The sequence below is a fragment of the Pituophis catenifer genome, unplaced genomic scaffold (genome assembly GCF_029215685.1).
Source record: "Pituophis catenifer annectens isolate HBS135680 unplaced genomic scaffold, rPitCat1.0.hap2 SCAF_1, whole genome shotgun sequence".
NCBI lineage: Eukaryota > Metazoa > Chordata > Lepidosauria > Squamata > Colubridae > Pituophis > Pituophis catenifer.
This window is the reverse complement of record NW_027256881.1, coordinates 318,579,007-319,118,616: the sequence shown is the minus strand read 5'-3', so window position 1 is coordinate 319,118,616 and position 539,610 is coordinate 318,579,007. Positions and strand designations below refer to the sequence as shown.

General features: G+C 38.6%; 5 protein-coding genes across 6 annotated transcripts; 2 read left to right on the top strand and 3 right to left on the bottom strand.

Annotated features, from left to right (window-relative positions):
• Positions 1–16,782: 16,782 nt before the first annotated feature.
• WDR89 (WD repeat domain 89) lies at positions 16,783–34,385 on the bottom strand. 2 transcript variants are annotated; one of them, XM_070931606.1, is made up of 2 exons: positions 34,349–34,385; positions 16,783–18,051 (listed from the first exon to the last, which is right to left on the bottom strand). In XM_070931606.1, exon 2 carries the CDS (start codon positions 18,010–18,012, stop codon positions 16,861–16,863), a length of 1,152 nt encoding a protein of 383 aa, XP_070787707.1. In that variant the 5' UTR covers positions 18,013–18,051; positions 34,349–34,385; the 3' UTR covers positions 16,783–16,860. The 2 variants fall into 2 exon arrangements, with proteins under 2 accessions (XP_070787707.1, XP_070787708.1); XM_070931607.1 differs by lacking the exon at positions 34,349–34,385 and adding an exon at positions 24,668–24,714.
• Positions 34,386–50,690: 16,305 nt separating this feature from the next.
• On the bottom strand, positions 50,691–74,323 carry SGPP1 (sphingosine-1-phosphate phosphatase 1). The gene is made up of 3 exons (XM_070931605.1): positions 73,575–74,323; positions 56,668–56,757; positions 50,691–51,417 (listed from the first exon to the last, which is right to left on the bottom strand). Exons 1-3 carry the CDS (start codon positions 74,283–74,285, stop codon positions 50,863–50,865), a joined length of 1,356 nt encoding a protein of 451 aa, XP_070787706.1. The 5' UTR covers positions 74,286–74,323; the 3' UTR covers positions 50,691–50,862.
• Positions 74,324–139,136: 64,813 nt separating this feature from the next.
• On the top strand, positions 139,137–345,582 carry SYNE2 (spectrin repeat containing nuclear envelope protein 2). The gene is made up of 114 exons (XM_070942446.1): positions 139,137–139,215; positions 155,822–155,883; positions 156,857–156,952; positions 158,554–158,631; positions 159,257–159,349; positions 160,024–160,205; positions 162,478–162,674; positions 164,383–164,483; positions 165,382–165,483; positions 167,419–167,556; positions 168,772–168,936; positions 172,955–173,067; positions 174,109–174,265; positions 175,571–175,667; positions 176,801–176,988; positions 177,079–177,243; positions 178,405–178,533; positions 181,570–181,743; positions 183,704–183,838; positions 186,163–186,318; positions 187,356–187,573; positions 188,252–188,315; positions 189,920–190,038; positions 190,699–190,822; positions 191,544–191,680; positions 196,802–196,949; positions 198,156–198,715; positions 199,082–199,258; positions 200,595–200,745; positions 204,132–204,290; positions 204,957–205,118; positions 206,546–206,647; positions 208,574–208,774; positions 210,067–210,238; positions 210,784–210,896; positions 211,882–212,084; positions 212,720–212,839; positions 213,283–213,571; positions 215,244–215,413; positions 216,427–216,733; positions 217,165–217,284; positions 218,910–219,143; positions 220,217–220,351; positions 223,526–223,792; positions 225,211–225,336; positions 226,143–226,408; positions 226,924–229,042; positions 230,594–230,916; positions 232,334–232,478; positions 232,922–233,140; positions 234,266–234,531; positions 235,271–235,439; positions 236,630–236,773; positions 237,508–237,648; positions 237,874–238,056; positions 238,795–238,932; positions 240,204–240,389; positions 241,091–241,216; positions 242,017–242,199; positions 243,573–243,704; positions 250,266–250,442; positions 252,481–252,555; positions 254,005–254,067; positions 255,659–255,898; positions 259,272–259,454; positions 262,048–262,137; positions 263,269–263,381; positions 264,190–264,325; positions 265,131–265,259; positions 265,981–266,133; positions 267,869–268,078; positions 268,698–268,799; positions 270,169–270,288; positions 271,828–272,022; positions 273,956–274,117; positions 274,596–274,727; positions 275,682–275,878; positions 277,150–277,282; positions 279,006–279,188; positions 280,291–280,434; positions 281,741–281,917; positions 282,658–282,813; positions 286,811–286,960; positions 288,962–289,132; positions 289,970–290,103; positions 292,153–292,345; positions 296,765–296,947; positions 297,501–297,623; positions 298,887–299,041; positions 300,451–300,598; positions 300,747–300,841; positions 302,449–302,683; positions 305,796–305,990; positions 307,054–307,179; positions 309,035–309,190; positions 312,987–313,145; positions 314,586–314,755; positions 322,766–322,928; positions 325,261–325,448; positions 326,584–326,734; positions 326,928–327,110; positions 329,105–329,245; positions 330,270–330,464; positions 331,791–332,073; positions 333,842–333,910; positions 334,917–335,053; positions 335,309–335,429; positions 336,946–337,163; positions 338,907–339,107; positions 340,086–340,214; positions 342,189–342,380; positions 342,473–342,559; positions 343,239–343,285; positions 344,549–345,582. Exons 1-114 carry the CDS (start codon positions 139,137–139,139, stop codon positions 344,772–344,774), a joined length of 20,319 nt encoding a protein of 6,772 aa, XP_070798547.1. The 3' UTR covers positions 344,775–345,582.
• A 14,142-nt stretch (positions 345,583–359,724) lies between these two features.
• On the bottom strand, positions 359,725–405,133 carry ESR2 (estrogen receptor 2). The gene is made up of 8 exons (XM_070931604.1): positions 404,700–405,133; positions 400,273–400,448; positions 396,505–396,621; positions 381,484–381,783; positions 375,228–375,366; positions 374,356–374,489; positions 365,709–365,889; positions 359,725–359,999 (listed from the first exon to the last, which is right to left on the bottom strand). Exons 1-8 carry the CDS (start codon positions 405,131–405,133, stop codon positions 359,822–359,824), a joined length of 1,659 nt encoding a protein of 552 aa, XP_070787705.1. The 3' UTR covers positions 359,725–359,821.
• Positions 405,134–476,378: 71,245 nt separating this feature from the next.
• Positions 476,379–539,196, top strand: MTHFD1 (methylenetetrahydrofolate dehydrogenase, cyclohydrolase and formyltetrahydrofolate synthetase 1). The gene is made up of 28 exons (XM_070942433.1): positions 476,379–476,459; positions 487,626–487,710; positions 489,947–490,006; positions 490,989–491,042; positions 492,312–492,448; positions 493,654–493,754; positions 494,290–494,426; positions 495,664–495,775; positions 500,935–501,062; positions 503,007–503,104; positions 503,833–504,006; positions 504,874–505,010; positions 505,969–506,015; positions 509,370–509,477; positions 509,590–509,664; positions 511,242–511,344; positions 512,487–512,563; positions 513,098–513,238; positions 513,697–513,765; positions 515,901–516,012; positions 517,037–517,176; positions 521,100–521,141; positions 523,801–523,901; positions 526,335–526,512; positions 530,860–530,967; positions 531,972–532,124; positions 536,235–536,343; positions 538,927–539,196. Exons 1-27 carry the CDS (start codon positions 476,419–476,421, stop codon positions 536,322–536,324), a joined length of 2,808 nt encoding a protein of 935 aa, XP_070798534.1. The 5' UTR covers positions 476,379–476,418; the 3' UTR covers positions 536,325–536,343; positions 538,927–539,196.
• Positions 539,197–539,610: the final 414 nt, after the last annotated feature.

Genomic DNA, 539,610 nt, shown 5'->3' with positions numbered 1-539,610 from the left:
TCTAATAAGCAACATATGAAAAGTATTGCAGTTCATATAAACAACTAAATTGCAGCTGGAAGTACATATTATTTATATTCTCAGTTCCTAAGAAACAATGTGTAACCCTACTTACTTGCACATATCTTCTGCTGCAGCAAGATATTATGTTTATATTATACCTTGTAATTTAACCAGCAAATTTTCTCCTGGTTTCTTTTCTCTTGCTGATTTTGTTTCTTTGTAAAATATTTTCCATAATTCTTACTTCTTTGTTTTAAAAGAGGAAGCTGTGTATTCAGCTGGGTTATGTCATTAACATGAAGTATCCATTTCTGAAGGAGAAAAATTGGCTATAGAAAAAAAAAATTGGAATAGAAAACATATATTTATCATGAAAAAAATAAAATGAGCAACCTAAAAAAACCAGAATTTTTAAATCCCATAAAAACAGAACTTTAAATCCTGTGGCTGTCCTATACCTTCCACAGTCTTCTAAAACCTGAAGTGTAGGCTTTCCATGAGTCCATTAAACAGGGATAATCCCACTGAAACTAATTGAAGAACAATTCTGTTTGGAACATTCTGGGTGAAAAGTCCTGTGAAGTCATACAGAATTTTAAAATGGAGATGCACACAAATACCTTATTTTAGTTAGCAAGAAATATTTCTAAAGATACTAAAGACAGCTAAATCCCTCTAAATTCTTTTTTTTAATTAATTGTGCTTACTATTTTCAAATTTATACCAGAATGCACATAGACAATCAGATCAAGAGAACTCTGTGACCTTACTAAGAAAGGTCAAATCACTAAAGAAAAACAATGACTGATGAAAAGAATGGACCATTCTCCCATGCTTCTATGGATGCCCAAAAACACGCGAGCCAGATATATCTCTGTGTCTAATTGTATCACTACCAGGGACTAAAGAATTGACAAAGAAGCTTGGACACTTCAGAAAGGGAAGCAAATACTCCATCAACTCCCTGCTACAATGCCTCCAAAGAATCAAAGATCTGACAATAGATGAAGATGAAATCATGGTCTCATTTGATATCACAGCACTCTTTATATCCAAAAACCCAAAGTGAGCAAAAGAATCCATGACACCACTACTGTACAGCACACCTGACCTAAACAAATACACCAAGATTGAAATAACCAGAATCATAGACCTCCTCAACCTTTGTCTGACCACATAACTTTAGTTTGATGGACAAATATATCAATAAATCAAAGAAACACTTATGGGATTGCCACTTTCTGGACTCATAGCAGAGATTGTAATTCAACACATAGAATCTACAGCACTCCCACGCATACAACCCAAGTTATGGATCTGGTACGTAGATGTCATAATAGAAAAGGAACAACTAGGGAACTATTAACTATTAATCTCTTTTTGCTTTGTTGAATTTGCTGTTTATTACATTATCTTAGTTTGAACTATCTGATTTAATACTTTTAACTGCTTTTTATGCTTTTTTTCTAGTCCACTGGAGTTGGACAATCAATAAAATTAAATAAATAAGTAAATAATATTGCAGTTTTAAAGCAATGTCAAAAATTAATGGTTTGAAAGGCTCAACTTTTCCCCTGCTGTTCGCTTTTATGATCAGCTCTCCATTTCCTAATTATATTTTTCCTCAAAATGATTTGAAAATCCATGGATCAGTTCTAAAGCTCTTTGTTCTTGGACAAAACCTGTTTTTTTTTAATAAAATAACTGCAGGCTGGGACCAAAGCCAGATTTTCAAAGCTTTTCAGAATGTAGGAATAAAAGCTTTTAATATTAAGAGGCAATCCCACCTCCCCACCACCCTGCACTTCCTGCTCCCTTCCTCCCCATCTTTTAACTATAATTTTTATCTTTTATTTTTTGACTGTAGCTCCATTTTTATCATTTTAGAAACAAAAGTTTTAAGGCTTTTAATATTGTAAGCTACTCAGAATCGCTTTGAAATGAGATGGTGGGGGGTCAAATAAATAGAATGAATAAATAAATTAATTAATAAAATAAAAATATTAATCTGGTAAAAATAATTTTGGAGACAGAAATGTGAATGGTTATTGCTTAATTACAAAGTGAATTTTCTGTTCATAAATATAACCTTATACAGGCAGTCCTCAATTTACAATCACAGTTGGGAACTGAACTTCCATTGCCAAGCAAAGCGGTCATTAAGTGTGTTGTGGTTGAATTTTTCATCTTTTTTTGCCACAGTCATTAAGCAAATTACATGGCCGTTGAGTGAATTAAGTGATTATTAAGAAATCCTGTTTCACCCTTTGACTTTGCTTGTCAGAAGCCAGTTGGGAAAGTCACAAATAGCAATCAGATGACTCTAAGTCTTTGCAACCATCATAAGTAAATGCCTGTTGCTAAGTACCCAAATTTTCATCACATGACCATGGTGACCTTGCAACATACAAAGACCAGTCCTACATCACCTTTTTTAGTAACATCATAACTTTGAACAGTAATTAAATGAATGGACATAAGCCTATGATTACCTGTATATTTTTCATTCTCCCCCACCCCTCTATTTTTTAAAACAAAATGCAAAGCACTATAATGGCTCTGTTACATATAGTGGAGTAACACAATTTCAGTTCACATAACAATTCTAAACATTTCCCTCCTAGTCCTGTATTTTCTTCAAATTTCTTCAAATCCAAATATTCCTTTAATCTTCTACCATTGTTTTAGGGGTGCAAAGAGGAGGAAATTACTTTTTCCCCCAAAAGATGTCATTTTGCTTGCAAACGAACTCTATTGGATGCAATATATTAGCAACCCAAATTTAGCCACTTTGATATATTTTTAGTTTTGTATTAATAAACAAGCTCAGACACTTTTCCTGTGTGCTTGTGTGTGTGTGTATATATATATACACGACATACATACAGACACATACACATATGTACATATTCTAGATATAGTAAGATATGATATTAACAGTTTCAGGATTAAACAATCCTGCTATGTAATCTTCCAGTAGTTTACTGGGAAGAAAAATTCTTCTTGCTTGGATTTAATAAAGAATAATCATACTATCTTACAGAATGTTATCTGATGTGTTCAATGATATGTCCACTCTAAACATTATACTGTAGAGGTAATTCTTGACTTATGATCAGATTGGGCCCAAAATTTATGTTGCTAAGTGAGACAATTAAGTGAATTTTGCCCCATTTGATGGCCTTTTTTATTACTATTGTTAAATGAATCACTGCAGCTGTTAAGTTAGTAACATTACCATTAAGTGAATCTGGCTTTCCCATTGACTTTGCTTGTCAGAAGGTTGCAAAGGTGACCACATGACCCCGGGATACTGCAACCATCCTAAATATGAATCATAAATATGAGTTGCCAAGTGTCTGAATTTTGATCATGTGACCATGGGGATGCTACAATGGTCATAAGTGTGAAAACAGTTGTAAGTCAATGCTGTTGTAATTTTGGACTATTTCTGAGCTAAATATATTTAACTGGTCTATTTCTACCAGTTCAGTTTTTGAATGATGGTATTTTACCAGCAAAACCACTTTTTTATATATTTATTCCCTTTTTTCATATACAACTCAAAGCAGAGAACATACCAACATTTCTTCTATTTCCTTTTTTCCCTTTATACAACATTATGAAGTGCGTCTGATGCACTTGCTATATCTACATACTATTAAAACTCTGGTTCCGGTAACCTTTAACTGGGTGAAAGAATGCATCATAGAGCATCAATTTTTGACCAAGTGAACTCAAATGGGAAGACTTACAGAATGTGTCGAAAATCCAGAACCCATGACTCCCCTGGAATTGAAATTTGGCAAATTTTATAAAACATTTTATGACATAAAAATTATCAAAAAACCGTTTATGGCACAATACAAAATGTCATAAAAAAATTCCTGTGGTCAAATCCTAAAGCTTGACTGTGCTACACAGTTCATCATGGGCTATTTTCAAGCCAGATACAATTGATAGTGATAGCAGCAAACATGACACTTACATTAATGAAATAGTTCAGAGAAGGCACTATTCATATAGTGAATATAGCGAATCAAACTGGAAGCCAGTTTGGATTAGTGGTTAAGGAACCAGGCTAAAAAGCAGATGACCATGAGTTCAAGTCCCACCTTAGCCATGAAAGCCAGCTGGGTAACCTTGGGCCAGTCATTGTCGGCCCAATCCACCTCACAGTGTTGTTGGGAACATAGGTGTGTTGGATTTGCTCACTGCTTTGAGTTCTTTGTAAAAATAATAAAGGCAGGATGCAAATAAATATGCCTTTTGTTTTAATAATACAGTTTATATAATGTGAATCAATTCACCATATTTTAGTAATCAGGAATACTGTTCCAGGGTTATTTCAGGTGATGCATAAAACATGTTTTCCACATGATTAATTCAGTTGACATGAGAATGACGTTGACTAGGTGAAACTGTAGGGGTGGGGGAATTGGAATTCTTTTGCTCTAGCTTTTCATTTTTTATATTGAATGAAAGCGACAGAAAAACAGCCCTGCTTAATGTTACCTGTATCCAAGCAGTTAACTTCAAACCAATAAAAATGTGGAATGACCTTTCGTAAAAAAGAAACTAAGAAAATTCTCTTCTTGTTCAGTAGTTATTTCATATTAAGGGTGACAAAAGCTTTTCCAAAATCAGTCTGTCTTTATTTTCTATCTCTGGGACCATGTTGTTGTTTTTTCCTCAAGAAATGTGGCTGCTGCTCATTCACAGATGCTGTTATTATGTGAACTTTTAAACAAAAATGATAACCTCTTAGTGTGATGACCCGGGGCACGGCACAGATGCAACACAGTCAGCTGACAGTTCAAACCGCCCCTTTTATTGCTTTAAATGTTCCCCAAACGCTCCCAAATTTCTGGCAAGTCCAAGAGCAAAGTGATGACACACACACACCTCCAGCAGCCTCTGGCTGCAAGTAGTCCAGCACAACGCTGTGAGCACAACGGCTGCAAAACAAGAAATCCAGCAGGGCAAGGGAATAAGTCAATTAGTCCAGGAAGCAAAGGAACAAGGCAATTAATCCAGGAAGCAAGAAATAAAGCAAGAAGTCCAGGAAACGTCCAACAACACTCCATGAATTCAGCATTTGTTCCCAACAAATGCCCCTCTCCACAGCATCTCCTTAAGTCTCAGTCCCCAGGTGTTCCTTGTGGAGAGGGGCAGGGCACTCTCCTCCCAAGTAGTCAGGTCAGCCTGCACTGTTCCTGCCTTCTCTCCATTCTCCGTGCTCGAGGATCAGGAGAGGGTGGTCCTTGCTCATTGCCTGAGCTCGCTCTCTCATGTTCACTGCTTAGTCTCTCTTGGTCATCCTGTCCCCATTCCTCCCTGCCTACAAGCCATCCCAATCCTGAAAGAGCCTGGCCTGACTCAGCCTGCTCCGCCCCCCGCCCCCCCCCCCCCAATATTCCAACGAAGCTGCCCCCTCTATCTCCATTGGCTCCAGTTCCAGCTCTACTTCCTCTGCAGATTCAGGCTCTGATGGGGGCATGACACTTAGCCTCAGCTAGCTGTATCTTCATAATCTAGAACAGGAAAATTTGGGTGTATATATTACTGTCAACCTCATTAAGTATACATCTTTGGGCTTTTGAAGTAGGAATACAATACAGTATGTAGACCAGAAATGGCCTTGTTGTCTTTTTTACTTATCAAAGAAAAGACACTAGAATTAATATATTTTTCTGGTGTTTCCTGTTCTTAAATTTCTGAACAGCCAGTTGCAAGAATTACAACATATGTAGGCTGGAATGAGTAACTGAGTTACAATAGTAAATCATGGGCATGCTTGATCAATCAGTGATAATAATCCAGTATTCTTCCCAGCAAGATATAGATTCTATATTATATTTACAAATCTGGCTCCTATGGAGGCTTTTATATGCAAATTGGATAGCCTCTGCCCCTACAAATGGGCATACTCAGTGTGATACTTTAGCAACTGTGGAGCAGCCACTAGATCTGTATCTATTTCAGGGATAGATGCTATTGGGGACAATTCAGGAATTACAATTGAGTCCCCAACCCTGTCATGCAATACTTCTGGCTTTGCTGGCTATCAGAATGTCTGGTTTCAGTATGAGTACTCAACTAGTTTCAGCTGCTTGTCTTGATCTTTTTTCAAATTAGAGAAGCTCTTACCATGATTCTAAGGTACCACTTTAGAATATCACTGATATTTTGCATTTTGTGCCCTACATTGAACTATGCAAATAGAAAACTTGCATAGATTCAGTATGGTATTTTTTGCAGTACTTGCTCATAAAACACTTGAAACTCTGGACAGATGTCTCTGCCAATCAGGTTTTGTGTAGTGGATATAGAGTTGATATCTTTATGTCTGAGTCAGGGGTGTCAAACTCAAGGCCCGTGGGCAGAATAACCCACGGGGTGCTTAGATTTGGCCCACGGGGCTGCCCTAGAAACAGCAAAGGAGCAGCCCGCAGTGCCTCTGCCAATGAAAAGGGAGTTCCCAAACTCTGTTCTCACTGGCAGAGGGTTGCAGGAGGCCGTTGCAGCCGAAAACAGAGCTCAAGAACCTGTTTTTGCTGGCAGAGTGCTCGGACTACCAGAGATGCCCCCGATACAAGTGATGAGCTGGCCACGCCCACCCTGCCCACCCCTGAAGTCAAACACAACCTTGATGTGGTCCTCAATGAAATTGAGTTTGTCACCCCTAGTCTGAATCCAGTGGTGGGGACAGTGATGTCAGAAATGGTTTATTTGTGGCCCATTATTGTTTCCTAAATATTCAGGAAACACCTATTTTATGTTATAGTACAGTGATAGCTAACCTTTTTGCCATCACGTGCCAGGAGAGGGAGGGGGGAGGTTCGCGCATGCGCGTGCCCACACCCATAATTCTATGTGTCCTGCCCTGCGCATGTGCTCCTGGCATGTGATGGCCCAGTAGGCCCGTTTTTTTTTTTTGTTACCTGGCTCCAGATCCTCTCTATGCATCTGGGAAGGGCGAAAACAGCCTTTCCCACTCCCTCGGAGGCCCTCAGGAGGCCTGAAATGGCCCATTTCCCAACTCCCAGTGGGACAGGAAGTGACGGTTTTTGCTGTCCCCAGCCTCTAGAGCCTCTCTAGGAGTCCCTGGAGGCTCCAGGAGTTGGGAAATGGGCCCTTTCAGGCCTTTGGAAGGCCTCCAAGAGAGGATCTGGAGCCAGGTAAAAAAGAAAAACGGGCTTCCTCCCCCCCCCCCCCCAGCCAGGCACTCTAGAGGCAGGAAACAGCCTGTTTCCCTACATCTGATGGGCCCAGAAAGCCCGAAAATCAACTGACTAGCGCTCACATGCGCTCCACAGCTGAGCTGGCATGCCCACTGATATGGCTGCATGTGCCACCTGTGGCACGCGTTCCATAGGTTTGCCATCACGGTCATAGTAAGTAGGCCATGCCATGAGTAAAGTATTGCTTAGGCATCTTTTGGATGTTTCAATTTATACGATGACCCAACTCACGAATTGCAATTCTGAGCAGCTAACAAATTTAAACAAAATAAAAATTAAAACATAATTGAGGCTACCCCACCTTAAATAATTACCCACCCACTTTCCAAGAGCTGGTCTATGTACTCTCCTGGCCTAAAGGCTGGGGAAAGACCAAGCCTTTAAGACCTTACTGAAAGCCAGCAAGAAGCTATTCCAGAGGGCAGGCATCCCAGCAAAACAGATGTGCCTCCTGACTGCCACCAGATGATACCTTTATATAAAGGGAACCTAGAGCATCTTGTCAGATATCATGGGATGGGCGCACTCAAAGGGTTAGAGAGTCCTTAAAAGTACTTAGTCCTGTGTCATGAAGAGCTACATAGATGACAAACCAGCATCTTGAATTGTACCTGAATCCTACTAGGAACGAACACAATTCACAGAACATTATTTTATATGGGCACATCAAGTCCAGTAGTGAAATGTAAAATTTGTTACTACCAGTTCTGTGGGAATGGCTTGGTGGTTTTTTTTTTTTTTTTAATGTAACTGGGTGGGCGTGGCCATTTTTTTTGTTACTTTTAAAAGCATTTTTTCTACAACCTCTTCAGTCGAAGAGGTTGTAGAAAAAAATGCTTATAAAAGCCTCTGACAATCAGGTAACTCAGCTGGGATTGTCAGAGGCTTTTTAAAACATTTTTTTTCCTACAACCTCTTCAGCCGAGGTTTTAAAAATGCTTTTAAAAGCCTCTGATGATCCCAGCCGAGCCGCGTGATCATCAGAGGCTTTTTTTTTTTTTACTTTTAAAAGCCTTTTTTTGGGCCAATGAGATTGTAGAAAAAATTCTTTTAAAAGTAAAAAAAAGCCTCTGATGATGGTGCGGCTCAGCTGGGCAGATGGAGCGGCCACAGAGATTTTTGCTACCGGTTCTCCGAACCACCCGCCGCCATCACTACCGGATTGGGAGATCTGGTCCGAACCGGAAGCATTTCACCCCGATCAAGTCGTGCCTATAACTACTAATCGCAGCATTATGAATGTCAGCCTCTTTAGGTAGATCAGACCAGACAAGTACACACAGAGGAACGAAGTTACCAAACAAATCTTACAGAAGATAAAAGGTTACCAGAAGGAATGATGGAATGTGATACAAAAGACCAAGCCTGTTAAAAAAAGTTTTTATTCTCTTGAGGTTCAGAATTTTCTAGACTCCTTTGTCGATCATGTTTCTGGTCTCTTGGATGAAGAACAATTGCCACAGCTCTCAAAAACCAAGGAAGTGGAATCTCCAGGCTCTGTAAAAGGAAAGATTCCTATCTGCATCCTGAAGAGAACAAAAGCAACAGATGGTAATGAATGGAGATCCTCTACAGGGAGGAATCAAACCATCAATCTATTGGCTTGACAGTCTACCAGTAGATGCATCTCACTTAGAGAATGTAACAAATACTACCGAATTGTTAAGCCCAGAGAAAAAATCTCTTTCAATCAAGAGGAGCCTTTGATGATAGGAGCCCTGGTGTCACAGTGGTTAGAATGCAGTATTGCAGGCGAACTGCCCACAGCCTGGAGTTCCATCCTGACAGGGCTTGAGGTTGACTCAGCCTTCCACCCTTCTTAGGTTGGTAAAATGGGGACCCAGATTGTTGGGGAAAATATGCTGACATTGCAGAGAGTGCTGTAAAGCACTATGGAGTTGTATATAAGTCTAAGTGCTGTTGCTATCAGTGCATATGGGAACAAATATATAAACAAATTTGCTTTATACACTGCAAGACACTATGAAGCACTGGGCAAGAAAGTGAAGCAACTTTAGGAACTTTCAAAACTGGTGTGGAGGGTTTTCAAGCCCTATGGAGAAAGGAGAAGAGAGTCAGGAAACAATGCAATAACAAGGACTAAATAGAAAAATTGGTGATTGCAAAGATCTTCTATTTTCTGTACCCGTCTCTCTGAATTCTTACCTCATCTGATAGCTCTCTGAGCCAAAGGTGTGTTGGAAGAAATGTCCATCTGGGTTCAGTTCCAAGTGGGAAGAAAGACACTGAAAATATGAAGACTGCTTGGAAGGATGGTTTAATGGTGAACAGGACCACATGGGTTTGAAGTCCTGGGTAGCTGAACATATGGAGTGGAGAGTGAGATATATTTATACCCTCTCTTGGGCCTTGCAAAAAATGTATCCTATTGGTTGTCGGACTCCCAGGGGGCTATGCAGGGTTCCAGCTAACCTTGTAGGCTGTCTGTGTCCCAGGCTTGGTTGAATCTTGCTGGGTGATGAAATGAAGGGCAATTTCCTATTGTGGCTGAATGGCTTTGCCTTGAAGGATAATCCCATCATCCTGGAGCTGAGGTCTTTTGTAGATAAGGTGGGGTTACCTTGTAGATAATCAAAATATCTGCTGGGGGCAGAGAACTGGGGTCTTTTGTTTGTTTCCTTTAATATTTTTATTTCTCTTTTAGGGGAAATATTCTGCTTTTTTAAAAATTTCCTACAATATTTCATTCTTCTAGGAGAGGGGTGGGTGCTAACTTTCTACAGGTGTAATACACTTGCAAAAAAAAAGAAAGAAAAGCAAACCCCAATACATTCTTGCATAGTATCAGAAATAAAGGAAGTTATTAACTCTTGCTATACTTCACTGGTCAGATCACACCTTGAGCATTGTATACAGTTCTAGGTACTGCATTTAGGAAGGCCATTGACAAACTAGAGCAGGGGTCCCCAAACTTGGCAGTTTTAAGACTTGTGGACTTCCAACTCCCAAAATTGCTGGCTGGAGAATTCTGGAAGTTGAAGTCCACAAGTCTTAAAGCTGCCAAGTTTAAGACCTCTGAACTAGAGTATAGTCACAAGAGAGTAACCATCAAGTTAATAAGGAAAAAGCTTGAAAGAAAATCTTATGAGGAGCAGTTAGAGCCACTGAGTTTATCATACAGAAGACAGGGAAAATTGCTCAGGTTTGTTCTAGAAGACAGGACAAGAATCAATGGTTTTAAACTACAAAGTAGTAGATTGCTCATTAGGAAAAAATTTTTAAGAACCATTCAACATTCTTATGTTTTAATTAACATGTAGACACAGCCTTTGCCTTGAGAGGTAATGGATTCTTCTTTGGATGCTAACTTCTTGAACCTGAATGTTGTAATAGAATCCTACAATGGATAGAAAGTTGAACAAGATAATCTCCAGTGGTGGGTTGCCCCCGGTTCGGACCGGTTCGCAAGAACCGGTAGTAAAACCAGAGGGAGGCTCCACCTGCTGCCTGGATGTTGTCATAGGCGATATGCACATGTGTGGAAGCTTGGCGCATGCAGAAGCTTCGTTCAGGCGCGTGCGATCCCATCGTGAACCAGTAGTAAAGGTAAGTAGAACCCACCCCTGATAATCTCCAAAGTCCTTTTAAGTACTTAGAGTCTATTATTTCTTGTTGTAGTCTACTGAATTTACAAAGCCTGATCTGTTTACAAGAGGAAGGATGACATTTTCAATCTGTTCTCCAACTTCCTTTCTTTCTTCTTTTCCCTTCTTCTTTATTTCAGCAAAGCATACAATGCCTCCAAGGCACTCCTAATAGAGAAATGCCAAAACTTGAAATGGATACAGAGCTGGGTGAAAACCCAATGAACATATATCAATGGTTTCACATTAAGCTGGAAGGAATTGAAATTCCTCAGATATAGAGCCTCTTGAAAACCCAGCCTTCTAATGCTTGAACTGCTTAATTCTCACATTAAATGCAGACTCCTAGCCTTGAGAAAATACAGAATTTATTTTTATCTTCATTCAGAACCCAGAAAGCTGAGGAATAGTAGAGACAGCTACCCACTAGAAGGTCTTTCAGAACCTAGATAATCTGCATTAGGATTTATTTTCTCATATGTATTTTCTGTTGGGAAATAGTTTTAATACAAATAATAGCACCCACATTTTTTTTTTATTAATGGTGACATTTCTGAAATAGTAATGGAATCTGGTCGGTTAACTTTATTCGATTTGTAGGGCCACCAATCTCAATATTTGATTTTGGGCAGCAAACAATCAAAGTAAATTAAAAATAAATGAATACATAATTTAAAATACCTAGCTGAGGAAAGTGTTACAATCCATGGCTGTTAGCACAACCAGGAGATGGGACTTTTCAAAGGCTTGGGCCCCCAGGCCTTTAAGGCCTTATAAAACCCTAGCAGGTCAGGATCATCCTAATCTCCAAGGGGGCAAATATTCTAAGGAGTGGGTGCCTTGGCAGAAAAGGCACTTCTTTTTACATTATTTATTTCATTAATTGTTATTAAATTCAAAGCCGAATATTACTTTGAAATGCTTTCTTGATATTGTAAACGATATAAGTTCTAAAAGTACAGATAGTCCTTACTTACCAACCACAGTTGGGACTATCTGTACTTTTACAATATCAATTTTGGCTGCAGTCATTAAGCAAGTCACCCATGATAGTTAAGTGTAATACATGTGACTGTGCCTGCAACTTCCTGCCAGGTTCCCCATTGACTTTACTGTGCTTGTCGGAAGCTGGCTGTGAAGTTGCAAATATGATCACGACCCCAGGATACTGTGTCATAAATGTACACTGGTTGCCAAATTCCAAATCCCAATTATGATCACATGATGGTGGATATGGTAGAATAGACTACAGATTCATTGACCAGTTATAAATCTTTCTTAGTGCTGTTGTGACTTCAAATAGTCATGGAACAAGTGATCAGTAAATGAAGACTACCTCTGATGAAAATTGTGACATATTAATATTACAAATCAAATTACTATGTCTGGCTTAGTCAGTTTTTCTAGTGTATTGATTTTTAATTTGAATTGAATAATCATTACGACAGGTACAGTAAACTAAATGGGTCAAGTTCCTTTTCTTGAAATGGCAATTTTTACCTTTCACTCCAATATAAGTAATTGAACAAGAATAGCAATAGCACTTAGACTTATTTTCACCCACTTTTGGGGGGGAGTGCATCTTATACACCGAAAAGTATGGTATATACCGCCTCACAGTGCTTTACAGCCCTCTCTAAGCAGTTTACAGAGTCAGCCTATTGCCCCCAACAATCTGGGTCCTCATTTTACCCATCTCGGAAGGATGGAAGGCTGAGTTAACCTTGAGCCTGGTGAGATTTGAATTGCCAAATTGCAGGCAGCCGGCAGTCAGCAGAAGTAGCCTGCAGTACTGCACTCTAACCACTGTGTCACCACAGCTCTTGATGGCAAACGAATCTCTTCATACTGAGACAATCTTTAAGCTTCATGACTAGCAAATCCATTCTTCTGCAAATGGATGAAAAATTAAATGAACAACTTGAATAATTCCAAAATATTTTTCATTTTCTATTTGATTGGGCACTGTTTGTAAAGGTTTAATTGGATTTATTGTGAATGACTTATTGCTAAACAAGCACAGGCAAAAGAGACATTTACAGATACAGCCCCGTAATCAGAGGTGAAATCCAGCAGGTTCTGGAGAACCAGTAGCAGAAATTTTGAGTAGTTCGGAGAACCGGCAGTGGAAATTTTGAGTAGTCTGGAGAACCAGCAAATACCATCTCTGGCTGTCCCCAGAGTAGGGTGGGAATGGAGATTTTGCAATATCTTCCCCCAGGAGTGGGGTGGGAATGGAGATTTTGCAGTATCCTTCTCCTGCCATCCCACCTAGCCACACCACGCCTACCAAGCCACGCCCACAGAACCAGTAGTAAAAACAATTGGATTTCACCACTGCCCGTAATATTATAGGTAGCGTCCTTCCAGCTAGTTTCTATTAGTGGTTTTGCAACAATAAGATAGCTTCCCAACTACAGAAAAGTCTTCAGAATCGTCTCCTATAGCTGACTTTTTTATATTAGAAACTTCTATATAATACGGCTTTTTGTGTCTACAGCTATCCCCCTTCATGCCCAATAGACAACTGCCATTTAAAGTAAGAGCACTGAAAATTATGGGTGGACTCACAACGATAGTAGCAATAACCATTAAAGGTAGAAAGAAAGAGTTGTCTGAAATAAAGTGCAGTGAAGCAGGACAGGACTTCCTCTGTAAAAAGGAAACATTTCTTAACTGTCAGCAACATTTAGGAAATTTGCTTCAATGCAATTCTCCTATCACCTTTGATCTAACTTCATGACTCTTGTATTACCCAGCATTCTTATGTTTTATTCAACATATAGACACAGCATTGTCTCAAAATAAATCTATTTCACCATAGAAATGATATATCTACACGATTATAAAATTAATTTGTGATTATAAAATGTGCATGCTTTCCAGTACTTTTTTACCCCTTTTCAAGTTGAGAGGATGTTTTCCACATTGAATTGCAAAAGAAAGTGAAAAAGCAGCTACAAATTTAGTTATTTAGACAGATTTTTCTTGTTGAAAAAGCAGACACTGATATCTCCGTCTTTTTAACAAGCATTTACAAAGTATATCAGGCAGTAGTAAATGTAACCTTCCATATGCCCAGTTCCATAAAGATATCCTGAAGGAAATAAATCCTTAACAACTGATTCCCTTCACAATTATGCTGAAGCATATTCCTTGAAACAGGTAACAAGTAGTTTCAAATCCTTTAAAACTCTTTTACAATCAGGACAACTAGCCATAACCTTAAATTATTTTATTCTTTGTGTCCTCAAGTTAGGTAATTTCGAAGGAGGCCAAAGTTAATTTTAAACTTAAACTAGAAGCATGCGAATACATGGTCACCAGAGGTCAGTAGTCAATGCTGGACCTTATCTAGTTCAAGATGTTTGACTACTAAACTACTTGATTTTGGCTGCTCAAGAGCAAGTTATTCAGACTAGGACTGAAGAATTGTCAAATGATTCAAAGTGCAGATTGTGCAAAAAAGTAAATCATATACTCACCTTATGCAAGTAAATTGCACAAACTGATTATAAATAATGACATAACACAGTTGCCAAAATGATTCACTGGGACATCTGTAAAAATTATTACATACCAATAATGAAAAATTGGTAGGAACATATATGTACTTAAAAAGTAGTGAAAAAATGTGCAGGTTAAAATCCCACAATTTCCACACACAGACAGATAAATTCTTGGCTCTTAACACACAAGATATAACTGTGGTTGAAAAAAAAAAAGAAGGTATGAATAAATGTGGCAATACCGGGGATATGAAAATAGAAGACAAAGAATTGGAGAAGTTTACAAGTATCAAGATTGGAAAAGCAAAATGGAAAGATCATGGCATAAATTGGCCATAGTGACCCCCTGTAGTTATCCACACACCGGCTGCCATTCCAAAAAATCTTGGATGGCACTTAGAAAAACTGCACTGACAAATTTTTCACCTGTCAGTTACAAATATGGATCCGCACATATACTATAGCAATACATTTTGACATGCAAGGATCTTGGGAAGAACTCGATGTGTATGAAGGCCAACGCCAGCTGAAGAACTGGCAGTTGTGATAATAATGATGTGTGAATCTTGTATGCCCCCCCAAGTTTCAATGATTCTGAGTTTATAATAAACAAACAAAATAATTAAAATAAAATGTAAAGTCAACATTCTGGCAGATGAGGGCTTTTTCTCTTCCCTCTACCAAAAACTGTTCTCTTCTCCTTCCTCTCAAAATAAACATTTTCTAGATCGTTCCTGACATCTCAAAGTGTGGAGTTCCAAATAAGTGAATCCTAATGTGATGATAGTGCCCTATGCAAATTAAGTCATGGACAAATCTTCAAAAGATGGCATGCAAAATTGAATAGCTTCCCCAAAAATATTAGTTGTTCAGTTTAAATTAAGGCTCAATCACCTTATCAGATAGCAAGCATGTTCTCACAATATTAAAAACTCAACTTTGGAAATAGAAAAAAAAATGAACAAAATTTCGTAAGAGTTGATATAACAACACTGAATAGTGTTGCAAAACCTGGCTATCTCTTGAGATTTAAAAAAACATATAGAATAGTGGGTGCCATCTAGTGGTGACACAGGCCCTGGTGCTGTGGGCACCAATTTGCCAACTTCCACCATCTAGATGACTGCGCAACAAAGGAAAACACTCTGCTACTAAATACACAAGAGCATTAATTTTACCTCCAAATTGTTATTTTTCCAGAAAGGGAGTTACAATTCTTTACCATCTTGAATCAAAATGTATTTCAAATCAGAATAAAGGTAACATTTTATAGAACCTGGGAATGGACATTGCAATATAAGCTAATTACAATTCATGTCTCATTTTAGGTCTCCTCAAGTACCATGATTGTTCTCTAACTAATTTGATCTCTTGATGGGTGACGTGGGTAGTCTGCTTTATCAGGTTATTTAAGCAGATCTTCCTCCGTCTTCTCATTAACTCCAGTTTTTTAAGAATATTAAAATTTAAGTCCATTTTTCCCCAAATATGGCCTGCAGACCAACTACTCTGCTGCAATTTCTTCACAATCACAGATCAAGGCTGCTTCAAGTCCCACCTCCCTGCGTGTATCAATATTGTAATGATTTGCAAAAATACAGTTCACTGAAACAAGTAAGACTACAAGTAGCAACATTTATTTATATACATATCAAACTTCCTAAGCATCCAACTCCCTCATAGGGGGGCTCTGGGTGGTGTACAATTTAATTGGTATAATAAAACATTAAAAACCATATAATTTAAGGTTTAAAAAATTTAAAAATGTAAAAGATTATAAAATTACAAAAGATGGAATTCCAAGATGGAGAGACTAAGAGTTGTTAATATAGGCAGGGGTTCTCATAAGGCCGACCAGCCCGACCAGACTACACAGCAAGGTTTTGACCCTTCGTGAAAGACCAAGAGATTGAGGGCTTTCCTCACCCCAGAGGGCAAGATGTCCCACAAAGCAGGGGCAGCAGCAAAACAGGTCCTCTTCCTTAATCCCGTCAAAGAATTTTTGAAGAAAAATTCTTTGATTGACAGGGTCTGTAGCATGCCTTCCCTAACTGAATGAGTGGGACAGGCTGATGTGATGAGACAAAGCGGGTTTTGTAGGTAGCCAGGCCCTATACCATATATGAATAATAAATTGTAAAACGTTCTTGTGTACATTTCTTATTCTGGAAGATCAATCCTACCCAATTGGACTCCATTGATTTCAACTGAGTGGGGAAACATATTAATGGTGAAAGCATAAGCAGTGTCCAAGTTTAGAAAACTCAGCCATTTAAAACTACTACAGCTTTTTGAAAAGTCAACTCATACAAGCAAGAATAGTGTTGTTGCACTATAGAAACCAATTATAGCATACATTTTTGTGTACAATGAAATAGGTTCTAGTCCACACAACAGTTATCACATTCAACTGCCTTTAAATTTCAACCACTCTTTTTTGTGTTCTTCTATAACACACACACACAGTCATCTCTTTAGAAGTGTTAAAAATGGAACTTTTCATTTCTTTACTTTTTGTTTTGTTTTCAAGGTATGTTGATGAACTTTTGTTTGCTGATTGACAGAGGAAATCACTTTCATAGAAGTCTTTTTACTCAAAGCTTTTTCTACAGCTCCTGGTTTCCATAGCAACAACTCTGCATCCTCTCCTCCTGTAAATAGAGAATCATCAACCATATCCCAGTAGAAGGAACGAACGATAGCAGAGTGTCCTCCTTGAAGTATTCCCACAGAATTCAGTTCATGAGCACAACACTCTATGAGACAAATGCTTCCTGTTGACATCCCTCCAAATACAAACAATTTGCCCACTTTTTCATGATAAACACCACCAATTAAGTAATCCAGTTTGATATTTTCTACTTCTCTGACATCTGGAATATGCAATAATATAGTTGACATTTCAGAATCCAGCTGAGTAAGATCCCAATAACAAAATCCTTCATCATGTGTCATGCAGTAAATCTGCCAATAATCTTTTCCAGCCCATCCAATAGACCTTACAGAAGAATCAGAGTTACAAGTGGTAACCAGAGCATTTTCTTCATTGTCTTTGTTAATATCAAACACATTTACCAATCCATCAGTTGAGCCTGAAGCAAGCAAATGTGGTTTGTTGGGATGAAAACATACTTTAGTTATATCATCGTTATGAGATTCTGAATAGACACCTAGTGACCGTTTGCTGGAAGGGACACTATTTGTGCAGCCTCTCGCATCCCAGAATGTTACAAATGCATCTTCTTCCACTTTTTCTGTGCCAGCACATACTACGAGGTCATTGCAGCTTATATCACAACTAATGAAAATATCTGAAGGATTGCCACAAAACAAATGTACAGGCTTCACAGCAGATGAACGAATATCCCAACACTTCAACGATCCATCACTGCCAGCTGAAAATAATATATTTTCATTTGTATGTGCAAATCTGACACCACTTAGCAATGCAGGATGGCTATTATATTCTTGTAGCAAGCACAATGTCTCCCTGTTGTAAACCCTGATTGATTTATTGGAGCAGGAAACAGCCACTAAATGGCTCCCTTCTGCTCTTGAAATATCTATGTCCAATAAGTAAGATGGGTCTTCGGTTAGTGAACACCGTTTTGCTATTTGAAGCCTAGAAAACTGTTCCTTGATCTTCTCCATGGCAACTGGTATTACAGCTGCATCCAGGAAAGTAAAGGTCTGCAATAAATAAAGACACCAAAATAAATCAACTTTACATTGTTAATCACTTCTATAATATTCTTCGGCATAGAGAAAAGATTGGCACCTCTAACCTCATTTATCCTTCATTTAATACTTTATACATGATAGACAATTTCTTTAAATCTGAGAGCCATTCATTACTGAGTGCATAAGGATTCAGAGAACTATCAGCGTTCCATAAAAATTTGGCATTATAAAGCAAAGCATGGCATGGTCTTCCACATCCCAGCACCAGTCAGATATGCTACCCATCTCATTTGGATAGCACTGGGTTATAAACGACTATCATAACAAACAGATAGAGAGATTGTCAACTGAAGCTGGGCTGACTAGGGTCAGATATTGATATATATGCATATACACATGTGTGGTAGTGATTACGATGCTCAACAAGGGGAGAGTGGGGAAATTCAGATTGTAGTCCTCCCTGAGACAGAAAAGCTGCCTTTATGACTTTGGCCAAATATTCTCTCAACCCTAGACTGAGAAGTTGAATAATAAACTCTATCTTCCAGACCAGACCAGTGTGGTATATTCTATACATCCTACAACGTGGCTAATATTAATTACCCCACAAAAACGGCAATAAAAATGGGAATAGTCAAATTTGTAACACTTCCCATCTATCCAATGAATGAAATCTTTATCACAGCCTCAATTAAATTGGGTGGAACTTTTAGAAACCAAGTAAAATATCTTCAAAATCAGATATGGCCCATGGACCTTAAATTGCCAAGCCACCGGTTATTTAAGATATTTGTAGCTCAACTTTTGCAAAGCAACTCAATTGAAATAAAGAACAAGTATATTTAAAATTGTAAAACTGAACTGAATACAATCAGTATTAGCCGTCATATGTCGTATCATTGTCCACTGACAGGGAAATGAAAAAATACAGTTTTGACCAGGCCCTGAGAACTCAAGAAAAAAATATGAGAAACCTTCCATCAACACTGCACAATCACAGGAAAAACTGACGACCTTACTAATTATCAATGTATATGTTACTTTTCCTCCTTGACACATATAGTATTCCATTCACGCTGTAGAAAACCTGCAGGAATGCCAAATAATTTCTTCCTCCATTACTTAACACTTCTGCTCTTTACATTTTCAGCTATAAGACAGACATGTACTTTAATCAGGCATGAGGTTTGCGTGACATTGCGTACATTGAGCCTGATTTTTCTGTCAGAGAGGGGGGACTTTTAATCTTGAGACCACTGCATCATCCCAAATCCATCAAGGCAAATCACCCTGGCACAGAAAGATGCCATCCACCACCTTCTCAATACCACCAGCAGGCAGGAAAACCATCTGCTATTCTATTGCCCTATGATGGGCAATGATTTTGACAGATGACTAAGTCTTTACAGTTAGCTATCCATCAGGATTCACTCCCCATTCATTTTCTATCTCTCCCAGCCAGAAATCAGCTGCCTAGGGCTAGGTAGGCTAAGAGAATTGGTGGGCAAAAGGCACAAGAGGGTTTTTTACCCCCTAGGTCTCGGAGCCTATTTCCAGCTTAGTGATCTGAGTCAGCTTGAATCGGTGGCAGCCCAAACAATGACTGACAAGATAGGAGGACAAGCACGGATCGATCTCTTCAGCTTCACAAGATGATTGCATCTTACCTACAAATTGTTGCTAAGGTTGCTTCGGAACACAGGTTAGTGCTCTTCTACAAGAGTTGTAAAGCAGCCAAAATAGCAACTGAGGGTGTGCTCTGTGACCAGCTTCACCATACAACCTCGGCACCACCGTAAGTACAGCTGGTCACTGCTGTGATATTATAGGAGTAGGGGGAATTTGGCTTGAAAGAACTGAACTGCTGCTAAAAGCAGATTGGCCTTAGGGAACAGTGCTCAGGGACTAGAGGAAAGGGGAATGCCCATAGAGGCCTAATCTTGCCAATAGATGACAGATAGGTTCTTGCTACCTACTGACAGTTGGTCAATGAAAGTTAGTATACCCAGCAAAACTATCAGAACTCATTACCTGCTTCCAGGAGAAAACACTACTTGAACATTGTTACTGCTAATCATTGTAAGCCAGTGTTTATTAAACTGTGGTCTAAGGAACCCTGCGTGTGTGTGTGTCCAAAGCCCTTTTCAGGGGTCCATGAAATCAAAATTCTTTGCCAGATATTGAAGACATTTGCAAACATTTGAAACAACAGTATTCTTCTCATTGCTATTTTGTATTTGTTAAAAAATATACAGGTTTTTCATGAAAAACATTTTTGTTAATATCTAATAGGTTTAATGTTTTTACAGGAGTCAATAAATAAATATACCACAAGTGCATCAATTTTAATTCTTTTTTTTTTAATTTGATTTATATGCCGCCCTTCTCCGGAGACCTAGGGCAGCTTACAATGCGTTAAGCAATAGCCTTCATACTTTTGTATATTTATACAAAGTCAGCGTATTGCCCCCACAAACTGGGTCCTCATTTAACCTACCTTAGAAAGGATGGAAGGCTGAGTCAACCTTGATTCTTAATACAGTAAATTATTAATTTATTAATTCTTATTAATTCTTAATACAGTAAATATGGGTTAAATATAATCACACAAACAAAAGCTCTTTTGGGATCATCCATAATTTTTAAAAGATCTACTGGGCAATTTGGCAAAACCACATGACTGTCTGCCACCTGGTCAAGAATAAGCTTGGCCTGGATGGAAATAGCTAAATAGACGGCACACCAGGATAGGAAGATCAAAGGGCAATCTCAAGAAAATGGAGCTTCCCTACAGAGGACACTTTATGTGAATGTGGAGAACAACAATCCATCTCACATATACTATGGTGCATAGGATGACTTTCGACTTGCACAGAGGAAGACCTCATGAGCAATTCAAGAGGTAGCCTCTACAGCAATTATGTATTTGAATTAGATTGTCCTGCTCACTCATTTGCTTGAATTTTCTTTTTGAAGCATATATGCTCAGCCTAACTAGAACACAATTTCCAGAAATAAACACAAAAACAGAAAGAAAAGCTATCTCCAAATTACAAATTACCCCGATCAATGGTTTTAACTTTAAGTAAAGTTTGGTCTATTAGTTAAGGCACCAAGCTAGAAACCAGGAGACTGAGTTCTAATCCCACATTAGGCATGAAAGCCAGATGGGTGACTTTAAACGAATCATTCTCTCAACCCAACGCACCACAAAGAGTTGTGGTTGTGGGAAATAGGAGGAGGAAGGAATATTAGGAACCTTCGCTACCTGAATTACTTATAAATAATAAAAATGGAATTTTAAAAAATCTAATAAAGTCCCATCATAAGGATGTCCACAAAGTTAGTTTTCTATATCTGAGGAATTCTGTACAGCACAATTACAAGGGATTGGGACTTTTTTTTTTTTAGAAGCAATTCTACTGAACATTCTCCTGAAAATCCCTCTAGCCACATTGACCATGAAGGCTAAACTGACCTCAGCCTAACCATCTTAAATCTGCATCAGGCAAAAGCATCACAAAACATTGCCCAGCTCCTAAATCCTGTTCAATAATCCTGAGTGCTGCAAAAGTGCTGCTACTTCTGTTATCCTTCAAAAGGAACAGATGCACACACCCCAAAACCATGCACTCCCTTGCAAATTTAACATTTGCTGTACAAGGCATTTTTGGTAAACTTTAATAGACAGTTAAGAACCCACATTAGGTAATTTAATTTCCTTCATGGGCTACATTTTGCTTTGAACTATAAAGCGGTTTATAGGAAAATAACCCAAACCAAGCATTTTGAAACCCTTTCATTTCGAAACCAGAGTGATTTGCTCTTTAGTTGGCTCAAACCAGTATCACCAAAGCATAATTCTCAATGTATTTTCCCCTTCGTAAGTTGTATGGAGAACAAGTCATCATTTCTTCCCTAGAATTCCAGCATGCGGGACCTGGTTCCTTACCTCCCACCCCTTTAGCTTGCCAGAGAGACAATTCCAAAACCAGGGTTGATCAGAAGGAAAAACACTGAAGAAGTTTTAGACAGAAAAAATGAACAAGTTGGAAAGAGGGAAATTGTCCCAGTAAAGCCTTCTCTGTAACTGTCCCACTCCAAACAATTGGAGCAATTGCAGGTTTGTTCTTAGTTGCCAAATGATTTCTACCCATTCTAGGATGGGATTTAGTACATTTTCCTCCTTAGGAATCTGAGGGGGTTGCCCCCAAGGAACACCAATATGCCATCCAAGTAAATGGGGCACACATTTCTGTTGTTGTTTTGTTTGTTTTTCAACAGAACTTCCTGGGTCAAAGTGTGAAATGGATACAGGTAGTCCTCGACTTACAACAGTTCATTTAGTGACCGTTCAAAGTTACAACGGCACTGAAAAAAGTGGCTTCTGACCGTTTCTCGCAGTTACAATCTTGGCAGCATCCCCATGACCATGTGATCAAAACTGAGATGCGTGGCAACTGGTTCATACTTATGACCGCTGCGGTGTCCCTATCAGGCCTGGAAGCCATCTTTTGCATTGGATTGAGGAACTTCAGGCCTCGGAGTCTTCTTTCGTTGGGGGTGTTACTTGGAACCCTGACAGTCCCAAGGTCATGTGATCACCTTTTGCAACCTGCAAACCTTTGCTTGCAATTGATAAACAAAGTCAATGGGAAAGCTAGATTCACATAATAATCAGGTCAGTAGCTTATCAACTGCAGTGATTCGCGTAACAACTATGGCAAGAAAGGTTGTAAAATAAGACAAAATTCAACAAATGTCTCACTTAACAACAGAAATTTTGGGCTCAATTGTGGTCATAATTCGAGGACTACCTGTACTATCTAGGCTACTCGGGAGAAACCAAATATTGGGCAGGGTGACACACTCAAATCACTTACCATAGCTTTCCTGTAGTATTCAATACTGTAGTATTCAAGTATTCTGTACTGTAATTCCAGGCCTGCCTACATATTGGCTGCTGTGGCTGGGATTGATGGAACTGTACTCTAAAACACCCGAAAAGCTCAAAATGAAAAAGCAGAGGATGCAAGCTACATGACAGCCGAGTAATGAAAGTCTGGGGTTTGACTCTCAATAGTTTTAAGCAAGGAGCTCTCTTCGCCTCAGCCCCCGTAACTGCAATATGATTAATCGTACGTTTTAAGGTGTTCTATGAAGCACATTGTAATTTTTGGTAAAAAAAAAAAAAAAAAAAAGATCAATTAGTGCATAACGTATCATTCACTTGAATGTAATGGGGGGGGGTTTAACAGAGAAATGTACTTTTTAAATATCAGCACTAACTGAGAGACACGTTTTATTATAAGATATATTTACTAGATCAACAAAGTGCTTGTTTGAAATTAAAGGAATGATATTGTTCAAATTAAACTTGCTGCCTGCCTCAAAATGAATTAGACTCCAGTGCTCACAATTTAAACCAAAATACCGAACAATACTGTATGTTCATTCCTATTGACAGTCTTCTACAATGAAGCAGTGGGTGGCTGAAATTCATTGCTCCATTTTGAAATCGCCCAACTGCCCAGAGGAAAAGAATAGAGGACATATCCTGGAAAGCCAGCACCATCAGCAGTGAGCTTCCCCAAAATAGTGAATGCTTTTAGGTTCCCAAACAAATTGTTCAAGCTCTGGGCAAGACAATCTCACATTAAATTCATTTGTTGGAAATGTTATTGTGACTTGTAAGACTTCAAAATACAATTTGAACAGGGAAATCTACCTTCAGTTTTAATTCAAGGAGGAAAAGTGAGCTTTCAACAGCCAGAAGCCTGAAGAACTTTGTCCTTCCAAGAAGCTTTGGGTTACCTGAAAACAAATTTGGAACTTTCCCAGACTGCCCTTGTATTAGGTAAAAAAGAATCATTTCTATGCTTTCTAGAGCAATATTTACACTTTGAGGGTACCGCCTTTTATAAGAAAAACCAACATCCCAAACAATGGAGGAATAGCCAGTAATGCTACATTTTTTATCAGCCGTAACATTTCACTGAATCTTGTTTTGGACATGTGGAAAAATGTCAACTGGGGAAATCAAAATTGTCTGTCTCTTTAGGAATGAAATCTTAAGGTTAAACAAGCAATCTAGTTAAAAATAAATCTCTGGGGTAGCCAGCAACTCTTGTTCTTCTTAAAAGGAAGTTGCTGCTACACTATGATGGGAGAATCTGAAAAGGGACCTAACATTGGTGGGAAACATAGCAAATCGTGGTTCTCCATGCATAGGAGGACATTATGAGTTAGGACACTTCCTACTAGCAGAAATTAGCAATGCAGATATGAAGCCTCTATAAACTTGAGATATTTTCTTATTTCATAAAATGATGATCTTAGAATGTCAGTCTCAAGGAAAAAAATGCAAACTTTTTGATTTAGCACAAAAAGTCAATGTAACATAGAGTACTTGTATCAATATGCCTTTTCCTCCAGTGATGTAAAAAATACATAATAAAGCAAACTACAGCATAATAAGATTCATGTACCGATAGGGTTTTTTTTTTTCTTTGCTGGATTATGTTCTTTGGAAACATTCCTGTGTTCCAGATTAATTCAGCTCTTCATCTAACCTCATGCTACATAATTAGTGCAGAGAGCCAGTGGCAAAGAGAGGCATATTTACCTTCCATTCCAAGTTACAGCTCCAAGGACTTTGCAAGCTCTCTGTCTTCTTCCATTCTTAGTTCATTCATTCATAGTGGCCAACTGGATGCCTCTGGGCTGTTCAAGGCAGGAGGAGTGGCTGGTCCCCTGCAACTAGAATTTGGAGCTATACCACCTCCCACAGGTAACACTGGATCTTGAAAATTGATAGTCCTGACAGGTCTGTCTTCCATGAAATTCTCCTAATCCCTTTTAAAGTCAATCTCATGGCTATCTCCATATGTTGTGGCTCTAGATAACCAAACACAACTTTCACAACAGAAACTTTCATAAACTCATATGGTTTAGAAACCACTACCGTGTTTCCCCCAAAATAAGACCCTGTTTTATATTTTTTTGAACCTTGAAATAAGCGCTTGGCCTTATTTTCGGGGAGGTCTTATTATTTTGGGGCTCGTGGAGCAAGATGGGGCTCCTCTTGCTGTCTTACCTGATTTCCAGATCTGCATTTAAATATTTTGGGGGAGGGCTTATTTTCGGGGGGAGGCTTATTTTAGCACATGTGCTCAAAAGCCTGATTGGGCTTATTATCAGGGGATGTCTTATTTTCAGGGAAACAGGGTACAAAGATATCTAAAGAAACATGGACTGGGAGGATTCACATGCAATATAAAACCATGGTTGAAAAATGAAAGAATGAGAAATTTGCTGTAGAAAGAGATTTCCAATGCACGGAAGATGGCATCTGGCATTTAGCCGGTTCTCAAAAGTTACACAAAATGACAAGAATGATCCATAATGAATTCCAATATTCAATTGTCATTTGAAAAACAGGTGAAAAGGACTGTGTTGTTTAGGAGCATATTAAAAGTACTAAAGGACTGAAAAACCATCTCCAAGAGGTCTGAAAAACTTGCCCAAGTGATTTTTAATGATAGTGGAATATCAAACATTGTAATGTTGGATGTTTGACACACTGGATATAAGCACCATTTCTTAAGCTAAAAAGAGACCTATGAGTCATTTAATCCTACAAGGTTTTCAAAAATAGACTAGTGATTCATAAATTACATTCTTCCTCCTCCACTTAAAGAGAATACTTTGGCAATGATGTGATTTTACAATGGTTTCCACATCCCTGAGAGCAATGCCAGTGGTCCATATAACCACCAAAGAGCAACACCCACAAAAAAGCAGATAGTTTTGTATTTATACCAAGGTTTATTAATGTCTGCCAAGAACGGGCACAAGTTCACACAATGCATTTGACTGATTCTCTGTTACCGATTCTCTCAGTTACTAACATCTTTCCTTTTCACTTCATTCTGAATGTTTGCAATAGTTTCTTTCATGCTGCCCTTATTACAACTTTCTCTTCCTTTCTGAGTCCTTGTCCTGGCTTTCCAGCATCTTTGAGCTTCAGTGTCAATTTGCTGTCTTTAAATATAACCTACTAGCCTACTATATCCAAAGATGGCACTGAAACTCAAGAAACTGCCTGCCTTATATCTCAGTCAGGGTGGATTTGATTTAAATCGAGTTGATTTAAATCACATTTTAAATCATGATTTAAATCACTAGTAAAAAGGCTTGATTTAAATCAACTCGATTTAAATAATAATTTTTAAAGAGCAACTGTCATCTCTGCTACTACTTTGACCCACTGTTGACTCACCGATAGTCCCAGTGTTGCAGAATATACAGCCTCATGCTACATAACTAAGCTCCATTTCATGCTGAATAAACTAAATTTTAAATTGGGTTGTTTTAATTTACGGCCAAAATATCTAATTATTTTAAATTGTTTTTAAATTTTGTATGTCCTGTTTTTTACTTTGGCTGTTCACCGCCCTGAGTCCTATTTGGAGAAGGGCGGTATAGAAATTGAAACAAATAAATAAATAAAAATAAATAAATTATTTATGTATCTTAAATAGAAAACTATCTTACGATAGATTTTTACCCCAAGTTTTTTCTTAAAATAAATTCGATAAAAATAAAAAAAATCCGATTTAAGTCAAAAAAATCCAATTTAAATAAAAAAAATCTGATTTTTTTTATTTTTTTTAAAAAATCATTGATTTTTATCCACCCTGATCTCAGTCCCCTATTCAGCTCAGGTAATCATACAATATGACTATATGATAATTCTGTTCTTCCATCATTCTTCCTAGACCTCACCTCTCTTTCTGTTCTGAAAGAAGAAGAAAATCAGCAGCTGATTAAGAAAATGTAAGAACAGCTCTACCACAGCAGACCAAGGCCTACCATTTCATTTTTTACACTGCATCATCAACTGTCTCTACCATAGTCCTCACTAGCAAGAGCCACAGATACAACTCTCTCCCACGGTTATCCCCTTGCAACTGGCATGAAAGTAGGTAACTGAAGTCTCAAGTTGATCGTTTATGGTTGGATCTGACTTCATGAGTTACCTCCAAACACTTTTAAAGCTATACAATTTGAGGTGATAATGACATCTTCTAATAAAGGAATTCCACAGATTATTTGCTGTATAATGCTTTCTTTTTCTCTTCTAAATCTTCTGCCAATTAGCTTCATTGGATGACTGCTAAATTTTAATTGAGGTCAATTAAAACTCATTTCAGATCAATGGACATATCTGGATTTTGAGAGGACTTTGTATGTGATTAATATTTACTAAAACAACTTCTGTCCATATAGGAACATAGAATGCTTTGCGAGTCCTGTTCAGTGATGGGTTGCCCCCAGTTCGCACCGGTTCTATAGAACCGGTAATAAAACTGGCAGGAGGCTCCGCCCACTGACCCTGATATCATGAAAATTCTGCACTTGCGGGCGGCCCCATTACAAACCGGTAGTAAAGGTAAGTAGAACCCACCCCTGGTCCAGCTTAATGATACTTAATGGGCTTAGGCCCAGGGTACTTGCAGGACCATCTCCAGCCGCTCTCTCATCGTCCTGTGCGCTCTCACAGAGTGGGCCTCCTCAGGGTACCGTCGGCCAAACAATGTCGGCTGACGGCCCCCAGGAGGAGAGCATTCTCTGTGGGAGCCCCGACCCTCTGGAATGGATTGCCACCAAGCTCAGGACAGCCCCCGACCTTCTTTCCTTCCGTCGTGAGCTGAAGACGTGGCTCTTCCGCCAATTAAACTGATCCATTTGGGGGTACACTGTTATAATTTTAAATTGTTTTAATAGAGTTGCTGATTTTAATTTTTATTTCATTGTGATTTGTATTGGAAATTGTCATTTTGTAAGCCGCCTTGAGTCCCCAGGGAGAAAGGCGGCATATAAATTACAATAATAAATAAATAAATAAATTAGAATTGTAAAACACTTTCATAATAAACACAAAATTGTTCATTTCTGAATTAACTTTTGTAACATTGAACAACAATCAGTCAATAAGGTTAATTGTATTATAAAAGTGACCAGATTAATCAGTCAATGTAAATTTTTTTTTTAATCCCAGAACTAAACCAGCACTCTTGTTTTTATAGTAAAAAGCCAGAACATGCTATGCCTCATCTGAAAAGCATGCATGTTTTCCTGGACAAGTTTTATTCTTGTGCAGATGAATGCTTATTTAATTAAAATAAATAAGACTAGCCAACTAAAATTAATCATCAATGAGTCCTACAAAACAGTTCCTTGTTCTTCTGTCTAGCTTCTTTCTGCCTTGCCTGGATGATCAGATCAGAGCACTGCTTAATGTACTCCAGCTACCAAAACTACTTTTACTTGTAGAAGCTGCCCAGAGTGACACTTGATTTGGTGCATATTATTGGAAGAACTAATATCACAATGAGAGATGGAGGAGTGAGTAATCCAGATTAGTGATACATTGTCCTACCAGAACTGAGACTTTTGATGAAATTTTTTCGCTTCAGCATCATAACTGGCTGTTAGGATTAAAAATATGAACATATCTCCACAATAGAGTCTCAGACATTTGCAAGAGATCTCTCATGGTTTATGGTACTTATCTGTTTTATGCACCGCAGCTCAACTGACCCTCAGTAGTTCACAATCATAAAATCAACACAATAAAATGCACAACAGTAACATAATAGCATATAATGTAGAAAGGGGAGAGGAAGAAATAGCTCATGGTTCTAGACAACCAAGTAACTTACAAGGTTCCAATTATTTGCTGTGCAAAAGAGCTCTGTTCAGCAGTTCTCTATTGCCAGCAAAGGCACAATTTGAACCTCAAGGAGATTGATCCATAAGGTGGGGTTCATTGCATAAAAGATGAGTACCTTTTGAGTCCCTATACCTCACCTTACTAAGGGGACTATACTAAGCTTCTCCTTCTGGAGAATGGGCATAGAGGATGATGAGTTACAGCTAGAAATGGTCCTGAATGTATTCTGGCACCAAGCCATATGATATTAATATATGACCATCTTAAAAGCAGCACTTTATGAGTTGCGCTCTGAAGCCTACAGATAGTGATGCCTGCATAAACAATCAATGGATAATGGTTCTCAGTATCTTGTAATACTGTCAAATCTGTCAAATATACTATTTCTGCATTCTTTCATGAGAGTTTGTATAATTTTGGCAAACTCACACACAAGAATGCTAAATCTTATGATATTTGACATTGTCACACATATTGATATATTATAAGCCAAGATTCATGAACACATAGGTGATAAACTGGGGCTAAATTCAAACATTCCAATCAAAGGAGGTGGACAAAGTTTTAGGAAATTGTTCACAGAAGATAAATTCTTCCCACAGAGTTCCATTTATAATTTCAATTATCTCAGAGGCTACAACTTTCTATCTTTCATACAACTGGACTTCATCAGCTTTATGAAATATGCATGTCTGGTTAGTAACAATAATGATTTCCAAGTAGATCTTTCCTTCCCAAGAAGTCTTTCTTTTAAGAATATATCTCTCAGCTTTCTGAACGCGTCTCTCAGGTTGTTGGGTGGCTTAGAACCACTTGGTTTGTATCTGGGGCCACAGGACTTTCATATGTTATGTTATGTTATGTTATGTTATGTTATGTTATGTTATGTTATGTTATGTTATGTTATGTTATGTTATGTTATGTTAATTTTATTTATATACCACCCTTCTCCAGAAGGACTCAGGGCAGTGTACAGCCAATTTAAAAACATAAATATACAGACATCATTAAAAATAATTAAAATCAATTAAACAGTTTCAGCCAAAATTTAAAACCCCAAGTTAAAACTCCAATTTAAAAACCACTTAAATAGACAACCCCGCTTGTCGGCACAGTAGGGTCTTGAGGGCACAGCGAAAAACCCGGAGATCAGAGATTGTATGTATTTCTGGGGGCAGTTCGTTCCAAAGGGCAGGAGCTCCCACTGAGAAGGCTCTCCTCCTGGGCGTCGCCAGCCAGCATAATTTGGCCAACAGCACCCTGAGGAGTCCCTCTCTGTGGGAGCGAACTGATCGGTGGGAGGCTATTGGTGGCAGAAGTCGGTCCCGTAAATACCCTGGTCCTATGCCATTTAAAAGGCTTCTAGCTTTACTGTTAGATTCACACAGGTTCTGGATTCTTGCTCAGAAACAACCCTTCAAAGGTAACTCCTCAAATCAACTAAGCTTAAGTATTTTGCACAATCAAAATAAATACGATTTCTGATCTAAATTTCAGTAAGTTTCTTCAGAGAAGCCACTCTGTTCCATTTTTGTTTCATGTTTGCGTGTGTGTCACTGTTTTAATTTTTTTGCTTTTCCAATTCTAGAATTTTCTAATTCTAGAAATCGCTGAAATTTTCTGACCATACTGATTCCTTCCTTCTGTTTTTCAGTGATTTGCTTGAACATACCTGTATTTACTATAAATGGATTGATGCATATTTACCTGTAGTCTTCTTGAACTAAAATTTTATCGTACTGAGTACCCTGTTCTCCTGAAAATAAGACATCCCCTGATAATAAGCCCAATCGGGCTTTTGAGCACATGCACTAAAATAAGCCCCTCCCCAAAAATATTTAAACACAGAGCTGGAAATCAGGTAAGATGGGAACAGGAGACCCATCTTTCTCCACGTGTCCAAAATAATAAGACCTCCCCGAAAATAAGGCCAAGTGCTTATTTTGGGGTTCAAAAAAATATAAGACAGGGTCTTATTTGCGAGAAAACACAGTGTATTTTATTATACTCAGAACAAAGTATAGTTGCTTGAAATAAACAGCAATTTTTAAACCTGGATTTGTAATCTGATGTACTAACTAGAAATTGCTGGCGACACCCTTGCTGTTCCTTAAAGGCATACAAAGTCAATTGCAATTGCCAGTTGTGTTGTTTCTTCAGATCCTATTGTCTTGGAAACCTGTTTTATATAATAAGAGTGCATTAAAGCGGGTATCACAAGATAGCTGGAAGGTCCAACCCAAGAAACATTTCAATGTGAAAAGTGAGTCATGCTCAGAGTTTAAAATATCACATGTTATTTTTTGAAGGTCTGAGAAGTACCATCCAATCGTGGGCTACTTTGCTTTAAATGGCCTTTTCTTTGAAACAGTTCAGCAGTTCACATATTTTCTGCCTACATTGCCAAGAACACCTTCAAAACCTTTCTCTCTATCATTATGCAGGTACTATGTGCTAGCAATATGATCTATTTTTTTAAAAAAGATACTGTAAATCTGAAATCTAATTATACCAAGCATTGGCAATCTTTTCAGGCACCAATTTGTGAGTGTCCCTTCCAACATTTTTCAATTGACGGCTTTATTGATGCCTGGACTGTTTGATAGACACACATATCTCTCATTCACTTCTTGTCAAATTAAAAGAAAAAAAAATAACCCTGACAAATTACCTCTTTCCTCCCTATGGGACAGGGAGGTCTCCCAACACAACAACTCTGTGAAGTTGGTTAAGATGAGAGAGAATATTGACCCAAAGTGACTGGCCGGTGAGCTGCCAGGGCTGAAGATGACTTTGAATCGGAATCTGCCTGATTCCAGGCCAATATCTTAATCACTGTATCACTGGTTTTCTCATAACTCAATGAGATATATGAAGACTGAAATTAAATACCCAATTCTTAACTGCTGTAGAAATAAAGAAGATGAAGACTCAGCATACTACTAAAAATAGAAATCAAAAACATAGTAGGCAATTGTGTGTTTAACACACACACACACAAACTATTACAGGAACAAAAAACTTCTTGAAGCAAAGAGTGCTCTGCTTTAATGTTTTAAATTTCAGCTTGGAGAATTTTCAATACTAATCAGTGGTTGCTGGGGACAACGGAAAACAGTAGAGAGAATCATGCAGTAGTAGAGGGTAAGGATAAAAAAACTTGATTGAGCCCATATAGAAAAGGACCAATCTGTCACTTGTGGAGATAAGGACTGTAAATCTGAGTCTCCTGTCTGGCATGCAGATGATATTGACAATAAACTGGCCTCCCTTAGAGGATGTGCAAGTACTGTTCCAACATTATATGCAGGATGTGTGCATTTATAAGAATTCTAGAAAACTTTGCTCTAAGAATGATAGTCAATACTATCCCAGCTGCTTCCTGAGTTTAAGAAAAGGGGATGGGGGGAATGAAAGAGAAAGAATAGGAAGCAGCATTAAGTTCTGGTTGTTTTTATTCCACTGGCCTATTGTGGCTTGATTTTAAAAGAATAGCATTTTCTGCATTTTCTTACTAAGCGCCTCAAAGACTTCAGCCAGAATCAGGGTAATGATTTCATTAATCAAAATGTCTAAATGCTTTATTGCTGTGATTTACTGGTAGTATTATTGGGTGCTTCACAAAGCCCTCCTTGACTGAAACGGTGAAGTAGGATTAGACCATGTTAACACTTGAATGCCAGATCATCAAGAAAACTCAAAGCTATAGATTAAACTGTGAAGTCAAAAAAAACTTCACAGAAGGCAACAGCAAGCAACTGCCAGTTTTACAAAGAAAACTACCTCTGTAGCTGCTGTCCCCAAGATAGGCTCTTTCAATTATTGCCCTCAATGGGAATGATAATGTCATTCCTTAGTTAGCCCACTTGATGGCACTAAGCACTACAGCCAAAAGTTCAGCACCTGGAAAATCTATTACTTTGGCTCAAGTTACCCAATTTGGACCAAGTATGTTTCCTTTTGTTCAAAAATAGGGATAGGTAATGTTTGATGCTCCAGATGTTATGCACACTGCAGTGCTCAACATCTTCAGCACCACTGTCTAAGCTGGTTAAGCAAAAAATTGGGAGCTGAACAACATCTGGAAGGTTACACATAATCCATACCTGCCATAGAAGAAAGAAGAACTGAGTTCTCTTTGCTATTTTAAAGTAAAGGAAGTAAAATTATATCAGAAAAAATCTTCAGTCATTATCAGCTCAGGATTTTTTTTTGCTTCCATGTATCTCACTTTATTGATTAATAAAATATGCTATATTTTAAAAAATTAATTATTTAAATTGCTAGAACTTTCATCCTGTTTTACATAAAAAAGCAATACAAAATTAAGCAACATTTTCAACTTTACAATCCACCTACTAGTTTTTCTTTTTAATCCAATATAAAAATAGAAATAACAATAACTTTGAATAGTCCTTGCCATAGCAACCATCATTAAGGCTTTACCCAATTGTATCTTTATTTTTTACCTTCAAAATTATATTTATAATTGTCACATATAGATTACATATATTTGTACCATAGGTACTCCTAACCACAGCAGATTTCTGCAAAGAATGGAAGAATGATTGTGACAGTGAGAACAGCCTAAAGCTCTTTTTCTTTTGATCTGAAAGAAAAAATATGCCAGGAACATGCACATAACATCTAAAAGCAACTCCTTAAAGCAAACACATATTTCTTTTGGATTACCCTTTAGCTATAGAAAGGAACTGCATAATTGTGGAAAAAATGCAACTGCTTTCAAGACAGTGCCAAGAGATGCTCTACAAACTTGCTTCAAAATGATAAGGAAAAAATGGATATAAAAAGAACGATGGTTGCAAAAATGGCTCTGAAAGTTATACTGTATAATGTATATGGAGGGAAAGTGACAGTTGTGAACAATGTGGTCAAAGAGCAAGAAAGAAAGATGATTTTAAAAAGTACTAGCAATTGTAGTAATTTTGTTAACCATGTGCTTCTACCTAAAAGGAAAAAAAATCCAAGGTGATCATAATGGAAATAAGGGTGGGGTGGGAAGAATAAGAAGCAAGAATTCCATACAGACCTAACATCTTAACTACTTACGCAAACTGTGAATGGGAAAGAGAGGAAGAAAATTTTGTTGCTGGGTATCAGTTCATATTTATTTGTACCCTGGCAGACATCTGTCCCAAATCTCACCTGATATCAGACATAGCCTTGTGACTAAAAGGCTGCTTTTAAACGATGGAAAAGTTGTCTTTGCGGCAGAGTTCTGCACCCAAAACATCCAGCAATCCCGGCCTCAATTTTTAGCTGATGAATTGGGAGGAAGAAGGAAAAGCAGAAAAATGTGCAGCGACTACTTTTCAGTCCCGCCATTCAATTTATAGTATTCCCTAACCACCCCCACCCCCGAGCTGTTTTGCTTTTGCTCTAAACTTTCTAATCATTGTTTCACTAAACTTCCATTAAAAAAAAAAAAACTTATTCCCAAACTGGAAGAAAATATTTTGGCTCAAATAAATTAATAGACACACAAGCTATCACAAGAGACCAAGCACCGTTCACACGTGCAAAAAAAAACCCAGAAAGGCGGATTACCTCTCGGAGGGAATAAATGAAAGTTCTGTTCCGTCCGAACGTGCGTGCGTGCGTGCGTACGTGAGTGCGTATTCAACTTTTTTTTTTCCTGCTTCAACGTTCTCTCCCGAAGCAATTCCATTGGCTGGCTCTTCCAGCAGGAAAGGCGCAGACGTCAAAAAGCAGCGCAATGTTGCGTTGATAGGTCAAGAAAAGAAAGGGGCGGGGCGCTTCGAGCACGACCCAAAATCGTAATCCGGTGACTATGTAGAGATAAAGAAGGGAAAGAGAAGAATAACAGTAACTTCCGGTCTTCGTTCAGATGCCTCCTGTGGGGGAATGTTTATTAATTTATTTGAAGAGTCGTTCTTTTCCTCCAAACCCCTAATCTGTTTGAGAGTCAATTGTACAGCACCGCAGATTTGAAAAATGGAAAAATCAAAAGCATTTCTCCACTTGCAAAAAATCTTGTGGCGTCCGCTTGGTGAAAAGTGGCTTAAACGTGGGCTTTCCCCCCTTATTATGTCTATGGAGATTCTCAGTCATCCAGGTCATGGTTGTCCCAAAGGTGCTTTTTCAAAAGGCAACTGGACTTTCTGGTTTTTCTTTGAAGACGTTTCGCTTCTCATCCAAAAAACGAAATGTCTTCAAAGAAAACCCAGAAAGTCCAGTTGCCTCTTGAAAAAGTACCTTTGGGTCCCCCCGTATTAGTTTCAAATTCAATATTTTGGTTCAAATACATTCTATATTTTTCTACATTTAGGAAAAACAAAAAACAAAATGCACAGGTACAGTATATGTGGTACTTGGCTCAATAGTAGTAACTGTGAGAGGGATCTTGGAGTCCTAGTAGAAACCATTTAAATATGAGCCAGCAGTGTGCAGCAGCTGCCAAAAAAGCCAACAGTTCTAAGGCTGCATAAACGGATAGAATCAAGATCATGTGAAGTGTTAATACCACTTTATAATGCCTTGGTAAGACCACACTTGGAATACTGCATCCAGTTTTGGTCGTCACGATGTAAAAAAGATGTGGAGACTAGAAAGAGTGCAGAGAAGAGCAACAAAGATGATTATGGGACTGGAGTCTAAAACATATGAAGAACAGCTGCAGGAACTGGGTATGTCTAGTTTAATGAAAAGAAGGACTAGGGGAGACATGATAGCGTTCCAATATCTCAAGAGTTGCCACAAAGAAGAGGGAGTCGAGCTATTCTTCAAAGCACCTGAGGGTAGAACAAGAAGCAATGGGTGGAAACTAATCAAGGAGAGAAGCAATTTAGAACTAAGGAGAAATTTCCTGACAGTTAGAACAATTAATCAGTGGAACAGCTTGCCTCCAGAAGTTGAAACTTTAAAGAAGATACTGGATAACCATTTGTCTGAAGTGTTGTAGGGTTTCCTGCCTAAGCAGGGGGTTGGACTAAAAGACCTCCAATGTCACTTCCAACTCTGTTGTTCTGTTAAATAGAGGAGACTGGGGGCCATGCTATGCATGGTCTCATTTAGGGGGCAGAGGGAGGGGAGAGAGGGGAAGAATAAAGTGTTTTATGGAATTCTTCCAATCCTCTTCCATGATGAACAGGTAATTAGCCTCAAGAATAGAACAGTGACCTTATTCCTTGTATTTTTTTTTTTAAAAAAAGCTGCTCCCAGTTTTGATTTTCTTGTTTTTATTTTAACTGGATTTTTGTAATAGCTTTTCTGTTTAATTAGCTGGCTTGGGGAGTTGCTCAATCTATGAACACTTGTTCTGTCCTAGCAGAAATGCACTTCTGGTCAAACGATAATTTCCAAGAGATACCAGCAGGTTCTTACTTCTCTATTGCTGTTGGGCAATATTGATGCCTCTTTGTTGAGATTATATACTTGACATTCACTCTTGGTGTTCTTCACTAACCGCACTCCCACTATGATGAGGTAGCAAAGCAGATCATGTGAAGGTATGTATGCTTACTCCTAAATAAGTCCCACAGTTCAGTAAGGCTTAGTCTGCAATTACCAGGCATAAGATGGAATCTCCGAAACAGGTTTTATTATAGATGCAGATGACTAATTTGTTCATTTTAGGTTACTAAATAATTAGGTAGGGCTCATGCATGTAAATGTATTTTATAATGAGTATCACTGCAACTTAAATTCACGTACTGCAGACTGCAAGATCAGTAGATAACATATGCTTCTATTTGCTTTGCCACTTACGCCTTAGTTATCGGTAAGAATATTGTTGCTTGCTTTTAATTCTTTTCAGGACATTGGTCCCCATCTTTTGCTCAGCCTCCTGAGGCAATGACCTCTCCTGAAACATCCAGTAATTTGGTAAGAGAGACACAGCTATTCTCTGGGGATTGTCCATGCAAATTAAAATTTCATTTTGTAAAAAAGGAGGAATAAATCCAGTTCTCATCCACTTAAGAAAAAGAAACCAGTATTACAGGTATGCTTCACATTAGTTTTCTCAAATGGCAAGTTACTGCAGGCTAATTAGAATAGACTTTAGCTCAACATCCTCCTATCTGTTGAGATGATGCAAGTTGGCAATATGCCAAAAAGTGAAGCAAAGGCTCAGCATGTGGGTGGTGGAGAGACTTGTGAAATGAGAGCAATTCCCAACATGCCTTTAAAAAATCCCGTCTCTGGCTATGCTTGCCAGATGCAAGCTGAGTATAAAAGAAGTATGAAACTAATGTTGAGCATCTGATCCTGCCATGCCATGCAATCTAATATTTCATTTTTAATGTGGTTTCCAGGGTCCTTTTATGTCATGCTACAATAGCACTTTCTGTTTTTTTGAAGAGAACAATGGCAAGAGAACAGATTTTTGAAAAGAGCTTGCATAGAGTCAATGCGAGTAATCTTGAGGAATGTGTAAGGTAAAAGTTTCCCCTATCCGGCCATCTCCAACTCTAGGGGCCATTGGTCATCTCTGTTTCTTGATCGAGGGAGCCAGCGTTGTCTGAAGATAATTTTGTGGTCATGTGGCCAGAGTATGCCAAGGTGCACAGAATGCTGTTACCTTCTTACCAAAGTGGTAGCTATTTATATCTCCTAGCATTTGCATCCTTTGGAACTGTTAAGTGGGCAGGAGTTGGGCAAGTAATGGGAATTCACTTCATCGTGCAAGCGCTCCGGTCACAAACCCCAGCTGTCAACTTTCCAGTTAACAAATTCAGCTTCTTTAAGTGCTGAGCCATTGCGTCCCCTGATGAGTGGATGCCGCTGTCCTAAAGTATTTGACCCTTTACCAGAATCCTCCTGACACCATGAGTGATGTCCTTATATAGCTAATCACTCTGCAAGCTAGTACTCCTCTATCATCATTTACTACCCCATAATGGAGAACAAAGTATATATTGCTGGACAGACTAAATTTGTTCACTCAAAATAAGCAAAGGTCCTGTATCTAGTAAATGAAATAGATGACTAAATTGTGCGCTCTTGAATGTACCTGTCATCACTATTTTCATGGGCAGAAAATCCTAAAAGCAATTGTGGCATGAGAAGCAGATTTGTAAATTCATCAACAAAGGTATAAATACTAAAGGAGACATCATGGTAGCCTTTAAACATCTAGTAGATTGTTATGCATCTTTTCTGTGTCTTTAAGAGTTGTGTTACAGATTCTGCACTAAACAAGATGCTAGAATAAATCTTTTATGATAGTACTCTGTGGTTGGAAGATGAAGCAAATGGGACCTGGTTTAATCCAGGCAAATTGCAATGCTAATCTGGAACTGGGATTGTGATGGGAAACAAACCAGAGGTGGGTTTCAGCAGGTTCTGACCAGTTCTGGAGAACCGGTAGCAGAAATTTTGAGTAGTGTGGGGAACTGGTAAATGCCACCTCTGACTGGCCCTGCCCCCATCTGCCTCCCGAGTCCCAACTGATTGGGAGGAAATGGAGATTTTACAGTATCCTTCCCCTGCCACACCCACCAAGCCATGCCCGCCACGCCATGCTACACCCACAAGCCATGCCCACAGAACCAGTAGTAAAAAAATTTGAAACCCACCACTGGAGTAAGCTATTAACCCCCACTGTCCCCTTCCACTGGCTGGGGTTGTTTAAATAGAGACTAGATGGCTGTGTGCTGGGATTACTGTAGTAGTGGATCCCTGCATAGAGCAAGTAGGACTACTTGTTTTTCCAAGTGAAGGCCAATCTATCAGGCAGATGAAAGACCTCTCCTATGTCATTCCCAGCTACAGAAAGCTAGGAGTGAATTGTGTTCCATATTTTTGATCATTGTAAATTAATACAATTGAGTGTTAATTTCAATGAAAAAGATAATATATAAATCAAGGAAATTCTAATTGGCATATGCTATATCTACCTGAATTCATGTTCACCCAGGAAAGATATATCTACTTGTACTCATTCACCTCACCAATATTTAACCAATTATCAGTGACCTTGTTGATATTGATCAGATGAAAACCTTAACATTTTTAATGTTTTAAATGCTATCTACTTTTATGATAGCATTTTTTGTTACCATTGTCACCATTATTGTTATCTGTTAGTATTGTTCAGGATACTGTTAGGTATAGTAGCATTTATTAAATTATTTTCATATAGTAAAAAATTGGGAGTCAACCAACAATTTGGAACTTAAAATCTGACTCCTGGATGAAAGCAAAAATCAAAACCTATTCATACTGACTATCAAAAATGATTGGGCATACCTCATAAATTTTATTGGGCTTAACCTTAATTTTTTTTCACACTCATAAAATGTTTGAGGGATCTTTTAGACAACAGATTGAAGAGCTTTGTCACTTGCCTGAATCGAAAGCTTCCTTGAGCTTTTGGAACAGAAGTATTGTAGCACTCCTAAATCTGGACAGATTACTGTAATCCTTATCAGTGAGATTAATCAGAGAAAATAAACTGGTAATACACATGCTGCCATACTTCCCTTTTTATCTTTATAGACTTTCCCATAAATGGGTGCCAAGTAAAATTGAGATAATAGTTCCCCTTGATGACAAAGAAAGTTGCAAAATTCTTATTATTGTCTTATATCTGGTGACTGCAAATCACTGAGATTGCTCCAAATAGAGCAACAGTCAAATGTTCATAAGCATACATATCCATATGCTTATAGATAACACTACACAATATCCTGAAGTGTGTTCTTAGTTCTTTGTGTTCTTTTTTACATGTGTTTCTTTTTCTTGTACTTTTTCCCAATTTTGATAATGGTTTCAAAGAAATTGTGACTTACTGATAACTAACAGAAATATTTTATATAAAAGTTAATTTTAAAACCTAATCCCTCAGGTATAAAGTAAGTTATTTTTTTATTTTTGGAAAATAAAATATTTTTATTTTTATTTTGCCTAGAGTCAGGCAAATGAGTGAGCAGCCATACAAATTTTCTTAAAATAAATAAGAAGAAAATCCTCAGGGAAGAACAGGGAATTTTCTATCAGATGCAAATAGCAAATATGAGTGATTTTATGAATGGGAGCACTTTTAGGTTCAGCTAGTCCAGTATTAGGAAAGATCACTGTTTGCAGATTAGAAATTTGGAGACTATGCCCTGGTCAGTATGCTAGTCACAAAAGGATGATTTACAAAGAGACTTCTACCTATCATCACCTCCAAATTTTTCCTTGTTGGATTTTCTTCTTACGCCCAGCCTATTTTTGTGATTAGCATAATAGATGCAGAGGGAACTTTCTGGAACTTTCATATTGCCTGAATCAGTTTTTCATGACTGGACTTGTCTAAATTTCTGCAGAAGAAACTTCAACACACCATATACTGCCAGAAATAATTGTCTTGATAGTAGGAAGTTACCTTTCTCTTGCATTAAGCGTGATAAACAATGGGAAGATTTGGATTCAAATTCAATTGTAATTAGATTAACCTATTGCAGGAAATCAATTTGTATGAACATGATTTAAACTTTGAATATAAAATGAAATACAATAAATATAATTATTTGCAAATTAATTCAAAATTGGCTAGGCTCATACCGTATATGAAGCCCAAGCTGAGTTTCTGAGGGGGAGTTGGGCAGCCATATATATACATGTTCTTAAATAAGTCAATCCAACTGTGCTATATTTGGGGATAGCACACAATGTGAAATTTCTTCCAAATAACATCTCTTGGGGTTGTGAAGCATCTGGAATCGTGAGATAATATGGAAAATCTGATTGTTGTGTACCACTCAGAGTTGCTTTTGGTGAGATGGGTGGCTATATAAATTTGTTTAATAAATAAATAAAATAAAATAAAAATATCAGCAAACCAAAATCTCACAGCCCTCAGTTGTTTTAGACTGCAGCTGTCAGCATCTCCAGTTTGGATGGGCCAATGGTGATGACAGAAGCTTTAATCCAATGTATCTAGGAGTTACCATCTTGAGAAAGACCCTGTCCTCTGGAATGTTCTCCCTTCAGCTATCAGGATGACCTTGCCGCTTTAGGCTTTTCGTAAGGCTATGAAGATTTGGTTGTGTTAAGGGCCCTGTTTCTTGCTTGTATTAACTTCCATAATAATAGCTTTACTTGGTTACCAAATGTATTTATTTTGTACTATTTCAATTGTTCTTATGTCTTATGACGTATGCTGCCCAGAGTCACTTGTGGGTGGCTATAGAAATCAAATAAATATATGTCACTCTGAACTTGAATGAAGGGCACCTGACAGTAATAATAAAATCAATTAAGTGGAATAAATTATGTTAACTATATGGCGTAAGGTAAAGGTAAAGGTTCACCTCGCACATATGTGCTAGTCGTTCCCGACTCTGGGGGTGGTGCTCATCTCCGTTTCAAAGCCGAAGAGTCAGCGCTATCCAAAGTGGTCATGTGGCCGGCATGACTAAATGCCAAAGGCACATGGAACGCTGTTACCTTCCCACCAAAGATGGTCCCTATTTTTTTTACTTGCATTTTTTACGTGCTTTCAAACTGCTAGGTTGGCAGAAGTTGAGACAAGTAATGGGAGCTCACCCCGTTACGTGGCACTAGGGATTCAAACCACTAAACTGCCAACCTTTCGATTGACAAGCTCATCGTCTTAGCCACTGAGCCACCTAGATGTACACAAAATTGTAGATGATGTTTCCAATCTCAGCAATGAAGCTTACATAGCAGTTTGGGACAAGTTCCTCTTCTTGCAGCTTAATTTATCTTACGGATTTATTGAAGAAATAAGCGAAATAAATTATAATCCAGCTGCAGCCCTTAGGTTAGGGTGGAAAAATAACATTAGTGGTAATTCTGTATTTTTAAATTACTTGGCAGAGATCAAAAGTAAATCTGAGGAATTACACAATAAACTCCTTAAGGAACAGGGAGGGGAATTGTTCAGGCTTGTCCTTAAAATGAAAAAACATTGAAAAGATTTAATCTGCAAGAATTTCAGGATTTAACATTAGTTTACGCACAATATTCAGATCTACCTGTCACAACTAAGTTGGCAGAAATCTATAGTGATGATTAAATATGGTGTGGAGACCATCTAATCAGAGGTATATGTAAGGAAGCATCACTATTAGCTTACACATCTCAAAGGGAGTCAAGCTTGACCTACCCACAATGGTTCCAAAGCTGTTGTCCCACTTAACTCCTTGCCTGCTTTCTGGAAAGATAGTGATGCCTTCCAATTTGGCCAACTAAAATATTAGACAAATTATAGTCAACAAGGCTATTAGTCACAACAGCTATTTATTGTAACCATATCAGTACTGATGCACCTCTAATAGGTTCCTAAAGAAACTGAAACCTCATTGCTATTATTCTTGCCTCATGAAGGTATTGCTTGAGACTGTGGTAGCAACAAATGCTGACCTACATAATCCTTTGATTTAATTCAGCAGGACCGGTCTTTTTAAGTGGTTTTGTTCCTGTCCTTTTATCTTTGTTAGCATTTGCTTTTAAGATCTGGAATGAAAATGAAGAATTCAAACTAAAGTTAGCGTTATTTTAGAAAAACACAGATTTGCAGATATATTTTGCAGTGCAGTAATGGGAACTGGGCATTAAATGTTGAAAAAAAATATCTAAGCCTTCAGCTCCTGCCAATCACCCTACAAAATTGCTTCCAATACCGTTCTCATATCTAGGTGTCTCAAAGCTTAGAAACAAAAGTAATCAATCTGGGAGGATATAGCTTAGAGTCAATTCAGACTGCAATGAGGGCATTTAATAATTTATTCTTCCATCAAATTAATTAACACTTTTAAACCTTGACAAGTTTAAGATGTGTGGGCTTCATGCTGGTTGGTGGATTCTGGGAGTTGAAGTCCGCACACCTTAAACTTGACAAATTCGAAAAACACTGCATCAAATGAACCATTATCCTTAGAGACAGAAAACATATATACTAGTTATGCTTTTACTTAACCTTTTTTTTCTTTTTGAGGGGCACTTCATGATGTTACTGTATGGTCTTTTAGCTACACTCCTGAGGTCTGTATAAACACACCCATTTTCTTAGTAATAAGAAATGGATTTCACACTGCTGTCTTCTGGGATGTTTTCCATTTTACAGTAGTTTACAGCCCTATTATTATGTGATTTCTCTCAGTCAAGTATTAAATAGACATCTGTTTTTGGCTTCCAGGAACAAACAAGGGCACCTGGTATTGCTACCTATAATCTCCCATCCCCACATGAATAACAGAATAACAGAGTTGGAAGAGACTTTGCAGATCTTCTAGTCCAGTGATGGCTAACCTTTTCTCCGTCGCGTGCCAGGAGGGTGTGGGTGGGAGGGGGGTTGGCCGCACGTGTGCCCACACCAATTCTATGCACCCCATCCCCACGCATGTGACCCCCCCCCGCTCCTGGCACCCGATGGCCCAGCAGGCCCGTTTTTCTCTCTCACCTGGCTCCAGAGCCTTTCTAGGAGTCCCCTTTCTAGGAGTCCCCGGAGGCCCACCGGAAGTTGGCAAACGGGCCATTTCTGGCCTCCGGAGAGCCTCCAGGGTGGGGTGGGGAAGGCCATTTTCACCCTCCCCAGACTCCTAGAGAGGCTCTGGAAGCTGGAGACAGCAAAAAACGGGCCCTCCAGTCCCACTGGAAGTTGGCAAACAGGCTGTTTTTGACTTCCGGAGGGCCTCGGGTGGGGGGAGGCCGTTTTCATCCTCTCCAGATTCCTAGAGTGGCTCTGGAGGCTGGGGACAGCAAAAAACGTGCCTTCCCCACCGCCCCCGAGGCAGGAAACAGCCTGTTTCCCTACTTCTGGTGGGCCCAGAAGACCTGAAAATCAGCTGGCGGAGCTGAGCTTGCGTGCCCACTGATATGGCTACACATGCCACCGGTTCGCCATCACGGTTCTAGTCTATTCCCTGCTCAAACAGGAGATTCTATGTCATTTCAGACAAATCGTTCTCCAATCTGTTCTTAAAAAGCTTCAGTGTTGAAGCAACTTGTGGAGACAAGCCATTCCACCGGTTAATTGTTCATGAATTTCTTAGTTCTGGGTTGGTTCTCTTTTTGATTAGTTTCCACTCATTGCTTCTTGTCCTGCCTTCAGGTGCTTTAGAGAATGGTTGACCCCCTATTCTTTGTGGGAGTCCCTTAAATATTGGAAAACTGATCACCTCTAGTCTGTCTTTTCCCTAGACTAGATATACCCATTTCCTACAATTCTTCATATGTTTTAGCCTCCAGTTCCCTAATCATCTTCGTAGCTTTTCTCTGAACCTTGAGTCTCAATATCTTTTTTATATTGTGGCGACCAAAACTGGATAGTTTTTCCTGGAAGTGGAGTCCCAGAAAATATTACATCTAGACCAGTGGTGAAATGTAAAATTTGTTACTACCAGTTCTGTGGGCATGGCTTGGTGGTGGTGGGGTTAATGTGACTGGGTGGGCATGGCCAACTTTTTTTTTTTTACTTTTAAAAGCATTTCTTCGGCCAAAGAAATAATGCTTTTAAAAGTAAAAAAAAAAAAAGCTTCTGATGATCACACAGCTCAGCTGGGCATGGGGGGGGGCAGGGATTTTTGCTACCGGTTCTCCGAACCACCTGCCGCCATCGCTACTGGATTGGGTGATCCGGTCCAAACCAGGAGCATTTCACCCCTGATCTAGACCTTATAGTTGAATGAAATAACTGACTTCTGCTCAGGGAAACTTAGTTGTAGTTTTTTGGCATTTTGTACTTCCATATCATCTCCTACAGACAGAAGAGCTTCCAACAATTGCTTGGTTTTTTACTCAGTAATCAAAAAGATTTCAAATTGCCATAAAAAGAAAATCATCTTGTGAAATGCATTAGAGATTAATTTCTAGAGAGAACTATCTCAAGTTGATTCACTGCAAGGATATTTTTACATTCCCTTTGTGCAACATGACTTGCTCTGAAGGATAAGAATAGAATGGCTGGATTTCTAAGGAAGCAGTTTGGCAAAACAGAACAGTCCTAAAGCAACAACAATAGAGCAGACTTTCCTTCACAATGAAGGTATTATATTAGAGAAAATCTAAACTCCCCCAGTGACAAGAGGGATACACTAGATGACTTCTGAAATAATTGTGTGTAATAACCCGTCAGTGTTGTCTTTCTCAAATAGTGGTACACAATATTTATTTTTTTTCAATTAACTTGTCTGACACTTGATCTTTTTGGGAAAAGGTTGAAAACCATAGCTGACCTTGCAAAGAAAGTGGGACATTCCCATTTCTGAGCTATTCATAGAGAGATTAACCAAAATGGGAGTAAGACCAGAGACAGCATCAGGTAACACAACTCTCAGAAATTACTCCATATGAGGCTGGCACTGTATTGTAAAATGAATAATCTAGCAAGTTTTCAGGAATGAAGAGATTCTTTTCAATTCAGATCTTCTGCACTCAAGAGGTTATTTCATAGAATATTTCTAAACAGGTAAAACCAATAAAAGTAATAGCTTTGGTCTCACATTGACAGAGGATGGGAGATAAAAACAAGAATACAAGGCAAGTATAGAAAAGAGTGCTATATTGTGTTTTTCTGACCATGTTAACAATTGACCTAGCCTGTCTTAAACGTGCTTGTCTCTTTCCTACTCCGCAAGTCTGGAAATTCCCAAATTTTCCTACATTGACTGCCAATGCATCTCCCTGTTTTTAGGCAATTGTTTTTTTCCTAGTTCTACACGGAAATGTCAGAGTTGAATGTGGAACCTTTTACTTGAAAGTCATATACCATCATGCTGAGCCGTGGATCAGTCCTTGTACTTGTACACATCAATTGCCTAGTACGGTACTTTTGTCAACATCATTAATGAAATGGGTAACTACACTTTCCATTTCCCAGGCTTTTAAAAATCTGTAATAAGTTACATAAATATTTTTGCAGTTGTTCTTGGCTACATTTTATTTTATATTTTGTATTATACTTTTTATAGTTTCGTTAGCTACAGTGGAGACTCTTGTAGCTGATTTTTTAAAACCAATTCATGATATGCTTGAATATATTGTTGAAAAGGGTTCTTCTGATTTATTAGTCACATTTCTATGCCACCCAACTCCCTAGGGACTCTGGGCGGCTTACAGCAAAAAAAACAATGCGAACAATATCCCATAAAATTTTTTAAAAAGAACATTAAAAACCCATAGACTCCATTCCATGGCTGGGTCTCGCAAGATCACCATAGCGAGATCAATGGCCCCAGGCCTGCCAGAAAAGCCAGGTCTTCACCGCTTTCCGGAAGGCCAATAGGGTGGGGGCGGTCCGGACCTCAGGAGGTAATTGGTTCCAGAGAGCCAGGGCAGCCACAGAGAAGGCCCTCCTCCGCGGGCCCGCCAACCGACATTGTTTAGCCGATGGGACCTGGAGGAGACCAATTCTGTGAGATCTTACCAGTCGATGGGAGCTATGCGGTAGGTGGTCTCGAAGATAGCCTGGCCCTGAGCCATGTAGGGCTTTAAAGGTAATAACCAACACCTTGAATTGCGTCCGGAGACCGATAGGGAGCCAGTGCAGTTCACAGAGAATTGGTGTAATGTGGGTGTATCTAGGTGCACCCACAATACCTCGCGCGGCTGCATTCTGATTGCCCAATTACAGCCGTTTCATTTTGAATTGCATCCACAAAGTAGTTTACATAAATCTTAGTGCTGATGAAGCTCACTGTTACCAACACTTTATACATGTAATTGTTAATAAATATGCATTGCTTTTCATTTCTGTATAATTCAGGTCCATGGAGCGATTTAATATATGTCTTTGATTGATGACAGTTTTCAGGTTCCAAGTTAAGCAAAATAACACAAAATAAATGTAAAATGTCAATATGGGATTTAATTTCATCTAAAGATAGCGTAAAAAAATAATATACAGAATAATAGTAGAATATACTACAGTGCATATTTTAAAACTTTAGAGACAATTATTTGTTCATTAAACTATATACCCAATGAAATGAACTCTTTCAGCAATTTTTTAATACCAATTATAATAGTGCTAAACAACCTGAATAATATACCCCACCCAAAATCGCAAGTTACTTGCAACAGTCATTCAGATCTACAGTAACTATTTTCATTATTTTTTTTGTTTTTTGTTTTTAAAAAGCATGGCAATAAATGAGAATGTAACAACGAAGTATTTAATTTTTGTGCTTTCATTAAGATTCATTACATTTTTAGGAATGTAAAAAAAAACCTTGTTTACCTAATTTCTTTTTACACTTCTTTTTCTTCTGGTACACATTAAACAAAAAAAACTATACTAGCTTGGGGAGTTAGTATGTACCTAATCAAAGTAATTTGCAGTAATTGCAGAAGAAAATGTACCAGTACTGAGTCAGTACACTACTTTTTTAAACTTGATAACGAAAAAATAATTATTCAGAGATTATAATTCAGATGTCTTGTTTATGTTCACGTAAATAGCTTTTTTAAAAAAAGTTTTGGAAGTCTTAATTAGTAAATCCTGATCAATACCAAACTGCCCTAGCTCTCACGTCAGTTTTAAAAGTATCCACAGGCATCTCATCAAAACCTGTAAAATGGTGGACTCATATGACCATCTTAAGTGTTTTGACACCCACCTACCCTGCTTTCCTTTGCCTCCTTGCCCTAGAGGCCTTTGAGCCTTATCATGATGGTAGGAATAATTATGATCAAAGCGGGGGGGGGGGATCCATCTTCCCAAGGTCATGAAACTAGACCATGTTAAATTCTCCATTTCCAAGCTGAATTATTCTGGACTATATTTGTAATGACACATTATCAGAATGCAAATGCCGTATGACAAATTCCTAAATTCCATACAGGAAGAAAACTGCTATTTTTGTGACTAATAAACATAACTATTGTAGAAAGGCAAAGTATAAAAGAGGAGAATGAGATCAGAGAAAATGGAACATTCCCCCCAAAAAAATGAATTTAGAAACATTTCAAAAATAAGACAAAATGTCAATGCCTTATTTGAAACTATAGCAGGAAAAACAAAGCCAAGGAACTACAACTAGATGTGTATACTTCTAAACATTGGAGAACAATATTTATTCTTTTTAATCCGAGAACCAGAATGTGTGGTACCTAGCATCCAGCAAGAGTAATTTAATTATATACCTTCATAATGTCTCATGGTCCTGGGCTCTTCTTTTATTATAAATTATAGACTCTTGAATAGCAATACACATACTCCTTCCACAACCCAACATAGAGATATCAATTCCTAAACATTCAACCTGTTTAAGAATTCTGGAGATTTGCATTATTTGAATGTTCTAATGCAGGGGTCTCCAACCTTGGCAACTTTAAGACTTGTGGACTTCAACTCCTAGAATTCCTCAGCCAGCTTTGCAAAGTCCACAAGTCTTAAAGTTGCCAAGGTTGGAGACCCATTCTAATGTACTATTATTATCAAAATACAAGTTCCTCATTCATTTCCACCCTTTTAGATGAGGCCCAATAAGAGCCGACTAGTAGCACTTCTATGAAAAAGGAAACATGGTCTACAATAAACCACATACCATATACCAGTAGTCCTCGACTTACAACAGCTCACTTAGTGACCATTTAGTGACCATACAGCAGCGCTGAAAATGACTGTTTTTCACACTTATGACAACTTATGCAACATTCCCAGTTACATGATCAAAATTCAGACACTTGGCAACTGACTCATATTTATGGCAATTGCAGTTCTCTCAGGCATGTCCTCACTTTTTGCAAGCTTCTGTCAAGCAAAGTGAATGAGGAAGCCAGATTCATTTAACAAACCGTGTTACTAACTTAACAACTGCAGTGATTCACTTCCACTATTGTGACAAGAAAGCTTGTAAAATGAGGCAAAATTCATATAACAAATGTCTTGGACAGAATTGTGGTTGTACATCGAGGACTACCTGTAGAATTTTGCAAATTGTAAGGCTCAAATGAAATTAAAATGGTTACATTTTATAATGACATTTTATAATGTCATAATAAAATGACATTTATAAGTCATTTTAAATGACTTATAAATGAGTCATTTTATAAGACTCATTTTTCTGAGTCTTATAATTGCAAAACTTTGTTGCAAAGAGGCCCCGGGGAAACACAACACAGACTTCTGTGATAATATCACAGATAAATCAAAGGCTCAATTGCCTTAATTTACACAACAGGATGTACCGTGAACATGTAACCTGTAAGAACATATTCTTACAGGTAAGAATATGATAGCAGCAGCAATTTTTTGCCTTTACTGTACATGATCGTTTGCCTATCTATATTCTCCATATATACAATGTACACAGTAGGCACTTTTGGGACAGCTGGGAATAGAGATGAGGTCTGTGCAGCACCACAGATTCAAAAAGCATAATAGGATTTGCCTGTTCAGAACAGTTCCAGACACTGTCTCATTGGGCTCACACAAAGTGCCTTTCGCAGATGCCGTGTAAGCCCAGGAAAAGGTGCTTGTGATTTAATGGGTTTCCATCATGTGTTCCACATGTAATAAATCATCATTTGTCCTCTGAATCTGGTTTGCTGTGTAGCCCTAGTAGAAGCATCCATAAATGCAGTTTACAAGTGCATAAGAAGTTTGTAAACAACACATATACTGGAGCACATTAATTGCCTTAATGCAGTGTTTCTCAACCTTGGCCGCTGGATGATGTGTGGACTTCAACTCCCAGAATTCCCCAGCTCTGCTGGCTAAGGAATTCTGGGAGTTGAAGTCCATACATCGTCCAGTAGCCAAGGTTGAGAAACACTGCCCTAATGCATTCACTGTGCATTACACAACTGTGAAGATTGTTTTTATTTTGCTGTTTTAATACAAAGTCAGACATATGAGAGAATACACTCTTTTTCTGCTCTTCCTCCTTCTGTTTACCTTTCTTCTATGTACCCTGCTGTTCTCCAAAGATCTCTAGGACAACAAAGACCATGTCAGATGTCATTATGTCACAAGAAAAATAAAGGTTTTTCCCTCACTAGTTTTTGTTTAGACAGCAGCATGTCACTGCTCAGAAATAATAGGCTACATGACCTTAGATGTAAATAGTACCATAATACATTTGATTATTTTGTGGAGCAGTTTCCAAACAAAAAAGGACAACAGAACCTTTTTCACAATTTGATAACTGATCTAATAGGATGGGAAATATAATAGCATGGGAAATACAATGCAACAGTACAAGTTTATATGTTTCTTATTAAAGCCACCATTGTTATGAATATGACTTCATTTGAAATCAAGAAACTTTGTTAAAAATATAATTTAACACTGCATTAATTTCAGCTATAATTAATGCCTAATTAAAAATAGGAGAATCAGGAAAAATGTATTCTTTCCAATAACATACAGTATATTACACTTAAAAATATCCATTAAAACAGTATTAGAATGTGGATTAAAGTGGGTAAGCCCCACTAAAGTTTTTAGTTTACATAATAAAAATAATTTTTATTAATCACGTTGCAGCCTACATTTTAAAATATCTAGCTAATTTAGAATATGTTTATACTACTTTATAGTAGTTGTGTATGTGTATCTCACAGTATGTGGTGCATTCCAACAGAAAGGCACAATTATCAAGCAAAGAATACAGTACATGGAATAAGTGGTTTGTGTTCACAAATTAAAAATATGCTAAAGCTATCAGGTGCTGTAAGCCAAGTATCATTAAATTTTAGGTTTATTAGCATAGCGTCCTACCTGTATGTAAAAATAGGTGTGTATATGAGAAGGAAAAAAAAGCTTTTTCATTACAACATAGCCATTTGTGGCTGAGGGATATGACATGGCTTTAATTGACCATAGATAGAGCTTCTGGATCAGCTGTAAACATAACTACTTTAACATATTTAAATAGAGAGAAAATGGTGCATTTATAGTCTGATGCGTATTTATGCATACACATAAATCCATTTGCTATTTATAATGTTGTTACAATAGTAAAACTTAAACATGGCATTTCTCAAGGACCTGAATCTATAAGGTTTTTAACCAGTATCAAAGATTTGAGCTCACTGCCTGCCACATATAATTTTCGCAGAGGCAATATCATAGCACTTCTCAAAAGGCATTCCATCTCTCGCACAGATCAACTGTCCATCACTGTTTCCATATGAAGAAAACACTAACACGAGGACAGTCCAATTAGGCAAAATAAGAAAGGAACCAAGAAAGTCACTGAGAATCCCATTGTTCCATAAGTAATATAGCGATAAGGCAGTTCAACTTCCATATGCTGTCGGGCTTCTCGAACATCTGCACTAGAAATACCGAAGACTTTACAGGCCAGTGGGATGGTGATCTTCTTCATGATCATTCTGACCAGCAACAGAAAAACTAATCCAATCAATAATCGCAGTGCAGCCTTTCCAAAGAGGTTTAAGGTGAGTGTGGGAACTAACGGAAGCATTTCTGGTGAAGGATCTAGCATTCGATTCAGTCTATAGGTAGCATAGGAGCCACAGGCAATTCCAGCACCGCTGCCCAAGATTTGAGCTGTATCTCCTCGGGATGTGCTCCACGTGTCTAGAGTGAAAGAAAACACCCCCAAGGCAAGATGAATACTGATAATGACTAGTGGAGCATATTTGAAAGTTAAGTTGAAATTATCTACTAGATCCACAGTTGGAAGGAAGACGACCAAGATGAGAAGAGCATAAAGAAAACCAGCAATAACATCCTGTTGCAAGAGATAGAAAAAAAATAATAATTAATAAATTATATGAATTATGACAGTTTTACTGAATATAAATTAAATATTTTCAAAATACATTTCCCAGAAAATTATTTAGAGAAGATTCTGAAATCATACATTAAAAACAAAGGAAAGAGAAATAGATTACAGCGTGCACTCATGTTCGCTATAGGAAAACATGTCTTTTTTCCAACACAGAACAATTAACAGTTAAGTACTCTTTTGGAGGAAGATTTTAATGTACAGTATCCAACAGTTACTGGGCCAAAGCAGTAATGCTATTTATTCAGATAAATGAAACATTTGTGGAACAAGATCACATGTCCCTGAAGATAATTTCCTGCATAAAACTTACATAATATCTCTAGTTACCATATCTCTAGTTACCATGAGAAATCTCAAAATGTGTACATCTAGGCAGAAGTTTATTTCCCTAAGACAACATTACTCAAAATCCAGAGGTTTAGGGTGCAGCCCCTGTGTGTGCACAGCAATTAATGACAGAAAGGGGATGACATTTATTTGAGGAAGGAGCCTCAGGATATCAAATGAGAACAAAGAAGCAGTAAGAAGAAACTATTCCTCCAGAACTTCAGAGAGTTGCTGAAAAAAAACTAATAGATTAATTTAAAGACAAAAATGAGCTGAACAAACGGTATACATAAAATGAGTGACAGAATTTTATGTACAAAAATGACATCAAGATAAAAAAATCATTTTTAAAAAAATGACATAATTCCATTGACATTGTACATTTCTCTACTACAGGTAGTCCTTGATTTACAATGAAGTTACGATGGACCCCCCCCCCCCAAAAGCTACTTAACTATTTGGTTTCAGAGTTACAGCCGCTGCAGTGCCCCTGAGGTCACATGAACAAATTTGGGTGCTTGACAAGCCGCCTGCCCTTACAAGTGACCTCAGGGATATTGTATCACACCTCTGGTTATCTCCCTCCATCCTGCCCCGCTAGGTCCCCACAGGCTTTGAGCATGGTTCCCATCCTACTGGATCCTACACTCTTCTTCCCACCTCCTCTGTCACCAATCAGTCACTTATCTTTACCGCTGAACTCCTAATAGCAATAGCAATAGCACTTAGACTTATATACTGCTTTACAGCCCTCTCTAAGCGGTTTACAGAGTCAGCATATTGCCCCCAACAATCTGGGTCCTCATTTTACCCACTTCAGAAGGACAGAAGGCTGAGTCAACCTTCAGCCTGGTGAGATTTGAACTGCCACATTGCAGGCAGCCAGCAGTCAGCAGAAGTAGCCTGCAGTACTGCACTCTAACCACTGCGCCACCATGGCTCATCTCATACTAAAAGCAGCTGCTTCTCTGCATGGCTTTCCTATATAGTGGAGGTCAGATGGGTCTGTCCTAGAAGCAGGCACCATTTCAGAGCAGCCTCAGTGAATCCAGGGACGCCCAGGGGAAATTCCCCAATTCAAGCTCTGCAGCTCCAGAACCATTAAGATAATGAGCCATTAAGATGAGAAGCAGACTCCAGGCCTGTAGGGACCTCAAGAGGAGGACCTGTAGGGACCTCAAGTGGAGTATAGGGTAGCTCAGAGGATAGTGGAGGCTTTGTGAGGCCTAGGGTAGGGATATACTAAGCCTTCCAGTTTTTTCCCTGTCCCTGAGGCGCCTCTTGCTCACTCAATGACTACACCGGGGAGAGCAAGGATGAGGTTGTTAAGCGAGGAAATCATGTAGGTGCCTTTGTTTAAGGATCATCACTATTTGCAATAGCAGGCTCCATTAGGGATATAAGTCAAGGACAACTTGTACTCATATACAAATGGAATAAACATAGAAGAACCTATTTCCAGGAATTCTTTCCAACCTCTTTAGAACTAATGGCCAGAAGAGATCCCATATTGACTTCTGTGTAACAAAGAAATGACTTGCCTCTATGTCGAAGTGCATATTTCTGCTCTCCTCGAACTTTGCACTTGTGAATGTGTGTGCACTGGGAAGTAAAGGGCTACCAGCCTCTTCAAGATAATGCAGATGAAGAAATAGATTCTGCAGCAGTGTTTCTCAACCTTAGTAGCTTGAAGATGGGTGGATTTCAACTCCCAGAATCCCCCAGCACAATGGTTCATTTAGTGACCGTTCAATGTTACAACATCATTGAAAAAAGTGACTTATGCCCATTTTTCACACCTATGACCATTGCAGCATCCCCATGGTCACGTGATCAAGAGTCAGACACTTGGAAACTGACTCCTATTTATGATCTTTGCAGTGTCCCAGGATCGTGTGATCACCTTGTACGACCTTCTGACAAGCAAAGTCAATGGGGAAGCCAAATTCACTTAACAACCATGCTACTGATTTAACAACTGCAGCGATTCACTTAACTGTGGCAAGAAAGGTGATAAAATGGGGCAAAAATCACTTAACAAATGTCTCACTTAGCAACATAAATTTTGGGCTCAACTGTGGTCGTAAGTGGAGGACTACCTGTATTTGATTGAAGTAGTTATAACAGAAATGGGCAATTCTCCCTCTGTATTTTCCCTTTAATACCCCGGGGAGTGGCAAGGAGCAGGGGAGAGAAGCAGTTTGAATCTTTTTCCAATAATTTTCTGCTTCTCTACATTTAATACACGTCTTCTGCACCTGATATTTCCCTAATGGCCCTAGTGTCAGGGTTTCAAGTAACTCATCCTTCCAAGATCACCTCCCTGACTCCCTATAAGGGCCGGCTGCAGAGGTTCCCATGAGTCACATGACCAGGAAGGATGAGTGTTTGGAATGGCGCAACCAACAATGTTCTGAACTGATAATCCAATCCGTGCATTTCTATCCAAAATGACATAAAGGATTGGATTATCAGTTCAGAACATTGTTGGTTGCGCCATTCCAAACACTCATCCTTCCTGGTTAACACATAAATTAACCCTGTGAGAAAGAGATGGGATGACTATGACTACTAAGACAGTTTACATCTGCATCTCAAAAGGGTCTAGAAAAGGAAACAAACTCCAAATTAAAAATTATTATATAAATTATAAATTATCCAACATTTGAGTGCATGTGTATGTTATCCATGCGCACGTATTGGGAAAAATGATTAAGTCTGTATTATATGTGCTTGTACTCAAGATTTTGGCTGTTTTAAGCTTCTTTAATTCAGGGAACCAAGTTGGGTAGACTTCTAAAGTCAATGCAATCTCTTTCATTGATAAAGCAAAGATTCATTCCAGCTCATTCAAGCTCATACAGATAGTCCTCAACTTACAACCGTTTGTTTAGTTACTGTTCAAAATTCTGTTGTTGTTAGTTGCGAAGTCGTGTCCGACCCATCACGACCCCATGGACAACGTTCCTCCAGGCCTTCCTGTCCTCTACCATCCTCTGGAGTCCATTTAAGCTCACGCCTGCTTCAGTGATATCCAGCCACCACTTCGTTCTCTGCCGTCCCCTTCTTCTTTTGCCCTCAATCTTTCCCAGCATTAGGCTCTTCTCCAGTGAGTCCTTCCTTCTCATTAGGTGGCCAAAGTATTTGAGTTGTTCAAAATTACAGAGTGACTTATGACCGTTTTTCACACTTATGACCATTGCAGTAAGTATTCACTTATCTTCCCTACCAGTTTGCAAATGTGCGCGTGCATGCGCAGAGCCTCGAAAAAGTAGAAAAATGGAACGTCATGATGTCTGCACGGGTGGGCGGGGCATCCCGCAGTTGCCCCTATTGGTTTGCCCGAAGTGGATAGAACCGGCTGAATACCACTACTGATCATGGTCACATGATCAAAATTCAGATACTTGGCAACTGGCATGTACTTATGATGGTTGCAGTGCCTCAGGTCATGTAATCTTCTTTTGTGACATTCTGACTAGCAAAATCAATGGGGAAGCCAGATTCACTTAACAACCATGTTACTAATTTAAAAACTTCAGTGATTAACTTTTCAACTGTGGCAAGAAAGATCATAAAATGAGACAAAATTCACTTAACAAATGTGTCGTTTAGCAACAGAAATGTTTATTTATTTATTTATTTATTTATTTATTTATTTATTTATTTTATTTAAATTTGTATACCGCCCTTCTCCTGGTGGACTCAGGGTGGTGCACAGCCAAGTAAAAAAACATCCAATACAAAATTTAAAAATTTAAAAGAATTATACCCTTTGGCCAAAAATTAAGAACCTTACGACTAAAACCCATTAAACAATTAAAAATCTAATATCTCAAAAACGGGGGGGGGGGGGGGGCGGGGGGGTTCACGCCAGCCCTGCTTGATGGAAGAGAAAAGTTTTTAGGGCGCAGTGAAAAGCCCGGAGATCTGATATAATCCGTATCTCCGGGGGCAAATCGTTCCAGAGGGCAGGTGCTGCCACAGAGAAGGCCCTCCCCCTGGGGGTCGCCAGCCGACACTGCCTAGCTGGCGGCACCCTGAGGAGTCCCTCTCTGTGGGAGCGTTGGGTTCAGTTGTACCTATATACCGTTTGTAGAAACAACACAGACATGGTTGCTCAGTACCTTTTCTTCCTCACTTCTCATTCTTGTCCCAATGCTGGTATACTTACTAAATACTAACCAGATCCAACCCTGTCTAGATCAAGATCAGTCAAGATAGTTGCTGCTACCTGCTACAAAATGGGTCGTTCTGGGCTCCATCAGAGGAATAAAGGGGAAGCCCAGCCAGAGATTGAAAAGAAGGCCAAAACAGGAAGGAATATGTGCTTCCGTGCTCCATGCAACGTAACTTGTTTGACTGGAGGGAAAATACTTTGCAGTGGTCTCCAGCCTAATCCTGGTCAGCATGATTACTTTCTGCCTATCCATTCCTTCAACGGAGCCCTCAAACAGTTGGGAGTTTTGGATCTTCAGCCTTGAAATGTGGCTAGAGGGGAAAATGCTTCCTCTGCAGTAGAAGATAGAGCTAAAACTGAGAAGGAGTGCTTAGACTCTACAGCAGTGTTTGTCAAAGTTTGCAATTTGAATTGGCTAGGAAATTCTGGGAATTGAAGTCCCCACATCTTAAAGCTGTCAAGTTTGACAAAGACTACAGGATGGCAAGACATTTAGCTCCGCCTTCTAGATGGATTAAACTCATTTCCAATTACCAAATGACCAAGTGTAGCCTAAATGTTGCTGTAAGAGATATCATCGTCTTTTACAGTAGAGCTTAAGCTGACATTTTTCAGAAAATATGCATTATAATACGACTATTGTTTAATGTTAAGTTTTTAGTATTTGTGATTTTTTTTCTTACCAGAACTGTATGCATTCCCATATATACTCGACTGAAACAAACCAGAGAAGACCAGCAAATTGCGAGAATCAGCCCGTATATGAAAGGATACTAGAAAAAGAAAAACAAGACATATTGTTTTGAATCAGATAACTATATAATTTCCCAAGTTATTTGCAACTGAATTTTTACAATACATGGATGCCATCATTCAAAATAGTAACTTACAATACAGGCATAAAATACAATTATCATACACTTTTTTCACTTGTTCGTCCTTGATTTCAAATTTCAGTACATTCAATACACATTTTGGCAATTACATCTTCATCATTTGTACATAATTCAGCTTCAAATTCTGTCTTCTCTGCTCAATTCCAAACCTCCAGCTATCAATCTTGAATTTTTCTCTTAACTATGTGTACAAAAACTACTGAAAACTAAATCCCTCTGTAACCAATTGTTCCCTTGGTTTCATTTTATAATCTCAATCTCTGCTACCTGCTATCATCAGATAGACAACAATTTGGCTGTTGCAAGTGAAAAACAATATAGACTGCTTTTTTGAAATTGGTAAAGGTTTCTGCTCACAGAAAGAAACAAAACCAACTCTTGCATTTTGTTCTTCTTTCACCAGAGAAGTGTTTCTCAGTTAAAGATAAATTTCTAAGTGAAATCCGAATGTATTTGATCACTTGGTCTGAATTATTTTGACTTATGATCATTAATTATGTGCCATCAAGTCATTTTTTCTCCTAGTGGCCACGTAGGTAATTTTCTCCATGATGATTTATCCCAAACCTGTCCTTTCATATCTCCCAATGGTGTACTCATCGCTACTGCTACTGAGTCTGTCCATCTTGCTGCTGGTCATCCTTTTTCACCTTCTTTCATTGTCTTAAAAGTCCTCTTTCATTTTCATAGAAAATTCAAAAATTCAACCTTGCAATAAACTGTTGGTTTGGATGTAATAAGATTCCTGCTTTGAGCAGGAGGTTGGATTGCAAGACCTCCAAGCTCTCTTCCAGCCCTATGATTCAGAAAACAGAGGACAAGAACCATACAACTTGGCATAATTCTGATATAACGATTACAAACATACATGGTATCATTTACAAAGTCAATCCTGCTTGTCTGCAGCTAAAATTATTTTAGGACTTGTTGGAACACTCTTTAGGACTATGTTGCCTCACAATCTGTTCTAATATTAACAGACTATCCTCCTTTCAAAATCTTGGATTTGTACCATATCTCTCCATAAGGAATAAGTAACTATGGCTTATGAGAAACCCAAGTACTGGAGCTAGTTAATACAAAACAAGACATGACCTCTGAAGGACTTTTGCACGAAGAGAGCATAAGATATTTTATTTCACATACCATATAGTTAAAGAATGGAACTCGTTATCTTAAGATAATTAAAAAGATCCAATTCATGGAGGATAAGATTAACTGACTAGCGACTGCTCTCGATTCCTATTCCTGGAAAGCCAAGGATGATGTTATGCTCATATTCTCCTTGTGAGCATCTGATAGAGATCTGGTTTATCGTTGAATGTTGGACTAAAAAGACCTTTGGTCTGAGCCAATAATAATGTTCTTATTACCGTTTGTGACTTTCCAAGGGCAGACAGAAATGCTGGCTCAGTTAGAAAGCAATTACTTGTTGAGGATTTTTAGGCATACAGTATAGAAAATAGCAAGTGCTGGTAATAGTTCCTTTGGAGACTTCTACTGATCTGTCTCAGCTGCTGGTCCCTAATTTCCACCTATTAGATATTAAAATGCAATTTTGTAATAACATATATATTGGCAATTTGTAGCTTTTCTATATAAACTACCCAACCACTTAGCTAGTATTTTCATCTGTATCCCCTCAGAGTTTAATATGAATTGGCATGGATTGCTTTCCTTCTTCTTTGAACAAGTCGTATATATGTGTGTCAGGACACAGCCAATTTTAAAAGAAATAATTAAGCTAAGAGATAATGTGCACAAGATTATCAAGGAGAGACTGTACCCAGTTTCAAAAACAACCTTGATCATACACTCACAGAGAAGAATTGAGAAAAGACATCTAGACCAAATTATTTGTCAAGCAAAAATTATTGGTTTGTAAATTTAATAATTTAATTCTATCATGATTCTGAGCAGCATAAAGTATCAATTTAAAACAATAGAGTATAAGCAAAAATGTCCACAAAAATAACAGAATTTTGGCAAAACAATCAGCCCAAGATGTTCATTTAAATACAAATTCATTTTCAGAAGGCTCTGAAAGTTGTATTTTCATAAAGTAACCAGTGCCCATTTAGATAAAACTATATGCTACTTCAGCAAAAAAAAACTAAAAAAAAAAAACTAAGACTTTTATGGTTAACCATAATTCATTGAAGAACACATAATTAAACATAATTATGGTTAACCATAATTCATTGAAGAACACACAATTGGCTGAATTTACACAAGCCTCAAATCATGGTTTAGAAACAAGTAAACATTAAACCAAAACTAAACAAGCCACATTCTAGCTTATCAGTGTATTGTATAATACATATTGTTCACATCACATATAACATATACAACTGAATGAACAAACTGTTCGTGCTACATATAAATTCATATTATTTGACAAATATTCATCCTAGGCAATAGACCAGTGGTCCCCAACCCCCGGTCCGCGGACCGGTGCCGGGCCGTGGAGTACCTGGCACCGGGCCGCACAGTGGCCGGGGGACATGAACGCTGCAGCGCAAAGGCTCCTGGGCCGTGCGCAAAGGCTCCTGGGCCGTGCGCAAAAGCTCCTGGGCCGTGCGCAAAGTCTCCAGGGAAGAGAGCCCCGCGCAGGTACGCACGTGTGGCCCAAAGCCCCCACCCCTGCGCGCGCTCAGCGGGCCACGGTAAAATTATCAAAGGCTGATTGGTCCGCGGCGATAAAAAGGTTGGGGACCACTGCAATAGACCACATATCACACTCATTACGCTTATATCAGCTATTTTCTTAACTTTTCTCCCTTATAATTATTTTCTTTTTCATTTTTAGTACTTAATCTGACAATATGCACCAAGTTACGTACTGATTGTTTAAATGTAAAGATAAAGGTTCCCCTTCCACATATGTGCTAGTCGTTCCCGACTCTAGGGTCAACTCCATTTCAAAGCCGAAGAGCCAGCGCTGTCCGAAGATGTCTCTGTGGTCATGTGGCCGGCATGACTAAATGCCAAAGGTGCACGGAACGCTGTTACCTTCCCACCAAAGGTGGTCCCTGTTTTTCTACTTGCATTTTTTACGTGCTTTCGAACTGCTAGGTTGGCAGAAGCTGGGACAAGTAATGGGAACTGTTAGATGGCACTGGGAACTGCCGAACTTTCGATTGACAAGCTCAGCATCTTAGCCATTGAGCCACCGCGTCCCATACTGATTGTTTACTATGTTCATTATTTTCCCTATCAAGCATAACTACCTTATTTTTTAATGTATTTTTCTCATCCAGACTCATTTTGTCTGTGGTGATAAAAGATACACACACACACACACACACACACACACACACACACACACACCATACAACTGCTTAAAGTGCCCTTAAGGAAACTCACAGCCAATTGAAATGACCCTGTGTGGTGACAGGGAGAAAACAAACTTAGGAGCCTAAGGCCCAGTAAACCAGAATGTTTCTATTCACTGACCATATCTCAAAGATAGCACAGCTAGCATGCTGACCTAGCAGGAAGGGATAAATAAATTTATCTAAAATATTCCTGCGTCATGCTTAATTTTCAGTGTTTGCCTTGTCCTTTGTCCTGCCTTTGAAATGTAATGGACCAAAGATATATACTGTAAATTCTGATTCTGTTTTTGCTCATAGCCACTCAGCAAAGTATCAAAGCTGTCCTAGGAATCTAGTATATACTGTATTACTGTTTGTATGCACGCAAATAAAATTATGTCGTATCTTCAAAGTGATTTGGTTGCTTTAGGTGAGCCAAGTTTTGGGTGCAACACATCATACATTCTGTCAATTATTTGCCACAAATTATTCATGTTCTCAGCCAATTAACAGCTTCATCTGCATAGACATGAATAGACATTTATGCCCGAAATCAATATACTCTTCAGCAGCAAATGGTCAACATTTATTTATAAAAACATTAAATAATCAAGGAGATTGGATTGATTCTTTTCTGACTCCTTTCTCCATGCTAAATCAATTTATTCTCACACATGGTTTATTGCCTTCCAAAACCTTTGTTGTTGCCTTCAGCAAACACCTTCAACTCTTTCTTTATGTAAAACATTCCATAATACTAGTCTAATACTTTATCATACACTTTCTCTAAATCAACAAATGTAAAGTAAACTTCTTAAGTCAATACACTTCTCAGTGACCTGTTGAAGAACAAAAATTTGGACTGCACATTTCTGCCTTGCATAAAGCACACTGCATTTCCTGAATTTTATTTATCTCTTTATAAACACTGCAACATCAAACTTTCCAAATGTTGAATACCTTCCCAGCACCACTTAATAAGGTCATAACCACCCTACAATTCATGCATTCACTTTTGTTAGGTATCTCCACAGAGGAACAACAGTGGTGTTCCTTCAATCAGTAGTCTCACTCACATTAAGCAATTTATACAGCTATTCCACAAGCAAAACACACCAATATTTTAATATTTATCTAGCTATAACCATCTATTCCTGCAGCGTTACCAGGTTTTTCAACATTCTTAACAATGTATGATCCGGGGTGAAATTCACTTACCTTCCCTACCGATTCGCCAATGTGTGCGCGCCATCGTCTGCACATGCACAAAGCCTTCTGTGCATGCGCAGAGGCTTAAAATGTCGTAAAAAAGCGACATCATGACATCCATATGGGTGGGCGGAGCCTCCCGCAGCCTCCGCTACCAGTTCGCCTGAGCTGTAGAGAATTGGCTGGATTTCACCCCTGGTATGATCTTCTTTTGATCATTTTTTTCTTGGACACTAACATTTTTCATACTTATTTCAATTCCCCTCTTCAACATATCACTATCATTTCCATATTGATTTCCCAAATACTTCTTTCAGCATTCTCTTGCTTCATCCCAATCATTCCATCATTTTCATTATTATTTCCCAGCTGCTGGCTCCTTGTTTAGCACTCTTCCTTGATTTTCATTTTTTTAAAAAATTCCCATCAAAATTGGTTAGCATTTTTTCTGCCTCTTTTTATCTTAACAATCTCTACTGGGCTGAAGGTACAACTGGCTGCCAAGGTTGGCTTTGAAAATTATCCCCCAGCAACCTGAGAGGAGAAAAACATAAACCAGGCCCGAAGATCAAAAGCTTGTTCAATTATAGAAAAAAGGGTAAAGGCCATGCAACTGACAAAGAATGACAATTCTTCCAACATTTTATATATTGAAATATTTGCAAATTCTTTGCAAACCTCTATTTATTTTATAGTAATTTTATTACAATTAATTGTAACATTACAATTGTAATGTTTAATTGTAAAACATTACAATTAAAAAGGTAGTACAAGTTAAACAAATTAAAAATAGAAAGTGCGGAAAAGAAGAAAAATAAAAATAAAAAAGAAGGAAAGAATAAGAATATGGTAAAGAAAAAAGGAAGCATATAAAAAAATTACTTCCTCCTTCATCACAAGAATAAACAATTTTAGTAACTTATCACCCTCTCTTAAAATACAAGCATTTCCCCCATATCTTAGCTATCAACAAATCTGTACAGCCTAATTGCTTAGTCCTGTCCTGTATTTACTCTGTATTAATACCGTATTTTCCGGCGTATAAGACGACTTTTTAACACATGAAAATCTTCTCAAAAGTCGGGGGTCGTCTTATACGCTGGATGTCGTTCTCCTGTAACCGGGCAGACCAGCCCGAAAGACTCTGACGAGCCTTAAATGGCTCTGGCGATCCAAGCTCTGACGATCCCAGCTTTGCCTGCTAATCAGGCAACTCAGCTGGGATGCCAGAGCCATGAAAAAGGAAAAAAAAAAATTTCCTTTTACGTGGCTCTGCAAGCTCTGACGATCCCAGCTGAGTTGCCTGCCAATCAGGCAACGCAGCTGGGATCGCCAGAGCCCTGTAAAAGAAAAAAAGTTTTCTCCCTCCAGCTTGCTTACCTTAGCTGCTAATCGCAACGCTTGCCTTGCTTCGCTTGCCTGAATCTATTCCATCAGCAAGCCACTCCCTGCCTGCAATCAAGCAGGCAGGAGTTGTGGACTTCAACTCCCAGAATTCCTCAGCCAGCAGAACAAAGCTGGCTGAGGAATTCTGGGAGTTGAAGTCTACAAGTCTTAAAGTTGCCAAGGTTGGAGACCCCTGTTTTATTGGGTAAGTTTTTTCCCCCTTTGGGAGCTTTTAAAAAAATAGTTAATTGGGGGTTTTTTTAGTTGTTCTTTTTTAGACCTAGCCATTTTAAGTTTAGGAAGTTTTAAATTTAGTTTTCATATAAAAATAAAAATAAAATAATATTTGTGCAGCTTTCTGAGATTTAGTATGTTTCTGTAGTGTTTCACTCTAACTACACAAACACACAAAATCTCACAAAGCTGTATGTGGAATTTTGTGTGTGTAAAGTGTGAAAGTTGTTTTTTTTGGGCTTTTTGTGGCTGTGTGAGGTTCCTGCTTGTTACAGGGGCCATTTTGGATCTAGCACAGCTGCTTTTACATTGTGGGTGAGCCAGTTGATGTTTCTTAATTTTTATTTGGTGTGTGTTGGAAGAGGGGTAGTCTTATACAGTGAGTATAAACCCAAACCCTATATTTTAACAAGAAAAGTCGGGGGTCGTCTTATACGCCCAGTCATCTTATACGCCGGAAAATACGGTAAGTCTAAGTGTTCTTCTCCTGTAACTATGATCCTTAGTTTCTCCTGATTCCCTCTTAGTATCCAATTTTCAAAATCTATCCCATAATTCTTTTTGTATTCAAAACACCAGCATGTTCCCACAGAAAGAATTCTTATAATTACTTTCAAAATCTTATTGCAAATCCAATATGGGCGCATGGGGTATGTTCCTCCCCCCTTTTCTCCTCCTCTGGCCTCCCTTCCTCATCTTGTCTTGTCTGCATGGCAAGCAACGAGGAGACCAAGCAACATGTGGGGCGTGTCGCTTGGCCTCCTGCTGTGATTGTGGCTGCAAAACCAGGCATGCTTTCTGGGGGCGGCAGACTGAGCGACACCTGCGAAGCAGCTGCTTCATGGATGGTGGGATGGCCTGCTGCAACCATCACATCGTTAGATAAGGAGGGTGTGAGGGGACTTTTGCTTGGCCTCCTGCAAATGTGGCCTGAGCAGCACCTGAGCAGATCTTTTGTGGACGGTGGGATGGCCTGCTGCGACCATCACACCATTAGGCAAGGAGGGTGCAAGGGGTATGTTGTTTGGCCTCCTGCTGCGTTTGTGGCTGCAAAAGCGGCCATGCTTTCTGGAGGAGGCGGCCTGAGGGGCACCTGTTAAGCAGCTGTTTTGTAGATGGTGGGATAGCCTGCTGAGACTCTTCAGGAAGCTGGCGCAAGGGGCCACTCGCCCCCCCTGCCTCATACCGGTACATGGGGGGGGAAATAAGACCCTCCAAAAAGAAGCCTTAGCCGTTTTTTCCTGGGTCAAAAGAAAATAAGACTTGGTTTTATTTTCAAGTAAACACTGTAATAATTCAAGTTCACCATGTTTTTTCCCCAGACTTTGAGCATTTGTATATAGGCATTTGAGATCTTTATGTCTGACTCTACCTATGCTTCCTATATCTCCTATTTGGTGTTTGAATTTGTCTTTCTTCCCATCACTCATCATTTGATTTGTTTTCAATCTGTACCCTTAGTCTGCTTCTAACTTTTCAAAATCAACATTCTGGCCATCTTTTTGCAGTTTATTCCAAAACAAGGTATTTTAAGTCCTTAAATTTGTATTTAAAACTTATTTCACTAAAATTTGAAGGAAGTTACATCCGGTGTAGTAAAACATGATATTCTGAAAGTTTTTTTAATCTGAAAAGCAATTAACACGCAATTTCCAAAAGTGATTAAGAAAGGAAGTATGTTAACCTATGTCCATAAAAGCATTAACCATGTTTTGGGCAAAGATAACACTCTCTATTTCCTAGAGCTCTAACACAAGGAACAATTGTTTGGAATATATGTGGGCAATGTGGGCAAAGTCCTCTCTTTGTCCAAAGAGGAATCCCAAAGAGCCAATCCATTTGCCTACTCTTTATTCCTCCACAGTTGTGAGCTTTGCTCTTAGCAAACACATTTTCAGATAACCATTTCTTCACCCTGAAGAACCTCTTTGCAAACATACATTTAGAGAAAAAAGTGAATATAACAATTCTGAGTTTACTCAGAAATAAATTCACAGTTTAAAAAGTTGTTTACTTTAAATTCATTCACTAGCCACTTCAATGGATCCATCACAGCGGTTCTCAACCTGGGGGTCGCGACCCCTTTGGGGGTCGAACGGCCATTTCACAGGGGTCGCCAAAGCCCTCTCTCGCCCCCCCCACGCCTTCACTCACCCTCACCCTCTGCCTGTTGGAGGGCTGCGTAACCCAGCGTGCAACGCGGTGCCCCATGCTTTAGCAAAGAGAGTGGAGAGAGGTTGCGTGCGTGCATGTGGGTGTGCGCGCACGTGACTAGAAAACATTCTAGTTCAGGAAAAGTCCTGGGGAGTTCAGGGACTCTCTGCTGCTGCCGCCGCCGCCACCACCACCGATACCTGCAGCTGCAAGAACCCAACAGAAAAAATTTGGGTGAGTAAGTTCAGGGATTCCCTGCTGCCACCTCGCCGCCTATGCCTCAGTGGTGGGTTGCTCCCAGTTCGCACCAATTCCGGTAGTAAAAAAATTTAATAGTTCGGAGAACCAGTAATAAGATTGGCTGGCCATGCCCCCGAACCGGTTCCCGGCCCGGTGGCCGTTCGCTTACCCCCCCCCCACTCCCAATCTATTGCTGCCTCCTGAGTCCCAGCTGATGGCTAGAGGGAAAAAAACTATTTAAATTCTTGCCGCAGGGCTTCAAAGGGCCGCCTTACAGCTGGTTCAGTGTTAAAAGAAAACAAATGACTAGGCCGGTGCCTGCAAAAATAGAAAAAACAGCTCCTTTCAGCTTCAGTATAGGTTAATTACCATAAGTTGATTTGATCAGCCTCCCGACTCTCAGCTGGTTTGTTCTCAGCTGTTTTGCGCAGGTCTCTGTTTTGTTGCTAGCTGCAAAGAGGTAAATTGCTGGAGCAGATTTTTTTTCCCCTACCTATGCTGAAAAAGCGAAACTGAAAGTAAAACAGGATCTTTGCTGCAACGTGACAAAATGAGGCAGAGAGAGATTTCTTTTTCTTTTTCCTCACCAAAAAAGGTAGGTGCAAAACTGCAAACAATGGGAAATTTAGGGCAAAAGAGGAGGTTCAAGATTTTAAAACACAAAAGAAAAAAAGCTCTATTTAACTAGGGAATTGTAATAATTGAGATACTGTATATTGTGTTGAAAGCAGAAATGGTTAAGTTGTGGTTTGGAGGAATATATGGGGGAAATTATTTGGTTTATTATTATTGGTAAATATAATTAATTGATTTGTAAGAAATTGGATTGCATGGAAATAATTGGAATATTCATGTTCATATTGATAAATATACAAAAAAGATAGTTATATAACTAATTGATTTATATTAAAATGTTGAATTTGTATTAAACAACTGTATTACATAATTACATAATTAACCAATGTGAGGATGGATATAAAAATAGATGACAACGGGAAGGGGTATAATATAGAATAGAAGGGAAAAATTGAATTTGATTAAGATTACAGATGAGGATGAAGGATAATAGAAGGTAATAGACAGAAGGAAAAGAAAGGCAGGACTGGACTCATTATCAGTAGCTAGTTAGTTCATTGTTATCAGTGACTCCCACTGATTCTAAACTCATTTTAAGACTGGGATTGGTGACTACTGAAATTTAAGTATTCACCATTGGTCTCAGAAATCTTTGATTTGCGAGGACCTGTCAGAAATCACTTTTTTCAGCCCTCTGGGTAGTCCTTTTGTGCATGTGGACTACTCAGAGGGCTGAAAAAGTTATTTTTGATTGGTCCTCGCACTTTTGACCAGTCCTCGAACTTACGACTGTCCTCACATTTTACGTTTTGCGCCCTATCTTGTCACCATGGTGAAGAGAAGCAATTGTGAAATAAGTGGCATGGTTGTTAAGAATGCTACAATGGGCATAAATTATGACCACTCATAAGTACGAGAACCGGTCAAAAGTGCAAGGACCTGTCAGAAATCACTTTTTTCAGCCCTCTGGGTAGTCCTTTTGTGCATGTGGACTACTCAGAGGGCTGAAAAAGTTATTTTTGATTGGTCCTCGCACTTTTGACCAGTCCTCGAACTTACGACTGTCCTCACATTTTACATTTTTCTCCCTATCTTGTCACCATGGTGAAGAGAAGCAATTGTGAAATAAGTGGCATGGTTGTTAAGACTGCTACACGGGCATAAATGTGAGGATGGTCATAAGTGTGAGGACAGGCAAAATTGTGAGGACCTGTCAGAAATGACTTTTTTCAGCCCTCTGAGAAGTCACTATACACATAATCATGGCCACCCGGTCACATGAACAGCTAGCCACGCCCACCCAGTCACATGACATTTAAGCCACGCCCACATAACCGGTAGTAAAAAAATTTAGAACCCACCCCTGGTTGGGGGTCACCACAACATGAGGAACTGTATTAAAGGGTCGCAGCATTAGGAAGATTGAGAACCACTGATCTATCATGTTAAAGATGGCAAATATATTTAAAGATTAAGGACGATTTCTACTTCCACCACCATCAAACTGTTTTTCCCCTTAAGAAATGACTTATGTACAGTATATTCTTACTTTTTAAAGTGAGGTGGCAAATTGTAGAATACTGAATATTAAAACGTACCAGCATATATATGGCTGTCACAGCAACATTATGTAAAGTTCATGTAGAACCAATGTTTATGTCACTTTATATATAGAGTGAGTTTTCTATCGAAGCAACCTGGTTTACCCAAATATGGGAAGGAACATATTGCTTCCTTTCACCTTTCAGCCCCAATCCAGAAACCCTCAGGCAGTCGCTTTCACGACAAACTATTCTTTGTTAAATTTATATTTAATGACCTTTATTTCTTTGTCAGTAAATGTAAATATAAATATAAATTTAAGATGGCTGACGAAAGCTTAGTAGAATAAAATTTTAATTATTTTCGTTCCAGAGCTTGCAGAATGTCTGCTTCTTTGTTTATAAATTATTTATATATGTGTATACATACACAGAGACACACACATATATATACAAACACACATACACAATATATTAGAGGACAGGTAGAACAAAAAAGAGGTTTATTTCACTATCTGTATCTTTCACAACTAAACTCCATTATATTCAATGAGGTTTATTCCTGGGAATTTCTGCACACAGCCAGTCTTAATTATGTGAAATGCTATTGGTATTTTTTAATGTAAGTATGACTGAAATAAGCAGCAAAGCTTGCTGAGTCAAAAACACTTAAACAGAAGTTGTTGCTTGGCAGCATTCAGAAATAAGTACATAAAAAAAGATTCCAATTAGGATTTCGTCATTGGTCAGAGACCTGGCAACCATTATGTTTCTACAAATATTGGCTATTAGACCTTTTAAAACTTTCACTATTTCAAAAAATCCATTTCTATTTTTTTCTGAACTAATTTTATCCTGAGAATATCCTGGAGAAAAGCTCGGCCAAAAATTCTTCTAAATTAAGCATCTGCCAATAGCTTTTAGAAAAAGAACAATAGTTTCAGGAAACAATCTCAAATGTTTATGAGGGCAGGCTTTGAAAAGAAACTCATTTCAGGTCTGAAGTGTTTAATACTTTAAATTTATTGCACAAATGTTTATGAAGTAGGCATCAACAAAAAGCCCCACATATAATTAGAAAAACCTGAATGGACCTAGCTGGACAGGAATTCTATGGCAAGAGGTACTATTTCATGACACCATCAATGTCTTCCCTAGTGTAGTCAATGATTTGTTGCATTTACAGTCTTCCAGTGAGCATCCATAACTAATGATAAGACTTTAGCTTTAATCACCATACCACATAACTCAATTAGAAAACAATCCAGTGATTACTTTGCAAATATATAAATTGATTGATCAATAAATGCATGAAATATTTTATTTAAAGCTAGTTACTTATGGCCTAAAGCACGCGTGCATGTTTGTGTGTGTGTAATGAAGGAATGAATGTTTTATGTTAGAAGGGTAAAAAGTAATATATAAAACAGTTGTCAACAAAGGAACTTGCATGAAATGCTGTTATTGGATTAGCCCAATAGCCATCTAGTTCAATGTTTTGCATCTCACAGCAATCAAACAGAAGCAGTTTCCAGAAAATAAATTCTTCTTGGTACATGTTATTCCCAGACAGAAAGAGAAATATTTGTACTTACTAACTAAAAAGCTCCAAATTAACTACAAGTTCTTTATGCTATTCAACCATTTTATTTGAGTTGGCCAGCCCTATAAATCTATGAGATAAATAAATACTATATTTTTTTTCTTGATAATAAACATATTGTAGACCTATAATTATTTAGACTGCCATTTCTGGACCTTTTCATCTTTCAGCTATCCATTTTAAGGAGAGGAGACCTGAATTACGCATAGTATTGCAAATATTCATATTTATAAAAAATCATTATTTGGCCTGTTTCCTTTTTGATTCCCTTTCTAATAATTCCAAAAGAATAATTCTCATAGCCTTTATATTATTTAATTTAAAAGTTCACCAATATTTTAAACTATGCATCAGAGATGAGATTTCCATCTTAATCTGATTTAAAACAATTTTGACTTGATTAAATTGTACATGAAGCACTGAAGACTTGCCTCTGGCGTTTATGCATTAGAAGTTTCTATAGATACTGCAACCTCAGCAACATTTCACTGTATTATCAAAATGCCTGATGTTTGCTCCTCAGCTAGTAGAATTTCAAATCTTTATAAGATACTCATATGTTCTATAACTCAGCTATTAGGGACCCAGAATAATAATATTTAAAATGAGCATATTCACATTCTTTGAAGGAGTCTCTTTAAATATTTTTGGAGAGGGAAAAATGACAAGTATGTGGATAGTTTAAATTAAGGAAGGCCAATGCTCCCAAGGATTCATATTTAAAATATATCAAATAACTACATAGTACTATTTATTCTTTCCCAATTGCAGTAATCTAGACATTTTCATTCTGGAATACAGTATGATAAATTTCAGGAACATATTTAGTACAGTCCTAATTATCTGAACAGAAAAAACCCAGTTAACTCCAAAGGTGTACTAGTGAATGGCTGATCCAATGAAGAAGGTAGGGATTTCTTATACTAAAGTTAACTTTGTGTTTTGCAAAAGAAATAGCTTCCATAGTCTGTGCTGCATAATAAACTGTTATTCACTCACTTATTACTAATTTCCCTGATGTCTTAGATAACAAGGCATGGCCAGTGGTAAAATTACTGAGAGAATCTTAGTCTTTCTCACATACCGGTATCTCCATGATGGAAGGCAAAATAGACTTGGTACTAGTTCCTTCCTTTCCCTATAACTCCCTTGACCATTTGGAGCAGATTGATAGGAAGGAAATCTCTTCATTTTACTAGACTGGAAGCTGCCTGCAAACTGAAAAACTCTATCAAAGTATAGAAGGAAGGATTTCAATCTTAACCAATACAATAATTTAAAATTAATGAAAGGAAATATAAAAGTTAAACAGAACTTCACCAACAGAATCATAGATACAACTTTTATTAATTTAGTAATATGTTGTCATAATTATGTCAAAACTATATATATAAAGTATTATGTCATAATTCCTATCCACCCAAATTCACTTCTAACTTAAGCAACTTCTATCATAAGGTGGTTTCCAGAAACATGCAATAGCTTTATGGACGGAAAACATGAAAGACAACAGTAGAATGAATACTAAATATTCTAGAGCAGGCGTGTCCAACCCACAGTCCACAAGCTGCAGGAGGCTCTGGACAGCTAATAATGTGGCCCCACAAGATTGTAAACTTATAACATTATTATGTGATTTTAGCAATATTTTTCATGATTTGACTGCATGGTACTTGAGTGCAGAATGTGTAGGTCAGGAGTGTCAAATTCAAGGCCACAGGCTGAACCTGACCCATGAGGTGCTTAGATCTGGCCTGCAGGGCCGCCCTGGAAACAGCGAAGGACCAGCCCATGGTACCTCTGCCAGCAAAAATGAAATTTGGGAGGGTCTTCCAGACTCTATTTTCAGTTGCAACGGCCTCCTGCAGCCCTCTGCCAGCAAAAAGAGCTGGGGGGGGCGCGAGCAATATTTTCGCTGGTAGAGGACTGCAGGAGGCCATCAAGGCTGAAAACGTGGCCCGGCAGGGCTGCATGCACTCACCCTGAGCTCTGTTTTCACTGGCAGAGGCTGCAGGAGGCTGTCCCAGACGAAAACGGGGCCCACTGGCAGAGGGCTGACATGAGTGATGTCGAGTTGATTATGCCCACCCTAGCCACACACCCCTGCCCCCCAAGGTCAAACACAATCCTGATGCGGCCCTCAATGAAATCGAGTTTAACACCCCTGGTGTAGGTGACAATGGAACACTGTGTACGGGAGGGTGAAAAACTGCATATTTCAGATGTTACATGCGCTTGTATGACTAGGCAAGTAAAATGCAATGTTTACTAATAATACCTATGTGATAAATATGATGTACGTGTGCCTGTGAAGACACAGGGTTATTGTTATTAACCCAGCAAAAAAATGCTAAGCTTACCTGCTTACAGACATATAAGTTTTCTTGTTTAACTTTGCACATGGGCTTGATGTATTACTTCGTAAAATAATTTAATAAGTTAAATAAAAACTTTTTAGCAGCTATTTTGGAGTAACTACAAAAATAAATGAAACAGTTTTTTGCTTATCATATTGATACATTTACATATACAGCACTCCTAATACTTGAAAAAATGGTTACTTGTTTATTATTTTTTTACCTAAACATGGCTTCAACATCATGTCAAAAAGAACAGAACACCCCAAAAATTGTGAATGAAGCAAAAGTGTTCAAACAAACATGGACAGACAAATACTTTTCTGTTGAGACAAATAATAAGGCAGTATGCTTAATTTGTTGGGAAACTGTATCAGTTTTCAAAGATTATAACTTGAAAGGACATTATACGCAAAAACATGTTGGGCTAAATTCAATGCATATCAAGAATTGTTTCATAAAGACAAAATAGCAGAACTGAAAAAATTGTCATCTCAACAATTTTTTAAAAAAATTCAATTCAAACAGACTCTATTTGCAAGTTAATTATGTGGTAGCATGTCTGATTGCAAAAAAATCAAAACTATTTCTTGATGATAAGTTTGTTAAACAATGTATGGAAAGCATGACACATTGTCCTGATTTTTAAAAAAACATTTTTTCTAAAATCACTTGGTTTTGTCACACTATAGCCAGGCAAATTGATGAAACAGGTAAATCTATTAAAAGAGCTTTGAAGAGTAAAGCTGCTAATTTAAATTTTTATCCTTTGGGAATAGATGAAAGTACTGATGCTACAAATACAAATGGCTCAACTTCCCATTTTTATTAGGGGCATGGATAATTGAGTACAATTTCACTGAAGAAATGGCTTCTTTGGTGCCATTAAAAGACATAACTAAATGTCTTGATTTGTATGATGCAGTAAAAATTACATTAAAGCTATTTTTTTTACAAACATATTTGGTATAGCTACTGATAGCACCACAGGTATGGTTTGTAAAAAAAGAGAAACTTTTAAAACTATTAGAAGATGGTGCAATTGCCACCAGCAACTGACGCTTGATGAAATATCACTGCATCATATATATAAAAAAAATTATGTGCAAAAGTTTTGAACATGGATGTCATGCAAATTGTCATCAAAGCTGTGAATTTCATAAGATCCAAGGGACTGAATCACTGCCAATTCCAGGAGTACCTTAAAGGTATGGTTGCTGGTTATAGGGATATCATTTACTTTTCTGAAGTAAGATAATTAAGGGTAAAATATTGAAGTTTTTATGATTTGCAAAATAAAATCAAGTCATTTATGGAATCAAAAAGAAAATTTGTGCCACAATTTGAAGCTGAAAAATGGCTCACAGATTTAGCATTTATGGTGGATTTGACCACTCGTTTAAATGAGTTAAGCATGTGTTTTTAAAGTAAAAATCAACTTTGCTGTTGCAAACAATAAGAGCATTCAAAATGAAAGTTAAATTAAGACTTGTTCAAGTTACGGCAAATAATTTTATACATTTTGATACATTGACAAAACACAATCCTGTGAAAAATATGCAGCCTTGCTTTCCGTTTTGATACCGGAATTTGATTCTAGGTTTCAAGATTTTCAAAAAAAGCCATCAATGTTTTTAGGGAAATGGGCCCTATATATATTAGAACTTAAATGTTAGTTTACTAGAATTCTTCTAAACTGAAGAAAATTATTTAAGATAGGAAAAATTCTGGAATGCTTTACTAATCTCCTCTGTAAATTGTGACAAATCTCTAAATCAATTCAGTAATGTAGAAAATACTTCAAAATTCTAACTAAGGGAACAGAAAGTAAATTTACTGTATTTTTTTTTTAATTTTCAAATTCAGGCATGGCCTATATCATCTGGCTTCAGGACTAATTTTCATGCTGTTAAAATGCTCCAAAATTCTTAGCTATCTAAGCATTTACCTGGGAACAGATACTTTCCATTTTAAAATGGATTAGAAAAGTAAAATCTATTTCATATATTCAGGAAATTGTTTCACCAGCCACAACCAAACATGAAATATCTTAATATAAACTAAATTGAGTTCTTACCTGCCACTGTCCATAACTGAGTAGAAATAATGAGGCAGGAATGGCAGTGCCCGCCATGGCGTGAGTTGAGGGCATGCTATATTCAGAATTGTAGAAAACCTCCAGCTTCACTACCGGGGGAGAAGCAGGCCTTGGCCAACGGATAATATCCTTGGTGCACTGACCCAAATACATGATCCAAACCCAAATGATGATGAGTCTCCTGCCCAGCCAAGGATCCACATTCCAGAAGCAGAAGGAGAAAAACACCATGTAGAAAAATTCATTGCCCAGTTCTGTGCCAAAGCTGAAGAGGTAATAAAGGAAAATATTATGGATTCTGAACTTCTGCGATATGGATTCTCCAGTTAGAGAGTTGCGGCGAGGGTGGCTTTTTGAGACCCATTTTTTCCGCTTCTCTAGGGATGCTGGCTGAGATTCCACTCCACAGGTGTCTTCAGAAACCATCCCATTCTTCATACCATTTGAGTGGCTCTCCTCATGTTTCTCCTCCGCGTTCCAAGAACCTGGGGACCCGCGTCGCCTGCCACTTTCACCCTGGGACTTGGCAGCGGTGCAGTTCCCGTTGGCCAAGGGGGGCTCTGCGTCCACCGTCTGAGCAGAGGAGACAGACCTCCAGTCTGGTAGTGCTTCCACGCCGCATAGTTTTTGGAAACGGGCAACTTTCTCGGCATCCTGCAGGTAACAAATCAGGCGATGGAGCAGAGACATGCTCGTTCTTCTGTCAGACGGCAACTCAAGAAGGTAAATCCGAAATCCAGGATGGGGAAGGGAAGGGGAAAAAAAACAACAGCAACCAAAGCAGGGAAAAGATCTGGAAGTACTTCAAGGGCAATTGTCTTGTTTCCAGCAGAGCGGAGTTTTGTTCTTTTTAAAGTGAGAAAGGGCTTGCACAACAAGGGGAGCCGCTTCAGCAGATTGTCATCGGACCAGTGGGCGCAGGGAGGGAGCTATGGCAGGTGTGACTTCATAAAGCACGCTGGGAAGGACACCAATCTTGCTGGCTGAGAGAAGGGAAAGGTGGGGGGGGGGGGCGAGAAACAACGGCAGTAATATATGGGGCAGGAGAGGAGGAGCTTCGGGATAGGGAGGAGAAAGCGAAGCGAAGCAAGGGAAAAAAAAAACCCTAATAAGAACTCAAGTTAACTGCAGCCCAAAAAGACCCAGGAGAGGAGGAGGAGGAGGAGGAGGGCAGGTTAACCCGTTGGGGCGCGAAGCTGCTGAGAATGGGTTCACCTCCAGAAAAGAAGGAAGCGAGCTTGACGGAGCGGCCGAAGAAGAACAGCTCCGGATGGGAAATCACGACGCTCCGAACAAAAAAAAAAAAAAGGCGGCGTCAATCGGGCGCTCAGTCAGTCGACCCGGCGGCCGTCCCGCCTGACATCCCCACGCAGCCTCTCCCCGCTCTTCGCTGCTCCGCGCAGCACCAATTCCGTGTCAAGTCCCGCCTGCGCCTGTGCCTGTGGCTGCTCTTGCTGAGCTGGGGCGCGCGCACGCGCGATTCATCCTTGTCCGAGGAATCCGCTGCGCGGGGGCGCGCACGCTAGACATGAACCGCAGGGCGTGCGCGAGCTGGCGGAATGGGGATGGGTGGGGGGTGAAGGAGAGGGGGAGGGTGGCGCCCAGGTGTTCCCTCCCGTAAGTTGCTTCTTAGCCGAATCTGTATCCCGCCTGATGTCGCTTCTCTAAGGCATCTAATAAAAGCCCACCAAAATTGATAATCACAATATTAAAGCTAATACACATCCCATAAATCACACTGTGCAATTTACAATACCAGCCTATTTCTGGAGTAAAGAAAATGAAATAAATCATAACAAGTCTAAATTTAGCAATAACCCTTATATATTGCCCTATCTGAACACTCTGGGTGGTTTACAATATCAGCTTATTTGTCCCCAACAATCTGGGTCCTCATTTTACCGACCTTGGAAGGATGGAAGGATGAATCAACTTTGAGCCCCATCAGGATCGAACTTCAGGCTGTGGGCAGAGTTTGCCTCAATATTGCACTTTAACCGCTATGCCACCAGGGCTCATTTTAATAACGTACTGCTTAAAGTACAACAAATGATCTCTTTTCTTCCATTTCTGTTTTTTATAAATAACATTTTTAAAGCGGAACTTTAAAGTTCAGTCCTGGTCATTAAGGGCTACCAGAGACAATAACGTACCTATTTTAATCTTGATCAAACAAGCCAACTTTATATTTCTTTCTTTTACTTTTCACAATCCTAGAACTTGATTTCTTGTCATTTTTTTCTTTGTCTGTTCTCACTTTAATAAGTATCTTTTAACTCCAATATTAGAAAGTTATCCAGCTCACTCTTTTTCTTTGTTAAAATATCAATCAGTTTCATTTGTAGATGCAGTGTAACTTCTTGTTCCAGATCATTCTCAGAGTCTGTAATTTTTAAATCCACTTTCAAATCAGTCTCAGGCCTATCTGGTAAAATTTTCTCCTCTTCAATATTTTCTAAACTCAAGTCTTTTTATAATGGCATATGGTTCCAAAATTATCTTGTGGATTCCTTATTCATGATTATCCTTCAATACATTATGTAGCCTCATTTTGTATTAATAAGATTAAGTGTTTTTCTCCTTAATTATAACCTTTAGTACCTTCTGGTTCCTTCTAGTATCAAAGCTTCAAAATCTTACATATCTTACATATTTCAAATATTCAAAACAGCAGCATGTTCCCACAGGAAGGATTCTTATAATTACTTTCAAAATGTTATTTCAAAAATAAATTTTAAATCCAATTTAGTCCATTTGTAACTTTCCAAAATCAATGTTTAAGTCACTTTTTTGCCAAAATATTTTTAAATCCTTAAATTTCTGTTTATTTTGATAAGGATTGAAGAAAGCTCGCCTAGTGTAGTATAACATGATGCTCTGAAAAGCAGTTAATAAGCAATTTCCAAAAGTAATTAAGAAAGGAAGTATGTGAACCCCTGTATCCATAAAAGTACCAATTATGGTTTGGGCAAAGATGTGGTGATCCATTATTTCCTAGACCTCTAGCCCATTGCCTGGTGGTCCCCTTGTGAGGAACAACTGTCTGGAGCACATGTGGGCAATTCCAAGTTCTCTCTTGGTCTGGAGAAGAATACCAAAGTACTGGTCTATCGTGCCGGCTTTTCATCCTGACATGGCTGTCAACTCTGGTCTGAACAAAGCTGTTTTCAGGTTGGGCAATTTCTTCCCTAGAAGTGATTGGCATCTCTGTGACCTAACTGCTGTTTTCTTTGATAAGCAGTTGATAATTTAGTGGACGTAAAAAAAAAAAAAAAGAACAGATGCATCATTGAACAAAGCAGTCCAAGACCTCACATTAGGCACAAATGACCAGATTAAAATGATCCTGCTTTGGATACATTATCTGAAGACCCAGATCTTTGGAGGAGGTTCTGATGCAGGGAAATTTGGAAGGAAAGAAAAGAGAAGAGGACCAGCATAACAAGGTAGATGGATTCAGTTCCACTGGTTGTCGTGTTGGAAGACATGAAAGATCAGATTATGGACAGCTATTCATGGAGAGAATCTATCCATATATCTTTAAGAGTCAACCGCAACTTGATGACATATAATCAATCAATTGCAATATATTTGGAATATTGGTGGAACTGGTTTGATTTAATTATGAAGCTTTGTGCAGCTTGTGGGAGTTGATCTTCCATCTACACAGGAAATTGTATCTCAACACAGCCTGATGAATTTGTAGTTCCAAGTCATAAGAACAGATCTCTTGAAGCAGCAATTCAATATGAGGTAGTGATTAAATTATGTTATTATTCCCTTTCAGTGGAAAGGGCAGATATTATGATAAAAATTGAGCTAATCCCCAAACCTCTTGGTAGGGAACTCTACAATGTGGAAACTGCTATCAAAAGACTCTCTCTTGTGGCTCACCACAAGATAGGAAAAAAAGATCTTTATCATTAATCCCCAAAATTTAGCAATTTTAAGTTAGCCAACAAATTAGGGATAACTAATCCATGGCAAATTATTTTGCTGTAAGATTCTGCGCCTCTGATTTGGTGATGCTTTCAATTGCTAAGATAGCAAATAGAGCTGAAAAAAAGGGCAGGGTATATTAATGTCAAAAAATGGGAAATTATACTGAAAGACCAAAGCCACATTTATGATTGTGTGGATTTGAGTAGGCCCCCTCTTGCTGTATTGTGCTGTGCCCCCTTTCTGATTAGTCCCACACTCTATCTGGCTCTAACTAAGCTCCATGCCTCACCCAGCAGCTCCTAAACTTTATTCCACTTCATCTCTGGATTTATGAACTTCAAATAAACAAATTGTACTGCTCCCAAACGAACTGCACAGACATAAATCAACAAGGTTCTGTTCTCTTTTGTCTCTTTCTGAAAATGTTTCCTTTCTAGTTTTTCAAGAAAGCTTTAAGGGTTGAGATTGGAAAGTTTTGCAAGTAACAATGAGTAAGAGGAACAAAGATATATAAAAAAAAATCCCTAGCAGTCCAGTTGCACAATCAGTGATTCTTTCATTGTTTTAATGAAAGGTTTGGGATGGATGCATAGAGACTTCTCGGGAGAAAAGCTAAGGCATAAAAGCACTGCGATCAGAAAACAGTGTAAAGCACTGGATATGGTTTCACATAGAAAATTAAACCTCATTATGCTGGGATGAATCATAGCTCTATTATTATATGTAATATGGAGACATACAATATACTGTATATATTTTAAATATATAAAACTAACCAGCAAAGTGTGTGTGAATTACTGCCTCTGGAGAGAAGCACCTATTATCTACTGTCTCTTACATGCTACCATATCCCTCATAATTGATGTTTTCAAACTTGGCAGCTTTAAGACTTATGGACTTCTACTCCCAGAATTCTCCAGCCAGCATAGCTCTGCTTTATAATATAGAAATTTCAGGATTTTTTAAACCAAAAGCTGCTTCAAGAACCTTGTTGAAGAACAAATTACAATTAACAGCATAAATGGAATGTTTTTAAATATTCACTAAAGTAAATAGTATCATATTAATTACAAAAAATACTGAAAAATTCTGTGACATACTTTGAGCCTTTGAGTTTATTTGAGAGGAAGAAAATAACCCTAAGAAGCAGCCCAAAATCTCTCCAGAATTAATCACTTTCAGACTGTGATTGACTGTGATTGAGAGGGAGAGAGATGAGAGATTTGAGAGTCGCCAGGAGCTTTATCAGAAGCTAGTTTCTAAATGGAGAATGCTTTCATTCCCAATTCCTAATGCATATGAGTCATCTACTTCAAAGTTAAAGGATAAATGCAGCAGCCAATCAAGAAACAGACCCTTTGTCATCAGTAGCTATGTTTCCTTAGCCATCAGAATTATGTTATAACAGATTCTGCCAAAGTAGTACTCAACAGATCACATGTATTTTCCAGGCCTGAAAATGCCAAGTTCATTTTTGATAAACAATAATAATCAAGGTTCTGTTTTAAAATGGCCTAGAGATACTACATTTAGATAGCATCTCTCTCGCTATCGCTATCGCTCTGCAAACATTACGAGCTCCAGAAGTGTAAAAAGATATTCGCCATATCATGTTTGCTACTGGTCTGGTCAGTATCTTGTAATTTGATTAAATGCAGGTCTCTAAAGCTTCAGTTACAGCACAATATATTTGCCGTACAATTTTTTTGTCTCTTTTCTACCTCAGTGCCCACATGTAGGTCAGGTTCGTGTATCATGGTAAGACAATATGTGATTATTTCAATTTTGGCTTATTGTCTAATATAAAAATAAGAACTCAATTCCTGGTGAATACCTAGATATAGCAGTATCCAAAGCAAACAATGATGGCATGAAAATAAAAATCCACATGTAGTGATGTCATCACTCAAATTTACTTTGATGTACTTTTGTCCTATTGTCATGGCATCTTGTGTGATGATGTCCCACCGGGTCAGAAAAGGTGGACACACACTCCTAGCCCTTTCCCTTAAATGTTGCCATTTGATGGGAGTGAAGAAGTGAGCCTTTTCTGTGGCAGCCCCTGCCCTATGGAACACTCTGCTCCCGAAGTTTGGCAGGCCTCTGCCCTTTTAGTCTTCCATATGGCTATGGAGAGTATTTGGCATTCCCCTCAAGCACTGGGATAAGATTGGATAATTGCACATTAAAAGTATGACTTGGCAGCAGGTCCTTGTTGTGTTTAATGTTTAAATACTTTAGTTTGTTAGTTTTATAGTTTTAATAAATTTTATATGTTGTTTTAACTTTAGATTGAGATCCGCCCAGTTTTAACTTGGATTGGAAGACGATAAGAGACTATATAAATGTTTTAAGCAAGCAAATAAATAAATGAAGTACTCTCACACATGTTGTCCTTTGTTTTTCCTTGTCTAGTCTGGCAAATCCCATGCACAGACACATCCACGCAGTTTTAGTGGTGATAGTAAACACATGGTTTGCCACTCCTTTCTTCAAATATTTTGTTGGCTGACAGCCTTGGTATTTCCTAGTAGTTTCTATTCAAATATTAACCCATTTAGCTTTTGAGTCCAGATAAGATTACCTAGGTCAGTGATGGCTAATCTTTTTGCCATTGCGTGCCAAAAGCGGGGAGTCATGCGGGGGAGTCGCATGCGTGCGTGCCCACACCCATAATCCAATGTGCCCCACCCCCACCGTGCATGCGTGCGCGAGCCCCCCGAATTCCCCCTCTTGTGGCACATGATGGCACAGTGGGCTCGGTAGGCCTGTTTTTCACTCTCCGCAGGCTCCAGAGACTTTCTTGGAGCCTGGGGAGGGCGAAAACAGCCTCCCCTCCCCACCCCACCCCCCGAGGCCAGAAAGTCAGGTGGCCGGTGTGCATATGCACACTGGAGCTGAACTAGGGCAATGCTTGCGTGCCCACAGATATGGCTCCTCGTGCCACCTGTGGCACGTGTACCATAGATTCGCCATCACGGACCTAGGTGTTGCTAATTATAAATCACTTATATAAGTGTATAAGTAGTCCTTGACTTACAACAGTTTGTTTAGTGACCATTTGAAGTTACAATGGCACTGAAAAAAGCGACTTATGACCATTTTTCACATTTATGGCCATTGCAGCATCCCCATGGTCACATGATTTACATTCGGATACTTGGCAAGTGGTTCAGATTTATGACAGTTGCAGTGTCCAGGATCATGTGATCCCCTTTTGCTAACTGACAAGCAAAGTTACACTTCACAACCATGTTATTAACAACATCTACAATGATTCACTTAACCAGTGTGGCAAGAAAGGTTCTAAAATGGTGCAAAATACACTTAACAAATTTCTCGCTTAACAACATAGATTTTGAGGTCAATTGCGGTCATAAGTTGTGGACTACCCATATTCAGCAAGCCACAGCTTAATGGAATGTGTGAAGCCGGCCATGATATCAAGGTTGATCAAATTATTATAACATTTAACACCAAGCATCCCACAAGTACCTTACTTCTTATTGGGTCTCAAGTGCGGTGAAACCCTCTCCAAATGCTACTGTTGCTGCCCTTGTAAAATTGATTCTAGAAGCTCAGTCACTTTCAAATGAACAGTATTAGGTTCCATTCTTGGTTTCTAAAAATGCTCAATTCCTTTGGGTACCCTTGGATGCTCAAGAGTTTTGTCCAGTTGTTGTAAACTAGATTATATTACTAGATTACTATGATATTACTAGATTATGCTGCATCCATCTCTTCTCACAGCTTTGTCTAATTATTGCTGAAGGTGACATACAAGAAACATAAGCATCATGGCTTCAGTTAAAAACTCAGTCTAACGCTTGCAGCTTTGTGCATTTGACTTCCTCCTTTGGTCAAGGCAAACATTCAGCATGACTTCCTGTCTGTGGCTTCTTTGCAAATACAAAACTACACTCCAGATAGGCAATTCATATTTTTATCTCTAAAATCTATGCATTTCCCTTTCTTTGGTTTTTAAAATGATTTCATTGCTTTACAAATTCTTATGTAGACTATTATGATTTTGATAGAAGAGAATACTTCTAGCTCGGGGTAGAATTGTAAGGTCCTTGGTGTTCTCTGAGCTTGGTCGTTTTCTTGCAGATGTTTCATTAGCAAACTAGGTAACATCAGTGCTATTAAGATTTCAAAGCTCATCTTGATTCAGTTCTTTTGTCATACAAAGCCATGATTTACTTTAGCCATGTTTTGTTAAATAAATGGCAACATTTTGAGAAGACAGACCCTTCATTAACCTGAAACCACATTGACTTCATTGCCTCCCTCCTCCAAAGCAGAACCTCTCAGAAGTGGATGCTAAGGAAAGAAAAACAGTGTACTTTAAATATTCCAGAACCCCTTCTTCAATAGAATTGGCAGTGTTAGAGCAGAACTAGTAGACAGATAGAGAAAGAAATAAAATTTCCCTCAATGGGGAAGAAAACAGTAGTGGGAAAACACTGCAACAGGGCAAGGGAGCGAGAGAGAAGACCCAGAAAGAGATGACAGAGGAAAGGAAGGAGGAAGAGGGAGGAAAGAGACAACCAGGTAGAGATACCTCCTCAGTTCTGGCAGCTGGTGGAATAAAACATTTCTAACCTTTGAAGTAGAAAATTGTGCGACAGAAATCTATTGTACAAAGATTGTTGGAAATCAATTATATAACAGTCCACTGAATTCCTTAAAAAAAATTCTACCAATACATTTGGTTCAAGTATGATATGCTGCCTGATTGTGGCAATCAATAGCTGAGTTTACACTTCAAATGAAGGTATTTCTTTCAGCTGAATTGCATTCCGTTGCAATTAGAGAATACCACCCTCAGTCCTTTGTGAACTTTGGACATTCTGCATTCAGCCAGCAATTAAGGGTGTGCAAACTGAACTTATCTTATTGGCACAAAAAAGCCACATGATAATAATTGGACAAGGAAGTTATCTTGTGTGTAAGGTAAATCTGTTTATCTTCTTATCCAAACAGGCTGTAATCCAACCTGGACTTTTAAGACAGATTGCCCTCTTGGGCAAGTTCTCCTGCATGACATTACAATGATATTTGGTTTGCTCCTAAGATTTCCAAATCTTCACCCTCCTCTGTATTCACTCTGAATTGTCACCATCCTTTTTGAACCATGCTGCCCAGAACTAGACCTTAGTATTTCATATGGGATCTAAGCAGGGCACAAGGGAGTTAAACAATTACTTCCCATGATGTGTACGGTATGCTCCTGAGATTTTGTTGTCTGTTTTAGCAGCTGCATCACATGCTAGCCTGTGAATAGTTTGTGATAATCAAAGAAACTTGGATCCCTTTCACATGTACTACCAAGACAAGTAGGGATGCTTCAGGGGTGGGTTCTACTTACCTTTACTACTGGTTCGCAACGGCATGCACAGATCACCTATGATGACATCCGGGGCAGTGGGCGGAGCCTCCCACCGGTTTTAGTACTGGTTCTTGCGAACTGGTCCAAACCAGGGGCAACCCACCACCGGGATGTTTGCATTGTGCCTTGAATACATCTTAATTGTGCACAAAACCCCATGATCTAATAATGTACAGTACTTCTCTCAACTGTACAACTCTACTTTGCATTGTGAACCCAGGAAGAACTCTGCTGACTTTCTTCCTATAAGCACACATAACAGCAACATGCTGTGATGCTACCTATTGGAACAATTAACCCAAGTGATGTTTCACAGACAAAAGGGTAGACTTTATCTGGCTTAAGGAATGCCCTTACCAGAAAGAGAGAAACCCATCCAAGCTAAGGGTAGTCAACTTACAATTTGAAACCTTACCCTAACAACCGAGAATTTCAGAAGCTATCCATTTTGGCCTGTGGCAAAGCTGACCTATCCTTTTGCGGCAAGCAATTGGGCAAAAAGATTGGGCAAATTGAGAGGAAGGAGGAAGAGAAAGAAAGTATGATTTCAGAGTGGGGCGGGGGGGGGGGGGTGTAAGTGGTGTACCTTGTTGATATCTGAACTATGGGTTACTAAATTAACCCAATTGTTGGGATCATATAACACACTAGGCACATAGTCTAGTTCATACAGCATATTGAGCCACAAGCTAGCCAACCATATTTTAATCAAGGACACTTTCATTCTATTTCAATTTGAAAGCAGATTTGAACCTCTGTATTCTACAACATCAGCAGTGTTGGAGGGCTGACTTGATTTATTCCTTGCTCAGCTGTAGCATAGTTGAAAGTGCTGTGATGGCAGGGAGAGTCTGTCTTTCTTTGTGCTGACATTTCCCCACCAGAAGAAACTCTTGCCTCATGCATCCTCCTGGCTCCTGACCTTTAGATCTTATCCATTAAGAGAAATATTCTTGCAGGCTTTGCAGTTCTCCTTCAGCATTAAGAATATTGATAGAAATTTGGTCTTTTCCTCAGGAACAACCTGAGGGTGTCAGGCTAATTCCTTCCTTCCTTCCTTCCTTCCTTCCTTCCTTCCTTCCTTCCTTCCTTCCTTCCTTCCTTCCTTCCTTCCTTCCTTCCATGTTGTGGAGATGAAGGGAGATGATTTTTGCCATTGCAGCATCTGTAGACAACTCAAGGTGTGGCCCTGTTTTTTTTTGCTTGTTCTCAACATTTCAAGTCAGCAGAAGTGATCAAGAAATACTTTTAAATTCCATGTGAAAGTTTAGGAAGAGAAAACAGTGAGAGTGGGAAAGTGCTTCTAATGCATTATGTGTAGGAGAGAAGAGACAGTAGCAGAGAAGAAGTAAGCAAGCTTGTCCGTTTGGGTTATAGCTGAAGCTTTTGTTTGCTTCAGACTTCCCCAGCTTTAACACAGATAATGTCTTAAGGAACACACTCCTCAATATTTTTTTTAAAAAAAAAACAGTGCCCATTCCTTATCTCTATGAATTTAAAAGAGAAGCTCAGCTGCCATCAAAAGTAGACAGAGCCTGGATTTGATAAAATAAACTTTATTGTCATTTTTTACTGTGAGCACACTGGCACGTTTTGAAAATGAAATGCTGTTGCCTGCTTTCAAAAGAAAGTATATATATTTGCAGAATACTTTAACAGCGAAATTGTTATTTTTAGAATCCCAATAAGGAAGGAAACCAAAACAGTTAAAGTGGTTTGGACAGTCAACCATTGCTTCTTTCTTTTTTATCTCTATTTTAACAAATATTTTATGGCTTGTAAGCCTGATTGCAATGTGCATGGTAAAGTGCCTTATCATTTCTAAAATCCTTTTAAAAAAATTACACGCAAAAGAAAATATTAAAAAATAATCAGAGTTATTTTGAAATGTAACAAATTCAATGAGTTCCTTTGTCTCACTTACACAATGATATCTGCTTTAATATCCTTCCTGGAGTTTTACTAAAATGGGTCACAGAAACACAAATCCTTTACAAATCTAGGCTTACACTGACCAAACAGTGCAAGCAATGCTTCTAATGCAATCAGCTAAAAGGTTAAGGTTTCATAATTGCTACCTTAAATTTTCTCTCCTTGTCAAGGGTAACTTTAAGTGAGGGGAAGCCTCAGAAATTTATGCTAGTATCCTTCGCAAAGTGCTGTGCCTTTGGACTATCTAAGGGACAACTCTTAGAAGTAAAATTATCATGTAGATGTTCTATGTTCACAATGCCAATAGAAATAAATTATTGTTTTTATTTAAGATTTGGGGACAAATGAAGATTGAATGATTCCAAGAACAGATGTTTCAGTCATGTGGAAAACATTGACACTTTAGTGGTGGGCTGGTTAAAATGCAATATTGCAGGCAAACTCTGCCCACAGCCTCAAGTTTGATCAAGATGACTCAGCCTTCCATCCTTCTGAAGTCAGTAAAATGAGGACCCAGACTATTGAGAGCAATAGGCTGACAATGCCAAACACCCAGAGAGTGTTGTAAAGCATTATGGTGAAGTATATAAGTGCTGTTGCTATTGCTATTGCTATAAGATTTAAAATTTAAGCTATTGGTGAATTTATATTGTTTTCTAGTGTTTTATTTATTTTGGATTTTAAAGTACATTATGTTGTAGTCCCATTTATATGTACTTCACAAAAGCAGTTTATTAATCTGCTGAGTTATTGTGAAGATTACTTAGACCTTCTTAAATGTTTCTCTGTAAGATGTAAGTATAGTCTCTATCTATTTCTACATATATGCACTTTACCAGCTTTCTACACATATGCACTTTACCAGCGAGGGGACTTTACCAGCGAGGGGACTTTACCATCGGTCTTTACCACCGGACAAAACGCCGTGAGAGGGCGATTTTTGGACCTGACCCCCGGACGCTGTCTATATGCATCGGTTCACTGCTGCCATCCCACCACAAGAGGGGGTTGTCCAGCTGACCTAACCACCGTGAGAGGGTGGTTAGATCTATTTCCCCCTTGGAACTGTGGTCGTCCTGGCTTTGGACTATGTCCTCTGTTGTGAGGGGACAGGGGACTTGGTCCTGCAAATATGTCTCTGAGACCCCCCATTCCTTTGTCTTCTCCTCGGTCCTTTATATATACCCTCAGGATATGGTCGTGTTACCCATTATGATTAATGTACTCAGCAGCGGAGCTTCTTGGTCTGCGAGACTCCCCCCTCTCGCAGGCTTGGCCCTCCATTCTATCGAGGGCCTACCTCGATGACGGGCTCTGGAGTCCCGAGAGGTGGCATGCCGCAAAGAGGGGGTTGCGGGGTTTTTTAAAATTGTCCTTGTTTAAACTTTTAAGGGGTTCTGGGAGGGGGGAGGGGGGTGGGATTGGAATTAGGATTGTGGGTTTGGGGGATAACCCACTAGGGGGAGAGTCGGGCTTGGCCAGGATGTTCGGCGGGGGTGGTGGGGGATCCGGAGGGGGTCGAGCTGGTCCAGACTGTGCTTTCACCATCGGTACTGTGTGTGGGAGGGGTAGATATGGCGGGAGCAGGGGGCCATATCATGTTAAGGGAGCACGTACCCGCTGTCTTCAAGCGGTAGAGTGCTCTGGCCCCCAAGGCTCCACCCGTTCTCCAGGTAGTACAGACCTTCAGGGCCCAGGCCTTCGTCTGATGTTGTGCAACGCCAGGTCTGTAGTAAATAAAGCCCCCCTCATTTGTGATCTTGTTTGCGAGGGGGGAGCGGACCTGGCGGGTATTACGGAGACCTGGTTGGGCCCAGAGGGAGGGGTCCCTCTGGTAGAAATGTGCCCACTAGGTTTCCACGCATTCCATCAGCCGAGGTCACAGGGGAGGGGCGGGGGAGTAGCGGTTATTATTAGAGAAGGCCTTAGGCCGAGGGAGACCACTGTACCTCAGACAGCTGGTTGTGAGTCCCTCCTTGTGAAGTGGGGCCACGGGGTTCAGATGGGTTTGCTGATCACGTACCTGGCTCCCTGCCACGTGGCGGCAGCCCTGCCCGAGCTACTCAACATTATTGCCGCGGTGGCGGTTGATACCCCCAGACTTATGGTCATGGGGGATTTCAACCTGCCATCCGTGGGTGAGGCGTCTGAGGTGGCTCGGGAGTTCATGGCTTCCATGACGGCCATGGACCTGACCCAACTAATTCATGGCCCTACGCACACTGGGGGAAACACACTGGACTTGGTTTTTGTCTCTGGACAGTGGTTGAGTGATCTCGAGATAGGGGATATAGTCATCGAGCCCTTGTCATGGTCAGATCACTCGCTCCTTCGCCTTGACCTTCGAACCGCAGCACCCCGCTGCAGGGAGGCGGAACCGGTAAGATGGTACCGCCCCAGGCGCCTGATGGAACCTGATAGGTTCCAGATGGAGCTTGGGCCAATCCCGGAGGTTCTGGCTCACGCCTCATCTGGGGACCTAGTGGCTGCCTGGGATAGGGCGTCTGCTGGAGCCCTGGATCGAGTCGTGCCTTTGCGGCCTCTGACCCGGCGCCGATCTCGCCTGGCTCCTTGGTTCACCGAGGAGCTGAGAGAGATGAAGCGCCGGAAAAGACGCCTAGAGAGCTGTTGGAGGGCTAGTCTTTCTGAATCTGACCGAACACTGGTAAGATCTCATATTAGGAGTTACCTAGTGGCGATAAAAGCAGCAAAATGTACTCATTTTACTGCTCTTATTGCGTCATCAGATAATCGCCCGGCCACCCTGTTTAGGGTGACCCGCTCCCTGCTCCACCAGGAAGTGCGGGAGGACCCCTTGGAGGGAAGAGCCGAGGATTTTGTTCAGTATCTGTATGACAAAATCACTCAGATTCGGGCAGGTCTGGACTCTGACGGGATAGATCCAGCGAGGGTGACGGAGACAGGTCTTGAGACTGTTATCTGGGATGAGTTTGATCCTGTGACCCCAGATGACATGGACAGGATTCTGGGCAGATTGAACGCGACCACATGTTTGTTGGACCCGTGTCCCTCCTGGTTAGTGCTGGCTTCCCGGGAGGTGACGCAAGGCTGGCTCCAGGGGATTATAAATGCTTCGTTGGGTGAGGGTGTCTTTCCCGCCGCCTTGAAAGAGGCGGTGGTAAGGCCTCTCCTCAAGAAGCCTTCCCTGGACCCGGCAGTATTGGCTAATTATCGTCCAGTCTCCAACCTTTGCTTCGTTGCGAAGGTTGTTGAGAGTGTGGTTGCGCGACAGCTACCCCAGTACCTGGATGAAGCGTCGTATCTAGATCCGTTCGAGTCGGGCTTCAGGCCTGGGTACAGCACGGAAACGGCATTGGTCGCGTTGGTTGATGATCTCTGGAGGGCTCGGGACAGGGGTTGTTCCTCTGTCCTGGTCCTGTTAGACCTCTCAGCGGCTTTTGATACCATCGACCATGGTATCATGCTGCACCGGCTGGAAGGGTTGGGGGTGGGAGGCACCGTTTTACGGTGGTTCTCCTCCTTTCTCTCTGACCGGTCGCAGTCTGTGTTGACAGGGGGGCAGAGATCGACCCCGAGGCCCCTTATATGTGGGGTGCCGCAGGGATCGGTTCTCTTGCCCCTTCTGTTCAACATTTATGTAAAGCCGCTGGGCGAGATCATCCGTGGTTTCGGGGTGAAGTACCATCTGTACGCTGATGACACCCAGCTGTACATCTCCACCCCGGACCACCCCAACGATGCCCTTGAAGTGATGTCCCAGTGCCTGGAGGCCGTACGGATCTGGATGGGGAGAAACGGGCTCAGGCTCAACCCATCCAAGACCGAGTGGCTGTGGTTTCCGACGTCCCGATATAGTCAGCTGGCGCCATCGCTGGCTATTGGGGGCGAATCATTGGCCCCCACGGAAAGGGCTCGTAACTTGGGCGTCCTCCTGGACTCACGGCTGTCTTTAGAAGAGCACTTGACGGCCGTGACCGGGAGGATTTTTCATCAGGTTCGCCTGATTCACCAGTTGCGTCCCTTTCTAGATCGGGACTCGTTACGCACAGTCACTCATGCCCTCGTCACCTCTCGTCTGGACTATTGTAATGCTCTCTACATAGGGCTCCCCTTGAGGTGCACCCGGAGGCTCCAACTGGCGCAGAGTGCGGCCGCGCGGGTGGTTATGGGAGCAACATGGAGCTCCCATGTAACACCTCTCCTGCGCGAGCTACACTGGCTCCCGGTGGTCTTCCGGGTGCGCTTCAAGGTTCTGGTTACCACCTTTAAAGCGCTCCATGGCTTGGGACCTGGTTACTTACGGGACCGCCTACTACCACCAACAGCCTCCCACCAACCAGTACGCTTCCACAGAGAGGGGCTCCTCCAGGTGCCGTCGGCCAAACAATGTCGGCTGTTGGCCCCTAGGGGGAGAGCCTTCTCTGTGGGGGCACCGACGATCTGGAATGAGCTCCCCCCAGAGATACGGAGGATTCCGGATCTGCGCACCTTCCGCCGCGAGTTAAAGACGCTTTTATTTCATCAAGCTGGCCTCGCCTAAATCTTCTCCCTTTTAAGTGTAAATTCTAAATTTTTAATGTATTTTAAAATATGGGTATCTTAAATTACAGGTATTAATTCAGCCAAATTTATTTAATTCATTTTATTCGATTTTAAATTTTGTATATCTATGTGTTTTATTTCATGGCTGTGCACCGCCCTGAGTCCTTCGGGAGTAGGGCGGTATAGAAATTCAATAAAATAAAAATAAAATAAATATCATACCTCAAAGTTAAACTGCAAAGCTAATTTTTTTTTTTATTGTCAAGGGTGTGCCTGAATTAACAAAAGGCAAAGAGAATTAAGTTTTGCTGTGTTGGCAGGAGTTTGGGGAAATCACATGATAACCCTCAAAGCTTACTTCATTTGATAGCATTTTTCTGGCTGTCAACTCATTCACATATTGCTGGTTGTTTTCTTGAGAGCCTTTAATTTTTTAAATTCCATTTCTCAGGTAAGTGGACCTTAGCTTACAATGATGTTTGAACCCCAACATTGCAGCTTGTGAACCATAGTTTATATTTTAACTACTTGGCATAAATCATGGTAAACCCAACTATGACATCCTGGAATGTGTTTTTTGCCCTAACCCTTAACCCTTCAATTAATGGGTATAAGGTGGATGATGGCTAATAAATTATTATTTAAACAAGGGATAACAAGCTCAGCAGAAAGTGCTGAACGGACCACTCGCTGCTCGCGTATTCTTTTCCCTGCGCCAATCTAACACTGGCGACGAAGGATTTCAAGAACCACAGCGAAGAACCTCGTGGCACGATCGCCACCCAGCCCGACTCAACAGAACAAGTCACTGAGCTGGAGTCACGAGAACCATGGCAGCGCCGCAAATCTCACTGGCACCATTCAACCCCGATCAGGAGAAGTGGAAAGCCTATATGATTAGGTTCCGCCAATTCCTGACCGGCAACGGCTATGAAGACCTGAGGACAACTGCAAACGAGCCTTGTTCCTGGCACATTGCGGATCGGCAGTCCTGGAGATGGCCATCGACCTCGTGGCACCTCAGGACATTGATACCATGGCGTGGAGCGACCTCCAAGATGTTCTCCAGGAACACTACGCCCCAACTGGCACACTGATGGCAAACAGATTCACCTTCAGCCAACGGAATCAACAGGAGGGCGAATCCATAAAGGACTTTGTGGCTGCACTGCGGAAGTTGGCTGCCAACTGTGAGTTCGATCATGTGGACAACGCCATCCGAGATTGCATCATCTTTGGGATGGGGGACATCTCCCTGCAGAGAAAGTGGCTGAGCATGAGAAAGGTCTCACTAAAAGACGTGATTGAAGAGGCCACAGCCACAGAAACATCAGAGGTGGCAGCGGCAGCGATGCGGAGAGTCAAGGCAATCCACAAAATCAAGAAAGCTCCCCAGACCTCATCCGGAGAATCCACCACGGGATCTGAGTCGGATGAGGAAATGGCAGTCCATAAGGTCTTCAGGCCACCAAGACGCGAAGCCACACAAAATGGTGACCGAGGGGAGAGCTGTGCCACCTGCAATGGCGACCACGTGAGAGCCAGATGTCGGTGGAGAGATGCGACCTGCTGACATTGCCAATGAAAAGGCCACATCGCTGAGGCCTGCAGAGCTCCAGAACCAGTCCGGGAGAAAGCCAAACCAGAAAACCGCGATCACCAGGACATCCAGACGGTCCTATCAACCAAGGCGCAAGGGAGACGGGTACCCGCGAAGCAGAGCGGTCCACCAAACCACCATTGCCCACACCGATGACCACAATGCTACAAAGTTCATCATGACCGTGCACGTGGAAGGGACTCCATGTGCCATGGAAGTAGATTCGGGCTCAATCTACTCCATCATGGACTGGCAGCATCTCAAAAAGCTGAAACCGCAAATTTCAAAGAGCCAACTGCAGCTGCTTTATGCAAGGCTCGTTGATTTCGGTGGAAACCCCATCGGGGTCCTGGGGAGAGCTTCACTGAGTGTCAGCTACCACGGCTTCAAGGGCGACCTACCCATCACCATCATCAAGGACAGCCACCTGACCCTGCTTGGAGTGGAGTGGTTTGAGCCTCTAGGGCTCTCAATCAGAGGAATCCATCAGATTCAGCAGGATGAACTCGACAAGCTCCTCGAAGAGTTCAAGGACGTCTTCGATGGCAGCTTAGGTAAATTCCTTGGGAAACCCATATCTTTCAATTTAGATCCCTCAATCACCCCAATTCGGCTCAAGCCTCGCAGGGTTCCATTTGCACTTCGGCCTAAGGTAGACGCTCAGTTGGATAAACTGATTGCCCAAGGCATATTGGAACCAATCGGTCATGCTGCATGGGAGACCCCCATTGTGACCCCAATGAAGCAGGATGGGTCTGTGCGCATCTGCGCTGATTATAAATGTTCCATTAACCGGGCATTACAGCAGAGCACATACCTAATCCCAGTGGTGCCACATTTGTTGCATTCACTCAGGAGTGGGACCATATTTGCAAAACTGGACCTGGCCCAGGCTTACCAGCAACTGCCAGTCGACAAAAAGACTGCAGAGGCTCAGACTATTGTCACCCACCGGGGCGCATTCAAATGCAACTGCCTCCAATTTGGAGTCAGTGCAGCCCCTGGCATTTTTCAATCAATGATGGAGCGCCTTCTCCAAGGCATTCCAGGGGTGGTGCCGTACTTTGATGATGTACTAATCTCCAGCACCTCCAGATCTCAACTCTTGGAACGGCTTAGGCTCACCCTGAAGCGGTTCCAAGAGAAGGGTCTGCGTGTGAGGAGGGACAAGTGCATCATTGGGGTCCAGGAGGTCGAGTTCCTGGGCTATTTAATAGATAGCACTGGCATACACCCCACCAAATCTAAGGTCAAGGCAATTTATGAAACTCCGGCCCCCCAAAACAAGCCAGAGCTTCAGGCTTTCTTAGGATTGCTAAATTTCTATAGCGTTTTCCTTAAACAGAAAGCCACGGTTGCTGAGCCACTCCATCGCCTTCTGGGAAAAGCGGCCCCTTGGAAGTGGGATAGAGCCGAAAAAACCACTTTCAAGAACGTCAAGGGGCTCCTATCCTCGGACAGCGTGCTGATACAGTATCACGAGACGCTTCCGCTGGTATTGACCTGCGATGCATCTCCATATGGAGTCGGGGCTGTCCTCAGCCACCGACTGCCCAACAACACGGAAGCACCCATCGCCTTCTTCTCTAAGACTCTGGCGGCAGCTGAGCACAACTACAGCCAGCTGGATAAGGAAGCCTTGGCCATCGTGGCTGGCATCAAGCGCTTCCACGAATACCTCTACAGGAGGACATTCGAAATCATCACTGACCATTAGCCCCTCCTCGGGCTATTCGCAGGCGACAAACAAACACCGACATATATGTCACCCAGGATGACGCGCTGGGCCATTTTCCTCGCCGGGTATTCGTACACTCTCACACACAGACCCGGTAAAGCCATCAGTAACGCGGATGCCCTCAGTAGGTGCCCAACACAGGAACCGGTGGAAGACTCCACACCCACCCTCGGCCTTTCCCACATTGACGGAGACCTGCAGTGCCCAGTATCTTCCACTGATGTAGCAGCCCACACGAAGAAGGATAAGACCCTCAGGCAAGTCATGTCCTGGGTCCTGAGGGGTTGGCCAACAGAAAAAGTGGGCAAAGAGTTCAGCCCTTTCTTAAGAAAGCAGCAAGAACTCTCAATCATGAAGGGCTGCCTACTCTGAGGCGACAGAGTAGTGATACCATGACCGCTGCAGGAGAGGACCCTGGAGAGCCTTCACATCGGGCACCCGGGCATCGTGAAAATGAAGGCGCTGGCCAGAAGCTACGTCTGGTGGCCTGCCCTGGACAAGGACATTGACCATTGGGTATCCAGATGCACCCCGTGCCAGGAGGTCAGACCAGCACCAGCACAAGCCCAACCCACAGAATGGGAGACGCCTAGTGCCCCCTGGTCCTGCATTCACATCAACTTTGTGGGGCCTATGGCAGGCAAATACCTCCTCATCGTAGTGGATGCATTCTCAAAGTGGCTGGAGGTCATCCAAATGCCCACCATCACCACCGAGGCAACCGTCCGGGCCCTGCACAGGCTCTTCACCACCCATGGTATTCCGGACGTCCTGGTGTCAGACAACAGGCCACAGCTCACTGCCAAGCCGATGGAATCGTTCCTGGCTGAGCTGGGCATCCGCCATGCCCTCATTGCCCCATACAGGCCGGCTGGAAATGGACAAGCTGAGAGGATGGTGAGGCTCACCAAGGAAGCCCTCACCAAGATGGGCACTGGGGATTGGCAGGAGAGGATCGATAAATTCCTCTTCACACAGCATATCACCCCGCACACCACCACACACAGAAGTCCAGCCAAATTACTCATGGGGAGGAAGCTGAGGACACCATTGGACCGGCTACACCCCCAGTACAACCCCCAAGAACCAACGAGCGCAACCTGGCCGCCGCACACCTTCACCGTGGGAGACCTGGTCTATGCTCTCAACTTCCGCGAGCCTTCGAAGTGGCTGAAGGGAGTGATCAGCAGAACAACGGGCCCGAGGTTGTACCAAGGGGAGCTGGGAGACGGGCAGATCGTCAAACGCCATGTTGACCAGCTCTGGAAAAGGTGGAGGGAAAGCGGCGGAAACAGCGAAAATCAGTCCGGTAGGCCTACACCACCTAGGTGAGGCAGGCCTGCGCCACCCCAATGAGGTAGGCTTACCACAACCAGACGAGGTAGGCCTGCACCACCCCGACGAGGTAAGCTTACCACACCCAGACGAGGTAGGCCTGCGCCACCATGACGAGGTAGGCTTACCATGACCAGACGAGGTGGGCCTGCACCACCCCGAAGAGGTGGGCCTACAACACCCAGTTCAGGCAGACCTACCTCACCCAGACAAGATAGTGCTACAACACCCAGACGGGGTGGACCTCCGACACCCCGGCAAGGTTGGGCCGCTCCACACCAGTGGAGCAGGCCAACTACCACCACCGGAATGCGAGGACGCCCAACGACAATTGTGATGGCTGCAGCGGCAACCGAGACCAAGGACCCGGACGACAGCAAACACCTCCAGCACCGAAACCCAGCCACAGAGCGAAGGGAAAAGAACCATCGATTTACCAGGTTCCTGGCATCCAGTCCTGATCAGCGGCGAGTTGCAACGGCCAAGGCATTGTTCCCCGGGACTGCCGGGGAGTCATGAGAACCCAGCCGGAGGTACTGGGCCGGAGCCCGCACACTCGACAGCCGAGTTCCAGACGGTTCCATGGAGGGAACCAGGAGAGACAAGAGCCTCGTCTGCATGGTTCAACAGCGAGGAAAGAAGTGATCTCCGCAGGTCAGATAGGATGGGGAGGCGCCCCGCCTACCTGCACGACTACGTCACGTACGTGACCAACGGAGAAACAGACTAAGAACTAGGAGGGGAGGAGTGTTATGTTCTTATATGGGCATCCCCGCCGGATGCCCACCGGTGGGAGTTTTGAAGATCTGTCATTGGCCGGCCTGCCAGCCAACTCCCTTTATAAGGCGAGCCCGGCAGCACAGTCAGAGTTCTGATTCTCTCTAATAAAGAGCTGAACGGACCACTTGCTGCTCGCATATTCTTTTCCCTGCGCCAATCTAACAGTAACCCCGGTGAAGGTGTTATGCACAAATGATCTGGAAAGTAGCTGCACTGAAACTTCAGGATCCATAATTGCCTCCCTGCTTCAAGAAACGGCACCTTCTTTGTGCTGTTGCCACAATCAATGCAACCTTCTGAACTACTTTCAAGCCTTAGAGCAGGGGTGAAATTCACTTACCTTCCCTACTGGTTTGCAAATGTGCGTGCACCGTTGTCTGTGCATGCACAAAGCCTTCTGAGCATGCGCAGAGGCTTAAAAACATCACAAAAAAGCAACATCATGATGTCTGCGTGAGTGGGTGGAGCCTCCCACAGCCACTGCTACTGGTTTCTCCTGAGCTGAATAGAACCGGCTGAATTTCATCCCTGTCCTAGAGGTTCCATTTGTGGGATTGGAACAGAGAAGACCAGATTCAAGGACACATTCCACTATCAAAACTCAATTTTCCATAGCAGACAAATTGGAAATGTGTACATATAGTATGTACATATATGTACAGCAGGGGTGGGTTCTATTTACTTTTACTACCGGTTTGCAACGGGGCCGCGTGTGCCCGCACACGCTTTTCTGCGCAAGCACAGAAGCATTTTGGTGACGTTGGGGTCGGTGGGCGGAGCCTCCCACCAGTTTTACTACCGGTTCTATAGAACCGGTGCGAACTGGGGGCAACCCACCACTGATGTACAATATGTATCCTTGAGTTCCTGAAAAAAGTGATGTATAAACTTAAATAAATGAAATGATACCCTGAATCCTATAATTTCCTTTAGCTTGGGTGTGGGAGGCAATAAATAAGCAATTCCGCACATTTCCCATGTCACATTTAGTAAGTCTTATTCGTAACTACAAGATGTACGGAAGTGTAGTGGAATATTGACAATGGCTGGTACAGAGGTCAAATCCCCACTTAGTCATGAAGTTCACAGTTGAGTCACTGTCACTATCTCAAAGTCCTATTTATTTATATGGAAGTTTGCCATATCTGGGATGATCATAACAAACAATGGCTATTTAGCAGGAATTTCCTTTTTGCTACCACCTAGTGGACATCCAACTTTGCAGCCACCCAGATACAATATTTATTTGTTAGATCATTTGCAGGTCATTCTTCTTTGAGCTATTTCTGTTACCTAAATCAAATAAACCTTTATAGTTGCTGAAGCACTTTCTAAATTTTTTAATAGGCTGAGGAAAGCCAGTAAAGTGAACTTGAATCCTGACATAAACTGAAGACCTGGGAATAGACGGGGTGGGTGTGGTAATTTATGAGTGTAGAAAAGTGTATGTGTTGTTTTTGGATGGGTGAGCAATTTCCCCAACAGAAGATAACACAAGGAGAAAAGAGATTACTTCCTTTGCTTTGGTGGCCCACATAATCTTAACCAATTTTGGTTGATTTATCAACTATGGCTTTTTCTGAGTCATGACACACTACCAATACTGATCCGTAGGTTGTCCTTGACTTATAACTGCTAGTTTTAACAACTGTTTGATATTTGAAATGTAGGAAGTTAGCACCCACCCCTTGCCTAGAGGAATGAAATATTTTGGGAAATATTAAAAAGGCAGAATATTATGTTTCCCTGGGTGAGAAATGGAGAAGCATGTTTTAAAGAGGAAGCAGCTCCCATCTTCCTGCCCCCATCCTTTGTCAATGGACCAGAGGCAGAAACTCAATCTTTGTCAATGGACCATCATCTGCAACACAATAGGACCCATCTAGCAACAGAAACTCCCCACATGGCACCTGGGAAGATTACATCAGCCAGCAAGGCTAGCTAAGACCCCCACCCCCTGGGAGTCTGACAACCAATCAGGATACTCTTTCTGGGCCCCAGGAAGTTCAAAGCCAGAGAGGGCATAAAACCCAGGGACTCGCAGCGTCTCGGCCCTTTTTCTGTTCAGGAACTCAAACCATGTGACCCTGTCCACCATTAAACCATCTTTCCAAGCAGGCTCCATGTTTCCAGTGTCTTTTTCCCCACTTGGAGCTGAACCCAGAAGGATATTTCTTCCTACAGAAAAAAGTGACTTCTGACCATGACAGAGTCCCCTCAGTTATATCATCAAAATTTGGGTGCTTAGCAACTGGCATGTATTTATGACGATTGCAGTATCCCAGGATCATGTGATTGTCATTTGTGACCTTTTCAGGGAACTTCCAACAAGCAAAGTCAATAGGGGAAGTTGGATTTGCTTAACTGTGTGATTCACTTAATGATCAGGATTGTTCATTTAACAACCGTGGTGTTTCTTGGAACCCTGACATCGTGGCAAAAAATGGACTGTAACTCACTGCATAACTGCATCACTTAGTGATAGAAGTACCAGTCCCAACTGTGTTACTATGAAACTGCATGTATTATTTACTTATTTAAATAATATGCCTCCCGTCTTGTGGTTCATGGTCACTTGTTTGGAAACATTAATTAGTCAATAATTTTTCAAATAAGACCAATGTGGTGAAGTCATACCAAAACATTTCTGAAAAAAAAATGTGTTGGTCAATCTGGAGGATTCTGAAGTACTAGTATTTAGTTTTAAGGAACTAGCTTGCCTGCAATTAAGAAAACCTGGAGAATGATGTATCTGAAGATCTGAAGTTCATCAGCAGAGCTGTACAGGATTGTAAGAGCAGAAAGATAAGAGTAGCAGGTCACAAAGTTCAAGGCAAATTAGTTAAGATAAATCCTGCAGTACAAGAGATGATCCTATTTGCAAGCAGCTTTATTACCTAAGAGAGGGAATTTGGACTGACAGTCTACAGTTCAAAGATCACCCTGAACACAGAAAACCAAACATGTTAAATTAGGCTTGCAATTTTGGGCCAGAATTTTTGAATGTTCCCATTCCATTCCCCCAATTAAAGCCAATGCTGCTATTCGTCCTGCAAATGAATAAACTTACAAATATTTACTAATACCTATAATATGTTTTCCTCTATATATCAGGTAGCAGCTGGAAAGGAGATCTTAATCTATTGTTGCATAACGTGTAAAGCTGTAAAGTTCTAATAAATTCTGTCGGCATGCTGCCCTTCCCTCCTCCCTCTCCTCCCAGTATAAGAAGATTTTAAAATAAGATTTGCAGTTTACTATGTTGTTGAGATCTGCCATAGATAACATTTGGGAGATCTGAAACCAACCGTATCTCCAATGTTGTAGGTTATGCAATCCAGTTTCTAGACCTCAAATGGGCAGGGTAAGACAGTGGCATGAGTATGCTTGTTAAGCAACCTTTAGAATTTTTTTTTTTATTCAAAGATGCAGGTGGGTGGGTAGGAGGAAATACACTACTTCCATATTTCTTGCTTTCAGGATTTCCCCCTCTGGCCTACTACGCTCTATCGCAGTGATGGTGAACTTATGACACATGTGTCACAGATGATATACCATGTCATTTTTATCATTTGCATGTCCTCTTGGCCTTTTGGGAAGTTGCGCCAGAAGGGAGGTGCTCTGGCATGGAGAGCTCCCAAGAACCTTTTGGAGTCTCCAAAAACCACAAAAAAATGGGATGTGAGTCAACACATTTCTGGGAGGCTGCAGGGGATCACGTGAGAGCACAGCCCTCTCATATGACTCCCAGTGGGTTCGAGGCCATGCACGTTCTCATGTGGTTTCTGCAGCCTGAGAAAAACGTGGGAAGTTCTCTTGTGATTTTGGGAGGCTCTAAAAGCCACATGAAAATGCGGAGTGCTCTCACATGGCCTCTGAATCAGTGGTGAAATCTAAATTTTTTTCCTACCGGTTCTGTGGGCGTGGCTTTGTAGGTCATGTGACTAGGTGGGCGTAGCTATGTAGTCATGTGACTAGGGGGGGTCAAAAGACAGAAACTCACTTTAACAATGTCTTGCTGGAGCAGGGGATTGAACTAGATGACATCCAGGTGCCTTCCAGTCATGGATTGCTGTGCTCTTTCAAGGTATCCTCTGAAGCTGTGTCTAGTATCAGGTTTGTGGTCCTTCCTTCCTCTCCTTTTTCCCTCCCTCTCTCCCTCCCTTCCTCCCTTTCTTTCTTTCTTTCTTTCTTTCTTTCTTTCTTTCTTTCTTTCTTTCTTTCTTTTTCTTTCTTTCTCCCATCCCTCCCTCCCTCCCATCTCTTCCTTCCTTCCTTCCTTAGCGCCCCCCACCCCCCGTTTTTGGCCTAGCAGGCCTCAGGGAAGCCTCCTGGGAACAAAAATGGACCTCCCCCCAATAGGTAGTAAAAAAAAATTCTGAGGATCGTGCGGCACAGCTGATTGGCACAGCTGATTGTCGGAACCTTTTTAAAAAAAATTTAAAGCATTTTTTTACTACCTATTGCCCGAACGGGTAATAAAAAAATACTAAAAAAAAGTTTTAAAAAAGTTCAGACAATCAGCTGTGCCGCGCCATCATCAGAACTTTCTTTTTACTTTTTAAAGCATTTTTTTTATTACTGGTTCAGGCGAACCAGTAATATTTTCACTACCGGTTTGGGAGAACTGCCTGAACCGGTAGCATTTCACCCCTGCTCTGGATCCTCTAGAAGTTGCACAAGAGGGCCATGCTCTTGCGTGGCCTTTGTAGCCTCCAGAAAGCATATAAGAAAAGGGATATGCTTTCCTGTTGTTTTTGGAGGCTGTAAAACCATGCAAGAGCATTCTCTGAGGTTTCCAAAGTGAAGGCCTGAAACTTGTGTGAAACTGCCTCGAATGGGCATTTTTTCCTGAAAGGGACTTGGGGCTCAGGCAGAATATTTATTTGACTTACCCTTCATATAATTCCTATCATTTTAAGTGTCCTTAGATTCTATTGCTGTTTTGCAACACATGGAGACGTCTAACAGAGTCAGATTTCTTGAAAATTATTTGAATGATGAAAGGAGAGGAAGGCAAGCATGGGAAACGCTACGTGTTTTCTCTCCCACCAACTTCCCTCTGTTCCTCCTCACTCAGAAGTAGATACTTTCGATGTCAGTGTTATGTGTTAGAACACAGCAACAAAGAAGTAATTAATTGATGCTAATCAAATCAAATGCAATCTGTTCCATTTTTTTTCAGTTCAATGGAAAATTACTACCGTATTAAAAGTAGGGTCATTTTTACTGCACTATTTTAAGCCCAATAATAATCAGTGTGCATATTGTTTTCTCTGTTGTAAATCATGCTTTTTCTTTCACTCTTTCTCACTTTATTATTTATTTATTTATTTATTTATTTATTCAAATTTCTATACCGCCCTTCTCCTTTCGGACTCAGGGCGGTGAACAGCCAAGATAAAAACATCTATACAAAACATCACAGTTTAAAAATAAAGTTAAAATAATTTATAATTTGGCCCATAATTTAAAACTTATCAATTAAAATCAATATTAAAATTTTAAAAACTAACCCTAAAATCAAGACAGACCGGCTAACTGGAAAAAATGAGTTTTTAGGGCCCGACGAAAAATCCGAAGGTCGGAGATCACTCGTATCTCTGGGGGTAGATTGTTCCATAGGGTAGGTGCCACCACAGAGAAGGCTCTCCTCCTGGGGGTCGTCAGCCGGCATTGTCTGGCCGACGGCACCCTGAGGAGGCCCTCTCTGTGGGAGCGAACCGGCCGGTGGGAGGCTATTGGTGGCAGAAGGCGGTCCCGTAAGTACCCTGGCCCTAAGCCATGGAGCGCTTTAAAGGTGATCACCAACACCTTGAAGCGCACCCGGAAGTCCACCGGAAGCCAATGCAGCTCGCGCAGGAGAGGAGTCACATGGGAGCGCCCCGTCGCTCCCATAATCCCCCGCGCAGCCGCATTCTGCACCAGTTGGAGCCTCCGGGTGTACCCCAAGGGGAGCCCCATGTAGAGAGCGTTACAATAGTCCAGACGAGAAGTGACGAGTGCTTGAGTGACCGTGCGTAGGGAGTCCCGGTCCAGAAAGGGGCGCAACTGGCGTATCAGGCGAACCTGACAAAAAGCCCCCCTGGCCACGGCTGTCATATGCCCTTCTAAAGACAGCCGCGCATCCAGGAGGACACCCAAGTTGCGGGCCCTCTCCGTGGGGGCCAATGATTCGCCCCCAATAACCAGCGATGGCGTCAGCTGGCTATACCGGGACGCCGGCAGCCACAGCCACTCGGTCTTGGAAGGGTTGAGTCGAAGCCTGTTTCTCCCCATCCAGACCCGCACGGCCTCCAGGCACTGGGACATCACTTCCAAGGCATCATTGGGATGGTCTGGGGTGGAAATGTACAGCTGAGTATCATCAGCGTACTGATGGAACTCCACCCCAAAACCACGGATGATCTCACCCAGCGGCTTCACATAAATGTTGAACAGGAGGGGCGAGAGGACCGACCCTTGCGGCACCCCACAAACAAGGCGCCTTGGGGTCGACCGCTGCCCCCCTGTCAACACGGATTGCGACCGGTCGGAGAGATAGGAGGAGAACCACCGCAAAACGGTGCCCCCCACTCCCAATCCCTCCAGCCGGCGCAACATGATACCATGGTCGATGGTATCAAAAGCCGCTGAGAGGTCTAATAGGACCAGGATAGAGGAAGAACCCCTATCCCGGGCCCTCCAGAGATCATCCACCAATGCGACCAATGCCGTTTCCGTGCTGTACCCAGGTCTGAAGCCGGACTGGAGCGGATCCAGATAGACAGCTTCATCCAGGTACTTTTGCATAATTGCAGTTTTCCTCCGGTTCAATTAATATATTGCATGAAACTGTTTTTAATAATGAAATTGGAATAATAATGAATATTGATTTTTCTTTATTATTGTACATGTGTCTGAGTTTGTTTTATTCATATTTCCTTTTTATAATTAATGGACTTTTTATGTAATGCATAACAGCACACACGATGGAATGTATTTTTTTTTTAAAAAATAAATGGCTAGTCAAATAATTCTCTTTTGTCTAGAGGAAGGGGTTAACATGCCAGCCAAGTCAAATTTGGCATTTTCTGAATTTTTAATATGCAGAATCGAAAAGGTTTGACATCACTGCCCTATCCTATTGAAGGCCTGCCTGGAACATACCTTTATTTATTAAAACCAAATGTTGTTACAGTATTTTCACAAGGATGCCTATTTTAAAATTTTAAGGAACAGACTGTCTGGCCTTCATATGTGTTTAATATGCAACATATTTTTCAAAATGTAGTTTGCTTTGTCCCATTCCGATTGGTTTTTGAGATTTTGCTTCAAAGACTTTGGAAGCATAAACATTTATTGTGTTGCAAGGCCCCCTGGTGGAATATGGAAAATTATGTATGCATTCATGTATGTATGTATGTATGCATGGCTTGATTTACACAATAGATTAAGCCAAGACTTCCCAATCTTTTTGGGTTTAGGCACATTTGAAGTTTTGAGAGCATCAAAATGTAGTTGCCACAGAGTTTGTGGCTAATCACAATACTTATTTATTTTATAAATAAAAAACTTATTTTATTTATTTATTTAATCTCTTTTCTATAGCTGCCTACCTCCTTTAGTGATTTTCGGTAGCATACATAAAAAATAATAAAAAACGCTGAAAAACCAGTAAAACAATCTATTTAAAATAAAAACAACACAAACACAACAACACAAAAACCAATTAAAAAGCAAAGTGGCAAAACAACAACAACAGTGCATTCTATTAACTATCATAGAACCATCTAACAAGATCCATTCTACTGTGGATTTATACCAAGCTAGTTGACAAAACGATGTTTTAAGAGCCTTTCAGAAGGCCAATAGGGTTGGGCCAATCTTACCTTGGGGGAGGGGAGGAATGATCTTCCATAGAATGGTGGCTACAGCAGAAAAGGCCCGATTTCAGTCCTTGGCTGACAGGAACCACACAATTACAATCTTCTGCTTCAAGAATGAATTCTCCATTGCCAGAATCCAACTCCAGAACCCATTTATGTGACAACAAACTAAGCCTTCGACTCTTTGGGACACAAAAGCATCACTGGAAATACAACCTTGTTTCAACATGATAGCTTTCCATTCATCTTTTAAATCAAAGACTATTTTTAAAAATAGTGGGGCAAAGTTCTGGATGAGCTCCAGGGACTGTGTCAGCAGGGACACTGTCATCTTCTGCTGCCATACTTCTAGATGGGTATTTTCTTTCATCCCATTTGGGTATACCAGAGTCTAAATCTAGTCATTCATCTTTCTATATTGGCAACCTTTGGAGGCAGCAACATGAGCCCTTGTACTTAGTCATGTTCCCAGTTAAGAGTGGAAAAGAACTTTCCTGATTTGGAAGGAATGCTTTCATTGCTATATTTATCTATATCTACAGGCTTTAGCAAGAGAACAGAAGGCAGCGTTCAGGCTTTTCTGCATTGAGCAAAGGCACTGAATTGATGAACAAGGAGTACAAAGGACAAATTCAGGGGCTTGCATACATTCATCACACAATGATGTCATTTGCACCATGATGTCATTTTGTAAATGCCACGATATTGTGGAAAAAATAAAAATTCAAGTATATCAACAAGTAAAGAAAAAAAATTCTTTAACAGCGATTGCTGGATCTCTGCCACAGGATCAGAAGCCCATGCTTCAGCAAACAAAGTCTATTGATTTAAGCACTGATTTATCTTTTCTTTCTTCTTGTTTTGTACATGACCCAGTTCTTTCTCTTTCACATTTATATGACTGTGTGATGATTCCTCCAGATGCTTCCCCAGATGTCAGTTCAGAGGAGGATGAACCAATCCCAGCACTTCAGGAGGGGGAGTTGGTCAATGGAGCCAAGCAGCTGGCTGAGAGTGAGTTGCCTGAAGCACAGCTGCAGCAGGACAGCCCTGAGGCTTCAGTAAGGAAAGCATGCAGCTGCAGCCAGTTAGCGATGAGGAGAAGGAACTGCCTTCTGCACCTGATCTGAGAACACGAAGGGCAGAGAAAAGGCAGGAGCAGTGAAGGTCAGCCTGATTAGTCAAGAGGAGGCAGCCTCTGCTCTCTTGATCGGCTGCTGACTATTTAGCACAGCAGACAGATGGAGGTGATGTTGGGAACAATGTGTTCAATCCCTAGCTGTGTGTTTCCTGGTCATTGCGATTCCAGCCTTGGATTGACCCCATGCCATGAGAACTCTGGACTTTTTTTGGCCTCATGCACCCTCTTATATTGTGGATTTAATTTTGCCTAGTGAATTTATCTGGTTTGGGAAATTTGGATAGTCTAGTGAAGGGGAGACATGATAGCAGTGCTCCAATATTTGAGGGGCTGCCACAGATAGGAAGGGGTCAAGCTATTTTCCAAAGCACCTGAAGGCCAGAGAAGGAATAATAAATGGAAACTGAACAAGGAGAGATTCAACCTGGAAATAAGGAGAAATTTTCTGACAGTGAGAACAAGCAACCAATGGAACTGTAAATGCTCCCACAGTGGAAGTTATTTAGAAGGGTCTGCTTGGGTGGGGGTTGGACTAGATGACCTACAAGGTCCCTTCCAACTCTGTTAATCTGTATATCTATAAATTGCATTGATACTTTGCAGCCTACAAGCTTGGAAACATTAACTTCCAATAATACTATCTTTATTGGATCATCTAGTAATACAATATGCTCAGAGAGAGCAAGCTCTTGAGCAGATAGCATTTTCAAGTCCAGATTTATGACTTCACTCAATTTTCAAGTGCCTTGTGGACTCAGTGGCCATTGCTCTGTGGACTAGCATTGGGCTGCTTTTGGCTGGGCTTAATTGGGACAGCTCTGGGTTTTTAACGAAGGGAATTGCTGGGGAATATTAATAAACTCACTAACCCACTGGGGTGTGTGTGTTTGTGTGTCTGTTGTGAATGAGTGAGTGAGACAGCACAGACTGGTTCATTTAATTGTAGGTTTTTTTAGGTTTTTTTAAAAGCAATACTGTCTTATATTTTTGTATAACATATCATGCATTTGTGCAATGTAGTTATGTTCAGGGTCATCTTGGGGATAAAAAAGTCAAGACGGTTAATGACAGAAACCTACCCTTTTGCACCTGTGTGAAATATCGACATGTATACATATAAAGAGTAGGGCTTTGATCGTGCAGATGTTATCATCATCTTGACCTTTTGGATGTGAGTTTCGGTGGGGGAATGAGGAGAGAAGTGTGCAGCAACTCAAACTCTGCCCTAGAGTTTGCCCTAGAGTGTATTTTTAGGTGCTATTGTGATGGAAGTTAAAGAAAAAAGGGACAGAGGTTGTACTATGATATCCATCAGAACAATGTTTCTCAACCTTGGCAACTTTAAGATGTGTCGGTCTCAACTCCCAGAGGCATTCCAGCTGGAGAATTCTGGAAGTTGAAGTCCACACAGGTTGAGGAATACTGCATCAGTGGTGAAGATCTGTGGTGAGACCAACCACACCTGTTACAGTGAATGTGAGTAAGAGCAGCAAAGGAGGCTCACATCAGCTGTAGATGTAGGGAGCTGTAAAATTCAAGGAAAAAGTCTGCTTCTCCAGACTTCTGAATTACCTTCTAGTGCATGGGTGTCAAACTCGTGGTGTCACGTTGCCGTCATATGGTTTCACAATGTTTTTTCCCTTCCCGGAGCTGGGATGGGCATAGCCTGCACTTGACGCATCTGGCCCATAGGCCACCAGTTTGAACTCCTGTTAGTATGCTTTCTAATCATCAGTAGGCTGATGGGACACAGTTATATCTTTCATCCCTGGGCTGGCCAAGTGAGGCTTTCAAGATTCTATCAGAGTACTGTACCTGACACTTGTATGGATTTAGAACCATCTCCAATTCAATCCTACCAAGATTGTGGGAGTTAGGACGATCCAGATATTGGAATAGTCAATCTTTGATCATGGGTGGGATGTTGCTTCCCCTTTCAAGGGTAATGAACAATCTTCCTGGACTCATAGTTCCTGCTTGATGAGCAGATGGCAGACATGGCTAGGAAGGCCTTTGTTAACTTTCATTGATTCTGTTTAGCAAGGTTAGCACTAGAGTTCCTAATATCTATGGGGATCGTGGAAACATGCTGTCTCTGTAGCAGCATCTACTCTGTGGAATAAAGTCCCTCCCCCCCAAACCCTGATCCAGAGGTCCCCAACCCTGCTGGTGTTTCAAAGGGCCTTGAAGTAAAGAAAGTTGATTCTTTTTTTCCATTCCATTCCATTTTCTATTGTTTTACTTTTGTGTGTGTCTGATTGTATCCTTTTTTCAAAAAGCGATTTTACTTGTGAGCTGCCCAGAGTTGATGGGAGTCAGATGGCATACAAATATTTTTTTTTAATCTGCATGAGAATAACAGTAAAAATGCTGTCTCACTGTGTTTCTTGCTGAAATAACCCCCCCCCCCATACTGATTAAATTCCAACACATTCTCCCAAGCCTTTTAAGTGTAACATAATTCCTTCAACACTTTATGTAATGTTTTAAAGATTACTCGCTAGGTGTCAGTATTGCTTCTACAAATCTACAATTTAGTTGGAATCTGAATATGAAATTTAACTTTATCCATCAAATAATCTTTGCAGGAATTATAAACGGAAGATGACTATATCCACATTTAATAACCCTTTTTATTTTAAAAAGCATGTCATGTGTCAGGGGTTGGATTGTCTCAGTACCCAGGTTTGTTCAGAAATAAACTAGGTATGGGCGAGAGGTCTCTTGACTCTCTCTCCAATGCCCTGAATGGATTTGTTGTGAAGAGCTTTAGAAATTATGCCATGGACTATGTATCCATTGTGAGTTAATTAGAGCAGGGGTCTCCAACCTTGGCAACTTTAAGACTTGTGGACTTCAACTCTTAGAGTTCCTCAGCCAGCTTTGCTGGCTGAGGAATTCTGGGAGTTGAAGTCCACAAATCTTAAAGTTGCCAAGGTTGGAGACCTCTGAATTAGATCAAAGCCTGGGCTCTACTGTGTTTGATTAGATCAAAGCCTGGGCTCTACAGTAGAGATGTGTGTCTCTTCCACACATCTTGTTACTGGAAAATGTTTGATCTTTGATTTCTGAACTTGTTTTTTCTCAAGTCAGGCCTGGATTACTGTAATGTACATGGTGTGGATTTGAACATGGGACTGCTTTGGAAGACATCACTTATGCCAGGTTGCTAAGGGGTGTTTTATCACATACACTGTTTGCCAGTTACAATGGAACTACATTTGTGAGAATGGGATTCCGGAAGTATGAAATTAATATATCTGAAGAATAAAGTGAACTAAGTAGCCTGAGGCCAAACTGTCAAGACAGAATGCAAAATTGAAGGCCTTAACAGTAAGATCCTATACTCAGTTTCATTTAAAAAAATATGTTATGTATTGACTGCATGTCAAAACCTCAACTTCCTGTGGAAAATGGCAGTTTGAACATGCTCCTTTTTTTTGGTGTGTGTTTAGGAGCCAGAGGTCATAGGTGGCTTATAGCTCAGGAATATACTTTGAACCCTGAAGAATGTTCCAGAGTTGAGGAGAGTTCATGAAGTTAACTTTTGTGAGGGGAGGGAGAGGTTCACTTTTAATTTTAATTAAATTTAATTTTAATGAGTTCTGCAACCCAACAAGACAGACACAGACTTCAGAGGATAATTAGAACTGCAGAAAAAACAATTGCTACCAACCTGCCTTCCATTGAGGACCTGTATACTGCACGAGTCAAAAAGAGGGCTGTAAAAATATTTATGGACCCCTCACATCCTGGACATAAACTATTTCAACTCCTACCCTCAAAACGACACTATAGAGCTCTGCATACCAGAACAACTAGACACAAGAACAATTTTTCCCGAACGCCATCACTCTGCTAAACAAATAATTCCCTCAACACTGTCAAATTATTCACTAAGGCTGCATTACTATTACTATTAGTTTTCTCACCATTCCTATCACCCATCTCCTCCCACTTATGACTGCATGACTGTAATTTTGTTGCTTGTATCCTTATGATTTATATTGATATTGATTGCTTCCTGATTATTTGTACCCTATGACGATCATTAAGTGTTGTACCTTATGATTCTTGACGAATGTATCTTGTCCTTTTATGTACACTGAGACCATATGCACCAAAGACAAATTCCTTGTGTGTCCAATCACATTTGGCCAATAAAGAATTCTATTCTATTCTATTCTAAACCGCTCTCTATTGCTTTGGTAGCACACTGGAAGTGAACTCTGTGAATACATGGGTATCCTCCTTTAGCTGTTGGGGTGGAGTGCCCTGAAGCAATGCAAAGCAGTTGCTTTGCTCCTCAGAACCAAAGAGCTATGTTGCATGGCAAAGCAGCTTCAAACACAGTTCTAGGCTGCATAAACCGAAGGACAGAATCAAGATCACGTGAAGTGTTAATACCACTTTATAATGCCTTGGTAAGGCCACACTTGGAATACTGCATCCAGTTTTGGTTGCCACGATGTAAAAAAGATATTGAGACTCTAGAAAGAGTGCAGAGAAGAGCAACAAAGATGATTAGGGGACTTGAAGCTAAAACATATGAAGAACAGTTGCAGGAACTGGGTATTGATGAAAAGTTTGATGAAAAGAAGGACTAGGGGTGACATGATAGCAGTGTTCCAATACCTCAGGGGCTGCCACAAAGAAGAGGGAGTCAAGCTATTCTCCAAAACAGCTAAGGTCAGGACAAGAAGCAATGGGTGGAAACTAATCAAGGAGAGAAGCAATTTAGAACTAAGGAGAAATTTCCTGACAGTTAGAACCAGTGGTGAAATCTAAAATTTGTTACTACTGGTTCTGTGGGCGTGGCTTGGTGGTGGCAGTGGGGGTAATGTGACTGGGTGGGCGTGGCCAACTTTTTTTTTTTTACTTTTATAACCATTTTTTACATGTAAAACCATGTAAAAAAATGAAACCCTCTGCCAATCAGGCAACTCAGCTGGGATCGCCAGAGCTTGGATCATCAGAGCTTGGCTCGACAGAGGCATTTAAAAGAAAAAAAGCCTCTGATGATCGCACGGCTCAGCTGGGCATCAGGGGCGGGGGCAGGGATTTTTGCTACCGAACTGCCCGCCGCCATCACTACCTACTCGCCCGATCCGGTCCGAACCGGGAGCATTTCACCCCTGGTTAGAACAATTAATCAGTGGAACACAACTTGCCTCAAGAAGTTGCTCCAACATTGGAAGTTTTTAAGAAGAGATTGGATAAACACTTGTCTGAAGAGGTGTAGGGTTTTCTGCCTAAGCAGGGGGTTGGACTAGAAAACCTCCAAGGTCCCTTCCAACTCTGTTATTCTATTCTATTCTATTCTATTCTATTCTATTCTATTCTATTCTATTCTATTCTATTCTATTCTATTCTATTCTATTCTATTCTATTCTATTTATAGTTTTCTCTGTAGGCACTGGAGTGTGCTATAGACTTGTTCTGGCTTTAAAGAGAGCTCAAGGAAGCCAATCTGGAGATATTGACATCAACTGAGTGATAGGATAGACAAAGATGGAAAACAGAATGAAGAACAAAGACCTGGAGCTGGAGAAAAGCTTGGATAATATGGTATTACTTAAGTTTAGAGAGAAAAGGTTTTGCTTAAGATTTTGAGCAGATCCTGAATATCTTGGTTAAGACATTAAAAAGGTAATGATTCAGGCATTGTCAAAACTATTGACAAGGTAAGCTACCAAAATCTATCTCTCTTTTTTAATTTGACTGACAGTTTGGCTTTGATAGACTCTTGGAGATAGAAAAATGGACATTCAAAAGAATACTTTTTTTCAGAAAGACATAAATCCTTTTCAAGAGTTGATATGATACGGATTTCAAGTTTTTTTGTTAACAAGATAGTCCAAGTAGACATTTTACCAAAAACTTTTTCTGATCGCAACCCATATTAGTTTTATGTATAAAGTTGTGGAAAATATGGATTTGCGGGCAATGTTAAATGGCATAGAAGTATTAATGCAAGAAATCTTATGGATTTTTATTGCTCTTCTTTTAAAAATCATAGTATTGTTAATCTTATGTTCTATTAATATTTTATGTAATGTATTATGTGGATGCGGGTGTATTCTGTGGGAGTGTATGAACTATGTTGCTGAGGGAGCATTTTTAAACTCAATAGTAGTGTAATTATTTGTAGGCTGGGCTTTTTACAAAATGCAATACTATATGATGCTAAAGCATCTTAATCCCATTGAAGTCCTCTGGTTTTCTGCCTGGCTTACTGTGAGCCAAGCGCGACTGTGATTCAATTATGCGCCTCCACGAAGTGTTACTAAATCACCATTGGACACTGTGCTATTTTAAGTAAGAAAGCAAAGAGATAATCTCTGTTCTTATTTCCTTGTCATATTTACAGTTTTTATTGGTTTATAATATAAAATACAAAAATACAAAAGCAAATAGTAGAAAAAAATAAGGGAGGGAAAGGGGAAAGGGGAAAGTGTAGAAAAGAAGGGAAAAAAAGAAAAAACAGCATTGACTTATTTCCTTGTGAGTAAATAAATTATTGTGATGAATGCAATGCTTTTAAAACTTGGCAATGTTAAGATGTATGGATTCTAACATTCGGGCTGCGGAATTCTGTAGTTGAAATCTGCATATCTTAAAATTGTCAAGTTTGAAAAAACACTGATCTAACAAGCCATTCCTCTGGGAAAGGAACATTGCAGAGAGACACCTTAAATTTAAGGGAGATTGGAAGCATGATAAAGAGACTCAGAATAACCTTAATTATGCTAGGTATAAATTTAGCAGGAGTAGTGCTTTGTCAGGGTTTCTGTTACATTACTGTACTAGCAATAAAATCACCTCCAGAAATATGTTTGTTGTTTCCTCAGTTCGGCAGCCTCACCAGCCTGAATACTGCCGTTATCCTCAGCTGTGTGCTTGGTGCTTTCAATATTTTTTAATTAACAAGGTGGAAGTCCCACTGAGATTGGCTCATTATACCATCAATCTCAGGCAAAAGCTTGCCCTTCCTGTCACCCATAAAAGATGAAGGGCTCCTCTCACCCCCACCTTTCAGGAGGGTGAAGCATTTTGCAGGATTCCCTGGATGGCTCCTAACATGGGTTTCTTGCATTCTGGGGTCCACTGTCTAAATAAGCTTGTACCTTGAGGCTCTTGATCTGCTCTGAGCCTGGTTGTTTTCCTGCAGACGTTTAATTAGTGCACTGATGATGTTATTTAGTTGGGTCAAAGAATTGAGGCCTTTGAACTCTGGTGCTGGAGAAGACTCCTGCGAGTCCCTTGGACTGCAAGGTGATCAAACCAATCAGTCCTAGAGGAGATCAACCCTGACTGCTCTTTAGAAGGCCAGATCCTGAAGATGAAACTGAAATACTTTGGCCACCTAATGAGAAGGAAGGACTCACTGGAGAATGCTGGGAACGACTGAGGGCAAAAAAAGGGGACGGCAGAGAGAATGAGGTGGCTGGATAGAGTCACTGATGCAGTCGGCGTGCGCTTAAATGGTCTCTGGGGGATGGTAGAGGACAGGAAGGCCTGGAGGAACATTGTCCATGGGGTCACGATGGGTTAGACATTACTTCGCAACTAACAACAATAACAATGAAATGTCTGCAAGAAAACAGTCAAGCTCAGAGAGCACCAAGGATTCCAAGGACCCTGATTGTTGGGGGCAATATGCTGACTCTGCAAACCACTTAGAGAGGCCTGTAAAGCGGTATATAAATTTAAATGCTATTGCTATTCTACAGTTCAACCCTGAGCCACAAATATTTTATCGGAAGCTTGTATCTCCAGGCTTCCAATAGTGAGAAGGATAACGGGGTCCATGCTTGCAATACTGAGAGGTTGGTATGCTAGCATTTGGGAAACCCAACCCAGGTTGATAGACAGGAGCCTTAAGGCAGAGTTAAGCTCCAATTGGGATTATACTGGGTTAGCAGACATCCAGCAAAAGCAGTATGTGACCTCCTTTTTGCCCTCATGAGCTCTATTCAGCAGGCAGTGCCTGAAATTCAAATACTGTCCAGCTTTTTGAGTATCTAAAAAGGTATCTTTTCTGGAGCAGCTTTTATACAGGACTTCCCCAATAAGTGCTAATCAGAAGTTGATAAGCTCTGCTCTGTGACCTTAATTAGTTGATTAGTACCCTCCAGCCAACTTTGACTCCTGCCTAAAATTGATAAAACCGTAACCAATTACATGCTGAAGGCTTTTGCCTCCTAACCAGCTCTAGAACATTCCTGTGATTGAAAAACCAATATTTTTGATGCTGGAGAAAGTAATGTCATATACATGTATATCTAAGTACATTTTCTTTCTTTCTTTCTTTCTTTCTTTCTTTCTTTCTTTCTTTCTTTCTTTCTTTCTTTTTCTTTCTTTCTTTTTCTTTCTTTCTTTCTCTTTCTTTCTTTCTCTTTCTTTCTTTCCTTTTTCTTCCTTCCTTCCTTCCTTCCTTTCTCTCTCTCTCTCTCTCTCTCTCTCTCTCTCTCTCTCTTTTTGCAGTTTTTCACTTTTCACTTTGTCATAGATGCAAAGAAAATTAAATAATTTCTCCACCTTTCCCTCCCTCAATTTGTCCTCCTTTTCAATTGTCCATGAGATCTTTTGTCTATTCTGATTTCTAGTAACCCTCGGACCAATGGATAAAAAAAAATCCTAGGACTAAGAAAATTGAGAAAAGGAGGATTATTATTACGTTGTATGTTATAGCTTTCTTAAGTATGTCTGAATAAAGAGATACAGCCATCCAAAATATTGCTTGCAGTAATTTGGAAGGAAAGGCTTTATCTTTATTTTTTATTGATTCTATTGTAATTTCTTTGTTTGCTGTGAACCTTCATAGTCATTAATAAATTCTGGTTGTTTGCCTAGTCAGCCAGATGTTTAGACTGGATTTGGCATTTTTATCTCTATGTCGAGTTCTTCCCAAAGAAGAATGTTGCTTTTTTTGATGGTGTATACCAGGGGTGTCAAACTTGATTTCATTGAGGGATGCATCAGGCTTGTGTTTGACCTTGGGGGGGGGCATGGCCAGCTCAATATTACTCATGTCAGGGGAGTCTGTGGCAGCCCAAGAGCTCTGCCAGCAAAAATGGGCTCCTGAGCTCTGTTTTCGGCTGCAATGGCCTCCTGCAACCCTGTGCCAATGAAAATAGAGGGCGGGAGAGCCGCCCATGGCCCTCTCAAATTCCATTTTCAGCTGCGACAGCATCCTGCAACCCTCTGCCGGCGAAAACGGAGCTCAGGAGGGCCACCCACAGCCCTCTCAAGCTCCATTTTCAGCTGCAATGGCCTCCTGCAACCTTCAGGCCGGTCCTTTGCTATTTCCAGGGAGGCCCTGTGAGCCAGATCTAAGCAACCCATGGGCCAGATCCAGTCCCTGGGCCTTGAGTTTGACACCCCTGGTGTATAAGGTATCACCACAAGATGTAAGCTCTTCTTAGGATCAGATGCCAATTTTCACAGAAGAGCAGTGGTGGGTTGTCCCCGGTTCTATACTACCGGTTCTATATGTTCTATAGAACCGGTAGTAAAACCGGAGGGAGGCTCCGCCCACCAACCCCGACGTCATCAGAACACTTCTGCGCATGCACAGAAGAGCGTGCACGTGTGCGGCCCCATTGCGAACCAGTAGTAAAGGTAAGTAGAACCCACCCCTGCAGAAGAGGATTTGGAATATGGAGAAATTAACAAATCTAAAGGCTGCAATGCAAACCAATACTTTGCCTCTAAGGCAGGGGTGAAATCCAGCAGGTTCTGACAGGTTCTGGTGAACCGGTAGTGGAAATTCTGAGTAGTTCGGAGAACTGGCAAATACCACTTCTGGCTGACCCCAGGAGTGGGGAGGGAATGGGGATTTTGCAGTATCCTTCTCCTACCACGCCCATCAAGCCACACCCACCAAGCCACACCACCCCACGCCCACCAAGCCACGCCCACAGAACCGGTAGTAAAAAAAAATGGATTTCACCACTGCTCTAAGGTGCGGAAATAGAAGCTGCTAGAATACTGGCAGGAATCCATTATTATCAGCCTCCTCAATTTTAATAAGAAATTAGTTGAGCAAAAGGAGAAATTGTATAAACATTACCTTAACTATGTGATTAAAATTGATTGCCACAAGATGCAAATATAAAAAAGGAAAAGAAGATGCTGAGATTTTATGGTTCTTCTAAAAAATATGGTTCTGTCATACTTAGTCTGTCCGATATAAATCAAACTGGTCCTCTCCACGTAAGCCTCTTTTGTAGAAAAGCTCCAACCCAAAATAGAGCATCATCTCCAAACAGTAATTCTTGATAGGGAAAAAAAGAATATTGTTGAAATAGTAACCCTTGCTACAGTACTAAGTCCCCAAAATACCTGTGAAAAAAAAAAAGGCGGGGGGAAATGGAAATCCAGCTGATGCACTCCAAGTTACTGAGCTCCAAGGTCTCTACTCTTTTAATTCTTGCTTAAGGAAATGGGGAGAAGAAAACTACTGGGAAAATGAAAGAGGCGGTGGTGAGGCCTCTCCTCAAGAAGCCTTCCCTGGACCCGGCAATGTTGGTAAATTATCGTCCGGTCTCCAACCTTCGTTTTGTGGCAAAGGTTGTTGAGAGTGTGGTTGCGCAACAGCTTCCCCAGCACCTGGATGAAACGACGTATCTGGATCCGTTCCAGTCGGGCTTCAGGCCCGGGTACAGCACCGAAACGGCATTGGTCGCGTTGGTTGATGATCTCTGGAGGGCTCGGGACAGGGGGTGCTCCTCTGTCCTGGTCCTGTTAGATCTCTCAGCGGCTTTTGATACCATCGACCATGGTATCATGCTGCACCAGTTGGAAGAGTTAGGGGTGGGAGGCACTGTGTTGCGGTGGTTCTCCTCCTTTCTCTCTGACCGGTCGCAGTCTGTGTTGACAGGGGGACAGAGGTCGACCCCGAGGCCCCTCATATGTGGGGTGCCGCAAGGGTCGGTCCTCTCACCTCTCCTGTTCAACATTTATGTGAAGCCGCTGGGCGAGATCATCCGTGGTTTCGGGGTGGAGTACCATCAGTACGCTGATGACACCCAGCTGTACATCTCCACCCCGGATCACCCCAACGATGCCCTTGAAGTGATGTCCCGGTGCCTGGAGGCCGTACGGATCTGGATGGGGAGGAACAGGCTCAGGCTCAACCCATCCAAGACCGAGTGGCTGTGGTTTCCGACGTCCCGATATAGCCAGTTGACGCCATCACTGACTATTGGGGGCGAATCATTGGCCCCCACGGAGAGGGCTCGCAACTTGGGCGTCCTCCTGGATTCACGGCTGTCTTTAGAAGAGCACTTGACGGCCGTGACCGGGAGGATTTTTTATCAGGTCCACCTGATTCGCCAGTTGCGTCCCTTTCTGGATCGGGACTCATTACGCACGGTCACTCATGCCCTCGTCACCTCCCGCCTGGACTATTGTAATGCTCTCTACATGGGGCTCCCCTTGAGGAGCACCTGGAGGCTCCAACTGGCGCAGAGTGCGGCCGCGCGGGTGGTAATGGGAGCGACATGGCGCTCCCATGTAACACCTCTCCTGCGCGAGCTGCACTGGCTCCCGGTGGTCTTCCGGGTGCGGTTCAAGGTTTTGGTTACCACCTTTAAAGCGCTCCATGGCTTAGGGCCTGGTTATTTACGGGACCGCCTACTACCACCAATAGCCTCCCACCGGCCAGTACGCTCTCATAGAGAGGGACTCCTCCGGGTGCCGTCAGCCAAACAGTGTCGACTGGCGGCCCCTAGGGGGAGAGCCTTCTCTGTGGGGGCACCTACCATCTGGAATGAGCTCCCCCCGGAGATACGGAGGATCCCGGATCTGCGCTCCTTCCGCCGTGCTGTGAAGACCTTTTTATTCCATCAAGCGGGCTTGGCCTGATCTCTTCCCTTTTTAAATATGTAAATTTTAATCTGTTTTTAAATTATTGGGGTATTTTAATTTGTCTGGGCCAAAAAGTTTAATTTGATTTTATCGGGCTTTTAAATTTTGTGTATTTATGTATTTTATTGTTGGCTGTTCACCGCCTGAGTCCTTCGGGAGTAGGGCGGTATACAAATCAAATAAATAATAAATAATAATAATAATAATAATAAAATAAATAACAAAATCAAAATTGGCATTTTCTTACATTCCTTCTAGGAGGCTGTCATTCCTATGGGAATATTGAGCACTGGAAATGAGATTGTCCCAAAGACATCAATTACTTTCAAGCATGAATGAGCAGCCCTAGAACAGAACAAATGTTAAGTAATTGCATCTTAGCATGTCTCTTTTCTTTTCCCTCTACCGATTCCTTTGTGCAGTGTAAAATACCTGAAAAACTGCCTTTTAAGCACAGCACTTTCTTTTTTCAGTGTCCAGTCATTGATTCGTAGGGTATGCCTTTCTTTTCCTCTTTAGCACATATTGTACGAATTCGTTTGGGCAGTGCAAAATACCTGGAAAAACTATGTGCTGCCTTTTAAGCATATTAGCTCCCCTTTTCACTATCCAGTCATTGATTCCCAAGATATCAATTTCTTTTCTTCTTTAGTACATAACTGTAGAAATTTCTAATTAATCTATTTCATGCCTGTCTCTTTCTCTTTCTATCACAGAAGTGAGCCTCACCCTTTTCTTCCATGTTCCTCTCCCCTCTTAGCCTTTTGGGAAAAGATGTGTTCTGCAAGCTGATAACTGCTATTTCTTTTATCTTGATAGTATCTATATTTTTTTATTTATTTTATATCCTGCCTTTACTTACTGTGGAGGCTGTATTTCTTATGATTAGGCCTGTTCAAGAAGACAATCAGTGCTTTGAATTCCACCCCACCCATCCATCATTCTTCTGCTCCCAGAAAGACACCCTGCAAAAATAATCAGAAGGAAATCTTCCTTTCATTGGCTGAATGCATCACTTGAACAATCAAGTTTTTATAGCAACTCTGGAGAAATGCATCCCACAAGCTCTGGGGAGATATATGCTGTTTTTCTATAACTACAAGAATTAAGAAATAGGTGAATTAAAGCTTGGGCTTTTTTTTCTATGTTAGAACATAGAAATACTACAATTTATAGACACAACCTCTTTCATATTTATTAAATAATAAATATTTATTAAATAATAATAATATTCAGGTTTATTTCAGAAGTGTTATTTCAGACCATGTTTATTTCAAAAGTGCAGTGGAATGTTTATTGACTATGTTCATTTATCTATTTAATAGTGCATATCCAGTCTGATTGCTGAGCATTAGGCAATATCATTTTCCCAGGATTGTTATTAACAGTTTATTGTCTATAAATTATGGAGCAAGAAGGCAGATGAGATCACATGCATGGGCGAAATTGTATGAAATAAGAATGAAAAGGCAATAAAAAGAACGTTGATTGCTATTTTCTGTTCTGTACTTTTTTAAATTCAGAAAATGAAACCATATTTACATTGTCAACTTTGCTGCTTCAATAAGATACTAAACATGTGCACAGTGACATTTGATGTGTTCACACGGCATTGTTTTTCTACAAACAGTTGTTATATCTTCCCTGGTATGATTCACCGAGCCTGTGTTTTCAGTAGCAATGAGCTGAAGATGATTAGTTCCTGGAATCAGACCCTCAATCACTTGTGACCCACATATTTGGGATGACAATCTGTGTGCCAGGGATCAGCCCAGAGACTGGTGCCTCCTGCTTATAGTATATCCACCAGTTCTGTACCCTTGCCTGCAGCTTATATCCATTTTTTTCCCTTGAGGACTTACATTTTCATGTCAGCTTCTTCACTTAAAACATTGTTTTAATGTTAGAGCTATTTATGCATTCTGTGTCACATTAAAGTGATGGAATATATATATATATATTAGTTTGAGAAATTATAAACCACTCATCTCTCCTTTTTAAAGTATGCCTAGTTTTTCCAATTTTTATCAAAAAGCACCAACATTCAAATGGACAATTACAATACTGAAAAAAGAAATGTAAATAATAATGTATTTTAAAATGAAATTTAAAAAGCATGAGAATCTCCTTTTGGTAGCATGACTACATAGCATAAATGTTTTGAACAGTTTTGCAGAGTCTTTCCTACGATGAGCCTCTTCCTAAAATTATCAGTGCTGTGTCTAGGTTGCATGGGGCAGCTGTGTCTGAATATATTTACTGGTCTCTTAAAAACAAAACAAATTTCTCTTGCTATGCCTCTTTACTTGGCTTCCTATCTTTTGTAAAAGGAAATGGTCTGGAAAGAAAATCCACACTGCCAGAACTATGAACAGCTTTGTGAAAATTAGGGAGGCAAATAAATTAGGAGGCAACCATATAAAAACCCCAGTGGAACAGTCTACATGGGGTTCATCTATGTGAAATGCTATGAATCAATGCAGTAGGCAAGACAGAAACCATTATGTGGAGAAGAAGAGGATTGGAGGAAAGAAATGGGGGAAAGAAAAGGACAAAGAAAAGCTGGAAGACCTGGGGACAAATTGAAGAAGAACTAAGATTTCAGATCAATTCATAGGGTTTGAAATATCCTTCATGTAAGCTTTAAGATAGTAAACTGATATTGTAGGGATTATAGTTGCCTGTTTTATTCTGTCGAGTGAGTTGAAATTTCATGGATAAGAATTTTAAAAAATCATCCCATGAAGCAATCAAAAACACCTTAATAGCATCTATCACTACTATGTCCCTCTTAAACCTGTCCAGAATGTTACTAGCCATTGACATTGTTGGGTTCCTACTAAGGACTAGCCCTACATCATGCTGCCTACAAATATCAGCAGCATTTCCTGGCTCTTGGGTTGTCATTGCCAGATATCTCTGCAAAGTGCAAACAGCCTTTTCATGGCACCAGAAAGTAAAAGGCAGGCATATCACCAAAATTAAATCAAGAATTTTCAGCAGTAGTTTTATTCCCATGTTAATGTAACAGCTGCAGAATCTGGAAATGCATCAAGAATGGAGATGCATAGGAAACTGGTCATATTTGAGAATAAGTGTCAGTGAGGAGTCCTTGAAGAAGAAGAAAAATCATTTGCCTAAGAACGAAATATTGCCATCTGCTTGTTCTTTTCCAGGAACAAGTCATGAATTGATATAATTTACTGAATAGCTAACACTGCAATTTTATAAAATTTTATTCTGAAGTCCGAACTATAGAATTCAGAGAGATTTTTCCCCAAATGACTGTGTATTACACAAATGGAATATTCCAATTCAAAACTAAAATTAATCCAATTTATGGCTAATACAATTTCTCTCTGACATACTTTTCGCAATACAGGCTTTTTTGACCTGAAATCTTTTCCACCACTGATGTTTGATACTGAACCAAAATGGAATTTCAGTTGAAGTCCTGCCAATCAAGGAACCATTCAAGGCATTTTACCAGAAGAAAAGACTGATAACCTTTCACAAAAAGATTTAAGTTTTTCAGTTAAGAGATAATGCAAATTAATTTTGGCTTAAGGTGTTGAATAAGCCTAGAAAATAGAAGTTTAATTAATAAATCATGGTTAAGCAAATCAAGGCTTAATGCACTGAGAACCTCTCACCGTCTGTAGTATTGGAGGTTTTCCCCAATGTTGTAATGTGTGTTTTATACAGCTAAATCACAAATAAGAGGATGAACAAAAATGATGAAGTCAGAAGTGAGCATAATTTTCCAGTAGATACATAGCTTTCCCACAAAGTGACAATATAAAGATGAGTGGGTGGTTGTCAAGGTGAAACTCAAGTTCTAACCAACCATACCCCAAATTGTAACATTTTTGGGGTAGTTAGACAGGTTTATGGAAGCAGAAACAATTATATAGAGAAGTGTAGAATGCATGAAGCGATGAGAGAAAAACAACGGGTTGTTTCATTCTGTTTATCACCCAGCATTTCATTGGATAAATGGGCAGACTAGACATATGCATTTGATGAATAAATAATAAATGTGTATGGCTGGATGTCTCATCCAGCAATGAGAGTGTCACATTTTGTACCAACTGCAGCTTTTGGATCTAGCATAGGTACAACCCCACATGGAATACATTACTGTACAGTAATTAAATATGAAACAGCCATGTGGACAACTGTAACTAGGTCATCCCTATCCACGCAAGGGCATAGTCAGTATATCAACTGAAGATATAGTATAGCTCCTAATAAAAGTAAAAACAAACTGACAGAGCCATGATGGTGAACCTATAGCGTGCGTGCCAGAGATGGCACACAGCGCCCTTTCTGTGGGCATGGAAGCCATCGGCCCAGTTCAGCTCTGCCACGCATGCGCCTCCCGCCAGCCAGCTGGTCTTCAGGTCTCTGCCATGCATGCACGGAAGGCAGGGTGCGGGCAGAGGCTGCACGCACATGTGGGGGCTGCATGCATGCATGCAGGGGGCATGGATGTGCACGCGTGGGGGGCTGGGCATACATGCACAGGGGGCATGTGCAGTGGTCACAAGCACATTGCATTTTGGGGGTTTGGGCGCGCACGCACATTTGCACACTCATGCGCACACGGTCTGGAAAAGATTAGCCATCACTGCGTATGTTAGTATGTTACACTTACACTTTATTAGGGATTGAGGTACATAATCTGAGAAATTCAAATCTTGCTCAAAATTACATTGATTCCATGTAAACTTTCCCTTTGGGAGAAAGTAATCATGGTGGTGGACTGCTTCCAAGCATTCTTTAGTCGAGTTTCCCCCCCCCAATCCTTCTAGAGTGGATATACTAGAAACAGAGAATTGGTAATGACTGAATAGGTCATCAAGCCCAATCTCCTTTGTACTGCTTAGTTCTCTGCCGTCTTCTTGAGTGCATCCACTGACTGGGTATAGACACATTATTAATAGTGATCATCTTCATCTTGAGATCAATTGGAGGAAATATTCCCTGTTGATCCTTTAGGACTTCTCCAAAATTCTGGCTTTGATAGAGGAAAATTTCCCATTATCATTCTGGGCAGTTAGAATTATTCATTGTGATTTTAGATTTGTCTCTCTGTTGGCTTCATTCATATGAAGTCCTTAAAAGTTCACTAGTTGATATGTCAATGTATCTTTATAGAACTAATCTATGGGGTGGGTTTCTCATACTTACATATTTGCTGTTTGATTTTCTGTTTCATTTGTCATTCATTTCATAATTTCAATATATTCTTTACATGCAAGGTTAATCTTTGATATGAACAAGATTATGGATCAGATTAATGCTAAAATGTGAACTATATTATTTGTTATGCTTTTTCTTTTTTGTTGTTAAAAATAAAAGCAAGCATCATGCTAATCCTTAACGGGCTCTATAATATATAAGTACAGATGAAGTGATTGAAGCTTTCACTACAACTCTCAGGTAAGACTCCCTCATTTGGCAACTGCCACCCCTGGGCCATAAATCACTCGTGTGCCACTATGGCCACCTGTGACCTATTCCCCCCCCCCCACCTGGCAGCATCCAACTCAGAGTCTGAAATCGTTCATTCTCATTTATGAACTTGCCTGCCAGCCTGCTTGCAAGCCACCTGGGACTTGCAGCTTCCTGCTGGTTTCCCTACTGAGTTTGGTTGTGGGAAGACAGCAGGAGATTGTGAGGAGGTCCTTGCTTAATGACCCACAATCCTGGTTTAAAGACAACAACTGGGACTGGTGGAATTGCCATTGCTTAAGTAATGTGGAAGCATGACATTGCATTTTAAAGACTGCATCGCTCAGCAATGAAAATTATGTTCCCAATTAATGTCATTAAGCAAAGACTAGTGTTCCTCCAAAATTCAACACTTTCCACATCTAGAATCCTAGGCAATAGCCTAATCACCCACTCTTAATATTGATCCTGTTTGCAGCATTGCTATCATTTAGAGAATTGTGTATATTATTCTTTATATAAGCTACTTTTAAAAATAAGATGTTGCTGACCGGTTGTTCTACAAACACTATACTTGACTACTGCACTATTTTTATATGGGCTCCTTCAGACTCAAAGTTATGCCATCAGTACTGGTTCACAATGTATATTTAGATTCAATTCAAGGTGGATGACAGAATTACTGGTAGCCTAGAATTCACTTGACTAATGGCCCACAGTAATAAAACCCACAAGATGACAAGTTAGAATTATGACATTTAAAAACAGGCCTCCTCTATGATGATCCCATGCTCTGAAATGACTTATCTTTATGTGTAAGAAACCACAGTCGTCTAACTTCATTAAGGAGGCGGTGTCCCCCAGGTGCCGTCTTATCTACTTGGTTGATTTAGCACTGAGGCAAGCAATATTTTGTGACTGATAGACACATTAAGAAGCACTCTTGGGGAAAAAAAACTATAATAAAGATGTGACAATCACATCCATTTACTAGTGAGCAAACTAGTGAGATTCCTCACTTCCTCTTCAGCTTCCAGCATTGGAAAAACTTGGACTTAAGCTCTTTCCAAGTCATTGATTCTGTGATCTCTGTTTTCTGGACAGGTTGACAGATTACTAATGAAGTGCTGGGCTGCCGCTGCCAATTATGTTTATTTCCTGAGAATGCATTGGCTATGTAGTCTATGTGCCATTCTTGGAAATGAAGACTAGATATGACAGCCAGTCTGGTTTGGTAATTAAGGTACCAGGTTACAAACTGGAAGACTGTGAGCCATAGGCACCAAATTAACTGGATGATTTTGGACCAGTCACTGTCTCTGGGCTCCAGGAAGAAAGCAATGGCAAACCACATTCAAAATGCTGCAAATAAACTGCAGAGACTAATTCAGGCAGTCTGCAGGAGTCAACAGACTTGAAGATACAAAAAGAAAAGAAGAGGAAAAAAAATATTTACAACCAGCTTTTCATTTTGGAGTTCAAAGCTTGGTTTGGCAGCTAACTTGCCAGTCACTGGTTTTATTTGAATCTTAAAACAAAAAGGAAAACATTACAACCAGGTGGACAAAGAGACTGATAATTATCATGGAAAATAATCATAGGTACATTCATGCCTGCAATGCAAGTATATTCTTATATAATCCTTAATTTAAATTATCCTTGCTTGTTGCTATTTTAAAATGATGGTCTCTTTATATATTGTTTACGTGTTGCATTTTATTATCATTATTATAAAAAGGGCAGATGAATATTTTAAAGCAATCAATGGACTGTTCAATTGGAAATCACAGAACTGCCATAATTTGAAATCTCTCACTATACAGACCTAAGAATGACTCTGATTGATCAAAATTCATTTTGTTATTTTTTCTTTTGCAGCTTCAAGGGAATACTGACTTTACATTTCTAAGCCAAGCCCTTGAATAGGAGAAATGTGCAGAAAACCCATTTACCCCAATTTTAGCATATACTCAACAGACCAGAACTGGATGGGATTGCCTGAAATGAAGCAGAGAACAGCAAAAATGGAAAAAGTCCAATTCAAGATCATCCTTAGCTCTGGGATTGACTAATTGCAGTCAATTTAGATTGCAGCTTCCCTAACATAACGCTGGCTTCTATTAAATGTAAAAAAAACAAATGCACATTCCAAACCCCATCATCACACCAACAGTACTTTGAAGTCAAAGTGCTCTTCCATGGGTGGAATGTTTCAGACGGTGCCCCAAGGCAATCCTTTTCTGAGCATGTCCATTACAGGCTTTCAAAATTCAAAACAAACTTTCTTAATCAAAAAAGGTGGGAATTTTGGATTAATTTCATGGAAGTGGTTGATCGTTCTAGGCTAGCCTGTTGGCAGTTGCATCTGGCAGCTATTTCATTTTTCTCTCTTTTATCTGAGTGAAGTTAATTTGCTCAGCTTTTAAAGCATTTAGCCAAGCTTCGGATTTGATTTCATGAAAAAGATACGGATTGGTGTCCACCCACGTGATTTTAAACTCAATTGATTCAGAAAACTGGACAGATCCTTATTCGACTGTCCCAAATGTGCTTTTTCAAGAGGCAGCTGGACTTTTCCTATGAGGACGTTTCGCTTCTCATCCAAGACGCCTCTGAAGAAGAGCAGAAGAAGCTTCTTGGATGAGAAGCGAAACGTCTTCAAAGAAAAAAAAAACAGAAAGTCCAGTGAACTTTCTTGAAAAGGCACCTTTGGGACAACCATGACCTGGATGACTGAGAATCTCCATAGACCTTATTCGACTGTATGCACTCTTAAGAGAATAAATTCTCCGAAGTGAATTGAGCATGTAGGTCGACACCGAGTTAATTTCGACACCTTGTCAGGATCCCACCTTTCTAGTTTGCAGAAATTTACTCCTACGGGGTTTGCCACTTGCTGAGAAGCAGAAAGTTTAAACTCCAGCCCGGCTAGTCCCTCACGCAGCGCCTGTTCTGAGGAAAAGTTCAGCGCTCGCGCCATCTTCCTTCCCGGTCCGAGGTTAACTTGACGAGCCCCACATAACACAACTCAGTTTCCCTTTGCCCGGGAACCGAGCAGTCCACGAGCCCCCGCTCTCTCCTCCGGCCACAGCAGGTGCCCTCCGCGTCTCCCCTTGGCCAGCCTTCCCCCTTCCCAGCCACGTGCTGTTTGTTTGTTTGCCTGGCCAAAGGGGGCGGTGGAAGCGAACTCACGCTAGGCTGAGAGCGAAAAAGATCCTCCTCCTCCTCCTTATTCCTCCTCTCCCGGGGGCGGCTTGGCGGGCCAAGGAGAAGGGAGGGCGAGGCGGGGAGCCACAATCTCCGTTTCCGACATCCGACACGGTCACGGTAACGGCCGGAGTTGGAGAGATCGGGCGCGGGCCCGGCGGCTTTGGGGCGGAGTTTGCGCTCCCGAGGGAACGGCGAGGGCGTCGAAGACCGAAGCCCGCATCCTGCGAGGAGGGAGACCGATCCAAGCGGGGCCGCCCCAGAGACCTTTCCCCTCTCGGGCTTGTCCTCGCTCCCTTCCCCTTCCAGCCCGTCGTCCACCTCCCGTCCTCCCCCCACAGCTCATTTGGATCTAGGACCGCAGCGCGCGCGCTGAAAAAGTGAGTCTTTCTCTTCGTGTTTTTCTCCAGGGAGAGGCAAAGAGAGCTGCCGCCGCCGCTCCCGCCCCACGCGGGGATGCCCATTTGTAGCTACGCCAGCCGACAGCGTCGGGGGCTTCTGAGGCGAGGCAAGCGCCGCCGTTGCAGCTGCGGAATGCCCTTCCCGCGTAGACGGCTTGCAGTTGGGGAAACGAGGAGGAGGAGGAGAGGAGGAGGAGATCTTGCGCGCCCGCCAAGTTTCTGAAGCCAGGAGAAAGAACCGCTTGAAGCTTTGAAATAAAGGGGGATTTATTTTGTTGTTGGTGTTGCTGGTTTTTGTTATTATTGTTGCTGGTCGAGTTACGCGTAGTTTGTTGAAGCATCCCTGAGGGAGGAGGTGGAGAGAAAGAATCCAGTCTTTTCTCACCTACGGGGTGTGTTTTTGTGTATATGTGTGTGTGTGTTGCGCGCGCGCGCGCGCCCCGGGCAGCAAAAGAGCCTCCGCTGTAAACTCTCCCGAGAGCGGAGCCAAACATGCCTGGGCGGGAAAGATTAGGTTGAAAAAGAAAGGGGCCATTTGCTCGAGTTGACAGGGAGGGGAGGAGGAGGAAGAAATCGAGCCCTCCCGCGGCGTGCCTCTTTCTCTTGGAAACTTCCGCTCCCTTCCTCCGCCTGGCAGGGACCTGGGATGCCGTGGATCGGGTCCAAGGAGCGACCCGCCTTTTTTAGCTTGAGCCCTCTTTCTCTCCCCCCCACCTTCCTGACCGCCCCCTCCATCACTTTGCTGGGCGATTTCCTCGCGCCTGCATTTTATTGGCTGGTTGCTTTACCTGGCGGCCTTTGTTGTCTGAAGCCGCCTTTGTTCTCTCGAAGGTGTCAACTCCACTTTCTCTCTCTCCCCCCCACCTCCCAACCTATTATTTAACCCGCTTCTCTGCTCCGATGACGGAACACGGGACAACTCTACTGAGCACGCTTGCTCTGTACTGTTCTTCTAAGTTAAGAAAGAAAGAAAGAAAAGAGAAAAGAAACGCAGTTTTGGACTGGTAACGGGAAAAACAACAAAGACATTTTGAGATTGGGAAACCCCCCCCCCCCCCCATAAAAATAGTTGTTAGGGACAGTCAGCTATGAAGTAGGAGACTGAATGGTGGCCCAATCTTCTACTGCTTTACAAGGTGGTGGAAGAGAAGAAAGTATTTTTTAAATTTGTTTTGTTTTGAAATGATCAAAGTAGAGAAATCTTAGGAAAGCACAGAATATGAATTTCATTCATGTTTATTAATAGATTTCTATTGTATATTTCAAGGCAGGATACTGTTTCTTGGCTGTTTACAAAATTCAGATAAAATCAGCGACGTGTAATAAGTATGCATATTCATAGCAAAAAAATAGTGTACAAAGTAGGCAGAGGATGAAAGTTTGACTTAAAGGCATGTACAGATTACGGTAGTTCACTACTTGGTTGCAAGGTGGAATTTAAGAAATCTGATGTTGCTTGGATTTATGCAGATTAGAAATGAGTAAAGATGGTTTAGCATGTAAAAATATTTGGTCTTAAAGTGGATTGCGGATGGATTTGAATAGAGGCAGTCGTTTCATCAAACACTTCAAGAAACAACTTCTGAGTGAATGGGATGGGCGATCTTTCTTTAATTATATAAAACTGTCACATTAGATGTAATTTTTGTGAGGAAGTAATGCAAACTGGATTAGGATGGAATTTGCTGTGAATGAAATATAGGCAATGGAGAAATATGGTAGTGCAAAGATACTTTATGGCAATTACTGTAACATGGATTGGAGGGAGTACTTGTCAAGCAAGAATACTATTTCACTGCAGCTGTGACTACAAATCAGATTACAAATCACAACAAATGCCCTTTCAAGATATCTTACAAAAATAAAATTATATGAAGATAATAACACAGAACAAATCAATCGTTAATTTTGTTGTTCATTGCTTCCAGCTCTTCATGACCCAATTGCCATCATTTTACCAGAATTGTCTGTCAAGTAACTAAATTATACCATTATAGATACCAGAACTGACTCAGTAGAAATCTTGAAAGTATTTTGTAAGACTTTTGTTAACAATTGTTAATGATGGCACATGAGAAACCACAGGTAGTATAATTCATATTTGTTTCTAGTTGAAACCTTACTTATACCCTGAGTGCCATAAATGCTTCTCTCTTTCAACCTTATTCCTCCCTCTCTCATAAATAGGAATCCTGTCCCACCATTTGGAGCTATGGTAAGAAATACTGAAGAAAGTAGATGGAATCTTGTATTTAGTCATACTTAGAATAAATCTTTTGAAATCAATGGGCCTTAATACTGTGAAGCATTCTCATCCTGCTCAAGATGTTGCTAAAATGTCAAGAGATGAAACAATTAATTATACTATAAGGCCATGTGAGATGGGTATGATATGGATGTGAATACTAAACCCAAAGCATCTGAAAGCTACTATTCAGAGAAGGTTGTTGTGAAGTATAGCAATTGTAGGGTTGAAAGTTCTTGTGAATAGGTGACTTCATCATTTCTTGTGTCACCTCCTTCTCATTACTTTGAGGAACTAGAATATTTTTCCTTTTTTCATGTTCTCCTGTATCTGTTGCTTACATCAAGTCTACATTGGGACTAACGACAATTAGAGTTGCCCTCAAACCAGAACTTATAATTGTAGGTTGTGAATTGTAAAGGGAATACTATTGATTTTTCCCAGAATTTGTCTTGACTATATATGTAACATGAAACCATAAAAGTAGGTGGGATTTACAGGTGAACGAGAAGCCTCAGAAAGAAAATGATACTCCCAAACCCTACAGCTCATTTCTGACTTGGGAACCATAATCTGGAAAGCTGTACAGTATTTATGGATTGGATTCTAAAAGGATTTTCAAATGCCAATATAGTGCAACTACATCCTCTGCTTCTGTGTCTTTTAAGAACAACCTGACATGCAGAAATTTAGCAGAGGAAGTGTTTGGACATAGCCTTCATATTGATATGCAATTAAAGGTAGAAGATGAAAAGACACTGTCAATTGTACATCGTTAAGCTTTTAATCAAAATATAACTCTACTCAATAATCAAACTTTGTAAACCTCATTGCATTTGTGCAACATGCTTTTCTGTGGTTGAAGCTAATTATGATCACGCTTAGTCCAGCAGTTAAATTTCCGTAGCCTGTTTTGATTTCTTCTTCACTTGATATACCGGCCATCCTTGGGGAGCTGAATAACTGGCACTGTTTATTAAAAGCCTAATAAGCAAAAGTATGTTTTTAAGTTCAAGTTTAATGCAATTTATATGCCGCCCTATCTCCAATGGCTCCAATGGCGGCTCACAACAACAAAAAACACATTAATATATTGACATTAATACAATATAAAATTAAAAGTCCGAATTAAAACAGTTTAAAATCAGTTTAAAAACTATTAAGAAAACCCCCCCTCATCAGTCCAGGCTATGAAATAACCAGGTCTTCCAATCACGGTGAAACGAGCGAAGGTCAGGGGCCATCCAGAGCTCCAAAGGAAGTTGGTTCCAAAGGGTGGGTGTGCCCACAGAGAAAGCTCTCCCCCTGGGGGTCGCCAGCCGACACTAGCCGACGGCACCCTGAGGAGGCCCTGTCTGGGAATGCACCAGGTGATTGGAGATTGTTGCTGGCTGCAGGGGGTCCGACAAATATCCTGGACCTAAGCCATGAAGGACTTTATAGGTGATAACCAGCACCTTGAACCTCACCCGAAGGGCAACCGGTAGCCAATGCAGGTCATGCAGGAGGGGTGTAACATGGGAGTGTCGGGACACTCCCATCACAACCCGTGTGGTGGCATTCTGCACCAGTTGAAGCCTTCATGTGGTTTTCATGGGCAGCCCTAGGTAGAGAGCGTTGCAGTAGTCGAGACGGGAGGTGACCAGCGCATGAGTAACGGTGCGTAGGGCATCTTGGCCCAAATAAGGGCACAGCAGACGCACAAGGTGAACCTTGTACCATACCTTGTATGGTAATATGATATAGGCTGATCTGCTTAGGATAGAGGACAGCTTATTTTTACCCATTCCATATTTATCTTGGGAAATTTTGTATGGAAATTTTGTATGTATTCTATAGGAATATTATGTATGTATTTTATAGGAAATCCAGGTGAGCTGCACTTCTATATCTTACCTCTCCACTCAGTTTGGATAGTATGTGAAGCTGTGACTGTCCCAAGCAACTGTACAATAAACCACGATTCTAAACTGTGGTTAAAGTGATCACAAACTTTGGAAGACATTAAATATAATTTTGCAGTGAATAACAGTTTATTTCCCTGTCATGAAAAGCTTAAGCCATTGAGTTCTGCAATTCAGCTTATTGAAAATATTGTAGTGGGTTATGGGATTATTTGTTCATGGCATTTATCATCAGGATTCATACTTAGCAATGATGGCAGTAATGCCGAAGAAAAAGAAAACAATGAAATTCTTCAGAGGGCAAGAAATCTATCTAGCAATTCAAAAAAGTTTTCATTAAAATGTGCCATTGTAGAAAATGAATTTATGAAAAACTAATTGTTTAAAAACAAAAGATTAATTCTGACTTGAACTCTTCACATGTGGGTCTGGTTGGCAATATCTGAGACAGTCCGGTTGGTTCAGCTATCCACTATTAAGGCCTGTGTGATAATTTAGAAAAGCTGCTTCAGAAGATCAAGAGTCCAAACACAACACCTTTCTAAAACTCTTTTAAAGCAGTCACATACTTTTCTTGTGATTGCATGGCTTCACATTGCAATTGCCACAATGCCGCATGATCCTTTGGAAAGGATGCAGCTGTTTTAAAGAGTCCCAGATAGGTGCAAAGATGATCCACTGATACTCTGAAGCAGTAATGGAATGGGTAGATGAGCTTGGAAGCCAAAGAAAAAGATGCTGTCTAGGGAACAGTCAGATAAGAGAGGGGTCTCAGTGTCTTAACAATCAGAGAAAGAAACTTAGGAAGGATCCATCCTTTCCATCCAGGAAATTTGCATCTTTAAATTTGCAAGATACTCTTAATGCAGGGGTGTCAAGCTCATGTCGTCATGGCAGCATCACGTGACGTATCAGGAATTTTTCCCCCTTTGCTAAACCGGGAGTGGGTGTGGCCACGCGAGACGTATCCGGCCTGCAGGCCAGGAGTTTGACAGCCTTGTCTTAATGTAATCTTAGTAGATTTAGCTTATCTAGATGTTTTTCCTGTCTCGTTTACTTAGGAGTTCTGACATCAATTTTGTAAGTCTGAAGATACAAACTTCCCACTGCTACTTTTACCCATCTGATCAATTAGGACAGACCCTTCCTAAGTTTCTTTCTCTATCATTAAGTCCTTGTGGCTCCTGTCTCTCTTGTATGATTGTTTTCAAAGCAGTATCTCTTTCCCTCATCCCCCAAAGTCACCCACTTATTCCTTGACAGAAGCATGTTTGTAGAATCAGATCTGATGTATTGTTTGTACACTCCAGCTCTTCCATCACTTTCAGTCAGCATGGCTGACAGTTGTATTGACTGGGATGATAGGAACTGCAGTCCAACAAAACTGGATGGCATCAGGTATACCTGTCCTTTGTGACTCCAGATTAGAGTCCATTCTAATCTCTCTGGAGGTGCCAAGGATTAGGAAATGGACCTTCCACATACAAACACTATATCACTAAACTACATTCCTTCTGAGAATGCAGATTCTCAGACTTTATTTTTATGACTGACCCAATATTTCCTGGTATCATTTCACAAATGTGCTTTTTTCTACAAACCAAAGAGCATACGTAACTCATAATTTAAAAAATAGAGTTTTGACCTTTCTAGCCTGATAAATCTTGTCAGGTTTATCATTCATTCTCCTTCAGTATTTGAACTTGGGGATGGCAAGTGATGACACGTGATGTTATTCTCTTTGGAAATCATCCTTGAGCTCCATCATCAGAAAAATTTAAATTGGTTGTAAAAGTCATGTTTTACTGCAAAATAGCTTATATCCATGATGGCTAACATTTCCCAGACCGAGTGCTGAAAGTGCACATGTATGTGTGCGAATGCATGTGAGCATGTCCATCCCCCAAAATGCAATGCGCATGTGGCACCCATGCATGCACCCCACCAGCATGCATGTACATCCCCGCACGTGCCCTGCCCCCCCCCCCCCCGCCGTGCATGTGCGACAAAGACCTCAAGACCAGCTGGCCGGTTGGAGGCATGTGCGCATGTGTGGCAGAGCTGAACTGGGATGATGGCTCGTGTGCCCACAGAGAGGGTGCTGCATGCCACCGCTTTGCCATCACAGGCTTATCTGAATGAGACATTTAAATTCTCACTGGTCCATTGATTACCCTGAGAGTCTCCACCTTCAGCAGAAAATTATCAGTCTGTGACAACGGATTTATTAAAGATTCCCATGTCTTCCTTTCTCTGCCACAAGATCCACGGGGACTTACTGGGTGTAAAAGAAGAAGTCCTTGTGAAGAGTTACAGTTTCAAATTCAATGGCCCATTTCAGCAGTCAGAAAGGAAACAAAAAAATAAATAGTTGCCAATGCATGTTACACTTCCATTACATTCCTTGTGATTTTCTCAAGATAGAATTCCACTAATGAAACAGCCAGGCCAAAGTGAACAATGTGTGTGAAACATTCTTAGTAAAATGATAACGTGTGCATTTCTTAAAAAAAAAATAAGGGCTGCTTTTCCTTGTTTATCATCTGCTTACCAAGTTAACAGTGCTTTAATTGCCAAACTCTCATTTTCTCCTGTCTTGCTATCTTTTTGAACAAAAGAAACCCAAAGAACTTTTGCTTCAGCATTTCTACTGCAGAAATGTTGGTACCCAGGGGAGGGAGGGAGGGAGGGATGCAAAGAAAAAAGTAGGTCATTCTATGCTATATGGTACATCCCCAACAGATTTTTCTTAATTGGATTTGTTTTACTGTTGTTTTAATAACAACAAGACCCCTCTGTTTCTCCTCTCTGTTCTCCTGAATGAATCCTATTTTTCATATTTTGCTTGAATGTGCTTTCTTTGCCCTGTTTTTAAAAATTAGTATTAAAAATTAATAGGATATTTATACTGTTTTCTGAATTCATTTGGAAGCTCAACTGAATTTTATAGCCTTATTGGTTTAAAAAAAACCCCTCCAGTTGCAAAGTGAGTTAGATGCACTCTATGTCTCCTGTGTGTTGGTACCACTTCCAGGAAAAACCTTTATTCCTTCCTTCCTTCCCTTGTTCCTCTTTATGCATTAGCATCACGGGATCTTCATCTCCAAAACTACCTAAGTCTCCCTTGTGTTGCTCAGCAAGGGTAGCCTTGATTTAGGAGCACAAATTGATATAAGTGTGATCCAACTGTGTTATGCCTATCCTGGGGCCAGGGACATATCTGTATTTTCTTTCTTCTCTGTTCACACAACTATGGTGGATCCTGTTTTTGGGGCGGCGGCGGTGTCTATCATTTAGCACAATCTTCCAAAACATTCCTCTGGACTTCTCATGTTTGGCATCCAGAGCTGATAAGTCAGTTTCTGGCTTGATTAAAATTGATTAGAAGTATCACAGGAACATCTCTACCAAGTCTAGCCCCAGGAACTTCTCCAGGAGGGTTGATCCCAAGATACTCTGCATTAAAAAAAAAATCATTAGGAATATCTCTACTCATTCTGGCCCAAGGTGTCACAGAAATATCTCTATTAGATTTGGCCACCAAGTAGCTTATACTCATTACTCATTTAATTGTACATCCCAGAGCATCAAGCATGGCCAATGCACAAGCATTTAAGTAAAGCTCTGCACAGAATTTTAACAGGAGATAGGGTAAATGGGAAACCCTGAAGGAAACCCTTCAGCCTTGACTGAATTAATCATATACATTAAGAACTGGGTGAGAAGAAGCTGTTTATAGCAGTTTATTGGTATCCAAATAAATAAATAAAGCAAGCAAGCTGCCACCAGCACATACAGTCATATGCAAACTGCTGTAAGTCCTACACCGTTCACCTGAGTTGGATGTACATACCCTCAACTTAAAGCTGACAGTCTGCAGTTAAAGCACATTGTGTTTGTTTCATTCCAACTCCATTGTGGTGGTGTATATAGCCAAAGATGTTAGAATTGTGTCGCTGTCCCAATATTTCTGGACCTGACTGTACCAATATGCCCTATTCTGCTTTGGTTTTGACCTTTACAAAAGGCAGAGAACAGCCCTGCTACAGAGTTTGACAAGTTAAAACCATGCAACTAAGTAAAATATTAAAAAGTCCTAAATTGTACTGCAACAAAGCATCCCACATTACAGTTTCTCTTACTGTATTTGTATGTTTTTAAGGATATGTACATTATAAGGCTTTTTTGTAGAGAACTAGACAATCTGGGACCCATTGGACCTTCATTTCAGAGATATTTCCTTACCAAATTCCTCAATGCCTTCAACAATAGCAGGGCTTCTAATGTATTGCCTTCATTGGAAAAGTTCTTAAAAATTCAGGAAGATATTCAGAGATCTATCTTCCTTGAAAACAGCCCATGTTGAGCTGCATTTATAGGACAGTCAAGCATCAGGAGTTGACCATAGGAAACGTTTTATGGCATTTTATCCGATGCCATAAAATATGCACTTGGAGAAGCAGTGGGAAACTGTTTTGGCAACATGGAGAATGCCCACAGAGAACCTCAGACTAAGAGACAATGCAGTCCTGAGATGGATGGGAGAGCGAGAGAGAGATTCAGTGTAGCCACAGCCTAGAATCTCTCAGGATACATTTAGTAGGTTATAGCTTTAGTTTGGCAAGATTCTGTCCAATAGGTGTAAGCAAATAAAGGACTGAACTAAATTGGATTTTGCTGTGTTGTCTCTGGGCTTGAGCCTCACGTAAAATTTTATAATTTTTTTTCCTAAAATTTACCAAATTTCATTCTACAGGAGTCATGATTTCAGATTTTGGACACATTCTGTAAGTTTGCCCATTTGAGTATCTTGGTTCAAAAATTTGTTACCCTGTGATGGACTGTTTAGCTCAGTTAAAGATAACACACAAACAATATTTTTTTCAGTACTATATAGATGTGCAATAAACCTCCATAGAATGTATCACACAATTGGAAAGCACACTTTTTTGATTCAGTCAGAGAAGCCTTGCCTTAAATGTTAGGTGATTTAAAAGTTTTGCCCAATATATTATCTTCCAATATATTGATATTATCTGTAATATCAATGCAGGTAGTCCTTGACTTACAAGTTTGTTTAGTGACTGTTCAAAGTTACAACGGCACTGAAAAAGTGACTTATAAGCATTTTTCACACTTACAACCATTACAACATCCCCATGATCATGTGATCAAAAGTCAGACGCCTGTCAACTGACTCATATTTATGACGGTTTCAGTGTCCCCAGGTCATGTGATCACTTGTTGCGACCTTCTGACGAGCAAAGTCAATGGGGAAGTTGGATTCACTTAACAACCGTGCTACTAATTTAACAACTGCAGTGATTCACGTAACAACTGTGGCAGGATAGATTGTAAAATGGGTCAAAACTCATGTAACAAATGTCTCACTTAGCAACAGAAATTTGGGGCTCAGTTGTGGTTGTTAAGTTGAGGACTACCTGAACTTAATTTTTCACTTAACTGGAAGAAAGGAGAAAATACATAAATGGATTCAAACTTCCCCTGATTCCTCTAAATTAATATTGTCTCAATGGATTGATAACCATTTAAAGCTTCCAGCTGAAATTTGAAAATGCTTGCTAGCATTTAGATACTCAAACAAGGTAGTCTGCCACTGAGCTACAGCCTTGAAATATTTTGAAATATTGTCTTTTTTTCTTATGTATCACTTAAAACAGTTTGGAATGGAAGGACAGAGAAATAAACAGGCAGACAAACAAACGAACCTGGTGGCTCAGCAGACTGATAGCATTGTGATTAACACCAGCTGTCTGCAATTACTGTAAGTTCGAATCTCACCAGGCTCAAGGTTGACTCAGCCTTCCATCCTTTCTAAGGTAGGTAAATTGAGGACCCAGTTTGTGGGAGCAATAAGCTGACTTTGTATAAATATACAAAAGTATGAAGCTATTGCTTAACGCCTTGTAAGCCGCCCTGAGTCTCCGGAGAAGGGCGGCATATAAATCAAATAAAAATTAAAAAATAAATAATAATAATAAAAAAAAACCAAACAAACCATAAACACAATATTGTTACTGCTATTTTCCAGTTTCTGCTATGGAAATCTTTCAATGTGTTTTTTTCAGAACAAGCTAAGTCAGTATTGACCCTGAAGATGGCATAAGGGTACCCATATTTTATTGTAGCCTTTGTATGTTTTTTTTAAAAATTAGCTTTTAGGTTTGTAAGTAAATGAATTTAATGATACTTCAGGCTCGCCACTTTCTAACTGTTGAAAGGGGGGTGTTGTAAAGATAAAGGGGGATTTATTTACTTTATTAACTTTATTTAGTTTATTTTTTGGGACATGTTATTTGGAGGCTTGACATTTGGGCCTTTTCTTTTTCCTCTATGAGATTTCAGCTGTGGGTCTATTTATATAATAGTGGCAGGTTTCCAAGCCAAACATAATGGAATATGTGGCTCTCTCATTTTTGGGAATCAACATCTTGTTCTTTTGATGTTTGATTTCTAAATTGATTTTTCCTTCCCTGGAATAATCTCAGTTAAGCTGCCCATCAAATTTACCACTCCAGAAATATATTTGCCTCCCTCCTAAGCCCATGCATTTTCTTAGCAATAAAGAGGTTCTTTGTTTTAGACTGGGCTAATACCAAATAGTTTCCCAGATTATAATATCTGTGGTGCAATTGCTTTTCTTTTCCCTGCAGGCACACTTTATGCAAATAGATAATCAGGTCATGGTTGCTGAGTATCTTCTAGACTAGTGGGGATCAAATTATTCTCCAAAGTACCAGAGGGAAGGACAAGAAACAATGGATGGAAAGTAATCAAGGAGAGAAGCAACTTGGAATTAAGGAGAAACTTTCTAAACAGTGAGAATAATTAACCAGTGAAGCAGCTTGCCTTCAGAAATCATGGGTGCTTCATCACTGGAGGTTTTTAAGAAGAGACTGGACAGCCACTTGTCTGAAATGGTATAGGGTCCCCTGCTTGAGCAGGAGGCTGGACTAGAAGACCTCCAAGGTCCCTTCCAGCTCTATTCTATTCTAATTCTATTCTAGTGCAGGCTAAACCCAGGTTCAAATCTTCATTCAATCATTAAGCTTACTAAGTTGATTGGGCTGGTCCTCCTCAGTCAGACTTATTGGTTTATGTTTTAAATACCTCTTGAAATTTCTATTAATACATGGTGACAATGGGAAGGAAACAATAACAGCAAATGGTATCAGGAAGTATTTGTACAACTGATGCAATTTGTATTGTTTGCACAATGATACATGATGCTTATGGTATTGTTTTGAATCAAATATGTGTATAGTGCTTATTATATTCTCTTTTTCTTAATACGAAATCAGCACTCATCAATTGGGTAAAGGAAGGCATCTCTCTTAGGGAGACAGAGAAAGCAAGATGGAGTGGCTTTGGGGTTTTGGCCTTCAACATCTGGTGGTTTATCATCTTTGACTCCAGATGTGTTTGGAGGTTCTCCTGAACTCGTGGCTCTTGTTTGATGAGCAGGTGTCTAAGGCTCCTTTGCACAGATCTGTCTTGTGCACCAATTACATGTTTTCCTGGGCTGGGAGGCCTCACAGTCACTCATGCCTCAGTCACCTCTTAGCTGTGTTATTGCAAAGTGATTTACCTGGAGCAGCCCTTGAAGACCACTCAGAAGTTACAACTGGTTCAGAACATAGTAGTTCACACAATATTGGTTATGCATAGGTGTGTCCATATTATAATTTTGTTGCATGAGCTGCATTGATTTTTTTTTTAATTTACAGGTTTCATGCTTGTTTAATCTGCTCAGAGTTGCTTAAGATGGGTGGCCATATAAATTGCTTAAACAAACAAACAAACAAACAAACACCTTAATTTTTATAAGGCATGTTTCAGATATTATCACATATGATTAAACCCTTGCATATACTGTTAGTAGTCCTACTATGAGTTTCTGTGTGGTTATCTGAAATGGTAGAGTTCAGAATGTGGGGGGCAGTTACCATGTGATTTTGTTTTAGTATCCATTAAACTCCAACATACAACTATCAGAATCACACGGTGCTGTTTTCCCTGAACTCTACTAATATGTAGCTAATGTGCAATGTGGGATTGAAATGTATTTTCATTAAAATAACTCTTGCATGTAGACAATTATTGTGCTAAGAGGAAGCACGGTTTTATAATAATCTCTTTCGTATGTGAGTGGTTCTGCGTTCAGACATTCAGTCCTCCCTTCTCCAGGGACATAATGATGTGGTACAGTCCAGAAAAAATCTGCTTCTCCTGCATGCAAAGATCAGTTTTAGGAGTGATAATGGAATTTTATGTTCCTGATTCCTCCAGTATGTTAAAAAATATATATATCAAAGTTTCTATTCAGTACTTAAAAAGGAAACTGAAAGCTAGTTACACAAAGCCTGTACTAATCTTATATATTTCCCAAGGAAGTTTTCTCTCATCTGACCTGTGTTATAAATTAACAGTGTATTGCTGGAAGTATTCATTTACTTATACAGCAAGCTCTGGCCATATAAGGGAATAAAGTGATTCAGAATTCTTGGCGAGATCATAAATAAATACTCCCTGGAGAATCAAATGGAACAGGCCTAACTGTGTGGACATTACTGTGTTTCAATAACATTAAAACAAACATAAGGTAAAACAGTGTAATGTAGAGGGTGGAGAACTGGCCTCTTGTTGAATCCAATCCAATCCAATTTAATCCAGCCCAACAAACAAACTTCCATGTTCTGCTTCTTCAAGGGGCACAATCCCAGGTTATCATGTTGAAAGTTGTTTCCTTATGGAGACTTCCCATTCTATCACAAAGAAATAATTATGAACATTTTTTTCACCAGATTTATCAGTTTTCCTGCAATGTTTAGTTTTAGAACAAAGTATAGACTAGATTTAGGTTAAATTTGCACACTGTATTAAATTTGGTCTTTTTCATAGCACAAAAATAAACCATAATTGACTGGCTTTGCATAACACTTTAAACCATAAACCAAACAAATCCCATTCTGGCTTACTATTATGAGTGAACTGAATCCCAGAGACTTCACTTCTGTTGCACAAAATTACTGTTGACAGATCTCCCTTCCATGTATTCATCTTGCCTTTCTGTTTTTCCATTAGATCATGAAGTAAGGATTCCATCAGTTAAAAGTTGATTGTCTGTGATAGAGAGATTTGTTTTTAAAAAGTTTTAAACAAATAGAAGTGAAGAGGTGTTTTTCTCAGGACTGAGGAATTTTGATCCAAAGCAGTATAGAATGACAAAATTGTATGGATTGGACATCTGCTACACCTCAGTAGGAAATAATGTAAATTTACTGCCATTTTTGTAGTGAGTGGAGGGCAGATTTATTTGGCTCCTATACGTGCTCCCAGTTTTTTTGTTTGTTTCTTTTTTAGATCTTTCACTAGCTGATAGCACAGATCTATTGCAATCAAGTCCATGAACTTTTCTTTCATTTAGATGAATTTGCATTGTCTATAGCAGCTCAATATGGTTTTTTTTTTTTAATTAAAAAGTGTTAGCATTCAAAAGTTAGGCAAGTTACCAAGTTCAGGGCTGAAACATGAACTCTGTTGCAGAAGGAATTTGTACGGGTACACTGTGGTAGCTAAGATACAGATAGGACAAGAAAGACTTCTTGTGTCAGGCAACTTACTTTCAAAGCTACCTTTTAATCTTTTGTTGGTTCAGCTACTTTTGTATCTAACCTGCTGTAATAATTGCTGAGAAAGAAAAGGTTCCCATCTTGCAGAAGATTTATTAAAAGAAACTTCTCTCTTGGACACAATAACTGAAAGTACCCCAGGAAGCTGTCAGTTTGACTTTCTAATTTATCTTCGCTCTTTCCGATCTATGCTTCACATTTTTTTGGATTTTTCAAGAAATATATCTTCTGTTTTTGGCAATGACCTTTGCAGACATGGAGGTGTGCCAACAGGAGTACAACCTAGAAAGCTAACTGATAGATTTATGATTCAGAAAGGAGTAGTTCCAGATCCAGATATTGTAAGCAAACACTGTTTTTAGCAAACAGAAGCAGGTAAATTGCTTTTTTTTTTTTTTTAAGGCTAGAGGCTTTTTCAGAAAGCATCAGTTTTACAAGAGAAATCTAGTCCAGTTGACTGCTATTAATGTTGGTTTCTCTTCTAGGTTTCCATCTTCCAATTTGGCCACTGAAATGAATTTACAGTGATTGCTTGCCCAATAAAAAGCATGGAACCTCTTAAAACTTCATTGGTATCTGAAGAACTATCTTCTACAGAGATTGATGATCGTCATTATTCATTGCAAGGTAGGCTTTGTTTAAATGCCACAAAATATTTATTGATCTTTTTTATGCAGCAGATGTTTATGGTCATAGCCTCTTTAGAAGATTATGTCAGATCACAGGATAGACTTGAAATAAAGTAAAATGAATAAGATTAATCTAACTTGGTGTCTTGCTTCTGATCATAATCAGCTGGATTCTTCCAGCAAAGAAATATGTTGTCATCTGAATACTGATGTTGTGCTAAGCTATATTGCTGTTTGTTTGGTTTGAGATCAGAGCATAGACATTGTTTTATTCAAAGCTAAGAGCCATTTGTCTCTGAAGGCATGCCAAGAGCTTCATTCCAAAAACAGTGGCTAAAGTGACTTTAAATATTAAATTTAATATATTTGGAATTGAAATGAAATGCTAACATATTAATATGTGTTGAATATTCTCCAGGCATGTATTTTTATTCTTTTGCTACATTAAAAACTACAGTTTAGATTGGTGAGGGATGTACTTAAATCTTTTAAAGGATGAAACAATTGCAGGCATTTAAAATTATAAACATTATATAGGAGCCAAACCATTACATACAACTGAGCATAGTTTAATAAATTCTGGAGGTGCTTTTTCCAAAGGCAACTGGTCTTTATTTTTTGCGTGAAAACCAAGAAGCTTGCTTGAAGATCCAAAAAGCTTTTTTTGAGTTCAACTGAAGAAGCTTCTTGGATGAAAAGTGAAATGTCTTCAAGCGAAGAAACAGTTGCCTTTTGAAAAAGCACCTTTGGGTCAGCTATGACCTGGATGACTGAGAATCTCCATAAACATTCTGGGTTATACATTTTTATGAATAAATTTCACAAAATTCTAAATGTGTGAATTTATGCTCCGAATCTTCATTTAATAGCATTAATATCAATTGTTTCCTCTTGTTAAGAATGTATTGGTTATTCTGTTTCATTCGTTGAAAAACCTAATTTACCTTTTGAAGAATGATGTTGAAATGTAGTACATTGGTGAATGTACTACACCAATGTAGTACACTGGGGGGGAGGGGGCAAATGGGAGCCTTCCACAGGACATGCCTAAATTTTGGAGGAGGAGTTTTGCACAAGCTCAATAAAATTGAGCTTTTCAAAGGTTTTGCACAACCTTAATAGAAATAATTTTGCTTTCATATCCTTGGTCTTGTGAAGATTTGTTAAGAAAAATTTCTGATGTTCAGAAATCCTCAGCCCAAGTACTTACCTGTTTTGTACTTCTTGAATGTGGAAGTGCTCACTTAATATGAAAAAGTAGATTGGAAAATGTTTGTTTATTTAATTTTATTTCTGAATGACATTACAAGTAAACATTGTAACCTACTGAGCAGTATACATATTGAAGGCAGCATGTTACCTGGGGCTGAGAAAGACTCCTGACGATAAACCTGGAGAACCTTTGCAAACATTGCAGAGAATACTCTGCTATATAGATGAACAATCTATTCTATTGTAAATCAGTTTCCTCTTAACTTTAAGAATATGAGATGCAAGTTGGGTATTCCTTTAATCAAAAAGCAATTTTCATTCCTGCTGCCAAAATTATGGATTTAATATATGGACAAGATTAAAACAGGTCATGGCTAACTTCATACAGGATGTCTAAATATGATTTCCATAAAGATGATTTAGTGAATTAACCACAATTAATTGGCTTCATAACTAAAATGTATGTGATCAGTGTAAGATAATGATTATATTTGTTATCTGTATTCTGTGATTAACTTTGGTTTACTGAATTCTGTCTGTTTCTGAATTACCAACAGAAACTGGACTTGCACAATACACTGGGCTAAAATGACTAGATAAGCAAGATATTGTGAACAGATTGACAGAAATATGATTTAAATTACTCAACATGGCAAATCATTTTTTCCAATTTACTGTATTATGTGAAGCCAGTGTAGTGGTATGAAAACCACTTGATGAAGTTTATATGACATGAGGCTTTTATGACATATTAAGACAACCAATTGTGCCTTGATTGATAAACTATGGATAACAATGTGTGAATCCAGTATATATAAATATGCCTACAAAAATGTATTCTTCTAACTTGTCTTTTATTAGTTCAAAAGCTAATTGCAAAGGAGGGATAGAGCAATCTGTAAAATCTTTGACAGCTTGCTTGCTCACCTGCATGGAATTCTAGCTGCTTTTGTCTATTAGGCAAGTTACATGCCTAATAGGCATGTATCTACATGCTAACAATGAAGAAAGAGTAACAGAGCAACTGTTTGTTGTCTTACTTAGTCACCTTCCTGGAATTGTGGTTGGCTAGGAAAGTAGATAAGCACAAGGCTACTCTAAGTGATTTAATAAATCAAAAGTTTTTTGGTATATATCTTGACATTATCTGTCAAGATAATTGATTATCTTGATACATTATTGATAGACACTTATAATTTGGAAGAGAAAGAAAGTGCAATTCAAAGAAAATTTTTAGCCCTAGTTATGAATACATCCCCACTTCATTGCAAAAAAAACGTGAAAGAGCTGTATAATTTATCAAGTTGGTATTCTGTTGCTAGTAATTTTCCTAGCTGGTTTTCATGAATTTATGCTTTCCTTTATGCAAACTCTTTCCTTGTAAGTCTTTTTATGACCAGCTATAAAAACTTCTGTAAGTCAAAGTCAAACATCAAACCCACAAGTTCATATAATATATATACATATTATAAATACTGCTAATGTGGTGCAGTGATTAGAATGCAGTATTGCAGGCTGACTGCCCACTGCCAGAAGTTTAATCCTGACTGGCTCAAGTTTTACTCAGCTTTCCATTCATCTGAGGTTGGTAAAATGAGGACAATATGCTGACATTTGTAAACTGCTCAGAGAGTGCTGATGGAGAGGTATATAAGTCTAAGTGCTATTGAAGTTACTTGCTGTGGTGCAATAGCACCACTGTTTAATATTTTTCTTTAGAAAGATATTTAGAAAGTTCAGGTGTGTCTGCCACCACACCCAAGGATGAAGAAACAGTGAATAAATTCCATGATGACTCATAGCATTTTCCATTGATTCAGGTGCTATGCAACCACACTGCATTTAGATAAATATTATCTGAGACACAGATTGTGTGATTTAACCTGTTGCTCCTGAAAAAGTTCGTATGTCCTTCCTGGAGACAGAGAACTAAAATGTGGATGTCAACAGCCTCACTGATATATGAAAATCTGAGAGACATCATGGGAAAGTAATCCAGGCTACACCTAACATTATGGGTTTAGATATCCATTTGGGCAGTGGGACTAAAAAAGTGCTTTCTTCCTTCTTGCATGACCCAGGTATCTTCTTAATTCACCTGGGATACATTTGTGTATGGTGGGATAATACAGAAAGGAAGAGGAATCCATTCTGCTAACTGACAACAATGGTTACAATTTGTAGTTGCATGCTCTTGTTTGAAGGAATAAATTAATATTTCTGATGTTGTGCCACCTGCACAGTTATTTTATGGATAAGAAACAATTTTATTTTATGCTGCTTCTTGGGTAATGATTTAGAGTGACCTTCAAATATCAAAAATTAGTAAGGCAGTACTTAACTTAGTATTGCAGTACTTAAAAAAATGAATAGAAAAGAAAGAACATTCATCCATAGCTTCCCACAAGAAAGGCCTGGGTGGAAAGGCAAATCTTCAATGTAGGCATTGTGGGTAATCCTCGATTTACAACAGTTTGTTTAGTGACCATTCAAAGTTACAATGGCACTTAAAAAGTGACTTATGACAGTATTTCACACTTACGACTATTGTAGCATTCCCATGGCCATGTGATCAAAATTCAGACACTTAGCAACTGGTTCATATTTATGACAGTTGCAATGTCCTGGAGTCATGTGATCACTTTTTGTGACCTTCTGACAAGCAAAGTCAATGTGGAAGCCAGATTCATTTAACAACTGTGTCCCTAACTTAACAACTGCAGTGATTCACTTAACTGTGGCAAGCAAGGTCATAAAATGGGACAAAAATTCACTTAACAAATGTTTCACTTAGCAACATAAATTTTGGGCTCAATTGTGGTCATAAGTCAAGGACTACCTGTACAGTAAGTTCTCATGGATTTCAGGGGAAAGAGCATTCCAGACAGCAGGTAACATCCTAGAGAGGTTCCCTATCAGTAACCATAAGAGAACATTGCCAATCACAGCACACACAATAAGACCTCTTCTCATAAACTTATTGATTATCCAGTTCTGCAATGGACAAAACAGTCTGGAAGTTAGACTACCACTACTTGTTTTACACTTTATAAACCCAAAGAAGAACTTTGAACCTGAGTTGGGAATTAATTGGCCACAAATGCAGTTGCTTAAACACAAGCAGTAACCTCTATCTAAATGATACCCTTCTCAGCAAAACAAATAATTGCACTCTGCATCAATTGCAGCTTCAAAATTAAATATATCATTCTACTGTAATCTCAGTGTATGGTTACTGGTGTACACCAGCCAAAGCTAGAAATAGACAGCAGGCAGACTAAAGATAGTCATTGTTTTTATGATGCAATATTGCTTACAAGTTCACTGTCCATTGTTGAATCTGGATGATGCTATTTATCAGCAGTGCTGCTTACATGACTTTGCCCCAAAGCAAATTAATTAATTTTAGACCTATGGACAGAAAGAAGAACTCTTCAGAGATTTGGTGACAAAGACTGTAAGTACTGATCTTCCCTCCATCACACCTGTTCTGGCCTCCAGTTCCCATGGATACCAAGCCTGAGAGAGCCAGGAAAGGGAATGAGGTGTGCATCTGGGAGAGAAGGAAGAGGTGGGTGTGAACTCCCATTGAACAAGCCTGTGCAGGATTTACATTCCAAGCCTGCTGATCCAATTTGCACATCATCTGCCAAAGCACAATTCCCTTTCTTAACCTATTTAATTCTCATGCATAGGACCCGATTCAACAGACATTTGGACAAATCAGTTGTTAAAGCAAGTCATCCTTAATTGAATGGGCCACTCTCATACTTTCTATCAGAGAAGAGATCATGAAAATATTGAAACATAAGCTAGAAGAAATATCAATAGCAATAATAATAGCACTTAGACTTATATACTGTTTCACAGTGCTTTCCAGCCCTCTCTAAGCGGTTTACAGAGTCAGCCTATTGCCCCCAAGAATCTGGGTCCTCATTTTACCGACCTCGGAAGGATGGAAGGCTGAGTCAACCTTGAGCCGATGAGGCTCAAACTGCCAAACTGCTGGCAGCTGGCAGTCAGCAGAAGTAGCCTGTAGTACTACTTTCTAACCACTGTGGCACGGTGGCTCTAAGAAAGTTGCTGCTTTGTTCTTTATTTATAGGGAAAGGGCTGCATCTTCTAAAAATTAGACTATTTGTCACAGTTTATCTTTGTTGCATTACCATGTTCTTGGAAATATCATAAAATATTTCCATTGAGTCAGTTTCTGAAAGATACTTTGTAAATCTTCATATAATAGATAATAGGGTAAAAGTTGGGTCACAGCAGCTTTCCCGGCTTTGTGTTAAACTAAAGATGCCATAATAACATCAGTAATTGTCTTCTTGTCAGGAAAAGTTCTAAGTTATGCAAAAGGCCCCATATTCAATTCCCAGCATAAAGGATCTCAGGAATAGATGATGGAGTAGTGTCTTCAAAGAACCATCTTAATTCAAATATCATTATATATAACCTCTTCAAATCTCATAATTAATTTTTAAAATTAGCCATGAGATTGGCAGAGGTTACATATAACACTGGGAAAGATAGACTAATGATACAGCTGAACCTAAATTCCTACATTCAAATTACAGTTACATTTTATTTTTTAATAAAATTTATATATATATTTCCCTTTTTATACATCTGCTTTAAAATCTCTGTCCATGGCTATTTATTTAGTGTTCTTGGAGTTTCAAATAATTCTTGAGTACTGAGTAAAATCCATCCCCTTTTTAAAAGCAGAAAGGGGATCCTTATCTGCATCCTACTGATCTCACGTTATTCGCATATTCAGTGTAGCTGCCTAATTATTATCATGTGCAATCATCTAGAGTATGTGATTCTAGAAGTTTTAATTGCACCAACCCTATGTTTTGAATTGGGGATTGGGGAAATGGGGGGGGATGAGCAGTGAGAAAGATCTGATAGCGTATGATATGAACAGACACATATACATGAGATTTATTTTAATTGAGAATTAACCCAAAGGTTTCTTGTTAATGAGGTTGTGCAGAGAAGTTGGCAATAAACTAAAAATGAAAGCATATAGCAGATGTGGTGGGCAGGTAAATTAAAATATGAGAAACTGCTTGCCTTGGGGTCCATCAACTGGTTCACCTTACACCTATGCATTTTGTAGTCCCAGGTGTATAAACTTTGACATTAATCCTGTTGATTTCTGTGGCATTTGGCAGAATAGAAATCAACTTGTGGTTAGCAGTCTTCTATAGTAGCCTTGTTCAGCTTGGTGCTGGGCAGATGTGTTGAGCCCTTAACAAGCTAAATCACAGCAGAAGAAAGTTATGAAGGTGACCCATCAAGATGTCCTTTTGAACTACAATTTTATATATTTAAATATAAAATTAAATTAAATTAATTAATTAAAGATGGAGGAAAGGAAGTATACATGAAAAATTGTGATAACATAATCATATTGGCCATTACCCTGTGGTAAGATGAGCAGAAAATAAAATAATATAAAATAAAATAAAATAATAAATAAATAGCGCAGATTAGAATAAAGCCCCCAAAGCAAAATCAAAGAATGGCAGACTTCTGATAATGGATTATTTCTAGCAGTGAAAACAAGGATATTGATATATGACTTACACCAGTATTTCAGTATTGTCTAGTCTTGGATTTTTCAGACCTGAGTACTCTTTGGATATATGAACCTCAGCCCCCCTCCCTCCCAATTCTCTGCTAGCTTGATCTCTGCTGAGAATTCTGTGGATTGACCTTTATGCATCTGGAGAGCTTCCAAATGGGGAAGGCAGTTGGGATGCAATGGGCTATAATCGCTCTAGACATTAACAAAAGTTACTTGAGATTTTGGGAGTTTTCATGCAAAATACTGCAGCTGTCACATTGCCTTTCTCTGATGTAGATGATCAATAGTTATTTAATTTTGGAAGAAAAGATCATCTTGCGTATGTAGTACTTTTAAAAAGGAAATGCATCATTTCTAATCCAATATTTTGAGTAAAATGTATTATAGGTCAGTCAGTTACTCTAAGCAAGCAACTGGAGCAAGATAAATCCAAGATAATTTACAGTCTTATTAAAATCCTCTGACACAAAGAGTCCATTCATCATTCCTTCAGATGTGAAAAGTCTGTTTTAATGAAACACATGGTAGAAGAATGGGAGCTTTTGCAAAATTATTACATCCTGGAGTTGTCTAGTATGGAAAAAGAATAGCCTCGTGTTGAAAATAAATGAGGGGGAACTGTGGAGGGTGGAAGCAGCAGCTGCAGTGGGGACTGAAATGTCATTGGTTACCCTAGATAGATAATTACTGTCTGCAGAGTAGTAGTGGCAGGCTATGCGGTCTTTTTTTTTTTTTTATTGAAAAAGTTTTACAAGTACAAATTTTCCTATTTCCCCCCCCCTTTCCCTCCCTAACCCTCCCTAACCCTCCCCTCCTCCCATGACTTCCCCAAGATGAAATCCAAATCCACATCATATTATATCATACTTTACCACCCTTCTAATCTCCCTCCTGTGTACTATACATTTCTACATAACATTGAACTATTCTACCCCCTATATACTATACATTTCTACACAACATTCAACTAAAAGCTATCTGATACTTCCTAGTTTGGTATTTATTCTGCACATAATCTATCCATTTCTTCCACTCCCCTGCATAAGTCTCTTGAGTCTGGTCTTTTAAGTATGCTGATATCTTCGCCATTTCTGCAAAACTGGCCACCTTCAAAGTCCATTCTTCAATAGTAGGCAAAACATCCCTTTTCCAATATTGACCAATCAGTAACCTAGCTGCTGTCACCATATACAATATCAATTTTGTTTCGCCCATTGAAAAACTATGCGGTCTTTTGACTGCCACAGACTTCATTGAATTGCGAACAGTTTGATTAACTGAGGCTGCAAGACTTTATGTATAACTTGTCTACGCTAATATTTCTCAACTTCACAAACTTTAAGATATGTGGACTTCAACTCTCAGAATTCCCCAGGCAACATGTTAAAAGTTACTGAGGCTGAGAAACACTGATCTAAGCCCAGGATTTGTTAATACCAATTGGATTAGTTTTGAACTATTATACAAAAGATATCAGTATTGCATTGCAGGGTGTTCAGAAAGAAATTCCACTGAACTGACTTGGGACTAAAATGCTTTTACAGTATGCTTTTATTTGCTTGTTTAAAAAAATTAATTTCATAGGTGCCTGATAGAAACCATAATGGCATGATATATATCATGATGTCATTGCACAAAATGCATACAATACCTAATTTAGTTTATTTGGATAATGGGATCATGATATGCCCCACTTCCCTAGATACCATTGCTAATTTCCTTGTCTTTCAAACAATAGGACTATAAGAGTAACCCACAATGAAATATATTTTAACAGTAATAAAATAAAAACAGATTTCTGATTTTGAGGGGGGTTTTTTGTTTTCTTTTCTGATATTGTAAACCACTCAATTTCTTCAGATTGGAGTCAGATACATGTACTGTAAAGTCAATCAGAAAATAATACAATATAATCATATATTATAATTATTATATTTAGCAACATAATTTTAAATTGGATGTTTTAAATTTTTTGGGGTTTTAAATTAAGTCAAATTTATTTAATATTTTTAAATTATTTTAAATTGATGTTGATTCTGTTTTTAAATAGGCTGTACACCGCCCTGAGTCCTTCGGGAGAAGGGCGGTATAGAAATAAAATAATAATAATAATAATAATAATAATAATAATAATAATAATAATAATAATAATAATAATAATAATTTTTAATAACAACCTAGAAGATAACATTGAAAATTGATACCATCATTATATCTAGGCTGGACTTTCAAGTTGTGCTAAGCTGTAGTGTGGTTTGTTTGGTTTTCACTTAGCATGTCATGAGAACTCAAACACGGTAGTTTGTAAATAATGGTGGGTTTTTGGTTTTTTTTGTTTATTATGATTAGCCAATCCACTCATTTGTGGCTTTTAAAAAAATATGCTCACCCAGAGTCAAGCGATTTATAACCTAGCAGGATGATTGATCCATGTCTATGTGTTAAGGTGCTTTCTAAATGCTGATACACATCTCCAATCTAGTCCCCTATCTAAGAAGTCTCATGAAAGAACAAAAGAACCTCGAACTGTGCAAAGCATTTAAAAGGAGTCCCAAAGGTGCTTTTTCAAGAGGCAACTGGACTTTCTGGTTTTTCTTTGAAGACATTTTGCTTTTCATCCAAGAAGCTTCTTCAGCTCTGACTGGATGGTAGGGAATAGAAGCATCCATTCAGAACTGAAGAACCTTTTTAGATGAGAAGCAAAATGTCTTCAAAGAAAAACCAGAAAGTTCAGCTCCCTCTTAAAAAAGCATCTTTGGAACAACCATGATCTGGATGACTGAGAATCTCCATAGATATTTAAAAGGAACTTTGGGCAAAGTACACTGGCGTTAACAAAGCAGTCCTCCTCAAAGTGTTAAAACAGCCACATCTCCTGGAAGCCTGTATGTGACTGCTGCAAACGCATTCCCCAGTTACAGGTGTACGCACAGATATTTTAGCTGGAATCACAAGTGAAGTAAAGCAGTTGGCAATGAAGTCACAGCCAAAGGAAAGTGGCTGTGTATGGACACACATGTGGAGATAACAACTTTCCTAGTTAGCGCACAAAACCATACCCCCTTCCAGTCCGTGGAATTTCTCCCCCCACAGAACCAGTCTCTGGTGCCCAAAAGGATGGGGGCCACTGCTTTAAAATCCAGAAAACCCAACAAAAAGGGAGCTGTCAACTAAAAAGATAGCCATAATAGTAGCCAAGCTGGCTGCTCCAGTTTAAATGGGGTAGCCTTCTATCTCTTGCTCTGATGTTGATTCCTCAGCCGGTCAGAAAATATCTGTGCCGCTGTGTAAGGAAAAGCAGTCTGATTATTATTTCCTTGGTTTTTAAAGATGCAAAAACTCTGGCACGCTGAGTAGTGCTTGTCATTTGAAGACTGCATCTGTGTCCTACAACATATACTGCATTAATCTTGTCTGCCTGTTTGTCTGTCTATCACATTTTTAAACCACCCATCTCCCACGCAGAGGGCCTCTCAGCAGTGAAATTGTTTTAGCATAGATAAGGAGGGTTCACCCCCGCCCCATCTCTAACTTGACCTGAGCCATTAAAGAAATCCAGCAAGATCTCCTAGGTTTGCCTCCTGCACTGTCATCCTTGAAATTTGTTTGCTTTATTCTTCGGTTAGACGAAAGTTTGCCTTTCTGTGAGAAAGTAGTTCAACCAATTAATCCTTCTACTGTAAGGGAATAAGCTCTTAGGCTCCACTGTCAACATCCTGATCGCTTCATTAACTTCCTCCATTTTGCTTTCCTTTGAGAAAAATACCTCTTTTTGTTGCAGCCATTGTCATTAAAGTATCCCCAGAATTCCCTTAAGAAGGAAACCTTGCACTTGCTTTTTAGTTAGTTAGCCTTGACAAGATAACCTTTATTTTTCCTTTTTTCCCCTTTTTTCCTGGATCATATCAGAAATTATTAAGAGTCCTCTGATATGCTCAACCGTAACCATTTACTGGAGTTAGATGTGCCATCCAGGGGGTGGGTTCTACTTACCTTTACTACTGGTTCGCAACGGGAGAAGCTTCTGCGCATGTGCAGATTGTCAACTATGACGTTGTGGTGGGTGGGCAGAGCCTCCCGCCATTTTTACTACCAGTACTAAAGAACTGGACAGAACCAGGAGCAACCCACCACTGGTGCCACCATGTTTAACTTTTACTGTTTCTGCTATTTAATACACTGAAAACAGTTTCCAAAGTGCTAATCAGGTGTTATGCAAATAATTGCCTCAGCAGAAGTTAGGTGCCTATTTCTCTGCAGCTCAACAAACGCAATCATGGAGGGTAATGCATATTCCCGGCAGCCTCAAGTGCCTGTAGTAGCATGGCAGATCTCAAAATATATGTGTCGTTAACTGCTTGTTTGAGGAAGCATCATAAATCATGTCAGTGATCAAATCTATATTGGGTGAAGAGAGAAAACAATGCAAACTGGAACAACTAAAGGCAACTTGAATCTGGCTCACCACTGTGTATGGGTAAGACAAAGCCAATATCAGGAGCCCATGGAATTGAAAAAGAATTTGTGGGACACTGTTAAGCCATTGGGGCAATTCTGCCATGGTTAGAGTGATGTAGGGTATCATTAAGCTCCGAATGTTATGCTCAAAGGGATTCAGGCTTGCTCTCCTTGGCTGCTATCATCTTCCCACCATAAAAACCACAAAATACTGTTTGCAACTTTAGTCACATGATGACGGGGTCATATATGAGCCGCAGTGGCGTAGTAGTTAGAGTGCAGTACTGCAAGCTACTTATGCTGACTGCCGGCTGCCTGCAATTTGGCAGTTCAGATCTCACCAGGCTCAAGGTTGACTCAGCTTTCCGTCCTTCCGAGGTGGGTAAAATGAGGACCCAGATTGTTGGGGGCAATATGCTGACTCTGTAAACCACTTAGACAGGGCTGTAAAGCACTGTGAAATGGTATATACCATATTTTTCAGCATATAAGACGCACTCCCCCCCAAAAAAAGTGGGTGAAAATTTTGGTGCATCTTAGACTGAATACGGGCCTGGTTTTGGCTTCCTGTGGACATGAGCCCTCCACATGTCACATTTTCACCCTCCCTGGCCCCCAGTAGTACTCTGCAGTGCTCTGCACGTCCCGGTTTTGCAAAAAATGAGCCTGTTTTGGTAAAAATGTAATGTGTGGAGCACTGCAGAGTGCTTCTGGGAGCCGGGGTGGGGGGCAAAAACATGACGTGCGGAGGCCAAAAATTATTTTTTTCCTTGTTTTCCTCCTGTAAATCTAGGTGTGTCTTATAGTCTGGTGCGTCTTATAGTCTGAAAAATATGGTAAGTCTAAGTGCTATTGCTATATCATGTTTAACTATTGTTTTGGTAGTAATTTGTTGAATGTGATATAGTGGCTGGGTTTATCTATTGCAAGTCATAAACCACGGATTTCCATCCTACTAAGAAATTGGATTCCCACAATGTGCTAAACGTGTACTCTATAGCCTAGCTATAATGGAATGTATGGGCCACCTTGGGGAACAAGGAGAAAAGATGCTGCTTAGGAAACAATCAGACAAGAGAGGGAGAAGCCCCAAGTAGCTTAAAAGTCAGAGAAAGAAATTTAGGAACAAGCCATCTTAATGAACCAAGCAGTTAAAAGTGATAAAGGGAAAATTGCAACTTCAGACTTGCAAGGCTAATGTAGCCTTACAATAAAATAGAATTAGTTCATTTAGTCTTGTTTCCTGTTTGGTTTACTTGGGAGGACGGATACAGTATTGGCATAAGGGGTACACAATGTTTGGAGCTTAATTGCCTAATTCTCTCTGCAATGGTTTTGAAAATATTAGCTTTCCTGTTGAAAATGCCTATGCTAATGATTTAATCCTTATTTTGAATGAGGAACAAGATAATCCCTTGTGACTCTTTGCATAACAAATACTGGTGAAATGTAAATCAAATGCAAACTTAATGCTGCCTTGAGTCATCCTAGAGATGTTGAAAAATATCTAGTTAGCAAATCATTTTAAAAGGATATTCAAAGTTTAAAGAAACACCTTTCTTACTCACGAAGTACAGTGTTAGAAGAAATATCCTTTTCGGGTTCAGCTCCAAGTGGGGAAAAAGACACTGGAAACATGGAGACTGCTTGGAAAGATGGTTTAATGGTGGACAGGATCACCTGGTTTGAGTTCCTGAACAGAAAAGGGGCCGAGATGCAGCGAGTCCCGGGTTTTATGCCCTCTCTGGCTTTGAACTTCCTGGGCCCCTGAAAGAGTATCCTGATTGGTTGTCAGACTCCCAGGGGATGGGGGTCTTACTGTAGCTAGCCTTGCTGGCTGATGTAATCTTCCCAGGTGCCATGTGGTGAGCTTCTGTTGCTAGATGGGTCCTATTGTGTTAGTTTCTGTTGCTAGATGGGTCCTATTGTGTTGCAGATGATGGTCCATTGACAAAGATGAGAGGGAATTGAGTTTCTGCCTCTGGCCCATTGAAAAAGGGGGAGGGGCAGGAAGGTGGGAGCTGCTTCGTCTTTAAAACATGCTTCTCCATTTCTCAGCCAGGGAAACATAATATTTTGCCTTTTTAATATTTCCTAAAATATTTCATTTTTCTAGGAAAGAGATGGGTGCTAACTTATTTATTTATTTTATTTTATTCAATTTGTGTACCGCCCTTCTTCTAGTAGACTCAGGGCAGTGCACAGCCAGAACTAAAACACATACCAATACAAAATTTAAAATTTTTAAAAGAATTACATGACTTTGGCCCAAAATTTAAAACATTCAAACTAAAACCCATTGACAATTTAAAAAGCTAAAAAAAAAAGGTGTGTGTGTGTGTGTCATGCCAGCCCTGCTTGATGGAAAAGAAAAGTTTTTAGGGCACGGCAAAAGGCCCAGAGATCCGATATCCTTCGTATCTCCAGGAGCAAATCATTCCAGAGGGCAGGAGCTGGGGGTCACCAGCTGACATTTTTTAAAAAAATGATTTATATGCCGCCCTTCTCCGGAGACTCAGGGCGGTTTACAATGCGTTAAGCAATAGTCTTCATACTTTTTGTATATTTATACAAAGTCAGCTTATTGCCCCCACAAACTGGGTCCTCAATTTACCCACCTTAGAAAGGATGGAAGGCTGAGTCGCCACTCAGGCTCTATTGCCTGGCATTGCCTGGCTGACGGCACCCTGAGGAGTCCCTCTCTGTGGGAGCGTACTGGTCGGTGGGAGGCTATCGGCAGCAGAAGGCGGTCCCGCAAATATCCAGGTCCTATGCCATGGAGTGCTTTAAAGGTGGTAACCAACACCTTGAAGTGCACCTGGAAGACCACTGGAAGCCAATGCAGCTCATGCAGGAGAGATGTCACATGGGAGCGCCCCCTCGCTCCCATAATCCCCTGCGCGGCCACATTCTGCACCAGTTGGAGCCTCCGGGTGCTCCTCAAGGGGAGCCCCAAATAGAGAGCATTACAGTAGTCCAGGCGGGAAGTGATGAGTGCCTGAGTGACTGTGCGTAATGAGTCCCGATCCAGAAAGGGATGCAACTGGCGAATCAGGCGAACCTGATAAAAAGCCCCCCTGGCCACGGCCGTCATATGCTCTTTTAAAGACAGCTGTGCATCCAAGAGGACGCCCAAGTTGCGAGCCCTGTCCGTGGGGGCCAATAACTCGCCCACAATAGCCAGCGATGACACCAGCTGGCTATATCGGGACGCCGGAAGCCACAGCCACTTGGTCTTGGAAGGGTTGAGTTGAAACCTGTTACTCCCCATCCAGATCCGCACGGCCTCCAGGCACCGGGACATCACTTCAAGGGCATCATTGGGATGGCCTGGGGTGGAGATGTACAGCTGAGTATCATCAGCGTACTGATGGAACTCCACCCCAAAGCCACGGATGATCTCACCCAGTGGCTTCACATAAATGTTGAACAGAAAGGGCGAGAGGACCGACCCCTGTGGCACCCCACAAACAAGGCGCCTCGGGGTCGATCTCTGCTCCCCTGCCAACACCGACTGTGACCGGTCAGAGAGATAGGAGGAGAACCACCGCAAAACGGTGGCCCCCATTCCCAACCCCTCCAACTGGCGCAGCAGGATACCATGGTCGATGATATCAAAAGCCACTGAGAGATCTAACAGGACCAGGATAGAGGAGCAACCCCTATCCTGAGCCCTCCAGAAATCATCCACCAACGCAACCAATGCCGTTTCCGTGCTGTGCCCAGGCCTGAAGCCGGACTGGAGCGGACTTCCTACAACAGTATGAGTATTTCTCATTGTAAACAGGGATTTTAATATAAATGAGTGATATAAGGGAGCATTGTTTCTAAGAAAAGTATATATTTGAAAGTAGAAAGTAGGAGTGTCTATGGATATTCTCAGTCATCCAAGTCATGGTTGTCTCAAAGGTGCCTTTTCAAAAGGCAACTGGACTTTGTTTTTTTTCCCTTGAGGAAGAAGACCTTTTGCTTCTCATCCAAGAAGCTTCATCAGCTGTGGCTGGATGGTGGTGGTGAGGATTGAAGGATCATATTTCTTTGTAGTCATCTGGTCACTTTGCAGTCATCTGATTTAGCACAGTCAGAACTGATGAAGCTTCTTGGATGAGTAGTGAAAGGTCTTCTTCCTCAAGGAAACAACATAGTCCAGCTGCCTTTTGAAAAAGTACCTTTGAGACAAAGGAGAAGTAAATTGCTCTCTAATTCACCACAGTAGCACTATCTGGGAGAGCATTTCTTAGATTGTTGGGAAAGGAAATTGCACTTTTGCACACTTTTCTTTTTAAATGGGGAAAATTGATAAAAAACCACATATGGGAAAATACGCACAAGTGTTTTGCACAGGGAGCAACAGACAAATGATGCAAATTTTGTGTCAAACATCAGGAATCAAGTACATAAGAGCATCTTTCATGTGGAGCATCAAAATGTTCAAGTCATTTTGCCCTCATCATGGTTTACTGTGGATGCCACTGGCAGAAGGAACAGCAACATTCTTCTTTTGGAACTGGTTTGCCATTGCCTTCTTCTTAGGCCTAAGAGAGAGCAACTGGCCCAAAAGTCACCCGGCTGGTTTTGTGCCTAAGGCAGGACTAGAACTCACAGTCTCTAGTCTGGTGCATTAACTACAACACCAAACTGGTTCTCTATTTAAATAAATAGTATACTGTGAGCAGATGATATGTATGCATGCTGTGCTTGCTTGTCAGAGGCTTGAATGGAGAGATGCTATTTCAAGGCCCTGCTTTTTCTTGAGGCTTTTGGTTTTTAAACTAAACTGCTTAGAGAGGGCCAGAAAGCACTGTGAAGCAATACATAAGTCTAAGTGCTATTGCTATTGCTAAATGTGGATATTTAAATGAGACCTTTAAATAGACTTTCCCAAACCTGGAGCTCAAATCCTTGGACAACATCAGATTGGAGAAAGCTAAAACAGCTTTTAAAAAACGATTGAAGTTGATGTCAAAATAATTAATGTATATATTTTGTTTTCTCTGACAACTTGATTTTGTAGATTGTTTCAAAATACATATACAACCATGGGACATAGATCTGCACCATTGCAAACAATGCATTCTCAAGATTTGTAATTATTGTCTAACTTTAAAGTCTGCATCTCTCATAGTATTTTTCATAGAGTTGCATAGACTCAACACCTGTGGGAGCACTGATTTTTTCCCCTAAATTCCACAAATGATAAACTGGCTATCTAAAAGTGTTTTATACATCTTGTTTTCATTCATAAACAAAATAAGCATTAAGAGTAGTAAATGTATTTATAACCTCAAGTTTAATTTATAAGTAATTTTATATTTTTTGTTTTTATTTTACAAAATAGCTGAGCAAGAGGATACTCAAAAAAGAACTTTCACAAGCTGGGTGAACTCACAGCTAGAAAAGGTAATGGCATGGTGGTGATGTAGAATATCTTTTCTAAAATATATGTACAGTATAATAATGTTTCAGTCCCTTTTATCTTATTAAATATTTGAATCCCATAGGAAAATTAAATAGAAACAGAAAGTGTTTACAGTGAGTATCAAAACTTGGTGAAATGTCTGAATTACTTGTAGGGCATACATCAAGGGCATAGAATTTTTTTCCATGTGTGTAAAAAAATAACTGGTTAGAGCTGATAATTAAACCAACATTGTGGATTTATTGGCTCAGTTGGTCATCTTTTACCACTTAAAAAGCACTAGATTGAAGTATGACTCAGCATGTTATAGGGTAGCTGCATTGGTGGCACCTCAGATCAACAGATCCGAGAATGGGCAACCTGTTTTGGCCCATTTGGAATAGTGAAAGTTTTGCTTGCACTTTCACTAAATTGCTGATATGATAGATAGGCACAAAATGCCTAATGATCAGGCTGGTGAATATTGCTCCCAAACATTCCTTGTGGTCTCTCAGAGGGATCAGTAATTCAGCAGTTTACAGTAGCTTTGTCTTTTGAAGGGTAGGGAAAGGACAAGCCCCCACCAGGTTTATTTACAAATTGATTTAGAAATCTATAAATACAAAGATGATGCTAGAGACTGATGCTTTGTTTTTCAAATTTGCAGATTCTTTACTATCATTATAAGTACTAATTAAAACATATGTTTAAAAAGTACTAAAATCTCATGGAATAGGAAGCCTAGCAAGAAAGTGTCGCTTAACCTATAATTGATAGTATGACAATAACTAGTGGGTTTTTATGATGACCCAGAGACTAACACACTGAGAACTGGTTGCTAAAATATTTGTACAAGAGCCCCTTCGGTCCAGGAGAAAAACCAAAATATGCATTCAATTATGCATACCATCTTGTTGTAATGTATACTAAGGCCACTATAGTATATATAACCAAATATACATAATTATTTTGCAGCATCCATCACCTTCTCTTATCTTGGACTTGTATTCAGACATTGGGAAGGGACATGTGCTTTTGGATCTACTGGAGGTCCTTTCCGGACAACAATTGGTAAGAGTATTATGAATAATTCAACCACAAGAATTCATAGAAAGGCTTTGTACATGTTTCTCAGAGTCAGATAAACAAATCTGAGAAACCAGGTTTCTCAGCTGAGGAAAACATAGATGCATTTCCTAAATCTTTTGTTTACTATTTATTTACTTTATTTATATCCAGCCTCTTTTATTTTTTATAAAAAACTGAAGGCAGTGAACATACCCAACACACATTCCTCCTATCTCCCCCACAACAACAATCCTGCTGAGGTAAGTTGGGTTGAGAGACAGTCACCATTGACTGTCCCTCAGTCACCTAAGGTACTCATTTGGCTTTCATAGGACTTGAACTCAAAGTCTCCTGCTTTCTAGCTTCATGCCTTAATCACTAGACCAAGCTCAGTGGTGGGTTGCTCCCGGTTCTATCCGGTTCTTTAGAACCGGTAGTAAAAACGGCAGGAGGCTCCGCCCACCCACCTGGACGTCATAATTGACAATCTGCGCATGCGCAGAAGCTTCTGTGCAGAAACACGCACGAATGAAGCGAGCACGCACGCATGCATGCTCCCATTGCGAACCGGTAGTAAAAGTAAGTAGAACCCATCCCTGACCAAACTGGCTCCTGCAGAGATATCCCTCTACTCAACTAGTTGAAATATCTGAATTATAAAAGCAAACTAGGTAAAATGGATAAAATACATCATTCTATTAAAGACAGTTTCTTGTTTGGAAGATTTTGTATTAGTATTATTTTTCAAAATGCAAAGTATTTTGTGCCAAAGGGGTTTAGGGTGGTAACTATCTCAGAACGTGTTTGTTTTTCTTCATGTATCAATTTTCCTCTTTTTGCTATAACTCCTTGAAAAGGGTAAACCTCTTGGGGCAGTGAATTTTACTTTCACTCTTTGTAAGGCATTACACATACATAGATATTCCTGCAATATTCACAAGAACAGCAGTAGCAGCATATAAGAGGACAGAACCAAAGTAGAAAATAACTTCAGTTTACAGTCATCTCCAAATATAACCAATTATTACTACATCCTTGAATTGTCCTCTTTTTTTAAAAAAAATAATCTTTATTAAATATTTACAATAAAATTAACACACAATAATGGTTGAAAAGCAATATAGGAAGCAAAACACCTAAACACAGGACTAAAACCAAACAACAAACAAGACTAACCGAGAGTTAAGCTCACTCTCCAATTAATATTAACTAATATCATCCTAGCAAAACATTTCGATGCAATCAAGTTCCTTTTACTAACTACAAAACAATTGGTCTGTTTTTATCAAAATTATAAAGAGTTTAACCTTCTTTTGAGCCAAACAAAACACCTGTCCCAACTTCTATTATATACTGAATCTTTCTTGTCTTTTAAGATATACATTAGCCTGTCCATCTCAGCACATCGAAGAATCTTGTTTATTATCAGATGGTCAGGGGGCGTGTCTGCATCTTTCCACAGTTGAGCAAATGCCATTGTCCTCTTTTTATTGTCACTTTGCCTTGTTAAGATTGCAATCAAGAATATATATTTACAAATAGTGAAATATTGTCACAGCTGAGATTGATCAAACTCTTCTTTTTTGTTTCTTTATATTTTATAGCCACGTGAAAAGGGATCGAACACTTTCCAGTGCAGAAGCAACATTGAAAATGCCTTAACCTTCCTGAAGAATAGATCAGTTAGTATTCCAGCTTTGAAAGGAGCCAGAGTTTATTTAGTTGCTAAAGCATTAAATGAATTATTAAATGAATTATTCAGTGTTTATTTCCAGCAATTTCACTACTAAATTAGTTACAGATCTCAGCTATTTAAGAACATTTTCCTCCATGTGAAGGACATCCAGATTGATTGTTAGGTCTCTGTGATATCTTGTACTTTTATTGTATCTGCTTTTTGCAATAAATACACATGGCAGTCCTTTTTTGGTGCCTCAATCACAATTGAGCAAGTTAGTTGTTACTTTTTCAAGGAAGAGAACCAGTTATTTGTGCCCATCAAGAGTTGGATTTGGGGCACTATGTTCTCATCTTAAAGCAAGCTTATTTTCTTTCTTTGGTATTGCAGTTTATTCCACCTCTTAACATTGGATCAAGATTGTCATTGTAAAAATCATACACTAAACATTGCAAATTTGTAACACAAGCCATTCTTTCCTATGGGTGTCCTCCAAATGTCCTGGGATTGTAACGCCAAGAATTTTTCCTCTTTCAGTTGACTGGGAACTTTAGGAAATAATCTCAGCACATCTGGAGGCTCCTAGTATCTTCCTGTTCATCAAAACAATAAATCCTCCTTTTTTCCAGCTCAAACTTATAAACATCCATGTTGCTGATATCATAGAAGGAAAACCATCCATCGTGCTCGGTCTCATATGGATCATTATATTGCATTTTCATGTAAGTATTAATCAACATAAAGAGAAAAGTTTTTCAAATTTTTCAAAGTTCCAATTAGCGGTTGTCCCACAATTTCAATACAGTACTGACTTTGTCAGTTCTGCTTCTTCTACCACGGCTAAACCAAGAAACTATTTCAAACATATAACTTGTAATGTAAAATTATTATAGCATTTGCCATTGTATTATCTCTCCTTAAATTATGGTCTTTTGGCTACAGTCAATAATTTTGGGAAGTTATTTATCCTATTTTAGCATGGCTTGTACAAATTGAAGTTCAAATATTATGTTATTTATAATTGCTGTTACTTGTTGAATGTTTTCCTCCATATAGTTAATAAGGAAAATATTGAACATTTAGTTACATATTTTTTCAACTCAAATACATAGTGTTGAGATAGAATAGTTCCTAACAGGATACTAACCTCAATGTAGTGGGTCACTATACTTATTTAATGTGATAGAAAAGCCAAATCCTGCATGAAAAATGTGTCTTGTCAAAATCATGGCTAACTAGATTTTTTTTGATAGTTTTTTTTTCTGCATGGTTTTTCTGGCTGTTATATGAGGAGCAGATCATATCAAAATCAGCCGTTTGAATTAACTCTTTCTTTTAGGTACAGTCAGACATTTTCAAATGCATTTTTCTTTTTCTTTCTGATGCCCATGGATAGATTGAAGAATTAGCCAAGGCTCTTTCTTGTGGATATAGCCATTCATCTCTGGACAGTCCAAGCACTGTGGATTTATCACCAGCAGCAAGCCCAACAGCTAGAACTAATGTCAAAGCAAAGGAACGATGGAAGATATCAGCGAAGAAGGCTGTCCTGCTGTGGGCTAAGGAACAGTGTGACAGGTATGTCAGGATAGGAAAATCAGTCTGATCCTTATAAATCTGTTCTATCCCATTTCTACATTTATTTGTTTATTTTAAACTTTGAGCCATAGGGTAATTGCAGACAAGCGCAGATCTGAGAAGCAGCTACATCTATATCAGCATATTAGTCTTAAGTATGAACCAGACCAGTTTGTGTCAGAATCCACAAAAATTATATTCTTCAAAGACCTCTAAATGCACAACATAGTATTTAAAAGATGTACCTCAATAAGCACATTGAGAATTATTTTCCAGCTGCTTTTTCTTCATGGAAAGTTCACAGTATGAAATATAACAGTTTCCGAAAGTATTTAACACTTCATAAAGCCATATTGTAGGACTCAAAATTCTAAATCTAAATTAAAAATGTAGAGGAAAAGAGAGAGAGATGGAAATAAGGAATAGCAACAGAGGAAGAAAAAGTGGTGTTTCTTTGTGTTGCGTATTATAAACAGAGGTTGGACTGATGTTAGAAAGCTGCAATATAGCAGGTTCTAGTTCAGAGTGTGCAAGGAATAAATGTAGTTTACTATAGTTGACTTTAAATAAAGTTTATGTGAGGCTTTCCTGATTCCTTCCAAATATTTTGGACAACAACTCCAATAATCTCTGCCCATTACAACTACTTGGAATTTATGGGAGTCAGAACCTGAAACATCTGCTATATATTACTTGAGGAAGACTGGACTGAATAAATTCATTATGAGTGCATAATATAAACAGATTGATAGTTTGCAGCTTGACTTTATAATGAATGCAGGATGAATTGGGGTAGGTAATTAGAGGTTGGTGTTGTAGCATTATAAACAATCTTTTTGGAGAGGTAGGTGGCTGTCCTTCCAAACTCTTGCATAGTAATCAGACTGGTAATAGCTGTTGGGACTCTGCCCAGGAGATCAAAAGAGTTGGGTAAGTTATGCTGAAACAAATGGCAAACTGATTTCCGACTTCCCTCTGTGCACATCTGAAGCTTCTCCAGTAAGTGTAGTACACAAAATTATCTGCCACAATGTTCTACCTGTCAATGACTACTTCAGCCTCAACCACAACAATACATGAGTACACAACATATACAAACTTATGGTAAACCGCTTCAGGCTTGATTGCAGAAAATACGACTTCAGCAACAGAGTGGTCAATGCCTGGAATGCACTACCTGACTCTGTGGTTACTTCCCCAAACCCCCACAACTTTAACCTTAGACTGTCTACTGTTGACCTCACCCCATTCCTAAGAGGTCTGTAAGGGGTGTGCATAAGTGCACCAGCGTGCCTACTGTCCCTGTCCTACTGTCCCATTTATTTGTATCCATTTCATGTATTCATAATCATGTTTATACTTATATCTGTAATCTTATGTATGCTTGACAAGTACAAATAAATGAAAAAAATAAATGAAAATGAAATGAAAGTTCAGCAAATGATGCCTGTGTTGATCAATGAGCCATTTCGTCTCTCTGCACCCAGGAAACACCTATTAGGTTGCACCTAAATGCAACCCATTCTCTACCTGTGTGGAGCTTTCTCATTTTCAAGTCTGTATTCTGCTTGTGATGGAAATTATGTACAGGATTGGGAAGAGCTCTTATAACTATGAATTTATGGGATTGTTGGGCTAAATGGGCATAGGAAGTGAAGGTAGTATTTGCTGAGTCTTTTTGTGGTTCTCTGTTGTGCAGACAGAACACAGAACTGATTTCCCATTTTGCAAGTCATTCAGTTACTCTTCTAACTGAATAACTTTTATTTCATTTTTCATATGTAATTAGACAAGAAATCTATCTGATACAAGTACATTCCTTCCTTGTTTGTTTTCAGTTTAAGTTGTTTGGTCAGCATTCATCTGGCTGAACTGCATAGAAAGAAAGTGTGCTGTAAGGAACAAATGGTGTGAAGTTTCTTTCAAAATATATTTGAATTATGTCAGTAATCAATTTATTATGCCATGGAAAAGAACCACCCTTCCTCTAACTTTTAAGTTATAATTTCCCAGAGAGTTTCTATTGAAAGTCAGGGCAAGCTATACAGCACCTCCCACATTTTCTATTTTCTTTTTTTTAGAAAAATCTATCCATACATTTGTTAACAGAGCTTCTTTACTTTGGTCTTTAAACTAAGGGTAGAAGGATTATAGCTAGTTTTAAAATCAGGATGAGCGAACAGGCTGGTATACAAATGTTTATTTTCTTCTCCAGCATAATATTTCTCCCCTCTCTTTAATTGTGTGTGTTTTTAAATGCTTTTGATCATAGGCATGGGTCTATCAGCGTTGCAGATTTCAAATCCAGTTGGAGAAATGGATTAGCTTTCTTAGCCATCATTCATGCCTTAAGGCCAGGCTTGGTTGATGTGGAGAAAGCAAAAGAGAGAACAAACAAGGAGAATTTGAGAGAGGCGTTTCAAATAGCAGAGAAGGAACTCAGTATACCCCGTCTGCTTGAACCTGAAGGTAACTCAGATTTTACATGCACTTTAGCTTCAATCTGCTTGGTGTTGAGTTTTGAACATCGTCAATCCCAGCAGTGCTTACTGTATTGTGCTGGTTTATTTTACCAATTTTGGTCTTGCCTTGCTTTCCCTTGCTTTTCCTTGCCTTAATATTATTAATATTAGATTATTACTATTAATATTATTAAATTGGAATAGATAAAATGATGTGACTATTAAGGAAAAACAACATGCATATTAAAAGTGGCAGTGACAGAGATACAATCAAACATATACTTTGCAATTTTATTTAATATCACTATCAAGCATACTTTTCTGTAATCCTTTTGATTGTTTTTAGAGATATGAAGTTATTTCAGGTCAAACCGCAGATTCATTTGTGTCAGGATGGTCTGATTCTGCAGTTCTAGTATAAGATACTTAAGAGGGCATGGGGTGAAGGAGAACTCTGCAACCTCTTCAGCCATGAGGGTTCTTCACTGGGTTCTTCTCGATTGGATTTAGAGCTAGGTCTAACACTGTGAAAGAGATGTGGTGGCTCAGTGGCTGGGACACTGAGCTTGTCGATTGAAAGGTGGCAGTTCAGCGGTTCGAATCCCTAGTGCCGTGTAACAGGGTGAGCTCCCATTACTCGTCCCAGCTTCTGCCAATTTAGCAGTTCGAAAGCATGTAAAAAATGCAAGTAGAAAAATAGGAACCACCTTTGGTGGGAAGATAACAGCGTTCCGTGCACCTTTGGCGTTTAGTCATGCCAGCTATGTGACCATGGAGACATCTTCAGACAGCGCTGGCTCTTCGGGAGATGAGCACATACTGTATGTGCAAGGGGAACCTTTACCTTTACCTAATACTGTGAACAGATTGTTTACAGGCTTTCTCGGTGAATAATTTATCCACCTCACCCCACCCTCGAGAACCTTATTTAGGCTGATAACTGCATTTCCAAAAGTAGCAAGCTGGGCCACACTAAAATGTTCAGAAGCTTCTTCTTGGAAATTCTGAGCTTCTTTGACATTGAGAAAGGGAGATGACATATATTGGGTGGCAGAGATTTCATTCAAAGATGGGAAAGGCTATTGTATTTCATTCTTGCTAGGGGTCCAGAAGTATTTGTCCCATGATTTCCTTCTCTATCTGCTATGTAAAGAAAGGACTGATAACATAATTTCCTACTAGGAAATATCAGGGTGAATCCCTGTAATCTCTCAAATACTTCATACTGTTTTACGTATGAATTACCAATATTGTTTCCCGAGGAAATAAGGCAGCAGGCAGGAGATAGAAGCATTGGGGAGTTAAATTGGAAGACTCTCCATCACACTGAGTCTGTCTCCTGCCTCTGCACAAATTTGAGGAGGTAAAATAAAATTTTGCCCCTCATTGGTCAATAACCAATTGAACCACTGTGAGAATAATCACAATTGCTGCATTGTCACATAACAGTACTTTTTGTTGAACAAGCTATATTGGTTTCATTTATACATAATGTTAAATTAGAATGAATGGTTCATAAACCGTACTAAATTGAAATCCAGAAAAAATAATTTATGTATGATCCAGACAATTTTGCAACCCGCCTCAAATACAATTATGGGCAATGCAGATCTAATCAGTAATATACATAGTGGCTGGGTTTTCTGGACAGCAGTGCATTGTATTATTAGAAGTTTCTACTTTGGAATATATTCAAAGCTCTTGGCATTCCACAGATGTTGATGTCACCAGTCCAGATGAAAAATCCATCATGACTTATGTGGCTCAGTTTCTCCAGTATTTTAAAAGTTTACCTGTGGCTGAAGATAGAATGCAGGTACAGTATGTGATAGCTAAATGTTTTTAATATATATATTTTGCACCCTGGTTTTTTTTTTTCCCAATTTTATCTATGACTGTTCTTTGTAGAAAATCCATGCTGTGATAAATTTTATTTTTCTGAATTTAATTAGACCTGCAGCTAGTTTAGGTGGAACATTCACTGATAATTAATGTCTCTTAAGATTATGATCTTGTTACATATATAATGCTAAATCATTTTTAAAAAATCATGGTTTATTAAAACAAGTAATATGTGCTAATGGTTTGGTTCATACATTACACTAAATTAATACAAAAAGTTCATATGATGATTTAGGAGCCTAGGTGGTTAGGAGCAGTGATTAGAATGCAGCATTGTAGGCAAACTCCACCCACAGTCTGGATTTCAATCCTTATGAGGCTTGAGGTCCATTCAGTCTTCCATCCTTCTGATGTCAGTAAAATGAGGGCCTGGATTGTTGGGGACAATATGCTGACTTTGTAAACCACCCAGAGAGTGCTGTGAAGCGCTATGGGGTGATATATAAGTCTAAGTGCTATTGCTATAGCTCTGGTGCAATATGTGAATATAGCGAGATTGATATATTCTAGACACTGTATCACATGCTAAACTATGGTTTATTTTAACCATATTTATTGGGTGAAGCATAGAGGCTTCAGTCACAGATTATGCTGAATTATGCTGTAAACACTCAATGTTTGGGGTCAAACGACTTACTGAGCCAAAACTAAACAAGTGATATGAATTAGAAGCAAATATATTTCACAGATGTTTGCAAAACAGTCTATAAAGGGCAAAGTCTCTTGGAACAAGAGTAACAAAACACTATTTTCTGTAACAATGCAAACAGGAATATCTATACAAGTAGATACATTTTTTTGTTGTTTTCCAGGGAAAAATCAAAGAGACCTTGAGCTGGCTCAATGCACAGGAATGCAAGTTAACAAAGTTGCTGACTGAGCTAGAGAATGCATCCTTCTACAGGAAGTTTGAAGTAAGTAACTTTGTAAATTTATCCTTTGGAGGATTACATTATATTACAAGAAATATGAAATAATAACAACGGAGCCCTTTTTTTGGTATCTTTTTATGAAATGAAGATTTTGGATTGTGCTTTCTGTGCTGTTTTTAGTCATGGTTACAATTTTATGATAGCATTTTATGTGATTCAGGCCACATAAAGAATTCATCAGCCTTAATAAAGGCCTACCTTTGCATGATGCCACTCCTTCTCTACTTTTTATGCAGTAGGATAATCAAAATAAATCAAAATAAAATTTGATTAATGATCAAATATTTATGCATATGAAGCACAAAATTATTATTTAAAATGTTAATGACCTTTAGAGTATTACCTACACCAGTGATGGCTAACCTTTTTGGCACTGAGTGCACACCCATAATGCAATGCATGCGTGACCCCCCCATGCGCCCCATCCCTGCCCATGTGCACGTGACCTCCCATGTGCGCCCCCCATGCGCGCAGACCCCCATGGATGTGCCCCGCCCCCCGTGCATGCACACATGTTCCCTGCATATGCATGCACAGCAGAGACCAGAAAACCAACTGGCTGGTGGTAGGCACACATGCATCCACGGCGGAGCTGACCTGTTGCGATGGCTGGCATGCCCGCAGATCTGTGGAATGCGTGCCATAGGTTTACCAATACAGACCTATTCTTACTCATTTTTTTTAAAATAGTAGCTTTTCACAATCATTAAAACAGAATAAAACATATGAAGATAGGAACATTTTACATTTTGTGGCAGTTTTATGTCTGAAGTGAAATGAAAAACAATTGGGCTCATAGCTGTTAATGAACAGATCATGTAGTGTTAATGTATTTTAGTCCCCTTTTAAAACCATGCAGGTTCATCCTTACCACAGTAAATCCATGAATATGTTAGCTTCTACATCTCTGGTGTTATTGAAGAAGCCAATCATAATTGCAAAAAATATTAAAACAAAATAAATCACGGTATAAAGAATTTACCTGTCGGTCAGGAAGTTGATGATAAAGATTCAGACTGCTGAGAAGAATCAGACTGAAATATTGTTGCTTAGTTTTCTGTTCCAATAATGGCCAAGCAGAATGGATAGATATGGGTTGTGTTTATGCAATGTGATTTATCAGATTACCTAAAAATCTAACACAGGTAGTCCTCGATTTACAACCATTCATTTGGTGACCACTCAAAGTTACAGTGGCTCTGAAAAAAGTGACTTATGTCCTTTTTTCACATTTACAACCATTGCAGCATTCCATGGTCCTGTGTTCAAAATTTGTATGCATGGCAACTGGCATGTATTTATGATGGTTGCAGTGTCCCAGGGTCATGTGATCACCTTTTGTGACCTGACAAGCAAAGTCAATGGGAAAATCAGATACATGTAAAAACGGTGTTCCTAACTTAACAATTGCAGTGATTCACTGAACAGCCATAGCAAGAAACGTTGTAAAATGGAGGCAAAACTCATTTCATAACTGTCTTGCTTAGCAATAAAAATTTTGGTCAAAGGATTGTGGTCGCGTTGTCAAGGGTTATCTGTAGTGGTATTAAAAGAACTTGTGAGCGATTTTAAGCTTGGTTAGTTTTTGTGGAATAGGCTGTTATTTGAAACTACTCCATTTTGCATATAATTCTAGTATGCAAATTATTATTTATTAAATGTATAAACTGACCAACTCCCAGTTGTAGAAAGTGTTTAAATGATATAACCAGGTTAAGTTCATTATGTGAATATTCTGTTGTTCACTTGAGCATCCATTATTCAGAGATAAACTACCCTTGTATCCAGTCCCATTTAAATATCATGTTCTATAACCATTGACAATCCTATCCTCTTAATGTCCCTAGTTCTTTTAAGTATCTGACACTGACTATATTGAGTGCACTTACTCTTTTCAATATTAATTTAAATCCTTAGGCAATGCTATCATTTACAGAAGCATTTAATGAAGAAAAAAAAGCCTTCATTCCCATTCTGGAATCTAAAAGAAAAGGACCAGAGCTGGATGGAGATTATTCGGAGATGAAGGAAGCATGGGATAACCTATCCTATCAGGTCATTAGGATGTTCGCAGGAATTTGCATTTATTTTGTTGTTGTAAAAGGTTTCTTGTTCATGCATTTGAACATGTGGCTTCTATGAAAACACATTTCTTGCCATACAAATATGAAACAAAGATGGGAGCAATAGAATATTTTGCCAGTCAAAGGGGTAACTTATATGCTCAAAAGAACAATGGAATGGAATGGAATGGAATGGAATGGAATGGAATGGAATGGAATGGAATAGAATAGAATAGAATAGAATAGAATAGAATAGAATAGAATAGAATAGAATAGAATAGAATTCTTTATTGGACAAGTATGATTGGACACACAAGGAATTTGTCTTTGATGCATACGCTCTCAGTGTACATAAAAAGAAAAGATACATTCATCAAGAATCATAAGGTATAACACTTAATGATAGTCATAGGGTACAAATAAGCAATCAAATCATAGTAGGAAATCGTAAGGATACAATCACAAAGTTAAAGTCATACAGTCATAAGTGGGAGGAGATAAGTGATAGGAACGATGAGAAGATTAATAGTAATGCAGACTTTGTGAATAGTTTGACAGTGTTGGAATTATTTGTTTAGCAGGGTGATGGCGTTCGGGAAAAAACTCTTCTTGTGTCTAATTGTTCTGTGGTGCAGTGCTCTATAGCATCATTTTGAGGGTAGGAGTTGAAACAATTTATGTCCAGGATGTAAAGAGTCTGTAAATATTTTCACAGCCTTCTTTTTGACTCGTGCAGTGTACAGGTCCTCAATGGAAGGCAGGTTGGTAGCCATTGTTTTTTCTGCAGGTCTATTTATCCTCTGAAGTCTGTGTCTGTCTTGTTGGGTTGCAGAACCAAACCAGACAGTTTCAAAGGTGGAGATGACAGACTCAATAATTCCTCTGTAGAATGGTTCCAATATGTTGGTACATTTGTATGACATAAAGTATGAATAGTTGAAGGAGAAACTTCTTAATTAAGCAGTGGAACACTTGCCTTCAGAAGTTGTGGGTGCTTCATCTTGGAGATTTTTAAGAAGAGACTAGACAGTCACTTGTCTGAAATGGTATAAGGTTTCCTTCTTGAACAGGGGCTTGGATTAGAAAACCTCCAAAGTCCCTTCCAGCTCTACTCTGATTAAGCAATATGCTGGTATATTTTTGTGATATAAAGTATGAATAGTTGAAGAACCAAAATTAATAGCATTTCTCTGATTTATTTGTCTAGATGACTGAATGGAAAGCAGAGCTGGACAATATGTTACCTCCATCTCTAAATGCCACTGAGGCTTGGCTGAAAGAAACAGAGCAGCATCTGGCACACAATCTACCCATTTCTCAAGATCATTTGAAAGCAACAGCTGCCCTTGAAGAAAAATTAAGAGCTGTACAGGTTGGTTAAGTAAAGTAAAATATTTATTTTTTAATGTATTTATTGATTAAATTTATTTGCTTCCCATCTCGTGGGCAGCTTACAGCATAATAAACATTAACAAACATTAAAAGCATTGAATATAAAATGGCAGAATAAAATCATTAACACAAGATGGAAAAGGAGGGTGCTGGATACGGGGGAGTAGGGAGGTGGGATTAGCTTTTAATTAATCAACCACCTCCAGTATGAAACTTTCCCATTGGATCCCCAACCATCTGACAAAACTAGGTTTTAAGGCTTTTACAAAATGTCAGGAGGGTGGGAGCCAATCTCACCTCAGGGGATAAGATGTTCTGGGGCAAGAGCCACAGAAGACAAGGCTCTTCTGGACCCCACCAGGCAAAATTCCTTTTACTAATATGTATTGGTAAAATATATCATCTTCTTATATACTTGCCTTGCTTAAAGCAACCATCATGGCATTCATTCATTCATTCATTCATTCATTCATTCATTCATTCATTTATTAGTTCGATTTATATGCCGCCCTTCTCCGGAGACTCAGGGCAGCTTACAATGCATTAAGCAATAGCCTTCATACTTTTTGTATATACCTGCTTAGTAGGGTTTTTTGGTCCCCCCTAAGCGGTGTTCTTTTTTATACAAAGTCAGCTTATTGCCCCCACAAACCGGGTCCTCATTTTACCTACCTCAAAAGGATGGAAGGCTGAGTCAACCTTAAGCCTGGTGAGAATTGAACTCGCAGTAATTGCAGGCAGCTGACAGCTAAGTGCTACTTTAACAGCAGTTTAGTCCGCTGCCCCACCAAGGCTCTTATTTACTGTTGTTTGTAGCACTGTTAGTACTGTAATACAATCAGAAATGCCCTTTTCCTATTATTTGGGGTACTGTGAACAATATTGAGGAAAAAAAGGACCACAAGCTTACATTTGCTTCACTATATAATGAACAAGAATCTAAACAATCAAGTAAATCCAACTTACACAAACCATTTTTGTAAGCAGCCTACATTCGCCCAAAAGAGTGAGATGGGTGGAATATAAATTTAATTAATAAATAAGTCAAATGAGTAAGCATGCATTTCTATTAGAGTTTGTCTTCTACTGTAGTATATACAGTTTTATTTTAAAATAGTCTTTATTTACATTTGTAGTTAAAAAGAAGACAAAAAGCAAACAAAAGAAAGAACAAAACGACATAACAAAAAACATAAAGGGCTATAAACAATACCTTAGTAAACTAATATTTAACATAAACCTATACAATATATTCATAATACAGTCCGGGGGAGACAGGACAACCTTTTTTTCAAAAAAAATTGATTTATATGCCGCCCTTCTCCCTCAGAGCGGCTTACAGTGCGTTAAGCAATAGCCTTCATACTTTTGTATATTTATACAAAGTCAGCTTATTGCCCCCACAAACTGGGTCCTCAATTTACCTACCTTAGAAAGGATGGAAGGCTGAGTCAACCTTGAGCCTGGCGAGATTCGATCTTACTTTAATTGCAGACAGCTGGTGTTAAATTACAATGCTCTGTCTGTTGAGCTATCCAGGCTATTTTGAGCTTATATACCAATCAGGTCTATCCGACCTCACTTTATATATGCAATAAAGTATCTTCAATATATACAGCGCCTGTTTATATTATATTAATCTGATTGTTGTCTTCTTTTCAATAGCCAAATATACCATTTTTCCCAAAATAGACATGTTGGCGTTTGGTCTCTGTCTTTCAATTTTTTGGTCAATCTATCTGCTTCCGCACAGTCCAGTATCTTTTTTTATTATTGCTTCATCTGGTGGGATATATTTGTCTTTCCAAATCTGAGCAAATGTTATTCTTGTTGCCCGTAATTATATGCAATACGAGGTACCACAAATCTTTTTTTTATGTTTTCCGGCCTTGGAGCCGAGCAAGTAAAAGGGGAAAATAGAGGACAAGATAAGAGGATTTTGCCAGTCATTTGCAATGAAATGAGGGATGAATTGGGACTGAAGGATATTTGGTGTGAGTATAATTTGATAGCTGAGCAATATGCTTATTATTCCCCCAGGCACAAATTGTGGTCCAGACTGGACATGATTTGGTTGTCGCAAGAGCTTAGTACCCAAGGGAAAGAAAGAATTGCTGTAGATTTCTATAAGGAATTATATAAGAGGGAGGAGATTTCAGCAGGAAAAGTAAAAAAGTATATAGAGAATTCAGATCTACCTAGGATTTCTAGCTTGACGAAACAGATTTTAGAAGAGGAAATGACTTTGACAGAGATTGAAATAGTATATACAGTTTTAGGATGCATTGCATAACAGATACAATAGATTTGGGGTTGCTTTTCAAATGATTGGCTGAAGTCACATTTTGAGATAAGCCAAAACTCTTGACATTTCCCTCATTCTTTATGCTGGATGCGACATTGTAAGATATTTAAACGATGACTTCGTTCAGCCTTTTAGTGCTATTGAGTGGAAAATGTAAAGGGCAACCAACTCTAGCATTGCTCTGAATATTATCTCTTTGGGCAAATACAACCCCAGGCATACTCACCAGGCATCATCAGTGGGCTCTGCTGGGTTTTGGGGCTTTTGGCAATCGCCCAAGAATTACAGCATCTGATAATATATCCTAGGGTGCACTATAATATAAAACAAGGTAAAATAAAAAACAGTGTAATATTCATATTGTACAGAAAGAATACTATCAGCTCTTTAAGTAAAGAAAGATGCAGTATTTCAGGAACTGTCTTTATAACCATTTTTATAAACTATTCCATAATTATTCAATGATACTTTTCTTTGAGAAATTTATTAACCTATTGCTGTTCTGTCCTATTGCTAGAAAAATTTATTTATTTATTTATTTATTTATTTATTTATTTATTTATTTATTTATTTATTTATTTATTTATTTATTTATTTATTTATTCAAATTTCTATACCGCCCTTCTCCTTTCGGACTCAGGGCGGTGAACAGCCAAGATAAAAACATCTATACAAAACATCACAGTTAAAAAATAAAGTTAAAATAATTTATAAATTTGGCCCATAATTTAAAACTTGTCAATTAAAATCAATATTAAAATTTTAAAACTAACCCTAAAATCAAGACAGAACGGCTAACTGGAAAAAATGAGTTTTTAGGGCCCGACGAAAAGTCCGAAGGTCGGAGATCACTCGTATCTCTGGGGGTAGATTGTTCCATAGGGTAGGTGCCACCACAGAGAAGGCTCTCCTCCTGGGGGTCGTCAGCCGGCATTGTCTGGCCGACGGCACCCTGAGGAGGCCCTCTCTGTGGGAGCGAACCGGCTGGTGGGAGGCTATTGGAGGCAGAAGGCGGTCCCGTAAGTACCCTGGCCCTAAGCCATGGAGCGCTTTAAAGGTGATCACCAACACCTTGAAGCGCACCCGGAAGACCACCGGAAGCCAATGCAGCTCGCGCAGGAGAGGAGTCACATGGGAGCGCCCCGTCGCTCCCATAATCCCCCGCGCAGCCGCATTCTGCACCAGTTGGAGCCTCCGGGTGTACCCCAAGGGGAGCCCCATGTAGAGAGCGTTACAATAGTCCAGACGAGAAGTGATGAGTGCTTGAGTGACCGTGCGTAGGGAGTCCCGGTCCAGAAAGGGGCGCAACTGGCGTATCAGGCGAACCTGACAAAAAGCCCCCCTGGCCACGGCTGTCACATGCCCTTCTAAAGACAGCCGCGCATCCAGGAGGACACCCAAGTTGCGGGCCCTCTCCGTGGGGGCCAATGATTCGCCCCCAATAACCAGCGATGGCGTCAGCTGGCTATACCGGGACGCCGGCAGCCACAGCCACTCGGTCTTGGAAGGGTTGAGTCGAAGCCTGTTTCTCCCCATCCAGACCCGCACGGCCTCCAGGCACTGGGACATCACTTCCAAGGCATCATTGGGATGGTCTGGGGTGGAAATGTACAGCTGAGTATCATCAGCACATATAGATGAATAAATGATGCTTTAATTGTAAGACATTTGTGAATAATGCTTCTGTTTTTAGAATTCGATGGAAAGTTTTCAACAACATTTGGAAACCCTTCAGTCCTTTGACAATAGAGATAATGCTGGAATGCTGGTAGTTCCACCTCAGAAGCTGGAAGAAATGAGAAAAAGGTTTGTGATGTCAAATTCCTCCTTTGATTTGCTGCATTCAGCTAAATATAATTGTGTTCTTATCATATTTAGTAGCCTAACTGCAGATCGATAGTGGGCATCTCTGCTGCTCTTATTGACACACACATTGTATGCATTTCCCACAACCTGATATCCTCCAGATGTGATGTATTCACTAGATTGGGGAATTTATTCAATCCCAGGATCTGATTTTCCTCGTAGGCAAGTTGTGTGGTCTTATTCTCCCCATGATCAATTCAAGCCTAGCTTGTGGTTTCTCTGAAATCACTGCCTGGATTAACATGTTTAATTTGTTTTTGTTTTTTGGAGAGGGGGGGTTCATATAAGGTATTGTAATATAAACTAATTCAATAGTCTGAATTTTCACCAAACAAAGTTAGAACTAATTAACTAAGATTAAGACATATTAAGCTCACCAGGAATGTGTGCAAACATAGCAAACAATGGTGCTCTAAATGATCTGATTAAGCAAATTGTGCAAATCCAGCTAATAGAAAGCAAAATGTAGATGGGCCACAGGCCTGATTCAACACAGCTCTTCTTACATTTTTTGTTTCTGGAAATAATGCCAATTTCCTGCCATTTGTCATTCATATTTTTGCATCTAGTTTATAAATGTATGAAGCTATTTAATTCTGAATCAGACTGTTGATCCATCTCGTTCAATGTTGCTTCTATTAATTGCTAGGGGTCTTTTAAAGTCCTTCAAGACTTCATATAGTTATTAAAGTCTTGGCTGGGTCCTGAAGGCCCTCTAGCAATTGTAACACTTTCTTTTGCTCTTCAGATGCATCTACTTTATTCTATTATTCTTGCATCATCATGATCAGATCATAGCATTTCTTGTTCCCAGTTCAACCTAACACATCTGTAAATCGGTTAGTAATAAAGACAGAACAACGTATTTAACTGGTAAAAAGCTGTGCATTTTTTTAGATCACAGTGTGTTTTAAAGAGTGCAGATTAGGCTCATTGGTTTTGTCTTACATTTTATAGACAAGATGTTGGGTTTATTTTCAGGTTCAGCAAAGTTCAACTTGAAAATTTCAGCATTATTGCAGAATACTACTGCTCATCCAGCTCAGCTCTCTTCAACGAACTGACATCTAAACTGAACATCTGGAACATCAAGTTTGGAACCAAGGAGACTGTGGAGTTATTGCTATTAGATTGGCATGTAAGCATTATAGTTGCTTCTTGGATAGCTATGCAGAAGAGACTCAAGAGCTGAATCAAAGGCACCCATACAAATTCTGTACATACTATTTATTCATTTTAGTTTTAATTTTTATTAAATATTTTATCCTACCTTTATTACTTTTATAATTAAGTCAAGGCAACATAAACATAAATAATACTTCTTCCCCCTCCTATTTCCCTACAACAACAATAACCCTGCCAGGTGGGTTGCCTGACAGAAAGAATGATTGTCCCAAAGTCATCCAGCTGGTTTTCATGCATAAGGCAGGACTAGAACTCACAGTCTCCTGGCTTCTAGGCCAACACTTTAACCACTGCACCCATCTGGCTGCTCTAAGCAAGTATATGGATTATGGATTTAGCATGTTAAAAGTGCCACATCTTAGCTGCAGTTGTAAATAAGTAATACATATTTTGTCAAGGCTTTGTATAGGTATGACAAACTCCTTCTCAGCAATGCATCCCCCAGCAGACCCAAGAAGTTCAGATAAATACATTCATTGCAGAGTATTGAGAACCCATTTGAACAAAGCAGTTCAGCGACTAGCAGTGTATAGGAATCTTGCCCTACATGCGTATGAACTGGGCTCAGGGTTAAATACTGGGCTCCTTCCTTCTGCCTCTTCAAGTCAATAGCTTTTGAGCTGCTTGCTTTTTGTCCTTGAAGAGTTCAACTATCTCTTTCCCATTTTAAAAGCAGCTTTCTTGCATCAGAAATTCTCATTTTATCAGTCTTAATTCTTCTAATACGAACATCCAGCAGATGTCAGTGTAAATCTACAAACATTTAATAAGAAGCTGAGAAAAACCACAATTTGTTTCTCCAAGTAGGAAGACTTGCCAAATGTTGTAAGGTCTAAACCTTGACAGTGTTGTTGGTGGTTTGAGAGGCAGAGAACACTATTCACTCTTGAACTGCCTGTATAAAGTCCTGTTGTTTTTAAAAGCTGCTTGTTAAAGCTTTAAATTAATTTATTTCAATTGAGATCATGTATTCTGGGACTCTCACATATTTCAAAGTTCATGCCTCGTACAAACTATATGCTAGATGAGGATTTTTTTAAATTTGTTCTTTCATCATGTTATCCTCATGGACATTTTAATTTTTTTTTTCTCACCCTCCTCCACCTCAGCAGATTCCTTACTTTTATCCCTTACTTTGTCTCCGTTTCATCTGATCCATATAAACTCAGATAATCTGTAAATCTCAAATTGAATTACTTCTAATTCTCTACAGCGGCAAACATTTCTTAAACAAATGTGTCATTTTATTTTGGGACAGAATTTTATTGAAGAAAAAGGTTTTCTTGGTCAACTAGACACTGCATTACAAGTATGTGAAGCACAGAAGAACAAAATGATAAAAGATCCTAATTTGGGTAAGAATTCATCACAGTGGTTCTGTCCAGGCTTCACCGTTCCCTTGATTTTCAGTGCTTGGTCTGTAAGGATTATTGTTACAGGGCCAGAATCGCACAAGCCATGAATTAACAGCAATGCATTTAAAGAAACTTAAGATTTAAGGGCATATAAAAAAAGGGGGGGAGGAACTGTCAGGGACACCTTTTCCTTCTTGAAAACAATCTTAAGAAAATGAAGTGTGTTCGTTAGGTATGAAATAGAGAATATTGGATAGAGACAGAGCAAAGGAAGTAAAATGAACTAATGGAATGGCTAGAATCTTGAACCTTCAAAAACATGCATTTATTATGCACTGTCACGAGATATTTGGCCTTGTTCTCACTAAGGTAAAGAAAAGTAGAAATTTAGCTTTTCAAAAAGATGAGCCCACCTTCTCCCAAGTGTTATCATTTTTAGCATGAAGTGATTTTTATTGTATTAGTAATAAGCATTTCATGTAAGCACTCTCTGGAGCCCCAAAATAGATTCAGCATCTTCCTGAGAACAACGGAATATATACCTTGTCTTGGAAATGGGAAGAATTCCTAAATTCTTAAGGATTTTCAGGAAAAATGATTTAAATAATGCCACCATGATTTTGTTTGGTGTAAGATAGGGAAGAAAGAAACACCGACAAGCTTCCTGAATGCCTGTTTCTTGACTTTGTTTACCTGTGACTGATACCCTATGACCCACTAAGCTGTATTAGTAAGATTTCATTCATCTTTAAGGTAGCTATTTGGGACAGAACAAACAATACATTATGTACCTATTATTCCCTTGTTAGTAGATACATAAATGTTTTCCATTTTATGGGAGCCTACTAAAGAATGGTTGGCAAGATGAAGTGAGACAATTTCATTAAATATAGGATGAAGGCTTGATCCTTATGGCAAATTTACTTAATTGCAGTTCATTCATATATATATATATTGCAAGAAATGAATTATAATTGCATGTTAGAGTCTCATCCCAATGACAAATGTATTTACCTTGTGCAAGTTGTTCTCTTTCAATATTGATTTTTGATCTGTAAAATCAGGAAAGTAGAAAGTCTTTGTATACTAACTGTGGAAATGGTTAATGATGTTATTATTTTAAAATATTTTAGAAATTGATCCTGAAGAAACAGTCAAATTGTTTAAGATGACAGAAGTTCAGATTTTCAAGTGCAGAGAGTACATTAACAATGTGAATGACACCTTAAAAAAAGTTTTATCGTCTTGGGCCATCTATGCGGAGAACATCCAGTTACTAAAACCTTGGCTGGAAGAGACTCGAAAAGACCATCTTAAGAAGGTATTTTTATTTTTTTTCCAGTTATTGAAATTGTTTTGAAAATTATGGATGCACCATAAACATCATATGGATTTTAATATGATCCTTTAGATCTCCCCAGAAACTTTGGCAGCCTGGAATTCACGGCATGGTTCCTTGAATGAAGCTGGAAACTTTTTGATTGAATCCAGCAATGCAGAAGTGGGATCAGCTGTTTCTGGAGAATTGAAAAAATTGAACAGAAAATGGGCTAAGCTTATAAAGAAGACAAAGTTCGTGAGTGGACATAAATATTTTACTTTCCTAATTAGATTAAGTCATACTTTACAGTACAATGAAGTGTTACAATATTAACACTGCACTGCACTGTACTGTGAGGTTAGAAATTAAAAGAAGGAATAAAAAGTTTCATATCATCACTTTGGATTTAAGCTCAATACCAGTAGTTCAGTGTTAAATTTACATAGCAATAGCACTTGCAATAGCAGTTAGACTTATATACCACTCCACAATGCTTTATAGCACTCTCTGAGCAGTTTACAGAGTCAGCATATTTCCCCCAACAATCTGGGTCCTCATTTTACTGACCTTGGTAGGATGGAAGGCCGAGTCAACCTTGAGCAGCTCAGAATCGAACTCCTGGCTGTGAGCAGTGAATAAGCCTGCAATTCTGCATTCTAACCACCATGCCACCACGGCTCCATATTATATATTTATGTATTAAATCTGCAGACTCATCCCTGGTTTTTTCCGAAAGGATTGAAAAAAACTCAAATGAAGTGATAGGCAACCTCCCCCAGATAAATGCTTATGAGATGTGTCCAATTTTAATCCTATCATTCATAATCAATTGCCTTTAATTTTAATATTAAGTAATATTGCAGTGAATAATATTATTCCTTCTGTATTTATTTATTTTCTTTCTATCTATCAAGTTAAATTAGAATTCAGTGGCATAGGGACTAATCTCAAGGTTTTCTTACACTGCATTTATCCGTTTTACAGAAATGGAATTTGCATATGACCTATCAATTAAAGTCTTCAAAAGTCATTGATGGTTTTGTAATAAATTAGTAACACAAGAGATTTATTGTGTCATAAGCCTTAATAGACCTACTTTCTTGTATGCATGAAATATTCTTAATTAGTATATTTTTTTTAAAGCATGGCAAAAAGACCTTGATATATGTTGATATTGCCACATTTTTAAAACTCCCAAGTCTATACAAGAATACCACCCATTCATAATAGTTATTATTTTATTGTACTAATTGAGAAAATCAATTAAAAGTATCACATTTGAAGATTCTTGGATGACTTTCATTAATACAAACACATACATAGAATAAAGACATCAAAGTCCAAATAGCAAATTTGGGGATTAAAATAAATGTTGCTTGATGTTTGTAGGAAATGAAATTGTTGAGGATGCAAGAGGAAGAAATGATGTTAGTAACAGATAATAATGGAAATGTTGAGACTTCTAAAAAATTCAATCCAGATGTGTTTAACAATCCAGTGGAACCCTCAAAAGAGCTTCCTAAAATGTGCTTTGAAAAGGCAGAGGTAAAGAATCTGCTACTTTATATATAAACTGGAATTTTTTACTTGCCTTATTTGCTGCATTCTGAACCAAATCTCTATTTTTGCCACTCATTACAGGCGATATAGTTTCTGTGCATTTGCTGGGAGGGAAAAACCACTCCTGTAATCCTGCTTTCAGATCTGCAGATGTATTGGTTTAGGACTACCCATCTAAAAGGACTACCCATACTTGTACTGGGCAGTTACTAATCCTCTTATGGTTGCAACACATGGCCAACTGTATGCTGTTTTCAAATTACTAATAGCTGGGGAACAATAGTAGAAAGAAATTTATTATTATTATTAGGGTTCATCGTAGTCAGCCAGATATTCAGATTGGGTTTGGCATTTTTGTCTACCCATCGAGTCCTTTCCAAGGAACTGGGATAGGCAGATCTGGATGTTTGATGGTGTTACAGATATCATCACAGGATGTAAACTGTTCCCAGTAAAGCTGCCTTTTGCAATTAACTGATGGCGAATTTGTCCCTGCCTATGGTGTTCAAATGGTACCCCGGTTGTTTTTGGGATTGCACCCAAGACCCCTATTACTATTGGTACTACCTTTGCTTGTTTGGGATCTTCTTGCTGCAACTCTCCAGGTGGTCCACTGTTTTCTTCAGCTTCTTTGCATAGGTGGCATTTGCTATCTGTTGCTGTCTTCTCAATTCTGGCTTTGTATGTATTTGTTCTTAGGCAGAATTAGTCCCTCAGTCTCCTCCTTCTCTTCTTCCTCCACCCCAGGGAAATCTGGTTTACCATTGTGAGAAACAGAATATTAAACTTTGGTCTAGCCCAATATGGCTTGGTTTGTGTTTTTGTAATATCTAAGAAGTATAGTATGAGTCATATTGACCAATGTTTGACTTAGGGTCAGGTGTATTTCTGGAGAGGATCTGTCAAAAACATTATGCTGCCAGGCGTGGCCGCATAATTGAAGCTCCCTCCTATTTTGTTTGTGTCACCCACATAAAAGGGACCAAGGCTTCAATCTCACAGTTGGAGTTGCCATCTTGACTTTTAAACCTTCCCTGCAGAAGTTTCTGCTAAAGTTTCTAGGCTCTTGTCAGGCTTTTGTCATCCAGGAACAACAATCCAGAGTTCAGTTCTTTATTTGCTTACATACAATAGACAGAGCACTTATATTTCCTGGGCTATTGCTTACCTATTTGGCTTGGTCAGCTTGATTCAAGCCCACTTTGGGGAGTTCTAAAATTCAGTTACCCAGAATACAGGCTTGCATAGACTTCTAATAGTATCTTATTGGAAAATGCTTTCCAAAGCTTTCTTGTTAGGCTAAGCCCAAAAACAACATGGAACAATCCATCTACAGTAGTGGCCAAAATTATGGAAACCTTTTGGGAAAAGTGTATTTTCTAAAACTATCTAATAACACTGCTTTTTTTGGAAGTAGTACCATAAAATTATATATCAAAGGAAAGATAATTTAATCAAGAATGTAATGCAATAACTTTTATGAAGGACTTGCTATTAGAATAGTAGTTACAGTATAAAGAAGAAAAGTGAAACACGTAGAAAAAATGAGATATACAAAAATTATCACATCAGTTAATACTTAGTTGGGTAACCTTTGCAATGAATTAAGGCCTTACAACATCTTCCCATGGAGTGAACCAGGTCTTTTAGTCCTGCAGCTGTTATAATGTGAAACCAAGATTGAATGATTGCTTCTATTAACTGGGTGTTATTGTGAGTCACTTCCAAGTACCAAGTTTCTTTAGTCGGCTCCATAGATTTTCAATTGGGTTAAGGTTTGGGCTATTCCCAGGCTATTCCAGCTGTAAAATATGATTATCTTGAAACTCCCCCAAAAAAGTGGTGTTATTAGCCATCAAACCCAAAAATACACTTTTCCCAAAAGGTTTCCACAACTTTGGCCACTACTGTAGAGTTCAGGACTTTATTTGTTTACATGCAGTGGAAGAAATCTTGCCAAACTAAATCCTTACTTCTCTTACCCTGGGAGATTTTAGGGAGTGGCTGTCCGAACTCTTACTTGTCTCCAATCCAGGTCTGGGTTGGGCTGTCTCTTGTCTCCCCCCCAAGCCTTCAGGAATATGTGCCCACCTGCTGGGAAATGGCTGCCTCACTGTAATCCATCACCCTAGCTCCCCTTCCATAGACACCATCTCTCACAGCTTTTTCCAACATTTGCATACAGTGTATGGATATTCATGACTTAATTTTTTTTTTAAAAAAATATCAACTATAATCTCTCTTCCTGTAACTGAAGTCCATTATTTCATATTCTGCAGTGAGTGAGAATGGAGTGAGTGAGAGATAGGAGGTCTTGACCTTATTCTGAGAGATATCCTTTTAAGTATTTGAAGGGTGTCATCTTATTCTCCCTCATCTATCTTTTCTGAAGGATAAGCATACCCAGTTCCTTCAATCCCTCTTCATAACAGTTTCTATTCTCCTACCATCTTCATTGCCCCTAGTTGAACATTTTTCAATTTTCTCTGAATCCTCCCTAAAGTAAGTAGCTAGAACTTGATGCAGTACTTGATGTGGAGGTCTGATCAAAAAAGAATATAATGGGATGATTTCACCATTTAGAAATGGTACTTCTGTTTACGAAACTTAAAATTGAATTTACCTTTTTTGCAGCTATATCTCGTGCTATATTATCTATGTCTTATATTTATCTTTTCCATTTTCTAGTTTTTAAGAGGATCAGATTCATAAAGAAAATTTTTAATGCAGTCCTATAAGAGAATGAATTACAGAAATGTACACAATCCTGAAATGTATACATCTTCCCATAATTGTTTGTATTTTGATAATGATCATTGGGATTATTCCAGCTCCAGAAAAAAGATTTTTTGTATGCAGTCAATATAAGTTTACAGAAAGTTCAGACAGTAAGTTTTCCATCTTCCACCTGAAGTCTCTTAACAATTGAGTAATAGGAAAAGATGAACCACAGGCCTTTTGATGATGGTGGATACATGGTAAGACTACATGATGTTTTTTTCCTATGATTTTTCTTCCTAGATTGCTCCTATTAGCCTTCAGACAGATCCATGTACACCAGATGAGTTCTTCTCAGAAGATGAGGACAAGCTAAACTTTGAAAAAGCTCACAAGGAACTTGAAACAATTGTTCTAAAAGCTGTGCATCTTGTAGGCCAAAATACAATTCCTGAAGAACCACATTCAAAATACGAAGTGAGTTAATCCATGATACCACTGCTTAATAAGCAGCCTGAAGGGCAGAATACTGTGGTTGTCATACATGAAAAACAAAAATGGATACTATGTGAGCTTTAAAATACATGTTAAGGATGTTTCCAGGCAGAAGTTAAAAAAAAAAAAGTATGCTCTACCAGTGTTCCTTTTATGATAGCTTGAGCTCTGTCAACATTTTAGAGGTTTAATGGATTCTTTAAATCTTGTAAATGCTTAAGGCATCCATTTTACCTGCTAAAACCAACTCCCAAAACAAGTTTGGCCCTGTGTATTTTTGGAATGAGGTCCTCAAAATATTATGCAAAATGTGGTGCAGTATTTGAATTGATGGGAATTGTACATCTCTGACATAAATAATCTGGACTGTGAAAAACACCAAAGTGATGTCTCCAAATCAAGTCTGAAAGCACATTTTTCAGTTAACACATTTTATTAAAAGGCATAAGCCTTTGTGAGCTGCAACTCCTGCATTGGCTGGAAAAGATATTACTAGACCCCTGATTTTTTGCTGCCATAGATTAACCACCTGTTAACAAAAAACAGCAACCTTATGTTTATTAACAGTTACAATTTAGAAACCACAGTTAATATTGATATAAAGTCTTCCTTATCTGTAAAATTTTAAATTGTCTAAATCATCATAGCGTTAATCATCTCTAGTTCATATGTATAGATACCGCTGTACCCAAATAATATAATGTATTACTTGTATCTTTTTTTTAAAAAAGGAACAGCAGTGCCTGTCCCTTCCCTATTTTCCTTCTGCTTTCGATTGTAAAGTAATTGAAATATTGTAAAGTAAATGAAATAATTGATTCTATTCCACTCCACTCCACTCCACTCCACCCACCCCACCCCACCCCACCCCACCCCACCCTACCCTACCCTACCCTACCCTACCCTACCCTACCCTACTCTAATTTCCTGCCTAAGCAGGGGTTTGGACTAGAAGACTTCGAAGGTCCCTTCCAACTGTGTTATTCTATTCTATTCTAAATATGATGGCATGTCCCCTAGGGATGCAGCTTCTTGGTAGGAAGCTGCAACTAATATTTGTAAACAAACAAATATACATGAGTGTTTAACTTAGGAATCCAGTAGCCACACCTGCTGGTCTTATCTAGTGAGGGCTGTGGGACTGAGATCAGCACACGGCAGAATGGAGATACTTGTAATTTCCCTATGCAGTGCCCCAGAGTTATATCAAAGATCTAATAGGAAGGGATAGTAACAGGGCTTCAAACTAATGAGACCAGAGAACCTAGGAAAGATACACAAACCAGGTCTGTGATGGGCCCTATCTTCATGTTAGGGCTACAAAAGCTACTCAGTGTTTCTCAACCTTGGCAACTTTAAAAAAGTAAGAGCCTTGGTAGTACAGTGGTCTAAGGCACCCTGTTATTAAGCTGGTTATTAAGACCAGCTGCCTGCAATTACTGCAGGTTCGAATCTCGCCAAGGCTCAGGGTTGACTCAGCCTTCCATCCTTTCTAAGGTAGGTAAATTGAGGACCCAGTTGTGGGGGCAATAAGCTGACTTTGTATAAATATACAAAAGGATGAAGGCTATCGCTGAGCACATTGTAAGCCGCCCTGAGTCTCCGGAGAAGGGCGGCATATAAATCAAATTAAAAAATTAAAAATTAAAAATAAAAATTAAAAATTAAAAAAAAAATGTGTGGACTTCAACTCCCAGAATTCCCCAAGCCAGCATGAATGCAGTGAATGCACATTAGATGAGCTGTTCTTGTACTGTCAGTGGTTTCAAGCATGTTATTTCAAATGCTGTCCTTCCATGTCCAGCAAATCTTCTTTTAAGCTATAATTCTATTGGAATGGGGAGGACCCTTATATCACCTTGCATGCATCTACTTTGGGGCGTGGGGGGGGGAGGTTGCTGTTTTGATTATCATTCTGCAATTTTATGTCATTTTCTTCCAGGAGGCTTTTAGCATCTTGGATACTAACATTCTTAGCAAGTTTTTGAAAGCAGCAGAACAACTGAAAAGCATTTTATCGGCTCATGAAAAGGCACTGGTGGAGGAAAGGAGCAAAGATGTTTGTGAGAGATGGGAGGTGAGAAAATGTGCTTGGAAATAGATATTTTAATCAAGAAGAAGCCACTTGATCATTTAATATTTACATGAAATGTTTGCAGGATATTTTTTTTTTTTGCTGCAGCATGAATGATATAATGGTGAGAATTATTAGCTTCATCCAAAGAGACCTAGGCTGAAGACATGTCTCAATAAATTAGTTCCACTAAGTAATGATGGACAAGTTACTATTATGTGGTTACCAGAACTTTCTCCATATTTACAGTAACTGTATAGAACAGCTGTGGGGGGGCAGAAAGAGAGGTGAACTGGGCTGCATGACTGGCATGGTGGCCCCATGACTGGCCGGCTCGGATACACGTACACAGCTTGACTTGTGTGAGAGGTGCGCATGCACACAAATGCCTGCCAGCCTGCTGCTTGCGCAAGTTGAGTTGCATGTGCACGCATGCCGGCCAGCGACTTGCGTGGCCCAGTTCTGAATAGACCATGATACGGTAGTGGGCTGTGGCCCAGGGGTTGGGGACCCCTGGTATAGAGGATGTGAGTCTGTTGCACATCTAGACCTAGATTCAAAATCTTGTGGCTCTCCATTACTACTACAGCTTCTTCATTTGGGGATTTTGGCTGGTATCAAGAATACATAATGCATTCTTTTTGCTGATCTTGTGCAAGGATTTTGATGTACATTGCCAGGAGATTCATTGAAAGCGTGTGTACGTTCATGCATCATGTAAAAATGGGCTGATATATACTTGGCAGAAGTTTAAGACAGAGCCTTTTCAGTGACTGCATCCAAATTTTTTTTATTTATTAAATTTTTGTGCTGCCCATCTCCCCTGCAAAATGACTCTGGGTGGCTTACAGGTTATTACAAATTTTACAAAATTCCATGAAGGATTTCTCCCTTTGTGTTATGAAATAGACAGTGAGCTCTTAGGATCCAATCTGGGTCAGTCACCGGAAACAGAGGTTTAGTCTTCCAACTAAACTCATGCTGGAGCCCATCCTCAGGGAACTCATCTCTACCAGAATGAGCTCTCTCTGCTAATTTATTTTCTATTCTATATTTTCATCTGTATTTTTCATATAATCATGTTTTAACTTGCTTCCATTTTCAACAAAATTGTAAATGGAGTTGACTGGGGTGGGTTCTACTTACCTTTACTATTGGTTTGCAACAGGATCGCGTGCACGTGTTTGCTTCGCTTGCGCACGCACCAAGCTTCTGTGCAGATTGCCTATGATGACATCTAGGGCAATGGGCGGAGCCTCCCGCTAGTTTTACTACCAGTTCTTGTGAACCAGTCCAACCCGGGGGCAACCCACCACTGGAGTGACATATTAACAGTTTATAAATGTTGGATAAATATGGCATATGATATGGTTGTATTAATAGATTGCTATAGTTCTCAATGTTTTATTTGTTCACTTAGTTTTCAATGTTAATCACTATAGACCAGTGATGGCTAACCTTTTTGCCATCGCGTGCCAGGGAGCGGGGCGGGGGAGGTTTGCATGCACTCATGCCCACACCCATAATTCTATGCGCCCCGCCCTGTGCATGCATGCGCAACCCCCTCCCACCCCCGCTCCTGACATGCGACGGCCAGGTAGGCCCATTTTTCTTTCTTACCTGGCTCCAGATCCCCTGTATGCATCTGGGGAGGGTGAAAACAGCCCCCCCCGGAGGCCTGAAATGGCACATTTCCCAACTTCCAGTTTGACAGGAAGTGACTTTTTTGCTGTCCTCAGCCTTCAGACCCTCTCTAGGAGGGACAGCAAAAATTTTTTTCACCCTCTCCAGATGCATAGAGGGGATCTGAAGCCAGGTGAGAAAGAAAAATGGGCCTTCTCCCCCCCCCAGGCCCTCTGGAAGCAGGAAACAGCCTGTTTCCCTACTTCTGGTGGGCCCAGAAGGCCTGAAAATCAGCTGGCCAGTGTGCACATGTGCGCATGTGCATCGGAGCTGAGCTGGCATGCCCACTGATATGGCTACGCGTGCCACAGGTTCGCCATCACGGCTATAGACATTTGTAATGAAGGAAAGTGCCTAAATATACAAACAAATATGTAGAGGAGTATTTTGTGAACCCTTCTATATTCTCTCTCTTATCTACATATCCTCTGGATGAACTTTAATCTTTTAATTACAACTTTTATGTTTATTTTACTGTTAACTGCCTTGAGTGGAAACTCAGGAAGATTGTAATGAACAGACACATAGCTTGCAGGGTTATTCTGAAGCTAAAATGTTATTCTGATTTTAGAACAAGATTTTGATTTGAAATACTTCCCTTGGTGCTTAAAATGAATGTTTGGATTTGGCCATCTCTTTTGCAGGCTGCTCGCTGTGAAATCATGTCCTATATTCACCTGAAATTGAAAATTGAAAGAGAGAAGTTCAATAAGACTTTTTCAAACCTTAATAAGCAGATAAATAAAGAGAAGAAACTGCTCAATGCTGGGAAAACCAAAGGACTTATTGAGGAGCACGAGGTACCATATAAAACTGGCATTCTCTTTTGTTTCTCAGACATTTTTTATTATTATTATTTTACAAGCCACCATGTAATGGGTCAGAATTACAATTATGGTTCCCCGATATCTCAATGCCACAAGAGATTTTCTTTCACTCTGTTTCCTGACATCATTGTCACTGGGAGAGGCCAAGAACGCAAACTGGAATTGTCCGCTGGGAAACAATGTAAAACTGAATGATGCTGTAATATAACGATGCAATGATGTGTTTACTAAGATGGTTCGCTGCATGTCCCAAACTGAAATAATTATAATCTACTAGTTCAGTAGAATCTATGTACCTGAGCTGAAAGTGTGCATATATGCTGCCTGTCTATAGTAAGCAAGGATTTTTTAAAAAATCCAACATGGTACCTGTGAGGTAAATTACTGGTGAACAGTAACTGGATAAATATTCTGATCTTTTTAGTTCTTTCTCTGCTATTTGGCTGTCCAGTGCTTTGGACTTCCCTCCCCCCTGCAAAAAAAGTGCCTTGGAGCATGTCCCTTTTTTGAAGTGTGGCAGACAGATGTTATATTTGCCCTGTTGCATACTCCAAGGCAGAGGTCTCCAACCTTGGCAACTTTAAGGCTGGAGGATTTCAACTCTCAGAACTCCCCCGCCAGCTGGCGGGGGAGTTCTGGGAGTTGAAGTCCTCTAGGCTTAAAGTTGCCAAGGTTGGAGATTCCTGCTCAAAGGCACCTTTGGATATTGAATTTGTAGCACCATATTGTCTGGTTATTTAATGGAGCAAAGAGCTCAACTTCATATCAACAATGACAATTGAATATCTTAACAGGTCGGCCCTCTGGCTTATGAATTTCAGACATTCCTTATCCATAGTGTTACCATAGCCATGATGCTTCAAGAATATGATTGATTAGGTTACGTTTAAATGTGTTTGTGGGACTGCCATTAAGAGTTTTATGGGACTAGTGCAGATGGTTTCAATTGTCAGTTAATAAGGACTTGGAGAACTCAAGATGGGTGTATCTGCATTTCTGTATCCATTTAGGCCTTCTTTTCTCAGCAAGGTAGCCTGGGTGAGCTTAACACTTGTTTACAAGCTTTGAAAACGATGAGTGACAAAATAACCAAAGTGGAAAAGGAGTCCAAAATAAAGCTGCCAATTGCAGAATATGAGCAAAAGAAAAAAGAACTTCAAAAATGCGCAGCAACTATTTACAATGAGCTGGTATCTAGAACTGGCGATGACCATTCATCTGAGAAAGGGTGGGTATTTTCAATAATCAGTGTAGAACTGTGGCATGGGGGCACTTATAGTTGGTTTAGCATCAAATAAAATTGCTTTTGTGAGAGATTCTTAACTATTTCACACCTTTGACTGTCCCTCATTTCATGGCTGGAGTAATGGATTTCATTATTCTGTAAATTAAAACCAGACATTTTGCAAAAAGTTAGTGTGGTAAGCTATTTTGAGGAAGAAGCTTATAACTTACCATTATGTGTAAATTAGCCCTGAAATTAAAGTACTTTTTCTGAAAGGGGGACATTGGGGGAAGCAAAAAAAGACTAAGAACAGCAGTGGGGTGATTTTATGTCACCAGCTCCAACCATTTTTTACATGCATTACAGTATCACATGTGTCCAAAAAGGACAGAACTTATAGTACAATGTTGTAATTTTGTTTTCATCATTGCAATGAAAATAGTAAGTCTCCGCAGATGCTATTGTTTGTGATATATGTATAGAACATGTTGCATTTTAATTCCAAGGAAGAGCCAGGGTGGAGATGAGAGGGAAGAAGACAAGAAATGAAGTTTGGGAAACTTTGAATTATTTTCTCAGTAACATTAAATAGAATTGGGATGGTGCTTTTCTTTTCTTTTTTCAGTGTTAAGATGTATTTTTCATTGCTTTGCCCTGATGTTATTTCATTTTAAAATTCAGAGAGTTTACACCTGCGTCAGTCAATGAAGAGAAGGTATCATCTCAGAATCCTGAAGCTGAAAAGGTAAGACTCACATTTTAATCTTCATGTAGATCAGCCTTCCCTAATCCAAAACTGAGTTTGGAGAGTTGTATTTCAACTGGTTGATGAAGACTGATGTATGCAGATAAACATCTGTAGATCAATGCCTATTTGTTATTATGTGACAACCTGAAAAATAGTCTTACATGGATCACAGAGCCACATAGTAGAAACCTGAAATTCATAAGATGCTGTAGAATTTGCCCTTCTTTGCACAAGATTTTTCTCCACTGGTGATTATAAGGCCTGTTTAGTATACCATAACATTCATGCTATTAATTCATTAATACCTTTTGATATCAAGACTTTTAATACAAATTGTTATTCTATAATAAGCAGCTACCCTGCATCCTCCTCAGATACAAACACTCTGTTGCATCGCTTCTACATCATCACCTACTGACTTTTATCTTGAGTTCTAATTCCTTGGGCTTCCAAAATGGAGCTGGTTAAGCCATTCTTTTTCAATCTTAGCCACTTGAAGTCCACACATCTTCAAGTTGCCAAGATTGAAAAATACTGGGCGTAGGTTGTAGGTCTCTTCTGCCTGAAAGTTCTATCTTACTGACAAAGATGTTTTGCTTGGACACTTCAGACCTGTTGGATAGCACATGGATACAGCTGGATATGGGGACAGTGAATGGAGTGAGAAGGCAGTGAAAGTCAGAGACATGCCTACAGGTTCAACACCATTACCTCATAGCATTATGATTCAGATGACATAAGTTGCAGTGAAATTTTATCCTTTGCATGCGAAGTCCGCTGCACCAAGGCCTTTCAAATAATGGTTTTCCTGTATTGCAACTTTTTAAAAGAAGCAGAAAAAAGTTATAATCCTTCCTGAAATCAGGCATAAGTTATTCCCTTGACAGCCTCGGAAATCCATGTCTGGATAAAACTAATTTAAAAATACCTTGGAAGTTCCCATTAGTATTAACAAAAAAACAAAACAAAACAAAACAAAACAAAAAAAACACCCCACTGATAATAGTTTTGAATAAAAATATATAGCCAAATTTACTTATTCTGCATAGTCATGTATTTATTCTGTCTAAAAGAAATTGTGAGGAATAGTATTTGCCACTTTCATAATTCTGACTGGTAAACCAGGGAACAAATCTCAGATGCTTATTTGAAAATTCAGATTGATTTAAAAACTGCCTTCTATAAACATTTTAGATCTGTATTCTGTAAAACATGAATTTTCTAATCAGAGCACATTTTACTATTTTACCATTCCTAATATAAGGAAAAAATTACTGTGATAAGGACATTTGGCTTTAGATATGGCTGAATGCAGCCTTTATGCATATGGAAAGTTCCTCTTTATCAACACGAATGGGAAAACATAAATGTTTAATGTCCCAATTTTTCACATAAAATGTCCTGAATTAGGATAAAATAAATCTGTGAAATAATTTTCCTTGTGGCTTTATAACCTTCAGTCTTTTTAAGCGAAGTCTTTAATTTTGGGGGTGAGATTTCTTTTATATGGAAAATTAACAGTCTCATTCCATTGAATCTACATAATTATTTTATGGATATTATATATTACAATTATTTAACTATTTTGGTTATATTTTTAGGATTCAGAAGATGTTTCTTGTATAAATTTGGAACCAGAAAAAGAATTTCAAAATGGCAGACACCATGCAGAAAAGTTGGAAAGTGATGGAGACGTGGCCTTAAAAAAATTAAAAGAAAGGTATATTTCACTGTTAAATATTGAATGACAAGAAATGGTATTTGCCAGAAATATCTGGAATAAAGTTGCAAACCTCTTTTTTAAAAAATAAAGCTGAATCTTCAAACTGGTTTACCTTGTTTTAATCTGTCAGATTCCAGTCCTAGAATTATTATAAAAAGTAACATAAAATGCATTTTCCTCAATTTTTTCTCTTTGGACTAGTCTGAATAATTATTTTAGATTTCACAATCATTTGGTCTTGAAATAGGCTAGGGCTGTTCCAATTGAGTGAAGTGCCTTGCTTTGTCCCCCTTTAAGAAATCTCCAGTGTTCCTTCCTCAACCTCAGAAATCAGATCTCTCCTGGTTGGATTTGCTTACTTGCATGCTGAACATTTAATTTAAGAATTTGCTTCTTTTTGTGCATGGTTTTTGTGGCCTCTGGCCAGAAAATAAACTTAAACATAAAAAAAACCCCATTCATTTAGGATATACAAGTAAGAAGATTATTATATAAATCAAGATGGCTGATAGAAGAAATGAGAAAGTAAAGCAATAGGAAACAAACGGTTGTATTATTTCATGAAGATGAGGAGAAGGCAGCATTAGAAGGAACTGAAATCTTGTGTTCATGTCCAATTTTGCATAATATTACTAATAATATCATGTTTTCTCTTAGCTATGACATAGCAAGACATAATCTGAAGCTTCACCTAAAGAACATCAGGGACACTATAACTCCGTCTTTAATTGATGATGTGAGAAACATTTCTTCCCTTCAGAAGAAATTGCAAATACTGGAAGTAAGTGTTCAGATGGTTTCCTAAATTGTCTATTAAGTCAGGGTTCCTCAGACATTTAGCACAAGTGACTATGTTTGGAATTTTGAGAGAATATAATGGACGTGTTCATGAAATGGTTATTAGGTCAGGTGGAGCCAGTTACAAAATACCTGTAAACCAGAGGACAAACAGCCTACGTACGATACAACTACCTCCATTTAAGTTTCTGACAATGACTCAGGGGCCACAGAGAGACCCAGTAGCAGTGTTAATATAAGATTCTGCTTGAGGCTGATGCTTTGGTTTATATCCTGTTATTAACTTCATCTATTTTAAAAAAAGATTAAACTGGTAAGACAGGAAGTTTGACTGATGCCAAAGAATGTCACAATGCAATTTGCTACATACAAGCACAAAACATTATCTTGGGGTATTATGTATCATTCATTAGGTTCCTATGCAGAGAAATTGACAAATGAATTAATTTTAATAATTAAATTATTAAATTTAAACTAATTGATTTTAATTATTAAATTAATTAAATTATTAATATTCCAATTAGAATTTATGTGAATGTATTATAATCAATAGATGAACTGGTTGTGCTTTGTCTCAGTTAACACACTATGGTAAACTGTGGAAAAAGGCATAGTTGAACATTATTTCTGTTTTTGTGTTTATAAATCTGACTGTTATTTCAAAAATTATAGGACACCATTAATATTTAAACATTTTATTTCAGGCTTTAGATAGCAAAGGTGATTCTTCCTGGAAGCTGTTTGATTCTTTGGCTTCACAGTTAGTGAAGTTCTCATGTGAGATGGACTTGGAAGATTTGCACAAAGAATGGGATGAGCTTCAGTTTGCTTTAGATAAAAGGTACAGTTGGCAAATTAAAATTTGAAGAAGCAGTGGGCTAATTGACTGGACATAAGGGAAGCACACATAGATTTTGTCTTCAAAAAATCAGTGATGCCCTGTTCTGAACCAGTCTGACTTATCAGATGGTGTGAGAGATGGGGAAAGTTAGTTCATCTTACAGATTGCCTCTTAAGTATTCAGCTGTTCATGTGAAGAGGGGATGGCTTGTACTCCTTATGGACTGAGACCACAGAAAGTGAGAAGAAGTTATAATGTGCAATCTGGATTGATTTCTAGGAAGGTCTCAATTTTTTTTTATTAAAAAGTTTTATCAAATATTACAACAATTTTTCTCCATCCCTCCTCCCCCCTTCTCTCCTCCACCCACCACCCATCCCCCATCTTCCCTCTCCCTCCCACCCCCCTCCCCCCACCCCGGACTTCCCAAAGCAAATATAGGGTATAACATTTAACAAACATAAACTAAAATATGCTAACTTTCTGTAGGCTCTTAATTCCCTCTTGCTCTTTAACTCCCCTTTCAACTAACAAAGCATAATTGAAAAAGAAAAAGTTGATTTCATTCATAAGCTATTTGAAGCTTTTTAGTCCGATATTTGTTTTGAATATAGTCAATCCATCTTCTCCATTCCGATATATATCTTTCATTTGGATGGTCCTTCAAATACACTGAAATTTTGGCCATCTCTGCTAAGTTCACTACTTTTAGTGTCCATTCTTCAATAGTAGGCAAGTCTTCCTTCTTCCAATACTGCGCCACCAAAAGTGTGGCTGCTGTTATTAAATTTAAAATCATCTTAGTCTCTATAACAGTACAATCTGTAATGATACCTAACAAGAAGAACTGTGGAGTAAATTTTATCTTCTTTTTGAGAATATTTTGAATAATCCACCATATTTTTATCCAAAATGCCTTAATTTTTTTACATGTCCACCATATATGATAATACGTGGCATCATCGCATTCACATCTCCAACACTTGGGTTGCACACTTGGATACATACAGGCTAGCTTTTTAGGATCTAGATACCATCCATAAAACATTTTATAAAAATTCTCTCTTAAGTTTTGGGCTTGCGTAAACTTCACATTTCTAACTCATATTTTTCCCCACGTTTCCATCATTATTGGTTCTTCAATATTTTGTGCCCACTTTATCATACAGTCCTTAACTAACTCCGTTTCTGAATCTATTTCTACCAATGCATTATACAACCTTTTTATATGCATTTGACTTTGATCTCTAATCTGTTTTACCAAGTTCTCCTCATTTTGCAAAATACCAATTTTCTGATCTTCTCTCCATCTAGCTTGCAACTGTACATATTGAAACCATGTTTGAATTATCCTTTCTTCTCTTAGTTGATTCAAAGATTTTAGTTGTAGTATACCTCTTTCCTTGTTAAGAAGCTCTTTGTATGTAATCACATCTTGTTCTTGCTCTACACTTATATTCTCTATCGCGTGTCTGGGTATTGCCCACATTGGTAACTTCTTGTTTAATTTATACTTATACTTTTTCCAGACACGCAATAAAGCATTCCTTAATATGTGACTTTTAAAAGTCTTATCCACTTTCTTATCATATATCTTTTATTTTCTTGTCTGCTGGGTTCAATATCAAAGCTTGTTCTTTTTTTTTAAATTTCCTCTTCTAAATCTTCCTTTTTTTCCTGTTTACGTCTATGTTTATTATTCAAATATATCAAAATACCTCTCATATATGCTTTACTTGCATCCCAAACCATTTCCATAGATGTACCCTTATGCATATTTATAATAAAAAATTATTTCATAAATTTTTTGCATTCTTTTACATTTTCCTCATATCTAAACAGATTTTCATTTAACCTCCAAGACCTCTTAAATCCCATTCCATACTCAAATTCCATCCAAACTGGACTATGATCCGTTAAAACTCTTGGGCAGATCTTCGTCTTCTTCACCCTAGAAAAAAGATCATTAGTAATTAATATGAAATCAATCCTAGAGAAAGACTGATGTCTATCAGAGAAAAAAGTAAAGTCTTTTTCTTCAGAGTTCCACTCTCTCCAGATATCTCTCAACTCCATATCATCCATCATTTAAAAAAACGATTTTGGCAATCTAGCACGCGTTGAGATATTTTGCAAGAGCCCCTTCTTATCTTTTTTAGTGTCCAAAACTCCATTCCAATCGCCCAATAAAATGCATGATTTGTAATCCCATTGTAGTAACTTGGAATGTAAAAGTTTATAAAAGTTTTCCTGTTGTTGGTTTGGTGCATATACTCCAATTAAAAGTATTTTTTCTCCTTTTATTAAAAGTTCAATTGCTATAAATCTTCCTTGATCATCTGCTTCAATTAATTGGGCAATTAAGTCTTTTTTTAGGTATATAACTATACCATTCTTCTTCTCAGGAGCAGATGCAACAAAATGTATACCTAACCTTGCATTTATTAAATATTTTTGATCTTTACTTCTAATATGAGTCTCTTGTAAACAGATTACATCATTTTTAAACTGTTTCAAATAATGAAATATTTTTCTCCTCTTTTGTGGTGAATTTAAGCCATTAACATTCCAAGTCAGAAATCTAGTTGCCATTCCTGGCCGCCTGAAGCTTTTGGAGCATCTGCTGGAAATCTCCATGCATTTTACTTTTTGGTCTTGCTCCTCCCACTGCTTCTGTTTTTGTAGTTTCTTGAGTCATCTGTAGTTGCTGCAGTCTTAATTCTTCTTGATGCTTGGCTGCCGCTCGGGTCTGTCTTTGATCCTTAGGTTCTTCTATTTTGTCAAACACCTCCAAAGCTTGAGCAGTAGTTGAAAGTTGTATTAAAACTTCTTGAGTAATCAAAGGTCCCCTTTGGGCCTGTGCCAGCGATTCTTCCTTCTCCCCCTTTCTTGCCCCCTCTGCTTCCGTCTTCCTTCTAGCTTCTGGGGACTGTGGGCATCCAGCCTTTAGTACATTGGTGTAAAAATCTCTTGCCTTCCACACTGAGTTAAGACAATATCTTTCTCCTGAATAGTTCACCACTAGTCCAGCTGGAACCTCCCATCTGTACTGTATCTGATGGTTTCTCAGTTCTTCCACCAGAAAGGCATAATCTCTTCTGGCTCTCAACATTTTGGGGGGGATTTCTTTCAGTATTAAAACCTCCTGCCCCTGCACTTGAAGTTTGTTTTTAAGGGTGACATGTAAGATTTCATTGCGTATTCTCCTTGTAAAATAAACTACAATGTCTCTTGGTAGATGTTTCTGTCTGGCAACCCATGAATTGACATGATAAATTTTGTCAATTTGCCATTCAAGATTTGCTTTTTGATCTCCCATTATCTGTGCAAATGCTTCTGAAAAAATCTCTCTCAAATTCTCTTGCTTATTTTCTTTGAGGCCTCTTATTCTCAAAGCAAATTCCATATCTCTATATTGTATCATTATCACATCGGCCTCAGCTCTTTCCATCTTATTCTGGACCTCTCCCATTTTATTTTCCAAGTTCTCATTAGACTGCTTAATTTCTTCCACTTTTTCATCTATTGCTTCAATATGGCCTGCCAGACCTTGAACTGCCATGATAATATCTTCTCTAATTTCTTGTTTTCGTTTTTGAATAATCTCTTTAATTTGAACTATCTCCTCAGCAACATCTCGAATTTTATCCTCAAACACCGAAGTAATTTTTTTTTTTTGTAACAGAGGCTTGTATTTTAAGGGCTTCCTGCAACATTTCAAGTGTTAATATTGGTGGTTCCGTTGGAACCGAGAGAGATTGCAATTTAGACGTTTGAGCTGGCGAGCTCCCAGCACTTTTGGGGACAATAGTCTTTATTTGTTTTGAAGCCATTTTTAGTTTCCAATTTGAATTTATTCAGCAGCCAGAACAACAAATCCACCAAATCCAAAAATTCCCAGTCTTTAAATAATATCAATCCTTTTTTAAAAAAATCACTGCTGTAGTCTTTTTAGCCTTTAATCTTCTTCTTCTTCTTCTTCTTTTTTTTAAGCAAAAATCTCTAATTTTGAACAGAGGCTACCAGTGCTAAACGAAACTTTCCTTTTTAACTTTCGCTTTCACGTCCCATTAAAGCTCAGTCGCCATCTTGGTTTCACTTTCTCCCCTTAATGAGTCAGAAGGAAGTAATACACATTTGGAGTTAAAGTTCAGTATTTGCAAATCTGATCTCTCCTGAGTTTGCTCAGCCTGCTTCCGAATGATGTTTATTCCAAGCGTTGTTTGCAGCGGTGGTCGCAGCGTCTTCTGCTTAAAGCAGAAACGTCCCGGATCCGGGGCTCTGTCGGGCTTCCAGGGAGCTCTCACCCTTCGAGCCCCAGAATTGTTCCTGGGGCTCCTTGGGGAGCTCTACCTACGCCCGTCTGCTCTCTTCCTTCCCTTTTCCCGGGAAGAAAGTTTTCAAGCTGCTAGACAGCTGATTTGCTCTGTTCTAGCGGCTTTACGAGATTGCGGAGCTGGTGCTCGCAAAAGGAGTGTCTTCGGTGCCTGCGGTGCCACCGGAAGTCAAAGGTCTCAATTTTTTAAAAAAGAAAAATCATACTCATCTAGCCTTGAAAGGGAACAACAGAGATTCTCAAAAAATGAAGATAACAAAGATGTGCTTAAGTTGCCGCATCACTATGAACTTCTAAGGGAAGTTGTTGTAACTGATATCAAACATATCAGATTAGATATCAAGGTTCCAAGTAATACATTCCATTCAATAAGAATTCCGAGGCAGTCCATTTTCTCAAAGAACATTTTATTGGGACATATCAAATTGGCACGTTCCTGTTGAAACACTGGCTCTATGTTCCCACCGGTTTTTCACCCAATTAAAAGTAAAATTCCTCCCAGAGTCTCCAGTCACATGGTCCAATCAGCATACAGTCCAGTTGCTAGGGGATCTCAGTCTCCACCTTTCAAAATTTTAGTCAAAATTTTACAAAGCCTGCTGATCCTCAAAAGCTAAGACCTATGAGCTTTAATGAAAAAGCCAAAAACAGAAATCCTTGGGTGTAAACCACTTTCTATGTTCATAGAGTTGTGTCAAGAACTACTCTGTCCTTATATATTGTACAACATGTGGAGACATTTTCTTAAGTGATGTCCTGTTCATTTTGCCCTTGCTCCCCTGCAGGATGGAATCTTTAAAGGCTGCTTTGGCCCTTGTTATGCCAATAGAAAATGAGTGGGTCTTACTCTGCAGATCAGAAGAACAGCTTTGTAAAAGAGACATTCCACGTTGTGTGATGAGTAAAACTGATCTTCTGTACAAGAAATTGAAGGTTTGTACTGATTATGTCAAAATTTTCTTTGGAATTCAAAGCACACCTAGCCATCTTCAATAGGTTAGCACCAGATTCTTCTAGAGCATTATCTACTCTGTTTTCCCAAAAATAAGACATCCTCTGATAATAAGTCCAATCGGGCTTTTGCGCACTTGCGCTAAAATAAGCCTCCCCCCCCAAAAAAATAAGCCCTCCCTGAAAATATTTAAACACAGAGCTGGAAATCAGGTAAGATGGCAAGAGGAGCCCCATCTTGTTCCACTCGCCCCAAAATAATAAGACTTCCTCGAAAATAAGGCCAAGTGCTTATTTCAGGGTTCAAAAAAATATAAGACAGGGTCTTATTTTCAGGGAAGCACGGTATATTTACAGAAATCCTAAGTGCAAAATTGCAAAAAGAAATTTTCAGAAAAGAACTTGGAAGCAGAACTGTTGAAGCCTCTTCTTTTCTCAGTTCAATTTCCCAATCTCAGCCACTTTCCTCTGAGGGAATGTGTTAGAGAGGTTCTGAGTCTTTCTTACTTTGTATTTTCTGAATAGTTTTTATCCCAGAGCTATAATTGCACTCAACAATGAACTAAAGGGCCACCATCAGTGAGCTGTTGGACAGCATTACTTGGTCTGTTGTGTGGATGTTTGGGTGGTTCAGTGGCGGGGAATTTCTGGTGGGTCGGGGTGTGTTTGGGGATTCTTATGTGTGTTGGGCCTGGTCTTTGGGTGTTAAATGAATTTTATTGTATGGGTATACTGTGTATATACATACAATGACAATAAAGTTAAACTTGTTAAAGTTAAATTTAATTATGCTATAATTTTTATTATGGCCCAAAAACTTCTTTAAGTGCTTTCCTCCAAATCTGTTTATTCCCCTAGAAAAATAAATGTGTCTGCTTATCATTTTTCATCTACAAAAGTAGATGTGGTGCTTAGGAATATAAGAAACTATAATACTTTATATCAAGTTGACCTGTTGGTCCATCAACATTGACCAGTAATAGCTTTTTAGACTATCAGGCAGAATTTTTTCCAGCCTTACTTAGAGAAGTCAGATTTTCAACCTCTGCCTTTCTAAATAAAAGTATGCGGCCTAACATTTTGCTATAGAGCCATCTCTCATTCCTCAGATTTATTAAGTATAATAGCATTGTAGTTAATAATATGCATAAAACATAGTTTCCCTGATCCTATCATTCTTTCTTTTAGAAAATTCAGGCATCTATATCAAATTGTATTGAACAATGCAACAGCCAAGAACAAAAGAGCCCTGCAGGATGGACAATTGACCAAAGAGATCGGCAAGCCATTGGTTTAATGATCAGCGAGTATAAAATACGGTTAGAAGAAATGAGTCAAAAGATTCAAGCCATTGAAACAGTTTTACAAGATTTTGAAAGTTTTCTGGCTTCCCTGAGACATATTCAATGTTCTATGGATGCCTCTACGTCGCTGAGCTGGTCTCCACAGTCAATGCAGGAGGTTTCTCACATGGAGAAAGAGGCCAAATCTCTAGATGAGAAATTGAAGCAACTTCATATCTATTTGGTAGAAGCTGAAAGCGGTGAAAAAAAGATGAGCTGTGAAGAGTTGGTAGCAGCTTTACTTGTAAAGGAATACCCCTCTATTGGTTCTGAAGCCACTCAGAATCAAAAGACTGAAGAATTTTCCTTGAGGAATAATGAGTTATTTAAAAATCTTCAAGATATATATGATTCAATCAATGTGATAGGCTTGAGGGACCCAACAATTCCAGCTATTTCGCAAAGGTGAGAAAACTTTTTTTCACTAATTCTTAGATCTTATGTTTGGGAATTGTGGAAGTTGAAGCCCTTCTTGAAACTGGAATAATGATAAAATACAACATAATAAATCTGAAAGGTTTATTTTTCAGGAGGCAGCTGGACTTTCGTGTTTTTCTTTGAAGACATTTCGCTTCTCATCCAAGAAGCTTCTTCAGCTCTAACAAGAAAGTCCAGTTGCCTCCTGAAAAAGCACCTTTGGGACAACCATTACCTGGATGACTGAGAATATCCATAGACATAATAAATCAAAGTATTTTAAAATAAAGAATATCAAAATAGTCACAGTGAAATTATAAGGTATCAATCTATTTTTTTCTCTTGATAATATAGGTTGAAGTTGCTTGATGAACTGTGGAAGAAGTTGGATCGCTGTGCTCCAGAAATGAAAGCTTTGAATGAAATTAGTCAATTTTCCCAGTTGCCAAAAGCCCAGGAGAATGAAGTCAGTCAGCAGTGGAGATTTACCCAGGACCTATGGAAGAAGACTAAACTTGCCATTACTGAAAAGTAGGTCACAATTCTATATATGTGTCTCCAAGGAAGTACTGGAATTCAATAAAACTTACTTCTGAATAGATTTCATTAGGACTGTACTATATACTATATATATGCTGTTCTGCTATATTTCATGCAGCTGTAGACTGAGATTTTACCCATCTTCACACATTGCAATAAATTAGAGATAAATGATCACTCATGCTGGAACACATAACTTCCCTTTTATATCTCCTTTAATTGGAAGTTAAAGAACTCATGAAAATTTGTTTATGTTTATCAAAATTATTACAATTATTGTAACAATATTACAATTATTATTACAAACAATTCAGTTATCGGAAGCCAAGAACAAGCCATATTTTCTGGTTGTGGGAAAAATCAACTGTGTAGGAAACACTCTATGTTGGTAAGGAAGTAGGATGTCATGGAATTAAAAATTTTCACTATGGAAAAATGAAAACTCCTCCTCCTTGCATTCTAACTGGAAGAGTTCAAGAAGGGATCTCCTACTTTGATATTCTGACATGGCCATTCTTATCCTCTCCTTGCTCACTTTGTATATTTGTTTTTATAATATTTATTTTAATTATGGACTGTTACATTTTTATATGTGTTGTTTTCATATTTGTGGTTTTACTTGATTATTGTATGTTGTCCAGAGTCACTTTTAGAGAGATGAGCAGCTATAAAAATTTGATTAATAAATACAATGTAAGTATTCTGCTGCCAGTGATGTATACAAATAGTCCTCATTTAGTGACTATCTGGTTTAGTAACCATTTGCAGTTATAACTGTGATGAAAAAAAAAAACACTTTATAATCTATTCTCACCATTAGGATTTTTACAGACCTGTAAGCTGAAGTAAGATCATAAGCACAGTTGTGTGTTCATTTAACAACCGCCTTGCATAATGACCAAGTTGCTAGTCCCAATTGTAGACATAGATAGTCTCTTTTTCTCTTTACATGGTCAGTTATCTTCATAATAAACTGATGGCAATTATCATATGCATCTATCATAACTAGAACAGCAGCTTAGGAGTGGGCGATGCAAAAGTAGAAATCAGTTAAAACTCCTCTCCTTATGTAGTATGATTCTAATTTTAATTTTCCTCTAAGATGGTATATGAAAATATGAAAGAATATTCCTGCATGTAATCCCTAGTTTAGTCCTAAAGGGCACTAATTTTCTTCCTCCTTTTTGTGAAAGTTTAGTTACTTTGGAGTTGAATGGCCATACTGGATTCCTTGACATGTTCATAATCATTCAAAAATAAGGTTCTTTAATTTTAGGCAGGTTTGTAAATGTCTTCAATTTTCTTTTGGCTTTGTTCCCTTCTATAGGCGTGAGTATTGTAAAAGCACAATGGAACTCTTGAAGCAATATCAAAGCTGCAAAACCTGTTTGACTAGCATTATTCTGAAGCAAGAAAATGCCCTATCACAGCAAGCCTCTTACATGGGAAAAGAAAACCTGCAGAAGATAATTGCTAAGGTGAAGTTTTAGAGAATTTTTGTACATAGGAAACTATTTCTCTGTTCTGAGCAAATGAACAACACCATGTAGCATTCGGTGATGGGCATGGGGGCACAATGCATTGACAATGCATTGACAACTGGAAGGCTTTCATTTAAAACAAAGACCTAGCAATTAGTCATAAGTATTTTTCCTCCTTCACTGTTGATCACTGCTTTAATGTTTTAAGTATATCATCAGTTATATACTGCTTAGGTACAGTATATCATCAGTTGACACAAAGATCTAATCCAGGGGCAACAAACGCAAGTCCTGTGGGTCAGATCTGGCCCATGGGGTGCTTAAATCTGGCCTGCAGGGCTGCTCTGGAAACAGTGAAGGACCGACCCCCGGTGCCTCTGCCAGCAAAAACGGAGTTTGTGAAGGCAGCACACAGCCTTCCCAACCTCTGTTTTCACTGACAGAGGGTTGCATGAGACTGTTCCAACCAAAAACAGAGCTTGCAGGAGTCACTTACGCCCCGCCCCGAGCTCCGTTTTGCTGACAGAGGGTCGCAGGAGGCCATTCCAGATGAAAACGGAGCTCGCAATGGTGCCTTTCTTTCACGGGCACCCCCAACACAAGTGATGTCAAGCTGGCCACAATCCACCCCTGCCCCCCGAGATCAAATACAGCCCTGAGGCGACCCTTAATGAAATCGAGTTTGACACCCCTGGTCTAATCCCTAGTCATGAAACCCTATAAAACCCTCAGTTCAGAATATTATCCTCAGATTGAACAGCCAGTGTCTGGCTCAAGAACGCTGTGTTTTATGGGCAGAAACTGTGTCTTTTTGGCCTGTTGCTGCCTATGCAGTGCAGCTAGTAACTTATAGATTCATAGTGAACAAAGATAAAATCCTAATAATCCTATTCTATGAGTCTGTATAGCATGTTCTAATGAAATGGGAATTATGAATGTGTGTAGATTACAGTCCAGAGATGAATTGCTTGGTGCCCTTTGGCTAATACCTATTAAGCACCAATTGCATTCCTCCCAGCCTGCCGCAGAGACAATCTGAAAACAAATCTTCTCTGCTATGGAACACAATCTTCTTAGCAGTGATTCATTGGAGAAGCCCCACCTCTGCACAGTGTTGCCATCAACACTCCATGGGGAAATAGGAGACAAAGCTCCCAAGCCAACAATCTTTGTGCTTCTTCCAGGCCTCATCCTGCAAGTGTTGAGATTTTTCAGCTGTTACCATATCTATAGGCAAAGCTTCCTGTTGATTAAGATATAGATAAGTTTCATGCAAAGCCCTTACTTTAGGATAGAGGAAGAATTACTCAAAGGTACCCAACTTTCCATAAAACATGAAATATATCTCTGAAACAAGATGTTAATACAGGTAGTCCTTGACTTACAACCTCAATTGAGCACAAAATTTCTGCTGCTAAGTGAGACTTTGTTAAGTGGATTTTGCCTCATTTTATGACTTTTCTTGCCACAGTTGTTAAATGAGTCACCAGAGTTGTTAAATTAGTAACACGGTTGTTAAGTGAATCTGGCTTCCCCATTGACTTTGCATATCAGAAGGTCGCAAAAGATCACATGACCCATGGGGATGCTGCAGTGGTCATAGGTGTGAAAAATGGCCATAGGTCACTTTTTTTCAGTGCCGTTGTAACTTCAAACGGTCACTAAATGAACTGTTGTAAGTTGAGGACTATCTGTTTAAGATATTTGAGTATGTCAATAATATTTCCATGCTTGAATGGGAAACAAAGTTTATCAATAGGCAACAATGTCAACATTAACAAAATATATAAAGAAAAGAGGTAGATGATTCAGAATTTGATAATATATGCTTGTTACCTTACTTGCCTTGAAGATTTAACTACCTCAAAGAGGACTTGAAATGGGTCATTCCATTTCAGAAAAATCTTGACATCTCTTTCTGCATCTTTGGTACTTAAATAAAGGCCTAAAGATTTCTCATTCCTGGTCTTTTAGAATTCTCCCCAGTTTATGCATAATATAATTAATAATAAGAGTCAAAATCCAAATACTGATGTATCTTTCCTTTCTGCCAAGATTGTTTTATTTGGATTCAACAATACCATGAGCATTTTCTCACACATCAGTTGCTATATTTCCAGTTTATTAATTCACAGGTGCAAAGAGAGGGTCCTTAGCTGTGGGTTTGTTTTTTTTAAAAGGCCTTTGGCCTTTAAAACACAGGTCTGCCATGTCATTCCTGATCTAGCTCAATTCTGCATTGGCATTTCTGAGGAAAGAAATTGATCAGAATTCTTTTTTTTCTCCAAAGTGTGTAGAGCTTCATGCTCATTTTTTTCCTGTTAGAAGAATAAGAGGACAAGTTGTCTATCATCTGTTGCTTCAAAACCTTTGTCCTACTTTCTCATTGTCTAGCTGGAATGTACTAAAAACAGAGTATTGTCTGACAGGGAACAAATCTGTCATTAACAAAAGCTTTATAATTGCCAAGTGGTAAAGGTCAGTGCTCCAGTGCCTGTGTTTGTGCGTTTTGGGGGCATAAAAAGAGCCACTTCAGAAGTCCCAAGTGGAAAATAAAAATGTTATTTTGCAAGTTTCAGAGACACAAATTTGGTGACACAATTCTATAAATTAAAATGGGTGATTTATTTTTGGAAAGAACTGTCGTTATCAAAGGAAGTATTGTATTACCTGAAAAACAATGTTTATTATTTTAATGTCGCGAAGGCCCCCAACCTTTTGGGCACCAGGTATCGGTTCCGCGGTGAGAAGTTTTTCCATGGACTGGAGTGGCCGTGGTTTCGTGTGCTGCCTGCATCCCATGGATGGGGCTTCACTTGTTTGCGCAGCCCAGTTACTGGTGTACTAGTCATGGACTGGGGTGGGGGGTTTGGGGACCCCTATTATATAGAACAAAATATTTGAGGTTTGATTTGCCGTTAACAATACAGATCCTGCTTTCAACATAGTTTTGACAGTATAATTCAATATTATATGAACAGTATATGGCAAATGTGTGAGAGGAGAATTGCGAGTCCATATATTTGAAAAGAAGATGAATAAGCCAACAAATAAACCTGAGATATAGGTATTATGCAAGTTAATGAAAGAAAGCATTTGCATAAAAAGGAAGCAGAATATTGCCCAAGGTTTAAAATATTTGAATAGACTTAATTTTTGATAAAAAGTAACTGAATTTTTTAAAACGTGGAAAATTTATAATAAAGCACAGCTCCATTACTTTTTTCCTCATTCTTGTTTTATGCTGAAATGAATATAAATATTGATAATCAAAGGCAGCACATTGCCTCTCCTTTTCCATTTTGACAAGTTTCTTACTCTGTAGAATTTCCCACAAATGCAAACAGACTTGTTCATAAATGGGTATTCTCATCTTTTCATAGGTCAACATGGCAAAGGAAGAATTTAACAGTTACTCTGAAGATGTTGATAGATTAAACCAAATGTGCAAAAATCTTCAGTCTCAAGTGAACAAAATGAAGAGTTTTGAGGAGCCCCCATTTGAGAATGAGGCTAATGCTATTGTGGACCGATGGCTGGATGTATGTTATATAAGCTAACTATGTTCCAGGTTATCATTCATTGTAATAATTAATTTTGACTTCCAAATATTATTCAAAGTAAATTAAATTAAATTTAGCATGATGAGGAACCTAAAAGGAGGGAAATTTGAGTTATAATCGGAGCATGCTTAAAACAAAGTGGGACGCAAAGAAATGCAAATTCTTGTTGGATATAATTCTCAAAGATGTAAACAAACAAGCAATATTGTCTTGTGCTGTTTATATTGCTTAGCACAACCAGGAGTTTTTCCATGAGTGTAGATCTTAAGAATGTCTTACTCCAATGCTTTAAAAAGCTAGAGAAGGATATTGACTGCCTAATGAATATGCCCAGGCAGTTCCTAACTAGAACCAGTTAGGACACATTATTGGGAGAAGATTCCATCTAATAAACCAAGCCACCTTGCCAAACCTGTCTCTAGAGTCTGGAGAGCTATTGTGATCTTTGATATGATAATCTTTAAAGCCATATTTGGCAAGAAACTGGCTGTATCCCATGGGAACATTGGATTACTTCCCTCCCCTTATTTGTTTCTGTGTCTGGCTTCATTTTACCTTGCCTCTCACTTCATGTTCTTGCTTGATTAGAAAGCTTTATGTTCTGTTTCTTTCTCTTTTTTTGGAAAACATAATTCCTTCTTCCAGATCAATGAACGGACTGAAAGCTATTGTGAAAACCTGGAAAGAGCTCTGGCTTTATGGGACAAACTTCTTAACATATCCAGTTTGATTGACGAATGGTTAGATACAGTGCAGAAGAACTTAGATGATGGGAACGTGACTGAAAAGGAATTGGAAGAACTGGAGGTATTGTTGATGGGGATTATTTGTCATTCCATAAGTGCAGGCAACTTTTTCTAAACTAGATGAAGAATGGGCAATGCCATCAAGCTGTGATTCAAGATATAAAGTTCTGTTTTTTTTGTTCCTCCTTGTTCTCTCTTCCATAGTGCCACCCTTTCTGCTATTTTTTTCATTTCCTTATTGATCACCATGAACACTGCCTTCAGGATTGTTCCTTTATATGTACATCCCACTTGATATACTGGCTTTCTTCTCCTCTGCTTGAATGCAATGATAAGATTCATTCATAAAATACCTTGCATTTCTTTATGAGATGCAGAGATGAAAAAGATATATTTGAAAAGCTATTTTTATCATGAAAAGGGAATTTTAATTCGAAATGATAGTAGGTGTTATAACAAAATTTAATATGAGATCTTCAAAATCTTACTATTCTTCTATTAAGATGCAGCCTGTTCTAAAAAGGAATAGAAATCCAGTGCAAATATTTTGTCTGTCATGAGAAATTTCTTTTATTTTCAGTCAAATCACTTCCTCATATTGCTCAGTATTACCTACGTTAGTGATGATACCTCTGAGGTGGTAGCTCTGTGATGGTTCAAATAGCAGTCTTTCTCCATCGTACCTGAAGATGGCAGAAATTGATCTTGGGGCCTTCGATATGCAAAGTGTGTAATCTACCACTGTAAATAGCTTGAGACCAATAGAGTATTATATTACTATATTAAATCCCTGCTACATTATGTAACTGGATAAATATTATGGATATTATTTTGCCTTCCTTGTGAAAACTTCAAAGCCTTTAACTACATGTAGAAAGGCTACAATCAGGGATTTCGAGAACTGTAGCCATCTAAAAGACTATATTTTGCCTATTTATTTATTTATTACATTTATAGGCTGTCGGCTGCACCCTGACTCTAGGTGATGTACAGCATGAAACAATTAAAAATAGAACAGTACAGAGATCATGCAAAACATTCTGTAAATGCCATCACCACAAATATCTCAAAGTGCTTATCAACCATTCTAGTCCAAGCCAGGTTTTAAGGACTTATTTGAATAGGATTAGAGGTGGGGGGGGGGCACACAAGTATGACCAAACTATGAGGGACTATCCTCAGGGCCTTGGTATACAAATAACAATATTTGTCAAGTTCTCTTCAGTCATTTCTTTATCTGTAATTCTTCAAAGATGCCAGGTGGGTATGTTGAAAAGGTTGTCCAACTCAACACCAGGTGGTATAAAAAATAAAAACAAAAGTACTTAAAAACAAAAGCAAATTAATAATGGAAGAGGTACATATACTTTAATAGAAACACTGAACACCAGGTGGGTATATCCTGGTCTGTCATATTCAATACTAATTGGTAAAATAAAATTTATAATTGGATAGTTTGTACATAATTTGTTTTCTGTATCTTCTCAGGCCGATGTCCTGTTCCAAGAAAAAAAGTTAGAGGAATTTGATACACAGGTGGATGAAATTCAGGATCTTCTTAACGGCAGTGAACCCCCACTTGAACTACAGGTGAAAGAGGAGGAATAACAAGAATTATGATTGTGGTTAATATAACAGGCGTGCCTATCTTTGTTGTCCAAAAAAGATTTTTTATCTCTTCGTATTGCCTTGCAATAATGAAAATAAAGCACAATTGTAAAGGTCTCTTTTGCCATCAGGTCTGCCCCACTGCCTCAGTTGGACAGTGCAGGGTAATTACTATTTCAGATGGTATTCAGCATCACTGTTTTAGTTTCCTCTCCTCGACCAAGGATATAAGGAAGGATGATGAAGGAAGGAAAATATCTTCCATTCTGTTACTTCTCTTCAAGCTGACTATCTGATACTGACTCAAAGTGCTGTGATATGTTGGAAATAACAGAATCTTTGGTTCCAGTCTCTGAGCTATGTTACCAGATTAAAACCACTAAGATACAAACTGGCACCATCTGATTGTTCGTTATATCTAGAGGTCTTCCTGAGTCCTATGAAGAAGGTTCATTTTTTTTCTTTCACCCATTAAGAAGGTCTAATTCTCTCTATATGACTATAGGAAGAAATCCTCAAGAATACCTCTTCCTTGCTGTTTAACTTCAAGTGAGGAAGGTTGAGTGGGTCAGGAATTAGCTAGGCTCATATCTAGGCTGAAAATGGTCCCATCTAGTGGTCTCTGGAGTTTTAACAGTGAGATGCAGGAGCTCTAATTCAGTTATTTTTCCCCTCCTAGTCATCTCAGTTGAGATTAAAAGGATTGGGACATAGGTTAATTCTGTGTACACTCTGAGAAACAGAAATCTCTGGAAATTTGCCCTGCCAGAAGTGCCTGGCAATTACAATTAGGGAAACCATAAGTGTGTTTGTGCCTCAGTATGTGCATCTCTCTCTGTGTGTGTGTGGAGTGCCTTCCTCATAAGCATTTGAGTACCTGTGTAGAAAGGGAAATTTCTCATAATCCTCTCTCTGTTGCATGTCAGAAAAGAGTATAACACTAATAAAGATACTTAGCACCTAAATTAGATTTTGGGGAGGGAAGACTGCAACAAAACATTTGCATAACTTTTACAACTTCCTTTGCAGGCCATGAAAGAAGGGAAATATTTTCAGTGATATTCTCAAGAAAATGTTAGAAATATTCTACTGAAGTTATGGGGAAATTATTTTAACAAGTAGTGGTAGTGCATAGTAGAAATGATTTTTCTGAAGGAAGAAATATTTTGCCCTGAAGCACATATATTGTTGCTTCTGGCAGTGACTGTTGCCCCTAATTAGTTGTGATGGTGTTGGTCAACATCTCATTTGAATGGTAGGTTATGATAGAACATGGTCCCAAACATATTGTTATGAAAACAAACTTGGCAATTTTAATTACAACACAGAGAATTTCCCTGAAGATAGGTTCCAGGATGAGTCCAAAAGCTTGGATGACAAAACCTCTGGTCCCAGTGACCGACCCAGATTAGATCCTGCAATATTATCCTGGGACACATATATTTGCCTTCATTTGTTAATTAGAACTGAATTTCTTGATTTAATCCTCTGAAACAAAACTCACTAGATGGTAAGATTTTATGTTGGAGTGAAGGAAATTTACACTGTAATGTTATCATGTAGACATTGTTACTGGCTATAAGAGAAAAACAGAAAAGAATTTGAACATGGAATGCCTTTTTCAGTAACAACTAGTTTCAACCTTTTAAATAAATCTTGGGTATACCTAAAATATGAAATATATTTATCAATTCTTGCAAAAAAGAAGGAAATTGTCATTTAAAGGCAGATAAGTATAGCAATATTTCTCTCAAATTTGTAACAGTAACAGAGTTGGAAGGGACCTTGGAGGTCATCTAGTCCAACCCCCTGCTCACACAGGAGACCTGTATTAGGGATACTAAATACTAATTGTACTAAATAGTCAATGAAAACTCCTAAAGTGGCATCTGTTTTTCTCCTTTTCAGGTTATTAAATCTTCTCTTTTGAACAAAATGGAGGTAATAAGAAAGCATTTACCAAATAAGTCAGAACCCACTGAAGTCAATGGCAGTACAACAGAGCTGAAAGGAGACCTTGATCTTGCCAAGACTCAAATCGGAATGACAGAATCACTTCTGGAAGCTTTATCTCCTTCTGATCCCTTGGAGATTTTTACAAAATTGGAGGTACTTCAGACATATACAATACCATAAAGAAGCATCTTTAGTTTGTTTGGCAATGCAGATGATATTCCATCTGAAGATAATATTTTGAACTGCTCTTACAATGACATGACAGAATTTCAATGGTTGATGCAGATATCACAGGATTTTGAACGGGATCAAAAAATTAGGAGCTCCATCACTCTCTTCCATGTGAATTTCCTGTATTCCATTCTCCTGATGCCTTTCACAGTAGTTAAACATTATGTCAATGTCAGTCTCAACCATAATTAATATGAACCAGGATTCAGAGACTGAGTTTTTACAAAACATTAAACCACAATGGGCATATAAGTAAAAAAAAACAGTGTACATAGGCTTAACACAATCCAGTTATATTTGGACAATATTCACACATAAATACTAAGCCATAATGTGATTTTTGAATTGTGTTATGTCATAGTCGGGTTATTTTAACTTACTCAACAAGCTTTGGTTTGAAATCTTACTTAGCAGTACATATGAACATAACATAACCTGAGGTTTGTAACTAGCTTCAAAAATTTATTAAAAATCAAATCAAATCATGTTTTCTTCTGTCAGCATTGCCAGATTATTACATTTGGACATTGGTAATTGTATATTTATATGATTGCTATTATTTATGACTGTGCAGAGTTTTAAATTCAGTAGGGGAAGGCGTGATGCATAGCCTGTGGGAATAAGCACATGATATCTTTTGTCATATCTTTAAATAAAATATGTCAGATCTGCCCCAACTTAGAACATTTAGAAAAGAAAGACTCTTGACTCCATTTGATTGAAATGATTGAAATTGAGATTGAAACTAAAGTTAAGTGCTTGCAGTGAAAGTAAAGCTTGATCTGAATATTCCCACGCAAAGGTTACACTTTCCCCCCTTTTCTTTCATCTCCCCCCTTGACCAGTCCATCAGTGTCCAATAGGATGCCTTTTGGATGTTTTGGGAACAGCTTGGATGTTTGACACCTCTCACTACAGTTTCACATTCGGTTCCCAGGCCAGGTGTCCTTGGAGGCTGATTCATTCTGGTTCCCTTGCAATTTATGGCTAACTGGTTCATTCCCCCTTCCTTGTAATTTATGGCAGAATGCCATTTTCCTGGGCTCTGTATGTTCCCAGGAAAAAATGCAACTTCTTTAAAAAGGTGCTAATCAATGTCATTTGAGCATCCTTAATGTTCGTGATTTCCTTGACTTTCTAGGACCTAGCTTACCAAAATTATTTCTAGATAGGTTTTCTGTCGATATGTAAATGATATTCCATTTCTTATTTAGGAAATACATCAGAAGATTCTTCATCAAAAACAACATGTGAAATTGCTTCAGAAAGGAACAGGCTATCTGAACCCTGATGTTATTGAATTAAAGAAGCTGCTGACAAGTATCACTGACTTATTTAATTCAAAAAAACAAATATTTCAGGATCACTTTACAAATCTCCTTAACTGTGAGTGAAAAGTTATTATTATTTTTATTTTTCTTAAGTTGCCAATTTCAAGTGGTCTCTGTTTTCTTTAAAAGCAAATTTTAACAGGGGAAAATAGTCTGAATTGACAGTTGCTTTATCTAAAAGTGTTTTGGAGCCGCAGAAAGGAACAGAATACGATACTTAAACTGTTTAGAAACTTTCATGAAGTAATTACTTCAGATTTTTGTATACTTAAAATATAATTACCATAGTAAGTATATAGTAATATAGATTTATAAATTAATTTTAAAGATATAATTGTGTGGACGAGAAACTGCCCCCTTTTTCAATTTGCTTTAAATATCTATATGATTCTTTTTCAATGTAAAAGAATTCTTATCCAAGGAGTTTGTATTGTTTTTCTGATTGATACTTAAATTTGTAAAGGCTTTATATCCAAGGCCCAAGAGGAGCCCAGCAACGACAGAGCTAATTGCTTTGATTCAAATAATGAAGCCCCATGTCTCTTCATCCAACTAATCTTTTTTTTTTTTCTTCAAATTTTAAACTGCATCTTCCTACAGACCAGTGCAAACATTTTGATGATTGGTTCATCAACCTCCAGATCTCTCTGGAAGAGTGTTTTGATTCCTCTGAAACAAAAGAGATGGTGGAAAAGAAAATTCATCAACTAACGGTAAGGCATAAGACTGCAAATTGTGTTGACTGATTTCCTTCAGGATTCTTCAGTTTTTAAATAAATTAGCCCTGTTTTTCTCACATTAAAACTGAGGGTGTGTTTTAGTTTCACATATTGTGTATTGTGTGTTCTTTTAGAATACGAAAGAGCAGAATAGTTAAATAGATTAAAGTTGTAGTGCTACATAAACCTAGTGTGGAGAAAATGTGTCTCGGAGAGCAGTAAGGCTTGGCTACCAGATCTGGGCTGCAAAATCTGAATAACCATGAACGGCAACCAAAATATCTAGAAAAATTGAATTATTTGTTACTATCTTGAGTTATCCAGATTTTTGCAGCCCTTATCTAGTGATCCTGGTAAGGCTATGGTTCTAGAAACATTTTATTGAAACTTACTTCTATAATAGACCACTGATTCTTCAATAGATCAATACATAACCTAGTTTAATTTTTGATGCAGTCTGTAGAGGGAAAATACCTTCTTAGAATGTACAAGTTTCATCTGAAAGAAAGAAGGAGGGGGGTTAAATCAATACATGTTATACATTTTTCTAATTTTATTTTTCCTTTTGCTATATTTTTAATCTGTCATTCCTCCAAAGTTGTCAGACAAATGACACATGGTCTTTTTATCTTTAAAAATTTATTTTTATTGAAAGGCAACAATGACTGTGAGGTAATTATTGAGTCGGCTATTATGGATAATTGGGATATTAAAACTGAGTCTCCCTGGCCCAAATCATATATTCTATTGAAAAATCATGCATCAATGTTGAATGAAAAATCAGTTCTGTAGCTGCTGATCAATTGCCTATTCAAAAATTGTCACTTATTGCGATAATCAGAGAGTGAGTTTTGGATGGATGGATGGATGGATGGACGGATGGACGGACAGACAGAGCAACTATAAAACATATCAAACAATGGCACCAGCGAAAAGATTGCTGATCTTGGATAAATCTCTCATTATGGGTTTTTTTCAGAGTTTCCTAAATTTTGAAGACAAAGGCAATGATATTGATGAGGTGAAGACTGTTCTGAACCAGGTGAAAAACTATTTGCCCAAATCAGATGTCCATCGGTTGAGTAACTGGGTGAGGGACCATGAAGTGGAATTGCAAAGAGTAATTTCCAAATGTCAGTCACGAAAAATTGAGCTTCACTACTTTCTTCAGCAGTTTGCTAGGTAAGAAGCCAAAATGAACTAAGCTTGTATATTCTGATCCAGAGTGATTAGATGGATTTTAAATTTAGTCCCCCCAAAATAAATGTTGAGATTAATGTATTTCTCCTCCTACAGTACTAAATAAGTAAATAAGTATTAATAGGTAAGCTTGCTGAACTAGGCCCAAAATTATTTTACTGTATAGCATTAAGTAAGGGACGCAGTGGCTCAGTGGCTAAGACGCTGAGCTTGTCGATTGAAAGGTCAGCAGTTCATTGGTTCGAATCCCTAGTGCCGCGTAATGGGGTGAGCTCCCATTATTTGTCCCAGCTTCTGCCAATCTAGCAGTTTGAAAGCACATAAAAAATGCAAGTAGAAAAATAGGGACCACCTTTGGTGGAAAGGTAACAGTGTTCCATGTGCCTTTGCCGTTTAGTCATGCCGGTCACATGACCACGGAGACGTCTTCGGACAGCGCTGGCTCTTCGGCTTTGAAACAGAGATGAGCACTGCCCCCTAGAGTCGGGAACGACTAGCACATATATGTGAGGGGAACCTTTACCTTTTCCTATAGCATTAAGTGCTACTGTTCATGGGTTTTTCTTTTAACAGTTTAACAGGATTTTCTTGTAAGTATTTCTTCTATTTCTTTGAAGGCTTGAAAAGGACTTTAAGAGTCTGCAGAAGTGGCTAAGAACTCAAGAAGAAAAATGGCAACAAGTTCAAAAAGAGAAGACAGAAATTGAACATTTTTATCAAATTCTACTCAATCAAAGGTATTTTGTCTTAGCTATAGCAACTCACTTAACTCTGCTTCTCTCTTGAGAGCTAGTTTCAGTGGAATACTCATGTTTTCTACTGAAAATGTTCCTATCTAAAAACGTATTTTCAAAGATCTGATATTCACAATTGAATACAAATTTATGTATATTTCCTCACATAGGCAAAAGAGTAAATATAATGATTTTGAGTTCTAGTTGTCAATCTCTACCTATTAAAAAAAATGACTTTTGAATGCAGTGATGAAACAGAAGAATACAAAGAATATGATTTTAAATGTTGGATCATCCTGCCTTGGTCAGCTGGGAAAAAAAGTTGATATGAAGGTTGATAATTGACTCAAGTTGCCCAGTTCTGACAACATTTAATGAATAATGACATAGATAAAGCATGGGGAATGATGACAATTAAACTTCACATAATTGTTATTCTTTTACAGGGAATGGTTTGATTCTTTTGATTGGCGGGCAAATTATTTGAAAAACTCAGGATTTTTCAAAGATGAAACAGTTGTAGAATCTGCCCAGTTTGTCAGTAAATACAAGAGGTTGGTTAATCATGTACAGAAAACCCTTGGAGTTACTGAGATGTATTGTGTAGAAAGAAAGCATTTTGAAGAACTTGTCAGGAACATGTTTTGCTGGGTGGAAATTCTAAAAAAGCCTCTCTTGGAGATGAGTGCTGAAGAATCTGAGATATCACTGGAAGAAAGGTTGCTCAAAATCCAGGTACCAAAACGTAGTTGAAGCTCTACATTTTATTAATAAAACAACCATCCAATAATTCTTTGTTTAGTCCTTTCTCATTTCAAAAACTTTCTTAAAAAAATACTTGACATTTTTCTTGAATTTTAGTCTTAACTGTTCGGTGCTCTGTTTGCAACTGCTATTTATTTATTTGTCTAAAACATTGAATACATAAGGCAGAAGGAAAGTGTGGAGAAAGCATCAGTCAGTTAATCAATTAAAATATTCCACTTATTCTAACTAAGGCCTGGGATGGAGACAGGTTTTAAAAGTCTGCTTAAAAAGGGGCAAGTGAAGGTGGGCATATGAATTTCAGATTAAATGGTGTTCTAGCAGACCACAGTAAGACAGAGAAGCCTACTTCCTGCATCCCGACAATTGATATTGTTTAATTGATGGAACCCACAGCATGCTAGGTATGTTAGAATGTACAGGACAGACCAAACGTATCGATAAGTAGCCCTCAAATAATCAAAGTGTGTATCTTTATAGGTAATAACCAGAACCTTGAATTGCATCCTGAAGCATATTGACAATTAGTAAAGCCACAAAATAGAGTGTTATGTGAGCATACCTGGTGCATCAGAAAAATTTGTGCAAAGGCTGCCTTGGGCATAGTTGCCACCAGCTGCTGCATGCCAGTCCTAAAAGGGGAAATACAATTACATTCAGGACCAAAGATGGAACCACTCCAAGCTCAGAGAATCAAAACAGCTACAGACACTCAGTCTTGTCAGGCTTGAGTTCTTCCCAATCAAAGGCCAAACGTTTTCCAGACATTGACAGAGAATCTTGACAGTATCACCTGTTCAAGCCACAGTCAAAATGTGTAACTAGGTATCATCAGCATAGTAATAATACTGAATCTGAGGCCAATATATAATTTGTCCCTGCATCTTATGGGACAGCATTTTTGTTCAATATCTATTTTTGTCTGAGAGCTTGTCTTGGCAGCAATGTCAATTAGTGGTCTTTCCCACATTTAGAACCCCTTATTCTGTCAGTTTTTCATTATAACCAGTCCATGTTTCAGAACCCTTAACTTTTAACTAGCACAAATTAAATTAGTCAAATAGCAAAATAGTATTTTGGTAGTTCAGTATCAAAGCTGTAGAAGATGAACAGGCCAAGCACAATGGCAGGGTTAAACATGTCATCAGTAAGGAGTCATTGCGTTCTCCCACGAGACACAAGTCGAGTCCCCTGTGAATTCTGTTGACTCTTATTTGGCATCAATTTGGTTTGACTGTTAGTAGTTCAGATTCTTTTGTATAGGTAGTATATAATAAACAGTGCTTTGAATTCAACCCTTGTTCCTAATTACTAGACAGTTACCTGACAAAAGCACTTTATAAGTTTAATAAGCCCTTGATTGTTTTATTTATTAGGCAACGAACATATCCTACTTATCTTCCCCGTCCTATTTCTTCCATTCCCACTCTCTCCAATATTGCAATGTCTTCCAATATTTAGGGAATTAACAAAAGAACTGGAAGCAGTTTATTAACTTTCATTGTATGAGGTTTAATTGGAATGACAATTTTAAAAAAAAGGGGTTGTTTCTTTTGATAATTTTATTATGTTATTTGGCCTGGGTGCTAGGTCAAAACAGTGGGTAAAAACAATTATTTTCATGTTATTTCTTACAATACAGGAGATTACTTTGTTGCAAGAAGAGGGCAATGCTAAATTGCAAACTATCATAGCTGTTGGAGAACATTTGAAGTGCGATGATAAGAGCAAGAATCTAGCTATTGAGCAGATAATTTCTGATGTCCAAAAGAAGTGGGACTCCACTATTCATCTGGTTATTGGCTGTCTGAAGTAAGTAGCCTAGATTACACCATGAAAATGTCCACTGAGTTGAAAATGCAGAAGAGTCATTCTATAATAATAGCATCCAGTATAAAACTCCTCCAGAAATTCTACACTCAAATAATATTGCTGAAACTACCGTGTTTCCCTGAAAAGAGCCTTGGTAGTACAGTGGTCTAAGGCACCCTGTTATTAAGCTGGTTATTAAGACCAGCTGCCTGCAATTACTGCAGGTTCGAATCTCTCCAAGGCTCAAGGTTGACTCAGCCTCCATCCTTTCTAAGGTAGGTAAATTGAGAACCCAGTTGGGGCAATAAACTGACTTTGTATAAATATACAAAAGGATGAAGGCTATTGCTGAGCACATTGTAAGCCACCCTGAGTCTCCGGAGAAGGGCGGCATATAAAATCAAATTAAAAAAAAAAAAAAAAAAAGACCCTGTCTTACATTTTTTTGAACCCTGAAATAAGTGCTTGGCCTTATTGCCATACGCTCAAAAGCCCGATTGGACTTATTATCAGGGGATGTCTTATTTTGGGGGAATAGGGTAGTGGAAAACTGAAGATTTTTGACTGCAAGCTTTTAACTAATCACTGCAGAAAAAAAATTATAAATGCAATTTTTCTTTATTTATATTAAAATATAGCCCATTTCTTTACTACATATGGGTTACTCAAGGCAAATAATGACCATTAAAATTATTAAAAATTACATTAATTTTAAAAAGAACAAATTTAATTACAAAAAGATCTGGTAAAGAAGGCAGGGACCCCAGAAATTGATGACCACGGCTTCCTGCAACTCTCTGCCAGCAAAAACAGAGCTTGCGAGGGCCACACGCAGCCCTCTGAGCTCCCTTTTCAATCGGATCTCCCACGGCAGGTCTGCTGCTTCCAGGGTGGCCCTGTGGAACAGATCTAAGCACCCCATGGGCCAGATCTGGTGCCAGGGCTTTGACACCCCTGTCCTATATATTCGGTGGTCAGTTTATTAAACGGATATTAATTTTTTTCCGTCATAGGGACCAGGAACAACTCCAACATCAAATAGAATATGTGAAGCAGACAGAAGATGCCATCAAAGCTCTCTTTTATGAAGTAGAGAAGCAGAAGCAAGGATTAAATGTTGATATTCATCCCAATTCACAGCAAGGGCAAAGTCAGCTAAACAAGTATTCTGCACTTCTGAAAGAAATTGAAGGCCTAACGCTTCTCTTAAATGAACTAACAAGACAACGCAATTCTTTGGAGACATGCACTAATAGCTTCAGTGCAGAATCATTGATGGCTTTACAGCATCTCTACCAATGTCTTCTTAGCCGATTACAGGTTGGCATCATGCCAGGTTATTGGTTTGGAAGATCCAGAATGAAACTCTTGTTAGTGTATATCTTGCAATATAAATGTTCATTAGATGTGGGATTAGATTTGATTCAAACAAACAGGTAGGATAGGATGAAATGGGATCTAGACCATGCCACTTCAATTACCAGTTGGGTATATTTTTATTTATTTATTTATTTATAAAAGTTTAATTAATTATTAAATTTATATAGCTGTCTCACTCTCACACAGTAATTTTGGATGGCTATATAAAGTTGTTTAATAAATAAAATATATTTGTTTGTTTGTATATGGGTCCAGGAAGATAATATGGTATTTCTATGGAGAAGTCTAATGCTCTTCAGTAAATACTTTATTATATTGGAGAACTATCTATGCATGTTGGTTTTGATCTTGAGTTTCTCCTTAAATCGCAGAATACAACAAAGCTCTTGGAAGGCTGTGTGGAGGGGCGCCAGCAGTGTGAAGAGTTGACAACACTTTTGATAACTTCTCTAGAGGAGCTGTGGGAGCCTGTGGGTGCAGACCAAAACCAGGTCAGGAAGAATTTTGTTTCCAGTGAATTTAAAAATCAATGAACTAGAAAGAATAACAATGTAATAATAACGATAATATATTAAACTTGTATGCTTCTGAATATCGAGACTTGGAATGGCTCACAGATAATCAAGGAAATTACAATAAAACCCATAAAACCTAAAAGACAGCAAACACAATGAAGTGAGGGGGTCTCACTCTCCCTTGTCAAAAGACCTTAATGAAGAACTAAATTCAATGAAATTTGGGCAACAGTGTTTCTATCCCAGAATAAAAATAATGATTGATAAAACAAGAAAGGGAAATATTGAAAACTAGAATTTTACGATCAGCAACTTTTTATTTATGTCTGATTATTGGCACAGAGTTTTTATCAATGTCAAATGAGATTGCTTTCAAGGTTACCACATGAACAATTAAACTGAACAAGGGTAAAAAGAACTCTAGCTATGTGCTCCACAGCTGCTTTCTTACACAACTGAGTCATCTTACCCAACTTATCTAGTAGTCAGATAAATCAGATAGCTGGGAATCAAGTAAAAGTAATTGATATTCTTTTTAAAGCAATTTTGTGTCAGCACCGCCTCATGCGAGCTCTCATTCATTTCATTGAACAAGGTAGATCTGAATCAGTGGTGGGTTCCTCCCGGTTTGGCCTGGTTCGCGAGAGCCGGTAGCGGTGACAATATGACGTCACCGAACCGGTTCTCTGTCTTCGGGAGCTGGGCCCTCCCGCCCGCCCCGCGTTAGTCTGACCTTATATGTCTGCTTTTTTCGCCCAGCTGAGAAGTGTGGCAGAGCGGATTGCTGCACCTCAGCTGGGCAGATTAGCAATGCGCTTGCGCGAAGCGCAAGTTTGGTGTCCTGCGAGCGAACTGAGCATGCACGTGGCGATCGCGCACGAAGCGCGCACACAAAGAGAACCGGTAGTAAAGCCGGTTAGAACCCACCCCTGATCTGAATGTGCATTCCCTTGGGAGCATGGTGCTTTTTCTTTTACAGATAGACCTCAGTGTACGACCACAATTGAGCCCCAAATTTATGTTGCTAAGCGAGACAGATATTTGAGTTTTGCCCTATTTTACGACCTTCTTTGGCTATTAAGTGAAATGCTGCAGTTGTTAAGTAACATGGTTGTTAAGTGAATCTGGCTTCCCCATTGACTTTGCTTGTCAGAAATTTGCAAAAGGTGATCCCATGACCCCAGGATACAGAAACCATCATAAATACATGCCAGTTGCCAAGTGTCCAAATGTTGATCATGTGACCGCGGGGATGCTGCAATGATCATAAATGTCAAAAAGGGTCATAAGTCACTTTTTTCAGTCCTGTTGTAACTTTGAATGGTCACTAAATGAACTGTTGTGAGTTGAGGACTTCACGTATTTACGTGAATATGGATATCAGTTTCTGTGCAAATCAGAGAGCGAGGATGATCCCTGACAAACACATTGCCTTTTGTTTACTTCTCTTTATGAACTATCTAATTCTTTATAAAAAATGTCACAAGTGTTTTATCCTAACTATTTTATTCTCTCTGATAGCATATTTCTAGAGGGCGATAATATTTTCAGCTGTGCAGATTCTCTTGTCATTATGATCTCCTTGCACTTTTTCACTTAAGGTACAGTATGATATTCTTTGTCAAGCTGAATACAGACTACAAGAGGTTGTTGCGCTAATGGACTCCATCCGTTTGGAACAGACATGTATGAAGGATGAGATAGATGCACCCCAAATTAAGCCGAGGCACCTTAAAACTAAATATGGACTTGAGCATGAGACTGAGGACATCCACAGTGATATACTCAAACATAACAAGGAGATGGATAATGAAACAACAAACAGAGAGAAACTGGTAATTTCTAGCATCCCCTTTGCTCCCCAAGAGTTTAGTTCTGTGGAAGAAATTTAGTAATATTCTGGGATAAATGTCCAAAGGGGGGGGAAATCAAGAATTGCTTATTTTCTCTGATTTTTTTATCATATTATGTTACGTTATTTGGAGGAAGCTCCTCCTTGCCACTGAACATGGGATTATATGAAAATAATGTGCTACCAAGGGGAAAGAGAAGTGAGGGAGGTGGGGGGGGGGAGGAAAAAAAGTGTTGATTTCCGACTCTGTTGCAGTAAAATAAAGCATTAACATCAAACTACAACTTTTTACTTTTCCATAATAATATAAACTAGCCATTTCTATAACGACAAATGAATCTAGTTGATAAACCCAAAATCAAAGTTTCATTTTTTTCCACCTCAAGCAGTTGAGAGGACGTTTTGTACAATAAAATATTACTCAGAGCTTAAAAGTTCTAGATCTTATTAATTTATTCATTTTTCAGATTTGTATAGACGTTCATTTCACAAAACAAGTGACTTTGGACTGCATACAACAAAGCTAAAAAACAATCATTCCTAAATAATAATTATTATTAAAAACATTAAAAATGATAGAACACAGCTTAAAAAAAGAACAAAAAGTATGTTAATAATAATGGAGCTGTCTTACTAGTATGCCTGTTCTCTGGAGCTCCAGGCCTTGATGGCACGCCCAGATCTTGAGGACCTTTGACTATTATTTATTATTTTTATTAATTTAATTTGTATACCGCCCTTTTCCCAGAAGGGACTCAGGGCGGTGAACAGCCAAAATTAAAAAACATACAAATGCAAAAGTTAAGATAATTAAAAGAATTAAATCATTGGCTACCCAATTTAAAACCCCAAATCCATAAAATTTAAAATCCCAATTAAAAACCATTTAGGCTAGGACTATTATTATCATGTCATATTATGAATATGAATATAATATATAATATAGTATAAATTCATATAATATGAATGTGAATATGGAGATAACATATAATAATTCTCCAACTTCTTCTGCAATCTTTGCTTGACTTAATTATTTCATTTTCCTGTCTTTTGAAGGGAAATTCCTTCAGAGTGAAAAATCAACTGGACAGAGAAGCTCCAGAATTGTTTCCAGAATGGTTGACACGTAAAGTACAATTACCCAGCTGCTTAGCACTTGTATCTGAGGAGAGAGCAGCTGCAGTTACTGAGGTAATCTTTTACTCTCCCTGACAGTCTTACTTTCAAACATTTGATATAATGGTTTTGAAAAGTTTTTTGTGTGTGTGCCATTTCCATAAAATAGTGGTTATGATATGGAATGATAAGGCCTGGATTAGTAAGGAATATGACTTTACAGTCACCTGTATATTCCTGTTTCTTTCCTTATAAATTTGCTGTTTTTCTATTTTGAAATATCTGGTTTATTTATTCCCAGAATATCGCTGATAGGTAATCAGAGAGAAAGCATCATTACAGAAAATGTGCAGCACTCAGACACAATTTACCTGTCCTGAATAACTCCTCTGAAAGTAATAAGTAGGATTTTCTAATTCAATGTTCTCCAGCCGCTTACCTAAACAAAAGTCTGTGGATAATCCTTTCCTGATACCAAATCCTGCACTCTTCCATAAAATTCTGTAGGATATGGACCAGTTAGTTTATTCTCCATAGCATCTTCATGTATTTAAGGACATCTATAAAAGGATGAGTGCTGAGTGAATGTGCTTCAAATCCTTTCTGAAAACATTAGCACATCTCTTCCATAGCAACAAATTTACCATTGCTGTGCTTTAGGAATTAACCTGCTGCTATCACCTTCTCTTCCCACTCTTCCAGCGGGGAGAAAAATGTTCCACAGTTCTTTAGATGAAAGAAAATTGTAACCCTCCACTGCATTTTCTTTCCCAGCAGCAGGAGGGAGAGCAGGTAAACAAATGACATATGGATTGAGAGACAACCTCATATTCTGAGTTAGTGCTTCCAATGCTGTGATTATTGCCTCTTGCTGTTGCTGAGAAAGGAAGCATCTCATAGCCATGCTTGGTATTATGAGTTTATTATGCCAGCATTTTGTCATCTCCATTGGCTCTTGGCCCTTTTCTGGACCTAGTTCAAAATGTTGGCTTGATTTTCATAGTTCTTCATAGCTTTACACCATAGTACTTGATGGATTCCTTGTTTCAACATGTGTCTGTCTGTACTTTTGAGATCATAATGAAAACCATTCATGTGGACTTTCCTAGGACTACTATACCACCTACTATAGTGCATTTGGGCAGAGTATGTAAGTTCCAGGTCTCTTCTATTAAATGTTGCCATCTTATGGTATCTTCTATTAAATGTTGCCATCTCTATGGCTGCTCCTGTCTCTGGAACAAGCATCCTCTCAGAGATACAGATGGCGCCCACTTTCCTCGGTTCTGAAAAGCCCTTGAAGGTTGGTTTTGGTCCTAGGCCTGGGGTTAATATGCTGTTGGGGCTGTCTTGCTGAGGGGTTATTTTTGTCTATGTTTTTAATTGTTTTAGTTAGTGTTAGGTTTTCTAAGGTACCCAGAGTCTGCTGGAGTGATAAATTTAAACAAACAAACAAACATAGGCTACAAAAACTGGATAACCAACAGAAGGCAACAAAGAGATGCAGACAACTCTTAACACCAATTTTTTGCAGTCTAGATGTAGCTTGTATTCCCCACCAAATCCTGTACAACGCCCTCTCCTATTTTGTTATGCTTTTGGCAACAAGTTAACGTCTTATTTAAGGGAGTTACAATTTTTTTTTTTTTGGCAGCAAGCCCATAGTCTTTTGATAAGTAGGAACATGCAATTATAATCAGGGAAACTAAAGTAGAGTGAGAGTTTACAAATGCAAAGCTGTTCATAACTGAGATCTTAGTGATTCTTCTGGCAGTGGTCAATCTATATAATCCATAATGCTATCCATATTCATTTGATGAAATAAATTCAAGAGGTAGGCAAGCAAGGTAGTTATAGGATGGTTGCATCTGTCAAGACACAGTAGAAAAATACTCAGGACTAAGATAAACAGATACAAGAACCATCAGCATTGGACAGTGACTTTGCTTATATCTGCCATACTGGATGTTTTTCCTCAGGTTCAACTTGTGAAAAGTTGAACAGTCCCGCTCCTTCTCTGGAAACTCTATCAAATCTGTCAGGATAGTGTGTTAAAGATGCTTCATACCATAGGGCCAATGTCACTTGTACATGTTACAGACATCAGTTGTATTATATTCTCTGCTGCATTCTTTTTCTCTGCCCCTATGGTATCCAGTAGGGTACTGGGAGCTGCCACAAGTCCTCTTCCTTCAACTATTGCTGCTCACTCCAATGGAAGTGGATACAGCCAGGACTAAAGGAACCTTATGGACCAATGGAACAAATGAAGCTATCTTTTACAGAGTCAGAGCATAGGAATTTAGACAATGGAAGGATTTATACTCCTTGCAGACAGTTGATCATTTGCATTCTTTTCATGAGTTGTTGAGGTCACCTGAAGGTTTATCTGTGTCGTCAGGGTCACCTGAGTGGTGCAAATGGGTGTGAAGCTTTCTTGGAACTGTTGAAAGAACTGTGTTGTGGACTGGAGATAGAGACGGCTGTTCAATTTTGACATAGATGGTGTCTTTGACCCCTCTTTCACACCAGCAGTCCTCTCTGTCCAAAATGTGGACTTTGCTTCTTCAAAAGAGTGGCCTTTGTCTTTTAAATGCAGATGGACTGTTGAACGTTGTCCTGATACAAACTGTCAGGGAGTGCCTGTGGTTTCAAGCATAGGTCTTTCCCAGTCCAATTAGAAGATGCCAGTGACTCAACCTGTCCATTCTGTATGTGCCATATTCTATATTTTATTACAAAACTAGCCCAGTGTTGCCATTTCTGATAGCAAACAGATTTCCAGACAAAGGTATTTTCTATGTGATCGCGTTGAACAGTGTTGCCTTACGTAACCTGAATTCGCCTCATAGATACTTTCTCCAACTGCAGCAAAAATACTTAAAAGCAGAGGAAGACAAGCCCATAGCCCCTTTGTATGTCAAGGTGCTTCAACGTAGAGAGAGTAAACAGACTGAATCTGGTTAGTAGGGACCCATCTCCTCCGAATTATAAGATTACAGCCATAGAAGAAGAAAACTTTTAGGCCAATTAACTTTGTCAGAGCTTTGAACAACCTCATAATATTGTTCCTTGGAGAGGCATCTGTGCAGATGTGCTTTTCTCTGACCTTTACCACCCCTTTATTCTATTATTCTTTCACTATCTTTCCATTAAGAAAGCAATTGACATTTCAGTACCTGCAGTCCCGAGAAGGTTATGATTTTTCTCTCTTTCCCCTCCTTTCTCCTCCATTCTGCTTCTACTTAGCAGGAATTGAAAGGCAATTTGATGGAAGCCCACAATTTCCAAAGTTCAGCAAGCCAGTGTGCAAAGCAGCGGCAAAAATCAGAGCAAATACTGGCAGATGATTATCCCAATGAATCTCCGCAACAGCAGCATGGCTATCAAAAGAAATTGCAAGCAACATGTGCCTGGTCAGAAGTGCCTCAAACCATTTTGCCATTAATGAACGGAAAGGTAATGGAGGCTGACCCTACTCCTTTGTCCATTATACATCCATCTCCGGAAAGCAAGGTAATAATCTCTGTTGTTGCACAACTTCATTGAAGGACTTGGTTAAGTGCTATTCTTGTGCACTGCTAGCTCTTCAGCCAGGATAGACATTAATCCATAATTCAATCAATTTCACCCTTTCTCTTTTCAGTTTCCAATAGTGGAGAGGGTGGGCCACTGGTCCAGGAATACTGGTTCATGTGACCTTGAGCAGGATAAACTTCTCTTTATTGTTAATTCCGTCTAAAATAAGATTTGGCTTTTGAAATAATGCTTGTTTTTTTTCAGTTTCACATGTGCATTTTCAGATCTTTAATGAGAGAGAGAGAGAGAGAGAGAGGGAGAGGGAGAGGGAGAGGGAGAGATTTAAAAACCACAACTGAGAAAGAGAATCAGAAAAAAGAAAAAAATGTGAAAAAAGAAACAACCAATAAGTGAATAGTAGAGAGATCTACAGCATTATAAAATTGAATGGTCGAGCAAAATATCAAAATAATATATTTTTTCTTCCACATATTTATGTATCTTACCACATTTTAAAATAATTCTTCTTTATCAAAATCAAATTAATATGGAGTTATTAAGGTGATAGTAGGTTTAATAATATTTCACAAGAAAAGGGTAGGTTGAAAGAAAAATTCAACTTTTAGAATTTGTTTCATTCTATTTTCCAAGTTTTTGAAGTTTAAATGTTGCCACCAAATGTGGAAAAATGGTCTGATCTGACCATTCCAACAATTTTTCATTGCCTATTTTGGCAATTAATACTGGTGTAATATACCATTGATGACGTATTTATTTATTTACTTATTTAATTAATTGTTTGATGGAGTCATCATCTCAAAATCTCAACCTTGGATAGTAAACAGAAGAGTAAAAACCAAAGGAACAGGTCCAAATAGTAACTAACAAGCAAATTATATTAATTTACTTGAAGTACAATATTCACCATAAATTTAATATTTTTCTTCCCTTGAAATTCCCATTATTGCACTGTTGCATTTGCCAGCAATGGGAATTTCAAGGGAAGAAAAACAGTTGGTCCCTCAACATGGTGCCTTGTTTGCATTTGTTTCTGTCCAGCAAGGTACAGACATTCCAGGTTCCAAAAATGAATTTTCTTTTTTTTCTTGATTTTTGACCGCTAAAGTGACCTGCTAAACACGGTTAACTTGCCAGATGTTGTTGTGGGGCAGGCAATGTTTAGAGCACTTTTTCTAACCCCCTCCCTCATGAGTTAGCCTCATGGCTAACTCATCTTAGCCAGAACAATGAGTAAAGTGGAGAGGATGTGACTTAAATCAGGTGGTCTTGCTTCCACCTGATTTCTTCAATAAAAAAAAAAAATCTGGATGATTGATATAGTGGTAATTAGTTGTTCCGTAGATTGCAAAAGAATTTATGCCAAATCAATGCAGTTACCTGTTTGGATTTCCCAGCAGGCTTATCTTGAAGACCAAGCAATCGCTGAGTATGCTGAGCTGGAACAAAAGATCAACAAAGTGAAAATTTGGACTGCAGAGTTAGATATTGTATTAATGAAAGATCAACTGAGAGAGATAGAGGTATGGAAACAATATGTTCATTGGCATGGCTATAAGCACTCTGTTAGTCCCTGTTATATCTTATCTTCCCACTCCATCTCTCAGGCATATGAGAACTTCATAGCTATTTCTGGGTAGTGCAATCTCATGCCATTGTATATGTGAACATTTCAACAACATGAAGGGGATAATAATACAGATTGTTCCCACCAATTGGCATCCTTCTACCCAAAATAGCATAGGAGGAGTTTGTATGAGTGACCTCACCTACAATGGTGCTTAAAAGTCTGTGAAACCATTGGAACTTTCTACATTTATGCATAAATATGACCCAAAATGTTATCTGTTTTCCACACAAATCCTAAAAGTAGGTAAAGAGAATGCAGTTAAACAAATGAATTGAAAACCTGTACTCGTTCCTTTATTTTTGAAAAAAAATGATCCAAAGCTACATATTTATCTGTGACAGGAGAAATGGGGTATATGGGGAGGTGTCATTTCCCCCTACTTTTAAGCAGGGGTAGAAAATGTCATGGACAATACGGAGGAAACGGTCATAATGAGCTGCACATGCAGCTCATTATAACAATTTCCTCCGTATTGTCCATGACATTTTGCATTTTGCCCAGGTCCCCCTTCACCTTAGCAGCTTCACTGGCCTTGGTGCCCTAAATGTGGACTTTTGGGAAGTATCTTGACCATTTGTAGTTAGAAATACAATGCGTAGTAAATAGGTATTTAATCTGATTCAGAAAGACATAAAAATGAAAATTCCTTTAAAACGAACAAGACAAGACCCACCTACCTCCTCTGATTTTCTATCATAGGATTTGTGTCTGCAGCTAGAAAAGAAGAAAGCTCAAGCTTTGTCAGTGTGGCCAGAACACTCAACGGTGGCAGAAGGAAGTCAGCCAAACCACGAGGGCACCCACAGTGTGACTTCTTCCAGTTGGGACAGACTCCTGCAAGAATTAATGGCTGCTAAAGAGGCCAAGCAGAATCAGTTTAATTTAGTCAATCGCTACCACAAATGTCTTACTACTGTTCAGTCTTCAATGAAACATTTATTAGCAGAAAAAGAAAACATATATACGTAAGTTCCTGGATCATGTTTCTAGATCGGTTGGATCTGATATAATTCACTTAATTTATTGTTAATGTGTACACCATAGAGATGAACCTTTTCTTTCATTTATTTTGTAATTTGTTACATTCCCAAAGGGTTGGGATAGACATAGAATAATATGATTTATATTCAAATGCTAAGCCATAAATCTTTGAACTTTCCTATTGTGGCTTAGTAAATCAACATAGGATAGGAATGAATAAACATTGTAGTTGCAACAATTATTGCTACGGTATTATTTCGATATAATATCCCTTCTTTGAATGGTTCTGATTATATTTAAATGTTAAAGACATACATATTCATTCTTAGTAATTACATCATTCTTAGTAATTACATACATTAGTAATGTATGGAGGAGCTTCAATGTAATTTAAAATATATGAAATATGGTTTTATATACCTGATTAGTAATGCATGTTGAGTAAATTGACCAAAAAAAAAAAAAATTAAAAATAGCTGTACCTGTTTTTCTATTGCAGAAGGGGACCTGTGGAAGACACAGTTCTTCTAGAGAATTTGAACAAATTGTTGGCTTCTCTACAAAAAGAAAATAGTCTTTTAGATAAACTGAGAATTGAACAAGAAAATCTATCTAGACATCTATCCACTCTGGACAAAGAATTAGTAGAAAGCCAGGTGGATCAAGCAGAGCAGTGGTGGAAACAAATGGGGGACTGTCTTCAAAAGAAACAGTGCTGTGTTGCAGCAGAAGTGGATGAGTTTAAGCTTTTCATGGACAAAGCACAGGAACTCCAAAGTTGTTTGCAACAGCAATATGATTTGCAAACAGGCCTGAGTGCTCCTGGTACAGAAGAGCGTCCATGCCCTATCTCGATTCCTTTAGAACTGCGCATCCTTAAGCGAAACATTTCTTTGTTAAAAAGAAATGCAGAAGTACAGATGAAAAGAATGTGGAGCGATCCAGGAAAAACAGCCTTAGAGAACACAATAAACGATCTTCAGAGCCAGGCAGAAGAATTGGAGCAAATGACCCCTAAAGAGAATGTCCAGATAACTGACAGTCATCCCCAGACATATGAAATAAGAAAAGAGATAGAAGATGCCATTTTGGGGAACAAAATTTTAATGCACCATCTTGACGAGAGGGCAGCACTCTTTCCAGATGATCTCCTCTCACAAATTAAATGTTGTAAGGCTGTAATCAGTGATGCTAAAGAAAAAGAGCCAACTTTTATAAGGCTAGCAGATGAAGCCCAGCATGTTGCTTCTCACATGCCATCAAAGGAGGATTCTGCACTTAGCATCCTTTCACATGAGTTGCAAACTGGTTACCAATTCCTTATTTTGAAATCATCTCAGAAGTTACAGCAGCTGGAATCTCAGCTTGGAAAAAGAGACAAACTTTTTGCAAATATAGAGAAATTTGAAGCACAACTTCAAAAGATCATGGCAGCGTCTAGCTTAGATATTGATAAAGCAAATATAAAGTCTGAGTTTGACCACATGCAGAATCTTTTACAAAAGACTCCCAAGAAGATCCAGGAGATGGAAGCCCTTGTAGATGCAAACTGCAACGATTCATCTGAAGGATTAAATGCTTTTGAGCAACTGTTTTTAAATGATTGTTTGAGAAGTCTGAGAAGTAGAGCTAAGAGGGTCCATAGGGTAATTCAAATTAAGGGTCGTTTAGTACAACACAAAATGGGTGCCTATAAAAAATTCTCAGAAGAGATAAGGGCCGTACAGCAGGATCTTAGCAATCTTCATTTTGATGAACTGGAGCTAAGTCCAGAGGATCTACTGTCTAAGAATCAAGTGGTAAAAGATAAAGTGAATATATTTAAAGAGAGAACTTTAGCCATCCAGTCACGTTTATCATACCTGGACCAATACCAGGAGATTTGGAAATGGCTGGATCCAAAATGGGATACATCACCACTTGATGAACTGAAAGATCAGTTCTGCAAAGTGAAAGATAACCTTGACAAGAGAGGCAAATGTCTGAAGAATTTATTTGCAGAATACAACAGGCATCAAATAGTCCTAAGTGAGATTGAGGCTATAGTATCTAGTATTCAGAAAGAATGTGGTGATTTAAAAGATCTTACCAGTTCTACTCCTGATGCCAGTCTGATATCAGGAAAAAAATTGATGTGGAGAATTGAACATGCCAAATATATAACTCAAGAAGCATCCAAGCTATTCAAGAAAAATAAGTCATTTAGTGCCTCTCTCAAAAAGGCCAACATGAAACAAATAAAGTCCTTGGATGCAAAAATAGATGGGCTGGAACAAACGACCTGTTCTATAATAGTAGCTAATCAAGAAATATGCAAGTACAAACAAGGTTTCCAGAGTAAGCTGGGCCACAGTTTAAGGACTTTAAAGCAAATTCAGTCTGAGTTCCAGCAGCCTATCCTACTTGACTTGAAAATTCAAATGATTCCCTATGAAATGATATATTGCAAAGTGCTTAAAGGTGCTACAGAGGCAGAAATCCGTGCTGCTGAAGATATAATAACTAAAGAGAAATCATCTACAAAACAAACATGTCTCCATTCTGAGAGTTTAGATAAAGAAATAGAGGAATTCCAAAATCTGAAAATACAACTGAAAGCAGACTTTGCTAAACACACAGTAAGTAGTCCTGGCAGTTTTGTTTCTTTGTAAACAACTTTACAAACTTTGGTTGCTTTCACATAAGGATTGGTTATGAAATACCATGGTTTCTTCATCTATATTTTACATGATATTCATATAACAGATTATACTCCTAGACCTTGTAAAGTCTCTGTCTCTGTCTCTCTCTCTCCCCTCCCTCTCTCAATAGATTAATAATGCCACAATTGCATTTCCATCTTAATTTATACTTAACTTATACTGAAAGAAATTGAAATTTTATTAAAGACTGGTGATACTACTAGTAGAAGAGTCTTGTAATTTAATGTAATAAAATTTCCTGGGGAGTCCTTGGAATTCTCTGAGCTTGGTTGTTTTCTTGCAGATGTTTCATTACCCAAGTATGTAACATCTTCAGTGCTGTGCTGTGCATTGCATTGCAGTATATTGCACAATATATGCAGTGCAATAAAATGTCCATTGTTAAAAGCTTATATTTTTGACAGTGCTTGCATTTTTGACAATGATTGAAGTGACTATCTTGATACTGCTCAATGCTTTTGTTCTGACATAAGTCCAGTAACAAAATATTCAGATCTGTGACTGTTAATGACTTGCCATCCGAAGGACTGGTTTCTTTTCTATGACCCTGTCAGTTTATTGAGATGTTTGATGGATTTATAGAAGTTAAGTTGCTAGCTGTTATGAACAAGTTCATTTGCCATTTGGCCCTTGACTTTGGAATGTCCTTCTCACTGCTAGTCTCCAAAAATTCTGAGACACATGAACATTTTTATTTAGAATAATATATGATGGCTTTGAATAAATAAAAGCTTCTGGATGCTTCCTTCATAGTAGATATCTGGTTCAGATTTATATGAATTTTAATAAAATAATTCAACTTAGATTTTTTAATGTATTATTAAAAACTTGTTTTCTATATAAACTTAGTCACCTTTAACAACATTGATATTTTCTTATATTTTTCTCCTGCCCAAATTTGTCAGCCTTCCATCACTCAAATCATTTCTGCATTTATTAAATGCCAATTTAAAGCGGCAAAAAATTAAAGTGGGTTAAAAACATTTAAAAACAATATGGAAGCTAATTAAAATATTTACAAACTAGATATAAATTTAATGATAATCATGCAATGTAAAAACAAACAACAGCTGACCAGTGAAATATGCAGCAGAACCTTTTTTCCAAGATTGTTTTAACTTTGGAAAATTGTTAAAAACAGCAAAAGGCGGGCATAGGCATCTGTAGGCTCTTTGACCATCAATTAAAACAGGGGTGTCAAAACTTGCGGGCCGGATGCATCATGCACTGGTCACGCCCACCCCTGTTTTAGTGAAGGGGGGGAAAAGTTATGATATGTCACATGACGACAATGTGTCGTCGCAAGTTTGACACCCCTGAGTTAAAATTCCACCAGCTAACAGACACAGAGTTAAATCAGAGCTGCAATGGAATGCCTTGGAACTGTAATTCAAGAAATCATTTGGGAGAAGAGAATCATTTTTCAGCTTATATAATAATGTTGCTGTTAACTATTTATTTGCACAGGAAGCTTTAGATGAAGCTTTTAAAATGGTGAAGCTTTACAACAAAGCTGTCGAAAAATCTGCAGATCTCCTCAGTCAGTGTGAAGCCTTTCTTTCTACTCCGCTGCTTGATTTACCTAAACTAGAAGAATCTCATCTTGACTTTGCCAAGAAACAAGAAGAATCCGAGTCTGCAAAGGCTGAAGTGGAGGCATTAACCTGTACTCTGAAAAAGTCAATTAAATCAAAAGCCAAACTGCAGGTGGAGAAAGTACTTGATGATCTAACTGCTAGGAATTTGACAATCAAAGAGCAGAGCCAAAAGAGAAATCCTTACATACAGAGGTAGGATGAATATTTTCATCATTTCAGGTAGGGGTGAAATCCAGCAGGTTCTGACAGGTTCTGGAGAACCAGTAGTAGAAATTTTGAGCAGTTTGGAGAACCAGTAGTGGAAATTTTGAGTAGTTCGGAGAACCGGCAAATACCACCTCTGGCTGGCCCCAGAGTGGGGTGGGAATGGAGATTTTGCAATAGCCTTCCCCCAGGAGTGGGGTGGGAATGGAGATTTTGCAGTATCCTTCTCCTGCCATGCCCACCAAGCCACACCATGTCTACCAAGCCATGCCCACAGAACCTGTAGTAAAAAATTTTGGATTGCACCACTGATTTCAGGGATATACGAAACTATCTGAATCAGAGCACTGATCCATCTACCCTAATATTGTCGGTGATTATTAGAGTGAATGATGAGAACAATTAGTCCAGGGTTTACCATCCTTACCTGGACATGCTAGAAATCAAACGTTACCATGTTCTGAATGGAAGATGTGTGTTGCTCCTTTGAGCTGCAACACTTTCCCCAATTTGCCTTATTTATGTTACAGCCTCCTTTTCCACTGAAATGCTGAACATGTCTTACAATGAAAACACAGATATGCAGTATAACAACAATGTACAATTCCTACATAGCAGTGTCATCTTCCTGTCATTGCTCCTTTCATTGCCTCCTATTTTTAAGCCTTGTCTTCCCTTTCACCTAGAAGGTGATTATCCTTTTGGTAGCTGTTTTCTGGACATCACCTCCCTATAAGCTTCTTGCTTAGGGTGTTCAGGTGAAGCAGGTAGAAAAGCTGGCTCTGAACAGTATCTATGCTGCTCTAGCCTGAAATGATACTTTCTAGGGAACAACATCTTTCATTCATGAATAACGTATACTTTTGGTTTTAAAATATAGATTGATTCTTTAATATTATTGAAAACTTTGAGAGCTGCAACGAAGTCCTATAATATAGTGCTCCTTAGTAAAATTCCAGATAGCCAACCAGCCAATGGTTCTTTTGCTAGAGCACTGAAGACATGGTTACTAAAAAAAAAAAAAAAAGGGGGGGGGAGGTTGTACATAATTTTTATTACATTATATATTTGTAGTGAGCAGTGAGATGAGATAAAATTAAGAAATCATGACTGGGCTATTTGCTTCAGAGCAAAAAGGAATTCACAGCTGGTCACAGTTTTACTATGTTGCCCAGCTGCTCATGATTCAGTAAAACCCACCAGCCTAAAACAGTGGGTTTGTACAATTCTTGTGCATTCTTGTGTAAACTACTGTTTAAACACTGTGTAAAATGATTGGCAAGATCTGTCAATTTTTCTCCTTTATAATAGTTTTATTTCTGCCAAGCGTTGAAAGCTGACAATGCATAATTCTATTATTTGGATCAATTTAAATAGTTTTATTTATATACTCTTGCATCTTTAGGTATATGGAAAAATATGACAGTTTCAAAAACTCCAAAGAGAGGATATGTGTTGAGCTTAACAATGCAGAAAAAGTGCTTTGGAAGTGTTTATACTACATCCCAGTATCTTACAAAGAATCTTTAGAGCATTCAGAACAAAACAAGGTGAGAATGCAGTCATCATCATCGTCACCATCACCATCACTTCCATAATTTAATACTTTATGTATCACTTATATGTCTTCAGAACCATGTTTACAATAGAAAATTGAATGCATTTCACACAGGCTATAACAATTACAGTAATTTATATTCCAAATAGTTATTAATGTTAGTCTTCAAAGGTTAGCTGACATTATGGTCAAAATGTGGGTAATGGATGCAAATCTGTATTAAACTTGAAACAGATGATTGCAAAGAAACAGACTTTTTGGTGACTCCTTCATTGCTGTGAAGTGTACAAGTTTAGATACAGATTTGCTGCTTATTATGGGTGCTTGAGATACTTTGGCTTGATTGTCGCAATTTGTTTTTGTATTCTGCCTTTTTCCCAACTGAATGATTGAAACTCACTGTTTATACGTTACTCTTTATACTCTCCTTTATAGATGCTGTTGTCCCAATTACTTTCAACCAAAGAGGAGCTAATGAAGTTGAGGCGAGATGCACAGTCTCTAAGCTTCATGTGCAAAGAAAACGATGGAGTGTTGATTGTACCCATTGTGTCAATGTTGTGGCTGAAGTGGCTCTATTTGTTCAATATTGCAAAAGAACGGGAGGGCAAATGTGAAGAACAGAACCAAGAATGGAAATCTGTCAGTGAAGAAGTAAGTAATAGGGAAATACCTGACTGATGTTTTCAAGCTCAGTTGTATGTGGACTTGTTTGATTGTCTTAATTACAGGCAGGTTTAAAAAGATAAAACTGCCCAATTTGTCACATAAAAATGAATAAAGGGCAGAAGGATAGTAATACAGATAATCCTCACTTAACAATGTAATTGGGACTGAAAACTTCATCACTAAGCATTCCAGTTGCTGTGATTAAATAAATATTGTGCAGTTGCAGAAGTCTGCAATCATGTGATTGCCATTTGCAACCTCCTGCTGGGTTCCCCATTGACTTTGCTTGTTGGACTTGGTAGTGAAAGTCACAGATGGGGATCACATGACCACAAGATGCCACAATTATTGTAATGAGAGTTGTTTGCAATAACCCAAATCACAATTCACATGACAGCAGGGACACTGTGAGGACCACAACTAGGAAGAATAATTATAAGTCCCCTTAGACTTAGATTTATATACTGCTTCATAGTGCTTTACAGCACTCTCTGAGCCGTTTACAAATGTCAGCATATTGCCCCCAACAATCTGGGTCCTCATTTTACCAAGGATGAAAGCTGAGTCAACTTTGAGCTGGTCAAGATCGAACTCCTGACTGTGGGTACAGTTAGCCTGCAATACTACATTCTAACCAGTGCACCAACATGGGTCCTTGTTGAACACAGTTGTGCAAGTCATGCACGATGTGGAGAAAATATAAAAGTTAACTTCTCTTACTAGAATCTGGGGTTATCCAGTGAAGCTCAATGGTTATAGGTTCAGTGGTTATCAGTAGATAATAGACATTGGTGTACTTTGTATTGAGGATTAAATGTGATTTGGAATGAAGTGGCTGAAACGCACAAGCATTACATTTTGCAGCTTGTAGTTGCAGCTGCCACTTTTATGCTCTTATTTTAAATAAAAGGAATATATTAAAGCCCTTGCCATTATAAGAGCAATACTGCAAATATTTATAGAAAAATAAGTCCTCCTATATTTAGAGGAATTTATTTCCAGATAAGTGTGCATAGAAGTGCAACTTCAACCTACTTAGATGTCTTTGTATTTCTATGTATTTCTCCGCCCCCATCAATATTTCTCTTTTTTTGCTTATTTTCTTTCTAGTTGGAACGAGAAACAATTATTCTAGACAGTCTTCAAGAAGAGGTGCCTGAGAGCCTCCAAGACAAACAGCAAGTAACCAAAGAAGAACTGGAAGAATTTCTGGAATCCGCAAGCAATTATATAGAAAATGTGGATACTGAGAAATTGTTGCTACGCTTAATACTTTGCCGATTAAGGAACATTCTGAGTGTCCCTGTGAGTTTGTCTGGAAAGGAAAGCCTTCCTATCGTCTGTGAAATTCAAAACATGCAGCAACGAACAGAAGAGTAAGTATAAAATGGACTATTGCTGAGTGAAGTCATACAACATTTTGTACAATGTTTAATTCTGGTTTCAAAATACATTCTGATAGTTTTTCTTTACTAATTTGAAGTTTGAGCTCCAGATTATCTGGCAAATGTGCATAAATTCCAGACAGAGAGTGGTATTTGTAAACAAAACAAAACAAGGATTTACTTCTTCACCCAAGCCTTCCCAAGATCAGTGCTGGAGGATTGTTTTAATATCTGTTTACACCCAAGTTTTAAATGCATTTGTTTTATTAACTATTGTATTGTTATTTCATGTGATGCTAGTACTGATACTTTCTAAACCCCGCCACTTTGCTTTATATTTCACTTGAATTTTGTTTTTGCTTATTCCATTCATGTTAATGAAAGGGAAATGATACAAGTCTTAGAGTTGCTGTGAATTCTGGTCCCTTATTTGGACATAACAGGTCATTCATTCACTAACTCATTCATTAAATTTGTACATCTCTTGATTCCCAACAACTATGGGCTGTTCACAAGAAAACAGAAAAACTGTAGCACAATAAAAATAATAATAAAAAATAAGCAAAGGGAAAAACTAGGAAGCATGCAAACACACAAAACCATAAAAACGGGCTATACCCTTCCAAGCTGAAAACCTGGGGAAAGAGCCAGGTCTTCAAGGACCTCCGAAACACCAGAACCTGTAATCTTCTTCTACTTCTTAATAGTATTTCTAATGGAATTTCTTCAGGCTCTGTCAAAAGGCTCAAACAGAAAAAGAGGCCGTGCAGTCCAAGCTGATATACCAGACCAAGTGCAGTGAAGAACTGAAAGCTATGAAGATTTCATTTCAGGGCATCATATCCCAACTCTGTGACATAGATTTGGAAACCCCTGATGAAAAGGCATTGAAACTTGAGGTTGGTAAGAAGCTGCTTCTATAGACAGTAGACTAATAGGTTTTAGATAAATAAAATACTTTGTGTCCACTTCTTGAGTTGCAAAGTGGTGTATCATTGATCTCTGGCCCTTCCAATACTAAGTCATAATTATTAGAATTGTGTTGTCCTTTTTTCCCTTCTACATTTAACTGCTTAACAAACATGGTACCCATCCATACACATCTAATCAGAAAAGGAATGCTGTAGAGTTTCTTTTCCTTTCCATTTGGAAAGCTTTCATGTATGGCTTATTTAGATGACCAAATAAGCCATACATGAAAGAGCATTGAAAAGGGTATATAAAGAGTCAGGGAATGCTAGCTTTGGAACAGATTTTTGAAGGTGGTGTAATCCAAACCTTCGCATAGTCCAGAAATCCATAAATGAATCTTTCCTGCTGGCTATCCAGCCAATCAATGAGACAATACTATTTACAGAGGTAATCTGTTCCGCAAACACCTTTCCCTATTAAGAAACTTCCTCCAACATTTAGCCAAATTTTGTTTCTTTGCCATTCTTACACACACTCTTTATTTTCACATTTGTTTTCTTACTGTGAAATAAGAAACAAAATCCAATATTTTGATATCTTGGAATTAAAACAAATAATTGTAAATGAAATGTATCTCTCAGCAAGAGATCCAAGTTATTTGGCATCAAAATATATTTCACGGTTGTTCATGCCAGAGGATGTAGACCAGATTGAGTTTCTAGGCCACAAATATTAACAACTGTCAAGTTTGTTTTATCCTGTGAAAATCATATCCTTCATGCAGAACTGGAAGGAGCTGTTTTGTTTGGATATTTTCATTAAGATGACACCAAAACAAATGGCCCAGCAAATGTACTTTTGGTCACCTTTTGTTTTTAGGGGTTTTTTGTTGTTGTTCTGAATCTGAAAAGCTCTTTATGGAGCTTAAATCAAACAAGCATTGTGTCTCCATTAGCATTTCATCTGTCAATAAGCCCTGACAATACAATGAAAAATATTGGGTTTAATGTAGTCTCAGTAAATTGAAAAGTATGATATAAAACAAAGTAAGCATCTTTCAGGTTTTGTTCTGCAAAGCTTTCTCATGAAAAAAAAATATTTGTACCTTAGATATAGTGGGAGAAGTTATTTCCTCCACCCAATCTTGAAGTAATTTCTAATTCTTTTTTCCTCTTAGGAGATTCAGAGAGTAGTTGATAGCAAGAAGCAAATCATGGACAACCTACAAATCAAGTTCACTGAAATATATAGAATAATCCCAGTTGGTATTGAAGAGCATTTGGAAGACTGCAAGGGAATGTTACATGACCTGGAAGAAAAGGTAGCACCATCCTACTTAATTGTAAAACTTAGGGAAACTCCTGCTGAAAGTCCAGATTTATTCTAGTTAATTGTTGTTTATTCTCCAGAAAATTATGTTTGGGGTTTTGCTTCCCATGCTAACAAATTCCATTTAATTTTTATTGTTCACTATCCCTTTCACTAACCTGATAGGCAGTATTTGAAGAAATCCTCAGATAATTCTGTAAACCATAAGATACTATGGTTGGTTTACTGTAGCACATTTGTAAATCCTGACTTTAGAAGACTAGACTACCTTCCTAAATCAGGACTGAGCAGACAACTTACAAGCATTTTGGCTAGACAAGAATCTTTATTGTGGATAGGAATGAAGTCAAATCAACCTCCTGTCAGTGAAAATAAGGTTTTCTTATACCCATAGTGACTCAAAGCCTTTTTTCCCAGTCTTTCTCATAAATTACACCCTCTTTTGCCTGGTATTGTAAGTGGTAGTTGAATGTGTAAATAACTACCAACTCTGGTCTGAGAACCATTGGCTCTTACACTTTTCATACATCAAATAATTTTATTACACCTTAGGGCAATGTACAGACCTAAGCTAGATGTTAAAAATTCAACTATAGAAAGGATAATTAAAGTAGAGTGGGGAGTTATTCATAATCTGAAAGAACTAATAGTTAAGTTTTTAAGTTTATTTTCTGTTTTTCCCATCCAGGGCTGAACTTTTCTTTCTTTTTCTCTTTACTATGATAGGTCAGCACAGAATTCCTGAAAAATTCCCCTCATTACAGTACAGAGAAAAAAATAGAAGACATTAACAAAGGCTTACAAGCTGTTAAAAATATGCTACATCAAAAGAGTGAGAACATTTCAAAAGCAAAAGAAATTCAGAAGGTAACATCCCACTTCTTTGCTTCAGATGAAGCAATGAGCTTTCTTTCCCTCAAACAATGTTGATTCTGCCCTCAGAACTACTTGTTTAAACTATACTTGCCTTAACCAGGTGTAAACGTGGAAGTAGAGTGATATTTTTAAAATAGAAAAAATATATGCCTATAGTAGGCAACAGCCATCTAGTTGAACCCTTGCTCATTCATTGTTTTGTTCTCTTTCATGAAGAGAATCTGGGATTTGCTAGATCTTTGGCATTATAAAATGAATGAACTGGATTCAGAGGTTCAAGATATAGTGGAGCAAGATCCCCACCAGGCTCAAGAATTGATGGATCGCTGGATGATACCTCTGCAACAATACCAACATGTTTCGCAGCATGCTGAACGTAGAACTACAGACTTGAACAGGGTAAAAAGATGACTGAAAAGATCATTTATATTTGAAATCTGGATGCTTCTAGATTCCCTCCAGTCAGACTGCATTGATCTCAGCTTTATCAATTGCACTGCAGACACGTATTTTAAAGATGCATCTGTCAGTGTGGCCGACAGGGTGAATTTCTACATGCATATAATTTCATAGGGTCTGATAGAGCTCCACAAAGTGGAGTGGTTCCCTAAATTCTGAATATATGGCATTATCTACAAAACTATGGTAGATACTCAACTGAGATCTCACAGTATTTCTTATTTCTTCCTTTAAAGAAGGAAGGTTGCTCCTGAAAATAATAATAAAATAATATATGCTCCTGAAAATAATAACAAAAACAGACATCATATACGTAAAAGGAAAGGCAGAAATGTCTGTCTTTTATTTCCAGACTTTCTCCAAATATATGCCTATTGTTCCTTCTTATATTTTAAACCAGAAATTAAAAATTAAATTTTTAACTGCTGTGCTATCTCCTGAGAATATTCAATTAAGACTTACAATGAGTATAATCCTATGATATTTACCTACTGACAAAAAAATCAGTAGATAACATTTTTTACACTCCTTCTTCCTCCACAAATTGCTGCAGAGGAGATGATGAGAAGGTTCTATTGCATGACTGGAAATCTGCTTGGGAATCTGGATGACTTGCCAATGTTTCAGATACCTGTGTATTATTTTGTGTAAAATAATATGTGATATTTTATATTAAAGGCTGCTAGCAAGTTGGAAGAATGTGATGAGCTCCTGAAAAGCATTCAGGTTTGGCTTGAAAACACCAGCCACCTATTAACAGAGGAAGTGAAAAGCGACTCTGCAAAAGCTTTGAATAAACATGCCAGTGCGCTTGAGGTAAATGGATATGCAACTAAATGATGGGAGCAATTTGTTGCTTCTCCTTGAGAGTATTTGTCAACATGTTGCTACATTGATAATGACCAGTACAGTACATATGCTAGGCTAAGTACTTACATCTAGCTAGCCTGAAATTAGGAAGCTAAACAGGGTCAATTTAGTTAGCGTTTTGGTGAGAGACGACTAAGGAATAGCAGGGGAATAGGCTAAATAAGAAATTTTTTAAAACTCTTGGAAAAAGATTTAATGAGGGAAAGCCAATAAGAGAGGAAATGTTTTACATATGCTCTCATCTTCAATATAAGGTGAGTGTGTGTACTTGTGGCTGTATAACATGGAATGGAATGGAATGGAATGGAATGGAATGGAATGGAATAGAATAGAATAGAATAGAATAGAATAGAATAGAATAGAATAGAATAGAATAGAATAGAATAGAATAGAATAGAATAGAATAGAATAGAATAGAATAGAATAGAATAGAATAGAATAGCAGAGTTGGAAGGGACCTTGGAGGTCTTCTATCCAACCCCCTGCTTAGGCAGGAAATCCTACACCACTTCAGACAAATGGTTAACCAACATCATCTTAAAAACTTCCAGTGTTGGAAGTTTTAATAGAAATATTGATGGTACTGCAGATGACAGCATTTCTATGCATATAAGGTCAGAAGTAAACCTCATTGAATCCATAGGGGTTTGGTTCCCCATAAATGAATAATTATTGATAAATGATTATCTTATTGAAGATCTTATAGCTGGGAATATAATATTATGCTAATTGATACCTGGCTTTATATTCCCAACCAATTCATTAATGCACATATTTTAAACAAATAAGCTAATTTCCATATGTTGGACTTGATTGATTAATTAGGAAGAATTCAGAACCAAAACGAACAGCAAACCAACAAGTAGTGTTTGACTGAAATAAGTACATAAGTAGTAAATAAGCAAACAAGTAGTGTTTGCTTGAAATCAGTACATAATTTGTGATTAAATGCCAGGGGAGTTCAGGCAAGGAAATTACTTTAAATATCACCACCCAACTGGAAGTTTCCTGCGTAAATTTATCAGGATGCCCCTATTTATGTCCATTTTTTCTTGAATATTAATATATGTTTCACTATATTTTTCCTGTTGTCAATGAATTACTGAAATTAAACCACATCTGAAATATTCAGAATATTAGATTTGTGTGCTTCCTTTATGCATTTTAATGGCTTTGCTTTTTAAAAAAGAGAAATAATACTATTTTTTCTTCTCCAGATGGCATTAGAAGATTCAGAACAAAAGCAAAGTATTCTTAGTGCCATTTCCCCAGAACTGAAAGAATTGTCCCCTTTAATTGAAACTGACAGTACGGTGCAGGAATTGAGAGAAGTAAATGAGCAAATTAAAGCCTTACAGCAAAAGATAATGGAAATTCTCCCATGTATCCAGCACTTGGCTGATGTAAGTGTGTATTAACTAACAATAAAATGATTTCTGTTTGATTTAGTAAGGTTCAGATACTGTTCTCGATGTTGATGATTTAGCCAACTATTTAATACAAAACAGACAGGCCTTGATCAGACAATTTTACTATAGTGGGGCAAGAGAAAGACCAGAGAAAGATGAGATGAATTGAGACAGTGGTAGGCAAAAAAGGTTGTGCATTTATTTCAGGTATGTTCTTGGGAGAGAAAACAACATAACATTATTTAAATTCGGTATATGTATCAGAAACATTTGGGACCAAAGAATAGTGAAATACCAACAAAACAGCAAATAAAGGGTGAAAGTATTCTTTTATTGGTCATAACAGCAAAGGCATAATTCATTCAGCATCACCTTGTTTGGCTTCATATAATTCTAGCTTGGGCCAGAAGCAAATTTGATAACTTGTGGTTCTCATAACGTCCAATATATTAGTCACTTTTTCAATATTAAAAATAGAGAATCATATTTGTTGGGCTTAATGACACATTATTTAATGAGGGAATTCAAGAAAAATGGATGAAAAATGGCTAATAAGGTAACACTCAAGGGATGTATGGCTTTTTGGATATAAATAAAGGCTTCCTGAGTCTCATATTGCTGCGAATCCATCATTTGTTTTGCATTTAAGAGACTTCAGCAGAGAATAAGTACTATGATTGTTTCTGAAAATGTAGGATGTTGAAGCTGTTGAATCTGAAGTGAAAAGAATGGGGAAGGACATAGAAAAAATGAAGACTATATTGTCCCCCTCTGAAGACACATTTGACTTTTCTCCTAAGGAGCATCTTAAACATTGTAAGGTAAGGTAGTTCACTTTAAAAAGGAACTGGAAAAGTTGACATAGGAACAATTGTAGTGTAATATATACTGTATAGTGCTGGATTAGAAGCCGGGTATTTCTAAATATTGTTATTCTTGAAGTAGTCCCAAACTTTTGAAAATGTAATGATAGAATTTTCTCTTTTTTTTTTCTTTTTTGCTGCTCCTTTATGTCAGTGCTATAATATTTTTAAAAACTGCCTTTTAACTCTGAATGGCTCATCACCATAAATCTCTACCATTAACCTTCCACCTGTAGCTGCCAAATAGCCCCCCCATCTGCCAAGTGAAAATGGTAGTTCATTAGGTGTTCAATCAAGAACTGGGACAGTTCAGTAGGCACAAAGCAAGATGTGCTTTAACCCAAGACCCAAGGCTCTTTCATTTCAGAGGACATTTACATTGTGGGGAAGATGGTTTAGTGTTACAGAATTTGAGCCAACAAATTCTCCTGAGAGAAAGAAGAAAGGTGCTTGGATTGTGTTACTAATGTTCCTGGTTCAAAGCAACACATTGAGATCATCATTTCCATGAGCAGGAAGCTATTTATGACATTAATTTTGGAGATGGGAGGAAAGTGGGGAGGAAAGTGAGAGAGAAATACCAATGGGTGCAATTCTAGATTCCATCTGAGGTATTTTGAAAATCATGCTGTCCTAGATTTTCTGAGATCAAATATGTGAAGTATTTTGAACATAAATATCTAAACTTCCCAAAGTGCTATAAGCCTGCTGAGTCTTACATACTTCTTTCCCTTCCTTGTTAATACATTCTATTTTAGGTTATATTGGCCCACATCTGCCCCATGAAGAAGGCTCTGGCTGAAATGCAATCCTATAAAGCAAAATTGAGATTGACTGACATGAGAATGCAACCTCTTTCAGTATTCCAAAGAACTAAACAGCTTTTGAAAGAGCTGAAGGTTCTAGAAAGACTCATAGAGAAACAGAACACTCTACTTGAGGTAAAAGCAAATTTGATTGAATGGTTATTTGTGAATCTTCTTGGAAAATACCTTTTGATTTTCAATTATTATTTGTTTCTGATTAAGATCATAACACAGGGAGAAGCTAGTTCTTGAATCTTATGCATCTGGTTTGGTTGATTATTTAAATCACAGGACACTGGAAATACCTTGTTTTTTAAATTAACTTGTAGTCAACTGCAATAATTAATAACATATCATACAGCATAAACCATAACATCCATGATCTGGAATGCTCTGAATATATTAAAGCAACTTAAAATTGTATCTGATTCCTTTTTCTCACATGCACAGCAGTACAAATATCACTGACTGAGTAATCTAGTGATTAAAGCCCAGGGATCTTTTAATGACACACAGATGGAAATCATTTTTTACACATTATCTATGCATTTGATTGAAATGAGCATAATTGATATAATATTAACAATGTGCATGCAGCGTGATTGTTTCTTTCTTACTGCAATTTAGTTAGACTATTTCAAAATAATTCTCAGAAGTTTCCAAATGATGCAAAAATAAAATAGAAATAATAATAAAGCTCCAATAACAATCGACTTGAATGTATTTGCATGCTCTCCCTATAAACAGAGCAACATCTTTTTACTGCTAAGCATTTTAGGAAAACAAGTTTACTGCTTTAGGAAAACAAGTTTACTGTTTTCCTAAGACTGCTCTATGTACCTCTCCAAAGTATGGCAGAACGTATCAGTTGTTTAACCAGGTTGTACTGTATTGTATGAATTCAGTCAGTGAGTTACTGTTTCTTCTACCTAAATACAGGCAGTCCATATTTAGCGCACACAATACGTATTGGCAACTCGGTCATTAGATTAAGCAATCACTAAGTCACACCATGGCTGTGTTTATGATCTCACTTCAGCTTTACTTTGCTTTACAAACCTTCAAACATTTGTATGAGGACTGATCACAAAATTACATTTTCATTGTGGTCACAACTACAGACAATCCCCCAAAAGCCAATTGTTGAATGAGGACTACCTTATTTTGCTCCGTGTTCAAGATGGCAGTAGCAAAAATGATGGCAGAGCAGAAAATCAGGAGTAGATAGCCAAAGAATGCAGAAAATATATTATCTATTAATTTTTATAAAGAAAACCAAATCCCCCTACAATATTCACTATTTCGATCTTCTGAAAGCCAAAGAATCACTATTGGAGTAGTTGGATTAAATGAATCGGTGTTCCCACTCACTAGGAAAATATTTTCATATGTATATGTATATCCAATTGAAATTAGAATCTGAATGTGAGTATTAACAGTTTATTAGAATATATATTCCATTATCCACCTTGAAACAGCTCATAGTAATTGCTGGTATTTTGTTTTAGCCAATTGTAAAAGAGATGGAAGAATTAGAGCAACAAATTGACTTCCTAAAGCAAAGCCAATTCCCAAAGAGTAATTTAGATGAATTGTCCATGGAAAATCTATGGTCTGTTCAAGACCCCACCTTCCTCAAGGTGAGCTTTATAAATTACATTGTATGCCTTGCTTAATTTACAATAGACAACTGTTGTGAAATTGCTTGACGCTATTATATTTCCATGGTTAGATCCTTTCTAATAACCATACGAATCTCTATTTTTTTGTATGTATATTGAATCATATTCTTGCTTCCCCAGAACTGTGGGTACAGGATCCAAAATCTCTTCTACATTTGTTCTGAATTTGATTTCCTAACATGGCAAAAGAATAACCAAAAAGAATAAATGACTATTGGGGATGAGTCATTGCCCCCCACGGAGAGGGTTCGCAACTTAGGCGTCCTCTTGGACTCACGGCTTTCTTTAGAAGAACACTTGACGGCTGTGGCCGGGAGGTCTTTTTATCAGGTTCGCCTGATTCGCCAGTTGCGTCCCTTTCTGGATCGGGACTCGTTAAAAACGGTCACTCATGCCCTCGTCACTTCACGCCTGGACTACTGTAATGCTCTCTACATGGGGCTCCCCTTAAGGAGCACCCGGAGGCTCCAGCTGGTCCAGAATGCGGCCGCGCGGGTAGTTATGGGAGCAGCATGGCGCTCCCATGTGGCTCCCCTCCTGCGCGAGCTGCACTGGCTCCCTGTGGTCTTCCGGGTGCGCTTCAAGGTCTTAGTTACCACCTTTAGAGCGCTCCATGGCTTAGGACCGGGGTACTTACGAGACCGCCTTCTGCCACCAATAGCCTCTCACCGCCCAGTATGCTCCCATAGAGAGGGGCTTCTCAGGGTGCCGTCAGCCAAACAATGTCGACTGGCGGCCCCCAGGGGGAGAGCCTTTTCTGTGAGGGCACCCACCATCTGGAACGAGCTCCCCCCAGAGATACAGAAGATTCTGGATCTGCGCACTTTCCGCCGTGCCCTCAAAACATTCCTGTTTCAGCAGGCCGGCCTGGCCTTACTTTCCCTTTATATTGCTTTTTGATTTTATTTTAAACTGGGATGTCTTGAATTATCTAGGACCAGAATGTTTAGTATATTTTAATTGGTTTTTTATTATTAACGTTTGTATTACATGTATTTTTATCGTTCGCTGTTCACCGTCCTGAGTCCCTTAGGAATAGGGCGGTATATAAATTTAATAAATAAATAAATAAATAAATAAATAAATAACCACATTAAATACATAAATAATAATCTTTAAATTATTATTATTTTATTTTAAACCTAGGAAAATTTGGATTATATAAATTGCCCAGAGTCAGTTGGAGTGGGTGGCTATAATAAGTTCAATGAAATATTTAAATTTAAATGAAATAATGCACTGTTATTAACATCTGCTGCTTGCAATTACTGCAAGTTCAAATCCCACCAGGCTCAAGGTTGACTCAGCCTTCCATCCTTTCAAAGGTAGGTAAAATGAGGACCCAGATTGTGGGGGCAATAAACTGACTTTATATAAATATACAAAAGTATGAAGGCTATTGCTTAACGCATTGTAAGCTGCCCTGAGTCTCCGGAGAAGGGCGGCATATAAATTAAAGCAAAAAACAAAAACAAAACTGAGCACATTGTAAGCCGCCCTGAGTCTTCGGAGAAGGGCGGCATATAAATCAAATTAAAAAAAAAACACAAAAAAACCCTATAATTTATCACTGAGAGCCAGTTTGATTTAGTGGTTAAGGTGGTGGTCTTAGAACCAGGAGAAAGTGAGTTCTAGTCCTGCCTTAAGTATGAAGCCAGTTGAGCAACTTTGGGTCAGTCATTCTCTCAGCTAAACTCACCACACAGGATTGTTGTTATGGGGAAAATGTAAGGAGTATTATGCATGTTTGCTGCATTAAAAACTCGCTTTTTATGACCCCGTAATCCCTTAATTCAGAGTAAAGTCAGGGCGACTGGATGGTGCTGGGCATTTATTGGCCGGATGCCCTTCCTGATGCCATGCGGAGTTTGCAGCAGGTATTTTGTGTGTGCATTCTCTAGGAGAGAAATATCTTCCGCTACCTAGGATTGAACTTTCAACTTTCTGAGTGGCTAAAATTCAATGCCTCTCATGTTCGCAGCATTGAATTACTTATAAAGTAATAAAGGCAGAAGAAAAATCTAATAAATAATTACAGGTAGTTCTTGATTTACAACCATTCATATAGTGGCTGTTTGAAGTTACAATGGCACTGAACATAGTGACTTATGACCAATTTTCACACTTATGACTGTTGCAGATCCCTATGGTCACATGATCAAAATTTGGACATTTAGTAACTGCCATGTATTTATAACTGTTGCGGTGTCCCGGGGTCATGTGATCACCTTTCATGACCTTCTGGCAAGAAAAGTCAACGGCGAAGTCAGATTCACTTAACAACCATATTACTAATTTAACAACTGCAGTGATTCACTTAACAACAGTGGCAAAGAAGGTCATAAAATGGGCAAAATTCACTTAACAGGTGTTTGGCTTAGCGTTGGAAATTTTTGGCTCAGTTGTGGCCATAACTCATGTACTATCTGTAAATGTATTTCTGTATTTCTGTACTTCTCTTTCATTGCTCTGTTCTTTTTGCAAAGTGTGACTCTAAGTAGCATAATACTCAGAGTATAATTATTTTTCTGAACATGATGACATATCCCTGATTCAATATACAAACAGGTAGCGAAGAGCACGTTTATACATGCACAAGGATGATGTGGCTTGGCCCCACTGGTTCCCTCAAGTGATAGGTGTTAAGTCCTACACTCACAATCCTTTCTATTGCAATTTCCCACATTCTGGGCTTGGGGTTCTGTCTGTGTGCTGTCACCATATCACTCTTCTCAGAAATATTTCTTCTCTTCATATTTTCTCAGGAGAAGGCAAGCCAAAATTCCTTCTTTCTATCTTCTTGCCTTTCTGTAGGTAGCAGAGTGACTAAGTTGTGTAGCAGGCTAAATTCCCGGCCAGAATGATTACAGAGTTCAGAAGAAAGTATTATTATGTAATGTAAGGTTAAGTAGCTGAAAGTTGATGAAAAATTGGAGAAAGGAATTTTCATAAATTTTCTGGACTTTGACTTTCAGCTAATGTTCCAGGCAGAAATATTCACTACAAGTAGAACAATGTATCATATAAAGAAATGAGATAGATCAATGACGTACATTTTAAAAAGCTCTTACATCATAACTCTCTCTGCGTTTCATTAAATGGCTACTTCCTCCAGTTTTTAACTGATAGTGCCATATTAGGAGGCCAGGTGTCTTATTGTGATGAAAGACAAAAGAGAAAAGCAAAGTGGAGCTGTCTCCACCCCTTTTCAAAAGCTCACCTGAGGGAGTCCCCATTTATTCATATCCTTATTGGTCATTCAGATTTTGACTTTCTTGGACTCTTCTAACCTCAATATCTACATTGGCAAGGTAAAATTGATCAATTAATTTTTTCTGACCCTCTTGTGATGTTTGTTTCCCCCTTCACTACAAAACACTAGGTATTAATGCAATTTTTACAATTCTGTTTTTCAAAATACAAATCCTAACACTACTATCCATGCTTTATTGTCTATTACTTTCATTTAGAACTTAAAATCATATGTTGCTCCTGTTTGGGGAGATAGAGTTGGCAAGAAACCATACTTGTATTCTCCTGTTTGAATAGACTCACATCTTATTGTTTGTTTCACTTATTTAGTCGCAAGTGAATTTATGCATCCAAAATGTCATGCTTTCCTTTTTATGCCTAACCTTTATGGAAAATACATGCTTGTGCTTTGCCACAATGTATTCAATGGTTGTTTCAGAATGCTCTTCTGGGTTAGTCATATGAATGAATTAGCTGGCGCCGCCCAAAGTGCTAATTGCTTTAAGATTTCTTTAGCTTGTCAGAGCTTAATTATATTGGGACTCGAAGTATAAACAAAAAGGTGGCTCCAGAAGAGGTGAACATTTTCTAATCAGAGAAGTCAACTGTAGAGAATGTAATGCAAAAATAAATTTAAAAACCTGCCAAGTAGCATTGTGTACTCAGTCACTTTTTAAAAAAAAGCTAAGAAAAGTGGAATAGATCATTTTTGCTGTGATGGAGCGCAAACTGCTGAAATAGAATATAGAGTTTGGGAAAAAATCGGAATCCACCAAAACTATGTCTGGATGAAACCCATAAATATTTTAAATTAAGCCTTGCTGGAATTGGGGGAGAGTTTACAGAAGTGATTAAAGTTTCTACAACTTGAGACACCCCAACTCTCAGAATTTCCATTCAGCATAGTCACTGCTGCAAATTTGGGGAACTGAAATCCTCTTACCTAGAATGTCTATGTTGGGAAAGAACAGGAATGCACTTTACAGAGGGACATTAGTAGGAAAAGTACTAGTTTAGGCAAAGGGAGAGGCTTTTCTCAATAGACCTCAATATTGTGGGCCCGAACAATCACAGCCATAATTAGTGAGCCCTATAAGGATTGAACTGGAGTTTGTCCCTCCATATTCTTCACTTAACAACCTCCACATACTGAGTTAGTATGGTAACAGCTTCATTTGCATATGAACAGTTGAGGTGCATATTTGTCTGTCATCATGTAATAATGAAACCAACCCCAAGTGACATGAACTCACTTCATGAGTTAGTTTCATGTACATGTTAAACAGCAGCGGGGGAAAGTGTTGTACCATGAGACACCCTACACATGACCTCATCCAGCAATTTCATGTTGATATTAAACAATAATTGGGGAGAGTGTTGTGCCATGAGATACTCACAAGCCTGATCTCCTCCCTCCTGTCAACTCTGACTGGAAATGACCACTGAAGAATAGCAATAGCAATTAGACTTATATACCACTTCATAGTGCTTTACAGTCCTCTCTAAGCAGTTTACAGAGTCAGAATATTGCACCCAACAATCTGGGTCCTCATTTTACTGACCTTGGAAGGATGGAAAGCTGAGTCAATTTTGAGCCTGGTGAGATTCAATCTGCCAAACTGCTGGCAGCTGACAGTCAGCAGAAGTAGCCTGCAGTACTGCACTCTAACCACTGCGCCACGGCGGCTCAAGAAGGAGGTGATCCACTGCAATATAGTGCCCAACATTCTTAACACCCATGGTTGGTGGTTTCAAAAGCCACTGAAAGATCCAGGAGCACAAGAATGGATGTACCATTCCCATTGTGAATCTGCCAAAGGAAACTGACAAGCCAACCAAGATTGTAGTTATGCTTTACCTTGGTCTGAAATCATACTGAATCAGGTCTAGATAATTCTTTTCCTTCAAGATCATGTGTATATACCTGCCATTTGATCAACTTCTCCACAACATTTTCCACAAAGGGAAAACAGGAAACTAAATAATAATAATAATAATAATAATAATAATAATAATAATAATAATAATAATAATAATAATATTATAATAAATGAGAATTATCCAGGATAGAGGATTCTAGCAATGGTCTTTTGAGAAGGAGATGCATCACTACCTTCTTCAAGGCCAGAGGGATCCCCCTTTCCTGCTCCTTCAAAGATCCCATCCTCTGATTGCCCCCCAAGGAGCCAGGGTTTGACAAACAAGTTCCTGAGCTGACCATTTGTGGGACTATGTCTACTTCCGCAGGAGTCACAGGAGTCAATGTAGATAATTGAACAAGACTGTGCCCCAGGCAACTCACTTGGATCTGCTAAGTGGGAGGCCAACTTCAAGCAAATCCAAGTATCTTTATTCATTAAATAGCATGAATCACAACCCTGTAGATGGTCCTGTTATTTCATTCTGACATTTGTAAGAAGCAAGAAATGGAATAATAGATTGAAATGAAAAAGAGTAGCCCAAACATTTTGAAGCTGAGAGAGATAGAAAAGCCAAATTACAATTAGTTCATGTGACCTATGTGCTAGATCTATATCCTGCCAATCCACTAAAATTGTGCTCATTGGGAATGCTTTTGACCCTCAAATTACATCAACACTAGCAAATCTTCCTGTAATATGGATAGCATGCAGCCTAATTAAAGTGGATAATTTAATTACTCCTTTATTAAGTTGAAGGATATCCACCTTATGCAAACAATCTTTGGCAAGATTGCCAGCACAGAGTAGGAGTGAAAGGATTACCTGTATTGTATTAGGATATGTTTTTGTGAACTTGTATTACAAAAAAATCATTTTTGCTAATTTTCCAGTTTCCCCCCCTTGAAATAGGAAAAATGTTTTAAGAAAATAAAAAACTCTTCCAGAGAGGCAGGAAGTGATGCTTCTGTCTTCATTAACCTACTTTGCATAGTATTATGAGTAAACTCCATGCTATCTGCCACACAAGAATTCCTGACCACTTGCCCTTCAGGAATTCAACTCCCAAATTCAGGCAGATAGCTATGAACATTCAGAGTGCTGTTCAGTTTCCAAATGTCCCTCTAAGCAATGGCTGGCTGCATACAGATCCAGCAAGCTTTACGTTTTGTGTTGGGTCGCTTGGCTTGGTTTTCAGCTGTGCTAAGGAAATACTTTAGTGCAAAGAAGGCACCCAAAGACAATCATGTAGATCATGCTACAGTAAGATGTCACAAGCTGTTCACAATTTTTTTTCGTGTTCCCATTTTTATGACATACATCATGTCTCAATATTATTGTTCCATAGGATGAGGAGGTGGAAAGAGTAAAGCAACAGATTGCCCTATTATGCCAACAGAAAGAGGATATTCTAACAGCTATGAAGAATGCCTTGGTGGAACTTCATCAGAATCAAGAACCACCAGAAGCTGAGGATAGTGACTTAGAATCACCAGAGGAAAATGGAAGTGCTGTTGAGTTGCAGGTAAGTTCCTTCAACTGGTTTCATAGAAATATGATATGCATGCATGTGTATGTGTGTTTGTGTACATGTACTGTTTATGTGTGTGTATATATGTATATATGTGTATGTGTGTGTGTGTATATGTATGTAATGTTTGAGCATTTTTAGCTAGGGGTAATAATTTCCAAAGATACAGGGTGGCCACAAAAAATTGTATCCTTTTGTTGATTTTATCCTCAGTTACTCAGAAGGTGTGGCAGATGTTCCTGCCTGGTATGCTGTCATTTTGTTGTGCGTTTTCTTTTCTATATACCACATCATTGTCTGAAAGATAGGGATAAATGTATGATCAGCACTGTTTCTTGCTGTAGAAAATCAGAAAGACAAACCCTTAGACATCAGAATTTAGTATTTAGGAGGCCATTGATTTTGAATATAAAAATTATATTCTATTAAAAAAAAATTCAGTTTGTTAGAAAATGAAGGCTTTTTTAAAACTGTAACTCAAAAGGGATACCAAAATCAGTATATCTGCATTAGGAGGGATTATAGGGCCCAGGTTTCTCAATTGGAATTCAATATATATCTGAAATGTAACAAAGATAACTATTTTCAGCCACTTCCCATTTGATGTTCTATTGCCATTCACAATTCAGTCTCACTTTTTGTGAAATTTTGCTTATTGCAAAGGCCAACATTAGGCTGCTATCTGCTAGTAGAGTATAAAGATAGTTTTTAATCTAACCAGAGACCATTCACTGCATATTGCTTTATTTCTAATCACTCAAATGAACAAACCAATTAGAAATATTAATAATCATTCCTACTTTGTTTTAGCCAATCCATATTTAAGAGCTGCAGTAATAACGTTTTTTTTTTTTGCAATTATTCAAGTCATTTAAAACTTGATTGGCAATAAGATGATTCAAAATATTAATATCCACATTAGCTCATAAACTATAAAATACATACATGGGGATTGGGCGCATGTATCTATGAGATGCTATTTTCAAACTGGGATTATTCCAGAGTGTAAATATATTGTGAAAATAATACTCAGGATTATTCTTTCATCTCAGCATCTTCCAAATGCATCTTGCAACTTTCTATGCTAGAAATAGGACTACGTTTAAAATTTTAAAAAGGAACTAAGCCAGGATATGAGACAGATTACATAATCATTGGTTTTTTTAAAAAAAATTAAATTCTATAAAGAAAAGGTCAGAATATATATCTAGTGAGAGTGCTGAAAATCAGAAAAATTAAAGACTTCATCATTATATAAAAGCCATAGCTTAAATACTTGGGAGAGGAAGGGTAACTTTCTCATAAAATATGTATTAATAATGTAATATTAAACAATAATCTGTATACCTTTAAGGCAGTTGCATAAGGATTTTTCTAAATTTATATTTTAGCCTTAAAGTAGGAATACATTACCATTACATTTTAAGTTTTGCCAAAAATGCAGTGGGATTTTAAACCATCAGTTTATGCCATTGTTATTCTGAGATAAGTAGCATGAAACATATACATCTACAGATAAAGATATATTTTCTGGAATAATTACTTCATATTATTTTTAAGAAACTGAAACACCATGTAAGCCCCGTAACTTTTATAGATTTCCATAGATAACACTAAAGACTATAAGAGATACATGAGACTAACTTTGTTAATTAAACAACCTAAGAGAAACCTTGCAGGAGTGAATTCCTGCCCTGGAGAGTGGGATTGAAACAGATGACATATATAGTCCCATCCAACCCTTCCATCCTGTGTTTTTGTCAAAATAAAATAAATGCTGAATAAAACGTAGACCAACTTAATATAGCTATAAAACAAACAAGTGCAGGGATCTGAAAAATGTTGTAACTGAAGGACTAAAAACGTTGGACAATAAACAGATTCCTGTGACATTATATGAGATCATGTCTACAAAACTACTTAATTTGATTATTTCTTATTTTTTCTGAGAAGTAGGCATTATTACCTGTCAGATGGAAGGTATGTAAGGGCTGCCATAATAACTGGGGGTTTCTTTCTCTGCATGCTTCAGCCCAAAAAGCGAGGCTCCCTGGCTCTTTTACCTTCCTTGGTTGAGGAAGCAGAAGACAGTTCATTCCACAATGAAGTAAGTACATCGAGGAGTATAATGGAGCTGAGTCTTATTAGAGAAATAAAAGAAGGCAGTGAAAGTGAGCGAGTTAGTCATGGCAAAGTTATACTGATAACTTTGGGAATGAGCAGCATGTCAGAATTGTCTTCTTAAATGCAGATTTTGATTATGGCAGTATTATAAATAAGAGATTTGAGTGGCTCCCACACGTATGTTATTAGGAAATTATTGAGGATCTGTTTTTCTCCTAGACTCTGATGACAAGATGATTGTGGATTGTTTTACTCTTGTTTTATTTTTATCTGATCTTTTTGGCTTTATTTTTGGCATTTTACACTTCGGGTCGGTTATCTTAGTTACATGTTTTTAGTTGTGAGCTGCCCAGAGTTGTTTAAGAGGTGGACAGCCTATAAATTATTTAATCAAAATAAATAAAATCATCCCATGCAGGACCGAACCTAAGACAGTTTGCAAAAAAGCTTTCAGTAATAGCAAAAACTGCTGCTTTATTTTACAGCCTTTCCATAATATTTGTAGAAAGTTGTAAATTGTTTGCCCATTGATAAATGCATTCAAATCTGTTTTTAGTAGATACAAAGGGTGCATCTACCATTGGTGAGGAAGGGAGTTTTAATTTGAGGTTGCAGTGCGATCTTTGCAGGAACTGTGGTGGAACATTGGTTAGAATGCAATATTGCAGGCTAGTTCACTGCCAGGAGTTCAATTCTGACTGGCTCAAGGTTGACACAACCTTCTATCCTTTCAAGATCAATAAAATAAGGACCCAAATTGTTGGGGGCAATATGCTGACTCTGTAAACCACTTAGAGAGGGCTGTAAAGCGCTATGAAGCGATATATAAGTATAAATGCTCTTGCTCTTGCTATTATATCTCTTCTACAAGTCCCTCCTGTTGCTTTTGAAATAAAATGTGACTGAAATGTCTGGTAGGCATCTTCAACTAAAATCTTCATTGCCTCAGAGTGTCTTTCATATCTAATTCAAAGAAGCAGGCTGTATGTAGATTTAGAGAAGCCATCTAAAATAAAATCTAGCGCCAACTATTTTTGGTGTCTGAACATTAATTTTATATTCAGAATATTTTCCATAATTGTGAATTGTTTGCATTAACTATTTTATTTCCCAGGGGTGCTTTATCAGAACAAAAACAAATGCATAGGCAGAAATTACAGTTTTTTTCTGGCTCTAAATATGGACAAAAAAACTTAATAACAATTGATAATATGGACAATCCATGAGCAATATTGCTGCAGTTTTTCTCATCCCTATGAACTTCAGAATAATCCAGAGTCCTTTTTTAGGATTATTTGGTGGCTTTATTTCCAACTTTTGCAGTTACATTGGTAATTGAACATCTAATTTTGGGTAGCTGCAACTTTCCAGCTAGAATCTTAGCAGAAGGGAGCAACTTCATAGGGAAAAAAAGCTCTCACTTTCTTTACAGGAGGTGGATACTGATACCCCAAAGGCCATGTCCAGTGAAGATTCTCTTGACAGTCCAACCAAGGTGGGTGTCATAGCTATTAAACCATTAAAAATTTAAATTTGTCTTTGAAAATATAATGATTTGCTACTTAATCTTGGAAAACCAAAATGGTAAGAAGCAAATATAATGCCCAGCTATTGATATGTATGTTGTATTCACTTGTAAATATAATCATAAAGAGTTTTCCCCAACTTGGAACTTTCTAGATGTGTTGACTTATAGCTGTGATCCTCCTTAGTCAGTGTCTTGAGAAAACTTGTGTTAATTACAATTTCTACACAATAACTCGGAGCATTTATATTCAGATCTTCTGTATATTGGTATAATATGATCTAATCCAATAGTACATTCTGTACTAACTGAGACAATGTAATTTATTTTCTTGAGATATAATAATAATAATGAGAGGATTCAATAGATGGATAAAAATGCCAAAATCAGTCTGAATATCTGGTTGACTGGGCAATGAACCAAAATAATTACTGTCATTATTTATGATTCGTTACAGTTTTTTAAAAAAAACTACCAAAAGCACATGGACCTGTATTATTAAAAGCATCATAAAATAGAATTATATCATACACAATAGCATTAATTAAAACAAATAGTAGAGGATAAATAAGAGTAAAGTCTAAAGGGACTAAAATAGTTTTTTTTAGAATGCCTGGAAAAAATAAGACTTAAAAATAAGACATTATCTAGCACTTGAGAAAAAGACCACAGCCGATGGGGGACAGATCTAGGAAGGGAGCTCTACGGAGTGCCACTACTGAGAAAGCCCAACTCTAATGACTACCAGATCCCCTCATCTGGCAAGAGAATCTGAAGAAGGACCCCAGGCAGGACTTAAAGTTCAAAGAAAGTTGTATATCCCCTTTTCCAGTTACAAATATTTCAGCCGTCGCACCCATAGAACTCAAGGCACTATTACAGACTTGGGAGAATGCCAAAATGCTGTTTTAAAAGGGGAGAGCAGAATGAAGAGGGGATTAAGCATGCTTACTCGTCACAAAATGCTAAAGGAATCTTGAGGGCAGGAAGAATGGAACGACGTTGCTGAAATCTTTGTTTACAAACCACATTTGACAACCTTCCCTTTTGTGAAGAAAGAAAATTTCCCTTTTCTGCTCAGTTTTTATTTTATTGTTTTTAATGTTAGGGTAAATGCCTTTTTGAGACCAAAGTTCAAAAGCAATATGTAAATATTTACTCTGGGGCCTACGCTCCAGCTTTGAAATGCAGTGCCTGGAATCTTATCTGACAAGCACTAGAAAAACACCTTTCTGTAGGTCCTGTGGGATAGCATTTAATAATAAGCTATGAATCAGCCGACTTCCTGTTTCGTCAGCCCTACCTGTGGAAATGCAAATGAGTTGCTAAGAAGCCTGTTGTGCCGGATCACATGTTGTTGCTGGTGGCTGAGATTACTTTTTCTTTCTTTCTTTCTTTCTTTCTTTCTTTCTTTCTTTCTTTCCTTTTTTTAATGTATATATACCTATATTAAAAAAAAATCCCATTTGGCAAAGTGTGAGAATTCATGCTGCTTTCTGAGCACATACTCACTGCTTTAGGTCTCATATATCCTGGAGAATTCAGCTGTTCTTTCTTTCAGGGCAAATCTTCCACCCAACTCACCAACCCTCCCGAGTGCTTATGGAGATCACTGAGCAACACAAAGGCAACCAAGGACACAGTTAGGTCTGATTCCGAGCCGACTCAGGTCCTCCATGTGTGCCAGGCTCAGATTGCTGAGCTGGAGCTGTGGCTGGATCAAGTTAAAGAGTCTCTAGAATCAGAAGCCCAGATCTGCCGAATGCAACAGTCGGTGGAGCAGCATCTAGCTGCATGCCAGGTAAGAGGAAGAACTGGCTAAACTTCCCACTGCTTTCTGTAACTGTCAGCTTTCTTTTAAGTCACTCTACACAGTACCTAATGTCTCCGCTGCTTTTACTCCTTGTTCTCTTTGAAATGCCCCTTTAGTTAGATGGGTTAATTTTAAGGGGCGTACCTAGATTAATTTCCCAATGCTCTTGACTCAACCAATCTCTGCTAACTTGGATAAGCACTACAAGACAAACAATCTTAATCTTACTTCCATCTCATTCGTAAACAGGAAAGGGTAGAATACAGACTGGGGTCTATTAGCCTGACATTTTATAGCTGATCAACAAGTGTTTCCAGTTTCCAATTATTTACCAGTAGCAGCAACAATATATTTCCCATCTAAAAGGAGCTATGAGGTAATTAAGTTTTGGAATAATCAGGACTGTGAACTGAGTTCGGTGCTGATTATGAAAACTAGCTCCTACACAAATATTCTGAAGGCAGTGTGATATATTTTGAAAAACACATTTTGGCTGCTGCTTCTATATCTCTCAGGCCTCAAAGTGCTAAAACTTCAGTACCATGCAGATACAATAAGACGTTTTGTCCTAATTGCAAAATGCTGACCTTGTTGTCCCCTGATTATGAGTCCTCAATGCAATGTCTACTTATAAGGGTATGAAATCATTCATTCAGCAACCTGGAATTCCAGTTAACACTCTTAAAAAGCACTCCCAGGATTCTAGTCAGCATTACCATGAATATGAATTTTAAACTTCATGGACAGTGCCAAATGAAATATAATGATCTTAATCAAGTTTCTAGCCTTATTGTAATGAAGCTGGCTAAACTCCATGAAACTACCACATGAAAAATCCTAGACTATTTCCAGGACAAGAGTCCACTACCTAATGATTGGACTGTACTCCAAGCTAGATGAAATTTTCAGGCAAATATACCTTAGTATATATTTCAAGCCTGTCACATTTCAAAGAAGTAGGTAAAAGGGTGTTTGTGCTTAGCTTCTTTTTGTTCATGATGTTTTAAAGCACAAAACGAAAGCATAACTTCATTGAGAAATAAAATGAAAAGGTCAAACACTGTTACTTCTTTTGTGGGTTAATGGATGCCAGTTTTCCCAGAAAATTATAGGTATGAGGGGTTTTGTGGATTTTTTTTAAAGTACAGTTTAAGAAGATGATTGAAAGTATTGCTAAACTTTCTATTGTTTCTGGACAATTTTCTACAAACAGAATGTTTCAGAACAAATTACTTACAGATTTACAGTAAATTTCTTATAGTGGGGCTTTTGTACTAAGCCTCACCAAAGTGACTTATGAAGAAGATGGGAAAAGAACTGGAACAAGAATACTTAAACTTTATAATTCGTGATATTCTAACTATTGGGGGTGAATCACTCGCCCCCACGGAGAGGGCTCGCAACTTGGGCGTCCTCCTGGACGCACGGCTGTCCTTGGAAGATCATTTGACGGCCGTGGCCAGGGGGGCTTTTTATCAGGTTCGCCTGATACGCCAGTTGCGTCCCTTTCTAGATCGGGACTCCCTACGCACAGTCACTCAGGCACTCGTCACCTCCCGCCTGGACTACTGCAACGCTCTCTACATGGGGCTCCCCCTGGGGTGCACCCGGAGGCTCCAGCTGGTCCAGAACGCGGCCGCGCGGGGGATCATGGGGGCGACGAGGCGCTCCCACGTGACACCTCTCCTGCGCGAGCTGCACTGGCTCCCGGTGGTCTTCCGGGTGCGCTTCAAGGTGTTGGTGACCACCTTTAAAGCGCTCCATGGCTTAGGGCCGGGGTACTTACGAGACCGCCTTCTGCCACCAATAGCCTCCCACCGGCCAGTACGCTCACACAGAGTGGGCCTCCTCAGGGTGCCGTCCGCCAGGCAATGTCGGCTGGCGACCCCCAGGGGGAGAGCCTTCTCTGTGGTGGCGCCTACCCTCTGGAACACCCTCCCCCCAGAATTACGCATAATAACAGACCTCCGGATTTTTCGTCGGGCCCTAAAAACCTATTTATTCCAACAAGCTGGGCTGGCTTGACCAAATTTTTTAATTTTTAAATTGATTTTAAATTGGAAATGGTTTTAATTCGGCCAAAACATTTAATTATTTTAAATAGTTTTTTTTAGATTCACCATGTTTGTATATATGTCTTGTTTTTACCTTGGCTGTGCACCGCCCTGAGTCCTATTTTGGAGAAGGGCGGTATAAAAATTTAATTAAATAAATAAATAAATAAATAAATATTCGGGGGAGTAGTGATAAAGAATTTGGATTCTAATGTTTTTGTATGGACCCCAGAACAAACTGCACAGGTCTTTTTATCTCATCTTTTATTAGATAAGCAAAATCTCTGGTATCTCTTGGGACGAGTATGGCAAAACCCCACTAAATGGGAACACTTCTTGTTATAGCCTACCTTCTAAAGATACTCAGTGAAAATTATAAGGGCTCTATAAAAAAGCTAATAATTATGAGCCTGTACTAAAAGAGATGAGGTGGCTCAGTGGCTAAGACGCTGAGCTTGTCGATCAAAAGGTTGACAGTTCAGTGGTTCGAATTCCTAGTGCTGAATAATGGAGTAAGCTCCTGTTACTTGTCCCAGCTTCTGCCAACCTAGCAGTTCGAAAGCACGTAAAAAATCCAAGTAGAAAAATAGGGACCACTTTTAGTGGGAAGGTAACAGCGTTCCATGCTTGAGTAGCAAGATTGGGCTTTTCCTAGTGATCTTTCAGAAATTTAAGACCAGGCTTTTCTAAAGAGTTGCTGGAGATTAAAGGAGCAAAAATGAACTGTGTGGGAATGCTTATCTTGGATAGAAAGAGTGGCTCTGGGTTCACTACAGTATTGTAATATGTTCTACAGTGTTACTTGTTTGATCTTTATTGGCTCTTTGGCTTTTTAAGCTGATAAAAGTCAACCACATTAATGCAGTGTAACAGCTGCAATGATTAATAAATATGTGGAAGGGGAAAGTTAGAAGTGGAAGGAAATCATCTCAGGTGGACATTTACAAAAGAGTTGTAGGATGAAATTGGCACACCAATATCACTATATGAGGCCAGTCTTCAGATTTCTGGGACCTGTGGTTCTTTTCCCTTTCTACTAGAAAAATGAGATCTACAATATATGTAATAAAAAAGACATTTCCTTGGAATGTATGCTTAGCCGAGACTTTTGTGACAAGTACATGAAATGGATAAATTTCTTTTCTTGATTCCTTCATTCCTCCATATCCTCAGAAGCCTGAGGTGGGAGCAGGGAAAGGGTTCACTTTTAGATGGGCCTTTCCAGGCATTGGAGCTATCAGCCTTTAAGCTTTAGGATCGTCAGTAAATAAATGTTTTGTGAATGATTAACTGCTTGACTTCCTCAGGTGATGTTAACAGAAATTGAACAGAAAGTCATGTGGCTATTGGAGGAGTGCAAAGGCACATCCACTACCAATAGTTCAGGCCTCGAACAAGAAACCGAGAACCTTTCTTTGAACCTTAAAAATGTGAAGTGCAAGTTGGAAAAAGTCCAGCGCATGCTCCAAGAGAAACACACAGAAGAACAGGTAAACTGAAACGTCAAGAAACTTGAAGAGTCATTATTATGCTGCCTGACTGCCAACAACTCTTATTGCATTTACTTAAAGCAGACTTCCTCAACCTGATGCCCTTCATTTATGTGGATTTCCGACTCCTAGAATTCTCAGCATGGGGAAATTCTGGTAATTAAAACCCACTTATCTGGCAAGCATGCAGCTTGGAGATAACTGGTGGAAAGGGTGTGTATATGTGCATATACTGCATATTAATTATGACTACAGGTAATTCCATCCTTCTGAAAGTTGGAGTCTTGTATGCATCTACTATGGGATCACAGTTCCCTGAATTACCAACACATTTGCAGAGCCCTAGGTTGGGGAAGGGCTAGCCTGTGGGGATGCATGTATTACAATTACTTGCATCTTCAGCTGTACTTAATGTTATGTCTATTAATCAGAAAATCATGCATTATTATTTTGCTGAAAAGTGTAGGTCTGCCATGTAGGTTTGTAGATGGGGAAAACATAACAGTTGCCTTTCTTGAACAACTTCAGGCACATCAATAACAAAATAGCTCATTACCAGTAGCAATCCTTTCCTGTATTGTGTTTCTTTCTCTGTTGTTTGTTTGTTTCTAGCATGTGACATCCAAAGGTAAACCATCGTTCAGTGTAGAGATGGGTTAGATAGCAATCACGAGGTTTGCAATGTTGCAAAAGATTGCAACATTGAATATTTCAGTTATGTATTTGTTTTAACAATTTCAAATAGCCGTTCATCTCAAACCATGATTCTGGGTGGTGAACAATTATAACATCAATTAAAACCAGTATAAACATTATACAAACACACATATTCATTCATTCATTCATTCATTCATTCATTCATTCATTCATTCATTCATTCATTCATTCATTTTCTCCTTATGTTGTGTCCCCCCCCCCTTTTCTGTCCCTTTTCTGCTAATGATATTGTTTTGTCAGCATAAGAATCTACATTCATATATCCTATTTTTTGGAGTATAAGACACACTTTTTCCCACCCTAAAAGAGAGTGGAAATGTTGGTGTGTCTTATATACTGAATATAGCCATTTTTGGCCTCCCGAAGCCCCGCCCCATTCGTCCCATTTTTGCAAAAAAATGGGCCCGTTTTTTTGCAAAAACAGTGTGCGCAGAGGGTTTGGGAGGCCTGCAGAGTGCTTCTGAGGGTTGGGGAGGGCAAAAAACTTCTTTTCTTACTTACCTCTTCAAAATCTTGGTGCGCCTTATTTTGCTCACCATTAAGAAATAATCCCAGCTGTTTACAAGCAGTTTCAAACTGGTTTATATGTATGATATGGATGTAATCTGACTGCAAAAAAGGCTTTTTTTTATAAGGAACAAAAACACTGAGTCAGAGAGAGTACAAATGGAACATTAACTCTCTGCCATTGGGCCTACCTCCCTGGTTCCTTATGATTGTCTGTTCATAAGTGCCCATAATTGGATTTAGTTTGCTGCAAAAAAATTTTTTTTTTCCCTTGTGCTTAGAGATGACATGGCCTTGGTGATAATGTATTTGGGGCAAGAATATTATTAGAACTATTTGAAAACCATTTTTGAAACGCTACATGAAAGTGCTCCAGGATTGCTTCATGCAGAGTCTCCTTTGCTCCTGGGGAGGATAGGAAAAGAAAAGGAGAGAACTGGGTTGCAGCAGCAGGAATGAATAAATGAGCATTGTGGACTGTGATTACGAAACTGAAGTATCTTCACATGGCCTCCAAACCACCTCAGAAAAAGAAAGTTGATAATGATGAATAAAAATATTATTTCACTTCTCTGTCATCACTGTAGGCTGTCAGAGAGTTCCAGAGTTGATTTAAAATGGTTCCCCAAGCAGATATTTGTGTACACAATAAGGTCAGGCTCAAGCATAGCGTACCGTGGTGGGCATGTCTGGCAGGAAGAAAGTCCCAGATTCAATTCATGTATTTCCAGAGAAAACTCCTGCCTGAAACTCTTGAGAATTTCTGTCAGTCACTGTCAACAGCATTGGACTCAGTGGAGCAATACTCTGACTCAATATATGGCAGCTTCCTGCAATTCTAACATACTGTGTTCAACCAGATTTGGTGGATAACATGAATACAAGGATAGGAATTTAAAGGAGAGAAGCCGTGGGTAGTAAGCAGCATGAAGTCCTTCCCTCAGTAGTTGCTTTTTGCCTGTTATCCTTTCCCTACTATCCATCTGTCTATCTTGGCCAGCCTTCTTGTCTTTCTGAGAGGAAAGTGACAGGAGTAGAAAGAACTACAGGGAGAAGCAGCAAGATGAGGAATGATTAAAAACCTCCCGCTTCTCTCTTCTTATTCTTTTAGCAAAGGAAAGTGTTTCCTGGTCCTTTGCAATCATTCTTTCTGTGCATATTTTCATCAGAGAAAGGTTCTTACATGTGCATTTTTACTGTGACGCTTCTACTTTATTAAAAAAAAAAAGATAGCATAAGAAATTATAAAGTGTATGCATGTTCTCTCTATATTTATAATAAAATATCAGTTCAAGCTTCTTCTAAAAAATAGCACTCTTTCTCTTTGAAGAAGAGCACTAATGAAGAGACTTCTGTCAACTTCCCACAGTCACTTCGTTTGGATTCCTCTACTTCATTTCCAAATGGGACCTCAGAGAGAGCTCTGTTCATTAGACCAAATGGTTTTCAGCATAAACAGGTAATTTTTATTTATTAAATTACATGCCATCCATCTCACAGTCCAAGGATTGTTTGTTTGTTTATCAGAATTTATATGGCTGCCCACTCATTTTCAGTGACTCTGGGCAGCTTACAAAAAATAAAAACCCAATATATAAACAGAAAAAACAAACTCCCTCCCCCTCAGCCCCCTGGCAACAAAGCCAGATAGGCCACTTGATGGGCTCCATTCCACTCTAGGTTTCTGAGGCCCGTTGGCAAAACCAGGTCCTCAGGGCTTTGCAAAAGAGTGTCAAAGTGGGGGCTAATCTAATCTCCTCTGGGATGATGTTCCAAAGAGAGGAGCCACCAGAGAGAAGGCCCTTCTTCTAGGTCCTGCCAGATGTATCACTTTAGGAGAGGGGATCCATAATATTACCTTCAGGTAACTTGTTCCCAAGCTATGAAGGCCTTTAACAGTAACCACCAGGATCTTGAATTGTTCTCAGAAGCAAATCAACAGTCAATGCAACTCCCACAGGAGAGGAAACACATGTGCATATCTGGGCCTGTACAGAACCATGTGGCCTGCTGCATTTTGAGCCAATTGAATACTTCTGAATACTTTTCGAGGGCAGCCCCCATGTAGAGTGTGTTAAAGAATGGGAGGTGATTAGGGCATGAATGACTGTGAGCAGGGATTGTTGGACCAGGAAATGGCATAACTGGTGTACAACCTGCTGATGCACAAAGACCCTTCTGGCCTCAACTGCCCCCTGCTCCTTGAGCAAGAGTAGTGAGTCCAGGAGAACCCACAGATTATGCACTGGGTCTGTCTGGGCCAGTGCCACCCATCCAAGGCCAGAGATGGCAATTCTCCATGGACCAAAGAACAAATTAGATACGGCAGTGGGAGTGTCCTCTGGGGCCAACTGCTTTCCTTAGCTCTTCTGGGATGAAATAAGAGAGCCTCACTTTCAGTTTCTTGCAGTTCCCTCTTCTGAATGTTGATCTCAAAAAAGCAATAAATAATAAACAAACATCTGAATTTGTGGGTTCCCAATTTGATTCCTACAGCATCTTATGATGAAACAGTATAAGGCATTTTTGTTGGCAAACTCCTACTTCTTACACTTCAGTTTTCCTAACTTTATTTTTATTTCTCCTGAAGGAACTGCTGCTAAAGCTGTCTGAGCAAGACAATCTCATTGACTTCCTAGAAGTGTACATGGAGAAAATTCAGCCTCAACCTAAACCCAACACAGTTCTGGAACTACAGTCAAGGTACAATTGGCAACCCCTATCCCCTTTGGCTAATCTCAAAAACTAAACATGATTGGACGTTCTTAATACTTGAATAGAAGACCATTAGAATCTCAAGTTTGCACACAAGATTAAAAAAAATTAAAAATATCTTGCAAGAAGACAGTGGTTCAGTGCCTTTCATGCTATTGCCAATAAATTGTCATGGCCATGTCATGTAATCACCCTAGGCAAATTCAACTCAAGAGAACAAAATATAATATAATGCAGAATGGCTTGAAAGAGGAGTTAATGAAAACTTCTTTTCTTTATTTTTATCTTTTCATCACTACAAAGCTAGGTAATCAATTATTGTCCAGATATTAGGATTTCAATTCCCATTAGATCTAACCAACATTGGTAAAGGATTGCGAGAATATTACTCCAAACTATCTGAAAGAGCCAAAGTTGTCTATACTGCATTTAATGAACTTATATTAGAATCATAGTGGCTTATGCTCAAAGCAGCATCTGCTACTTTCTTTTTTCCAACTACAGTAATAAACTGAGAACCCATATGATAGCATAATGTGACATAACACAATCTTGGCTTATTGCTGGGAAAATGGAGAGAACCTGAAGTTGCAGTTTTCAGTGGCAATCATATAAGCCTCATTTCTTCATTTCATCTCTATATCTGTATTAGAAGCAGGATGCCGATATAGTTAAGTCTTTGATGTGATCCAGGATTTATGTTCTGCACATTCTTATATTCACCAATGTCTCCTTTTTTGTTGCCTTTGCTTCACTACATTTGTTTATTCATAATGGGGATATGATGCTAATCCAGCAATGAGGCAGTCAGCTCAGGAAATGAGCCTCTTGGTTTGACTTCAAAGGACCAAACAGGTGATAAGTGGCAATATTTACAAGAAGAACTGCTACTCAAGAAGAATGCTCCTCATTGCCAATTGGATGAACTTCAGGTTAGTATATCACCTTTATTCTTACTAACTTGCAGGTCAAAAATATAAGAAGCATCACACAAGCACCATCAGATGTTAAAAGCAAATCTGAGGGAGCCATGCAGGTGTTATCCCATATGGCAACAAGATATATAACAACCATAATCCATCGATATACCACAGCATACTTTTTATGAATGCAACAGATGCCAGAGTTTCTATTGTCAGAAGATTTAAAGCCTGCTGCTTAAGTGGATCCATCATTCCAGAATATGATGACGATGTAGCTTTAAATTATACTTGTTTTTACTTTTTTTTTTGAAATAACATTATACAGTAGTCTTGACTTATGATTACAGTTGAGACCAGAATTTCTGTTGCTAAGCACTTATTGTTAAGTATTGTTAAGTGTTGTTAAGTGAATCATTCTTGATTTTATGACTTGTTTTGCCATGATTATTGAAAGAACGACTGCAGCTGTTAAATGAATCACATGGTTGCTAAACAAATCCAGCTTTTCCCATTGACTTTGCTTGTTGGAAACCAGCTAGGAAAGTCCCAGAAGGTGATCACCAGGATGCTGCAACTAAATACATGACAAGGGCCCAATATTTGATTATGTGAGGATAAGTCATATGTCATGTGTGTGAGGTCAGGTCATACATCACTTTTTAAAGTGCCATTATAACTTCAAATAGTCACTAAGCAAATGGTTGTAAATTGAGGACTACCTGGGGGGGGGGGGTTCCTGACACTACCTGTATGTCACCATGAGTTTAACCTGGAGCACTTGTCCAAACATGTTTTGTTTTTTTCCAAATATTAGATCTCTACCAAAATAAATATTCTGCCCCTGGGTGCTACATCGAGTGTGAGAACTCCAACCATTGAGGAACTAAAAACATACACAGCACAGCTTGACAATCTAAGCCAGGAAGCTTCTACTCAGGTACAAGTACTAAAGGGATTTCTCTGAGTTATGTAAGTAGCCACCAGGGTGGTTGAATAGGATCCAGCTTTGGCATCATGAAATATCTACTTTCAATGAAGTTAAAAGTAAAGATTTCCCTTGTCCAGTCATGTCCAATTCTAGGGGGCAGTGCTCATCTCTGTTTCCTAGCTGAGGGAGCCACCACCTATAAAATGACTGAATCATAAAGCAATTTGGAATAACCGCTTAATATTTTCCAGACTCATAACTTTGTTCTTGAAAATGGTTGTGTTCTGTATATGTTTGCACTATAAATATTAAACAGTGGTCTTCAGGCCAGGATTTTGGAAAATGCAGTTTCTTATGTAAGGGTGAGAAGTTTTGGATCTAATAATATGACTGCTTCTACATAACTCTGAAAATAATACTATCTTCTACATCTATCTTCCTCTACATCAGATCATCCTAGAGATCACTTTCAAGTTACTTGTAATGCCCAATATAGAGGGCCTTTCTTTATATCTTCACATTTTTGATTACCAGTTAGTGTAGGCAGCATTGAGATAGAAGGGCAAATGAACTGACTTACTATAAGCTGTTTTCTTAATAAATTAAAAATAATAAGCCACAGATATATCTACTGCAACACCAGAATGAATATATTTACACTGGTTCATATGCTGCTTCCAAATAAATAGAAAAACCATGAGAGGGAATTGAAAATACGTATCTTCCCATTTTGTAGGAAAATGAAACAGGAGAAAATGTGTTAAGTCTGGATGGGAAACTCTTTGAGTTGTTTCTGGCAATCAGCCGCTGCCTGAACAACATGGAGCAAATGTTGGGCACCTGTGTACTCTCCAGTGAAGAAGCTCCTGTACAGCAAGTGCTTTATGAGGTCAGTATAAATGGGAGAATCTATGTCATGGGTGTCAAACTTGCAGCGTCACGTTGTCGTCACGTGATGTTTTGTGATGTTTTTTCCCTTTGTTGAGCTGGGGTGGGCGTGGTCTGCATGTGACGCATCTGGCCTGCGGGCCACCAGTTTGACACCTCGATCTATGACTTCATGAGGTCCAAAGCAGTAAGTCTTATATTTTTGCACAATTCCAAAAATCATTCACCATAATGGCATTGGATATAGATGTTTCCTGAGAATACTAGCTTTTATTAAGAATAGGGTTGTCCAAACTTCAGAGCCAGAATTCCAGTATGGTTGGCTAGGGAATTCTGCGAGTTGAAGTCCAAGGTTTTAAAACTGCCCAGTTTGGACATCCTAATTTAAAAGAAAGAAATGCAAATTTTTAGCCACTAGAATTGTCCACATGTGTTTTAAAAATTGGAGAACATATCAGAAAATCTAAGAAGTTTAAAATGGGGATCAGTTTTCATTTTAATACCATCTGATCAAATTTGTATTTAACTGAACTAACAGGATTGGATTGAAATATAGTTACTCTTCCAAATATGTACTTCTTTGAATTCGTTGATACAATTCTTGGCTCATGAAGCAGTGGGTGAGGAGTAGCAATTTTTCCTGATTTCCTCCATAACCATCTGCTCAAATCGACTCCCAAGTATTGGAGTGAATGTCAGGAAGTGTAATTTCCTTCCAAGGAAAAGTGGACTATTTTGGGGAGACAGTCACAGATGCTTTGGGGGGGGGTCTTTGCTGCTGCTTTCTGGGGCCATGGGGAGTATGCAAGTGACACAATTGTATTATCAGAGGATATCAAATTCTTCATGTTTTGGTTGGTGATGATAAGTTTTCTATTTTATAATACATTAAGCTAGCAAAGGTTTAATGCACATGATTTAGGACTTTTATGATACTGAAAATCTGTCAATTGACCCAGATTATCTACCCCAGCTTCACAGCATTCAAAATTATTGTAGTATCTGAACTACAATAGGTTTATACATTTTTAATTCCATTTACATATCCCTCCATGTTTACAAAGGGCAAAAAAGTAAGAAAAATCAGGATATTGTACTGAGATAAACATCAAAAAAAAAAAGACTAGTTTTTTCTATTTTAAGCAGAATGTGCTCAAGCTAATAGAATTTACAAAAAAAAAGTATAGAAAGTTAAAAACAATTTAATGCTTAAATTGATACTAAATATGTTTAGTATCTTGAAATCCTAATGAAAGAAATGCATCATTCTATATGGTAAGGAAATGGGTTAAACACAATTTTTGAAGGAAAGTGTTTCATAGCTAAGGAGCAATGCAGGAGAAGGCCATTTTCTGTTTTAGAAAAATGAATCTCTGACTATTAAGGTATATATAAAAGGACTTTTCTTGTTTATCTTAAGTACATACAGTTTATAACAGTTGCTCTGTAAATACCACTTCCTTAAACTGTACCTATTAAACAGCTGGCAATCAGTGCAGATCTTTCTATACAGATATTACATAATCCCTGTAGCCTATTTGCAACTTCAAGAACATGTCAAAGATGTCTAAGAAGAACACCATGGAATATTTTCTCAAGAGGGCAAGCGATACAGTATATGAATGCCCAAGTCTCATGCTGATATTGAAACTTCTCTCTTGAAAGAAACAAATGGATATCGATGGATTCTACAAAAGCCATATTTACTTGCCTATCTCACCTACAATCTGTTTCAGACTCTCTCTGCAGAGCTACAGAAACTTCATACAGATATTGGAGATAAGAAGGATGATCTTCTGAAGTCCATCACTTCTGCCGGTGGGAATTCTGAGAGATTCTCCCAGTGTTTTAGCAACTTGCAGGCATGGCTCCAATTGACACAAACAGCTGCTGCTTCTAGAAGCGAGTCTATGAAAACTGAAATGGACCATTACATCAATTATCAGGTATCACAGGGTTAAGTTTTCATTTCAACTTTTAAAATCCATTAAAAAGACAGCTCACCAAAAAGACATGCTTCATCCTTTTTCAGTTGAAATGTTAGTGATCTCATATCAATTCACATGTGATCAGATTTACAGAAACCTCTTAATTCCTTGTGCCTAATTATTACCTAGAATTTTGTAACTAGAGTAGTTCTGTTTTACAGTCATAAGCATAATCTTTCTATTGTACTCTTGCATGGACATCCCAAAAGAGCACAATTTCCTATATATTTATTCAGGTATAAGCACATGCTTACATAATGCTTTTACCCACAAAGAAGCTTATCTGAGATAAGACCCATGCTTGCAAATGTAGTGCAAACCGTATCACCTTTACAAATGATTTAATCTTTGATCTCCATAATGAGAAGCAATTTATGATTACGAAACTGGATTACACTGTGAGTGTAATTCTAATACCCTCCATTTATAAAGAGACTCTTTTTCTCCCCTTCTCCAAACGTATATACATAAAGAATGATACTGATTAAACAAGCCATTTGAATTGCAGCTTCATTATCCCTTAATTTTGCATAATGCATTTCTGGATTTATATTGGATTTTTTATTTCTTGTTTTAGAATGAAATCAGGCACTTGTATGATGCATTGATTGAGAAAAAATCCTCATTGCAACAGTTTTTCAGTGAAACGAGTGGGCATAATATTTCTGAGCAATTCCAGGTAATTAAAATGAGACACGAAAATCAGGTGTAATTAGGTACCCAGCATTTTAACTAAATTCTTTTATTTTGCTTTTCATTTCCCAAAAATCAAACATTGTTTCTCGCTGTGAATTATTTGTATATTTATTTATTACTAAATGTTTGTCTTACTTCTGTCAGTAATCTTTAATGGTGCTAATTAATGTTATTTACAACTAACTGATTTGCTAGTTTATAACACATTTCTGCTATGCTTATGGCATTGCTGAAAACATGTAATTGGATTTTAAATATTCTATTAAGTAGAGCATGTCATATCAACTTGGTACTTGGCTTTTTAAGTTTTTAAATTTTGATTTTAAAATGTTACATCTGTTAAAAAAGTTGTTGAGAAATCTTAAAATGTCACTGAATGTTAAAATACTGAGCCCTAAAAAGTAACTGCGTTACTGCCAGTGGTGTCCTCTGATGAAAGTATAATTGTTTATTTAACTTTCCCAATATTAATGTATGCTGACATGGAATCAGATCATGCCTATAATATTCTCTTCTTTAGAATGTCCGGTAAAATATATCTAAAACTTAATCTTACATTATTATTTTCTTCCTACCATCCCTTCTATGTTATTTACTACCTCTGATAAAATATAGAAACATTATTATCAGGGTATAGGCAACTTGTATTTCGTGTTAGAGAAGAAAAAAAGGAATCTAATGTCAATTTTTTCCTATGCTATCAAATCTAGTTTGCCCTAAATTTTCATTAGAACAATAAAAATGTCTCAAGTTTTTAAGCTACAATTGACAGTTTCTGATAATCAAGTCAGATGCTTAGTGCCAATAAAATTATAGTAAGACAGAACTATTAAGCAATGAGAAGGATGACAGCATTCTTGCAGGTATTATAGAATACCTGAAGTGCAGAAGTGCAAAACAAACAAACAAAAAACAAACAAACAAACCCAAAGGGAGAAACCCTAAGTTGTCATTAATTCATTCTCCCCCCCACACACACACACACAACAATTCACAGAAAACTAAGTGCATACATTCACAAGAATGGGCTTGACTATTTTAGAAGAGAGCACAATTAGCTAGAATGTCAAATAACTGCATTCCGTACCACAACACTTATTTGCAGATCTCATTTGTAAATCATTGTTATAATGTTCCTGAGATAACAGTCCTCACTCCAATTATGCCAATTTGTTTGGAGTGTACATTTCTTTTAGTTAGACCAGTCCCCTTTTCTACTTAACGAGTGGTAGTTTTATTCTGTTATTTGATAGATATAATTCAGAAAATTGTCAGATCTTTCCTCTGCCTCAGAAATATCACTGCTATTAAAAAGATTAGCCTAATTCTGAATCATTTCATATCTCATTCAGCAAATGGACGTCTTTGAATCGGACCTGCAAAATTTCGAGACACAGGCAGCTAAACTAAGAGATCGTGGAGAAAGAGTTCATTTGCCAGTTGCTGTAACCCACGACGTGAATAAACTAGAGGTAAACATGCTGAATAACAAATGGACACAAGAACTGAACAAAATGAAATGCAACTGATCTGAGCATGTTGAGGTTGAGGTTAATTGGGGGAAAAGGCAAGGGCATAAGATAGAATTGCTAGAAATGAGGGTGAGAAAATACATGATGGTGAAATAGAGGTAGTCCTCAACTTACGACCACAACTGAGTCCGATATTTATGTTGCTATGGGAAAAATTTGTTAAGTGAGTTTTGCCCCATTTTACAACTTTTCTTGCCACGTTTGTTAAGGGAATCACTGCAGTGGCTAAATTAGTGACACCGTTGTTAAGTGAATCTGGCTTTCCCATTGACTTTGCTTGTCAGAAGGTCACAAAAGGTGGATCACATGATCCCGGGACACTGCAACCGTTGTAAGTATGAACCAGTTGTCAAGCATCTGAATATAAATCACCTGACCATGTGGATGCTGCAATGGTCGTAAGTGTGAAAAACAGTCACAAGTCCCTTTTTCCAATGCCAGTGTAACTTTGAACGGTCACTAAATGAACTATTGTAAGTCAAGGACTACCTGTACAGCATATAGAAGAGGGGTTGGCAACTTCCTTCTATACAGGGTCCAAGGACTATGCCACTGCCACCACTTCCAAAGGACTTACTGCTCTGCCTCCATTGAGGAGGCTGATGGAGCCCTCTCCAAAATGTTCACCCAAAGAGACAGCATGTGCTTTCTCTCTCTCTTATATATATATTTTTTTTTAATTTGATTTATATGCCGCCCTTCTCCGGAGACTCAGGGCGGCTTACAATGTGCTCAGCAATAGCCTTCATACTTTTGTATATTTATACAAAGTCAGCTTATTGCCCCCACAAACTGGGTCCTCATTTAACCTACCTTAGAAAGGATGGAAGGCTGAGTCAACCTTGAGCCTTGGAGAGATTCGAACCAGCAGTAAATTGCAGGCAGCTGTGTTAATAACAGGGTGCTTTAAACCACTGTAGTACCAAGGCTCTTTATCTGCCAGATAAACATATATTTTGGAGAGAACTTGGGCTAGATGATTGTTGGTAGCAGACCATTTCCTACCCATCAGCCATAGGTTGCTGCCACTGAACTAGAATGTGAAATATGGCAATTTTTCCTAGAAAACAAATAACTAAATGGTCTATTTAAATTCTGGAGGTGATCTAACAATTGATGACTTTAGAGCCACATCAGCCAGTTCAGTGAGATCCAGATGGACACTGTAATTTGATTGGGAAGATATAATATAGAAACATAAATACAATCCTGAACTGCATCCAGAGAAGAATGGATTTGGAAATGCAATGCTTGGCTTAGCCAATCAAAATTTGTAGATTTGTAATGTATATTTGTCAAAATATGCAATTAAATTCTGATTGTTGGTCAACCTTGTAATATTAAAAATGCATTCTAGAAGGGTAATAATATTAATACTTTGTGGTATCGTGAAGGTTATTAAGTTTGAGATGCCACAAGTATCTCTGTATTATAACTGTCTCATAAATTGTTCTAACCAGAATTTCATTTGATTTCTAGGAGGTGTTGGATGACCTCTGGGAGTTCCTAAGAGTCAAACAGAAGGAACTAAGTTCTTCATTCATTAAGGAACAACAGTGTGAAACTTTGTTACAAGGATTTGCAGAGCTCATAGAACTTGGGAAAAAGAAGCTTGTTTCAAAACTGAAAATTACCAGTCGGTCTGATTTAGATTTATATTTGCAAAATCATAAGGTATAAACATCCACTTAAATTACACTTAAAGATATTTTTCCATACCAAGAAATCACTGATGGATTTCTATTATATGTTCACAAAACACACAATGAATAAACCACACGATGGGCTAATGTGATTTTATTTATTTAAAACAGTTCTATAGTCATCCACCTTATAGCAAATTCTGGTTGACTCCCAATCCTCTCATCCTGCTAAGACTGTAACAGATTTCCCACCATACACTGAATCACAAACTATAGTTTTACCCTACTCTAACCTTGCGTGAACCCAGCCAGTGAAATCATGGCAACACTGAGATTCATTGTTTAATTTTATCATATGTTCAGGCATGCATGCATAGATTCATTCATTGGTTAGAAGGAAATGGCCTCACTCCAGAGCTCCAGGCAGTGATTCTCTTAATAAGTGCACTACATTATCTTTTGCAATATTACCATTGAATGAAAAATAATAACTTGCACTTTAGTAGTGAAAAAAGATCTCTGCCTGGAGGAGGTTGCTAGTTTCTCTTATCTTGAGGTGAATGGTGCAGTAGATTACTGAAACTAAACTGACATTGCTTAGATGACATTACTTGGGGAGAAAAACAGGGAATATTCATTTGTTTTATATTTGTTTTTCACTTTTAGAGCTTTTAATGTAATCTCATCGCAAATGAGCAGAGGTAATTTTATAGGAAGAGGAGGGGTTGTTGCTGTTATGTGTAATCATAACATCTATCCCGGGCTATAATTACTTTGCTGAAAATAAAATATAGCCTTGGTAATGAAGATGAAAATTTATAGACTGCCCAGGAGAACATTTGAATAAACACAAGTTGATTCCTTCTTAATTTCTCTGAATGTAAACTTAGGGGAAATAGTTACTTCTATTTGACATCAAATTAAGAAGGCTGTAATTGTTTGCATGTTGCATATGGCAATGCCTCGCATTTAAAATATTAAGAAAAGTATAGTTTGATTATCTGACTGAATAATTACTTTTGAGATTCAAAGAGGTATATGTATGTATGTATGTATGTATGTGTGTGTGTGTGTGTGTGTGTGTGTGTGTGTGTGTATATATATATATCAATGTTTCTCCAGAATTGTTAACATTAGTGTTTAATGGCAAAGATACCCTCCACATTTCACTTTGGATTCAATCGGATAAAGAAATAAAGCTCCTTACACAGATGAGATATCACTTGCTTTGTTCCAAATCAAATTATGATTTAAATTCAACTATGTTACCTGAATAACAATATCAGTTCTACCATAAGGTCCAATTCTTCTACCAATATGTCCTCCACCATTATCCAGATGTCCTGCACCAATTTATCCATCAGTTTCTGGGTCACTTTCTTCCCTTGATTTTTAGGTCTATGCCAATGACTAGGATAAGGGAAGCAAGGTATATAAGCAGAAAGTGGCCATATAAAGATGAATAATAAAATAAATAAACATAATTTTAACGTTGATTCAAATCTCAGTAGTTTGGGAAAAGGAATCTAAAAAGATCCCTTTTAAGGAAATATCATAAATGTTTCCACTTTCCTAGGATTTGATTATTTTTGCATCTGCAAGCCCAGCAATTTTCTACTTGTTTAGGAAATGGCCAACAACTTACATATTTTTGTAATATTTAATATATGAAGAATATTGGCATTCTTGGTTGAGTTGCAACAAATACCATTGTTTACCATTTTGCTATTTTTAATGCTGTTAAAATATAGATCTCTATGTATTTGTTATATTTGCTGCTGGTAAAAGTTTGAAAGAATGAAAGAGGATGGTTTTTTGTATTATTGAAACATCCAGAGCAGGCACATGCAGCAGAAATATTTTAACTTTATTTATGCTCTTAAAAGACAAGCGTGTTCTTTTTGAATAATTATTTTGTGAATATAATTATCTGTACTTATGTTCCTTTTCTTTTTTGAACATAGAGCTTTTTCTGTAAACTGAATGGCCATATGCTTCTTGTACAAAAAGTGGCAGCTTCAATATTACAAAACAGGGAGAAATACTGGAAGGATATGGTAGAGAAGAGCAAATCATTGGAAGAACAAGCTATTCAACAAGGAACCCATTTGGAAAAGGTTTTACAGGTCAGAGAAGAAAATAAAACAATGTGACATAGGTTAAGACAAGTCTGTTACACTCAGCTTCTAACCCAGAAGTTGAGTGAGAGTACATTAATTTAATTTTAATTAATTTTACATACATTTGGAATTTATCCAAACTCAAAACTGGCTTGATACTGCTACAGCACACAATTTTGGACTAATTCAGCAGGGCTGATTGGATTAAAATATTTTTGTATTTGCATACCCATTAAATAATCTACCATGTTGAGATTCAAGGTCATATTTGTAGTGGAGGAATAAAATACATTTGTTTATGTTGAATACAACATGCTTCCCAATTTGGCACCTTTATGATGTATCAAACCATAACTCCCATCGCCCCTAGCCAGTATAAATTTGTATAGCCCTACATGTTTGGAAGAAACCGATTAAAGAAAATTATTTGATACAACCGGTTTACCGGTTTTGGGAGGTACTAACAATGCTCTTCATCTTACAGGACTGGATGGCATTTGATGAGAACTACGTTTCATTCTGCCAAAAGCTGGAGGCAATTTCACCCACAGTGCCTTTTGTGGCTTTAGTGGAAGAGACAGAAGAAAGAGTAATGGAAAGGACCCAGCTCCTCCAGGTATTGACTTAAACCTAGGTTGTGTAACTTCCATTGTAACTATGGCCATTATTGAATAAAACACTGTATAAAAGCTAATTCTTAAATAATGTTTCCTCTATTTGTAATTAAGGAATTGAAGGTTAAACACGTCTTTAGAAACTTTACTTTGTCATTTCATGTAGTTCTATTTAAGAAGGACATTGACAAGATGAAATATGTCTTGTGGACAGCATCAAGATGATTAGGGGCTGAAAGAAATGGTTAGATATGTTTGGCCTGAAGAGGAGAAGACTTTTGGGAGACATGTTAGTTGTCTTCTAATTTCTGAAGTGCTGTCATGTGACAAATGGTACAGAGTTGTTAAAGAAGGCAAGACAAAAGGGGTTTAAGCAACAACAAAGTAGAATTTCGTTGGACATCAGGACAAATTTTGTGACAGAGAGAACTATTCAACAGTGGAATAGAGTGGCATAGGAAGCTATAGTTTCTGGTGGAGGTTTTAAAACTGAGTCTGGATGCTTGATACAATAGTATAATTCTGCACTGGGCCATAGGGTGGATTAGAGGATCTCCAAAGTCACTTTCAACTCTTACATTCTGTGATCCACAGGAAACATGACACTCTTCATACCAGTTAGGCATTGAGTCAGAAGACAGTAGATGTAAAACAATTATCTTGAGAGAAAGAAACAAGCCAGCAAACATGTAGTTTCCTCTTAAGAAAGTGAAAAAAAAATCTAAATAGAATAAAATAAAGTAATAAATATGGGAGAGATCATATTTTTCCCAATTAATGCTTGTGCAAAATACTCATTGCAATTAGAAATTCGTTGATTGCCAAAATTGATTAAATGAACACTAATGATAAATAGATTTGTCTTTTTGTGTGAGATTAAAGGGAAATAAATTAATAATAATGTGATCTGTTACTTTTCATTTATAATTTTATATAATTTCTTTGTTGTTTCTCAGGAAATCCAAAAGAATATTGAAAGGGAACAGGCTAGATATTATCAAATAGTGAAAGAAGGGAAGAATTTGACAGAACTTCTGAGCTGCCCTGAAGTGCAATCCAAGATTGAGAAGCTAGAACATCAGTGGTCATCTTTTTCCCAAAGAGTTGACCATGAACTAGAAAGACTTCACACATTGCACAAACTGTTGTCCAGGTACGTTTGCTTGCTTTTGAAGGTCAGCTTCCCTCACCTGGTACTCTCAATAGACATAGTTCACATAATTCCCTAGCAATCATGTTCAAAATCTGAAAATGACAAGTTGGGAAAGTAGACCAGTTCTTAAAAAAACACCACATAATAATAAATACATTAAATAAATGCTAAATATAAAATGGCTACCAAGCACCTAGTAACATCAATACATAACTGGCCCCTAATTTTGGGGGAAAGAACTTCCTAAAGGTGAGATGAATTAAGGCTTGTCCTATATCGGGTGGGGGGGAGATCAATTAGGGCTTATCATATACAGAGGGAAGATCAATCCAGAGAACAGGAGCAACCACAGAAAAGGGACAGTCCCTAAGTTCCATAGGATGACAACATTTAAAAGGGAGAAAATGGAGCATGCCTTCCCTGTGGGAATATGTTCTTGGCAGAAGGCAATCCCTCAAGTAATCTAACCTTATGCCATGTGGAGCTTTATAAGTAATAAGCAGTAACTTAAATTATACCCAGAAGCCTATCAGAAGATAATGCAGCTTGTGGAGTACAGTATTACATAGACTTAAAGAGGAAACTACTCATAACTAGTCATGCTGTTGTATTCTGGGCAAATTGAAGTTTTCAGATTGCAATAGCCCAGTCAGAAGGATATCAAGGTGAATAACTATAATCAGGATTGGGTGCAACTCAGTAGTGGGTTCCACTTACCTTCGCTACCATTTCGGAATTGGGAGCGCACACGTTCTTCTCTCGCTTCACTTGCACATGGTGCTTCTGTGCATGTGCAGAACCTTCTGTGCATGCGCAGAGCATCCGTGATGATGTCCGGGTGGGTGGGCTGAGCCTCCCGCCGCCACCACTACCAGTTCGCCCGAACTTGTAAGAGTTTGCTTGTAAGTAGAAACCCACCACTGGTGAAACTGACATATAAGAATAGCTGAACATCTGTTAACAGATAGCATATGGAAAGCTGATTTTTTTTTCTTTAAAAAAAAAACAGCAAGAGGAGAAATAACTGAAGTTATCTAAAGAGTGAGAGAGAGTAGACATTTTATATTTTCATTGCTCTCATGTAGGACTAGCAAACCTATACTCCTCCAGATATAGCCCCCAAATTCCATCTGCCAGGATGCTCATTAATAATCTGCTGATTATTAATTGCCTTATAAGCCTGTTACCAGTCAGAAACATGGTGGTTTGAGTGATCTGTAGTGACTTATTGATTCTAGTTCCTGATTTGTTTTCTTTTGTTTTTCCTGAAGTTACAACAAAGACTCAAAGGAGCTCAATGTCTGGTTGGAATCTGCTCAGCAAAATGTGAACTATTGGAAGGAGCAGTCTCTCAATGCATCTCAGGACCAGAATACTGTCAGGAACCATATTCAGAGTTTGCTTGTAAGTTAGATAGTGTTTATGTAGTAGAGACTGATATAAAAATATAAGGACAGTCTTGCCATCTAATCTTGTACATTGCCTCCAATACAGGCCTACCATTTCTCTAGAGAGCTCAGGGCCTATTAGTCAAATATGTTTTTTATATTTTAAGTTTTGTTGCTAAGAGCCATTAATAAACATACAGCATTCTCTATATATTTTGTAATGCTACTTTATGAAGTCATTTTCAATCCCTTTATACAGTAGAACCTCTGGTCATGAATGCTTCTGACCACGACCAAATTGGGTTCCAACCAAAAAATTCACAAAATTTTTGAATCTGGTCACGAACACATACTCAGGTAGCAATCAAAAACGGCCGCAGCCGATTTCCCCTTCCATGCAATTTTTTTTGTAAGCGCCAAACAACAGTGACCTCGTGTGGCCGTTCTATTAATTTTGGTTAGGTTCAGGTCACAACCAAATTGGGTTACGACCAAAGTTATGGAACGAATTATGGTTGTGACCAGAGGTTCTACTGTACTTCCTTTTCTAATCAATCTCACAGGATAAAGTCTGGTTTGCTGCATGACACTCCAAAGGCTAGATTTACACACTATACTAATGTGATTTGTTTAGCGTGGTTTGTTAAGGCTGGGTGAATAACTGTGTTGTATTTTATGATAATAAATTACAGTTCAAAATCATGGTTTGTTACTGACTATAGTTGTGACTTGATGTGATTTTGGTATGTAGAGATGTAACAATTATTTATAATGTTCTGGCTTATTCCTGATTTGGTATTACAGTATGTCTCATGCAAACCTCTAACCAAACTGCAAAGATGTAATGTAAATGAAAGAAAATAAAGGGAAATTGTTCCAAGTCAGTTATAATTGTTTACAAGACTGACTGTTCAAAAAATTGAGCTTAAAACTAACATTGACTTAATGTGATATTTGAATGTAACCTCAAAGCCCTATTTACTGAGTCAAGCGTTCTACGATTTTCTCCAGACCACCCACCCCTGCCATTACCTTTAGAGATAGCAGGCAGATTCTCTTTTATGCAGCTGGTTGTGTCATTCACAACCAGCATATGGGAATGAATTATATTATAATCTATCCAGACAAGAATCATTTATGAATTTAATGTCTAAGTATAATTACTGTTGGAAGATAACAGCTAGAACCAATAGCTATTTTATATAAGATTGCAATTTCTCCTCTCATCTTTTATAGCTCTTACATTTTTATGTTTTAACCCTCATTCTTGCAATTATCTTTGACTTTGTCATCTGAATGACTTTCTCATCTCGCTTCCATTTGGTCCCTACTATCATTAGTCACCTATCTGTCCAGAGGGCAGACAAAAATATAATACATAAATGGAAAATGTCAATACAGAAAGTTTGAACCTGGGTCTAATTGACCTAAATATACTTTTCCATCTAAACCTACAGTACTGTTTTTGGGTGCTCTAAAATGTAAAATATAAAGAGTAAATCATGTTGAGCAAAGGTTTGGACTTTGGCCTCCTCAGTCTATTCCCAGCTCTGTCCAGGATACCTAACTAGTGCTTGGCTTATTCTTTAAAAAGTGGAGGGGAGGAGAACAATATTTTATTTCGGTTTAAAATGTTTTCATAATTATATTAAATTATTAATATAATTAATAATTAACAAGCTTTTTTAACACAATATGTTCATGCATACCATATTTTTTTATTTTGTATGTTTCTTCAGGAATTCTCTAAAGAAGTTGATGATAAATCTTCCTTGAAATCTTCTGTCATAAGTACTGGAAATCAGCTGTTGCTTATTAAGGAATCTGATGATGCAAAGTTGCGCTCAGCTTTGGCAGAGTATGAGCAGAGATGGACCGACCTGGTTGTTCAATTACCAGGCATCCAAGAGAAGTTTCACCAGGTAAAAAGTAATTCATCAGCAAAGCTACTAGGCATGAACAACTTTGAAGACTGCCATAGTTATTAATTGCACACTGCAGAACATTACATTGATCTGCCATTTCTCTGTTTTAGAAACCTTATTTACCTCTTTTATCTATGGAGAATCCATCATTCCGAAGTATTAAATACTACTTACCTTTGTTGCCGTTCTTGCTTGTGATACTGATTACAAGCATTTGTATAAAACTCAAGGATGTTGATTCACAATTGTCCACTAAAAAGTTTGACTGAAATTGCTCAATACTGTTCTTTATCTTTGACTTGTAATAGCAAATGACTCAGCAGTTTAAAACATACTAGACAACCCATAACCCCTTCAGTAATCATTTCAGAGGTATTTCCTTACCAGATTTCTCAAAGTCTTCAATAATATAGACTGCCTTCACTGGAAAAGTTCTTAAAAATTCAGGAAGATATTCAGAGATGTATGTATCTGCCTTGAAAATAGCCCATTCTGAATGGTATTGCAAAGTCAAACATCAGCAGCTGAACAGCGGGGAATGTTTTATGCCACTTTGCATTGTGCCCTAAAATGTTTGATGATATTTTTATGTCATAAAATATTTTACAAAATTTTCCCGATTTCAATTTCATGGGAGTCATGGGTTCTGGGTTTTAGTCACATTATGTAAGTTATTCCATGACCCTTGTTTCAAAAATTGTTGCCCTACGGTGCACTGTTTTGCCCAGTTAAAGATTACAGACAGGAGAGTTTAGCATATGATTCCTGTATTGTCGTGGGAGAAGAAGATAAGATGATGACATGTGTATCATGATGTCCTCATGTGAATGACATCAGCTATTGCAATCTATAACCAAGGAGCTCTTGATCACCTTTTAGAACTTCCTACTTCTCCCACAGTTATGAAAAATGCCCATTTAGAAAGCCACCAAAAATGCATAGCACAGTTCATCATGTGTCTGCCAAGTAACAAATGAAAAAGATTCCATAGAAAAATACTTCTAACTTGAACATTCTGTGTTTTTCTTTAAATATCTTAGAAAATACATTAGATTTTGTTCCTTTAAAAAATAAGTCTAATAGTATAATTTTCTAACAGCTACAGATGGCAAAATTGCCATCTTATGAAGCCATCACAGAACTGAATGCCTGGATGAATTGCATAGATCAGCAAAGAAGAGATGAGGTTGTAATTCATTTACAAAGTTCTGCCAGCTTGAAAGATCTTCTTAGGAGATACAAGGTAAGTGAGACACTAAGTTCATGATGTCTAGAAATGGTTTCATTTCCTTTGGGCAGAAAATAAAATAATATCCAAATAAGGAATCATACTATGTGATCTGTTTGAGTCAACGGAGATCAAAAGAAAGGGAATTAGAATAATATTCTATATATCCTTAGGAAGTGAGTGCATATCCTTGCATCATCGATTTGGTCCACCATGTGTGGTCGGTCGGTCGGTCGGTCGGTCGGTCTGTCTGTCTGTCTGTCTGTCTGTCTGTCTGTCTCTCTCTCTCTCTCTCTCTCTATCTATCTATCTATCTATCTATCTATCTATCTATCTATCTATCATCTATTTATCCTAATATTGTCTACTTCATCTTATTTTCCCCCTACCTATCATTCTACCAAACTGCGTGTCCAGACAGCAATTAGCAGGTTTCTGTCACGTTTATCTGTATGAGTTGTGGGAAGGTGAGATATTAATATTTGTATATCAAATATTTATTCATTCCCAAGATAGAGTGATATATACAGTAGGTAAAATCAGGCTTCTAAATATCTGGAATCTCTATGTAATGTTTTCTTCTAGAGTTTTCTTTCCACTTCTAGAGATCTATTATGCAGTTAATCTGTGGTAAAACAGGGACCAATACATCTGTCAAAATGTTGTTGTCAGGTTTTTTTCCCCACTGAAGGCTTTTTAGCCTTTCGTTTTGTCTATATGACCAAATGTTTTTTTCCCCCTTTTGGAGATTTTCTGTGTTTAATTCACTAATATTACCATGCAAATAAAGCTAGACAAGTAGTGCTAACACTGTCACACAATTATTTGTCAATGTCTTTAAATGGTATCATTCTTTTATGGATCACTCATAAGAGAAAAATGAGTTGGGAGGAAAAAAAGGCAAACTTAAGCATACTTATAAAATCCTTATAGGAATCCTGTCTCTCAGAAGGAGGAGACTGCATCCAGCAATATATTGGCAGCAATATAGAAAACATTTGCCTTTCCTTCTCTCAGAATGTTTTTTCAACTGAACTCACAATCTCTTTCTAATTTGATGCCTTCACAGATGTATTGTACTACAACTTCCATTGCCCCCACTGAAATGATCATTATAGGCAGTTACACTTTTTAAATGCCCATGATCATTATGCTCTTTAACTATGAGCAAGGGACTTGGCCATACAATTATGAGTTATTATAGCTTTGAGCATCTATCCTGTTGTCACTTAACAGCCGAATCGGTTATAAAGGAACAAAACTCTATTTGCTGCATAGAAAATAATGTTTCTTTTGACAGAATTGTATTTTACGTTTCTAGGAATATGTGATGGAAATGAACTTTAAACAATGGATAGTTGATTATGTGAACCAGTCACTACTACAGTTGACACCTTGTGATGTTGAAAGCAAGCGTTATGAGAGGACGTCATTTGCAGAATGTCTCGGGGAATTGAATATGAATTGGCACCATTTGCAAGGGACTCTGAATGAAAAGGTTTGAATGTCCTTTAAAACCTTTTGCGGAGAATGTGAGTCAACTTCAGATGCGCCTAGTGGAAGATCACCCATCCACCACAGCTTCATTGCTGTGTTCTCTGTACTGCAGCGAACTCTTCAGAATGGCAGTTAGGGTTCTGCCTGGAAAGGCTGCAGTTGGAGAAATCAGGCAGAGAGGTTGATGCAACTCGTCTCCACCCAATTTGTGATTTGCCTACATTCACTGCTGCTCACTGGACAGAAGCCTATCATGGTGGCATTCCTGTCCCTTCTGCAAGGTCTGATGCTGTTCAGATCTGCATCAAGGGTTAGAAATAAACAAAGATTCTCCAGGCAGCTGTAAAGCCAGCAGGAATTAAAGCAAATATAGATTTAGTTCTCATCTATCTTCCCTAATCCATAGACCTTAGTAAGCCTGCTTTATACCCATGTTGGTTTATGTTGCCCCACTGGCACAGCAGCCAGTCAAGGGATAGGACTAATGCAATGACAACACAATCATGTTCTCTTTACATTTCCAATTAAGTAAAGTAGTTTAAAGTTAGTATTTGGAGGTGGTCTGAAACTTTCTTCTGTTATATCTGAGTCCAGAAACTCTGCTACAATGATAAATTAAAATATGAGGCACTTTGTAGAAAATGGGGGAAAATTTTCTTTCTTCTATGCTTATTGCCATAAACTAAAATTTTCAAAACTTTCCTAAATTTTGTAAATAATTACAAATTGTCCCCTATGCAGATAAAGGAATTGGAGCATATTTTGGAATCTGTTGTTAAAAATGAAAACAAAGCACAATCTTTGGGCAGCTGGCTAGAAGCACAAAGCAGAAGGCTAAAGCATTTGAAGAGCCCAGCAAGTTCTATTCTTGCACAGGGCACATTAAAAGACTGCAAGGTAAATTTTCATTTTGTTGATGACCTTCAACATTTTAATCCTATCTTTCTTCCTATATATTCAGGACAATATATGTGGATTTATCCTTGAAATTAAAAAACAACACAGTAATTGTCCACAACCGTTAATAAATCCAATCCATTCAAATTTGACCTAATAAAACAGATCACAATGGAAAACAAAGAAAGGAGGGAAATAAACTCTGATATCTGCTCGTACAAATGGATCAATAGAATGGTCCCTCGGGGAGACAGTTTGGTGAAGAAGAAAAAAAAACTAAAAAATAATTGATCTTAGAACTGCCTTTCAAAAGGGTCTGTTCTGTTTACTCCCTGATATAGCTGTAAATGCCCTCCCGGTTGGCATGTGCCAGGGAGAAAATGCAGGAAATGGAGCTTTCCTTAGCTTCCAGTAGAATTAACTGGGCTCTTTTTTTGACTAAGATGGAACTGGAGGACAAATGAATCTATAGAATCATCTTGTTCCACATGTTCTTTAAGCTCCTGAATGGAGTTATATAGAGTTTGTAGAAAAACCAGTATGCTGCTTAATGCATTACTTTGTTTCCCTTACATCTGAGAATGTATAAGGTCATAAAAAGAGCCCTGTTGGATCAGACCAAAGAGCAGTTTTGTGTTTCACACTCTGGCCGATCAGAAGCATATACAAAATTCCCAATTTCCCAGGACTATTGCGAGTACTGGATGTATTCTAGAATCTTCAAGAATAGTAACTATTGATAGCCATACCCCTAATGAATTTGTTTTATCTTCATTTAGGTTGGTGGCTATCCACATCATCCTATCCCAATAGCTTATCTAGTATATTAATTACATTGGTTTTCTCTGAGCAGCACTGAATAGTCCCTGACGAAACCACTGATACTTTCTCAGAGCGAAACCTGGAGCAAAATTCTTTTGACCCTAATATATCTAAAGGATACCATGTTGAGGAAGATTGTGTTATTCTCAAAATAATAGTGGCAAATCATATTTGCTGTGTCTTTCTTGACTCCTTCCTCATACAAGGTGCAGCGTTTATTTTTTGCTTTATTGCTATGGTTACCCCATTCCTCTACTACAGTCAAACTGAAAAGTAACAGTAATTTTGCTATTTATTCTCTGCAATGTTTATTGAGCTCTGGAGCATCTTCATTTTTCTAGCTGAGAGATGGAGATTCAATCCAACTAGCCAGTAAGAAGCTTTGTAAATAAATAAGGGACAGATTGAAACTCTCTTAGTGAGCAGGTACACACACCAGGGGATAGAAGAAGGGAAACCAAGAAGTTAAATAAAACCAGGAAGAATTTTTCAAGATTTTAAAAGAAAACTTTAAAAATGAACAAGAGATATTTCCCCACCTCCAATCTTAGCCACATTTATAAATAAGCATACAGTATATATCACAGTTTATATTAAAAAAGTAAGATCATGACCTACGTAAATTACTTAATTTGGATTTTGTACTTAATTTACATAAAAGATACTGCTGTTTCTGATTAGGGGGGACAAGTATCAGCCAACATACTTCTAATATTATTCTTTGCTAATAAAATTATGCACGTAGCTTCTCTAACTTAGATTTCCTAATGCCAGATGAACTCAGAAGGTATCTAAACTTTGCAGATGCTTGGCTGTTCTTGCCTGATTAGTGCTGTCTTTCCTTCTTACATGTATAGTCCACCTTTGATGCAAGTAGAAAAAGGCAGTATCTGTATTTTCACCTGTTTTACCTTCATCACTACTCCTGTGTTATAAGTTAGGCTAAGAAAGAGTGACTGGACCTGGTTCAGGAGTAAGCAACTCTTTCAGGCAGCAATTATCAAAACCATAATGGTAAAGATAGTGGATTGGAATTTAAAAGACTCATCTTCAAATCATAAAAAGTGATACCAAGATGCTTAGCACCTTGTAAGCCGCCCCGAGTCTCCGGAGAAAGGCGGCATATAAATCAAATTAAAAAAAAAAAAAAAGCCAGTGTGGTAGATTAGGTGCTACACTATAGAAGGGAGGAGCCTTATGTACAACACCTTGAGCTCTTCATTACACAGGTTTGTTATTCTGTGCAAAAACTGGAGGAAGTACTATGTATAATCCCATAAGAGAGAGCCAGTACTTGTTTAATAGACACTTTTACTAAGGATTTTTTCCAAGGATGGGGGATTTAAGATAGATATGCATTGAGCCGCGGTGGCACAGTGGTTAAAATGCAGTACTGCAGGCTACTTCTGCTGACTGCCAGCTGCTTTCAATTTGTAGAAATGGTAGTCACAGGAAAAAAGACTAAATATGTAGCAGAACAAGTCTTGCTGAAGGAAAATCAACATAGATTCCATAAAGAATCAACATAGATTCCATAAAGAGTGAGATGGGTGGAATATACCTTTAATAAATAGATAAAGTAAATCGTGTCTCAGCTCTCTTAGAGTGTTTTAAAATGCTGAAAGGCATGAAAGTGAACCTGTTGACTTTATATATTTAGATTTCCAAAAAGCCTTTAACCAAGTACCCCCATCAAAGGCTGCTAAGAAATTTAGTGGCATGATTGCCTGTTCTTTTATGAATTGCTAACAGAATTCAAAATGTAAAAATAAATGGGCAACTCTCTCAATCAAAGGACATAACTGCATTCCCTTAAGGCAGTTTTCCCCAACCTTTCAGCTTTGTGGACCAGCAGGGGTGGGGGAGAGGGGATTGTTCTGTGTGAGTGGCAGCACAGGCACGCTTGCCCCCCCTCCCCTTCCACAGCCCAGTTCCAAATGGGCCATGGCATGGTATTGGGCCACGGCTCGGGGATTGGAGATCCCCTCCTTAAAATTCTGTAATGACACCAGTGGATTTTTTTTTTTAGTTTGTTTATAAATGAACTTCATGCAAGTTTGAATATAATAATAAAATACTTGGAATAAAAACCAAGAGTGGATATATATATAGATAAGGAGCTTTGTTTTCTGATATAAGGAGCTCATTACAGTGAATTAATAGTCACCTAAGTGGCAGTTAAGTTGCACTTTGCAGCCAAACTTCCCCTTCCCCTGGATTTCATATATGCTGAGCTGTATATATCTAATCTGGAAAAATATTGGGGTCAAAGATCAATAAGATTTTTGAATCAGTGTTCAGTGTGGAAAAGGCAAATTCCATGTTGGGGATCATTAGAAAAAGATTGAAAATAAAATTGACAATTCTGACATTCCTTTATACAAATCCACAGTCTGTCTCCATCTGGAACACTGTGTATGATTTGGAAAGGATATAACATAATTGGAAAAAAAGACAACCAAAATTATTGATGGCCTTCCTTATGACAAAAGACTGCCTGGAACTCTTCAGTTTAGAGAAAAAGGATCTGAGACAGGGAGTATAGGATCAAGGTGTACAAAGCCTAGAGAAAATGGATAAGTGAACAAAATGTCTTTTTCTCAAAGCAGTGAGACTGGGAGCTATCCATTGAAACAGATTAGAAAAGATTTAGAACGGGCAAAAGAGACTTATTGATGTAATGCATTATTAACCTGTAGGGTTACATAGTATTGAACCGGTATGTTACACAGTTTTAAGGGTGGATTACATACATGCATACATGCATGCATGCAAGCATATATATCTATATCTACTGTATATCTCCATACCTCCCCCCTCTCCCTCCCTCCCTCCCTCCCCCTCCCTTCCCCCCCTCTCTCTCTGATATCAGCATGTCTCCAAATACAAAATTCAGGGAACAGTGATGGAAAAGAGGTATGTCTTCATCTCCTGTTTATAAGGTATGAGAACTGAGAAATAAAACACTGGACTACTATGAGACTTGATTTGATCCAATTGGGCTATGCTTATGTTGTTCTTAAGTATTAAAAAAAAACTTTTGTTCCATTTAATTTAACATGTTACTTGGCATTGATCTTTAGAAAATATGCCCCACGTTCTAATGTTAAATGTTGATCTCCCCCCCAAATTCTACTCAAAGAATAATGTCTTTCCTCTTATGTCTATTTATCAGGTGTTAGAAAATCAGCTTGCTGTGAAGTCTAAGGAAGTGGATCAACTGAAAAACAATCTCACAGCTTTAAAGGATTGTGCTGATACTGCCAAGAAAGTAGGGTTCACAACCACCGATTTGGCTGAAATGAGAACTAGCATTATCAATCAGGTTGATATCTTTATTTTTGGCTATGTATAAGAATTAATGACTTGTTAAATGTCACCCAGTGGTTTCTTTCCAAGCTAGGATTTGAAACCATTCTACACAAAGATAGGATCCTCGAAGGGAAAATGAGATATCTATATTCTTAAAATAGGTATAAAGAAAAGAAAAACAGATAATAAATACAATGTATAGTTTGGCCTGAAGACTCTCAGGTTTTCATGTGCAGTTGAGCTTCTGAATGAATAGTTCTGTTGCATGTCTGCAATCATTTGAATTCAAAAGTATTGTCTAATCTTTCTTAATTTTACCACTTCCATTTATATCTGAAATGCTCTCATCTACTTAAACAAACTTTTGTTTAAGAGAAAATTAAAGTATAAATGTTAATAGATGATTGTAGATGCTGTTATAGTGGGTCTAGTCAGAAAAAGGATATTTCCTTTGCTAATAATTAAAAGCAGTTTTCCTACCTACTCACATGTCCAGAATTGAGAGGACGATCTTCTGTTATGATTGTTAGAAATTAAAACTATGATATTTTCTGTGAACTATATGTGCCATCCTACTAGATCTCACAAATTTAAATTAATCAAGAAGTCAATTTAGATGACTTTAATGATCAGGCAGAAATCAACCAACAATACATGGGAGCCAGGGAAGCTCCATTTGCTCCTTAGTAACTGGGACTGTATTTTCTCTAATACTGAAAAAGAAAATCAATTATTTTTATTGTGATTAAAGACCAACCAGTGCAATCTAATAGTGAAGTTAATGATATGTCATCATTATGAATAGCTGCTACTGATTGTTTATCCTCCATAATGTGCCTGATTGTTTTGGCGTTTCTTAGTTGATGGTTATTTCCACCTCTCAGGGTAATGAATTCCACAAGATTATTATGGGTTGTCTGAAAAAAAGACTTGAGCCTCCTATTAGTTCATTGGATGACCTGAGATTCTGAAGGAATAAATTCTATGCTCACCTTCTATATACCATATCTGATTTTTTAAAACTTTCAGAATAATAGGCCAATAAGTAAATAACAAAACTTCTGTGCTTGGTGGATATTTTTGACAGATGGCTAAATTTATAAGTTTTGACACATCCTAAAAGTCAGTGTTTACTGAGATCTCAGTTACAAGAGAATGTAATCCACTATTGACCTTCTGTAACTGGAAAAGTCAAAAGTTGGCAGATTTTGTCTAGCACATCATGAAATGAGACTATTTGCGCATCTAGTCAAATATTGTCTATTATTCTGATTGGCACTAGCTGCTAAGAATATCATCTTTTACTTTTCCAATTTGAAACCTTAACTGTTAATGTTTTTCTGCATGTGGGCTATCGTGGCAAAAGTGAAATATGAAACCAAGATTTTATCTCCCAATTCAGCCATTAATTCATTATGCTTGGTACAATAACTGCCAAAGTTCTGTAGATGCTGCTTAGCTGCAGTTAGTTTATAACAAATCTTTGAAATAATAGAAACCCAAAACTGTTTAATAGCAATTTTCAGCTTTCATGGAACAAAAACTTGCAGCTGAGTTGTCTGTTCCTTCTGTAGTTGAAAACTCTGCAGGCATTTCTGAATTTGTGAGTTTTCCTGCTGAGATGTCAGCATTCAAGAGAGTGAAACCAATACTTTTATTCCTGTACGTCTTCCGTTAACCAAGCATGCTGGAATGAACTCTACAAGCACAACAGGACTTTGTCCTCAAATTAAATTGATAATGAAAATTATTCTAATACTGCGGTCTCTTATACAGATTGGTGATTTTTTCTTTCTTTGAACGTTTGAAGCATGTACTAGTACTCCTGAAATCATTTATATATTACATTATTAAATAAATACTTAGAGGGTTTTTTTTAATCCAGCATGTACTGTATTAGAAAGAAAATGATGTAATAGAAAATCAACAGGGGGTATCTCTTAAGCAGTTTTCAAATGTCCTAGTAAGTAATTTCATATACATCCTTTTTAAGCACAGGCTTGTATGTTTGCAGGTTGCCCAGCTGAAGTCTTCTACAGAATCTGCTTTAGAGTACTGGAAGACTTACGATGAAGTTTGGGATGAAATCAGGCTGATGCTTGCAAATGCTGTGTATTTCCTGGAGCATAGCAAGAATCCTTTCATTACAATGAAGTCACTGAAAAAGCAAGTGGAAGATCTCCAGGTATGTTTCACAAAGACCAATGTGCTGAACTCCATGTGCTGGTTCCACAATATTCCTTCTTAAAAATAAGGAGCTGCTCTAGGTATTAATGCCAAATGAGTATGTGGTGGTGTTGTATGATTGAATCATAACAGATATCCTGGGCCCATATGCTGTTCCTCCCACATACTGTATTTCTCCAGTTTGAAATGAAGTAGCAGATTGATTTATGCAAGACCTAAAAACCAGAGAATGAACATCAAGAACAAACCCTGATGCTTGATCTTGCTTGGAGCAGAAAGCATAAATCATGATTTTACAGATGAAATAAACCAGCAAAACTACAATTTCCTCTAACTTGGGAAAAGAGAAAATGATGTGCCATGAGCAATATGAGAGAGAGAGCATGAACCAGAATCCTTTAGGGTTTATCTGTAGAAAGCTCTGGAGAGTTAATCTGTAATGAGAATTGTACTCCATTAGTCTCAGGACTATCAGCTTGGGAGAAGCACATATTCTTTGTACAAAGTTAGTGAGTTTTCACACTACGTTTCTAAGCCCCAAAGGATCAAGAGGTGAGAAGATGTTTCTGTTCTCCAAGCCTCTTGAAAGGAAGAGTGAGTCTGGAAGACCCCGCACCACACACACACACACACACACACACACACACACACACACACACACACCTTTTGCCAATCTAGAAAAGCATGCTCACCAATGGCAACCTTGTCACAATCCACATCCTGCTAAATTGGTGAAAATATGCTGTCTTGGAAGGACGGATATAAGGTAGCGCACCAATAACCATCTCAAGCATCATCATATTTGTAACTAATTAAGTGGCATTTCTTTCCACAGTCTCTTCAAGATAAAGCTGAGGGAAACAAAGAAATCTGGGCTAGGCTCCAGACTGCTGTTGATAACCTGAAGAAAGTGTGTGATCCCTCATTCTCAGAGATTATTGAGCAAAAACACGAAGAGGCACGCACAAGGTACAATACTTTTTTTTTTTTCCCCTTTCACCATTTAGAAGTCTGACTTCAAAAAATTATTTCTGGCTAATACAATTGCAGTTATTGCCAGCAGACATAAGATAGTGCTTAATTTATATAGGAGATCAATAAAATGGTTTTAATTTGATCATCCTTATCTTTTAGGGACAAAGTGATTGTGTAAATCACTTTAGTTTGCTCTGCACACTGGACACTGTTGTGCTAATCGCAACTGTTTATCTAAATTTTTGCAATGATTTTTGCAATTATAGCCTTCCTGGGCAGAAAAATAAGAAAAAGTTAAAAAAGAAAAAGGACCCGATGGTACCTTAAACTAAGGATTCAGTCTACCACCATTGCTTTAATTCCAAGCAGAAGATACAAAAAAATATTATATTGGGAAACTTTTTAAAGGCCCTCATGTTCTTCAAACTTTAATCTCATTCATTTTCTGTGGCACAAGTAAATTCAGTCCCTTGACACCATACCATTCCCAGTAGCTGGCATGCACTTAGTTGCTTGCTCCCAGTTCTAACCAATATCTTGAATTGTACCCAGAAGTACCTTATTTTTTGGAGTATAAGACACACCAGACTATAACATGCACCTACCTTTTTTGGTGAGGAAAACAAGAAAAAGAAATCTGCCTCTTCCTCTGCCTCCCAGCAATTTTGCCTTGCTCCAGCAAACAGCAAATAGCCAGCTTTACTTTCATTTTCGTTTTCAGCATAGCTTGATTAGCACAAGGAAAAAAAATCTGCTCCAGCAATTTACCTCCTTGCAGCAAGCAGCAGAGGCCCACACAAAATAGCTAGTCAGGACGCGAATCCAATCAACTTGTGCTAATTAGGCTGTGCTGAAGTTGAAAGGAGCTGTTTCGTCTTGCTGTTTGCTGCAAGGAGGTAACTGCTGGGAGGCAGAGGCCAAAGGGTGGGGCCAGTGTGTGGGTGGGGCTGCATTTGGTGTATGAGACGCACCTAAATTTTCACCCCCTTTTAGGGGGGAAAAAGGTGCGTCTTATACTCCGAAAAATATGGTAAATAAGATGTTCTGAGTAGAGATAAATGGCACTGAAAGGTACTCTGAGTTCAAGCAATAGCAGAACAGTCACACTGCTCTTAGCCTTGCCAGAAGTTTATGCACAAACACAACCAGTGTGTTTTCAGTCCCATACCCAGGCTTAAAACCAGACTGAAAATGGTCCAGATAATCCTTTTTCTTCAGGGTTCTATGCAACAATAGCTCTACCAACTTCTCAACAATCTGCTTCAAGAAGAGAAGGTTCTGGTTGTTCAGGTAAGGAGAAGGTGCATCACTGCCTCCTTCAAGATGGGCAGTACCAACCTTCTTATGAGGCAGGCTGTTCGTGAGCTGAGAATTGAGAACATCCTCTTTGGAACTATCATTGGGCTCCGGAGATAGGAGCTACAACCATGTTGGTTGGGTTTCCTCCACAATATTACTCGTGTGGGAAGAAATCCTGTGCTTGTTCCATCATTGCCTCCAATTTGACTGGAAACATCATAAAGAGAAATGGGAAGGCATTGGAGCGAGGAAAAATGTATCTTCCTTGGAAATTGAAGTTTCCCTCTGAAAGGCATTCTTCCTGCAAAGAGACCTTAGAGCAGTGGTGAAATTCAAATTTTTTTACTACCGGTTCTTCTATGGACATGGCTTGGTGGGTGTGGTGTAACTTGGTGGGCATGGCTTGGTGGGCATGGCAGGGGAAAGATACTGCAAAATCTCCATTTCCACCCCACTGCAGGGGAAGGATACTGCAAAATCTCCATTCCCACCCCACTCTGGGACCAGCCAGAGGTGGTATTTGCCGGTTCTCTGAACTACTCAAAATTTCTGCTACCAGTTCTCCAGAACCTGTCAGAACCTGCTGGATTTCACCCCTGCCTTAGAGGCTTATTGGGGTTTAAGTAGAAATATTTTCAGCCTCCAGAGCAAATTGCTTAATTCTGTTATTACAAATAAATTAGTGGATTTTGTAATGCTGAGTAAATTGCTTGCTCTTGTATTCCACTTTTATCTCTTTTATAGGTGGATATTGACAAACAAAAATATTGAAGAGAAACTACATAAAGCTCGTGCACATTTGCACTTGTGGGAATTCTCTACAGAGGTTTCAGCAAAACTAGACAAATATGAAGAACAGTATGATTCCCAGTTGATGCCTGATACACTTTCAAGCTGTACAATGGATTTTCTTACGGAGAAGGCAGAGAATATAAAAGTAAGGATGGAAGAATGTAAGAAGAAGCCAATGTTTCTTTTCCCCTGACTTGAAAAAGAGGCCAGCAAGGTTGCTGCCCTCACAGAAGGGCAGGAACAGCAGTGTCTGCTTTTGTTGGAGGAGTGAGTAGCAGGGAAGGGGACTCTTCCCCTTCTCTGCTGCCTCCTTCTTATGTCCCTCCCAAGTATGAGTCCCTTGCTGCCAGTCCCCCACAGACATCATGTGAATACCATTGTCATCTCTATAACTTTTGCATCAGTACACTCCAATATGCGTGGTGGTAAAGGCAGAGATTGCTGTAGTGGGAAATGGCAGAGGTTGTCAGCAGGAATATCTTCCTTGTAGATATCTCCCATCAGGTTAATGTTTTACTGGAACCAAAAAAGAGAAAACCTTCGCTCTGTTCTTTCCAGCAGCCACAGGAAGCATCTAGCCCTGTTCTGTAGTGGGCCAGTTGGAATCCTAGAGCTCATTGACCTCACCCAGGTTCCTCTTCCATGAAAATCAAAAGTTTGCATAGGGAAGGGCTTGTATTTTTCCACTGAAAACCTGCTTTCCTGCCAGATCTGTTTGATTCAGTTTCATGCTGCTTCAGCAGCACAATGATCTCAAATTAATGTTCAGATGTAAATTATAATTGGAGGGCTATTTTAAGGCTCAAGTAAGGGAATTTCTAATCCATCACTTTATGTTTCAGTGTAACCAGCTAGTTGCATTTGTAAAGCTAATGGGCTTAGAGGATTTTCCCAGCATATACCAAAACCTGACTGTCCATAGATACCAAATATCTCAATTTGGAATTGATTGGAATGTTGCTTGTTGCTTTGTTTCAACAACAAAACAACTTGGCCAAAAATAATATTTGATCAAAACTGAAACTTGCATTTGTCCTGTAGACTTCCCTAATGCAATTTAATTTTTTATATGAAGAATTGTGGTCATGAAAATCACAAAACACAATTTATTATCCTTTTCCGATCCTATTTTAGATTTCTGTTACTAACTTTGCAAAACCATAAATTCACTTTTGGGATGCAAAATAGCACTCACCCACCACCAGCGCTACTCTCAATCAAATACTGATGATATTAAAGCTTGCTGAAGTAAACAAAATCCATTTTTTTTTGTTATTAAAAATGTTCACTATAATTTATTTCTACAAAGGTGATTCAAAGAAAATTAAAGTACAACAACAAAACAGCTGTGTTTTAAATGTCTTGGATCTAATCCTTGAGTCAGCTCATGTTGGTAAAGACTTTTGCCAGATGAATAATTATATTCCAGTTTCACCCTGTGTGTATCAAGGTTATCTTTATGAACATGTGCTTTCAAAAAGAAGTGTAATTATAGGTGGGGGAAAGCATGATCTTTTCCCACAAAGATCTGGATTGGGAGTAAGAATTCCCAAAACCCTGATGGAGAATAAATCTGAACCTACCTTTTTTACCAAGGAATTCAATTTCTTGCCAGAGAATCTAGGACAGTGATGGCTAACCATTTTGCCGTCACGTGTGAAAAGTGGGGGAGCATGGGTGGTCGTGCTCGCACCCACACCCATAATTCAATGGGCCCCACCCCACCCATGCATGCATGCATGACCCTCCTGCTTCCCCTGCTTTTGGCACAATGTGAGGCTTTCTTGGAGCCTGGGAAGGGCGAAAACGGCCTTCCCCACCCCCCTGAGGCCCTCTGGAGGCCGGAAACAGCCCATTTCCTGACTTCTGGTGGGACTGGAAGGTCCGTTTTTTGCCCTCCCCAGGCTCCAGAGGCTTTCTAGGAGCCTGGGGAAGGCAAAAATGGCCTTCCCCACCCCCAGCCCCAAGGCCCTCTGGAGGCCGGAAACAGCCTGTTTCCCGACTTCCGGTGGGCCCGGAAGGGCTGAAAATCAGCTGGTCTGTGTGAGAATGCACGTTGGAGCTGAGCTAGGGCAATGCTCGCATGCCCACATATATGGCTCTGTGTGCCACCTGTAGCATGCATGCCATAGGTTCACCATCACAGATCTAAGGACTTGTGGTCCTAGTCATGATTCCAAGCCGAAGATATTTCAGCTGGTCCTGAGTGCTTACCTTTATTACAACTTTCTTCTATGCCAAGATCTTTGACCTTTGAACTAAAAAAAATGTGTACAGTAGTATTCGCAGAATCAGAGCCAGGCCACGTCCATTTTGTATCAATTTAACAGATCTATACTGTAGGGGGAAATATTTCAGAATTTTCCTCAGTAATAAGGAAAAAGTAGTAACACAGCAGTAGAAATGCTTCTGCTGCGTTATAATAATATAGAAGCAGCTTTCTACAATATAATTCCATGACTCTGGACAACAGTTTTTTTAAAAAAAGATAATTTTGTCAAACAAGAAGCAATTGGTAAAGCCATCTGGTGTTAATAGTCGTCCCTCCGCCCCACAACCTAACAAAAAAATAGCAGTGGAGAGCTAAACAATTCTTCTTTTATAAAGGGTAATTCTAAAGAAGAACCCTAATGGATGGGGATGATTCATTTTTTTTCCCACTTTCTTTTCAGTTGTGAATGACTATTAAGAATCTGTCGGACCACTTGTTGTGCTTTTAAGCCTAATCTTCTTTTTTCCACCGTGCTAACAGTTTTAGCTGAGGTTGAGGATTTAGGGTAAAGTTCTCTGCATTTTTGCAAATGGTTAGAAAAGTGTGTGTGGCCTTAATAAATTGCTCAGGATGCCTAATGTGAAGAAATTAAAATGGACCCCTTTGGAGCAAGGAACTCATTTAGCCTGAAAAGCAGCAGTGACAAGGGAAAAAAGGTTTAAGAAGCCAGGCAAGCATCAGTCCTATTGGCAAAATTTGTTGTTAATGGTAGTAAATTAGCATTTTCTACTTATTTGATGCCCATTAACTACAAAGCTGTGATTCTCATTCTCAAAAGCATGATTTTTAGGTAGCTGGTGTTAAGTGGAAATGGTATTAAATTATATACTTTGTATAAGGTGCTCCTCAATTGCATTTCCCCCTCCCTTTCCATAAAATAGACCTACCAAGCTACAGTTTTCTTAATTTTCTTTGTATTGCTCACCATATACAGTCAGAAAGTTAAAGGGAATTAAGCATGCCAAAAATGTTCAGGATTGAAGATCTGGGGCATCATCAGTCTGGTTAATCTAGGTTTTATGTGAAGACCTCCTTACTATCTTTCAGAAGATATAGTGGTTTTGTTCAAATATACCCTCTACCAGAATTAAGGTGCTTATGACCGGAGACCATGGCTTTTCGGTGTTGTGGTTGGTTTACAAATGTTGGCTATAATAATTTATTGTCTGAATGGTGTTTTAAGGTACTTCAAGTGAAGTACTCTGTGAGCAAATTCATGAATCAGATAAGTAAGAAGTAGCAAAAGTAATAGGACTTTTTGAATTCTGGGACCTGATTCCTCCAATTTGTTACCTACAAAGATAACCCTCCCAAACTCTCTGCATGTATATACCTCAAATCAGTTGTACTTTATTGAGGAATCTTCTCGTTTGGTTAGCTTGTTGTAATCTTCTCATTACAAGGATGTCATATCTAGAAGATGCAGCATAGGATTAAGGTTGGACTGCTGTATTTCCCTAATCTGATTTTCTAAACTCAGACCTTTTCCGCTTTTAAAAAATCTACTTATGAAGTTGTATAACATTCTCCACACCTCTATTCTATAGACCTACCAAGTTCAATGTGTCTTATTCCTAAATTAGCACACTCTAGAGCAGGGATGAGCTTAAATGGACTCCAGAAGATGGTAGAGGACAGGAAGGCCTGGAGGAACGTTGTCCATGGGGTTGCGATGGGTCGGACACAACTTCGCAACTAACAACAAAGAGCAGGGCTGTCAAACTTGTGGCCCTTGGGCCGGATGTGTCACGCACTAGCCACACCCCCAGCCGGTTTAGCGAAGAGGGAAAAAGTCCCGATACGTCACTTGACATTGCAATGACACGAGTTTGACACCCCTGTTCTAGACTATAGTTGAAAAATTTGTTGTTTTGTGCTTTCCAGTTTAAGTTTATAAAGTGTTTATATTGCTATTACTATTGTTATTGTAACATTGTTTTGAATTATAAGATCCTAGGATAAAGTTGGGCACATTTTTTCAGCTACATGTCCAGTTTTAGCACTGGATTTATAGCACAGAAGACTGCCCCAATGGAAGCTGAGATCTAATTTGGGAGACCTGTGTAATATTCACAAACTGCACCTCAGCTGCATTGTATGAACGTTCTTGATGTCTTTAGTGCCAATAGCAGTGAAAAATCAGGGCTTGAAAATGAGCATAGACAAAAAGACAGGGAGTAAGAGTTAGATTAATAGTTCGCTCTTCCAGTGCCTCCTTGTAATCTGGCAGGTAGAATCTTAGTTTTGGGGTCTTGCATTGCTTCTCTTAAGGCATAATTCCTTTATTTTTAGAGACTGCAACTTGGCCTTCAAGACATCAAAGAATATTATCTTCAGGCTTCTGAAGCAGGCGATACTAGTATAACTCAGTTGGCTGAACCAGAAACACAGAACCTTCTTCAGGAGAAACACCAGCCACTTCAAAGGATCTCCTACCTGGAAAAGATGCTACAGATGAAAGCAGATGTTTATCAAGTACTGCTAATTGCTTGATATAAGCATTTTCAGAAGAGAGTGGGAAGTTGTATAATTTTCCTGAATGCTGTATTTAGAAAATACCTTTCATTTATATATCTGGGTTCCCCACACTTTTGGCATAATGAGCCACCCTGGAATTTTGAGAATGTATTCTGTCACTGCTCATTTATATATTTTTTTTCAAAAAGCCATCCTTTGGAGACAAATATGAGATTGAAAGCTGATGTTTGCAAGCTAGCTACTAATAATGGTTTTTTTTAAAAAAGATAAAAAGTCAAATGACATAGGGAAGATCTGCAGGCATGCTGACATCTTGTCAGAGACTGCAACTTAATTGTCAGGGCAGTAGATAATTCAAGGTTCTATATGATGCAAAATTTGGCCTTTTCAATTTTTGTTTACGTTTTAAAGTGTTAAATCTCTGGTTTACAGCCACCACAGCCCATTTTATTTCTGTTACTTGCCATTTTTTTTCAGGTAAACTATATTTTTGAAACTATATGCTAAATCAGATAGAATACCAGTATTTTATATTTCTTTCTTCCCCCAGTATGGTCTTTTACAACTGGAGAATTTTGGGAATTCCTTGGAAAAACTGGAAAATCATGTTAAAATTTCCACAGAAATACTGGACAATTCATGTGAAAACAATAAAAATTTGGAGTTACTCATGGTAAGTCTGTGTTTATAGTTGTTGGTAGTTGTGAAGTCATGTCCGCCCCATCATGACCCCATGGATAACGTTCCTCCAGGCCTTCCTGTCCTCTACCATCCTCTGGAGTCCATTTAAACTCACGCCTACTGCTTCAGTGACTCCATCCAGCCACCTCATTCTCTGTCATCCCCTTCTTCTTTTGCCCTCAATCGTTCCCAGCATTAGGCTCCTCTCCAGTGAGTTCTCATTAAGTGGCCAAAATATTTGAGTTTCATCTTCTAAAGAGCAGTCAGGGCTGATCTCCTCTAGGACTGACCGGTTTGATCGCCTTGCAGTCCAAGGGACTCGCAGGAGTCTTCTCCAGCACCATAGTTCAAAGGCCTCAATTCTTTGGCGCTCAGCCTTTCTTATGGTCCAACTTTCACAGCCATACATTGCAACTGGGAAAACCATAGCCTTGACTATACGCACTTTTATTGGCAGAGTGATGTCTCTGCTTTTTAGTATGCTGTCTAGATTTGCCATAGTAGTACAGAATTAAGACAGTTAAGGCAATGAAATAGACATCAGTTTGCAAAACACATACAAATACAGATTAACACAGTTGGAAGGGATCTTGTAGGTCATCACTTGAGATTTTCAAGAAGAGATTGGACCAATCTCTTCTTGAAAGTCTCAAGTGATGAAGTTCCCACAACCTCCAAAGGCAAGCTGGTTGGTTGTTCTCACTATCAGAAAATTTATCCTTATTTCCAGGTTAAATCTCTCCTTGTTCAGTTTCCATTCATTATTCCTTGTCTGGCCTTCAGGTGCTTTGGAAAATAGCTTGACCCCTTCCTCTCTGTGGCAGCCCCTCAAATACTGCTATCATGTCTCCCCTGGTCCTTCTCATCACTAGACTAGCCATGCCCAGTTCCTTTAACTGTTCTTCATATGTTTTAGTCTCCAATCCCTAATCATTGGGTTGGTTGCTCTTCTCTGCACTTTTTCTAGAGTCTCAACATCTTTTTTATAGTGTGCTGACCAAAACTGGATGCAGTACTCTAGGTGTGGTCTTTGGCCCAATGATATTTACCCTTCCCTGGTATTGCAAAGTAGTCTGAAAACTTTTCCCATTAATAAATAGTTATTATGCTAATTTCTATGGTATGCAAAATTGTATAGAGAGACCTGGAAGTTTTTGCTCCTCTTCGTATATCAAAGAAGTGATTTGCTCTTTTGGGTAACATTTGCAAGAAATCAACATGATTTTCTAGTATTTAATTCATTTGTTCTTTTCAGAGCCAATTATTGAGTCTCGCATCTTTGTCTCCTGAAATGGAGAGATTGAATGAAGTCAGCTTTAGATTGCCACTCTGTGACTTCACTGTAAAGAGATTACAAAATCTTAATCGGCAGTGGACACAGAAAACAGCTCTAGTTCTGGAGCAATGCAGGTAAAGAGGACTTTTTGTTCATATTGTGATGTAACTCCATCATAGTAGTTTATGTCACTTTATTTGTACCCAAAGTATTTAACGTCTTGAGAGCTCTATGACTAAACTATATTGTATATGCAATGTTTTCTTTCACAGCTATTTTCTATAAAGCAGCCTTATTCATGTTTTAGTTTTGGTTGCAGTCTAGTAATGTTTCCATGCAACACTCATGGAATAGTTCCACGAGATAGGATTTTTGGAATCTGCTTTTGAATATATGAACTTCAGCCCAGTGAGTTGAAAGAAATTTTTAACGACATGCAAGTCCTAGTGAGCACATAAGACAGCATCAAAAATGAAGACATTCAAATTAGAAAGAGTTTAGCAGAGAGTGGAATATTTAATCTGTATCCAAAATTGGGCAACCAGATTCTTCTTCCAAGCTCCCATGCACTGGAAGGTAGCAGACTAGCTGTTGTAGACCTTTTCCTTGCTGTGTGTCTCCCACCTTTATGTATTTAGGCACAAAGTTACACGTAGATGTCATGATTAACAGCCATTGATAAACCTCATTGTCCATGATATTAACTAAATTTCTTTAAACACACCTAAGTCAGATGTTTTCACTTAGTTGCCATGGACACTAATCTTGTGAAAAACCCTTCTACCTTCTACTTTTGAACTTTTTACAAATTTTGTTTAATTTTATACAAAATTAATGGGAAGTTGGCATGCTGCATGGAGAAAATTCTGTACGGTATCTGGAAGTCAAATAAATAAAGTTCTTAATTCCCAGTCTTTGTTTATGAATGTATCCCTATATATATCCCAAAACAAAAGTAAGGTGGAATTTAATAATCCTTGGGACCTACAGAGTCTAGCAGATAAAAGCAGTTCACTAATTTGCCTTTTAATAAACTATTTTTATGACTGGTCATATCCTTTATAGTTGCCATTTTGGTTATAGACAGCTTTCCTCCTTCATAATAGCTATTTTCTTGAAGTGACCATTATATACTATCAATGTTTTAACCTTCAAATATGAGGAATCTCTGATTTAAACTGTTGGCTAATTCCTTTGCCTGACTTCCAGCAGTCTCCAAGCTGTTCTTCCTCAGTGGATGCTTTAAGTTTCATATTAGATTTACAGTCTTAATTCTCAGGCATTCTTTCACTACTTTATACCCTGTAAATACAGTGAGCTACAACTGATGGCTGGAAGTGAATTAACATCTATGTCATTGGGAAAGTACCAAGTAAAGGAAGGCTACAGTAGATATTTGTCCACAGGATCATGGATAATGTATTTGAACTACAACAAGTACACCTCTTGACACCTATAAGATTTAAGTTAGTCATACCTAATTTAACCCCCAACTAAGTCTGTGCTGAAGTCATTTCATTTCTTTCTTTCTTTTAAATTGCAGTGAACTGCAGAAGAATCAATCTGATGACAAGAAATTTCTTCAGCAATGTCAGAATTGGGTGCAGTTTCTAGAGAAAATGAAAGAGAGCCTGAAACAGAATATGCCGGGTACACTTGAGAAGCTGCAAGAACAGCAAAAAGAATATGAGGTGATGTTTCCAGACATTTGGCCTTGATCCAAAGAACTGGGAGTTTGGTATTTTCAGTATCAGCTTTAAAGTCATATCAGCTTTAAAGCTGATATTCTTTCAGTTCATTGAACTATAATAATGATTAAATGTTATTCATTACTTACAGATATTACAAACAGAGATTTCCATTAATCAGCAAATTTTCAGTGGTCTTGTGTCAAAAGCTCTGAATATGTTGGGATCAGGAGAAGCAGAAAACAGGTAAAATACATGACCTGATGGTGTACAGTTTGATTTTTATGACTTTCAGTAGAAATGATGTGAATCCAAGCACCAATCATTTTTAGAAAAGTTAAAGCTGTCATTACAGATAGTCCTCAATTTATGACCAGTTGCTCAGCAATCATTCAGATTTTGATCGTGGACTTCCCAGGCGCTACTTAGGATCTAGATTTGAAGTTCCAATGCCCCGTCCCGCAGTTACATGATTGCACTTGGTGCACTTGAAAGCCAGCCCACATTTACAACTGTTTACAGAGTCCTGCAGTCCTGTGATTGCAACTGAACAGCTTCTGTTGCCAGAAACCAGCATTTACTTCCAGTTTCTGGCAGTGCCCATTGCCCAAAGGATTCACTTATTAAGCACATTTGCTTAATGATCACAGTGATTCATTTAACAATCACCACAAAAAATATCATAAATAGGGCATGGTCATATGGTGACCCACTTAATGACTGGCATGACTTATTAGTGTAATTCCAGGCTCAATTATGAGGACTATCTGTATAAATTAATGGATATGGAACAATTGGAAAAACCAAAGACTTGATTTTAGGCTTAAGTAATATCCAGTACAGCTAACATCCATGGTGGAACAGAGAACTACAGAGCCCACCCAGCATCTTCTGTTCATCAGTATTGTTCTGCAGTATTCTATAACAACTTCTATTGTTTCAAATCTGTAATTTCCTATGCCTGCTTACCTGGATGGCAGACCCACTGAATTTAAACTTTTAGGATGAGTGTCTCCACTTCTGCATATACTATATATTCGTATTAAACTTACTCAGCCTTTGTTGGGGCAGAAGAGCCTTTTCCAAAACAGTTCATTTCAGATTGTAAGAGCTCCAATGCCCAGAATTTTCAAATAGCTGACAGACCCTTTCTGATATTTCTATAAATCAATATAATCGTTACTTAGCTTTCACCATCTCTTCCTCATCATAATGAGGTAGGAAAGTCAGTTTTTCTATGGGTCACAAATTTCATAAGTGTACATATGGGAGCCGAAATCCAAAACAACTGGAGGAAACTTGGCTACCTATGCCTGAAGTTTTATATTTTAAAAATAACACTGTCTCCATTCCTGCTGACAAATCATGAAGTCAGTTCAGTTTATTTACAGTCCAAGATCAATAACTAAAAATACATAATTGTGTGTGTGTGTGTGTGTGCATACGTGTGTAAAAACACAAGCCTGAAACTGCTCATGATAAGAGCATAAGACAGCTTCTATAAACCTGAGATATTGATAAAAAGTTTGCAACCTTCTTCTGAAAATTAGTTGTAAAGAAGGAGCATGGTTACCTCACAGCCATAAAAGAACCAGGTTTTCTAAGAATGAGTAGTATAAGTTTTATTTGCTATTGTGTGTAAGGGGACCATTTTAGTAATACACTTTTACAGTTTCAACCTCCATATCTGTGTATACAGAAGTGCACTGTTCAACAACCTGGAGTGGACTTAGATGGCCATATCCTATAGTGACATAGGGAACCTGCTAAATAGCACCCTGGATCCAAAGCCATATGTCTACAGTGTGATGGTAGCATGATATTGTATTAACATATCACTCTGGTTACTTTAGAACTGAGTTTATCTCCAGACTCACTCAGCTGAAGGAGCAGTGGCAGAGTGTAGTGCGGATGATTCATCGGAAGAAGAATGACATTGACAGCCTTGTAAAGGAGTGGCAAAAATTCACAACCTTACTGCAAGATCTCACAAAATTCCTCATGGACACAAACAGCTACATAGCTGCCGTGAAGAGCCAGGAGAAGTATCGCTTGGATCAAATTAGGAATCTGAATCACAAGTTCAAGGTTAGGCCTCCCACTCGCTATAATCAACAATAGACTGCATTAGCATATTTCTGGAAAGTGAAAATGGGGTAAACCTGGATAGATGTGTCCCACGGTTCAAATTTATTTATTTATTTATTAAATGTATACGCTGCCCATCTCACAATTCAAGGCAGCCCTGGGTGGTTTATAATGTAATAAAACAAAGACATAAAAACAATGTAAAAGCAGATTAAAATTACAAAAGATTAAATACAGATTAAAAGACCACGGATTTGGAGCAGAGCAGTGGTAGTACTTTCTCTGTCACTGCACCAACCACCTATGGCTTCTCCATCAGGACCACATGCCAACTGGCAGAACCAGGTTTTAAAGCTGTTCCTGAAGACAGAAGGGTAGGGGTAGAACTCACCTCCAACTGCAAGATGTTGAAAAGAGTGGAAGCCGTGGCAGAAAAGGCTCTTCTCTTGGACCTCACCAGCTGAAATTCTTGGCTGATGGGTTCCACAGTAGCTCCCTTTTGCCAGAATGAGTAAAGTGGGCCAATTCCATCATGGTGAGATGCTTCTTCAGGTAATCAGGACTCATGCCATAAAAGTGATGGCCAACATCTTGAATTCAACCTGGAAGCAAACTGGTAGCCTGTGCAGCTCCAGTAACAGTAAGTCACATATACCACCCTAGAGGCCTCCAGAACTATGCTGCTGCATTCTGGACCAACTATAGCTTCTGAATACTCTTCAAGGATAGCCCCATGTAGAGGGCGTTGTAATAGGAGCCTGGATAGCTCAACAGACAGAGCTCTGTAATTTAACACCAGCTGTCTGCAATTAAAGTAAGATCGAATCTCGCCAGGTTCAAGGTTGACTCAGCCTTCCATCCTTTCTAAGGTAGGTAAATGGAGGACCCAGTTTGTGGGGGCAATAAGCTGACTTTGTATAAATATACAAAAGTATGAAGGCTATTGCTTAACGCATTGTAAGCCGCCCTGAGTCTCCGGAGAAGGGCGGCATATAAATCAGATTTTTTTTAAAAAATATTCCAAACAAGACATGACCAGAGCATGAATGACTATGCGCTGGGCCTCTTTTTATTTATTTATTTATTTATTTTTATATGCCGCCCTTCTCTGGAGACTCAGGGCGGCTTACAATGCGTTAAGCAATAGTGGTCATGATCCAGAAACTTAATTTCATACTCATGTACCTCACTTGTATTTCTTTCTGGTATAAATTGTAGGTTCAAATTAGATTAATAATAATTCCAATTTATTGTTGAATTATTATAATTATTTATAATTCCAAATGTTGGAATTTTTTTTACTGAACTGACCCTAGAAATTTTTATTTTAACATTGTTGGCTATAGAATGGAAGTGTGTATAGATACATTTTTTAAAAATAAATTTATTATTTTCTTTTGGGGTTTTAAGCAACTTCAGTACAATTTTCTCATTTAAAGTGGTATACTAGTTAAAAACCTTTTTTTTAATGAAATTGGTGCTTTCCTTTTTTTTATTTAAAAGTGTTTTCATTTTTATTTCTCATACACATACATAAATGTACAATCTCTTATCCATTACTAATCATACATATTATTTTTTGATTTTCATATTAGTTCATTCTTTATTCTAAAAAATTGAAATATACTTGAGGTTGCTCTTCTGCCATTCCATCTGCCTTATTTTACAACAACCCTTCCTCTCCTTCCCCCCTCTTTCCCTTCCCTCCCTTCTTCTATCCTTTTCTACTTTCTTCTTTCGTCCTCTCCTTCTCCTTCCTTTCCCACTTCTCTCCTCTTCCTCCCTTTCTAACTCTCTCTCCTATTCTTATTTCCCTTCCCTTTCTTCCTCTCCTTTTCCCTTTCATCTTTCCCTCTCTCTCCTTTCTCCCCTCTTCCTATCTGTCCCTCTACTCCCCTCTCCATTCCCTCTCAGTTGTTGTGTTTATTTTCAATTCAATATATTTTCAAGATGGCATTCGAGCAACCCTGATTCTCTATTAACATACATTTCCCTTTTTGATTTCTTTTCTATTTTGCTGGTTACATATATGTCATCATTAAAGTACATTTATATAATAACACCTTTTTCTGTTTTCCCCCTCCTTCCCCCTTTTTCATTTACTCAGGTGTCGTCTGGGTTTCTATTCCTTTTTTGTCTTTTCTCTCATTCACTTTTGCCCTGTCTAATTTGTTATTTTCTAATCTTTTATTCATATTCCTTTTCTAACCAATTATAAAACCGTCTCCATGTCTTGTCTTTATCTTTTATTCTTAATGTTGATCTATTCATTTCTGCACATTCTAAAATTTTCTTTATTATATCTCCTTCTGACGGGATTTTTTCTGCTTTCCAATTTTGTGCAAATTCTATTCTAGCCGCTGTTATTATATGGATGATCAAATATGTATCTTCTTTACCATATTTCTCCGGTAAAATACCCAACAAGAATGTCTCTGGTCTTAACTCCATACGCCGGTGTAGCATTCCCTCTAACCATGTTCGTATTTTAACCCAATAATACTTTGCTTCTTTACATAACCACCACATATGATAATATGATCCCAGCGATTGATGACATTTCCAACTTTTAGCTGAGTTATCTTTAAACATTTTTGCTAATCTTTCTGGTGGCATATGCCATCTATAAAACATTTTGGGGGTAATACATTTTTAGGCATGGGTTTAAAGACTTGGCTATACCAGTATAAGAGACTTATATTAGCAGCTGTCATCTCAGCTTCTTTCTCCCTCCTGTGGAATTGTGATAATAATAGATTTCTGCGAGGATCAGTATGTCTTTCATTCAGGCATAATGCTAACCAGAGGTAGCTGAACTTTTTTTGGCCCAGGACTGCATTTTAAAAATATTTTTAATTACTTTCGCTTCCCAGGACTACAACAGAAGTGGCAATAGTGCTGTAAAATCTATAGTAATGTGGAAAGGCATATATCCTACTAATATTATTCAAGTAATTCTTAAGGAGATTTTGTTTTCAAATAGTTGTGTAGATATTCTTTTGCATCTCTGTATATATCCTTTCAATACCCTGCCTGCTGATCTTTTAACCGTAACAATGATTTATATTTGATGTAATGATAACAATTTGGGGTTTATTTGCTTGCTTGGTAGAATAAGGAAATACTTCAAAAGAGGTGGCAAACCAGATATTCTTTAATCTTGGATACTGGCGAAAAATTACTTGGCACGGTAGCCCTTGAAGCAAAGGCTGCCATGCAGCTGGAGATGAACAAGTTGCAAGCTAATTGGGACAACACACAACTTCAGCTAGAGAAGATTATCAGGCAATTTCAGGGCACCATACAGGTATCTTGCATAAATCAGTTATCTTTATTCTATAATAAATCAATTGAGTCTAGAGTTCATCTTTTTGTGTGAATTTGCCATTTATGGAAGGTTGTTTTGTTTATTTACTTACTGCAGTTAATATACCAATCCAATCCAGAAAATCACTGGCTTATTTCTATCGCTTTTAGCAAGTGATAGAAATAATTCTTGGATTTACTGCTGCTAGAGACTGAACACAAACTCTTTTGAATATATAGAAAATGCTTTAATATTGAATTGTATTTCGTAGCTTCTTACACATTTGCTGTTATGGTTATTATTTGGGGAATATTTTTCTATAGGACAGAGAGGTAAGGTGATAGATTTGTTGGAAATTTAATTATTTTTTTGATTTAAATGTAAATTTTATTCTGTATAATTTTGGTCTAGGATTTTGCGGTCCTGTTTTAATTTATAACTGCAGTACAGTAAACGCTTAATTAGTGGTTCTTTCAAATATCATCTATGATTATAGAAATATGCTACTAGATTAGTAACCCAGAGCATTGCTATTGTGTCTAGCTAGTGCTAATCTGGTTGCTTAAATATCGTTTGCTTTTGAGGCAAAAGAAGTTCTGCATCCAAATTGCTCTTGTTGTTTTGCTCATTCTTGAGAGCATAGAATTGGAAGGAACTATTGAAGTCCATGAGTTCCACCTGATGTGCATAAATATCCATATAAAAGCATTTGGTTATCTAGCATCTACTTGCACACGTCCAATGGAAGGTAGTTGCATACCTTTCTTGATAATTTGTTCTATCATAAAATTCTCTTTCATTATGAAGATTTCTCTAACAGAAATCTCAAAGAATAGCATATTTGCAAATCAATGCAAAAATTATGAGAAGGTCAGAATGCATACATTGGCTATAGGCAAATAATAAGAGGCAAAGAATCTTTGTGAATACTATTTTTTCCTTCCTCTGTATTATAAGGAGAATCCAAAATGTATTGGAGGTTATCTGATAGCAGCAAAGCTTCTACCTATTAAACAATATTTATTGTTCATCATGAACACATTTTTCTTCTTTGAAATTATAGACCTGGGAGAACTGTGAAAGGCAAGTGAAGGACCTGGGCCATGTTTTACTAGAGCTCAAAGGAAGCATAAACAAACCTCTTCCTATAGAACATGATGTATTGCCAGCAACCTTGGAACAAGTAAAGGTATGTCTATGAAAGCCAAGATCTGGAAGTGTTTGAGGAACATCAGTTTTAATATTTTTCACTGACTAATTCAAGATATACCTGCACAACAATCTTGATGTTCTAAAACAAGTTCTAAATTTGATTAGAATGCTGGATTAGTGCAAATGGAACAGTTCTGAAGTTAACAGGTAACAGAGACCTTCTCTCCAAATTGAAGAGAAGATACAGTTCTTCAGCTCAGAAATAAGCTGATGTATTGAACAAAGAAGATGAGGTTGTCTGAATCCACTGAGATTTCTGGACCCTGCTTACCTGCAATCAATATTATTAATTGAAAAATAATGAATGTGACATAGCACTTTTTAAAAATTTGACAAGAAACCTTCAAAGTTGCTACTCAGTCAAATGGTGCATGTTGTTCATTTTGGGGTTAGTGAATTATGTGAAATGAGACTCAGTCAGCAGCAGTGCAAAAGTAATTGTGCAACTATCTAAATAACTAGATGTCAGCTTTCCAGAAAACCCCCGACTCCCAGTAAAGACACGGAAGCAGGCATTTTCCAAAGTTCTCTTTACTAGCAATAGGTAAACTGGCACATCTGGGAAATCCTGAATCTGAAAAACCTGGGCTTTCCTTCAAAGCTCCCAAAACCAACCCCTTTCTCCCCTTTCGGTCACATGCTCCAATCACCGTCAGTTTCGCCTCGGCCCAGCCCCTGACCACTCCTCCTCCAGATGCTGGACCGCCCTGACCTTGACCGATAGGAAAAAATGCTATTATGTCTACTAACTCCCCTCTCTTAAATCCCCCCTCCTACTTCCCCACACATGAGGAGGTGGCAACATTGAAGCTTCCGGCCTAATATGGCTTCCAAGGCTGACACTAGATTTGTTTGGAAATTAATCCCCATGAATTCAACTGACTGTATTTCAAATTATATTACCTTGGGTTTCTTTGACTTATTTACTTTTAGTTGGGAATAAGCATTATCAATCCCAGTGAATGTTATTCCAAGTAAACAAACAAACTCCCTCAATTTTGAAATGCTAGAAGAGTAACTTGCGCACGTTTCGTCGTGCTCTCAAAACTTTTTTGTTTCAGCAGGCTGGCCTGGCCTAACTCTCCTTTTTTTAATTTTTAATTCATTTGATTTTATAAATTGGGTGTTTTAATCTGTGTTTCGGCCAAAATATTTAATAATTTTAAGGGACTTTTAATATTTGTATTATCTGTATTTTATCTTGGCTGTTCACCGCCCTGAGTCCTCCGGGAGTAGGGCGGTATAGAAATTTGATAAATAAATAAATAAATAAATAAATAAATAAATAAATAAATAAATAAATAAATAAATAAATAAACTAACTTTGTTAAATTTCTTCTGGAAGAAAAAAAATAGTCTCACAGATGTCATGCTGCATCTTAAGTGAAGCTTTATAACACTATACATTTTTAAGAGTTTGAGGAATTCAAGGAAACTCTTTGTGTGCTTAATATTTGAAAATGATCCATTTCCTCTTCTCTCCAGTTGCCTCAATTTTAAGAGGCAACCAACCGAAAAAAGATCCCAACACAAAAGGACCTGCTCACGCTCTCTCTCTCTCTCTCTCTCTCTCTCTCTCTCTCTCTCTCTCTCTCTCTCTCTCTCTCTCTCTCACACACACACACACACACACACACACACACACACACACTGCTGTTCTCCTTTCTCTTCCCTCTTGTACAGACTAATCACAAGATTAACCAAAAGATTTGTAGAAAAGAGAATGTAGAGGCAGGCAGGCATGTTCACCCCCCACTTCCCACCGCCCCATCCACCCACCCAGGAGCTGGCTCTGAAAGGGCTGTTGTTTTCCCATTGGTGTTTCCATGCAGGTGCTGGAGAAATCACTCACCAACTGGAGCCAAAATGCAAAAGAACTTGATGTACAAAAGGTGAAACTGGCTCAATTTATCCTCCCAGAAGATGTGATGGTGCTGAGAGAACAAATTGAACGTTTGCACAGCCAGTGGGAAGAACTCTGCCTCAGAGTAAGTAGTTTATTTGGACACACTGGTGTTTGAGATTGGCCATTGTAAGGCAACGTGAATATGACTTTCAGGTTTTGTAAAGGAACACAAGATAAGCTTGAAGGATTTAAAGCCCTATGGTTTTCTAAACGATACTGTAAGCAAATGTAGCTTTTTTGTGGCTGTGAACAAAAAAAAAACAACCTGCTACGTTCTCCATTTGTGGCCACAGTGTTCCCCGAAATTCTGAAAGTTTTGAGCGCTTTAGAGAAAATTAAAGATATGGTGTTCTACAAGTAGATCAGCAACACTGACTATCTTTCAAAGTGATCTGAAATGACCCATAAGAGAAGAGCAAAGTAGATGGTTATTCCTTATATTTTTCACTGCATAGTTTTCTACATTTTTTAAAGATGCCTCTCTTTGAAATTCCTCAAACCTGACTTTGTTCTGCGTGTTGTAGATGGAGGTTTCAAACATTGGGAATGATCATGCATTTTCTTCCATTACTCAGTACTCTTGCAGCTTATGCACCTCACAACTGTGCATTACATTTCTCAAAGGTCAGAAGAAATCATCCCCAAATTCTAATCTGAGGCAATGATATCCCATTGATGGAGTTCCCCCCTCAGCAGTGTCTACTTGCTGCTAATATAAATATTTTGTTGTCTTATTGCTTTTTAACATTTTAAAAACTTGAAATAAACTGATGTATTTAAATTGCAGTAGGCCTTACTTTGAATAAGTATGCTGTATTTAACTGCATAGCTATAATCATAATACATATTTAGCTAGGATCAGTTAATTCTTTTTAGGTTCCTTTTTCATATCCAAATCTAACATGAACATTTAACTAACTTTAATATGTTTAAATTTTAACCATTTTGAGTTTAACCTTATTGGTTCTCCTGCTTTACTAATTTTTTTATTTTAGATTCTAGACTAAATATATGTTGTCATTTTGCCCACTATACAGGAAATTGGTTCAGAAGTGAGAAATTATTGTTGGCCCAAGGCCACATAAGGTCTGCTTTTGCAGCTGTTAAACTAAACAATGCCATGATTTGGGTTCATATATTATCCGACATGGTTTTGCTTAATGTGACTTTTCAAATCATGGGTCTGATTATAGTTAAGGAGGAAGGACTTTATAATGAGTAACCATGGGATGTTATAATTTAGTTTATCTTAATCATAATCCAGCATGACATTAAACTCTACATGTTGTATAAAGCCATCTGCCAATAGTTAACCCTCTCATCTATGGGATATGGGTAGCTTGGTGATCATACTTAGTTAGAATCCAAGTCTGATTTCCAAATTTATATTGTGATGGGTCTGTTATTCTGAAAACCAAAACACGATTAAATAGAAAAAAACTGCATCAATCCCTATCTTAACTTTAGCTATACCATGTTTTAGGTGCAAAAAATGGATAATTAGCATGCCCCATTTTCTTTCCTACCGATATCCCTAACCCTAAAATGAAATCTCCAACAAAAGCCTATTGTTTGAAAACAATTAATGGAAAAGCCCAACCCCTGCCTATGTTAAAAGTGAGGCAGTGCAGCTACCCAAGAGCCCCTCAGAATTAACCAGCCAGATGCTCCTGCTGAAAGAAAGAGGAAAACAAACAGCAGATGGACTGTCTGGAGCAAGGAGACGGGGAATATCGAGGGCAGGGTTTTGGCATGCCAATACAGTAGGGAGCAGTACAGAGAAGTGTATAAGTTGCTCCAGACAAAAGACAATTTAAAAAGGATGCAAATTTTTCATATGCTTGTTAACTTACAGAGATGTAAATTCCAAACCTGTTACTCCAGAAATATAGTTCCCTTCAATTTATCCAGAAAGCTTTAAAAAATTTAATTTTATCTGATGATGACAATCTTCATTGTTATTTCTATTATTATTATATATAGAATTATTAATATTGATTATATTTTATTTTGTACCTAATATTTTAAATGGATTTACATTGCTGGATTATTGGGCACTTTAGAAATATAAAGATACAGGCAGTCCTTGACAGTTTTGTTTAGTGACCATTCAAAGTTACAATGGCACTGAAAAAAGCGACTTAACGACCATTTTTCATGTGATCAAAATCCAGACACTTGGCAACTGACTCATATTTATGACGGTTGCAGTGTCCTGGGATCATGTGATCACCTTTTGCGCCCTTCTGACAGGCAAAGTCAAAGGGGAAGCCAAATTCACTTAACAACCATGTTACTAACTTAACAATTGCAGTAATTTATTTAACAATTTTGTAAAGAAAGGTCATAAAATGGGGCAAAACTAACTTACCTGTCTCACTTAGCAACATAAATTTAGGGTTCGGTTGTGGTTGTAAGTCGAGGACTACCTGTAATTCAAATTGACAAGGCCTCATACGTCTTTACCACAGAATCCACCGCATTGTAGAAATGATCTTACATTCCTGAATGCTGAGAAGATGCAAAGTAAAAGCAGATTGAAGTTCTTTAAATTAGCTTGTCTTTCACCAGTGGCCATAATAAATATAGCTATGTATGTAACACAGCTTGTCTGTTGTCTATCTGAAATTTAAAGCAGAGTAAGCACAAGCTACAGGTTGCATGTTTTTATGGCCCTCCTCAAACATAATATTAAGGTATATATTGGTTTACTGTGATATATAGCAATAGCATTTAGACTTATATACCGCTTCACAGTGCTTTACATCTAAGTGGTAGAGGTTTTGCAGAGTCAGTATATTGCCCCAACAATCTGAGTCCTCATTTTACTGACCTCAGAAGGATCTCAGAATCGAACTCCTGGAGTGGGAAGTGAGTTAGCCTGCAGTACTGCTTTCTAATCACTGCGCCACCATGGCTCTATGAACTTATATAATATATGATCTTACCCAGTTTTGCTTAGTGTCCCACATGAAGCACATCACGGTGTCTTATTCAGATACCAATATCTTTTAAAATCCAGGATAACATTATGTTTGAACACAGCATTTGTTGCCATCCCATCTACTTAACTCAAATATGTCTCCCATGCATAGGCATAGTGCTCAATTTTGCCACTTTAATGGACTGACAAGTGAGATGATCTGGTGTTTTCTGGATGTAATGAAATGTAAACTTTACATTTCTTTGTTATATCAAAGATGTTTCCATCACTACCCAAAAATGGGGAAAAATATTATTTGTAAGTAAAGGAATTGTTTGAGAGTCGGATTCTGCAGTGAAATCTGTAGGGAAAAATATTCTTTTTACCTGCTCATGGATTGCATCAGTAAACTTTGGCTCCTCCCAAAATTTAATAAAGATTAAATTTAATTAATTAATTAATTTAATAAAGACTAAATTTAATTAATTTAAATTTAATTAATTTAAATTTAATTAATTAATTAATTTAATAAAGATTAAAGACGTGGTGACTCAGTGGCTAAGATGCTGAGCTTGTCAATCAAAAGGTCAGCAGTTCAGCAGTTTGAATCCCTAGTGCCGCGTCACGGAGTGAGCTCCCTTTACTTGTCCCAGCTTCTGCCAACCTAGCAGTTTGAAAGCACATAAAAAATGTAAGTAGAAAAATAGGGATCACCTTTGGTGGGAAGGTAACAGCGTTCCATGCACCTTTGGCATTTAGTCATGCTGGCCACATGACCACGGAGACGCCTTCAGACAGCGCTAGCTCTTCAGCTTTGAAACGGAGATGAGCACCGCCCCCTAGAATTGGGAACGACTAGCACATATATGTGAGGGGAAGCTTTACCTTTTAAAAATTTAATTAATTAATTAAATTAATTAATTTTAATTAATGTCATCTATATCTTCCTCCATAGGTTTCTTTGCACAAGCAAGAGATTGAGGAACGACTCAATGCCTGGATTGTGTTCAATGAAAAAAATAAGGAGCTGTGTACTTGGCTGATGCAGATGGAAGAAAAAGTCCCTCAGTCTGCAGATATCAGTATTGAAGACATGATAGAGAAGCTGCAAAAGGTGAGTAAACTTTATTGATGCACACAGAAGTTTATTCTTGCTTAGGTATGCTTGCCATAATGAAGTTTTAGGAGAGATCAGTAAGAACTAATTTAAAACATCTTGACTTAATCTTCTCCTTTTCTCATAACTGAGTCTTAGTCTTCTGTGGTGTTTATTTTTTTAGTTATTTAAATTGTACCTAACCTTTATTTTTTTAAAAAGCTTACAAAATTTTATAATATTAGAGTTCCAGATCTTAAGTGTACAATTGAAAAGTTGTGATACACAAGGGAGATGGAGGAAAAAGATAAAATGTAACCTTAACTATTTTTTCTTCAACTTTGTGTAACAGACATCAAGGAGAAATTAATGAAAGGGTCAGCTGTTTGTTTACAGTAGCTAGAAGGCCAAAGGCAGTTTATCAACAGAGGTGATGTACCGGTTAGGCTTCTTTTCTTTTTCTGTGCTCAGTAGGCTGATGGTAGAACTATTATTTAAAGGCAATTCTCGAAGTCTGTTGGGCCTTCTTTTAATATTTAAGGCAATGCCTTATTTGAGGCAAGCTGAGCTCCTGGTAATTTCAAGGATATATCTATGTAATTTCCTTGGCAAAAGTTTGAAAGTTGTTTATAGTTGACTTCTTCCAGGATATTTTTTCAACTTCCTGATCTGTTTAGCCAACTTTATGATTCAAGGGGTTCATTCAGACAGCCTCTTTGCCAATGCTTCAAGAGAGCTGACTTAATTTTTGCAGAGGACATAGCCTCTGCATCCATTTTCCATCCAGCTGCTGAGAGAGGCTGAAAACAGGGATAGGGATCCTGTCCTGTGGGACTTCAGTTGCTAAGGAGAGCCCCTTCCGGTCCAGTTCTGTATCCCCAGGATCATTTCTGCTTTAGTTGCCAGAGAGAAAGAACCTTTCTCAGCTATTTTTTGTGGGGTTCAGATGTGAATCTTCTGCCAGCAAAGAAACATAATGGAACTTTTCTCCTGTTAAGATTTGGTTCAAGGACAATGGCTTGCTTGTCCAGAGCCAGGTTGGAAAAGGATCTAGGACTGTTCAATCTCACCCTTCCATCCCTGTGGTAGCGCCTCCTCAGCAGATTGACTCCTCTTCCCCATTTAACTAGTGGAATGTTTTACTAGTCTAGGGTAATAGAAATCATAACTCTTTTTAAAATGAATACTTTATTTTCACCACATGAAAGGGAAGCATTAATAAACAAAGTGGAAGAAGAAAAATGTAATCCATGTTTTCTGGCTGAGGCTTAGAGATAAAATAAGAGGGAACTGGTTACAGTATTTTTAATATAACCAACTATTCTGGGTTTGTTTTTTTCACTGAAAATACTAGAAAGCTACATTTAAACTTCTTTCTGTAGAAGTCTAACTTTTGTTTCTACTTTTCCATTTCATGCAAAATGTATTAATTTAAAAGTTTAAAATTCTCTTGTTTAGGATTACATGGAGGAAATCAATCTGTTTAATGAAAGTCAACTAGTTCACTTCAAGCAAATGGGCAATCAACTGATCAAGTCTAGCAACCAAAGTAGAGGGGCTGAAATTGAAGAGAAACTCAACAAAATTAATGACCGCTGGCAACACCTCTTTGATGTCATCGGAGGACGGTAAGTCTGTGTTCATATAAGCATAGTAAAATTATAAAAGAAATAACAACTTGAGTAGAAGATTGTCTGAAATAGTATATAATTTCCTGCTTGTACAGGGGGTCGGACTAGATGACCTCAAATGTCCCTTCCAAGTGTATTATTCTGTTAGAATCCTCAAGGTTGATTTATGCATTACATTTTAGTCAATATGGTTATACAATGTAATGTGTGATGGTAATTCATCTATGTTTTGTGAGTATGTACTACCCCAACATCCTGTTTAGAAAGATACGATTGGTTGGTTAACTGCTACTTTATGTTAAACTTATGTTAAGTGACAAACTGTTGAACACATCACATTTCCTTCAGAAGTATGTCTGTTGACTGGCAGTCGCTGTCCAACATTTTAGCAGTTGTATTTCCCAAGAATTGCCTCTGAAGCATACAAGAATTAATTTTCCATGTCTGCAATATCAGATATTTGGATTATATTGTAATATTGGTACCGTCTAATAATAATATAAGATTTGCAGAGTTTTCAGAAATTTAGAAAAGAGACAAAGGATGAAGAAAAGAATAAGAGACCAATGTTTCAGCCTCAGAGCTTTCCTGGAAAGATTAAGAGAGATTTAGCTGAACTGAGACATTGTGCATTCATTTTCCCTATAAAATATCATTGATTTATGTGTTAGGGAAAGCATGGTATCATAAAGGTCTCTACTTCACTCTTAGAGAGGGAGATTGGAGAAATCAATTATTTTGGGCACTTGGATAGGCAGGTAAGAATAACATTCAAATATGGCTTCATTAATCCCGTATTGCAGAAGGAAACTTATTTATTGTAAAAGATGGATGAAGTGAACCTGTGCTGGATTAAGATGCAGTCTATTTTTCCCTTAATTTATGCCAGGAAACTATTTCATTTGCACGGATTTATACATTCATCAAATTTCAAACAATTTGAGCATATTTAGATGATACAATGAGCTACCATAATCTTTTTCCCCCCAGAAGCATGTAATCCTATCTATGACTGCTTCCTAGAACAGCACAGCCAGGACGTGCTACTTTTTAAAAAAAGCTCGCCACAAGGTCTTCATGATTCTCCCCAGCACAAGTAAGAAGAGAGCTTCCCAAAATTATCCATAAATAAATGAATGAATGAATGAATGAATGAATGAATGAATGAATGTGTGTGTTATTTACACCTATGCCTATGGAAATTCTCAGTCATCCAGGTCATGGTTTTCCGAAATAGGCTGTTTTCAAAAGGCAACTGGACTTTGTTTTTCCTTGAAGACATTTCACTTCTCATTCCAAGAAGCTTCTTCAGTTCAGCTGGAGAAACATCTTTGAGAAAAAACAAAATCCAGTTGCCTTTTGAAAAAGCACCTTTGGATTTACACCTGTGCTCCTCTTTGGATGAGGACTTCAGTAACGGAGGGAAAGAATTAATCAATAATCCAAATTTATAGCACATCTCATCCAAATATATCCTCTTTTTAAAATAGTATTGCCAAAATTTCACTAAATGCTGGTCATAAGATCTATGTATTTTGTGTAAATAATTGTTGGTTTTAAATCAATTATAACAAATGTGTAGGCCATACATATCTGAGAAGCATTTTAATGATAACAAAAACAACTTGGGAGCCACTGGTCAAAACAGATCATTGTAGTAAAGACGTGGCTTCACCTTAAAGCAATAAACAGCTGGGGACATTTGGGGAAATTAGACAAGTTTTTCACTTGGTTCTTGATGTGCTTCTTATCCTTTGCTTTGCCATAAGGCTCTAGCTGCATGGGGCCTTGTCGTGTTTCCACAGTGCCCAAGCATGCTTGGCTTCTGCCATGCACAAAGGTTTGCTTTGTGCAGAGAAGCAGCTGGAAAAGGGTGTATATCTAACCAGGAGCAGTTTGGGGAACTTAGTGTATCTATGAACAATACAAGAAGAACAAATTAATAACATAGAGACATCTGTTTTAATGTTGGTGCATGCAAATTTTGTGGAACTTCTTGAGCTGTTTCATGTAGCAACATTGGAGAGACTTTGAGACATGGGAAGAAGCCTTAAAAATTAAAAAGCACAAAGCGTTCCTCATTTGGAGGGTGAATTTCCCCCCAAAAAATATATTTCTGTGTTCTTTAGATCAGAGTGAAGCTTTCCCCTACCAGGGTGCTGAAATGAAATAATATATGTGGTCCTAATACATACACCAAAAAGATGTGAATTTAATTCTCTATCTCTGTTAGGACTTTAAAATGCTTTTTACTGCTCTGCATTATTTTGTTAATTATTTTGTCTTTCATTCCTCTTTCTTTCATCCCATACTTATGACATTTAGAAGTTTCTGGAGCAAAGAAGTATTTTATGTGTTTGCAATACTGTGTGAAGTATATTATATAGAGATATTGCTTTGTAAAGATACAGAGGATATAATGAACCAAATGTTGAATGAGAAGTATCCATTATTCCTGATATTACATTAAATCAAGGAGTATATCATTGAAGCATTTTTGCAATTCGCACATTTTATGCTATTTGTGTGGTAACATAAATGATATAAATTAAGCCATTTTCATAATGATGTCATTGGGTAAATGATGTAAAGTGATGCAAATGATATCATTTGCATAATAATGTCATTACACAAATGAATTAAGTCATGGTGGAATTTGGTCTGTTCCATGCAGTCTGTTGACTCAAGGTCTCTATATTCCTGGTCTTATTTTATAGAATATTTTTGCTAATACAAGCAGTTGAAATCCTGTATAAACTGCAGGTGTGCCATTCAATCTAAAAGACAAATTCAAGATTAAATTCTCAAAATAGGATACATGCTGCCAATGTATTTTTAGTCAGGAAATTGTAGTTGTGTAATTCTGTCATTGCACAAAGCTTTATAGACATTATTAATAAGCTTCTTTGGCTGGTTTCCCATGTAACAAATCAAGGAAATGATTTGTGATACTGTTGAGGGCAGAAGACAGATCTTTTCCATAAAGCAAACCTAACTGTCCTAAAAAGGGATGTGCAATGCACTGTGTTTCAAGGACACAATATTTTGTGCAATTCAGGAATGTAGGGTTTGTCCTCCAGATCATATCCCTCCACGCATTCCAGGGGTGGCCTGGCAGTTTTTCAGAGCTTAATGCTCTGAACAGGAAGCATCTTTTTCTTATGAAAAAGTCTTGTCCAAGACATCATAAAGTACTTTCAGTTTGAAGGATTAACTTTTGGGAAACTGCAGGAATAGTCAGTCTCACACAGCTCTGAGGAATGAAAGTTCAGTCAATGAGTGCATGTCTGCTCCTAAACAGGTTTGCTTAAAGCAAATTAGCAAATAGGCAACAGTATATTGCTTTACATAAGGATATCTCCTTTTTGGATGGAATGTTTTGGACTATTAGAAAAGATACCATGCTGCGTCCTAGCTCTCTTAAATTATGTTGGTTTTTTTCCCTTCATAAAGTGTTCAATCTCTTTTGTTGTTTATAGGTTATCAAAAATAATAATAAGACTTGGAAATGCCTCAAAATAAAATGATCATAGAAATATATAAATTGAACAAAGTTGTATTTTATGATATCTCTCTCATTAGTCTCTTTTAAAATGTTAAATTTGAAATATAGAGTTTTAATAGGCTCCCACAATATGCTTTCATTTTTTCGTTAAGGAAAAATAAAAATGATAGATATTAAGTATATAAATTATGAGTCATGTTTTGCATAACTCGGTTTACCTTTTTAAGCAGAGAAGCAAATCGCAGCCCGCAGGCCACATGCAGCCTATTAGCACGCCTCCTGCAGCCACCAGAATCTTCCAGATTAGGACAATGTAAAAATAAGTTTTTTAAAAACCCTTAAAACTCTGCCTTAATATGCTATGGGGGAAAGGGATAAAGTAGTTATTTAGACTTGCAAAGCTCTTCCCCACGATGGGCCCATATCTATCCTTGAGGGGTCATACTCAAACATACTTGAGGGGGAGAGCCTTCTCTGTGGGGGCACCGGGAACGAGCTCTCTGGAACGAGCTACCCCCAGGAATACGACTGATCCCGGACCTCCGTACTTTTCGCCGAGGGTTGAAGACCTTCTTATTTCAGCAAGCCGGGCTGGCTTAAAATTTTAATAGGCTATTTTATGAGTAAGGGGTTTTAAAATTTGGGGAAGCCAAACTAATTTAATTCTGTTTTAATTTATTTTAATTTTTATACTGTATGTATTTTAATTTTGACTGTTCACCGCCCTGAGTCCTTCGGGAGAAGGGCGGTATACAAATTTAATAAACCATAAACCATAAACCAACTCAGTCAGCGCAAGTAGCCCTCAATTTACAATTATAACCACAGTCATTGCAATCGTAGGTCAAGATATCACATGACTTGATTTGAAATTACAAACCTTGTAATGATGGTCATTAAGCAAACAACACATTTGTTAATCCATTTTCCCCAATTGCCAGAAACTGGAAGTAAACACTGGCCAAAAATAAATAAATAAATGTTGCAAATCATGGTCATGTGAATGCAGGATGCTGCAAATGGCCATAAAGGGGGGCTGGTTGCCAAGTGCGCAAAATCTGATCATGTGAACAGGTCGTAAGTAGCTCTGGGTAGGTCCATTGTAATTTCAAATGATAGTTAAGCAACCAGTCATAAGTCAGGGACTACCAGTATTATCAGTACTACAGTATCATCTATACAGTAACTTATATGATTGCTTTGCCAAAGTAGAATAATTCTCATTCATCAGGTGCTATTTGGAGAAATACTTGTTTTCATATTTACAAAGTAGCACATAATTAGCTGTTTACCTGGTTCCCTGTGACAACTAAGTCACATCTGTAGCTGTACATTATCTACCCATAGAGATCTTCAGATCATCTCCGGGATACTAATAAAAGTACCTCTTAGATGGGGACATCCTGATTCCATTGTTTCCTACATCCCTCTTCCTGTGCCTTGAGAAGTCCATTGGCACCTATATTATACTATTTTCAAGACAGTGCTGAGTAAAAACCACTTTTCTTTCATCTTAATCCCAATATCCTCATCAATCTTAAAATCTTATTTTGTGTAAGATTTTATATTACAAAATTATTATGTTGTATTTGTAATACTGTTGTTTTTCTTCAGTTGTCTTTCTTTTGATTGTATGCAGTTGCTGGTTTTGTTTCCTATGATTCTCATCTTCTCTTTTACCACTTGTAATGTTTTTAAATGTTTTCTTGTACAGCATCCAGACAACGCTTAAATAAATAAATTTAATGTCAAAATCTAATATTCTCCACCCTCATATTCGGTGTCTATGACAGGGAATGGAGCAATATAGAGTATGATTGTGTGAGATTGTAGTCTAGGACACATAAATTATGCTACATAATAGAGTGGGAAGGGAAGGTGTTTAGCAGATGTCTGCCATTTGAGTAGCATTTTCACACTGAGCATTATGGTCCTGCAAGCAAATCATCTGCAAGTAAGTAAAAAATTGATTTTTTTTTTTCAAGAGAAATAGTTGGTTCCTTTTTTTGCATTTTAGCTCTTTCAAGCTAGCCTTGGTTTGAATCTGGCATTGTTGACAGATACCAAATCAGAAGAAAAATAGCATTTGTTTTTTAACAGCATTGTTCATCATGGACCTACGGATTTGTGTATGGGCATGTAGGCACCACACTCTCTCTAGTTAGGGCTCAAAGGAAGGAAAGGGGAAGGCCTGAGATTCCTCCCCCTCACCCCCCAACTCTCTTCTTTCTATGTGGGAGAGATGTTAAGGCAGTGATATTAAATAGGGCATCCAAGGAGGAGGGGTTTCCTCTTCCTCCAGTGCTCGGCTCAGTCAGATGCTGTCTCTGCAGCTTTGGACTGATAAGCTAAGGAATGCTTTTCCCTTATAAACAGTAAGTGCATTTCTGGTCGTCAAGGGTCTGGTGAGAATAAAATTGTACGATGCGGTAGGAGCCTTGTCTGTGTGCTGCATCAGTCTTGGGGGATGGGCCCAGCGCTTGTCAGAATAGATGGCGATATGTGTGTGTGGTACGTGTGTGTGTGTGTGTGGTCCGTGGTCCGTGGAGGGAGGATTGGACAAAAGGTGTGGGGGGAGGAGGAGAATTGCAAGCCAATAAATAACATTCAGGGGCTTCTCCCTCTTTGTTGAAATCAACCCTTTGCTTTCCTCATCATAGCCGAAAGAGATTAGTACCTGCCCGTTATGAGTAAATGAATTGACAGCATGACAGGTCTTCATCCCTCACCCCCACTCGGCCACCCTGAATGCTGGCTCTGTCCATGGAATCAGGCATGAGTAGAATCCATTTACATAAAGGCTTGTGGTTGCATGTTGCTTATGATATCTCTGGGGAAACATGGCAAATCTTTCTCCTATTTGGAATATTTATTTATTTCATTTTTAAAAAAAATCCTGCCTTATATACTAGTTTGGCCTTCATCAGATTGGCATCAGATGTTTTGTAATGTGCCAGGTCCCTTGATCTTGTTTTGTATTTTCTCCAACATCAGCACTGAAAAAAATGACTTATGACCATTTTTGACACTTATGACCACTGCAGCATCCCCATGGTCATGTGATATACCTTCGGATGCTTAACAATTGGTTCATATTTATGACGGTTGCAGTGTCCCAGGGTCATGTGATCACATTTTGCAACCTTCTGTCAAGTAGAGTCACTGGGGAAGCCAGATTCACTTAACAATGTGTTACTAATTTAACAACTTTAGTGATTCACTTAACACATGTGGCAAGAAAAGTCATAAAATGGGGCAAAACTCAGTTAACTGCAGTGGCGCAGTGGTTAGAGTACAGTACTGCAGGCTACTTCTGCTGGCTGCCTGCAATTTGGCAGATCGAATCTCACCAGGCTCAAGGTTGACTCAGCCTTCCATCCTTCAGAGGTGGGTAAAATGAGGACCCAGATTGTTGGAGGCAATAGGCTGACTCTGTAAACCACTTAGAGAGGGCTGTAAAAGCACTGTGAAGCGGTATATAAGTCTAAGTGCTATTGCTAGTGCTATTAACCGATTTCTCACTTAGCAACATAAATGTTGGGTTCAATTGTGGTCATAAGTCGAGGACTACCTGTACTCTCTAATTGCTCAGGAGACTTATCAAATTCAAGTAACATATCAGCCCCACTATTCAGAAAGATATTTAGATTGAAATATAAGCAAGCATTTTGCTTGACTTTTTAAACCATATCGTTAAAATAAAAAGTTTTTAAAAGCAACATTCATTCTGTCATGAGCATTCAAGTTGCCTGGTAGAAGTTTTTTGTTTGTCTGCCATTCTCTGTATCTCTCCAGAAACTTCTCAAGAAAATTCCCAATCACTTGGAGCAGATTTTGAAAGATACATACAACTGATATAGGGGAAGAAAATAATATCGTTCTGGGAATATCACTTTTAACAGATTTAGGGAAATTGGAAAAGTTGCAGAGAAGAACAAGAAGATGATCAGGAGACTAATAGGTTGCTCCAGCAGCTTAATTATTTAGGGATATCAAGATATGTGATCAGTATCCAGGATCCTATTTCACCCTAGAATTTTGCTGCAAATTGAAGATTTTTCATCTCATATTGGAAGCAAAATGGCTGTTTCTGTCAAATGTAAGACAGTACTTCCGAGATAAACACTTTCATGCTAAAGTGACAGATGATTTAGAAATTAATATATTTGTACAAAATAGCTGTTTTTGAACCATATAGTTCTCCTTTGTTCTAAAGGAGTGTCAGTAGTCAAGTAGTAATTTGATTGTGTGGTTACTTCCCCCAACCTGATTGGATTGAACTTCAGCTTTCTCCCAATGTTGGTTGGGATGACTGGAACAATACTCCACAATAGCTTGAAGGCAGCAGCTTGGGATAAGTTGCTGCTTTGAATACGAAGCTTGATGTCTATTGAAATTCAATTAAATGAAAAGCGACATGCCACAACTATGCACATATATACAGACACCCTTTCTTACATGCTTTATGCTTTTCTTGATTATGTATCCTTTCCTCATTCCAGAGTGAAGAAGTTGAAAGATACCTTTGCTTTCATACAACAGCTGGACAAAAACATGAGTCATCTTCATACGTGGCTGGCACGCATTGAATCTGAGCTCTCTAAACCTATTGTTTATGACATCTGTGATAATCAAGAAATACAGAGGAGACTCGCAGAGCAGCAGGTAGGGTGGGAAAAAAGTAGAATTGAAAGAGTTGGGCCAATATTTAACTCAATTAGCGTTCCTGAGATCATTCCCTTCTTTGTGCATCAATGTTAGATATTCCTCTTCCCAAGTCTTTGGTATTGTTTTTATTATTTGAATTTCATGCATCGTCTTCAATAATGGTTCTACTCAATTCTCTTCTACATTGTTATACCATAGAGCAGGGCTGTCAGACTCCCGGCCCATGGGCCGAATGTGTCATGTGTTGGCCATGCCCACGCCTGGTTCAGTGAAGAGGGGGAAAAGTCCCTATACGTCACATGATGACCGTGAGTTTGACATCCCTGCCATAGAGGGTCATCAGCCCATCTGGGCCTGGTGCTTTATTAATTTTTTATTGCTTCTTTAATCTCTTAAATTATTATTAATTTACATAAGATTTCTCTATGTTCTTATGTAAAATTTTAGGCTTTGAATTTTAAATATATGTTTCTAAGTTTCCTTCGTCAATTTTTTTTTATTTAGAATGCAATTCCTTAAATAAAAAAATTTCAAATTCCTCTATTTTTTATTTTTATAGACTGTAATAATTTTTCTTTCTCTGTTGCTCCAAACATTCTTCTTTCTCTTTTCTAATTTGATAACCCAGAAGTTTCCCTGATTTGAATTTACAACATAATTTTGTTGGGCATAGTTTATCTTCTGCTGAAGTTCTACCATTTCCAATAAATCTAATTCTTTATTTAGCTTTCTTAATACTTGTCGGTCTAGAATGGTTGTAGAAAGCTTTTCTAATTCCTTTATTTTCTCTTCAAATTGTGATTTCCATCTATTATGAAACATTGCATTTTCCAGCTGTGGTCTTTCAGAGACATTCTTCTTTGATTCATCTCTCCTGCCAAAATAATATTTCCAATTATTTATAGCTTCGTTAGCAGCTCAGATTGAGGTACTGGCTTTAGTTGTAGAGAAGTGATATATTATAGCACCAGAAATTGCCTACAAACTCAGTATACACCCCAATGTAGACCCACGCAAAACAATACTGAAACTCATGGGGGTAGTCTCCATCAGTATATCTATCTAACACAGAATACTAAAATAGAATCACTCTATTTAGACACAGTTTATTGAAGAACAGTGCAGAACAAACAACTAGGAATGCTGCTGTTTTTATGCCCTGCTTGTAAACTTCAGAGATGTATGTTTGTCTACTGTACCTAGCACAATGTTGAGTTGGATCATTCTATTAGTTTCACATAGCAATCTTTTCATGTAGTTTAGAAAACCAATCGCTTTACTTGGAATGCCTATTGATAATTTAAAAGTGTCCAAGATTTGCAGTTTTTATTGAATGCTTTAGGTGTATGAATCATGAATTGCTGTGGTCAGTTCCTACCTTGTCTCTATAATATATAGTCATAAAGAAATAGGAAAGAGAGAAAAAGATAATCCATTGAGAAGTTTTCTTGAACATTAAATGAAAGAAAGCTTTATAGGAATACTTATATTCATGCAAATTGCAGTCTTTTCAATGTATCTTGACTAGCAGAATACCTGGATACATTGTGTTGCATTGGCTATGCCCTGTGGCCTTCTAATTCAATTGATAGAATAAGAGTTTCAAAGGAAAACCTTACAATCTGGGCTAGTTGGACTTCTTACTATATGATTGAATACAAGCAAATCATTTATATATTGTTGTCAAGAAAATTATATAGGTGGATCCATGAATTTGCCATGTGTTAAGCTTGATTCAAAGGAGACTAGTTTTTAAATAGGATATGCAGATAAAGAGGATTGATAGTAACAGGTAATACCGAGACTGTGAAACTTTTAAGGCATTAGAAGAATAACATTTCCAGAAAGAATTCAATGTTTGAAAAAGAATGTCTCTGATGTCCGTTCAAATAGATTATTTGTATATCAGTGCTTTTTAACTACCAAAATGCAAAGGGAGAAGTGCAGTAGCAAGATTTCACTATGCATAGGATGATATAGTTTAATATTTAAATATGCTATATTTTAATATCAGTGGAGGAATGAAATGTTTAAATGTCCCTCCATAATAATCCTCCCAAAATGTAATGTTAAGGAAAAAAACTTAGAATGATTGCCACTATTGGGTTATATGTGCAGCTTCTTATTTGAAGAGTGTATGTACCCATTTGATCTATTACCAACAGTCTGTTGTAACTAATCATATGACTAATATATAACAATCATTAGAAAAGTCTTTGGGGATATGTCTGATGTCTGATCTTTCATATGACATATCAATGGCTTCTTCTGTTGTGTTGTATGAAACTATACACTATACCAGGAGATGACTTTTTGCTCATGGTTGTAGGACCTGCAACGGGATATTGAACAGCACACAGCAGGTGTGGAATCAGTCTTCAATATATGTGAGATCTTGCTGCATGATTCTGATGCCTGTGCCAATGAAACCGAATGTGATTCAATTCAGCAGACAACAAGGAGCTTAGAACGGCGGTGGAGAAACATCTGTGCCATGTCTATAGAGAGGCGGATGAAGTGAGCCATTATTTCTCTTCTTTCCCAAAACATGTTAGTTTTTTAAACAATGTCTATGAAAAGCCCAAATAATCTATTCTTGAAAGAAAGAACAGATAAGTAATTTACTGCGTAGGAAATATTAGCTTAGTGCTACAACTTATGTTCATTGGTCTCTGCTTCATTCTCCATATAAAAAGAAATGATGTGAAAATGTCTACCCCTAAACTAAAAACTTCAAAATCTAAGGAAATAGTAGAATATATTTATTGTCTGGGATGCGAGAACGTAAATGTCAATGGTTGATCCAGTTCTTTGCTCCTAGTTGTGGTAAGTAAAGCTAGAATAAATAATTGAAAATGTTTTAAAATGCCTTCAGTTGATATTATTCCAAAATGACAAATTTAACTTTTGATTAATTTACATACTTTACCTAGGCTACAAGGTACAGATTTTTCAGGCACAGAATATGTACTATATTATATATTTGGTATATGCATTTTTCTGCCTTTGAAGTTTTGATATATGTCTGGGAAAATGCCAGAACGCAAACCAAGACCTCATAGTTAAGACTGAATACTATGTATATCTGATTGCATATCACTCTACAAACCTGACACTCCAAGTCTTAGGATTTGGGATTGAAAGAAGAAATAGCCAACTGAGTTATGAGGAAATAGAATGGAATGCATGCAAATGCACATCCCTGCACTTTCTATAAAACATGAAACAAGTCTTTAAAAATTATCTTTTTGAATAATTTTAATTTAGTACTTCAAGTTAAGGTCACATATATCTTTTTCTATCCAGGAGGAAATAAATTTTAGTTAAAACTTAGTTTGAATGTTTTTCATTCTGGATATTTCTGAATGCTAATGGAAGAGAATATATCCAGATCAGAATATCCAGCTCTCTGAGTTTGATTGTTTGATATCGATTTCATAACATTAGCAATGCCAATGCTAGGAGTATTTCTGAATGCACTTTTTTAGTTGAATTGAGTATAGTTTATTGGATTGATTTGGATTGGATTATTGGATTGGATTTGGTTTGGTTCAGTTTAGATTGAAACATAAATGAATTTTGATGCAGGACATATCTTGCAGAAAGGGATTCATGTTTGCAAAAAAACTGTTGCTGCTTGTTTCTGCAATAGGATTGAGGCGACTTGGCGACTATGGCAAAAGTTTTTGGAAGATTACTCTCGTTTTGAAGTTTGGTTGAAAACAGCAGAGAAAACTGCAGCTTATCCTAACTCTTCAGAGATTTTGTATGTAACGGCGAAGGAAGAGTTGAAGAAATTTGAAGTAAGAATTCCTTTTGTAGTTTTTCCATCTTTGTGTACAGATGTAAATTAGGTAAATTTACCAAATTGTGATATCAAACATATCCTATATTTTAATTTGTCACTTTTCTTGGGTAGCAAATTTCTCATTATTTTGAATGCATTAATTTTAAACCATTTGAAAAAAAATAATATAAAATACATTTTTTCCTCAGGCATTTCAGCGGCAAATTCATGAGCGACTAACCCAACTGGAATTAATCAATAAGCAATATCGGCGGTTGGCCCGTGAGAATCGCACTGATTCAGCAAACAAGCTCAAGCAGATGGTTTATGAGGGTAATCACCGGTGGGACAATCTTCAGAAACGTGTCACAGCAATTCTCAGGAGACTTAAGGTAGTTGCAAACAGGTTTGGAGACAAATGTCTCTGGAGATGCTCATGTTATGGTTGTCCCAAAGGTGCTTTTTCAAGAGGCAACTGGACTTTCTGGTTTTTCTTTGAAGAAGCTTTAAAGAAGCTTCTTGGATGAGAAGCGAAACGCCTTCAAAGAAAAACCAGAAAATCCCAGTTGCCTCTTGAAAAAGCATCTTTGGGCTCGGAGACAAAGCAGATATTAGGAAATGTGTTTTCTTAAGGGAACAAGAGGTCGAGTTATGTAGTGCAGAATTGGCAACTTTAATATACAACTTCCAGAATTGCCCGACCAGCATGCATTTTAAAGCATCTTAAAGTTGCCACGGTTGAGAAACTCTGCTGTTGTGGAACCATCACCTACACATTTTGACTTCCTAGGTGAAATTATTTCAGTTCTATACTTAGCCAAATTTGCAGAATTAGGGAATTGTAGTATCTGAGAGCAAATTGGTGTAGTGTAATGTAGCAATTGATATACAGTAGTTGTGGTTAATGTAGCAATAGCACTTAGACTTGTATACCGCTATATAGTATTTTACAGCACTCTCTGAGCAGTTTGCAACATCAGCATATTGCCCCCAACAATCTGGGTCTTCATAGTACTGACCTCGAAAGGATGGAAAGTTGAGTCAAGCTTGAGCTGGTCAGGATTGAACTCCAGACTGTGGGCAGAGTTAGCCTGCAATACTGCATTCTAAGCACAGTGCTATGAGGGTTCTTATAGTCTCCATGCAGGCATGATATATTAGAAAAAGATCAAAATGTCCTGGATTCAGATCCATACTTTGCCATGGAGTTTGCTGAGCGATTTTAGTCAGTTAACAGCCTCCTGATTGTAATGTGCTGTGCTTGTTAAATAATGAAAGAAAACAGTTTCTACCAATCCTTGCCAGTTATAAACTAAAGGTGGGTAATCTGGTCCCTTCCAAACATTTTGTATGACATTAAGGACATTCTATAGTCCTTAATCATTGGCCTTGCTGATTGGGTCTGATGGGAACCGAAGTGCAAAATATTTGTCATGCAGTATGTTATCTAACTTTGTGTTAAACAAATTATTGTTATTGTTAACTTATTCAAATGAAGCTAATTATGCTAATATTTCCAATGCTTATAGAGAAGTTAACATTTATGGGCAATTATAAGCTTTGATAAAAGACTTAGAAAGGTTCATAGGCAATTGAATAATGCTGGGATTCAACAACTATAAACCAATCACAAAAGTGTGCATCAATTTTCCAACCCTTCTAATGAGACCTTGTTTAATATACCTTAAACTAGAGCAGGGTTGTCAAACGTGTGTTGTCACATCGTCACATGACGTATCATGACTTTTTTCCTGTCGCTAAACTGGGCATGGGTGTGGCCAGCACATGATGCATCCGGCCCATGGGCCACAAGTTTGACAGCTCTGAACTAGAGGGTTTTTTTTTCTTGTTATACTATTCCTTTTGCCCTTGTTTTATTTGGAGACGTTAGAGATTCAGTCTACAACCTCCTGCATGCATAAACTTGGTTTCAGTCCTGAATTTAAATCATGAGGAGAACTAAATGTGATTAGAATGTCAAACTAAGAAGCAGGCGATTCAGCTTCAAATCCTTTTTTAGTCATTAAATTCATTAGACCAGCCATATGCATGTATTCAAGCTTAACTGTCTTGTAGGATTGTTATGAGGCATGCAAAAGAATTGCGTATACTGCCCTAAATTCTTTGGCAGGGAAGATAGCTAAATCTAATCATTACATTTATATAATTGACTAACAACACTTGAGTGACCTTAATCAGAAAGATTACCAGATATGCTCTGTGAAATTTACAGCTTGAGATACAGGGTAGAGTAAATGAATTTTTGCTTCATTGGTTCATAGCACATCAACACACTTTAAGATGTTACTAAATAGAAGGTTTTTAAGGACACTGTGTGTTATGACAACTATTGCTTTGAGTATCTGTATTATTTTATTGCCTTTAGCACTTTACCAATCAATGGGAAGAATTTATGGGAACAAAGGACAACATCATCCTGGTGTGGTTAACAGAAATGGATCTTCAGCTGACAAATGTGGAACATTTCTCAAAGAGTGATTTTGATGACAAAATGCGGCAGCTTAATGTAAATATTGACTTTTTTAAAAAAAAAGAAATTGTTTCATAACAGATTGGGTTTCAGACATCCAATTGATTATCTGAGTCTGGTGCTTGTATTTGGTACCTATATATCTATTAAATTCATTTAAATAAAGTCCCATAAATTAAGAGACCACTATTTAAACTGTTCGCTATTTAAATAAAACAAGGCTACATTTAGGATATCTATAATAATAAGTTTGAGGTTCTTTTATATCCAGAGTTGATCAATCCTTTCTCGCCACCATTCTTGGCCAGTCCGGCTTAAGGATATTTATATAGGAATGTGTATAGGGACCCTATCAGATTCAGAGAATATTCTGCTTTAGCATTTGGCTAAAGCTCACATATAATCAAACACAAACCAGAAATAGCTTATTGGAAGCAGCCCCAAATTGCAACTGCTCTGTGGTTCCTAGAAAGCAAAACTTTGCTCTTGTGTACCTCTGTTAAGTGAGGGAGTGTACATATTCCTTATGCTTTGGGCTTGTACATGTCTCTTAGCCCTTGTTTTGGGGTTCAGGAGGCTGGCTTACCACCACAACATCTTTCTCTCAGAAACCTGAAAGATCTAGAAAGTAATTTGCACCCCATATTTGGTGAGAGCAACTCAAAGAACTTTATCCTTCCTTACTAATAGCTTGCAAATCTCACTGATTCTACTATGATGGCACTTCTTCATGCTGGGTTGACATATTTCTGTGACATAAACCCAAATCACCTAAAAAACAAACTGGTAAATTGATTAATAAACTAATATTTCTGTATTCAAGGTTAGAAACAACTACCTTTTAACTTTAGAAAAGGCAGAACTTTTCTTGAAGAGTGGACAGACAGCTTTATTTGCTTTATCTGAGTTAACTTCACCAAATTTTTCCATGCTGAAATATTCTGTGCTTCTCCTTATATGTTCCCATCCTCTCTTTATGAGATTGATTAATCTGAATTGCACTAATTAAGTAATCTGTGCGGTAATGCTTAGAAAGCATAATTATCTGTCTTTTAAACAGGGTTTCCAGAGGGAAATAATGCTAAATACCAGTAAGATTGAACAGTTGATTGCTTCTGGGTTATATCTGATTCAAAAAAGTGAACCAGAGGATGCCATTATACTCGAAGAGGAACTAGAAGAATTTCGCAGTTACTGCCAGGAAGTGTTTGGCCGAGTAGCCCGATTCCACCAAAGACTGACATCCTGGCATCCAGTAAGAACTAATGAAGTTGTATCTTTCTGGAACCCGTGTTGTTTCTTTGCCAATAGATTCATTTTCAAAAGCCACATAGATAAAGAATAAAAGGCATGGAAGATGTATTTTCCAAACTTTCAAGCCCCCAACACTGGGGCTTTTTTCCAAGGAAGGGGTTATTATTATATCCAAAGTGTTTTTTCTTTGATTCCAGGGCACCTGGAAACTAAGCAGGTAGGGTCTGATTAATTATTAGATGTAGCTCATCTGGGAGGCCTGTCTATATGCTGTGAGTTCTAAAGAGAAGGAATATATATATGCATCAGGGGTGAAATGTAAAATTTGTTACTACCGGTTCTGTGGGTGTGGCTTGGTGGGGGGGTAATGTGACTGGGTGGGCATGGCCAACTTTTTTTTTTAACTTTTCAAAGCATTTTTTCTAATGCTTTGAAAAGCCTTTGCCGATCAGACAATTCAGCTGGGATCGTCAGAGAGGCTTTTTAAAAAATGCTTTGAAAAGCCTCTCTGATGATCAGGCAATTCAGCTGGGATCGTCAGAGACTTTTCAAAGCACTTTTTTTACACCCTCTTCGGCCAAGAGGTTGCAAGAAAAAATGCTTTGAAAAGCCTCTGACGATCCCAGCTGAGCCACGCGATCATCAGAGGCTTTTTTTTTTACTTTTAAAAGCATTTTTTTCGTCGGAAGAGGTTGTAGAAAAAATGCTTTTAAAAGTAAAAAAAAAAAGCCGCTGATGATCGTGTGGCTCAGCTGGGCATGGTGGGGGGGGGCGCAGGGATTTTTGCTAATGGTTCTCTGAACCACCCGCCACCATCGCTACCGAATCAAGTGATCCAGTCCGAACCGGGAGCATTTCACCCCTGATATGCATTTATGTATGTGGGTGGATGGGTGTGTATCTGTGTGACAAATAAAACACAGGATGGGATAAGAACACTTCGTTCTAATTAAAGGACAGGTTATTTCTTTTCTAAGGTTGCTAGTAGTTCCTGATCTGTCTCCAAGTGGCGTATGATTGAATGCTTCAATCACAATCGAAATACAGCTGCAGCATGATCAAGATACTAATGATAATGTAGAGTTGCAGAAGGCAACCCTAGTCACAGCTGGCTGGGGAATTCTGGTAATCGAAGTCCATCCATCTTAAAGTTGCCAAGGTTGAGAAACATTGGCTTAGAAGAAAGGAGTGGGTAATTAAGAGTCTGTTATAGTTGGGTAGCTAATAAATTCAAATAAGTAATCAACACTGAGAGCACAAAGTAGTTTCAGAAGTAATTCATATTAGTACTTGTGTTCAATATCAGTATTTCTGTTGTCTTGTTGAGGGACTGGAAGATGAAAAAGAGTCTTCAGAAAATGAAGCTGATTCAGACCATGCAAGGGGGATGCAAACTGATCCTTGGGCAAAGAAGACAGTCCAGGAGGGGCCACCATCGCAGCAGTCTCTCTGTCACCTCATACCTACTTCAGGGGGCCCCGAGAGGTCTGGCTGTGAGACACCTGTCAGCGTTGATTCCATTCCACTGGAGTGGGACCACACCGGAGATGTGGGAGGCTCTTCCTCCCCTGAGGATGAGGAAGAGGATTCATTCTTCAGTGCACTCTCAGGTAAATTCCAACCCACCATCCTACCCAGAAATGTTAATACTTACAAATACACAAACAGTTACACAATCCAAATACACAAAAGCAGCTTTTAATTTTGAACCCTCAATAATTGAGCTTTGCTATGCTCCAAATTCAGTCATACCCATTTTATATATTACACAGAACGAGACTGAAAGGTAAAATGGAAGCTATTGAGACCTAAGAATTAAAAATGAAGTTGTTTAGGCTGCCTTAAAATGCAACATTGCAATTCAAAATATAATTCTAATAATTTGCCCTATGAGAGCCAGTGCAGAAATTGAAATGCAGTCATTTGTCAGTATCCATCCCCTAACGGTTATACTGTAATACTCTTCTCCAATGAAAAAGCTATACATATCTGGATATTAGGGGAAAATATGAAGAAAAAGATATATTGGACATACCGAATTGCATAATAACACATAAGTTGCCTAGAAAATCAGAACACTCAGCAGAACAAAAGTTCATATATGAGGGGAAAATGGGGATAGAATTAGGATGAGAGTGAAAAAATTAAGACTGGCTAGGTGGAGAAATGAACATATTTATCCATTATATCTGAACGGAACAATTTCACTCTACAACTGTGGACAGTGCAATATTTTTGAAGGAGAGGAGAGGTTCCCAGCTTGGCTGTAAACTATACCCGACATGTTGACTTGAAATATTTTTATTTGTGACTCTGGAGAGCTACTGTTAGTCATATTGTACTGTGCTGCATAATATTGACAAATAGACCTACTATAAAATAATGTGCTTGTGTTGGCAAAGCATCATCGCATGCTGAAAACTACCACATCAAGTGAAAAATTTAGTGTAGTCCTTCCTGATATGCTACTTACTTAAAGCAGGGAACTTGTTACGCTGATAAACATGTAGGGGGAAAATGAACCTTTTCTCTTTCTCTATCTCAATACTTTTTTTGTTCAATTTGTTCTTATTTATTTTCTTTGTTAATCAAATCTACGCACTGCCCTCTTACTCTGTAAGTGACTCAGAGTAGTTTACAAATTACATTCAGCAAAGCTTTAAGTGTGTAGATGGGAAAGCAAGAAGTAATTGTGAGGAAAAAAACAGTGCTGTAAATATTTCACCCTGGTAGAGGTTCTGATTTCCTATTTCCCATGTCGACTTCCCAGGTAGAAAATCAAGTGGAAAATACTGTGAATTGGGTAGGATACACTGTATATATGTACTACTTAAGGAGAAAGTGATCCTTCTCCCTTAATGTATTTGCAGTTGCCGCATATACTTTTAAAAAATATTTCAGAAGGCATTTTTAAAATATGAATGTGGCTTTCCCTGATCAGAGCCTGGCTGCAATCATTGTTTGAAAACCTTATATTTGTGGTCTTTCTGATGTCAACAAAAATTGCAGGAAACAAAAATCATAAACCTTATAAAGAAGAAACGATTGAGGGCTTTTGCCCATTTATTTATCCCTTTTCTTCTTTTGCCTTTTCTTCTTAGAACTATTAGGACAGTATTATTAACAGTTTTAAAAGAATAGCAAAAAGAGATGAACAGTGGATATTTTTATAAGGCCATGTAGCTAAATGGTTGCTGCCTTTATATTTTACCTCAGGGCACTCTGACCACTAGTTTTATTTGGAAAAAGAATGCTCAATTAATAGATATTTAACAGGATCCATCTGGGGCTGCTGTAATGCTACATTCTTGTATGGTGGGAAGGGAAGAGTGAACAGATTCTTTTGCAAAGCAAATGGTGACGTTATTCTTTTTTCAGATGTAGAAATCACTGAACATCCTGAGGCATATCTTAAAATGACCACAAAAGCTTTGAAAGCAGCTTCTGGTAGGCACCTGCTACTGCATGTGTCTCAACATGACAGTTTCCCTGTGCCGCACGCTGTGCTCTTCACACCTTTCTCATATGCAGGTTTCTGATTCCCTAGCTTGTATCAACACCATGCACCAATTGGCTCATGGTGGGTTCTCTTTTTTTTGTTGTTGTTTATTTGATGCTACACCATCCCCACATGTCTCTACCTAAGTTAAGACGATGCATTTTTAGTTCTCCATACCAATATAAAAGCATCAAGGCCTTCCTTGCTTGTTCCTCACAATGTGGCATGCATCAGCAGTTTCGCTGGTTCTTTTCACCGGTAGGACAACTTAGCTTTGCTTTAGAGCTCCCTTTGCCATTCAGTTTAGGGACTGACAGGACAATCGGGACCCTTCTTTATATTTGTAGCCCAAAATGAATGAGCACTCATTACTCTTTAGAAAAACTAAGGTTCAGCTACCTTCTTGAATGGAACCTGATACAAATGTTAAAATCTTTGTTGACCAATCATGCTCTCAGCCCAAGAAGCTGAATATGTATTGATATTTCAGACAGAAAAATTGAGTGGCATTTCTCTAAAAGTCTAATGGTAAGAAAATATTAATACACTAAATAATTACCATTAGCTGACCTATAATGCAATCCCCAAAACTGCCTCCTGAAATAAGCTACCTCATTCTGCTTACTGCTGGGGCCATGCATCAAGCCCAGAAATGCTTTTCAACCTTTCCCAATCTCTTCTTTTTTGATGGTGGTAAGAGCTCATATTTTCTTTGGGCATTTTCAGGAAAATATATATATATATCCTCATAACTGCATGGCTCTCATTTCACTGCCCATGAAACACTGCTGAAAGATGTTTGCAAACAAGCATGCTTTGCAAAACAAATGGCAATATTATCCATTTTTTGTCATGCCATCCTTCCTTCTCTGTAAATGCTTTTAATTATTTTTTTTCTCCCTTCACCCTGACATCTAATTTTCTGTGGCTTTCTTTTACCATGTCGCACAACAGGGAAATCTGCTGAAACTCACATATGGCATCCTTCAGAACACTCAGTTTGCCGAAAGCATTCATACAACCAGGAAGAGATGGTTAGAAGTGTCTTATCAAACAACGAAGATTCCAGCACATCCTACAAACCAGGCAATGTAAGTCTGGGGTGCCTATGGAGCATGAAAAAACAGGGTTAAACTAGCTGGTAAAAGACAGGCTAACTAAATATTACACACGTATAAGATAGTGGAACTTTTTCAAGACAAGAAAATTTGGAGAGTGGGATATCAAATTCTATTCCATTTATAAATTTCTCAATAAAGAATAGATGACTGTGAATCTGTGCTATAAATGTGAGAAGATGATATATTGCCAGAAGACATATTTACTTTCTATTCTGTGTATTTCAGGTGAAACCAATAAGCACTAGGAATATGGATGACATAAAAGACATTTCCAGGATCTTGCCTAGTAAAGATTCTCAAGATAGCCAGAACTTCATTAGTGTTTCAGCCACAGAGAAACAGCCAGGTATGTTAGCCATGGTTCCTGTTAATTTTTAAAATATATTTGTTTACCTGTGCAGGTAACAATTATTTAGGATTTAATTTTTCTCAGTGTAATAGCATCATCGAAGTTAAATTTTTCATAACTGAAAAATGGGGAATAAATACATAAACGTAAGCTCTTTAAATCTCAACAGAAAGAGAAAAGGAACAGAAAAGAGGCAACTGTAATATGAATAGATGCTATTACAATGATTAATTTAAAATACAATAATCAGAATTTCTAATATACAATGGAAAGATGATCAAAGAGATAAACAAGGTGAAATTAAGATTAAAAAAGGAAGGGAATTTGACAGAAAAAAATCAAGCATTGATCAGACCAAACTACCTCCCAAAACTTTGAGATGTTCAACTTATGCTGAAACATCATTACGAAACAGGGGTGGGTTCTACTTACCTTTAGATACCGGTTCGCAACGGGATCGTGCGCACGCACTTGCTTCGCTCTCACACGTGCCTTAGTCCTGCACATGTGCTTCTGATGATGCCACGGTCAGTGGGCAGAGCCTCCCGCCGGTTTTACTACCGGTTCTATAAAACTGGTCCAAACCGGGGGCAACCCACCACTGTTACGAAAGGTCTAAATGGATTTCCCAAGTGACAAAAAATTCATAATCTAAGCTTTATAAAGGAGAAAGGTCTATTTATATGTTCTTATTCCTTTTACTCCAGATTTGATAGGATAGTACCTTGAGTAAGTAATTGGGAAGGAGCACATTAAATAAAATAGTCCTTCTGGTCCAGTGGTGGGTTGCCTGCGGTTTGGACCGGTTCTATAGAACTGGTAATAAAACTGTCGGGAGGCTCCGTCCACTGACCCTGACGTCATCAGAAGCAATCTGCACATGCACAGAAGCAAGGCGCACAAGCGAGCGAAGCGGTAGTAAAGGTAAGTAGAACCCATCCCTGTTCTGGTCCCAAAACTGTATCTGCCTTTATTTCTGGCTTAATGTTCACTCACAGGAGAATTAGGCTGGCACAATCCAGAGGTAATATAATAAATTTCTAATTTAAAATAATTCTTCCTCTAAATACACTTTTTGGAAGTTAAATTATAAAAAGCAGTGGGGCTATTTTGCATGTTTTCTCTTTGTAGGAAAATTTAATTCATGGGAAAAGTCAAAGATACACCACACTAATGTTCTGAAGGTATATGACACCCCCCCCTCCTACCATCTAACAATTCTGCCATCGCTTCATCTCAATTTACTGCACTGTGCACTGCAAATGAGTTGTGAAAATAATATGATTACCAAAAAACCCCTATAGATAATGTATTTACTGTAATACTAGCAGAGGCACAGCCCTTAAAATGCTATCCTGAAATTAACTCAGATTTCATTCTCATATTGTAACTAGCATTAGTGTTTGTGAGACTCGTTGAGTTGACTTCAAGGAGACCAGCATGTGCCCAAAATAATGTTGATCTGACCCAAAGTTTTTTGCTTTAAACTGAATAATTTTGTATTAAACTGCAGGGACTATTGAGAGATGGGAACTCCTTCAAGTTCAAGACCTAAGCAACAAGCTGAGAATGAAGCAAACGTGGCAGCAGTGGCAACAGCTGAACGCCGACCTTACCAACATTGATATTTGGCTGGATAAAATGGAAGAGGAAATGGAAGGGTTGCAGGAGGAAGAACCACAACCAGTCAACAGTATTCAGGCCATAGAGCAGAGAGTCAAGAAACTGAAGGTGATAAAAAAAAAAAAAGCTGAAAAAGAAAAATAATCTCTTTGATCAACACATGCAGTATATCGCTGATTCAGATTGCCTACTAGCCTTGCAATCTTTTTTTCCAACAGTGGATATTCAGATGTTGCTTGGTACTTCTTTCACAGTGCCTAATATAGGTAGTCCTCTACTTACGACCACAATGGAGCCCTAATATAGGTAGTCCTCTACTTCCGACCACAATTGTATCCAACATTTCCATTGCTAAGCAAGACACTTAAGTGAATTTTGGCCCATTTTTTACCTTTCTTGTCACAGTTGTTAATCGCTGCTGTTGATTTTGCTTGTCAGAAGATCGCAAAAGGTGATCCTATGACCCCGGGACACTGCAACTGTCATAAGTACATGCCAGTTGCAAAGCATCTGAATTTTGATCACGTGATCATGCTGCAACGGCCATGTGAAAAATGGTCATAGGTCACTTTTTTCCAGCGTCATCGTAACTTCAAACGGTCATTAAATGAATGATTGTAAGTTAAGGGCTACCTGCAGTCCCATGAAAGCGCTGTCTGTGCATGTGCATGCAAACAATGCAAGTTACAAATCCCCTCTTTCACACCCTTTGTGCGGTCTTTGTCTCTGGGTGTTGCATTTCCCTGTTCTATACCATGCTGATGACAGTAGGGCTCTTTTGGGTCAGAAGTCAACCCAAAAACCACTTGACACAAAAAGGACATCCTGAGGTTCAGTCATTATAAAGCTCTCATAATATAGCAATAGATCCCAGTGAAATGAGTGGATCCAACTTTCACATGTTCTGTTTGAAAAGCGTTGTGCTTTTGACTAGACACAGGACTTTACAATAATCAAGATGTCCTGTGTTAACAAAAATAAAACCAACTTCGCTAGTTTGAATGTAGCTTATCAGCTTTCCTTTCCAATTTGCAGAATACACTTTAGAATACTAATAATCAATTTGTAGAACACACTGAGAGCCAGTGTGGTGTGGGAAGAAATATCCATCTGGTTCAGTTCCAAGCCGGGAGAAAGGCACTGGAGAGAAAATGGAGGCTGGAGGCTGATTGGAAAGAGGGTTTAATGATGAACAGAACCACCAAGCACTTGGTGCTTGAGAGTTGAGAGTGAGGGGTTTTTATATCTTCCCTTGAGCTTTGCACTTGAGCTTCCTGTTCCTATGCAAGAACATGTATCTTGGATCTTGAGTGAGAATATTTGCTTATGAATAGAGCTATCTAGTTCTAGTTCAATAAGCTCTTTATCTCTTAAGTGCTGACATCTGCTGAGGGCTATTAAGAAAGGTGGGGCTGCTTTCGGTCTCCAAGAGCATGTTTCGCCACTTCTCCTTTAGGGAAATATAATATTCTACTTTTTAATATTTCCTAAAATATTTCATTCTTCTAGGAGAGGGGTAGGTACTAACTTTCTACAGTAGTTTAGCTAAAATGATGGTTTTGGTCAATCAGAGTCCAATCTTAGTAGTTGGAAAGTCACTAGGTGTCTGGGCCAATCACCTTTCAGCCTAGCCTCCATCGCAGGATTGCTATAGTGGAGAAAGTGGTGGAGGAGGTAGTCCTATGAATATTGCACTGAGCTCCTGCAGTAAAGATATATACATCTAATAAATAGAAGGATTTTTTTCCCCCAACCTTATTTGGGTGCTGCTGCTTAAAATCACAGTTGCTGTTTACTTTTTTTTTTTTTTTTACAAAGAACTCAAATTTGTTTTGTTTTTTTCCTTATCAGGATATGTTTAAAGCCTATAATAACTACAAGGCCCTTGTACTGTCTGTTAATCTGACCAGCAAAGATTTCAAGCAAACAGATAGCACTGGATGCAAGGAGCTTCAGAACAGACTTCGACGGGTAAATTTACGATGGGAGAAGGCAAATATTTTACTGGAAAACTGGAAGAAGAATTTACAAAAAGCTCTCGTTCATTGTCAGGTAAATAGCACAATAGCACATTTTGTTTGTACCTTATTATTAACAAGTTAAAATTAGTAGGTTAGCAAATGCCTACGTACAGACAGCCTCTATGTTTGCTCAGTGGCCATTTAAAATTATGATCAACAAATAGTGGTTACAGCCAGTCCTTGGAGTTCTGGCTATCCCAGAAAACCATTCCTCCATAGTCACATCAGTGGTAGGATTCAGCCGGTTCTGTCTGGTTTGAGCGAACTGGTAGTGGCAACTGCGGGAGGCTCCGCCCACCTACTCCTGACGTAATGCGTGAGCACTGCACATATGTGGAAGGCATTTAAAGTCAGTTGCAGCACCCTGCAGTCACATTAGCACCGTTTGCAACCTTCCCTGACAGCTTCCCCAGAAAGTCAGTGGGGAAGCCAGAAGGGAAAATCACAAATCACTGGGGTAATCCTCTTCCATCTTTGTAATCTATCCCACAGCCCTGTCTTGTGCATCCAAACTGTGCCTACCATGCATCCCCTCACATCACATGCTTCCAACCCACATTACATTGCTTTGCACTTCATGCACCCTCCTCAACCCTCACCATGCGTCTTGCACATAGTTGCACACCTTCCCCAACCCACACTACACCTCCGCTGCACACCTCCTCGCTTTGTCCTCCCCATCCAGCACTAGCTGCTTACCTAAGACTTGCAATTTCCTGCCTTAGTGACTTTGGCTGTGGGAAGTTGGCAGGAAGTTGCCTCATCTAATAACACCCAACAACATGGGATTTGGTTAACGATGGCAATTGGAACTTCAGGAATTGCCCTTGCTAAGCAGTACCGTTGGACTTTACAACTGCTTTGTTTAATGATGAAAATTCCAGTCCGGATTGTAAATCGGGGACTACTTGTAGTTTGAATGAATCAGCTGCCATAAAGTTACATCTTGAGGTTACTTAATGTGTTTTTATATGATTATTTTCTGAAAAATAAGCACTTGTTTCTGCAGGATTTTCATGAACAGAATCAGAAACTGCTGCTGTGGCTGGCTGCTGCGGAGACACGGAGGCACCAAGCTCAAGTTAAGGAGCCAAATGCTGATCCTCATAGAATACAGGAAAGTCGAAAGGAATTAATGGTAAATTTGGGGAGGGGGGGAAACCCCTGGAGCATCTAGAGACAAATTATTGCTTCTCTGTTATATTCAGCACTATGCACTGGGCCTTCCTTTGAACAATGGAACTTGGTCTACTCCCCACTACAGAACTCATAAATCTGTTCCATAAATTTCATTAAATCATCAAATCAGATTTGAAAATGTACAGTGGGAAGCAGACTCTAGATCAGGGGTGTCAAACTCTATTTCATTGAGGACCACATCAGGGCTGTGTTTGACCTCGTGGGGGGCAGTGTGTGTGTGTCTAAGGTGGGCATGACCAGCTCGACATCACTCATGTCAGAGGCACTTGTGGCCAAGTGCTAAGGCAGGAGTACCCTCAGACCAGGGGTGAAATGCTCCCGGTTCCAACCGGATCACCCGATCCGGTAGCGATGGAGGCAGGTGGTTCAGAGAACCGGTAGCAAAAATCCCTGCCCCCCCCCCATTGCCCAGCTGAGCCACGCAATCATCAGAGGCTTTTTTTATTTTTAAAAGCATTTTTTCTACAACCTCTTTGGCTGAAAAAATGCTTTTAAAAGTTTAAAAAAAAAGCCTCTGATGATCACGCAGCTTAGCTGGACTCATCAGAGGCTTTTAAAAGCATTTTTTCTACAACCTCTTCGGCCAAAGAGGTTATAGAAAAAATGTTTTTAAAAGGAAAAAAAAGCCTCTGCCGATCAGGCAAGTCATCTGGGATCGTCAGAGGCTTTAAAAGCATTTTTTTTAATAACCTCTTCAGCCGAAGAGGTTGTAGAAAAAATGGTTTTAAAAGTAAAAAAAAAAATGGCCACGCCCACTCACTCATATTACACCACCACCACCAAGCCACGCCCACAGAACCGGTAGTAACAAATTTTACATTTCACCACTGCCTCAGACCCTCCCTCACTCTCATTATAATCTCCTTCCTTCCTTCCTTCCTTCCTTCCTTCCTTCCTTCCTTCCTTCCTTCCTTTTCTTCTTTTTCCTTCCCTCTTCATTCTACTTTCTTCTTCCTTCCCATCTTTTCTTTTTTTTCTTTCTCTTTCTCCTTTCCTGTCCCTTCTTGCATGCTCAAATGCAAAAGGGGAAACTTTTCTCCTTTTGTTTTGTTTTTAGTTTGCTTTGCTAGTCCTCTGCCAGCGAAAATGGAACCCATTATTTCTGGCAGAGGGATGCAGGAGGCTGTCACATCCGAAAAAGGGGCATGTGGCCCTGCCGAGCTCCATTTTTGCTGACAGAGGCACCACGGGTCGGTCCTTTGCTGTTTCGAGGGCAGTCCCACGGGCCAGATCTAAGCCTTGAGTTTGATACCCCTGCTTTAGATAAACCCAGAAACATATTGCAATCAACCTGGTTCACCCATCATGTAATTTACATTATGGCTTATTGCGATTTTGTGTTAGCGTGTTATATGAACCTAGCTGTTCTGATTTATAAATAGTTAAGTCTTAATGTATTTTTCCTTATTTTGCCCTTTTTTTTTTTTTTGCTTAGTGCTACTTACCTTTTGAAGTGCCCGTGGCATGTTATGCAAACCTATCATATCATAGGTCATTCATTCACGATATAGAATTATATAGAAACAAGGAGTCCAACCAACCATGGTTATTGCAACCCATGGCCCATTGCAAATGTAGGGGTCCAAGTATAGTTGACTCACATGTATTTGATTGGATATTGGAATGCCAAGCATCTTTTTGGCATTGGAGTCCTGTTTGTTGTTTGCTGTTAATATCTGTAAACATATATTAAACATAATATATGTTTAATTCACATGAAGCAGGGTTCATTGGAAAATATTGTTATATTGTTTGCATGTATAAAGTCCAAATGTTCAGCTGCATCTCTAATCCAAGACTATTTTGGAAATACTACAATCAGCCAGAGTGAAGTGAGTGGATGACGTAGTGTATGATTCTCTAAGGCGGCAGCTTCGTATGGTTGTTAATGTTTCCTTTTATATACTTTAAGCAACTGGAAAAAGAGCTTCTGGAACGGCAGCTTCAAGTAAATACTCTACAGGAAATTGCTGCATATTTGCTTGTCAAACCTGACGGAGAAAAATATATTGAAGCTAATGAGAAAGTCCATGTTATTGGGAAGAAGCTTAAACAGCTTCTTGAAGGAGTTTCATGTGACTTAAAGGTCTCACAAGGAAGACAGGTAGGTTGGACTGCCTGTTCCAAATCTGATTACTACAACTCTAACTTTGGAGAAATAACAGAGGTAAGGCTTTCGTCTTGTTGTTCCTCTAGGATGTAAGTACATTTCAGGTGAATGGGGAAGAATTGGATTCTGGAACCTATCAATTGTCAGAGAAATCTCCTGTTTCTAAAAATAAGGCAAGTTGTTTGGTGATTATTTTGTAAAAGACTTTCCCCCCTTAATTTGTTTCTTTTTCTCTGTCATCATTCAGTCTTGATAGGTAGTCTTAGACTTGCAACCATTCGTTTAGTGACAGTTCAAAATTACAGCAGCACTGAAAAAAGTGACTTGTGATGGTTTTTATACGCATGACAGTTGCAGTATCTCAGGGCCATGTAATCATCCTTTGCAATTTGACAAGCAAAATAAACTGGGAAGCCAGATTTCCCTTAACAAGTGGGTTACTAACTTAACAACTGCAATGATTCTTGCCAACAACTGTGGCAAGAAAGGTAAAAAAAAAATGGGGCAAAATTCACTTAACAAATGTCTTGCTTAGCATTGGAAATGTTGGATTCAATTGTGGTTGTAAGTCAAGGACTACCTGTATATGCTTTCGGGTACCATACTGACTTTCATGGTTTTGCCCACACAATCAAGTAAATTCCATTGTTTAAGGGATACTTTATCTTAGGACCCCATGATAACTGGCAGTATAGAGACCATAGCGGAGGGGATGCATTGTACAGCCAAAATATTGCTGGGCTGACTGTATTTATATGCAATTTAAATGTGTATGCCTTTTGTACTTGCTATTGCTTTGAGGTTTTAATTTTTTTAGGCCAGCAGTAGTAATCACATTTTAAATATCTACAGGTTGATGAAAAGAAGATCCTGCAGAGTAACACCAGGAGCAATGTTAGGTAATGCTTCTCAGTGTATAGTTTCTTCTGTGAACTAAAAATTAGTATCAAAAATCTTCCAATAGATTTAGAGTCCAGTAAGAAATATTGATGATTTGAATGCAAATTTGCTTAGCTGTAGGAAATGCTGAACAATTTAGGGTCATGTGGAAGGAAGGTGATGTAATCCTTTGTGCCAGACTCCCCTCACCCCCCCCCACCCAAAAAAATCCCCAAAGTCCCCAATGGATGAATGAATATTTGTATTTCCCTTAAAAAAGAAAGTCATTCGAGTTTGAATTGAATTCATTGGATTCTCCTTCAGTAACATAAATTCAGGGGTGGACTGCTGGGGGTTTTCAGGGGTTCGGGAGAACCTTTAGCTAAGATTCTATGCCATTTGGAAAACTCCCAAATCCCACTCTTGGCTGGCCCCGCCCCTCCCCTCCCAGGAGTCCCCACGCAGCCTGTTTTGGATGCAGGTAATTGCAGGGCGTGTACAAAGGCTCAAGGGTGAAAAGGAGGATCTCCACAGGGCCTCCAGAGCCTGTGGAGGCTGTTTTCGCCATCCTGGAGGCTCGAGGAAAGCCTCCAGAACCCAGGGAGGGCAAAAACGCCCCCCCCCCCCGCCATGGTGCAGGAAGCCACGCCCACCCAGCAACTGGGCAGAGAACCCCTTGCTAAAATTTTTGAAGCCCACCCCTGCATAAATTGTGTCAGAAATATGGAAGGGAGTGAAAGAATCAGTCTTCTCTTCTTCTCCACGGTCCAAGCAGGGTAATGGCATGACCACAATGTCATGTTGGATTCAATTTTTAAACACTAGCTGTATGATTGCTAGTATTTAAGGATTCATAGTTTTCACAATGTATGACTTGTTGCAAAATACTTATGACACTTCATATTAAAAACCATGGGGTTTGGTGTAGAATTATAAGTGTTAATAGTTCAAATCACAAAAGTATTTCATTCTGAAGCAATTCTTAACAATATTTTTGCGAGAATTCAATCCAGAAATTGGTTTTTGGCCATGACATTTGGTATGCCAAGGCTTGAAGAGGTGGTGCCAGTCAGACAGGCTATATAGGGCTAGAATGAAATCATAACCTCTTTTGATACAAGAGAGTTTGTAAATTGTGGTGTCCTTGGTGGTCTCTGAACTTGATTGTTTTCTTGCAGACATTACCAACTAGGTAACATCATCAGTGCCAGAAGGGAGAGAGGTTTGCTCTCTGTTTGTATCCAAGTGACTTGCCCTGTTTATAAGTTGTCCTCTGTTTGCAGGATGGAGGAGAAGGAAGAGACCGATTCATTTGCACCCAAGAAGTATGCTTTCTTCTGTCGTGTCCTACGAGCAGCATTACCTTTGCAATTGTTCCTCCTTCTCTTGTTGTTTTTGGCCTCCTTGATCCCTGTCTCAGAAGAAGACTACAGCTGTACTCAAACCAACAACTTTGCTCGTTCTTTCTACCCAATGCTACGATATATTAATGGACCTCCACCAACTTAAAGACATTCAATTTTTTAATTAATATTTTCTATGGAGTCTTCTTTTTATGCTGCTAGAGTTTGTCCAGAATTTCAGTTTCTTGGTAAGTTCAACCAGGGCTTAAGAGGCACCGATGAGTAACACTGACAATATTATGTGGAGCATTCAACAGGAACCAAACTAGGAGACTTCAGCTCATCTTCTGAGAACATGCTATTGCTTCTTATCACCGAGATAAAGATCTGTTAGCAATTTCAGTACTTGGATTGGGTAGGTAAGAGCTGTTAATTACTTAGAGCTTTGTACAGGAAAGCTGTTTCTATATATTTTCAAACTATAAGCAATGTACTTTATACTTTTTGCACAGTGTGTGATCAATCAGTGATCTTCATGCCAGAAAGAACCGGTGAACACAGAATTTACAAAACTGTGTCTTGTTAGCACTAAAATAATTTCCCAAATCAAAGATAAATGCATAATCCCCTAGAAAGATCGACTGCATAAGGCTAATAGTAACAGGTAGGAGCTAGAGTTGCACAACAGCATGGCTGCACTATTCTGTCTTTTCTCTTTGTTTTGGTGAGTCTTGCAGAGAACTTCCTGGTGGAGTGAACCCATCATTTTTAATGTAAAAAAGAAAAGTCAGGTGGTACTTTGCATGCAGGGAGATCTCTTTCTGTATTTTGCTATTTTAGTGGAAAGATAACTTCAATTTTTAAAATATTTGTTATACTTTAGAATTTTAGGAATCTTACCTATTCAGTTCAAGAATATGTATATTTCCAAGATAGATTTTTATAGTACTTAGATTTGTCTACTTTGTCTGATGTCTCCTTTTGTACTGTTTTTATAAAAAGAAATGAAAATGCTACATGTAGGTAGCCTTTATTGTTTATAGTGTTTTTTTTTTAAGAAAAAAATTAGTGTTGATTATCTCACACAGAAACAAATGGATTTTGTAGACATGCGGCTTTTTAATCAAACCCATTTATGTTTCATTTTCTTTGAATAATGTACAGTAAGTCAGAAATGATTTATGCAAGGGCAAAATCATTCCTGTGGCCAAGACAGCAGTATACTGTATATGTGCACAGAGAATATGGGGCCTTTATCTTCTTTCTCACTTGATTCTAAGAATTAGCATATGACATTCCTGGACAATTCTGACAATGAATTACAGGAAATTGCAGATCCAAATCAGTGGGAGTCTAGTAGCACTTTTTCTGACTTACAAAATAAGCTCATGGAAGCTTATTTATGTTAACCCCAAAACGTGTGAACAAGCTTCTGATTTTTTGACTACCATAGATTAACACAACTCTCCTTCTCTAATGTCTCCTATGGGGAAATTACATGGAATTAACATAAATAAAAATAAGATACATGCTGGATCTTGAATGAGAGAGGAGGAGGGAGGACTAAATGGAGAAAGGAGAGGCTTGTTTTATGGAAATCTACAATGCCTTCCTTACATAGACAACTCATTTTAGCTTTAACTGATATGCAACATCTCTATTTGTCAAATGCTCCATATCAATGAGTACCAAAGGGATTTTTGAATTGAGGAGGTATCAAGAGAGGGCCATTGTTTTCTTGTCACCGCTTCAGGGCTTTCTGCAAATCTCGGCTCAGTCTTTTTTGAAAATAGAATGCTGGGTTAGATGCCTTCCTAACTTTCAAGCAGGATGCTGCCTTATCAGTAAGAGTCATCATATTTAAAATGAAGTGGATTTCATCTGATGGTTAAAATAATGCTTTTATTTAAATCCAAATTACACTACTTCTGTGTACAATTCAATCATGTTTTCCTTATTAAAATTCTGCTAATGTTTGCAGTAATTCTGCCTTTGTCTCAATACTTTATAAAATCAAGTTTTCAGAGACAGATTATAGCAAATGCTGTGTCTGTCATTTCCTGAATTAGATGTAACTGTTCCTATCTCAATACTATAAAGCGTGACCTCGTATTGTCTTACTATAATTAAGTTCTGACCTCACATTCCCATAACAATTGAATCCAGAGACAACCTGACATGTTTATAGTCTTATATATATTTCTTTCTTCTACACAAAACCAATAACAGATCTCAGATATATATATAAAAAACTTGCACAGGTGACGAGTCTGTAGCCCACCAGATGATATTTGGCCATGCCTGTCAACGTTTCTAAGCGTTACCTATGCTGATCGGTAGTTACAGAGGTTAAGATTTTTGCATCAGGAAGTCCCTCATGGGAGTTTTCTTATCTTTAACAAAAAAATTTTTTTTAAACATCTTGCCCCAATTTAGGGGAGGAGAGCAGGGGTGAAAGCCAAAATTTTCCCCTACTGGTTCTGTGGGTGTGGCTTGGTGGGTATGGCAGGGAAGAATACTGCAAAAACTCCATTCCCTCCTCTCCTGGGGGAAGGATATTGCAATATCTCCATTCCCACCCCATTCTGAGGCCAGCCAGAGGTGGTATTTGCTGGTTCTTCAAACTACTCAAAGTTTCCGCTACCGGTTCTTCAGAACCTGTTAGAACCTGCTGGATTTCACCCCTGGAGGGGAGTCTAAAAAGTAATAGCCAAAGAAAGCAGACTATGATTGCAGTTTGTCTTAGATCAGTGGGTGGGGAACTATGGCCCTTTTATGATCTGTGAACTTCAACTCCCAGAATTCCTGAGCCAGCATGTGATCGTTCACAGATCGTAAAAGGGCCATAGTTCCCTACCTGTATCTTAGATATAGTAAGCAGCCTACCAAAAATTAATGTTTGATTAAGCACTATCCCATTAAAAGATATCCTTCCCCTTCCAAAGAAGTAATAAACATAATAATTTGAAGGGACATTTAGATAAATTGTCTCTTTCCTGTCTTATGTGGCTGTTTTTCTCCCACTCATATGGACACAATATAAGATAATGTACAACAACAAAAAGTATTAATTTATAAAAGTCAGCCGCTAATCCGCATGATCCTAGAGTAGGTCATAAAGAGATCAATCTGTAACTACCTTGAAAATAATGCGGCAATTACCGGATGTCAGCAGAGATTTTTCAAGAACATGTTTTGCCAGAGCAATCTTATCTTATTATTTGATCAGATAACTTCCTTAATAAATTGTGGGGTAGCTGTAGATTTCAGTTTGACATTTGATAAAATACCTGCATTCTGAACAATAAGCTTGTTAAGTTGGTGTGACAAATGACTACATAGCTGGCTGGGGAATCAGAGTTAATCAGAATCTTCTCATCTTATAAAAGTGATATCAGGTGTGTCTATAGGCTGGTTCTAAAAAGACAGCAAGGTGGGCGCAACTACATGATCAAAACCTGTGTTTTACTTGCCAGTGACCCAGGACTTTGAACATGTGGTCACTTCTGTCATCTTGACTTTTGTTATACCCCCACCCAAAATTCCCCAGGTTCTGCAAGGTTGAATGAAGGAAACATACAGACAGTCCTCTTCACAAAGTTCTGTAAGATTCAGCTCTAGTTTGTTTGGTTTTTTTCTACAGAGGAAAAAGTCAGTTCCTTTCCGTAGACATGACTGCCTATAACTACAATAAAATAATGGATAATCAGATAGATTGGGGTGGCGGGTAGAGAGTCAGTGTTTTATTCCTGCTGACTGCCTGGATGAGTCTGCAGTTTTCTTGGCAAGAGTATTTTTGGAAGTGCCGTTTGATTTTGCCATTGTCTCCTTGCTAGGGCTGAGAGAGAGTGACTGGCCCAAGATCAGCCAGTTGGTTTTGTGCCCAAGGTGGGACTAAAACTCAGTCTCCTGATTTCTAGCCTGGTGCTTTAACCGCCACACTAGACTCTCTTAAGAAAGAAAATAAATAGGTATTTTCCTATAGGTATATTCCTTTTACTGCCAGTGCCTTGACTCCCTCAGTGGATTTATGCTTCCTTAGTTGGATATTTGCCCAATCAAGTTTTTCACTACCATGTGAAATGCTATGAACCTGGTTGGTTTCAAAAAAACTGCAAACAAACTAGCAAAATAGTGCAAAATTCAACTCAGTTGCAGAAGCCATTTGCTTCATTTATTCTTTCACCTTTGTGCAGGAAATACAAGAAAACTGTTATCCATACAGTATTTATGCAGCAATGCCAGAATTGTTTATAAACATGCTCAGTGTGTGTGTGTGTGTGTGAGAGAGAGAGAGAGAGAGAGAGAGAGATTAGGGTGATATATTAAAAGAGAAAATTAGGTGTTCAATTAAGGAGCAAAGTCTAAAAGTCCAGCAGATGGCCAAGTACCAACCCAGATCTCTCTCCCCATCCCCAGCTAATGCACAATTAATGTATGTGAAGTTTTTTAGAGGGTCTAACAAATCTTGAAAATTTTACAAGCTAAAATTTGATGGAGAGGGGGAACCACAGAAAAAAGTGCCTGTTTCAGCTGCATTTCAGAGCATTTCAGCTCAAGTGAATGACAGTGACAATCCTTTCCTTCCTTCAATTATCCTAAAGCTGCGGGTTCCAAGACATAATTAGCAACCTATGTTCATGGTTAAAGCTTATTTATCTTATTTTTCTACAGCTAAGGCTAGACTATTCTAATGGTGCTTCTTCCTTCTTGGTTCTAATGAGGATTCCCTAAATCAGGGGTCAGCAACCTGCAGCTCTTGAGCCGCATGTGGTTCTTTCATCCCTCGATTGTGGCTCCCTGTCACTGGTCGGCTCCACAATTGATAGGGGTTTTGGTTAGGACAGGTAGAGGAAAAAGGACGCCACACTAGGAGGAGACTCTATGGTGGGGGAACAGGACTTCCAGTCAGCTCCAGAATTGAACTTCCAGTTAGGACCTTTGTGGCTCTTTGAGTGTTTAAGGTTGCTGCCCCCTGCCCTAAATCAAGATAGTTTACCACCTTTTTCCCTCTGTTTTTTCGTTTTTCTTTTGTGCTGCTCAGAAGCCCAACATGATTAGCCAGTGTGTTAGCAATTCTCCATCCAAGGATTCATGAGACCTCAATGATGACTGGGATCTGGCTTTCCGTAGTGTGCCAACACAATCTTTTATCTTATCACCAGGTTTTCTCCAGGAGAACCAGTACCACACCAACTCACTGTGAATTGTAGCCAGTACCATGCCAACTCGCTGTGACTTGTAGAAATCTCTCCACTATCTAAGGGCCCACTGCCAGTCATCTAGAGAGCTAGTTGGTTCAGGAGATATTTCAGAATCCTGCAGGGTCAGGTGTCCCTACCTCCCACCCTCATTTACTGAGATAACAATACCCTCCAAGATCAGCTGGCTCCACTAGGAAATTTCCCTCCAGCATGCCGCTTCCTAGAAACTAGTAGGGAAAGTTCTGGCATTCCAAATGAAGCTGCTGTCTACTTAGATTAGGGATGGGGAACTCTGGCCCTTTTATACTTGTGGACTTCAACTCCCAGAATTCCTGGGCCAGCCTACAAGTCATAAAAGGGCCAGAGTTCCACACCTCTGACTTAGACCAAACCTCTCAGTGTCTGTTTCTAACAAGAGGTCCCTGAAATTCAAATACCACAGTGCTTACTATTAATTCAAGTCCCATCCATTCAGACCTTCATCAAATCCCAGGGTATTCATGAATTCTTGAACCTACTTCATGGGTATTGACATGTACCTAGCTGACTTGCTGATCTAAACCCCATTGTCTGATTAGTAGATGAAGGACATCCAGACCATGAAGTAGCCCCTTGAGGACCTTAGTTCTGCTGAATAAGATCCTATTTTTCAACTATCACACAGTTTATGACGTACCTAGCATCCTCGACATTGAAAGAGGCCTCATCTCCCTGAAAGGAAGGAAAAGATTCAATCTGGCCATTGCCTGTGTGATGTATGCCTGGTATTTAATATTGATGAATTAGTTCACAACTTTATTCTATTGCCTAACTCCAAAATGGCAGAACAACTATGTGAAAGTTTACCATCACTATCACTTGTACTTCAATTACCTCTCAATCCTATATTCAACGGCTGTTTTGGAGAATTATTTTAACATAATGCCACATTTATTTAATGATTAACTCTCAAACCAGAAGAAAAAAGGCCACTTGAAACAGTCATTAACCACTTGTCTGAAGAACTAATTTCACCCTTTATGCTAGAAATTATGGAAGAGGATTGCCATATAAATGTTCCATCCTCAGTGGGATAAACACATAAGTTGATCCACAATGGCCTTTTAACAGATGGAAACAATCTAAGTATTCTACCAAAATGTACCTGGAAGGAGCCAATTCTAAACAACATCAGGAGAGAGCAGATCCTTAGCACAGACGTCATATTGAGTGCTTGAGCTATAACTGTTAAACTGCAGGTGTTTGTTCAATACTTCTATCTCCTGTATGGCATCGTGCTGTAAAAATTACAGCATCAAACCTTAAAAATCTTTTCAGATATTACATATGCAAGCAGGTGAGTTTGGCAGGAATAATACTTCGTTTAAGCCATTGTTTCTCAAGTTCAGCAATTTTAAGAGGTGTGGATTTCAACTCCCAGAATCCCCCAGCCGACTCTGGCTTAAGAAACACAGGTTTAAGGCATCAGTAAGCGCATTTGTGACAATGGGGACAGCACTTATTTTTATTACTATTGTTTTCACCTCCAAAGGCCAGATGGTTCTGATACCGTGATATCACTAGAGTAGCTTAGGATGGCATTTGGCCTAACTCTTTTGTAACTGGGAGGAATGAGGAGCTTTGAGATGCACTTTACATACAATAAGTTTACTTGTTGTTTTTTAAAAAATAAAAACTTATGCAATGCAACTTTAGTAACAGATCTGCGATCACCAAGAGTAACAGAAAAGGAGTGACTCACCCAGATGTAAAGCTGCCTATTGAATTCCTATCTGCGCTGAGGCCTTTTTTTTTTTAGTTGAGATTTCCTCCTCTGAAATATTTTTCTCATCAGAATGGCAGAAATTAAAGGTCAACCATCATAACACAGTGAAATAATGAGTCTAAACAATAAACTAAGAAGAATGAAAAAGACCAGGACCCTATAGAATATTGTTTTTTATTTATCACTTACATCCTACAAACACATTACTTGGGGGGGGAGGGAGGGACAAGCTCTACATTTGTAGAAAGCAGCTGAAAAAGTGTCAGATTTCACACCTTACCCCAAATTTGGCTTATGTTCACAAAATACTTGGAAAGGCACCAAAAATAATTCCAAAAACATTTCAGTTTTCAAGCCGCTAACATTGAAAGTACACATTCATATTTATTTTATGGTTTACAAAACACCAGAGGCAAGGAATGCTAGGCAGGCATGTGGCAGGAGCTACAGAATGCAGATATCTTTAAACTCCGTTTTGTGCAAACAAGGCTCATTCGTTCATTTATCTTATTTTCTAAATAATTGTGATAAGCATTGCAGTGGGAAAAAAGCAGTGAAACAATGCAGATCCACAATACCTGCCAAAGCAGCAAGGTGTGGAAATAGCCAACTGCTCATCATGAAAGATAGGTTTTCAATCCTAAAATAAAGGGAAATTGTCTTGTATTTTGATCAACCACTAGATCAAGCAGAGGCTCCAGATTGGACCTTATTTCTGGTTCCCAATGCCATTTTTTCAACCATTATTCAAAATGTATGCAATTTCGAACTTTGGTGTCTGTTATTCTTGTGCAAAAAGGCATTATCTGAAGAGCCTTTGTTAGTTAAGAGTGTCAATGCATTGACTGGGTTAGGATTAGGGTTAAGTCATCCAGTTGATCTTTCCAGTCCCCTAATCTGCCTGTGGATCCTTTCAAGTCAGCCCAATAGGTCAGAAAACATAATTTAATAGAGTGACAGAATATTTTTTGCACAGGTACAACCATGAGGGTTTTTAAAAAATTATTTCAAAGCTGCACAAGGTTAAACAATGTTTGCACGTGCCCAAAGAAATAAAGTATATTTTGAGAATGCATTTCTGTCACTTTTTTGAAGAATACCTTTACTCTTTCCATCTACCTTTCTTCAGTTAGGTTTATTTCAAATTTGTCCTGTTGATTTAAAGGGGAATACATAAGGGATTAAGGTTTAAGAGAAAATAATTGTCTCTGAATTTGTTTGGAAGGCCAATAATTTCAGAAAAGCTGGCCTCTTTTATTTATAGAGTTATAATAATGTAATAGGCAGTTCATTGTCATTGTGCTTCCATATTAGAAATCACTGGGGTTTGTTCAGTGATAATAATCACACTCAAGTTGCCTGTTGCAGATTTCTTATGCAAATATCAATAAAAGAAATGCACATAAGATACATCAAATGCTTTCATATGCGCTCACAGGAATTGCATGCTGAAATCAATCTCCGCAAACAATGAACTAATATTCTCTATATCCCATTCAAGCCAATAAAATATTACATTGTAAATCTTGGAGAATATCTATGGGATCACTGTAGTCAAAAAGGATTGGATGGCCAATTAAAATATTTTTAAAAAACAGAAAAATGGAGATGATGTTGGTAGAGAAAAAATACATGAAGGTCTACAATGATATAAAATGACCATGCCAAATTTGAATCTGAGAGTTGTGACATTAATGCATTGGGAGCATTCTGTATCTGCATATGGCCTTAAAGGCAACATTAACTCTTTAATAAGACATGTACCTGGCATGCAGAAAACTTTCGTTTGGTCCATGCATCTCCAGGCAGTTCTTCTGTCTTCTGAGACCCCCAAGAATAGTACTAAATGGAAATTATTGTACTAAATGGATTAAAACCTTGGAACATACATTTCCCAAAGTTAACATACGTAGTGTTAAAAGAAATCTGGCATTGTGACTATGGACAATACTCAATAAAGCTCTCAGCCTGTACAATTTATTGCATCATCATAAATGCTGCAAATCTTATTTAACTATCTTAAATTTTCTGAGATTTTAATAAAGATTGCCCACAAATTTTCAAGCAGAGCATTCCTTGATATAGGAATAAAAGTTAAGCTTCTCAAGAATTTGAACACTCTACTATTTTTGAGTTGTTGAAGAATTACATTTTATGCAAAGCCTTCACAACATCTATTCTATCTTGTCCTATTGTCCCTGAAACAGAAAAATCTTCTTGGATAGAAAGTGAAATGTTTTCAGAGAAAAAACCAAGAAAGTCCAGTTGCCTTTTGGAAAAAAGCCCCTTTGGGACAACCATGATTGAGAAGCTCCATAGATGTTTTGTCCCCTTTATTCTATAGTTTTCAAAGGCTCAGTCAGCTTATGGACAGTTGGGCTAAAAAAATGCCTGGCTGCCTTTTTTGCATTTCTCTGTTAAATTCCTTCAATCGTACTTCATGTTTAACAGATGATTTTTAAAAATATTATCATATTTTGCCATTACATTAAAAAAGAACATATTTTAACATATTGATGCGATAAACTTACATGTCCTCCAAACGTTCCTGAGATAAATTTCAGAAGTATTTCTTTACAATACCTTCACAGATACATCTACACACAAGAAATTGGTCAATGGGTGACTGTAAAAACAAATGGCAATGTGTAAATGTGCTACCACAGATCAAACACTAGATACATCAGTAATAACCAAGCACAGTACTCTCTAAGAACAAATCTCATAATTGCTTAATGGTGTCAAATAAAACATTTGGTGTCTATATAATTGTTCCTATAAGATAAACAAAGCAAAATGAAGAGAAAGACACTATATGGTGAAGTGTAATGAATAAATGAAGTGATGGGGAAAATGAGGGGGGAAATTACAAAGACCAAGGGAACACGGGGAATCCCATTTCCTTAATAGTTCCTCTCCATTTTACTTAACTGTGTGTAACATGTTAAAGCTAAAAAAAATATCAATCAAATTCTCCCTCACATAATTATTCTGTTTTCTGGTTGCAAGTTTTCTTTTGTTCCATTCTTAATTAAGTAGAAGAGTTACACATTATTTGTACAAATATTTGAGGATACTTTTTTCTTTAAGGAACACATATTTATACACATTTGCCTAGCATCCATACTTTTTGAAAACAAGTTCCCCCTACAAAAAAAAAGCATTTTGAGAATTTAAGTATATGCATTTTTGGCTATAATTTTCCAAAAGTACATATTCTTTTTGTGATGTTGCTTTGAACTGTTAGCTGCGTAACAACATTCTAAAAATAATTCTGACTTCAACATCTTCAAAAGTTTTGAATTGCTCACAAACAGTATTTCTAAATTAAGCCATCTATTTAGTCTCAGTCAGGGGTGTCAAACTCATGTCTTCATGGCGGCATCACGTGACGTATTGGGACTTTCCCCCCCCCCTTTGCTAAACCGGGCATGGGTGTGGCCAGTGCATGATGTATCTGGCCTGCAGGCCGGGAGTTTGACAGCCCTGGTCTAAGTGAAGATCTGTAAGAATGACACAATTGAAGATATAGAACAGCTCCTTTTCATGAAAGAAAGGTGCAAAGCTAAAGCTTTTCAGGTGAAAATGAAAGGTGTTCCTTTAATAAGGAAACAAAGAAATGTTTCTTTAGGATGATGAAAACATCTAGCAAAAAAAATCCAGGAAAGTACTTTGTGCAGAGACAAAAGAGGCTTAGCTGAAATAATCCAGAAATGTAGCTATATTTCACTGTTGCAGAAACTTCAAAGGAGTCTGATGCCCCCTTTGCAGATGGACAGATTTGTTATGGGATCAACCTCAATGGACAAAGAACTCTATTTGGCAAGAGTGATTGTGGGCTCTCCTATCCTTCTTTTACTCTATTTGGTTTTTATGTTTTCTTTCCTCAAGATAAAAACGGTAACAGTAACAGAGTCGGGAGAGACCTTGGAGGTCATCTAGTCCAACCCCATGCTCACGCAGGAGACCTATATTAGGGATTCGAACCGCCAAACTGCCAACCTTTCTGATCGACAAGCTCAGTGTCTTAGCCACTGAACTACCTTAGCCACTGGGGAATCAAACTGAAGGGCCAAGCTCACCCTTACTCGAAAGCCAGCAAAACAACCCAAAACTCTGTTCTTAAATTCTGCCATTCCTATATGTAGCTGATGTTATCACATGTGCAGCTGGGTGCTATAATGAAAGATGCATGGAGTCTAGTTCAGAAAAAAAAATGAATTTATCAGACATTGGGGAAACTATAATGTTGAACTTTCTGCTGCATTCTATAAACCCCAAACACTGAATTTTGTCATTGTTTTCATAAGCACACAGAAAAGTTTCAGCCAAGCACCTTTTCCCTACCTTGGGTTTTCTAGAGCAGTGTTTCTAAAATTTGGCAGCTTTAAGATGTGTGGATTTCTACTCCAAGAATTCTCTAGAGCAGAGGTCTTCAAACATGGCAGCTTTAAGACTTGTGGACTTCAACTCCCAGAATTCTCCAGCCAGCTGGCTGGCTGGAGAATTCTGGGAGTTGAAGTCCACAAGTCTTTAAAGCTGCCACGTTTGAAGACCTCTGCTCTAGACAGCATGGGGGCTACTCTGGGAGTTGAGCTCCATACGTCATAAAGTTGCCAAGGTTGAGAAACACTTCTCTAGAGCAAAAAACAAAAACAAAAAACAACCCTACTTCCTATTTTAGTCCCAACTTCCCTTCTGTGCCAGCTGAAGAGGTGGGAGAAATGCTTGGAACCAAATCGGAAATGATTGACCACTGGAATCCTGAGAACTTCCATTGTCCTGCTCTAGACTTCAACTCTATGCTTTGTTCCATACAGAAAAGAGCAGAGCGAAAGTACTTGCTCAAAATAAAAGTGCAAAAGCCCGTTGATGTGTCAAATCCCACCAGGCAGCTGAGCATATCTAAATTATTTTATATGCCTAGAACTGAATTTGATGTTTCCATAGATTGGCTGTTCTTAGCTTTTATTTTTCATGCTAATCACTAGCATGATCAACGAGAACCAGATGCAGTGGTTAAGTCACCAGGCTAAAAACTAGGAGATTGTGAGTTGTAGTCTTGTCTTAGGCACAAAGCCAGGTGACCAGTCTCACTCAGCCATAGGATGAAGCAGTAAACCACTTCTAAAAAAAACTTTGCAAAAAACCTGCAGAGGCATGTCCTGGCAGTCACCAGAAGTCAACACTGACTCACAAACAACTCCCCATAATAAATAAATAAAATGCTACATTGAAATCAAAAGCTGTTAAAGGACCATTGAAAAAGCTCACATGGCAGCTTCAAGCAGCACCCACAATCTTCTCAGGTGTCCCTAAGATCCCCCCTCCCAATTAATTCTTATTATTCCATTTTAAATATTTATTTGCTTAAAACTCAAGATTTGACAGTCTTACATGATTTTTGTTAATTACTTGTATATCATGCCCGACACATGGATTATCTGCAGAACCTTTACCAAATCCCAGGGGTTCCTGGCAGCTGTGGCCACACAGATTCCTGTTGGGAATGAAGAGTTAATGGGGGAAATGCCCTATCAATGGATATTCCCCCCAAAAGAAAAGAAAAAAGAAAATTTCTAATCAGTGTTGTTCAATTGAAATCAGGCAGCTTTTCCATGAGTTTCCTATTAACGAGTAGTTGTTAATTTTCCCCCCTCTGAAGCCTGAGGTTTCTCAAGTTAACAATTAAAAAGTAACATAAACAGTTAAAATGGGATTTAAATTCTGGGAGTTGAAGTCCACTCCTAAAGTTGCCAAGGTTGGAGACCCCTGGTTTAAATCATTTGAACTAATTATTGACTGTTTCAGACAGAACAGGTCTGATTACAGAGAAAGTCTGGATTCCTGTCCTAAAAGCTGAAGGAGGAAGAAGTCAAACATGAGACGGCATTCCAAAGGTTGAGAGAAACAGCAAGGAAGACTTTTCTCACGTATCCAACACACAAACCTTGGAATGGAGGGGCATCTTTAAGAACTTTAACATGACTGAGTATAATTAATTTAAATAATTCATTAGTGGTTGTTTTTTAATTATTCTCAGTACTTATGGTTGTTTACAAATAAAATATAATGTGGATGTTTTAATGTTGCCTATATTTTACAAACTGCCTTAGAATATGTTATATGTAGAAAGAATGAATGCATAGATTTTCACGACCGGACAGGATGAAACTGAGATGCGTGATCTTATATTCAAAGAAATTTAGGACTTTAAAAATAAAAAAACAATTAATTGTACCCCAAATAGAACTGACAACAAGCAGGGGTGTCAATATCGTGCCTAACCTAGTTATGAAGTCTATCAATGAGAGGTCAAGGGAGATAATGCATGTAATGATGTCATGATGTAAATAGTTGCCTTAAATCAATATAGCTATCTAAAGGTAGAAGGTGTGTTTCACTATTTTATGTTATTGTGGCTTACTGTAGCTGTTACTGTTCTTGGTTGCCCTGTTTTGTATCAGTTGAAGTTTCTGGACACTTCTTAAAGAGAACCCAACATGAAGAGCAGTGTAGTCAGGCACACTTCACAGTTTCCAGGGATGGTTCAGGGATGCTTCAGGGATACTAAACCTTGCATTCTTAAGGGCATTTCCTAGGCCAGTGCTGGCAAACCTTTTCAGCACTGAATGCCGAAATGGGAGCGCACGCGCACACGCATGCCGGAAACCAGAATGCCTGGTGCGTGTGCCAGAAAGATGATTGTCTGGTTTCCGGTGCACACCTGGTCTTCCGGTTTCCCGTGCGCCTACGCACATGAAGACCAGCTGGCTGGTGGCATGTGCGCGCCAGAAATCAGAAGATCATTTTCTCGGTGCACATGTGCGGCTGCTCTTCCAGTTTCCGGTGCTCCCGCATGCGTGAAGACCAGGTGGACAGCGCACCGGAACCCGGAAAAGCAACAGGCGACGGCTCGCATGCCCAGAGAGATGGCTCTGCGTGCCATTTCCAGAATGTGTGCCATAGGTTCACCATCACAGTCCTAGGCTAACTTCTTCATCCCAGGTGCTTGCATATAAAACTCACATATGAAGCTGATCATTTTACAAGCTTTAGAATAATGTATGCATTTAAATATTCATATGGAACAATAATGCATATACAATTCCTTAACTGTCCTTAATGATGCCACAGTTCCAACTATGTTTTATATATTTGTGTAGAGCTGCCTCCTACAATGAGAAGCTGGTAGGGATACATGAATGTGATTGACTGGGCTCATGGGTTGGCACATGGACATGCATAAGGTGGTTGATCAGACACATTCTATTTGGTCCTCCATTTCCTATTTTGTACTTCCAGGTTTGTCTGTAAACACCTCAATCTCATATAAAATAACCATAATTATTTTTGATCTTCAGTACTTCAAATATTACATCACTATTCACAAATGCTGAATATTCATTGCAATAATTCCTTCACAACAATAGCAGAATATTGTACAAGTTTCTAAGTGGAAATAAAGCCACAGGTACTCGAACATAGAACTCAAATGCATGGTAAATGCTTAGATAGCAGTCAAGACAAACGGGGGCTTTAAAATGCTGCCAGTTCATTTTATCCGAATGAATCTAGAAATGAGCTCTCCAAACCCAGGCTTTGCAATTAAATATGAAGACCTGCTCATCATTCCCCTTTACTAACTTATCTAAAGTACATTTGCACAATGGAAAACCATATTAAATGTCCGTTGCAATTAATAAGCTGAACAACATGCATTTTTAATGCAAGCAGTTTTTCCTGTTTGCTGTAATGTGCAGCTTGATGCATTGATGAACAGCGTCATGTCAAGCTATTCAGTTTCTTATCAGAAGTTGCCTCTCTTTCTGCCCTGACAGATATTCATTGTGAGATTTTAGGTTTTTGAGTTGTCCAGCTCTCCTTTAAAAAAAGAAAAGAAAAGAAGCTTATATTGGCATCTACCTAGGATACCATGAAGCTTAAGGCTGTTTTGGCAGTTAAATAGTCTCCTCTACGGTAGAAGGCACTCCAGAAATGCAACGTTTGATAAAACCACAAATCATCAGCTGGTTGTTCAGTTCCAACCACATGGGGCTTTTCTAAAACTGTCTAAGTTGACAGACAACATTCAGTCTGAAAAAGATTAACAAATGGTCCAGTAAAAATTGTAATGATGCCGTAGTTTTCTTAACAGCAAATATCCAAAGTTTTGATCTGGATATTTCTTTCATTCTTTTTTCTTTTTCTTTGGGTTTTTCCTGGATTTGGACTTCTGTGAAATCACTGCTGGACTTCATCTGTTGTCTCTGCTGGTTCCAATGGGCTATTCTCAAGATTGGAGACGGGTGTTTTCTTGTGGCTACGGACAGTGTGAGCATTGAGCATCTCCAGCAACAAATCGTAGACTGGTACTACATTCTTGCACTTCATACTAAGAAGATGCTCCATCCCTTTGTTACTGTAAAGAAAACATTGTGATCAGAAAGAAGTGCTGAGATTTAAAATACAGAGGTGCTCTAGGAGATTCTACAAGATTTTTAAATGATTCACACAACTACACAATGTTGCATAACAGAATATATGGAAGGTATTTGTTTGGACCATCTAGCAGACGGATGTCAAACTCGCGGCGTCACATTGCCGTCACGTGACGTTTTGCGAGGTTTTTCCCCTTCACAGAGCTGGGACGGGCTTGGCCTCCGCATGATGCATCTGACCCGGGTTGCCAGTTTGACACCCCTGATCTAGCCCAATTCCCTGCTCAAAGCAGGAATTCTACAACAGCATCCTTGATAGAGGACCACTTCGCTTGAATAGTACCAACAAAGGAGAAACCAGTGAGCTCTTGCCAGCAATGCAAAACAAAAATGGATTTAGAATATTAAAATTAATAAAAAGTAAACATTAATATTAAACTTTAAAAACTAAAACAGAAAACACTTGAAAGAATATTTATAAAATAAAATTGAAATTTTTAAATACTTCATGACTGCATTCAGGAATTCAGTAAACACTATGAAAGATTGGACTATCATTTGGTCTTCTAAAAATTTTTTTTAACATGGCACTCACAGGAATTTTAATGCAGGGTTCACCTTCTATAGCATTGGAAACTCATTCTGGGGATGAGACACTGGTATCCCTCATAAGCCATTTTATCTCATGAACTATTTTGAAGCTAACTTCTAGCTGACTTGAAAAACTAAGATTGGGCAAGAAAGACTATGATCCAATAATCCTTTCTCTGGGTGGCCAATAGAAAAGTTCAAAAACAGAATTCAAGCAAGTCTGCCACTTGGGAGTTTCTGGTGTTCTCGCAATTGTGACTCTGGGCAGCACGCTTAGTATAAAATCCTAACCAAACATACACGATAAGAAAATACAAAAAGTAATGGCAGCTGAGAACAAACCCAACTCTCATCTTAAAAAAGACAAACTCACAGTGACAGGCTCATCTAACCTCCTGACTACAAGCCTGAAGTTCAATCAGGTTGCCTCTACTCCTTTTCTAGCGTACTTAGATTGCAACAGATATTAAGGAAGAATCTGCTTGTATCCCAGAGCTGGGAGGCAGGGGGAAGCAAGATCAAAGCCAAAAGAAAAACAGACCCTCCCCCAAGCCATCACATTGTCTGGTTCTGGTTTCAGAGAAGACAGATTAGATCCAGAATGTGACCGGTTCAGTCCTTAAAATGAAGAATATCACAAGGATAAGCAAGCTGTGAGCTGATTTGGAATAGCACATAGAGGGCTGATGAGGAAACTTCATTTTCTATAAATCACTGGGTGTGTGGTTTCAAATTTGAAAACCAATGACTGGATAAACCAGACTTGATTTGGAGGGGAAGGAGCAGGAAGATTAGATGGAGCTCAGATACATTATGGATCCATTGGAACCCTGGATCTAATTGCTATTTACCCAGTAAAGTAAGTGGAAGAAAAGCATTTAAAATGAAAATTATCATTCTGGCTAATGTAGCTTGCTGGTTGAAGTAAGGTCTGTCCAAATGCTGCTGGTCAGTTACTAGTCTGAAACAATAATTTTTTTCAGTTTCTGAGCAGCCAGAAATTGGGTTAATGGAAAAGTTTCTATAAAAAGCAAAATAAGCCAAAAGCCAGCTTGTGCTATTTCTTACTTTCACTGATGGAAAAGTCAATATTCATTAAGCCAATTCCATGTAATGATTCAACCTTTTTCAATGTGTCCTTTAAAAAGTATCAATAAATTTTCCAGTGCCAGGTCAATGTATTAACACAACCACAGAGCAGACTTTCATTGCCATCACAAAGTAAACAACTTACATGGAAGAGCTGGGTAGAAGAGTTTAAAGGGAAAAAAATGAACCAGGTAAATCTAATCAAAATTATTCTGCTCTTGCACCAAGAAAAAAATGAGGATTATTAATGGCATTGTCATTCAGCTATTTTGAGAGACTGAGGATGAAACAAGTTGTTTTAGTTCTGATAAGCAACACAAATAAGATTTGCCTCTATAGCTGGCTGGGGAATTCTGGAAATCGAAGCCCCCACATCTTAAAATCACTAAACTCGAGAAGCACTACTCTTGTAAGGCAGGATTGTTTCCTATGAGTTCAGCTACACTGAAGCTAAAGTTTTGTGTCCTAACTCAGTATTTTGAAGTGAACAATGCATGATTTTTCACTTAAGCTGACTATCTTCTTAACTTGCTCTGAGGAAACTTCAGAGTGAACTACTGAAAAATTGGGTGCTCCAAAAAGTCATACACTGTTCTAGGCTTTACTGCGCTAAATAGCAGGTCAAGCCAATCTGGGTTTGGGCCAAGGGGAATGGGAGAAGCAGGGGCCAACCCTTATCAGTCACCATTTGCAATCAGATCCACTGAAAAGCAACATTATTCTTTTGATGGTATATAGAGCTATCTCTGCTTCCCTGTATTTCTTCTATTAAGATGGGGAGAGCTTTCTTGGTAGCAGTGTCTTGCTTATGGAACTATAACACCAAAGAGATGCTCCTAGCAGTTCCCTATCATCATTGCTGATTTTTGATCTTTTCAAGGCTCATATGCCTGCCAACCCAAAGTACAAGTAGTCCTCGACTTATGACCACAATTGAGCCCAAAAGTTCTGTTGTTAAATGAGACATTTGTTAAGTGAATAGTGCCCCACTTTATGACCTTTCCTGCCTCAGTTCTTAAGTGAATCACTGCAGTTGATAAATGAGTAACCCGGTTGTTAAGTGAATCTGGCTTCCCCGTTGACTTTGCTTGTCAGAAAGTCACAAAAGGTGATCACATGATCATGGGGATGCTGCAAAAGTTGTAAGAAACAGTCATAACAGCACTTTTTTCAGTTCTGTTGTAACTTTGAACAGTTGCTAAATGAACTGTTGCAAGTTGAGGACTACCTGGATAAATCTCTGAATAGAGAGAGCCCATCCTCTTTGCCAGTGCCAGTTATGCGCATCCAAGGACAGCAATAGAACCTGCATGCCCTTTTTTTAAAAAGATTTAGATGTTCATTAAACTGATACTTCCAAGGGCTACAGTCCAAGCCAACTCTAGCCAGCCAAACTGGGCTAATTCTGTCTTCTTTATGGTCCGTCTTTTCTTTAACCTGGGTGGAAACTGGACAGCTGTTCAAATAGTTGGTGTTTCAAGGAAAGGATTAGCTTCTGAAAGGCCTTCAAACAGAAGGCTGTTCTTTTAAAGAATGACCTAGGAATGGCAAGCTGACAAAAGCCTGGGATTTGATTCACCAAGGTTGCTTATTTGCTTAAATGTATTAGCCACCTAGTTCCAATGGATGGTCTCTCCCAAAACATTGGAATCCATTCTGCTCTGTACAATGTGTGTTACAAAATTAGTGCAAGACTAATTTTTATTGAAGTTCCACTGTGTATCCACTGCTGTTACAGTCAGTGATATATACAATTAAGAGGTATAGAATAGAATAACAGAGTTGGAAGGGACCTTGGAGGTCCTCTAGTGCAACCCCCTGCTTGGGCAAGAAACTCTACACCACTTCAGACAAATGATTATCCAACATCTTCTTAAAAACTTCCAGTGTTGGAGCATTCACCACTTCTGGAGGCAAGTTGTTCTAACTGTCAGGAAATTTCTCCTTAGTTCTAGGTTGCTTCTCTCTTTGATTAGTTTCCACCCATTGCTTCTTGTCCTACCCTCAGGTGCTTTGGAGAATAGCTTGACTCCCTCTTCTTTGTGGCAGCCCCTGAGATATTGGAACACTGCTATCATGTCACCCCAAGTCCTTCTTTTTATTAAACTAGACATACCCAGTTCCTGCAACCGTTCTTCATATGTTTTAGCCTCCAGTCCCCTAATCATCTTTGTTGCTCTTCTCTGCCGTCTTTCTAGAGTCTCCACATCTTTTTTACATCGTGGCGACCAAAACTGGATGCAGTATTCCAAGTGTGGCCTTATCAAGGCATTATAAAGTGGTATTAACACTTCATGTGATCTTGATTCTATCCCTCTGTTTATGCAGCCTAGAACTGTGTTGGCTTTTTTGGCAGCTGCTGCACACTGCTGGCTCATATTTAAATATGAGGTAACAAAAACTTAGTGTTAGTATAAACTTGCAATGCAATATGCCAGCTCAAATGTTGTTATAAAAATATTTCTGGGCACGGAGCTGTGTAAAGGTCTAAACATTTTCATAATTGAACAATGTAATATTTTTGTACAATAAGATGCACTTTTCTTACAAGTACTGCTAAAACATTTAATTATCAGCTTTGGAAGCTGGCTATATTTCAGCAACTTGAACTTGGCCTTGTGTTTTTTAAGCAAAAATTCTGAATGAAGCTTTCTTCGGGAAAAGCTAATTATTATCACATCATAGAAAGCATTGCCTTCCATGAATTTTGTATTATATTTATAAAATCTTTGTTACAATAATTTTAATAGTTTAAAAATGATTAAGTAAAAATGTACTGCTCAGCCCAGCACTCTTAAAATTGCATTTTAATGTATTTAATCCATAGAATTAATGGACATTTGTATTAGTTTTAATTTTGACTGGCTTCTTAAAAATAAATTTCTTTTATTTTTATTTGTATACCCCCATAAACCCTCAAAGTTACGTTTTAATTTAACTTAATATTTCAATTCAATTTGTCCTTACAATTGAATTACAATTCATCTATGTAGGATGATAATATTTAATGACAGAATATTCTGTCATTAAAAATAAAATTCCACAAATAATGTATTAGATTAGATGAAAACTGAGGCAAATTTTTATCATTTAATCTTTTTTAAGGTCTATTTTTCAAAAGGAACTAATTGGCCTTCAAAAAGAGACATGCTTTGGAAAACAAAATGCAATAGCTTTAGTTACCTGTTGTTCTCCAGCAATAGATCAGAAACATACCGCCTTTTCTAAGCAGAATTCTTTGCTTATAAGACAATTCAGAACATAACAATATGGTATCCAATATATAATGATCATCATATATGTTATAGATGTTGTATTATACAAGTGAAATTGCTGTGTATATTATGCACAAATGGATTATATATATTTACAGTTACATTAATAAGCAACATATATAAAAAGCTATGTAATAATTCATAAGGAGAAATGAAAGCAGAAATGAAAAGTAATGCAAGGAAGTCATCTCTCCTCCTTCACTATCAAAGGCACAAACAGAAAAACAGAAAACAGAATAACCCAGTTGGAAGGGACCTTGGAGGTCTTCTAGTCCAACCACTTGCTTGGGCAGGAAACCCTACACCACTTAAGACAAATGATTATCCATTCTGTTCTTAAAAACTTCCAGTGTTGGAGCATTCACCACTTCTGGAGGCAAGTTGTTCCACTGATTAATTGTTTTAACTGTCTGGAAATTTCTCCTTAGTTCTAGGTTGCTTCTCTCCTTGATTAGTTTCCACCCATTGCTTCTTGTCCTGCCTTCAGGTGCTTTGGAGAGTAGCTTGACTCCCTCTTCTTTGTGGCAGCCCCTGAGATATTGGAACACTGCTATCATGTCACCCCAAGTCCTTCTTTTCATTAAACTAGACATACCCAGTTCCTGCAGCTGTTCTTCATATGTTTTAGCTTCCAGTCCCCTAATCATCTTTGTTGCTCTTCTCTGCACTCTTTCTAGATAAAAAAGATAACAAGTTGCAAGAAGACATCTCCAACACCATCTAGAATGGTCTTACCTTGCATGCCGAACATGAGAAAGTAACATCAACAAATTTGCCAAGCGAGTTGTTTGTTGGGGTAAAGGGACCCCACTCTTTGCAATGACCCACACCAACGCATCTGTCACTGAGTTTAGCAGATGGCTCAGTTTTTTGTTGCTTTCAGGTTCTTCTGTAGCAGATGACAGTGGATACATGCCTGCACAAGAGTACAAAAAATCAATGTTATAAGGAATCCTCCTTCCCTTCCGATGATTAAATCTGAATTAAACATTTATTCTTTTGGGTCTATATGGTTCACAACGAGGGATAGCTTTTCAAGATTTAAGGTAGGAAATGTAAAAGTTTTCAACTCAGCCTGAAGATTCTGGGAATCAAACTTAGAAATCTTTACATACAAAGCAACTATTCTGTAACTAAGCTATAGCCTTACTTTCTGATATAATAATAATAATAATAATAATAATAATAATAATAATAATAATAATAATAATAATAATAATAATATCAGAAAAGTTGAAGAAAGAGACAGCTACTTCTGTCTGCAGAAGACCAAGCCATAAGAACAAATGCATACAAAGCCAGAATTGGAGAAGACAGCAACAGATAGCAAGTGCCCCCTTTGCAAAGAAGCTGAAGAGACAGTAGCTCCACCTGGTTAGCTGCTACAAGAAGATTGCAGAAACTGACTACAAACAATGCCATGGCAGTAGCATAAATGGTCTATCAGAATATCTTCAAAAAGTATCATTTGCCTACAAACAAGAACTGGTGGGACCATAAAATGAAGAAGGTAATAGAAAATGAAAAAGCTAAATGCCCTGGGACTTTAGACTTCAAATAGACAGGCACCTGTCAAATAACATCCCAGACTTAACAATTGTCGATAAGAAAGACAAAAAAAATCTGTGTACTGGACGTGGCAGTACCTGGAGACAGCAGAATAGAAGAGAAAGAACTGGAGAAGATAATAAAATACAAACACCTGCAAATAGAAATAAAATGACTGTGGCAAGATAACAGATGTAGTAGTATAGTACTAATAGTAATAGGCACTTTGAGTTCAATCCAGTGGTGGGCTGCTGCATGGTCGCAAAGGTTCAGGCGAACCTTAGCTCTGATCTCTGGCTAGGCCCGCCCATCCACCCCTGTTCTATGCTATCCATTATTACGTACTTTCTGGCTTGTTTGCTGGCCCAGCTGCGTTGTGCACCGCCCCCTGCTATTCTCACCGGAGCTGCCTGAGCTGATTAGGAGCCTGTTTGAAGCTCTGTTTCTCTCCCAAAGGGGCGCGTGCAAACAAAGCGACCAGCGAACTCTTTGTTACAGAAAGTGCAGCCCACCTCTGGTGCAATCCCAAAACAACCGGAACACCACTTGAATACATCGGCATTGATAAATTCACTATCAGTCAATTGCAAAAGGCAGCTTTACTTGGAACAGCTTCCAAGCCTGCAATGCTACTTCTAACACCGTCAAACGGCTGACTGCTCGATGGACCATAATGATAATAATGTAATTGACAAACATTGTAAGAATTTTTTAGCAAAGATATAGCAATAGAATTTGGTCTAGATAAATGTGCTATAGTAGCAATAAATTGGGGTAAAATCACAGACAGTAATGAAACTGAAATGCCAAATGACCAAACCATCAGAAGTCATCAGGATGAAGTCTAATAGTATCTGGACATTCTACAGCTGGATAAAATCAAGCACAGTCAAGTTAAAAATGAGATTAGTAAAAAAAATACATCCAAAGAGTAAGAAAATTGCTAGACAAAACTGAATGGAGAAGACACTATTAAAGCTATCAATACTTGGACAGACTTGTGATATAATACAATGCTTGTACATGAGCCAAACTAGACAGTTTGGACTGAAAAACAAGAAAATATATGACTATTCACTATGCATTATATCCTCATAGTGATAATGATAGGTTAGCCCGCCCCCACAAAAATGAAGGCAGAGGTTTTCCTCATGTCAAAATAACTGTTGAAAAAGAAAAGTTAAAAAGTTAAAAATTGGAATGTATTAAATGTTCAGGAAACAAAAAATGAATATCAAAATAATGTAATAACAAAATAAAATGCTGGCAAGGAAAAGCATTACAAGGTCAATGTCTACAAAAGATTTAGGGGACAATGGATAAAAATAAAGCCTGGCAATGGCTTGTAACTAAAATAATAAAAAAAACAAGAAACAAGAAACTGAAGGGTTGATTTTAGCTGTGCAAGAGCAAGCTATTTGAGCTAATGCAATCAAAGCCAGAATTGAAAAATCGTAAAATGATTCAAAATGCAGATTGTGCAAAGAAGCAGAAGAAATAGTAGATCATATTTTCAGCTCATGCAAGAAGTTCACAGAAACTGATTATAAACAATGACATAACACAGTCACCAAAATTATTTATGAGGACATCTGTAAAATTATCATGTGCAAGTAATGAAAAATTGGTGGGAACATATAGTTTAAAAAATAGAGAACATTATTAAACATTGATGAGAACAGACACCATATTAGCCTTGAATGAAAAAATGATAATAATTTAATGTCAATTCTGAGCAGTAGCTATGAAGATGAACTTTCTCATTTCCAAGAAATCTTTCTCAAAAATCCAGAGAAAAGTGGTGGCGGTGGTGCTGGTGGTGGGTGGAAGTTGGGAAGAGTAGCGGGTGGGGGGGATGCTTGTGTTTAACCCATGTTTCCGCCTTATTGCAGTTACAAAATATATGAAAATTGTAAACATGCTTACTAGTGGTGGGTTCCTCCCGGTTCCACCTGGTTCTGCCGAGCGGGTAGCGGTGACAATATGACATCACTGAACCAGTTCTGCCCCCCCGCCCCCTGCCCCCCACCCCCCGTATTATTCTTACCTTTTATTTGGCCCCACCCCCCATCTATTGCTGCTCCTGAATCCCAGCTGATGGCTAGAGGGAAAAAAACTGTTTAAACTCTTGCCGTGGGGCTTCAAAGGGCCGCCCTACAGCTGATCAGTGTTAAAAGAAAACAAATGAGTAGACCAGTGCCTGAAAAAATACATGAGTAGATCAGTGCCTGCAAAAATAAATGAGTAGACCAGTGCCTGCAAAAATAAATGGGTAAATCGGTACAGCTCTGCAAGCAGTTAAAAACCTGGTAGACCAGTACCTCTGCTAAATCCTAAAGAATTATCACATGACCATCAAGCCATGCCCACAAAATAAGCTACGCCCACAAAACCGGTAGTAAAAAAATTTAGAACCCACCCCTGATGCTTACTGGATCTTATCAAGTACTAAATGTACCTGAACAAAGTTTTCCTAATAAGTAGGAACTGTTCTCTCCCTTAGTTTTCCTCATATATTCTCTTGGCCCATAATACTACATACTGTAACTAGGACCAAAGAAGTAGCTGAAAGGTGATGTGAAATGTTATGTACGGCTCCTAATTATTTTTGTCTCTGCACTGTGAGCTATACCTGTGAAAGTAAGTCATAACTTAGTTCAGGAAAATCTCCAGTTAGGAGGCAGGAGTTCTGATATTCCTAATTGTCTACTAAATTCAAAGTACACAATTTGCGTTGTAACACAAAATACATCATTTGCAACATAATTCCACAAATGTGATTTGTATTTATAAAAATGTCATTACACAAAAGACATTAATTGCCACAAATTAATTTAACTGTCTAATGTACAGTAGATACTGGTAGGTGCAACAAACGTCCATCACAGGGGATGGGGCGGGATGACTGGACAGAAATCTAATCCACTGCATGTGAAGTCCACGAAATAGGGGTCCATTAAATCAGAGACAAAATTTACAGACTCTTCTAAATCTCCCTGCTCATTCCAGCCAGTTCAATTTCTTTCTGGTTAGCTGGCAACCCTAATTATATGAACACGCATGAGTTGGAAAGGCTGTTTTTTGATGTGCTGATAGCTGAGATGGTTGCCCTTTCCAAGGGTGAAAAGTGAGAACCAATGAGAAGAAAGAAACAGGCAACAGAATGACCTTAGTCGCTGCAATTTATAGGTATCACTTTTGGAGTCAGCTCTACAGGGCTTAGAATGGGACGGCAGCAGATTGGCTGTTTTCCAGGCAAGTAAAATGGAGTGTTAAATGTTTGGCTTGTTTAGTAGCTGTGAGGTCAGTTAGACCTACACTGGCACTTCAGACACTGTGATGTAAAGGTGGAGAAGTTATCTAAAGCTATTCAAAACAGGAGGTGGCATACTGCTATGCATTTGCAAGGCAAGTTTGTATTCTTCTGTCTTTATTTCACATACATACAGATATAGCAAATCCAGAAGCTATTTATGTTACCAGTTGAATTGCTCCATTCAAATTGGTTTAATGCTGATGCCCAAATATCTATAAAGAGATTTACAGTTCAGTTGGGGAAAATGTACTACCTATATCATCTATCATCTATCTATCTATCTATCTATCTATCTATCTATCATCTATCTATCTATCTATCTATCTATCTATCTATCTATCTATCTATCTATCTATCTTGTTTCCCCGAAAATATGACATCCCCTGATAATAAGCCCAATCGGGCTTTTGAGCTCATACACTAAAATAAGCCTCCCCCCGAAAATAAGCCCTCCCTGAAAATATTTAAACATAGAGCTGGAAATCAGATAAGATGGCAAGAGGAGCCCCATCTTGCTCCACAGGCCCCAAAATAATAAGACCTCCCCGAAAATAAGGCCAAGCGCTTATTTCGGGGTTTAAAAAAAATAAGACAGGGTCTTGTTTTCGGGGAAACATGCTATCATCTATCTATCTATCTATCTATCTATCTATCTATCTATCTATCTATCATCAATCTATCATCTCTCTATACATGCACACGCACACACACACACACACACACATGCATGCACACACACACACACATACACACACACACTAATTGCTAAGAGACTTCTTAGAGATTTAATTGTTACAGACATGGAAACTTAAAGAATGCCCAACTCAGTGACTAACAGGAATGGGATTCTAATCTCTGGTTGCTAAAACAAACAAAAAGTATAATGAGATATCTCTAAGACTAATAAATCTGCTACTGAGTGAACCTATACATACACACACACACACATACATATATCATACAGCTATTTATGCAAAGGTATCTCAATTTTCCACTGTCTTTTTAGTGGTCATATTTATCTAGGAAGTTAGTGGGTAACATTCCAAGGATTTATTCTATTAGATTTAATATATTTTTAGAATTCTGTGGATGCTATTATGAGAGTGTGTTGTGCATACAATGGCATCTGCAGGCACTGTAAATGACACTATGCTCAGTCTAGCCAAAAGTCTAGCTGTTTATTTCATGCTAAGACTTAGCAGGATATCACACTTCCAAAGTCCACCAAATTGTTGCTGAATGTCGGCAGTATGTTCTGGGAGACACTGAATCTTTCAAAAAGCTGGGTCTTTGGCAGTGGTGGGATTCAAGTAATTTAACAACCGGTTCTCTGCCCTAATGATTTCTTCCAACAACCAGTTTGCCAAACTGCTCAGAAAGTTAACAACCGGTTCTCCCGAAGTGGTGTGAACTGGCTGAATCCCACCACTGGTCTTTGGCCACATGTGGCTCACAAAATACAATTACCTATTCCTCATTTGCAGTCGTATAGATTTGGGGGAGAGTGGGAAGGGGATAGGAAGGAGATCCTTAGGCTGTTTATTCTTGGTAACAAGATCTGAGAGAAGACATCATCTGTTCTTTTTTTTAAAAAAAAATAATCCAGCAAAACATAATAATCATGAAATATCTATCAAGTAGAAAAATTGTTATTCTTAATGTGATGTACCTGCATACAAATCATAGGCAAAAGGTGTACATTTCAGAATGCATGAACATTAATATTTAATTATTTTAAACAATTCAATACATATTAATATAATAATTCTACAACTGTATACATTTACGTAAGTCATATTTGTGTTGTATTGATTTCTGATAAGTCATTTTCTCTTGTAAAGAACAGCAGATCATTTTTAATCAGAACATATTTGTTTTATGAGTCACAATGTAAATTGTACTTCTTGATAAAAAAAATCTAGAAGATGTCATAAGACTAGATGATCATACTGTTAAAGAACACAGCAATCATAAATATTTTATGTATTTATTAGTATTTATTACATACATGCATTTATTCTATGTATGTAAAACCTTGGGAGAAAAAAAAGACAAGATTAAAAAGTAAATTGTTTTGTAGCTAATCAATCAATCAACCAACCAACCAACCAACCAACCAACCAACCAACCAACCACATTTTATAGCCTTGCACCCTCTTCAGGATACCAGGCTGTGACTTTAAGTCACACAGTTCCTACTATGGTAATCAGTGTAACCAAATATACTGATCACTATGATAATCAGTAAAACCAAAGGTGCTTTTTCAAGAGGCAACTGGACTTTCTGTTTTTTCTTTAAAGATGTTTCGCTTCTTATCCAAGAAGCTTCTTCAGCTCTTTGGAATAAGGGATTCTGCCTTATTTCTTACTTTCCAACTCTATTTCATTCAGACCAGTCTAGGGACCACTTGGAACAGAGTTTTGGTAGCTTGTTCATATGCCATAAAAGGTCCCCCCACCCCACCCCGCCGCCTTGGCTTCTCTCATTTGTTAATAGTTTCAAAAAAAGATTTAACTACTCTTTCAGCTGCCCCATCAGAAGATATGTTTTATAAACTGACCCTCCAATAAACATTTTTTATTCTTTTATATTTCATGTTTCTAGATGGCCCATCTCCCTCAAGAATCATATGGATTGTGCGCATACGGGGAGAAGGAATGTTAGAAATGATTATGCTTCTATTCTTTGTGAAGAATGATAGAAGAGCTACTGTTGAAAACACAGAGCAGTGGCAGGTGGGTAGGGTAATAAACGCAGTAGTTAAAATAGAAGAAATGAGCATTGATTGGCTGCTTTATACCAACACCCATCTAGTTCCCTTTTTTTTTTTTTAATGGAATCCTTGGAAAACCCAGTTCATCTTGCAAAATATTGTGTGCGATTGGAGAGACAATAGGGAAGCAAACAATCATGAGATAAAAGCCAGGAAGGCAATCAAGCATAAAATCAGCATAGCAGGATTTATTTGCGGTTCATAAATGGCAACACACAGTATGGAAAGGCTTTAAGAATGTGCAACTCTGCTTACTATGCAGCTTATATTCATTTTGTCAATCTCTTTATTTCCTTCTCAATATAGATGGTTATTCAATCTTTTCTTTGACCATTACATTGTTCCACATTGAAGTGTCCAAGACAAAATGCCTTAGAGCAAAACAATAGTTTACAACATCCTAAAAACACTAATGGTGATTACGTTCAGTTAAATTAGCTTAGCTAATTAGCTAAATTAACTAAGCAGTTGTTAAGAAAATGGCTCTTCTCTGAAAATGCCGATACTCTATGTAAGTTTTAAATAGAAAAAGAGTGGCTCACGTGAATGCCCCGTTCAGGATAATGCCATAATTAATTATAAAAGTAAATATCATATTCACAATTCAGACAACATTTAAAAGGTTTTGAAATTCGCCTGCTTTCAATGAGAGCTATCTAAAGGTCCCTAAAATAAAATAAAAATAAATTTGACTACAAATATGTTTTCGAAGCTTTTAGAAGCATTTCATCCAGATAGGCACTTGAGTTTGTTATGATGATTAGCCTCTCAAGCACAACTGTAACCATCACTGATTCATGGGCTCGTTGGATTGTAAAGGAGGCCTCTTTTCTCCAATACAACTGATAGTGAAAAGAGCCCTCTATTGCTTTTGATAATGGTAGAGAGACAGCTTATATATGAACATGCATACACATGTGTGTGCATGTATTACAACAGGCGCCATCAATTTGAAAGGGAGAAATATGTTTTAACACCCTCATTTTTTAATGTAAGAAATAACTTGCTCAATTTGATCATCAGATCCTGTATTTGGGGGTCAATCAAAAGAACAGCCCCCAGAGGGGTTGGAGAAACACTGGTCTGGAATATACAAACTTAATTCCATAGAAACAACTGGGAAAACAATTGGATGCAGGCACACAATCATGCAGAATGGCACAATATAATGACCTAGGTCCGCGATGGCGAACCTATGGCACGCGTGCCACAGGTGTCACATGGAGCCATGTTGCCTGGCATGCCAGCTTAGCTCCGGGAGTCTCTGGAGGCTGGGGACAGCAAAAAACATCACTTCCTATCCAACTGGAAGTTGGGAAATGGGCCGTTTCGGTCCTCCGGGGGGGTGGGGAAGGTTGTTTTCGCCCTCCCCAGATGCATAGAGAGGATCTGGAGCCAGGTGAGAAAGAAAAATGGGCCATCGCGTGCCAAGAGCGGGGGAGCGGGGGAGGGTCGCACACGCATGCGCGGGGCGAGGCGCATAGAATTATGGGTGTGGGCATGCGTGCATGCGCGCAAACCTCCCCTGCCCCCCCTTCCTGGCACGTGATGGCAAAAAGGTTAGCCATCACTGACCTAGGTCTTAGGTATAAAACCATTATAATATAAGGAAGGGAAAGCACTTCAGGTGTTTTTATTTCATTCACCTGAACAGTTCTTGCGTCCTTTGAAATTTTTCCTACCACAACCCAACTTTTTGTCTCAATAATAAGCACAGCTTGACATGACTGAAACTTCTACTCACTGGAATTGAGAAGAATCATTGCCTTGACACAGAGATATTCTTTGTGCTGCAATTTCAGCTCTCGAAGCCTTGAAGTTGTTGCCAAGAGCATATCAAAGATTTCCAAAATTCCTTCTACACATTTTCCCTCATCCCTAATTTGAAAATAGTCAGAGGATTACTTGACATACAAAGCATGTTTTCCACCAAAATACTGCATTTTATTCCAACATATAGTCACATTTTGCCTCTACTAAGTGGTTCATATTTTATGTACGCTGTGCGTATTTTAAGCATTAAATGTTCAATACAATCTTTGTTCATTTTATAAAAGGTGAAATCATACCTTCATTACAAGTTAACTCATGATCATATTCTTTTAACTTTCTTGCTTCCAGCAGTTTCTCTTTCTGTCTTGCTGTTCTGATGCTTAAAACTTCCTCCTAAAATTATATTTCATTCAACCTAACATCCCACACATATTTCTAGAATGACCAAAAATTCCAGGCTTGTTTTGACTAGTGAAATCACAATTGTACCGCCCCACCTACAGTTTCTTACAATCCAAAAAATGGTTTGTGGCTATAAAAAAAAACTGCCCAGCCTAACACTAGATTGCTACAAAGTACTTTCTATAGCCTTTCCAGTTAACTCCAACTGAACACTTGTTCAGGAATTGATGAAGCTTCTTTTAATATCATTGCCAGTAAATCTGCAGGAGGGAATGAACAGGGGTGAAGTTGAATTGAATGTTAACCATGATAGTTCATGCAGGAGAAAATATTTGGGCCTTCCTGAAAATAGTAAAAGATTGTCTTTGCTTGTTAACACATTTTCATTCAAATCTTTAACTTCCAAACATGCATGCCGGTACAACAATACTTATCTCTTACCTGTCAAGGACAAGATCTGGTGCAAATATGAGCTTCCCTGGGTGATCAATGGATCTCCACATTAGACCCACCATTAATACTTCCAACCAACAGCTTTCCAAAAGCCTTACTTGATCATATAGACTCAGCTCTATGAAGCCTTTAAAAGAAGGGGGAAAGGAAAGAAGGCATACTTACATCATGAATACCCAAATATATACACCTTCCTTGTTTCCAGAGCAATATAAATTCTTTAAAATTTAAAGTTATCTTCTTGATTCACTTGAAATTAGGAAATCCATGACCTAAATCCTTAGAAGTTTGTCAACTGTTGATTCCGAGTAGTGGACCCTTCCTTCCTTTATCTATTATTTATACTGGGTAGCAAACGTGGATTTTGGCTTTATAAAGGTGGTTTACTAATAAATAAATAAATACAGTCTGGATGCTTACTGCGAAGGATTCTACCAGACATGTTAAGATTTTGTAAAAACAATAACCTGAAGAACAAAACAGCAAGGGTAAATCAATCATAACTACAATTATCCGGTGCCCAAGGCTTGAAAGGACCACCAGGTCTTTAAAAATTTCCTAAAAATTTCCTAAATGACATAATGGTTCTCTAGAGCAGTGTTTCTCAACCTTGGTAGCTTGAAGATGGGTGGACTTCAACTCCCAGAATCCCCCAGCCAGCAGCGCTAAAATTCTTTTTAGGAACATGAGAGTGAATGCGTGTAATAAATTTAATGGCAAACTATTTTTGTACTTTGGACATTGGATTAAATCAATCTGCAGACAATAACAAAGTCTCCTTTTTGCACGATGCTACACTTCATCACATTGTTAAGTCATGAAGAAAGACAAAAATAAGAGAAGGAAAGGCATACAAAAATAAACCACATTACTGAAGATTAGGAAAAGATCTTCCCCAAATCTCAGCAGAACAGCACCAAGCTCTCTTAGCTATTTATTTTGTTTGTTTGTTAAATTTATATATCACCCATCTTCAGGGGTGGACTTCAGATCCTTTAGCAACGGGTTTGCTGCCCTGTGGCTGGGTGGGCGTGGCCGGGGTGGGCATGGCCTAGTCATCCACCTGCACCATGGCAGGGGGGGGGTTCCACCCTCCCCAGGCTCCAGAGGCTTTCTTTAAACCTCCGGGAGAGCAAAAACAGCTTCCCCTGGGCTCCAGAGGCTGGAAACAGGCCCGTTTCAAGACTTCCAGAACCTCCAGTAGGCCCATTCTTTGCCCTCCCACACCCTCCGCGCAGCCCCTGCACTTATCTGGAATGATGAACAGGCTGCATGGAGACTCCTGGGAGGGGTGGGGTGGGGCGGGGTGGGGCAAGGCAGTATGGACATGGCCAGCCAGGGATGGCATTTGGGGGTTTTCCGAACCCTGGCAATCCTTGGCTAGAGGATCACCCGAACCCTGCCAAACCCCCAGGAACTCACCCCTGCCTGTCTTACTGTCCAATGCAAGAATCAACCACTCACTTAAGAAGATCATGGTAGAGATGAAAAAGTGTTGTTTTTTTTAAGAGAAAAGGAGGAGAAAGAGGAGAAGAAGAAGGTTGTAAGAATTAATACATAAGGATGTGGAATGAAACTTCACTGCTCTCTTTCTTTAAAGAAAATGTGCTCTGGTAGGGAATGATTCTTATTAAATAAGATGGTAGAAGCAAGATTTAAGCACTAAGAACACTACAGTATTTATTTTATTTATCCCTTCTTTTATTTCTTTTACTTTACTTTATTGATTTATTTACTACTTACTGGCTAGTTTGCTTCAGTTTATACATTGCTACATTTCTGAAGGCTCAAAGTGACTTTTGTTGTGCCTATATTTCAGAGGGATGTAATCTAATTATCCTTCTGATGTTCTACTTTTTTCAAATGTTACAGTGCAATTTCCAATTAATAAAAAATTAACTACCAAAAGGAATATCACATGCATTTTTAATGTAACATGTATTTAGAAATATATTCTTACAAAAATATATATTTAAAATCTACCTGCATGAACCTAAATTTAAAACAATCTGTGACCTGCCCAGAGCCAGACAATATAAAATTTTAATAAATAAATATAAACAGTATTTGTATAATTAAATTTTCCCCCTTTTTAGGTTTCTTATTCTTAAATTAATTTGTGCTTTTTCTTGCAGATTTTTACCATGTTGTAAGTTAGTTCAAAGTCTTCTGAAACCTTTGGGTGCAGCCCTCAAAACCTCTCAAAACTTGCCACCATATTATAAATGCTATTGAGATAAAATATTAAAACTCCTAAATGTGTGGGATATTTTTGCGTTGAATTTATTAAATTTATTTTATTTTATTTAAATCCAATACCTTTACCTTGACATTGTATTCGAAGAGGAAATGCATTCTGTAGTTGTAAAAAGGTTATTCATCTTTATTTTGTAAGTGGAATATTGTGTGGACATTTATCCAGACTAAAAAGGTTTATGTTAATATCTACAGTATCAATTTTTTAAGATGATCACACTTCTATTCTGCCTTCCAACTTTCTCACACCACAGATATATCCTACAATACAAATACCGAATGCCAATTTGATTATACAGATTGAATTTAGCTAGTATTTCTCCTGATAGATTAATAAGGAAAACAGGCCACTCTGAATCAAAAGAAACAATATGGATGAAGACAAATGCTTGTTAAAAAAAAAAATGGCTTAGTCATGACTGTGGTAGACCTATCAAAATCAGTAGAACTTCAGTTAATCATGATTACATTAAGCCACATTTATTTCAAAGTGCTCTTCTAAATATGACTATAGTTGGATACAAGTTAGAGGAGTTTTTTTTCAAAGTGGGAGGAAAAAAATAACAACTGCATTTACTACAAAAATGGTTTGAATTAGAGGGGCAGCAGAATTACATACATTCTATCTCCATCGCTGTGAGTGACAAAGTAAGCAGGGAAAGTAATCAAAAGTGAAAATAGATTCATTTCCCAGCTGAGTGCAAATGTCCAGAATTCTCCAATGATCAAAGTCAAATTACTATCATCCATTCAGGATATCAAATACCTCCAAATTTCATTTAAGATTTTTAATGAAAAGCAATACGCAAGTGGCTACTGTACTGTTTTTGTGCAAACTAAGACCTTCATTTTTTAACTCCCCCCCACTTCACCACATATATATATTGTTTTTTTCAGCTGCAAAATCTGTTAAACTTTTGAACTTTTTTTATTTAAAAAACATTTAGGAAAATTTTAGATAACTTTTGTTAACTGTGCTCAGATTGTTGAAATCAAAATCTATGTAGGTAAATGTCACCAATATTAGGCAGTATTGTAGTAATGTCTGAAGTATTATTGTCTTTGTATCCTAGTTGTAAAGTTGTGTGGTTGTGGTGCGAAGCTGAACTGATTATGGTTGAATGTTAGGAGAGTCTTGTGACAATAAAAAATAGTTTGACAGTAGAATCAAAATACAGTTGTTTTAATTGTCTTCATATGTTCTGTCCTTCAAATCATATGGTTGGTCTTTTGTTGACTCCTGCCCATTCTGTATTAGGGTTGGAATAGATTATACTGTAAATACCATCAAATATATGTAGAATACAATGCAGTTAGTCCTTGTTGTGGTCCGCCAGCAGCCTGTGGAGCTGGCAGCGGAATCGGACAGCAATGAGTGCTGAGGAAGAACATGGGCCAGTCCTGGAGGCTGGGGAAGGTCCGGATGAGGGCTCTGCATCGGAGGCAGAGATGGGGCCAGGGCCATCGGGGAGTGATGTGCGGACTTCGGAGCCTTCAGAGGCTGACAGTAGAGAGTTTGAGGAACAGGAGGAGCCTGTTCCTAGTGCACGCATGAGAAGAGCTGCAGAAGGCAGAAGCAGATAGCAGAGAGGATGACTCAGGAGTAGGGCCAAGAGATGATTGGCCCCTCCCATAAGGCTTAAAAGACTAGCAACAGCTCTTGGCCTCTTTGCCAGAAAACAACCTTTGAGAGATTTGCTTCATGTTTGGCTATATTTTTCTCAAAGAGCTGGGATTACTTCTACTTTAAAAATGTAAAAAACAACCCCCGCCAAATTAGCTAACCAGGGCTTTTAAGCAAACTAAAAGCAGCACCAGTCATAATGGATCAATTGAAAGTAATATTCTTTAAAGAGAATATTTATATTCTCTTTATAGAGAAAACCTTAAACGTTGGATGAAGTACCGGTATATGGTCAAAAAACAAGAAGAAAGAATCACATAGATACAAACGATAGAAAAAGCCACTTGTTATCTAGATAATTTCCTGACTCACACTGGGAAGTCACAGCTGTTTAAAGATAGCAATTGAGAAATTCAAGTTTTTAATACAAATGAGTGAAACCTTTTCCAAAGCAGGAACCTGGGTTCTAAGTGAAATGCTAAAATGAAAAACAAACCTCAGGGGACCCCAAGTTGTCTACTTGAAACAAACAAGGGCCATATATATCACTGGGTCTTATTCAACAAAATCCAATTCAGTGCTGAGAAAAAGTAAGATTTTACACTTAGGCAAGAAGAACCAAATGCACAGGTATAGAATAGTTTAATTGGTACCTGGCTTAAGAGCAGTATCTGTAAGAGGGAGCTAGGCATCCTAGTGGACAACCACTTACGTATGCTGCAGCTGCCAAAAAAGCTAATGCAGACATAGGCTGCATCAACAGAGGAATTTAAAGCACTGGGAGCATAAGTAGTATTTCTCCAGTCTACTTGTCAAAAGATACAGCCAGGAAAAGTGAGGAAAATACTTGAAATGAAGGAGTAGATCAGATTATTGACCCAAGCATTCTGACTAGTCCACATACATTAAAGTTGCTAAGATTGAGAAATACTGCTTTAGAAAACAGAATCAGGAGGATCTTGGCAAACTGGGCAAAGCCTAGCAAGGTTAAATTTCCACAATGATAAGTGCAAAATCCTCTATTTGCATTGGGAAAAATCAGAGGTATGAATATAAAAGGATACAATACAAAAAGTATCTGGGTGACTCATAAACTGGATATTACCCACAATGTGATGCAGTTGCAAAAAAAGCAAATGCAGTTCTATATTGTATCAGCACAAATATAATGTTGAATCAAGAGATGTCCTTGTTCCTCTCTATTCTGCTTTAATTAGGCTGCACCTAGAATATTACATTAAATTCTGGGCACCGCATTTTAGGAAGGGTAGTGGCAACCACATCAGAAGCGAGCAACAAATGATAAGGATCCTAGAAAGAAAACCCTCAGGATGTTTGGAAGTGTTGAGTATGGTTATACTCAGAGATTGCCAGGAGACATGATAGTTTCTTCAAATATTTGAAGGGTTTCATATAAAACAGAGTTCCCAACTTTTATGGCTTTGTGGACTGGTAGAGGAGAGGGGAAGAGTCCGTATGAGTGGCAGTCATATGCACACACAGCTCCATTTGCACAAACAGTGGGCCTGCCTCTCGCACAAATGGAGTTCATGCACAGGTGTTTGCCCGCTGCTCAGGCAAGTAAGGATGCACCAGTGGTGGGTTGCTCCTGGTTCTATCCGGTTCTTGCAAACCAGTAGTAAAAGCGGCGGGAGGCTCCACCCACCTGCCCAGATGTCATAATGGAGGATCTGCGCATGAGCAGAAGCTTCTGCGCATGCACAGAAGCGTGCGCATGTACAGAAATGTGTGCATGCACAGAAACATGCGCAGAAATGTGCACGCACGCTCCTGTTGCGAACCGGTAGTAAAGGTAAGTAGAACCCACTCCTGGGATGCACACCTGCTCATCCACCACTTCTGCAGCCCAGTTCCTAACCATTCAAGGCCCAATAGTGGGCCTCAGCCTGGGGATTGGGGACCCCGGATATAGAATATGGTCCAGAATTTTTCAGAGTTGGTCCAAAAGATAGGACAAGACAAGAAACTGTGGGTTTAAATTACAAGACAATACATTTGGTTGAACTTGAGGGCGTTCAAGCATTGAACAGCCTGTCTTGGAAATTGGTCATTCACCTGCACTGGGAATGTTTAAATATGCTGGATAGTTTTGTCAAGGATGTTGTAGTAGCATATGCCTATACTCGGCTGGGGATTAGACTACCATAGATGATCTCCTTGATCCTGTGAAAGTTTACATTCTACGTTTCTACTTTTGCTCCAAACAATGGCTTTACCGAGGTTGTATTACCAAATAATAATGCGATCACTGATATGTTTTTTCTTGTGGTAGGCCTAAGTATTGTTAAAAAAATATTTATACTTTTTATACATATTTATATTTCGAATGTCATATTTCCTTACCAGGGATTTTTTTCGCCCAACCAATCATATGGACCAATTCTTTGTCTGCAAGTTTCGTCAAGGACATCATCATGGAAGCTTCGGTAAATGGCCTGTTGGGGCGACTCACCAACACATTTGGTGGTTCAGCTTCAAGTAATATGGAGACAAACTGTTCTGGGCTTATTGCATTGCCCAGGGCTTCTTTTGCTTGGGTGATACTGTCGTTATTCTTTTTCCCTTTGCCTACACAATGCACCAAATCTTCTGGATTGCGATGACGGCGAACAATACGATACCCACAACGCTCTCTTCTTGAACCTGAAAGTTTGAAAAATAATTGACCTAATTTAATATTCCAGTAACTCAATCACTAGAATCAGAGGTCTTCAAACTTGGCAGCTTTAAGACTTGTGGACTTCAACTCCCAGAATTCAATTCCCAGCATAGCTGGTTGGAGAATTCTGGGAGTTGAAGTCCACAAGTCTTAAAGCTGCCAAGTTTGAAGACCTCTGCACTAGGTTAATTATACATTATACCTAAATGGTATCAGAAGAGTTGATTGCCAATTTTCCAAAAGTCTACCAAATCCATGTTGGAAAATTCCGGTGAGCAATTTCCAATTTAGTTTGCACACACCCAATCCCTATACCCAGATCAGAGGAAGTATGTGTGACATTTAGTTCAACTAGCAAAACTTTAGCAAGCATTAACCTTTTTTTTTACGGTTGTAATGTTCTTATTGTTTACATCATAAATAATATCATTGTTTATCATTTTAGAATTGTAAGCTGCTCAGAATCTGGTTGACTTGGGCAGCTATAGAAATTGAACGAATGAACAAACAAACAAACAAACAAACGAATAAGAAATTGAAATGGGAAATAAAATACCGAGCGATCTTCTATTATGCACCATGAAGTAAACAAGTTAGTGATGGGTATGATGCAGGGGTGCTATTCAGCAGGTTCTGAAAGGTTCTGGAGAATGGAAATTTTTAGTAGTTTGGAGAACCAAACTACCACCTATGGCTGGCCCCAGAGTGGGCTGGGAATGGACTTTTTGCAATATCCTTCCCCCAGGAGTGGGGTGGGAATGGGGATTTTGCAGTATCCTTCTCCTGCCATGCCCACCAAGCCACGCTCACCAAGCCACGCCCAGAGAACTGGTAGTAAAAAAAAATGGATTCAGCCACTGGTATGATGTATCCATCAATCTAAACAAAGCAACATTTTTACATCAAATATTTTTTTAAAAAATCGGCCTCCAAGGACTTCTAGTAGCATGGTAATCAAAAATAAAAACAGTAAAAAATAAAATAGGTGTTAATCTTATCGGAGGCTTATGTTGCTTCTTGTTTGGGGGGCTTTGAAAGCTATTGAAAGAGGACTTGGGGCCAAATCTGGCTCATAGGATATTATCAAGGTCCTTATTGTAGACCTTGATTCTCTGGTATGATACATTTATTATCAGAAAAGAGCCCTGGCGACAAGAGAGGAGCTGATTGGAAATCAGGATCCCAGGTAGATGGTAGGAAGCCAAGCAATTAATTTGGCTCTAAATCAACTTTATTTTCTGAATTCTGGACAAATATAATATCCACATAAAAGGGCTTGCATGATGCAGAAAGATGCTGCAAATTTGCTAGAATGAAGGCACAATGTAAGTCTAGTTCAGCATAATGAAATCTTGATTTAGTTACATTGCGTCCAGAGAACAAAGCGCTCAATTTCCCAGTTCCATGTCATTCTTCCATAATCAGTATGCCCTAGCCAGGGGTGGGTTCTACTTACCGTTACTACCAGTTTGCAACGGGATCGCACGCCAAGCTTCTATGCATGCACAGAAGCTTCTGCATATGTGCAGATCGCCTATGATGACATCCAGGGTGGTGGGTGGAGCCTCCTGCCGGTTTTACTACCGGTTCTTGCGAACCAGTCCGAACCAGGGGCAACCCACCACTGGCCCTAGCCTAGTATAGCAGATCCTACAAAAGGATCATCCTATACATAGAGTCCATCTCTTCCCCAGCAGATGATCAACAACTGCATTATTAAAACTTTTCTATTATCTAATTTTCTCTGTTTTCTTCATCCTGAAACTTCTCTCTCTCTCTCTCTCTCTCTCTCTCTCTCTCTCTCTCTCTCTCTCTCTCTCTCTCTCTCTCTCTCTCTCTCACACACACACACACACACACACACACACACACACAGAGAGAGAGAGAGAGAGAGAGAGAGAGAGAGAGAGAGAGAGAGAGAGAGAGAGAGAGAGAGAGAGAGAAATTGGATCGGATTCTTCAAATACCTGCTTGTAAGTTTCTACTGCCATTTATATGTTCAATCCAAAAAGTTGCCAACTGCCAAAGTTTCCATGGCTTAATCAAGCTAAATTTACAGATACCACCACAGTTTCTGTCTTGGCATTTAAAGCTATCCATAAATACAATAGAAATGGAATCAGCTCAAACATAGTTTATCAACCTTTCTACGAACAGTGACTCACTTTGCAAAATACTATATGGTGTAGCCAGAAAACTAGCTGCCTGATCTGACTATGGACAGCAAACAAATATTTCCTGGCATCTACATGGAGCTCAGCAGGAGTTTCCATCCAAGACATTTACTCTGATTCCAACAGTGTGTAGCCATAGACCATTCCTCATATCTTCCTCAGCCTTGTTTGGAACTGCATCCATGAGGCAGCTCTCTGTGAAGCCTAGGGAGACTGGGAGTGGGGTGGGGGATGTTAAATGGAAGCTGAAGGGGAATTTCAAACACAACAGCCCTACATTTTTAAGATTCACAGTTAGGGACATTGTTGCTGCTATGCACACTGGAAAAGCAGTTTTAAAAGCAGAGAAGTATGAGAGGATCATAGTCTATGCTTTTATCCATCACTTTCCTGTGGTCCACTATCTTCTGGCCTCCAACTACCTATCACAGCACTTAGAACTGTTACTAAAAGTAAGTTTAAATACTCTGCCTGCCCACTATTTCTCTTCTGCACGTGGAGGAGCATGTGCCACTCTCTTCAAAAGACAATCAGGACTCACAAAAGTATACAGTAGAAATATGTCTATGAGAACAATAATTATGTTGCTAAGGCAAGCATTGGAGGAAAGTTAATTTGGATCAGTCTGTGATTCAACTCAACTAACGAAGTAGGAAAGATACATGAAGAACCTAGTTTGAAATAACTAGACTCTTTCTAGAAAATGGTCCTGCTAGAGAGCCCTTATGGATTGGACAAGACACAATGTTTCCATACCAGTCTAAAGTTGCCAAGACTGGCCAATCTGATCTCATTGCCCCAAATTCTATGTGAACAGCCACAGAATACCTAGTAGACTGTGTCAGATTGCATCTTCAACGAAACCTGTGTCAGGATAAGGAAGTGAACTTTTGAATGGCTCTGAGTATGCATATGTTTGTAAGAGAATGGCTTGTACATACAGTAGCCCATGCATATGTCTTGTATCAGTAATCTGACTGGAACTAAGTATAAAGGGGAAGGAACACAGAATAAGTATAGTCACATAATATTATTTTGTGCATGTGTGCCTTTATGTCAGTTTTTGACCCCGACGACTGCCCAGATTAATCCCTGCAGTGCCTTTGTGTCAGGTTTTGTGGCAAGGTTTTGGGAACATCACTTGTTATTAAGAGCTATGGTGGCACAGTGGTTAGAATGCAGTATTGCAGGTTGACTCTGCTTGCTGCTAGGAGTTCAATCCTGACTGGCTCAAGATTGACTCAGTCTTCCATCATTCCAAAGCTAATAAAATGAAGATTCAGATTGTTGAGGGCAATATTCTGACTCTGTAAACTGTTTAGAAAGTGCTGTAAAGCACTATGAAGCAGTATATAAGTCTACATGCTATTGCTATTCTATGTGCTGTTGTTATTGTCTCTTTCCTAGGGCTGAGGGAAAGTGACTGGCCTAAAGCCATCTGTCTGGTTCCATGCCTAAGGCAGGTCTAGAACTCTCAGCCTCCCAGTTGATGCCTTAACCATTACACCAAACTGGCTCATACATCCATATATACATTTTCCACAATTATGAAATAAAACTAATTTCAATATATTAACTTCATGCTAAATGTGTACAAGGCTTTTCTGCCCAAAAGAAGTAAATGTAAATGTGGAACTTGTACAGTCTGACCCAAGGGATCAGCTTAACTTCTGAAATGCAAAGAACAACCTGAGCCATGCTGACCACAACATTCTTATCCTCTCTGCCAAGTAGAGCAGAGGTGGCACAGTTGGCCTTTATTTGTTAAGAAGTGACAGAGACAGGAGGGAATGTCTCTCCATTCCCAGTTACAGGGCGATCAATTAGGATGCTGGGCCACAAATTGGATTTAATGGTGATTCTGGACAGCCAACATGCTTCTCTATATTTTAGTCTTCTCCCAGGAATTCTCCCAGTCTTCTCCAATTTCATCTCCCAAATGAAATTCAATGTAGAGAAAAGTAAAGTCCTACACTTAAGCAAGAAAAACCAAAAGTACACATATAGACTGGATGAAACCAGGCTTAATAGCAGTGACTGTGAGAGGGATCTTGGAGTCCTAGTGGACAACCAGCTAAATAGGAGCCAGCAATGTGCAGCAGTAGCCAAAAAAGCCAATGCAATCCTAAACTGCATTAGCAGAGGGATACAATCAAGATCAAGTGAGGTACTAATACCACTCTATCAAGCCTTAATAAGACCACACCTAGAATGCTGCATCTGGTTTTGGTCACCACACTATAAAAAAGATGTTGGGACTCTAGAAAAAGTGCAGAGAAGAGCAAACAGGATGATTAGGGGACTGGGGACTAAAACATGAAGAACGGTTACAGGAACTGGGCATAGCTAGTCTAGTGAAGAGAAGGACCAGGGGAGACATGATAGCAGTGTTCCAATATTTGAGGGGCTGCCACAGAGAGGAGGAGGTCAAGCTATTTTCTAAAGCACCTGAAGGCCAAACAAGGAATAATGGATGGAAACTGAACAAGGAGAGATTTAATCTGGAAATAAGGAGACATTTTCTGACAGTGAGAACAATCAACCAGTGGAACAGCTTGCCTTCGGAAGTTGTGGGAGCTTCATCGCTTGAGACTTTCAAGAAGAGATTGGACTGCCATTTGTCAGAAATGGTGTAGGGTCTCCTGCTTGGGTGGGGGGGTTGGACTAGATGACCTGCAAGGTCCCTTCCAACTCTGTTAATCTGTTAATCAGTACTGGTCCTCTCCTGCAGTACTGGATTGCAGTCCTTAGCAGTTCCAGACAGCATAGACCACAGTATCCAGCCATTCAGGAAATTATAGCCTGATGCATCTTGAGGGTATCAATTTGGCAAAGGCTATCGTGTATGATTCTCCTGATTGTTTAAATGTTCCTTTCTTTTTCATCATACCTTGCCATTTTAAATTTTACAAAGCAAGGGGGGGAAATCTCTTAGTCCAAATCCAACAGAAAACCTAGGAAACCGCACACTCTCAAATAGAAAGAATAATGCAGATATTATTACTCAGAAATACCAATCAAGCACAACAAAACATCACTGAAATCTTATCTACTTAAAAACTGAGAACATTGTGTTTCTGGGAATTGAGGAATTTGCCAATTTTTATTTTTCTCAATATTTTGTTCCAGCCATGAATTTATTTCATTCCAGATCCAGATCAATATGTGCATGTTGAGGAAATTCACATGGATTTTTCTGTAAACTGTTCTCTAATACTTCCACTTGTGTATCAGTTTTTTTACTTGGAAAATATAAAATAATATTGGGGGGAAAGCAAATTTCCACACAGTTCTGCAGTCTGGTTTGCAACCAAATTCATGAAAGCAGAATTCAGAAGAATGGTTTGCCCACTATGCACTGTCACCCTCAGAACAAAGATGACACTTCTTACAGATGTTTGCATATATTCAGCCCATATTCCCTTTCCTTCTGGAACATAAACAAAACACATGTTCCATAATTATTAGTTTCAAACTTCCTTCAACAACAGTAACAACCAGAAATTACCCCCCTTTTAAACCGAAAATGAAAATTAGTAAGATCCTAAGAGTTGCAATAGACGAAAGCATCTATAAAATACATCATCTTCAGTCCAAACCCTAGTTCACACTCACCAAAAGATATTAATGACTAGCAATTTTATTAATCTCTTTTTCATGTAAATAATCAAAATGTATGAATTTTTTTTAATTGTTGGTTCTCTGTCCCAAAGGTGCTTTTTCAGGAGGCAACTGGGCTTTCTTGTTATGCAGATGACCCGCTGTCTGCAAGGGATATAAATCCTTCCATTCCCCACTATCCTGTCAGAGCTGAAGAAGCTTCTTGGTTGAGAAGCAAAACGTCTTCAAAAGAAAAAACAAAGTCCAGTTGCCTCCTGAAAAAGCACCTTTGGGACAACCATGACCTGGATAACTGACAATCTCTACAGACTGTTGGTTCTCTGGAATTATTTTTTCCTTTCATAAATTCTAAACCTAGGTGGTATTTATTTAGCTAAAGAAATTGGTGGTGGAAACATTCACATGATTACAACATGCAAAAAAAGAAAACTTTTGGCAGTTTGTATAAATTGGTTGCCTATTAAATAATTCATAGAACTGAAACTATTTTCTTCTGGAATATAATATGCTGCCCAGTGGTGCGTTTCAATTTTTTTTTACTACCGGTTCTGTAGGTGTGGCTTGGTGGGCATGGCTTGGTGGGCATGGCAGGAGAAGGATACTGTAAAATCTCCGTTCCCACCCCACTCCAGGGGAAGGATGCTGCAAAATCCCCATTTCCTCCCAATCAGCTGGGACTTGGGAGACAGGGAATAGATGGGGGTGGGGCCAGTCAGAATTTTTACTACCGGTTCTCCAAACTACTCAAAATTTTCTCTACCGGTTCTCCAGAACTGGTCAGAACCTGCTGAACCCCATCTCTGATGCTGCCAAACTATGATACATACTAAATAATATTCCTGCCATTTTGAGAGTCAAGTTTCATTTTTTAACAATGAAAAAATGAACGGACACATACCTACACATGTAGATACTAACATATATAAGAAATCAGTGCCTAGTTCATTTGCACATGCTGTATTGCCATCCTCATCAATAAAATAAGAAAAACAGAAAGACACATTGCATTGTGCAGAGTTAGCACCAGAAATGATCTCACCCAAATTACTGGTATGTCTATCTCACTGTCCTAGTGGGTGAATGACCCTCGGGGTCCCTTTACTGTACTTTAATCCAGGCTTCTGCAAATGTTGCCTTCCATATGAAACCAGCTGACTACTCTTGATCATACTCAACGGGGATTAATTATGAAAAGTGAACTTTCTCAAATACTAATAGCACAAGATTGGGGAAGGCAGTTGAAAACTGTCTAAAGAGTGGCAGCGGGGAGGAAAGCAAATTGACAGTAAGAAGAAAAAGAGATAATCCCAGTCCAACAATAAAACTAAAAAAAGACTTATTTGGATTTTAAATGATTCTTAAACCTAAGTGGGAAACAAGCGCATATCCATCCCAAATTAAAGTAACTTTCCATCCCCCCACAGCTTTCCTCTACCTAATCTAGATGCCTTGAAAATGGACATTATATAGGCAAAAAAAGAGGAAGTACCTCCTCTCTTCCTGAATAAATGGTTCTGTCCATCCCAGCTCATTCTGGTGTCAATATCAGAAAGTTGACAAAAGAGATTCAGAAGCTGAAGCGCTGGGACTCCGCATCCTCTCAGTTCTTCCAACGATGCAAAAGGAGAACCCAGCCAGCACTGAAAAAAGTAAGACAAGTTGTGGGCAAAAAAACACCCGGAGTTTCTGGGAGGACAGATTTGAGAGGAAGTATGCCTCGGTTTCTCAAGGCTTCTAAATAAATGTATCATCTCTTCCAGTGGTGGGATTCAAAAAATTTTTACTACCGGTTCTGTGGGTGTGGCTTGGTAGGTGTGGCTTGGTGGGCATGGCAGGGGAAGGTTACTGCAAAATCCCCATTTCCTCCTGATCAACTGGGACTCAGGAGGCAGAGAATAGATGGGGGCGGGGCCAGTCAAAGGTGGCATTTACCGGTTCTCCAAACTCAAAATTTCTGCTACCAGATCTCCAGAACTGGTCAGAACCTGCTGAAACCCACCTCTGATCTCTTCCTTAAATCGTACTCTTGAATCTGAGGCACTGGGTTTATTTTCTTTTTTTACACGTTGTATTGATTTTGTTCCTCTCCTACCCATATTCAAAATTGTGGATTATTGTCAATGTCCCACTTTTAATTTTCAAGAATCCACCGGTGTGACAAAAGTTCTCAAGATGAAACTATTTCTTTATTATTTTTTCCAAACTATTCTCAATACAAAACCAAATTACAGAATTCAGCCCAATAAAAACATATATTCTTTAGATTATAGCCCACTTTTATCTCTATCATCCATTTTGGAGCAGACATTGCAATTTATTACTGCATTTATATATCCCTGAATCAATAGAAGGATTCCTGGTAGTAACTTTACATCCCTTACACAAGAGGCCATAGGACTGAAAACACATATTCAAAGCATGCATAAATCTGGTGTTCTCAATATGTCCACTGGAACTTATAGTCATTTTAGCTGTTGATAGAATATAATTCAGATCTATGAGCAAAGTTGTCTCGCTAACCTTAGTTGGTTGGAGTTGGTTGATGATTGATTTCCTCCATTGTGCAAAATCAAGTTTGCTTAACTATGTTTACTGAATAAAGCCCACTTGGCTGAGTGGCTACATCTTACTCAATCAAAAAGCCTGGTTCCAAACTACAATGACTGAATTTATTTATGGAAGACAAAATCAAATGAATCACATTATGGTTATGCAGCAAGATGTGTGAACTCAGAAACAGAACTAGGTCCTGTGAGAAGATTCTTGTCCAGTGCCCCTGTCCACATTGTATCACTATCATTCACGATCACAACATTAAATTATTTTTCATGATCATAACATTAGATTGTTTTTTTCTCCTAACAAGATTCAGGTAAGCCACAAAAATTTAACAAGCTCCCACCAGTATATTTCTGGCAAAAACAAATAACTGACTACTTAAAAACAATAAATCCTTTGCTCCATATTAAGGTAAATTTTAGACAGTCTCAACACCACCACAAAATGTTTAAGGTTTTCAATGCCCATTCCATTTCAGACTGAGATCCATAACTAGTTTGGCCCATTATCTTTGCAGAAACATAGACAAAGATTTCTCAAAGAAAGTAACTAAGCTTCTCGTTTCCCTTTTAAAAGCAATAACATTTTTCTGCCAGTCCCATTTGCCATTTTTCACATAACCACTTTCATTGACAGAACCATGGATCTCCTGCCACAGTCCTTTGGCACACTAGCGTTCCATGGCCAATTTCCATTTTCAAGAGCGAAAGGCTAATTTCAGCCAGTACAGGGCATATTGGTGATTTAAAACTGTTAAGCCTTAAAAGAATACTGTGCATTAGATCTATTTAAAGCTTCAATGGAAGCAATCACTGGTCCTGTTTCACTTGTTCTCAAATCTAAAATTATTCATACCATTTTCTGTTTAAATATTTGATCATAGGTTCTCAGACTATTATATTATTTTTTCCCCTTATAATAGCAGTGAAAAGTTCTAGGGATATATTACAGAGCTACATTATCAGATGGATTAATGAACACCAGAGCCTTATTTTTGAATTATTTCTTTTAGATATAAACATACAAGCAAAATATAGTATAAGAGTCACCTCGTGGTGAGATGGGCAGAAAATAAATTTAATAAAGAATAATAAATAAAGAATAGGCAAATAGACATCAATTGCAGACATTAAAACTGCTGAAGCTGGGGAATTCTGGTAGCTGAAGTCCATATGTCTTAAAGTTGCCAAGGTTGGAAAATCTGATTCTAGTCCTTCTTACATGTTTGGCCTCTCTTACCTGTCTATCACCTAATTGTCTACTTCCTAATTCACATTGAGACAACACTGTGTTCTACATTTTTGCAAATACAGGAGCATCACCTTCTTAAGTCAGAGGAGATGTGTAATTCAAAGATGAACAAGAAATTATATCTATGAGTAGCAAGGATTTACTCAACAATTCTAATAGCAATAGCACTTAGACTTATATATCGCTTTACAGTGCTTTACAGGCTTCTCTAAGCGGTTTACAAAGTCAGCATATTGCCCCCAACAATCTGGGTCTTCATTTTACCCACCTCAGAAGGATGGAAGACTAAGTCAACCTTGAGTCTGGTGAGATCCGAACTGCCAAATTGCAGGCAGCCGGCAGTCAGCAGAAGTAGCTTGCAGTACTGCACTTTAACCACTGCGCCACTGGGGCTCCTAATTTTTATTTATTTATTTTATTATTAGTTTGGCAAACAAGTACAAGATAGCAGGTATAAATATGAACATGGACATGAACAAAGGAAATGAATACAAATAAATAGGGACAGGGAAGGTAGGCACGCTGGTGCGCTTGTGCACGCCCCCTTTACGGATCTCTTAGGAATGGGGTGAGGTCCACGTTAGACAGTTTAAGGTTGAAGTTGTGAGGGTTAATACTTGTATTCATATCTAGCCTTTTCTCTAAAGAAGGGCATCTCCTTTTTATTTTTTTTTATTTATTTGTCCAAGAAAATTTGAACAAAGAAAACTAGAAAATCAAAATGTGACAGGGATGACAGGCACGCCAGTGCACTCACTCACTCACTCACTCACTCACTCACTCACTCACACACTTAGAGACCTCTTAAATATGGAGTGAGGTCCACAGAAGTTAGAATTAAAACTATAAAAGTTTTCCTGTTTTATACTTACAACAATCCAAAGATAATATTTAAGATGATAGTAAACCTCGCTAAACATTGCACACTAATTTCATAACTGGGTCATCATAAGTTTCATCATTCCAACTTCATATACTGGAAGAATTAAAATCGTGCAGAGATCAGCCTTCTCCAAGTAGGCCAGCTGAGGATGATGGAAACTGTATGTATGTATGTATGTATGTATGTATGTATGTATGTTCTTTTTTATACAAAGTCAGCTTATTGCCCCCACAAACTGGGTCCTCATTTTATCTACCTCAAAAGGATGGAAGGCTGAGTCAACCTTGAGCCTGGTGAGATTTGAACTTGCAGTAATTGCAGGCAGCTGGTGTTAACAGAACTGTATTCTAACATATCAGGAGGGTATCCAGTTGGGAAAGTGGGTAATTTCAACTTTCTCTCCCTCTTTCATCTCATGCAGATATTGTTATTTCTCAGTTTTATTGTTATGATTCATGTCTTCTCAAAAGGAACTGCACAATATTATAAGGGCCTCTATTTGGTTATTTATAGTTTACTTTGGTTGACTATGGAAATCTCGAGATCGCTATAATTTGCAAGATCTCACTCAGAATGAACAGTGAAATTCTAAACTTACTCAATGGAATTTTCTTTTTGGGAAATCACTCATTTTATATTTGTTCATCAATGATCAATGCTCAGCCATTGGCCAAATACCTAGTCATAAATGTCACATATGGGTTGGTGAATTACTGTGTTGTTTTGATTGAAATTGTAATGTATCCTGACCAAACCATGTTGGATAAGTATGAGATTCTTACCTTCATGATTGTGAGGGCAGAAAATAGTTCTAACTTCACACCCCAGCTCAGTGTATTGTTAATGCTGATTTATTTTGAATTAACAGATGCATGTTGAACAATAGAAGGTTTTCCTTTTAAGTGATCAGGGTGAGCATTTGGTCCCTTCTGCTGTTCAGATATGCTTATTTTTATCTAAGCAACCTGAAATCAAAGCTGACATACTACTGTACAGTTGTCCTGCAAATAATCTGCATAGTTAGGCTGAGATAACTTAGCTTTTATTTCAATGTATATATGCATGCATGTATATTCCATTCTCCTCTCCCAGAATAAAAAGATAATGGCTGAATTTATGGGCAAGACTCCTAATAAGTAAGACACTGTTTTCTTCATGGAAAACAGATTAAAAGCTTAAAAAATTCATCTGCAATGCACAATGTTAGTAATATTTTACTTTTAAAAATTGCCCTGCATTCTGTTACTCAGAAATTTAGGAAACCATTCTTGTATTTTGAAAAAATATAAACCTTCTCTCTCAAATGACTTATTGTACACTTACATGAATAAAATAAAAATGAATGTATGTATGATCAAAAATGCATATTACAACCAGAATATTTAAATCTTGAGAGATTAATAAAATAAAGTATCAAGAAATGTTTTGATCTGAGTTTAGGTATATTCATCTTCCAAACCTACCAGGATTTTGCAAGAATTAGCAATTCAGATATGTAATATAATAAACCAGAATATTTGACAAGCACTACACATATTCAGATATTATGCTGGATTACAACTACCATGTTCTCCAGCCAGTCATTTGAACAGGTACTAGTTTGGGCTGGTGAGTATAGTAGTTAATAGAGTAATTAAACAAAATGAAGATTATGCAAATTTATTGTACACTTGGCTTGGTTACTTATGCTTGGGTTTTGTTTTGCTTTGTTTGTTTATTGAAAAAAAAGAGTAAGCATAGGAAGATGCCTTGTCATTCATCACTTAAATTCTTCATCATTTTATTATGGTTCCAAATATCTATTTATATGTTTTCAATATTTCAAACAGTGGTTTGCACATAAACATTTTGTGTTAAATAATAGCAGTTCATTGGCTGCTATTGATGCCCTGACCAGAATGTAATCAAAGTTGGAATGAAAACATAATTCACAATTGTGAGGAAAAGAAGCAACTATATTTTAAAAAATCATTTAAAAATTGTACTATCTACATGCATATTCTGGAAAGATATGAGATGCCCAATCGTATTGCTTTATGAAGGAATCCTTTGAATATGCTAAACAGTTCCTCCTCTCCACCAACCAATGAACTCATAGTCCCTAAGTACGTACATTCTGTACACATTTATATATGGACAACTTCATTATTGTGCCAGGCCATCTGTGGCAGTATCAAGTAGCTTCTGGAGGAAAATATAGGACAGGATAGGAACATCATACTATTACTAAAACAGTTGGGAAAACGCTTCCTAGCTACTATTTAAAGCCTCTATTCCCTGCAAAGATTTAGCATGAGTACAGAAAGTGTGGAAGTGTCAATTCCCCCAAAATATATGCAGACTCCACTACCAACACCTGGGATGCATGGCTGTCTCTACAGATCCTGAAAGGGACAGCTGTAAATATATTTAATCAAAATTGTTGACAAGCAGACCTGTAGTAACACCTTATTATTGTGCCTAATCATTGAATGCTGGTATGCTTTAAAACTCTCTGCAGCAGTCCTTAATGCTCAACACATTTATTTATTTATTTATTTATTTTATTTAATTTAATTTATATACCGCCCTTCTCCTGAAGGACTCAGGGCGGTGAACAGCCATAATAAAAACAATGTACAAAATAGAATTTAAAAGCAGATTAAAATAATTAAATCATAGGTCAAATTTAAAACTCTCATTTTAAAACCAATTTTAAAACCCCATTAAAACCCAATTAAAATCATTTATCCCATCAGAGCGGTTTGCTGGAATAACAGGGTCTTCACTGCACGACGGAAGGCGCGGAGGTCGGGGATCCTTCGTATGTCCGGGGGTAATTCATTCCAGAGGGCAGGGGCCCCTACAGAGAAGGCTCTCCCCCTGGGGGTCGCCAGTCTACACATAAAATGCTCATTGATGCAGAAGGATTGTTGGATGTTTGGAGATGAAGCATGTATGTTAGGCCACTATTGTTCTAATGGGAAAGTAGAAATGAAATCCAGGCTATATAGTAAATGCCATAATTTCAAATGAAAATCATCAGGACCCTGGATTAAGTGTATCATTTTTGGAGTACTGCTGAAAATAAAAATTTTGCAACTTTTATTGGCATCTGTATTTACATGCATTGCTAAACCCTTTTCATTGATTTTTTTTCTGAGGCTCAATTTTTCACTGATTTTTCTTAGCCATCATGGAACTGTGATGTTAAAACTGTAAGATGTTTTAAGAGGCTTCACAGTACCAGAACAAAATAGAGATAAGAAAGTTAGAAAGGTATGTTTTCATTACATGTCTCATGTACAATTACAAGTCTCTGGAAAAGTCAGCAGATAAGGTAAGATGTATATCAAATCAGGCTTATTGCATCAACCAAAAATTTCACAGATCACAAATTACCATTCACTCCCTAGAATACTTTGCTTAAATGTTAATTCAGTACGGTAATAAAAATGTGGCCAAGGCTACAGTCTGGGCAAAAATACTAGCAGGAATCACATAATCTATTGATATTTGACAAATCAAGGAGTCCTTTTAAGTCTGCACAGTCAGTTATCTCCAAGTGGGTCTTTCTGTGGGCAGAAGGCAAAAAGCAACATCATAGTAAATGCATGTGAGTTGGGTACTTACACTAACTCAAATAGCTCAAAGAAGGACACTCAACCCATAGATTATTGCAATATTATTGCATATCTCTGAATGGACTTGTTGAAAAACAGGAGAGAAGAAGTCATGAGAATTTGAAACTCAATATTATCTTCAACTACCCTCTTTAAAGTCTCACAGGAAACAGTTTATGGAAGACTTCCATTCATACCTCTGTCATAGTCTAACCACTTAATATTTTCCTAGATGTTTTGTTGCAATTAGAATTTACTGTCTAAATGATTAACAGCTAAACTCCCAGGCAATTCTGGAACCTGGAATCTCACACATCTGGAGGAAAGAAGTTGGGAAAGTTGTTCTAACTGGGAAGTTAGCACAGTAGCTTAAAGTACTGATAAAAATTTGCTGGGATGAGTTCTTCACCAAATTATTTTTCTCATCCAAATTAGGATAAAGCTGAGCTTCAGTAATCAAACAAAACTTCAGATCTACCTACTACTGACGTTCATGGAATTTGCACGTGCATACCTGAGGTTCTCAATCACAGTGTGCATCTGCTTTGGAATTCAAGCAAAATTTTATATGAGAAACCCTATAAGAGAAAATTCCCAAAGGAGCAAAGAACTTACCACATTTCATCATCCCTACTTCATAACATTTCCGGAGTCGGCAGGCCTGGCAACTTTTGCGTCTGTTTTTATCTATTGTACATTGGTTTGTTGCTGGACAAATATAATCATTGTGCCCTGGAGGGAGGGATAAAAGAAGGTACATTTTAAAAATACTGTGATAAAGTCTTAGGTTTAGTCCTTGTTTTTGAGAAAAGGTATTTTATTTCTTGAGTTAGCTGGTTAGACTGTCCTTGTAGAACCCTTAGACAGCAGCCATGTGAAAGGCTTCCAATCCCAAATGAAGGCTGAGTCCTGCAGGCTGAGATGACTGCATACTGAACAGAGGAAGAATGACCCAGAAGTGTCACCTGTGTCCTTGAGCTAACAAAGAGCACCTTAGCAACACAGAACATGGGGAAAATGTGTTCTCTTTATCTTCATTCAGTGTAGATGCAGGTTTCGTTAGGGCTGCATGTTCCTTAGGGCTGTCTCATTGCATTACTTTGCTTAACCAGAGCATTTAGGATTGTAGCTTGCCAATTGAGAAGATCCAGAATGAACATGTCCTCCAACTAACAAGCAGCTGGGAAAAGAAAGATCTTCCTTAGATGCAGGGGTGCTTAAGGAAAAGAATAGAGTAGTAGAAGTCTTATACAGTAGGTGTATAACCTTTGAGAACTTATTTGAAAGGGTGGAGAAATAAAGCATGTAAAAGGCCTAAAGAGCAAGACAATCCTGTACGCTTCAGTTCCTAAAACGAAAGCAGCAGATGCATTTTGAAAGACCTTTTAGTAGAAACAGGCAGATTGTGGCAAGCGTATCATAGAAAAGGACTGTGATCAGCAAAAGAGGCTTTTGTTTTGTTTTTGCAAACTACAACATGAGAGAATTAAAACATTTGCTTTTATTTTGGTAGGTTTCTCATCCTTGGACTAGATTTAACCTCTCTACAAAGATTCAGCAGAGACCAAGGAGAGTCTGGAAAGACAGTTATTTCCTTCTGTGGAGAAGTAGAGAAATGCCAATTTGTGGGGAAAGTTCTTATATTCCCACCAATTCATAGTGAGAATTACTCAAAGCAGATGGTTTTTCTTAAATTTATTTGACAAGCAGGCTTCTTTTTAAAGGGGAAGTTGATAATACAAATTCTGGCCAAATGATAGTGAAAGCAAATTATAGCTGTTCAAAAATGAAGGCAAATTTTCTTAGTGACATTTTGTCTCAACCTTTGTCTAGAGGTTATATATGATGTTTGGGGTTGAATGCCTGGACTTAGACCATGATGTTCTGAGTGAAATGTTTGATAAGACATCAAGGTCAGTAGGAGGCTATGGGCAAATTTTGCTCTCCTAGTTTAGCCTAAGAATGATTGTGAATATGAGGAAAAGGAAAAAGATCATGTAAAAATGTAATTGGTTGGTACTAAACAATAAGTTTTACCATTCTACCTCTCCTATCTTCTTAAGGATTACCATAATAATCCTCAGTTTATGTTAAGAATAAAGACAGATTCTTATTAGATTTTTATTATAGATTTTGGCTACAAGAATAAGAACTTGACATGCATTTAAGACCTAGATGCAGATTACAAAAATGATTGTTTATCTTTTCTTATACTGTAGATGTGTATTCCATTACTGAATCTCAGTGTCTTAATAAAATATAACTCTGCTTAACATTTAACCAGTGGAATGGCTTGTCTTCAGAAGTTATGGGTGCTCCATCACTGGAGACTTTTAAGAAGAGACTGGATAGCCACATGTCTGGAATGGTATAGGGTTGGTATAGACTAGAAGACCTCCAAGGTCCCTTCTAACTCTGTTTTTCTGCTATAGTCTTCATTTCATCTGTTTTCCTCACCTTCAGGTTTATAAGTTCTAATAAGCACACATATAAAAGTCCAAAGTGATAGAGACAAATTTGATGGTTATTTGGAAGAAAAAAAGGGTGGAAGGAGAAGAATACAACTGTAAACCACTCCTTCTTCCTGAAAACCACTTGTCCATTCCAAATCTGCTTCCAAAATGGCTTCCTCTTGTAAGGAAATTGAATAGTTTCCTCACATTATTCAGAGATGTCATTCCAATTAAAAGGCAGCTTGGACTCTATCAGTTTTATCATGTTTGTGCACTTAATGAAGGGCTGGTTTATACATTGATGCTGATACCAAAAAGAACACAAAAACCCCAACCCAATTTATTACTTATAGAAAAGTTTGTTTTGCAAAACTGCTGAACCCTTTTTGGAAAACACAGTCTGTGTAGAACAGATGTGATCACAGTGTTTGGCAGTGAAGGTTGATTAGAATCAAAGGTCCCCTGGAAAAAAGATAAAAATGTTGTCATGCCAAGTCTCCAACATATGTCATGGCCTTCAAAAGGTTATCTTGTCCAGTTCTAAAGTGTAGTTGACCAAATCATATGCCAGGTAAACACTTTCACTTTTTTCAATTACCTTAATTTGTTGCATCCAATTTCATACTGATCTTACAGATCTGAGACTGAACATTTCTAACTGCAGTTACCCCAGAGTAAGTCCTATTGAAACAATGATAGTTTCTTAACTGGAAACATAGATTTCCAGTTAAGGGAAGGAATTTGTCCTGGGGTTGAAACAATGTACATAAATATTTTTGAAGTGAGCAAAAAACTGAGAAAATGTACATAGAATCAAACTGTGAGATTTTTTCATAATTGCCACTGAAAATGGGACTTTGATTTTTAATCAGTAGATTCCATCAACTAGCTGATATGCTGAAGGGAAGAAATGAATCCAGTTTTAATGGTGAATCTGAAAATGAAGAGCGCCTGGTACTTTTACATATTTTGAGTCTATTGTTTTAATATAATTGGAAATGAAAAGGAAATCTTAAATTGAATGTGCAAGAAAATGCTCTTTGATCCCCTTTTCGATGATGTTCCATTCCATGTTCATTCATTTTTTTAAATGCCCCCTATCTCGCCAAAGGCAACTCTAGGCAGCTTACCATCATTCAATAAAAATGCCATATAAAACATTAAACAATAAATAGAGATCTTACATTTAAAATTTAAGTAGTTAGCCCTGCTTCAGTGATTAAAAAAACAGAAACCTTATAAGATGTTATTAATAACAGAAAGAAATACAGTGACCTATAATTAATGCTAAATTATTAGTAACTATACATAGTAATTCAATTTATCATGCACATTGCTAAATCTCTTCTAACGCCTCTCTTAAATCTGCAATAATCATGCAGAGGGTATAATACTTTAGTTGTTTGCTTGGCTGGTGTTAGGGAGTGTCAGCTTGTGTACTGTCCCTTAATTTCAGGTGCAAGATTTTCAACATATTGAGAAAAGAAATACCCCAAATTGTAAAATAAAATCCAAACTAAATTTCACACTTTGTTTTGGAAGGGGAAAAAGGAGAGAAACTCCTCCTGAAATAGAAAAAAAATTAAAAATCCAGTTCTGCAGTACATGTATTAATAGTATGGCCTTTAGCCCTCTTCAAAATATTGTGCTAATGTAATTAAGACTCGGGTCTCAAAGAGGTCTGCAGGGGGATTGGATCAAAAATTCCAAATGATAGTTATAACTGCATAATTGAAGTGCTGCCTCTTTTTTGATTGCATCAGGATCCGCCTATGAAAGGGGCGGGGTTTTGATGCTGGCTGTCATCTTGACTTTGTTGCCTCTCTTCTGCACACCTCTCTGGTTCCTCTGTGTAATTTATCTTCATATTCTTACAAAAATCATTGCATTCAAATTAATTGCTTTCCCCGGGATTTCCTGTTTTCCCTACCTTGGATGCTTCTTTTGAAGAAGGCTTTACAGCCTTCACATGACCAAACCCCATAATGATATCCAGAGGCATAATCGCTACATACAGCACAGAAATGTGCATCTCTTTTTGAACCAGGGCTGTTTGTGGTGGGACTGGTACAGTCACTGCTGCTGTTTTTTCTTTTCAGGGTGTCTCTGGTGGCAGAAAAGGAGAAAATCTGTCATCAAATCATACAAAGGAATGTGTATTTTGCCTCAACAATGTTCTTTTTTTTAAAAAAAAAAAATCATCCACATGAAGTTTTTCAGAATGTGAATTGCAGTAAAAGAAAGCTTAAAATTACAGAAACTTGCATGGATTAGAGTCATAAAAATATAATACTTATTTTTCAGAACGTGCCACAAGCATCAGCTATTAGAGTATGTAATTAAGCAGGAGTATTTGACAAGCATTAGATATGTGAAGTCAGATGTTTTGTTAGATTACAACTATCACATTCTCCTCCCAATCATACTAAGCAGTTTAGTTTGGGCTGGTGAATATAATAATTAGCACAGTGATTAAGCAGAATGAAGATTGCACAGTTGGGAGTTTATCAAAGACATGCAAAGTTACTTGTTCCATATTGTTTGGCCAAGTGAAGCAGTTCCTTAGGCAGGAAAAATCAATACCACAAAGAGTATTAATTGCAAAGCATTTTTTTATTATTTGTTTTTTTCATTCATTCATTCATTCACTTTTATTATTTGATTTCTTATTCTATTTTTATTGCCAGGGACAGGAGCAGGTGCTCCTGTGATAAATTTTTTTGACTGGTCTTGAATAGTATAGATTTTATTTTGGGATGAAGGGAGGTTGATTCCATTTGCTGTCCTTGCTATGGCTCTCTGATTGTCCCATGGACACATTCCTCCAACAAATGTGCAAGAAGTAAGCTTTGGTCCACCAAATCAGAAATTTGATAAATGCAAGAACTTTTTTAAAGACTAAAACATGCATTTTGTTCCTTTTTGAGGCCTGAAACATTGCTTTAGCTGCACAGCCATCCCCAGGGGGAAAGGAAGTAAAAAAAAAAAGTCTAGAAAGCAGAAAAGAGAATTTCACTTATCATCATCAAAGTCTTCAAATGTTTCAGTCACACGGTTGAATCTTCCATCTCAATGTTTCTCAAACCTGGCAACTTTAAGACGTGTGGATCTCAACTTCCCCATGCTGGCTGAGAAATTCTAGGAGTTGAAGTCCACACATTTTAAAATTGCTAAGTTTGAAAAACACGGCTCTAGCCTGACTCTGTTTTATTCACACACATATCCCAGAACATCCCTGCTTACATTTACACTTCATAGTACATATGAATTACAGTCTTTACTGTAATTCAGAGACAAACCCAGTGTCCTCTATTCTTTCTTGAGTAAAAGGGGATTTGATAACCTTCTCCCTTTCTTGTCAACAATCAGGGACAATGTACAAGTCCAAAGGGATTTGAAGAATAGATGAGCAGAAGAGAAGCCACTACATTGAGAAGGCCACATATAAGCACCCATAGGTTTCTTAATTGTGACAAATATTTCAGAAAGAAGGAGAGGCTTAAGAGAGCATGTGTCCTTTTCTTAAAAAAAATTCTCCCAACTAAAGCAGAGTTTTATATGTCACATTTGAAAACAAAATCCTTCATTAGGAAAAAAAATAAAATAAAATGCCCTATGCTCACTTAATCAAGTAAAGGGAGGGGCCAGCTCCATGTAGTTCATATTCTTCCCATCTTTGAACTTTTAATTTAAGTTACAATTCATGAATTTTCAATACCACAATCATTGTTTCCATGGCAATAAATTGATATCATGAACACAGCATTAAGACGGCACCACAAAAATGAAACAGAAGGGGAAGTGCAACTGTGAAAGAGAATATGTGCAAAGGCAGAGCATTTTGAAGATGAGAAATCACACGTTACACTTACCCTTCAAAAGGAATGGAGGGTTTCATTGTACAATTCCACTCAAATAAGATATTCTGTGGTTTGCCGAGGAACTAAAAGAGTGTCCCATGTAGCCTTCTCCAGCCTGTTCCTTCCAGATGTGTTAGTTACTATCTCCCATGGTATCTGGGGATGACAGCAATAAGACATCTGGAGGACAGCTTGTTGCAGATGACTGAGACAGACCTGAAACAGTCTGAACTCCAAACTAGTCCCATCAACAGCACAAAATTTCTATTCTTACTTCATTTTTATCCTACCCCTTTTCAATAAAGAATCCCAAAATCTGTATGGAGATTCTCAATCATCCAGGTCATGGTTGTCCCAAGATGCTTTTCAAAAAACCAGAAAGTCCAGTTGCCATTTGAAAAGCACCTTTCAAGTCCCAAAAGCGATACATGATGTTCTTATCCATTATTTTATAGCTGACCTCAGTCTTGCATGATAGTGAGAGACAGTATTTAGTCCAAAGTTCTTGGACTAAATACTTTTTCTTTTCAGGAATGGTCAAAACCATTTTGCTAGCTGAGGCAAAGGATAAACAGATGTCCTTCACCCATCTCATACTGCTAAGATGACTGAACTACCAGTCTTACTTTAATACATACGATGTGCTGGTTTCCTCACCATATCCAGAGTCAGACCAGCTAAGAAGGATAGCTCATATTCAGGGTACATGCAATATTATTTTCTAATTAAGCAGGCTGACACAAAGAAAGTTCAGAGAGAACAAGTCCGTCTTCCTCCAGGCAGGGGTGGAGGTGTTTCACTATGCCTAATAATAGACCAGCTTGGCTCCCTATCCTATCCTCATTCAGGTATTTCACCATTTCCTACTTGTTAGACCAGGAATCATCCCATAGTCATTTTATTAGTAAACTGTTCTTGAACGAGTAGACTGTATGTTACTTGCAGAAGAAATTCTATATTATCCAGAAAATTTATCATCCTTTGTCCCATAACTTTAGTCTCTTTCATAGCCACTAACCTACAAAATCTCTATACTTGGCAAGATTTCTACCCTAGAGTTCCCTAATACCATTTTGATTTCCATGAAAACAAACTTATTTCCAAGCACAGAAGTTATACAATAAAGCTGAATGATGGGAAATTCAGAATAGATAGGAATTCTTAAAATGCCTCTGATTATAGGGGTAGTCTGAAATCAAATTCTGAGTGCTTCCAGAATGGTTGGAAAATTCCTTTTTAAGCTTAAAGCACCTGTTCCAAACTGAAATAAAGCTATTACCAAGTTGTAACATGTCCAGAATGGCTAGAACGCAAAGCTGGGCATTTAAAACTTCTAATTTCAAAATGCAAAATTAATACAAAATGCTTTGTGCATCTCTAGTAAATCAGTTAAACAAAATAAAGTTACCACTACCACAGGATGAAACAATGGCCACAGATATGGGCAGTCTTATCATGGCATTAGACAAATTAATGAAGGATAGAAAACCATCAGTGGCTACTTGCCCTGATAGTTGTATATTTTCTCCAGCATCAGCCCCTCTGCATGCCAATGTGTGAGGAAAAGAGAAGGGTACTGTGTTCATGTCCTATTTGTGTACTTCCCCTAATTCCCAAGTTGACCACTGTAGGATCAAAATGCAGGATTTGTTTGAGGTTCCTCTTCTCCAATTGTACTGAGAGTCTATCATATGCTAATTCCACCCATTGCATATGGGAGAAAATGGATGGTCCAGAAAAATAATTCTCCAGAAAAAAGTAAATTATTTAATAAATATAGCTCCTTTTTTCCTAAAAGAAAAAAAAAATCAGCCTTGAAATGAGAAATAATCCCATTGAACTCTGTTGCTAGCATACATCACAAATACTATGCAGGTACAATTTTGCATTATCAAAAACTCAGTAATATTTTTAAAAATAGTCCTCTTCTGAATATATTTATTGCCCTTTCCCAAGATTTCTGTTCTCTTACATCATCTCCTAAATGTCAAGCCAAATGTCTGAAAATTCAAGTTTCATTTTAGCTCCAACTTCCAATATTTAAACCTGTGGCTGAACTGTGTTCAGGTATTCTCATTTAAATAAGAGTTACTTAAGAACATGAATAAATATTAAGAAGTTCTTTTTTTAAAGAAAGATATTTCAAAGCAGACAGGCAAAATATATATTCATGAAGTATCTCTGATTGGCTGTCCCAACTTTGAAAGCAAATTGAAGGTAGAGGAAAGATCAGAGAAGTAATTCTGGGGAAATAATTTGTGCTATTTTCTCCATTTAAATCAGATATGGGCCCTTCAAGCTGCTATCAGACAGATTTCCAAGGATGGGAAAAGGCTTACCATCTTTTAGAAATCACTCTGTTTCTTCACCCCATGACCTACATATAACCACAAATATTCAGACATTTTGCCTAGGCATTTGGGACTCTGTTTCTTGGTTATACTACACTGGATGGAATATTTAGCACTAGATAACGGTAGATAATTTTAAAAATTACCTGTGAATAGGTAAGACGTGATCCACAGGTCGGGCTTCACACCAAGGGCTTTTTGGTTGCTCTGCATATAAAACTGATGATTGGCAGTGAACTGTCAGAGGAGAGATGTGACCGGAACTGGACCACAACATGCTCGGACTCGCCGCCTGCCTTAAAGTGGCATTTTCTGAATCGTTGAAATTGGCCGGAATGTTATAATTCATCATCGAAGGGCTGTAGAAAGCCATGGCTGAGTAGTCAGGTCTGTTCTCCATATAACAGGATGGAATGTAGATCGGGCTGTGTTCCACAGTCAGAGCAGCCTGGCTGCAGCTGAAAGGGATGGGAGAGCTCTGCTCAGAGATGGTGCTTTTGGCTTCTCTTTTACTACATCCGAGTTCTTGAATTGGTGGCAAATGAGAACATTCCTTGTGAGATGATGCACAGAGGGACATGCTGGAGTGAGATGGATGCCAAATGTCGCTTTCTTAATCAGTCATTCCCCCAACATTTAATCTGGAAAACAGCAATGGGGAGGCTACATAAAATACATTTTTAAAAAAAGAAAATTTCCCCCTTCTCACCCTCACTTCCTGACCGTGCACGTCTGGGGCAACAATATGAACAGTAAGCAGCTTTAGCAGACCGATGACTACAGAAACAGTCCTACTCAAACATAAATGTGGTGATCCTATGAGAACCGAGAGTTCCACTGCCTGTGGATGGGAAAGGTAATTCTCTTGAAATCTCCCATTCATCTGAATCAGAGGTGGGTGACTTGAGGCTCCAGAGCCAGGTTTTAAAGAGTCTTCCACCCAGAGGTGAAATCCAGCAGGTTCTGACAGATCCTGGAGAACTGGTAGCAGAAATTTTGAGCAGTTCGGAGAACTGGCAAATACCATCTCTGGCTGGCCCCAGAGTGGGGTGGGAATGGAGATTTTGCAGTACCCTTCCCCTGCCACACTCACCACGCCACACCATGCCCACCAAGTCACACCCACAGAACTGGTAGTAAAAAAATTTGGATTTTTTCCACCCCCAACTCAGGCAAAACTCAGCAGTATGGTTTCTCCCTAATTTGAGGCAAGAAGCACACAAAAACTACAGCATCAACAGCAATATTAGATTCAAGAAAGAAATACAGCCCAGGACTCCCAGTCCAAAACTCATGAATGAAAAATAAGGAAAACTTTGCTCTGCCTACATGCATACATGATACGACCCAACTTAATTTAGATCATGGCTTCACCAACTGTTTGGCTTTTGCCCTTTTAAAAAGAAGTGAGGCTTCCAGACTTCCAAAGGCTGCTCATCTCCAATCAAAATAATCTACTAATAGTGACTAATACTGTTAATCTGAGGAAGGGGACAAGTTTCACTGTGAACACTCAAATATGTCAGTGCTGATGTTATGCCACATAGAAATGATATACATTCATCTGAGATTCATCCTACATTGGTAGAACCATGCTGCAAATTTCCAGGGTAGAGATACCCACCATGGTCATTTCAGGCCCAGAAAATTGCAGGTTGCATGATTGCAATGCTTCTCCAACCCTTAAGCATTTTGCTATCTGAGGTGAAGGGCAAGCTGCCATTTTCACTTCACATATAAGTTACAAAAGTCAACCCAACTGGCAGTTAAATTATACTCTAATCAGAGGTGGGTTTCAGCAAGTTCTGACCAGTTCTGGAGAACCAGTAGTGGAAATTTTGAGTCTTTTGGAGAACCGGTAATAAAAATTCTGACTGGCCCCGCCCCCATCTATTCTCTGCCTCCCAGGTCCCAGCTGATCAGGAGGAAATGGGGATTTTGCAGTAACCTTCCCTTAGAGTGGGGAAGGAATGGAGATTTTACAGTATCCTTCTCCTGGAGTGGAAAGGGAATGGAGATTTTACAGTATCCTTCTCCTGCCATGCCCACCAAGCCATGCTCACCAAGCCATGCCACGCCCACCAAGCCACACCCACAGAACCGGTAGTAAAAAATTTTGAATCTCACCACTGGATTGTGAGTAACAAGAAGTCTGACAATAACGCCATGATGGTACCAAGTGGGTGGGCCAAAATGTTTTACCTCATTTTAAATTTGCTTTCTGGTGAGGTTATGTTAATATATTGGGTTGGGGGGACGCATTTTAAAATCACAAGGACTGCCAATTTATTGCTATACTGCCTTGGCATGTTGACTAGAGACCTGGGGGAAGGGAGCTGCAAAGGAACCCATAGGTTGTAGCACTTGATGTGGGTTCCTAATGGAATATATTTTCATAGAAGACAATATATGAAGCTCAGGGTTATACATGTGATAGATAGAGTCTAGCACAGAATATCTTCTGCCTACTACAACATCTTCTTCTGGGTTTTTCCTCCAGTAGATATAAGAGTTGCCAAAAAATGTTTACTTGATATGTGCATTGGTTGATTGTTATTCTTGTTATTCTTCAAAGAGGTATAGTAAATTATATAAATAGAATAGTTTACATATAATTTGGAAGCTATCTTGAGATCACCACTTCTGAAGCTTAGAATATAAATCTTCTATTGATCAGGGGTCAGAAACTAAACTGGGAACTAGACCCTAATTGTAACTAACTGTCAGACCTGCCTCAATCCAATCTCCCAGAAAAGTAAAACTCTTGACTCCATTTGCTTGAAGTGAAAAGGCACTTTTACTAAGAGATGTTGGTTGCAGTAAAGTCAAGCGTAATCTAAAGGTCCTGCACATCAATACAGAACTAACCCCTGGTTTCCCCTAGCCCTCCCCCATGGTCCGCTGGTGTGTACCCAGTCTGACACTGCCAAGAAGTTTTGGAAAACACTGAGGCATTTGTGTTGGTGAAATTCCACTCTCCTTGATTGAAGATGCCAGTGTGCCAGCATGAACTGGATTCCAAAACACTCTGTTTTTCCTCAATTGTCTGTCCCCCTCCCAATTTCCTATCATAAAGGTATACAACTTTATTGCCCCTTTGTTCCCCCCTCCCTTCCCCAATTGAAAGCAGAACGCCAGCAAGGTGCCAAGCCGAAGGTGGTAGATCTGACACTAACACTGGCTTCCTCTCATTCCCACCACTATCACCATCACCCCATTCTATTGTTTAAAAAGCATTTCAATTCTTACTTTGTCCATCAATCTTTGACTTTTTAAATGGCTTTGAGCCTCTTTCCTGCTTATCCCTTGGAGTCAGTCCCAGAAGCACAGAGAAGGAAGAGTAGGAGTAGCAATACGCTGTTCAGCTACAAGTGGAAAGGGGTAAGGGTCATACCATTAACTGAGATATTCAGAATGGAGGGGAGAATAAAAGAGGCCAGGACTAAGAGTAAACAAGAACTAAGGAGATAGAGTGCCAACTTACAATATTTAAAGCTTCCTAGGAATCCTAGTTCCTCAGTCAAAAAGTTAAATGAAATGTGTGATAGGGGCTTTGAGTAGCATAGGTAATAGTATTTCTCCTGCAACATCCTCAGTCATTGAAGCCTACAAAGTCCTTCATGGCAAAGGGCCAGATCTGTATGACCACATCTCCAATCATCTCTGCTTATCCACTGATTGTATCCATATGGGTATCCAGATCCCTTCTAGTAAGTCATGACGTTTAATGGTACCCAGGAAATATGTGTGCGATATCATGGCACTGATCCTATGGAACAGGATCAGCACAACTCCTGAGATTTGGATGGCCCCGACCCTCTTGACTGTTTGTAAAGCACTGAAGAGCTGGTGCATATTAAGTAGATGGCCATCTGTGACAATGTACCATGGAGAGCCTACAGCCTCCACAAACTAGGAATTGGCTTCAGTCTAAATAATTAGGACAGCTAAAAGAGCGTCCATCTCATACTTGCTAAAGACAGACTGTCTTGTTGGTACAAAATAATAAATCTCCTCTTTACTAGAAGAAAACACTACTGCAGGCAGCGGAGGCTTATCCTTTTATGTCACCAGTCTTAACATCTCATCTGATCATTCCAACATTAGAGGTGAAAGTGTTTCCTTCAGTTTTGAATTCTAACCGTTATTTCGGCAATCTGTTGATTCATAAACATTTGTTGCCAGCATATTTCACCAATTTTCATTTCATCCTCACTTCTATAAGAGGATGTTGCCTCAGCAGGGAGCTAAATCCAATTGACACTTTAAACAGGCTGGAAAGACCAGAGAGATGATGAGTTATAAGATGCTGAATGGACTGTTATAAGCCCTTAACCTCATTTTTGCAGTCTTAAACTTTTGCGGAGCCGGGGAGACAGATTGCTGATCTGTTGAGGCAGAACAGGCTTCTGTTGCCTTCTGCTGGGAAAGCTCTGAATACAGCACTGACTACCCAACCCTAAGATCACTTACACAAGGGCCGTGATAGCACATGTGCCACAGGTGGCACACGGAGCCATATCAGTGGGCACGTGAGCTCAGCTCTGGCACACATGCGCACACCAGCCAGCTGATTTTTGGGCCTTCTGGGCCCACTGGAAGTTGGCAAACAGGTTGTTTCCAGCCTCCAGAGGGTCTCCAGGGGACTGGGGAAGGCCATTTTCGCCCTCCCCAGGTTCCTAGAAAGGCTCTGGAGCCTGGGGAGGGCAAAAAATGGGCCTACCGGGCCCGCCACGCCATCGCATGCCAAAAGCAAGGGAAGCGCAGCGTAGGCTCATTCACGCACACATGTGCAGGGATGAGGAGCATAGAATTATGGGTGTGAGCACACACGCGTGGGACCCCCCGCACTTCCCCTGCTTTTGGCACACGATGGCATAAAGGTTAGCCATCACTACACTAGGGTTTCCTCAACCTTGTGAATCTGGGTTAAAGTCCACACATCCTAACATTGCCAAGGTTGAAAAACATTGACCTACACTTATCTTCTCCAAACTGATTGTCTGGGATTGGTTGAACATACTTGGAGGGCAATTAGTTAGAAAGGCTAGCCTATACGAGGCTCCTGTAAAACATGCTAATTTCTGGACTAGAATTTCCAGATCAAGGTTTTCACGCACTGTGAGTACCGTAGAAATTTTTATTTCCTAAACAGAGGGGAAAAAATAGAGGTTTTCAATATATGTAGGTAAATATATCATAGACATTTCCCATGTGGTTTTGATTATTTTCCCTTTGGTTATTTTCTTTCTAGCTGATTAATTTTTAAATCAACACAGGGAAACCAAGAAATAACAGAATAGCCCTTAAATGCAGAGAAATCTCTTCCCACTCCTGTTTTCTATCATTTTCCAGGCAAAACACCAAAGCAACACATTTAGTTGACTTGCAACAAATATTTGGTTCTCTTTGTCCCAGCAAAAACATATTCAGTTTTCCTAATATCTTTGGCCCATTAATACCAAAGGAATTAATTACTTTGCAATTTCATAATATCAAAGACATTGATTTTCTTAGTCAATCAGAAAGTAGAAACCAATATGTTCTAATGCAAGGAATTGTGGCAACTTTAGCATGTGAACTTTTACAGATTTATTTTTTATTTATTTATTTTATTTTGAATTTGTATACCGCCCTTCTCCCTGAGGACTCAGGGCGGTGAACAGCCAAGTAAAAACATCAAGTACAAATATTAAAATACAGTTAAAATATACATATATAAATTTGGCCCCATTAATTAAAAACAATAAACAAAACACTTAAAAACACTTAAAAAATTAGGCCAGCCCGGCTTGCTGGAAAAGGAAGGTTTTAAGGGCACGGCGGAAGGCACCGAGGTCTTGGATTCTCCTTAACTCTGGAGGCAATTGATTCCAGAGGGTAGGTGCCCCCACAGAGAAGGCCCTCCCCCTGGGGGTCACCAGCCTGCACTGTTTGGCTGATGGCACCCCGAGGAGGCCCTCTCTGTGGGAGCGCACAGGTCGATGGGAGATCGTCGGTGGCAGCAGGCGGTCTCGAAGATAGCTAGGCCCTATGCCATGGAGCGCTTTAAAGGTGATAACCAACACCTTGAAGCGCACCCGGAAGACCACTGGGAGCCAGTGCAGCTCGCGCAGGAGCGGTGTTACATGGGAGCGCCAGGCTGCTCCCGTCACTACCCGCGCTGCTGCATTCTGGACCAGTTGGAGCCTCCGGGTGCTCCTCAAGGGGAGCCCCATGTAGAGAGCGTTGCAGTAGTCAAGGCGAGAGGTGACGAGGGCATGAGTGACTGTGCACAGGGAATCCCGATCAAGAAAGGGCCGCAACTGGCGGATCAGGCGAACCTGACAAAAGGTCCCCCTGGTTACAGCCGTCAGATGTTCCTCCAAGGACAGCTGCCTATCCAGGAGGACTCCCAGGTTGCGAGCCCTCTCTGTGGGGGCCAACGACTCGCCCCCAATAGTCAGTGATGGAGTCAACTGACTATATCGGGATGCCGGGAGCCACAGCCACTCAGTCTTGGAAGGGTTGAGCCTGAGTCTGTTCCTCCCCATCCAGATCCGCACAGCCTCCAGGCACTGGGACATCACTTCAAGGGCATCGTTGGGGTGGCCTGGGGTGGAGATGTACAGCTGGGTGTCATCAGCGTACTGGTGGTATCTCACCCCAAAGCCACGGATGATCTCGCCCAGCGGCTTCACATAAATGTTGAACAGGAGGGGCGAGAGGACAAGATTACTCTTGTGTTTGCAAAACAACTGAATCTTACACTGTGGCTCCAAATCTTGTATTAGGATAGCCAAAATACAGTGCTGATAAGCTTAATACACCTAGTGTTGAAAAAAATAAATGACCTAGTAGGATGTCTAACAAAAATGTTTTGCTATTATACAAAGGATCATCCAGATGTCTTACTCATGTAATTTGAATATCAGTTTAGTTTAGAGGTTTGATTTGGTTTAGTTTAGTTTGGTTTGGCTTGGCTTGGCTTGGCTTGGCTTGGCTTGGCTTGGCTTGGCTTGGCTTGGCTTGGCTTGGCTTGGCTTAGTTTAGTTCCATATGAGATCATTATGGCTGAAGATTTTAATCAAGTTTTAAATCTTTTTTTGTAGATTATAATATTGTTTCAGCTATGTTTAATTCTCAAATGAGAAAAGAAGTATTGTATACTTATATGTTGGACTTTAAATGGTCAGGTTGCAATCTTTCCCAGAGAGGATATGTCTTTTTTCCCTAACTCTACATCAGATTTGTCCCCAGCTTGATTATTGTTTATTATCTCAAACCTCAGCTGATCAGATGTAATCTATCTGATCATGCTCCAGTAACACTATCATTTGTTTTAAGAAAAAGTTGTCCTAATTTTTTCAGGATGGTATTTTAAAATAGTATTATTAAAGAATGACTCACTTTTTATAAAAGAGAGAAAACAAGAATTTGATTTTTTTAAAAATAAACAGACACACACAAATGAAGCCCTCTAAGACATAACTGCAACCTTCTTTTCTACTGGACTACAGAGTCCAGAAGACTTCCAAAAATAATCCTGTTTTGCACAGGGAGCCCAATTCTGTCAGAGATGGAATATTCCCAGAATTAGCGGGGGATCAGGTTTGACCCTGAGCTTGTCCGTATCATCCAGCCCCCAGCGGTCTCCAGTTAGGGCTACTGCAGCCCAGAGTGACCATTATTTCTAATGTTGGCAATGTTGATATAAATAGATGGTTTAAATTCAAATTCAAATATCTTTCTTTTGGTCTTTGCCCAGTCTATAATAGATGATTTAAATCCTATTTTAAGATAAATAGGATTTTTTAAAGATGAATATTACTGATATATGTCCTTAGAAAGTTTCCTATGCCAGCAACTTTAAGGTATTTCAAGTGTTTAATTTCTCCTTGTCATTGCTAAGAACAAATCCCACTCATTAGGAAAGTCTGTAGAGTTAATTCTTTTCCAGGAACAATTGGAAGAAATTGTCAATTCAGTTTCTACAAATTTAAAAAAAGAATTTTGTAAGACCAACTGTGCCCACTTCTGGTCAAATCATTGCAATTTGTCTAGGAGACATGGTTTAATTAATCAGCCACTGGGGTACATTCAAGAGAAAATACTGATGTTTCTCCATGATTTCTTTAATCATCCTACCAAGAGATATTTGTTGACCAAAGTTGGCAGAAATTCTAGGTACTATAATTCCACTATAGCTGAAGGACTCTAGAAAGGAGGAAGCTGTTCAAAAACATAAACCTGGATTGTTCCCAAAAGCAGATTCCCATTAAAAGAGTTTAGCTTACCTAGACAGCATCTTCTGAGAACAAAATACATCTTAAAAGAGATTTCTAAAACAAAAGAAAATACAATTGTTAATCAACACATGTGCCTGTAAATTAAGTCTAATTGTATGTTTGTACCATAATGTTTTTCCCTGTTTATGTTTCTTCGTTTCTTTCCCAAGAATTTCTCTAAATGCCATATTCTATCTTGCAGTGTTTGTTTTTTTCAGTTGAGCACACAGTGGCCTAATCCAGATTAATCAGAAAACAGCAAAATTCCACTTTAACTTAAGTCTACAAACAGGCAGATAATGATCTTAACCATGCCATGAAATATACCTTTAATAAAATAAACAGTACAAAAGTACATGTTTGGTCTTAATTCAGCTGGACCTCCTATTGATTAATTGATCATGTGCTATCAAGTCAGTGTCACCTTTTAGTGACTTCATAGATTGACCTTTTCCAGAATAATAGATGTCCTCATCGTAGCCCTTCAAATTTAATTTTTACAATTATGCTCCCAATGCTAATATCAAATCCATGCACTTTGGTGTTGGTTCTCCTCTTCTCTTTCTCTTGAGAAGTATAGACTTCTCAAGAGAGTTAGATCTTCATACAAAGTGTCCAAAATATGATAATTTGAGCCTGGTTATTGATGCCTCAAATGAGAAGCCTGGATTGATTTATTGTATAATCCATTTGTTTGTTTTCATGACTATCCATGATATTTTTAAGAGCCTTCTCCAACATCTGAAACAGAGGTGGGTTTCAACAGGTTCTGACCAGTTCTAGAGAACCAGTAGCAGAAATTTTGAGTAGTTCGGAGAACCGATAGTAAAAATTTTGACTGGCCCCACCCCCATCTATTCTCTGCCTCCCAAATCCCAACTGATTGGGAGGAAATGGGGATTTTGCAGTAACCTTCCCCTGTCATGCCCACCAAGCCACGCCCACAGAACTGGTAGTAAAAAATGTTAAAACCCACCACTGATCTGAATATCTTTTCCAAAGCTTCATAAGTAACCTACTATGTACTAGTGTGCAGCACAGTTCCTTACTGCTGGTTTTTAAGCTGATCTTAAAAGCCACGCTGTGAATTGTAGTCTTATTTTAGACATAAAGCCAGCTGGGTGACTTTAAGCAAATCACTCTTTGTCAGCCCTAGAAAGAAGGCAATGGCATTGTAGTCTCTAGCCACAAACAGCTAATTTTGTTTGCGTTTTCTGTCAATTTCAGATTTAATTTGACCACAAAATTCATTACTCTCCTCTTACTAAGATCTCAGGTAGAGATCTTCCCCCCCTGATATTAGCACAAATCTTACATTATATTTACAGCACGTGCATTGTTGCCATTCAATCCTTTCCTTAATCCCAGAATTAGACAACTCAACAATGTTTAATTCAGTTTAATTAATTTTTTCATATCAGCCATATTAGCCATGTAAATCCAAAAATTGCAATATATAAAATGAATAGTGACAAAATTGGATGTTACAGATTATAGAAAAACTGTGTTTAATTGTAATGTAATTATAGTGATTGTGTATGGTATAAATTTACAAGATGAAATTCATATGATATAAATAATATTACAGCATAAACTGCTGATTGAGTAGGATAATGTTTCTCAGCTTTTACTGACAAATTAAAAAACCCCAATATTTTAATTTCTTAACAACAATACTTAATATTATCAGCTTTATTGATTTACTGATGTGTTATACTTGATATAGTTTTATTATAATTAAGAAGTCTCCATTAATTTGAATATATTGTTTCTGTTTATATGGAAATAGAGTCAATACAACTATGAAACAAGAAAAACAATTTTAAACAAAATATTAAAATAGAATAGAGGTTCAGGCTGAACAAAGATATTTTTCAATTGCTTAAATCAGCATTCATAGATACTTTAAAAAGATAACCCTTGCTAAACATTCATATATAAATACAGTTGGATGCAAAAGAAAAGAAGCTGCTATGAAAAAGAGAGCAAAATCTGTTTAACAGCTAAGAAACAGCAATGATGGAAAACATCTGTGGCTGTTTCAGTCATTTTATTTTTTTTTTAAAAATAGTTAATTAAAATACACAAGCAAATAGGAACTTGTATGTGGAATAAACATGAAAACAAAAGTTAAGGGAGAAATTGGCTAAGTAAAATTTTTAGATCCAGAATCCGTATATTAAGAGAGTTGATGAATATGCTGAATATTATAAATTACATTTTAGAGAGCTGCAATAGAAGGAAAAGCCACCAAAATCGGAGTAGATGTTGTCAATTTAATGTGGAGTGCTATCCCCTTTACACTGCAGTTGCTGTAAGACACATTATACCGTGTTTGCTAGGCTTCCAATCATTGAAAATATTTTTTAGTAAGAGAGTAAGATTGCCAGAAGAAGACAGAGAAAGATCCATTCCATGAGTTTGCCAGATACTCAGAAAGCATTTGATTTAGTTCTCTTTTTGGGGGGTTGGGTCGGGGGAATGCAATTAATCATATTACTTTCTTAATATGTAACCTAAATAATAAAACTGATATTGAATAATAAAACTGTGCCATGACTAAAATTATATTGACTTCAGTTTTTCTCATAAGAAAAGCAAGGTAAGGGCACGAATTTAATTAAAATAAAAGAACAATAATATCCAATATAAGATTTCATGAAATATCATCTCCACAAACTTTGAAAGCGGGTTCTTACATTATTTTTATGGTGCTATTCTGTGTTTCTAATCATTCTATTTTGTTCTCCCATTGCCAAGTTACCAACTATTCTCAGATCAAATACAGAATCGATGCAGATGTCATGGTCAGAGAGATTCATAGACAAATAATTAAATTGGGATAAACACAAAATACATCCATACATAAACAGGAAATAGATGGTATCTGAAAGAATGATCTGGAAAATCTACTTTAAGGTCTCTTACTTCCATAATATGATATTGGTTGTTGCTAAATGAGGTAAAAAATGTTTTAAAAAGACAAGTGAAGAAAAATTATATTTATTACAGTAAGATTGAATAAAGACATTGAGATTTTGCAGATGTTTCACAAATAATGTGAACACCCTGTAAATCCAAAGCAGCATGAACGAATATTTGTTTAGTTGCTATTCGTTAGCATTTCAACTAAGCCAAAGCATGTAAAATTGATGCATAATTCACATATTCTTCCTGATATTTCTTGTTTTTCTTCTGTTGCCTTCATGTGTAAAAAAAGTTTTATAAAGTCATCATGTTATTTATTTATTTTTATTTATACACCGTTCCATGTCCTGAGCCCCAAGTAATTCGCAGAAAAAGGACAATATCTCATCAAACTTTCAACAATAAAAAATCTGCATAAAATAATGTAGAACTGCCTGGGGGCCTTATGGTTGGAGAGGGGTACTTTGTGTCAGCAGAATACACAAACATTAGAGATCGCAGTGATACCAATGCACAGTGCATCAATTTTGTGCTTCTATGGATTCTTAAAGCACGTTTTGATTATTATCTATTCAGAATGAGTTTTTTGCCTTAACCCTAACATGTTAAAAATTGCAAAGTAGTGCAAAGAGACAGGAATTCATGACTGATATTATTAGGCTGTGTTATGTGAGAAGAAATGTTGACATTAAGTTCAAAATATGTTCTTTAAAGGGAGATTTATTTTAAAGGATACTAATATTGCCAAAAGAGATTGATAGCATCCCATCTGGCATGGATATCTGGGATCTCCTCAGACGTTTATAGTATTGATCCCCAAAGTCCTTTGCCAATCATCAGAAGTCATTTTTAAGAATAAAAAATACATTATTTCCTACTGATTATATTTTCTCCCTCTGTTTTGGTTCATCAGAAAGATGCATTTTCTCAAAAAGAAGACAGCTGTGAATTTAAGATGGCCCACATAGTGAAACATAAAAAAGTAGACAAAAAGGAAAATGATAAACAGAAATAAAACTTGTGTGCAAGGCCCACCGATCCAATATTTCAATTCCATGAATGTGTACACAGTTATACTGTGTAGGACTATATGTATGTGAATATACAGTATATAAGTGCAAGAAGTCACTAATTGATAAGCTAGCACTGCCTGAATTCAAAACTACTCAGTAAATTGTAAAATTAATCAATTCCCTCATCTGTACATATCTACCAGTCTCTCACACAGAGAGAAATAACTTTTCCACAAAGAAGCACCAAGTGCACGCACACCATCCTACTTCAACAGAAACGGCAAAACAGAAGGGAAAAAATACCCTAAGATGCCCCAGATGTGGGCAGAGAAGCTGGACAATAATTTCACTACATTTCTTCCAGAAGAATAAAAAATCCACAGTCCTTCCTTACGGAAAGTTTCATCATCTATTTTTGTCTGTTTGTGGTTTTCTTTTTTTAGCAGGCTGCTTCAACTCTTCTTCTCTGCACCAGTTAAACAACCTTTTTGGAGTCCCTTCAGAAATTTGAAGTTGTCAAAAGGCCTATGAATCCCTTCTTGACCTGTCTCTGCTCAGTATCCTCTCCTGCAGAACTGCTACAGATGTAAAGTTGAATATGTGGACTATGTAGTGAGGAAAAGCTCCCTATCTCTCACGGACACTTGCAGAAGCAGGAGAGAGCTGTTCTCACCCACTCTCCCTATGCCTCCGTTGACATGCCTGAAGGAAGAGATGAATATCCTAAATCCTAAAAGTAGTGGGTTAATAGAAAAAGTTTACACTTTCCAACCATTGATTGTGCCGAATTGTCACCATCACAGATACCACAAATTTAAGGAGAATGAAGCTTTCATCTTGGATTCAAAATAAAGCACATTTTGAAGTAAAGCAAATTCTCCTCCTATCTGAAATATGAAAGTGAGTTCTATGATTTTTATGTGTAAACATATGCATGCCTCTTATACTTGTCTTCTGTCATCAAAACCCTCATCGCTGTCACCTTAGATTTGCACATTTGTCTTGACCAATTCACTAGTTTAATGAAAGATTAAAGAAGCAATTGAGCTTCTGGATATTATACCACATAATGTTGCAGTCATAGTCCAATTTAGTTATTAGTGTTCAATCCACAACAGCACCACTTCATTGGCAGCCACAGGCTCTATGAAGAACTCAAAATGTCCAGCAGATATATTTTTGTGCCTACAACTATTCACAAACACCTAACAACACAGGCCCTGGTCACATGGAAGACAGAAAGAAATTGTATCTGCTTTGGATATTGTTGACATCAGAAAATAAGATGTCATTGAAATGATATCACCAGGAGAAGCAATGTTTATGTGAAGCACTCAAATATTCTCTAATTTTTTAATGTCTGAATATGACTCCTGCAGTATATGAGTAAGAAACTCCCTGAGAACCTTAGAAATATGTATTGGGTAGATTACTATAATCTGATTTAAGTTAGTTTTGGCTTAGAAAGATGTAATAAAGGCAGTTCTTGTTATTTGTGATACATGTAGTCCTAGATTTATGACCACAATTGCGCCCAAAAATTCTGTTGCTAAGCAAGTCAATTGTTAAATGAATTTTGCCCATTTTATGACTTTTGTTCCCACGGTTATTAAGTGAATCACTGTTGTTAAGTTAGTAACACGGTTATTAAGTGAATCTGACTTTCCCATTGATTTTGCTTGTCAGAAGGTCGCAAAAATTTATCACATAACCCCAAGACACTGCAATCATCATAAATAAATGCCAGTTGCCAAGCATCCAAATATTGATCACGTGATCAGAGAGATGCTGCAATTATCGTAAGTGTGAAAAAATGGTCATAAGTCACTTTTTTCAGTGCCTTTATAACTTTGAATGGTCACTAAAGGAACGGTTGTAAGTCGAGTTGTTATATTCTGTGAAAATACTACAAATACAAATACCAAATTAGTGAAAGTTGGAAGTATTCCAATGGTTTGTCACTCCACATGTCCACAAATATGCACAACAGTACCACAAGTACTGATTTTGAGGTTACAAAAACATTTTTGTGAATAAACAAATTCACAAATACAGAATAGCAACAGCACTTAGACTTATATACCACTTCACACTGCTTTACAGCCTTTTCTAAGCAGTTTACAGAGTCAGCCTATCGCCCCAAACAATCTGGCTCCTCATTTTACCAACCTCAGAAGGATGGAAGGCTTTGATTCAGAATCGAACTCCTGGAATGAGCAGTGAGTTAGCCTGCAATACTCCATTCTAACCACTGCACCACCATGGCTCTAGAACCAGAGAATAATAAGTAATACCTGGATAAATGCTGATATAAGTGAACAGTTTCCAAACTCATGGAAAAAAATAAGGTATGACATAAATTAAGAACATAAATCATAACTTCGAAATGGATCAAGGCTTTGACATATTCTGGCATTATAGATGCCTCAGTTGTAATTCAGTTTACTACTGCCACTTGCGTAGCTGTATCATTTGATCTGATTGACACATCTCTTCCTACATAAAAAAAACCTGAGGAGGGGCACATGCTAATCTTCTCTCAACCCAACAACCACAGGATGTGTTAGACCTACAATGCCTCAAATTCTCAGCCAGCTAAGGAATCCTGGAACTTGAGGTCAAACAAGCCATCCAAGCCAAAAAAATCCGAGACAATATATTTTTTACCATGTGATGACACATTCATTCATATATATTTAATTTAGTAACATTTCTAAAAGAATTCCTAAGCTCCTCAATTTTATACTGAAAAAAAAAACAAAATGATTGGACAAGCGGAAGTAATTAGTAAACCCCAATAGCCATTGCTTCTTTTGTTGCCTCTTGAGGAGAAGTTGGAATACAAATGCTGGAAGGAAGTCTACAATCAGGAAGTTCCCAAAATAGTCTTTATCCCATGGGGATAAGATCTCTTCTAAACTTTACCACTTTGGGGGATGGTGGGGAAATATGCAAGCAACCAAAGATCAACGATAATATTCATCCTTTCTTTTTCTCACCCGTCCTTTGAGCACACTCCTTGTAGAGCAGGGGTGGATTCAAACCTTTACTACTGGTTTGCAGTGGGAGCGCATGCACAGATCATCAATTATGATGTCTGGGCGGGTGGGCGGAGCCTTCCGCTGTTTTTACTACCAGTTCTATAGAACCAGACAGAACTGGGAGCAACCCACCACTGTTGTAGAGTGGATTGTGGATCCAGTGCTACCTAGTGAGAAGGTGCACTTGCTCTTTTGGCAGTGCAGAAAATGTTGGTCATAGGAGGAACTTGTTTCTCAGGATTATCTCTCTGGGTAAAAGCAGTGTAGAGCAGATTAAGGACACCTTCCTTTTTGGCCCCTCCAGGGAGAGAGAGTTAACAAGAGGAAGTAGCATCAGCATTGCATCAGCACCTTCAGAAGCAGATGCTGTCTCCATGTTGAGGATGTTCTATTGATACCAAGGACTAGGCCAAATGCCAGATGCCTCTATCTAGGTCTATTCACCTACACTCTCCCTCTGCAGTGGTCTCCTTGCTGAAGTACATGTTTTCTCTTGGGGCAACAAAGCAGGGATTAGGACACCCAGGCACAGAGTAAGGAACCAAATGAGAGTCTGTTCATTCATTGTCTCTCATTGGGTGACTTGAAGGAGCAAGGAAAGGAGCAATCAAACAGTGGTTTGAACAGGCAGGCTGTGCTTCTACTTGCTCATTAACTGTACATTCTCTCAATGAATGGTGGGATTGACAGGGCGATTTGGGACCAATAAGGCCAATCCACTCTGTTGTAGCAGATGGCAACTGAATCATCTGTGGGCTCCTCTTCAGCTTTCACTACCTGTGGCACAACATGCCCCAGGAACCTTTTTTTACGACACTGCATGCTCTTAACTCCAGCCCACAGCTTCTTTTTTTTGGGGTGGGGGGGGAGGGAGAGAAAATATAACAATCAAAATATTAATAATAATGTCCTTTTTATTTATTTTATTATTATTTTATTTCTTTCTTTCTTGTATTTATTTATCATCTCAGTCCAATTTGAACTCTAGGCAAGATACATAATCCAGTAATCAAAACATTACAATAAAATTAATGATAATAAAACAATACAGAAAAGTCCCGTGGATTGGACACATCTGTCAAAAGGAAGAAAGTACAAAAGGCAGAATAATAGTCAAAATAATTTATTTGCTTCTTTATTTGCCCACTCTTGACCATTGGTTGATGATGCCAATAGGAGCTGAGATCTGTCCAGCTCCTATTGGCCAATTTAAGATGTTGTGGGCACATCCCTTCCCTTTCACTGTCCTCTTTGGCACTTTGGTGTGGTTTGGGGGAGAAACTAGATGCCTAGTTTCAAAAGCAGATTTTATCCACATACCCTGACCTGCGCTTTCCAAACCGATATCAGTTTTATGCAAGGTCCTTATCTAAAAAATTGCACTTCTGTTCAGCACTGACCTGACTGACAATCATAGGTGCAGAATACCTCCCATAGCTGTGATCTTTAGCAATTTGGCAGACAGTTATATGCACTGCTTCAATCCACCTATACTCCCATAACTCTGCCCCAGGGGTGGGTTCTACTTACCTTTACTACTGGTTCGCAATGGGATCATGCACGCACACTTGCTTCGCTCACACATGCGCCTTGCTTCTGCACATGTACAGATCGCTTCTGGTGACATCAGGGTCAGTGGGCAGAGCCTCCCACCGGTTTTACTACCAGTTCTATAAAACCAGTCCGAACCGGGGGCAACCCACCACTGCTCTGCCCCACCATACATTAAGGAGAGCAACTGATGGTTGTTTTTCCCACTTGCAGGTAAGGCTTGGTTAGAAGGGAAACATAGCCAGGAGAACCACTCATCATTTCCCTTAATGTGTTCCACACAGTACTGTGCGTTGACTTCATTACAAAGTAGTATAGGCTTAACCATTAGGGAATCACAATTATTCCAAGCATCAAGGATGTATAGATGGTACTTAATCAGTTTCCTGGTTTTTATCCTATGAATGGTCTTTTCCACAGCTCAGTTACAATACAAGAGTTTACGAGACCGCCTTCTGCCATCGACAGCCTCCCACCGGCCAACTCGCTCCCACAGAGTGGGGCTCCTCAGGGTGCCGTCGGCCAAACAATGTCGACTGGCGACACCCAGGGGGAGAGCCTTCTCTGTGGGGGCACCAGCCCTCTGGAATGAGCTGCCCCTAGATGTACGTATGATCCCCAACCTGCGCACCTTTCGCTGCATCCTGAAGACCCTTTTATTTCAACAAGCCGGGCTGGCCTAACATGAATATGAATTTTAAATGGGTGTATGATAGTTTTAATTTGTGGGCCAAATTTTTGTATATCTGATTTTAATGGTTTTTTAAATTTTGTAAATTATATGTGTTTTAGTATGGCTGTACACCGCCCTGAGTCCTTCGGGAGAAGGGCGGTATAGAAATCTAATAAAAGTCAAAGTCAAAGTCAAAGTTACAACTCTTATGTGGAGTACAGCAGAAAATTAAACTGGCACAGATTTTGCCATCCCCATTGCCAATGCTGAAAGGATCTATTCTGGTTTGATGCTGGATGCTGATGTCCTCATTCCTCCTGCAAAGGAAACTGCTGTCCTGTCTCCACAGGCTTTCTTTTCAACATCCCCAGCTGACAGGAAAACCATCTTCCAATCATAGCACTGCTGTCATTGATGAGGTTGTTGATGGATGACTAGATTTTCAGGGCCAGCCTTTTGTTAGAATTGGTTTCCACTTCTACCTGCCCCCTGACTAGAGATCAACTGCTGAAGCTGGGAAATGTGGCAGGGGAAGGAGGAGAGGAGGCTTTTTACTTGCCAAGCTACCTCAGGCCCAAAAACCCAGATCAAGTCAAATTTGCAGCTGATCAATGGTGGCAGCAGAACTGCACAGTGGAATTGAGTATATGATCTCTCTTTCTCTTCCTCCCTCCCTCCCTCCCTGGTATTTCATGGCATAACCCCTCACCAGCTGTTCTTGAACAGGGATTTAATACTAACTCCACAGACTTTGACAGAACTGGGTACTTCTGCTACCTAAAGCAGAATAGACCTTGAATGGTAATGCCCAGAGACTAGAGCTAAATGTAGCTAATAGGTGCTGGCCGGGTCTCACTGCCTTGTATCATTCGCAGAGACTCTTCCCATCCTGCTTACAATCTTTTTGGACTGTTACCTTCTGGCAGAAGATACAGAACAATTAAAACTCAGACCACACATTTTCTGAATAGTTTTTATCCCAGAGCTATAATTGCACTCAACAATGAACTAAAGGGCCACCATCAGTGAGCTGTTGGACAGTATTACTTGGTCTGTTGTATGGATATTTGGGTGGTTTAGGGGTGGAGAATTGTGGTGGGTGGGAGTGTGTTTGGGGATTGTTATGTGTGTTGGACCTGGTCTTTGGGTGTTAAGTGAATTTCGTTGTATGGGTATAGTGTGTATACACGCACAATGACAATAAAGTTATTAATTTTTATTTTAACAAAATGACTGATGAGTATCGTCTCCTCAGATTATACTTACAGCAAAACTGACACAGCATGTCAAATGCCTTAGGGGGAAATCACTAATACAGAGTAATCAAGAGTGACAATCAAGTAGGGAAAGACCTTAATTCCCTACACCAAGGATAGGTCACCTTTTAGTGGCTTGCATGGCACATCGAACAATTTTTAAGAAACTGCGTGCTAGATGAAGCAATGCAATTATACATAAATACATGTAGATGGGGTTAGGTTTTTTCCTTGAATTTTAGGTGGGAAGTATTTTTGTTTCACTTTATATTAGAAAATTATTTCAGTCGTATAGGGTTTGTCATCTTTTTTGTATCTTTTCCATTTTGAAAACATGGGAAATGCATATCCAAACTATTAATTAAAATTGCTCTGTTTCCCTGAAATAATGTAACCTTCAGTATCTAATGTTCTCAATTAAGTGTTGGCTACATCTTCTGGAAACTAGAAGTATAGTTAGTCATAACAAAACTGGAGAGCATCAGGTTAGGAAAGACTAAGGCAAAATATAATTTAGGAATTGAGAAAATGAAAGCAAACATCCCAATAAATATGGGAGATGCATTTGCTCTCCTATCTGAATTACCGCTATACACCCATACCTACACCCAATGTCCTTCATTGTCTAAATGTATTTGTTGTAAACAGACTTAGCCATTGAAGTACAAAGAAATACAAAATACATACAAAGAAGCTGGCATAATTTTGCGTTTTAACTTGCATACTGAAAACCTTCAAATATGTATTTCTTTGCTGTGCTACTGCATTGTCCAGTTCATGTTTACCCAAAATCAAGAAAGCCACATGAGAATCGAGAGATACAAATGACAATTGTGTTTTGCAAAACAAAATTTGAACCTGCATTTCTGTGTATTCTAAGGAGACCAATTGTTCTGGCTCATCCATACCTTTTTTGGGGGATAGCTGAATTGCTATCCAGCTTTTTGCCATTTATCATTTCTAGTGCTATAATTTCTGTTTCAAAATATGTGAACAAGCACCCAGTCAGCATTACATTTTTTTTCAAAAAGGCTTAAGCCTGTAATTACTTTTAACTTGGTACATGCTTTATGAATATGAAATTATGGATATACCTTATGAAGTTAAATGTATACAATCAGCCAACAAAACTCTGAAGTTTAATGCTTGCTATATAATTTCTGCTTTGAATAGGACTGCATATGCAATCTTCTATGTTTCTTCTTCTTTGCCCCACTGGGCAGAAGTGAATCAAGCAACAGTCTGAATGTCTGTCATTACTGAGAAACAAATAAGTAAATACTGTGCATATTTTCCACGGGACAGGGTGAGGGGTGTTGGGGGTGTGGAATGTTGCTTGGGAAAGACTTGAAGAGGATCCAGAATGAAATCTATGACGCTCTGGGGCAGTGTTCCCAAGATAGATCATATGAAGCTATCTTAAGTTGAGCTATTGCTCACTCTAGCCAAAAGTTCTATATTCTGATTGGTAGTGGCCCTTCTGGATCTTGAAGGAGATTCAATTCAGGAATTGAAACTGAGACTCCCTATACAATGGGGATATAATGAATTAGACCCACACTTATGAGATGATTAATATTTCAGAAATACGGAGGCCAAGTCTCCTTTAGCGTACAGAAGTTGGATTTAAAAAACCACAGATTCAAGAGGCCCCTCCAGCCAGCACAAAAGCACATCATTCAGGCTTTGGGTCCCCATCTGTTAGGAGTGTCACCTGCCTTGACAATACAGTAAAGTGAGTTACAAACCTAAGAAATAACCAAAGATCCCGTTTTAGGGATGTTAAGTTTTATTCCAGAAATTCACTTCTCAGGCTAGAATTTTAAATGAGCTATCTCAAGTTAAAATCAGAAATGTCATCCTTCTCAGCACAAAAAAACTTTTTGATTATACTGCTCAAATAACTACAGGAATTCTATACATTTGGACATTAGACATGGGAATTTCATGCCCAAAATACATATTTATCAGGCATACTTTTCTCCAATCTATTAAGAATTGCTTACTTTGAAGTCAGTTGGGTTTTTTTCCCCAGTGAAATGATAAATATATCTATTTGTCATATTAATATATAGGTGAAACAAACATTGCAATTCTATACATGTCTCCTTTTTCAAAGTACTGCCACCCAAATGAACCTGGGATTACAGCTAAAAGTAATAATGGCTGGAATGCCCAAGAGATAACAACCCATTTCTATATACACTGGGAGATCTCTTCTTATATAAACACCCCACTTCAGGAAATTAGAAATTCATGGGGGTTTTTAATGGTGAAATACAAAAAAAAGCCCCTATATTGCCAACAAAGAAAAAAGATAAACCATGTTTGGACTGAGAAGGAGGGGGGAAGCCTAAGTTTATTACAGTGGCTCTTGTTCAACCCTAGGAAGAAAGCAATACAACTCACTTCCAAAAATGCTGCCGAGAAATTTGCATGCAAACTAGAAATTAAGGTAGCATATCCAAAACTAATGAGGAATGCTGGAATTGAAAACCAATTATTTAATTATAAATGCTATTTTATTAAGCTCTTCTGTAATATTCCAGAAACAATGGGTCATAAACACAAAGAAAGAAAATATTCCTCTGAGAGCTCTAGGGCAAATAGATTTTATCTGACGTTTCAACAGACAGCTCAGTAGGTCTATTTACAAGATCACTCAAACCCTATATTTATTGCAATAACTGTGAGGTCAAAGAAACTTTACTGACATACAGAAAACTTATTGGCACAATTAAGCTTATTTTCTGGAGACTATAGTTTCTCTGTAATTTTGAGTGAAGTACTGACACAAAATTTTGAGCACTCGTGCTACTGCCAGATTTTTCTTCTCAAGGTTTCAGTTGGAGAGAGGAAAACTTAACAGCTCATATCATAAACTTCTACAGACCGGGAGACCTTTAAATAAATACATTTGTTTATGTCATTCTCAAGCTGAGAAAAAAACCATCTCAAGCTTGGCAAACTGTCTTTTTTCCAGAATTATTCTCAAACATATAATGTGCCCCTCTTTGGCACACTGATTTTATGATTATGTATAGTATTCATGTATTATTTACATATATGCTATAGACATGCACACAGAGATGAAATATATAAATACCAGTACATACCTGAGTGCCTTGCAATGAACTGTGCTTGACTTTGTAATCATTGATGAACATTAAGTAAATGTTGAGCAAGGTTTCACTTCCAGCATTTTTGTTGTGGCTGTTTTGTTATCTTCCCTTAATTTCACCAATGCAACAGCTGTATTCAGGAGCAACTCTTTCAATACACCACAGGGCAACCAAGAACCCAAATGCCCGTCTTTATGAAGCAATATCTTGCCAGCTTTGGAGCACAAGATCACACATGTATGCTCAGTGTTTTCTTTCTCTGGGAAAAGCGAGAGCTCTCGGTTTAAGTTCCTCCTCCTTCCTGACATAACAAATTTCAGAAGCTTGTTAGTCACTGCCTGTTCCAGCGCTCACACTAGTAAGCATTTGTTCCAAACTAATGTATTCTCGTCAGCAGAGAGGATTATCTATTAACTGACAACAAAGACCTAATTATCGTAGGATGCATTTGAATCACACTTTCCTACTGTCTCCGTTTGCAGTAGGTAGATACCTGCTCCTGATCTAAATAAACCCTGCTCTGTCCCTTGATTTGCAGTGGAGAGAGAAACTGAAAGGGAGCTTAGATTTTAGGTATTGTTGTGTGTACACAGATTGTAGTGAAATTCTTCTAGTTTGAGCTCCCCTGGGAGTTTATATCTTGGAAAAGGAATTGGGATTATCTCACTTGAAATGCATCTGACAATGCCAGGAGGGCAAAGCATAGAGCGTATGATTTGTGCTGTCTTCTTCTCCAAACTGACCACTGATTATTAGAAAGTGTGCTTGATCTGCACCTTATTGTATGCCATAAAAACAACTAGCTATTCCCACCCTCCAGTAAACTGGACTTGTTTTAAGAAAAATATTTTTTTCTTTCTTTTTGTAAGGAAGATCAGCCCTTTTATATCACCAGTTTAGCAGAGGTTCTTCTGGACAAATGTATTAAAGCAACTTTATTGGGAAAATTGGCAAGGTTAGTGATATTACTATGGCGTTTGCTATTTTGATAGTTCATGTGGGGGGGAAAAGAGCTTGTCGGAGTCATTTTATTACATCATAGTGTGATAAAGCAACTATATTAGTTGCTTTTATATTCTATCCTTTTGTAATAAATAGCGTAGGCATGCATGTTGTAAAAAAAAGAAGAAGAAAATGCCTTATTATAGTTGCATATAGTTAAATGCCTTAATATAGTATATTAATCTACATAGTTATTATGTAGAGTAAGTAGAGGAAAAAGTAGAGTGATGTGTAATTAAAGGATGGAGCACTAAAACAGTAATATCTAGGTAAGGATTAAGAAGTCATAAATACACCAGAGGTATTTCCTGGACTCAATAATATGGAAGTGCCTGTTATATGACACTTTTGTCCACTGTGCTTCCCTGATACAAATTAAATTGCAATAGCTAAGATCCTTAAAATGGCTAAGATCCAGTTTAAGATCCTATAATGTTACAAATCCAAATTAGAAAGCAAAATGAAAAGGATAAGAATAAAAAAAAAATTTAAAAATCCCCAAAGAAGTAAATGTATAAATATACATTTATACAAATGAAATTTCAGTTGTTCTCCCTTTTTTACTTGGACCTGTCATATTTAATGGAATGAAAAGGTAGACTCCTTTTCAGTGGGCCCTGCATCTCCAAAAAGCCAAAGGAAGGAGTGGGTTTTTTTATGCTCCTATATATAAAATTGTGAGAGTATCACCTGCAATGAACAAAGCTAACAATTCTGAGCAGGATTTAGCTTATCCTTTCAACCTGATTTATTCATTTTTCTTTTCATTTCATTTCTTTTTTTTACTTACAGGAAATTTCATTCATATTTATTGAATCCAGTGAACTATCCTACTTTTTGCTTTTTAAATTTTAGGCAGAAGCAAGCACAGGAAATATTGATAAGCTTATTCATCCCAGAGGAGAAATACCAGAAGAAAAAAACGGGGATCCTTCAAAAGTAGGAACTGCCATCTATAGGCAGATCCTGGACAGTCCACAATACCATTTCATTATTCTGCTATCAATGTATTCTAATTCACATATAAACCTACCGGGTTTATCTAATTAGTACTGTCTTTGTATTTATTTGTGTAATTTCTAATCTTAACAAACATTATAATTAAATAAATGCAGAGTTGATTGGGCTTTATAACACTCTTTTTTGGTATCATCCTTTGCTAGTTTATAAGCTATATCAAAAAGCACACTGTGCATATGTTCTACATAAAACTCAGGCCAGCTATGTTTACAGTATTCATATGAGGTTATGCCCAACCAATTCAAATCATTAAGAGAAAATTAAGGAAGACTTAATTCTTTCTCTAGGTCAATTCTAAACTGATGACTTCTAAATTTAGTAGATCTCTTCCCACCACCCATTTTCTAATGCAGAGTCGTGTCCTCTGTTGTGACTTTACCCATGTTCTCACAATTCTTCTTACTTAATCTGGTGCAGTTTCATCACACTGAATTTCAGCTAACAGACATGCTGCCTGGAGCCCTACATATACTGTATCTATGAGAAACCACTTGCTTCCTGTCCATTTAATTTTCAAAAAGGTCAATGTATGTGTCTTCTTATTTAATTAAATATTTAAACACTGTTTTTTCTGTCTTACTGAGAAAATCGGGCTGGCTAGCGACCCCCTGAAAGTCAAGAAAACCCATTAAAAATCTGAAGGAAAAAAAGCAAAACTTACATACAGACTCAATCACAAAACAAAATACACAAGCAGCAACAACATGCAATGTCAGCCATTAATAAAGAGTTCAAAACAGTTGATGTCTGATGTCTGAAGTGGTGAGACACATAGCAGGTCATCAGCCAATTATCTTCCTTTGGTTCCTTTCTAATACAGGTATGTGCAGCTAAAGCTTAGTGTATAACTTCCCCCTGCATGGTTGTAGATACAACAGGTTCAGCATCCATTCTTCCTCAAACACACGGTTCAGTGAGCCAGTTGTTCTCAAAAAGAGGAGTCATTCAAATTATTGAGGTGAATTCTTGATTTATTTCCATTTGGAAATTCTCTCTTGGATATATTTCCACAAGCGATGAAGGAAAAGCATTTCCAATGGTGTCTACAGGCTACCTGATTCAAGAAGCCTTGTAAACTCTTATGACCTATATCAGGGGTGTCAAACTCAAGGTCCAGGGGCCAGATCCGGCCCATGGGGTACTTAGATCTGGACCCACAGGGCCGCCCTGGAAACAGTGAAGGACACCCGTGGTGCTTCTGCCAGCAAAAGCGGGCTCCTGAGCTCTGTTTTTGGCTGCTTCCTGCAACCCTCTGCAAGTGAAAACGGAGCTTGGGAGGGCCAGTTGCAGGAGGCTGTGGCAGCTGAAAATGGAGCTCAGGAGCCTGTTTTCACTGGCAGAGCACTCAGGCCACCATAGGTGCCACTGACATGAATGATGTTGAGCTGGCCACACCCACCCCTAGCCACGCCCACCTGGCCCCCTGAAGTCAAACACAACCCTGATGCGGCCCTCAATGAAATCGAATTTGACACCTATATACTGTAGCTTCAGCCTCCTTTCTAGGAACTTTAAAATTATTTATTTCATTTTTGGCCATTACTTCACTGGTTATGCTATATCTGCTCTGTTTAAGCACAAGCCTTAAAATCAGAGATATCTATATCCTTTGACTCTAGCTATGCCCCAGGTTCCACTGGTTTCTCCCTACCAGGATTCTTAATCTGAGTTTTATCACTGGGATTGAAGGAACTTTCTATGTTTCTGTCCTCATAGGTCCGGAAGGTTATCCATCTAAGCAGAATATTGCATAAATCTTAGACCATCACCCTAAAACTTTCTACACTGAATCTGGACTGCTTAGATGTCCAAATGAAAGATACTGTATAAGCATAAGAACTACCAACATGTGGAGGAGTTTATTTGTTTCCTTTTCAACTCTTCCAAAACAGGAAGTTTCTTCCTGTCTAGACTGGGCAATGCTTCAAGACAAGACCTCTAAATAATTTGAAGCATATATACATTACATGAATTTACATTCACGTTAGTTTAAAAGGCATTAACTCACCATAATCAACTATAAGAAATAAGATAATTGTGCCTACTGAATCATGTTGCATACAAAATCAAAAATAATCCAGAATCTCTAAGATAAGAAAATTGCTTAAAATACAGAAAATAAATGCCATGTTGCCACTGTACAGACATGAGGACAAAGCATTTGAAAGAAAAATCATAATCATCTCCTACTGTGCACACTTTTTTCATTCATCTGACCTAATATCATGCAGCTTTTTAAAGCTCAGTTCTGTCTGCCACTGATAAATCAACAGTCCCCTTAGCAGCAATTTAGTAGAGCTCAGAAATTGTAAAAATAATAAGAGTAATAAAGAAAATAATAGGGGCCTGATAAGAACAAATTAGACTCTCAGATAAAACTCGTTCAAAAAGGAAGAGTTACCTACATTTTGCCTCCTTGGCTTAACAATAATCAGGGTCAGGGTTAGCATCAGTCTGAAGGCACCTGTCCTCTCTCAAGCCATCCCCTAACCTTTCTGAGGTAAAGAACAAGATTAGGTGAAACCTGGCTCAAAAACAGTAACAGTGAGAAGGATCTTGGAGTCCTAGTGAACGATCACTTAAACATGAGCCAGAATTGTGTGGCAGCAGCCAAAAAAGCTAATACAATCCTTGGTTGCATAAACAGAGGCATAGAATCAAAATCATTAGTACCATTTTATAAAGCTTTAGTAAGACCACATCTGGAATACGGCATCCAGCTTTGGTCACCACATTACAAAGTAGAGACTTTGGAAAAAAGGCAAAGAAATGCAACTAAGATGATTAAAGACCTGAAGACAGTATGAAGAACGGTTACAGGAATTGAGTATGGCCAGTCTAGAGAAAAATGGGATGTGGTGGCTCAGTGGCTAAGACACTGAGCTTATGGATCAGAACGGTCAGCAGTTTGGCGGTTCGAATCCCTAGCGCCGCATAATGGGGTGAGCTCCCATTACTTATCCCAGCTTCTGCCAATCTAGCAGTTCGAAAGCACGTAAAAAATGCAAGTAGAAAAATAGGGACCACCTTTGGTGGGAAGGTAACAGCGTTCCGTGCACCTTTGCCATTTAGTCATGCTGGCCACATGACCACGGAGACGTCTTCGGACAGCACTGGCACTGCGGCTTTGAAACGGAGATGAGCACTGCCCCCTAGAGTCGGGAACGACTAGCACATATGTGCGAGGGGAACCTTTACCTTTACCTTTACTTAGTCTAGAGAAAAGAAGGATTGCGGGTGCCATGATAGCAGTATTCCAATATTTGATGGACTGCCAGAATGAAGAGGGGGGTCAACTTATTTTCCAAAGCACCAGAAGGCAAGACAAGAAACAATGGATGGAAACTAATCACGGACAGAAGCAACCTGGAATTAAGGAGAAACTTTCTAGCAGTGAGGACAATTAACAGCTGTGGAACAGCTTGCCTTCAGAAGTTGTAGGTGCTTCATCACCGGAGGTTTTTAAGAAAAGACTGGACAGCCACACCTGTCTGAAATGATATAGGGTCTCCTGAGCAGGGAGTTGGACTAGAAGACCTCAAAGGTCCCTTCCAGCTCTATTCTGATTGATTGATATTTCAATCTTTCCCAGGCTATGGGAACCTTGTTGCCCTAGCCTTCAGAATGGGGATAGGATCAAGGCTGTAGACTCAGCTTTACAGAGTCCTTCTCCTAGGACCTCCTAAGGCCTTCCTCAAATAACTAGAAGGCTTGAAAGCTTATAAAAATCTCCCAAGAAGAAACTGAACATTTATTTATTTATTTATATATTTATTTATTTATTTATTTATATATTTATTTATTTATTTATTTATTTATAATGCAATTTATATGCTGCCCTATCTCCAAGGATTCAGGGCAGCTCACAACGGTAAAGATGCACAGTTCCTCATTAAAAGACAATATAAAATTAAAATTCCAATTTAAAACAATTTAAAATTCATTAAGAAACCCCTCATCAGTCCAGGCTGTGGAACAACCAGGTCTTCAAATCGCGGCAGAACGAGCGAACGTCACAGGAATGAGCGGAACATCCAGGCATTCTGAATACCTGCCTATGACCCTCCCTCCTACAGCAAATAATTAATGACAATAAAGTAGCAAGGAGAATGAAGTGTGCAGCTGTGTTCAGAAATTAACATGACAGTTGGCCCAGGGTTGGTATACATTTGGTGTTTGCTTAATATTTATCTTAAAGAAATAAAAACCAAGTGTACTATATTAATAATATATCTTTGCATGTCTATATATGTGTAATATTAATACTCTGTATCAATATTGTGAGGATAAATGAATGCTCACTTTTTCATAAATACAAGATACATATTAGTGCTTATTTATATTTAATAGAAAGGTGCCAGTAGAAATCTATATTTGAATCTACAATATATAATTATATTTTAATTGCTCAATAGTTGTATTAAATATAAATATTAAATATAGCATGCGTGCGTGTGTGCATGTGCCTTTCAAATTCCTACCTGTTTGATATATTGTGGAATAAGACAAATCCCAAAGTTTATTTGACATTGTAGAAAGTTAGCATCCACCCCTCTCCTGGAAAAAGGAAATATTAAAAAGGCAGAATATTATATTTTCCCTAAAGGAGAAACATGTTTATAAAGACATAAACTCAGAACCTCAGCTCCCTGCTCCCCCAACAGATATTTTGGTGCCAACCTATCTACAAGACAAAAGGCTGGGCTAGCTTATCTACAAAACAAAAGACTTCCACCCTTAGGACATGATAGGATTAGTCCTCACTCAAGATCCAAACCAGGACAAAGCCATTAAGCCATAATAGGAATTGGCCAACACCCTTTCAGAACACAACCTTCTTCATTACATCATCCTCCAGCAAGATTCAACCAAGCCTGGGACTCAAGACAACTTATAAAGTTGCCCCATGGGAGTCATGGCCCCATGGGAGTCTGACAACCAATCAGGATACCTGCCCTTCCACAGGAAGAGGAAGCCCTAAGGCGGGGCCCAAGTCAGGGTATAAATATATATGTTTCTTGAGCTTCCTGTTCCTGTGGAACTGAACCCAGATGGATATTTCTTCCAACAACAGCATTGAGCCCATCTCCCAATAACCAGGAAGATGATTGAGCAAAACGTTGGAGCCTACTATGTTGGGAAAAAGAGGAAACAGACGATAGATACCATCCTGCTAGAGTGTTTGATTAAGACCTACTCATAATCTTATTTCCAGGATTACTGGCATAGGTACTTTTTATACATGAACTTTTTTTTTAGCTTGCTCAACCTCTTTTTTTTTTTTTTTTTTGCTGATATCCATCTCTATATTGAAAATATGTCTTAAGTTTGTATTCAACCCTTATAAAAGTTGGTCTAGTGATTGGCTCAGTTGATTGGGGTCCTTTCCTCTGCACGATCTGTTCCTTCATCTGAAAAGAAAAGGAGGGAATAAAGCCATCCTATGAGATTGTTACTTGTTTTTCAGAATCGAAATTGGACACTACTAAGTCTTGAATACACTACTTGGCTTGAGTACAAGCTGAGCTCAATACTGAACCTAATTCAGACATTCATGTTTTTAAAAAAAACTGAGGAATAAATTTCAGAAAAAGAATTCAGTATTGCTCTGTCAATGTTCCTATGTATTTCATTTTTCTTGATCTGACTTCTCAGATGATTTTGGACTTTCTTTTTTGTTTGTCCCCATTTTGTTGGACCCCGATCCCCCTCACTCTTAAAAATTTACCACACTAGTGAGGTCGTTCTAGTTGCAAAGCAACCGCTAAAGCATGCGTTCATAAAGATAAAATAATGTGAATACTAGCAAAACAAGCAGCTGCTGAAATAAAATGAACAGTGCAGCCTGGCAGGAATGCAAGGCTGTAAAAAGCTTCAGTACTTTTAAGATGAAAAAGTCTAAAAAGCTTAAGTGACTAAACATGGCTTCCCCGGCTTCCCTCTTTCTCTGCTATAGAGGGAGCATTCTATTATGGACTGTCGGTCCAGGTAAGGCCTGGGCTAATGTACAGTAGTCTTAGCTAGGAAAGATTTTTGTGCCAACACTGGCACAAAATGACAAACTCTCTTGGTTTGTTATTTGTATTCCCACTTTAAGTATTTATTTTTCAATTATTAATTAATTGTAATGATGAAAATATCAGCCGGTTTCTTTTATATACACAGTGTAAAATCTTTTCCATGTCGTTCTTATAGGCTGTCATTTTTTAAATCCAATTTCAGCTCAGTCTCAGTCTTGTCTGGTGAAACTTGTTCCTCTTCCATAACATCTTTTAAACACAGACTATCTATAGAGTCAAATGCTCTTAAAAGTAACTAAATATTTTTGAACTATATAATGAGTCCATTGTTCACAAATAACCTTCAATATGCCCATTGTTAAAATATTTTGCTCCATTCTTTATTAGTAAATCAAAGCAAAGTTCTCCTTTAATTTTAAATTTTAGTCCCTTCTAGTTCCCTCTAGTGTCCGATCTTCAAAGTTCCTTCCTATGATGTTTTGCTAAAATAATGGAATTATTTCTAAAATAATTCAAAATAAAAGCATTTTTACGGGAAGGATTCTTATAATTTATTCCAAAACTTTATTTCAAGTCCATTTGGACCAATAGTCAGTTTTCAACTTTCCAAAATCAAATTTCTAATCACTCTTTTGTTATTTATTCAAAAAAAAAAGCCATTAAATTGTATTTAAAGCTTCTTTCATGAAGCATAACAAAAAATCACTTCGGTTTTCAGACTTGTTGATCCAAAGGTGCCTAACAGCTGAAAAGCAATCAACAAGCAATGTCTGAAAGTGATTAGAAAAGGAAGGATAGTATGCAAATCTAGGGTCCCTCTGAAGGCACCAACTGTGGTTTGACAAGGATGGCTATTCTCTCATCTCTCAATCCCTTATTTCCCATTGCCTGGGAAATTACAAACAGCTGGTCTACTTGCCAGGTCTTCATTCTACTATAACTGTCAGCTGGAGTTTTATTGAGTCATCTTCAGTTCATTTCATTTTCATAGCTTCAGAAAAACTTGCTGATGGTCTGGAAATCAACAAGGACATATATATAGAACTATGGCTAACCTTTTCCACACTGAGTGCCCAAAGCTTGTGTGTGTGCGTGAATGCACGCGCGTACCCCCAAGCCCCCAAAATGCAATGTGTGTGCAGCCCCCCACATGCATCCCGCTCTATACATGCACACGCGGGGCCCCATGCACATGCCCCACCCCCTTGTACATGCGCAGCAAAGATCCAATGACCAGCTGGCCTGCGGGATGCATGCGCACATCCGCAACAGAGCTGAACTAGGGCAACAGCTTACATGCACATAGGGCACAGCGTGCCACCTGTGGTACGCATGCCATAGGTTCGCCATCACGGATATAGGAGATAGAAAAGGAGTCAAGGCACCAATGAAAATGTATAGACAGGCAGATAAGAACTGTAAGCTGTTGTCTAGAAAAGCTCAGGCTCAAACCAATTTGAGATTAGTTAAAAAACAATAAAAACATCACTATAGCAGCTGTTCAATGAAAATAAATAGTAAAATTTTAGCTGATAACAAAGAGGAAAGGGGTTATATAACTCTTGTTTAATTAATTTTCTTCAACAAGAAAGTATGTATTCCGCCAAGTAACTATGATGAACACAATGAAATGGTACCACTGAATCTTGAGAATACTGTAGTCAACATGAAGAAGTATCTTTTTACTTTGTATACATTTAACTTTCCAGAACAGGGTTGTCAAACTTGAGGTCCACAGGCTAGATATGTCATGCACTGGCCACGCCCACACCTAGTTTAGCGAAGGGGGGGGAAGTCGCTGTGACAACATGAGTTTGACACCCTTGTTTTAGAACAATGTTTCTTAATCTTGGCAACTTGAAGATGTCCGGACTTCAACTCCCAGAATTTCCCAGCCAGCTCAGCTGGGGAATTCTGGGAGTTGAAGTCCAGACATCTTCAAGCTGCCAAGGTTGAGAAACACTGTTGTAGAATATCTTATATCCTATGTCCGTGATGGCAAACCTATGGCACACGGAGCCATATCAGTGGGCACGCAAGCATTGCCTTAGCTCAGCTGCAGCGCACATGTACGTGCCAGCCAGCTGATTTTTGGGCCTTCTGGTTCCACAGAAAGTTGGGAAACAGGCTGTTTCTGGCCTCTGAAAGGCTTCCGTGGGGGTGGGGAAAGCCTGTTTTTCGCTCTCCCCAGGCTTCAGAGGCTTTCTAGGAGCCTGGGGAGGGTGAAAATGGCTTTCCCCACCCCCCTGGAGGCCCTCTGGAGGCCAGAAATGGCCCGTTTGCCGACTTCTGGTCCCACCGACTCCCCTGTGCTCCCCCCCCATCACTGCCATCACTGTCCTATGTTATAGGGGACAAAAACTGATGAGCTGACTGAATCATCATATATTCTCTTTGAGGAACCTTGGAGACGTGTAAATGTTCTTCCAAAAGGAAAGGAAGGCTATCAGTCTAACATTTACAGGAATTCTAGAGTAGATCATAATGAGATGAATCTGTAAGTACCTGGAAAACAGTTAAACAATTACTAGAAGTCAGCATGGATTTGTCAGGAAAAGGGCTTGTCAAATTGGGCTTATCTCTATTGTTTTTTTAATTGGATAACTTCCTTATTAGATACGTCCACTTTTTTCTTGCATAAATCAGACGTTTCCTAATACCTGCACACCTACACACACACACAAAGGCAAACAAAGAGAGAAAGAAACTACTATGTCCTGTTCCAAGCACCATACTTTAAGAAAAATTCAAAGAATCTGAAACAGTCCAAAATCACATGAAGAGATAGCAAAGGAACTGAGAATCTTTAACTCTGAGAATAAAAGGCAGAAGTGGGATATGAAAGTACTCTTCTACTATCTTTAAAATATTATAGAGAAGAAAATCAAGGTCTGTTTTCAATTACTACAGAGTGTAGGACATAAAATATTAGATTTATATTACACGGAGGCAAAATCTGGTTCAAAGTTTAAAAACTTTCTATTAGTAAAAATAGCTTGTTAGTGAATTCAACTACCCAGACCAGTGGTGGATTTTCTCTTCCATAAGTATGGTCAAATGGCAACTAATTATTCATTTTCTGGGACATTAATTATAGCCACTTATCTCATAAACAAGCAATTCTAGGCAGTGTACAAAAGAGCTAAAAACAGAATAAAGGCAGGATACAAATAAAAATAAATAAAATAAATACATTAAAAAGTAAAAAATCCAAACTAAAACAAAGAATAATAATAGGTAAACATAAAGGTTCCCCTCGCACATATGTGCTAGTTGTTCCTGACTCTAGGGGGCGGTGCTCATCTCCGTTTCAAAGCCGAAGAGCCAGCACTGTCCAAAGATGTCTCCATGGTCATGTGGCCGGCATGACTAAATGCCAAAGGCACACAGAACGCTGTTACCTTCCCACCAAAGGTGGTCCCTATTTTTCTACTTGCATTTTTTTACGTGCTTTCAAACTGCTAGGTTGGCAGAAGCTGGGACAAGTAACGGGAGCTCACCCCATTACGCGGCACTAGGGATTTGAACCGCTGACCTGCCGACCTTTCGATCGACAAGCTCAGCATCTTAGCCACTGAGCCACCGCATCCCTTGTAATAATAGAAGGGATGTTAAAAACCACACTAATTCACCCGAGCACTGGGGTCCCCAGATCTGCTGGCATAATTAGGTCTTGAGGAATCTCCAGAAGTTCAATAGTGACAAGGCCAACCTCACTTCAGGGGGAAGAAGTTTCCACAGCATGGGCACCATAGCAGAAAGCCACCCCTGCCTAACCTAGGGTTGGTTAGTTTCCAAGCAACGGAACTCATAACATGCTCTGTCTGCTGGATCTGGCAAGACAGGCCAATGAAATCAGGGTGAGGTGGTGATGACACGATTCCATGCCATGAAGGCTCTTTAAAGCAAATTAACATATTTTAATTTGGGTTCCTACACTGAGCACTTTGGCCTAAATGTCTCCTTCCAACTCTATCATTCTGTGGTTCTAAATAGAGACCAGTTTTGAATGAGACAGTAGTTGCTTTTGTCTCCTTCGTGATGTAAGTTGTTTTATGTGCTGGTGGTGGTTTGAGTTGATTCTTTTAACTCTGCTATTATTTTAATATTTTTAGAATAAGTATTACTTGAATAATCAATTTTATTGATACTACAAACATTACTTGGAAATATTTCTTCCTCATAAACCTAATCTCTACTACCATCACTATCACCCTTACAGTTAAATCTACAAAAATAGAAAGGGACAATATCTGTCAATGAACTGCAAAGCTTTATGTTTCCATAGGTTTCTTACTACTTTCCTCCACTTGCAAGTGCAGATTTGCAGCTAGCTAGAACTTTTAACAGTTGACCAAAATTGAACTGGATTAAAATTACTCAGATTATCTTCAAACTTTTAGATTTTTTTTTTAATTGGAAGCTGTCCATAGTTGGTTATAAAATGGATGGCTTTATAAATCTTTGGAATAATACCAAGAGCCTTGGTAGTACAAGGGTTTAAGGCACCCTGTTATTAAGCTGGTTATTAAGACCAGCTGCCTGCAATTACTGCAGGGTTCGAATCTCGCCAAGGCTCAAGGTTGACTCAGCCTTCCATCCTTTCTAAGGTAGGTGAAATGAGGACCCAGTTTGTGGGGGCAATAAGCTGACTTTGTATAAATATACAAAAGGATGAAGGCTATTGCTGAGCACATTGTAAGCCGCCCTGAGTCTTCGGAGAAAGGCGGCATATAAATCAAATTTAAAAAATAAATAAATAAAATAAACAAAATAAAATGTTCAGCCCCCAGATGAGACATTTGCAGCCTGAAACAGGTTGAAGAATTTTATATATTGCTCTGGATCCAAATCGGTATATTTTAATATTACACAATAATGCAATGGGCATGAGTCCTCTTCCTTCCTCCTCCCTTAGCTTATAGCTGCAACTATTGCATTGGAAACGGAAGCTGAGGCTGAGTTAGGAAGCACAGCTTTTCAGGTAGGTCACAGGTTCAGTCTTCACAATCTCCTGTGAATTGGAAAAGATGAATTGTAACCTTGGACAGCCTCTATCAGTCAGTGTTGGCAGTATAGACAGGAGCCATCAAAGATCTGATCTAGTCAGCTTTCATTTCATTTCTATAGAGTTACATACAGTACAGAAACTATATAATTTCATTCAGTATTAACCAAGTCCAACGTTTTTCCAATGAGAATTTTCTTTTCTTTTCTTTCCCCTTTCAAATTATTGAGACATTCTTTATTTTCGTAGAGCAAATTAGGCAATACGCTGCCATATGTTTGCTCATCTTCAGATATAGTAATAATATTTGAGAAGTCAATTTTTTTCCCCTTCTATATTGCCTCAAGTCGACACCCAGCTCACCACTGAGTACCTCTGAGAAAAGATAGACTCTGAATAGTTCTTTTCATCTGATTTAAAGTTCATACTTCTCCCAATTCCAGCCTGGAATTAAAACTATATGATAAGCATGAAAAAGCAATCAACTGTTTCCTCCCAGCCCAATACTTGATTGAACTTCTTCATACAGTATATAGGTAGTTATTTAGGACTAAATTCTTCAGCTATAGTAAGTTTTGTGTCATTCAGACTAGAAATGTTCAGAAAGGAGGTCCTGAAGAGTATATAAAGAAGTAAACCTGAATTACATAAAGTGGATGAGGTGCTTATAAGGCACCCAGACCTATCGAAAACTTAGCTTTCTTTGTTGTTCAGTGCCAATACTTGGCATAAACATAGCTTTGGAGTGGTTTGCTTTGAGGAAATTTAGGACTGATGAGAGATTACAACATGTTTTCTTTGCCTAGCTTGCTAAGAACTTGAGTTGCTCAGAAGAACCCACTTTGTTTGTTTCAACATCTCTGCATTTTCATCTTTCAGAAAATGGTTTTTCTCATGACATAAAACTTTTATGAACAGGGCCAGCAATCACAAGTATTCAAGCTCAGGGCCTCTTCAAATATTACCCATGTAAAGACCTGCTCTTAATTGTCTATGATACCTCTTTTCTCCTCATGAGCTTCATAACCTGTGCAACCTTGCAGCTGCCAGTCCTGGATTTATTATAACTTTCTAGGAGTATGAACTTTTCTTCCCATGTTGTCAGACCTTTGAGGTTCTCCAGAACAGGAAAGAGTTACCATGTATTGTTGCCTTTAAAGGTAAAGGTAAAGGTTCCCCTCGCACATATATGCTAGTCGTTCCTGACTCTAGGGGGCAGTGCTCAACTCCGTTTCAAAGGCGAAGAGCCAGCGCTGTCCAAAGACGTCTCCATGGTCATGTGGCCGGCATGAATGCCAAAGGCGCACAGAACGCTATTACCTTCCCACCAAAGGTGGTCCCTATTTTTTCTACTTGCATTTTTTATGTGCTTTCAAACTGCTAGGTTGGCAGAAGCCAAGACAAGTAATGGGAGCTCATCCTGTTATGCGGCACTAGGTTGGCAGAAGCCAAGACAAGTAATGGGAGCTCATCCTGTTATGCGGCACTAGGGATTCGAACTGCTGAACTGCCGACCTTTCCATCAACAAGCTCAGCGTCTTGGCCACTGAGCATGTTATTACAATATAATGATGTTAGAATATAAAATAATCTTACTTTAGAAAAAAAAAACTGGGATTGCCCTTAAGGACTACTGAAAAGTCATCTTGCATGCCTACCTACTTTACAGCCAGGTTAATTAGTACTAAGGGTGAAGCAGTCATAGCCTTCAGTAATATCTATTGGGAGTTGTGGTTTCAGGTTGTGAATTAAGTAACTTGTTACTTTTGCAGCATTAAATTTGGCTGTCTGACAAACTTTGTTGTGTTCTAACTCTTTGCCTGGATTGAGATCCTTCTTCTCTAATTGACTGTCTTTCTTATTTATTTTACCTTATTCTGGTGCTTGGCTGAAATAAGAAAACATCATAAGTACTGTTTTTAAATCATTCACCAGATGGATGGACTTGGGGATAAGTTATTCCATAAACAGAAGCCTTATCCAAGAAACATTGCTTTTGAGTTCAGTCCAGCTAACGTCCTCAAATTGGAGGATCACTAATTTATTTATTTATATCTATCTATCTATCTATCTATCTATCTATCTATCTATCTATCTATCTATCTATCTATCTATCTATCTATCCATCCATCCATCCATCCATCCATCCATCTAACTATCTATCTATCTAACTATCTAACTATCTAACTATCTAACTATCTAACTATCTAACTATCTATAAACCAATCCTCATTAGAGAAGGTAATCCTGACTATACTTGGCAATTTTGTCACAAAGGGCTCTATGAATTTAAAACCAGCACCCTCTGGAACTGATTAGGATCAGATTGGTTTGGCTTTGGGACTAACTTACTCATTACTATATTGTTTCTCCAATTGTGAATATTGTAACAATTTTTCATTCATGTTTAGATTATATGACTATGCTTCTGTTGCTTCCCTTCCTTCATCGTCAATCAAGACATCTGCAATCTTCTCATCATTCCTATCACCCATCTCCTCCCACTTATGACTATACGACTATAACCTTGTTGTGGTATCCTTAAGATTTATATTGACTGTTTCCTAATATGATTTGATTGTTTATTTGTTCTCTATGACTATCATTAAGTGTTGTACCTTATGATTCTTGACAAATGTATCTTCTGTTTTATGTACACCGAGAGCATATGCATCAAGACAAATTCCTTGTGTGTCCAATCACACTTGGCCAATAAAGAATTCTATTCTATTCTATTCTATTCTGTTCTGTTCTGTTCTGTTCTGTTCTGTTCTGTTCTGTTCTATTCTATTCTATTCTATTCTATTCTATTCTATTCTATTCTATTCTATTCTATTCTATTCTAACCACCACACATACCAAGAGGCTAAGTTATTTGCAGGACTGCCTCTCTGCTGTTATTTTTACCCATCCCACAAGGCTTAACAGTAGGGTCCTTTCAATTAAAGAATACAGTCTAATGCAGGGGTCTCCAAACTTGGCAACTTTAAGACTTCTGGACTTCAATTCTCAGAATTCCTCAGCCAGCCATACCCTGATCTAATGGGACCTAGAAAGCATGCCTTTTCTGTCACAGTGCATTTCCTCCAAAAGACCATACTCCCAAAATTAGACTGGCCCCTTCTCTGACAGCCTTTCATAAAGCATCGAAGACCTGGGCCTGAGGTTTAGGGGATTAGATGATCCATTGAGAGGTTTCTATTGATTGTTTTATTCGGGCTTATCTTCAGCAACCCTTGTAGGTTTTTATTCCTTGTTATTATTTGTCTTACTTTTGTGTGTTGATGCAAGATGGGCAGCTATATAAATCAAATAATAAATAAATATAGTAAATACATCTATCTTCCTGCACCAGAGTTATGAAAGAATGGCCTGAGAATATCCCTACTAACCATTGGAAACTCTTTCAACATTCTGAAAGGACAATAGGCTTGAGCCTTCCTTGCTTCCCAAAATAAGACTGGCATCCATCATCTATGTTAATTGTTTCCTTATGAGTCTCATTAAGACCACATCCAGACTTGCTACAAATACTTTGTCTGCAGAGCCTGGATAGCACTGCAGACAAAGGCACTGTAACTTAACACCAGCTGTCTGCAATTAAAGTAAGTTCGAATCTTGCCAGGCTCAAGGTTGACTCAGCCTTCCATCCTTTCTAAGGTAGGTAAATTGAGGACCCAGTTTGTGGGAGCAATAAGCTGACTTTGTATAAATATACAAAAGTATGAAGGCTATTGCTTAACGCATTGTAAGCCGCCCTGAGTCTCCGGAGAAGGATGGCATATAAATCAAATTAAAAATAATAATAAAAAAAAATGATGCTTGTGGCAATCAGGGGGATACCGCAGGAGCTGGGAACTCTTCAATTATGACTACTTTCAGCTTGCCATATATAAAAAAATGAGCCTGCCAACAGACAAGCCACTCTGCAGGGCAATACTGTGATAATGTATTTGCAACCTGATAAAGAAAATACTGCCCATTGTGTGTACTCTGCCCAGGGGCAAGCTGTCTCATATTCTGAGAAGCATAAGGCTGAACCCCCCTCTGCCAAAAGCACAGGAAAAAGAGCCACATATTTGTTGCTTTAAATAACATGTGCTGGTTGTAAAGGCTCACATTTGGAAAATAAAGGTAAAAAAGAGATCTAAATAATCATAACTCCAAAACTTGCTTTCTTGGTTCTTCATTTCCAATCCTGCATGTTGCTACTGCATCATTCCACCTGCCACTCCATCTGCAGAAACACACAAACACCAAACAGAAGGAGTAACTCCTGGCTGACAGCCAATCCTCAACTTATTCATTTAACAACAGTTCAAAGTTGCGTTGGCCTCATAAAAGTGACTTATGACCTATACTCATACTTATGACTGTCACAGCACCATGGTCACACTATCACAATTCATGTACTTGGCAACCAGCTCAGTTTTATGACCGGTTGCATCATCCTGCGATCACATGACCTTGATTTGCTACCTTTTTTGCTGATTACCAGCAAAAATGTCCATCGGGGAAGCTGGATTTCTTTAACAATCATGTGATTTGTTTCATGGCCAACATAATTTGTCATCAAGTCAGGTCCAACTCAACTTATGGTGGAAATTCTGGTCCCAATTGCAGTCATAAGTTGAGAACTACCCATGGGGGGGTTGCTTAAACTGTCCCATGTGGTCTTGTCCACCTGATCCCCAAAAGTGGAGAGTCAATAACTGTGATATAGGGAGTAGTGGTTGGTAAGATATGGTGTCAACCCAGCCCTGCTTCATGGTAAAGCAGAAGTCAAATCCCCACCAGCTGTGAAGTGGCCCCTGAGAGATAGTTAAACCACTGCTGTAGCCATCTGTCAAAACTTGCCTTCTCCCCCAAACTCAGCCCACATTACTTGTTATGTCTTGCCCCACAGTAAACTGTTAGGTCAGTCCTATTTTGTTACTCAGACAGAATTTAAAGTGGTTATTGGGGCTGAACACTGGTAGGTTTCAAAAAATTTTACTACCAGTTCTGTGGGTGTGCCTTGGTGGGCATGGCAGGGGAAGGATACTGTAAAATCTCCATTCCGTCCCCAATCCAGGGGAAGATTACTGAAAAATCCCCATTTCCTCCTGATCAGCTGGGACTTGGGAGGCAGAGAATAGATGGGGGCGGGGCCAGTCAGAATTTTTACTACCGGTTCTCAGAACTACTCAAAATTTCCGCTACCAGTTCTCCAAAAATTGTCAGAACCTGTGGAAACCCACCTCTGGAGCTGAACAAATCACTGCTGGCTTAATGTCTATGGAGATTCTCAGTCATCTAGGTCATGGCTGTCCCAAAGGTGCTTTTTCCAAAGGCAGTTGGTCTTTCTTTGCTTTTCCTTGAAGATGTTTCACTTCTCATCCAAGAAGCTTCTCCTTCTTCTTCTTCTTCTTCTTCTTCTTCTTCTTCTTCTTCTTCTTCTTCTTCTTCTTCTTCTTCTTCTTCTTCTTCTTCTTCTTCTTCTCCTTCTCCTTCTCCTTCTCCTTCTCCTTCTCCTTCTCCTTCTTCTTCTTCTTCTTCTTCTTCCTGAACAAGCTTCTTGGACGAGAAATGAAACAACTTCAAGAAAAAGCAAAGAAAGTCCAGTTGCCTTTGGAAAAAGCACCTTTGGGACACTGCTGTCTTACTTTGTTCCCTGGTAGACTGGAGAATAGACATTAAACTGGCTGTCTGGAGAAGCCCTAAGCCTTCAGAAGGTGCCCCCCCCTTTTCCCCTTTCAGTTCTCATTTCCCATCATGACTCCTTCACCACTTTCTCTCCTGAATATTACCTCCCCCTTCTTGTACATTACTTGGCTGTACAATTATTAATTCCTTTCTCTGAGAGCTTTTACTGTTCACCTTTTATATTAACTGCTTAGTCACATCCTTGCATGATTTACACCCTTAACCTCCTAAAATAGTGGAAACGGTGCATCAATGCTATTTTACCCAGACGACGCTATGTGCTTTATTACAGTCACCAATTGGTCTCAGGAGAATATTGAGTACTGTGCTGTTAAAAATAATCTTCTGATTAATTATCAAAAGACAAAGACTGTAATATTTGCAAAAGACGCTAGAGCACTATCACTGAGTAAGTTAATTGCTTGAAATATCTGGGAGTAGTATTCATGATTCAGGCAAGGAGGCTGAAAAGGCCATGGAGGCAGCATCGGAAAGGGCTACAGGTACTTCAGACTCAAAAGAAGCCAGTTTCCTGCTTATTGTCATCAAACCGTTTCATGCCGTTTTTAAAATCATCTCTTATGTGGAGCATAATTTGGTCCCTATCCAAATAATTCTTCTCTAGAAGCTGTACAATTCAAATGGCAGATTTCCAGGTGCATCTTTAATGTTGCCATTATATAAAAGGGAGACTTGGGAACAACTTTCATTTTTGATTGAAGCTTAACTGCTCTTCCATAGACCTGGCTCCTCTAATAATTTCTGCTGAATTTCAATACTGCTGACTTAATTCTCACTTTGGTTTTTATTTTTTTTTTCTGTTTCTCTTAACTTTTTTTCTCTCAAGACTCCATATTTTTAAAAGCCCCCAAAAGAACAATTGTGTTTATTTATTTATTTTATTTATTTATTTATTAAATTTGTATACCGCCCTTCTCCTTTCGGACTCAGGGCGGTGAACAGCCAAAATAAAAACATTTGTACACAAAAGTTAAAATAATTATTAAAACTAATTAATGAAATTTGGCCCATAATTTAAAACATATCAATTAAAAATCAGTATCAAATGTTAAAACCAACATGGAATCAGGCCAGCCCGGCTAGATGAAAAAAGTAAGTTTTTAGGGTTATATTTTATTGTTTTAAGTTTTATTGGTTATATTTCTCAATATTTATTGATATTTATCCTATTTAAAATTTTAAATTGATTCAATTGCTTCTCACAATGAATTGAAAAGATTTTAATATTATATCACTTTTCAACATAGGCTGGTAAATCATTTTGATTTTGAGACATACACATACAACCCAGGATTGAGATCCTAGGCACCCACTTTAATAAACACTAGTTTCTTTAGAAGAAACACCAAAAACACTTTAAGAAAACCAGAAATACTTGAAGAACACTATGATCAGGGCCAGATTCCCCTTTAAATTGGGGAAGTGTGGGTTTGGGGGTTAACCCACGGGGGGAGGGGTCCGGCCCAGCTGTAAGTAGGGCCACGGAGGGTGCGGATTCCGGGGGTAAGGGGGACATTAGAGTCCATTCTGTCAAGGGCTTTTCTATCAATGTGTTGAGTGGGAGGGGCAGATATGGCGGGAGCAGGGGGCCGCATCATGTGGTGGGGGCGCGCACTCGCTATCTTCGAGCGGTGGCGCGCCCCGGTCCCCATAGCCCTTCTCGTATCCCAGGCTGTTCAGACTCTCAGGGCCCGAGCCTTCGGCTGCTGTTGTGCAATGCCAGGTCCGTGGTAAATAAAGCCCCCCTCATTTGCGATCTTATTCAGGAGGGGGGAGCGGACCTGGCAGGTATTATGGAGACCTGGTTGGGCCAAGAGGGGGGGGTTCCCCTCGTGGATATGTGCCCACCAGGTTTCCGAGCATTCCATCAGCCAAGAGCTCAGGGCAGGGGTGGGGGGTGGCGGTTATTATAAAGGAAAGTCTTGATCCGAGGGAGACCACTGTTCCACAGATAGCCGGATGTGAGTCCCTTTTTGTGAGGTGGGGTCGTGGAGTACAGATGGGCTTGTTGATCACGTACCTGGCTCCCTGCCACGTGGCAACGGCCCTGCTCGAGCTGCTCAACGTCATAGCTGAGGTGGCGGTTGGTACCCCCAGACTTCTAGTCATGGGGGATTTCAACCTGCCATCTGTCGGCGAAACGTCTGAGGTGGCTCGGGAGTTCATGGCTTCCATGACGGCCATGGACCTTACTCAGTTAATTCATGATCCCACTCACATGGGTGGACACACTCTGGACTTAGTTTTTGTCTCTGGTCAGTGGTCGAGTGGCCTTGATACAGGGGATATAGTCATCGAACCCTTGTCATGGTCTGACCACTCGCTCCTTCGACTGGACTTTCTAACCGCTGCACCCTGCCGCAGGGAGGTGGGACCGACCAGGTGGTTCCGCCCCAGGCGCCTGATGGACCCTGATAGGTTCCAGATGGAGCTTGGGCCATTTCCTGAGACTCTGGCTCATGACTCGGCTGAGGACCTGGTGGCCGCCTGGGATAGTGCGGCTGCCGGGGCCTTGGACCGTGTCGTGCCTTTGCGGCCTCTGACCCGGCACCGAACTCACCTAGCTCCTTGGTTCTCCGAGGAGCTTAGGGAGATGAAGCGCCGGAAAAGACGCCTGGAGAGTAGTTGGAGGACCAGCCGCTCCGAATCCGACCGAACACTGGTGAGGTCTCATATTAAGACCTACCTAGTGGCGATAAAAGCGGCGAAATCTAGCTATTTTGCCGCTCTTATCGCGTCATCAGATAATCGCCCCGGCCGCCCTGTTTAGGGTGACCCGCTCCCTCCTCCATCTGGAAGCGCGGGATGACCCCTTGCAGGGCCGAGCTGAGGACTTTGTGCAGTATCTGTATGACAAAATTGCTCAGATTCGGGAAGGGCTGGCCTCTGACTGGGTATGTCCGGACGGGATGACTGAGGCAGGTCTTGAGAGTGTTATCTGGGGGGAGTTCGATCCTGTGGCTCCCGAGGACATGGACAGGGTCCTGGGATGGCTGAACGCGACCACATGTTTATTGGACCCGTGTCCCTCCTGGTTGGTACTGGCTTCCTGGGAGGTGACACGAGGCTGGCTCCAGAAGATTGTTAACGCTTCTTTGAGTGAGGGGGTCCTGCCGGCCGCTTTGAAAGAAGCGGTTGTGAGGTCCCTCCTCAAGAAGCCCTCTCTGGATCCAGCTGTTTTGGCTAACTATCGTCCAGTCTCCAACCTTCGCTTCGTTGCGAAGGTTGTTGAGAGTGTGGTAGCACAACAGCTTCCCCGGTACCTGGATGAAACTGTCTATCTAGACCCGCTCCAGTCCGGCTTCCGGCCTGGGCACAGCACGGAAACGGCATTGGTCACGTTGGTGGATGATCTCTGGAGGGCTCGGGATAGGGGTTGCTCCTCTATCCTGGTCCTGTTAGACCTCTCAGCGGCTTTTGATACCATCGACCATGGTATCATGTTGCACCGGTTGGCGGGGTTGGGGGTGGGGGGGCACCGTTCTGCGGTGGTTCTCCTCCTACCTCTCTGACCGGTCGCAATCTGTGTTGATGGGGGGGCAGCGGTCGACCCCGAGGCACCTTGCTTCTGGGGTGCCACAAGGGTTGGTCCTCTCGCCCCTTCTGTTCAACATTTATGTAAAGCCGCTGGGTGAGATCATCCGTGGCTTCGGGGTGGAGTTCCATCAGTACGCTGATGACACCCAGCTGTACATCTCCACCCCAGGCCACCCCAACGATGCCCTTGAAGTGATGTCCCAGTGCCTGGAGGCCGTGCGGGCCTGGATGGGGAGAAACAGGCTCCAACTCAACCCCTCCAAGACCGAATGGCTGTGGCTTCCAGCGTCCCGATATAGCCAGCTGACGCCATCGCTGGCTATTGGGGGCGAATCACTCGCCCCCACGGAGAGGGCTCGCAACTTGGGTGTCCTCCTGGACGCACGGCTGTCTCTAGAAGATCATTTGACGGCTGTGGCCAGGGGGGCTTTTTATCAGGTTCGCCTGATACGCCAGTTGCGCCCCTTTCTAGATCGGGACTCTCTACGCACAGTCACTCAGGCACTAGTCACTTCCCACCTGGACTACTGCAATGCTCTCTACATGGGGCTCCCCCTGGGGTGCACCCGGAGGCTCCAGCTGGTCCAGAACGCGGCCGCGTGAGGGATTATGGGGGCGACGAGGCGCTCCCATGTGACACCTCTCCTGCGCGAGCTGCACTGGCTCCCGGTGGCCTTCCGGGTGTGCTTCAAGGTGTTGGTGACCACCTTTAAAGCACTCCATGGCTTAGGGCCGGGGTACTTACGAGACCGCCTTCTGCCACCAATAGCCTCCCACCGGCCAGTACGCTCGCACAGAGTGGGCCTCCTCAGGGTGCCGTCCGCCAGACAATGTCGGCTGGCGACCCCCAGGGGGAGAGCCTTCTCTGTGACGGCACCCACCCTCTGGAACAACCTTCCCCCAGAGTTACGTATAATAACAGACCTCCGGATTTTTCGTCGGGCCCTGAAAACTTATTTATTTCAACTAGCTGGGCTGGCTTGAGCTAAATTTTAAATTGATTTTAAATTGGGTTGTTTTAAGTACGGCCAAAATATTTAATTATTTTAATACTGTTTTTTAAATTTTGTATGCTCTGTTTTTACTTAGGCTGTGCACCGCCCTGAGTCCTATTTGGAGAAGGGCGGTATAGAAATTTAATAAATAAATAAATAAATAAATTCTGGACCCTGAATGGCAAAATACTGTAAATGAAACTTTTTCTTTAATCCTGGAGACTGAATATAAGCCTACTCCCAGCTAAATATCTTACTACATCGACACTGTCTAACCATCAAGGAATCTTCTTTCAGTTTAATATTCTTTCATTTGCTCTGGTAGAGGGCGAATCTAATAGTACCTACCTCTGTGGTTTAATGGGGAATGAAACTGTTGGACATACTCAGCTATAAGATGAAGTGTTATAGGAGTGTTTCTACTATACCAGCCTCCCTGGAGCATAGCAACCTCCCTGCCAGAACTGCTGGAGGCCATCTTGGGGCTGGCAGTGAGGTTTCCCCAGGCTTATGGTCCTGGGAGACGTCAATCTTCCATCCCTGGGCTTGGCCTCAGAAACAGCCCAGGAGATCATGGCAGCCATGGGCCTATCCCAGATCATTTTAGGTCTAACTCTGAACTGTGGTCAGACACCAGGTATGACCTTCTTGTTGGAGCAATGGCAACATGACCTGTTGCAGACCTTTGGTTTCCATGGTGCCATGGTCAGCTCATTCCCTGCTGTCCTTCAGATACTCTTATGCCACCAACCCCCTTTGGCAGGGAGGATGGACCCATTTAGGTGGTCTGTGCCCAGTGACTAATGGGTTCCAGAGGAAATTGAAGGAAATGCTGGGGACTTTATCTGCATGATCCTGCCAAAGATCTGTAATGTCCTGGAATTAACGGGGGTCAAGACCTTGGACAGGATCGTGTCTATTTAGCCCCTCTTGACCCATCACTTCTGACCCTCCCTGTGGTTCATGGAGGAGCTTCATATTCTGAAAAGGGTTAAGAGATGCCTAGAGTGCTGTTACAGAAAAATGAGAGATGACTCTGACCAGACACAACTTAGAGCTGCTATTAAGGCCCACCTCGTGACAGAAGGAGTGGCAAAACATCACTATTTCTCCACTATTATTGCATCTGCAAAAGGTTGCCCAACTATGCAGAATGTGATGGCAAGGCTGTTTTTGGGGCCCCTAGGATGTTCCACTACATTGGCTTCTGTTTGCTTCTGGGTCCAATTCAAGGTGTTGGTTATCATCTTTAAAGCCCTTCATGGCATGGGTCTAGGCTATCTGGGCTATGTCATCCCGATGGTATTAGCCCAACCCACCTGTGCCAGCAGAAAGGGCATGCTGTGGACCCTCTCAGGAATTCCACATTGCGGGATCCAGGAGAAAAGCCTTTCTGGCCATGGGCCCTGCCCTTTGGAATATCCTGAGGTGAGATCCTTACTCACCCTCCTGACCTTCTGTAAGACTCTAGTGAACTAACTCTATGGGGTGCCAATGGGGGAGGTATCACTCTGGAGGTGGCTATTAGATTAGGAGAAGACCCCACCTCTCCCCATGATCTTCATGCTCCCTTCTCCTCCCCATCTTTTCATGATAAATTATTATTACTATTGTTGTTGTTCGTATTTATTGCTTTATCCCTTTTAATGTTTACTGGTTTTAATATTTGTAAGCCACTCAGAGTCACCTCTAGATGAGATGGGTGGAATAAATACATACATACATGCATGCATGCATACATACATACATGTAAATTGTAATCACATGATCCTTATCTGGAAGTAAATCCCATTACATTGAATAGACCTTATTTTTTTTTACATTAGCATCTATAGGAAATTGGATCATTTTCCTTATTACAGATTACAAATTTTTGGACCATGTTTTGCTTGCTTGCTTGCTTGCTTGCTTGCTTGCTTGCTTGCTTGCTTATTTATTTATTTATTTATTTATTTATTTATTTATTTATTTATTTATTTATTTATTTATTTATTTATTTATTTATTTTACAGTATTTGTAATCACCACAATTGCAACCCCCAAAACAAGAAAGCAAATAATATAATCAAATATGTCTGATAAAAAGTGTCCCATGCTTTGATGGAGATCATCATCCATCTTTATATTTTACTGGCCCTAAACTGGTTTCAATTACAATATATTGTTGATAGGTTTGACCTGCTATGGCACGTGTAGAAATAGAATATTAAACCCGAAATCAAAATTGCAGATTAAGAATTGTTCTCATATCCATCAGATCCTTTTGTGGTTGAATGATGTAATTGTCTATGTCCTTTAAATAACTGATTCTAATCAGAAGGGAGCTTGAATTACTCCTTTTTTAAAAAAAATGCTCATGTAGGAATCCTTACAAAGGACTGCTTTAATAGTTTTCTATAGCAAACTTTTCCTTTTATTAGATGCTTAAGCAAAATTGCATAATCAGGTTTAATCTCATTTTTACAGATAAAATTGTTTATACATAATCCATCTGTAACAAACGACTGAATATGGTCACCTGCAAATCACCAGGCTATGCCATATTTCTAATAAAAAATAAACAATTGGAGGAGTGGGAGGAAACAAGAATGTAGTTGATCTGTGAAAAAAACAAGTAATGATTAGTCACAAACATGACTAAAAAATAGATACAATCATATTACAATACCCATTACTTCAATCCTCCAGGATTTCATGCAGTTCTTGAGAATCTTGGGTATGGTCTCCAAAGCTTAGCTCTAAATTGCTTCTAAATTGTAAATTTTACTGCGACAGGAGGAAGAAAATATGTAAAATAGAGAAGAATAATCCATTAATTGAATTTAATTTTGCCATGGCTTTGCCTTGAATATTGTGCTTAAGTGTAATATTTCGCATGCTACTTACATGCTAAATAAGGTTCTCAATCCAAAAAAGGTACTTCTTGATGAAGGAAAACAGAGCAGGTATCTAGGTATACTCTGAATCCCACCTTGGGAGAAGAAATGGGTAAAGCATTAACGGTTTTTCATGAATATGCATATAAGCACATATATTGTCTGGAACAGGGGTGAAATCCATCAGGTTATGACACGTTCTGGAGAACCGGTAGGGGAAATTTTGAGCAGTTCGGAGAACCGGCAAATACCACCTCTGGCTAGCCCCAGAGTAAGGTGGGAATGGAGATTTTGCAGTATCCTTCCCCTGGAGTGGGGTGGAAATGGAGATTTTGCAGTATCCTTCCCCTGCCATGCCCACCAAGCCACATCCACAGAACCGGTAGTTTAAAAAATGGATTTCACCACTGGTCTGGAATCCATTTAAAGTTGGGACCTATTTCTGACAATCAGATACAAGTACATCAAACTCTCTGAGATGGCAAAGCCCAATCTTTCCTGTAAACACATTTGGAAGCTTAGTGGCAGCCAGATGCATGAGAATGCACAAGATGAGAATACATGAGCGTGCATAAGAGCACCAGCATGTCTACCGTCCCTGTCCTAATGTTTCGTCTATTTGTACCAATTTTATGTATCCAATCCATGCTTATACTTATTACCAAATACGTTCTTGACAAATAAAATAAATAAATAAATCTCTTTTTGATATCCTTACTTTAAGAACTTCCAAGATTCTTGAGATGAGTTGCACTCTGAATTTAAAACTCTTCTGATGGAGCGAGGGATCGAGACCTCACAGCATAAGAGTCTCTCCACAGAATACGGTTCTTTCTCTCAAACCCAGACTTAGTGCTATGATTTCCACTTTTGAAAACGGGAGGTAATTATTTGATGTTTAGTTGAAACTTTACTTGTAAATATTTGTAGAAAATGTGCCGGGCAAGCTGTCCTCCGTATCTTCAGGGGGAGTTCGTTCCAGATAGTAGGTGCCCCCACAGAAAAGGCTCTCCCCCTGGGGGCCGCCAGCCGACATTGTTTAGCCGACGGCACCCGGAGGAGGCCCTCTCTGTGAGAGCGTACTGGCCGGTGGGAGGCCGTTTGCGGCAGCAGGCGGTCCAGTAAATAACCAGGTCCTAAGCCATGGAGCGCTCTAAAGGTGGTAACCAAAACCTTGAAGTGCACCTGGAAGACCACCGGGAGCCAGTGCAGCTCGCATAGGAGAGGTGTCACACGGGAGCACCACGTCGCTCCCATAGCCACCCGCGCGGCCGCACTCTGCGCCAGTTGGAGCCTCCGGGTGCTCCTCAAGGGGAGCCCCATGTAGCGAGTGAAGAAGCTGTGCAAAGAACCTGTGCAAAGAATTTGGGGGAAGCAACAATTAAAACAATTCAATCATTTTTTTAAAAAAAATTGCATCACAAATGTTATTAATATTTTAAAGTATATATTACTTGGACCAATCATGTTGCTTGGCATCTATTGTTGACCGTCCAACGTATTTCGGAATCTAATTTATGAGATGATTTCTTCTGTCTTGAAAATGTTCAGCAGTAATGAGGGTAATTTACCTTGTCAAAAAATGATTTGGCTAAAACAGCTTTAAACTACTCAATAACATCAGAAATGGAAGAAGCATAAAGTGATCCAGTTACTTGGGAAACTTCTGGATTTAGTAGTAAGTGTCTTATTTTATGCTTGAATGAGTAATCAAAACTGTCTCATTTTCTGCAGTATTGATAACAAGCATAAAGGCGGGCTCCAGCTGTATAAGAAAGGATAATAGTTTATTACTTCCCCCTTATTGTCAGAAAATCAACAGCATTTCACAGATTATCTAAGGGGACACCCTCCCTTAATTTGTTGTTTTAATACATGGTTCTTGAGCTCAGTGTTTAGGGGGAGGAATTATGCAATCTTTCTTATGCACACACCTAGTTTTTAATAAAAGAAAAAGTGTCTGTCAACATTCGCTGAAATCACAACAGCTACATCCAAGCAATCTAAGGCAATTCAGATGTTATCTTTCACTCAATTATTTTTTTTTCTATTACATGTGCATAGACAGTAACCTGCAAAAAAATATCTGACCTTAAGAATTGCAATCATGCCCATATTGTATCTCTGCTCTTAGAACTCCTCAGTCCCAGAATATATTAGCGCAGGGATCATGTTGATTATGGGAAAAATTTCTAAGAAAACTTGGTTTTCTTTCCTGCCCTCTCTTGAAGGGACAAGACAACCATACCAAATATTCTCAGCCCCAATCACACAACAGCAAAAAGACTTTGGTTCACCATTACTTCCAGGCTGGTAACAGCTAGTTTATTTGACTTCTGGACCTCCTTATCTGAAATAATAACTATAACCATGAGAAAATCCTGTCATTACCATACCGCTTTCCTAAAGTCACCAATCTGTAAAAAAAAAAAAAAAGCAGTAGTAATAGTAAAAATGATACTTATCCTGATGAAACTTCCTAATTGTAATCAAGGAGTGAAAGTGATAGGATCAGGGAGAAATAGTTACTACATCAAGTCTGTATTAACTAAAGGCTTAGAAAAATACTACTTTTTTTTTTAGTTTTAATCCACCTTTACTTTTTTTTTCTCTTCATTTTTTTGGTCAACTGTAGATAAGTGAAGCTGTACTTCTTCAATGTATTTCTTCTGAAGAGTCTGCCTTTGTTCTTTTCTCTTTTCTCCCTATGCAGTTCTCAAATATCTTTAGGGTATGAATAGCTTTTTTCAGTTTGTTAAATACGGTGCCAGTCCTCAATTTCATGAAGTGTTTTTATGGAGCACTTGGTGGTTCACACTCCTTCTGTGCCCCACCCCATCCTCAAGCTGTCCCTCTGTGAGCATATTTAATTAGTTTTTAAGAGCTGCTAAAAAAAGAAGCTAATGATATACTTTGGCAGAGGAGAGAAACAGGAGCAAATGCGAAAGGAAGAAGTGTCTCTTTTCTTCGCACTCTTCTTGCTTCTTGAAGTGATATTTTCTTCTTCGGTGTGCAAAACCTATTAGTATCCATCTGCAATATTTGTTGGAACTTTTTTCTCTATATTCAAAAAAGTTTTATTTTCAAATCAGCATAACCTGGATTTATTACATGGCTGTTTATTGTAAATATTTATATGGTACCTCTTACTTTAAAATTTATGAAGCAGTTGATAAAACATTCTATATGTTTTAGATGCATATGTATTTGGTGGTTGTGCCTGTTCTATGAAACACCACATCACTGAACTTTGGAAAGCTCCAACTTACTGGCCTTGATCAAGGCTTGAAAAGCAGATTCTTCACCCAGGGACTGGCCCAAGCTGTGGATGAATCCATCCTGTCAAGCTTTAAGAGAATAATTGCGACATGTTTTTTTATTTGTGGTTTTGGTGATCTTTTGTTTACTTGTTTTTAATCTGATGTTAGCTGTCCAGAGTTGCAAATAAGATTTGGGCAGCATATAGATAGATAGATTGATTGATTAATCAAATAAACAAACAAATAAATGCTTACCAAAGTGTATAATAAAAACAGAATTAAAATGAAATAAAGAGAAATAAAAACAAAATGAATTCAAATAGACTACAAACATATACTAAGATGTTAATGGTTAGGGAAGGTCACAAATGTGTAAGGGAACCTTTTCCTTGTTATGTTGCTTGTTGCTTGTTTATTAATTTCAGCTCCTAATAAAAGTACTTGTAATTGTTATATATTTTTATTATTTTAAATGCCATATTTGGCATTTAAGTACTTGTAAATTCGAAAGCACGTAAAAAATGCAAGTAGAAAAATAGGGACCACCTTTGGTGGGAAGATAACGTGCACCTTTGGTGTTTAGTCATGCCGGCCACATGACCATGGAGACGTCTTCGAACAGCGCTGGCTCTTTGGCTTTGAAATGGAGATGAGCACCGCCCCCTAGAGTCGGGAACGACTAGCATATATGTGCGAGGGGAACCTTTACCATTACAAATACTTGTAGTTGCTATATATTTTTATTATTTTAAATGGAATATTTGAGTCATATAACTGAAAGATGATTCTAAGATTTGATAGAGAGAGAGATAAAATAAATAGTGTTGATAAATAGTGTTTGGGTCTGAAATTTCACATTTTCTATTTATTTTTCCAAGGACTCAATTTATTTACAATAGCTACCCAGCCTGATGCTTCTGAGTGGGAAAATCCCTATAATGGGAGCTTCAGTCCAACACATAGAATGGAAAAATTGAATCTGCAGTTTTGTTTTAAAGGATTGAAATATACCTTACCATTTCTGCATTTCAAACAATAGGGAATCTGTACTTCCAATGAAATAGAACAGCTTAAAGCAGTTATAAATGAGTAAATCACATCATTCTGTTTTACCTCTATGAAGAATATTCATTATATTGTTGCTGTTTTTTATGTTACCTTTGCCTATAGGAAGAGATGTGAATTAAATTTGTGAAGATCTACCCATGTGAATCTACCCATATTGTATTAATTGTGGTGAAAACTTGGTTAAGCAATTCACAATGAAGCAAAATGTGCTTTGTCCACAGGCCACCCTATTATTTACCATATATTTTTCCACCCTATTTTTCCCTAATAGATAGTTGACATGGGTGTGTTCTTTTTTTGTTATTGATGCCATATAGTTCATTGGTTTCATTTGTTAGCCTTTTACCAGGCTGGTTAGACACTATGAGAGCTGTTGCTCATCATATCTGAAGCACATCACTTTGGGGAAGCTACCATACAACTGTGTATTATTCAAGTTTGTTTTTAAAACTTATTTCACTTTGTACCTGCTATGACTCCCACAGCTGAATGTGTAGGGATTGACAGACACAGTTGGCTGCATGTAGTCCAATCCTGATTGCTCAAATCTGTTAATTAGATCACTAATCCAACACTGAACATTACTGGTTCCAACATTGCAATAGGAAATAAAACAGGGCTTCTTCAACCCATTTGGAAGGGCAAGGACAATAAGAATGAACCTGGTTTCAATCAGTGAAGAATCTTTTAAATGGGGCTCCCCTTGAGGAGCACCCAGAGGCTCCAACTGGCGCAGAGTGCGGCTGCGTGGGTGGTAATGGGAGCGACATGGCGTTCCCATGTAACACCCCTCCTGCACGAGCTGCACTGGCTCCCGGTGGTCTTCCGGGTGTGCTTCAAGATTTTGGTTACCACCTTTAAAGCGCTCCATGGCTTAGGACCTGGGTACTTGCGGGACCGCCTACTACCACCAATAGCCTCCCACCGGCCGGTACACTCCCATAGAGAGGGGCTCCTCCGGGTGCTGTCAGCCAAACAATGCCGACTGGTGGCCCCCAGGGGAAGAGCCTTCTCTGTGGGGGCACCTACTATCTGGAACGAGCTCCCCCCAGAGATACGGAGGATCCCGGATCTGCGCACCTTCCGCTGCGCTTTAAAGACCTTACTATTTCACCAGGCGGGCCTGGCCTAATTTTCTCTCTCTTTTATAAAAGATTTTTAATTTTTAAATATCTTTTAGTATTTTATACATTAAATTTTAAATCGGTTTTAAAAGTTTGGGGTTTTAAATTTGTCGGGGCCAAAATTATTTAATTTGATTTTATCCTACTTTTAAATTTTGTATGTATGTGTTTTATTGTTTGGCTGTGCACCGCCCTGAGTCCTTCGGGAGTAGGGCGGTATAGAAATCAAATAAATAAATAAATAAATAAATAAATAAATAAATAAATAAATAAATAAATAAATAAATAAATAAATAAATAAATATAGGGTCTTAGCTACAGGGAGAGGAAAATCTTCATTTGTTTCAGGATGCTGTATTTTCTTGGACCACTGCACTCCCCAGGTGACGTATAGATGGTAAACCAACTTTCTCCATGCTTTGATCTTGCATTAGTACTGTTCTGGGCAGTGAACCTTTTTAGATCTATAAACAAACTGAAATAGATTTGGAGGAAAGCAATGAGGATATTTAGTGGTATGGAAACACAAATCTAATGAAACAAGGGAAGTGATATGTTTAGCCATGAGAAGAGAACATTGCAGGAGAGAGATTAGAGTTTTCTTCAGGTGACATATATTCTATCTCTGTGTTGAAAAAAAACTAATTTCAGGGGGTGGATTTTGGATAGATAAAATTAAGTGATGTGTAATCCAAGCCAAACTGACTGTTATGACAATGAAAAAAAATACTTTAGAAGCAAGTAATAGTTACAACTTTGGATTTAATTCTTTGTTAAATTAAACCATGATTTATTTAACCTTGATTTGAATACACTACCACAGATGGGTTCAGACACAAAGCTAATCCATAAACAATGCCTGACAAGCCCCAGATGCTTGATTTACAGATCATACTGTAGTAAAACAAAGTGTAGTTTGGTTTTGGCTCAGGGGTGTTAAATTAGCCCCACCCATTGGATCAACAATCCAGTACTATACCACATATAAAAAAAAATGCTTGCAATGTAAATGTTCAGTTGTCTTTCCATACCGGTAAAGAAAAAAGGAAAATAAACGAATTATACCCAAGAATTCATTCAGATTGATTTAGAGGTTCATTCACTTCAAGGAACAATTAAAATGGCATAGCCATACTTCATACATGCTTCAGTCTTGTATAAATTCCCACAATACCCTATTTAAAACCACCACTATTCTAAAAGTCGCCTTTCTTATTGAGTTTGCTTTGCATCCGTATATATGTATGGGGGAGTGGGGAAGGGAATAGACATATTGAAAAGAACACCGAGGCAGAGCTTTGGCCATTAAAATATTAAATGAAACTGTTCTAATCAAATACTTGGTTCAAATTTCCTATTAGCCTGAATGGCATATAACTTCATTCTTCTGAGCCAACAGGAAAGAAAATTTGATGTTACTTGACATAAGTAAAGGCACATTTGCTTTATGACCACCAAAAGGTCAGGAACATTTTGTGATTGCAAGAAATTGCATCTATTACAAGCTGTAGATTCTCTAACTGCAAATGTGACATGCGCTCAGAAGATAGCTAGAGGGTTTTTTTGTTTTTGGGACTTTTTGAAGCTGGGAGCAGTAAGCTTTTCAACAGGTTTCAAGAAGTATTGAAGGACAATAATATTTGGTGAGAAAAACCATGAAGGTGCTTTTTCAATGCCTCAGTATACAGAAAAAAGACTTGCCTTTTTAGTTTTCCCAAAAATTGGGGAGAGTAGGAGGCTATGCAGAGCTGTCCCTTTATCCATTAAGCTTATCTCATCAGAGCAGTGCTTGTCAACCTTGGTGACTTGAAGACATGTGGATTCCAACTCCCAGAATTCCTGTACCACTCATGCTAAACTGGGGAATTCTGGGAGCTGAAGTCCACCCATCTTCAGGTTGCCAAAATTGAGGAACACTGCAATAGGATTTAGTCTGACAATGTTGGTTCTCTATGATCACAGACAGAGGTGTTTTCCATCACCTCCTACCAGAACATAAAGATTCCAGAGACTGGACCTGAAACTTTCCGCATATTGAGCACATGTCCTCTACCACTGAGGTGAAAGTTCTAATACAGCTCAAGTTTTTCTTTCAATATGTACCAAGCCACTAAGTATTCAAGGCTAACAAAAGTTTAAAAAATAGAATCCAAAAAAAATCGATGTCAAAAACAATAAAAAAAAACCTCTGATGAAAGAGATGCATTTTTCTTTTTTTCATTATGTAGCAAGGATAATCCAAGTCAAAGAATTTACAATGGCTAAGAAAAGGTGTATCTAAGACATAATATAAAACTATTGGTAAAGAAGCAAGCATCATATAGTATTGTATTGTACTGTAGTATAATGTTGTATTATTATATTATTATATTCACAGAACAGTGTATATTAATTGTAGAGTTTTCTACAAGATTGTTGAGTTTTTAGCTACCATTTGTTTCCTATTCTTTACAGAACTACAACTCCCACATTTCTTAGAGGGAGAAAATCACTCTTGAATCAAGATGGACCTAAGCTATATGGACTGGCTCCTTTTTTCTGCCCAGATCACTTTAACAATTGCTTCCTTTCACAATTTTTGGAATAAGAAAATGGCCACCAGAACATAGGTAGACCAGGTACATCAGCATGATGTTTATTTGCCCTCTCCACCAAAGGGGCAGAGAACAGAATCAAAAATACCATTAAAAACCACAACATTGCAAAACAATCAAATCAGACAGTCAAACCAGATAGTCATAAATTAAAAGGTAAATCCCACGATACTCAAGAAAGAAAACCTACTGGTGGAGGGCAGGGACTAATCTTAAAAGTTAGTCCTTCATTATTGCATAAGTTTTCACATGCATCTGCTGAGTGATCCATGAAAGTTTATACAACAGTAAATTGATTGGTTTTTAAATGTCTGTAAAACCCTTACTTCAAAAGACACATTTCCCCTGTGGAACTTTTTAAAGTTAAGTGGGACACTTTTCTCTTCTCAACCCTTTATTTCACTGTAGTACTTAGTGAAATCAAGTCCTGAAGCTTTCTGGGGATTGCCCTAATTTAGGCCACAGTGAGGAAATTAAATGTTGAAATGATTCCCCAAACAGAGTTTCTCATCCCAGAAAGTAAAATTTCTTTCACTTGATGTTCTATTTTCTTACATGTACAGTTCTGTTTTCTTTCTGTTTACACAGGTCTCTTTTCACATTAAAATACATACCGATATGCAGCCTGAATTGATAACATCCCAGAAAGGGATTGCACTTGATTGGCAGAATATATAATCTGGCCTGTACATATTTCAATGAACCATTCAATTCACTTTCCTTTGTCATATTACAGTATTTCATCTCTTTGCATCAGCAACTTTCAATTTAGCGTCTAGGCCCAGCTCCTGTTCTCATGGAAACAGTTTTCAGCAATAGGGCTTCAAATCAAAGTCAGTTTTTTTAAAAAAAAGAAAAAGAAAAATGATTTAGACATTAGCACTGGTCATCTTTTCTTGGAAAACCAACCCCTGACAGATGTTTTCCTGGCTCTCATTTATTTGCCCTCTTAATTAGTGATGCAAAATTTAACGAAAGAAGTGGATGAGCAGAAAATAAACAGTGCAGTTCAGTATCCCTAACCTGGCAAATCCCAAGTATTGTATATTGAACTATAGTCATGTTAGCTGGGAATGACCATCCTTCTAGACCAGTACACTCAGGGTGCCCCCAGTTGAGGAAAGCTGTTCTCCTTCATACAGATCTACTACTACCCTTAAGCCATTGTTTAAAGTGGTGGAGCGGATAAGGTGTTAGACAAGAATAGGAGTAATCCAATTCGTCTTCAGCCACCGAGGTTGTCTTAGTGACTTGGTGTCAGCTCGTTGACTTGTTACTCTCTCAACCCAACTCACCTCACAAGATTGTGGTTGAAGGGTTAGAACTGGAAGATGGGGTGCTATGACCCTTATCTCTCTGAGGAATTTGAGACCATAAATGCTAAACTTTCTAAAATACGGAAGACATAGGTAAAGAAAGGGCACCTGCTAAAAAAAACCATTCTGTATAATAATATGTTACATATTTGAACATATGCATTGGGAAGCATACATTATGCTCTGGGTCATGTTATCAGAAGGGAGGCTAAGCATAAGACAGATAGACACACATACATACACACGTAGATATATGTATGTATAACACAAACACACACATATTACACACACATATATATGTATACACACATAATACATACACACAAAACACACACAGACACACACAGACATAAATGGTCCCATTCAACATTGTTCAGGTTAAAATAATAATAATTAGTATATTGATAGAACATATAGTTGTAAAAGTAGTAAAAAAACCAAGCAGATTAAAATATTGTGGGATTTCCAAATGCAAACTGATAAAGTCTTGGCTCATAAAACACTAGAGTTAAACTTCAGTTGAAAAGAAAAATGTGTAGATAATTGATGTAGCAATTTCATGGGATAGTAGTATAGAAGACCATGAATTGGAGAAAATCAAAAAATATCAAGATCTGAACATTAAAGTTGAAAAATTATGGCAAAAACCAGCTCTGGTGGTCCCAGTGGTTATCAGCACACTGAATGCCATAGCCAAAAAGCCTGAATGGCACTGAGAAAATCTGCACATTGGCAAGCTTTCCATCTATCAATTGCAAAGAACTACATTGCTTGGAACCTCAAATATACTACAGAGATACATTAAGACATCCCAGGTTCTTGGGGATAATTTGATGAATATGAATGCCAACACCCAGCTAAAGTATCGGCAGCTGTGGCTTCACATTGTTGTGATCCAATAATAATAATAATAAATTCCACGTGATGCTAGGACCAAAGGGAAAAAACAATGGCATGACAAAGAAGCAACAATGGTCCACCAGAATATCTGCAAGAAATACCATTTGCCTGCTAGCAAATATTTGTGGTATCACAAAATAGATAAAGTATTAGAAAATGAAGAAACTAAAGTGGTTCTGGGACTTTAGAATTCAAACAGACAAGCACCTGCCACATAATATCCCAAACTTAACAACTCTTGATAAGAAAGACAAAAAGATCTGGAGTGGACATTGCGGTAACTGGAGACAGCAGACTAGAACTGGGGGAAAAAAATCACAAAATATGAGGAGCAGCAAATAGAAGAGAATGGATTGTGTGAAAGAAAGCAAAGATAATAACAACAGTAATAGGTCCTTTGGGTGCAATTGAGAATTACATGAAGTGCCACTTGAACACCATTGGCATTAATAAAATCACCATCAGTCAATTGAAAAAAGCAGCTTTATTTATTCCGAAGACCTGGGATAGGAGATAGGCAGATGTTGTTTGACGATATTAAAGATATTGTCACAATATGTAAGCAGCTTGCTTTAATATCGTCAAACAACATCTGCTTATCCCAGGTCCTTGGAAACTCGATGGGTGGACAAAAATGCCAAATCCAGTCTAATCACCTGGCAGACTATACAACCAAACATACTAATAATAATATTCAGAGAGATCTCCTGCAGGCAGAAGCACGAATGTTTTTTACATAATTGCTTTCCAGTATTCTTTGGGCTGGAAAGAATAGTGTTTGTGGTACTTCTAAAAGTTCAGAATGTTCTCCATGCATTCTTTTAGAAATCCTGACTATAAAGCTGTAAAGAGTTATTAGCAGATGGCACATGTGTAGACTATGGGGGTAAGATTTTATGTGGATCCCTTGAAATGTGAAATGTCAACATTGTATTTCATTTGGAATAAACCCTATTGTTGTCAGTGGCACTCGCTCCTATAAGATTTCTAGGTTCTACCATATTGCAAGTTCTAAAATGGTCAGTTAACATCAAAAACGTCATCAAAAAAGCACAACAAAGAATGTTCTTTCTGCGCCAACTCAGAAAGCTCAAACTGCCCAAGAAGCTGCTGATACAGTTCTACAGAGGAATTATTGAGTCTGTCATCTGCACTTCTATAACTGTCTGGTTTGGTTCTGCAACCCAACAAGACAGACACAGACTTCAAAGGATAATTAGAACTGCAGAAAAAACAAGTGTTACCAACCTGCCTTCCATTAAGAACCTGTATACTGCACGAGTCAAAAAGAGGGCTGTGAACATATTTACAGATCCCTCGCATCCTGGACATAAATAGTTTCAACTCCTACCCTCAAAACAAGGCTATAGAGCACTGCACACCAGAACAACTAGACACAAGAACAGTTTTTTCCCGACTGCCATCACTCTACTAAACAAATAATTCCCTCAACACTGTCGAACTATTTACTAAGTCTGCACTACTATTAATCTTCTCATGGTTCCTATCATCCATCTGCTTCCACTTATGACTGTATGACTGTAACTTTGTTGCTTGTATTCTTACAATTTATATTGATATTCCTGATTGCTTATTTGTACCCTATGACTATCATTAAGTGTTGTGCGTTATGATTCTTGATGAACGTATCTTTTCTTTTATGTATACTGAGAGCATATGCACCAAGACAAATTCCTTGTGTGTCCAATCACACTTGGCCAATAAAAAATTCTATTCTATTCTATTCTATTCTATTCTATTCTATTCTATTCTATTCTATTCTATTCTATTCTATTCTATTCTATTCTATGATCGTGTCCAGGACTATGATGTGAAACACTAGTATACCTATGCCTATTCACCCAATACAGCCAGGTGTTACCAAAAAAAAAAAAGTACACGGAAGCCACAATGCTGTATGATTCACTCCCTCCACTGAGCAATAGATGGCTAATCAGAGAACTGTTGCTCTTTTTTAATGTGATTTTAAAAAGCCCATGCAATCAATTGCTTATGACTGGACACTGATCTTAACATTTGCAGAGTATTTGTTCTGCGTTTGAAGATGTTACATGGGGCAAAGCACAGTCATGCAGAGGAAATGCTAGGCATGAAAGGGTAACGTAACTTTTCCCTGGCATGTGTAGGCGAATTGCATGAAGCACTAGCCATACTGGGGGTGCATTCACACTGCATTTCTAGTGTGCTTCTAGAGCTGCATTTAGAACTGGAAACTTTCCGAGTCCTGGAGAGCTTGCATGTGTCCAGTTCTGAGTAAGTTCAGTACTTGAGCTCTTTCTAAAGTAGTGCTGGAAGACTATGTTGCTGCTGGCTCTTTTGTTCTTTTAATTCTTTTAATTATTAAATTAGGCTTTAATAGTTCTGGAAATCTTGCTCACTAATATATGATCAAGGATTGAATGAAAGGCAATTTTTAAAAGAGATTGGACAACCATTTGTCTGAAATGGTATAGGGTCTCCTGTTTTAAGCAAGGGGTTCAATTAAAAGACCTCCAAGATCCCTTCCAACACTGTTCTTCTGTTTTTCTCTCATGAGATGCAACAGATTCCTCTCTCCTCCCCTCCCAATATTAAGGTGGAATGAAGCAGGGATTTCAATCCAACAGTGTTTAATGCTCCTTTTATCTTATTCTCACTATATCAAATTTCTAAATGCTGCCACTGGATATAGATGCTGAGCTTTTGTTACAGAATTCTCAGCTTTATTATTTTAGATTGTATTTCCTAAAAAGTTTGATGGCTTTGTGTAAATTGCCTTGAAACCAAGTGAAGAAGAACACTATACACATCTTAAAATAACATCAAAATGAAATGAAACTGTGGGGGTGAAATGCAGAAAATGCACAAATTAGTGGGTCGCAAATTAGTGGATTTCAGGAATACAAAGAATACATATCAAAGAATCCTTGATGCTCTCTACATTTGGTTGCTTGCTTGCAGACATTTCATTACTCAACTAGGTAACATCTTCAGTGCTGCCATGTTTCCTCAAAAATAAGATCGGGTCTTATATTAATTTTTGCTCCAAAAAGATGCATTAGGGCTTATTTTCTGGTTTGGTCTTATTTTCAGGGAAATACGGTACTAAAAGTGTCCGTCTGGCTGACAATCTTAACAGGCTTATTTTTGGGGTAGGGTTTATATTACAATTATCCTGAAAAATCATGCTAGGGCTTATTTTCCAGTTGGGTTTTATTTTAAGGGAAACACGGTAGTAAGTGTGGGATTTGCTCCCTGTTTACAGTATATACAATAGCCTGCCCTTGGTGATGCTGTCGTTTTCTCCTTGGTAGTTCCTTGATTAGGATATTGTTTTCTGTTTGCTTGTCTGGTGTTAAATCTCTGCTTATGGGAAAACAGGGTGTTGAAGAGGATGTATTCTGGTCTTTTTCTTTCCTTCCTTTATTCCTATAAATGAAAAAAAATAGTATCAAGCAACTGGAAAGAACTGTCTGGTACTCAGGCAAATCAGCCATTAATAGACCCATAGAGACAAATCACATTTACGGACCATTCAACCAACCTCAGAGAACATCAAGGATTCCATCAAAAAGAGCTTCTCTTTGCCTGAAACACAAGACAGCTTATCCCAACCTGATATCCAACGGGCATGTTGAAACAACATGTTAGGCAAAGTGGCACAATCAAGCATCTCTGAAGTCCATGGGGAAGGAAGGGTGTGTTGGATAGTGGATATCAAGTAAAGCATCCAATCTGGATTTGTTTTCCAGATTCCTGCAAGATTATCTATGAAGCGCTTGTAGACCTATTTGAACCATCATTTCTAAAATGAAGGGTGGTTGCAATTCTTCCACTGCAGCAGCCATCAACCATGGATTTGTGAAGTCATTCCTATGCCTGAATGAATGAAGGTAGGTGTTCGTCAGGAGTAAAAGAAGTTTGTTTTCATTTCCCCTCCCCTCTTTTTTTTTTTTTCCTTCCACTGTTAGACAGAAGGCCAGGTGTCAGCTCGTATTTCAACCTATTTTCAGGTGCTGGGGATTTATCACAGGCTGTTCCCAAGGAACTATTTCTTTTGCTTGATTAATCACCAAGTTTATGTTCTAAAGATCAAGGGCAGGAGCCCAGCCTCACCAGCTGTCCCCCGATTTCTGTTCCATGGATTCTTTTGCTCAACGCTGTAACTATCCAGAGATGATGCTTGTCTTTCTTATTACAAGAGCACCCTCTACTGTTATCACATTGACAGATTAACAGAATTCCAATATTTTTTTTTAAGCAAGATTAAGTATATTCCAGAGCAACTCTCAGTTATTGAACCATTGTAGAGGCAGGATAGAAGTTTGCCATGCCTATCTAAAAGGCCCAAGATAATCCTAAAAATTCTGGGAACAAAACAGGAGGCACGATTGTTATCCATGTGCAGTGAAATACCATTTCTATACCATTCTGAAAATCAACCAACCTTTTTTTTTTCATTACACTATCTGTTAGCATTCTGTCATTTTCACTGAACATGGTTATAACTCCAGTTATCTGTATATATTCTTCTTTGATGGCCTCTCCCTCTTTCTATCTCCTATTATTATTTTTAAAAAAAAATACTGAGAAAAATGTAGGAAGTTGGACTAAGGATCCCCCAGGTACCTTCCAATATATATGTTCCATCCGTCTATATTTCTCCTGTCCTTGATTGTTTTTTCCTTCATTGGAATAGTTAATTTTATTATTTCCATAGCTATTAGAGTTACTTGAACTCCTTTCCTCACTAGTTTCTCCTGCCATGGGTTCCTACCTATGACTGCTCTGAGTGGATTAATGTCTGCTTTCTTGAAGTGCAGAATATGCATTCAACTATATTCCTCCTGAATTTCCTTTAAAAGCAAGGAAATGATATTGCCCTTTTCACCCAATGTTGTGCTAAATTCCACTTCCTTAAATGGGTTTCCCTATTGACTAGCATCTGTTTAAAAACAGCTAATCCAGAATGTTACCAACAATACACATTTGGAATTTTCTGGAAGGAACATACTTTGCAGACATTTGTTTCTCTAGTGATATTACCGTGTTTCTCTGAAAATAAGACCCTGTCTTATATTTTTTTTGAATCCTGAAATAAGCGCTTGGCCTTATTGCCATGTGCTCAAAAGCCCAATTGGGCTTATTATCGGGGGATGTCTTATTTTGGGGAAAACAGGGTAGAATCATTAACATCCCTCCCTCCCCCCAATCAAAATAACTTCATGCCTTTTTGGAAGATATGAAGTTTGGTTTTATTTATTTATTAAATTTCTAACTATTTATTAAATTTTTATATTAAATATTCAATTTATATGATTTGGAAAACAAATCATTACTTACATTTTCACTTGGTTGGATGTCCCAAAGGTGCTTTTTCAGGAGGCAACTGGACTTTCTTTTTTTTGTTTTGAATATTAGGTTGGGTGAGCATTAGTCATCACCAACAGGAATGTTTTTCTTCATTATTCTGTTTACTCTATAACAGTGATGGCTAACCTTTTTGCCATCGCTTGCCAAAAGCAGGGGGAGTGCGGGGTGGTCGCGTGCGTCCCCACACCCATAATTTTATGCGCCCTGCCCCCCTCTGCATGCATGCATGACCCCCGCATGGTCCCCCCGCTTTTGGCATGTGATGGCACGTTGGGCCCAGTAGGCCCATTTTTCACCTTCCCCAAGTTCCAGAGGTTTTCTAGGAGCCTGGGGAGGGTGAAAACAGCCTTTCCCACCACCCACCAGAGGCCCTCTGGAGGCCGGAAACAGCCCATTTGCCGACTTCTGATGGGCCCAGAAAGCCCAAAAAATCAGCTGGCCAGCATGCGCACGCATGCTGGAGGTGAACTAGGGCAATGCTCGCGTGCCCACCAATATGGCTCCACGTGCCACCTGTGGCACGTGTGCCATAGGTTCGCCATCACAGCTCTATAACTTTCACAACCTCAGCAAATTTAAGATTGGTGGACTTCAACTCCCAGAATTCCCTGAACCTCCCAAATTTTGGCTCTACACTATTTCCTTTCTGTTTTATCTGTTTGTTTTGAATAAATGTATTCATTCAGATGTATTAAATGTATTCTTCAGTTGCTACACTCCAGTTGTAAAAAAACATCCCATAAGTCTCCCTTATAGCTGTAGGTGATGGAGCCTGTTTCCTAGTTGTATTAATGGCTGTTTTTACTATTTTTTCCTGGCTGCTGTGGGTTTCATTTGTATTTTTTGTATATGTATACTGTGCATTTTTTACTTATTAATACAATAGTCATAATGATCAAAGTCTAGGCATTGGGTATCCTTCTAATTTATTAAATAAATAAAAAGGAAGAAGGAAGTGTGAAATGGCAAGTAAGAATGTCTCTTTTCCCTTTCTCAACATTTATGTTATATTTGGATATCCCTTTTTTAGCAGAGTAATTATCTATTATAAAAATTAGACATTACAATAAATCATAAATATTATACCAACAAAAGCAATAGTCTTTGGGGAATTAAGCACATTTTCCTTGTTTAGAAGGTAGTCCTCAACTTACAACAGTTCGTTTAGTGACCAAAGTCACTAAAGAGCATTGGAAAAAGTGACTTATGACCATTTTTCACATCTACGATCATTGCAGCGTCCCCATGGTCACGTGATCAAAATTATGCAAGGTGCTTGGCAACTGACTCATATTTACGACTGTTGCAGGGTTTGGGGTCATGCGATCACCTTTTCCATCCTTCTGACAAGCAAAATCAATGGGGAAGCCAGATTCACTTAACAATCATGTACTAATTTAACAACTGCAGTGATTCACTTAACAACTGTGGCAAGAAAGGTCATAAAATGGGGCAAAATTTATTTAACAAATTTCTCACTTAGCGACAGAAATTCAGGGCTTAATTGTGGTCATAAGTCGAGGACTACTTATACTGGCTTTTATTCCTTCCATGATTGTAGAATCATATCCATCTTCTATCAGATGGGAAGGTAACATGAATATCTGACCAAGAATTCTCTCTGCCATCTTTATAAATTCTGGTATTTTAAAAAATACACTACAATAATCAAAATAATTCTAATTTATTTTATTTCACAATCAGTTAAACACCGTCCTAATGTTAAATCAAGAAGCAAAAAGTTAACCAACATTTGGAGCAATACTTTTAAAAGACATTGAGTTCTGCCTCTGTTTTTCTTGGCTGTATGTCCCCCTTCCCCTTTTATGTTATGCAAAAACAAAACAAACATTTAGAAACTGAATCCCTAAATCGAATGATTGCAACATCCTGCTGATAATGTTGGTTATTGACCCAAAGGTATGCATTGATAGAAACTACTCAAAAACATAACACGGTTGCATCAGGACATTACTTGATGACACAATATTAGATTCTAGTATCATGGTAGACTTTGGACTTGCTTTTTCATGAATAAAACATAACTTACAGCTGAGGAATTTAGGGCAGTCGGACAATCAGCACCCTTGAATCAGCCTGAAATTTTGACCAAGCACACTACTTTTTCTACATGAGTATAAAAGAAGTAGGAGAGCTTATTGGGTGTGTCAGGTCTTAAGTTCTTTCCTGAAGGCCTTGAGGGTGATACTGTAGCATAGTTGGGCAATAAGTCAACATCTTATCTGCAATTGGGGTCTTTGGCAAATAAACCTGCTGTGGTTAATCTGAAATGGAATAACAATTTTTGAGGTAAACATCATTGAGTCTGCAGTGAAGGAGGAAGAATTTTGCCTGAGCTCATATCTGTAATATAAATTATGATTTAACATTCCACCTGAAATGGTCCATAGTGATAATTGATTTGGTGAATATTTGCCCATATCTATCCAATGACAGATAATCACTGTCCTTCCACATTCCCACACTTTTCAGTCAACTAATGTAGGTTGCATCAAAACTACCTGATGCTTCATTGAGAACTAGATTGCACACAAACTTCCATTTCAACTGAAAACTTCTAATTATTCAAATACTCAGAGCTGCCTTATAATCATTTAGATGGATAAGGTTGGACTAAATGTGCCTCATCTATCCAATCATCACTCTGAGAAATCTTGTTAAATACTGTAATGCAGATATATGTAACCAGCTACTCAAGTACCCAACTCAAATCAAATTAAATCAAATTTATTACAGTCAAAGATCAGCTACCCAACTGTTGATATTCCTTTTCTGTTGAAATGTCAATTTGTAAATTTACCTGCTCTTTTTGAATCATTTGAATCATTAAAAGAGTCAAGATGACCTCAAACTTAGTCTTTCCTGAGCTTGGCTCCTGAATTGTTAAAATGCATTTTATATTAATAGATAGCTTTGTTCATTCAGCTATCCTGAGATGCTCATCGGTAAAATAATTATGCTTTACTGCATGCCTAGTCATTGTAAAGATAATTTGAGGGTGCAAAATGGGAGAGGCAGATATGGATTTCTGACAAAGCATGGCATTTGTATCCATCATTCATACATAATGAATATATTATATTCGTGTAGAACTAATCCACAGAATTCAAACATCTTGGCCCAATATTTTTATCACATTTAAGTCTGGAATTCTTGCTTATTAGACTGTGATATGCACATAGATCATCTGTTTATTTTCTTTTATCTCCCTCTGATAAACAGATGAACAAATATGTGAATAGCTCAACATATTATTTAAGCTTTAGTCCTTTCCCAAAGAAATAAAGCATTTTTATCAAACTTATATCAATACTTGAATGTGTTACTTATTTAGACCTTTCTAGCCATTAGAATAGAATAGAATAGAATAGAATAGAATAGAATAGAATAGAATAGAATAGAATAGAATAGAATAGAATAGAATAGAATAGAATTTTTTATTGGCCAAGTGTGATTGGACACACAAGGAATTTGTCTTGGTGGATATGAAAACCAAGATTTTAAGTGTGTCTGTTTTAAGCTATTCAACCTGATTTATTTATCTGATCTTAATGAGAAGAAGCAAATAAAACAAATTCTTCCTCATACTAGTTTAATAAAGCAGACTTCTTAACTTAAATATGCAAACACGGGTTTTATGTGTAATTCTGCAATAATCATTGCTATCTAGCTTTCTCCAGATTACTGGTCTACAAGTGCTATCTTCAGGGCCGGATTTTCCTATAGGCTAACTAGGCTTCAGCCTAGGGCCTCAAGATCAAGAGGGGCCTACATTCAAATTGTTAGCAAAATTAAAATTACACTTTCACCATAGGTGAAAGGGCCTCATAAGTGGAATAGCCTAGGGCCTCTTTTCATCTAAATCCGGCCCTGGCTATCTTCATCATCCACGTGGTACATGGTCATTCTGCTTGGGGTGGACAGGAGTCTAGGAAAATTGTCTATCTTCCCATATAGATAAATTATTAATCCCTTTAATTTACACATTATATTAAACAACTAGGTGGCTTGCAGTTTTTGGTTTTTTTAAATGTGTAGCATCTTACTAGCCGCAGGTTGGTAAAGTTTTATTAACATTTGGGTGGATACACTGGAGTTTATTTAATAAACCTGGATAAACCAATGGTTTATTATATTTATGGGCTAGCCTATTTCTCTGGTCAGAGACAGGATACAATCTTCCAGTCATTTGGCAGAACCAAAAACAAAGTATCAGAGTGCCAAAAAAGAAAAGAAAATGCAAAGAAAGTACAAGTATCAACCAAGTAAACGTTGTTTCATTATTTCCCCCCTCAAATACTGTTTGAAATATCCAAAATGCCATTTAGGAACTGTGTTCCTAATGAGAAAGCTCACAAACCGAATAACAGATTGTAGATCAAAGGTACAGGCCTGCCACCCTCAGAATAAGTTATTCTCATTTGGTAGAATAACTCCACTTATGTTTACATAAGATTAAAATCTGTTTGAAGGCCTTCCTGTGGAGTCATTATGGTGTTGTGGAAGATCCATAAAGATTCTGACTTTCAATATTAGAATTCTCAAAATACTTGTTTGCAGAAGAGAGAAAATTTTACAAACCCTGTCTTACTAGGTTCAATTTAAGGAGTTTCAGCATCAAACTAAACGAAGATGGAGCCTTCCCCATCTTGTATTTTGTCACTGCAAAAGATTTAGTTGTTACATTTCTATTTGCGAGCTCCTTAAAGCACAGGCTTCTAGCTCCCAGACCACTAATTAGTTCCAAGCAAGGAAAACAGGCACATTGAAATGGGTGCAAAACATTCAGGGGATGTAGAAGATAATAAAACAAGCAGAACCAGTGTGATCCTTCTTTCAGCAACAGTTACAGCAATGAGCCCAACCAAGGACTGACAATAGAAACCACTGAAAGACCAAGAGTACATGTAGAGATAGTCCTGGACTTACAACTGTTTGTTTAGTGACCATTTGAAGTTTCAATTGCACTGAAAAAAGTGATTTATGTCCATTTTTCATATTTACAATTATTGCAGCATTCCCAAGGTCACATAATCAAAATTTGATTGTCACTTGGCAACTGGCATGTATTATGATGGTTGCAGTGTGCTGCCTAAGCAGGGGGTTGGACTAGAAGACCTCCAAGGTCCCTTCCATCTCTGTTATTTTCATCTATTCTATATTCCTAGGGTAATATATCACCTTTTGTGTCCTTCTGAGAAACAAAGTCAGTGAGGAAGCCAGATTCATTTAACGACCACGCTACTAACTTAACAACTGCAGTGATTCGCTTAAAAAACGTGGCAGGAACAGTCATAAAAGAGGGCAAAACTCACTGAACAACTGTCTTGCTTAACTGAATTTGGACTCAATGGTAGTCATAAGTTGAAGATTACCTGTATGTGTCCAGATCCACTGCAGCCTGATTGCTTTCAGGAAGAAACTTATTTATTTATTTATTTATTAGTTCAATTAATATGCCGCCCTTCTCCGGAGATTCAGGGCGGCTTACAATGCATTAAGCGATAGCCTTCATAATTTTGTATATACCTGCTTAGTAGGGCTTTCGCCCCCCACCCCCAGCAGTGTTCTTTTTTATATACAAAGTCACCTTATTACCCCCACAATCCGGATCCTCATTTTACCTACCTCGAAAGGATGGAAGGCTGAGTCAACCTTGAGCCTGGTGAGATTCAAACTTGCAGTAGTTGCAAGCAGCTGGTGCTAGTTAACAGCACTTTAGTCTGCTGCGCCACCAAGGCTCTTGATACTTAACATCAAATCATCAAATTATGCTGCTGAGAGCAGTTTCCCCCCCCCCAATGTAGATAGACTTGACAACTGCCATGGGTGCTATTATCAGATCTGGCGCATGCCCAGCACTTTCCTCTTGCTTGTACCATGAAGAAATGTCAAGTAGATACTTAAAGAAGCCTGTCTAAGTGACCCTGACTGATTATGAAACTGTGAGTACGGTTTCACCTGCTTAACTGATTAATATCCTTATTCTCAAGAAGCTGAAAGTGATTTACACAGAGATCTATTCTTTTTCATTTATCCCCATAAAAGACTGGTGGTGGTCAGCAGCAGGATGGGATGTGTGTGTCAGACAGACAAAATGACAACCATCAATCAAGGAAGCTTGCTTCTTTTGTACTTGTGTTGTTGCACATCTGTAGAAAGAAATGGGGGCTTCCAACTTGTCCAATTCAACCCCCCATTGATACTGTTGCCTGTGGTACAGATTAGGCGGAGGGTGTGTTTGTTCTAAGTCACCCAGTGAAATTCCTTGGTTAAATGCATTTAAATCTGGTTATATCTATACCCAGTCTTGGTCCAACAACTTATCCACTACTAGAGCATAAAGTCATGGCTTTCCTTACTGCTTAAAATGGGAGACCACTAGGAAATCACAGGGCTGTAAACTAGACTGGGTAATTAAAAATAGATACTTAGATACAGCAAAAGGCAGTATAATACCAAAACCTGTGTTTGCCATTACAGTACCTCCTCCTGGGATATTGCCAAAGGAAGTTACATACAGAGACCCATACCAATCACCAGTAATTAAACCAATAATTAAACTCAAAGGAGGCTTTATGTTGACACGGTGGCTCTGTGACTAAGAGGCTGAGCTTGTCAATTGAAAGGTCTTGAAGATAATGATGTTTAATATATAGTATATAGCCATTTGATCTCTTACAAGTGGAGATTGTTATATTGGCAATTTGTCCTAATAAATATTCCTGTAGTATTCAATTTGTTGTCTACCAGATAAAGGGATGTGGTGGCTCAGTGGCTAAGATGCTGAGCTTGTCGATCGAAAGGTCGGCAGTTCAGCGTTTCGAATCCATAGTGCCGTGTTAATGGGGTGAGCTCCCATTACTTGTCCCAGCTTCTGCCAACTTAGCAGTTCGAAAACATGTAAAAATGCAAGTAGAAAAATAGGGACCACCTTCCCTATTGGTGGGAAGGTAACAGCATTCCATGCGCCTTTGGCGTTTAGTCATGCTGGCCACCTGACCACGGAGACATCTTCGGCTTTGAAACAGAGATAAGCACCGCTCCCTAGAGTCGGGAAGGACTAGCACAAATGTGCAAGGGGAACCTTTACCTTTAAGTTTCCCCTAGTGCAGGGGTGGTGGGCAACTGTGGCCCTTTTACAACCTGTGGACTTCAACTCCCAGAATTCCTGAGCCAGAAAGCTCAGGAATTCTGGGAGTTGAAGTCCACAGGTTGTAAAAGGGCCACAGTTGCCCACCCCTACCCTAGTGTTTTCAAGTATCGAATACACAGCCCCCACCCCCCACACACACAATACACCACACACACACAGAGAGAGAGAGAGAGAGAGAGAGAGAGAGAGAGAGAGAGAGGCAGACAGACAGACAGAATGAATTCTGGGAAATTCTAAAGTCTTGGCTGTCTCAGGAATTCTGGGAGTTGAAGTCCACAGGTTGTAAGAGGGCCACAGTTGCCCACCCCTGCCCCTAGTGTTTTCAAATATCGAATACACAGCCCCCCCCACACACACACACAATACACCACAGAGAGAGAGAGAGGGGGGGCAGCATGAATGGGAAATTCTAAATTCCTTTTTCTGCAAAACAAGTTGTGCAATCTGATCCCCCCCAAGTGGTGAATTTTATGCAATCTGCTCCCGAGGAACTGAAGCCTGTCCGTTTTCAAGCAGCTCGTTTACTTCTGCGTTTAAAAGGTGCGCAAGAGACAATTAGACCCTGTCAGGAAGCATCAAGCTTTCCTCATTGAGCTGTGCTTTTCTCAAGCCCGCTTCTTCAACGAGGGGGAAACGATCGCTCCACCTAACTCGGGAGGAGCGGGAGGCGCCGGGGATCGACTGGGAAGGACGACGCCTCCTGGATCGGCTCCTAGAAAGGGGTGGTCCGGGACCTTCGTGCGCGCGCGCGCGCGCCCGCCCGCCGAAAGAAGTGAGTTCCTGCTAGTCTGGGTCCATCGCCTCCTCCTCTTTCTCCTCCACCCCCCTCCGGCGGAAGGCGGGGAAGAGAGGGGGGGAACGCGGAGGGCGTCCCGGGTTGGCTGTCCGAGGGAACTCGCGCCCCGGGAGTGTCGTGCAAAGTTTGTAGCCACGTGGGTAGCACGCGGAAGGAGGAGGGTCCCGGGGGTTTTTGAACTCCTTCCTGACACCATCGGAGCCTCTCTTAGCGCAAGAGCTGCTGTTGTCCGGAGAGTCGCCATGCCTTCCGCGGAGATCATCAGTGGGAAAACCGTTTCGGCGTAAGTTCCCTCCATCGCGTCGGTGCGCGGAGTTGGGGTTGGAGATTCACGCTGATATCTGTTATCTTTTTCTGCAAAAAGAAAAGAAAAGAAAAGAAAAGAGGGGGGGGCAGCGAGAGACTTTCCAGATTCGGGAGGGCGGCAACACCGTAAATGCGTCGTGTGGTATACCTGGCCTGTTATCTAGTACAGGGGTCTCCAATCTTGGCAACTTTAAGCCTGGCGGACTTCAACTCCCAGAATTCCCCAGCCAGCTTTGCTTTGCTGGCTGGGGAATTCTGGGAGTTGAAGTCCGCCAGGCTTAAAGTTGCCAAGGTTGGAGACCCCTGATCTAGTACATAGGTATGGTGAAGAATGTGCTTATCAGAACAATCTAATAAATCCTAAGAATCCTAATTTTACAGTCCAGTCTAACACAGTGTGAATCTTACATTAATCTCTATTTAAGAGGTAAATCCCATTGAATTCAATGAGATTGCCTGCAGATGTTTCTCATAAAGAGGGATGTTGGAGATCAGCACTTGCTTGGTAGTCCCTGCATTAACTCTACTTTATCAAGTTGGGTTGTGTTTTGCTCGTCCCAACAGCCAGCTTGTTTGCAATTTTATTTTGTGGGTGACTTTCTCAAAGACACATTAAGAGATTTATTTGTCCCTATGGAACAGTTAGTTGGTAGGAAGCTGAACTAGTCACAGTGTCTTTTTGTGCATATCAGGTCACTGTTTGCTTAATTGTGGCCTGTTGAATAACTATTAGGGTTGTCATAGTGCTCTACACCAGCACCAAACCACATTATGGCTTACAATAATGACTGAACCCAACCAACGTCGCCTTTGAGAAAATGTGGGCCAGGCTTGGCTTCTCTTCCTACTGAGGCATACACATTTGGCACAGGAACATGAAAAGTTGTTTTTCCCACCTTAACCATTTTTAGCCTAGCATTAGCTCCTCCGCCTTAGTAAATTTGAGTTGTTCACTCTCTTGAGCTTGGACTTTAGAATGCTAGGCAGCTCTTTTTTCTCACCTGCTCTTTGCAAACAGAATCATGCTGGATCTTTTATGTACAGAATTTGAGAAGGCAGAGCACTAGAGCAGATTCAAGCACCCACCTATCTATGAAATTTGTTAGAGGACCCTCACATAGTTGGCTGTGTTCTCACAAAACACTGAACCATAAACTAGGCAACCACATTTAAGTTGATGTATCAACCTAGCCTGTTTTGGATTAATGATTCAATATGTTGCCCTTTGATAAAATTGTGTGTGTGGAGGGGGGGGTCATGCATTACTCTAGTATATGGTCTATCAAAATCACAATATGTCATTTTGATTATACAAGTGACTTCTCTTAAGGATTCCTCCTTTTTCCCCTCTGTAAGAATGCCCTAGAAAGAAAGGTAACTGAAGCAGTATTGAAATTACAAGGTAGCTAATTTGCTACTCCTTTCTCTCCTGAGGGTAGAACTGTACCTCCTAACCACAGCAAGGGAGGCAGGATTTCAACAGGCGCTTGAATATTGGCATTTGGAACAATTGCATCCAGTTTGTATTAAAGGCACACCACTTCTAATAAGAAAGGGGTGGAGTGAAAGTGTCACGGGATTAAAGGAAAAATTGGTAATAAATCATGCCTAGATTTGCTTATAACTTATAGAGTTCTAATAAGCATGGGTTTTTTTAATTTAATTTTTTAATTTATATGTGTCTGTGCATTGTGGTCAGTGCCATTTGGAAGAGTTGTTTCCTCCCATTTAGAAGCTGAGGTGGTTTCTTCTAGGACGAGACCTAGAAGAAACATCGGCAGTGATTGGTTATGCAAAAGGGTTTCATAGAAAATCACAGCACAAGATTTTAGTATTAAATTATCCCTAAATCCAGAAAGATTTGCACAGAAGATATGAACTGACAGTTGACCTGCCAAAAGTGGAAACAGGCCTATTTTTTCTTTCTCACCAATTCCTGTGCCTTTAATGGTTGTGCAGTTAGCCATTGCCTACTTTCTTGATTCCAAATTGTGACTCTGCCCCTCCTCTGTTTCTTGGAAGAGAACTTCTAATTATTGTGCAAGTTTGTTCTATTATACTGATTCGGTTGGGAAGTTGCTTGCATAAGCAGCTTCTGGCAGGAGTTAACCTTTATTTATTTATTTATTTATTTATTTATTTTTCCAATTTATATACCGCCCTTCTCCCTGAGGACTCAGGGCGGTGTACAGCCAGAATTAAGAACATGAAATACAAATATTACAAATATTAAAAAACAATTAAAATATATATAAATTTGGCCCAAAAATTAAAAATCACAAACCAATTAAAACATTTAAAAATTTCTTCTTAAGCCAGCCCGGCTTGCTGGAAAAAGTGGGTTTTAAGGGCACGACGGAAGGCACTGAGGCATATAGGTTTTGCTATGGTGCTAAACTGCCAGGTTCACAGAATTTTGATGCTTTCCTGTCATACTATAATTGCCAGAAAATGCAGAACAAGGTCCATTTAAAAAAAAGAAAACTGCAGCTGTCCAAGTTGGATGTCAGGGATGCACAGCTTATTTCATCTGGATGCTACATTTGATTTTTGAATAACAAAATGAATATACGTGGGAGTAGATACCACATTGTAGGTGGCAATTCTTGGCAGACTTTTAGTTGATCTCAAAAAAGCTAAACTAAACAAATTAGTATTTAGGTGGGAGAGTACCAGGAAATCCTAGGACTATGGCCTGGACTGGAAGCTGAAAAACCATCTGGAAGAAGATAGTGGCAACTTCTCCTGCTTTCTTGCCAAAAAACAAATGGGCATGTGAACAGGATTGTTGTATTTTTCGTCTGGTAGAGTATATGTTGCTTTATGCATGCAGGTTGTTTTGTTTTTGTGTCTTCAAGTCAGTATCGATTCCTGGTTGACTGCCTGAACAAGTCCATGCAGTGTTCCTGGCAAGATCTTTCAGAAATAGTTTGCCATTGCCTCCTTCCTAGGTCTGAGAGAAGGACTGGCTCACCCAGCTGGCCTCAGACTAAGGACTAATTTGTTCAGGTTTCTTCCTCAGTTACCCAGTACACAGACTGGCTCTCAGATATGTATATAAACAAATTAGACTTTTAAGAGTATGTTTTCTGCACTCTCTCAAAATGTCTCAATAGCATACTTCTAAATAAAGCTATGCATAGAAGGTGTATCATTTTTTATTGTTTTCAAAAGACTAATGGTAGTCTTTCCAGCCCAGATCAATTCCCATAAAGCTGGTGCTTAGTTTCTAGATAGATGCCATCTAATCATAGGCATCAAGAGAGGTCTCCATATGTGCTATCATACTCACGAGTGCCATTTTGAGGATACACCCACCCAACTTTGGACTAAGTTTTAAAACCGTGGAAAGGGAGAGCCTATCAAGTCTTTTTCTGAACGGTATCTTTGATTTCCTATCTTTCTTTATTGCTTATTAACTCAGAGTTCCATGATTGATTAACATTTTATATCTTGATCCTGAAATTATACATATGATACAAAATGTTTGCTGTCTTTTGAAATCCATTCACTGTTTTAATGCAGAGGTAGGGAATCTTTACTTCTTTATGTGATGTTCAACTCCCAAGTCTTTTGGCTGCGTTGGCTTGGGCCAAGAGAATTCAGACTAGAAACATCAGGAAGGCTGCAAATTTCAGATTTCTGCTTTTAAAATCGTCTGCATAGGTGTCTGGTTGGCAAAGGTTCCAGCTTTGTTTTAAATAAATCACACTAAGAAACCTATCAAGAGAAGCTTTATCACTTCAGGCAGCACATTTTTTTGCACACAAACAGAAATAGTGTTAAGAAAACCGATTCTGCTACTTTAGGTTTGTTGGATTTTGACCACCGATAGGATTATTGAGTTTTCGCTGTATTTTTCTACCTAACAGAAGAAGTATAAGGACTGTGGTTTTGCACAATTGGGAAAAATCTATAAAGTTATCTCATTTCAGTATAATTTAAAATGGAATCATCCTTGTACTGTAAAGCCTGCATGCCAAGAGCTCTTTGGTGTTCTTATTTATTTGTTTGTTTATATTCTACCTTCATTATTTTAACAAATAATTAATACTCAATGATATTTCCTTTTCCTCACTTGGCTCCCTTGTAGATTCATTTATTCATTCAAAACTGGAAGCTAACATGCCCCACCAGCCACATGCATACTGTCACGGAACATAAAAGATGGTGGGTTGAGAGCAGTTCAGTGCTTTGTGTAGAAGCGTGCTTGCCTTTTCATTGAAAAAACAAAGATAAATTGAGTTAATAAAGAACATTCTCAGAGACCAGAAAAATGGTGCATTTTGCCTTCTGGTAAAGTGGGTAACTCCAGTCAGGTTGCCAATAACATGTTCTCAGCATTCCAGATATACTCACATTCCTATAAATTGGGAGTCTGTTTTCCCACAACGCGTCAATTATAGGAACTCCTATTGTTTTCCAGTATTAGATTACTGGAAAAATAAGACTGAGTCCACCTATTGTGCTAAACCAGGGGTGTCAAACTCAAGGCCTGGGGGCCGGATCTGGTCCATGGGGGGGCCCTGGAAACAGCAAAGGACTGGCCCACAGTGCCTCTGCCAGCAAAAATGAAGATCGCAAGGGCCGCAGGTGGCCCTCCTGAGCTCCATTTTCACTGGCAAAGGGTTGAAGGAAGCTGAAAATGGAGCCCAGGAGCCCATTTTTGCTGACAGAGCGCTCACGCCACCACAGGCGCCCTGACACAAGTGATGTCAAGCTGGCCACACCCACCATGCCCCCCCCAGGTCAAACAGAACCCTGATGCGGCCCTCAATGAAATTGAGTTTGACATCCCTGTGCTAAACCATAATTTGTTTGTGATTTATTAAATAATAAATTGTAATGGGCTAGAGTCACATACCCCACCAAACCTTTAACTATTCTTTGCAATATTTTGATTAGGCCAAATCAGACCATAATCAGTTGAATAATATGAAACCATTAGTTCTGTTGCCTATACTTTGAATGGGCTTTCATCGATCAAACATAGTCAATAGAACTTTAATATTGCCCGATGCTGGATCAAATCCAGCTGTTTTTGTCATAGGAATTGTAGGGTGAAAACATCACATGTGGTCCCCCATGGGTCAGATGTATCACATGCTGACCCCATCCCCTCCCCTGCCTGGTTTAGCGAAGGGGGGGGAATTCCCGATATGTCACGTGACGAAGCTGTGATGACAAGGGTTTAACACCCCTGGACTGCAGCTTCTTCATTCTAACTCACTGGTTCTGTTGCCTGAAGTTTATGAAAGTATGTTCACTATCTCTGGAGACTTTATACGGCCCATCCCTACTGTGGGGAAAAAGAGTGACCAGTAAATGATTGACAAATCCAAGAAATGCAGCTGTCTGTTGCAAGAAATGACTGGTTGCACCCCAAAGAGAAGCTGTTTTATTATGACAAACTTTTCTGAACTGTCTATGTTGCCAGGCTACAATTTAGTAGCTGTTTTTAAAGCTTCAAAATTGTGTTGATTTGGGACTTGAACCTAAAAGAGGAAGTTGGAGAACAAAAATAAATATTATCCTTCTTTTAGGCCTCAAGGGGGTGTCAAAGAACATCAGAATAGGAAAAGTTACTGTGTGAGATTGTTTCAGATAGATTTCATAAAGGGAGGGATCTAGATACCAATATATCTATCCTTCCTAAGCTTTTTGGGGGAGGCTATCATGAGTTTAGAATTCATAAGGCTCATGTGCAACTGATTAAATAGCACTTAACGTGATCAGGCTATCTGTGAAATTTAAGGGAAAGTTTCTGTTCTTTACATCTTGCATGGAATTTTCCTTTCTAGCTGAATTGGCACATGAAGCAGCTACAAGAATCTGCTCTCTTAATGACCTTTGGAATTGAAAGCTGTTGCAAACATTTAACATGGCCCATATTGGAAAAAACAGAATGAATTTCAACTGAATTGTGGAATAGTGGATTGCTTTGTTCTTGGGCTTGGGATGAGTGAAGAGCAAATCCTTTCTCAGTCCCAGAACTCACTGGGCAATCTTCAAGCAACATTGTCTTAAGTCACAGATTGTGCTAAATCATGATTTGTTTAGACACAGGTTTTTCAATAAGCCACATTTGGCTGCATTCTGGCATACTTTAACAGAAAAAATGTATGTTGCTCTTTATTATAGAAAATTACACAACTCAATGATTGTTGGATCTTTGAGAGATTTTTCATTACCTAAACAGTTATTTTACTTGCCACTTACAGGAATTCTGTGGCAAACATCACATATCTTTTCCCTTTCTGTTCATTTGGGAATATAAATTAGGGATGTTAAATTAATTTGCTTGATTTGCAAATTAATTTCATCAGGCCCTTTTATAGCCAGTTTAGGACTTCATTTTAAAATCGCTTTACATTTATGAAGCAGAAGGCAGTAATAGAAATTTTGCTATTTAGTACATATGAGAAAAAAACTTGGGTGGCAAAAAGTATTTTATGATCTGCAGTACAGGTAGTCCTCGATTTATGACTACAGTGGAGCCCAAAATTTATGTTGCTAAGCGAGACATTTGTTAAGTGAGTTTTGTTCCACTTTACGACTGTTAAATGAATCACTGCAATTCTTAAGTTAGTAACATGTTTGTTAAGTGAATCTGGCTTCCCCATTGACTTTGCTTGTTAGAAAGTTGCAAAAGGTGATCACATGACCCTGGGACACTGCAACCGTCATAAATATGAACCAGTTGCCAAACATCCAAAATTTGATCACTTGATCATGGGGATCCTGCAGTGGTCGTAATTGTGAAAAATAATAATGTCACTTTTCTCAGTGACGTTGTAACTTTCAATAGTCACTAAATGAACTGTTGTGAGTCACGGACTACCAATATTAGAAGTAGCTGGGAATTAGCTCTTAGCAAGCTGAAATGGATGTGATGGAATTAATGGAGTGGGATTTGGTGAAATATTAACTGATAGAAGAGATGTCCATGCCACTCAGCTCTTTTATCCAGTGGAAATTACTACATCTATTTGGTCAGTAAGAGCCAAAACTGGTTTGATGTCACATAATCAATAAACTAAATATTGTGAAATTAAAGCTAACAGAGACGTTAATTTCTTACAGGGCTATCTCAAATGTTACCTTGAAAAACAAGTATTTGTAATATTAGGAAAGGTTTAAGGAGATCATAGGTAAAACACCTCCTTTTGGTTCACCCAAAATCACCCCCTCTGTCAGTTGATCCTGCATTTTCCCCTTCTGACCTTCAGCCACAGTATCATTATAGACATTATGGGAGATTAGAGGGATGACTGGCATTTTGAATGCCAGCCTGTAGAGAAAATTAAGACAAAGATAACTAGAAATCAAGTCCTTCCAGGAAAAAGTAAGAAAATTAGGTAAATTTAGGTTTGAAAAAAAAATCACTAAAGGAGTATCATGTGGAAAGATCAAGACTCAAGAAGATCTACTGTGTGAGCCCTGAACTGCTGCTTCTCACTCTCAAAGCTGAGAAAAGAATGGCCAAAAAGTCCATTGACTCCAAAGAGTGAGGTGGAAAATATTAGGAGTTCAAACCCTGGCTATTGTGTATATTGGGTTTAATGTTTGTGTTCTCGAGCAGACAAATCTATGTATAAACAGGATTTCTTTTGCGACTGTAATTATGCAGCTTCCTTTATTGTGCCAAGGCTCTGGAATTTCTGCTTTTGGGTACAGGATGCAATTCTACGAATGCAGAGTTGATTTACCATTGTACTTGTGTGAAATCTGACATAAGCCCTGTTTAAGCAGCATCAACCATCTCAGAACTTTCTCGAATCCCTGTTAATAACATTTTATGATGTCTAGAAAGCTGCTTTCTCACATCTTGACAACTATTTAATCAAATAGTAACTTGTTTTGTGATTTGTATTAATGCAAAGTGATTTGGGGGGAATGATATTAGATATGATGCAGTCCTTGTATTTTGCAAAACCTGGTTTATGATTTTGCATCACAAATAAAAGCAGCCAATTCTAGCTCAGGAAAAAATAATGGTTAAGCAGAACCTAGCTTAATGCAATGTCTGTAGCAGGTAATTATTAAGTTCTACTGGTCTTTCAAACAATGTTAAGAAAAAAAATTATTTGCAGTTGCACTCTGGGTTCACCAGGTGGCAATGAATGGTGTGATTGTTAATTTTACTAGAATAGAGTGTATGGTAGTAAATGATGTACAGTAGCAACTGGTTTGTCAGTTTCATTTTCTTCTTCAATTTTACTTTTGTCTAAGTCAGACCTGGGCATTTTACAGCACCTGGGCTATATCTGACCCTTTGGCTGTCCCTGTCCGGCCTGTTGGAGGGCAATCAGAAATTAGAATAAGACATAATATTTGTTCTTACCAGTAGCAGGTAATCAAAACCATATAGTTTACAATTTTTTTTATAAAGCAATAAAATTAACATTGAGCAGAATTAAGTTTAGCATATAGGTTTGACCCTTCACAACAATCCCAGTTTCTCATGTGGCCCCTTGGGAAAATCAATTGCCCACCCCTGCTCTAAACTAAATATTTCCACCTAATAATTAAACATAAGAAATACTGTTGCATAATATTTTGTACAAGAAAAATATTGATGGTTGGAGAGTGAAACCAGGCCTGTAAGGCATAGACTCAAACCCCAGTTTTTCTTAAAAGTTTAAAACTCATTTGGGTCTGTCACTTACCTCACTTACCTCTCATTGCATTCTTTGATAAAGTGACAAAATTAGTGGACCAGAGGAATGCTGTCGATACAATTTACTTGGACTTCAATAATAGCAATAGCACTTAGACTTATATACCACTTCATAGTACTTTACAGCCCTCTCCTCTCTAAGTGGTTTACAGAGTCAGCATATTGCCCCCAACAATATGGGTCCTCATTTTACTGACCTCAGAAGGATGGAAGGCTGGGTCAACCTTGAGCCTGGTGAGATTCGATCTGCCAAACTGCTGGCAGCCAGTGATCAGCAGAAGTAGCCTGCAGTACTTCACTCTAACCACTATGCCACCACAGCATTTAAGACAGTAAGGCATTTGATAAAGTAGACCATAACCTACTACTAGATAAAATAGAAAAATGTGGGTTAGACAGCATTACCACCAGATGGATTCATAACTGGCTGACCAACCGCACTCAACGTGTAAGTCCTCAATGGAATTGCATTTACATGGACAGAAGTATGCAGTGGAGTATCCCAAGGCTTTGTTTTAGACCCAATAGTCTTCAACGTCTTCATCAATGATTTGGACGAGGGGATAGATGGGGAACTCATCAAATTTGCAAATGACATCAAGCTACCAGGAATAGCCAACTCTCCAGAAGATAGGCTTAAGATACAGAAAGATCTTGACAGACTTGAACATTGGGCGCTATCTAACAAAATGAAATTCAATGGTGAAAAAAGTAAGGTTCTACATTTAGGCAAGAAAAACAAAATGCACATGTACAGTATGTGTGGTACCTTGCTCAATAGTAGTAACTCTGAGAGGGATCTTGGAGTCCTAGCAGACAACCATTTAAATATGAGCCAGCAGTATGCAGCAGCTGCCAAAAAAGCTAATACAATTCTAGGCTGCAAAAAGAGAAGGATAGAATCAAGATCACATGAAGTGTTAATACCACTTTATAATGTCTTGGTAAGGCACACTTGGAATACTGCATCCAGTTTTGGTCGCCACGATGTAAAAAAGATGTGGAGACTCTAGAAGGAGTGCAGAGAAGAGCAACAAAGATGATTAGGGGACTGGAGGTTAAAACACATGAAGAACGGATGTAAGAACTGGGTATGTCTAGTTTAAAGAAAAGAAGGACTACAGGTGACATGATAGCAGTGTTCCAATATCTCAGGGACTGGCAGAAAGAAGAGGGAGTCAAGCTATTGTCCAAAGCACCTGAGGGCAGGACAAGAAGCAATGGTTGGAAACTAATCAAGGAAAGAAGCAACCTAGAACTAAGGAGAAATTTCCTGACAGTTAGAACAATTAATCAGTGGAACAACTTGCCTCCAGAAGTTGTGATTGCTCCAACACTGGAAATTTTAAGAAGAGATTGGACAACCATTTGTCTGAAGTGGTGTAGGGTTTCCTGCCTAAGCAGGGGGTTGGATTAGAAGACATCCAAGGTCCCTTCCAACTCTGATATTCTGTGTTTTTTTTCACAGGATATTATGTAACTTTGTAAAATCAACAGACCTACAGTATATTGTAAATCATAAATAGTGACAGTAACATTTTGTTGACGTTTCTTGTCAAACTGTCTCAGATCCAGTTCATACATTGTTCATGAGAGGTCCTTGGTGCTCTCTGAGCTTGGTTTTTTCCTTGCAGATGTTTCATTACCGAAACTAGGTAACATAATCAGTGCTAGTAAGGAGTGGGGTTTGCTCTCAGTTTATATTCTACTGGCTTGTCCAACAGTGTTGGTGGGGGTGACCTTAGAGATTCTCCAGGCTGTTTGCTATTGGCTTGTTTGGCAGTTCCTTGATTGGGGTATTGGTTACTTGATTGATGTTAATTTTGATATTAATCTATGCTTGTCTGGGTCCTGATTGCTGCTGGGGCGGTTGTGTTCCCTTTTTGGCTTGTTAATTGTCTCTTTTGTAGTATGTAGTTAACTACATATAACAAACCCTACTCCTTACTAGCACTGATGATGTTACCCATGTTGGGTAATGAAACATCTGCAAGAAAATAACCAGGCTCAGAGAGCACCAAGGGTCCTTCATTTCAACCCTGAGCTACAAATATTATCCTTTATTGATACATTTGTCAGTTGGCCACTACACACATCAGTTTTTAAAACTGCCTTTAATAATTTTCCTTGTTAGACTTCATCTCATTTTAGGCAACTGCATACCTTCACAACTGCACTGTTGACTCTCACCATTGATGAGTGACAGTTCATGACATTCTATGAGCAAAGAAAAGAAAGTTGTTCAAACATCTTTACTTGGGCAGTTGATGTATTTCTTCCCCTTTCTTAATTCTGGTCAGCAGCACAGTCTTCCACATTTGTGGAATTGGGAATTAGAAACGGGAAAACTAAATGGTGCAAATTTAAATCTTGGGGTTGTTTTTGGAACTAGATCCCACTTTTTTTTTTAATCTACTATTAATTGTTAATCTTTACTTTCTCTTTCCCACCTGTTTTTTCTAGCCAAGTAAGGGAGCGACTGAAGAATCAAGTTGCAGAAATGAAAGCAAAAGTTCCTGGTTTCAGGCCAGGCCTTGCTATTCTGCAGGTAAGGGCAATATATATATTGTCACCCATAGAATCAAGCCAAGCATATGCAGGTAATCTTTGACTTAAGACCACAATTGGGAGTAGAAGGTCTGCCCCTAAGTGAGGTGATTAAGTGAGTCATACCCAATATTGCAATCTTTATGTTGGAGTTGTTAAGCAGATCACCAGGGTCATTAAGCAAACCACATGGTTGTTAAGTGAGTCTGGTTTCCCCCATTGACTTTATTTGCCAAACCCCGGCTACGAAAGTCACAAATGGCAATCAAGTGAACCCAGGATACTGCAATCATTGTAAATACATGCAAAGCACCTGAATTTTGATCATGTGATGGTGCAACAGTCATAACTGTGAGGACCAGTTATAAGTCATTGTTCTCCATTGTAACTTGGACACTAAATGAATAGTTGTAAGTCGAGGACTATCTGTAATAGTTTTGGTGCATTGTTGTTTTATAGCACTTTAGTTAGAGCTGTCCCATTCATTTCCATAGTCCTTACAGTCAATAACAACTCAAATGAATCTTTTTTTGTACTGTGAAGGGTCTACATAACAGCAAATTGTTGACAACACAATTTAATATGTCGTGTGAACTATGAAAACTTTATAAGGAATGGCAGATGCATCCAGAGAGAATTTTTCTGGAAGTATGCAAACTCTGAATTCAAAGGAGAAAAAGAAACTTCAGAGGATGCAGGAGTTCTCAGGTAGTATCTGTCAGCAAGTCCTTAAACTGCTGGGATTATACTGTAGCCACAAAAACAGCGACATGATTCCAGAAAAAGCTGCATCTATTTTAAAATGCTCCAAAGTGCCTTTTCCCCCTTTGAATTCAATATTGTACACAACCTTAGTGCCATCTCTTGAATTTTATATGCTGTTTAAAACGGGAAAAAGTATCCAAAAAGCCTTTTACAATGCCAAACATTTTATTTCTGTTTCTTTTATCTTGTATTTATGTTATGCTCAGTTTTTATGTATTTATGCTCAGTTTTTATGTATTTATGCTCAGTTTTTATGTATTTATGCTTAGTTTGAGGAAGACATTGTTTGAGGAAGACATTGTGTTATACATTACTAGCACGCTTGTAAAATGCATATTAGCTTAAAAGGCAGATTAAATATGAATATATTCATATTTAGAGTGAAGGTTTTAAAGTCTGCCAGATTCCAGCTAAGCACACTAAAGTTCTCCCCTGTTGACTGGGAGGAATTATGTAAGAAAGAATGAAGTCTGAGGCAGATACAAGATCCCAGTTGAGCTAGTGGAGCAGTGAAAATATAATTTGGTTTTGTTCAAAAAGACCATTACATATTAAATCTGATTGAGAGAAAACTTTAGGCCAGGGCTGTCAAACTCGTGGCCCGCAGGCTGGATGTGTCACATGCTGGCCATGCCCATGCCCGGTTTAGCAAAGGGGGAAAAAGTCACCATATATCACGTGACAATGCCGGGACAACACAAGTTTGACACTCCTGCTTTAGACAATAGGTGTAGTGGTTGAGGCACTGGCCTAGAAATCAGGAGACTATGAGTTCTAGTCCCACCTTAGGCATGAAGACAACTGGGTGACTTTGGGCCACTCTTTCTCTCACTTTCTCAGCCCAACCCACCTCACAGGGTATTAGCTATGCTCCCTGCCTTGTTACTGATAAAGGGTTAAAGGTAGAATAAAAATGTAATAAATAGATAACCAAGAAATTTACTTATGTAGAAACATTACCATTTTTTATGAGATTAATAACACATGTTGTTTGTTACATTGTACTGTACGCAAAATTGTTTTCCAACCACCACTAAAGTAACAGATTAAGATGAAAAAGGACTTCAGAGCAGTACGACATGTTATTAGTATCATTTTGTTCTGTTTTGGCAATATCCAACTTCTTGGAAGAGTAAACAATTATCTAGGATAAAGAAATATATTTTAGAATTGTGCAAAAGGTTTTGAAGTCATGATCAGAACCCTTCAACTTTGAAATGCTTTCTGTAAATTTAGTCTTCAATAGCATCGATAAAAGGATGAAAGGCCTATAATAGTGGTCCCCAACCTTTGAGGCTTGGTGGTCCAGTGGGGGGGGAGAGAACTGGCTCACGCAAGTTGAGCTACATGCGTGCATTGGCCAGCTGGTCATGCGGCCCAATTCCGTACAGGCCGTGGCCTGGTAGTGGGCCATGGCCCAGGGGTTAGGGAACACTGGCCTATAAAATAATCTGATTTATTTTCCCCCAAAGGTTGGTGACCGGGATGATTCAAATCTCTACATTAGCATGAAGCTGAAGGCTGCCGCTGAGGTAATTCTGTTTTTCCGTAGCATTAGAAACAATGAAACATTTTGTTCTTATTTGTGAATTTAGCTTCAAGTAGGGAAATTGAGATACATAGTTTCCAATTGTAAAGTGTAATTGTAACCATAACTTTTCTTGTTAGGATTAATGGATAGTCAATTACAAAACAGCAGTGGAAAATTAGTTATATGTATGATTGCTGCTACCCACAATGGAGGAATGGTTGGCGAAGATGACAGAACTAGCAGAGATGGCAACATTGTTTGATTAGAGAAAGATCAATAACTACATTTATTAGTGACTGGAAACCTATTTTGCTGAAAAAAGGAGAAAAAATATGGGTTTGAAGATTAGAAAGGGTAGCTTATGGGAAAAAGGAAAATGTGATGTAAATTTAGATAGTAAAATATAATTATAACCACTATCAAGGAGATTGTTTCTGTAGTAGTAGAAACTCTCCAGGATCTTCCCTTCTAGTGGAAAGATTTTGTGACAATTGTCTTCTTCAGCTGTACAAAGTTAGGATAAGAAGTACGTTATGGAGGGCTGTTGTGGTAACCAAGGATAATTTGCCAATTTGCACAGGGGCAATTGCTAAACAAATGCTTAATTAAAGATATAGTAAAGAAGTACACACACATATACAGATAGATGTGTACATACATATAAATATAAAAACTTGTTTTTATTTCCATTTCAAGACCAGAATTGAACACATTAGTTCTTATTTTCCCACACTGTATTGGAAAGACAGATGATGAAACTCTTGCTTTGTAGTGTGACAAAGAAAGTTGCCTGGTTGCCTAGACAACCTATGAATACATTTTCCTGCCTTTGCCCAATGAACATTTTAACCTCCTGCTATATACCATTTTTGAACTCTGTATGAGGAAGGTTATAAAGCTTGCAAAATGAGATTGTTTAACCTTCATCTGAACGTGTCTCAGTTCATAAACTCTGTCATTTATTTGGCATTTTGTTTTCTCAGATCGGGATCAATGCCAATCACATCAAGCTACCAGGCACTGCTACAGAAGCTGAGGTAATCCAGTTCACTTTAAGACATGTATGCATCAGCTGTATGTGATCAGATCAGTCTCACCTGATAGTATGTTTTCTGTTGCTCCTTGGAAATCAGTATCCTGAACCATTTCTGAAATGATTGTTTTCTTTCTAACATTAGCTACCTTTGGTGTCTATAATTTAACATTTTTAATTTGGGAACTTCTTAAAAAAATTACCAGGCAGAAACAATGGCTAAAAATAGCATGTCATGTCAAATACCAATAGCACTTAGATTTATATACCCCTTCATAGTGCTTTTACAGCCCTCTCTAAGCGGTTTATAAATCATATTTCCCCCAACAATCTGGGTCCTCAAATCATGATTTTCTACTTATCTACTCCTGAATAAATCATGGTTGGCTATATGGACACATTGAACTCAGTCATAAAGCTTATGTGTGCTGCTTCGTTTTTAAATGATTCAGTTAATTAAAAATAATAAATGAAAAGCATATAATACCAACTTAAAGAACCTCTAATAGATTCCAGAATTATCATTAGGTGGATGGCTACAAGTCTGGATATTGTTTAGAAGTATACTCACTTTTTTAGGAAAAGAAAAAAAAACCCAAAGATAAGCTAAAATGACAGAGAGTACTTAATAGGCAAGAGCTGGTGGCAAGGAATAACTCATTTATAATTTCATTAATGATTCTGTTCTCCACAACAACCATATTTCAAGAGATTCCAAATGTGAGCGGGGAAGGTTGGGATCACTATCATAAACTCTGAAATGATTACAAACCGTAGCTAGGTTTACATAACCTACTAAGTTTTTGTTTGACTTTGGTTTAGTGCAGGAATATCCAACCCATGGTCCACAGGCTGCCTGTGACCCTGAACAGCTAGTAGTCCAGCTCCAACAAAATTGTAAATGTTTAACATTATGTGATTTATATACATTAACTATGGTATATTATATATTTTATAAGAGGCCCAAGACAATTCCTCTTCATCTAATGCAGCTCAGGCAAGCCAAAAGTTTCGACACCCATGGTTTAGCAGATTGTTTGATTAGCCCTAACATTGCATTTGGATCCATTCATAATTATGAGGTAATATTGAGAATAATTCCAGTTTGTTAGAGCTGGTAAGTATTTCTGTGCCCCCTATACAATCACCCATGCTTGATGCCTGCTGACAGCAGGAGTGGTTGAAGAAATCAGGAAGCCTCTTCTGTGGTTTGTCAGCATTGCCTCTGAACTGGCTTGTTTCCCTTCTTTTCACCATTCCTATTAACTTGCAGGTGCTGAAATGCATTAACAATTTGAATGAAGACCCTGCCATCCATGGGTTTATAGTGCAATTGCCTCTGGATACAAACAAGCCCATCAACACAGAGAAAATTACCAATGCTGTGGCACCTGAGAAAGACGTTGATGGGTATGATTGTTATAAAATATGCATGTTAATTTATTTGGGGGTAAAATTCTCTTGTTGGGAGTTATAGTCCCAAAACATCTGGAGAGCCAGTTGGGGAAGGAATGCATTAAAGCAGTGTTTTTCAAACTTTGCAACTTTAACATATGTGGACTTCAACATCAAATGTCAGCTGGGAAATTGTGGGAGTTGAAGTCCACACATCTTAAAGTTGTCAAGTCAGGAAAACATTATACTAAAGAAAAGCAAAATAATTTTCTTTGGAAGTGGCTGCTTTTAAAAGTGTCCAGTCATAGTATATATATTAGGTTTTCATTTTGCTCTATTCTCACAGGAAGAAAACTTCACTAGTATAAGTAAATATTCAGGCAGAAGATCACCAAAAGTTAAGCTTTAATAACTTCTGTTTGCCCTTGCCTTCTTCCTTGAGCTGAGAGAGAATGATTGGCCCAATATGACTGGCTTGGTGCCTTGGTGCCTAAGGTGGGACTAGAAATATCTCGCCTAGTTTTTAGCCTGGTACCTTAATCACTACAGCAAACTGGCTGTTATTAAATTGCAAGGGAGGTAGTTTAAAAAAAAATCACCATATTTTGTTATAAACATGGAGCAAAAAAAGTTGCCTTAAACTAAGTAAGATCAGTCTATCTAATTCAGTGATGTGAGTATTTAGTATAGATAGTCCTTGACTTACGACCACAAATGGGCCCACAATTTCTGTTGCTAAGTGATACATTTGTTAAATGAGTTTTGCCCTATTTTACGACCTTTATTGCCCCTGTTGGTAAGTGAATCACTGCAGTTGTTAAGTTAGTAACATGATTTTTAAGTGAATCTGGCTTCCCCATTGACTTTGCTGGTCAGAAGGTCGTAAAGGAGGATCATATGACCCCAAGACACAGCAACCATTATAAATATGAGTCAGTTGCCAAGTGTCTGAATTTTGATCATGGGACCGTGGTGATGCTGCAATGGTAAGTGTGAAAAACAGTCAAAAGTCACTTTTTTCAGTGCCGTTGTAACTTTGAAGGTTCGCTAAGCAAACTATTGTAAGTCGAGGACTATCTACTCCACAAGGTTTCTTGTAGTTCCTCCCCTACAAAAGTTTAGATGGGAATAAAAAATTCAGAGCCATCTACAAAAGTTTAGATGGGAAGATAAAATTTCCAGGACTGCTAATTCAGCTGCTTTGCTTTTTCCCTTTTTAGCTTGAGCAGTATAAATGCAGGGAAACTGTCACGTGGGGACCTCAGCAACTGCTTCATTCCTTGCACACCCAAAGGATGCATGGAGCTTATCAGGCAAACAGGTGAGCAAGGAAAGGGTGGGTCTTAATTCACAAGAGCCAGGGATACATGTTAGGTACCATGAGTGATTATAGGGAAGCTGGAAAAGGAATGAAAGAAAACACAGACATAAACACTTGAGTGGCAACTCAGCTGATGCCTTATCATAAATGGCAACTTAGCTCAAGTGAAGAGAAATATTCCCTCTTTGAGGGGGATAGGCAGTTCAGAAATGTGAAAATTAAATAAAATGTTGGAAGAAGTATGTCAAAGCATTCAAAGACACTGTGCCTTAATTAATTCATATAAATGGGGCTGGAAAAACTCTTGCACTTTTCAAGATTCTGTATTTACCCCAGAGTAGCATCAAAGAGACCTTAGAGAAATCTCTTGTTTCTTTGATCTTACCCAACTGCTTGGAGTTTAACAGATACAAGCCTTAATAAAAATTTGATTTGGGGGCTTTGGGGTTGCTTTTTGTAAGCCAGAAATGGATCGTAAACTGAACAGAGCACAGCTTTTGTGATGTGAATGTGAATTCCAGGTTCTGCATTTCAGGTGTTCAAGTAGCAGGCAAAAAAGCTGTAGTGATTGGGCGCAGTAAGATCGTTGGGGCTCCTATGCATGACCTGCTGCTTTGGAACCACGCAACTGTGACCACTTGCCATTCCAAGACTGCATCGCTGGCTGACGAAGTAAGGCAGGAAAACTGCGGCTATAATGATTCTGGGTTTAGCCTATGCAAAGTGTGTGTTCTGCCAGGAAATGCATCAATCTTCTCTCCCCAACAGGTTCCTTTTTCCAGGTGGTTATTGTTTAGCAAATTAATAGGATAGGTGATCATGGGAAGTAGCAATTCCATACTAAAGTATATGTCTCTATATGGAAAATCCCAGGAAAATATGTAATTTCCTCTTGGAAAGGATACTGGAAAGTAGCAGACCTCAGTTTGCAATATAGGATTCCGTCTTTAAATCCATGTTCAAGTAGGCACTTGACTCAAACTAGTACTTCATATTTGGATAGTGATTTTCCGGCTCAGCATAGAAACAGGAAGAAGAGTCTGCAAAAACAAATACAACCATGTTGAGCCACTGTTCACTGTGAATCTGTGCAGATTCACACCAAGCCAGTTTTTCATGAACAATTATTAAGCTCTCTAGTCAAAGACGTATAGAATTTGGGGGGGGGGAAACATGTACAGTGTGTGCACAATTATTAGGCAAGTTGTATTTTGGAAGATTAATGTTATTATTGAACAACTACTCTTGGTAGTTGGATTGACTCTTGGTCAATCCAAAATGTTAATAAACCTCAAACCTGGATATTTAAGAAAGTAAAAGTGAGGTTTTGGCTTCTTTAGGAGAATATGTGTACACAATTATTGGGCAACTATTAGTGTGCACAATTATTATGCGACTAAATGGAAAACAAAAATTTGCCCATCTCACTCATTTGTTTTCATCTGTTAAAGTGAGAATAACTCAAAATGTACAAATAAACATTTCTGACATTTCAAACAAAAAAAAAATCTTATGGAAAGGTAGCCTGTCAAAAACCAATATTCAAGGGTTCTCCCTGGTATGCTACAATTTTTTTAGACAGGAAGGGAATGCACTTTTGTTGATTTGGTTGTGTGTTCCAAAACAATGAACTCTTGCTGATAGGTGGCATATCTGATAATTACAAAACGTTGGGGAAATGATTTCCATATTGATGTTTATGTTGAAGAAGGGATCCACAAATTCCTCAACACACACATATATATATTCCTATTTTAATAAGCCAAAATGATTTATATTCATATTATAGGACATTGTTAAATAGATAAATCACTTTAAAGAGTGGGAGGCACAGCAGAGAAAGAAAGAGACCAAATTTAATGACCAAAGTTTCTGTATGGAACTAGGTTAATACAAATTGTGTCTGCAGGTCAGTAAAGCAGATATCCTGGTGGTTGCAGCTGGCAAAGCTGAGATGGTAAAAGGTGAATGGATCAAGCCAGGTTCAGTAGTGATCGACTGTGGAATCAATCACATTCCAGGTAACGTTGAAAAATGACTTTGAAAAACTGTTAGTAAATATAGAATAGAATTTATTATTGGAATAGAATAGAACATGTTAATTAGCATAGAAGTGTATGTGGAGATAGGTAGGAGAAAATGGTTACATTCATTAGTGGTTCAGTCAGGCAATTAAAAAACTTAATTTGGAAGTAGATCCCACTGTTTGAAGTCTTGGGGGAGGAATGGGGAGATTAGGGATTAGAATGTGAAGAAGAGGAAATAAAATTATGCTATAGAAACTTGAAGATAGTGATGTTTAATATATATATAGCCAAGTGGAGATTGTTATATTGGCAATTTGTCCTAATAAATATCCCTGTAGTATTCAATTTGTTGTCTACCAGTCAAATATTAGGGATGCGGTGACTCAGTGGCTAAGATGCTGAGCTTGTCGATGGAAAGGTTGGCAGTTCAGTGGTTCGAATCCCTAGTGCCGTGTAATGGGGTGAGCTCCTGTTACTTGTCCCAGCTTCTGCCAACCTAGCAGTTCGAAAGCACGTAAAAAATGCAAGTAGAAAAATAGGGACCACCTTTGGTGGGAAGGCAACAGCATTCCGTGCGCCTTTGGTGTTTAGTCATGCTGGCCATCTGACCATGGAGATGTCTTCGGCTTTGAAACAGAGATGAACACTGCCCCCTAGAGTCAGGAACTATGAGCACATATGTGCAAGGGGAACTTTTACCTTTACTTTAGTCAAATATAGAAATACTAGGTCAGGCATAGCAATGGTGCCTTCCAGACATTGGAAGTATTCTGAACTCCAGATGGATCAGATTTTATGTAAGATGTAATCGGAAACATCCAGAAGATACCAGGTTGCCAGACCCTCTATCTCAGTGGTAGATAAAACAGTTTACATACCTACATACAGTAATAAAATCCCTAAAGGAATTCCAGCATCAATGTAGTAGCAACAATACAAGCAACTTGTATTGGCACTCTGCTTCTAAATACCAGTTATTAAAAAAGATAAAAACTGCAACACAGCTCTTCCAGAATACCTTTCCGTCTGTCCATCTGTCTCCTGAAAGTCTGTTCAAAGTGTTTGTATATGTGTTTGTGTGTGTGTTGATAGATAGATAGATAGACAGACAGACATGGAGGAAATGCAATGTTAGCAATGAATGTATACATTAATCTTTTCTGTATCATAGCAAAATTGAATCCAAGGAAGAACAAACAGCAACTTTTAGTGTGTTTCTCATAGTATTTCTGTTTATGTATGATTTTTACACCTTTTCAAATTTGGCTAAGTTTAGACAATGCATTAAGCAAGCCATATATCATGGTTCATGGTAGTAATCCAAAACCAAACAATAAATAACTTTTAGCCAATTATTTGTTCAGTTGAATAGACAATCTCATTAGGGTTTTGGATGAAATCATTATTTCCTTACTGACAAATTAATTAATAAACCAGAGATTGGTTGCATAAGGTTGCTCTTTACTAAAGTGGAGCTTCTCTACCCATCTGCTCTCCAGTTTAAGAAACTAAGAGGATTAGTCACACCTGTCAAACAGTTGCTATCCTCCTACTTGCTGCACTTCTAGAAAGGTTGCTTTTATAAGTGATCTATCATTAATTGCACTTAACTAATCAAAGGGTTAAATAAAGATGCTCATTTTCTTCACGTTTCTTAGCAATTGTGGCTCACTTCATCATCTGCCTTTGAGGATGAGGAAAAAGCCCATAAAGTACAATGCTAGCTAGCTGAGTCATTTCTCAAGAAGAAGAGAAGAACCCCAGTTGGCTCATTCCCACATTGGGGGGGGGGGAGGATGTTGAATTGAACTTGCAGTAAGCTAAGGCTCATGGGCCACACATGGCTCTTCATGATGATGAAGACCAGCCTGATAAAGAAAATGCTTAGGGAACATCAGGAACCAAGCAAGCCCAAAATGTTTTACCCATTTTTGAGGAGGAGGATCAATCTTCCCAATCAATTTGGAAGTGTTTGCGCCCTGCACATGCTTCACTCACACACGCATGTCACATGCATGTGCGAGCCCTCTGCACATGCGCAAACCTTTCTGCGCATGCACAGAGGGTAAAAAACAGGTTACTGACGACCGGGCGGGTGGGCAGAGCCTCGCACCACCATCACTACCGGTTCTCCGCACCACTGGCCGCCATCGCTACCAGCTCAGCCGAACCAGGAGCATTTCATCCCTGAGGAGGATGTGAGGTTTTAAGACAGTCTTTTTCAAACTTTAAGATGTATATCCCAAAGGTGCTTTTTCGAGAGGCAACTGGACTTTCTGGTTTTTCTTTGAAGATGTTTCGCTTCTCATCCAAGAAGTTTCTTCAGCTCTGACTGGATCCTTCCATTCCTCACCATTCAGTCAGAGCTGAAGAAGCGTCTAGGATGAGAAATGAAACATCTTCAAAGAAAAACCAGAAAATCCAGTTGCTCTTGAAAACGCACCTTTGGGATAACCATGTCCTGGATGGCTGAGAATCTCCATACACATTTAAAGATTTGTAAGACTTTTTTTTTCTTTAAAACAGGTGTCGGCCAGTTTTAAGGCCTTAAAAATGTACACTTGGTTCCTCAGACCATTTTCAACCCCACCAGAATGAATAAAGATGTAGGCTGTCCTCACTCCCTGTGGCACAAAGCCTTTGCTTTGTCAGCTTCAGACTTCCAAAGGACAGTTGCTGAATCTTGCAGCTCTCAATGTTCCCGCAATACTTTGATGTCAAAGGAAAATGTTTTGGTGGGAGTGATGCTAATAGGCAGAATGGCAATCACACCAGCCATTAGGGTATTATTCTTAAATATGTGATAAGCAACTAGCAACCTGGTTGTGAGAAAATTGAGGCTCCCATTAAATCCCTGCCATTAGTTTGATAACTGCTGCTATGGAGACCCAGGCTACTTTTGAGAAGCTTCCAAAAGGCAGCTATAATTATTTAGAGCCTTTTGTTTGGTGCTTTATTGAGGTAACCATATAAAAGAATCCCATGCCAGGACTAAAACCATAATTAAAAACAATAGAAAAAGTGCTTTGGGGTGAAGTCATTTACATAGATCTGGTATGAAATTATGGTAATATTAAAATTTATTTATTGTATGTCCTTGTGAATTTTTTTAAAAGAGTAACGTGCTTTAGTTCTCTGCTAACTAGCTTCTAAGAAAGGAGAAAACCACCTCCAACATTTTAATTTGCCTTGACTTGCCATTAGAGTCTTGTTTCTAATTTGTATTCCTTTTCTTTCCTTAAATGAAATCCGAGAATCTTGTGGAATTCAGAATATTTCATTACATGTCTTTGTAATGTGCAGTAAAGAAATGCTGCTCTCTGCTGCACAATATTTTTTTGCAGGATGCAATCTGGATTGATCACTGGGACCAAAAGTTTAGTCTTCCAAGTTTTTGGATTTCTACTGAAGCCTATCCTCAAGGAACCTCTCTCTACTGGAATCGGTAAGGATGGGCTCCAGCACGAATACAAAACCTTGGATGATTAAACCTCTGGTCCTAGTGACTGACCCATATTTTTTTTTTAATTTGATTTATATGCCGCCCTTCTCCGGAGACTCAGGGCGGCTTACAATGCGTTAAGCAATAGCCTTCATTCTTTTGTATATTTTATACAAAGTCAGCTTATTGCCCCCACAAACTGGGTCCTCATTTCACCTACCTTAGAAAGGATGGAAGGCTGAGTCAACCTTGAGCCTTGGAGAGATTCGAACCAGCAGAAATTGCAGGCAGCTGTGTTAATAACAGGGTGCACTAAACCCCTGTACTATCAAGGCTCTTTGGATATTTGGATCCTGTAACATTATACTGGGATGTTCTGTCCCCGTCTGACACACGCACACAAACAGTCAGCCAGGAGTTAATAAAACCAGCAGTCAGGAATTCCTTTGAGATAACAGAATTGGCAGCAACCCAGTAGCTGCCTGCCAAAGACTTTACTCACAAAGGGAAGTTTTTCTCCTCTGTCCGATAAACCAAATAAATCCACAAAGCCAAAGAATTGTCAAGTCCAGTCCATAATAAATCCAAGGAGGGCATATAACAAAGTTCCAGAAACGCAGTATGACTTGCTAGCTTTTCAGTTTTGTCCGTCACAAGGCCTGAATGGCCACCACATCCCCTTTTATCCCCTGTGGGGTGTGGTCCAGTGACTCAGCTTAATCTCTGGCACGCTGCCTTCTCTGCTGCGCGCGCTTGTCTTTCCGACACTGTTGGGGATCCAGCCAAGACTCATCTCCGTCACTGTCTAACTGCGGCTGCTCGGAAGTGCCTGGCTCCTGGCCTATCTCTTGGCCTTCGGAGGACACCTGAGGCATTGCCAGAGAGGAGGATCCTGGAGAGGGAGGCCTTGCCAACTCCTCTCCTTCACTTTCGGAGTCTTCTCCCTCTGATAAGATGGGCTCGGGGGTCAGAGTCACAACATGGGACACACCTTCAGTCACAATATTTTTTTTCTATTCTCACTTATTCTTTAGCAACTGAGGCTGATGGAGCAAGTAAATGTGCCAAGAGTATCTCTTCCCATTTTAGAGCAATAACAAAACAGCTAATCTTCCAAACAATTGCCCCCAGTTGCCTGAAGCAGTAAGGATGTTTTTAATAAATGCAAAAGTTGCCTTCTATACTGCTGAAACCAAAAAGTTCCTTTTGAAAACCTTCCCAATCCTGATTAAAAAGTACCTTTAGTAAATCTGCCGAAATCCTGAGTTAAACATTACTTTGAAATGCCAATTCCACCATATTAGATCAGGATTATTGTTCCTCTCCCATTTTTTCCTTCCTTCAGTAATCTGGAAACTTTTAGTTTTCTGCCAGATACGTAACTATCTCCATTTGCAATTATGAGACATGCATGATGTTGAGAGCAAACCTTGCTTCTTGAAGAAAGCTATTGTTTTCCAGAATTCTGCCCTCAAGCCTGGATCAGTCATGTTTATTCACAAGCATGCTAACAAAGCAGTTTTTAAACAAATCTGAAAGAGGAGAACTAGCTGAGAATGTGTGAACTCAGCAATGCCAAAAGGAATATTGGTGTACATGAAGATTTTGTCATTGCGAACTAACCTAAAGCTTTATTTTCTGTTGCCTCTCATTGGATTTATATGTTTTGAGGGTATCATTTTCCTCCAGTGTTCTTATCTCTCCTTCACAGATAACACAAAGGCCAGTGGGAAAAGGGTTGTTGGAGATGTAGCTTATGCTTCAGCAAAGGAAAGAGCAGCCTATATCACCCCTGTACCCGGTGGGGTTGGACCAATGACTGTTGCAATGCTGATGCAAGTGAGTACCTCACTTTGGGGAAGAGCCTTTTTTCATTTTCCACTGAGTTTCTGTGTAGTACAGATGCCTAGCAGTGCTTTCTGTTTCATCCCACACAGCTTTAAATCCTCTAGTTTTCCCAGAATACCTTTAGATCATGGCCAATCTTTCTCACAAGGTTCTACATGCAGTATAATTAGGGATAATAATAATAATCCTCCAGTGAGACATTAACTTGACATGGTGGAGGGGGGGAGCTTGCATACTCCAAGGAGGATGAGAGCTATGCCAGAGGTTTAACTAAACTGCACAAGTTTCATCAGAGGAGCTAGATGAAGAGTGTCTGTCCCATAAAGGATACAGTGAGACATAATTTACAAAAGCCCTTATTGGATGAGTTGTTACCCAGGTCAACAAGGATCACAGTAGGTGTTTCTGGATATCTGGTGATAAATAAGATCAGGACTGTTGCTGAACAACTAGTGCCAGCAGCTGCAGGACTAATGGAATAAAAGTTGTTACCCATCACAAATATGCAAACACTGAGAACAAAGAAATAATGATCTGCTATTACAAATGAAATCCAGTGAGAAAGGATATTTGAAAAGAATCCACCAGTTCTGGAAAGAACATCCAGAATCAGAAGTAAACAAACCAACTAATATACAGCACTGCTGTAGTTATAATTGAATAGCTTAGATGCAAAATCAACAAATAAGAATAAAAGCCAAACAGTGCATCACCAAAATGAAAATCAGGCTGGAAAATAAGACAGCCTGCTAAAGGTCAGATGCAAGCAAGCTAGAAGGCATGAAAGAAAAGTTGAAGATGAAGAATAAACCATACCTGATCAAGCAATGTCACCTAGAAACAAGGACAATTGTGGCTCATTGCACAATCAGCCAGATGTTCAGACTTGATTTTGCATTTTTGTCCCTCTAACAAGTCTCTCCCAGGGACCTGGGACAGGCAAATATGGATGTTAAAGATATCATCTCAGGATGTAAAGCTGCCTTCTACAATTGACTGATGGTGATTTTGCTAATGCTGGCTTTCCACAAACAAAATCAATGGAGAACCCAGAAATTGCTCCCACTTCTGCCTCCCCCCGACCCCTTGCCAGTGCTTTTGTTGCAATGATTGAAAAAAAATACTCTCTATTTTCTGCTTTTCTTAAACAATAATTAAAGGCATCTCAATAAAATTTTAATAATTATTATTATTCTTTTTTCCCTCCCAGGTTGTAAGTAGAATGCAGAATATTTTTTCTGCTCATTTTATTTACAGGCCATCTTTTGAATATATTTGGTTTTTCGGATGAGTTTGACTTAAGTTAGTTAGGGAGTTTTGAGACCGAATAAGAATTTGAATCCAGAGGTTCAATGCAATAATATTAAAAGAAAATAGAAACAGTGAATAATATAACCCGCTGTATCTCAGATAAATAATAAAAAGCACTTATATTATATTAAGCTGGTGCCTTCCAGATTTATTTATTTTCCAATGTAAAACATTTACCAGCCCCACCTGCTAAAATACCCAGTTGGCACAGGGCATCAAAAGTCTTCTTAAAACTTACCACTGTAACACATCTGGAGAACACAATCTGAGAAAGTTTGGGTTAAATTGAGAAAAAGAAGGTAACAAGGCCACTTTGCAGTGTGTATGACAGCAAATTAAAGCCCTGGACAAGGAACATAAATAGAATCTTGGTGTGTATTGAAGTGTTTAGGAAGTTATGCAGAAGTAGGTTTCTAAAGAGTAAATTGTGTAAATTGTGCATCAAAAATGCAAATGAGATACACATATATTTACCTGTTTCTGTATTTAAAGGCTATAGAGTGCTTCCTGCCTTTTGCAGATTATATTGTGCAATTTAAATTTTCTAAACAAGACAAAGCAGGTAGATTATTAATTACAGTAATTAATTTTTATTTTGTTTTCTTTTTTAAAACACCAATTCAGAGTACAGTAGAAAGTGCTCAACGTTTTCTTGACACGTATCAACCTGGCAAGTGGAATATTCAGTATAAACTGCTCACTCCTGTAACTCCTGTTCCAAGGTAAGAAAGAAGTAATAAAAATTAGTTTAGAAAGGGTATGAATGGAAGTCTATATTTGTGCCTTGCTGTGTCCAAGTGAGACAGAGCAAGAGAAAACTTTTATAGCCTCTATTGGAGTTTCTGCTGGTATAGAGAAAATGGACAGCAGGGAAAGTAAAAGCAGTAGCACGTTCGTTCAAGTGTTACAACATAGAATATTTCTTTTCATATCATGCCTTTCTTATGCCTCCTTCAGAGCACTCTATTCTGTGCTCATTTTCTTTTCTCTTATCCGATATATTCTCTCAACTACTGGAAAGTTCTAGGAATCTCAGCTGTCTTTGGGTTTTTGTTTTGATTTTTTGTGGCCTCATGTTTTTCCTAAATGCATTTTTGTGCTTCAGTTGCCATTGCTGATTATATAGTTATTGACATTTGGAGGAAGAGTAGCTGTGAATTGAGGGGCTGCAGAAGTAGGAGTAGCTGTGGGCTTCACAAAGCTGGACTTGTTTGTTGAAATGTGTAGGAAAGCAAGCATATCCAGAAGAAGGATTTTCACCCATTCTTCTTCCTGCTATATTATTTTCCAAACTTTGGGAAAGTTTTCATATAGAAGAGCATTCAGAAAGCTTGCACTTTCAAGATTCAAAGAGAAAGGGAAAATTTAGGTATGACTTGTATATTCCCAATATTTAATGAGAGATTAGAATGCTCTCTTCTCCTTTCTTGATATAACTGTTGTTTTTCAGTGACATCAAAGTTTCACGGTCATGTACTCCTAAGCCCATTGGTGAGCTGGCCAGAGAAATTGGCTTGATTTCAGATGAAGTAGAGTTGTATGGTCAATGCAAAGCCAAAATCTCACTGTCAACACTGAAGCGTCTCAAAGATCAACCAGATGGAAAATACATTGTAGTAACAGGGTAAGTTGCCTTAAATTATTTCTACACCCTGGTAAGCTACCAAGGTTGGGTGGTTTTTTTAACTGACTTGGGGAAAGAATAACAGGTCCCCATGAAAAGTCTATAAAAGCATTTACAATCATTGAAAGTCTTTAGCATTCAAATGAAAATTCCCTAAATAGGGAATTTTAAAACAAAGTTTTAAAATACTGTACACCAAAGCATAGTACTAATATATACCAAGGCTGAAACTGGGCCCCAAGGAGACAAATATAAGAGCCCTGGTGGCGCAGCAGACTAAAGTGCTGTTAAGTAACACCAGCTGCCTGCAATTACTGCAAGTTCAAATCTCACCGGGCTCAAGGTTGACTCAGCCTTCCATCCTTTCGAGGTAGGTAAAATGAGGACCTGGATTGTGGGGGCAATAAGCTGACTTTGTATAAAAAAGAACACCGCTTGGGGGGGCCCGAAAGCCCTACTAAGCAGGTATATACAAAAGTATGAAGGCTATTGCTTAACGCATTGTAAGCCACCCTGAGTCTCCGGAGAAGGGCAGCATATAAATCAATCAAACAAACAAACAAACAAACAAATAATAAAAATATCAATTTGTCAACGTCAGAATACAATCTGAACAAAAAGCAATGAAAGTTTTCCCAAAATGTTGGGAAGGGCAAATTTAGGAGAACACCCATCTGATGTTTAATTAAACATTCATAATTATAATGTACAATTAGAAAATGTCCTGTCCCTTTAAACTGAGCAAACATGTACAAAAAGACCTTTTAATGGCCAAGTTGCTTTCTCTTAACATATTGCTACATATTGTAATTAAGTGAATTGTGCCTTTATCTGTTTTTTAAAAGTATTCTTATTCTTTTTTTCTAGCATAACTCCCACACCACTGGGGGAAGGGAAGAGTACTACAACCATAGGGCTGGTTCAAGCTTTGGGTGCGCACCTTGGTCAGAATGCCTTTGCCTGTGTCCGTCAGCCTTCTCAAGGGCCCACTTTTGGAATTAAAGGTACAGATTGCAACATTCCATGCCAGAGGCAAAGTTGTACACAATTTATGTGCAGTGGATCCAAATTCAGTCCAAGGCATCTCCATTGAAGCAGCTAGCGGATGATAAGAAAAACTTGACTTGCATTTCTGGATAGCCATTGCAATATGGCATTGTTCTGTGAGGTTAATTGGTGGAATGAAGAAAGATCAAGTTGTTGTCCTACTGAGAAACAAACAGCAAACGTATTCAGCCTTATCTCTCTGAAATCCTGTGTTTCTACAGATTGGTAGATTTAGTTTGTTTATTCACCCCCACCGCCCCAAGAAGCATTTGTCCTGATAATCTCCAGTCTTTGGTAAACTCCAAGCAAAAAGTTTGCTTACTTTTATTCTGCTGTTTGTATAAACTTTGGAAGGGTCAGAGGGGAATATTGATAATCCTTATTTAATGGCTGCCTCTTTTAGCAACCATTCAGTTACGATGCTGATAAAAAAAACAAAACTTTACAACATTTAAGACCTTTGTAGGTCTGTAAAGCCAAGGAAAGCTGAAGTAAGATCATAGGCACAGTCACAGTTTCATTTAATGACCACTTCACGTAAGAGTAACTTAACAGGCGAGTTACTAGTCTCAATTGTGATTGCTAAATGAGGACTACCTGTAAGAAGTTGGCTAGAATGCACAAGCAGAGGATACCAGCAGAAAGATCTGTAGAATTTTCACCATCATGATAATACCCATTATTTAAATGTAATGTTTTAGCATGATGATGTATTAAGTAAATTATAGACAAGTACTTGACCTATTTTTATTACTGTTAATAGAATGCAAGAAGGTACAATCACTTGACTTTGGTCTTTGCTAAAGATAATGCATAAATTCTAAAATAAGTAGGGTTTTTTCTTCCAACAGTTAAACTGTTTAATATTCACAATTTGGATGCATGGCATTATGTTTTATATTCCCCATTATATAGGTGGTGCAGCTGGAGGTGGCTATTCTCAAGTTATTCCTATGGAAGAGGTAAACTTCAAATGTGTTCCTTTATAATTACATTGGGTGTTTATTTCTCATATGTGTATTCCAGGATGTCAAAATCTACTTGTTCAGAAATTTAGAGTGATGGGAGTTCTTTTCCCTGATATTAGATGGAGAGAATCTATGTGATTTGATCCTGATGTATGATTCCCAATAGTCATAGACATTCAGCTTGGGGATAGATATTATTTCCAGTCCTTGTCAGTTCTGCATGCATTTAATCGTAAATCCATTCGACTATGAACATCATTTTTAAACTGATGCATTTTTGAACAGATTGCAAAATTTAGAGAAATGTGCAATCAGGATAATTGTTCCAGTCTCTGTGTGCATTCAGATATTAGAAATTAAATTAGTTTGTTTAAACATGTGGAACAAATTAAATTCTCCTCATACAGCCTTGCTGTAGATGAACAATTTTGGGGCTTATTAGAGAAATGCTTTTTATATTAGATATATTGTGAATTATAACACTGAAGTTCTTTTTTCCCCAAACATTTGGACCACAAGTTAAGGAGCTGCAGTAATCCTCACGTTATAAAGCACTAACACTTTGTAACACTTGCCACTTAAAGTGTGGCAAGTCAGGTAAACTAGTCTGGCATGTCAAAGGGAAAGTAATTCTTTGTACATTGAAACATACATATAGAATTGGCTGTCACAAGGAACCTGACTTAGAAAATTAGGCAGATTAGGGAGTATCTGCAGGGTGTGGTCTCAAAAGTCAAGATAGTAGCCATCATGGTGTGATTGAAGTTTTCTGCCTGTTTTTATGTACTTTGGGAGATGCTTCAAGAACATCATCACAATCATCTTAGATTAGATTAACAGATTTGGAAGGGACCTTGTAGGTCATCTAGTCCAACCCCCCACCTAAGCAGGAGACCCTATACCATTTCTGACAACTGGCAGTCCAATCTCTTCTTGAACGCTTCCAGTGATGAAGCTCCCACAACTTCCAAAGGCAAGCTGTTCCATTGGTTTGATTGTTCTTGCTGTCAAAAAAAATCTCCTTATTTTTAGGTAGAATCTCTCCTTGTTCAGTTTCCATCCATTATTCCTTGTCTGGCCTTCAGGTGCCTTGGAAAATAGCTTGGCCCTTCCTCTCTGTGGCAGCTCTTCAGATATTGGAACACTGCCGTCATGTCTCCCCTGGTCCATCTCTTCACTAGACTAGCCATGCCCAGTTCCTGTAACCATTCTTCATGTTTTAGTCTCCAGTCCCCTAATTATCCTGGTTGCTCTTCTCTGCACTTTTTCTACATCTTTTTATAATGTGGTGATCAAAACCGGATGCAGTATTCTAGGTGTGGTCTTATTAAGGCTTGATAGAGTGGTATTAGTATCTCGATCTTGATTGTATCCCTCTGTTAATGCAATTTAGGATTGCATTGGCTTTTTTGGCTGCTGCTGCACACTGCTGACTCATATTTAACTGGTTGTCCACTAAGACTCCAAGATCTCTCTCACAGTTACTGCTATTAAGCCTGGTTTCACCCAGTCTAAATGTGTACTTTTGGTTTTTCTTGCTTAAGTGTAGGACTTTACTTCCTCTACATTGAATTTCATAGATAGGGCCCAGTGCTCAAGTCTGTCAAGATCCATCTGGATCTTGAGCCTATCTTCTAGGGTCGTGATGGCGAACCTATGGCACGCGTGCCACAGGTGGCACACGGAGCCATATTAGTGGGCACGCCAGCTCAGCTCTGGGGCACATACGCACACCGGCCAGCTGATTTTCAGGCCTTCTGAGCCCACCAGAAGTAGGGAAACAGGATGTTTCCTGTCTCTGGAGGGTCAAGGGGGGAGGCCCGTTTTTCTTTCTTATCTGGCTCCTGATCCTCTCTATTTATCTGGGAAGGGCGAAAACAACCTTTCCCACTCCCTTGGAGGCCCTACGGAGATTGAAAGGGCCCATTTCCTGACTTCTGGTGGGACAGGAAGTAACATTTTTTGCTGTCCCCAGCCTCGAGAGACTCCTAGAGAGGTTCCTAGAGACTCCTAGAGAGGCTCTGGAAGCTGGGGACAGCAAAAAATGTCACTTCCTGACCCACCGGGAGTTGGGAAATGGGCTGTTTCAGGCCTTTGGAGGGCCTCCAAGGGAGTGAGAAAGGCTGTTTTCGCCCTTCCCAGATAAATAGAGAGGATCTGGAACCAGGTAAGAAAGAAAAACGGGCCTACCAGGCCGTCATGTGCCAGGAGCGGGGGGGGGGTTGCACGCGCATGCATGTGGGCACGTCGTGCGCGACCCTCCCCCGCCCCCCGCTCCTGGCACGCAATGGCAAAAAGGTTAGCCATCACTGTTCTAGGGTGTTAGCTATTCCTGCCAGCTTAATATCATCTGCAAATATGGTAAATCCCCCTTCCATTTCGTCATCTAACTTGTTAATGAAGATATTGAAGAGTATTGGGCCTAAGATGGAATCTTGTGGTACCCCACTGCTTACTTTCCTCCAAGTAGACATAGACTCATTAAGAACTACTTGTTGAGTTCAGTTTGTCAGCCGGTTTGGTGATGCTATCTATCCCATTTTTTTCTAGCTTACCAAGAAGTAGGTTGTGTTCTACTTTGCTGAATGCCTTGCTGAAGTCTAAGTATATTATGTCCACAGTATTTTGCTGGTCTACTAATTTAGTCACTATGTTGAAGAATGAAATAAGATTGGTTTGGCATGATCTGTTTTTAACAAACCCATCTCAACTTCTTTGACCATACCTTGAGGACAACTCTGGAAAATTGAAGAGAAAAAAGGCTATCTGCCTCCTAGCTATGACAATAAAAAGAAGCCTTGGCATGTCTGCTGGTTTAAAGTAGAAATCAAATTTATAACTAATTCTCTTAATGCTTTATCTGTTCCTAAATAATCAAACTCCAGATGTCTTCAATAACAACTATAAGAATTTCTTGCCAGGTGCTTGAGAGGTTGACATCCGTTTTGGTGGCAACAATTTCATTGTGTTTTATAATTTTAAAATGTTTAGTTTCCTAATTGTAATATTTTTTTAACTGTAAGCTGTTCAGATTCATTAATTGAGATAGATGGCTATAAAAATTGAATGAGTACGTGAATGAATAAATCTCAGTAACTTAGAAGCAACTGAAGGTTGGATATCATGCTAAGGTGGAAAAAGTGTTCAGTGGGTGGGGAGAAATTTATTTTTCTCCCTTCAGTAAGTTCTACAAAAAAATGTAGGAGAAGGCCTCTCTTTTTCTCTGAGAAGGCATTCACGTATCAGAAAACTACCTTCTGTCATGCCTCTGGAAACAGCACTGAATCTTGTAGTCTTGATTTTGGGACTTAATTAGATTTAGTCGAAGTGTTTTCTTTTTTCCTGCAGTTTAATCTCCATCTCACGGGTGACATCCATGCTATTACTGCTGCCAATAACTTGGTTGCTGCTGCTATTGATGCCCGCATCTTCCATGAGGCTACACAGTCCGATCAGGTAAATTGATGCAATTAATGACTCTCTCTTCTAGTGTGTTTTGTGCATGGTCTGGTTAGCTGAGATTTATTGTGTGCCGATAACTCCTTAATTACATGCTTTGTTCTTTAAGGCACTCTATTCACGATTGGTTCCTTCAGTTGATGGTGTTAGGAATTTCTCTGATGTCCAGATTCGGAGACTACAGGTGAGTTTGCTTGCAATCCCCAACCTGTTTGTACTTCTCAAACTATCCTCGATGCTCGCAAGCATAGAATTTGATATATATAGCAAATGTCAGTAGTTTGTCCCATTACCTTCCTGATTCCTACCAATTTTTGAATATACACAGGTATCTTTCTCTGTGAGCCTTTTTAAATCTGACGTTTTATCGCTACCAGCTTTATCAAAAAGGGGATTCGGAGCACTGCACACTGCATGAAATCAAAATACTCAGAATTTTAATACATTATTTTCTCTTAAAATATAAGCAAGTTAATATAAAAATGTAATAAGTTAGAAAGGAATATGTATCACTTCCTGACACTTTTTGAATGATCATAGCAATATCTTCACTTACTTTCCTTCAAAGGAATACCGGAGCTTCTGTTGAAATAATTCAGAGTTTTATGTTTTTGCATACAGAAAAATGTGCCCTAGTTTAATATGTCTTCCTTGAGGCAGAACAAGGTCTTCCCAAAGTATGAGGCAAAGCAAAGTGATGTTTAACAATCATAATTCATATCCAACAGTAACATTTATTTCATACAAAATCAAGCTTTACAAGGATGACTCCATATTTTATCCTTCGGGTATTTCCAAGAGTTTATTTCAGTTTTGCTCATATTGTAATTGCCTGGGAAGCTATAATACTATTTTTCCTAGTGTTGCTGATTTCTCTTCATAATGTTCCTCCAGGTTCTTCTTGAGAAATTGATAATGATGACTTCCCCATTCTAGTTGCCCATCATAAGTGGCCAAAGATTACTACCAGTACACACCTAGTATGATGGCCAATGCCTCTGGGCTCGAATATGGCATGAACTAAATGAGATGTGATAGATGCATAGCTACAACCCTGACCTTTTCTGGATGCTTTGCCCAGGGATACACATCCTTTCCTGATGTGTAAGGGTGCATTTGGCCTTTAAATGGCATGCTGGGTATAGTTTTATAAAACATAATTGGTGGGCAGGATAAAAATTAAAGCTGATTTAATTTAGTTTACATTTCATTAAAATAAATATAGTTAATGCAATTATTCTTCAGTCACCTATTTCATTCTTTTCCCCTTTTCTCTCATTAAAAGCTACAATTTGATAACAATTTTGAAGGTTCTATGCAGGCTATACCCAAGCATTTTTGGGGTATTCAGGTTGGGTTCCATTGTTGTAGCTTTTCTTCTTTTACCTTTGCACTGTGTTATAGACAGTGCAAGACACCTGCATTCATTAAAAGAATTTAAGGGGAGGGTGAGTTTTCTCTGCCTATGTATTTTGCTGATACTGAGGGAGCAAAATAAAAATTGAGAATTCTGCTCATTGATCTCTTGAAGATAATGCTGTTTTCTTAAAATTGTTGCTGGTTTTAGTGAATAATTGTACTAAAGATAATTATTGAATTCTACTTTTAAGACTTCCAGATAGGTTTTTGCATTTCAGCTGCATCCCTTTATGTTACTTGTAAAAAAAGTTTTTTTAACTACTTTGCTTAAAGACTAGTTTCGTGTAACTTGTCAATTTCTTTCTCTCTCTCTCTCTTTCTCTCTCTCATTTCCTTCCTCAGAGATTACATATTATGAAAACGGACCCAGCAACTTTGACAAATGATGAAATAAGCAAATTTGTGAGATTGGATATCGATCCAGATAGCATAACATGGCAACGAGGTATTGCAGCACAAGTAACCTCCAGAAGAAAATGAGAAAAGCTGTTTAGAAGAAAGATGATTCTGTCTATGGGGATACGGATTAAAGTCTAAGCACCTGCTGAGTCCTTCACTCTTCATTTTTAGGATCCATTTAGTTTTGGACAATTTTAATAATTAAGAGGCTGGTGCTGTATTTTCCCTCGAGAAAGATTTTGCAACAGCAGTACAGATTTCTTTCTCCAGAGTAAAAGACTTCAGTCATTGTTTCCTACCCCATAGGTGATCTCTCAGTGCCATTTTTCTCTTTCAGGCAGGAAATTCTGGTTTTTATGCATTAGTAGAAAGATCTGCATTTAACTTAATGCAGTCAGAATTTGCTTTTGAAAGAAGCCTGTGCCAAATATTCCAGCATAGAAACAGGAGTTATGCACTTGTTGCCTGTTTTCCTTCATTTTGTTATCCTCCTCTTAGGAATTCATGAGTTTATCATTTTATCTATACTATTGTTAGAGTAGTTATCTAAATTTTCACTTGGTATGAATTATGTGTTGGCCATTTGGATTTTTGGTCAAAATGATTCTCCCTTTTCCTTTTGACAACTATTTTACTCAAGGCATATAACTAAGGGGGTTGGTTATTTCATTTTTACTTATATATGTAATCTGCTTGGACAGCTTTCATTATCAGATAGATTTAAAAAAATTAAATATTCGTAATAAATTCCTTAACTTGTTAATCATCAGAGAATTCATTTATAGACTTTCTCATGTTGAACTATTATAGCAGAATAGTTCAATTTATTTGGTGTATTCCTGTTCAGGTCCTCAAACAGTGTGCGCTCTTTGTTCTCTGAACATGTTGAGTCTTCATTGGGCTGTTTTTGGAATGCAAAATTATCTTTGACAGTCATTATCACTCAAGTTCACCTTCCCTGACCAGAATTCCAGTACTGTTAGGCAATTCTATAAAGTGTAGAAAATTATGCAGATAGAAGTCTTGGTGCTTCACGAGCTTGGCTGTTTACTTGCAGATGTTTCATTACTTAACTAGGTAACATCATCAGTGCTACACTAAACTATTAATAATTTTAAATGTACATTTATAAAAAGTTGCTAAGTTCCCCATGTTCACCCTTTTGTCTTCCCACCTTCTTTTATGTAGTACTGGATACAAATGACAGGTTTCTGCGAACCATTACAATTGGGCAGTCTCCATCTGAGAAGGGATACACACGCACAGTAAGTGTCCTTTCTCTTTCACTCAGATTCTTTTAGAATAGCAGGCATTTTTATCCCAACCGAGGGCTGATTTTGAGCTAAGGGTTTGTGCATCTTTCTCTGTTTTCCATATGTACCCATCCCCATTTTGCTTCCATTTTGAGGGCTGCTACTACCAATGATAGTGATTGTGTGAAGAAACTTGGCATATTTGAGAATTTCTCTTTGAGTTTTTGCCCTCTTTCATGTACAGAATGACACCATTCTTAAAATGCTCTAACCTGTCATTGCTCAAAAGGCTGCCATCCACCTGGTGCTGTTCAGATGATCAATGACTGCTAATTAGGAGATCCGGAAAGTGTACTTCTGAGCATCCAGACAGCACCAAATTTGGAAAAGGCTACCACAGATGCTTAGAACTGATTCTGTTTCTAGATTATTGTGACTCCATAATTATAGGTGTTATGTCCTGTCCATGTCTTTTTAAATCAAATACTCCAGCTGTGTTCAGTTATGTCTATTTTTGACCTTGTTTGCTTTTTGCCTTCCTTGCAGGCCCAGTTTGACATTACCGTAGCTAGTGAGATCATGGCAGTTTTAGCACTCACCAATAGCCTGGAGGATATGAGAGAACGCCTGGGCAAAATGGTGGTCGCCTCTAGCAAGAAAGGAGTTCCAATCACCACAGAAGATCTGGTAACTGGACATAATTCTGTTTGGAAGAAAATACAACTCTGGAAGATTCGGTTCACTAATTTTCTGAGATTATATGTGCTTTAACTATGACAGAAGAAGCCAGCTTCAGTCATATCAAGCAGTGTATGTTGATTGCTGGGGTTCCTGCAAAGCTAAGTTCAGTGGTCCTTGTCTGATTCAGGATTTCTAAATGTGTATCTAGTAAATAATTTTAAATATTGATTACCTTCCCCCGAATTTCTGGCAATAAAGTTTGAAAGCATGGAAGAAACTGGATCCTAAGTAAAGCTTAAGCATGGCCAGCTGAATTTGCCTTTCATGACCTACTTTTATGCAACAAAAACTGAGAAAATGGCTTGTAATGATTATAAAAAGTAGGTTTATTAGCTTGAAATGCCAAAACCTAAAAAATGTGCAAGAACTGCTACTTAAATAATTTTTTCTACTTATTTCCTTAGGGAGTGAGTGGTGCCCTGGCAGTTTTGATGAAAGATGCTATTAAGCCCAATCTCATGCAGACTTTGGAAGTAAGTATAGTTTGTGCAGATGCTTTTTTACTGAAAATAGGGGCGTACATTAAAGTACAGTATATTCCAGGGGTTTACATGGATTACTGCATCATCACCATTGTCATTAGATGTTTCTGCTGATTATCAGATAAAAGGGAAGACAGCAATATCATATCCATAGGAAGTATGACACATAAGATATCCCCAGCAATATCCATAGGTCCCCAAAAGTAAATGTAAAATAAAGTTGAATAATTTATTTGGAAATTAAATAGGTTTTTAGATTTTTACAAAAATGCATTTAAAATTTTAAAAAACGATTGTGACATTTCACATAATTCTTCCTCCAAATTTCAGATGCCAGCGTCTCACAGGTGTTTGAGACATGAAAAGTTTGTAAAATGCAGTGTTCTCTTGAGATTTGAGAATTTATTGTTAGAATTTTGGATTAAATCATTGGTTTATTTATAACCCCAGCTATATCAGCTTCTAGAATTCTGTGTAGCAGAGGGGATGATGACTTGTGTCTTGTGGCCTTCCTTTTGGAGTTTTCTTTGTAATTTAAGAGAATGGTTTCTATTATTTATTATGAATGCTGTTCATTTTTAAAGAGTAAAAGAGGTCTGTGTATCGGCCAATATTTTTTTGGATTTCTTTTTTTTTTTTTTTCAAAATCTTCCATATCTTATACAATTGGCTGCTCAGTCCTGTTTCTTCTCTACTCCTCCCACATTGCCAACCACTATGGAATTCATTATCATTGTTTACTGGAATGGCTTTCAAAGGGATTAGATAAATTTATGGAGGGCGGGTTTTCCAAAGTTTGTTTGTCTTGAAGTTTAGGATTGGGGCCTGCATGCCTCCAAATACCAATTGCGGGGGGGGGGGGGGGATGAGATGAAAAACTTTCCTGCATCTTCTACTTGTGAGCACACCTGAGGCATTTGGTTTGCCATTTTGAGAAACAAAAGTGTGAACTAGGATTGGTGTTACTCTTGTCCTGCAGTGCTGTTTTTATGTTCCTGTATTTGCTCCTCTCACAATTACTCCATTCTGCTTACTCACCATCTTTTAGCTGTTTTCTTTCTTTTGCATAAACTACCTTGGGAAGCATTTATCTGAGGAGCTTACATAAAATGAGCCTGTTTTCCTCAAGCCCACAAAACTCACACTCTTGCACAGCTTTGTTTTTTTCTGACTTACAAGTTCTTTCACAAAGTTGTTGTCTTTGTATGCTACACAGACCACTTCTTTTCCATGGCAGTCCAGTCAGGGATTTTCCCCACTGCTGTTAGACTTTCTGCAGCTTTTTTCGTCTCCTCCTAATTTCAGGTATTTGTGTCTTCTGTCTCTTGCACCAATAAACCAAAAATATATATGCATGCACCAACATCATTTACTTGTCAATGAATTGCTACTCATTTTCATGCATTGGTGCCTCATAGGGTTTTTGCCCTCGTTCTTTCACCCACCCCTCTAAAATTATTTATGGCACAACCCTAACACCACATTTCATCCCTCTTTCATCACAAAAATTGTATTATTGTTTCTTCTGTCCTGCTCTCCCTCCTCTGTGTTTTTTCCTGTTGGCTTTTTAATATTTTGGATGAATGAGACATATATTAAAAAGTGACTGAGTGAGCAAGAGCTGCCTATTCCTGCAAAGAGCTGCAAAATTCAGATATGCTTCAATACTTTCTTTTAGATACCACTGGTCTTTTTTTTTAAAGGAAGACCATATAAATGCAGGGAGTTTATAGATTTGCAAAGTAGATATCATTTGGGGAGTCCCTGAAGACTCCCTCCCCCAGACTTGTTTGAGTTTGACCAGAAACATTGGAGAACTTGTTGGAGAAATATTGGAGAAGATTTCACTATGCTGAATTTTTGCTGGAATGCCCACTTATAGTATGCATGATGTTAGGTTACTTTCCTTGTGATGATTTTTTTTTGCCTTCCAGATGCTGTAAAATTTTACAGTGCTATGTATGCTTATCTATACGAGTAACTTTTACTGAGAGCAGCAATATGTCCTTCTAAATACTGGAAGGATATGTTGGTTTGGCGTGGTTTAGATGACAAGATGCTAATTTTCCTCCCTCCCTCCCTTCCTTCCTTTGTTTCTTTCCTCTGTTTCTATTCATATCTTGCAGGGTAATCCAGTGTTTGTTCATGCTGGTCCATTTGCTAACATTGCTCATGGGAACTCATCTGTCCTGGCAGACAAGATTGCCCTGAAAGTCGTTGGCAAGGATGGGTTTGTTGGTAAGTCTCTTTTCATCTTCAGGCCTGGGTTTTTTTATAAAATACATGGTATACGATGTAGTGAAGACTATTGGTTTAAGTACTTTTAAAGATTGGGAAGGCAAATGCATCAGAAACCACTCTCTCAAGAGCCATTAGTCACAAGGTTTGTCGAGTTCTCCATGTTCAGAAGTCCCATGTCTATGAGGCACAGCAGGAAATGGTTACTCCTATTATGTCTTGTTGGTGGACTCTCTAGGAGCTGACCACTAAGGGAGAAGGTGTTATTTAATCCAGCAGCCAGGCTCTTCTGATATTCTTACCGCCTATTTTTAAAGAAAGAAATGGGATTGGATGTGCAGAATAACTGAATTAGAGAGTTAAAAAGAGACATTAATTTCCTCAGCTAAAGAAATTAGATGAACTACAGTAGGTATTGTGAATAAAAGTAAAAGAACACTCAAGTTAATTATGGGTTAACAAAAGATTTTCTGAGAGAAATAAAATGATATGAAGTCTATTTTACCTTTTTTTTTTTTCCTGAAACACCAGTTTTTTTGTTTTTTTTTAATTCTTTAGGCTGGAGAAAGTCTCATCTAATTATTGACATGTTTTGCATAATTATTACTTAGCATGGTATTTGTTAAGTTACCATCTTGCTATACTATTCACCCTAGAGATACCCACAATTCAGACAAAAGGAAGTTATAGTCGTGAGATGCCTATGACAGGAGATCTGCAGAGATGTAAACTTATCTATTAGCATTGCTGTTTCCTTAGCTGTTCTCTCTCCTACCTTGCATAGATTGTTGCTAGATCTGTGCAATTAAGAGGAAGAGGAAGGAGAGATATTCCTGTTCCTACACTTTCTTTGGTTCTCTAAGCGTTTTGCTAATCTGCTGCTGCTCTTTGTTTTTAAATTGTAAACCTCCAGTCATGTCCTCTTAATCATTTAAGCAATTCCAAAATGTAATTTATAAGAATAATGCTATGCAAAAAAAAGAAAGATTGCACATAATAATGAATTTCATTATTCTGCATGCAGTGACTGAAGCTGGCTTTGGAGCTGATATTGGCATGGAAAAATTCTTTGACATCAAGTGTCGGTATTCCGGTTTGCAGCCTCATGTGGTAGTCTTGGTTGCCACCATCCGAGCTCTGAAAATGCATGGTGGAGGACCTACGGTATGTGCTGATCTTCATCTTAGAAAATTTGGGATGTCATGATTGATGCTGAGCTCAATTAATAGTACCAAATTCTATTGGCTAGATTTGCCATCAGCAACTCCCCGTTATTTCTTTGATAGATGAAGATAATAACTGCCAGGTTTCTTAGTATCTTGTCCTATTACTTGATAACCTGAGTGGGCCTTGCAATCATCTTCAGAGGCCCTTTGGAGGCACAGCCAAGTATCCCTGCCAAATGAAGTGGCTGGAGTGGAGAAAATATCTCAGTTTTAGGGATCTCTTTTGAAATGCCTTCTCCAATGATACCTGGATTTGTGCTAGGGGGAAATTGTCTTTTCCAGATATAATAATTCTGCATTTAGTTGGAATTTTAACCCAATTCTATGCTGGAATATTTAATTTTATGTTTTCTGTGCTATGTGATTGTCCTATTGGTTATCTTTTTGTTGTAGTTTAAAAATGTGTAATGGTTTAATACTGCTGTCTCCACCCTAGAGAACTTCAGTTATTTTGGAAGACCAGAAGCAATAATCAATGCTTGATAGTGAAAGTGCTTCCAGATCGTCTTATTAATTTCTTAATAATTTCTTTTCAGCCTCTTTCTTCTCACTGGTTATTTGTCATGTGTGTATTAGTGTAAAATTAAAAACCAGCTTTCACCAGTGCATTCTGATAATGAGAAGTTGCACTTGTACTGCATATTTTGATCCCCCTTTTTTTCCATCCTCTTTCTATTCCTGGAGCCTGCCAAACAGGTGGATTAAACCACAGCAGGGGAGCATATCATGATATGATACAGGATACAACCATGGTCTATTGCTGTGATGGGAAAGACTATGTACATGTATATGCTTTTATGTGTAAGATAATTTCTGTAGCCTAAAACCTGGAGTAAATTGCATTTTGGGGGCCAAAAAGCTATCTAGCATAATGTATAGAAACAGAAAGGAATCATAATGAAACTTGATGTCATGTGGTCCCTCCTCTTCCTCAAGGAGATGCTTTCATGCTCTTCTCTACACAGGATAGAACTTCAGAGTTGCTTAATCCTTTCCAATGAGGCTTGTTTTATGCATAAAAGAGAACTTGTGCTTAATACTAGTGATGGTTGGGTGAAATAAGCATTTTTTGAATTTGATCAGAATAACTTTTCTATATCATGATTCCCAGTTCAGAAGATACTGTGCTACACATTATTTTTAAGGAAAGCAGAAAGTGACATGTTTTTGTCCATAGCAAGCAAGAAAGAAAGATTTCATATAATGAATGCTAAATTTGGGGATCCTGTGGTAGATTTGCTTAGAAAATGGTTGCCATGGGAAATTTGCCTATTCACAAAATGGCTGCCACAATCACAAAACACCCACTTACCAGAAGCAAATTAACCTCCTAGTGTGCTCTCTACTGTCCCAGTGGGACCTTTTGCAGACCAAATGCATTCCTATAAATAATAGTAAGGCTGCAGCTGGTGTTTTGCTTTGCTCTTTATTCTCAATCGCTAGAAATGAAGCCTACAGGAAAAGATTTCTGCCTCTTCTATGTGGCAGATTAGCAATCAGTTTCAGAGACCAGATGGCCACAGACACCAGGCTAAAAGAGTAGTGTGTCATGCACAAATAACCAGGAACAGTATTTGAGTTCAGAGCATTAAGAGTTTATTCTGCCACCTATACACAAGAATCTGAGCAACTAACACCCAAGCTGAATTGGTGCTAGATGAGGGTCAGCAGAATTCAGTGGGCTGGACTTGGGTCTCTTGTGGCTATTATTCCAAAGTAATGACATATTTAACCCCACCCTTCAGCTCAGTCTGCTCATCTACAAGAGAGCCCACCAACTTCTGCAAAGATATGGCATTACAACAAAGTCCATTTAAATTATTAGAACAGATTGAATGACCTTCAGAGACTATAGCCTTCTGTTTATGTCAGCAGGATATACCAAGAGGGGCACTGAACAGTGTTCTGCTGTCCAAGTGATATAAGAGAGCAACACCCAGTTCCCAAAACACCTGATCTTCCTGTCTTGAAGTTGTACATACCAATCCAGAGTTGCTATCAGTGTGGGCCTAGAAGTGTAACTGGGCAATTCCTGAATATGGATATTACAGATTTGGCAGTAGAGACCAACTTGGACCCAGGGTGACCTGCCACATTAAGATATATCAGTCAGTTTGAAGGAAAGAGAGAAACATGTGACACCAACAATAGGGATCCCTGAACTCTCGGACTTCCAACAAGCAAGACTGAAGAGAGGGCTAGCAGTAAATATGACCAATAAACAAACAATTTACTTAGTTTCCTTTTGACTGAATCGATGCACTATTTCCTTTGGAAAACTTCTTCTCAGATGTAGCAATTCACTGTTTCCCTGCATGGGACTTGTCATTAGCACTTAGGATTTTAATAACTAACTCCTTTAAGCCCATTAGACAAATTTCCATTACTATTCTTATCTTGAAAACAGCCTTTTAGTAATCCTAGCTTTTTATATGATGTTTGGGAATTAGGGTTGATCTCAGAAAGGATCTACCGTATTTCCCCCGAAAATAAGACCCTGTCTTATATTTTTTTGAATCCCGAAATAAGCACTTGGCCTTATTTTCGGGGAGGTCTTATTATTTTGGGGCACGTGGAGCAAGATGGGGCTCCTCTTGCTGTCTTACTTGATTTCCAGCTCTGCGTTTAAATATTTTCGGGGAGGGCTTGTTTTCGGGGGGAGGCTTATTTTAGCGCATGCACTCAAAAGCCCGATTGGGCTTATTACCAGGGATGTCTTATTTTCAGGGAAACAGGGTATATATTTTCTACCAAATCAAGATGGTTCTAAGACTAGTTCCCTGCTTCGGGCTCATAGTCATTTCATTTAGCACAATTTCTCAACTATTTCCTAGTCCAAGATCAGCCCAGGGAAGATATCTGATTCCAGCTGGATATGTTCAGGACTTAGAGAATTTACCTCAAATTCATTAGAGAAGCAAAAGATAACAGTCTGTTTCTTCCACAAAGCAGAGAATCAGGGAAGATGAATTTCTGCTCCACAATATATGAATGGATTGAAGAATACTTTGCCTTGTCACATTGGCCTACTGTGGAAATATTGTTAGAGTGTTTCTGTTGGCTTTATCTATGGTGACTGAGACAATCTTTTTGGACTGTTGCCTTCTGATGAAGATACAGAACAATTAAAACTCAGACCACACATTTTCTGAATAGTGTTTATCCCAGAGGTATAATTGCATTCAACAATGAACTAAAGGGCCACCATAAGTGAGCTGTTGGACAGCATTACTTGGTCTGTTGTGTGGATGTTTGGGTGGTTTAGGGATGGGGAATTTGTGGTGGGTGGGAGTGTGTTTGGGGATTGTTATGTGTGTTGGACCTGGTCTTTGGATGTTAAGTGAATTTCATTGTATGGGTATACTGTGTATACACGTACAATGACAATAAAGTTATTGTCAAGAATAGTAATTTGCTTTAATTGTGAAATATGTTTCTACTTATAAGAGGTGGATATAACATTCCATTTTTAGGAAGAGGAAAACCAGATGGCCCTAGAGCTAAGATGAGAGTTAGTTAATTGTATTATTATGTTAACTATTACACTGATGATTTTTAATTTGAGGGGAGAGGATTTTGCTGCATCCAAACTCTTTTTCTTGGCCATATATTGAATTGAAATTATACATTCTAAATTGTTATATAAATTCAAACAAGAAACAATGGTAATTTGAATACACATAAAGCAAGTGGGGAAGATATTCCGTTAGAATTATAGGTATGCACTCTAGAAGAATTTCATAATTCTTTCTCAAACTCCATTCATGAAGAAATCTGCTAATAGATTCAATTTGGAATACAAAAATATAAAATTGAGATTACCTTTCTATTCCTTGATTGTCTTGTTCTTAATCTTTTCAGGTTATGGCTGGAGTCCCCTTGCCCAAAGAATACATTGTGGAGGTAATAATTGTGCTTTTGATTGTGTTTTGAATGTATATTTTATTTTTTTAGTTTATTTTTCTAGATTCTTCTCTTCAGATTCATTGTCAGATATTATGTTAACTATTTCGATAACAACAACAAATCAACCTTTCAGATAGCTCCTTGCCAAAAAAATAAATCCCAAATCAATCTCAGTACAGCTCCTATTGTTTGTTCTCTCTCTCTCTCTCTTCCACCCCTTCTCCCCCACTCCCTCCCTCCCTCTCTCATACACAATTCAGTTTTGGTGTCGTAGTTAGGGCATCAGGCTAATTCATGGGAATTAAGTTCTATGCACAATTAAGTGTGCAAGCACAGAACTCATTATACAACTAGCATGGCTTTTCTGACTGGCCTTTGGAGACTGGCATCTCCAGTCGCCATTTTACTTCCCATCTAATCAGTTGCGGGCAACTGTTTAATTTATTTAGTTTTTAAAAAAACTTACTGTTTTGATTTGATTTGTAAAGCATCTTGAGATGTGCAGTTGTGGTGGTATAAAAAGCTGAACAACTTATTGATTCAATAAGCTATGATCCAGATCATCCCTCAATTATGCTGGCAACATTCAGCAGCAAACTTTTTTCACAGGAGATAACTTTGACAGCCTGTGTCTTCTATCTTCCCATTTCCCTGAAACTGGATTCAAGTTCTCTATGAAAATTCATATTCCATGTAACCAATGGAGCACTATCGGTGCTCCAGATTGATAGGTATATATGGGCTTTTCAGCTACCTAGATTTCCTTCCTGACTTGAACTGATAATTTGCATTGGCTTCATTTGTATAATATCCTTGAGATTTGATCAGCATTTAAGTCTACTTTCCTTCCACCTAGCAATTCAAGGGCTTCGTTTTTTTCATGCTAATATCTGTCCCTTTTGTGCACTTAAAGTATTTGGAGAGGAATGAATTTCAAACAGCAGACTGAAACCAAGGCTAAAGCTTTATCTCTCTACAGATAAAATTTTGAACAGGGAAAAAAATTAAATAAACTCTTTTTTTTTTCTTTTCTTTTTTTGGCAGAAATGGGCAAAACAATCATGCCAGTGGTAGCATAAAAAAAGTAAGGAGGCTTTGGCAAGTTTGGTAGAGAAACTCAGGGAATACTTGAATAAAGAAGGCTTAAATTGCAAATCTTGCCTGATGGGTATCATAATAAGGAATGAACTTGTCCAACTAGAGGCCTGCCAGATTAGTGGGACTGGAGTCTCCACTGTAGTCAAGGTAGAATTTCTTAGCTAGTATCTACAGGAGATCCTTGACTTAACAAATACAATGGAGCCAAAAATTTCTGTTGCTATGTGAGACATCTATTAAATGAATTTTATGACCTTTCTTATCACAGTTGTTAAGTGAATCACTGCAGTTGTTAAATTACTAGCATAACTTAACAACTGCAGTGTTAAGTGAATCTGGCTTCCCCATTGATTTTGCTTGTCAGAAGGTCGCAAAAGGGGATCCCATAACCCTAGGACATTGCAACCGTCAGTTGCCAAGTGTCCAAATTTTGATCATGACATGGGGATGCTACAACAGTCCTATGTGTGAAAAACGGTCACTTCTTTCAGTGCTGTTGTAACTTTGAACAGTCACTAAACAAGCTATTGTAAGTCAAGGACCATTTATATAAACACTTTGTGACTGTGGGGTGGAGAACAGGAGTTTAAAATAGCAGTCCATGTATATTCTACAAAACACTATAAGGAGCTCATGAAACAGGCTGCATGAATCCTGGTCCTAGCTTCTTGCTACCCCCAAAACCCCTGAGTTTGCCCCACTGATTCCTTGGAGGCACAGTTTTCTGCTATTTTGCTATACAAAAGCAAAGAACCTAAGAATTACATACAAATGTACTTGTTGTGATGTTTCTCTTCATAGGAAGTTGTTATTATTAAAAGGCAGAAAAAGATAAAAATACTAAGTCAGAAAAACTAAAGATGAGGAGATAAGGAAATATGGGGAATGGAATACAGCTAAATCTTGTTTACACTGAGAGCATTCACTGTGCCTCTCCATATGGTTCTATCTTTGCAAAACCATTCTTCTTTTTTATGAAATATATATTAGACAGAAGAATCTTAAAACTGCTAAAGGCTTGTACATTTGATCAAGGACAATTTTTATGTGATTTTAAACATTTATTACATCAGCAGTACTCATCTGAAGATGCTTCTAGCTATTTTAAAGAAGGATGTTCAACAATCTATGGAGCAGTCTTTGTTAAATCTCCATCCTGCAAAAGTCTGTTTAACAGAGAAGTTGGATGATGTGGTGCCTTCTAGCTGAAAATGGAGAATTGTCGTCACCTTTCCCCTCTTTCTGCCATTCTTCTTCTTAAAAGATGCTGTCTTTCTTTTTTGTAGTTTCTTAAATGAAACTACTTTTGCAGTTGAATGCAAACAGTCTTTCATTAAAATTGATCCAATTTAGCCTTTTTAGTTCTCTTCAGTGTGTCTTTTTTTCCTTTTTTATTGTGAATCAAAAAGTGAAGTTTGTAAAATAATGTAGATTAAACCATGCACACATTCCATTTTCATTCCAGCTTTCTTTAACATTCAACAGCTGATTGCCACAAGACACTTAGCATTTGTTCCTTCTCTGAACTAATCCCTTGAATTCTCTTTGTCATGTATAGAATATTCCACTTCTGGAAAAAGGTTGTAGTAACCTGCGCAAGCAAATCGAAAATGCCAGAATGTTTGGTGTTCCAGTAGTGGTTGCAGTCAATGTATTCAAGTAAGTAAACATGGTCCATAGTACAACAAAGTTCAAAGTCCACAGTTTGCTGTGGATGCTACCTATGTTCTTTAAAATGTACTCAACAAGAAAGGGTTCAAAACATAAATTATTGGATAAAGCTAGAACATTCAGTTTAATTGAAGTTTGATTTAAATGTAAATCACAACAAATACATTTGACATGATTATTCTTCATATATTCAGTAATTTTCTCCTTTGTTCACATTAAAAGTACAATTCACTCGTAGCTTTTAGAGATGCTCTCAGTACTTAAAATCTAAGATAGAAGAGATGGACTGTTATCACTCTACATTGCAGGAAACAACAAGTTTTCTGCACGTTCTCGTTTTTAAAAATTAATGCAGATAAAATATTAACATATGTTAGTTTTGGGCAAACACTACAATCTTTTCTAAGGTCTATTAAGCCAGGAAGCCTCATTACTGAAGTGTTTACCTCAGATCAGATTTTCAGAAGCCTGGTTCACACATTCAGGTAGCTGAGTGGGTGGTGATTTGAAATGTGGTAAATATTCGCATATCAGATCACTTGTAGGGGTAAATAGAATATATCTTCTACCTCCCTCCTAAGCCATCTGCTGGTCCTTCTTGCATGTGTTTTTGTGTTATTTGTATACAAATGTAATATTCACATTTCATGGTTTTCATAGTTCAGGGGTTTTTCTATTGTTGTGAGATACCCAGAGTTGTGGGCGACCATACAATTTTTTTAAATAAAGTAAATAAACTGCACAGATTTGGGTAACAATATTTGCTGCAATGACTCTAATTCTCTTATGTTGCATTTCCATTTCAACCTTGAAAAAAATCAAAGAGCCCTGACTTATCAGGCAAGGCTTTTTCATGCTTGCTAGATGATTTGAGGGAGGTGATCTCAGAATGTCATGAAGATGAAATGCTTAATGATTTGCAGCAAGCATTAATAGAATAAAAATTAAGTCTTCCCCAGCTTATCTTATCTCGTTTAAGGAATATTTCATGTTATTCATCTTCTGCTCAGTGTAGCTAAATTGCTTCTATGGTTTTTGCTCCAGAAATCCCATCCTTCTAGATTCAAATCCTGAAGCCCAGCATACCCAACACACTTTTGCACCTCCTTGTGGTGGTGACCCTTTTGGGTAGAGAAGGGTTTTGTGTTTCCCAATTGTGTTTCCCAGCTGGCATCCCTGTTTGAGGGAATGGCTCAGTTCTCCATCCCACCTTGAAGGGTTTAGGGAGTTTTACAGGGCTGAAAAGTACAGCAGGATTCCCAGCCATGTTTTGCTTTCGTTCTACCCTGCCCATATAGCTTTTATACTCATTCCCTAATGAAAGTACTCATTCCCTAATGTTGAGTATTTAATTCTCAAGGAGATTGGTATTTTTCTTTCACTATGATCTTCACCAAGATTAAACATTCTGCATAGTTGTTTTTCTCTTTGTCAAATTATTCTCTTTTATTTTGAATGTGTTTGTTTAATCAATTAATATAACCACCTGCTTGGTAGGATGTTCAACGCTAGTAGCAAAGGTTAAAAATACCCAATACAAAGATAATGGGATGGGGTGGAGTGGAGTGGAGTGGAGTGGAGTGGAAGGGAACGGAACGGAACGGAACGGAACAGAACAGAACAGAACAGAACAGAATAGAATAGAATAGAATAGAATTATTGTTCAAGTGTGATTGGACACACAAGGAATTTGTCTCTGGTGCACAAGTTCTCAGTGTATATACAAATAACAAGTGATGTATCATAGATAATAAATAAAAAAATATTCATAAATATAATAAAGTGCAATAAAATCAAATATGTTGCTCTTTCGACCAAATGAATGAGGTAAACCAAATCAGGAAACCATAACAAAACGACTACAACTACAGTTTATCTAGATAGGCTCCAATAACAAAATCTTGCAAGTTTATCTGTAGCTTCTTCCCCCCTCCCCCCCTCTTTTTTTTCTTTTTCTTTTAACTAAGTCTGAGTCTGTGCTCTACTTTCCTGCTTAACACATGCTACTTCCGGATCTGTTATTTGTCTTAATGGCTTCTGCAACATTATCTTCATGGCTCTCTAGAGAAGTACACAATTCCTGTATAGCCACCTCGTCTATCTTTTTGGCTCAGTGCCTGAGGAAGAACCAGCATCTTCTTAAAGGACAACAGTGACAGACCAACTGAATGTTAATGATGAATCAGCTATGGTTAGCTTTAACCATAATCATCACAATTTCAAAACTAACCATGGCTGGGAGTAATTTTAGTCCTTGTATGCTACTGAAGTTCAGTAATGCTGAAACTGGAAAGATGCTTTGTACAGCACAGGAGGCAGGTCATTTCCAGTATATTAATTGTAGTCAGTGAAACGTTTGAAAGATTAAGTATTGGCATATTGGCCTTCTAATAGAAAGCCTGGTAATGTTTCCCTTTGCAGATCAGATACAGAAGCAGAAGTACAGCTGGTCATCCGGTTGGCTAAGGAAGCTGGTGCTTTGGATGCTGTCAAATGCACCCATTGGGCTGATGGGGGTAAAGGAGCTGTGGCATTAGCAGAAGCCGTGCGGAGGGCATCACAGGCCCCAAGCCATTTCCAGTTCTTGTACAATGTGGAGGTAAGGCTTTGTTTTGAATCTTATATCTTTTTAGGAGAAATGAAATGCTAGGGAAGGAAATGCAAAACAAATAGATGGAAACTATGGCTTGTTTTCTAATTTTGTATAAAAAGGAATAGGTTCGCTATGAGACGGATTGGCTGGCTGATTGTATTAATGCATAGATGCACATGCGACTCAGCATTTGAAAGGAAGACAATTTCTTTTACAAACGATTTACAATATGGAGAAAATGACAATACAGTAATAGAAGAAGATTTATCTTTTTTTTTCTTCCCTGCCTTCGGGGGTGGATGTCATTTTAAATGCATCATTTCAAGTAATTACAGCAATTGGCAGAAATCAGTGTTTTTGCCTTAAGATTATTCTGTTCTACAGTACCCGTTATTGAAAGATTTTTCCCTTTAGCTGGAGTCAACTTTGGCTCCAAAATCATAATGAAGGCTAAGGAAAATGTGATAATCCTATTAAAAATAAGATTGTGAATAGCAAAGGAAATTTGAGGCTCACAGCTTAAAAACTGTGAAATATATTAATAGATGCTGAAAAAAATTAGCTGGGTAAAAATCTGGGATGAAAACAACTCCCTGGGGGAAAATCCTTTTACTTATCTAGGTTCTACAGTGTCCTGTTTTATTTACTGGACTCCTCTGGAAGGAAATGCCATATTTGAAATAAATAATTTCAGAAAATGAAGAATCTTAGATATTGAGCAGAGTATTGGGATTATGACAATAGGACCAGATATGTGGGATTATCACAGTTGGTTACAGAAATATTTGTCTTGGCTTCCATGGGGATATTAGCTGAACCAGATTTATAAATGCAGACCAATATCCTGGCTCTCTTCAACTAAATCTAATTCAGGTTTCATGGTCTTTGACTCAGCAGTACAATCAAATTATTTTCCAACATCGTCTGCAGCTATTCCCGATAGCCAGAATTTGATTTTTATGTTCAAGAGGAAAATAATATAGTTTTAAAACTTAGTGTCTTGATGATGGATGATTTGAAAGAATACTTAAATTCACTAGAAACCAAGCTGTTTTAGCTGTCATTAAGTTTCCGTCCACATTTTTTCTTTCTTACCAGCACTGAATTTTAGTGTCCTGCACAAATTTGAACTCTCTTGTCATTCTTGTCAGATTTCTTTTATGAAGTGTTTTGAGAGACTTATTCGATGGAAAAGCACAGAGAAAGAGTTATAATTTTAAAATGCTATATGTTATCGTGACTTATAATTGTATGAAGCTACATTTTATAGAGTTTATACAGTTGCAATGTATGGCTGTGAAAGTTGGACCATAAGGAAGGCTGAGAGCTAAAGAATTGAGTCCTTTGAACTATGGTGCTGGAGAAGACTCCTGCAAGTCCCTTGGACTGCAAGGCGATCAAACTGGTCAGTCCTAGAGGAGATCAACCCTGACTGCTCTTTAGAAGGCCAGATCCTGAAGATGAAACTTAAATACTTTGGCCACCTAATGAGAAGGAAGGACTCACTGGAGAGGAGCCTAATGCTGGGAACGATTGAGGGCAAAAGAAGAAAGGGACGACAGAAAATAAGGTGGCTGGATGGAGTCACTGAAGCAGTAGGCGTGAGCTTAAATGGTCTCCAGGGGATGGTAGAGGACAGGAAGGCCTAGAGGAACGCTGTCCATGGGGTCGCGATGGGTCAGACATGACTTTGCAACTAACAACAACAACAACAACAACAACAACATTTTATATGTATTCATCTGCGTGGTTTAGAAGTTTCATCAAAATGATAAAAGTTCTTCGTCTTTCGTATGTGCATGCAACATGACCTGTATATAAAACATGTATGTCACAGTGCACATTTTATTATTCCCCACCCTCTGGGAAAAAGGCAATCTCAATAAGTATGGAGAATTGCCATCATTTAGTAGTAGCAGAAAAACAGATCCCAGAGGCCCTGGGGGGGAGAGATTAACTTCATCTTTCCTCCCAGAGTCTATGTGCATCTTAACTCCCCTTTTGTGCTAAGCCAGGGGTGTCAAACTCGATTTCATTGAGGGCCGCATCAGGGTTGTGTTCGACCTCGAGGGGTCAGGTTGGCATGGCCAGGGTGGGTATGGCCAGCTCAATGTCATTCATGTTGTGCCTGTGGTGGCCCGAGTGCTCTGCCAGCAAAAACGGAGCTCAGGAGTACCATTTTCACTGGCAGAGGGCTGCAGGAGGTCATTTTTGCTCCTTTTTCTCTGGCAGAGACACCAGGGGCCAGTCCTTCATTGTTTCCAAGGTGGCCCCACAGGCCAAATCTAAGCACCCCACAGGCCAGATCCAGCCCGTGGGCCTTGAGCTTGACACCCTGGGGCTAAACTATGGTTGTTTTAACTACAGATTGTTGAATAAGCTAAGTCCTAACCAGCACACCATGTTACAGCTTTGAGTCTTCCTCAGTCAGGAAAGAGAAAGCAGATTCATGTGTCATGCTTTCATGGGTTTATGTGGTAGTTGTCACCCTACAGTAACACTGCTCAGTTGGGCTACTCTTAGATGATTGTGCAAGAATCAATGTACAGCAATACAATGCAGCAATGATACTTTTCTCTGCTAAAGTAGCAACACTTCCTCCCTATAGATGCTGATAGCAGAGAATATTTGTAGCTCAGAGGCAGTGGGGTCCTTAGTACTCTCTGAGCTTAGCTGTTTTCTTGTAGACATTTCATTATCCAACTAGGTAATATTATCAGTGCCTAGTTTGCTCTCTTTGTATCTATTAGTGGCTTTTCCTGTCAGTATAGGCGGGAATATTCTTGGTGGCGTCTTGATTAGGCTGTTGTTTACTGTTAGCTTGTTTATCTGAGTTGGCATCCCTTGGTTGGGATAATATTAATCTTGATGTTAATCTCTGCTTATCAGGCTGTTGATTGCTGGCAAAGAAGTTGTTGGGGGGGGGGGTTGTTTCTTTTTTGGCTTTTTAAATTATCTCTTTTGAATGATATGTAGATGTTTATTTCTATGTGCCTGTTGATGGCTGATTTGTCTGAGTGCCAGGCTTCCAGGAAGAGTCACTTCATGTGGCAGTGAAAAATACATAGCGAGCTGGGGACTCCATTGTGTGTGCTTCAAACATGTCACTCCTCCTACAATAACTTTACCGATATAATTCACGTATCATGTTAAATCATAGTTGGTGGTGATTGAGTGGGATGTCTGAACCAAGCCATAGCTACTTATTCCCAGTAAGCCATAATGTTGTTTGTTTGGTTTTGGTTGAGCGTGATTATTTCAGCTTAGTCTTTGTCTATAGGTATGAGGGGGAGGCAGTTTCTAATAACTGTGGGAGTGGCCATAGGGGCTTCAGCCTCCATAAAATTGATATTATTTGTATATGCAGAATAGTCTCTGCTAAAAGGAAGCTTTTGTGAGGTGGCATCAGGCCTCTTGTAATTTGTATTACATTTTATCTGAAGAAATATCTAGAAATAGCTGTTTCTGTGAAACTGGACTGGTATACTCTGCTCCAGACTAAATGATTTTCCCAAGCCAGTGACCCCTGATTGTGTTGAGATTTTTATATTGATTTAGAAGTTTGCAAATCTAAACATAGATTGTTGGTATCCTTAAGATTTATATTGACTGTTTCCCTATGACTATCATTAAGTGTTGTACCTTATGATTCTTGACGAATGCATCTTTTCTTTTATGTACTCCGAGAGCGTATGCACCAAGACAAATTCCTTGTGTGTCCAATCACACTTGGCCAATAAAGAATTCTGTTCTGTTCTGTTCTGTTCTGTTCTGTTCTGTTCTGTTTGTTCTGTTCTATGCTACGCTACTCTACTCTACTCTACTCTATTCTATTCTTATTTATTTATTTATTTATTTATTTTTTATATGCCGCCCTTCTCCAGAGACTCAGGGCGGCTTACAATGCATTAAGCAATAGCCTTCATACTTTTGTATATTTTATACAAAGTCAGCTTATTGCCCCCACAAACCGGGTCCTCATTTTACCCACCTTAGAAAGGATGGAAGGCTGAGTCGACCTTGAGCCTGGTGAGAATTGAACTTGCAGTAATTGCAGGCAGCTGGATGTTAAATGCTGCCTTAGTAGGAGGCATTAGCCTCCTACGCCACTCAGGCTCCGGGTATCCGGGTAGTAGCAGATTGGAGGATTCTGGCCAAGTTTGTCTGCTTCCAAACTTCCCATTTTCCTGCTGCAATTACATTGCAGTACATTTTCTGATGAAAAAAAGATGCTTGATGAAACTGCAGTGATTTTCTACAGTCCAAAGGGTTGCTGTGCCTTAATTCAGTATATTGTGAGGATTGAAGAAACTCTGCCTGACATGTTTTCCCCCTTTTTTTTTGTTTTCCTAGCTGCCAGTTTTAGAGAAGATCAGAATTATTGCACAGAAGATCTATGGAGCAAATGACGTTGAACTGCTGCCAGAAGCTGAGTTCAAAATCATTCAATATACCAAACAGGTACACCTACAGGCATCTTGTTTCTAGGCTAAATTTAATGCATCTTCTGATTTTATCTGGATATACAAGGCAGAATTGGACATAACTACAATTTTAAAGAAGTAAAACTAGTGCAAAATCCTTTAGAAAATTTTCTTTTTGAAAGAGAAGACTTCTTTCAGCATTTTGACATGACTTTAATACGGCACTTTCATGAGATGATATTCAACATTTCTTGATACAAAAGTGTAGGAGAGACTTAACAGACAGATTAACAGAGTTGGATGGGACTTTGTAGGTCATCTAGTCCAACCACCCGCCCAAGCAGTAGTACACGATTTCTGACAGATGGCAGTCCAGATTCTTTTGGTTAATTATGTATTACATATATCACACAAATGGTTTTAGATGAATTCATACAGAAGCATTCTTTCTATGTGCTATACAAGGATTTTTCTTCTTAATTTCCTGTGGGCCCATTTAAAATGCATTTTGCACTTTTCAAATTTGGCAGTTTCACTGGATCTTTAGTTTACTGGATATCCCAGAGTGTCTGAAGGGCTCCGTTTTTTCCTTAAATTGACATCTGTGATGGCATTTTTTCCTGGCTGCCATATATATTTAATGCTGGACTGATCTATCTGGAAAATGCTTTATATATTCAGTACCAGGGGCACACCTACAACATTAAAGGGGGCAGACAATGTTGAAATGAAAGAGTAAGAGTAGATCTGTGTCACTTCCTTACAGAACCTCCCCTAAGCAAGGACCCTTCAAATAAATTGGAAATGCAACTTCAAAATGTCTACTCAACATTATTTTTTAATGATAAAACTAAAGATCCTTGGTAGTTAGAAAAGAGATGCATGTGATTGACAGAGATAATCTAATAGACTCAGATGTAATTGATCTGTTTATACTAAGAAAGGCTAGAGCCAAATGAATGTGACTTTGTATAATTTGGTAACTTTTTTCTGGCACACTCTTCAAGTGATGTCCTTAAATCATTTCTGTTTGTCATCTAGGGATTTGGAAACCTGCCCATCTGCATGGCTAAAACCCATTTGTCATTGTCTCATGACCCAGAAGAGAAAGGAGTGCCCACCGGATTCATCTTACCCATAAGAGATGTCCGAGCCAGCGTGGGTGCAGGATTCCTTTATCCCTTAGTAGGAACAGTAAGTATCACAGTACCAGGGTTCCAAGTAACACCCCCAACAAAATCAAATTCCGAGGCTTGAAGTTCCTCAAAGGTAACTTTTAGATGTCATATTGGCACATTTGGGAAAACCCGAATCTGAAAGCTTCCGGGTTTTCCACACCCAAAAGAAAGTTCAAGACCTTGCCCCTCACCCATCAGGTATTGTCTGGAACAAAAGATACCTCCTCATCCTTCTTAACACAGGGCAGGGCACAATGGCCTTGAATTTCTATAAAGAATTTTATTTTGACTACATATCATCTTCACTCTATACAATCCCCCTTCCCAATTTCCCACAGTAGAATTTGTGGCAGGCTTGAAGCCTGAAGGCACAAAGATAGAAAGATGGCTTCCAGGTCTGACACACAGTTTGGAAATCTTGAATTAATATAAGTTGGATTCAATTGGGTTAGTATTGGATTATTTGGCTTCAAGCTCCCTCTATTTAAAAAAAAAAACCTGCATGAAATTCTATACATTTACTCATATATATCAATTATAAGCTAATATTTTAGGTCCAATAGGCAGTTTGGTTCATGTAGGAACCATGTTGGCCACCTCTGAAATAAATGGCATTTATTTGCTGACTTTTTATTCATTGACTTGTTCTTGGAGTGTGTTCCTTATGATTAAGTAACTCTTTCTTTCCTTCAGCGTGTTTGGTATGATTTTTTTAAAAAATAGATTTCTACTAAGCACAGTTCTGCTATAAAATTTCTGAATCTAGATTAGCTTCTCATATGTTATGGGGAATATCACTGGCTTAGGGTCAAGAAAAGGAGGAAGGAAGAAGTGGAAAAAGAAACACATTTTATGTCCAAGTTATATTTTTCAGCCCCCCAAAAATGTTCTTTGGTATAAATAGAAAAGCACATATTGTAGCAATGTTCAGAGGAGTAAAACATTTTGTCTTATGTAGGCATCTTCTATTTGAATGACTTGAGTTTTAATTAAACCTTGAGTCTTCTATACAAGTCAATCCATAGTATTAGCTGATTTTTTAGCCTTCTCTATGGGACCAAATGATAATAAATAAAGTTGAGAATTTAAGAAGCAGGTTACTTGACAAAATCATGCTGCTTATGCTAATAAGAAGATAAGCTGGAACATAGTAGTAGGAAGTCTCATTTGCCATTAAAACAGAAATGACTAAGGCTATATGTAGTCCTCAGCCCTTTTTGTATTTCTGTGTATATGGTCTTGAGAGTTTACTGGAATTTATTTATTTATTTGGTGCCTCTTGTCAGTGTTGACTCCTGAACAAGCCCATGCAGTTTTCTTAGCAAGAGTTTTTGGAAGTGGTTTGCCATTGCCTGTTTCCTAGGGCTGAGAGTGTGTGACTGGCCCAATGTCACTCAGTTGGTTTTGTGGGTAGGATAAGACTAGAACTCACAATCTCTCAGTTTCTAGCCTGCTACCTTAACTACAACACCAGACTGACTGTATCTTCTGCTAATATTCAAAGGAGTCTTTGGGTGAAAAGAATATGTGCGCTGGAACAAAGAATGACTGCTCCCCTTCCATCCAGAAACCTATTGCACTTTGGAAGTAAAATGAACCATACAGTAGTGGCAGTGATCCTATAAAGTTCAAAAATGCCACACGACACAAGGGTTTCCTCACTCCACTTCCTCTTAGATAAGAAAGAACCCAAGCCTGCACCATAATACCCTATAGCAGGGATGTCAAACTCAAGGCCCAGGGGCCGGATCTGGCCCACAGGGTGCTTAGATCTGGCCTGCATGGCTGCCCTAGAAACAGCAAAGGACCGGCCCGCGGTGCCTCTGTCAGCAAAAACGGAGTTTGGGCGGGCTTCCCATAGCCTCCTGAGCTCCATTTTCTCTGACAGAGGGTTGCAGGAAGCTGTCACAGCCGAAAATGGAGCTCGGGAGCCCGTTTTTGCTGGCAGAGTGCTTGGGCCACCACAGATGCCCCCAACATGAGTGATGTCGAGCTGGTCATGCCCACCCTGGCCAGGCACACCTTGCCCCCCCCCCCAAAAAAAATCAAACACAACCCTGATGCAGCCCTTGAAGAAATCCAGTTTGACACCCCTGCTATAGAACATTGTTGGTTCCACTTTGGAAGTCTATAGGTGCAGTTAAAGAAGAATGCTAGTGTATCCAAAAGATATGGAATGAATTTGTAATCTTGCCAAGATCCATAAGATATAGATAGTTCTAAACTTAGATCACAATTGGGACCAGAATTTCCATTGCTAAGCAAGGCAGTTTTTTAGTGAGTCATGCCTGGTTTTATTACCGTTTTTGCCAGGGTTGTTAAAATGAATCACTTAATAGTTGCGAAGTGAATCATGCGGTCATTAAGCAAACCCAGCTTTCCCCATTGACTTTATCGGAAGCTGACGGGAAGGTTGCAAATGATGATCACATGATACCAAGACACTGCAACCATCATAAATACAGGCTGGTTGGTGCAAGCCTGGATTTTGATCATCTGACTATAGGGATGTTATGACCAATTGTAAGCCACTTTTTTCAGTGCCGCTGTAGATGAACAGTCACTAAATGAATTATTTTAAGTCGAGGACCACCTGTACAAATATCTGATGGCTCCTAACTGCTGCCTCATGTAATGGTCACTAAAATGTCTTTCTTGTATCCAATGGAGAGATTGAAATAAGTATCCCACCTTGGATTTAAAATAATTGGACTGGTTTCTAGAAAAAGTAATATAGGGTAAAAAATTACTGAATTTCCTTTCTAGTTTAGCTTTTTAAGAGAAAGGGGAAAGAGCAGGGCATACAGTAGAAGGTATCATGTTGCAAGGAAAAGATTTATGTAGGAAAACACCGTAGTGCTCCTTCTCCAATAATTGCTCAGACCTTTAACATGTTTATATTCTATTCACATATCCTATATTCAGAGTGTACAAGATTGTAGCCTTAGCCAATGCAGGAATGATAATTTCAAGTTTAATGAAATGTTTGGTTGAGATAGAGCAAATGTATCTTGAAAGTAAATGTTTTTCTTGTTGAAAGGATTAAGTAATCCTTCTCGGTATAGTCTGGAAGTTATAAATTCCCCCCCCCCAAAAAAAAACAAAAGAGATTTATGTGGAGGATTTGTTTCTGCTGCTTCTTTTTATACCTGTTTCTTTTACATGAATAAATTGCTAGGTCATTTGTCTGCCTAGTCTGTGAGCATATTATAGCAACTTTTCACAGATTTATCGCCCTCTCACATGCTGCTGCTGAGGTCTGCAACAGTGATCATCCTAACCTTCTATTAACTATCACATTGGCTGCCTGCAAAAGTAGCATTCAGAATTCAAGTGTCAAAATCCTGGCTTTTATGGTCCTGTAAATGGAATTCTGGAAATGATAGGTCTAGATTCTGGTGGACAGAAAAAAACTCAGGGTGGGAATAAGTGGTATTCCTACCACATCCCTAGATTGCATTTACCACATTTGTCTTCATAGACAGAGGACTTGACCAAAATCCAAAATTACTAAGCATAGATTATTTAAAATGGATTCTTATGCTGTTGTAAAAATAAGTAGGAACAGTTTTTAAGGTGTAATGAGCAGGAGTAATAGAACTAATCGATTCAGATTCCTCACTTGAAGCACAAATACCCAGGCTCAAATTATCATATTTTGTACCCATTATGCAAAGACCTAGCTCTCTGGAAAAGATTCTAACACTAGGAAAAGTGAAAAGAAAGAAAAAAGGACAACCAGAAGCAACTTTTCAGAACAAACCCAATTGTAGTTTGACTGATGAATCCACCCTTCCCTGGAAAGTATCTCACTACTTGGTGGATGGTGCTAATAAAACTTACAACTTGCGGGGGAGGTGTGTGTGTGTGTGTGCACCAAAATATGATGTCATGATGAAATAACTGCATAGACATAGATGTGCATTGTGTGTGGATAACATTTTCCAGATGCATTGAATCCCAAATCAAAGAAGTTGAATTTTTCTGCTGGGCTTCCTTTTCAGTATAAAACAAGGATTCCAGGGAGGCTCAAAGAACAACCCAGCAAGGAAGTGTTTAGATTCTTGGCCCCATGACCAAGTAATTCTGGAATATGTATTTCAGACCAGTTGTTTTTTCATTCTAGATGAGCACAATGCCAGGACTTCCTACCAGGCCTTGTTTCTATGACATTGATCTGGATCCTGTGACTGGAGAAGTAAATGGACTATTCTAAGACAAATCAACAACCAAAAGTGAGTATTTGAGAACATTAGTAGATGTTGCTTTACTCGGCGAACCAAGAGTTCGCAGATTTTTGAGAGGATTTGGGCTAATGAGTACTTTCACAAAACATCTGCCACGGCTAATCATCAGACAGTCATTTATTAAAAAGCAATCAGTGATCTGTACCACCTTGTCTTTTGGGATGAGTGCAGACAGATGGATGCACAAACAAAACACAAAGCTGTAACTAGCCCCTCGTTTTGTTTCCAAGGATGGTGGTGAGGGCAATGTGGGATCCAGAGGCATTGCTAGACACTATTGTTAAGTTTGAAGTTAATGCTTCGTACCAAGTTCCTTCAGTTTCTCTTCACTAGATTTGCTTTGTAGTCTGATTATCATCCTTGTTCCCCTTCTGTTTCAGTTTTTTTCTGAGTCTTTCTTAATATGTAGAGCCCAGAAATGTACATATTACTCGAAGTGGGATGTGCAGAATTAAGCATTTTGTAAATTTCATCCTCTTTCTATAATTTTAATTTTGTCTTCTAAAATAAATCTTTTATTCAAGTCATTACTACTTGAATAAATAGAATAAATAGAAGAGGCCCCAAGGACTGATTTTTTTTTTCTTGGCACCCAACTCTGTCTCCAATCTGATGAGGCCAAACTGGCTGAGTATGAGTTATATTGAACACTGTCTGAATACAAATTTCAAGCAGCTATGTATCTATTAAACTATTATGCCATCCAGCCCACATTTAACTATCTTGCTGATCATTATCTGCTTTCCGACAATCCAGATATACTATGTCTACAATATTCTTATAATTTAAAATAGGTTAATTTTAAAAAAGATACACATTGATGTTGCAAAACTTGTTCTTGACAAATCCATGCTTTTGTGGTGCTTGCAAATCCTTTTTTTTTAATGATCTGCTCTAAATACTGATGTAGGTTGACTTTGTAGTTTACTGCCACTTCTTTTTTTCTCTTTTTGAACATCAGGCTGACATTTGTTCTACTCCAGTCATCTATCACTCCATCAGTTCTCTAAGATTTCTCAAAAGGTTTCATTCAGACCATGATTTCATTCTTTCCCTGTTCTAGGATGCGGTTTATTTTTCTCTGGAGATGATGTTTCTCTCAGACATGAACATCAGTGCTGCCATTCTGATTTTCTCAGTTTCTCAGTGGAATACATTTTTACAATGTGTGGAGGACCTGGGGTCAAAGAAGACTGAACCAAAATAAAATTAAAATAGTTCTTCCATTTGTTATCTCTTAGCTCTTATCTTCCCTGAAGAGTTTGATGTATTGATTCTTTTCTTTTTTTTATTTAAAATATATCTAAATACACCTTGTAACATTATTCCTTCTGTTCTTCACTAATGTCAGTAAATTCTGAGTTTTAAACATTCATGAAATCAACTCTGCAGTCTCAGACTACCTACTTCTATCCTTCCTTTGTGATTTGTTCTTCTTTCCATTTCCCATTATGTATCGTTTTTTCAGCAATCCTCACTAGTTGTTTGGGTAGCCACATTTATTAGAATCATTTGCTATATTTGTTGTTAATATCTCCTTCTTTAGGAATTTGCATCCGCCCTGAGTTCTTCTTCCAATTAGCTTCTGCTGATATGGAATGTTACTTACTTAAACATTGTTCTGCATTTATTAAAAACAGTTTTTAAAAGTCCTGGATACATGTTTGTCTCCTCTCAATTTTTATTTCTACTAGACTCAAGCATTCAAGCATCAGGGTCACCCTTCCAATATCCTGCTTCTTCCATTTCCTCAGCTAAGGGTTTTCTGTTTGCCAGCATCAAATCAAGACTAGCTCATCCTCCCATGCATTCCTCCCAAGTTTTGAAGGAGAAAGTACATCAGGAATTTCTGAAAGGACTATGCTTGCCAAAAATGGGTCTCCAAACATATGTCAGGATAAGTTGAGTTGATAAGTTAGTTCAGCAGCAAAAGTAGTTCAAACAATGTGAAGAATTATTATTTTATGAAGTGGAAAAGAGAATTTCTATTGGATTTTGGCAGTCTGTGGCTTCCTTTTTGGGGAAGAAGGTCCCAAAAATCACATTACTGAGCTTTGGTGACACCTGTTCAAGAAAAAGTATGTAATTTCCCATTTTTTCCAGTGAGAAAATTACAGAAAAGTCAGTCTTTATTTAGGTCTAATCACACTCAAAATCACTTTTCAATCTGGCTTCTTTCAACAAAACACTGGAGGAAAAACACTGGAAGTCTCAGCCATAACTCAGTAGAAATAAAAATATGAGTCTTGGCTGTCAAAAGCTTGTCTGCCTCTCCATTATCATGATATATTGGTAATCTTTTCTTTGATATTCATTTGTTTAAAGATATGAGCTATTAATCAGTATGGATCCTCCAAGTTTTATATTAAGGGAGACATAAAATAATCTGTGGACAACATACTTGGAAATGTTTTCCTTTTTTATTTCCAGATGTTGAATAAATTATGTTATCATTGATTTTTATAGCATAACAGATTATAACATGGCTCTTTATTTTGTATGATTCATTTATTATGACTTCTACTTTTGTTACACAAGTAACTTAATTTCTTTCTTTCTTTCTTTTTGCAGATATTGGAGAAACTTATTTTGACAAAAGTTGAATAAGCTCTCTGTGGCTCCTAGAAGTCTTTGGAAAAAATTTAAACTCTTATGTTTTTTTGAACACATCTTAATACTGTAATTTTAAACAGTGGTATGCTTTTTAGTTGTGGCAAATGAAAGTCTATATTTTTAACACTGACAAGTTCACAATGCAAGCCTGTATTCCTTATTAAAAAAAATATGGCTTTAACTTCAGATCCAACCTGATTAAATAAAATTTAATTATGAACCATACAACTTTTATTAAGTCTATTACATTTATACATGAGTAAACAACTAAACAAAAACATAATTTTAGATGTGACATAGGTATTGCAACAGGCACTACCATACATATATGTCCATGTATTGCATCTTGCCATGTTAGGATAAAATCTAAAGTTAATCCTCCTTTGAATCCATGCACTGAAATAAGCAGAGTTAAGTCCCATCATTTTTAATATGTTTAACTTAAGTAGATCCAAGACTGGATTTCTCACAAAGAAAGTAAACTACAGGTTTTAAATACACTTTTGTTTAAAAAAATATTTTGTTCCGTTTAAAATCTGGTGGGTTAATGGAAGCACCTTTTCTGATCAAAGACTTTAATTTTAAGTTCACTAATTAATCAGTTATACTTTTCTATTTTAGTTTATGCTACATACTAATTCC

What these genes read in the sequence shown, in the direction of transcription:
- WDR89 (XM_070931606.1), bottom strand. Translation starts at nt 18,012, where the DNA reads ATGGAGAAGATCAAGGAACAGTTTTCTAGGCTTCAAATAGCAAAACGG.
- SGPP1 (XM_070931605.1), bottom strand. Translation starts at nt 74,285, where the DNA reads ATGTCTCTGCTCCATCGCCTGATTTGTTACCTGCAGGATGCCGAGAAA. An exon ending in TCAGTTATGGACAGTGGCAG is followed by an intron (nt 56,758 to 73,574) that starts GTAAGAACTCAA and finishes TTCTTTTTCTAG; the next exon opens with TATCCTTTCATATACGGGCT. An exon ending in TGGGAATGCATACAGTTCTG is followed by an intron (nt 51,418 to 56,667) that starts GTAAGAAAAAAA and finishes CTCTTGCAACAG; the next exon opens with GATGTTATTGCTGGTTTTCT.
- MTHFD1 (XM_070942433.1), top strand. Translation starts at nt 476,419, where the DNA reads ATGCCTTCCGCGGAGATCATCAGTGGGAAAACCGTTTCGGC. An exon ending in CCTGTAACTCCTGTTCCAAG is followed by an intron (nt 503,105 to 503,832) that starts GTAAGAAAGAAG and finishes GTTGTTTTTCAG; the next exon opens with TGACATCAAAGTTTCACGGT. An exon ending in AAGTTATTCCTATGGAAGAG is followed by an intron (nt 506,016 to 509,369) that starts GTAAACTTCAAA and finishes TTTTTCCTGCAG; the next exon opens with TTTAATCTCCATCTCACGGG.
- SYNE2 (XM_070942446.1), top strand. Translation starts at nt 139,137, where the DNA reads ATGGAACCTCTTAAAACTTCATTGGTATCTGAAGAACTATCTTCTACA. An exon ending in TTTGATGTCATCGGAGGACG is followed by an intron (nt 314,756 to 322,765) that starts GTAAGTCTGTGT and finishes TCCTCATTCCAG; the next exon opens with AGTGAAGAAGTTGAAAGATA. An exon ending in AGGTCTCACAAGGAAGACAG is followed by an intron (nt 342,381 to 342,472) that starts GTAGGTTGGACT and finishes TTGTTCCTCTAG; the next exon opens with GATGTAAGTACATTTCAGGT.
- ESR2 (XM_070931604.1), bottom strand. Translation starts at nt 405,133, where the DNA reads ATGTCCCTCTGTGCATCATCTCACAAGGAATGTTCTCATTTGCCACCA. An exon ending in CCAGATCTTGTCCTTGACAG is followed by an intron (nt 374,490 to 375,227) that starts GTAAGAGATAAG and finishes TTTTCAAATTAG; the next exon opens with GGATGAGGGAAAATGTGTAG. An exon ending in AATGATTCTTCTCAATTCCA is followed by an intron (nt 365,890 to 374,355) that starts GTGAGTAGAAGT and finishes ACTCTTGTGCAG; the next exon opens with GCATGTATCCACTGTCATCT.